Source organism: Peromyscus eremicus, chromosome 4, assembly GCF_949786415.1.
Source record: "Peromyscus eremicus chromosome 4, PerEre_H2_v1, whole genome shotgun sequence".
NCBI lineage: Eukaryota > Metazoa > Chordata > Mammalia > Rodentia > Cricetidae > Peromyscus > Peromyscus eremicus.
Genome location: NC_081419.1, coordinates 118,137,839 through 118,654,995, shown reverse-complemented (window position 1 = coordinate 118,654,995; position 517,157 = coordinate 118,137,839). Strand labels below are relative to the sequence as shown.

At 43.5% G+C, this 517,157-nt stretch overlaps 10 protein-coding genes and 1 pseudogene across 13 annotated transcripts; 2 read left to right on the top strand and 9 right to left on the bottom strand.

Moving 5' to 3' along the window:
* Window positions 1-6,450: 6,450 nt before the first annotated feature.
* On the bottom strand, window positions 6,451-7,199 carry Scp2d1 (SCP2 sterol binding domain containing 1). Its single transcript, XM_059259628.1, has one exon. The coding sequence runs from the start codon at window positions 7,124-7,126 to the stop codon at window positions 6,656-6,658; it is 471 nt and encodes a 156-aa protein (XP_059115611.1). The 5' UTR covers window positions 7,127-7,199; the 3' UTR covers window positions 6,451-6,655.
* Window positions 7,200-52,146: 44,947 nt separating this feature from the next.
* On the bottom strand, window positions 52,147-228,701 carry Dtd1 (D-aminoacyl-tRNA deacylase 1). 2 transcript variants are annotated; one of them, XM_059261562.1, is made up of 6 exons: window positions 228,538-228,699; window positions 224,013-224,103; window positions 214,456-214,691; window positions 196,585-196,691; window positions 76,645-76,823; window positions 52,147-52,663 (listed from the first exon to the last, which is right to left on the bottom strand). In XM_059261562.1, exons 1-5 carry the CDS (start codon window positions 228,578-228,580, stop codon window positions 76,671-76,673), a joined length of 630 nt encoding a protein of 209 aa, XP_059117545.1. In that variant the 5' UTR covers window positions 228,581-228,699; the 3' UTR covers window positions 52,147-52,663; window positions 76,645-76,670. The 2 variants fall into 2 exon arrangements, with proteins under 2 accessions (XP_059117545.1, XP_059117546.1); XM_059261563.1 differs by lacking the exon at window positions 76,645-76,823 and having other exon boundaries at window positions 228,538-228,701.
* Window positions 61,349-64,102, bottom strand: LOC131910013 (pre-mRNA-splicing factor CWC22 homolog; annotated as a pseudogene).
* A 4,458-nt stretch (window positions 228,702-233,159) lies between the features above and the next one.
* On the bottom strand, window positions 233,160-234,765 carry Smim26 (small integral membrane protein 26). The gene is made up of 2 exons (XM_059259627.1): window positions 234,552-234,765; window positions 233,160-233,735 (listed from the first exon to the last, which is right to left on the bottom strand). The coding sequence occupies exons 1-2, from the start codon at window positions 234,664-234,666 to the stop codon at window positions 233,539-233,541; spliced, it is 312 nt and encodes a 103-aa protein (XP_059115610.1). The 5' UTR covers window positions 234,667-234,765; the 3' UTR covers window positions 233,160-233,538.
* Window positions 234,766-236,770: 2,005 nt separating this feature from the next.
* On the bottom strand, window positions 236,771-277,705 carry Sec23b (SEC23 homolog B, COPII coat complex component). Of its 2 annotated transcripts, none has more exons than XM_059261559.1 (20): window positions 277,317-277,705; window positions 274,089-274,323; window positions 272,004-272,061; window positions 269,537-269,623; window positions 267,482-267,718; window positions 267,294-267,379; window positions 266,207-266,351; window positions 265,616-265,774; window positions 265,156-265,271; window positions 261,531-261,654; window positions 258,469-258,549; window positions 254,986-255,075; window positions 253,991-254,097; window positions 252,063-252,216; window positions 250,847-250,924; window positions 247,590-247,751; window positions 245,649-245,735; window positions 245,242-245,397; window positions 244,354-244,419; window positions 236,771-237,223 (listed from the first exon to the last, which is right to left on the bottom strand). In XM_059261559.1, exons 2-20 carry the CDS (start codon window positions 274,307-274,309, stop codon window positions 237,134-237,136), a joined length of 2,304 nt encoding a protein of 767 aa, XP_059117542.1. In that variant the 5' UTR covers window positions 274,310-274,323; window positions 277,317-277,705; the 3' UTR covers window positions 236,771-237,133. The 2 variants fall into 2 exon arrangements, with proteins under 2 accessions (XP_059117542.1, XP_059117543.1); XM_059261560.1 differs by having other exon boundaries at window positions 277,335-277,705.
* Window positions 277,706-286,395: 8,690 nt separating this feature from the next.
* On the top strand, window positions 286,396-293,190 carry Rbbp9 (RB binding protein 9, serine hydrolase). Its single transcript, XM_059261558.1, has 5 exons — window positions 286,396-286,568; window positions 288,167-288,209; window positions 289,390-289,495; window positions 291,701-291,786; window positions 292,162-293,190. Exons 1-5 carry the CDS (start codon window positions 286,470-286,472, stop codon window positions 292,386-292,388), a joined length of 561 nt encoding a protein of 186 aa, XP_059117541.1. The 5' UTR covers window positions 286,396-286,469; the 3' UTR covers window positions 292,389-293,190.
* A 3,859-nt stretch (window positions 293,191-297,049) lies between these two features.
* Polr3f (RNA polymerase III subunit F) lies at window positions 297,050-310,320 on the bottom strand. Its single transcript, XM_059261557.1, has 9 exons — window positions 310,059-310,320; window positions 308,942-309,059; window positions 305,283-305,350; window positions 304,378-304,445; window positions 303,406-303,518; window positions 301,108-301,251; window positions 300,795-300,902; window positions 299,283-299,474; window positions 297,050-298,032 (listed from the first exon to the last, which is right to left on the bottom strand). The coding sequence occupies exons 1-9, from the start codon at window positions 310,118-310,120 to the stop codon at window positions 297,955-297,957; spliced, it is 951 nt and encodes a 316-aa protein (XP_059117540.1). The 5' UTR covers window positions 310,121-310,320; the 3' UTR covers window positions 297,050-297,954.
* Dzank1 (double zinc ribbon and ankyrin repeat domains 1) lies at window positions 310,311-365,177 on the top strand. Its single transcript, XM_059261556.1, has 21 exons — window positions 310,311-310,702; window positions 312,099-312,215; window positions 314,419-314,572; window positions 324,682-324,796; window positions 326,111-326,207; window positions 327,835-327,959; window positions 331,761-331,846; window positions 334,592-334,709; window positions 336,203-336,316; window positions 338,291-338,383; window positions 347,879-348,004; window positions 349,175-349,339; window positions 350,468-350,675; window positions 355,159-355,262; window positions 356,592-356,666; window positions 357,294-357,390; window positions 357,828-357,925; window positions 360,696-360,776; window positions 361,240-361,367; window positions 364,529-364,603; window positions 364,995-365,177. Exons 2-21 carry the CDS (start codon window positions 312,107-312,109, stop codon window positions 365,158-365,160), a joined length of 2,334 nt encoding a protein of 777 aa, XP_059117539.1. The 5' UTR covers window positions 310,311-310,702; window positions 312,099-312,106; the 3' UTR covers window positions 365,161-365,177.
* An 8,335-nt stretch (window positions 365,178-373,512) lies between these two features.
* Znf133 (zinc finger protein 133) lies at window positions 373,513-393,322 on the bottom strand. Of its 2 annotated transcripts, none has more exons than XM_059261553.1 (5): window positions 393,220-393,322; window positions 387,673-387,751; window positions 379,917-380,043; window positions 378,300-378,395; window positions 373,513-375,425 (listed from the first exon to the last, which is right to left on the bottom strand). In XM_059261553.1, the coding sequence occupies exons 3-5, from the start codon at window positions 380,035-380,037 to the stop codon at window positions 373,681-373,683; spliced, it is 1,962 nt and encodes a 653-aa protein (XP_059117536.1). In that variant the 5' UTR covers window positions 380,038-380,043; window positions 387,673-387,751; window positions 393,220-393,322; the 3' UTR covers window positions 373,513-373,680. The 2 variants fall into 2 exon arrangements, with proteins under 2 accessions (XP_059117536.1, XP_059117538.1); XM_059261555.1 differs by lacking the exon at window positions 393,220-393,322 and adding an exon at window positions 391,907-392,586.
* A 60,274-nt stretch (window positions 393,323-453,596) lies between these two features.
* Kat14 (lysine acetyltransferase 14) lies at window positions 453,597-490,527 on the bottom strand. Its single transcript, XM_059261551.1, has 10 exons — window positions 490,265-490,527; window positions 487,829-487,947; window positions 483,461-483,582; window positions 474,145-474,326; window positions 469,604-470,020; window positions 468,953-469,518; window positions 462,257-462,393; window positions 460,238-460,413; window positions 458,427-458,617; window positions 453,597-454,670 (listed from the first exon to the last, which is right to left on the bottom strand). The coding sequence occupies exons 1-10, from the start codon at window positions 490,524-490,526 to the stop codon at window positions 454,497-454,499; spliced, it is 2,346 nt and encodes a 781-aa protein (XP_059117534.1). The 5' UTR covers window position 490,527; the 3' UTR covers window positions 453,597-454,496.
* Window positions 490,528-490,638: 111 nt separating this feature from the next.
* On the bottom strand, window positions 490,639-499,060 carry LOC131909739 (protein PET117 homolog, mitochondrial). Its single transcript, XM_059261552.1, has 2 exons — window positions 498,852-499,060; window positions 490,639-490,958 (listed from the first exon to the last, which is right to left on the bottom strand). Exons 1-2 carry the CDS (start codon window positions 498,945-498,947, stop codon window positions 490,812-490,814), a joined length of 243 nt encoding a protein of 80 aa, XP_059117535.1. The 5' UTR covers window positions 498,948-499,060; the 3' UTR covers window positions 490,639-490,811.
* Between the last annotated feature and the right edge of the window lie 18,097 nt (window positions 499,061-517,157).

The following is a 517,157-nucleotide window of genomic DNA, read 5'->3' as shown; positions in this document are numbered from 1 at the left end:
CAATAGAAACCCTAAGACAATGCTCTTTTATGTAGATGGACTTTTTTGTCTAGTCAGATCCCCAGTAATGACATGGAGACTTAATAATTATGAAAGCTTGGCCAACAGCTTAGGCTTATTTCTAACTTAAATTAACCCATTTCTATTAATTTACTTTCTGCCTCATGGCTTTATTACCTCATCTCCGTAGTGCCCATGCTGTTTGCTCTGAGTGTCTTCACATCTCCCAGAGTCTCCACCCTTCTTCTTCCCAGCATCCTCTGTGCCTGGAAATCCTGCCTCGATATTGGCCATTCAGCTTTTTATTAAACCAATCAGAGTGACACTTCTATCCTTGAGCTATAACCCCCAACCATATGCTTTGCATGAAATAGAGAGGGTCTGGATAAGTGTTCCCTTACAGGCCAAAGGGATTCCAAGGATATAATTGACTTTTCAGTGAAGATTTAAAAAGGGAGATTATCCTGGAACTACAGTGGCCCAATGTAACCACATGAGCCCTGTAAAGTAGACAAAGAAGACTGGGGTGGAACGACTCAGAGAAATTTGGAGCATGAGGACTCCACACAGCACACACTCTGCAGATGAGAACCCCCCAAAAGCTGATCCTGCCTAATCTGAGTGAGTGCAGTGTTCATTTTCCTATGAAGTCTCACACAAGGCACAGCCTAGCCAATTCCCTGATGTCATCCTTGGGAGCTGAGCCCACCTGGACTTCTAGTCAGCAAGAATTGTGACTTAATGCATGGATATTGTTTTGAGCCATTAAATTTGCAGTGTTTGTTATATGGCCATGGGAAAAAACTCAAGCAGAGTGCTTCAGTTAAGGAAAAAATAAGGCCACTTACTGTAGGGAGCTGTGTTAGCAACTGAGCAAGACAGGTCCCTGTTAGGACAGACCCACCATATCAATGCCTCTTTAAAGGGTCTTGTCCTTTATTTTCAGCTAAATTTTTATGGTGTAAATTGAGCATGACCCAACACACAGCCCTGTCTGCCATCTTAACCCTTGAAACATGTCCCAGGGCCTTGAGTTAAGCATGCCCCAAAATGTATCTACTGTTTTGGGTTTGGGTTTGTTGTTTGTTTGTTTGTTTGTTTGTTTGTTTTTTCTTACGCAGCTGGAGAGATTGCTCAATGGTTAGAGTGCTTGCTGTTCTTCCTGGGGACCCAAGTTTAGTTCCCAGAACCCATGCCAGGCAGTGCATAAGCACCTGTAACTCCAGTGTCTAGGTATCTAACACTCTCTTGGCTCCGTAAGCATTGCACTCATGTCCACAAACCCATACACAGATGACACACAGACACACACACCTATTTTCAAAAATTCAAACATAGGGGAAGAAAGATAGCTCCATGAGTAAGAGCACTTTGCTGAGCAAGTGTGAGGACCTGAGTTTGGGTCCCCACTGTCAATGTAAAAAGTCAGGCATGCTTGTAAGCACCTGTAATCCCGAACTGGGGGGACAGGGACAAATGAATCCTGAGAGTTCACTGGCCAACCATGGTGATGAACTGTATCACTGAGAAACCCTGTCTCAAAGCAATAAGATGGGGAACAGAGAGCAAGACACCCAGTGTCTTTCTCTGGCCTCTGCACGCCTATACTCAGGTATATATACTTGTACAGTTGTGTGATTACATTACACACACACACACACACATATACCACACACACATACACATACACACAGACACACCACACACGCATACAAGCACAATACACACAAATAAATTTAAATAAATAAATGTTTAAAAAAATTATGACCTTAAGCTGAACATGCTCAGGAATGGGCCCCAGCTGTATGTGAATATGCTCAGTGCCCCCAGAATAAGATCCCCAGTTTCCTCTATTGGAGGAGGGCATTGCTTTGAATGACTCTTGGCCTCTCTAGACCTGCTGCAAGTGGCAACTCTCTCTTCATTCTCTATCTTGGCCAAGTTTTTTTTTTTTTGTTTTTTTTTTTTTTGTTTTGTTTTTGGCTTAACACTCCCCAAGATGCAATCCCATTGTGTTCTATTCCATAAATGAACCCTGTCAGGGTCCCAGGGAGCCGGCACAGCTTGAGGAAATGGCAGTGTGAATATTGTTGCACCAGACCACTAACACAGCCTCAGCACCAAGGATGCAGCAAGCAGAGTGGGGCCTGGGTCTTTCTGGAGGACTATCCCACCACCACCACCACCCCTGAGTTGTTGCCTGACAGAAACATGGGCTCAATGTGGAAAAATTCTAATTTTTTCATTTTTATGTCTTAATCTTTAAAAACACTGCCCTGGCCAACTTTGTGCTGACCAAACAAAACAGATGTGTACTTGAGCCAGATGTGACCTTCTGAGAGCACTGTCTGAGCAGAAGACAAAAGGCAGAGAGGTCCCTGGAGCACAGCATGAGAAACCCCAAACACAGGCTCTTTTAGAGAGGAACGGGAGCCAGTGAAAGCCCCCACTCACCCACCTTGCTTCTCTTTCAGAAGAGAAGGGAGTTCACATTTATGGAAAATACAGCTTGGTGAGTGACCACGCTAGGCATATCCTGATTGTAGCTCCCTGGCAATCTGGCAGTGCATGGGCTAATGCTTCCAGATGAGGCATCTGGGACAAGGAGTGGTTCAGTAACCGTCAGTGACACAGATAGGACATGGCACTGTTTCTTGTTAATTCCAAAGGGCTTCCTGCAATGTTTCCTAAGCCCTGACCAGCTCTCTCTGCTTACTCAAGGCTCCTGTTCACTCCTGTCTCCAGCTTCTGCCATGAGAGTTAGTCTGTCTCGTGTGGGCTTGCTGGCTCCTCCGATACCCCAGCCTTTCGGATCCATTCTCACTGCTTGTTAATAGCGCAGTCTCTCGTTTTCTCAATTCCAGATTCTCAAAGAAGGATCCTAATTGAGTCAGGTTCATTTTTGGTTTTATTTCTCTCAAGTTAGAGTGGGCCATGGGTCAGATGCCACTCCAAGCATAGACTCCCCTCTAGCTGTCCTACGTAGCTCTTGCCTCAGGACCAATCAGTGGAGGCTAATGCCAACTCACGGCATGAGAGAGGTTCTCAGAGAACCTGAGCTTGGGTTGGCCATTTCCCTTTCAAGGGAAGGTAAACACACAGTATCCCATACATCTGCCCACCTTTATATGGCCTGGTTGGAGGAAGCCTGGCCTTTCTGAACAAAGAACTCACAGAGCGAAGCCTCCAAGATCTCCACAGCTGCCCTGAGAGCAGGACACAGCAGGAACACCACCACGTGGTTATCATTTCGTGATCCCCGGTTGAAAAGAAGCCAAGATGTATGCCAGGTGACCACCCAGACCCTTAGCAGTTTCTTACCATGGGGTGGACTCTACTCAACAGAGCATCAGTTGGACAAACCACCTTTCCTTCCCACAAACAAGAGATGCTCTGTGAGCACCAGCCATTGCTTTACCTTCTCCTCCACATGAGGAAGTCAAAGGTCTCATTTCCCCCAGACAGGGCTAATCCTGAGTCCTCTTCAGAAATATCCTTACTGTGAACAAAGGCTGCCTTTAAAGGCAGCTTTACCAGCTTGCACTGGGATACGGACAAGGTAAGTACCTGTACATTGCATATAATAAAGTGTACAATTGGGTGTATTGGTCTACAGATCATCTGTAAGCCATCGCCACGCAAAGATAATGACTACATCCATCACCCCAAGTTTCCTCAGGACCATTTATAACACCTCCCCCCTTGCTTCCCCACCCCATTCTCATCTCCTGGCAAACTGGTCATTCTGTCACCACAGTTTGCATTTTCTAATGGTTATTTTTCTCATATTTTCTAGTATTTTATAATAGTATAGTATTTACTCAGTTCTCTCTGGCTTCTTCTCATCAACGTAATTATTTTATTTCCATCTGCTTTGCTGGGTGTGCAACAATAATTCATTTCTTTTTATTGCTAAGTAGTATTCCATAGTATGGCATACCACAATTTGTTCATCCCATCATCTAATGGTGGACATTTGCTTTGCTTTCAATTTTAAATAATTACCAACATAGCTACAGTTAATGTTTGAACCAAGCTTTTATGCTTTTTATTTTCCTTTTTTACTTAAATTTTTAATTTTTTTGGAGATTTTCATACGTGAGTACTATATTTATATCATTTCACCCCTCCCCTACCCCTCCAACTCTTTCAATGTCCCCCACTCCCTCTCAAACTCATGATCTCTTTTTAATTATTGTGGTGTGTACGTGTGTGTGTGTGTGTGTGTGTGTGTGTGTGTATACACTAAGTATATATAACTGAGCCCATTTAGTGTTATATATACCTGTGTCTAGTTAAGGCTGACCACATGGGATTAGATAACCTAATTCAGAGGGCTGATTTCTGAAGAAGACTGAATTTTCCTCTCTAAGTAGCCTTTGGTTACCTACAGCTCTTCATCTAGGGGTGGGACCTTATGAAATTTTCTCCATCCACATCGTCATGTCAACTAGTATTATCACTGTGCAGGTCTTGTTTGGGTGGCCATACAGTTGAGCTTTCATGGGTGCAACTTCCACATCATATATAGAAGACACCTACCTTGTGGCAGGAGTCCCAGTCCTCTGGCCCTTAACAGTCTTTCCACACACACCCCTTCTGCAACATTCCCTATATAGGTTGCATTATAGCTGTACCCATTGGGGTTAGACACCCCACAATCACTTATTCTCTACATTTAACCAGTGTTTTTAGCTTTAAAAATGGTTATTCTTATTTGTGTGGAGAGACGACAGGACAATTTATAGGAGTAGGTTTGGTTCTCTTCTTCCACTGTGTGAGTTCTAAAAATCAAACTCTGGTTGTCAACCCTGGCAGCAGTCTCTCTTACCCACTGAGCCATCTCACTGGCTCACACACACATTTTGTACCTGTACATATGTGTGCGTCTGAGTGTGTGTGTGTGTGTGTGTGTGTGTGTGTGTGTGTGTGTGTTTGCCTTGGGATATTACTTTAAAATGAAATGACACTGGGTAGGTACCATGGTTTTAATGTGTTTCCAAAAATTTATGCCCTGGAAACTGAATCCCCAAGTTTATGATACTGGTCTTAGGAGGTAGAATATTTGGGAGATGATTGGGATGAGATGAGGTCATAAGAGTGGAGCCATCATGATGTTACTAGTGACTTTATAAGAGGCAAAATTCACTTGATCTAGCAAACCACTATCTCACCATGTGATGCCCTTTTCCATTTTGCAACACAGCAGAAAACCCCTCTTAGATGGTAAGAATATTCCAGTACCATGCTCCAAGAATTCCTAGCCTTTGCAACCATGAGTCAAATAAGCCTCTCTTCTGTATAAAGTGCTCAATCTCAGGTGTTTCGTTATAGAAGTGTAAAATAGACTAAGAAAGCAAACATGATCAATCAGAAAAGTTCTAACATATCCTTCATATGAGCCCAGTGTGTCTGTGTTGCACATATTTAAAGATATGCCCAGACCACATGTGAACCAATGATATGCACACACTCACTCACAAGGAGACCAAATCAGTGTAGTTGGCTTCATACCAGTCCAAGAAAACATGCGGGAAAAGCTACCAAAAAGAGGAAAACCTCTGCATGAACTTGATTATTAAAATGCTCAATGCACAAACTCCCAATAACATGAATGCTTTAGAAATGGCTCAGAGAGAACTATGTAACCTGTCTTTAAAATAATGACAGCATCTCACTGGTTTTGCAAAGAACAACAATGGTCAACACCAAAACCTTCCCATGAAACAAAGGAGGGCAAAAGTTCTCCAAAGGCAAAAGTTCCATCAAAATGAAAACATAAAAAAAAATTCACATCTCCCCAAGCCAGACCAACTGAGAAGAAACTGAGTTTCCCATCATCTGAATTTGAACAATTTGGACAATTCTGCTACATGATCTGGCCTAAGAACCACTGACCTTGAATATCTTTCATGTCCTTCAACTTTTCTCACTTGAATCCATCAAAGGATTACGCTATGCCAGGAACACCATTACACTATTGCCAGGTTCCATGCACAGAGCTGTGGGGATCAACTTCTCAGGTGATTTCAGGTGAGGATCACCCTTAAGACCGAGTTAAGCTCTCCTCCTGGAACCAAGTTACCACGCATAGTGCCCATATGCTCACTTCTTTCTCTCAAAGTTCCAAACTACTAAAAAAGCTCTATATTTTTAATATATGTATAATATATATAATAATGATATATATACCTTAGAAAATCATCAGCATTAAAATCCAAACAGAACCATCCATTCAGCTCCACGTGGCCCTCACCTTGACATATCAAATGCAGCAGAATTTCTAGGCAGTCTTATTAAATAAAAAACACAGAGCCAAATACAGGGGTGAAAGCCTTAGAGATCAAGGAAATAGTGAGAGACACACACCAACCAACCCTACCTCACCAGCTCTGCAGCTTCCACCTCAAGCAAAGAATAAACACAGCTAAGAAAACGAAAGGACAAAGGTTTTAGGTGTTGCACTCCAACACTTTTTACTGTCCCAGAACCCAGCAAATGTACACACATCAGCAGGAAATCAATCGAACTTGAATAGGAAGAATTTGAGTAAAAATATTGGCTATTGTTTTCTTTAATCTTCAGTTTAAGCATGATTGCCACTCAACATTATAAGATGCCAGAAGTCTTTATCTTGCCTGGGTATTCTGCATGCTTAAAATTTGCCCCAGTCTCTGAAGATCCTCTCTAGCTTCTGGCTAAGGAAAACTTTGCCTCTCACTTTGAACTTGCCAGCCAGGAAAGCCTTCTGTGGGTTCATCTTGCCCACAGCTAACTCCATGAAGACAGAGTCAGGGATGATGAAGACAGTGTCTGCTGGAAGCCGGGCAGATCCCAGGTATGTGTCCCCAGAACCATTCTTGAGGTCAATGGTCCACTGCAGAACAGTCTTCCCGTCTTTGGTGATGTCCAGCTGAAAGATGGCATTCACTTTCTTTACCAGTTGGGCTCCTACTTCTTTGATGTGATGGCTAATGTCCTCAAACATGGAGAAGCCCTGGAAGTCTGACAGTTCTAGAGGGTGTGGCAGTGCCGTCTCTGTGGCCGATCCTAGAGCCAGAGAATGGCAAGTCTGAGGCCTATCCCCAGCTTTGATCTTGGCTTGAGGATCCGTTCTCTTCCACATCTTACTATGGTCCTCTTGACCTTGCCGTCTGGTCTATGAGTGGCTGTGGCCAGATTAATGTTTGTAGGTCAGATTGTGACATCAAAGGCAAGGCTCAAGCAGGGACTGAGGCTAGAGTGTGTGCTGCAATCTTATTGGCCAAACAAATCCTAAAATATGACATAGGGTGGGGGCTCAGACAAGTAATTGTGAGGCAGAAATATATCACACCCTCACACACACACAGTACCACCACCACCACACCCGATCAGCTAGAACTTCTGAGGCCACTAGGCCAAAGGTCTGAACTCTTCAGGTGACTTTGTATAATATTTAAGGGTCCAGCCTTAATATTATACAGTTCCAGGAGAGACACTACCATCGGCGCAGGAATGAATCCAGTTGCACGGAGCTCTTTCATACAATTCGTTTATTTGTCAGTCATCATCATTCAGTCATCCGTTCCAACTCTCTCATTTCTCTTAATTCCCTTGGTTCCCTTAGTTTCCACCTCCTTCTCTCAGAACTGGTCTCTATCCTATCCCAAGCAGCAATACCTCATGTTTTGTATACAACATGAGATTGTAGGGTCCCCGCTAGAGGTTTCCTGACCATTTTATTTGCAACCCCAAAGGGCAGAGATAAGAGTGGAGTCAGTTAGCAGTTGGAATAAATCAGAAAAGGAATGTATGTGCTAGAAATAGATCCTTACTGTGGTTAGGTGAAGGCATGACGAGTCTATCAGAAATGTGTTCAACTATAAACTTACAGGTGATAGGGTAGGGAAAGTCTGTAGGTCACTAAAAGTTAAAGTTGTCACTTTTTCCCTCTGCCACCAGTTTCCTGACAGGGTGGGGAAGGAGTACTGACAGTGAGTCACTCTGTATCACAGCTTGAAGCGCCTGCTGAGAGGAAAATCCCTTTGATCTAAAAAGTTGGGGGGGGGGCATTGATTTGCACAAGAAACAAAGCTTGTTCATCTAGTGGGCAGGCACTTGGCCTGTGAGACAGGTTGTCTCAGAAAGGACATTTTACCTTAGTTGGGGGGCAGGGGGGGTGTTCAAGCATCTAACAGATGGCCTGGTAGCTATCTTCTCCTTGCTTGTCTTTTAAGGTTTTGTTTGGGGTTAACTCTATCTTGGGAAGTAGCTGAGGGAGGGTATTTGCAAAAGCCAGATACCCAAAACAAATGCTAAAGAGGGGCCTGGAGCTCAGTGGAAGAAGGTTCTGTACACATGACTATCCAGGTACTTTGAAATGGAGGTTCACACACACATACATATTTTAGGAGAATTATGAGCACAAGGAGTTCATAGCAAGGCACAACTGAATATTAAGCTGCATAACACCAATAGCCCCTACTAATTGGCTTCCCACTTGACTGATCCTTGGTCTGGTCAAGGTACAGCTTATATTATACAGCTGGACTTCTATTTCATATTCCTGTGGCTTGCCACAAGGTGAGGATCAGGAAACCTGGCCCCAGATTGCTCTTTAGTGACATGAACAACTATATCTTTCCAAAGCAGGCTTCTCCCAGTTTCCAGCCCTGGTGAGATTTTTGAGTCCTTTAAAAGTACATAATTCCTAAATCACAAATGCTGGTGGTAGATTTATTTTATCAGGCTACTAGTAGAGGGGAAAATAGAGAAAAAAAGAGGGAGAAGCAAAGAGGGAAAGATACCCTGGGACACTCCCTGGGTCCTAGCAGGACAGTAAAGAGATAAGGAATTGAACAAAAGAAGACATGAGAAAGAAGCAGCTCCTCCCAACAGCAGAAATCCAATTATCAAGCCTCAAAAAAAAAAGGGATGAAAACAGAGAACACATCAAATGGCCACTTGGCACCATCACACAGTTGCAAGTGTGGGCCAAATGTAGATGCGAAGAGGAACGGGCAAAGCATGACATTTGAAAAATCTCCAATTGCTATTTACATGTACTATTTATAAAGAGAAAAAAAACCTCAGGGGATGGGGAGATAGCTCCATCAGTCAAACCACTTGCTGAGAAAGCATGAGGACCTGAATTTGACTCTCCAACACTCACAGAAGCAAGACATAAGCTTCACATGTCCATAGCCCCACCATTGCAGGCTGGAGACAGGCAGGTCCCAGGCACTCACTGACCACCAGCCTAGGTGAAGTGGTGAGCTTTGGGATCAGTGAGAAAACCTGCCTCAAGACAATAAGGTGGAGAATGATGAAGATACCCAGTGTCTTCCTGTTAGTGCGGCATGTGCTCACAGGCACTGTACCTTCACACTCATGTGTATGCACCAGACACACACACACACACACACACACACACACACACACACACACGCACGCACGCACGCACACACGCACGCACGCACACACACAAAATAAAACAAAAACAAAACAGAACAAAACAAACAAACAAAAAACCAGCAGCAACAACAACCACCCAATAACTTTAACAGAAACAATTTTAACCAAGTGGTCAAGGTTAATGCCAGCAGAAAAATGACCTAACATTATGTACATCTGATATGTTGCCCTAGGGAAGACACACCCATGTACATAACCAAGAAAATTTATAAGCTCAATATAACTATGGGAAAACATTAGACAGATCTCAAACAAAAGACACTTTTGTAATTAGCAGGTACTTCTCCAATGTGTAAAGGTCATGATAGACAAAACTGAAGAATTGTTACAGATTTCAGAGTACTAGGGTAATACACACCCAAAATCAATATGGAAATCTGGGCCAGAATCTGAACTCTGCATCAGAATATGGGTATTAGTGGGTGAATAGGCAAAACTCACATATTGGTTCTAGTTCAATTAGCAATGTCAAGAAACTCTCAATGTTAATTTCTTAGATTGGATCCTCATGCTGTAGGTATGTGAGATGCTAACACTGGGGAAGCTGGATGCCAGATCTGCAGACATTATTTTTGCCAAGGATTCTAGAGTCATTTTGCCTCTGTTCAAACCTGGCCACATTACTAGCTTGCTTAGCTTCTTGTTTACTGATTTCCACCAGTTTTCTTATCCATTAAACTACAGTAAAAGAGTACCTAGCTCAGAGGTTGTAGTGAAAATTACATGTGTGAAAGCATGTAGAATGCTTAGAATTCATCACAAGGGCTCAGAGCAGAGGCTGTGGTGACATATCCCATTTCTTAGACTATCATTTCATTACAATAGCCCAAGAAAGCAAACACACTCCACATACACATCTGGCTTGGCGTAGGGGGAGTTGATGCATTTGTTTTAGCTAGTCTAATAGGTATGTAGCCCACGTGTCTTTTAATTCTAAGATAGACAACTGTGACAAAAAGCCTATTCATAGGTATGGGGAACAACTTTGCTATGTTAGATATAGCTTTAGGAAATGACAAGATTGCATGTAGTAGGTGGGATGGTTATCTGAGCAGAATTCTCCCACTCTGTTGAAAGAATGTTCCAGAGCAAATCGCAGGTCTCAACTTTGCACGTAGCTAAAACAGTTATTCATCCACAGCCTTGCAATGGCTTTCACAGTACGTGGGGACATGGCCCCACCACTTTGGAGCTGGGCATGGCCTTGAGACCTGCTGTGGGTAGTGGGATGCTTGTGATATCAAATGAGCAGAAGCTTGAAATGTGTCAAGGTGACTGGGCTTGTACACTTGTGCTTTTGTTGTGACCATTAGAATATTGTTTCCTGGGCAGCTGTGAGTACAGGGAAGAGATCCGTGGAGCTGGTCTAGCCCAAATCCAACAGAACCCAATTTTGGTCCGCCAAACAACAATCCCCCTGTTTGCCTGTGGAATACATTCAAGTCCTTTGAAACCTCTGAACTTTGGAGTTGTTTGTTATTTGGCATTACTGAGGTTCTAGCTGACTTGTGTACAGAAAATATAATCTGAAGCTGCCAACGGGGCTTGGGACCTGGATCTTCTTGGGCAATGAAAACCAGCCATCTTTCTGCAAGAGAGATATGAATATCTGGCGCCAGAACTCGGCTGAGACAATAGAAAGGTCTTCACCTGAGCCAGGCAACAAACCTAGCTGTTTTTGTTTACACAGTTGCTCCGGGAAAGGTGATTTGTTGACCAGCAGCGGTGGCATCCCTGGGAGCTGCTTAGAAATACAAAATCTCAGGCCCCATCTGAGACCTGCTACAGCAATGTCTGTCTTTAACAAGATCCCTAATGATTCCACAGCTCGTTAAAACTTGGCGTAAGTGGATCCATATGCCCACTCACACACCTGCCACAACCTCAGTGGTTTGAAAATGAAAGCAATTTTATAATATGTCCTGGGGTTAATGTTTACAGATAGCAAGCACACAGTTAGGGAATAATATAATACAAACTAAGAAAGCATTTAATTTAAGCATTTTCAGTATGGTTTATATTCATTTGTTCTTTTCCTGTACCAGGAATTGAACCCAGGGCCTCACACAAGTGAGACAAGCACCCTACCAACAAGCTATGTCCCCAGCTTTCTTTTTTTAACTTTATACCCTGTAGCCAGAGTAGGTCTTGAATTTCAATCCTCCTGCCTCAGCCTTCTCAGACTTTTTTTATTCTTTAGGGCAGTTTTAGGCTTCAGAAAGTACAGAAAGTTCTCAAATATTTCCTCTTCCTTTTAGCACAAGTTCCTGCTATTTACACCTTGCATTAATGTGGTGCATTTGTTACAACTACTGAAGCAATTTTCATATACAATTATTAATTAAAATTCATAATTCCAAGTAGGTTTCTCTCAGTTTCGTACATTCCATGGGATTTTACCAAACGCATAATGTCATGTACTCCCCCTTGCAGGATCATGCAGGATACTGTCACAACCCCTTATCTATCCACCCCTCACCACCAACGTAAGAGGACCGCTTACCTTTTTGCTATCAATAGTTTTGCTCCTTCTAGAATCTCATATAGTTGTAAACTTACAATATGGAGCCTTTTCAGATTATCTTCTTTTCCTTATAAAAATATACTTATGATGTCTCCTGTGGCTGGAGAGATGGCTCAGCAGCTAAGAAAGATTGTTACTCTTTCAGATCAAAGTTTAGTTCTTAGCACCCACATCAGGGGGCTCACATCCATCTCTTAGGGGGTCCTCTTCTGGTCTTCACAGGTACACACACGCATACACCCACACACACAGGGAGAGAGGGGGATGGAGAGAGAGGAGGGTATTGATTTTTAAAAACTATAAACATACCCACACATAGACATACACATCACACACATTATTTGGTAATAAAACTTTGAAAGAATTCTCCACCTCTTTTCACATCTATATAGCTCTTTTTATTATTATTAAATAATCTTCTATCATGTTACCATAGTTTACTCATCCCCTTTTTACCAGTGGTCTAGACCAGGTATTTCCAGGTTCTTGGCTCTTATACAAGAGTGAAACCAAAGTTCACACAGGTTGAAATGTAGTAAGGAACCTTCATTCAAAGCAAAGTGCTGGAACAGGTCAGATAAACTGTCAAGAATAACAGCAGACCACATGAGTAAAGATACTCAAGGACCCTGGTTATTGTTTGGGGCTTCTTTTATAAAGTTCAAAACAAGGGAACAGTATTTTCTGGGCACAACAGGGCAGGTGCCCATAGGAACTCACAGAGACTGTGATATGTATGAGGTCTACTGCTGTGGGATGGTCTGTATGTGCTCTGATTGGTCAATAAATAAAACACTGATTGGCCAGTGGCCAGGCAGGAAGTATAGGCGGGACTAACAAAGAGGAGAATTGAGAGAACAGGAAGGAGCGGGGGAGACACTGCCAGCCACCGCCATGACAAGCAGCATGTGAAGATGCGGTAAGCCACAAGCCACATGACAAGGTATAGATTTATAGAAATAGATTAATTTAAGATATAAGAACAGTTAGCAAGAAGCCTGCCATGGCCATACAGTTTGTAAACTTGGTTAGGTCTGAGCAGCTGTGGGACTGGCGGGTGACGGAGATTTGTCCTGACTGTGAGCCAGGCAGGAAAACTCTAGCTACAGTCTGTGCAAGCTTTGGTTAGACAAAATCCAACACAAAGGGAGCATGGAAGGTAGGCACAAAACCCCATCACCAGCTGAGGAGCGACTGGCACTCAATAGCTGCTGGGACAGAAGGAGTCAGTTTTCTTTAATGACATGACCCTGGCAGGTTGACCCCACATCAGGGCAGGCCCATGCTCCAGACAAGTGGGACAATACAAACTGGGCTTAATTAGGGGGAAAAGGAATCTCAAAATTGGGTGGGAAAGCATGGAGGATAAGAGAGCAGTTATGGGAGGAGTTGATGGAGGAAGGTAAATATCTCCAAAATAAGTTGTATGAAATTTTCAGAAAATCAACAAAAAATATTGTCCCCGATGCTCACCTGTTTCGCCCTGAAGGATATTTTGACACTACCAAGTTTATCAGTTATGAATAGAGGTGCTACTGACATGCAAAACTGTGTGTGGACATAAGTTTGTGTCCTTTTCCAACTGCCACTGTTATTTGCTGTACAGTCACAATCCTCCAGCCTCCACAGTAAACCCTCGTACTGTTCTGAGGTAGTCACAAATCTTGTTTTACAAGTGTGGAATTGGGAGGTTGGGTGACTTGTCCAAAGACACATAGCTAATAACTTTGGATTTAGGGATTTGGAAATATCAAATCAATGATTTTGTTTTTAGTTGGTTGATTTTTTGTTTTTTTAGGTTTTTGAAATAGGGTTTCTCTGTGTAACTATGGCTGGCCTCGAACTTGCTCTATAGACCAGTCTGGCCTTGAACTCACAGAGATCTACCTGTCCCTGCCTCCCAAGTGCTGAAATTAAAGGCTGAATCACCACCACCCAGCAAATGGTTTTTTGTTTTGCCTGGTCCTCTTGCAATAATGTTTGTCGATGAATTGCCATTATGGATTTGTATCTGAAACTTATATTTCTTTCTAAAGTAACAGGAACCAGCAAAATATTTTAGTGGGTAAAGGTGTTTGCTGCCAAGGCTGCTAAACTGAGTACATTCCCTGGGGCCCACTTGGTGGAAGGTACAAGTTGTCTTCTGACCTCTACATGATCACCATAACACATGCACACATATGGACAAACATACACTGAGAGAGCTACAAACTAAACAAAATATTGAATAAATACACATAATAAACTTTACATAAACACAGTTTTGTTCCCTTCATGAATTTCTATCTTTAGCTAGTGGTTATCTTCATTATTAATGGAATCCCAATACAAATGGCCACCAAACACACTGAAAAGTATTTAACATCTTTAATTACTGGAGAAATGTGAATTAAAACTCCAGTCAGACTTCTACATCTGCAGATCTCATAATCCCACAATTCAAGTTACAAAGAAATCTACTCTTTTTAGTGGTGGCATGTGCTTGTAATGCCAGCATTCAGGAGCCTAAGGTGGGAGAACTGCCACAAGTTATAGACAAGGTTGGGTTACAAAGAATGCAAGGGGTGGATGGGGAAACAGAAATATTTCTAATTGCATCATATTGAGTATGCATAGAATTTTTTACTTGTGATTAGTCCCTAAGCAATACAGTATAATATATATAATATAGAATAATAACTATTGATGTAATATTTTACATTGTGTTAGGTATTATAAGAATACAGAGGTTTTTATATATAGGAGAATTGTGTAACTTATTGCAAATATAACGTTTTATATAAGGGACTTGAGCATATGTAGAGTTGCATACCTGTTGGGGATCCTGAAGCAAATTCATCAAGGATACTGATGAACAACTGCCCAATGAAATACATTTCCTCTGCACTAGAATGGCTAGACTTGAAGATTGTCAATGGCAGGTGTTGGGATATGGAATGGCTGGAATCCTTACACGCCACTAGCAAGAGTACAATATTACTGTTGCTATGACAGACTGCTTGGTTGTGTCATAGAAATTCAAACCTACAATTACTCTACAATCCCTTGTCCATTCTCAGGTATTTATACAAGATAAATAAAATGTATGTGTTCAACAAACATGCTCCAAATATTATCAGCAATACCAACTGAAGCAAAGCCTCGAAAAGATACAAGCCCTTTTCTTCTGCTCTTCATCTTCTATTCACCAAGAGCTGGATAAACAGACTGTGGTAATATAGAGTGGAATACTACATGGCAGTTAAATACATGTGCTATTGATCCCCTCGGTAACACAGATGAACCTTAACTACAAATGCTAAGTGAAAAAAGCCAAATTCCAAGGTCAGCATACTATATGACTACATTTATATGACAGCCAAAATAATAAACTATATAAATAAATGTACCTAATTAGCAGTTTGCAGAAGTTGGGGGTAGAAAGAAGGTTTATCTACAAACAAAAAAATGTAGAGGAGCCTTCTAGAAGGTGGGAAATAGATGGGGTGATGGGTCTCTTTGATTCTGGGAGTAATTAAATATCTACAGTAAGAAACACAGTTTGAGCATGTGTCTCTACGTGCACATGCATGTGTGCAGGTGAACAACCATACGGGTACTTGTGTGCATAAAGGTAAGAAGAGGCTGGCATCGCAGGCCTTCCACAATCAGTCTCAATCCTTACTTTTTAGGACAAGGTCTTTACTGAATCTAGAGCTGACAGACTCAGCAAGCCTAGCTGGCCCAGGACCCCCAGGGATCTTCCCATCTCCGCTTTCCCAGTGCTAATCTAGCCACCAGGCCCAGCACTTTACATAGGTGCTGGGGATCAGAACTCAGGTCCTTGTGTTTGTACAACAAGCACTTTACCAATTGAGCCATCTCCCCAGACCCCACATCTGACTTTTAAAACACACAGGTGCGGGGGCATTGCTACAGATGCGAGATGTGAGAGCCTTCTAAAGCAGACATGACAAGCCAGGTCTTGAATAGTGGATTTTTAAAAAATTAGTTTCCATATCAGTACCCATGGTTCTCACGGCACTGAGATGCACAGTTCTAACTTTACAGTTGCTTTGCACATCAGTTCCTTCCTGCTACCTTACACGCTGAAATAATAACCACCACATTGCCGCAGTGCATGTAACATTAGCTGTTTTAGTTCCCGGCAGCTTGTCGGGTAGCTGTGGTCAGCTGACTGGGCTGAGAGCAGCTAGGCATTTCTGTGTGGGGCTAGTGTATCAACCAGGTGTTCTCTTCCTGTGGTGGTGGCAGGAGCGCAGAAGAATTGCAGAACCACAGTCGCTCACGGTCACTCCCACCCAGGGACAGGTGGGAAAACAATGCTCAAGGTCAAGGCAAAAATAAAAGGCTGGGTAAATACAGCCCAGCCACAGTGAAGCAACACGGCAAGGGGCAGGGAAAAAAGAAAAATGGGGACTCTGACGTAGTCTACCACTTCAGGACTTTGGAGGAGAGGGGAATGTCATTTGTTAAAATTCCTGTTTTGGCTTTTTGCACTCAAAGACTCATCACTTCCAACCTGCACCCCCAGCTGACAATAATTAACCAGCACGGAAACTGAAAGGCTACTCACTTCCGGCAGGCGGGGTCATCACTCCCACATCTCACCGTCACTGCCTATCTGGGTCTCATGACCTTTTCAAAAAGTCAAATGCTCTAAAGAAGTGTTCCAGTATTCCTGAGATCTTTTCACCTAGTTTCATCGTGAATTCTGTATTTGGATAATGTGAATTATAACTACTCCTTTACAGCAGCTAATCATTCAATAAATATTTATTGAGCACTTCTGTGTGGAAGCACTGCCTAGCCGCCTGTGGGCAAGCGCCACTAAACATTCACACAACGACAGTAAACTACGAGTGCCTGAGAGGATGTGGACAAACTGGAGCCCTTATGCATTGCTGGTGGGAATGTAAAATCTCTAGCCTCTTGAAAAACAATACTGTAGACCCTTGAAAATCACACAGTGTGAGCTGCAGAGATGACTCAGTGGCTAAAAGCACTGGCCCCACAAGCCTGACAACCGGAACTAGGGTCCTTGGAACCCACGCTAAAACACAAGTATCTGCAATCCCTGCATGTCTACAGGGAAGAGGTGGGTGGAGACAGGAGACCCACCAGGAGCCTGCGGACCAGCTGGCCTGGCTTCCGCAGCAGTGAAGAAACATTCTCTCCCACAAAGGATGTCATCTGACCTCCACATTCACACTATAGCATATGCATGCCTGCAGTCTCACACACACACACACACACACACACACACACACACACACACACACACACACGCATGCACACACACACACACACACACACACACACACACACACACACACGCGCGCGCGCGCGCGCACACACACACTCACATGCAGAATAACCATAAGAGCACTACTGTTTTGAAAGACTTAAAAGTAGGATCTCAAACTGTTTGAGTACCCATGTTCACAGCAGTATTTTTCATGGTAATTACAAAACAAACAAACAAACAAAACCTCAGATATCCCATCAATGGATAAATGGGTAAACAAAGATGGCAAGTAATGTAATACCATCCAGCTTTTAAAAGGCAAGGAATTTTATAAGTGTTTTCATTCAATTTTTTTTAATTTTTCAGATTATAATATAATTACATCATTTCTCATTTCCCTTGTCTCCCTCCAAACCTTCCCTTACCTGTATACATAAAAACAATCTGTTCGGTCTGCATGATGTTATATTTATGTATGTTTTCAGGGCTGACCATTTGTTACTGGATAACCAACGGGTCTTTTCTGGGGAAGTCTATTTCTCCCACTCTCAGCATCCATTCCTTGCCTGCAGCTCTTTGTGTAGTATTGAAGCCTCACTGGCTTGCCCCATCATATTATAACAAATGTCTACTGTAGTTGTTCTGATTCAGCTCATGTGTAGGCAGTCACGCTGGTGAGACTTTCTGACATTCCTAGCAAATTTCCAAAGGAAGGAAGCAACCAACAATCCTACCCAGATATGAAGCCAATGAACCAGGATGACCATCAGGGCTAGGTAACCCTAAGGGTGCAGTAGTGGCATGCATATCTTGGCAACAACCAACAGCTCTCTAATTGGACATAAGACCAATTCAACAAGAGAGAACCCATACCTGGCACTGGAAACCTAGCCAACTACCCAGGGCTAGTGAAATCATAGCTCTTCAGAGGAGAATCTGCAACTGCCACTTATTAAACCAGAATAATCCCTACCTATATTCTAAATGTTTGTCCTTATACCCACAGGTAAGTTTGGTCCCCATCCCATATTAAGAAAACTTCTCTTTGCAACAGATGGAAACCATTACAGAAAACTGCAACCAATCAAAATTCAGATTTGTGGAACCCAGTCCTAATGGCTACATCTACAATATAACTTCCACACCTAAAACTCAGGGATCATTGCAGAAGAGGGGCCAGAAATACTGTAGGAGCCAGTGGAACAGGGAGTTTATTGTGAGGTTGTGTGTCCTAGGCATGGCATTTTGATGTGTGCTACAATGTGGTTAAAACTTGAATTTGTTTCATTAAGTAAAATTAGCCATGCACAAGAGGACAAATACTGTATAATTCTACTTACCTGAGCTATGTAGAGGATTCAGATTCATGGAGACAGAAAGTAAAATAGTGGTTACTGTGTGTGTGTGTGTGTGTGTGTGTGTGTGTGTGTGTAGAGAAGGGGAGAAAGGAGAATTATTATTTAATAGATACATAGTTTCATTATGAGAAGCTGAAAAAGTTCAAGAGATGGAGTACAGGACATCTACATCATTTCCCTGCCCCAAGGCTCAGGCAACACTGCAGAACACAACACACCGTGGATGTACATGTGTTGTGTGGCAATTTCCTCTGAGATAATGCATTCTATCTTAGAGGGAAGCTCATTAATACTAAAGGGAGGCTGTTAATAATCGGGAAATAACTCAGAAATCTCAGGAAATCCCTGAAATTAACCAGATGCACTAGACCCCTCCCTCTCTATGCTTAAATAAGCAATAAGAACTGCTAAGAGACCAGCCAAGCTGCCTGAGTCACTCTATAACCTGTCACTCTGCCTGCAGGCTGCACAATGAGCTCTAAATTTCCAGGTTTTGTGAGCTGTCATCCATGCTGGGGTGGGCTTTCAGCAATACAGCCATCTTTGAGTTATCCCTGTGCCTGTGAGTGACCCCTGATATTCCTGAAGTATTCCTAATAAACGCATTGTGTCACCAAGTTGTATTTGGTGGTATCCTTACTTTGGTCCATCATCACTTTCCAATCTGGAGTGAATAGATGTTTGCTCATGTCTCCCCAGGTGGAGTGTCATACAATAATGTACGAGCCAGGACAAGTGGTAGAGTGGTGGAGAATGCCAGCTTCCAGTCATGACATAGCCATTGTGCTTTTGAACTCACAAAAGCTGTGGTTACCTGAAAGAGCTACAAGATGTTGAACCTGTGGACAGCCTATCATGAATGGGGAAAGGAGTTCACAAGTCTTCACCCCTTCTTATAGGCAGTTATGGTTGGTGGAGGAGGGAGGCACATTCTCTTCTAGTGGTATAGCCACTGGTAAGGTACCTGTGTTCTTATAAACAAGCCCTCACTCATATAAGCAACTCTAATGTAACTCATTGGGTCATCAAAAAAATCCAAAAGCCTTAGAGGGACTACTTGGGAAGAGGAAAATGATTAGCCAGAGTGGAATGAAGATAAATGGGAATAATGAGGTATATGTGTGGATACACTCAAAACACAGTATATAAGTATATGAAAATCCCATTGTGTATAATTAATATAAACTAATAAAGATAAATGTATATATATAAATGGTAGCTCTCAATTCCTCTCTGTTATGGAAACTCAAAGAGAGGCTCTAGGGAAAGGTAGAAAGAGCAGAGAAGAAACTCTAAGTTTTGAATTTAAATGAAGCCAAGAAGTGAGAAGGAAAGAAGAGAAATGGTCGAGACAGTCAAATGATGTCAGACACCTGCACAAGCAAATCAAGAGAGAGACAGTGCTCACCCTCCACTTCTGAGCACAGTGGAAGTGATGGTGGGTGAGGTGACTCCAAGCGCATTCCTCAAGGAATGTGTCTGAAAAGGGAGCATGGGGCAGGAGCAGGGATCGAAGACACAGAAAGTTAATAGAAGTTATTTCTTAGGAGAGGGAAATGTATAATTTATGAAGAAAAGAATAAAAAAAAACCAAGAAGAAAGTGCCTCTCAACACAGGAGTAAGTTATCGTGCACTGAAAAAGCTTCACTCAGCTGACTTTGAATCTCAGCAGCGGTACCCCATTTGAGCAGCCAACTACTTGGCACCTCTTACTCCATCCTCAAAGTGAGAATAAAAGCACTGTCCATGTCATGTCACAGATTTGGCTGTAAACAGAACAAGAGTTATATACCCATCAAGTACCCAGCACAGTACTATCAACGACTCTCAACACTGGATGCCAGAGACAACGGATTTTGGAGGAAGTAGGAAGGGGTGAGATGGCAGCCTCAGAGAGGTACAGCCCTACTCTTGTCCAGCAAGGAGATGCAGTGACCTTGAGGTGAAAAGCCAGCCCTGCCTAGCTGCTCAGACTTTTTCCTCATCTTGTCCTTGCAGGAACCTCTCACTTCAGACACGCTAAGGTTTCATTCAACCTTCCTGAACATTTCTTGAGCTTTCCATTTCTAGAATTGCTTTGCCTCCTAGCTTCTATTTCTATTCAAGCTACTCTTCCTTTAAGCCTCACCTTCAGCTGAGTTGACTCCTGTCAAGCATCCCCCTCTCCCTCCTCCCTCCACCAGTAGCAGCCAGTAGAACCCTCACCAACAGCTAGCCCATAATGGGCTGGGCCCTCTGACATCACTAATTAAGAAAATGCCCTACAGGCTTGCCTACAGCTCAGCCATATGAAGGAAATTTCTCAGTTTTGGTTTCCTACCCTGAGATCATTGGCTATAGCATGTGTCAACTTGACATTAAACTAGCAATGGGAAGGGAGTGAAATTCACAGCCTATGAAGTTTAAGAAGTTCATTATAGGTTCATAGTTGGAATCGTAAGAGAGAGCAAGAGATTGGGGCAGAGTTCCCGAATAGTAGGAGTGGTTCAAGAAATATGGCACCAACGAGCTGATAGTCTGGGAATTTTATAGAACTTAGTGGAAACTAGGGTAAAGCATGGGGAGGGTGTGAACTGGTAGTCCAAGGGGCCCAACCATGAGGTGTCCAGATGCCTCCTCTCAGTTTCAGCCATGTGTTCACATATAGCTTCCACACAGATATAAGAGGTAACATGGAACCAGGAACTGGAACTCTCTTCTTAGCATTCCTGGCCTTCAGCTCAGACATTCTTAGAACTGCTGCTTTGGGGCCTCTGCCCTAACTGTTCTCATCACTTGGAGACCTCTGCAGGAAAGTTGGAAATGTAACACCAAGGAAAGTTCTGGATGTGCAGGAGCTTGGTTTATACTTCCTGGTTTATTCATCACTCAAAAAAGGCACAGTGAGTGAGTCAATGGGTAGAAAGAGGCCAAGGGTGGATTAGAGAATTTTCGAGATTTTCCTTGAGAAAACCATAGAATGCCCACAGACCCTCCCTTTAATGAATCTGAGTTCAAGCTGGGCTGAGGTGAAAGGTAAACATGGGGAAGTTTTGCCCAGTAGAGTATGGACATTTCTTGATTCTGCTTGTTTTATGTCTCATTTTCTTCTCTTACTTCCCCTATGGTTTGGCTAGGGACTTTACAACTCAACGTGGAGCTTCTCCCTAAAGCCCACAATCTCTCCCATAGCCTGACTCTGTCCTGAAAGAGCCATAATCCCTCTGTACATGGACTAGAAAAAAATAAGACTCTGTTTTAATGGCTAGCTTTGAGACCTGTAAGCTAAGAGAACAGTCAATACTGCAAGTGTCAAACCAGGCTAGCTTGAGTTCAAGAAATATATTCTAGGAAATAATAGCTCACTTTTCCTGTGGGCACAGAGTGAGGAACTGTTAGAATTAATAACTGGTCCACAGAAGCCAGATGTTTAGACAGAAAAACTTCTAAAAGAAATTATAGCATAAGTGTTGAGGCTATTATCACCCAGTAGCATTTACTGGGATTCTGGGAAGGGTCTATATCAGTCTCTCTAGAGCAATGGCTACTGGCTGTACATGGTTACTGAGAGCTTGATGTTTGGAGACTGTCACTGAGGAACTATTTTATTATTTTATTTTATTACAATTAATTGAAATGTAGTCATGTGGGATTCCTCACCAGCACTTTAGGAAACTGTAGCTGGAAGTTTTCCTATGTCCTGCAGCTGCTCGGTCCCAAGTAAACACATAAAGGCTTATATTAATTACAAACTATTTGGCCTATGGCTCAGGCTTGTCATTAACTAGCTCTCAACTTAATTCAACCTATTTCTATTAATCTATGTTTTGCCATGTGGCTTCATGGTGCTACCTGTGTTCCATTACATTTTGCTCCCCTGGCAGCACTCAGCGTGTCCTTTGACTCTACCTCTACAATCTTTCAAATTTCCTGCTTCACTGAAAAGTCGGCCAAATACTCTAGGCCTATAGGCTGAAGATAGATGCCCCAATGTTACAGAGGAACTTTGGATGACTGTCATTTCTAGAATCTTGGAAGTTGCTTGCAATGCACTTCCTATTTACTCAGATAATATTATATCCTTCTGGGGTCTTTGATGGAGTTGAAGACTAGATAGTTATAATTATAGTTTTCCTTAATTATGATAAAAGGTAAATTAGATATAAAACTTTAGACTCACTAAAGTAAGATAGATGACAGAATATTTTCTTTAATTTTGCCAAATACAAATAGAATAGATATTGTAACTGTAATTCTTACTTGATAACTGTTTTGTTATATGTAATTTTACTATGTTAAAGTTAAGTTTCCTTTTGATTAGACAAAAAAGGAAAAGTGCTTTGGGGATAGTCTTTCTGTATGCTGTGAATATGTGTTGCTACCATTGGTTAATAAAGAAGCTGCTTTGGCCTATGGCAAGACAGGTTATAGCCAGGCAGGAAATACAAGCAAAGATACAGGTAGAAGGAAGGTGGAGTCAGGAGAGATATGCTGCAAGCTGCTCAAGAAGCAAGATGTGAAAGAACCAGTAAGCCATGGGACATGTGGCAATACATAGATGAACAGAAATGGGTTGATTTAAGATGTAATAGTTAGCTGGCAATAAGCCTGAGTCACAGACCAAACAGTTTGTAATTAATATTACAAAGGGAGAGATTTGCCTGTTTACAAGAAACAACCCTGGCAAGGAAGTTACATGAGTGTCTGGTGGATGCTAGCCTACTCCTAAGTCACTGAATTACACCAAAACTCATGCAAAAATTTATTTAAAACTCCCAGTAACTCATTTGAGATTAGTATACATGCAGAATAGAGAACAGCTCCCAAAGAGGTGAGGGCACTCTCATTTGGCACCATAGTTACCAGTCTAAAGACAAACACAATTAAATTAAGATTGTTGCATTTATCTCTGAATAGGATGTATGCATGCTCAAGTGTGTGATTCCTGAGTAGTATGTCAAATAATAGAAGGTGTAATTTAATTATATTAAAAGACTGATTTAAGATTCAAGCAGCATCTGGCATCCAACTTTTAGGGCACAAATTCATGACAAAGCTGCTTGCCTGTGGCCCAGGTCAGAGCTACATGCAGCCAGAGTCCCTACCCTGCTGGCTAAGTTTTTGCTGCAGCCTCTCTGCAGCAAACTCCATAGGATTTTGGGCTCAAAAAAACCACAAGAGTTAGCTACTTTCACGTACTTCCCCCATGCAGATGACAGATCTTTTGCTTCTTTTCTCTCCCAATGGGTTTTGGCTTTCTCTGGGTCCCCTCCTTGGGCTGCTGCCACACCATCATCTAAATCATTGTTGTCAGCAGATTTGGTGAGTCAATTAAGATTTATTAAAAAGAGGAATTAGTTAAAAGAAAGTTTTTTCCCACAATAAAAAATGGAAACATTTTTACAATGTAGGGAGTTTGGTCTCTAATAATACAATTGATAGTCTGAAAGTGGAACAATTAAATGAGAGGATAATTAATGTTGATGGGATTTACATAATGTCAATTATAAATATTATTTGTTTGAACATTTCTGTTTATCATTCTGCATAATATGAGTGCCAAGATAAAAGTTTTAGAAAAATCTGTTAAAACAGATCATAGAGATATTCAGACCCAGACAGAAGAATTTAAAGGAGAACCAATCTCAGCATTGCATTATAAGGTTACAAAGAAACAGCCTAAAGCTTTCAAACAGCCAACCTTAATCTATTGAGTAACTTTGCAGGAACTACCAAATGATAGATACTCCCAAGACTGGGTACAAGCTGTGTAAATTTGGGTACAAGTGTGTAAATTTGGAAGACATCAAAAGATAGTATTCAGTTGGTAATACAAGTTAGGACAGAAAGTGAATTAGGTACAACATTTTGGACTCACCAAAATAGGATAGATAGTGGAGTATTTTCTCTGAATTTGTCACATGTTTATGGACTGGACATTGTTAATGTAATTCTTGACTATATATATTGTATATACTTATTGTACTTATTGTATATAGTTTTTCTTATATTATAATTTTTTATATTTGTTATAACCTTCTTTTACTATTGTAGACAAAAAAAGGGGAATGTGGTGATATATTGTGTACCCTAATAAAATTTGCCTGAAGATCAGAGAACAGAACAAGCCACTAGATTAAGCATAGAGGCCAGGCAGTAGTGGCACATACCTTTAATGCTAGCACTTGGAAGGCAGAGATGTAGTGGGTAGCCATTTCAGCCTTGATCTGAAAGTTCCAACCCCCATTGAGGCTTCGGTAACTGTCACACTTACAAGGCAGGGCCAAGAGAAGACCCTGAAGACCCGAGATCCAGATGCGCCAGCTCTCTTGGTTCCTGGACCCTGGACGCTGGAGGTAGACCGAGCAGAGTTCTCCAGAGAACACCACCAGACTGCGCTACACCTTTCCCAGACTCTGTAAACTATCCATTCACTTGTAAGTCACCCCACAAAATAAACCTCCCTTTTAACTACGTGGAGTGGCCTTAATAATTTCACAATACAGAGATCTGTCTGGATCTGTGTGAGTTCAAAGCCACCCTGGACTACATGAGATTGATTCAGTCTAGGAAAGAAACAGAGCCAGGCAGTGGTTGCACGCACCTTTAATCCCAGTACTTGGGAATCACATGCCTTTGCTACCAGTATTGTGGGAAGCACACACACCATTAATCCCAGCACTAGGAAGAAAGTGATGGCTGGGTAGAGAAAGGTATATAATGTGTGGGGAAACAGGAACTAAAACCTTTTTGACTGAAGCTTTTTGTCTGGAAAGCTTTCGGCTGAGGACTCAGAAATATTCAGTCAGAGGATTTGTGGAGTTGGCAAGGTTAGACATAGCAGTGGCTTGTTCCTTTGTCTCTCTCATCTTTCAGCATTCACCCCAATATCTGGCTTGGGATTTTTTTTTTATTAAAAAGACCAATTATAAATTCATGTTACAATATATAATAAATATAATGTCATTTTATTGATTATAATTTAATTATGAAGCAACACATTCAATTTCTTCTAACTCCTAGCACCACATTGTCCTCAGTGGGTAGCTAAAATATGTCTTAGCTATCAATTACCTCAAAAATGCCATGTAACAAACCATGCCTAAAACTCACTGGCTTAAAACAATATGCATTTACTATTTCATGTGTGAATAAGTCAGCAGTTTAGGCTGTGGTCAGCTTGGTGATTATCCTGTTCTCTGGAGCTCAAGCACATGTGTGGTAATTTCCTATTAACTATAGAAATTGGCATGATTGGGTCATGTGACTTTTGTTTCTCCACAGTGGCTTGTGTTCACCTAGAGTTGCTTTTGACGTAGGGCTCTGCCAGCTTTCCCAGAAGCCCTAGGTATGCTCCAGCAATGTGTGCCTCAGACCTTATCTAGAACATCAGAGAGAAAATGAGATGAGTGAGAGTTTCTGGGCAGCTGCTTCTGTAACAGCCTGGCAGGGAGGAAGATATTCTAAGGCAGTGGTTCTCAACCTGTGGGTTGTGACCCCTTGGGGGGGTCACATATCAGATCTCTTACATACAGATATTTATATTACAATTCCTAACAGTAGCAAAATTACAGTTACAAAGTAGCAATGAAATAATTTTATGGTTGGGGGGGTCACACAACACAAGGAACTGTGTTAAAGGGTCTCAGCATTAGGAAGGTTGAGAACCACTGCTCTAAGGCTCTCTTATTGAAACAATGGACCCAAGAAATTGGAATTATGCTACCCAGGAATCTCACTTGGGGGAGAAGAGAGAGCCTGAAGCCTGGCTCAGCCAGAAGAGAACCCTCCCCCCACTTCACCCCATACCCTGCCAAAGAGAGTTACAACTTGTCCGTCAACCTGACAAACAAGGATGGGCAGGACCACGCCTTGACCAGGACTGCTTAGATAAGCCTTCTACTTAAAGCTTCACCTCACTTCAGGACCTGAAAGATGTGATCCTAAATCCAGCAGCATGTCTATGTGATGGGCTTAGGTTAGCAGGTAAGGCTGCCTGGCCCGGAACTACAGGAAGTTGAAGGCAGATGCCCAGCTAGGTGATGCTGGTGCAGTCGCCTGGCTGCCAAGGAACTGTACAGACAGGAATTCATAGACAAAGCTCCATGCCCACAAGATGACCAAGCAGGCTGGCAGTTCTGTTAACAGCAATGAGGCCTGGCCCTTGTCCCGACCTTTTAAACATGAACACAAAACAGCCCCGTGCCCTGCTGATGCTGGAAGTCCCCAGGCAAAGGGATTCTGGGAAATGAAGATAGTGGCAGCCCGACAGTGCCTTTCATTTTTACAGCTGGCCTAATGTAAAACCTCAAGTTAAGTCTAAGGAATTAAGCAGTTCAACAGCCTCAGCCCTGGAACTCAGCCCTTCTGAACTGACCTGTGACACTTTAACTTTCATTTCTGCCCCCCTCCCATGTGCTGGATTGCCCACCAGAGCAGAGTAAGAAAGACAGCTGGCTAAGTTCCTCAACTGCTCCCACTAACTCAGCTTCCTCACACTGTGGTGGGACCCCGAGGTACATCCTGCAGGCAATACCCCAGGAGAAAGTCCAGTTCAATTCATCCTAAGAGCTTGGTCAGCCCTTACATCTTACTGAACTCACTAAATCAAAAGCCCTGTGCCCAAGAGACAAGTATCAACAACTCCCCTCTGTGGTTTTAAAAGACTTATCAACCCGAGGCAGAGAGGTAGGGCAGGAGAAGTTGATGAGTGTTGCTGGGGACACATCACAGAAGCACCAAGTTTTAAGGTTAAGAGCCATCTTCAAAGATATTGTCTAAATTACTCATTTGAGATGAGGTCAACATGGGAGAGTCTCAAGCAGACAATGTTAATTCTTTGTCACTGTGAATCTTTCCCTACGTCATTTGAAATGCCTAATCTTTGTCTGCTTAGGGGCACTGGGTGGGAGGAGAGGACAGGTAATGGCATGGGGCTCATCAGAACAGTCCTCAAGTCTTTTGCATCTCTGGGTTCAATTTCCATGTGAAAATCTAAGATGTAGATCCTAATAAAGATGTTCTCACTAAAAAAAAAAAAAAAAAAAAAAAAGTGTTAAGCCAAGAAGAAGAAGGTGGATGGATACAGGGGGCTACACAGTGCATACTTCTATTTATATGAAGTTCAAAAGCAAGCCAAACTAATGTAAACTGTGAAAGGAAACCAGAGAGTGTGCCTTCAGGCAGAGGGGCAAAGTGGACTGGAAGGGGTCTATGGAAACTCTGGAGAGTGGTGAGTGCGTGCATTTGTTGGTGAGGCATCTGACACCTACAACTGATTTTGAACAACATCAAAAAATGGACAGGCCAGTGGGAAGGTTGAGCAGGTAAAGGCACTCGCCACAGAAGTTTCACAACCTAAGTTGGATGCCAAGAACACAAGTAAGGGTAGAAAAGGAGATCCAGTTCCACGGGGGGTTTCTCTGTCCCACACACGTGTTGTGTCACAAATATGTCTATGTACATGGCATACACACACAATAATAACAACTATACATTTTAGAATTAAAATGAGTTGAGGGGTGACTAGGCAGAAATGTACAAAAAATACATCAAAATGTTAATTTGTAGAATGTAGATAGTAGGTATATAGTTCAGCCTAGAATTAAATCTTAGATAAATGCCAAATGCTGGCAGGGCAATAAAGAGTAAAGAATTTGTTAGAAATGGCTACAAAAGGATGTAAAAGGTATTGTCACCTGTGAGGAAGATATCAATGGGCAGGCCAGATATTCAGAACATTATTCTGTTAAAATACATCAAATATAATCTTTGTTGAGTTCTTGCACTTGCTAAGTACTATGTCATTACCTTAAGTTGAACACTTTTGCAAGCATTGTTCATGTCCCATTAAGAATTTCTCACCATCTCCTCTTTCAATGGCTCTGCACCAATCAGCTGTAACATGGTGTGCTGTAGAGCAAACCATTACAATCACCCACAATAGTAAACAATGTTGCCCTGTATATGTTTGTACAGTGTGGCCAGGGACCAGGCCAGGTGCTTGGGCTCAGCTGGTCTGTGGTCCAGGCTTCATGTGTGTCTCTCCTATTCCTTGGACCAGTAGGCACCCTGGGTCATGCTCTTCTTGTGATGACTGCAAAAGAGAACAGGACATTCTGCATAAGTGCATCTCAAAAGTGCTCCACCATCTGTGTTAAAGTTACATTATCCAAAACAAATAAAAATGCACACAAACAATCACAGGTACCTATATACCCAGACCTGGAAATGGAGGATTCATCTCAAACTTATTATTTATCATTGCAAGACACTCAAGGGTTATTTTATCTCAACATCCAGGGAATGGGCTAGAAACCCTTTTCCTCTATCTGTTCACTTGAATGGACTGTCCATAGCTCCCACCATGAAGTAAAAAAAAAAAAAAAGAATAATATTAATCAAATCTTGAGTGTATAAACAGACCAACTCAAGTGGAATATTCGGCTTTGCCTCTTTAGCTCCCCTCAGGGTAGAATCCCAAGGGAAAATTACAAAAATCTGGCTACGAGAAGAAACACAGGACACTTATTTTCCTGCTTTAGTAGAAGTCAATTAGAGTTTCAATTTCCTTCTCTAAATGTCACCTTTCTACGACATCCTGGAGGAAGAGTTGGCAGCCCTTTCATGAGGTAAAGAAGCTTCTAAAACGACGCAGAAGGGTCTAGAGATTAAAGGACCCTCTCGAGCTGTCTAAGCTTCCCAGAGCTCTCCGTTTCTATTTTGAGAGGAGCATTTGGCTTCCCCTGTAGCCTCAAGTGAGCCTTTTGAATCTCCTGCCGCACTTTTCCACCATTTGCAAAAAGGGGATGATAAGGCTCGCTGCTGGCGACGCACGCAAGGTGCTCCGGAGGAAGGCTGGCTTCTGCAGGAGAACCTGGCAGCATGCTCTCCCCAGGTGCCAGATATTTTCAGTGTCTGGTACCCCTAATTAGAGCATCTGCTCTTTCTCAGAGAATTTAGGCAAAAGGCAGAACAAATGGAGCAGAGAAGATCCCTTCCCTTGCCTCTGCCGCAAAGAAGGCATGTCAAGTTGAGTGATGAACCATCGCCGCTCTCCACTTGCAAACGCTGTGTACCCTATTTTCAAATGAAGAAGCACATTGTTGGCACACCCGAAAGGTTAAACATTCCCACTTCATTGCTGCAGTCACTAATTGGAGCTTTATTACTGTTTCTGTAAAGGGAATGTCTTGTCTGCAGAAACAGCCCCTGCCCCAACAGAACTAAGATGTGGGGATTATCTCCAATTTCTAAAGTTAGACTCTAAATCGCTCTCCTGCTCATACCTAACAAATACAGTAAAAAAGCAAAATTGATACTTCTTTAAAATGATGTGTGTGTGTGCGTATGTGCGTGCATGCATGTGTGTCTGTGTGTATATGTCTGTCTCTGAGTGTGTGTGTGTCTACGTGTGTGTCCTTGTGTGTCTGTGTCTCTGTATGTGTATGTATGTGTCTCTGTGTATGTATGTCTGTGTGTGTGTGTGTGTGTGTCTCTGAGTGTGTGTGCACGAGCGTGTGCGTGTGCGTGTGCGTGTGCGTGTGCGTGTGCGTGTGCGTGTGTGTGTGTGTGTGTGTGTGTGTGTGTGTGTGTGTAGGCCAGAGGTAGACATCAGTTATCTCCCTCCATTACTCATCAGCTTATTTCTTGAGACAGGCTCTCGAACAGAACCTGGAGCTCACCAGTTTGGCCAGACTGGTTGGCCAGTAAACATGAAGGATCCTACTGTCTCCACTTCCCACGAGCTGGGATTACAAACACACCTGACTATGGCTGACTTTTTATGTGGGTATTGGGGGATCACATTCAGGTCCTCATGCTTGCATGGTAAGTACTTTACTGGTGTGCTATCTCCCCAGTGCCTTGAAAGTTTCATAAAAAGTATTTTTCAATCACAAGGAAACTTATTTTCTGCCTCTATGGACATGTTTTTCAGAGTGCAATCAACTGTAATACTAGAAAGAATTCAAAGCGGTTAGTCCTAACATTTTATCCTGGGGCTCTTACTACGGAGAGTGCTTTGAAGGTGGTGAAGTGGAGGGATGAGGTGGGGGGAGCAACTGGGTTGTGAAGATCGGAGAGCCCCTGTATGGAAAACTGAATGTTGCTGTCAACAACATCTCACGGAAGGCCTTTTCTACAATAGAGAAAAGTCCCTCACTGGATTAGGAATATTTATAATCATCATCTAACATTGCAGAAGAAAAAAACCCATTCAAGCCAGTATAAAAGCATCTTTGACCACAACTGTCTACCTCTACCACCATATATAAATTCATCTGAAAGTGTTTGTTGGGCTGGCAACTTCCCCCCAAGCCTAATGGGTAAGACCTTGTCTCAATAAACAAGAATAATCTAGTATATGTTCCTCACTTTAATAATTTTGTTAGTTTTAAATAACGGGAACTAAACCTGTGCTCTGAATTTTCTCTCTTATTCTTTTGCAGCAAATGTTGCTCTTGAGTCATGCCTGATCACTGACTGCAGTGTTCCAAAGCATAAGACCTTCCCGTGAAGAGTGCTTCTTTGGGGAGCTGTTGAAGAAAATGGCAGCAAACATTTACGGCTGTCAAGCTAAGGAAGAAAGATGAATCCTAGGTGAGAGACAACCTGCTCCACAAACATTCTGCTTCTGGGATTTGAAACTTACTCAAATCCTTGCCTCTTCTTTCACACAGGGGCTCCTCCCCCACCCCACCCCACCCCTGCTCCTCACCCCCACTCCTCCACCCCACCCCTGCACTAAATTCAGGAAGGAGCTCCAATGGAGTGTCTACCACCGTTTATCTGTTATCCTTGCAATTTCACCAACGACACTGACAGTGTCCACTTCTGAAGCCTCCACTTGATGGTTCTGTCTCTTCCCATGTGTCGGTATTCTCTTTTAAGCTGAGATGGTTTGTTGAGGAGAAGTTATTTAAGTTTTTGGAAACTCGGTATTATTTTCTTCCAAGATGGCAGTATCCTTCCCAGCACTTTCTGTAGGGGTGTGCTTCTTCCTCTCCTGTTAGAGGGCCTCTGGTCAGTCTCAGTGGGTCAGCAATGAAGAAGAGAAGGAAATGGGTACCACGGCTGGCAATCAGGTACCAGGGTCCCTACGTTAGCAATTCTGAGAACACAGAGGAGTTTCTTTTTTACAACCCCTATGTAGTTTAAGACATATAACAGGTTGTGGTATTTGCATAATGCCCCATTGTACACATTAAATCCTCCCCTAGATCATTGGGTACCATAGTCATCAATTGCTGCTGATTGGGAAAGTGTAACTAGAACATTCTGTATCCTTTTCCCTTCATAGTGGGCCTAGATTTATGACTTGCTCTCTTCGTGTAGCAAAAATAGAGGCTTGGGAGAAGTGTGTATTAGGACATCTCCTTTCTTGCTATTGCAAACCTTCCATCACCATGTGAAGAAGTCTGGGCTAGCCATATGGAAGTTGAGCAAGCTGCCAGCCATCATAGCCAACACCCTAGGTAGAATTAATATCATCCAAGGCCACTGTGCCCAGGTAGTCAGCCCAGAGGGAAAATCCTACAAATTTCCTATAGGATCATGAAAACAAAAATATCTTATTACTACATACTTTAAAACAGCAAAAGTCTGATGACATCAAATGCTGGCCACAGTGTAAACAAAAGAAACCCTCATTCATTGAAGGTGAGGTACAAAATGCCACAGTCTTGTTGAAGACAGATCAGCAGTTCCTCCTGCTAAACCAAGAGGTGGCGCTGTAGCTCAGTGGTTTAGTATTTGCCTGGACCGCACAAGGACCTGAGTTCAATCCCCAGTACTGCAAACAAGTAAATGAGGCCAAGTAGGGTGGCGCTCATCTGTAATTCTAGCCCTTAAGAGACTGAAGCAGGAGAGTTGCATGTTCAAGTTCAGCCTGAACTATATCACAAGATTCTGTCTCAAACGCAAAACAACAGAAAAAATAAATTTGCACATAGTTTTACTATTTACCAAGCAATCATGCTTACTGGCATTTATCAAAACAGATTGAAAGTACTGTATGCTATTATATTGCAGCTTTATTCTTAGCTGATGAAACTTAGGAACAACCAGGATGCCTTTGGGTAGGTGAACAGACAAATACAGCCTGGTGAATCCAGACAAACTATTATCCAGCATCAAAATCCAATGAACTGTCCTATACAGAGGAACCTTGACTGCACATTCGCAAGTGAAGGCAGCTTACATGACAGGAGCTTACATGACAGGCAATACAGCATGCACAAGGCATTCCAGACTATGTAACCACAAGAAGTTCTAGAAAAGGAACAACATGGAGTTGAAAAAAAAAATCAGTGGTTTCCAGAGGCTGAGAGAAGACAAATAGGGAGAACACAGAGGATCTTGGGGAAATAAATAAAAATAAATGGATGATCCTTTCCTAATGAGTACATGTCATTCTACGTTTATCAAGACCCGTAGACTGTACAACACCAAGAGTGGGCCCTAATGTCAACTCTGGACTTTGGGTGGTAGTGTGTCAGTGTAGGATTGTTGGTTCTAATGGACACACCACTCTGGTGCAGGGTGGTGTTAGTGGGGAGGCTGGACAGGAGTAAAGGGGTCAAGGATCAAATGGGAATGCTCTGTGCTTTCTGCTCCATTTTTCCTGTGAACCTAAAGCTTAGCTCGAAACTTATGTCCATTCTAAAAACTCTGTGTTACTGTAAGCCTCTAGGTTTAGAATGACAGTTTATATAATGTTGGTTACTTTTTCTGAGGAGATGTGCAGAAATTCCTATTCACCCTAGATAGAGAAGGCAAAGACAGACGAAAAAGAAAATGCCATCCAAGCCTAGCCTGATGAACCAATTAGATTATCCGGGTTAAGGAGCATGGATGCCTGCAAAGCGGCTTCATGGTGGGAAAGCCCTGTTGCAGGGTGGGTGAGAACTCGCATAGCATCACTGGACCTTCCTGTAGAACTCCCAGACAACTGCATCACCCCCTGTCCCCTTTGTCGTCAGCAATCACTTACTGGAACCCTGAGCAGGGGCTTTGTGAGCCTTGATGCCTCCTTATCTCGTGAGTCCTGTAACTTTCCTATCAGAGTGTGAGCTATCAGAACTCCTCCAGGAGTGCTTCGAGCTAAGGAAACAGCTAGACAACACACAGCAAACATAGACTCTGTGGGGAGGGGTCAAACCAGAACCAGAAAAGTGCACACTAGAAAAACACGGGTGGACTCTGGCGTGAGCTCTGCCCATGCTTCTAATTAGGAGTGTTCATCAAAACCAATCCAAGATGGGTGCCATTTTAGAAGAAAGACTCACTTTGTCTGCCCCTGGGTGGTGTTTCTGTTGAATCCTTATTTCTAAGGGAAGGAATTCCTTCCACTGTGGCTCTCATAGTAAAAATCCCATATACTTATGAGGCTGAGGCAGGAGAATCTCAAGTTACCAGCCAGCTTAAGCAACTTTAGGAAAACCCTGTCTCAAAAAGAGAATTTTTTGAGACAAGATCTCACTATGTAATCCTGGATGGCCTGGAACTCTTCATGTAGGCCAAGCTGGTCTTGAGTTTACAGAGATCTACCTGCCTCTGCCACTCAAATTCTGGGATTAAAGGTGTGAGCCATCATTCTGAGCCAAAAAGTTGTTTTGGTTTGTTTGTTTGGGGGTTTGAGGTTTTTTTGTTTGTTTGTTTGTTTTTTGTTTGAGAACTTGTAATGTAGTTAACTGATAGAGTACTTGTTTAGCATACAGGAGGCCCTAGGTTTATCTAGTGTTTGGCCTGAGCAACTACTACAACTATGAATTCAAACTTGCTACTAAGACCCACATTCTTCAGAGCCTGTTTTGGGTCACAAAAGCAGTCTCTTTCTATGAGGGGAAAGAAACATAACAAGATGGGCTAGTAAAGGCCTTGGGAAGCTGAGGCAGAAGGATTGCCATGACCTCCACCCTGGGGATACAGAATGAAACACTGTCAAAGAGAGAGAGAGGAGAGGGGGGAAGCGAGGGGAGGGGGGAAGGGAGGGGGAAGAGGGGAAGGGAGGGGAAAGGAGGAGAGGAGAGGAGGGGAGGGGAGGGAAGGGGAGGGGAGGGGAGGGGAGGGGAGGGGAGAGGAGGGGAGGGGAGGGGAGGAGAGGAGAGGAGAGGAGAAAAGAATTCAGGTGTTTACTAGCAAAGAAGGTAGGAGGCTCTCAGCTTGAGACAGACCCATTCAGCATACACATGTCCTGCTCCAGTCACCTGACCCAATACAGTCCTAGTCATCGTGTCAAGGAGAAGGAAAAAAGAAATATTTGCTCCCTAAAAACGAAATGAACTCACCACCTCTGCCCTCCCTGCCCCGCCCCACTCTCTACCTTCCCCTCCCATGTGACCTGTATTACCTCACTGTTGATGGGGAAGTGCCGCCATTGAAGACCAGAGACCTCCTGAGGTGTGGGGCAGTGTGCTGAGAACACTGCCTGAGAAGGTAAAGAAGAAAGTTCCCTGTCGATGAAAGGCCAAAGCCCAGGCCCTGAGCTGGGGTTCCAGCAGCAGTAAGGTGTGGCTCTCGGCCGGGGGGGGGGGGGGGGGGGGGGGGGGGGGGGGGGGGGGGCTGAAGTCTCCATCTGCCTCTGCTGCACTCTGGGAGTCGGAGAAGAGATAGAGCACAGCACACTCACAGAGGGAGCTGGCCATGGTTTCAAAGGACAGTCTCCGAATTGACAAGAATTCCACCAAGGTGGTGAATCAGCTGTTAGCCATATGACTCTTGTTTTTCAACGTGCTTCTTAATTCAACATGAACATGACAACCCAGTTAAAGGAAGGCCTGGGACTGAGCATCTATCCCTGGATTACTTCACTCCCAGTCTCCTCCCCCACCCACAGGGCAATCAGGAAATGCACTGAAAATCACCCTCCACCCACACTTCACTAAAGGAAGGATAGAAATTATCTTGGGACCTTAAGCCCACACATTCAGGTTTTTCTAGTTTAAATCAAAAAATGCCTCAAGGGAAAGGCCTCCCTAAATCCTTTGTCTATGACTATGTAGGTCAAAAAAAAGTGAGGAGTTGAACTCAAGCAGGCTTTTCTACTGAAAAGGTAGTGTGTGTGTGTGTGTGTGTGTGTGTGTGTGTGTGTGTGTGTGTTACTGTGACACTGGAACACCTTTTACCAACATCGGTAAAGTGCAGATAAAGCACATTGTGGCAAGAATACAAAGTGGTCTGAACTCTCATAGCTTTCTGGTAGAGATGCAAAATGTAACAGGACATACACACACACACAAACACACACACACACACACACACACTGTTGTCAAACATTTGCAGAATGTCAGGAGCAAGGGAGTGTTTGTATTAAGTGGTGTGCTTAATTACAGACACTAGAATCCACTCTAGTGTAAGCAGATTGACAGGAGAACCATCAAAATTTGAGAAGCATGCTGATTGAGCTGGGAAAGATCTCCCTCAGGTATTGCCAGGTCTTGGATGGTATGTTGATAGCCAAGAATAAATGTGACATTGCCAATGATCAAACATGGTGTCACCCTTCTGAAATTTGAGAGCAGGTACTATGGTGACCATCACTGGTAAACCAGAACAAGGGGACTTTATGGGAAAACATGATTACAGGCCCATCTCAGATTGTGCTAGCCTGATAATTGCTGCTGGTGGTGAGTCTGAAGCAAACCTGACGCCATGCCTACTGGCTTATACACTGGATGTTAAACAAGAAAATTAACCCCACTGAGCAACCCTATAGCCAGAAGAGACACAAGGATATTGTTAAATAAATCTGTAAGAAGCACCTGTAATAAGAAATTGCATCCAATACTAACATGATAGCATTGTGCCAATTTCTTTTTAGTGACAACCTACTGGAGCCAACCACCAACAAACATCCTTTGGTCCAAGGAATAGAAAACCTCCCCAAAATGTGAACATGCCAATGGAGACATGCTGTGTCTACATTGAATTTTTGCATAATTGTCAAGGCCCCTACCTGTCTTCCCTTCAAAGTATCTACTGTAATTGGAGTAGTAATTAGAGTGGTATGTAGGGCAGAGCTGAAAGTGTTCTCAAGCCACACACAGCTCTATCATTCTGGGGAAGAACAATATTGGCTCAAGGCACTTAAGCATGACTTAAGTTTGTGGGACAGGTACTGTCCCTATGGGCTGAGTAGAAATTAGCATACTCAAACTCACCATGGTAGCTTCAGTCAATGTCCCAACTGAGGTGATTTAAAATGCAACATGGCACTTTGAATAAAGTTCTCCATGGACTTCAAGTCAAGACTTTGCTTGCCACAGATGTTTGCTGTAGCAGTGGTTAGTAACAGGATAAATGGCCCAGCAATGAAAGCAACTGGCTTTAGTTCTCAGACGACCATCCTGCACATGGAGTCCACATCAGAACTGCCCATGTTTCTGTACTGGACTCACACCTAGATGCCATTGCTCTAAGTTTACTGAATGAAAGAAGAAAAAATGACTACCATTCTTGAGAGAAGCTGGAAGCTGGAACTAAATTCTTGAAAACTAGCTTTGCGCCCACAATTGATATGGTTCTTGGAAAGTCCTTGTATTGTGTTATGTCATCGCTTTACCATTCATGAGACTGAGTTACTGTGGGTGTCATGAAAGCATGAAGACGACTGTGGGAGCCTGCAAAAGCTTGGAGGTCTGAATGAATAGTGTCCCTAACAGCCGCTATCTCAGTCCTAATCAGTGAAAGGACAGTCTCAGAACTGAGGCTCAATGGACCATTGAGATTAATGGCAAAAATACAGATAATGATAGCAATGTATTTAACACATTCTGAAGAGAAGGAGAAAGTTTTGTGGACTCTTTAGTTGTATATGTGAATTAATTTGTGAATTTTTATATTTAGTACTTTTTAGTGAAAATTACTTGACAAAAAAAATCTGTCAGAGTATTTTGATACTCACTAAAATAAATTTTAACAAAAACTTAGAGTCTGAGCTTCCTTAGAAGAAACCCCAGGGTCTGAAGAGATGCCTCAGTGGTTAGGAGCACTGGCTGCTCTTCTAGAGGATCAGGGTTCAATTCCCAGCACCCACATTGCAGCTGACAACCATATGTAACTCCAGAGTCAAGGGGCCCAACCCCCTCCTCTGGTCTCCTTGGGTACCAGGAATACACGATGTGTCCAGACAAAACATCATTACACATAAATAAATATAAACCTCTAGAAATAATAAACTTTAAAAAGAAAGCCCACTATGCAGTAGTCCCCACATTGTGAAGAAGCCCAGATGCATGGAGAAGCCACATCTACCCCAATACCAACAAGATTGTTGAGCCATCCTATCCTTGAATTCTTCCCAACAAGACCATAGAAATTGGTGATCAGACACACATCATCCCTGTGTTTTGCCCAAACTGACCTACTGCATTCATTAACCATATGCCTTAGTGGTTGTGCTGTGGAGTGGTTTATTAAACAGCACTCATAACTAGAAAGGCAAGTTGCAGAATGAATGATGGATGGGCCAGTCATCTGGCAGAAGCTCTGGTACTCTGGGTATGGTCCCCAAAGACATCTTATGGCAAGGAAGCAAATGAATGATGTTCATAACACTTTATTTCCAAAACCAGGAAGCCAGTCCATGGGTCAGAGTTCGCCAAGCCCTGCTTTAGGCAGATCAGTGATTTATTTTTCCTCGTGCAACACAAAGACCTGAAGCAGGCAGCTGCGACAGTTTAGCAAGCTGCTGGTTGGTGCTGCCACCATCTGAAGGCTCAAGGAGAGCTGGAGAATCCATTTCCTGTGTGGTCCACCCAGGATTGACAAGTGGAACCACGGTCGCTGGCTTTCCTTGTAGCACTGCTTGAGTGTCCTCACCACGTGGAGGCTGGGGTCCCACAGAAAAAGCTGTTCAAGAACACAGAGTTGAAGCAATGCTTCAATGCTTTCTGTGGTGGCTTTTAATGTCCTCAAACTATTAATTTTTATTACCATGGGTCAGCTCCAAATCAATGAAATAATAGCTTGGGAGAGCCAAAATACAAGGAGGTCGCAGACACTGAGAGACATCTGAAAAGTATATGGCTACAGTACATGCCATATACCTGGACATCAAGAAAAGGGACCTGCCATCTCTGAAGGGAAGGACCTGACAGTCACTCAAGACATTTTCTGTCTCCCACTATTATTATTATTATTATTGTTGTTGTCGTTGTTTTTGTTGTTGAGTGACAGCTGAGGAGGCCTGTACTGCAAAGGATCCCTCTAGCAGGTGGAGTTAGCCGAGGTTAGGAGGCTTTGAAGGCCCAAGACTAGACAGAGAACAGCAGTCCTAAGAGGCATCTTTGAACAGACCAGCTAATGCTTGCTTGGCTTCTGGCCTCTGTTCTGTATCAGACTTTTCCTGAAAGGGTGGGCTCTGTTTCCTCCACTGTATTATGCAAATCAGTTTGCCTTCCTTTCTGGGACAACTGCCCGTGAGACCCTTGGTTTTCCATCTCTGTGTCTTTCAAAACAGCTCAAGAGATTTCAAACATCATCAGCCACTCATCTCAGGCTGGACCGCCAAGCCAGCATCTCTGGGGGATTGAAATTTTTGCAGGTTTCTGATGGGATGTCCAGGTTGCGAGCTTCTCCCACGAACACACCAGACCCCTTTCACTGTGGCTAGAGCCAGGACCAGATGTCCTGACAGCCATCTCCCATGTGTAACTCATTTCTAGCCTGTGGTTTCTTAAACCACAAGTTCATTATCAGCGACTCCTTACCTAGGTCCTCCCTCGCCTACACTTTGCAATTTCCATTTAATCCAAATCACTTCATTTCATTGCATCATATTGAAAGATCCAGGCTGCAGATTCTGTGGTCACTCAGGCCCTCCTCTCACCCCAAGCAGCACCAGCAACACTCCACGGGCTCAATTTCATCCATGCTGTTGATAAATGTTCTGTCTGGAGAAGAGCCCTATAGCATTCTCCCAACGAATTCCTGTGAGGGATTTATCTGCCACAAATATCCTGGCAGCGTCCTTATCGCTACGATTTCCCCCAACATCCCTCACAGCTGCTCTAGGGTTGTAAGAGCATCTGTATTTCTAGCACATTCTGTGACGGCATCTCAGGCCTCCCCCTGCTATTTTTTTCCTAGTTTCCACAAATCATTCTAGGAGCCAGCCCAGCATTCTCCTGGGGAAAATGGGGTGCGGAAAAGAGAACTGGGTGCTTCTGCCTCTTCTGGGGCCAGATTTTGGCCAGACATTCAATAACGGCTGCTGCCCTTAGTGGCTGTGCGCCCCTAGGCAAGCTGCTTTGTTGCTCTATGCCTCCATGTCTCACCTGTGGAAGGAGGAAAGGAGTGCTTTTCTCACAGTGTCATTGTGAGCATTAATGTGAACGTGTGAGGATGCTGAGCTTGGCACCTACGGAGCACTGTGGAAGAAATGGCCATTGCCATCACCATTGTTGCTGATGCTCCCATTATTCCAGCAGACATCTGCCCCAGGAGGGGTATCTCTTTCTTATACCTTGTAAGGGGAAAACTATCCACGTCTTTAATTGTTTGTGTCTCCATCTTCAGTTTCCAAGGATGGACATTTCAGGCTACTGGTCTTATCTTTTCCTTTTTTTCTGCTTATTTAACACTATGAATTTCCCCCTAAGCACTACTCATTCCATTCTGCACATTTAGGTAAGTTGTTTTCATTTCCATTTCTTTCTAAATATGCTACAACTCTGTCAAGAACTCTTTTTTGACCTGTGGAGTTGGAGGAGAAGAAAATGTGATCAAGATATATTGCATTAAAAAATTAAAATAAAAAAGTATGTCACTGAACGCTCAAATATTTGAAGATTACTCCAAAAGTTTCTTCCTTCATTAATTTCTTTTTGTTGTTCATTTGTTTTTGCTTTTGTTTGAAACAGAGTCTCTCTGCATAGCCCTGACTGTCCTGAACTCACTCTACATACTGGCTGGCCTCAAATTCATGGAGATCTGCCTGCCTCTGAGTTCTGGGATTAAAGACATGTATCACAACACTGGCCCTTCATTAATTTTGAGTGTAATACTATTGTGGTCTGAGAACTGACTTTATATGGCTGCTATTATTTTAAATGTTTAAGGCATATTTAATGATTCAGAACATGATCTCTCCTGGTGAATGTTCCATGCATGCTTGAACAAAACTGTGGATTCTGCTCTCTGTGAAAGGAGTATTCTATGAAAGTCAAGTAGATCAAGTTGATTAACAGTGCTGTTGAGGTCAACTCTATCTTTATTGCTTTTCTGACTTCTGGATCTATAAATTACTACCAGGAGGATGTTGAAGACTCCAAATACAAAAATGGATTCATCTATTTCTCCTTTCAGTTCTCTGGAGTTCTGCCTCCTGTGTTTTGATGCTGTGTTGGTAGGCACATGCATGGCTATGTCGTCTCAGAGAATTGACTGTGTTTACCATTTCACAGCACCCTTCTTTTTTCGTGGCAACTTTATTTGTTCTGATGTCTGCTACTAACACTGATACTTCAGTTCTCTTTCAATTAGTGTTACCATGGTATATATTTTCTCATTTTTTTTATTTTCAAGCTATCAGTCTTCATATTTTAAGTGGGCCTTGGGGGTTCTAAGGTGCAGCTTAGTGGTAAAGCACTTGCCCAGCATGTCCAAGGCTCTGGGTATGACCCCCATTACCACAAAATAAACAAATATAGAGGTTTCTTATAGAACTCTTATAGTTGTTGCCATAGAGCTTAGAAAATACATTTTAAACTAATCTAAGTCTCCCTCAGATAGCTCCCTACCACTTCACCCATAATGCAGGTACCCTGTGAGGGCCATTCTCAACCCCCTCCTGTGCCTTGTGACATTGCTGCCATTGATTCACTTATCCATCTGCTGTCGAATACATTGGTGCTGTTGCTGCTTTCCATAGGTATGTTTGACTGTTTCAGAGACCGGGACAGACTCTAGAGTTCGTTTCCAAACCCAGAAGTCCTGTTTGAAGAGAGGCAAGGCTTCTAACTCTCCTAAATAGGAAGTTACTCCCAGTCCCCTCTGGAGAGCAAGGATCCCATTAAACACTGAAAGAGCCCTTATTGCATTAAGTACCATACTGGATACTGCAGGGACATCATGACTGCAGAACTCAGACACAAGTGGCTCTGACCTCCGCAGCTTACAGATGAGGAAATGATGACTGTCTGCTCGTGGGCTAACCAAAAGAGACAAAAGTACAGAAACTCTGCCGGTTCCTTTACTGGATCCTGCACGAAACGCTACGAAAGACATTATCAAATAAACTGACACATCATTAGAACATAGACAATAAATTCAAGAACAGAGCATTAAACACATTGGAGTGGCAATTGTAGTTATGAAAGAAGGGGTTCCTATGTAACTTACCCTCAGATATGAACACTATTAGCCTCAAACAGTTCAGAAAAAAGGGGCAGAGCGAAACGACAAAGTAGATGGCCCCAAATGTTAGCCACAGATAAGTCAGAAAAGTTACATAAGACATTCTTTGTAGTTACTGTAGCTTTTCTTTGGTAAGTGAAAATTATACTCAAAAATTTTAAAGTGATCTTTTTAGTCTTTTAATATAACAGGTTCTAACCCTACATGCCTGGAAATCCCAGGATTTCCCTCCATGTTTTCAGTGTTCTCTGTATCACTGAGCTAAAATTGCCAACATGTAATCTATTTTTGTTGCTGAAGCTGCATTCAGGGTGGTTTTTCTGAAGTAGATGATTGTTGTCCTGGGGAAGGATTGGCATCAGACAAGCCTGTTTGTGTAGTCAACTATTGGAATTAGAGGATTGTGATTATGCCCAAGGCCTTTGCTCTCCAAGCAGAGCACAACCAAGGCTCAGCTTCCTCTGGGATTGCATCTGGGCAGGGAGGGGGCGCCCTCCTTCCTTGTCCTTGAGAAGCACACATCTTCAGGAAGTAGTGAGCAACACAGGAGACTATTCCCTGCTGTCTGGTATCCATGTGCCATTTTTGTTTTTTCTTTTTAATGCAATATTTTAATGCTTTGAGAATTTCATGCAATGTATTTTTAATCATATTTGTTCCCTACTCACCTCTTTCCCCAACTCTTCCCATATCCACCCACCTCCCTCCACCTGTTTTTTTAGTTTTATTATTATTGTTGTTAGATTTATACATATAAATATATAAATACAATTTGCTGGGTCTATTTATTATTACTTGTACTTATGTTGTTTAGGGCTGAGCTCTTAGTCTTGGATAATCAATTAGGGGCTCATCCCTGGGAAAAACTGATTCTCTCCTTCTTTTTTTTTTTTTTTTTTTTTGGTTTTTCGAGACAGGGTTTCTCTGTGTAGCTTTGCGCCTTTCCTGGGACTCACTTGGTAGCCCAGGCTGGCCTCGAACTCACAGAGATCCGCCTGGCTCTGCCTCCCGAGTGCTGGGATTAAAGGCGTGCGCCACCACCGCCCGGCCGATTCTCTCCTTCTTAATAGTCATTAATTGTCTGTAGCTCTTCATCTAGGGATGGGGCCTGGTGCAATTTCCCCTATCCATGTTGGCATGTCAACAGGTGTTGTCATTGTTCAGGATTCCATATTATAGAGATTTCATAGGTATAGCTTCCCTGTTCTACATAGAAGACACAATCTCACAGTAGATGGTCCGCTAGCTTTTGCAGTTTTTCTGTCCCTTCTTCCATGACCTTTCCTGCAGGGATTGCTTTGTAAATGTATTGGTTGTGGGTTGGACACCCACATTCAGTTGTTCTCTCCATTTTGACCAGCATGGCTTTCTGTATTGGTCTCTGTTTGATGCAAAAAGAAGCATCTCTGATGAAGGAGAGCTACATTTAGCTGTGGGTATAAGGCTAAGCACTTACAGTGCAGTTAGAAATTATACTGGTTCAGCAAAGTGGAGACTTGAGGTTCTCCTCTGGGTCCATGGCCTCACCAGCTATGGGTAGTTGGCTAAGTTTACAGTAGCAAGAATAAATTCTCTCCTAACTGAGCAACCTTAAGTCCAACTAGACAGTGATTGGTTACCTCTGAGATATAAGTTCCACTCCTTTACCTTTGGGAATATCTTAGAGTATCTGGTCACTGTTGTGGTTCAGAGGCATCACAGCTGGGTAGGACCTTTGACTGCTTTTCTCCCATAGAAGTTTGCATAGCACCTCCTAGTACTATGAGAGGTAGTCCTGAAGGAAGAGGTTTCCAGGCCAGTTCCAGCTCAATTCCTCCAAGTCCTGTGTCCAACTTGTGTGGTATTTTTACCAATAGGGACTTACCTTTTAATTCTAGGAAGCAGCCAAGGGCAACAGCAATAGCCTATATTGTTGGGGGGGGGTCTCTTGGACTCCCCTGACCAACAACTTGAATGGAGGTTTCTCATACTTTTTAGCATGGTTTCTGGTACTGGGGTCTTCTTATTGAACAGAACATTCTGTTGCAGAATATTTGTGTACACTGTGAAGATATGTCTATGCCTAAGGTACCTCCTGATTGGTTGAATACAGAGCTGAATGGCCAATAGCTAAGCAGGATAGATAGGTGGAATTTCCAGGGAGAGGGAGGAAGAGGAGGAGGAATCTAGGTGCTTGGATTATGCCAGCAAGAAGCCAGGAGACATGGAGAGAAAGCAGGTGGTTCAAGATGGAAGAGAGGTAACACCATGTGATAGGACATGGATTAATTTGAATGAGTTAATTTAAAGTATAAGAGCTAATTGAGAGAAGCCTAAGCTAAAGTCCAAGCTTTCATAAGTAGTAAGTCTCCATGTCATTATTTGGGAGTTGGCTGGGGGTCCAAAGGAAGCTCCAAATGCAACATTCATAGCTCCTTGTGTCAGAAGAAAACAAAACCAAACACTGAAAGGAGCAGTGTACCTACAGACAGCCACCAAACCTCTCTTCACCGGGTATCCTGATCTGATCTGATCCCAGAGTTTTTGGAACCCAAGCCTAAACCAAGAGTTTGCATGGAAAGCTTCAGAGTAATCGTAATACTCCATCCCCCACCTCCATTCTTCTCTCATTGTGGCAGGATGGGCAGAGCTTCGGGCTTCTGAGCTGTATGTCCTTGGAGCCACCACCTGGAGGGCTCAGAGTGCTCCTTTGAGGAAGCATTGCTACTGGAACAGATAGGCAGAAGACTTGGAAGTCAGGTGGCCTGATGAGGGTCACACCTTTCATCACTGGCTTCAAATAAGAAGCAGGAGCAGAGGCTTCCAAGCAGATAACGAGTTAGTCGCTCCTTCTTGCTCATGCTTTGTTCTGGAGCAACATCGGCTCTTCCCACTCTATGCACAGACTATCTCCAGCCATTTCTTCAGCATGCCACCCTAAGCATCACACCACAATGAAACCAACTCTGTCCTTGGTCAAGAGACCGCTAAGATCCTGAGACCAAAGTTCATTTTCTCTAAGATGTCACCAAAACTGACACAGGATCTGGTGTGTTGGCATTGCTCTCAGGCAGCTGCTCTGATTTTCTGAATACCCTGACAACGGACACTAATAAACGAAAGACTTGCATTATGTCTAAGCACCTTCCTTGAGACTCCCAGAATGCTCCATTTCTCCAGGTGTGTTCTCTGGATACATCCCGAGACAAGCTATCTGTTATTACCTGAATAGTTGTGTGCCCTAGAATGCCAATCAATGCCTTGAAAATTCCCTCAGATATCCATCCCTTCCCAAGAGTTTGGGATGCTTGCTTGGCTTGTTGCTACATTTACTGAAGCACCCTCCGCTGCTGTGGCTTTCTTTCTTGTCTGTTTTAGTAGACCGTGTATCCTGGCTCCAGGCCTCGGTGCATATATGCTTATGTGCCCAGAAACTATCACTCTAACAATGGCCAATGAATGAATGATACCCGAGAATCAGGGTGGTTTGTTTCAAGCCCTGGATTAGTCAGTGCTTCTTTAATCTCACACAAGTCAGTTGCCTTCTTGGTGGCTCCACCTATGCAATGGTGATGGATCTTCTCTAGCGCAGAACTAACCGTTCCAGCAAAACAATTCCCGTATACATTATGGTTTAATGGAGGAAGAAGACAGCTGAGGAACTCTGGAAGGGGAGGCTTATTCAAAGATCTAGCATGCCTGAACTTCTCTGCCTCAGCTGCTCATTGAAGTTGCCTGGGGAATTTCACTGGCTTTTGACACAGGACTCTGGGATTTTCACATCTCCCCCCCCACTCCCCGCCCCCGCTGACTATAATGTGCAGCTTACACTGAGAACACTGGCTGACCCTGGAACACGATGCCTTCACCTCGGTGTCTAGCACTTGAGTCTTCTACTTGGAATAAGCAAAGGCAAGGAATTCCTGAAGCTTAACTACATCAGCATCAGCTGGAGGGTTGTTGAACCCAGAGTGCAGGACTGCACCCAAGTTTCTGACTCAGCAGCTCTGGGGCACAGCCTGAGATTTTGTTTCTCAGAAGTTCCTAAGCAATTCTGCTTCTCTGGGATCTCCTCTCTGAGAACTACTGGGTTCAAAACACTGTGTGGCTTTTTTAACAAGTTCCAACTAAGGCCTGCTGGTACCTTTTACTTTTTTTTTTTTTTAAATGAATTTAGGCACACGTAGCTGGGTGGCGACTATATAGCATGGTATGGTGGAAATCCAGAGACTTGTAGACCCATGAGGTATTTGCATCCCTTCTTTTAAGTACGGGAAAAATGAATGCCCTTGTCTGGCCTGTAGCATAATACAATGTGTCCACACAGGGCACTCACCTACCCAGCAGAAAATTCAGGACCTCAAACCAAGCTTTGAAGTGAAATGGGGCTGAGTACTCAAAAAGCACTTTCTGCTAGCCACAGGGGCAGCCTACATGACTCTGAGAGAGCAATAAAGCAATTTTAAAAAAGAGTAGGAAAGTCCCCATAATGTTCCAAAGAAATGTACAGAGAGAGAAACGGTGTCAGTGTGCGTGACTTTAAGCCCAAAGAATAAAGCAGTAGAGGCAAGTTCATTTCTGCAGGAAAGACATCACTGGGACAAGACGGCCAGGCACACATCGGGATTTTGAAGAGCTAACAGAGCCAATCGTGTAGGTGATGGCAAAGCTGACAAAGAAATGGCTAGCAGAAGTCCACGAGGCTAGAGAAGCAACATGACCTAGAGCTGGTAGCCATGAAGGCTGTCAGCTCCCCTGCACCTGAAGAGGGTGAATCCTGGAAAATTCTGCAGGGGAGAGGGGACTGTCCGCAGTTGCTACAGTCTTTGTGGAAGACATAGCCACCCTCCCCTCGTTCCCTCAATCTCCACTGCTCCTGCCCACCAGCAGTCACCTTGGCCAAACCTAAGAAGCAGCAAGGCACAGCCTCCCAGGCAAGAGCAAGGCACAGCTTGCATTGCAGATCTACAAAAAGTCATCATCTGGAAGAACAATGCTCGAAAGGGGTAATTAATTACAAGAACAGTGTCCAGATCATGACTGCAGGTGAGAGTTATGCATAAGGAGCAGATGAACAGTGAAACATGGCACTGTAGCCAATGCTATTTTCATGCATTTGGTGGTCGTCATGTGGGCCAGAAGAGTGGGATCCTAAGTCTAGTTTCAAATCCTGGGGCTCTATTACCTAGTGGAGGTTTGTATTATGGTATGAGTATGGAATGCCCTCATAGGATCTTGTTTTGAATGCTTGGTCCCCTGCTGGTCCTGGCATTTTAGGAAGCAGGACTTTGCTGGAAGAGTGAGTCACTAGGAACAGGACACTGAGGGTATCTTATCCCTTCCCCGATAGGTATTCTCTCCATCCTCCCATCCTTCCTTCCACCTCTGTGTGTGCACATGTGTGTTTCTGCCACGTGCTCCTGCTACTGTGACATTCTGCCCAAGCACACAGGGTCAAGAGATCATGGTCTGAACCCTTTAACTTGTTTTTCTACCAGGTATCCGGACACAGTAATGAGAAAAGTAACAAATACAGTTGTTGAGAGACAGTTCTCTCCAGCGTTTCCTCAACTAAATTGGCTCTGGGACTCCATTTCCAAGTTTGCACACGTAGCCCAGAGCCACAGGAGAGTGTCTCCTCAAAGCAAAGATCAGGCAGTCTAGACAACCTGGGGATCCTCAGTGTCACCTGGTTTATGGATATGACACAAATATTGACTCTGCAGTTGCTGCAATATGCTCAGCCCTGTCCTGGCTCAGGGACCCGTGTTCTTCCAACAAATACTGCCCCCCAATCCCAAACCGAAGCAGGCTCACTGGCTGCTGGTCAGTCAGGTAAACTGCCATGCCCTTCACAGCTCCTGATTGCCACTCCCCTCTCTAAGTCTGTTTCTTCACTTAACATGGGAAAAACAGAAGGGCGGTGGTGATCAGCTCATGCTTGCAAAGGGCTGAGGCTAGCTTTTGGCCATGGGTAAGTGCTCAACTTAACTACTTTATCTACTCCTATAAACAAACACTTGAAACTGAGAAAGGATAAAATAAGTATCATGAAAGTAGCCTTCAAGCCCAAGGTAGGTGAGGAGACGATTATAAATTTGAATGAAATAAAGTTTCAAAGGGGATTTGAAATAATTTTAAAGGTGTGGTACAGACTGGGATTGCCATGGGGTAACTTTAAAAGATTAATGCTAAAAAACGAGAAAACAGAAAGCCAAACACATCCAAAACCAGTTTTCAAGAATGGATGGCAGATACTACAAACATCCCAGTTGGATATGAGCTCCTAGAACATTCTAGAATAGATGATTATACAGACAGTTTGAAAGACTATGAGAAAGAACCCAGTAAATTGGGAGGCAGGATGAGTTCATAAAGTAACACCTTGTGCTACACTGTATTCTTTGACAAGATCATTAGGTTAATCACCAAAATGCTGTAAAATAGAACATAGCTTGGTTTCAGCAGGAATGGACAACAGGGGCAGGAGGAACGTGGGTTAAAAGATAAGATAATATACCTGCTGATCTGAAAGACGACTTCTTGTGGACAACCAGTCCCTCCTGAGTGTTGGATTTAGCCAAGAATTAAAACTAGAACAGGTCTAAAGATGGCATGAAGCTGTGAGGAAGGGCCAACATGACTGCAGAAACAGTTCAACAGACCCCAGGCTGAGTCCAGTAGGATTGCAGTGATTGTATGGGATGAGTTTAGGGATTTCACTTACCTATAGGCTCCAGGTTATCCAAGAACGGGATGTAGATACAGCAACAGCGTCTGTTCACCTACGGGATGCACCCATGCAGGGTGCTGCTGGGACTTTGAGTACCCTCTTGTTTAGTCTTCCAACCACAGTGCACAGGGAAGTACTGCCTCCACCTGACACAGGAGGGGGGGAGGCCTCTCTCTCTGGCCGCTGGAACAGGAGCTTATCCCAAGGTTTCCCTGGTAGCCAGGTCTATGCCATCCCTTGGCCTGTTGAGACCAACATGCACATGCTCACATCAAGGTGCCTTGGGCATACAATGGCAGAGCTACAAACCAATTTTCTAGGTTCACAGTTACAGGAAGCATTGCTGAAATACCAGAACACATCAGTCTCGGGAAGACCGGGAGATAGCCATGTGGACATTGACAGGAATAACTACGAATGAGCGGACCTCACTACTCTAAGGTCTAGAGGTCCTTAGCCCTCTGCGTGTCCACACCCAGTTCTACCAACCTGCTGGCAGCTGTCTGAACATCCTTCCTGTCACTTTGAGACCATTATACTTGCATTTTACCCTCCTCCATCACCCACTGTGACTGGCCATCTACCTCTTCCTACAGAGCTCTCATTCCCCTATGGGAAGAGGCCCTTTTGTATCTAAGCCTGAGCCATCTTCTCCTACAGAGGGGCCGTCAGCTGAAGCTCCTTCAGGGGACCACCCCAAACTACTTTCTGTTCACGGACGGAGCCTTGATGCTTACTCACCCCTGGTAAAGAATTAAAACAGGCTGTGAAGCCCTTATAAATACCAAACACATTATCCTAAAGTAATCTGTTAATTTAGATTCGGCAGTTGAAAATACCACAGTATCAGGTAATTTCTTAATGGGCATTTAGGGCTGGTTTTGAGGAGCTCCAAAATTAAACGCACTGCTGTCTGGACCTCAGATGAGAATGAAAACTCGGCAGCACCTAAGAAGGCTGGCTTCCCTCAAGCGGCAGTCTCCCTTGTCTTTCCTAATACAGTGGAGAGAGGCCTGACTTGAAGTTTGCCCAGTTTGTGATACAAGGTTGTTCTGCTCTAATTTAAAAGGACTCCCATCAGCAAGGAGTTTACAAAGAATTCTGGCAGTGCCTGGCTGAAGAGGGCGGGCAACGAGCCATTAATAACAGCCAAGGCCACCTCTCTGGGTCCTGAGCCACTGAAATGACAGTGGGTCAAAAGGAGTGGGTACTGGCAGGTGTGTTTGTTCCTTAGGATCAAATCAGTGGATATCAAGTTTTGTCTACATCCCTCCGTCAGCACAGCTCCATCCATCCTCTCAATGCGGCATGGTAGAGGAGCTGCCCTGCCTCCCTCCCCAGGACCACCAACCACGAGGAGAGGCTGTGGAGCATCCAGCCTCAGAGGATGCCTTTATTTGGTCTATGTTTTGTGTAGCCACAAGTGCTTGTTCTGCTATAAAGTAAACCACAAAAGGCAAGATTAAACGGCTCTTGCTTCCTAACATTGTCGGCACACTGCTCTGTTTAAAGAGCTGGGCCTAAGATCTGCCAAGGCTTCTCAAAAAAGCCATACATGGTATGACTCTCCTCTCCCATCCCCACACAAAAGAGGTTTTAACAGACAGTAAACAGCAAGCTTTATAAGTAAGCAGAGATGCTAGAAAGGATGTAAAGACAGAAGGGTTTATCCTGTGCAAGCAGAACTGCGCCCAAAATCTAATTTTAGCCTTTACTCCCACAGACAGACTTGGAAACAACCTCTCTTTCAAAGGAGGGTTAACGGGTGGAAACTGGTGCTTTGCTTTTGATGGATCCTTGGCTGTTCTGGGGTTTCTTCTTGACCTCAGATCGTGTCTCATCATGGTGGCCTGCTACACTGGACCTTCCCAAGCCACTCTGGAGAGTGTTCACTGCCTCTCTGATCCCAGGAGCCGGAAATGATCTTCGTGATAGTGGAAATACTTCCTTCCATCCAATGCTACATTTTTCTCATAGTCATCATATGCCCTGCATTTTATAAAGGGGATTTTTAAGCCAATTACTTGAAACAGGAGATCTCCCTTCACGTAAGTAGGTTCGGGTTTTCTGTTCAGATGACAGAAGCTCCCAACATTACAATCCACTTTGGAATTATTTTGTTAGAAAGCCAGCCTCCAGTTAATGCAACTTATACCCACTGTTCCTCTCATTATTGCTGACCCAGGGTCTCCCCCCACCTTTCAAATTCTCTCAAATGTTCTCCCCCAGGCTAAAGAGCCTCAGCTCTTCCAGCTCTCTTCCTCATCAGCCACTTCGGTCGCTTGGCCACTCTCTGCTGCTCATGCTCCAGATGGCCTAAGCCCCTGTAAAATGGGGCCCAGAAACAGAGCTGCGGACAGGAGAGCATGTCGTTTTAGCACTGTCCAAACATCGAGTTCCTAGTTATTACTATTCAATCCTCATCTCCGCTGACTCCAAGGACAGGCTGCAGCTGTTCGGTGAGCATTAATTGGTGCTGATAAACTGTGGTGGCAGGAAAAATACATGACAAATCTGCTCAGCGATGCATGTAAAAAAGGGATCTTAGTACATGTATTCATGTCAAATCCTACTTTGGTAAATCAGACGAAGTTGGGGTGGGAGCTTTTTGGACCTCACTGTCCATGAGCTGGGAAAACTGACCTGGATCGGCCCTGGGGTGCAAAATTTTCAACCTCAAATGTGGATATTAAACTATCATACATTTTGTCAGATGTCTGTACTGGTTCAGAACAAAGACAGATTTCACTAGGTAGCAAATCCTTTCCTAACTGTACATTCCATGTACCTTGAAGGTGGGTTTTAAATGCCATTTGAGGTTTGTTTTTTTTTTTTCCCCATACTTCCTAATGCTTTCACTTGAAGGAGACAAGTGGGTCAGACCAAAGGGACTCAAGTCATTATAAAGGTCATGGGTAGACAGTATCAGCATTACCAAAATGCAAAAAGAGGAGGGGCAAGACAAGATACATTTTAAGAGCTAATAGCTAATATCAGCAATAACAGTATTTCTCAACATTAAATAGAGTTAAAAATGACTGCTATAGATGTGCACTCGTCGGCTAACTCCTCTGGCAGCATGTGGTTCTTTCTTCACATGACTTGGTGTAGTGACTTGGATGTACACACCACAGGGCAGCTGCTGGACAAGGTCTTCTGTGCAGCCAATGCCAATGTGGAAGGCCTTGTCCCACTTCCCAGGTGGAGCAGGTGCCTCTATTCTCAATCCGAATGCTCTGGCCATACTGAAGATGGATCCCCAGCCCATCTGTATCCCCCTTCCTGCCACCACTTCTCCAGGTAGAATGCCATCAGTCATAAAGTACCACAGATAGCCTCTCACTCTGCAACCAGAGGTCTGTGTGAACCACTCATGGAAGAACTCTTGCAAGGCCTATCTGAAATGAAGTATGGATACATATGGTGGGTTCAGACATATCACATTTCTACAGACAACATCATTAAACCAACACAGCAGAATTTGTCTAATAATAAAGTAGTGTGTTCAGATTTGCGGTTTTATTATTATTTATTTTTAGAAAAAAGGAGAAAATTTACAAGATGCAAAGTCTCATACAATATGGTACTGTTAGTTGCCTAACACCAGCCCTGCCTTGTGACTCAGTGATGGAGACAACATGGACATCAGGGATGTGCTGGAGACTGATCATGGGCACAAAGAAAACACCACAAGAGACTTGAGGACAGATGATGCTGGGCCAGCCTGTTCCAAAAGCAAGCCAAGACATGATAGGAAGCAAGAAAATCAATGGATCTCTCTCCTTGGGGGAGGCACAGGTGTGTACCAATCACGGGCATTTCCCAATCCCACAATACCTACTACCCCATCAGACCACAGCATTACAGGAAATGGAATGGTCCTTTGGTGTTTTTCTGCAGGGATATTCATGTTCCCAGTGTCTTATTTCTGATTTTCTTTTCATATTTGAGTCCTGAATTCTTAAAGCGGTGTAGGGGCTTAGCATCTTGAATTTTTCAGGATCCGGTTCTGCCAAATGGTAATTTGCTAAAAAGAAGAAAGAGAAGACATTGCTAAGGCAAATTGCAAAACCTGCTTTCAAAACCTACCTCTAGGCCCAGAAGTGTAAAGAATTAGCTCTTCACTTCAATCATCACTTCAAACTCACACAAAAGGCCAGGCAGTGGTGGCACACGCCTTTTATCCCAGCACTCAGGAGGCAGAGCCAGGTGGATCTCTGTGAGTTTGAGGCCAGCTTGGTCTACAGTCCTCTGTAGACCAGGACATCCAGGACAGGAACCAAAACTACACAGAGAAATCCTGTCTCCAAAAACCACAACCAAAAACAAAAACAAACGAACAAAAAAAACCCACAAACTCACACAAAGACACAAGATCACACTGCCTCACTTATTATGAAAAATCTAGCAACTTGTGATATGTAAACCCAAATACCTTCTCACCAAAGTATCTCCACAATAACCTCAATGTTTGAGCTCAAAAAGATACTAAATCAAATTACCAAATACAGTTTTTTGATTGGTTGGTTGGTTAGTTTTTGGGTTTTTTTTTTTTTTTTTTAATTTTGTTCTGTCTTCATTTTTTGAGACAGGATCTCATCCTGTAGCCCAGGCTGACCTAGAACTCACTATGTAGTCTGAGGCTGGTCCTGAGCTTGCAGTATTTTTCTTACCTCAATCTCTTAGGATTACAGGTTTGAACCACCATGCCCAGATCAGAACATCAAAGAGAACTCTCAGGCAAATTAAAGTGTATTTGAAGTAAATGAAAAGAAAAATACAATATACCCAAACTGTAATATTCACCAAGTCATTGCTCAGAGGGAAATTCATAGCCTTTATATTTATACTAGGGGGGAAAAACTGTCAAATCCATAATCTGAGTTTAAAGACAGAATGATCCTCAAAATAAATCTAATCGCAAGAATAACCAAGAGAGAAACAGAAACCAATGAAATTTCAAATGGAAAATGACAGAAAAATAAATTAAAACATCAATAAAACCAATAAACCTGGCATTGGGCTTTTTATTTGGCAACCCATGGCTTATGGAAGGAGCATGATCCCTTATGTAAAGTAACTCCAATTAAATTCTTTTATGTGTGTGTGTAATATATGTATGTATGTATGTATATATATTTGAACATGATAAAGTAATAGGTTTCTATATGAATTTTCAAACAAACAGTATTACTTACTCCTCCCTAACCACTCCTCTGGCCTGCCTTCCTATCTGAGTGCTAAGTGTAGGATACCTTCCCTCAAATCAGAGGTGTCCAAGAAACCACAAAACAATATTAACCATTATTTTTGGTTGCCCACCAGAACTTGATTATAAGATATTGTTGCTGAAAAACCACACACTTTGGTCACAAGGCATGGAGAAATCAAGTTGGTACTGACTAGCAAGCTTCCTCCCTGATGGCTAGCTTTCATAGTCCTGCAGACTGTTGGGGGTTCAAAAAAAAAAAAAAAAGCCAATAGTAGTCTAATCCAGCTCTTAACCCTGGGACCTACAATATGCCTGTGCATGCAACAGTGACATGAATGTTATGGGAATAACCAGCCATTCTCTGTTTAGTTGTTTTTTTTTTGTTTTTTTTTTTTTGTTTTTTTTTCTGGAGCTGAGGACCGAACCCAGGGCCTTGTGCTTGCTAGGCAAGCGCTCTACCACAGAGCTAAATCCCCAACCCCATCTGTTTAGTTTTAAGGCTTGCTCCACAGGATGAAACACATTCCTAGTACTATGAATCTGTCCAACAAGCCATGGTTAGGAAATTCATAAGCCCCAGAAGTGAACCTACTACTATTATTTTGCTAAATGGACATAGCATCAAACTGTTTTTTAATTCATATCTCTATGCCCATAGATTAGTACAGCTCACAAATCTTATCAGAGAAGTTTCTTTGTGTAGTGATCGGCAATTAATGCAGAAACAACTGGTCAAAGTGCATAGAATGAGTGTACATGGAGAACTCAGGCACAGATGGGGCTCCAGGACCATTGCGGAAGAGAAGGTGTAAAGACTGTAAGAGTCAGGCTGGGGAAGAGCAGAGCGGAACAGTGTCTTCTGCACACGACAGGACCGCTGCACTCAGGAGCTCACAGTAGCTGTGCTGTCCTCAGATCGAGCCAGTCATCACTCCAGCACAGAGGAGGAAGAGGCTTGTGAGCCCCCATGCCAACAAAAGAGCTATTGACAGATGCTTGCTTCTGGAGGAGGAAGAGTCGGTTTTTCTATAAGGGTACGGCCCTTAGTAGGTTGGCCACGCTTCAGCGGATGGCCCCATTCTCAGTTCTTAGGAACTGAGAAATCACTCAGTAGCAAAATTACACTTAGGAAGTAGCAGTTATAGTTGGGAGTTCCTAAGACCATTGGAAATATGTGTTTTCTGATGGTCATAACCCATAGATTGAGAACCACTGTTCTAGACTGTGTCAAATTGCCATAAAACTAAACAGCATATAAGATATGGATAATATAATAATCTGAAAGTAAATACATCAACAATTGAGATGTCATACCAGGGTGTTTGAATTGTAAGTTAACTAAACAATAATTTTAACTGGGTTAATTCTTATCAATATAAGGGATAAAAATGCAAGTATCAGTGCAGACCCTATAGATATTTAAAAAAAAACAGTAAGGAGGCAAGTGTGATGGCACATGTCTGTGATACCAGCACTTGGGAGGCTGAGGCAGGAGAAGCATACATTTGTGAACATCCTGGGCTGTTTTGACTTTTGCCTGAAAGAAGTTAATTAAATTAAATATAAATAAAATAAAATCTATATATCACAATTTCATCCATGTAGGGTAAAAAAATGTTTTTTGAAAAACAGGTACAAATACTTTTTAATATCAATGGGAGTTGGGGGACTTGGGATCTAAAGATAGCACAAGGAAGGAATAAACTGGGCACTTGTTCTTGGGATAATTTTTAATACCACTCAAAAGATAGTTGTCTTTTGATATAAAATGTCCAAGTGAGCTTTAAATTATAAGATAATAATGTGACTTATGTGAGAAAAAAGTTTCAATTATATATGGAACTGTCAGTTAATCCTAAACCAGCCGTGATGGCTCGTGTCTATAGCCCCAGTATGCAAGGTAGGAGAGAGCAATTCAGGGGGATTTCCATGGGCATTTCTAGAGGTCAGCCCTGGCTGCATAGTGAGTTCCAGGCTGGTCTGGGCTACACACTGTGATCCCATAAAAAAATATGAACAATTGTCTCATGTTTCCCTCTGTGATTTTGAGGGTACAATAAAATCTAGCTGACAAACTTCCAAGATTAATGATTAGAGGATTTCTCATCTAAAAGTTGAACTAAATTCCAAAGCTTAACAGAGCATTTTCTATTCCCTCATGTCTAAATGCTACCTAGATGGACTTCAGGGAAAGCCTAAGATCCTAATAGCAAAACTATGAGGTAATACCACTCTGTGAGTGTGCTTTCTGATATCTTTAATACCACCCATGAATGGATACATTGAGGAGTTAACAGTTGACTATGGAGGCCCCTGAGTGCAAATAAGAAAAGCCATCAACACCTGAGGCAGGTGGGAGAGCTATCTCTGTGGTCATAAGAGCGGGAGTGCTGTCCCTCACACATTCCAGCAGCAACTCTCGGGAGAGCAGGTCCTGCACCTCTACAGGGCAGCACAATAGAGTCAACCCTGCTGATGGAGGTGTGGGTAAGCCATCCCCAAAGTTATGAATATGGGAAAAATGTCCCCATTTCTCATTTGTCCCGTGGTGCCATGGGCAGGGGAAAGATGCTCTCCCTCCCCTCCTCCCACCAATACCTGAGGCAGGTGGGAGAGCTGGCCCTGTGGTCACTAGAGAAGAAGAGCAGGTCCTGGATCTTGCCTAGGCAACACAATAGAGTCAACCTTGTTGACAGAGGTGTGGGTGAGCCAGCCCCAAAGTAGTGAGTGCAAAAGACCTAGTCCCACCCCTCATCTGCCATATGGTAGCATGGGCTGGGGAGAGATGCCCTTCCCCCACCACCTGTCAATGCCTTAGGCAGGTGGAAGAGGTGGCCCTGTGGTCATAAGTTCTGCAGAGCTGTCCTTGACTCCCACCAGCTGCAACACTCGAGAGAGCAGGTCCTGTGTCTTGCCAGGATAGTACAATAGAGCCAACCCTGTTAACAGAGGTGTGGGTAAGCCAGCCCTGAAACTGTGAACATGGGAGAACTGTTCCATTACTGATCTGCCATATGGCAACATGGACTAGAGAGGCATGCCCTTTCCTCCTCCCCCATCAACACCTGAAGCAGGTGGGAGAACTGGCCTGGTGGTTATAAGAGTGGGAGACTGTCCCTGAGCCCCACCAGCTACGACACTTGGAAGAGCAGGCCCTGCACCTCACCTGGGTAACACAATAGAGCCAATCCTGTTGACAGAGGTGTGGTTGAGCCAGCTCCAAAGTTTTAAATATGGGAGAGCTGTCCCCATTCATCTGTCATTCATTGGTGTGGGTGGGAGAGAGATATCCTCCCTTACCTCTCACCCCTTACCACCTGCAACAGATGAGAGATCTGACCCTCCTCCTCACCAGCTGCAGCACTCAGGAAAGTGTGCCCTGTTCCTCACCTAGACAGTACAGCAGAGTTGCACAGTGGTCGGAGGTAAGGTTGACCCAGCCCTGAGGTTGTGAGCAAAGAGATGTCACCATATGTCATCTGACATATGACAGCATGAGTAGAGGAGAGATGCCCCCCATCCCCAATGCCCATCAACATCTGAGACAGGTGGAGGAGCTGCCCTTGGGGTCAAAAGAGTGGGAAGGCTGTCCCTGCCTCTACCAGCTGCAGCACTCAGGAGAGTGACCTCTGGAGCAACAATAGAGCTGGTCCTGATGGTGTAGGTTTAAGAGAGCTGACCCTGAGGGCGTGAAAGCAGGAGAATTGACCCCACCCCTCACTCATTGCTGCAAGAGGTGAACTAGTCAGGGCAATGCTGGAGAGCTCACCTGGGTAGTTGAGGACAGGGGAGAACTGTCAGGCTGACCAACCCTGCAGCTGCCAAGGCCCAGAACCAGGTTATGACTTGGCCTACCCCAATATTCATCCCATCTCTGACCTGTCTGAGCATGTGAAGGAACCTGACCCAAAGACCCAAATCTGCAGGATCTCCACAACAAAAGGCAACAACAGGATATCCAGAAGAGCCCTAGTGAGGGCCCAGCATTGATAGTGTAGTAGAAACCAAAGGCCTCGAACCAGACCGATGACTCTTTGCAATGAATACTTGCAAGTAAAGATACATGGACAAAGGGGTTTACTGTGTGACTCACTGTGTCACACCGCAGCTTCCATGATAAGATTTTAAAAATTTTCCCCTTTTTCTCTTAAATTTTACTGGGGGGTGGTGCAGAGAGGGGAGGGCGGATGTGAAGGGATAGGGAAATGAATGGAATCAAGATATATGATACAAAAGACACATAGAATAAATAAAATGAAAGTTAAGAAAAGAAAAGCTAGCTAGAAAGAGAGCTAGTCTGTGCTCTTTGGTTTTGTCTGGAAACATGTCAAGAATTGACTTTTCTCCTCAGGCCACACTCACACTCTAAGGCACCCCTCTTACAGTCCTGCACCCCTGAACAAATAGCTGAAAGTCCAGCAGAGGGAAACACACCAGACCATTCTCAGCGCCTCACCATTTCCAGGTTTTAGTCAACAAAAGGAAAGAACCCTCTTGTGCTTGTACAATACCAAAGGTGACAACTCAAACCCAAGGCCAGAGAATCTGGAAGTCTCTCTCCTCAGCTGCAGCAGCAACACACGAAACTGAAACTCTTTCCCACACTGACCTTCAGAGAAGTCCATCCTCCTGGCACACACTGAAACTGCACTCTTGGTTTCTGAACTTAAGTTTTAAGATTCTGGTTAAATAAATTTTCCTTTCCTTTCTAGATTAACTTGAAGTACTTCATAATATTTTAAATTCTTGAGGATAATTTTATGATTCAAATGTATGACATACAGATGGAAAATATAAAGTTTACTTTAGAAGAATAAATGACTTAAACATTCACGACACTCTTTCAGAGGAAATAAAGCAGCTGACACTGTGTAGTGAGTAGTCCTGAGCTCTTGAAATGAGATGAAAAAGACAAAATGATCTGCTTGGGAAAACGCTGCAAAGGAGTCAGGCCAGTAACAGCTGTCTTGGAATGACGAGCTGGCAGGATTTGTTTTTCTTCTTCTTCTTCTTCTTCTTCTTCTTCTTCTTCTTCTTCTTCTTCTTCTTCTTCTTCTTCTTCTTCTTCTTCTTTGAGCAGTTTGGCATTTCTGAAATGTGCTAAGTGAAAATTTTTGTAATAAAATTTTATTTCAAAATAGGTTCTAAAAGAGAAAACTTATTTATGAATTCTGATTCCCTACTAAAAGAAACATAGAACCAGAAGGAATCTTGGAGGTTTTGGTCCAAGGGTTCTCCAAGCTTTTAGGTATGCTTCAAGGCAGAATGACTCCACAAAGCATCTGTCTTGAAGGGCTAGGAGCTAAGTATGTCTTCAGAGTCGATCTTGCTATGACTGGAAGTCCCAATGGGCCCGATCATATACCATCATTAATACCATGAATGACATGCTCTCAACAAAGCCTAGAGCCTCAAGCAGGCAGCAGACTCTGTCCCAGCTGAAGCCTCTGCCCACCACCATAGGACTGGCCAGTGGATGCTACTCTCGGTTTCTAACCTGTTTGTTAAAATGTTCCACCTCAGTTTCCTCAACCCAACTACAGAAAAACTTGGGAACTGGTTGCTGTCCATCACCTAGGAGTGCCTGGAGATGATGATGATGCTGTATGTTGGAAGGCTGTAAGAGCACCACAACTGACAGCCTTTCTGACTACCAGCTCCCTCAAGATGTGCAAGTGCCTCTCTTTTTACTGCCTTCAAATACCAAGGAGTAAGAAACATCTTCAGTGAGGCTAGTGCAGGACTGGAAGCTTCAACAGCCTGTTCAAACACTGAGATTCTCAGCCAGATGTGGTGGCTCAGATCCGTACTCCTAGTACCTGGGAGGCTGAGGATGGAGGATTGCCCTGAGTTTGAGGCCAGCCTGGGCTACATATTAAGTTTTAGGCTACCTTGGACTAAAGAATGATACCCTCTCAATGAAAAGAAAAAGGACCCACAAGATGTTCCTATTTGTTGACTTTTAGTTGACCAGTTTCCAGCTTCAGGCCGTTTGTCTAACTATAAGATGCAAGTTCTAAACTCAGAACATATAGGACACAACAGGTGTTCTCCAACTCACTATTCAAAACAAAACCCAAGCTGCTAGTTATTTACTAATTTCATGTCACAGCTGGGAATCCCACTGGCATCATTTACCTAGAGAGTAGGACTGTTCTTTGCAAAAACTCAAGAGTTTCTGGGAAACACAATGTTATCAGTGAGGTGTTCTACCTGTTAGCACTCTTAGAGGTTCCAGGGAGCCCTCCAATGAACTGCCAAGGGGACTTAGGTCTTTCAAACAAACAAAGAGTGGAAATTTGTTAAGGAATAGCGGTGGTGCACTACTACAATCTCAGCCCTTTGGAAACAGTCAGAGAATCAAGAATTCAAGTGCAGCCTAAGTGACTTAGAGAGTTCAAGACCAGCCTGACCTACATAGTAAGACCCTGTTTCAAAAAGCTAAGGGCTATGATCCAATCAATACCTTACTTCTGGGTAAGATGGCAGATTAGAATCTACCTTTCCTTATGACCCCTTAAGGTGAAATCTCCATTTAAGAAAGAATTGCCTATTGCAAAGAGAGAAAAGTGAAGAGGTTTGGAAACTCACAAAGGTAGTGAAAGAGTTGGGCAGTGTCTCTCCCAAAGAGCCAAAGCTGACTACTGCTCCTGATGCAGAGCTGCACAGTGGGGTGAGGGGAAGCACAGCCCTCATCTCAAAGCTAGTCTAGGGGTCCGAGGTGGAAAGAGAGAGGCAGGCCTACCCTCGAAACAAGCCTTCCATCCTCAGAAGCCTTAAATGCAGTGGTGGTTTTGGTGAGACCAAAATTCCTCCCACTCGTGGGTCAGGAATAAATCAGAGTTCCATTTTGTCAGTCTGCATGGCTTGGGGAGCAAGAAGGACTGCCCACCATCTTGAGAGGGGACCTGTTCAAAGCTGACCCACTCTGGGGCCTGAGAACAGTGAGCGATCCACAAGTCAGGGAGGGAGTCTGAAGTTAACCAGCCCCAGTCCCAGAGCAAAAGACAGTTCTGGGGATAGATGTGGACAGCAGGAAGGCCTGACACCGAGAAGCTGAAGAGCAGGGGCTTCTCGAGGCTTGGCTCAAGCTGTAAAGCACATGACTCCACCAGCAGCAGATGGAATCAGGACTCATCAGCTGAGAGCTGGACTTCGATAGCCATGAGCCTGAGGCCAGTGGGGGGGGAGCAAGCCCGGAGTCACCCATCACTGAGAACACGGATGTTTCAGCAGTGTACCTGATGCCCACAGCTGCGTCATTCCAGCACAGTCATTAATAATCAGGAGGTCCTGAAGGAACTAAGCCAAGTCCGTTGCCTGTACAGATCTCAGTGCTGTGTGGGTGCTTCCCATAACTCCCCAAGTATTTGGGAGACCTCTGCCCCCTCAGCTAACACCCCAAGGATACCATTTGAGGAATGTCAGGGTGAGAGAACCACAGACCACAAAGCTAAGTGTGGACAGCCGAAGCCCCTGGTACACAAGGAAAGGAAGACGTCAGAGTGAAGAAGGGGCCAGTGAACACTGGACACTTGTCCACACAAGCTCAAGCCCGGCATAAACCACGGGAAAGTCTAGTCCACAAGTGTGACTGACACTCCCAGACCACACAGAGCTTTCACTGCTGTCAAAACTGAAGTCGGAGGAGTCAGAGTCCCAAGAGGCCAACACTAAAGACAAGAGGGCAGGGAGAGTCTCTTCTGCTCAGCATCTGGTTTCTGCGCTATGATGACTTTTGGTGTATTTCTGAGACGCTCACACAATCCTTCCATTAAACCTCTAAGGCAGCAGTTCTCAACCTTTAGGTTGCAACCCCTTTGGGGGTCACATATCAGATATCCTGCATATCAGATATTTATATTATGATTCCTAACAGTAGCAAAATTTCAGTTATGAAGTAGCAACGAAATAATTTTATTGTTGGGGGTCACCAGAACATGAGAAACTGTATTAAAGGGTCACAGCATTAGGAAAATTGGGAACCAGGCTCTAAGGCCTATAGAAATATAAAAGTTGATGGCAAAGCAAGTGTTCCTTGGATTGTTTTGAGGTAATAATCCTTCAAAGAATGGCTATGGGATCTCATATTTTAATCTTGCATTAAGTTTACACAGTTCCTGGAAAAATATTTTGACAAAAATTCTACAAGGTGGCATAATGGCTTCATCACCTTCATATATTCCAGAACATGCCATGGAAACAAACATGTAAAAAGTGAGCAAACATCTCAGCAACATTTCTCACTTTACTTGTTTCTAACTGGTGTGTAGTATCATCTTGTTCTCCGAATATTCTTTCAAATGATTCCATGTATTCCTTCATCAGCATGCAAAATCACCCCGTTAATGAAACTGAGAAGACTTTCCTAGGCCCTCTGTTGGCACCGCAGTCAAACATCATACTGCAGAGTTCTTGTTTGGACGGTTAGAGAACTCCCTTTGTCAGCAGTTTGTAAGTGCCTTCCTCAAACTCTAAACCTGACTGAGGAGCGAGTCATATGACAACGAGACCAGATGAATTTCAGTTTTGTCGTGAAGAGTCACTTTCTGTCCTTCATCATCATCATCCTTTTCACTACTGCCAGCGTCTTGGTCTTTGTTTGAATCATGGTCCTCATTAAGATTTTTCCTTCTTAGCAGAGAGCCACCTCACTAAGAGCAGAAAAGCCAAACACTTCCTTAACTACAGGCAGCTCCATCCCTTCCTCCCCTCCCCTGATCAGAAATATATATTAATATATTAAAATGTATCATATATAAATATATCACATATGTATTATATATTATATAATATATAAATTATATATTGGATAATAAAACTGCCATTGAAGATGTTGACTTTGTTGGTGGCTTCACCACTGATCATTTCCTTTAGGGCCTCTCTGCTCATCCTCTGGCATGCTAGGCTGATTGTGTGTGTGTGTGTGTGTGTGTGTGTGTGTGTGTGTGTGTGTGTTTGCTAAACTGATTATATATGTGTATATACACACACACAATCTTAAAGTCTGATTGGAAAATATTTCTTGTCTTCTACTTTAAGCATAAAATTGTTTTAGTTTATAAAAAAGAGAGAGAGAGAGAGAGAGAGAGAGAGAGAGAGAGAGAGAGAAACAAAACAAAACAGAAAAAAAGGTCAAGGTTATTGTTGGTGTGTCTTTCCAATGTGGAGTGTCTTTTTTGAGTGATCTCCTAAAATAAAGTATTTTGATAAGAAAAAAAATTGCCTTCTTTTTTTTTTGACATTTAAGAAATATTTATTAGCCACTTGTAGCACGAATCTTTTTTGTTTGTTTGTTTTTTAATTTTTATTTTGCAATACAATTCAGTTCTACATATCAGCCACGGATTCCCTTGTTCTCCCCTCTCCCGAATGGGGGGTGGGCTAGGGGGAAAATTGCCTTCTTAATAGCTTGCACTTCATTCTCTGTAAGACTGGAACATCATGAAAACATTAGAGTATCTTCTGGATTATAGTCACCTTCCAAAGTGAGCATGTGGGTGAACTGAGTCAAGTCCTTCTAGAATAACAGGGTGGTCCTCAATTCCATCTGTATATTTGCTATCATTCTGTATAGCAAACATAACTTCAATCATATGCTGCCCTCCTTTGTCGATTTCAGACTTGTGTAGAACATTTTGAAGGAATTCAAAACTAGCACTGATTCCTCCTGGTGACGTCTGTGTTCATTGGAGGCTGCATTCTTTGAGCAAGCCAATGGCTACTTCAAGACTATCACCCGCTGCTCTTCCCAGTAGTAAAATGAGTACCTCTATGCATAGAACTTCATGTCCCATGTCTTGCTTAATAAGATGTACAACAAAATTTGAGGTACTCGACAAATTCACTTATCATTTCTTTAATATCCTTTCTGAAAATTAAAAATTAGTCTCAGGAGGATTCATTTTCCAACTGTGACTTTTGAGTTGGTAATTGCTGCTAAAGTTGCATAAGCTTGGATGACAAGTCAAGAAGCAGTTTGTGCTTACAAAACAGATCTAGAAAACGTCCTCTTCCTCAAACTATGTTTTCTAAAAAGTTCTTAGATAATAAAACATCTTGGAGATGTTGACTTTTTTGGTGGCCTCACCACTGACCATCTTTCTTAGAGCCTCTCTGCTCATCCTCTGGTATGCTAGGCTGATTTTCTCTATAATATGTTCTGCATCATCCTGAGCTGTGAAGGAGGTCCACTCCCCCAATGCAAGTGAGGAGAGGATAAAGTTCACCTTTTCTCCCTTTGTAGTAGGTCATCCCAAGTGGAGCTGGGTTACTGCTGGTCCTGGGCTTCTTCCAGGAGATGGGGGTTTCCAGGACCTCTGATCAGGTATCTTTCTCCTTCTCTGTGTTTGTTTTGGTGATTCCATGTTGCCAGCGTGAAAACATCTTCTTGAACACTAATAGTCCAATCTATTGTAATAGCAGAGTAATAGCTCCTCAGGGAAACATTTCGTTTGGCATATTTTCCTGTGTGCCATATTACTTTTCATTTTCTGATGCCAACTGAACCAATAAATCAGATTCCTCAAGTTGGTCCAAGTAACAAGTACTCAGTGGTCTGTATTCCTTGACAGTTTACTCGTTCTGTCTCTAAGCATCATCTAACACTCATTGCCCTTGAGTGGTCTTTTCTTGCCTACTTTTGATAGTCATTAGCTGAATAGACTCAGCTAGTACCATGAAAGTCACAGCAACAACGGTAGTAACAGCAGAATGAGGGGGACAAGAAGAAGAGCGGCAGGGGGAAGAGGCAGCCGCAGAGCTACAGTGGAAACAGCTGCAGCAGAGACAGCAAAAGCAATGGCTGTAACATCAGTATTGAAGCAACAGAAACGGTGGAAACAGCAAAATGAATGGGTAGCTACTACCCAGTAGTGGCAGCCATGACAGCAAAGACATGCAGCTCAAAGGTTCTAGAAAGCAGCGAAGACAGTAACAAGAGAAACTGGAACTATAGAGGATGTAAAAGAGTGCAAAGACCTGAGGCTGGAGAAGGCTCGAAAGCTTCAAAGTTCCAAAGAAGAGGAACTACAGGTCATGGTCACTGGAAGAGTCTCAAAGATCAGCCAGGCCTTGAGAACCAAGAGTTTCAGACATTCTGTGCCTAGGAACTATATCAATAGCTGCTGCTAAGGTCTAGGGAACCTTGACACCCAAGGCCCAAGAATTACAACACTGGGTAAAGCCTCAGTTACAGTGGAGACCCCAGCATAACTGAGATGCTAGGACCATGAGATAACCACCATGGGATGGATGACAACAGCAGATATGGAATGGAACTTGTTAAACATTAGACCAATTGTGTATGCTATGAATGGCAGAGCTAGTGAAGGGGAGTGCCCAAAGTCTTTTAGAGCCCAGAATATCATGAGTGAGTTCCAGATATCAGACACTGGGCTTGTTACACTATTGGAATTTGGTTTTGTTTGAATGTAATTGTTTGCATGACCTGTTTTTTTCCATTTTGGAGTAAGAAGTATTTAATGTACTTAAAATGGTTTCATTATTATTATTATTATTATTATTATTATTATTATTATTATTATTATTTGATGGGAGCCCACAGCTAAGAAACTGGATATTTTAAAGAGACTTGGAACTTTTAAAGTGCTTGAATTTTTTAAAGACTATAGAACTTGAAAATCATCCTTTATAAATATACAAAAATAAAACTTCCCAAAACTGTATGGAATCAAATAACCAAAACAATTCTAAGGAAAAAGAACAAAGCTGAAGGAGTTATAATACCTGACCTCAAAATATACTACAGAGCGATAATTCCCCAGACAACATGGTACATGTGCACATTAAATAAACCAACAAAACAGACAGAGCATCAAGAGTTAAAAACATGCCCTTATAGACACTTCTTTATTTGACAGGGCATACATTGAAGAAAGGAAAGTCTTTGATAAATGGTAGACTGTCCACACATAGAAGAACTAAACCCCATCTCTTACCATATACAAAAACCAACTCAATGTGAATCAAACACTTAAATGTAGGTCCTGAAACTACAGAATTATGAGAAAAAGATTTCAGGGCATCATGGGATAAACACCTGGGTGTGATTGCAAAAGCACAGGCCAAAAAAAAAAAAAAAAGATGAATGAGATCACGTCAAACTAAAAGCTCTGTGTAAAAAAAAAAAAAAAAAAGATGAATGAGATCACGTCAGACTAAAAGCTCTGTGCAAAGCAAAGCATTCAACAGCGTGAAGAGACAACCTAGAAAATGGGAAAATATTTGTAAACTCTAAGACAAGAAATGATTTTTAGGCTATATAAGAAATTCAAACAAACCACTAAAAAAATGTGATTTTTAAATGGGCAAGTTACCTGAACAGACATTTCCCAAAACCAACACATCCAAATAGCCAATAAGCATATGAAAAACTCATCATCAGCAATCATCACAGAAATGTAGATAAGAACCACAATGAGATGTCATTCTATCCCAGTTAGAATGATTGTTATAAAAGAAAAATAATGAATGCTGGTGAGGAGGTAGGGAAATAGGAAATCTGACATATTTTTTTATGGGAATGTAAGTTAGAACAGCCATTATGGGAAACAGTATAAAAAGTTTCTCAAACAACTAGAAATAAAATCACCATATGATCTAGCAATCCCACTACCAGGAATATGTCTGCAAGAATTGTGATTAGTAGCCCAAAGGTACATTCATATGTTTATTAACACACTATTCACAATAGCCAGGAAATGAAATCAACCTAGGTGACTATCAATAGATAAATGGATTTTTTAAATGTATTTTATATACATAATAGGATAGTCAACACCCATTCAAAAAAGAATGAAATTGTTTCATTTGCAACAACATGGATGGAAGCAACAGACATTACATAAGAGAAATGAGTCATATATAAAAGGACAAATGTTGCATGCTCTTATTTCTATGGAGAAGACAAAGTTGATCTCAGAGAGATAAGGAATAGATTGAGACTAGAATCTGGGAAGAGCGTTGGAGAGAAAATGCAAAGGGATGCTGTTAGAACCAGTCCCCAGATGCTAGTATGAAGAGCCTCACGGACCAGCCCCACCCCTCTCACACTGCAGCAAAGAGCTGGCAGGCCACAGAGCTCATTTTCATGCTGCCTAGGAATCCAGAGACAGTGTGACTGTGGTCAGGTAACATGGGTTACATATTAACTAAGCCTGCTTCCTCACAGTGCAGGACCACCCCCTCCCTCAGAAACCTTGATGACTAGATATGGCACTGCGCCACGAGACCTTACCTGAAACATTAATAAATCTCTTGCCTGAAGGACAATTCTACCAGGTGCCTTTCCCAGAGCCCCTTTCCCTCCCCTTCCCCTAAACTAGCAGGTGATAAATGGGCACAGGGGTGCAGCTAGCTAGGAATATGTTTGATTAGAGTAACTAGTACTGTTCTACCACACCTACAGTGGGGTGACTACAGTCAACTACCACACCTACAGTGGGGTGACTACAGTCGACTACCACACCTACAGTGGGGTGACTACAGTCGACTACCACACCTACAGTGGGGTGACTACAGTCGACTACCACACCTACAGTGAGATGACTACAGTCAACTACCACACCTGCAGTGGGGTAACTACAGTCGACTACCACACCTACAGTGGGATGACTACAGTCAACTACCACACCTACAGTGAGATGACTACAGTCAACTACCACACCTGCAGTGTGATGACTACAGTCAACTACCACACCTACAGTGGGGTGACTACAGTCAACTACCACACCTACAGTGGGGTGACTACAGTCAACTACCACACCTACAGTGGGGTGACTACAGTCGACTACCACACCTACAGTGAGATGACTACAGTCAACTACCACACCTACAGTGGGGTGACTACAGTCGACTACCACACCTACAGTGGGGTGACTACAGTCGACTACCACACCTACAGTGGGGTGACTACAGTCGACTACCACACCTACAGTGGGGTGACTACAGTCGACTACCACACCTACAGTGGGGTGACTACAGTCGACTACCACACCTACAGTGGGAGACTACAGTCGACTACCACACCTACAGTGGGGTGACTACAGTCAACTACCACACCTACAGTGGGGTGACTACAGTCAACTACCACACCTACAGTGGGGTGACTACAGTCGACTACCACACCTACAGTGGGGTGACTACAGTCGACTACCACACCTACAGTGGGGTGACTACAGTCGACTACCACACCTACAGTGGGGTGACTACAGTCGACTACCACACCTACAGTGGGGTGACTACAGTCGACTACCACACCTACAGTGGGGTGACTACAGTCGACTACCACACCTACAGTGGGGTGACTACAGTCGACTACCACACCTACAGTGGGGTGACTACAGTCGACTACCACACCTACAGTGGGGTGACTACAGTCGACTACCACACCTACAGTGGGGTGACTACAGTCGACTACCACACCTACAGTGGGGTGACTACAGTCGACTACCACACCTACAGTGGGGTGACTACAACCGACAACAAATAACAGGATGCTTCCTGGTAGCTAGCGAAGAAGACTTTGAATGTTCTAAACAACAACAAAACAATTATGTGTCTTTGGTGGCAGATATGCTAGTATATCTGATACATATATAATATATATATATATATTATATATGTATACATATATTGAAAGGCCACACTACATACCATAAACACATACAACCACGATATGTCCTTTAAAACTAAAAGTACATTTGAAAAGAAATTTAAAAGGAGAGAAATGAAACATTTAAATATTGAAAATACAAAAAGTATCAGTTAGAATTCTAGACCAACAAAATTATCTTTCAAAAACAAAAGAGAAAACTAAAGATTTCCTGAAATATGCGCTTCAAAAAATATGGAAAGCAATTCTTTAGACAGAAAGAACATGAAATAGTTTGAAAACCTGTGTTCACAGCATGAAAGGAAACACCATAATCAGAGAAATGAAGGCAACCAATTTTTCTTAACCTTAACTCATTTTTCAAATAGCCACTGAGGATCAGTAAAAATCAATGCACCAGTGCTCATACCATGTGCCAGGTGGGGGTGGTGGCACTAACGCCACAGGAAGGAAGAACTGTGAAGACGCAGTGTTGTGCAGATAACTTAGTATGGTGCTGTTTAAAAGTAAAATTAGAGACGCTGAAAATGCACATTGAAAACTCTAGAGCGCGCGCACACACACACACACACACACACACACACACACACACACACCTACGTGCATGTACTACTCAACTACTCTGCTCATTAGGAAGAAGAACACCCCATCAAGATGGCTGCATCTCACTATTCCGAAAAAGGCCAAGCTGGCAAAGTAAACAGATGGCAGCTTCCAAAACATTTCCCTTGTTTGTTTTTGAGTGTGTTGACATTTGAGGATGAAATGTGGGGTACTGGTCAGGAGCTCTTCTCACACCCTAATACAGCAGCCAAGTAAATACTCAAATGAAGCCATGGGTGACACAGAAGCAGACTGTCTTCCAGCCCAGGCTGCCCTAACACCAGCCTGCTAGCAGGGAAATAATCGAGTCCCAGCCTCACCACAAATCCTCTGGTCCTGAGGAGCGAGGTGAGGAACCAGAAGAAATGAGACCGCGCACAGAACAAATGTTAATTTTAGCATTTTTAGGTCTGTTTGATGAAATAGAAAGGAACATTTGCAATGTGACAGAGAAATACCCCCGCCCTGGGAATATCCTCCCAACCACGAAGGGTATTTAATCATTTTCAAAGAAAAATACAGCCAATGGTATGAGTTTCTCATTATCTTTTCTTTGCCTTTCCCTTTTCCCTCTCAAGCCCTGAAAATTCAAAGCCGCTCCCCTGCCCCCCTCCCCGCCCCCGGGCTCCCCAGGGCTCTTCTCCTTTTTAAGAAAAGGGAAAGAAAACTGCAGCTCCCGTCTGGACTGGCTCTTCCACACAACTAAACAAATGCAAGGTCACCCTCTGCCATTCTTCCTTCTGCTCTCACCAGTATCTGACACATCTGAGGGCGATTTTGTGGCCTATTGAGATGACAAATTTCTTCAAAGTGACAACACAAAACCTAAACGGGTAATTGTAGTAGCACCTGTCCTTTAGTTGGGCCCGTCAAAGTCTTCAAATCCAGAAAGGTGGCTAAATTCTCAGAAGTGGGTAAACCCCCAGCCCCTCACTGGTTTTTGGCTGTCAGCACACAGGCTCAGAGGGAGTCCCCCTGTCAGGCTCTGTTGCAGCTGTCTCTCATCTGGATTACAACTGGAATGTGAGAGTCTCCCCAAACAATACGGGTGACTGCCATGGCCCTTGGTTATCTTCAAGAGTTTGACTGTGAGACCCTATTACTGAAGACACCACACACGGCAGACATAAACCTGGAGGAATAAAGCTGGAACTGATCTGGAAACCTCCTCCTGAGGATTAATTCTCACAGCATTGGAAGGTGATACACACACACACACACACACACACACACACACACACACACACACACACACACACGGGGAAAAAAAGCAATCAGTAGTCCTACCCTGCTGTAAAGCCTATGAACCACAACAATGACTGAACTGCCAATGTATCCATGGTGGTGCAATGGCGGCATTTTATCTTGGGGGTAACCAGGAGCTATCTAGTTGGACTTAAAGAGGGAATTTATCCCTGGTTCTGTAAACCGAGCCAACTACCCATGGCTGGAGAGATCCTACACCCTAGAGAAAAATCTACTACTGCCACTTTCCTAAACCAATCTAATTTCTAACTGTGTTCTAAATATTTATTCTTATATCCACAGGTAAGTATAGCTCTTACTAGTCATCAAGGAAGCTTCTTTTTGCAACATATGGAGACTACTACAGAGATCCACAACTGTTCAAAATCCAGAGAATAAGTCACTGTGGGGGATCTAACCCCAACTGACAGATCTCTAAGGCAACCCCTATACCCAAGACTCAGGGAAAATCATGGAAGAGGAAAGATTGTAAGAACCAGAGACCTAAGACACTTGCTAGACATGACAAATTTCACCATGAAATATCAACAATATGTTTGCCTAAACAAGAGAGGTATGACAGTATTAGTTGACATACCAATGTGGACAAGGGAAATTCCACATGTTCTCACCCGTAGATGAAAAGTTACAGGTGGCCAATGGCTGCTAAAAGAGGAAGAATTAGTTTCCTCCAGGGATGACCCAGGTTACCCAATCCCAATGGTCAACCCTGGACGTGTACATGCAAACAATAGTAAATGGACTCAATGACTTATGTATGAATGTGCACGCAACAGTAATAATAAAGAGGAGGCTGCGAGTTGAGAAAGAGGGACGCTGGGGTTGGAGACAGGGAGGAGGGTAGGACTGATGGACACACTGTTTACATATAAAGTTCTCCAAAAATCATTTTTTAGAATTATTTTGAGGCCAAATTCAAAGCAAATAAAAGCTGTCAAATTGTTCTGTTTTGTGATGATTTACAAAGTAACCAAATTCTTTATACCTCAATAAGTAAAACCAAGATTTTCTAAGACAGTTAAAGCAAAACTCAAGACATTGCGTTTGTTAAATTTGCTGATAGGTCAACAATATAATGCAGTCATCAGCTAGCTGGCATTATAATTGCTCAAGATGTTTGAAAGCACAAAGTATATTCTAATGTGTGGACAGGCATGTGTATACATTTGTGTACACAGGCATGTGCCTAGAACTTGTGTGTGCAGCATGTGTATACATTTGTGTGCACAGGTATGTGTCTAGACACTTGTGTATACAGCGTGTGTATATATGTTTGGGTGCACAGCATGTGTCTAGATACTTGTGTGTACAGCATGTGTATATATGTTTGGGTGCACAGCATGTGTCTAGACACTTGTGTGTACTGCATGTGTATACATGTTTGTGTGCACAGGTATGTGTCTAAACACTTGTGTGTACAGCATGTGTATATATGTTTGTGTGCTCAGCACGTGTCAAGACACTTGTGTTTACAGCATGTGTATACATGTTTGTGTGCACAGGCATGTGTCTAGACACTTGTGTGTACAGCATGTGTATATATGTTTGTGTGCACAGCATGTGTATTTAGGTTGATAATCTGGGTTTGGTTCTTTGAGATGAGTGCTCATGTTTTTAGCCCTCTCCCATCATTTTTGTCATAGTAGTTTAAACATTTCATTTGTATTAAACTTGTAGGTGAAGTCCTAATTCTCTAGAAAAGGCTAGTTTACAGTCTAACAAAAGTCAAGAGGAAAGACAGTGTCCACAAGTGTTAAGAGAATGTGGGTGGCTGCCCACAGTCCTAAGATGCACGACTGGAGGCCAGGCTGATGTCCACTTCTGAACCAAGTTAAGTGCTTCCCAGCACAACTGAGCTGACTTCTGACCTTTGTCAGCGAGGGCAGAGGAGCCTGTCTTTCCATGCTTCCCTCTGTGGGAGCCTAAAAGGACTGACTATGTGTAGACACTGGGGTTTAGGCCAGTGCCTCCTTCCTGCACAGACCGCTGCATGTATTCTGACTGCTGCATGCATTTTGCCATTGGTCTGCAACAGCTGCAGGAAGTGGGCCTGACTGTTTTAAGGGAAGAAACACCATGGAGGTTGAAATCACATAAAGACTTCGAAAGTCACCAGCAAGATGAGAGGAAGTCCTGGATGAACCCCAGTGTTGTGTTAGGGCCTGTTTCTAATGAGCATGACAGACCTGAGGCCTACCCATGCCTTCTGTTTTGTTTGTTTATTTGAGATTATAATACAATTACATTTCTTCCTTCCCTTTCCTTCCTCCAGACCCTCCCATATACCCCTCCCCTTTCGCCTTCAGATTCATGGTCTATTTTTTTCACTAATTGTTATTGCATGCATATATCTATACATATATGGACATATATATTCCTAAATATAACCTGTTCGGTCATATGATGCTACTCGTATGTGTGTTTTCGGGGCTGACCATTTGGCACTGGATAAACCAATTAGTGTGATCTTCTCTAGGAAAGACCACCTATCCCACTCCCAGCTTTTCTCAGTTGCCTATAGTTCTCTGTGTAGGGTTGTGCCTTGTGGGCTCCCCCACGCCCCACCCGCTGTCCACTTTAGTATGTCCGTTGGTGTCATCCTTGTTCGGCTCATGTTTGGGCAATCATGTTGGTGACACTTTATGGGTGTAGCTGCTGACATTGGTTAGAGATACCATCTCACAGCAAACTCCCTGATCCTCTGACTCTTACACTCTTTTCCCCATCTTCTACGACATTCCCTGAGCCTTAGGTGTGGGAGTGTGCTGTAGATGTCACCATTGGGACTGGGCTCCACAACTCTGCATTTTCACTGGTTGTGATTTTTCTGTGATGGTCTCTATCTGTTGAAAAGAGAAGTTTCCTTGGTGAGAGGTGAAGACTACACTCATCTGTGGGTACAAGGACAGATGTTTATAGATTGTTGTTAGGGACTATGCTGGTTGGGTAAATTAGAAGTTGTAGATTCTTCTCCATAACCATGACCTCACTAGCACTGAGTGGTTAGCGAGGTTTCCAGTACTAGGCATGGTCTCCCTCTTGTTGAGTGTCTTAAGCCTAACCATGTCTTCTTGCTGCCCTGTCTATTTGAACATGAGACTAGACTCTGGCTTCCTCTCCATCTGGCTGGCCCTCTGCTCTTTCCACTGGCTACACAATACCCTGAACGCTTTCTGCCCTCAGCCAGGCATAGGCCTCCTCTCCATCATCCCTCTTCATCCCTGCCCTCTGTGCCCTGTCTGCATGTGCCACAATTCCCACCTTTAAACAGATTATTAACCAGTAACATCAGCAATATTTGTATGATGAAACTGACTACAGGCAGAAAAAACATCAAGTTTTAGAAAGAGTAGGAATGGACATTTTACATAATACGTGAGTCACATAAAATGTTATCACATGTTCATGAATACTAACATTAATTAGAAATCAAATATCACATCATGTTTTTCAGTTCATGAGTGAAAAACCAACGGCTTTAGGCCTGAGCATCAAAATGAGAAACTGGTGAGTTGGTGGCTGTGATCAAAGAGGCCCAATGTGATGTGACCTTTCTCTGACTCCACATCACTCATACATGAACGTGTGAAGTTAAGTCAATCAAGATCAGCTACTATAGTGCCACCATCTTCCCATAGGTACACTGGAAGACAGCATAGTGCTATAGGTAGGGTATAGGGGAAGTCAGAGGCAGGAGGATTCCATCACAGCCATCCAAACTACCAGGGCCCAGTCTTTCTGAGCTCTTTATTCATTCCTTTATCTGTTGGGAGTGGGTACTACTACACCCAACTATTACTGATGCATCATAATAGCTGTACATGAACATCCTCAAAGCCATAGACATCTTATAGACACTGTTTTAGAAGGGAAGAGAAGGCCTTGCCGGCAGCCGCTCCTCTTGTAGTTTAGTATCTTTAGACTGACCTTGTCTTCAGACATGGTTTAATTGCTGTATAAGTTGAAGGCTCCAAAATGCATGCCTAAGACCTCTTTTCAGCCCCAGCACCACAGACACAAGACTGTCACCCAAAGAGTTATTGTTCGTCTTCCCTATTTCTGTGAGTTCACCCTGTCCCTACATCATTCTAGAAGCCCCCCAACACTCACATTGATAACCAAGCTGATCTTCACATCTTCCAGCCCACCTCTGCCCTCTAATCCCACTATTTCTTTGGATTTCTGCAGATCTTCCAAACTGGCCTCTCTACTTCCGGTCTCACTCCACAGAGCCAGAGGATGGTTTTATGTTATGCCTGACTATATCACTTGCATACTAAAACTTCTCAGAAGTTTGTCATTACCCTAGGAAGAAGTCCACATTCCTGGGAGTTACAACTTCAAGAAGCTCTATGCTCTCCCCACTGGTACCCAACCCTTCAGTTAATCTTCACTTCCTCTTTTACAAAGCTCTCTATTTTGTCATTTCCACTCCTCCAACAACATAATGCTGGCATCTTGCTGTATTTTGGATCTGGAGTGTCCTCCAAAGGCTCACATAGTCAGGGCTTGGTCTGTCTGCACCATGGCACTACTGGGAGGCAGTGGAATTTTTCAGACATGGGGCCTGGTAGGACGTCTTCAGGTTGTTCCAGGTGTGCTTCTAAAGAAGACCATGGAATCCCAGCCTTCTCTTCCTCCCCTCTCTCCTCTTCGTGCTTCCTGGCCATGAGGTGAACAGCTTGCATCACCATATGTGCCTACTACGATATATGGCCTTGCCCATGCTCAAAAGTCAACAGGGTCAAGAAATCATTGGCTGAAACTTCCAAAACTGTGAGCCAAAATAAGTCTTTTGGCTTATGTTTTCATTAGTTATAGTGTAGATGTAACCAACCGTCTTTTTAAATAAGATACACAGAACCAATGCAAAGAAGAAAGCCAAGAGGTCAGAGCTAAGAGCTAAAACCTTACCCTTCCTCCTGCGGTGGTCCTACCTCTCTGAACCAGAGCTACCCCTGTGTTAAAGTCTTTATATAGAGTTCCTGTTCTGCCTTCTCATTGGTTGTAAACCCAACCACATGACCACTTCATCACGGCCTGTCTGTATAGACCTCCAGGTTTTCTATGATTAGTATTGAAATTAAAGGCATGTGTATCCAACAATGGCTGTATCCCTGAACACACAGAGACTTACCTAGCTCTGCCTACCAAGTGCTGGGATTACAAGCATATGCCACCACTGCCCTGCTTTCCTATGGCTTGCTAATAGCTCTGACCCCTGGGCAACTTTATTTATTAACATACAAATAACATTTTAATACAAATAAAATATCACCATATTATAGTGACCAAAAACTAACACATACTTCTTCCTCTTGCCTTGGCAGCTATTCCCTGCTCTTATCCTTCACCTCCCCAGTTCCATGTGTCCTTCAAGGTCAACTTCTAGAGTCCTCTCTACCCCATACTCTGCTCTGTCCATGCCATACTGCACTTTGCTGTGACACAACTGTTTCTATTTTCTTCTTGAATGTGTGAACGTTGTAAAGACAGGCCATAGATCCTTCACATCTGTATTCCAATATTTTGCCCAGTGTCCATTCAATAAGGGACTTTGATAGTATATCTGACAAGGAAACTGAGACAGAGGCCACTGGGGCCTCTGGAAGATGAACTTAATGTTGCAGGCAAGTCAACACAATCTTGGGCATGGAAAAAATGAATATCCAATGGGCAAGATGGTACATCCCTGGAGCCTCAGTGCTTGGGGGGGGGGGGCAGAGGCAGAAATAATGCTGTGAGTATGAAAACAGCCCAAGCTGCAGAGTTGAGTCTGAAGCCAATCAATACTACATAGCAAGACATTCTCTTGATATAATAAATAAACAAATGGCAGTGTCATGCAATATGAAAGGAATGGTGGTAAAACACAAACCAGGCAATGGTGAGAAAAGACTACTTCAGAGGACACTGACCACTGGACTTGCCAAGAGTAAGAGTACCAATGGTGGACAGGGGGGTAGAGTAAGACAGAGGTGGGGACTGACAGCAGGAGAGCACACAGATGCCTGTCAGGCCCAGGCAGTATGGCTGGCACAGACTATGCAGGAGGGACACACACCATCCACTGGGTGCATCCCTCAGCCTGCATGTAGCCCGCTGTACACATTTTGATGACTACAACACAATCTTACAGCAGTGACCTTCACCGAGCTGCAAAGTAGCACACTCAAGAATGCCAGGAATGAATGTTCAAAGATGGATGCTACCTTAGCAGCCATCTCAACTTAATTCATTTCTGTTCCCCTACAATGTGGGGAACAAAGCCGTGCAGGTGGAAACCTCCTACCTGAGCTCCTGCTCCTGCTCCTGCATCTATGGCTCCCGCTCCGAAGACACATCGCCCTCTGCCCCGCTGCTGGCGCTGCGGTCCTCTTTTCGGGGTACATTTCGTTCTTTGCTTGACTCGGAAGGCCCCTTGGCTCTGGTCTTTTCTTTTCTCTGCTGCTGCTTCTCCAGCTTTGACAGCTGATCAAAAAAGAAAATATTTTGAAGCGGTGAAGACGCGACGAGGTAGCCAATGCATGAGAACTTCCCATATGGAAAGCACAGGCAATGCTCCTGCCTGGTGCCTGGTTTATCCCAATTGCTCACAGATCCAACTATGAACAACCCTGATCAAACAGCACCTGAATCCTTAGCACAGATTCTCTACCTGCTACCTGCCTAATGCTGCTCTGACTTCTCATCATCCAGCGTGGGGGATGTGAAGACAGCCAAGTCCAGGCTTCTTACACCTGCTCAGAAGAACTTAAATGACAAAGGCTTTTTTTTTTTCTTTTTTTTTTTAGCTTGTTACCATTTTCTTTGATGGCATTGTAGCTTTTCTCACCATTGCCTTCCCATTTACTATTTTTTAAAGAGTGTTCAAAGCATTCCACTGTTTGCTGAAGGTAACAAAGAAGACTGTGGAATAAAATACACTGTCTCAGTTACATTCTTGAGCCTGAAGCCTGACTCATCCAAGCCATGTGCTCCTACTATGCTAATGGTAGTCACAGATGGGCCACCAGCCACTGGAGCATCCTCCAACTTTTGGGGTGGGACACATGATCTGATGTGACCTGGACCCATCTCTTCCCTTGATATCTCCCCAACAGTTTCAAAGTAACCACAGACTAGACAGTCAGAAGAAACTTAGGTCATCTCACACTCTGAGCAACAGTACAGCCACTCCAAAAAAGGCTTGTAGAGAATACTAGCCAAGTTTTGGTTCACAAGATTTTCTTGGACCAAGAAAGGCATCTGTACCAAACCCTGAGAGACAGAAACACCCAGCTCCATCTGCTTCCCAGACCAAGTCTGCAGGCATTTTCTCCATCACATGGAAAGAAATTCAATGAAGAGCTAGCCTCTCCCAGCTGGCCTCTGCCCCGTGTCCAAAGATGCAATCACTGCACACAGCCTTCCAGAGCACTGCTTCTTTTATATACAGACTTTGAACTCAACCTTATACTGATGAACAATCAGTAGCTTTCAATCTGGTCCAAGAAACCAAATTTATTGATGATTGGCTTACAGTATTATCCTTCCCAATTTCCATTAACCTGAAAAGTTATAGCAAATTAACCAGACTGGTTGAGATGCTATATGATTTTGTGCTGAATTGCATCATTGATCCAGAGACTTTCTTCCCAGGTAACTTCCCTTACATGATTGCACCCCTGAAAGATTGTAAGAGCCAGAGGTGGTGGATAACTACAAGGAAATGATGTTTCCAGACACAACAGGGCAGGTGGGCATATAAACCAAGTGGTTGTGTCAGCATGTACAAGACCTGTGTCAGCTCAAACCAGACAAAATCCCAGCATGGAACAGTGGGAGGGGCACATGAAGTCTCACCCCTTGCTGAGGAGCTATTGGCTATTGATAGGAAGAGTTCATTTTCTTTAAGGGCATGAGCCTTAATAGGTCAACCACTCGCCAGGGCAGACCCTACACCCAAGAGCATTTGCAGAGACAAATTGGATCAATCAATGGTTTTGTTTTGTTTTGGTTGGTTGAGGTTTTTGTTTATTTGTTTGTTTTTTGTTTTGTTTTGTTTTATTTTTGAGACAGGGTTTCTCTGTGTAGCCCTGGCCATCCTGGAACTCCTTCTATAGCTCAGGCTGGCTTCAAACTCAGAGATCCACCTGCCTCTGCCTCCCGAGTACTAGGATTAAAGGCATGTGCCACTAGCACCCAGCTGAACAATGATTTTGAGAGAGAGAGAACAGCACAAAGTTGGGTGGGCAGGAAAATGGGGGTGGATCTGGGAGGGTTTGGGGAAGAGGATGAATATGATAAAATACATGAAATTCTCAAAAAATTAGTAAAAATATTATTTTTTAAAAAGATATTTTATAAAAGATACATAGCACCCCATGTACACAGGAAGGCTCGTAAGAATGTGTAGTGTTATCTTAGCCAAAAAAAAAAAAAAACTAGAAACAATGCAAATATCCATTAATAAGACAGATAAATATAACATGCTAAAGTCACAAGAAGTAATACTGTAGGACAGACAAATTTGCAAGTATAAAAATAGAAGAGACTTTAAAATCATGTTGTGCAAAACTAAAGTTTCAGAGACAGAACTACACACCATGATGAGCTCTTATACTACATGTCATGATAAGTTCATGCACTACGCACCGTGATGAGTTCACACACTGCACACTGTGATGAGCTCACACACTGCAAGCTGTGATGAGCTCACACTACACACTGTGATGAATTTACCCACTACACACTGGGATAAGTTCACGAAAATGGGTGGGAAGGCAGACACTAGCTCCAGTGCAGTGGAGAGGAGAGGGGAAACGTGGTGGAATGAAGAGACACAGGCTTCAACTATAACTGTCAACTTTCACTTTTTTAAGAACAGAACCAGACCTAGAGTTTGGCTTCTGACTAGGGCCAGGCCATGAGCTATTTGCACAGGACAGTTGGAGCACAGATGGCAGAGTGTATGTCAGCACAGAGCTTCCTACATCGACAGTCAGCCAATGAAAGGTGACCCCTACTCCACTGGGTTCTAGGTATGCGGCTGACTTCATGCTGCAGACGCTCATTGTCTGACTGTGGCCTGGTAACAAACAGCTCGTGTTCCAGGCCTTTAAACAGGAATGACCAAAAGAAAAGGTGACACCATCTTAGCATTTTTCAACTTGAGGAAGTGGCAACATGAACGTATGCTGCATTTCACTGCAGCATTATGCTCCATATTTTCTTTATACATGCTGCCACAGACAAGGAAGGGCTTTTTACACTAAGAATGTGTTTCATTTCTCTCTTGGTGTTGAAAATCTCTTTCTTTTTTGACACCAAGAGGTCAGGCATGAGTCCCTCTGTCTTACTCTTTTTTAAAAAAATCATCTTAGCTTGTAAATATACCTGGTGCTACAGAAATACATACTAAAAAATAGTTAAGATGGCAAATTATATGTGTATTTTGCTAAAATTTTACAATAATTTCAGGGGCTGGAGAAATGGCTCAGTAGTTAACAGCACTAATTGATCTTGTAGAAGACCCTGTTCCATTCCCAGAACCCACATGGAAGCTCCAGTACCAGGCACCCCACAACCTCTTCTGGCCTCAATGGGCACCAGGCATACAGAGATACATTCAGGCAAAACACCCATACCCATAAAATAATGTTTCATAAGAATAATTTTGGTATGTCAGGCAGTGGTGGTGTATGCCTTTAATCCCAGCGCTTTGGAAGCAGAGGAGCACAGATCTCTGAGTTCAAGGCCAGCCTGGTCTACAGAGTGAGTTCCAGGATAACCAGGGCAACACATAGAAACTGTCGCAAAAAAAAAAACAAATAATAATCATAATTATATAATAATACATTATAATAATCATTATATTAATATTATTATTATTGTTTGGTAAACGTAAGTTGACAGTACATGCTGGATTCCCCAATTTCTTTTATTTTCTGTATTTGTGGTTCATAAAACCTAAAAATTTGGGAGTCAGTGTTCTGCAGCACACTATGTTAAGCTGCCTTTTGGTGTATATACACTCCTGTATTCAATAGGTATAGGTAGATATCCACATAAGTGGATAATCACAGACGTGATCTAAGACAAGTGTTGAAAGTATGATATTTGTTTCAGATGGTAAGAGGCCCTTCTCAGTTTTGTTTCTCCATTTTAGAGGTAACACACGGGAAACGTGAATATTATGGGTGCCAAAAATGAATATTACAGGTACCAGCTTATTGTCAGATCTCATGTGAGTCTCATTGTGCCTTTTGCTTCCCGCTCTTTGTAACAGGTCCTAACAGAGAGGCATGATCCCAGGGACAGGGGCTGCTCTGGGACATCATAGCTCCAAGCAGCACCCATCAGATGCAGCTCTGATACAAAGGCATTGTCCCACAGTGCACAAATGTAGAGACATAGATTTGAACTTCACCTTAACCCTGTCCCCCCACCACAATGAGCCAAGCTTTTAAATCACATGTGATAATTCTTTAAGCAATAGGCACAGCCATGTTTCTGCCAAGCATGCAATGCTGACTCTCTTACATTACTTATCTTAAAATAACCCAATCCCACATGGCTCCAGGCCACCAAATAAAGTTCCCTGTGAGAACACTGTGAACCAAATTAATAAATTTAAGCCTTTTCTCGGAAAACTGGGTCCAATGCATCCAGGAGGTGGAATTTATATCTCAGGGCAGAGAAGCAGATGGGCTGTTTTCCTTTCCTTTTCTCTCTTCCCTCTCCTTCCCGCCCTCCTTCTTTCCCTCCCTTTCTTCTTTCAAGCAGATGGATCTTCCCATTTTTCTTTCCCTCTTCACTCCCCTACTTCCCTCCTAGGAACTAATGAGAAAAGGAAGAAAGAGAAAGAAAAACATGATAATGTGCATGGGCTCCTATAGAAAGTGTGGCTTTCAAATTAACAGGACATCCGTGTGGAAGAGAAGACCAGCACTGGGCTCTGTGAGTACAGCATCCAGAGTGCGTGTGGATACTGAGCGCTTCTCAGCTTCTCTCCGCTCTGCTTGTTTGGTGCACTGAAAAGATATCCACATTGTGAAGGAGACTTTGTCCCAAGGACTGACTTTAGAGCCTTGGAGACAAATCCAACCTTCCAAAGGCAGCTCTGGGCCCAAGAGCCCTCGAGGGGCTCTAAAAGAAGGACTTTCTTTGTCATGAACATCCCCAAGCTCTAAGAGCATTCTCTAAGATTATGTGAACACAGGCTCTATGTGCCCTGCAGCCAAGCCTGCAAACTGGAACACCTTGAAGCATCCAACAGGTACACAGGGAGCACAGAACTAAATATAAAGAACATGGTGGAGACGGGGCTATCATTCAGAGGGCAAGCCCTACCCACGGGTGTGCACATTTTTTATACACGTCTGAACAAACGTCATGCTAATATCACCTGCTAGGACCCCACTTTGCTACCATATGATTTTGCTAACTCTTCAGATGCCAAAACAATTTGTCACCATCCTCTCTGTGGACAATCCATGGAGAAGCCACTGTCAACACCACACTAGTCACCCCCCTAGCCCCTCTCCCCTTCCCTCCCTGCTGCACAAGCCGATTCCAGCTTCAAGGGGAATAGCGTCTGACCTTATGGCATGTGGTGTGTGACCTGTGGAGCTGCAGGGGTGTCAAAGAAGGGTTCACCTCACTGATACACACAGGAGTGAGGTGACACCACCTTCCTTCTTTCCTGACCTTGGCCACAGGGGAACCCTAGCACTGCACAGTGCTAGAGAGAGGAAGGGCTCCTGGGGTGCACAGAAGCCCCTGGTGAGCTTCTGTTAGGGACAGCAATTGTGCTGCTTACTGTTAAAAACGGGTGTGGTTTGGGACACTTGCAGCCAAGAGCAAACCAGCAAGGCTATGGGCTTTCTTACAGTTTGGCAGCATGCGAAATCCTGAGGCCTCTAGACCAGTGGTTCTCAACCTTCCTAATGCTGAGACCCTTTGATACAGTTCATGTTGTGGTGACCCCAACCATAAAATTATTTCATTGCTACTTTATAACTGTAATTTTGCTACTGTTATGAATCCTAATGTAAGTATCTGATATCCAGGATATCTGACCCACAGGTTGACAACCACTGCTCTAGACATTAAACCCCACCTTCTGTCCAGGGAGCCACATAACCCTTCTCCCTCAACATATTAACTTCATTTAACAGATATTCCCTGAACACAGATTATATTCCTCGCTCTAGTCTGGTGCCAGGGTCACAGCAGAGAGTAGTACATCACTTGCATCTTTGGAGCTTCCTGTCCACCAGAAAAATGGTTGGTAACCCCACTAAAGTGCCGAAGCCAGTCTCTGTTCTAAACACTTGACGTGTGTGTATGTGGATCCATAAGCCCACCTAAATGCAGTTCCCCCAGAGCCTTCCCATTGCCTAGAACATGTGGCTCATGGTCAGGCCTATGATGGCAGAAAGCAGAAGGCAGTGCAAAGCCTGAGTAGAAAATGATATACAGGAAGACAAGCCAAAGGAGCCATACCAGGAAAGCCTGAAAACCCGAGGTCCAGTCCCAGTGAAGGTGAAGCAAGCCAGCAAAGTGGATGAGTGAGGGGTGAGTTGGGGCTGTAGTGCCCCTCAGGCAGGAGCATCTTCCATGAGTGAAGGATGTCAAAACTCTGCTGGTGGACTCATCCCAAAGCTCTTGAACTGAGCAGATGGGAAAGTGGCACAGAGGATAAGGCACCAAGACTGAGTGGCAGCCAGGGTGCCCTATTCATTAAAACAATGGTAGGGATATGTCATTGCTCTGTGGCACATACAACATGCCAGATACAGAAATACAAAATGAACAGGCCAATGCTGTTTGGAAGAGCAGGCCAGGCAATGGCCATGGAGGGAAGGAAGGTTCAGACTCCTGGTTCTTAGCAGAGTGGTTATAGAACCCTTCACCTACAGGTACCATGACAAGGAAAAGAGGAACTCAGCCAGCTGCAGATAGATGAGAGGCACTGTACAGATGAGGGGGGCCTGCCTTCGGGGTTGGGGTATCTGTCGCTAATGATGGCAGCACTTCACTGGCAAGAGAAAACCAGTTATGCAGGCCTTTGATGCCCAGTGCTTCACCATAAATGACATGCCCAGGGCACTGGATGCTCAAAGTACCAGGGAACTATTACCAATACACTGTTCTTTCACACATATACACCATGACTTGGGGCATCTTTATCTCTTTATGCTATGGACATACAGTGGCACGGTGACAGAAACTATGAAATGAAAGGTGACTCCTGCTTGTGTGGTGCTAATAATGAGGGCTGTCTCCATTAATAACCAGAGGATTTGAGTCCTAGTCCTTCATGCTCGGTCAGACCCTATAATCTTGAAGATTCCATTCTCTCTAGGGAATGGCACATTCAAATGACCTGCAGCTAGCTACACCAAACAGGTTGGAAGGGTTCAAGAGGAGTCAGCAGGAAGGGTTGGGTGTGTTGTCTCCTACCCCACTTGCCTCCCTGGTGACAACCCACCAGACTAAAGCACCACACCCATCACTGCAGGGATCCCCCAAGAACTAGCTTCTTTGTGGCTTATTTCAGAACACCCATCACTACAGGGATCCCCAAGAACTGGCTTCTTTGTGGCTTATTTCAGAACACTCATCATTGCAGGGATCCCCAGGAACTGGCTTCTTTGTGGCTTATTTCAGAACAGACAGGTACTCTTTCACACTTGATGGAAGGATCATAGTCAGAAGGAGATGGGAAGGGTACCTTACACATGCTTTCAACATGATTAGGGACATCAACAGTGAAAACTCAGTGAGGCTATAGATGAGCTACAGCACATTTTTGTGATAACGTCTCACAAACCCCAAATCTGGTCATATCCTTTCTCTTATTGGAATCTATAACTTACAAAAAAGAGAGCCTCTGTCCTCCAAGGCCCAATGCACATACGGTGAAATTCTACTTCAGTTCCCTAAACTCCATCCATCTTCACACTGGAGAAACAAACGACCCTTAGATCCTGACAGTCGACTGTTCCCCTTCAGGATTCTGAGAACTCAAGAGCAGACATTATTGCTCCCAGATTGTTTCTGAGCACAATGAGGTCAGTGAAGAGAGAGCTTGCCCAAAGCCAAGTCCAGGCTGGGCAGGCTGGGCAGGAGCCAGGTTTCAGGACTGCCGGCCAAGCCTCCATCTGACCCATCTTCTCTTTGGAGCAAATGCTTACCTATGCCGGGATTTATTGAGGCTGCCAGGGCCTGGAGCAGCAAATCCCATTCCCATTCTTGCTAGGCTAATGTGAGGTACAGTCCTGTCTTTGAGTTATTTTAATGCCAGTTGTTTCCTGCCAGACTGTTCTGTCCTGCATATGAGCAAAACCTAATTAGAGAAAGAAGAAAATAACAAAGAAAAACTTAAGCCCCATGAAGTCAGTTCTGTGGTTTTTATAGACCCTGATGTAGATGGGAAAGTTCTGCTCCAACCAACCCCTTACAGAGATTCCAAAAACATCTTACTGTGCAAATCATACAGCTCAAATGTGCCCACCCCCACATGTGCACAAAGCATTACTCCTCCAAGTTGCTAGCGCACGCCTGTGACTCAGCTGATGTCAACACTGGCAGTCATGAGACACTAGGAGGAAGGACATGCCCAACCAGGTCTTCTGAGACAGGTACAAGTTAAAGGCAAAAGGACAGAATGCCTAATACATCATCCTATTAACTCATCTCAGCAGCTTCAGAATTTTATCTCCACAATGCCATCTCCTAAGTGTCCATGAATAAAGAATGCCAGTGAACAAACCAGGACTCAAGTCATCTCAGCTACACAGGATCCTCCTCTCACCCTAGAGATAAGCAGATGCTGTCCTTCCTTGTTTGTTTTATTGAATACTTAACTATTCCAAGGCAACACATAAGTAAAGCCCATTGGAGAGCAGAGAAAAGTTAAATCATGAGCTTTGCAGTCTACATTACTAAACTTCACTCTGTTTCTGTTTGCTCTTAGAACACAGAAACTTCTGCACAGCACCTTTCTTGATCATGGTATCTCCTCTGCCAGATAAGTGTGGACATCACCTTTCTACCAGTGCCACATGGGTCAGTAAAGCCCAAACAATACTGGGATAGCACCAGGGGAACACTGTCCTCTGAGATAGTGCATGGTGTCCTCAGGAGTAGATCACTGAGGGAATGACAGGAACCTGCAATCAAGAGCTATTGGCAATTAGTAACTGCCAGAAGAGGGCAAATCGTTCTTCTCAGAGAAGGCCCCACGTAGGTTTCCAGTGTTTGGTGGATGGCACCACACACATATGGACAGCACTATGTGTACGAAGAAAGAGGAAGGCATAGTAACAACCATGACATGAAGTTAGGAGAGGGGGTGTTAGAGGACATGGAGGAACTGGAAATGGTGAATGGGGGTGTATATGATCATAGTTCATTGCATACATGTGTGAAAGTCTCAAAGAATAAAATAAAAAGAAACCTGCACTCAAACTCTGGGGAAGGAACATTCACCAGCTAGCCCAATGGCTACAGGTCAACGTCACACACATTCATTTCTGCTTTCAGAACTGAGGCATCTCTTGAACTGTTGGAAAGTCTATGGGTCCAAAACCTCTCCTCTTTCTCCTGTCTTATCCTTCTACTCAAAGGCCAGGTGACAAAGGGATGGGAGAGGGAGGGAGGGAGGGAGGTTCTAATTGGGAAACGACCAGCAAAACATTGAAAAGATGCACATCTCTATCTACCAAGCATTGACAAGGTCTGCAGAAACATATTCCCATGTGTAACCTGTAACTAACAAAGCCATTTTTTAAAAACAGAACTGGAATTTATAGTTGAACAATTTATTTTATCAAACTGCAGCTTGATATAATTTTATCTTATGTGATAATTTGGAAGACATCTTTAAAAATATTCTTATGTAATGGAAAACCTGACGGAACATTTAAGAGGATGTTTCCATACACACCAGAGTCTGCCATTGTGTCAACTGTCATGTTCTGTTATTTTTAAATCAACTAGCTGCTTAATAAAAACATTACGAAGTAAAGAGCACACATGGTACCTAATTTTCATACATTATTAACTCTGCTTGAGGTTTTTGTGGGAATTTAAAAAAATCAAGTAAAAAAGCATCTGTCCCCATCTGAAATCGTGTAAGCTAATTTTATTTTCTAATTCCCTGTTGTTTCAGCATGCAAAGCTAGGAGGGTGTGGTGCCTTCCTCTTGTTCTTACTTAGCTCAGTCCCCTGGCCTTGGCTTCACAGGCTATCGCTGGATCCGCTCCAGTCTTCCACCTCAGTGGCCACTTGTTTTAGGCTACAGCGAGATGTGGAAAGTTCAGTCAGCCCTGAGGCCCTAAGTGAACTCCCTGCAGCTGCAGCACATGCTGTCAGAGTCCCCATATTCCCCAGCCCAGAGGCCGCCTGCAGCTCCTCTGAACAGCTACCTTTCAATGTCAGGGTCCCCATGTCCCCTTCAGAGTTTTGGCTGCTTATCTCCAGTCCCTTTTGATGAAGGTCCTTCTGGCCAGCCACAGAGGGTCAGGCTACTAACACTCTTAAAAGGACCAACTGTGAGGTGTAACCTGCTGGATCCCCTGGTGTGTACCTTCTCAGGCTCTCCTTCCTGGCTCCCTTTCTATTCTTCATACACTTCCTGAGGCAACTTCCTAAATAAAAACTACCTGTCCCTAAGTACTTTCACTCTGGGGAACCTAACCACAGGTATTCTAAGTGCTTTGTAATAAACCCAGGTTAACGTGATCACTCATTAGGCATAACCTGTCTGTCAGCTGGCCATCTATCAACCAAAATCTGATGCTTCTTCATGTGTCTCAACATTGGAGAACCATGTGGCTATTTTTGGTCACTGCCTTTCTTTTACAAGGCACTGGAAAGTGTTACAAACCAAAGGGATTATTGAATGATTTGGAGTATAATCCTGTGGCAGTTTTACTATACATGCAACCTTCTCTGCAAATTGGTTATCCACATAAATGGCAAACTATACACACTAGTGGTGAGGACTTTATTACTGTGTATGGACTCCCCGACCCTACTGGAAACAAGGTGTTGATGGCATTTTCTACCCTGCTGGTGTCAAAGCTGCTTTCTCCCTACACCTGTGGCCTGGGGTTTTCTCTCAGTAAGGGATGCTCATACAATTCATCCAGAGTGAGCAGAGTTATAAGACAGAAGTAGCCACTTCCTTTCCATTTATGGATGAGAGCAGGCAGAGACCACCTCCATCCACTGTTCCATCCTCTTACGGACCCATCATTTTTCAGGACATAGACAATTGACCACAAAATAATATAACAACTATATAATCATAAGCACTTACAGTCACTGTGTACTCTTGACTTGAGTCAACATCTATGGCATACTTGGCACATGCCTGGTTTAAAATCATGAACACCGGTAAAGTTTAAAGAGACACTTGAACAATTTCAGCTCAGTTTTCCAATGTGTAATTGGTAACAGAAAACACTTCATGAGCATTTTAAGCAAGTAGTGTTCTTTAAATGATTCAAAATGTTTCTTTAATTACAACAATCTTAAGGAAAAAGGGGGGTCTCTCTCCCACTTGGTCTATATGTTGTATAAATGCCAAGAGAGCAGATCTGGAACAATGAAGAATTGTTGCACAGGATAAGTATAAACAGAAAGAGGAAGACACAGGATCCAGAAAAGCGGTGGGCATGACCTGAGGAAGAAGCTGAGGCCAAGGGCAAACAAGGTGAACCCTCACAGCCAAAAGCCTGTCTTGTGCACAATGGAGCTGGAGAGGGATACAGAATGCAGGCTTGGGGGGGGGGCAACCAGAGGGAAGGCCAGGGGCTCAAAGAGGGGTAAGTGAAATGCCTTCAACAAGACTGTAGGAAGAGAAGAAAGACAAGCAAACATGTCTGCAGACTCATGTCCAAGCAGAGCAGTGACAACAAAACCCACAGGGTCCAACCTGGCTTTGTTGTGGCTTCCGGTCCCTGAGCCACCACAATGCAGACACTGCGGACTGCTTCAGTGAGAAGTAACAAGAGGTTAGCACAGAAGACAGGACAGCCCAGTCTTCCTCTGCAATAGCCTGAAAAGCTATCAAAATTAGTGAAGACCCATTAGTGTAGACTAGAGAAGAAAGTTCTGAAATACCTTGAAATGTGCTAAAGATTGCTGCTTGGGAGAGGGACAGGGAGAAACCAGCATAGATTATTTTTCAATATACACCTTCAGATATGGTATTATTTTAACTATGTGCATAATTAGTAAACCCTTACAAATTGATTTAAGACAGGAAATACATAAAGCAATATAGCCATTAAATCCAGCAATAAGGAAAAGAACATCAGTGACTGAGAAATACAGTTCATAAAGTTCTTCTGATAGTCATGGAAAAGACACTAAATAAAAAGAGCAGAACATGGAAATTTAACACAGGAGTCCAGCTATCTGCAGAGTGGGAGTTGTAGGGAGAGGGATCTGGGCAGATGCAGAAAAAGGAAAGGACATCATGGAAGGCCCTCCTACTGCTCAAGTCTACACAAAAATGAAAGGGAGGTGTGATGAGGGCCCCTCCCCTTCCACCGCAACAGCCATCAGTCTGGTCCTGGCAGACCCCTGACCAACTACTGTTGAACAGATGACAGAATGACTGTGTGGGGACAGACAAGTGGCCAAATGGAAAGAAGGATGGAACAAACAACAACCAACCACCACGACAATGTCTCCAGGGTTTAAACATCAAAGATGATGGCCCAAATGCTCTGTGTCAACTGAGACTATTCCTAAACATGCAAGCATTCAGAAACTATTATGTCCACCTCTACACTTAAAAAGCTAAAGAATAAATTACTCACAAAAGAATTCCAGCCTCTAAGGAAAATTATGCTAAGTAATATAACCAGCAAAATGAGTTATGCAAATTTAAAAACTAATTCTTAAATGAGAAAATATATAATTCAAACAAAAACACAAGCTTATCTGAATCTAAAAATCCAGTTCCAAAAGCAATTTTTAAAATGTGAAGAAATTCACATGCCTAATAAGCTCCCTCCACAAAAAGTTCAATTTCACTAGCAACTAACGATGCAAATATAAGTGAACTATAATTTATGATTCATCAAACTGACAAGAGTTAAACAAATAGACCCTTGAGCCTTTGTGAGGGTTTAAGGAAAAGATCTTTCATGTTGGTGATGAGGATTGTAAAACTAGAAAACACAATCTGCAATGGACTTCAAAGTCCTAAGCAGATGCACGTCTAAGCACACATACATGTAAACATATGCACATCTATGCACACGTACATGTAAGCATATATACATCTATGCACATGCATATACATCAGGACTCTGCAATTTCATCCCTCAGGATTTATCTTGTGGAAACACCTGACTACCAAGTACAAAGACATGTGTAAAAGGATGTTCACTGTACTTTCCTTTTTCACACTAGGAAAATCTTTAGAGTGATCTAAACATCCATAAAGGGAGAATTCTTTCACAAATTATGAGACCTTCTGTACAGGGGGATGTGCCAGTTGAGGCGTTGCTATAGACAATGGTGGTTAGAATATCAAATGAGGCCTCCTCTCATGTCTTCATTGTGTTTTAAAAGCATAATTTTAGAAACAGCATAAAGTCATTCTGAGTGACTGTCTGGTAGTGGAAGGCATGGAAACTTGAGAGAACAGAGCTGAGCATAGACAATGTGAGAGCAGTGGCAGGGAACGGGGGGTTGGGGAGGGACTAATCAGGAAAACCACACACCCTTGCTAGGGGCTTAGTGTGCTCCAGGGGCCACTCAGACAGAAGAGAGAAGCAGGATTTTGAAATGCAGGGCAGATGAGGCATGGAAGGTCAGTGAGGGGAAGAAGGAGTGAGGGTCCTAAATAAAGATGGTACCCCAGTTGTTACATGGAGGAAAAAAACCTCAGCTCCATTTAGTCACACTGTTTGTACATGTGAGTGAGGCCACTTCATTCTCAGTCCTCTTTTGCCCAACAGCTCAAAAAAAAAAAACAACCAGTTATTGTTTGTTTTTGCTTTTTTAGGGGAGCTCACCAACCAGCTCCTAAATAAATACACATGAAGGCTTATTCTTAATCATAAATGTCCGGCCTTAGCTTGGCTTGTTGCTAACCAGCTTTACTTACTTAAATTATCCCATCTATCTTTTGCCTCTGGGATTTTACCTTTCTCTATTTCTGTATCTTTTTCATTATTTCATGATCTGTGTCTTGCTGTGTAGCTGGGTGGCTGGGTGGCTGGTGACTGGCCCCTAAAATCCTCCTCTCCTTGTTCTCTTACTCCTTCTTCCTATCCTCCCAGATTTCTCCTTCTATTTCTTTTCTCTGCCTGCCACCAGGAGTTTTAGACAGACACAGTAACACAGCTTTACAGAGTTAAATAAATGCAACATAAACAAAAGCAAAACATCTTAAAATAATATTCCCCAACAACCAGTTTTTCTGCAAGTAACTTCAGTGAAATCTACATCCATCACCATTCTCAAGCCTGCCAGAGAAAACAGTGTTATTCAGACTATACACTCTAAAGTATGAAGGTGACATTTCTGCATATTTCACTGAATGCCCTCGGGTCACTCTGAGCCTATTTAGTCTCCAACTGCAGACACTGCAATGAAACCAGAAGTGTAGAAGGCAAAATTTCTAAAAATCTAATGTTGGCTCTCACCATTCACTTCTAAAAGGAAATGTTAACAAAATACCATAGACCTCTCAAGAATTCCACCATTGTGAGAGAATACAGGTTCACAAAAGCATCAACCATGGCTTTGGTATAAACAGAAGCTGCGACTCCTATGCCAAGATATTGCCACAAACGGAGCAATGGGAAGCTGTCAAGAAGTATCACCTCCTGGAGGAAATCTGCCCATGATGGAATTAGAGGAGAAACATAATGCTCCAGTCTCAAAACACTCACCTTGCTGGACAGACCCAGGAGAGCCTGCAGGGGCGTTCCTAACACCAACTCTGCTCATAGCTGCTGGGAATTCCTCAGAGCCCTAAGAAGCCTGACCACTGTCCCCACATCACCTTGGTTGTGCTGTTTTTCTCTACTTACAGCCTCCCACATCCAGACATCACCAAAGCAGAGATACTAAGAATAGCCCTTTAGGAGGGAGAGCTGGTCCTAGTGCCCATTAGCCTACAAGACCCTTGGGCTCTATCTACCCAGACTTACAATCAGAATCTCAGGGCATTCCTATGCACTTGCAACTGTGAGCTCACTGAGCCAAAGGCCTGGTGTAAGGAGAGCTACACTAGAACCACTCTATTAAATAAGACTGCATCCAGGGTCTTTGGAGTGAGACTGGTGGAAGATGAAAGGAACTAAGTCCCACTATCCAGCTACATCTTGTGGTTACTATCAATGAGAAGCCAACCCTTATGACTGTCTTCCATCTCCCCCATTCCAGTGGGTCCTTATATTAGTCACTTCTCTCAGTGCTGCTACAAAATACCTGACAAGAGAAGGAAAGGAGAGAGAGAGAGAGAAGAAGGGAGGAATGGAGGAGGGAGAGGAAGGGAAGGAGAGAGGAGGAAGGGAGGAAGGGAGGGAAGGAGAGAGGGAGACAGGGAGGAAGGGAGGGAGGGAGGGAAAGAGAGGAGGGAGGGAGAGAGACAGAGAGGGAGGGAGGGAGGGAGGGAGGGAGGGAAAGAGGGAGGGAGGGAGAGATGAAGGGAGGGAGGGAGGGAGAGATGAAGGGAGGGAGGGAGGAAGAGAGGAAGGGAGGGAGAGAGGGAGGGAGGGAGGAAGGGAGGACTGTAGCTGGAGAGCTTCTCTCTGGTCCCTCCAGCTCCGGCAGTCCGACAGCCCACTTATAAAATAAACACACAGACGCTTATATTATTTACAAACTGTATGGCCATGGCAGGCTTCTTGCTAACTGTTCTTATATCTTAAATTAACCTGTTTCTATAAATCTATACCTTGCCACATGGCTCGTGGCTTACCGGCATCTTCACATGCTGCTTATCATGGCGGTGGCTGGCAGTGTCTCCCTCCGCCTTCCTGTTCTCTCAATTTTCCTCTCTGTTTGTCCCACCTATACTTCCTGCCTGGCCACTAGCCAATCAGTGTTTTATTTATTGGCCAATCAGAGCAATTTGACATACAGACTATCCCACAAGAGGACTTAAGCTTGGCTCACAGTTTCAGGGTACAGTCCAGCCTGGCTGAGGAAGTGTAGTGGCAGAAGCAGGAGTCAGCTGATTACATTGTGTACAGTCAGGAAGCAGAGAGACAAATGTTCCTGCTCACCAAACTCGCTCCTTTGTATGTGATCCTGTACTATGGCCCAAGGATTAGTGCCATCCACATTTCCTAAATCTAGAAAATCTCTTACAGATGTGAATAGAGATTTTTCTTCAAGATGATTCTGTCAAACTGACAGTCAATATAAATCATCATAGTCTTTTCTAACACACTTCACCAACCTGGCAGCCTGTATATTTATTTACTCTACTTTGATTTCCTGCACCCCACCCAGAAATGAGGCCTGCCAACTCCTAACCCCATTCTTGTCCCATCTCAGAAAGGTCTTCTCTGGAATTCACAGGCAGAACCCACATCACCTTCTACCCTTTCACTGACTTCCACAGGACTGCTTGTCCAGATCTCTGGCCTGGGGCTTGTCTCTTGAGTGACACTATTCCAGTTGCAGTCCATCAGCAACAATCTCACCATGCAGTTCTTGCATTCCCTCCCTCCCCATAAGTGGCTGATTCCGCACGAGATTTTAGCCAAAACCCAAGATTCCACTCTTCAAGAAGTTTAAAGAATATTCACAGAATGGCTCTTTCAATCTACCCTGGTACTCAACTCTGCAGAGATGCAGTCAGGAATGCCGACCCAGTGGACTGTAAATGTGACCACCTACCAGCATAATTCATAACAAGCGAAAAAGGGAAACAGCACACTTCCATTAGCTAATGAAATGATAGATGAAGTATGGTCTATCCATATGATGGAATATTATTTGGAAATAAAAAGAACCAAATCACTGATACATGATACAACATGGATGGACACTAAAAACCATCTCTCTCTGAGCTAAAGAAGCCAGTCACAAAAGGTAACGTAATGTATGATCTATTTATATGAAATGTCCAGGATGGGGCCATCTAAAGACTGAAAGTAGGGTTATCAGTTGCTTAGAGCTGAGGAGGGTGGGGGAAGAAGGAGCTGAAGACAGGTTTGTTTATGATGGTGAGGATGTGATGATTATTATACAACCCTGAAGACTATGGGCCAGTGACAGTACATTTCAGGTGGGAGAACTGTATCTCAGCATAGTTGCATTCAAATGATGCTCCTTCTCATTTAGAACCTTGAGCCAAGCCATGGCTCCTCAGAGTCACAGAATATTTTCCATGATCTGGCCCCAAATACCTAACCAGTTTCACTTCTCAATTCTCTTCACCCTATGTCTCATGCTCTGGAATTCCAAGTTCTCACCCTCCCCACCATGCAATTCTCCTTTCTAGCTGGTATCCCAACACTGAAGCCTCAGCCTCACATACATCCCAGTCCTGTCTCACAGCTGGGCTAAGGTCTCTCCCCCTGGGAGCCACTGCACAATTTTTGCCACAGTCTGTTGTGCAACTCCAAAGCTCAGCCACTATTCTTGTCCACTCACAGACTGAACAGGCCTACAGGCACAGTGGCTGAGTCCTGGGTTATATCTACTACCTGATCACAATGTGTCTGTGAAAGTAACATTATCACACTGCTCAAATCTCTGGACCTCGTGGTCCAGCATGGAGTATACATTCCTTATAAGCTCCCAAACAGCCAAAGCCCAGGCTTTGGAATGCAAAGGTACTTTCCAACCTTTGGTAGATCCTTTTGGCCCCTGAAAGTAATTAACATCTTATGACACTTTGTCCCCAACTCTCTTCTCTGGACAATGAGCAAAAGATAACATATGGAACTAATTAACACAAGATGGAAGGGACAATGTGGCAGGCCTTGTCCCCTAAGAAAGAGCAGACAAAGGTAGGGGCATGTTAGGAATGGTATCCCCGCCTCCAGACTAAGCCCCATTGGCCAAAGGATTGACTCTTTCTACTGAGTCTGACTTCATGACAAGGAGAATTCCCCTGAGAAACATCCCTGAGATTGTTAGATTCCTCATGTCCATCATAAGGCAGTTAAATTTCAATGACAACAGCTGACATTTATACTGAGAAACTGGCCAAATTATATGGAGAATCTGGCAGAAGAAACCCTTCACTGCAACTAAGCACCCCCCTCCACCTTGGCTAAACTTATGATGTGAGATTACTTGTGTAGTGAGAGTCTGTGATGAGAATTAATGTCAATACTGGGCTCAGAGGTCAACAAATAAATTACATGATTCCCTGCCATTATATCAAGATCAGGACCATTCCTGGACAAATAGATGAAGAACAAACCTTGACAAAGCATGGGAAGAAAATGCCTCTGCTGTCACTGGAAGGTCAGCCCATCAAGATAAATGTTTAAATTTCAGGTTCAATCAGTTATGCAGAGGATGTCTAAGCCAGAGGCTTTCCACTCCACACCTATAAATTCTAATCCTCCCGTGAATCTGTGGGGACTGTGAACAAGTGAACCTGCAGACAGCCCAACATCTCTGCACAAAGCAACCTCCTCTCCCACTTCAAAACAATCCAGGGAGAAAGAGCCACACACCCAAGGCATCAGTTGTCTAGAACTGACCATTGTGTTGTCTTCCTAGAAAGACCAGGACCAGTAGGAAGAGGGAGGTATTCGGCGCTTCTAGGTATCCACCCTCTGAGCACCTGGTAAGTCTGTCTGAATTCTAAGGGACAAAAGAGCACAGGTTGAGATGTGGGAAAAAGGAAATGCTGGTGACAGCTTTCACGACTTTGTCAGCCCAATTAGAACCAACTATATGGGAATGAGGGTAAAGTCAGGTAATACTGACAATGTCCCAATAGATATGTCAGCCAATGGTAAACAGGTGCTTGGAGTTGGGCTCTAGAGGTGAGCTAAGCCAGGGAGCATCTTGGAGACATGACCAAAGTGAGACTACAGTGGTATCTTACAGAATAAGTGTCATTAAAAGTGGCTTCTACTAGGTCATGTCAGGAGGACTTAGAGCCAACAGAATTAAACCTGATAGAGCTGGACCCAACAGAAACAAATGTGAACCTTGGATCTCAGACCAGAGGCTAAAGAAGGTGGCTTCAGAACTGTTTCCTACGGGTCAGCAACAATGATACATCTGTTATGGTCTATTCCACTGCTGCCAGAACAGCAGGAAGTATGGCTGTCTCTCAGTCAAGACCCAGCTTGCTCTTGCTGAGGAAGGTAACAGCCAATGGATTCTTTGGAAGCCTTACACAGGGATGATATAAACTGAAACATGTTCAAATGTTTCAATTCAAACTGGGGACATAGTACTGCTCTTTTCAAGTTATCTGAAGACAGATAAAAGAAATTGGAACAGTGAGGGTCCATGCTAGTCTGGATCACATTCTACATTGACGTGCCATATACATTGTGGCTGAGTTGTAAGATGATGTTCACACATTATGCAGCATTTTTATACAAATTCAAAATTCTTCTAATGCAATCTTGAACTCTGTATTACTAGGGGAAAGAAAGACTAAATTCCAAAAGTCTATTATCACTCAGTATAAGCCAATTTATAAAATAAAAAATAAAATCAACTAGTATTAGGGTAACACTGAGGTCTTCAGCCAAGGAATTTAAGACAGTTGAGGACAAAGACATATCATCTCCTTCTCTCAAGACACATTAAAAACGCAAAAATCTACTTTTATACAAGTTTTGCACTCTGTTTTCTTCTCTGATGACTACAGTCTGCATGGATGCTGGAGTTCTCTATCTCTGACTGAGCAGATGCCTCAGCTGAAACTTGAAACTTGATGTTTTATCTCCTCCATGAAAAGCAGACTTTACACGTCTTTGGCAAGAGTTTGGGGGGGGGGGTCCCCAGGTTCCTTACAGAAAAAGAACATCTCATGACAAACACCAGTCATTTCTAAAATTCACACCATGTATTTTCCACAAATACTCAAATCTACAGGTCTCCTGAACAGGAAGGGGGATGTTTCCCTTCCCACCAAGAGTGGGTCTTGCATCTATTGGGTGGAATCCTCTGAACAAAGTCAGAAAGTTTTAAAGCTAGACATCTTGACCATGAGCACAGGGAATGAAAGCCACAGTCATCTGCAGGCCTTGCTCCCTTTCTCTTGAGCTTCTTCTCAAGAGGCTAACATGCTAACAAGATTCTAGTCGATTCCTGGACCCTGTTTACTATAATCTGAATGTTTCACTGGGTGTATGAAGTCATGTATCCATACAGTCATCTGTTTCCCCCGCTTTCTTTTGCCATACGCTTTGGGTGGCTTGCTTGTAGTGGTCTTCTCATCATCAACACAAGCCACTGGGATCATGTGGGGACTCTGAACCCTGGTGGCCTGATGCTGTCCTTCAGGGAGTAGCTACTGTAATATGTGCCAACAAGGTTTCATGACTGCCAGTGTGACTGCTGTTGTGATCACTGTCCCATCATGCCACCAGTCTTTGTGGGATTCTTTGTGCTGTAGCTAAAATTGGCATTGCATCACTGTGTGATCCTAAGAATTATAATCAAGACCTCTTATGAAAGTAGAAAAATGTAAAAAGCTCAGATATTTGGGCTAGGGTGACGACTACTCTTACTTAGAACAGGAGTCCAACATGCTCAACTCCTTAAACTCTAGACACTGTGCTCCACTGTTGGTACTCATGGTGGGACACCCACATGCATGGCTACCCCAGATTCTCTTCACTATAGCACCTCAGCACAGCACATCACGCCCTGACAGACAGGCCTTTCCAGGGTCACAGTCTCAACCAACAGGTGCTCCCTCTGCAGTCTGCCTGCCACATACTGGCTGAGCCAAAAGACTGTATGGGATAGAGATCTAGACAACACATGGGAGAGGTAACTGGCAAGGGATTCTGAAAGTCTTTAGGAGGGACTTGAGATGGGGAACATTCTCTTTCTGCCTTTGGACACTACTGTCTGTCTTCATATAATACCTGCAAATGTGGCAGTTATTCTGCAACCATGAAAGAAGCCAACACACTTAGAAAAGTAAACCAGAATCAGAAGGAATCTGGACTCCTGAGAGTATCACAAGACTCTGTACAGATGAAACTCAAGCTTTGAATATAATTTTGTGATAAACAAATGTCCTTACAGAACTAAGTGTGGTTATATCAGTTATACAAGTAATAACAGCAGAAATATGAGTTTCAGGCCAGCCTTTGCTACATACTGAACTCAATGCCATCCTAGGCTATATAGTGAGACCCTGTCTCAAAAATAAAATAAAATAAAACCTAGGACTAGACTAACAGCTTCATGGTTAAGAGCACTTGCTGCTCTTACAAAGGACCTGAGTTCAGTTCCCAGCATCCCATCACAGCTAACAACTATCTGTGACTCTAGTTCCAGAAGATCTGACACCTCTTCTGGGCTCCACAGGCTCTGTATGCATGTGGTGTACGAAAACATTCATACACATAAAATAAAGACAAACAAATCTTTTAAATTAAAGAAATAATTTTCATCATTTAAGTTACTTTTTACTATTTTGGACCTATTGCCAAATTTGAACTCATAGAACTGTCAAGTATAGGAATCAACAGGTTAAAATGCCTTTATCTTCTATAATGGAACTGCAGCACATGCAATCCTACATATAATTCACCTCTAACAGCCTCTTACTTTTAAGTAATTTCCAAATACTATTTATTATATGGTGTACCTACAGGGTTAAGCAGGGTTGTAAAACCCAGGGGACAGTGGGAAAAGGAAACTATGCTCTGAACAACAGAGCTGTTAGAAAATGACCTCAGGAATACGATTATCACCTGGCGACAGCTCTAATCCACAAATTAAACCTTTGGTGATACAGAGTCCCTTGAAACACCCTTGTCTTTGTAAGTGTCTTAGAAGGGCAAGGTAGGTGAGGACACTTGTATCTGTCACTAGTAAGCAATAGGCCCAGAAATGCACATGGGCACCAAGGCATCTAAACAGTGGCTGTCCACTGGAGGAGGCCCAGCACCTCGTCTCTCCTCTATTCCATTCAGACACTGGCCATGTCTGGAGATGTTCTGGATTGTCACACTGTGGGGAGGGACAACTGGCAGCTAGTGGGGAAGGCAGGGATGATACAAAAACATCCTATAATGCATGTGACAGCCTCCTACAGTAAAGATCATATGATCCACCATGGCAATGGTGTGAGGTACAGAAACCTTGGTCTAATGTGATACAATTCCTTCCACAAGGAAGTTGGTAAGTAACTGTTCTATGTTGATTTTGATATTTGTTGCTACATGTTTGAAGTTCAAAATAGTAAGATAGCATTTTCAGAGTTCAAGGAAACCTAGCACAAATTGGAGTATGCTCAGAATCTGCTCTGTCTGAACAATTTTTTTTTAATTGCACCAACTTGCCACTACACAGGAGATAGGTCATTCCTTAAGAGTACTTTGCAACCTCAGCAAGTCTACCTACCTAGTGTGATATCTTACTCTGCTCAATAGTGAAACTTTCTGAGTGTGCCCAGAATGATCAAGCAGAGACCCCAATAATACAGCTGAACCATTTGCCTTGAGTCATAAAATTGATGCAAATGACGAATGAGTCAACAAGAAATGCATTTTATCTAAGTCAGAAGAACCCAATATAAAACTTAAATCCCCACCAACCAGATGTAAACTCAAAAAAGTTATCAAATAGGGTGTGCTTTCTTAATAAATGTAAATATAACATCTTTCTCATCTCCCCTCCATGACCACCTTAGACCCCTTCACTTAATTAAAACACAAAGAGGCTTGAATATGTGAGCTGTGTGCCATGCTATCCCTGTGTTGCCGGTTCTGTCTGCCTGCTGGTCTCTAGCCAAGCGGCCTACATATGCTGGGTTTCCAGGCAATGCAAGTTGATAGGTGGGCAGGGTGTCAACTACAGCACATGCTGGAGCGTACAAATGCATGCTGGAGCATACAAATGCATGCTGGTGGCAAGGGAGACAAGCACAGGAAATTACGGCTAGACCCAGAGAACAAGTGCATGTACATGGTAAAGAAACGAATGGCCCTGAGTTTGATGCATTCCCTCTGAACAGCCTGAGCAGGCTTGTCGGTATCTCCAGCTAACACATGAGGGTTGGTGAAAACAATGCCAGGGTCCTCATGAGGCCCAAGGAGTATTCTGATTTTCTGTAGGGAGCCACTTGAAAAGGCTGGCATCGCCTAAGCTCCCCTAATCTGCAGGCATGACAGCCTGTGGCCCTTGTACAACAGAGGTCAGGACCGGAGCTGCTACTACTCAGCCCAGCCCCCACAGTTTCCCTTTTATGTCTCCATCAGTGTTCTAAAATACCTTCACAGTCCACAGAATGTTTGAAAAACTAAATTTAGGAAACTAAAATTAGCAAATAAACATGGCTTTGAAAGTAAGAGGTTGAAACCTTCCCATAAAAAGACCCCCAGACCAGATGGTTTGGGGTATACTGTGCCAACACTAAAGGAATGCTCATTCTATACAGATGTAGACTTCCAAAGAAAAAGAGAAGAGAAAAGAATAAAAAATACTCCTGACCCACAGGAGGATATTAACTCAGTTACAAAATAGTGACTGGCAGAGGGCAATGGTAGGCCAAGTCCATTCATAAATGTAGACAGACACAAAAATCCTCAATAAAAGATCAACAAAATCTGTCAAAAAGATGTTATATCATAACCAAACTTGGCAAAAAAAATTACAAGGATAGTTAAACATTAGAAAATTAGTATCCTTGGGGCTGGGGTGATGCCTCAGCAAGAGAACCAGAGTTCAGATCCTCAGGAGCCATGTAAACTCTGGGTGAGCATGGTGTTCACCTGTAATTCCAGCTTGGAAGGCAGAGATGGGGATGCCTGAGTGAGGTGGCTAGAAACCAGCCATATCAGGAACTCTGGGTTCAACTGAGAGACCTTTCCTCCAGAATAAGGTGGAGAGTGATGGAGGAAGATCCCCACATCATCATCAGGCCTCTCACTTATGCAAACATCATAAAGCTATGTGCACAGCACACATGCATATGAGAAGAACAAATGGAAATCAGTATACTTGGAGGACGAAGAGGTAGTTCTCCCTGTAAGCACAGCACTCTGGAGGCAGAAGCAGGAGGATCTCAGCTACTTAATAAGAACATGTTCCCAAAAAATCAAAGGCTGAGCCCAGTGGTAGGGTGCTTACCTAGGTCTTGGGTTCAGTTCTAAACACTGAAAACAAAAAAATAAGCCAGGCGTGATGGTGCACACCTTTAATCCCAGCACTTGGGAGGTGGAGGCAGGTGGACCTCTGTGAGTTCAATGCCAGCCTGGTCTACATAGTGAGTTCCAGGTCAGCTAAGGCTGTTAACACAGAGAAACCCTGAAGAAAAGAAAGAGAGAGAGAGAGAGAGAGAGAGAGAGAGAGAGAGAGAGAGAGAGAGAGAGAGAGAGAAAGGAAAGAAAGAAAGAAAGAAAGAAAGAAAGAAAGAAAGAAAGAAAGAAAGAAAGAAAGAAAGAAAGAAAATAGAAAGTATGTTTCATTAACAAGTTAAGAGGGACAAAGACCATATGACTGCCTTAAGAGATGAATCAAAGTCTACCACATGACAGCACCTTCAGGGACAACTGCCTCTAGATGTCATACCAGACCTCAGTGTCACCAGGGGACACCACCACTCTATAATTGTAGATCCTCAGCACATTTTGCTAAAGAATATGAAGAGTTCTCCAATTTCCTTCACCTCACTAATTAAAAGCCATGGATGTCCAGCTTTCCATATCATAACTACCTATAGTAATATATTATTACTCAAGGTTTCTAAGTCCATCGCTCGCGCTCTCTCTCTCTCTCTCTCTCTCTCTCTCTCTCTCTCTCTCTCTCTCTCTCTCTCTGTGTGTGTGTGTGTGTGTGTGTGTGTGTGTGTGTGTGTGTGTGTACAGAACAGCCAGAGGTTGATGTTGGGTATCTTTACTGATCACTATGCACCTTAGTTTTTGAGGCAGGCTCTCTCACTGAACCTGGAGCTCATTGTTTAGCTAGGCTAGCGAGCCAAAGATCTCTAGAGATTTACATGTTTCTACCTCCCAAGCACTAGGGTTACAGACAAGTAACAATGCCTCTGGTAAGTTTGCATGGCAGGTACTTTCCCAACTAAGCCATCTCACATTCTATCCATGCCCCTCCCCTCTGAATAATATTTAATAAACTCAAAATAGAAGACAATAATGCTGAGCAAGATAGCTCAGCAGGTAAAGGTACTTGCTGCCAAACTTGATGACCTGAGTTCAGTCCTTGGATCCCACATAATGGAAGGAGAACCAGCTCCTACAAGATGTCCTCTGACCTACACACACACACACACATACACACACACACACACACACACACACACACACACGCACACACACGCACGCACGCACGCACGCACATATGCACTAAGCCAATGAATAATATAAAAATATTTATGTAAGAAAAGAAAAGTCTAGCTCAAGGCTTAAACTGAATCCCCGGTTGTTCTTTCCATTTGGTTTTCTTGGCTGTTTCTTGGGAGGCTCACAAAGATGACTCGCTGACTGCAGACAAATGTCACCTTTTGTCTACATCCTCTTAGCCCCTTTACTGTCTAATTACTAATCCTGGCTATCCAACACCACATCTCCTGTGCAGTTTAAAGAATGCCATGCTAGTTTCTCTGCTTCCACCGGCACCCCTCTGTAGAGGGGGTTCTGAATCAGCATGCATCAGCAACTGTTTAAAGTTTCTAGATGACTGCATTTAGCCCCGCTCTGAGTTTTCAGAGGGAAGAGTCCAGATGATTAAGTAACAGTAAACTTTGACAACTATAAACCAATTTCAACACAGAAGATGAACGTCTCTTTACTCTAAACTGACAGTCATAAAATCGCATGCTGGCCAATTGGATTGCTTCAGGAGACTGGGATTACTCTTTCCTAAAAGCGTTTCAGAATAAGAGTGAAGCAGGCCCCACCCACCCGAGAGGTGACCTCCTCCTTTAGAAGCTAAGAAGCAAACTGGAGGGGTGTGCTCACAGGCCTCCCCAGCAAGGACAGGCTGGCCACACAGGTGCCCAAAAAGAGTGGCGGCATGTGACCCCTGGAGGGAAAGGTGTGACCTACTGCCCTGGTAATCCCAGCAGTCCTACAGGCCATAGATCAGAATCTGGACAGATAGGATTGGTGATTCCTTTCTGTCTTAAAACATGATTTTCCCATTTGGGGGCATGGGGGACCACCATGTAGCGTTTGTTTTTAAGAACAGAATCAAAATGCTTCTGGGTTATGGAGAGTTCAGATGCCAAACCAATACTTGGATAAATGAAGTGAAAAGACCCATAGGAGTCCCTCTGAGAAGACACCTGGCTCTGAAAATTGGTGGAGAAGATACTATTGATGGATGCTGAAGTTCAGTGGTTGCCAAAGGCCCAAGCAATGTTTGAAGGATCCAGGAAGCCATAAGCACATGACCTTTTGTTAGCACAAACCTAATTACACAACATGTGTTTTGAACACGATATGAACTCAACCCAGACAAGAGTTGGTGCTAACAATAGATGGCAGACACACTCAGAATATCTGCACACCAAAGCCTGGACAGCAGAGTCTCCCAAGAAAGAACAGTAGGGAAACTGCTGTCTGTCCAGAGTAGAAAGCCTGCAAATGACAGCCTCACATACCAGTCCTTAGAGCTGGTGGGAACATCTTCAATTTCAGGGTTCAAGGAATTTTAATCCGGGTTTTGCCAGATTTTATTAGTCATCGCTTTATAGACTGAATCCACAGAAAATCCTAGAGTTTCACATTTTGAATCATGGTGGCTTCTTCCACCACCAAAATAGAAATGCCAAACTGCTTTGCTACACATTGGTTTGACTTTAGCCTCCTCTGATGCTCCTCTTCCCATAATGCCCTGGCCCACCAGTCCCTGCTTGGTAGGCACCAATGGAGAGCCACATCCACAGGTGAGGCAGATGTGCAGTGGAGACCCACACTCGTATAGGGTGTGAAGCTGCCCAGCCTGTGACACCTCAGAAACAAGCTGGGGCCCCACACAGGGAGCAGTAGAGTGAACAAGCAGTCTTTTCCCCACAGGGTGCCCTGGGTAAGTCCAAGGATAGAACTCGCTGTCAAGTCCTAAGGGCAGAGGAGCCGGGAAACGAGCAGTTGACACAGGATTCTGGTAAGCACCCAGGGCTCAGAGCAAACATCCAATTGAAGAGCTGGATCAATGGAAGAGTTGTCAAGTTCAAGATGGTCCTCTCTGGTTTTCAGGTTGTCCCTGAGCCTATAAATGAGAAGGAAAGGCCTGTGGAACCTGAGACCCAGGATGAACCTGAGGGCTGGACACAGACTGTTTAGTAACTACTTGATGTGGACAGGGGTGTGGCTGAAGGGACAGGTATGTTGACAGTCTCTCTTTGAGGTGCTGGAGGTTGCCCCTATTTTAATTAATCTTCCACCTTAAACAAACAATGGGTTTTGCTCTACAGGAAAGTTGTATATATGTTTGTGTGTGTGCATGTAAATGATATGTATTTGTGTGTATATGTATATGTGGTGTGTATATGGTACACACAGGTATGGGTACATGTATACATAGGCCAAAGGTCAGCATCAAATATCTTCCTTAATTGCTGCCCACATTATTATTGTTTATTACTATTATTGTTATTAAAAAGGGTCTCTTGATAAACCAGAGCTCAGTGATTCAACTAGACCAGCTGGCCAATGAGCTCCAAGGATGCTCCTGCCTCTGCCTCCCCAGCACTGGGATTACAGATGGAAACTTCTTACATGGAAACTGGGGATCTGAACTCAAGTCCTTGTGCTTGCTAAATAAGCACTCTACTACTACCCTCCCCCCCCCCCAGCAGCCCCTCTGGAGAAATCTGTTAGATTGCCAGGCCATCTCAGCTGCCATTGTCAGCCAAGGAGGCTGGCAAGACTCTCTTGGTTTGCCTGTCTCTAAATCTCTGTTTTAACCTGCTTTCTCTCCTGCCCCACAATCTCCATTTTCCCCAACAGTCCTTCTGCTCTTTTGGACTTGACTAGAAAAGGCTGCTGGAAAACTGCTCTGAGGCTCAGGCTTGCAGCCTCTGCTGGTCCCCAGGCCTCCCACCAAGGCAGGCCAGCTGGGCATCCTTTGCAGAGGCCACTCTTTGAAAGATGCTTCTTTTGTGCATCTCTGGCAACTCTCTCTCATGCTTGTGCTCTTGGCATTTCAGGAGCTATTCCGTGCAGTGTCTAGATTTGTAGGCATGGACCACATGGTGATAAAAAGCTTTCTTTTCAGACAGCCACTTTCTTCCCTAAACCTTTTTGTTCCTTCTGAAACATCTTATTAAATCTTCTCAGGGCTCCTGCGTCTGTTTGAGGACTTGACTCTGCTGTATGATTGGATGATCTAGACCTGGAGCACGTCACACTTCCTTTAGAAGTGTGTGTGTGTGTGTGTGTGTGTGTGTGTGTGTGTGTGTGTGTGTGGTGTACAGACATAGACACGCATGCCTGAGTGTTTGGTTCAAGTGCCCAGTGTTAGGGGCCAGAGAGAGAAGAAGTGGGGGGACTGAGTCTCTGGTGCTAGGCTGAGGATTTGGAGAAGCCATGGCATAGGTGCATGTCCATATCTTCATTGGCGAGGAAGGAGGGAGATCGCGTGTGTGTTTGGGTGTGCTGAAGAAAATGGGGGTGATGTGGGACACACAGCATCAGTTCAGCTACTGCTAAGACAGTTTCCCTACAAGGAGTTCAAGACTGCTGCATGTTGAGCTACAGCCACAGTAGACAACTGTCTGCCAAGCTTGTGGGTCTTAAACGGGTATATTTGGGATTTTTTTTATTGCCATCAGAGACCTATGTGGACACAGTGAGGCCACTGCTACTATATTAAGAAGGCTGTGGAAGGGGAGTTAGAGATGGCTCAGCTGTTAAAAGGCCATGTAGTGCTTCTTCAGTACAAGTTGGGTTCCCAGTAGCCATACTGGGTAGCTCACAACTGCCTAATAACTCCAACTCCAAAGGACCCAATACCTTCTTCTGGCCCCTGTGTGTACACACCCACATGTTCACATACCCCCTAACACATACACAAAAAATAAACCTTTACGTTTTCTTTAAGTCTATGTGTGTGACTATATGAGTATATGCCACATGTTTACAGACACCTATGGAGGCCAGAAGAGGGAGTCAAATCCCCTAGCTGGGGTTACAGGCAATTGTGAACCCATTGACATGGGTGCTGGGAACTCAGGTCCTCTGTAAGAGCAGTACTCTTACACTCTTAACCAGCCCCTGGTTAAAATTAAATAAATCTTTTTTTAATGCTATGGGAGGAAAATGACCTGGCATTATAGCATCTGTCTTTATCACATGTTAACTTTGTGTCAGTGCTCACTTATGACGCTGCAGTAAGTGCAAGACCACCTGACACAGACTGAGCTGACTTTAGCCATCTGACCCTGGGGTAAATTGCTGCTGCTTCATCCTTGCATGTGCATGCACACAACACACATGTGTGCACATGTGCACACATATGCACTAGAGAGCAACCCTGCAACACGTGAATATGCTTTATCCCCAAAGGTTCATGCACTGCAGAACAGTACTGAAAGGCAGCAGAACCTTTAAGAGCGGTGCCAGGGGAGGTGACTGGGACAACGCAGGTACCTCCCTCAGAAAGGATCGATACCCACCAAGAGAGACTGGGTTAGGTCTCACAACAACGAGCGGCTTACCATGAAGATGGATCATTGTTAGGCAAACTCTGCTGTCCATGCTCTTCCTCTTGCTCCCACTCTTACCTTGGAAGCTCTTCTTTCTGCACCCACCAACTGCTCTTGTAGTTGTCCCCACTAGGCAACGCTATCCACCATGTTATAACATAACCAGGAGGCCCATAACAGAAGCCAAACAGGAATTACTTACTCCCTCCAAAATTGTGAGCTAAGAAAGCCTTTTGGTTTATCAATCACTCAGCCTCAGTAATTTTGTTACAGCAATACAAAATGGACTAAGACAGTGCTTAGCAAAATGACTTCCTCTCATCCTTTAGTCATAAAAGCAAAGGGCACTTGTAATAGTTTAGGGATTGCTATTATTATTTTGTGCTGACCTCAATGAATACCACAAGAAGTACAAACATGGCCCCCTGACTCGGGAAGTTTGGGAAACCAAAACTCAACACTATAAAACAAAGATGAGTGATTACCAGGCAATGTGCCATTCACCGCTTTAGTTTCTAACTGCTCCAAGAAAGCAAGACTCATGAGCTGATAACAAGATGCACAGGGAGTTAAATTTGAAGTGCCTTGTTTTGATTGTTATATTGTTTTATTATTGTCATTTTGAAACAGAGTCTCATTGTGTAACAATAGCTGTCCTGGAACTTGCTATGTAAACCAGGCTGGCCTTGAACTCACAGAGATCCACCTGCCTCTACTGGAATAAAAGGCATGTGCCACCATGCCCAGCAACTGCCTTGTTAAAAGTTTGGTCCTAAAGAAACATCATGAAGGAGGATAGAATTTCAAATCAAATAGAAACCAACAGGACTTGGTAAGTCCTTGACCTAGAAACCACACTGTGAGACAGCTGAGGACAGCCTGAAAGAAAAACAAATAATAACAAAGCATGGTTAAGATAACAACAGTAACAACAACAAAACACTACCTTGAGATTTGTGTTTTTGTACAAGATAGAACAACAAACAAATTCACTCTTATACCTAAAATTAGAAAGAGAGAGGAAAAAAATACATTAAAAAAAGAGCAACCATTTTCCAGACATTGAATATCCGAAAATAAAGGCCAGGAAACAGGAAGAGACGCTTGGTGGCGCCTGCAGCTGACTGCCAATCAAGAGTTCACCGTCACTGTCACACACCACAGAGGGAGGAGGGGGAGCCTGCAGAGTCCCGGAGTAGAGACAGAGCTGGGCGTCCTGGAGGCCACTGTAGTTTGCAAACCGAGGACCAGGCACTGGACAGAGAAAGCTACATGGGAGGACTCAAGACAAAGGGCTAAGGGCATTGACCAAGTACTGATCAATTCTTCAAATACTTCAGATACTGTCCATATAGAGAAAAATGCCAGATGTGTAACCGATTCTTAAAATACGGTTCTTTTTGGGTTTTGTCACAATTTGATTATTTTATGAAGTGACCATAAAGACTTCTTCCACAAATCTGGACTTACCTAATTTCGATAGGAAAGTTTCTCACTATATGATATAGTACCCCCTCTCTCCGTTCCATCAAAGGGGGTGATTTAAGATGAATAACCCCAAGTAGTCCTCAGAATTAAGGTAACTCTATGATCTGGTTTGTGCAAGACAAAGTTTACAGTTACTGCCCTTTCCAGACTCCAAGTGTCTCAAGTTGGACAGTGCATTTTATAGGGCTGCCCTTTTTCATAATGAAAGTGAAACTATTATACCCTTAAAAGTGATCAGATCCTCAAATCGAGTCATCAATTTACCTAATATACCCTAGAATCAAAACTGCTATTGAGGCCAAAGGTCTCCTGACTGTCCATTTCTATACTGTTCTCCAGCACTAAGAACAGGCATTCACACACACAGGAAATCTGCCCTCCCTGCGTTGGCTCCTGGTGGGAAGGCAGCTTCTTAAACCCTCTCCAGCTGCTTCAGCCCCTTTTCCAAGCGGCAGGTTCCCCGGGGAACTTTTATGGCAAATGCACACCAGTATTATAAATTGCATCACGGGTACATGAGGCTAAAAGGAGATGGAAACTGGCTAGAAGGAAAATGCTTTCTTTTTCAAACTTACTGGACAGCAGGGGGTTTGTTGATTTGTTCGTAAAGTAACTTAAGTCCATTTTTACATAATGGCTGAAGAGGGTTTGGGATGCCCTTTGAAAGGAAGGCTAGCTTCTTTCAAACACAAGAAATATCCTTGGGCAAATGGGCACTGTACTTACTGTGAATAAATTCTTCAAAGAGTTATTCTATAATGGAAGCTTAGAAATAGTCTACTCTGAACATTTGTGTTCCTTGCAAAACATGTGAAGACCGAAGTCCAAAAGCAAGGCCCTTCCCTAGAGGCAGGTGGGCAGGGATGGCTCCAGAAGTTCCATAAACAAGGGACCTGGAGGTGGCCAGTTGGTTAGTAGAATTGAGATGTAGGGCAACTATCTTGAAATTGTACTTGCAATGCATATACTTAATTTTACCACTTAGAAGAAGTAGAGGGTTAGGTTCTCCACAGCTACTCCTGATGCCACCTCAGGGGCAGGTAGGAGGGCCAGGAAGACAGCCCTCCAAGTCCCAAACTGCAGGTGCAGGTCTGCGAACAGTAAGGGTAGAGAGGGGAACATTTACAGTTGGTCACACCACTTTGATGTTGCTGTGCTTTTTAACTGTTGGCCAAGGAAGACCAGCAACTAAAACAAGTTTGAGAAAGCAGTCTTCCCTATGAAGACACAGGCAAGCAGTGACCAAGTGTTCCATCTTGTCCACCTAGCTCTGACAGGCAGGCCCAGCTAGAGGTTGGGACTGGTCTACTCTGATCTGGAAGGAGTGGGAAGATGGAGAAGGGAAGATAGGAAATAGCAGCAGCCTTGTGTGTTCAGAGAGTGAGAGAGAAGGAACAGTCCTGGGAAAAGACAAGGGGCAGTGGGGGGTGATGAGCCTGTTCTACAGAGAACAGATTCAGAAGTGGTGTCCTAGCGAACTCAAAGGGAGCACAGTCAGGTAAACCCAGCCTGATCTGTAGATATGACTGACGATGACTTCTGCTTAGGGCCCAGACCCTGTCAGATTGGATGTTAAAGGGCTGAGAACGAGCAAATGACGCCTATGCAAACAGGCAAGGACTAAAGTCTGCATGCTGAGTGTGACTAACCACTCGTGTTCACACAGGCAGCTTTGGAAAGCATTCTTGACGGTGCATACATTCATCCTTAGTGAGGTTCACGTCCTTCCTGCCTCTCCCAGCCTCCTGTGACCTGTTCACAATGAGAAATCAATCTTCAGTGCCTGCTCACTACTCATTTGTGTGACAGTTAGATTTTCACTCTTTCAAAAGTGAAATGTGCCCATTACTATGAAAAATGCTGCTTTCCTATTGACCGCTTCCCTCTGGGTAGCAAGCTACACTGTTTATCCCAACGGTGGCACAGAATTACTGAAACAGAGACAACAGTCACTTTCTACAGACATAAAGAGTATCACTTAAGAGGAATCCCAAACCACACTGCATCTTTAAAGTGAGTAATAAGCTAGTCAAATCACTCCTTGTATATAAAAAAATGTTTATTTAAACAAGATTTAATTTCAACAGTAAATGTTCTTTCTCTCTCTCCTGAGATCGAGACATTTTATTACAGCCATTAATTCTCATACAGTTTTCTCATAATACACATTAATGAGATAGAAACAGAAAGACTAAAGTTTATGGTTTAAGATTTGAGTCATTTTCATTTCAAATACCACGTAACGTCCACATACCTATAGCTACATAAGTATATATTTATACAAACACACATGTGCTTGCTCTCACTACTTCCTTGATTTTATTATAACTTCCTTTTTAAGAGTGCCTGGAGAAAATCCCCTTTTATTGAGGACTAGAGGCTAGCATACATAGCTTTGTCTCAGAACATATTTTGTTCACTAGACTGTCCCAGATTGCAGTTAAAGCCCACAGGCCTCAGACCAACATAGACCATTACAAATATAAGACAAACCACAAATGGAATTTTATGTTAGCCAGTAGGCATCCTGAGAAAGTAAAAAGGTGAAATGTTAATAACATTACATGAAAATTAATAATAAGCTATTTTACCTGACGAGGCAGAGAGCTGTGTGTACCATTTCAAGGTTGAGCGCTCTACATTGGACAACCAACAAGGGGCTCATCCCTGAGAGAGAATAACACTCTCCTTCTCCACACCACCACCACATGCATGTATGTGTGTAACAATAATAATCAAAAGCAGAGAGTCTGTAGGAGGAGTTCAGGGGAGGGTAGCTAGGAAGGGCTGGAAGGAGGAGGAGGGAAAGTGGTGTAATTCTATTACAATTGAAAACATACTTTTAAAAAAAGAGGTAGAGAAATACCCTGATCCCGCCCACACACACACCAACCCCCAGGTACCTGGGCCACACGGCTCTAAGCCCTATCCATGCATATGCAACATCAGTCACACTGGCTTGGCCTATAATGGTGTCCCTTGTACATAAGTACAAGTCCTCACGTAGACTTACTTACAAGGGAGGCTTCTGACCTGCAAGGCCCATGGACCAATGGGATGGGTACAAATAGAGACTGCAGCAGTTCTGTCTTAGCCCTGCCAGGATACCAGCTTTCCAAAACAAGCAGATACAAGGAAGGAGCCAGGCTGGGCTCTGAGAAGCCATACCTTTCACTCTATCTCTGCCAGATCCCCTGTACTCTGCTCCTCAGCCAATGTGAGAAAAAAGGCAACATGAAGGTATGTGTGTGTGTCTACATATGTGTGTGATTTATCATGTACCATATATTTTATGGCAAAGTCCACTCATCCAGAGAGAAAAGAACCAATTCTGATGCCTGGGGAGACTTTCCAATGGAGAACCTGCCACAAGTCCTCCTTGAAAGGAGTCATTAAGCCTCAGAGTCCTGGTGCCTCAGTACTGTACAGGACACATAGCCAAGAGATCGGATATATTTCAGAGACATTTACCACTACAGCTTGGTACATGTGAGAGACCAGATGTACGTACGAGAGGGTAGGCATGGCTAGCCCCAGACAGAGTATTCAAGAAATAATTTATTATAAAGCATTCCTTGGTCATTTTAAACACACAACAGGTAATGTAAGGTTCTAAACAGCTAACACAGTTGTTACTTACACTGGAAAAACCGCAAGTGAGATCAAGCAGGTACCTAATCTCCTCTATTAGTATGTGTTCTGACCAGTGGAGTTCCAGCTTTCTGAATATAACTGAAAGCCTGATGACATCCCAGGGAGGAGGCATCAGGTAAAGGCTTCAAGGTGATGAACACCCAAGTAAACCATGACAAGCTGCATGGAGACAGCCAAATACTCATGTTGCTACCCCAGAGAGGTCACTGTGTCCCTGAGCCACTTCTCATGTACAGGCTGGATTCTGTTTAGGACCCTCCCCTCAACAGACTGATCTGCGTAGGACACACCTGATGAATATGATGTCGACACTCAGAAATGCTTCACCTTCTGCATTTAGAAACATTCAATTAAAATATGTAAATGAACCACTAAAGAGATTAGAAAAAACTCAATTACAGGATGTGCACTGCCTTTCCAAGGCTGGAATACCAGGGCAGGACTAGTTACAGCACACTGCTTCCCTGGGTATAATTCACCCAGAATGCTTGCCACCTAGAAATGCACTTCACTTGACCTGCCTCAGAGCAGAAGCAAAGGTCACGTTCTGTGCTGTTTTGGGTTTGGTTTTTAAAGAGATTCGCTGTTAAGCTAGCCCTGTGGGGGTAACTTCCTGCATCACTGCCACAGCATGGAACCTGACTCTTTAAAGGTAGGGGCTCCTCTGCCCAGAAGGGCCCAGTACTTCTACTCTTCCGAAGTCAACCACGAGCTGGATGCGGACAGCCCATAAAGCACTCCACTCCTAGGAATTCAAGGCCAGCCTCTGCCACACAGTGAGTTCCAAGACCCTGCTTTAAAAGCAAACAAGTAACAAATTCAACCACGGTACCCTGATTTGCCCAAACTAAGGAGCAAGCCACCTACCTAACAGGTTCCCTATTAGAAATCAAAAGAAAATAATTCTGTTCCAAAAAAGAAGAAAAGCTAAAGAAACCACTTGGGGGGGGGGGGGGGGCGTTGATTTGATTTATTGATTTTGCCTTTGCCTTCCAATGATGCTCTTCATAAAGGACTTTCCAAATCCTAAAGAACACACACCTGAGTGGGAGAAGACAAGCCTGGCACCATGAGCACTGGTGTGGTGGGCAGCACTACCTCTACAAACACAACTGCCTTGATCTTGCCTCAACACAGGAAATGGCACATTTGGAAAAAGTATCCCAGCTCTTGGGTTCATAATGATCCCAAGAGTCCCCACTCTGAGCCAGCATCTGCTAAATCTTTAGAACTCAATCACAACAGACAACAGCAGCTCACTCATTGCTTACCCTCTTCTTCTGAATCTAGGGGAGAGACCTGTAGAGAGCCACGTGCAATAGAGTTTTGGCTACAGGTTTGGTCAGTCACAGGCCCACCAACCCAAGATAGCCAACGAAAAGGAGATACCACAAGAAGGTTCAAGTGATCATCCAGAAACACACAGGCACAAACCCAGCAAACCTGCTTAGCACACACTCAGCTACAAGAGCAAAACCTTCCATTTCTAGACCACATTTGAGATTCTAGCAACATTTCTACCATTTGCATATTATCGCTAAGATGGCCACACTACATTCTTTTAAGTGAGTTTACAAAGGGGCACACACAATGTCACTGTCTATTCAAGAAAGCCTTCTTGGAGGGAGATTATTAGGTCCTCTGGTTTTCAATTGGTCATTCCCACGCAGAACAGATGTCCCACCCTAGCAACAACTGTGACTAAGCTAAGTCACCTCTGCCCTGCTCTTCTTTCCACTGAGCCATCAGGACATAAGCTTATTACAACACCATGAGAGTGGTCAGAGTTTTTAACATCTCTTAGGGAAGACAATCACCTTCCACTACAAGACACCATGGCACCAATTCACCCGTTCTCATATTTATCGCTACTACAGAGCATGTGACTTCTGGTGAATGCTGTTTCTTGCTAAGTCATTGTTGTTTTGTGATATATAGAAGACTTGGGCCCTGGGTTCTTGTTTTTTTATCTGGGATACTAAACTACTCCCATATATGACATTCCACTGGTATCTAAAAGCATCTTGTAACATATCCTAGAGAAACCTCCTAATACTGTGACCCTTTAATATAGTTTGTCATGTTGTAGTGACCCCCAACCATAAAATTATTTTCATTGATTGCTACTTCATAACTGTAATATTGCTACTGTTATAAATCATAATGTAAATATCTTTTTTATGGTCTTAGGCAACCCCTGTGGAAAGTTGAGAACTGCTGTCCTAAGGGATAGCTCTATCCTATAAATGCCCCACCCTAGTAAAGACACCTGAATGTGACTGTCAATCTCAGGATATCATGGATTCAGATGAGACTGGAATCAAAATCTCAACAGCACCTGCAGACTCTGAGAACACTGTTAACCTGGCCATTCCTGGAGAACCTGCCTCTCTCTACCCTACTTCAGTCCCACCTCTCTTTTTGTATATTAATTATGAATCAACTTTGAAGAAAGAAAATGGGCTGGGGTCGGGGCTGAGGCTTGCTGTTGCTATACTAGTGGATTTCTGAGGCAGGGTGCACTATGGGTGTGTATCTGTGTGAAGTTAGCTTTGTTCTCTGATTAACACATCCACTAAAATTCAGAATTTAGAGCAAATGGAAATTTATTACAAGGTAGTTTTAATGTAGCTGACCCCCATAAGCTCACAGAGAGTGGCATTATTAGGAGGTGTGGCCTTTGTTGGAGTAGGTGTGGCCTTACTGGAGGAAGTGTGTTACTGTGGGGTGGGCTTTGGGGTCTGTCTCCTTTGCTCAAGTTTTGCTCAGTGTGACACTCAGACCACTTCCTGTTGCCTGCAGGTCAAGATGAAGGACTCTCAGCTCCTTCTCCAGTACCATGTCTGCCTGCATGCCACCATGTCATACCACTCTGACAATGGACTAAATCTCTGAAAATGTAAGTTACCCCAGTTAAATGTTTTTCTTTATAAGAGTTGCTATGGCCATGGTGTCTCTTCACAGCAATAGAAACACTAACTAAGACACAGGGTAAACAGTCAATACTGATTGTCAACTTACAGGATCTAGAGTCACCAAAGAAATAACACTGTGGCATGGCTGTGAGGGATTTTCAAGATCAGTTTAACTAAAATTGTAGGACCTAACCTAACTGAAGCGCACACCATTCCCTGGGCCAGAGTTTCAGACTGAATGAAAAAGGAGGAGAGCTGAGCATCAGCACTCATCACTCTCCGTTTCCTGGCTGCAGATGTCATGTGACAGCTACCTCAAGCTCTGGCCACCATGACTTCCCACCCTGATAGACTGCAAACTTAAACTGTGAGCCCAAATAAACCCTACCTTGCTTAGGTGGCTTTTGTTAGACATGTTGTTGCAAGAACAAGATAAGTAACTAACACACACGCACACACACACACAAACACACACACACACATCCTTAGCCTGGGACATGCTGAAAGACAAGCTTAACTTTTAGGGCTGAGGTTGCAGCTCAGTTGCTTGCCTAGGATCCACAAAGTCCTGGGTTTGACTCCCAGCACCTCACAGAACCAAGTGTGATAGTGCATGCCTATAATCCCAAGACTCAAGAGACGGAGGTAAGAAGACCATAAAATCAAGACCATCCTTGGCTATGTACCAAGCTTGAGGTCAGCCTTGGCTACATGGGCTCCTATTTCAAAAAAACAATAATAAAATAAAATAATAATAAAATATAAAAACTCAATTTTTAAATGTAGCAGTATTCTTTCTAGCTCCAAATTTCTTAAAGTATCACCAATACAGTCTAGAGAAGTGCAAGGGAAAATGTCCAAAATAATCACCACAAGTGGCTAGAAATGTGGCTAGCATAAGTCAGTTATTTGAGATTTTATTGAATTTTAGTCCATTTAAATAACCACTGTGGCTAGTGGCCACCACATGAGGCAGTACAGGTCTAGACCACAGACAACCTCTCTTGACAAGTTCACTGACATGGAAAAAACACTTACTTACCCATGGCCCACTTCACCTCAACAGAGCAGGTACACCAGATAGACCCATCATGCACTACTGCACCTACCCCAGGAAGAGGGACTGCCACCACAAGGCCACAGAAGAAGAGAGCTTCCCTGTCCTTGCTCAGCTTCTGCTACTAGTCTGTTGCAAGGCTGTCATGTACATCTGGGGATATTAAGAGTATCTCTGGTCTCCATTCCTATGCACTGACCCTCCCAATTGTGACAGCCCAAACTGTCTCCAAACACTGTCAGATGCCTACAAAGTACAAAATGTTCAGGAAGCTGCTGGAGACTTTTAATAAAACAAACAACAGCAGCACTCTGCTCCTAGAATGTCTACCTTGGCTGGTCTTAGAGGAGGACTTAGGCTATTCTCTCCATTCCCCTGGAAGTGTCCTTGTCTACTCCTTGCATAGAACTCTTTAAAGCCGAGGCAGCCAGAGCTCCCACTCTCTTTCTGAGGCTCCTGTCCACACACATGTATGTGAATGCCTGGCTATGGTCAGGGGAGTGGCCTGTGGAAGACCAAAATGGTGTCCCTGAAAAGCCGGTTAATCTTGCCTCAATAACTGCCTGTCTAGAAAATAGACAAAGGGAATTTTGGAATAGAAGCTAGCTAATGACGGCCAAGTGAATGGTTCAATTTGCCCCTAGATTAATTAAAACCAAAAATGGAAGGAAACAGAGAGAGGGTACATAGCTGCAGATGAACCAGAGACTGGGATTGGAAACTGAACCCTTTCAGCTTTATCAGCACAGTGGGCCAATACAAGATTTTCTCCCTCCAGTGTTCTGAAGGACATACAAACTGATCATCTGTAGTGGAAGTAAGAGGCTGTCTAGGCAAGAGATTTAAAATTACAGGAGATAACTTCTCCCCACAAACCCTTAACATTGCATAGTGGTATCTCTACGCAAAATGAGCAACTCAGCTGACATTGCAATTGCCCCCGGGACTTGTTCAGAACCAGCAGGTCACTTTATGTGTTTATCAATAGATGAAAAGGTTGAGAAGGTTCATGGAGTCCAGAGCTAATGTCAGTTCCTTAAGGAGTCAGAGTAAATCCTGGGCAGTTCTAGCCTGTGCTCTCCTGCATCCCCCACAGGGATCCCTTGAGAGCCTGGTACAGAGCAACAGAACCAAGATCTCTGAGGAAGTCACTCTGCTTTCCTGCTTCTACCTTATCTTGGAATAGTATAAAGCTCTAAATATCATCCCAGTCTGGCAAAGAACATAACGAATCCACAGAAACTAATATCCTCTCTCCACCCGAATCTCACATCCATCCTGCTGCCACTGTGCAAAACCCCAAGGCTGAGCCCTCAGCCTGTCCCTGTCAATCTGCTGCTCCCTTCCTCAAGCCCTGCTGTCACCTTGCACTTCTATACATCCCTCTTTTATCCCTCCTGCTGACCCGATCCTGGCTTCCTCTCCCTCCCTATTTGCCCTACCCCCAACTCTGAACAGACTGACACTGCCAACAGATGTGGATGGAGGCCTTGCCCCTCCACACCCTAGCTGTGTCTTTGGAAAACTCCTTCCACATGTCAAGCAGCTTTTGAAATGACAGCCCCTTGTAGCAGGGCCTCATCATCACTTCCTTCCTGCTGCAGCTCTGTCCAGGGGGCAAAAATGCCAGAAACTCCATTTCCAAATGCCCCAGTGACCTGGACAGTAACCCAGCTCTGCTAAGAGGAAAGAGAATGCTGGCTATGTTGGAAAAGATCCTTCCTCCTCTTGATAAAAATAAAAGTAAATGAAATGAAGGAAAGTGTTAATCCTCTTGCTCACCACGAACCACGCACAGGGGGAGGAAACATTGCAAGGATGTTTGAACTTTCAACAGCTATGGCTACCTGCACAAAACCACACCAGTCAATATTCTAGCATGGAAAGAAGGGCTCCCAAGGTCCCAATCTCAATCAATGAGCTACAGTCACTAAGGGAGGAGAGTAAGTTTTCTTCCTGGAAAAGCTCCCTGATAAGTTGCCCATGCCCAAGACCTAAGTGGTGAGTCCTATACCTATACATATGGACAACACTAATTGGATCATATGTAGTGTGTATGTAGGTAGGTAGGTATGACACATACATACATATCCCAATGATATAGAAGAAATGGAAGAAGAAGAAATGAATTTGAGTGGAGAATGTGAGGAGACATGAGAGTGGAGGGAAGAGAGAGATTTATGATGAAAATGAGTTGTACTCATGTATGAAATTCTCAAAAAACACCCACATTTTTAAAAACTTACAACTTATAAAACTCTATACATCTTGCTACAATTCTACTGATTTGCTTATACATAAAGGTATTAATACCTATTTCAAAAAATTTCTCTTTTATCAAACATTAAAATTTATCAGAATATGATATCCCATTAGATTTTAAAATTATGAAAATTTAATATTGATCTTAATGTCTAACAGTTAAGGAAAGATTATAAATTGTAGTAGGCAGATTTATTAAATAGCATACATATATACATAAAATTATATACAAAAATTTGTTCACCCTCTAAGAAAATGTCTAAAAAATGTTTTAAGTCAAAAAGGAAGAATATGTAGAGGTTTGTACAATACTATAAAGAAACAAGAAGTTAAAACAATTGTATTAGGGGTAGTTTAACATATGAAAAACTGTCAATGTAATCCACCATATAAACAAAACTGAAAGAAAAAAAAAAAACATGGTCATCTCATTAGATGCTGAAAAAGCCTTTGACAAAATCCAACACCCCTTCATGATAAAAGTCTTGGAGAAATCAGGGATATAAGGAACATATCTAAACATAATAAAGGCAATATACAACAAGCTGATTGCCGACAACAAATTAAATGGAGAGAAACTCAAAACAATTCCCCTAAAATCAGGGAAAAGACAAGGCTGCCCACTCTCTCCATATCTATTCAATATAGACTTGAAGTTATAGCTAGAGCAATAAGACAAATAAAGGAGATCAAAGGGATACAAATTGGAAATGAAGAAGTCAAAGTATCATTATTTGCAGATGAAATGATAGTGTATATATAAGCTATCCCAAAAATTCTACTAGGGAACTCCTACAGCTGATAAACACCTTCAGCAATGTGCCTGGATACAAGATTAACTCAAAAAAATCAGTAGCCCTCCTATACACAAACAAAAATATGGCTGATAAAGAAATTAGGAAGATAGCACCCTTCAAAATAGCCACAAATAATATAAAATATCTTGGTATAACTCTAACCAAGCAAGTAAAAGACCTGTATGGCAAGAACTTCAGGTCTTTGAAGAAAGAAGTTGAGAAAAATATCAGAAGATGAGACGGTATCCCATGCTCATGGACTGGTAAGATTAACATAGAAAAAAATGGCCATCTTACCAAAAGCAATCTACAGATTCAAAACAATTCCCATCAAAATCCCAACACAATTCTTTATAGACCTTGGAAGAACAATACTTAAATTCATATGAAAAAAAAAAAAAAAACAAAAAACTCAGGATAGCTAAAACAATCCTGAACAATACAAGAAATTCTGGAGGTATCTCAATCCCCGATTTCAAGCTGTACTACAGAGCAATAGTAATAAAACTGCATGGTATTGGTATAAAAACAGGTTGATCAATGGAACCAAATCGAAGATCCAGACATAAATACACAAACCTATGGACACCTGATTTTTTTTTAATAGAGAAGCAAGAAATATACAATGGAAAAGAAGAAAGTTTCTTCAACAAATAATGCTGGTCTAACTAGATGTCAGCATGTAGAAAAATGCAAATAGATCTATATCTATCATCCTGCACAAAACTTAAGTCCAAGTGGATCAAAAACCTCAACATAAACCGAGACACACTGAACCCGATAGAAGAGAAAGTGGAGAATATCCTTGAACTCCATTGGCACAGGAGACAACTTCCTGAACAGAACAGAATTGCTCAGGCACTAAGATCAACAGTTAATAAATGGGACCTCATGAAACTAAAAAGCTTCTTTAAGGCAAAAGGACAATATAGCAGCCTACAGATTGGGAATAAACCCCATATCTGACAGAAGGCTGATTCCAAAATATATAAAGAATTCAGAAACTAGACATTAACAAATCAAATAATCAAAAAAAATGGGGTACAAAACTAAGCAGAGAATTCTCAACAGAGGAATCTCAAATGGCCGAGAAACACTTAGCCATAAGGGAAATGCTACATCCTGGCTAACATCAGGGAAATGCAAATCAAAATTACTCTGAGATTAGAATCTTACATCTTAACACCTGTCAGAATGGCTAAGATCAAAAACACAAGTGACAGCTCATGCTGGTGAGGATGTGGAGCAAAGGGAACACTCCTCCATTGTTGGTGGAGTGCAAACCTGTACAGCCACTTTGGAAATCAATACAGTGGTTTCTCAGAAAATTGGGAATTGATCTACCTCAAGACCCAAGTATATAACTCCTGGGCATATACCCAAAGGTTGTTCTACCATACCACAAGGACACTTGCTCAGCTATGTTCATAGCAGCTTTATTCATAATAACCAGAAACTGGAAGTAACCTAGATGTCCATCAACTGAAGAATGGATAAAGAAAATGTGGTACATTTACACAATGGAATATTACTTAGCTGCTAAAAACAATGGCATCATGAAATTTGCCTAGAACTAGGAAAGATCATCCTGAGTGAGGTAACCCAGACCCAGAAAGACAAACATGGTATGTACTCATTTGTAGGTAGATATTAGCCATAAAGTACAGGATAACCATGCTACAATCCACAGACCCAAAGTTAAGATCCAAGAACCCGGGAATAATCCACCATAAAAGTCCTGGTTCCAGCAAGTCAAAAATTTATTTAGAAAAACTGATATCAGAGAGGCAGCAGGGTTCAGGCTCCAGTTGCACCCTGAGGCGAGGTCAGCAGCCAGTTTTAAGGGGAAAACTCACAAAAAGATAGTTCCCAAGTCCTATCCAATCATAATGTAATCCAGGGAGAAGCGGTTGGGGACTTTCCACAGTGGTACACTTCCAGCCTATCAGGGGGTCTTATGGTTTAGAGGGCCAGATTGAGCTCTGGACCGACCACTCAGAAGAGGACTGAATGTTTGTGGTTTGGCCTCATTCTAAGAAGAGGAATGACAGCTGTGTAAGGGAGTTAAGGGTTGTAGCCTAGCCTCAGGAAATTGTGGGTAACAGCTCAGAGCACAACAAACTGGAGCAAACTGAAGTTCTTGCTGTTAACTAGAACCTAACAAAAGAAGCTAAGGAACATGGAAGGCTCGAGGGGGACAAATGAATCTCACTGTGAAGGAGAAATAGAATTGACATCACAGGTGGATGGGGGAGAGGTCTGGATGGGGAGATGGGCATAGAAACAGGAAGGATCAGGTTGGGGGAGTGTGGTGGTTTGAAAGAAAACGGCTCCCAAAGGGAGTGACACTATTAGGAGGTGTGGCCTTGTTGGAGTGGGTGTGGCCTTGTTGGAGGAAGTGTGTCATTGTGGAGATGAGACACCCAGTGTCTCAGTTCACTTCCTATTGCTTACAAAATGTAGAACTCTCAGCTCCTTCTCCAGCACATGTCTGTCTGTACTCTACCATGTGTCCCATCATGATGATAATGGTTTAAACCTCTGAACCTGTAAGCCACCCAATTAAATGTTTTTCTTTATAAGAGTTGCCTGGTCGTAGTGTCTCTTCACAGCAATAGAAACCCTAACTAAGACAGGGTAGGTGGAAGGAGAGAATACTGGGGAGACAACTGGAATCAGGGGCATCTCTGGGATGAGCTAGAAACCAAGCGCAATGGAAACTCCCAGGAATCTATTTGGGTGACTCTAGCTAAGACTCCTGGCAATGGGTGATATAGGGTCTGAACCAGCCATCTCCTGTAACCAGACAAGACTTCTAGTGGAGGTACTGGGACCCCAGCCCAGCCACATAACATCTGACCTACAATTTGCCCTGCCTAAAAGATATGCTGGGACAAATGTGGCACAGAAATTATACAAGTGGCCAACCACTGACTAGTCCAGCTTTATACCCATACTATGAGAGGGAGCCCACTCCTGACATTGCCTGGAGGACCAGGACCCAGAGGCTAGACAATCCAGAGACCTTGGATAGAACCAAATATGACTGGCAAAAAAAAAATCAAAAAATTTTTAAAAGTTAATGAAATAATTCCTAATGATACTCTGCTACACTTATAGACTGATGCCTGGCCCAACTGTCATCAGAGAGGCTTCACCCAGCAATGGATGGAAACAGATGCAGAGACCCACAGCCAAACATTAGGTGGAACTCAGAGAGTCCTGTGGAAGAGGAGGAGGAAGGACTATGAGAGCCAAAGGGGCCAAGAACACCATAAAAAAAAACCTGCAGAATCAACTAACTTGGGCTTATACGGCTCACAGAGACCAAACCACCAACCAGAGAACTTGTGTGGGACTGACCTAGGCCTTCTGCACATATGTTGCAGTTGTATAGCTTGATCTTCTTGTACGACTCCTAACTGTGGGAGCAAGGGCTGTCTCTGACTCTGTAACCTGCTTTGGGGACTCTTTCCTCCTCCTGAGTTGCCTCAACCAGCCTTAATAGGAGAGGAGATGCTGAGTCTCACTTCAACTTGATATGCCATGGCTGGCTGATATACATGGGAGACCTGCCCTTTTCTGAAGAGAAAGGCGGAGGTGTGGATGGTGGCGGAAGAGAGGAGGTGGGGGGGGGAGGGACTGGGAGGAGAGAAGGGAGGGAGGGCAAACTGTCACTGGGCTGGGAAAAATAATTAATAAAAAAAATAAAATTGTATTAACGAGGAATGAAATAATCCTCTCTTTAAATTGTATTCTTTTTTTCCTTTGTAGTGCATACTCAGGGTCTTGATTATGCTAGGCAAGCCCTCTACCACTGAGCTACACACTAAGCTTGCATTGAATGCTTCTGTAAATTATATTCTAATCACTTTTAAAAGATTTACACAACCTAGGATATAAAAATTCTTCTCTAGTTTCTCGATTTTTTTTTTTAATGGAAAGAAAAAAGTTACAGTTGACCACTAACACGGTAACTCTTTCTTAGACTCTGCTGGGGCATGATGGTCAATGCCATATCTTTGTTTTCACCACACATACTGCAGTACCACAAGTGGGGGAGGGGGGTTGGAGGGACTTCCAATCAGGATGACCTGACGGGGTGGGGAACCCAAGATCTCATGAGAGACGTGGTACCTGGCTTGACATCTCACGCTGTCTTGGCAAGACTGTGCTTATCTCTGCTTTGACCTATGAGATAGAACCAAACATGTGGCCTAATTCACTCAAGTCTTACCTCCGGGAGGTGAGGACACACATGTTCAGACAGCAGATGGATAGCCTAAGCAAGAGGCCCACACACTTCTCCTTCTTGAAGAATGTTCAGAAAGAGATGTACCCTTTCCTCAGAGGACAGTGGGGCCTGGGTACATAGCAATTAGCCATGAGAATGTGGCCAGCATGGGTAATGTGTACCATTTACAATAAAGATTTTCCTGAGCATAGGAAAATGATGGGAAATGCCATCATTTCCCACACACAGGCCAGGCCAGCTGCACATAGACCCGGCTGCTCTATCCCAGGGAAGGACCACCATCCTTTGCCTCCAAATGAAGCTGCTCTTTAGCTTCCAAGTCATTTTATGATACAAAGGTTGGGGTAATAATAGCATCAAATTATTTAATGCTGGATGAGGAACAGCAGGTTGCAGAGTGTTTTTCTTTTAACCCTCACAACTGCTGTGTAAGCAGATACTAAAAGCCCTGCCATGAAAGTGTCAGAATAGGAGGCTCAGAGAGGTTAAGGGATGGAACACAGGGCTTGGGTTAGGCTACATTTTGTCACACCAATCAGTCTGTTCTTTGAAATATGCATTGCTGAATGTGCTTTCTTGTCTGCTGAGGAAAGGGAATATCTATAAACCTCCCCTGCACATCTGCCCAGGAGTCAGCCAATCATTCTTGAGGATTTCTACACTAGCTTCCTATACCATTCCTCAAGGGATGCTAGCTCCATGAGTGCCTGGCTAAGACATTCAGATTCTCCATTGTCCCTGTGGTCGGACAGATTCCAACAAGATCTCAAGGGGACCAAATAACTAATGTTCATTCTGCAAGAATCTACACTCCACTTGATCTCTGCTACTAACATAATAGCTACTGGACACATGTAACACTGGAGCACCTGAGACATGGCTACTAACATGACAGCCACTGGACATGTCACTGGAGCAGCTGAGACATGGCTACTAACATGACAGCCACTGGACATGTCACTGAAGCATCTGAGACATGGCTACTAACATGACAGCCACTGGACATGTCAATGGAGCACCTGAGACATGGCTACTAACATGACAGCCACTGGACATGTCAATGGAGCACCTGAGACATGGCTACTAACATGACAGCCACTGGACATGTCAATGGAGCACCTGAGACATGGCTACTAACATGACAGCCACTGGACATGTCAATGGAGCACCTGAGACATGGCTACTAACATGACAGCCACTGGACATGTCAATGGAGCACGTGAAACATGGCTACTATGACTACATAGAATTTTAAGTTTCTTTAATGCTTATAAATTTAAATTCCCCTGGCTTCGCAGTGTTGAGGGTGACCCATTCTGGTCAGTTTGGGGATTTCTCATATACCTTTGGCATACAACATCTACATGGCACTTCTATACATTCACCATTGTGCCATACACAGTGAACAATGGGCAATGGCAGTCCACAGGCAGCAAGAACAGGCTGCTTACCCAGCCCAACACTGGCCAAGATGGTAGCCACTAGCCCCAGGTGGCTATTTAAATTCAAACTGAGTGAAATTCAATTCTGAGCCCCATACCCTTGCTAACTGCTTTTAACTGCTTACTAGTCACTTGGCTAATGATTAATGCACTGGATAGTGGGGCTTTAGAGTATGTTCAACACTGTGGAAATTACATTGGATAACAATGGTTTTCATAATTTCAAAACAACAATGAAATTGACTCAAAACATTTTGGTTTGTATTGTCAACATGTATTGGTAATTCCAGACAATATTAGTGACAAACAACTCTCCTCTGTCCAGCTTTTCCCTTTGTACATGCCCTGTCTGTCCAAATCTGCCTAGGGACAAAGGAAAACATTACTGCAGGAGCATACTTATGTTCCAGGTGTACCACTGTTCAAATGACGTTTAAAAGGAGCAGGACAAGTAAAAGCTTTAAAACTCAGTTTACTTCCCTTTCTGTTCCTAACGGAAACCCAGTTTGTTCTTTATTAATCTGGTTAAAAAGAGAATCTCCAGACACGAAACTGCAAGCCATCATTGGACATTTAACAGAACATATGAAAGAGAGGAGGACCACACAACACTGAGTGAACCTTCTCCCCCAGTGCTAGCAATGAACTGTGCTACAGACATGCCAGGCTAGTGCTCTGCCACTGAGCCATTCCTCTGGCCCAGAGCACACCATGTTTCCCCTGATGCACTTCTTCACAAACGACACAAAGACATCTCTGACCTCAGGGCTCTCACTCCTAGAAGCACCCACTTCCCAAAGACGGACCTAAAATAGAACTCAACTTCTTTTAAAGAAGACTGGGAAAATAGGGCCATGGAAAGCTGCTCGGCCCTCAATTACGGCCCGTGCATTAAACATTAACATGGCTACAGTCTTTTTCCTACCAGAAATATTAAAAATGCATACAATGTTTCTAATTTCAATTCCCATAATGGTCTGTAATGTTTTCAGAGGGTTCTGAATTTTTGATTTCTCATTCCGTCACCCTGTCCCAGTCTCTGCTGGCTCCACCTGCTACATATTATGCCTCCCCACCCCCACCAGCCCCATGTTCCAGCCCCAGTCAACAGCAAAGAAGAGCAAGGCCTTGCTATCTCCACTCCCTCCATGCTATGTGACATCTCCTCCCAGAAAAGGCACCATCCCTGAGAAGGAAACCTCTGCTCAGATCATTTAGCTAGGAAGCTAAAAGAATGAACACTAGAAACTAAAACGAAAACAGACAACCAAAAGAACACTGTGCTATCTAGTATAATGGAGGAGACGTTTCCAGGTACGGGAATGCACAAAGGATCATTGTTCATTTCCTAAAGTGTACTTAACTTATCTAAAGACTATCATTTATTTGGATAGTCTATGAAAATGCCCTGGAATCATCCTGGTCTATTCTCAGGACCTTTGTGCTGTGGGATGGTCTGTATGTCAAATCTGTTGCTCTGATTGGTCAATAAATAAAACACTTATTGGCCAGTGGCCAGGCAGGAAGTATAGGCGGGACTAACAGAGAGGAGAATTAAAGGAACAGGAAGGGAAAGGGAGACACTGCTAGCCACAGCCATGACAAGCAGCATGTGAAGATCCCGGTAAGCCAAGAGCCACGTGGCAAGGTATAGATTTATAGAAATGGATTAATTTAAGATATAAGAACAGTTAGCAAGAAGCCTGCCATGGCCATACAGTTTGTAACCAATATAAGTCTCTGTGTTTACTTGGTTGGGTCTGAGCGGTTGTGGGACTGGCGGGTGACAAAGATTTGTCCTGACTGTGGGCCAGGCAGGAAAACTCTAGCTACACCTTTGTCATTCCTTTTCCCTGGAAGCTCTTCAGATTCCTCTTCTCTTACATTTCATAACATTTATCATATACTATGACACTTCTGAAAGGTCATTTGGAGAATATCTGTCCCAGCCTCACATGTATAAGCACAGTAAGGAGGAGGTCTGTGTGGAATATTCCTTTACACTGTGTAAATATATGTCACTGTAATTGGTTTAATAAAGAAGTTGACTGGCCAATAGCTGGACAGAATAAGGTCAGGCAGAAGAATCACACTAAGGACACTGGGAAGAAGAAGTGCAGAGTCAGAGGAGTCGCCAGTGAGACACAGAGAAGAAAGAGGAAACAGAGGGTGCAAGATGAAAGAAAGGTAACACCACATGGCAGAATGTAGATTAATAGAAATGGGTTAATTTAAGTTGAAAGAGCTAGTTAGTAATAAGCCTGAGCTATTGGCCAATCATTTCTAACTAATATTAGTTTCTATGTCAGTTATTTGGGAACTGGCAGGCAAGAAATGAAAGTCCACATACAGATCTGTGTCAATCTGGTCATAGTGGTATTAGGTATGGCAAATGAGAATCAATACTATCCAGTGAAGAAATCAATTACTAGATGAAATGTTCCTGAACAGAGAGCACATACATGAACTTTATCTCAGAGGTAGACAGCCAGAGCAAGGGTTTTACTAACTCAGAGATAAGGGCTATCTTGTTTTTCTCCCTTTGAAACCAGCCCTCTGTGTCAGACTGCTCTTGTGGTAAATGGTGAAGGTAGAAACCACTGAATACCTCGCTTAAAGCTTGAGGTGGAAGTCCAGCCCGCCTTCAGCAAACAAGCTTTTCTCAAATTCTAGGAAACAGTTTGTTCCATTCCTGTCAAAAGACCATGTACCCTATTATGAAAAAGAAATCCTATAGTTGGGCTAGCTCAGAGCACAGCACTTGCTTAGCAGGTACAAGGCCCTGGGTTTAATCTCCATCACACACACACACACACACACACACACACACACACACACACACAAAGAAATCCACAACAAACTTACAGCCTTGGATCAGAAGCATGATGCTCTGCAGACATCTCCTTTCTGTCTCACTGAGTCAGTGAGTTGGAAGCATTTGCCCCTCCTTGCTGCAATGGCCATTTCTGGGCAAGTGCTCCTTTCTCCTGAATTGCTATTGTCAAAGCATTAGGATTGAGGCCCTGGCCCTAGCATCCCTCCCTCTCCTACCTATGCTGCCAGTCCTGTGTCCTCCATGCCACTTACAGCACCTCAAAATCACCTCAAACTGTCCCTGAAGGCCCCACACTGTCTGTTCCTTCTATCTGCAATGCTCTTCACAAGACCCCTACATTCTCTCCCTCAGACCTTAGTGCTAATGGGTCCTGAGAAATGCAGCCACTGTCCCACTGCCCAATTCTCTCCATCATTTCACCACCAACTGACACACCATCTCTGTATCATTTCCCACAGCTCTACCCAGTCCCCAACACCCAGCTCCACAAGGGGATTGTTGCTGAATCCTAGTGTCTAGAAAGTGGCTGGTACAAAGTATGTGCTAAGTATCTGTATGAGAATTGAGTCTGCAGGCGATGACCCAATTCTTAATGAAATCTCAGCCACAAGACATTAGCCTCTAATGTAGCTCTAATAGGACTAAAGACATGACCTGAGATAGATAGATAGATAGATAGATAGATAGATAGATAGATAGATAGACAGATAGATAGATGTTAGATAGATAGATGTTAGATAGATGTTAGACAGATGGATTGATAGAAAGAAAGAAAAATAAAAGGCAAGAATAAGACATAAACTAAATTTTTTTTAAAAGCCTAGAACAGGATTAAGAAACACACACACTCTCTCAGTCACAGTGGAAGTGTCCTGGTTTCTAAATTGACACTGGCAGCTTCTCCAGGATCCTTTACTAAAACCAGCTACAAGGGCTAGAGAGATGACTCAGCAATTAAAAGCCCTGGCTGCTTTTCCAGAGGACCCAGATTGATTCCCAGCAACCACATAGCAGTTCACAACCTTCTGTAACTCTAGCTCTGGGGTATCTGATGCCCTCGTCTGGCCTTCAAAAGCACCAGGCATCCATTTGGTACACAGACATACACATGCAGGCAAAATACCGCCGCCCCTGCCCCCACCCCACACACACATGCACACACAAAACCCAACAGATTTGAGGAGTCATATTTATGCATTTAGAACAGTCCTGTTAGGTTCTGAATACCACAGAATGGAGCAGCAAGCTGGGCTTAATGCTGGGCCACAGCTGTCTACTGAAGGATGGTTTTATAATATGCAAATCACAATGGCCCACTCCCAAGAGGATAGCCAGTCTAGCAGACTAATAAGAATTATAGTGTTCCTCTTTTTTCTTCTTCTTTAAAAAAAAATAATTCTATTTCCTGAGGCAGGGTCTCTCTACATAGCCCTGACTATCCTGGAACTCGCTATGTTGAACCAGCTGGCCTCGAACCCACAGAGATTGTCTACCTCTGCTTTCTGGGTGCTGAAATTAAGGAGACCATGCCCATACCTGGCCTCTTATCCCTCTTCTAAATGCAAAATAAAATATCCCACGTAAGTGGACAACAAACTGCCTTTGCAAATCACTCTAGGTTGACTTTATGATGACCAGGATGTCCATCCACTTCTCTGCTCCTGTTCAGCTCACAAAAATAAATAAATAAAATTTTTAAAAATGCTATGACTGAGAGAAGAATTTCTGTATTACATGTCCCCTTTTACATGTAGTCTTTCTGCTGCAGAATCAAGGAATGGTTTGAAAAGCCATATTAGATTTGCTGTCTTAGCTTTCCAATATAAGTCTTTAAAATGCTTTTAAAAATAAAATTAGAGTTGCTGTGGAATAATGCTTTGTACACTGGTTTAATAAAATGCTGATTGGCCAGTAGCCAGGCAGGAAGTATAGGCAGGATAAGCAGACAAGGAGAATTCTGGGAAGAGGAAGGCTGAATGAGGAGATGCCAGTGAGCAACATGTAATGGGATGCAGGGAAAGCCACAGAACACATGGCAACATATAGATTAACAGAAATGGGCTGAGTTTAAGTATAACAGCTAGACAGTGGTAGGCATGAGCTAACGGCCAAGCAGTTTTAATTAATATAAGCCTTTGTGTGTTTATGTGGGTTTGAGTGGCTGCAGACCGGGTGGGACACAGGAAAACTTCTAGCTACATAGAGTGATTTACAAGAACCTTGGGAAAGACAAACAGGAGAGCTACCAAAGTGGAAGTCTTTCAAAGGTTATTAAGAAATAGAGTGAAGAAAAAAAAAAGTAGACACTGACAGAGTCAACACAAAAGTCTTCTATGACTTTAGTGAAAGTCAGACCATATGATGGACATGCCTGCTGATTTCCCCAACAATGAAAGGCCCTAAACAAACTTGATCTATTTACTGTGATTTAGAGGAATTTTAAAAGCCAGAAGGCAAGGCTGATGATAAGAAGCCTGACCTTGTATGACCAGAAGAACTTACTCATCAGAGCAAGTGTTGACAAGAGGACCATGGTCTCTTAGCCCTAACCCTGGCTGCAATCAGGAGGACGCAAGCACATGTGTGGACAAAATACCAGGGAGGAAAGAAGAAACTTCTCTAGGCCCATTCTCTGTGATTCCAAACTCACAAGTGAGATCCAGAGAGAGGCCACAATTATATTGGAGGGACATGAGGGAGCATGGTTGACTAGATTAAGACAAAAGTGTAGAGGAGGTAGGCTGTCGAGACAGATGTCATGTGACCTGGTTGTGTCCACTTACCAGAACCTGTTCTTCAGATGGACCACATTTCTAATCGGTGAGCACCTCCCCACCTCACTTTATTAACCTGATCACCTGGTGGGCAGAGATTCCCACCTTAACCACGGCACTTGGCACTTCCATGTGTTCCTGTGTGGCCATGGAAAGGAGGATGGACTGCAGCCCTAAGCAGGGTAGACAGCAGGTGGACTGAGAGTGAGCACATAGCAGCACTTGGAGGGTGCAAGAAGAACCCATCCACTGTTGGAGCTCTGTACACTGATTCATGAGGGTTTAGCCTGAGCTGCCATGGGACACTGTAAGCTGACCATGCTGGAGTGAGAGCTACTCCAGCCCAACAAAGATCCCGGCTAACCCCTGACCTCGCTGAGATCCCCAGAGTATGTCAGGAATCACATTCTGGGGACACTGAGATTCCAGAAAAAGAATTTTTTCTGTTATACAAACATACTAATTTGTATGAAGTGTAAGAAGGTAACACTGAGGGTTGGGGGTGCAGTTCAGTGGGAGAGTACTGGCCCTAAGTTCAATCTGCAGGAACACCAAAAATGAAAATTAAAAACAAAATAATGCCACCAAAGTTTAAACCCATTTTCCTTAGTGAACCAAGTTCATTTTGACATCTAACTTCCTGGACTCTGCTCAACTCTGTACTTGTTCACCGGGGTCACCTCGTTCAGGCTGCAGTGGAAAACCAGCCATGTGGATATTTTGCAGGCTCCCCTCCCCAGAGACCCCAAGACCTTGGTCTTCCTTCACACTGCAGCAGTAGACAGCCTGTTCTCATGAGGAGGCCACACTCCAAAGGCAGCAACACCACCACCCACTTCAGTGATCCACAGTTTGGCAAGTGACCACGCTATGACAAAGTGAAGATCAGAAGTGGACATCCAGTAACAGAATTGATGACTTATAAATGCACCTGCCAGGTAAGTTATTGATACTCATCAAATACACACAGGCTACCATATCTGAGCACAACTAGACATAAATAAATTATATAAATCTACCTACACCTATGGCCTCTACATCTTAGGAAAGGTTCCAAAGTTCAATGCTAAATATCCCCATCCTGGATCAAGCATTCTGAGGGCAGACTTCATGCAGAGATCCTGAGGCTAACGGCTCTTGCTCCCTAAGTCTAGCTAAAGATATTTACCTTGAGCTAGCCTCAGCAAGCTTACAGAGCAGGCTGTCAGAACTTTTCCATGCCTCCTTTTTATGCTTGTCTCTTTAATAAGTTAAGTAGGGCAGAATTTGGTCAGAGTGGTTTTTTTCCCCATCACTTCTGATGGGACGGGGGGGGGGGGGGGGGGAGCTGTAAGGGGAGCTAACTCTCACCTACTTCCAACTGTCTGGTGCTGACTATCTTACCAGAAAGAAGCTAAGGGCTGCACATGACAAACTGATTCGGTCAGTTATTACAGTGGTTTATCTATTCTGGCACTCGGAAGGGTCAGTGGTCCACAGACATCACAGAAGGGCTGGAGAGATGCTCAGTATCTAAAAGCATGCACTGCTCTTACAGAGGACCTGAGTTTGGTTCCCAGCACATCAGGAGCTTCACAACTGCCTGTAACTCCAACTGTAGAAGATCTGATGCCCTCTTCTGGCCTCTGAGGGCACCAAGCACTCACATATGGACATACCCATGCCTATACACAGATAATTAAAAATTAATTTTTTTAATGAAAATAAGTAGACTATATTCCCCAAAAAGTATCTCAAGTTCTAGACTGCTAGAATATGAAAGACATGCATGGTGAATTAAAATCACTAGCAGAGTTTGTGGTTGTTTTCTATACATCCTCAGACTAAATAGACAGAGCTTTACAACAGAGTCTTTGTCCACACTGAACAAATGGATACCTGATGCTTTTGATAATATTGATGCCCAACACTAACCACAAGTATCATTCCCATAGTAACAGTTATCAGGTCAACAGGTCTTTTTGGATCTAACCAAAGAAAATGTAAATCAAGAAATGCTTTCACAACTTGCTGGCTCATTCAAAGCCCTGGATAAAGAGATGGCTCTCGGTGGGATTAACTCTGAATTCTTAGGAAATGTCAAATTCACCATCACAGAGTACTCACCAACATAAAGCCTGTGGTGCCCCCAGCTTTTCCTGCTATTCCTCATAAGCCACCAGACAAACAAGTAGGAAAAGAAGAGCCTCCCCCCGTCATCCTGTGCCATGCCAACACACATACACACTGCAAGAAAGCACCACAGAGTAACAAGAAAAAGAGCCAAGACTGAAAAGGTTGACTGATGACAAGCCCACAACAGACTGAAAAGATCAATTGTCTATCTGGAGCTCGGGCTGAACAGGGCAGACAACTGGCAGTGCAGAAGAGGAAGAGGCAAAGGGTGGGCCTGAACAGGCACAGGGACGTGGAGAGAGATGATGAGGGGAGGCCACCAAGGGATACACAGCTAACCAAGACAGCTTCGTTCACCCCTGAGCATGCAGATAACATCCACTGCAAATCCTAAGAGCTTATTTCTGAGATATGATTCTGATGTTTTCTTTTAGTAAAGATCACTTATAATATAGTCTCCACTGTAATCACATTTCCAAATGCTAACTTCTTGCAAGAGTCTAGGATGAATTTTCATAGAATGGGCAAGTGTGGGAACTCAGAAGATGGACATCCACCACAGGGCATAGGGAAAATGAAGCACTGGGTTCATGTAGAGATGCATGTTTCAAAAACAAGAACAACTGGACAAAGTAGAATTGCAATGACGTGAACTGCCCATCCTATGCTGAGAAACCTCTCAAAATCAGCTGCTTTCTCTCACCAGGTAATGATCTGGTACGTCTGCAGTCAAGAGAGGCCCCAAGCCCTCCGAAGGCACCGAATGTTAACTATGGCTGCCCTCGTCAGGCCCCTCATCCACCACACAGTCCCACCAGATAGCTCTACTGGCTTTGAATTGACTCCAAATTCTTTTCCAGGGTGTCCTTTTATATCTCCACTCATAAGGTCCCATGTGTACATATCTAGAAAGTCTCAGGAAAAGCTACATATGTACTTCATTCTGTAAAGACCAGAGGACCAGCGGGCACAAGGTTCCAGAAGCACCTTTAAGGCTGAGCTGTGTGTCCCCTAATGACAATTGAGGCTTAATTTCTTTTTTTAAGCAACTGCTTCTCAAGTTGCTACATAAAACAAATAGAGTCGGTGCACTTGAATCTTCTGTCTTGGTAGATGTATTTGAGTAACAGTTTGGTCATGTCCCAGGAAAAAGAGAAGAATAAAAAGGAAAGAATTCAGGGCCCAGGTCTCAAGTTACTCAGCCTCTATGCCCTCCACCCTCCCCATCAGCAAAATTAAGCATGTCACCTCTGAGACTTGGGGAGAGTTCAACAGAGCAAGACGCATGGAAAGTCTGGACACTGGAAAGCAGGGGGCCTCATTAAGGAATATTTGCTGAACACCAGAGCATGAGGCAGGGACTCGCTGAAGGCAGACGTCCACCATGCCACACCACAGCACGGGGCTATCAATGACACAGGGCAAGCATTCCAGTATGGTGGCCAGTTTCCACCTCCTACTCACAAGTCCTGTGTCCAACACTCCTAATAATGGAAAAAGACTCTGGGGGAGAAAAAGTAAATCAGGATTGCTTCTTCCTTCAAATGCTCCCTAAATTACTACAACCACACAAGAAACTGCATGGGTTCCACAGCATCAAGTCCAATAGGTGAGGCTCTTACATGTGCATGCATGTGTGCACATGCGCACACACAGAAAAACATGCTATCATTTACTCAGTGGAAAAATGTATGTGTGTTTTGTTAAAATTTGTAGAAACAGCACAACAAAACTTCAGACCATTTAATATGCACATGGGCTGTGAGGACTATGAATAGCTATAAAGATCTTAATCCAGGCCGGGTGGTGGTGGTGGTGCACGCCTTTAATCCCAGGACTCAGGAGGCAGAGGCAGGCGGATCTTTGTGAGTTCGAGGCCAGCCTGGTCTACAGAGCGAGATCCAGGAAAGGCACAAAACTACACAGAAAGAAACCCTGTCTCGAAAAACCAAAAAAAAAAAAAAAAAAAAAAAAAAAAAAAAAAAAAAAAAAATCTTAATCCAGGCCAAATAAATAAAAGCTCCAAATGAGAAAATACTGACTTGCTCATAAGATTCACATGCAAGAGGAAGTTTTAGAAAGCTAATACAAAGAAAATGCCTGGTTCCCTTTGCTTTTTATTTTCCTTTCCTTATTTTTCTCTCTTTTTGGGAGTGGGGAGGTAAGCAATAAGGGCAATTAGTAAGAATAAAACCAAAAGAATGCTTGCCAGGAAGGAGCTAGGCTCTGGGTAAATGTTAGTTCCCTCCGTTCTCTTGCCCTTTAGGGAACAAGAAGGAATTACTCAAAGGGCTAGCAAGAGTTTAACCAGCACAAAAGATGTGAGCCAAAATCCAGCAACTGCAGCAACACCTGGAGCAGAGGTGGGCGGGGCATCCGCTCCCTTCCTCTCAGAGGCGTCCATCACTTGGGATATGCTCCTGCTCCTGCTCCTGCTCCTGACTGTTTGCCTGCTTGGCAGAACCTTGGGGTTTGGGGTACGATAAAAGAAATGAAGGCTGAAACATAGAACAGTCAATTTGCCAATTGATTGACTACAGCACAGCTCTTGAGGTAGAAGCCTCTGGGCTTCTGACTAAATTGTTTGGCAGCTGCAATTCTGCTAGAGTGCTACACCCGACCCTATATAAACCACTCCCACTAGATATCTCTGAGCAATTAGGAGTTAGCTGAATTTTTGGTTTCTAATTTTTATTACGCATTTTTTTTTAATTTTTGAAATTGTAATACAATTACATTTCTTCCTCCCCTTTCCTCCCTCTAAATCAGTGGTTCTCAACCTTCCAAATGCTGCGACCCTTTCTACAGTTCATGTTGTGGTGACTACCAGTCACAAAATTAGTTTCATTACTACTTCGTTTTGCTGTAATTTTGCTACTGTTACAAATCATAATGTAAATATCTGTTTTCCAATGGTCACAGGCAACCCCTATGAAGGGGTCCTTTGACCCCCAGGTTAAGAGCCACTGCTCTAGTTCCTCCCATATATCCCTCCCACTCTCCTTCAAATGCATGGCCTCTTCTTTCATTGTTATTATATGTATATATGTATGTTACATACTATTATATACTATATATAATGTTTGTTCTTAGATAGAACTTTCTCAGTCCATATAATGTTACTTACATGTATGTTTTCAGGGCTGACCACTTTGGTATTGAATAACCAGTTGGTGTGCTCTTCCCTGGAAAAGACCACGTCTCCCACTCCCAGCTTTCCTCAGTTGCCTCTAGTTCTTTCTGTAGGGATGAGGCCTCTAGGTCCATCCACTTTGGCATGTCCATTGGTATCATCCTTGTTCAGCTTATGTTTGGGCAATCATGTTGGTGAGACTTTATAAGTGTAGCTTATAATGTTACTAGGAGACACCACCTCACAGCAAACTCCATGATCCTCTCACTCTAAATCTTTCCACCCCCTCCCTCTTCTACAATGTTCCCTGAGCCTTATGTGGGCATGTTTTGTAGATGTATCCATTGGGACTGGACTCCACAACTGCATTTTGATTGGTTGTGGGTTTCTGTAGTGGTCTCTATCTGTTGTAAAAAAGACATTTACTTGATGAGGCATGATGACTACACTCATCTGTGGGTACAAGGACAAATGTTTATAGATTGTTGTTAGGGATTATGCTGGTTTAGTAAAGTGGTGTGTGGTGATATATTGTGTATCCTAATAAACTTACCTGAGGATTAGAGGACAGAGCCAGTCACTAGATTAGACATAGAGGTCAGGCAGTGGTGGCACACACCTTTAATCCTATCACTCGGGAGACAGATATCTGTCTGGATCTCTGTAAGTTCAAGGCCACACTGGGCTACATAAGATTGATCCAGTATAGGAGAGAAACAGAGCCAGGCAGTGGTGGCACACACCTTTAATCCCAGCACTTAAGATCTCATGCCTTTGCTTGGGAAGCACACATGCTTTTAATCCCAGGAAGTAATATAGCAGGGCAGAGAGAGTTATATAAGTTGTGACGAAACAGGAACTCACTCTCTTTAGGCTGAGGACTTAGTAGAGGTAAGAACTAGTGGCCAGCTGTTCTGCTTCTCTGATCTTTCAGCTTTTACCTTGATAACTGGCTCTGGGTTTTTTATTATAAGACCATCTAAGATTCAAACAACATCAGTGGCTATAGATTCTCTTCCAGTAACCATGATTTCACCAACACTAAGTAGATAGGTAGGTTTCCAGTAGCAGGCATAGTTTCCCTGTTGTTGAGCAGGTCTTAAGTCCAATTAGAGAGCTGCTGGTTATCACTAAGGTATGCATGCCACTACAGCAACCTTAAGTTATCATACCATGCTGGCTGTTTATGTGCTGCCACCAAAGTTGGGTAGAAATACCAGTTGCCTTGCTCCTTCTGGTACCATGAAAGCTAGTCTTCAGAGAAGAGGAATTCAGGTCAGTTCCATCTCAGGGATTTCTGGGCCCTGTTTCTGAAATGAATGGTACTCCAGTAATAGGGACCTACCTTCCACCTATGGGGGGGGGGGGGACAGCCAAGAACAGAAGTAGACAGTATGTTTTGGAAGTCTCTTGAACAACCTGGCCAACAACTTAAAAGAAGGCCTCAGATGTCTGATATTGGGGTTTTGTTAGACAGCCTTTGGCTCTAGTTATAGAGTTATATGTACTAGTGGTTTTTTTAGGTGTGCCACCACCACCCGGCCTTGAATTGATTTTTACATGCAGTGAGAGACAGGGATTTAGTTTTATTCTTCTACACATTCACATGCAGTTTTCCTGACACTATCTATTGAAGAGACTATCTCTGACACCTCTGTTATCTTTGTATTATATAAAATTATATTAATATATAATTATATTATTATACTATTTATCATTTTATTATATACAATATATTTTATATTTTGCCTGCAAATGACATTTTTCTACAACTGACTCAACCAAAGAATGGATAAAGAAAATGTGGTACATTTACACAATGGAGTATTACTTCGCTGTTAAAAACAATGACATCACAAAATTTGCAGGCAAATGAATGGAACTAGAAAAGATCGTCCTGAATGAGGTATGTACTCACTTATAATTCGACATTAGCTGTTAAGTAAATGATAATCATGCTATAATCCACAGACATAGAGAAGCTAAGTAACAAAGAGGGCTCAAGGCAGGATGCATGGATCTCCATGGGAAGGGAAAATAAGAGTAATTTTGTGGGTGGACTGGGGGCAGTTGGGGATGGGAACAGGAAGGACCAGACAGGGGATGGGAGAGATTGGAATTCATGGGCATTTGGGGGGTGATGTAGAAACCTAGTGCAATGGAAACTCCATGGAACCTCCAAGAATGACCCTAGTGAAGTTTCCTAGTAATGGGGGATACAGAGCCTGAACTGGTCATCTTCTATAACCAGGCAAGACTCCCAGCAGTGGAACTGGGACATCAACCCAGACATAAAACCTTCAACCTACAATCTGTGTGCTGGGGTAATGGTGGGGCAGAACTTGTGGGAGTGACCAACCAATGACTGGTCCAACTTGAGACCCACACCACGAGAGGGAGCCCACACTTGACACTACCTGGATGGATGTCCAGGAACCAGAGGCAGGTCAGCCCAGAGACCCAGGATAGAACCAAACACAATTAATGGTTGGTGTGGGGGGGGGGGGAGTCAATGAAATGATTACTAATGATATTCTGCTATACTCATAGATCATAGATCGGACCAATAGCCTAGACCAATTGTCATCAGAGAGTTGTCATCCAGCAACTGATGGGAGCAAATGCAGAGACTCACAGCCAAACACTAGGCAGAGCCAGAAGAACCCCACAGAAAAGGGAGAGGAAGGACTGTAGAAGCCGGGGGGGGGGGGGGTCCAGTACACTACTAGAACAGGGCCCACAGAATTAACTGAGCAGGGCTCATAGGGGCTCGCAGAGACTGAAGAGACAAACACAGACCCTGTATGTGTCTGAGCGATGGCCTCTGCATAGACATTATGGTTGTTTGGTTTGGTGTTCTTATGTGACTACTAACAGTGTGTGTGTGGCAGGGGGTGTCTTTGACTCTCTTGCCTGCACTTGGGACCCTTTTCTTCCTATGGGGTTGCTTTGCCCAGCCTTGATATGAGGGTTTGTGCCTAGTCTTATTGCAACTGGTTATGTTGTATTCTGTTGATATCCCTGGGAAGCTGCTCTTTTCTGAAGGGACACAGAGGAGGAATGGATCTGGGGGAGAGGGGAGGTAGGGGGAGGGACTGGAGGAGTGGAAGGGAAACTGAGGTCAGGATGTAATTTATGAGAGAAGAATAGAAAAATAAAACTGGGTGGCTATTGAAGCATGAGTACATTTCTGGGTCTTGTATCCTTTTTCGTAGTCTACATGAGTGTTTTTGTGCCAGTACCATGTCTACATTTTCAAATACAATTCAAATCTGGTATGGTGATACATCTCACATTGCTCTTTCTTCTGAGGATTATTTAATTATTTTATTTTTTGAAGTTGCTTGTGCATCCATATGAATGCCTAAAACTTTTTCCTAGTTCTGTCGAGAATATCATTGGCATTTTGATGAGGACTGAATTGGATGAGAAGACTGATTTTAGTAATTTAGGCATCTCATAATGTTAATTCAGTCAGTGTATGAGCTGGGAAGTCTTCTTGGAATTCCTTCATCAGGGTCTTACAGGCGTAACCAGAGAGTCCTTTCACTTCCTTGGCTAAGTTTATTCCTAGATTGTTTTTAAGCTATGGTGAATGGGATTCCACCCCTACCCTGATTTCTCTTTCAGCAATTAAGCTGAAACTATTTATTTAATCTCAGAGTTTTCTGGTGGGGTCTTCATGTTCTCCTAGTTTCTCCAGGGTTTTTAGCATGAGAAGGACATTGAATTTAGTCTAAGAGTGTTTCTACATCTATTGAAATGATCATGTGATTAAGAGTGGGAAAACTATCCCTAACTCCCATCAGCTGCAACACTCAGGAGAGCAGGCCCCACACCTCACCTGGATAGCACAATGGAGCCAACCCTGTTAGTGCAGGGGTGGGTGAGCCAGCCCCAAAGTGTGAGCATGGGAGAGCTGTCTCATTTCTCATCTGTCTTGTGGTGGCATGGGCAGGGGGAAAGGAAGCCCTCCCCATAACGTACCAATGCCTGAGGCAGGTGGGAGAGCTGGCCTTGTGGTCACAAGAGTGAGAGAGCCATCCCAGTCCCCCACCAGCTGTAACAGTGTTAGTGGAGGTATGGGTGAGCAAACCCAAAAATTGTGAGCATGGGACAGCTGTCCCCATTTCCCATGCAGCAGACCAACCCTACAGCTGTCCAGGCCCAAACCCAGAGTTATGACTTTGCCTGCCCCAACATCCACCTTATCTATAGTCTGCTGGAGCACATGAAGGGATCTGACTCACAGACCCAAAGCTGCAGGGTCTCTACAACACAGGGCGGCATCAAGATGTCCAGGAAGAGTGCCTGTGAGGGCCCAGCATCAAACATGTAGTGGAGACCATGGACCTCAAACCAGACCAATGACTCTTTGTGAAGAACACTTGCAACTAGAGATGTATGGACCAAGGAGTATACAGTGTGACTTGCTGGGTTGCACTGCAGCTTCCATGATGAGATTTTTAATTACTTCCCTTTTTAAAAATATTTTTTTCTCATTTTACTTTTTTTTCTCTTGAATTTTGTTTTATAGGGGGTGTACAGGAACAGAAGTCAGATGTGAAGGGGCAGAGAATGAATGGGGTCAAGATACATGATGTGAAAAATATATAGAATAAATAAATTTTATTAATAAAAAGAAATAATCATGTGATTACTGTCCCTAACTCTGTTGTTTTACATTTATTGATTTGTATATATTTGCATCCTTGAAATGAAACCAACACATTATGGTGTGTGATTTTTTTTAATATGCTGTTAAATTTGATTTGCAAATACTTGAGAATTTTTGTGTATGTTCATAGAAACTGATCTATATAGTTACCTTTCTCATTCTTTGATATGGGTTTGGTGTTCAGAATAACTGGCTTCATACAAAGTTTTGGAAGCATTCCACTGTTGGGTGTATATATAATTGTTACATTGCCTTGACAGATTATTCCTATTAATAAGTAATGACCTTCATATCTCTTCTAATTTTGGCCTCATGTATATTTTATAAGATATTATAGCTACCCTGCTTGTTTGGGGCTTCCATTTGCTTGATATATTGACTTCTATCATTTCACTCTTAGCTTATGTGTCTTTTCCAGTGAGGTGTGTTTCTTGTACACAACAAATAGTTGGGCCTTGCTTTTTATTCCAGTCAGCTAGTCTGCAACTCTTGAGAATTAAGACCTTACATGTAGGATTATTACTGTGGAGTGTTACTGATTCCTGGAATCTTGTTGGTTGTTTTTCTGGTTGACTTGGTTATTGTTCTCTTCTCCTTTGTGATAGGCATTTGCTGGTTTACTAAGTCGGACATGACTGGTTGTTGCCTATCTTGCCTTTTTCATCTGTTCCTCTAAGGTAATTTACTCTTTCCTTGTTCTCATAATTGAGACTTTCTTCCTCCCCTGTGTTTAGAGACCTCTAAGCATCTTTTGTAATACTGAACTGGTGATCATGACTGCTGATTTAGTTTGTTTTCTTGAAATGTCTTTATATTTCTATCAATTTTAAAATATAACTTTGCTGATATAACAATCTTGGTTGGCAATAATTACTTTTGGGGGCTTGAAATATATCATTCCACACCTTTCTCACTTTTATGGTTTCTGTAAAGAGTTTTGAAGTTATAATGAAGTGTTTGCCTTTGTGAGGTATATTTTTCTCTTACAGTTTTTAATACTGTTTCTTTGCTTTGTATTTTGGGCAACTTTAATGTGTTGTGGAGAAGTTCTTCTCTGATCATGTCTATGTTGGATACTAAATGCTTATGAATTTATTTTTCTGATTTATTTTTCTTTAATAATTCACACATGTATATATTGTATTTTGATATATCCACCCCTATTCCCCTTCTTATCCCTTTCCTTTTAAAATTCTTCTGTCCTCTGTCTACTTTCATGTCTTTTTCTTTTTTAATAACCCACTAAATTTAATCAGGACTGTTTGTATGTGCATAGATGTAAAGTTCCTTACTGGATCATAGGTAACTTGCCAGTGGACACATCTCTAAAGAAAAAAGACTTTCCCTCCTCCAAAAGACATTAACTACCAATAGTTCCTCAGCTAGGGGTGGAATGTTGAAGGCTCCGTCTTATGCAGATAAATACAGCTGCTACATAACAGCCATGTCATGCCCACATGACAGCATTTCACAGCTCTCCTCCCTATCCTCTGGCTCTTACATTCTTTCTACTACCACCTTTTCCTCAATGTTCCCTAGGTCCTGAGCCTGGGGTAGTGTATGTGTGAATGTGTGTGTTACAGATGTCATGTCCCATTTAGTGCTGAGCACTCAATAGTCATTTCTCAACATTTTAAATAGTTATGAGTCTCTGCATTGACTAGTGAACATTACAGAAAGAAGCTTCTCAGACAAAGGTTGAGGGCATCACTAATCATTGTGAATAAATATAAATATTCAGAAAGTAGTTTGATAACACATCCATTTGGAAAGACAACAAGAGTAGGTTCCCTCTAGGACTTCCTGAGCCATGGTGTTTTAACCAAGTTTATAGTGTCAGGAATGAATTTCTATGAAACAGCATTTGGTTACTCCCACAGCCTCCATGCCATATTACAAGTGGGTCCATCTTGTCTGGCAGGTCACTACTGGGTTGATTCACTGGCTCATTACACTGATGTCTTTTTTCCCCTAGCAGCCCAAAAAGCATCTTTTGGCACTATGAAAGCCAGCATGGAGGAAGTTTCTAGAAATCTCCTGATTGATTTCTTGAAGTCCTGCAATCAAAGGGTGTTCTATACTCAGAAATAGGATCTAACCATCTAGTTCTGGTGTATAATCATCAGTAATGGCAATACACTATGCTGTTTTGCAGACCTCTGGGGCCTCTTCGACCAATAACTTGTAGGGAAGTATCCCATGACTAATACTGAGATTTTCATTTAACATCTCATGTCTTTTGTGGGAAGCATTGTGTATTGTTGTGCCCCTTCCCCCAGTGCAGAGTACCTATATTCAAATTCCTCCATTTTTATTATTTTTAATTAGTTTATAAAGAAGTGAGTTGCCATAATGATTTTCCATACCTCCTTAGTTTTGGTGATCCATTTCCTACTCCCTCTCCCCTGTCCCCTCAAAGGTTACCCCCAGTATGCTTCCCTTTGAGATTCACATCATGTGTTCTATTTCTTCCTGTGGCCTTGTATATGGACTTTTTCTTCAGTCTGAAATAGTCCTCAAGTATCTTCTGCAGAGATGGCTCAGTGGTCAACAATACCTTTAGCCCACTTGTGTCATGGAAAGTTTGTATTATTTCTCTTTCAATTGTGACAAACAGCATTGTGTATACTGTAGCCTGGGTTGGCAGTTGTGGTATTTCAGACCTTAAAATACATATTTCTGGGCCTTCCTGGTTTTAAAGTTTCAGCCAAATAGTCTGCTGGGGTTTTGTTTTTGTTCAGAAGAATGGGCCTGCCTTTATATACAACTTGATGTTTTTCTCTTGTCACTTTCAATATACTCTCATTATTTTGTATATGTAGTGTTTTAATTATAATATTCTGCGGGGATTCTTTTCTGCTTGGTATTTTACACCTTCTATATTTGGATTAGCATCTCTTTTCCTAACTCTTAGAAATTTTCTACTATGACTTCTTTTGGAAATTTTTTCTATGCCTTTACAATGAGATTCTTCTCCTTCTATGCACAGAACCCACAGATTTGGTCCTTTCATAGTATCACACATATTGTGGAATTACCATTGGTATCTTATTATTTTCTCTTTGTCCTTTTTGGATTGCTCTAGTTCCTCTTTAAACTCAGCTATCCTGTCCTCTCTTGATTCATGTGATTGCTGACACTCTCCACAAAGCCTTTTAGATAACATATGATGTTTTCTATTTCTCGCTTTCCAGATCAGTTTTACCTCAGTTATTTCTAGCTCTTTGTTGAGGAAGTGGATGGGATGCTATCAGGATCCACAGATTTTAGAGGTTGTTAAAGCTATGGAAGGTTACAATTAAGAAGCAAAAGAGGCTGGTGGTGAATGCCTTTAATCCCAGCACTCTGAAGGCAGAGGTGGGCGGATCTCTTGTGTTCGAGGCCAGCGTGGTCTACAGAGTGAGTTCCAGGACAGCCAGGGTAGAGAAACCCTGTCTCAAAAAGAAAAAAAAGTAAAAGAGGAGGTGATAAAGAATAGAGGTGAGTGTAGAAAACAGTGCCATACAGTTAACTGCTTGAAGAAACATATACAACAACCCTAAAACCTAATTGAGCAATATATATAGACAAACAAACCATCATGAGCCATAAATGCAAGAATGGAGATCAAATACCAGAAAATAAGAAATAAAAAGATACGTATGAAGTGAATTGCTGGCACAGCTGGGCTGAGCTGGAAGACGGACAATCTTGTCAGGAGGCATCTCTTAGTGCAGTAGGTTTGGGGAAGCCAACAGCACTGACATCTGTCTAAGTCGACTAATCTCTATGCTTTCACACCTACTCTGCGTTCAACTTCCTGATGGAGGAATGAGGCTACAGAAGTCAACTGCTCTGTGAGAACTTCAGAGGTCTCAGTCCCACAAATAGTGACTCTCACAGTAAATAGGAGGCTACAGAGTATGGGCCACCTGCTGACCTCAGGCTTACGGCTGAGATTCCATGGTTATACTTACTCAAGTGGAAGACTCAGCTCCTAGCCATGCAAGCTAGGGCCATCAGGACAATCCTCTTCACTGCCTAGGCTGAGTCTCCTCCTGCCTGAATTCTTGGTCTCCTACTCTCCGGAATCTGATTCCCATGGCCAAATCCTCTGTGCTTGTGTAAGTGGAGTCTAGACTCCCTGTGAGTGTTCACGGTTGTCAGACCCCAGAGTGGCTCAGTCTTAACCAATAACTTCTCTCCCAAGATGACTCACGACAGCCCTTGGCAACAGAGTGACAAATGGCATTCCCTTCCACTATTGACCCATCTTGTTAAGGGAGGGCACCAGAATCCCAAGCTTTCCAGTCCTGTGATCTTGTCCTGTGTGTACCACAGCCTCTTTTCATCAGGGCTTCCTGGCTTACCCTTTGGATGAGACATTTGCTTCCCCTCTGTCTACTGGAGAGCCACATCGGAGCCATGAGCTGCCTTCTCGGTTTTTCTATTACCCTGTTTCTCCACACCTAGCAGCCTTGCCACCCACATGTGCTTTCTGGTGCTCTTCTGCTTTCTTTAAAACAGCTTGTTTGTTGTCATCCTTACTAAGATGTTACAGAGTAGTTACAAAGCAGCACAATGGAATCTAATTTTGTTAGATATGGATATAGGTACAGAAGGGCACATACACTATATGTAGACAGAAAGGGAGGCTGTACCAGAAAAAGACAATGCATTTTAGTACTGTGGAAAGTGAAATTAAAGGTAATCTTATTTGCTTCTTTATAAAAACAAAATTAAGTACTGACACTGATTTAAAGATAAAATTTTTGAATAAAATGCTTCCTAATGTTATATTTTATAACTTCAGAGGCCAGGTTTCTAGGGAAAGCTAATTGCCACATTCTAAGGACATCTAATCAGCCCTAGGGAAAAGTCCACATGACAAGAAACCAAGGCTTCCCTCCCACAGCCAACACAGTTTGCTAGCTTCTCAAGTGGGCCACTTTGGAAGCAAGTTCTCTGGTCACTTAAAATATCAGTGGGCCATGACCCCAAACCAATGCCTTGACTGTAGTCCTGGCCACAGCCAGCCAGTGAAATACTTCAAATTCCTAACCCACAGAAATTGTGTGAATAGCACTAACTGTGGAGTTGAACTTTGACTTAAGTTTGTGAGTAACTTGCTATGTAGCAGTTCAGTTGATCTGATCTAAAATGAAGATCTATGCGACCCACAGAACACAGTGCCCAGGAGCAGTGGCTGAAGAGAAGCTGCAGGACTTGGCATAAGCACTGAGACACTTGACTGGGACTGTGCACAAGCACTCAGACGCTTAGCTGGAGCACCTGGGAATGAGGTAGCAGGTTTCTACCACCAAAATCCAGGGCTCCGTGGTGAGTCCCAGGACTGGAACACTGCAAGGGAAATACCAACGCTCCTGGCTCAGGACCTTGTCAGCAGAGGCACTCAGCAGTAATTGGGGTCACAAGATCATGTGTCCCCAAAATGGAGCAACCCCACAGAAGAGACAACCTCCCACAAAGGAACTCCTGGAGTCATGCATTCTGCCTTCAACCCCTTCAGTGTGACTTTCAGCTGATTTGTTCTTAAGGTCCTCTCCCGAGATAATTATTTTTAACTCTCAATATTATGGCCATATTTTAAGTGGCCTGGGTTAACAGCCCTCCCTATGGAGCTGCTTTAAGCAGTTTGTAATTCAAACAGCATTTTTTCCATTCCCCACTCTCCCCCATTCCCTTTTTATTTTTTTTTCCAAATCATAAACTTTTGGTAATGATTGCAGGGTTGTCAGTGACTTTAAACACTGCAAGCCACCACTGGAAATCAAGACAGCTGGGCTTCCAAGGCAATAAAACTATTGCTGCTTAGAGTTGCAATGGTTCCTGGGTATATTTATATCTTCACAGCAAGTTTAAAAAACTGGGGGAAAGTCACCAAAGTAACTCTGGTATAAATCTACATGGAGTAAGGAAACTTAAAAATGCAATCACAAGGAAAACTGTGGATTAAGGTAATTTAAGAAAAATGAGGTGTCTTCTCCCCTTTATCACCAATGTTTTTAGAAAGGTGACTCTGAGACAATTTCCACCAAAGCAAAATAAACATAATAGAGCTTTTAAACTGTGGGGTCAAAAAAAACTTAATGTAGATATTATATCATTTTACACACAAAATTGTTTGTTTTGTGGTCTCATGTAACCTAGTCTGGCCTCGAACTCACTATGAATCTGAGAATGACCTTGAACTTCTGATCCTCCTGCCTCCACCTCCTGAGATTAAAAGTATCTATCCCTCTTCCTAATTTATAGAGTGCTGGGGTTCTGTGCATGCTAAGCAAGTACTCTCCCAGCTAAGCCATATCCTCAGCCCAGTGTACAAACATTATTAATGGCGCAAAGCTAATCAGACTCATACTGACAGGGACTTAGTGGGATGCTATGCTGAAAAGCACTCTAGGCTGGTTTACCCAGCAAGCTAATCCTGTATCACTGGTAGAAAAACTCTGTGCTTATTCCCAAGGCACAACAGAAGTACCATTTCCCATTCTGCAATGGTTAAGTTCAACATCACTTTAGATATAAACGGAGCAGATCTTCAAGTCACAGCTCTTGTAAGGATGACTATGACAGTATTCCAAAGTCAAACTTCCATTTTCCTAATCAACTGAGAGAACTACAAAGGTCAAGAATCATAAACTTGACATGGAAACTCTCCATCACTCTAGACTACTCCTTTCATGTTACAGAAGAGCAGAAGCCTAGTAAGAATCAAGTCCTGGCCACCCACTCCTTCATGAAATATAAAAGTGCATAACAGACACAAGTGAAATGTGATTCAGAGAAACATTCTGCCATGTGGTTTGCTTTATGGCATTTTCAGAACAGAAGAGGTCAAGCATCTTATTAACTGTAAGGTTCCAGGTAAGTACAAAATAAGGGAAAATTTAAGATTGATTGGTGGACCTCAAGTGGTTCACGGCATCAAAGAAAAACAAATCACACTAACAGCCAGGCAAACCTTAGCTCTTTAAGTTGGGGCTTGAAGATCCTGAACAGACTGAAGAGCCAGGCTATAAATTAACATTCACAGATAACAATGAGACCCAAGAAACCAGATGGCACTTCATCAATAAGTGGCTCCCTATGTACCAATGACATCTGGCCAGTTAACTCTTTCCACAATTCATTAATTCAATATACAGTTAGTTACTCAGTGCTTATTACGCTCCAAATGATCCTCCTGCTCAGTACATAGTCAGCAGCAACAAGTCTCACTATGAATTCAGCAGCATCTGTCTGACTCATAACTGACAATAAGAATTTACAATCATATGGTGCAGCCCAAATCAGCTCCTATATCAATTAAAAAGCAATTTTCTGGACTCCTCAGGATCCAAAAGGAGATAGAAAATGATTCAAGTAATATAAGGGGAAAGACTCTATAAAATAATTCTTTCATCCTTAGTGACTTCCTCTGAATCTAAATCTTCTGGTTGTTATAATATTATTCTGCAAGCATTGATATGGGAAATACATTATGATTTGGGAAATACATTTCAATTTCTGCATGGAAACAAACCTTTTTTTTTATTAGTATGTGTGATGGGTGGTTAGTTTTAGTCAACTTGCCTTGATCTAGAATCACCAGAGAAGAGACTCTCAACTGAGGAAGTGTCTAGAACAGGTTGGCCTGTGGGCATGTCTGTGGGAGACTGTTTGGCTGTTAACTGATGGAACTCACTGTGGGCAGCACCATTCTCTATTCAGGGCCCTGAACTGTATGAGTGAGGAAAGCTAACTGGACACAGAAGCAAGCAAGCTGGCAACATGGACTCATGCATTTCCCTCTGCTCTTGACTACGGACTAGCTACCTGAGTTACTGCCTTAGTGATAAGGCTGTAGCCTGGAACTAGAACTAAACCCTTCCCTCCCCTCAGTTGCTTTGGTCATGGTATTTCATCCAGCAACAGAAACGAAGCTACAACAGTACTGATACGCTTCACTGTCAATGCCTAAACTCAGACTTAAACTAATCATTTAAACTCACTAGGACACTGGGTGTGGCGTATGAAATGAACATCTGAGTCTGAGAACAATTCATGGCTTCACAAAAGGAGTGAGATTGTAGGACCTTGATTAGTTCACACGCTCTCTCTAAACAGATTCACAGTTTTCTTTTGGGTTTTGCTTACTTTTAAACAGCTGTAACTTGGCTTTGACATAAACTTCTTAAGAGCCATCTTCTAAGACAGCTTGACATTTAGTTGCTGTTGAACACTCTTGTTGGCTGCAAACTAAGCCTAGCTTTTCAAGTTCAGGATCCTGTGCCCAAACGTCTTCCCCAGAAACCCCATTGTCTCTTTCTGAGACCAGGTCTCTTAAAGGCAAAAGGACTAGTCTGTTCCGACAATACTCAATTCTCCATTAAAAAATACACACATACATGCACACATGCACACAAGCACACACACACACACACACACACACACACACACACACACACACATACTACAGTCATCAGAAATTAAGCAAACATGGCCAGGCCAAAATAGTCCCTTTAAAACATCTGTTCTAACAACAGCCAAATTAAGTGATGACAGCGCCTGTGAGAAGCAAAACAGATGACCATGCTGGTACTGCGTTAATGCCTGATGCAATAAAAAGCATAGGAATAAGTTATCTAGCTTACTCTGGCTTCAACTCTGGGTTACAAAGTCAATGCTTTAAAAAAATTTTTTTAAAAAGGCAATATAATTCAGAGCACAAACGGCCAGAAACATTAAGCAGCTCCGTGCCTTGTGGCTGGCTGGGATAAGGGCCTTGAGAAATAATGAAAAGGAGGCCATTGCTGGGGAGTATAACGTTCATCACAGGAATCAATTAAAACCTCCGAATGACCCCAGATCCTTTACAATTGCTATGTTTTAAACATTCTCTCATTGAAATGCTTTCAATTAAACAAGCTGCTAAAGTGGGAGAAGAAGTTTGAAACAGTAATGAGCCAAGGTCTCAGATGAGTAAATGCAAGAGAAAAAGAAGCCCTCAGACTAAAACTGTCGTATGAAGTCTCTCCTGCCCCACCTCCCCCACCCCGCCCTATTCCTTTATTCAACTGAGCTATATTAGCCCCTGTGTGCCATGTGTTCAAGTTAATTTACCCAGGGCAGACTGTCTCCAACAGCACTGACCGAGAAGTAACAAAGCATCCCTCATTTCTCACGCCCACAAGGTTGTGACCCACAGCTCCATGGCCAGCACACCCAAGAGCCTGCAGAATCCATTCACGTGACTAACTCTGAAAGAAATGACGCAGACGATCATAGATGCAGTAGCACTGCAGATGCTTTCCCGTTAGAGACAGACTGCACTGGTGACGCCAGTGACTCACTGTCCCAACAGAGACCGTAAGGGGCTCTGCGCCACTAGCCTCTGTCCTTCTGCTTGCTTAGCTCTGAATGAGGCTCTGGTAAACCCGTGAAGCACAGGCTAGAGAAGAGCATGAGAATTAGCCTTACCACAGCCAAAGACAAGGCTTCTTTATCTCTCATAATAAATTGCTTTAAAACCGAAATGGAATGCAAATATTTGTCAATGCCTGTTCTGTGCCTTGGGATGTTTAAGTTCTGGCTGACTCTTGTCTTAAGGAGTCCATAATTTAATTGCATAACAAGAGATGTGCTCTTAAGAAGTCAAATAGAGATGACTACATTTTGAGACAAGGGAGTGTTAACAAATAGCTGCTCATGTCAGTAGTCTCCACATGTGGCCGCAAATGCCATTCACATCCAAGGCTGAGACATACTCATGCCTGCAAAGGGAGGGCAGAAGGAAAGGGCACGAACGTGCATCCAGGCAGGGGAAAGCTGAAGGTGCAGGTTCATGACAAGACAAACATGTGCTGATGACACCACAGGGAAACAGTGGGGGACGCACTGGAGACGCAGCCCCGATGGGCTTCAGTTTGATGTTCACCCCCAGGAAACAGATCCACAAGGACTTGCAGGGGAGACTGTTATGATGCAAGAACTCAAAGCACACCAAGGAGCCTATGGCCAGCTGGCGCAGCGCAGGAGTCCCTGCATGCAGAGCCAGGGCAGCAATTAGAACAACTGTTCTGAAGAGGTTTCCGCTCATCTTGAACAGTGACACCAAAAATGGAGAATGTGGGGCGTGTTCATGTACCATTTAGAGGCTTGGTGACGGATGAGCAGAGCACTAACGGGGAGCAAGGGCTCAACCAGCATTTACTTCTAAAGCTGTATTTATTATTACCAAGATGTGGACAAACAGGCCTTTGAGGAAGGTGGAGGGAGCCAAGGAAGTGGCGTAGGTCTAAGAAGCCTGAGCCAATGGCAGCTGTGAGGACAGGGAAAGAGGAAGCCAGCAGAGGAACAGCAAGAGTGCCTTTCTTCTGCAGAGACAGCTGGCCCATAATTTAATGCAGCCCAGAGGGAGACCTCAGAGGGAGGCACTGGCTGGACCAGATAGTGGAATCTGAGGGACAGTATGAGACAGCACTGAGGACAGGCCCTTGACCAACATGCCGATGCATGCCTGACTCCAGAGATGAGGCTATCTGGTCTCATTGTGACCAAAGGTTCCTCGAGGTCACTCTGGAGAAGCCCTTTGCTGGCACATCCCCAAAGGCATGGCTCTGAGCTCCTGCCACATCACCACCCCCAAATCTCCACTCTAAGAATGGCTCCTGCTGTTCACTGGGGTCCAGATATAATTAGATGTCTAGTGAAGGTCCCCTGCCAATACAGTTTAGACGTAAGTGCTCTGTGCATTCCCCTCCTTCACTGGAAGCTATGAAGCTCCGCTTCCCACAGACACACCAGGGGAGGCAGGACCTCAGAGAGCTTGTTAGCTGAACAAAGGGAAGCAGATACCTGAAAACAAAGAGGCCACAGCTGCAAACTGCTCAATTCCATGACATTAAAGCTGAAAGGAACCCTCCTGAAGCCCTCACCTGCAGGTGTGAAGGTGGAGAAGCAGAACCAGCTGGAAAGGGCAGGTGAAGCTGTCTAACTCTCCTCATAGAAGAGCATGTAGCTCAGCTCACACTGTGGCCTGAGTAACAGGAACCCCCCTTTTGTCCACAAGTCCACTCTAAACCCCAAAGGGAAGGGTCTCCACCCAGGACACACCTCACTACAATCCCTAGAGGCCTCAGCTTCTACCCCCAAACATGGACAGTGGTGCCTGCTCCAAGCCCTCTGTTGATCACTTAGGACGATGCTTCCCGCAGGTATGGTCTGCTGACATACACAATGCCCCCTCCAAAAAAAAAAAAAAAAGCAATGGCAGGATCCAGCTGCCATTCTTTAGGTCACATTTATACTCAAAGTCCTCACAGGAAACACAACTGCCTGCTTTTTTCTAGTATTATCAGGAGGTGGCCTCATGGTTTACAATTTGCATATTTGACACACTTGTGTCCTACAAACAGAAATTCAGGAAAATTCAAAATGCTTGCCAAACTATAGCCTACAATCAGGTAGTGCTCAGTACTCATTTCTATAGCAGTATCCCAAAATGTGTTAAGCTTCAAAACATAATTCAAAAACAGACAATAAAAACTGGCACTACAGACATCTGGCATCTTAAAAGTCTAAACACATGGACAAACATATGTTATTCTGTTCAAGAGCATTATGAGACCCAAACACAGACATTTATAACACCTTCGGGAAGCTGTGCTACAAGTAAGCAATGCTTGTTTTCTTACAGACAAGGAACTGGCAGCCCCAGACTGCATTGATTAACGACTCTCGGTAGGTGCAGCTATTGGAATGCACTGCACTGGACATCTCGGGCTTCTAAGTGTTTATGATTAGGGATAGGCAAGCATTCTACCCTGAGGTAGGGAGGCGTTAATTTCCCATGTATCTGACAAAGGCCTTCTGCACATCAAGTCGTGTGTCAGCTACTGAAGATATGGCAGCAGAAAGAGCAAGGCAAGGCAGAAGCCTAGGCAGAAGCCTGGGCAGAAGGGACGAGCACCAGGATTAAAAGGTGCCAGGCATGGGGGCGACAAACTAAGGGTGTCTGTGGAGACCAACAGAGTCAGGTCCCAGGCCCCAGGGCTCAGAAAAACTGGCTTAAGTTAGAAATGACAAGTGATTGATGCCCTTAACACAGAAGCCCGTGGACAGTGCAGGTGAGGTGGACAGATCCAGATCACAGTCTCTAAGGATTGTGACAGAGCAAAAACAAAAACAATAACAAAAACAAAATGAATGCCCTCATTGCAGCAATGAACTAATAAAATGCCTGCTGCATGCACGTAGTGTTCCAGCTTCAACTGCCAGGCATCTCTCCAGTACCACCCTTCTCTCACATGAACCGATAAGACAAAACATCCATCTCTGCCTGGCCCGATCACCAGGCCCTCAAGCCATTCACAGGGAACCCTGTGACGGTACCATCTCTCCTTCAGGAGGAACTGAGCCATCTTTTGAGTTCTGCAGTCACTGCTGCTTCCTGGAACACCTGCTGGTGATGAAAAGCAGACTCTGATTTGATGGGTACCAGCTGCTGAGAACAAAACCCCCAAGGTAATCACGGCTGCAAAACCGCTGCTTTAATGAAAAGCAACACTATTTGATGGGCTAGGTGCACTTCCAGGAAATCAGAGGTCTGCTTTTCTTTTAAAAGCAAACTGCACGGATCCCTTCAGCATTCCACCCACTCCCCACATGCTTCTTCATTTCTATATCCACTTAGAATTCTCTCACACCTGCTAGAAGTCCGGGATCTTAAGCAATCACAAGTGCCTCGCACTGCCGAGTTTGAGGGAATCCATTTGCTAGCTGCTGCTGTAGCCTCTGGTGCTGCTTAAAGAGACACCAGTGTCTCCTCCTTGCCCCACCCATGATCAGCACTTGGAAAGTCTGCACAAATCTCTTGTTTCCTTCAACTCCGGGTTTCATTTATGGGGCCTGGAAACAAATGTGCTTTTTGGCTCATGTAATGAGAAAAATCTTTTTATTAAAACACACACACAAACTAATTCCTTTTTCAAAGAAACAAAACTATTTTCCATGTTGCTTTAAAAGGAAATTAAGTAGACAAAGTATCACCACTAAAGCATATCACACTCTGATAAAGGAAGACAGTGAGTGGGAAGGAGACTGTACAGGGAGATGATGAACTCAAAGGCCATGGGGAAGAGAAGAATCTTTCTTATAAACACATTTCAAACAATTAGGGTGGCCAGACATTACAGAATACAGGATGCTCAGTTAAATCTAAAGTTCTAACAGTACAAGGAATACACACTTAAAATTATTCACTGTTGGGCTAAGGAGTGTGATTCAGTGAGAGCACTTACCTAGCTTATAAGAAGGTCTAGTGTCACTCCCTAGAACCTCTCCCCAAAAAAAGATTAATCCTTGTTTATCTGAAAATCAAACTTATCTAGACATCCTGCAACCCTACAGATAATAGATATAGGTACTTCTCTGGGAGGTAGACATGTCCTCCTCCTAAACTCTTTGAGGGTAGGCTATGATTAGTGACTTGGTCTCAAAGATCAGAATAAGGAAAGGGAATCACAGTGACTTCACAGTGGAGGGACCAGGTCCATATTGCATGCTCCAGGTGATTAATATTAACATGCAGGGACGTCAAGAGGAAACAGAGGGCACTTAATCTTAGCATTCCTCTCCAAAGCAGTGTCAGCCAATGCTCCCCACGACTGCCACAGTACTCCCCACAGACTGAGACTGCCACAGACAAGGAAGTACTCTGTAGTGGCCCAAATGGGTCCTAGAACAAACATAAAGAGGATATGATGGAAAACCAGTGAGATACAATTCATTTTTAATTGCTACCAATATGCCCAACGTCCATTTCTGAATTCTGGGCTGAGGAGATATAAAATGGTACCAACTAGAGAGGATGGATGATGGGTGTATGGAGACCCTCTGCACTGTTAGCAACATCCCCACTGATCCAAACTTACTCAAAATAAACGTTTATTTTTTAAAGAATCAAATGGACACCATCCACCTGACATTCTTTCACTCTCTTCTAGCAAAAGCTAATGTCAGTCAAGAAGGAAACTTTACAACCTCCTTCCCCTCCCACCCTATAACTGCCCCAGCTTACAAGCGGATGTGGGTTCTGGTTCTTACAGAGCCCCCATCCCCTGTGCGGGTTTGTCCCCAAATAAAAGCCTGCCCTGTCTAAGTCAAATCAAATGTAAAGAAATCGGAGGAGGGCAAGCAAGATGCTCAGCTGGTAAAGGAGCCTGTTGCCCAAGCCCAGCAATCAATTAGATCTGTGCAACCCATGTAAAAGGAAGGAAGGAAGGAAGGAAGGAAGGAAGGAAGGAAGGAAGGAAGGAAGGAAGGAAGGAAGGAAGGGAAAGAAGGAGGGAAAGAGGGAAAGAAGGAAAGAAGGAAGGAAGGAAGGAAGGGAAGGAAGGAAGGAAGGAAGGAAGGAAGGAAGGAAGGAAGGAAGGAAGGAAGGAAGATGTTTTGAATCCTGAAGCAGAAAAAGAATCATTGGGGGGCAGTTTGAAGAAGGGTTAAAAACTAGCCAGAGCTGGGCATGGGGACGCACGCCTTTAATCCCAGCACTTGGGAGGCTGAGGCAGATGGATCTATGTGAGTTTGAAGCCAGCCTAGTCTACAGAGCAAGTTCCAAGATATCCAGGACTAAACAGAGAAACATTGTATCAAAAAAACTAACCAAACAAACAAAAACTAGATAATGAATTTCTTACTTTCGATAATTCACCTATGCTCAGGAAAGATATGAGCTTTGTTCATATGGGAAATTCCTATTACTGTTTTTTTGCAACTTTTCCATCATCTAAAATTGTTATTTCAAAATAAAATGGTTTTTTAAGATGCACTTTGCATGTAGCATGCAAAAGATTCTAAAAACTATACCAGCAGACCACAGAATTCTTGTACAAAGACATCTCACAGTTACTGTGAAGATTACAAAAACGGACATAGCTCATTTTGTAAAAATCTCAGACTCAAAGTAATCCTTGCAAACGAGGCTGTAAAGTATGAGTACTTCATCAAACATGACAGGAGCGGCTGTCCCAAATGCCAAGGACATGTCACACTATTATCCCAGCTACTTGTCGAATTTTTAGCTCAGCCCAGCATTTGATGGAAATGTAACTAAGGTGGGTGGACCAGTCTCCTCCTAGAACTCAGCTTGTTCCTGAGGCCTGAGGATCTAGAGAGAGCATGGTGGTAAAGGTAACAACAGGCTCCTTCCTAGCCCCTGAAGTTCCTGCCTTGGGCACTGTCAGTGTCTGCACTGGTCCTTGGTATTCACCCACAATATAGCTAACCTGACGGGCAGAATCAGACACTTGTGAGCCTGCTGGGACTCTGCCACTCTGACTCCACAACCAGAGGATGGCTGCTGGAGATGTCAGGGTATTATAGTTTGGATCTCTGAAGTCTCCGAGAGGACCATTTGAAGGCTTCATCCCCAGCCCATGGTACAACTGGGAGGTGGTGGAACCTTCAGGAGATGGGGCCTAGCAGAATAAAGTTGGGAATAAAGTTGGGTTGATAGGAATATGTCCTTGAAGGTCCTGTCTCTTTCACATCCTGACTACCATGAAGTACAAAGCTTCTCTACCATGTGCTCCATTACGATGTACCATGCCACCATAGGCAAAGTGACAAGGCCAGCTTACCATGAACTGAAACTTCTGAAACCGTGCACCAGAATAAAGCTCTCCTCCATATAAGCTGCTAGCCCACATATTTTGTCACAGTGATGGAAGGCTGACTAGTGCTCGGGTCCTCCAGGGAAGGACCAGCCAATTCCAGAAGCAGACACTGAGCACAGCTACCAATGGCCCCCAGACCCATGTGCTCTCAGCATTATCTAAACTGAGTGATGACCCCACTTTACTAGTAAGAAGAGGTGTTCATGGTTCCAGTGATACACATTCGGTTCTTATAAATAATATGTCTTCTATGCCATTTACATTTAATGACACTATAAAAGGATATCTAAAACATAGAAATTTTAGAAAATAAGCAACATATAAGGAGTGATATATACTTCCCACACTCTGGCAGCTTTTTCCCAACAAAGGCACTTTAGTAGCTGCTAGCTTAAGTCCCAAGCACCATTCACTATACCCTGGGTTTTGCTTGAGGAAGATGGGGGAGGGAGATTTGAGGCACTAGGAGGCTCTATCTCACTCCAGATGCTCAGGCTGGGTAAGGCTGCAGGCCTCTAAGGGGAGCCTATCTACAGCTTTGTAGACACATACCTGCCTCCCACCTCTTTGAGTGTGGTTGAAAACACAAAATGAACATGCCATTTTTCTGTTAAAAATCCTTCCAGCATTCCCGAAGACCATAACAATGAACAGAGGTGCTTAAAATGTTATATGCTCCCTGCCCCAAGGGTATCAACCAAATCAATGCCCAAGCTACAGTCATCCAGATCTGTTTGAGACCCAGGACCATTCTACACAGTGGCTTCTGAAAGGGCCTTTACTCCTAGTATCTGTGCCTTTACAGAGTCCCTCTGCATGACCACCACTCATAGTAATGGCCTAGAGAGTCACAGGACACTGCAGGAAATGACAGCCACTGCACTTCTGAGGCTACATCACAAGAGGCAGCACAGCTTCCTCCTTGTTCTTGCCATAGGGAAGCCATGGAAGTTTGTTCTGGGATGCTCAGGCAGCCAGGGGAAACCTCCTGCCAACAGCCAATGTCCACCTGCCAGTCAAGTGAATGGTGACCTGAAAGTGGGCACGCCACCCCTGGTTGGGACTTCCAATGACTGTGGCCCTGACTGACACCCTGATGGCAGCCCCATAGATACTAAGATACACAAATACCCACCAGTCTGCTCTTCACACTCTGCAGTCACTAAGTTTTGAGGTATTTTGTTGCCTAGCAATAAAGAAGATGATTTAGTTGCCCTTCTCAGTTACACAGTAAGTTCTCACCTTGGAGTGGACACACACACATACACACACACACACACACACACACACACACACACATGTTCCCTCCCCTCCCCAGTGTACATGAATATCCTTATGTATACACACAGACATGAACACACGGTAGTTCTTCCGTATCCACGGCTCCGGTTCCCTTGATTTGGTTATTCATGGTCAGCTGCAGTCCAAAAATAGCAAATGGAAAATTCCAGAAATAAACAATTCATAAGTTTTAAATTGTGTGATATTCTAATGTTAAATGATGAAATAAGTCCCAGGGTGTGAATTATTCTTTTGCCGACATATCCATATTGCACTGTATATAAGAAAAGTATACACTAGATAGAGCTTGATCTCATAGGGTTTTTTGTTTCGGGGGTAGGATTTGCTATACAGCCCAGGCTGGCTTGAAATCAAATCCTCCTACTTTTTGTCTCTGCCTTCTGCCTCCCAAGTGCTAGGATTACAGGCATGTACTACTGTGCCCAGCCAGGGCTTGGTACTATACCTCTTTTCAAGCATCTACTAGGGATGTTAGATTATCTCTCTCATGGAAATGGGAGACTACTATCACACACACACACACACACACACACACACACACACACACACACACACACAGCTTAAAACAAGCTAGAAGGGGCTAGAGAGATGGCTCAGCAGATAAGAGCAATGGTTGCTCTTCCAAAAGACTCTGGTTTCGTTCCCAGAATCTCCATAGAGGCTCCTAATCATCAGTAACTCCATTCCATGGAACCCAGTACCTTTTCATTACCTCCTGAGGCACTGCACTCATGTGGCACACAAAACACCCATACACATAAAATACACTGAGGATGCTATAAGAAACAGCATGAAACTGAGACTTGAGCACCAGTATTTGGTTAGAAAGCAGTAGCATGAGAGGCATTACAATGGCCAGTCAGCTTGTCAGTAGAACATCCTAGAAGAATGTACAAATGAGCAAAACCCTTCCTCATACTGAGAGGTAAGTGCACAAATGTGCCATTATCATTTGTTCTATATCTTAAATAATTCATGGTAAAGATTTTAACTGGGAAAAAGTGAAAAGAACACACACAAAATGAGCTTGGCTCACAGAAGCCATTTTATGAAAAAAAATGGCTTAATTTATTCAATTAAATGAACTATTTTTAATTACTTATCGAACGGATATTTTTTATGAACTTTCTTCACAAACTGGATGGTGAAAGCAAGACTCCAGGATGCTAGCCCAACAGGTTCATTGGGGACTAATGGCACCCTTCCGCCCTGAGCAGAAAACCCCAGGGACCGAAAACAGAGAGCACAAGGCCACTCTACACAGCTGGACACCTTAGTCATGGCTCCTCCAGACACGGCCCCTCCTTCGCAGTTACAGCAATCAAAGTGGTTGTCCAGTAGAGTCAGAGAAGAAACTGGACTTTGCTGACCTCACCTCCCTGGTCAGAACTGAGTTATCTGAAGCAGCTGTACGTTCAGCATGGGACCAAAAAGGCCGGACTCACCAAGGGCTTTCCTACACTGAAGAAGTGGGGAGCAGCTGCCACCTCCCATCCTTCCCTATTTTGAAATGTCAGTGGACTTGGGTAAACAAACCTTCTCCTTTTTAACTGTGCACAGTATTCTCCACTGTGTGTGGGACAGCACGTGTCTAATGTCTCCTCTACTGTTTGTTTAAGGGACGCTGGGCTGAGCACCCTCATATCAATATTGCGTATTTCTAGTGGGCTCTACAAACCTAAGACAGATTAACTAGTGTGCTCTTCACCTTGGTCAGTATTAATAACGGCCTTCCAAAAAAGGCTTCACCAGCTTGTCCTCATCGAGAATGTCCCAAAGTGCCTATTTCCTTGCATGTATGTCAATAATCTTTTTTAAATTTATTTTTTTAATTATGTGTAATGTATGTGTCTGTTTGCAGGCATGTGCACATGAGTGCAGTGCCCAAGGATCCCCTGGAGATGGAGTTACACACAGTTGAGTCACCCAACATGAGTGTTTAGAACTGAATTTGGGTCCTCTAGAAGAGCAGCAAGTACTCATCACCACAAAGCCATCCCTCCAGTCCAAACATCTTGTGAATATTAACAATTTTCAGTTTTTACCAATATAAATAAGCAAAACAAATGGACCTAATGATTTGCACTTTCTGGATCTTCAATAACATTGAGCATCTTTTCAAATCTTTTTTCTTTTTTCCACTTAAAGCTTTTACTTTGAGCCAAGCATAGTGGCGCATGCCTTTAATCCCAGCACTTGGGAGGCAGAAGCAGGCAGATCTCTGTGAGTTCAATGCTAGCATGGTCTACATAGTGAGCTCCAGAGACAGCCAAAACTGTATAGGTGAGACCCTGTCTCAAAAACAAACAAACAAACAAAAAAAGCTTTAACTTTGAGACACCATGGAAAAACCTTACAGGTCCACATGGAAAGGATAGACAGAGTCATAGAATGAATACAACCCAATCAGAAGGCAATGGTGCCTGTTGGCTAATGGTGAAGTTGAAGTTCTGGGAGTCTGACATGACACAGGGCTGGAAGGACGGGGGGAAGAAAGGAGCTCTGGTCAAATTGAATCAGTGCCAAGATCCTTGCTGTGATACTATCTATACCACAGCTTGCAAGATGCTTCCATTGGGGGAAATGGACAAAGGTTCTCACATTTCATGTAGTGCTGGAGATGGAACCCAGGGGCCCATTAATGCTATGCTATGAGTCAAACCCCAGCCCCTCGGCATATTGTTTCATAGAAATTTATGTGATCCTATAATTATCAATTTTAAAAAACTCAACTAAAAATACTGCAACATGCTGGGCGGCAGTGGCACTCAGGAGGCAGAGGCAGGCGGATCTCTGTGAGTTCAAGGCCAGCCTGGTCTACATCATGAGATCCAGGGCAGGCACCAAAACGGAGAAACCCTGTCTCGAAAAAAAAAAAAAAATACTGCAACACTCAGCATGGGGAAAGACACCCATAATCCTAAAACTTGAGAAGCAGAGGCAAGAGGATCAGAAATTCAAGGTCATTCTCAACTACATAATGAGTTCTAGGCCAGCCTGGGCTACAAGACCTGTTGTCCTGGAGAAACATAAAGAAATGTCTACTGCCCCTGGATGGGAAATCAATAAAAGTAATGATACCACCAAAACCCAACTTAGTGAAGCAATGAGTTTACTGAGGCTACGTACAGCATATGGGGTCGGATCACTTACAGAAGCCTGGACAACTCAAAGGCAGCTGCATCACCAAAGCCCAACCCAACATAGGTGGTGACTCGTGAAAACTGGAACCCTGAAGCTCTCTATACAACTTGCAGGTGGCTCTACAGAAAAGGTTTCTTCTCAGAAGTCTGTACTTATATAACATGAAAGGAGAGAGACCCTGTGCATCTAGAAAAGCCTCAGGGACTTCCTGAGACTTGTGAGTTGTTATGGAAGGAGGGAGACTCTGTGCATCTAGAAAAGCCTCAGGGACTTCCTGAGATTTGTGAGTTGTTATGGAAGGAGGGAGACCCTGTGCATCTAGAAAAGCCTCAGGGACTTCTTGAGACTTGTGAGTTGTTTACTTCCTGAGTCTTAAGGAGACCTTCTTTAGGACAGAAGGTTTCAACTTAGATGAAACTACTACACAAGACCCTGCCTCAAATTTTTAAAAATTCCAAATATTTTCTCATATCTAATTGTTTTCTTCTAAGTTTATGATAAAGCTAAGCTTAATGTTTATATAGTTAAATTTATTTTTATTTTTATGTGCCCTGTGTTTATGTGATTGATGAACAGAAACCCTATCTCTGTGTTAAAGTCTTTTTATCATTTTTTAAAGTCTTTTTAAAAATAGCTATAACAAACCTTATAAAAGATAAAATTCAGCAAACCTGGCTATGACCTGGAGAGAATGATGCTTATGTGATCTCGATTTCAAATTTAAGTTGACATGACAAGAAAACAGAAGTTAAACATCATGACACAGTGGGAAACTGTATGCATAAGCTCATGAGGTTAGGAAGAGAAAGGTCCTGTAAAGTCAGGAGAATATCAGAGCTCCTTGCTGCCTTGCTGCCTGCTACAGCTTCTATGCTGAGACTTTTTGTTTTTGTTTTTCTTCTAAATTTTATATTAGTTTGGGGGTTAGGTTGCAAGGGCAGAGGGTGGATGTGAAGAGACAGGGAGATGAATGGGATCAGGATACATGATGTGAAATCCACAAAGAATCAATAAAAAGGTTTTTTTCATGAAATAATGCATGCCATGTTGGTAAAATATGCCTATCACAGTGTAAGAGTTCATTATTTTGGAGATAAGGACATAGCTCAGTAAGTAAAGTATTTGCCTTCCAAGCATGAATAACTGAGTTCTATCCCTAGCATTCACATGAAAAGCCATATTGACATGTGCTTGTAGTTCCAGCACAGGGGAGATGGAGATAGTCAATCCCTGGGACTCACTAGTCAGCCAGCCTAGTCAAATCAGTGAGCCCCAGGACCCAGTAAGAGAGCTTTGTCTCAAAAAATATGGTGAACAGCTCCTGAAGAATGACATCTGAGGTTAACGCCTATAGGTGGGTAGGTAGATAGGATGGATGGATGGATGGATGGATGGATGGATGGATGGATGGATGGATAAATAAATTTTGAAAATTATTTTAAAAAAGAAAGGGTGCCGGGCGGTGGTGGCGCATGCCTTTAATCCCAGCACTCGGGAGGCAGAGCCAGGCGGATCTCTGTGAATTTGAGGCCAGCCTGGACTACCAAGTGAGTTCCAGGAAAGGCGCAAAGCTACACAGAGAAACCCTGTCTCGAAAAACCAAAAAAAAAAGGGGGGGGGCATACACTAGAATATTTCAAATCTTAATCAGAACTACAAACAATCTAGTTCTATTTCCAGACTTGAAAAGGCACCACATGCTACTTCAGCGACTTCACCTGCTTTCCACATGGGCAGATGAGCAACCTGAGCAAAATGAGCAGATGCCACATGAAAACCTGGGCTGCAGTGCAGGTGCTCAAAGTACAAACTCAGGTGCTTCAGCTGCAGCTGCAACTGCAGCGTCTGGATAAGCTGCCTGCATTGATCCTAACAAGGAGTATGCTATGCTGAATCTCTCTGATGAACAAGAACACAGATACATCCAAATCAATCTCCTTAGAATTAATAAAATGTGAAGCCAGAGACCCTTTGCTCCTTTGACTTAACCAACCAAAGTATGTCTACCAAGGGTTGTCCCCAAAGTACAAACTATATTGGCCACTGAGAAATTCAGAAAGTTAATGGTTAGTGTCCTCTGATTTCAGAAAATTTAGTCAAATTTTACCAGCATGTTTCATATACTGGTATCTATGGCAAATACATAAAGCATAAGCTTTTTATTAGTAAAAGTTAATTACTAACAAAAGAAGGACTGACCACTGTTTCACATCTAGACCTATAGTTAACTCTTAACAATAACAAAATATAGACATGTCAGATTTCTGTGCCTTATGCCTGGAATGTTCTCCCCCTACTCCCGACCCCAGATATCAACATGGAATGTTTCTAATTTGTATAGATAGACATAAAGCTTAATAAGGAAAATCTATCTTAAAATATTGGACCCCAAATGTATTTATTCAAACTTTTCCTATTCACAATATGCATTTTCATAAATCCTTGCCTGTTATAACTCTGACCTGATGTAGGTATTAAGAGTACCACTGTGAATACTATGTCCTCAGGGAATATTAAATCCATGTTGCATTAGTCCTGGCTTTCAGAACTCCCCGAAACATTCACCCATAGCATGGACTGTGCAAGTTTGTTTGGAGGTTCTAATATGAGACAGTAGCTATGTGGACACTGTTGTTTTTAACAAAATCTCAACTGTTCAATTTTATGGACTCAGGAAACGGATGCTAGGGTGAAAACCTGCTAGCTCAGAGAGGCAGAGAAAGTACCCAGCTGACCTTCTTCCTCCACCAATGTCCCAGAAAGAACTTTCTTCTACCATCTCAAACAAAACTCTTCAAACTGAACGTCCCTCCCTTCTACTTCCTGTGCGTCTCTCTACCCATCCTCCTGACTCACTCTCACTCACTATGTTTTTTTCTTGTTCACTTTCTGTTAACTGGTTGCTTGCTCCACTTCTTGAGGTTGACTCTATTTAATCCTGTTTACAATAAGCAGAAAGCTCTTGGATTAAAAGTGTATGCTAGGGCTGAGCCACACCATAACTAGAAACAGGTTTTTCCAGTAAATAGCACAATCTCAGGGTTCACAATGTGATGAAATATTCTGCAACAGGACACCTTTGTCCAAACAGCCCTCCTCTGTTGAGAAGACTGTCCTCTTTGAACAAGCAGGAAGCTGAGGAAGGGATGCACATGGGACCATGTAGAATGAAAGGCATACATGTCTAGCTTGCTAAATCACACCAGTGGGGTGACAGATATCACAGCCATTGCCTTCACATGCTCAGTGACCAACATTATGAACCATGAGGGTAAGGGTCCTAAGTGAGTTTGGTGGGGGTGCATGTGTACATGTTTGTTAGTACACAGGTGTATGCAGAGGCCAGAGGTTACTCTCAAATGTCTTCCTTTACTGTTTTCCATCGTATTTTTTAGATTATTTATTTTGTATGACTATTTTCTTTACATGTAATTACGTATGTGAACCACATGTATGCCTGGTGTCCACAGAGTTCAGAAGAGGACATCGGATCCCTGAATGTGGAGTTAGATGGTTGTGAGCCACCATGTGGGTGTTGGGAACTGAACATACATACTCTACAAGAGTTACAAGTACTCTTAACACATGAGCCATCTCCTCAGCTCATCTTTACCTTTTTTGAGATAGCATCTCTCACTGAACTGGAGTCCACTGATTTAGCTAGACTGGCTGGTCAGCCAGGTCTGAGGATTGCCTGTCTTTGTTCCCTCAGCACTAGGGTTACAGACATACAACACCCATGTCTGGCTTTTGTGTGTGCATGCTAGGGAATTTGACCTTGGGTCCTCAGGCTGCCAGGAAGCAATTTGCTGGCTAAGCCCATCTATCAGACACCACTGAGTTCTTGCCTCCTCATAATAAAAGAATCTTGACAGAATTATTAAATTTGAAACACTGACCTATGAAAGAACATCAGACAAGAACTCAGGATTGCCCAGGTGGTAGTGGTGGGCAGGGTAAAGGTCCAATCTCCATGGAAACGCTTTGTAGAAGCCTCTAGGATCTCTGGGAGTCCAATTAGCGAGAATGAGGAGGGTTTATATGAGCGAGAATTGTTGAGACCAAGGTCGGATAAAGCACAGAGACAAACAGCCAAACAAACGGAAACACATGAACTATGAACCAATGGCTGAGGGGTCACCAACTGGATCAGGCCCTCTGAGTGGGTGAGACAGTTGATTGGCCTGATCTGTTTGGGAGGCATCCAGGCAGTGGGACCGGGTCCTGTGCTCATTGCATGAGTTGGCTGTTTGAAACCTGGGGCCTATGCAGGGTCCCTTGGCTCGGCCTGGGAGGAGGGGACTGGACCTACCTGGACTGAGTCCACCAGGTTGATCTCAGTCTGTGGGGAAGGCTTTGCCCTGGAGGAGATTGGAATGGGGGGCGGGCTGGGGGGAAGGTGAGGGGGGCGGGAGGGGGGAGAACAAGGGAATCTGTGGCTGATATGTAGAACTGAATTGTATTGCAAAATAAAAATTAAAAAAAAAAAAAAAAAAAAAGATTTAAATCTCCTTCCTGAACACCTCATCCCAGCCCTAAGGTTTGGATAATACAACTCTTCAAAACAATAGAATTCAGTCCCTGGTATGTTCATCTAGCACAAAAATAAATAAATAAATAAATAAATAAATAAATAAATAAATAAATAAATAAATAAAATAAAGCTCAATCTTAAAATACTCAGTTTGAAAAATATTCCCAGTTGTTTCAGGTTTACATATCAAGCACAACTCCATGCATTGAAAAACTCTTATTATCATAATTAACTTTCCCAGAACACACTGCATCACTCATGCTCCATTCCTGCATGACTTCCTTCCCATCAGTCTGTGAAAGCTGCAGGGCCAGCATTACCACCCCAGCTACAGAGAGGAAGCCTTAGGAAATGCTGGTCCTTTATGTTCACCTGCAGGAAGCAGAAGCTGCTGATGATACCCAAGCCTCTGACTTAAAGTCCACTACGGAAGAATCTCATGTTTTCATGCTATTTATTGCTGGGACAAGGCCCAGGAATGGAGTTATGTAAGGAGAATTCTGAGTGCTTGTGAGAACGCACCAACAGAATTGTCTTAGAATGTGTCTTCATGCTCTTCTCAGGTGTAACTGATAGGAGTGAGTTTATTCCAGATTACTCATCATTATTGTTATATAATTTATATGATTTATATAACAATATAGTTATATTGCCATATAATTTAAATGAATGTTATTTATTTAAATTACATATTTAAATTATCCTTTATATGTCTTTATGGAAAAACATATTTTTGCCACATACAACCTGTCCTTGTTCAAGTACAGGTTGAACTCATAAGAACTTTAATCACATGACCATCCTTAACCCTCAGGGCATAAACAGTCTGAGGCTGTGCATAGAGTTGACTATTGCCTGAGGCTTTAGTTCGCCCCATTTTCCACTCCATTCTTCCAGGTCCCACCACCTCTAGAGTGATGACAATTTATTTTTATTAGTATATTTGAATTGCATAAGGTAATGGGTTTCACCATGACATTTTCATATGTGTAAACAGTGTGTTTTGATTACCACCCCACTGCCCGCTCCAGTCCACTATGCCTCATCCTGCAGGCCCCTTCTTATCCTGAACAGTCTCCTTCCTACCATCTTTGGATGGTTCTTGGCTTGGTTTCATTTTTTCACTAAATTCAAAATACCACAATGCCCACAAAGGCATACCTCCACAGCTATAGAATATTTTATTTTATTTTCCCGCTGCAGTGTCAGGGATGGAATCCAGGGCTTCACATATCCTAAGTAAGCACTCTACTGCTAATCAACATACCCAGTCCTTCAATCTTTTCAATAAATGGCAAATTCAGTGGCCAGGGCCACGTCATTTCTTTCTCCCAACAGCTGTAGCCTCCTCCAAAATGGACCCCAAGGTCCATCACTTTCTGACATTCAGGCCTGTGTAGTCCCACCCAATACTGAATGACCTTGATGTATGTAACCAAGAGGACACATGAATGATTTGTGAGATAGACCCTGAAGGCACTGTGGCCTCCACCTTGTCTCTTGAGCCACATGAAGCCTCTCTGCATGGAGACTCTTGTGGAAAAGAACTGAAGCTTTCCACCAGTAGCCAGCCACAAACTACGCCCCATTTGAATGAGCTACCTGGGAGATGAAGCCTCCAGCCTCACCAAATCAGAGAATGGCAGCCAAGCAAAGAGCAGAGAGCTTCATTGCATCCTCATGAGACCCCCCAGTCCTAGAGGGCCCAAGCAAAACCTCTCTTAAATTTCTCCTTACAGAAACGGTATGAGATAGTACATATGAATTGTTTTGAGTCAGTAAGTTTAGAATGTGTTAGTGTGATGATGGCAAGCATACCCATATCTTTCTAGGACTGCAGGAGCTCAACAGACAATAAATGCTTGTTGATTTGAATGAGGCAATACCAAAATAATTTTTGATTCATCTAGATACTTTCATCTCCTCATTTGTGACTAAGCCACTATCTGCGTAACTCATTAAGGTTAGAGGTGTTGTCTCTGGCCATACATAATTTGAGAAGATTATGAAAAAATAAAGGTCAAAGTAGAGTTTTAGGCAGTATTTATCTTAAAAATCTTAAAAACTACTGGGGATTCTTTGTCTATTTCCTAAAAATAAAAAAGGCTGTTTTTGCCACACACCCCACCTCCCCCATGTTCATTTTGTTCGGTTTGGTTTTTGCCAACAGTCACAGATTCACGTAGCCTCATGTAAAGAGGCCCAGTACTAGGGTTGTAGTTACTAAGGGGCACTGGTCACAGAGGGCAACGTTTTGAGAGATTCTCGATGTGTCCTGTGTATTTACTCAAGAGTAATGCAGAACACAAACAGGAACCTGACCATGACCTTAGTTATGAAAGAATTACCTTCGACAAAATTCATTAAAGACCTACAGGTGTCAGATCCACACTAATTTTCTATTTTGGATCGTTATACTACAGCTGTGGGACAGCAGCAGAAAATGAATTGTGTGAAGGTGCACAGGTAGTCTGTGTTCTATTTTTGTAATTTTTTTGCACAACTAGTTATTTTGTTTTTGTTTGGTTGGTTGGTTGGTTGATTGATTGGTTGATTGGTTGGTTTTTCAAGACAGGAGGGTTTCTCTGTGTAGCCTTAGCTGTCTGGGAACTCTCTTTGTAAACCAGGCTAGCCTTGAACTCGTGTAGATACGACTGCCTCTGCCTCCCGAGTAGGGATATAGGCAGGTGCCACCATGCCCAGCCTATAATCAGCTATTTTGAAATTTAAAAGTTTTAAAAACAAAATTCATCTTAAAGCAATAACAAGAAAAACATTGGAATAAATTTAAACGACATTAAGCTATTCTTTGAAGGACTCTGGTGACAGTTTTCCAGAATGGAAGGCTCTGAGATGTGGGGGTTTCAGCTTGATTCCAAACCTCCCATTCTCTACTGATTGTGTGCATGTTGTGTCATATGTGGGGGCCTCACAGTGTAGCAGGAATCTTAAAAGTTCTTATTAATAAAATCAAACCTGAGCCAGGTATTGGGTTGAACACTGGAAGATCAGAGAGACAGAACAAGCCACAGCTAACCTCACCTGGCCAACTTCTCAGCTGGTCTTGTTTCCTCAGACTGGAAGCTTCTGTGTCCTCATCCCAACGGCTCTCAGCTGAACTGCTGCTCGAAAGCCTGAATGCTTAACCAGCCAAATGCTTAACCAGCCAAATGCTTAACCAGCCAAATGCTTCTAGTTCCTGGTCCTCACGCCTTATATATCTTTCTACCACCACTCCCTGGGATTAAAGGCTCACTTTCTGGGATTAAAGGCGTGTGTCACCATGCCTGGCTGTTTCCAATGTGGCCTTGAACTCACAGAGATCCAGAGGGATTTCTGTCTCTGGAATGCTAGGATTAAAGGCGTGAGTGTCACCATTTTCTAGCCTCTGTATCTAGTGGCTGTCTGTTCTCTGACCCCAGATAAATTTATTAGGGTGCACAATATTTTGGGGAACACAATACCACCACATCACAGCACAGCACCTTGACAACTGGAGCAGAACTCAGATGCAGAACCCCCTCTCCAATAGTCAAGTACCCCTTCTCATGCAATAAAGGAGTCACAGGGAAACATGAACAGAGGTGACTCTAACAGCTGGCAAGGTGTTTCCAACCTTCTGGTACCCTGGCAGGGAAGCTGGGCAATGCACTCTGAAAGGAGGGGGATTCCTGAGTAAGCAGATGAAGGAGACTCCCAAAAGTACATTTTGGAAAACTGGTACCAGAGCCCTTCAAGGAACAGGGTTAATGCCATTTAAATTAAAGCTAGGATGGGAAACCTCCCTCCAACTGTTGGTCAGGGGAGATCACAAGACTCTTGAAACAATATGGCTACTGTCATTGCCTCCCAGAACTTGACGGTAATCCCCCATTGCTGAAGACACCATACACTCAAGACACAGGAATTAGAGGAATCTAGCTGGAAATGACCTGGAAGCCTCCTCCCTACAGACAAACTCCCATAGTATCTAAAGGTGCTGTGCAAGCTACCAAGGGAGAGAAGCAATCAGTAGTCCTACATAGCACTAAAGACTATGAACCACAGCAATGACCGGCATAGCAAGACAGCCCCAGTGGTGCCACGGTGGCACTTTTAGCTTGAAGGTAACCAGCCATCTAATTAAACTCAAGGCCCACTTACCAGGAAAGAATCTGTGCCTGGTACTAGAAACTTAGCGAACAGCCTGTAGCTGAAGAGGTCACAGATCCCAGAGGAGCACCAACTACTTCCATTTTCCTAAACCAATATAATTTCTAATCATTCTAAATAGTTATCCTTGTGTCCTCTAACCTCTCATCAAAGAAGCTTCTTTTTGCAGAAGATGAAGGTTATTACAGAAATCCACAACTGGTTATTACAGAAATCCACAAAATGCAGAGAACAAGCAAGCATGGGTGCCTACCCCAAATGATGTATCTATAATGTAGCCCTATACCTAAGGCTCAGGAAAATCACAGAAGGAGGAAAGCAGGAAAGAGCCAGAGGACCAGGGCACCTGCTGCAAGATAGTATCATTTAGACATGGCAGGGAAGCTATACCCATGAAATCTCAACAACATGGCTGTCTAAACAAGCCCAGCTTAATGACAATACCAGTTGACAAGCCAACGTGAAGGGAGAAATTTCACAAAGCTCTATCCCTAACTGAAGAGCTAAAGGCAGTCAATGGCTGCTGAGAGAGGGAGAATCAGTTTTCTCCAGGGACAAGTCCCCCTCCATAGGTTAACCAATCACAAATGGTAAGTCCTACATACATGTATATATGAGCACACTAAAATAAATAAGTATGTGTATACGTGTATGTTTGTGTGTGTATGTATGTATGCATTTGTGTGTATACATTGTATGTGTGTGTGTGTGCTAATAATAATTAAAGAAAAATCATACATTTGAAAAGAAGTAGGGGGACATGGGAGGAGTTGGAAGGGGAAAGGAAGAGATAGGAATTATATAAATACAGTACTCATGTATGAAACTCTCAAAAGAATCCAAAGTTGAAGTTTAAAAACATGTGAGCCAGGTAGTGCATCGATAAGATGAACTTACACAGTGTTACGCCAGTGAGATGTCCAGGTTTGTCTGCTGTAGCAGCTAACATCTATCATAATCACAATAAATGTATATCCATTCAGAGAACCATTAACGTTGAACTTCTAAGATAAAGCCCTAATTTGCCAAGTTACCAGACCATAATAACATCTCCCTGGGAGACTGAAATTATCCAGGCCGCCCGGACTAATAGATGTTTCCTCTGCTAGCCTAGAAAATACAAATATTTATGGAGAAGGCTATCTATTGAGACAAACTAAATACATCAAACATAGAAATACACTCAATGAAATACTCTCTTGAGGTCCCTCCCATTCCCCTACCATGGATTCTGACCACACTTCTTCTAATCGGGCTTCAATCATTAGTATTTACAGCCCTGCCACACACAGGGACATCTCAAGTGTGCATTTTTGGACAGCAGATAATCACTGATATGAGGATGACAATCTGTTACATTATCTTCTCTACTTCTAGTTTCAGGCTTTCTATAATACAGAATTAGAAAGATAAGTATCTCAGAAAAATTGCTATAATTAAAACAGACTAACCCTTGTGATAAACAGAAATTATTGCCCTCCCTACAAGAAGCAAGAAAACTAATTCAGGCAGAGAAAGCAATTGGGCTAAGGCATCAGTGGTTGGAGTAGGCTGCTAATGGATTAGCTCATTAGCCTACTATCACCACTCACATAAATTCTGTGGTAATCGAAGCTGTTTGTATCTAGATTAATTTACCAGAGTTCATGACCTTGTTTGAAAAACAGGGACACCAAATTGGAAACATTCACATTAGATGCTTATTCCCTAGACTATTATTGACCCTAAAATTCTGGATTCTTGTTTTGTCATTACTGAAATTAAGCTGAAATGGGATTATCATAACATAGTAAACATTCTAACAACCAAAAGCACCCTTCAAAATAACTTCCTATTTTAAATTCACACTAAAATGAAAGGCAGAAGTGTGAACCATAAACACTCATTTTCTAAGTCATGGTTACTTTTTTAAGTAACAGTGTAACCTCACCAAAAGAACACCATTGATACTGACTAATGCTCAAAAGAGGAGATTCATTTAATACCATAAACAGCTTTTGTTTGTACATGTATAAAGCTGCAGGCCTTAATTTATTTAACCTTTCCCTCAACCATTTTTTCCAACCTGTCAAATACAAGCAGTGTTGTCACAGTGGGATGCACAGTGCCGGGGGCTGGCCAGTGGTACTCTCCGGGCTCTGGCCTGGAGAAACACAGCAGAAGGGACAGCTGAAGAGGATCCACCAGCAAATGCCGAGAGACTCTTCGCAGAGGAAGGCCACACACAGACCTGGCCACCTCCTGCACCTTAAGGGAACTCAACTACCCATGTGACAAACAGCAAGAACATAAAAACTTTGTGGAGCAGCTGACTCCTAAGGCATCAGTTGCCACTTGCTGACCTGAGTGGTGACAAGATGCTAGCTGTCTAAATAGACTGTCTTCAAAATGAGAAAGGCACAAGCAGAAGAAACTGAGCCAATGCGGCCTGAAAGATGTCTCTGTTAGAGCCTCTCTCTCACCTAACGGCTATGCCATTGACTTTGACCTAGTCGTTGACAAGGATAACTAAACTTTTCCCTTCCACAGTGACTGCGCAGGTCTGGTGTGTGGCTATGAGGCTATGAAACCTATAAACTGTTGGTTCTCAGTGTGACTTATTAATAACCATGATCTGTTCCTTAACAATGCCCTCTTTCAGGTATAATTACTTCCATTTTTTCAAAGGCAAAGCTTAATTTTAAAGTTATAAATTTCTCCAAAACAGCTCCCTAACATTTGACTTAAAAACAGAAAGGAAATTTGGGGGAAGAATGCCACAGCCATTATCCAGAAAGAGAAAGCTAATTAGCATTTTATGAGTTGGAAGCTCATTTTTAAACATGCCATTTGTTTGTAGCTTATACTCCTCTTACATTAATTATAAGCCACTAATAAGTAGAATTATTCAGATTTCAAAAGCTGCTTTAATTTTTGGAGTATTCTTATTTCATACTCCAAAGTCAAACTTGACAACTACTTTCACATATTAATATACTTTAAATTAATAGTTAAGTTCAAAGAAAACTAATTTACGAATCTTCTAATTGTTCTTCAATTTATTAAGTAGGATGGGATCTAGCCACAGTTTGATTGTTAAGAACCCCAGACATGACTAATACACCATTCTTGCTTAAAGAAGTCTCTCGCAGGCTAGCAAAAAAATTGTATCTTAAGAAAGTGAGTCAACACCTATTCCCAAGCACCTCCTTGCTCCAGACCCTGAGGTCAGTTAGTCCCCAGGCACATTTGAGAGCTTCCACAGTTCTTTTTCAACCCCATCCAACCATGGGCTGTGGAGTTGGCTCAGCCAGGAGAGGTACTTGCCACACAAATCCTAAGCTCCATCCCCAGAAGCCAGGAGAAGGTGGAAGGACCAACTCCACAGAGTTGTCCTCTGACCTGCACAGGCATAGAACACACAGCCACATGCACATGTCATGTGAGCACACATATAATAGTTCCTTCTAGAAACAGGCTGCCATCTCCCTTCTTGTTTTCAATGATACCCAGCATAGCCATAGACTTCTGCAGTCTACACAATGCTTTTCCTTCCATGTCCCATTTCTTCTGCTTCATACTGAAGCAGGTTCTGATGTGCTTCCTCCCAGGCAGAAACTCAAGTCAGTGCATCCCCTCCCCCAAGGGCTCCAACAAGCAGGAAACCTCATGCTGGGCTCCTTTGTGGGTGCTGTAGTCTGGACCTTGAATGTCTAAAGCATGAGCCCTAGTGTGTGTTGCTACCTGAAGCTGATGGAGCTTTGAGGATATGGAGCCTAAGGGGAGGAAGTTAGGTCACTGGGGAATGTCCATGAAAAAGGTATTACCCCCGCCCCTCTTCTTTCTTGGCTTCTTCTGTTTCACACTCCCATCATGCTGTGATGTCTCACTAGAGGCCCAAAAGCAACAACCCAACTGACCACAGACTGTGAGCCAAAGTCAACTTTTCCTCCTTATAAAGTGATTTGCTCAGGCATTTTGTCACATTGACAGAGCACTGGTTACAGCATAGGCTCCTACTTTGATCTAATGTGAAACATCTCCCATAGGCTTCTGTGTCTGAGCATTTGGGGAGGCTTTTGCAGTAGGGTCTACTTGAGGAAATGGGTCACTGAGGGCGGGTCTTGACCTGTCTTAGCCTGTTGCCATTTCCTGTCCTCTCTTTGCAGACATAATGGAACCAGTTGCCTCACTCTCCTGCTGACAACGCTTTCCTCACCATCCCAAGCTGTACCTCTGCTTAAAGTGTTATCAAAACACACCCTTCCTCCTTAAATTGCTCCTTGTCAGGAATTTGGTCACAGCCCCAAGAAGAGAGGTTGCTGCTGTCATAAACCTGAGCATGTAGTTTACCAGCCTTTGAGAAAGGTTTGTGGTGTTGGGGGTGAGGGGCAGGCAAGGCATCTGTTGGGAATGGAGTTAGAGACCATTTACATTTGTGTCATATTCTGACCAAGTGTCTGCTTTGCTCTGCCTGTGTCCTAAGAAATAGAAGTGAGACTGACTTACAGAGAAATGGCTTGGAGGCTGCAGAGTTGGCTCAGCAGTTCAGAGCATAGGCTGCTCTTCCACAGTAGACCCAGGTTCAATCCCCAGCACCCACATAGGAGCTCACAACCATCTGTATTCCTGTTCCATGGAGCCCGGAGCCTTTCTACCTTCTGCAGACACACATGTGGTACACATACATATGTATACAATAAAATCTAAAAATTTAAATAATAGACTTTTCCAGAGGGAACTGCAAGACAGCATCATGTCCAGGTTTACTGCACACTGCTTTTTGTTTTTGGTTTTTTCTTGTTTGTTTGGTTGGTTGGTTTGGGTTTTTTTTGTTGTTGTTGTTTTTGGTTTTGGTTTTGGTTTTTGGTTTTTCAAGACAGGGTTTCTCTGTGTAGCTTTGCGCCTTTCCTGGAACTCACTCTGTAGCCCAGGCTGGCCTCAAACTCACAGAGCTATGCTTGCCTCTTGGTTTTGGTTTTGATTTTGGTTTTTTAAGACAAGGTTTCATGTAGCCCAGGCTGGCTTCAAACTTGCTATGTATCCTGGGATGACACTGAACTTCTCACCCTCCCGCCAGCTACCTCCTAAGTACTGGAATTATATGTGCCACTGTGCCTAGCTTTATGTGATGCTGGAAATCAAACCCAGAACTCTGTGAATGAAAGGCAAACACTCTATCAAATGAACTGCATCGACAGCCTCTGCTCACTGAATTATGATAAGAGACACCAATAAGTGAAGCAGAAAGATGTAAAAAGTGTCTAGCTTGGTGAGGATAATACTGTGAGGGAATGTGAAGTTATAGACAGGGTGGATGGTGATAAAGCAGCTATAATTATTAAAGATGACAGCTCTAAAGAGAAGCATTGTTCTGCACTGGGACAAAGGTTCCATCTTGTAAAAAAATGCAAATGTATTTGAAAGAAGAGAGTATAAACTGAAAATATTGCTGTAGGGACTTGCTGCACAAAAAGCATACAGAAGCCACCACCACTGTTGTCTTGAGCTGGCAGCAACACTTGGTGATATTCACACAGGACTATTTTTGCAGGCATGGAAGCTGCAAGAATGAGGAGGTCAAGGAGGCTTGCACCAAGGTTCCAGAAAGCCTCTAAGGCCAGACAATGTGTGGTAGCATTGGATTTCCTCCAAAGAGGGCTGAAAAGGCCATTGCATGGAGTTGTGATGGTAAAGCCTAAATTACAATAAGGAGTCCAGAATGTTGGAGATGACAGGACCAGGGGATATCCACCAAGGAGCGCTGTAAGCATAGAACAGATTCAGCCCAAGAGAGAAGCTATGTGTTCTACAGGCAACAGAGCTGGGGGCGAGGGGGTGCTAGTTACCCAAACTCTTTGGAGCTCAGAGAGTTTCGTCACAAGCCCCAGGTGCTAGGCAGACATAGAGAGCAGAATTTGGTGTTTGCCCTGCCAGGTTTCAGTCTTACTGGGTCTGATCTTCTTTGTTATGTGCACCACCGCCCCACCAATACCTCCTTTGACACCTTATGCATTATGTTTGGGATGTATAGCTTGTAGTTGTTTAAAACAAAATGCAGAAGACCTGAGTTAGATTCCCAGCACCCATGGTGACTCACAGCTCTCCAGCAGGCACACACATGGTGCACATACACAAATGCTTGCAAAATTCATATACTATAAGGTAAAATAAACAAATTTTTAAAAAGTTACTTTTAAAAAACATGCTTATGATGAAGAAGCTGCCTGGAGTGTCAAAAGAAACTTTGGGTTTCTAAACAGTGTTGGAAGTGTTAAAGACTACAAGGACTTTCGAATTTGGAATGAATGCATTTTGTTAGATGAGATGGCCAAGATCCCATGAAACCAGAATGCTGTGGTTTGAAATGTGAAATGTTCCCCATTTTGATCCCCAGCTGAGGGGCTCCTTGTGGTGGGGTCTCCCTGGGAAAGTGGGTCCCTGAGGGTAAGCACGGAGTTTGCTGAGTTTGCCCATCTTCTGTCCTTTTCTGTTTCTTGACACTTGCCACCACGCCTTCTCTGCCATCACAGATGATTATCACTTCTTAACTACAGCCAAACAACCCTTCCTCCCTTAAGGTGTTTCTTGCCAAGTAGTTGGTCACAGCATTGAGAAAAACTAATACACAGCACCCCTCACGTGCTGCTCCTTAAAGCTACATCCAAGATGAATGGTGGTCTACACCTGTAGTCCCACCCACTCAAAGAGGCTGTGGCAGGAGGATCATTTGAGCCTAGCAGTTTGAGGACAGCCTAGTCAACACCTGATTCCCTATCTAAAGGATGGAAGGATAAAGCAGCCCAGACAACAGCACAGCCGGAGCCAGAGCGTTGCCTCCTGCTTCCCTGGGCGGGCTGCGACCCTGTGCTAGCCCTGAGGCCCTCGAGCTGTCCAAAACCTAGAGGGCCTTCTCTGGACAGCCTGATAGTTCCTGAACAGGAGCAAGTAGGAACTCTTCTGTGAAGGGATTTCCTGAGATTTTGATTGACATTTACTGTTCCTAGGGGCTACTCCACCAGACTGAGAACAGAAAGCTAAAAAAGGGCATTTCTCTCATCACTTCAGAAATTATTTATGCAACCAGATATTTACTGAGGACCCTCCAAAAAAGCCTAGAAGAAGCCTTAACTTTAAGAATGACATAAAATTATGTATAAATACTGAACTATGGATACTTTGGAGTGCCCCCAGCCTGTCTCCTGCATCACATCCACCTCAGACAGCTCCATGTAGATGCTGCCTGATCACTGATCTTTTTGTCACAAGGCTTTCTCAGAAGCCATGAAAACCATGAGGGTGAGAATCAGTGGCTAGGCTTCATCTTGAATCCTCTGGACAGACAACTGGCAGGCATTCTGCATCCCAGTATGAATAAAAAATGTGTTAGCTTAATGACTTCAGCCTTTAAACAGTGTTCTTAGACTAGATCCTGAATTACACCCCCTTGAGATGCCAGATGGATAAGAGCATAGTTCTCAGTTTTAGCTGTGCAAAGGAGTCACTCAGAGTACACTGACCTGTCAGGGTGCAGTTCAGCTACCCAGGCTCAGCCCTGTCTGTGCTAGGACCTGGGAATTCTAACACCAACCAGGAGTACAACAGCAGAGCTGTGCAGAAAGGCCATAAAATTCAGTACAGCAACTCGCAACAGGATGGCCATAAGGGGTTCACAGTAAACCCTCTCCTGGCTGGGCATAGCGGCACATAGCTGCAACCCTAGCACTCAGAACACATAGGCAGTAGAGTCCGTAGTTTGTGGTCAGCCTGTGCTACGTATCTAAAACTGTATCTCAAAAAAACGGGGTGGAATAAAAACTCTCTTTACCAGAATGTGCTAGACACGAGGGATCCACAATAGTGAGAGGTAGCCAGACTGATTATGTACCAACAGATGGTTTCTGTTTTGACATAAATAGAATGGCACTACATATATTCTTTAGAGATCTACTTATTTCATATAATGGTGTATATACTATATTTTTCCTACTATTCACTCAATTTTTAAAAATCATTGAATAGATGTCCTAACGCCTTTTCTGAAAATCCACCTCTGTCCACTAATCTGAAATACTACCCCTTTTATGAGAGTCCAACTCTACATAAATAATCGGATTCTCTCTCGGGTCTTTCATCTAGTCTTCTAATGGCTTTCTCTCCCACCCTGCCAGCACCATCTGCTTTCATTACTACAGTGGTGTAATACATTTTGATATTTAGGAAGGCCAGGACCCTCTGTGAGATTCTTTTAAATTACATTTATCTCTTTAACTCCGCTGAAATGTATTCTAAGGGGTAGCATAAACTAAGGATCTGAAATGATTAATTTTCCATAATTGCCAACCAGTTGCCCAATTACGACTTCCTGAGAAATCTTCCATCTGCCATGAATGTATGATGCCTACACACACAGCCCAAACTTCTGTAGGGAGGGGCATATATTCCATCCTGAACTGCCTCTTGTCTACCCCTAAGTGGGCTAAGTTCTCTTGGAGAACTTACATTACATCTCTTGGAACTGACATTCTAGACAACAAACTTCAAAGGTGAATTAACCAGAAGAAACAACATTTAGAGGTAATAAATCTGACAAAAGAATGGGGGAAACAGTGTGGGACCCTGGGAGTGAGGCACAGAGCAGCCCCAGGATGGAGTGAGAGGCCAGGAGGGTGGGGAGGGAGGCCAGTGGGAGGGAGGGTGGCAGGGCTGAGCTCACAGGCATGGGAACTGGACAAGCACATAGTCTCCACACTCATAAAGGTCTGCATTTGTTCACTGCTCCGCCATTGCCATCTTGAAATTCTTAATGCTTACCTATGAACCTGCTTCTCACTGGTGAAGTCTTAGGAAGCCATGACACATGCTCATGCACAAAGGAGACATCCACAGTGTGAGCTTCTTCTGTCTTCCCCTGCTGCTGGTCAACACACAGCTTTCGGGGTGTCACAAACAGAGTCCCCATGGGACTCACAATGCCTGTGACACTCAAATTAAGTATAGTATAGGAGAGTCAAATCCATGACGGAGAAAGCAAGGTTGGAAGCCCTAGGGCCACAGTTTCCCTTTGAATCAGAATTGCCTGAACAGAGACGGGTAGTGGTGACACACGTCTTTAATCCCAGCACTCGGGAGGCAGAGCCAGGTGGATCTCTGTGAGTTCGAGGCCAGCCTGGGCTACAGAGCGAGATCCATGACAGGCACCAAAACTACACAGAGAACCCCATCTCAAAAAAAAAAAAAAAAAAAAGAACTGCCCGACCGGAAAGGGCCACTGCGCTCTAAGGCACCCAAGCCTCGGCACTGCCTTTCTAGCACTCACTGCCATCTGTCTGAGTTACCACCCACCCTGGATGCGCTAACACAGAAGGAAAACAAGGTGCCTGCAGCTCCTTTTCTGGCCCCTTTTCTTTCATTACTCCTTAGTAAATGGAGGGGGCTGTTGGTCGGACATGTGTGCGACGAGCAATGAACCAAACCAGATAAATCAATTCCTACCTACTATTATGGTAGAAATGAACTGCACAATCTCCATGCTTGAACTACAAAACACAAATTGCATAGTTTTGATGATTAACAAATATGTTTAAAGCTGTCACTGCATACTCTAAGGGTAAAACCCATGCTAACACCATCAATGTTTTATTCTTCTTTTGCTAGAATGACATTAATGGGAAAGGCACCATGACAGATACTGAGGAGCTCATGAGAGAAAGAGAAAGTTGGCATTTTAGTGCATTTAGGGGCACTACCAGCACCACAACCCCATGCCTTTTGATCAAGGAATCTGGCATTTTCATTTTTCAGTGAGCCCTGAAAAAGATCCATCCAACCCTGTCAAGACACTGGGTTAGAACATCAGCCTGTCCTCATGGTCCATCCTTGTCCAACCCAGATCTGTGATCTCAAACTCTACTTCTGACTGGAACCAGTCTGGTCTCTTCCAGAAAGTCTGCTGCCCCTGGTTTAGGGTGCAGCCTTGGTGATCGGTAATTGCATACCCAGTGTTAAAAAGTGTAGCTTAAACAGAAGCCTTTCTAGCAAGGCCTACGGTAGCACCGGAAGAAAAAACACAACCGCTTCTGGTCCTTTATCCACACCTAAGATGTGTTGGCTAGTTTTTGTCAACTTGACACAAACTAGGGTCATCTAGAAAGAGGGAACCTAAACTGAGAAAATGCCTCCATCAGATTAGATTGTACGTAACTTTATGAGGCATTTTCTTGATTAATGATTGATATGGGAGGGACCAGCCACTGTGAGTATGGCCACCCCTAGGCAGGTGCTCCTGGATGTATAAGAAAGGTAGCTGGATATACACCCAAAGGATGCTCAATCATACCACAAGGACACTTGCTCAACTATGTTCACAGCAGCATTATTTGTAATAGCCAGAACCTGGAAACAACCTAGATGCCCCTCAACCAAAGAATGGATAAAGAAAATGTGGTACATATACACAATGGAATATTACTCAGAGGTGAAAAACAATGACATCATGAAATTTGCAGGCAAATGGATGAAACTAGAAAATATCCTGAGTGAGATAACCCAGACACAGAAGGACAAATGTGGTATGTACTCACTCATAAGTGGATATTAAATGTAAAGCAAAGAAGAACCAGGCTACAATCCCCAGCCCCAGAGAAGCTAGGTAACAAGGGGGACCCTAAGAGGGATGCATGGATTTCCCAGGGAAGGAGAAATAGATGAGATCTCCTGGGTAAAGTGGGTGGTGGTTATGGGGGGAAGAGGATGGGGTATTGGGAACATGCAGGATCCAGTTGGTCGAGTTGGGGGCAGGACAGAGAGGGAGAGCAATGAAAGAGATATCTTGTTAGATGGAGCCATTTCGGGTTTAAGGAAAAACCTGATGTCAGGGAAACTCCAAGGAATCCACAAGGATGACCCCAGCTAAGACACCTAGCAGTAGTGGAGAGGGTACCTGAACTGGTCATCTTCTGTAATCAGATCGGTGACTACCCTAATTGTCATCAGAGAGCCTTCATCCAGTAACTGATGGAAGCAGATGCAGAGATCCACAGCAAAGCACAGGGCCGAACTCTGGGAGTTCAGTTGAAGAGAGAGAGGAGGGATTGTACAAGCAAGGGGAGTGGGTCAAGATCACGACAGGGGAACCCACAGATATAGCTGACCTGAGCTTGTGGAAGCTCAGGGACTCTAGACTGACTGCTAGGGAGCCTGCATAGGACCTAGGCCCTCTGCATGTGAGTGACAGTTGTGTAGCTTGGTCTGTTTGTGGGGCCCCTAGCAGTGGGATCAGGACCTGTCCCTGGTGCATGAGCTGGCTTTTTAGAACCTATTCCCCATGCTAGAATGCCTTGCCCAGCCTTGATGCAGGGGGAGGAGCTTGGTCCTGCCTCAACTTGATATGCCATGCTTTGTTGACTCCCATGGGAGGCCTGCCCCTTTCTGAATGGAGGAGGAGTAGGGGGAGGGGGCGGGGATAGTACATGGAAGGTGGGGGAGGGAAAACTGTGGCTGGTATGTAAAATAGATGAAAAAATTCATATTAATTAATAAATAATAAAATAAAGAAAAGTAGCTGAATGTGACCTAGCAAGCAAATCAGTAAGCAGCACTCCTCCATGGTCTATGCTTCAGTTCCTGCCTTAAGTTCCTGCCCTGAATGCCCTTCATAATGGACTGCAAGCTGTAAACCAAATGAACCCTTTCCTTCCAAAGCTGCTTTTTTTCATGTGTTTGTCATAACAACAGAAACAAACAAATCCTAGAAAACAAGGGCCACTGGGCACTCTGTGACGATACCTGAGATGGCCAGCTAACAAGGAAGAAAAGATCATTTTGACTCAGTTTCAGGAGATCTAGGTCAAAGTTGTTTGGTCCCACTGTTTTGAGCTGGGAGTGAGGCAGCAAAGCATGACAAGAATTATATGGCTTGTTCACCTCCTGGTCAACAGAAAGCAAACAGAGATGGGAAAGGGCTGGGGTCCCAATATCCCATGTAAGAGCATACCACCAACTGCATTCTACCAAGCATCATCTCCTAAAGGTCTCGACCTAACACTTATGCCACAGGTGGCTAGCTAGAGAGCAAGTCTTAAGTATATGAAGGGGCAGCATTTTGTGTCCAAATTACAGCAGACCTTGAGAAAAAATTAAAACAAACAGAAAGGATGTAGGAGAAATGCAAGCATGACCTGGCGGCCACCTACTTGGCATATTGCACTTTCTAAATAAGAAGCATGGCACACTATGCTCCTGAAGTCGGAACACTGAATTCTGAGGAAGCATGAGTAGCCGGTAGCTGGCCTACAGATGAGTCTGTACTCTCCATGTCTCCTTTAATGTGCTTCTTCTGCATGGAAACTCTGGTGGTATGAGTGCTCACTATCCAATCCGAGGTAATGCTCTAACCAATCACAGTCGATAGGCTTCCACTTTATAAGAGGTTGCTCAAGGGCAATAAAGCAGACACTGTTCCCTGAAACCATCTCTGGAGTAGGTTTATTTCCTCCTATCCCTTTACCAACCCACAGGCAGTGTGGTTTTGTTGGGGGACACCCCAGTAATGACATAGAAGTCATTGATACCCCAGTAAAAGAATAGAAGAACAATTGGTCCTGTAGGAGCCACATCAACTCAGAGATCAGCAGAGCCCTTTGAATAGCACTGCCCAGGGATGAAGAGATAGCTCAGCAGTTAAGAACAGTCTGCTCTTCCAAAGGACCCAGGTTTGATTCCTAGCACTCACATGGCCACTCAAAACCATCTGTAACTCCAGTCCCCTGGAATCTGATGTTGTCTTCTGCTAGACAGCACCAGGCATGCACACGGTGTACAGACAAACATGCAGGCAACACACCCATACACGTAAAAGAAAATAGTTAAAAATCATACATGCATGCATGCAGACATACATATATGCAGAGAGAGAGAGAGAGAGAGAGAGAGAGAGAGAGAGAGAGAGAGAGAGAGAGAGAGAGAGAGAGAGAGAGAAGAGAGAGAGAGAGAGCACTGCACCCACTGTGGACCCCATCTAGGTCCTGGATTATCTAGGCTGACAATCTCACTCTGCTTGTCATCCCAGTCCATTCGTCTCCTGCTCTGCCACTCTCCTTCAGGTGCAGGTGCCCTGCCATGTCCAGTCCAACCCGTCTGACACTCTGCTACAAGGTGACAGCTACAGAACACATCTGCCCATTCAGCCCTGTTTAACTCTCTTCAGTGGCTGCAGAGCGCCCAAGGGCCAAGTGAAAGTTCCATGCCAACACTTTGAATGTCACAATCATCTGAAAGCCATTGTCCTTCTCCCCATCTATAGCTTTCTTGCACCAACAGACCTACTATTTCTTCTTCCACCAAATAATCCTTGCTCCCACTCTTCCAGGAAGGCATCGCACTTCCTGATGACTTAGTTAAGGTTTCTATGCAGTGATGAAACACCATGGCCAAAAAGCAAGTAGGGGAGGAAAGGGTTTATTCAGCTTACACTTCTATATCACTGTTCATCATTGAAGGAAGTCAGGAGAGGAACTCAAGCAGGGCAGGAACCTGAGGGTAAGAGCTGATGCAGAGGCCATGGAGGGGTGCTGCTCACTGGCTTGTTACCTCTGGCTTGCTCAACCTGCTTTCTTATAGTACCCAAGACCACCAGCCCAGGGATGGAACCACCTACCATGGGCTGGGCCTTCTCCCATCAATCACTAAGTATGAAAATGCCTTACAGCCAGACCTTATAGAGGCATCTTCTCAAATGAGGTTCCCTCCTTTCAGATAACTCTAGTTAGTGTGTCAAGTTGACATAAGACTAACCAACACACCTGGCTACTTCCCACCCATATGTCTATTAGAGGCTCATGCACACCTGTCCTAACAACCACACCTCACTGCACGCTCTTGCTCCCTAAGCCCAAAGAGCATCCTCTAAGAACTTCCTCAATATGACTTCTGTCCCACTAAAATAGGAGCCTCTTGGAGAAAGAAGCCATGCCGTACTTCTCTTTCCATGATGAAGAAACTGACATAAAATGCTTGTCAACAAGGGACTGGAGAGATAATAGCACTGGCTGTTCTTCCAGAGGTCCTGAGATCAATTCCCAGCAACCACATGGTGGCTCACAACCATCTGTAATGAGATCTGGTACCCTCTTCTGGCCTGCAAGTATACATGCAGGCAGAACACTCTACATAATAAGTAAATAAATCTTCCAAAAAAAAAAAAAAGCTGTCAGCAAATATTTATAAAAAGGAAACAAATGCAGACAACTGTGCCAGTTTTTACATATATGGTTGTGGGTCAAGTTTAGAGGTTAGACTCCAACTCAAGGCCAATGAAAGCACCAATCTCTTCTGGAAGAAATACATTTACAGTACAAACGTAAAGTTATTTGCATTTGCTATTTCTGAAATACTTGGCCTTTGAGAGTTTGAGGTTGATTAATTAGAAGGGTAAAAAAGGTAGGAATTCCTTTCCCTCACTTTCGGGGCTTCACTTTGTTCTGTTGAGTTTGAGTTAACGCCAAGTATAAGTGGATCATCTCAGAAGGTCAGGGCTGATGAGCCTGAAATGCAATCAGGCCCATATGGCTCATTAACATGCATGCCCCTCTCTTCTGACATCTGATTTCCATCAAGGTATAGAGACTAAAGCTTGCAAAGCCACAAGAGTCCCCTGAGGAGATTTCGAAGCCATTCTGGGCTGTCCGTTTCTTCTTGAGAACAACGGCCCAAGGAAAGTGTATCAGCAGAAGGCAAAAGGCGGCAGCCTAGCAACCAACAAGTCCTCATGAGGCCAAGAATCAACACCACAGACAGGCAGGTTTCTAAACAATACAGACCCAAACCTCCATCCTGATGCTAGGACAAGGAATCAGCAGGTCTGTGACAGGGCCACATGGCCTGGAATTCCCAAGAACCTAACTATCAGCCTTGCTTTGATCTACTCTTCTGCTCTCCGCTCCTGAATGGCCTTTATGAGGGAAAACAAAAGGGGAAGATCCACCGGACATTGTGTGCATTCCCCCAGTCTTTGGAAGAGGAAATGGGGTGAATACTGTACCCAGGCCACAAGGAGCCCAGGGAGTCTGTGGCCCACTGCACCAACATACTGACAACAAGCAAGGTCTGGGCATCCCAGTGTGTTTTACAGCATGAAAAAGGTCATTCGTTTCAAGTCCATAATGACACTTTTTTTTTTTTTACAATATAATTTAGCCTCTTATAAAGGAAGTTGTTGTATATTGAAGAAATAAATATAGCCCTGTGTTTATTCATAATGGTCAAGATAACACTCAACATCACTGTCCTCCACAGAAAAGGAATAGACAAAGCGTGCCATGAATTCATATATACAACAGAATATCATTCAGCCATTAAAGAAGGAACTGTGGTTTGTGGCAACATGGATGGAACTGAATGGCATTATGTCAAGTGGAGCGAGTCAGGCACTGAAAGGCAAACCCTTCATATTCTTACTTCCATGCAGAAGACAGTAAGTTGACCTCACAGGGGAGGAGAAAACAGTGGTTACCAGTGTCTCAGGAACGTGCTGGGGATAGGTCAGCAGATGCTAGGTTCCTAGAACTTGCCATGTTCTGTAGCGCAGTGCAGCAGCTACGATTGGCAATGACTAACCGTCCAGTGCAAAGCAGCCAATGGGAAGTGTTCTGAGCGCTCCCAACACAATGAAATAACAGATGTTGAAGGTGGTTGCTATGCCAGTTACCTGGATCTGATCATTATATAGTGTACACATTGAAATGTCACATTGTACAGGATGGAGTGGTATGTGACACTCACAGGGCTGAAGCAGTAGGTTTACAAGTTACAGGCAAGCCTAGGATTCACTCTTATTCTCATTCATTCTCTCTCTGTCCTTCTCTCATATTTGTGTGTGTACATGAGCATGTGTGTGTGTGAGTGTGTGTGTGTGTGTCACACTGTACTTTATAAATATGTATGATTGCTACATCTCAAAACAGCAATTGAAAGACCTACAAAACCTCCACTAAGGGAGGTATGCAAACTTTGTTTTAGGTCTTGAGAACACATCTCCAAAGCTGGTTAGAGCTGGTATCTAAGTGATAATGGCCTTTGTCCAGAACTTGGGGGAATATGATGTCCTTGGAGCCATGTGCTTGCTGGGGCAGTTCAGTGACGGTGGGCCACACTCACTTCTTCCTGCAGGTGTGTAAACTAGGAAACAGGATCCTCCTTCAGCTCAGTACAACTCCTTACACTGTTATTACCACTTCTCCAAATCCCAGACCAATTAATTAATTTGCTTATCTCCAGAGAATTCCATTTCCCATGGTTAAGCTGAAGGCCAACCTGGTTCTTCTCCTCCCTTGGCTTGCCTGCTGCCACTCATGGTTACAAAACTGATTTACCACAAGTCTATCCTGGGACTGAAATGGTTCAGGATGCCTTCCTGTGTGTGTTTCATCTCACCATCAAGCAAGCAAAGGATCCAAGATGAGGAATGACTCTAAGCAGGTTCCAAGCAATTCTTTCAGGCTTGTTATTCTTAACCTTTGAGGATTCCTCCTCCTGTTTCATTTTATTAAATCCTATTAAGATAGACATGAAAGAAATCTAAAGGAAAAGTTGGCTGAGCCTACCTGGTATTGTATTCACAGGTCATATCTGGAGAGTAAGCTCACATTTTCTGTTGAGTTTTTTTTTTTTTTTTAATCTGACTAACTTCCCCAAAATATCTTTCTTTTGAAAAGGCTATGCACATTTGAGGCAATTTTATCACTAATAACAATTCTCACTCAGTAAGATACTAACTTAGAATAAGACCCAGAAAAGCTCTTTGGTTCATCCTTTATTGAATGGGATGCTAATTTAACAACTTAAAGATTCCAGAGCCAATATTAGCATTTGTACAGCTAGGTGTTATTATATTTCTCTGTACCTTTAGCAAGTTTTAAATATCTTGATTTTTTTAAATAACAAATATTACAGAGAAGCAATTTTCTATTACATTGAAAATCTAAATCTACAAAGGAAAATATCCACAATAATTTTTGCATCACTTTAATAATAGCAAAAGCTTTCCAATGACTCCATAAATCCACCAAAAGGAGACTAGCTAAACAAAACACAGTCCATTCAAAAATGGACCTGTCTTGCACTTGAGATGAAGGAACTAGCTGTGCAAAACAGAACAAGTGATGCTGCAGGGTGGGCGAGAGCAAGCTTTAGAACAATGTTGTCATGGTACCGTACCACTTAGGCCAAGAGCTTCTGAGTGTGCACACAGAAGACACACAACATATGTATGCACGCACACACAGAGATGCCCACAGCATCGAACCCTAGAAGAACATCATACAAACCAAACCGGAAGACAGTCTTCAAAACAATGCTGTATCCTACCAAATCAGGGTCATGATAAAAAGATAAACTAGCTCAGAATGGAAGCCACTGAAGATACATGACAATTCAGTACAAAGCATGGTTCTGAACTGGAGCTTTCCACTATAAAAGACTTTATGGTAAAGGTAGTGAGATGTGAAAGGGATCTGAGGATTGAATTCTAGTAAAATAATGATAATTTTCTGATTTCTGTGGGAGTTTAGGAGTTTTGTGAGAGAATGTCCTTATTTTCAGGAAATATATTAATGAGTGTAGGGGCCAGAAGCATCAACAACTTACTTTTAAATGGTCCCACAAAAAAAAAAAAAGAAAAGTTCTCAGCAATGTTCTGCCAACTTGTCTGTAAGTAGAAAAGTATGAACATTAACTCAAACAGCCATGACGAATAAACAAAATACAAAATATATATACAGTGGACTATTATTATGCCATTAAAATTTTGACCAGTGCATAAGGTTTGACATGGATGAGCCCTGAAGCCATCATGATAGAGCAAGCCAGTTATGAAACGGTATGTACTGTGTGGTTTCACTCAGATGATACATACACTAGCCAAACTCAAGGAGTCATCACTGCCAGGGCAGAGAGGAGAAATGGAATTATTACTTAATGAGTCCAGTTTCAGTTCTGAAAACTGGCAGGGCTCTGTGACTGACAGCTGTAATAATGCTGCAGACAACATGGGTGGACTACTGCCACTGAACTGTGTGCTCAAAATGGGTGAACAGCAAGTTCTGTGTTATCTATGTTCCACCACAACATATAAAACTGCTGTCTATATACCAAGGGACACTACACATTCTCCATGAACAGAGAAAAACAGCATATTTTATTAAGTCTAGAAAGAAATCAATGGCACTCACTCATCAATAGTGCTACCTCAGAGAATGAAAGATTAGAAATCAAGTGTTTTTGATGTATCTTAAACTCCTTAATTTTTCAAAGATATTGATTTTATGTATTATGTGTAACAAAAAAACTGATACAAAAATGCTATCTTCTGCGCTCACAAGAAAAATAAATGATGGAAAAAGAACTGTTTCTATAAAAATACCTTTCTACCCAGGAATACTATTAAAAGCTCACTGTTAAAAATAACTTTTCTAAATTGGTACTTTCCATTCATTACATGCTTGCTCATTACAAATTTAAAAATAATAACAATTACAATAATAAGAGACTCATCCCAGGGGAAATGAATGGGGTAACGGGACAACATGAAAATGGAGGGGGCAGGAAAACCCCCCAGAGACCCAGTCTGGAGTTTGAACGAAATTCTATAGGAACTGTATTTATCCCCCGAAGGTTTCGTGACCCAACAATGACACCAGCAGTTAATAAAAGCCTTTGCCCTCCCTCTGCAGTCTAACAGCGGTGGCATTTCTGAACAGAGCCACTGCCCGGGGATATGATGTGGGTATCGTGTTCCTGACAGAGGAGGAGGAGGGGCAGAGAATGGAAACAAGGCCACACTTAGATCTTTCCATTACACAGGAATTGAGGCTTCCGGGCTTCACTTTCATGATTAAAAATAGAAAAAGAAATTGACTTCACATTTTATGGAAAGAAGTCAAAGGAATAAATTTCATGTGAAGAATCTTCACAAAAGTGCAATGCTTTTGTGTTCCACACTGACAATAAAAAAAAAAATCACCAAGATGGCCGAACCAGTGGGGCAGGAAGTGGCCTGTGAGATGGCGGAACCAGTGGGGCAGGAAGTGGCCTGTGAGATGGCGGAACCAGTGGGGCAGGAAGCAGCCTGTGAGGCCGAGACTGGACCTGCCACTGCAGGAAGGACTCCAGAGCCCACTGCCTCCGTCCTGCACGGCTGCAGCACCTCTCTAGCTGCCACCTCCCTTCTGATAATTATTTCCTGCAATTTCCAAGATCAATGAACACCAGGGAACATACTTTTCCAAAAATAAATCTCTTTTTCTCTCTCTGACAAGCTCCAAAAATTTAGATTCTGACAGTATCAGCTACAATGGTATACATAAATCAAATTCAATATAAATGTATTTTATAATACTCTGTATAATTCAAAGGTTGGTTTGCATTTTAGGGGAAGTGGGCAGCAGTGAGACATCTGGCTTCCCACTGAACTTAAAGGAGGAGCTGCATCCCTGGAACTGCCTGCTTAGCTCCATCAAATGGGTGTTCTGACTTTGTGCCCAGCCTATGCCCCAGGGCATACAAAAATACACCCTTGATTCCAAACGCATGATCTTGTCATAGATGCACAATGGACTCCCTCCAGCACCCTGGCCATGAGGAATGGAGTCTTTCTTGTAATGAGCCATGGAAGGTTAGACTTCACAGTCTGTCCTGATGTTCAGACCACAGTATGAAGGATTTCTGGCATGAATCATTGAAGAAAAAAAAAAAACAACTTTTTTGTGGGAGATTATACGCCTTCACATTACACTTAGAATCTCATTCACTCACCCACCTGCCATTGCAACCTTTCAATGCTCTCCTTGACACCCTATGTATCCCATCTTCCTAAATCCACAGCATCACCCATCCATGGACATGTGCAAGCTCTTATTGTTCTAGTAACTCTCCAGGCCACTAATGCCACAATCAAAACTGCTTGCGCCAACTGGTCCTAGATGCCTTGTTCCATCAGACCAAGTCAGAGCCTCATTTCCTACTGCCTCCATGGTACCTACTGCTCCAGTTACACTGGCCTGGAGTCTGGATTTGCTCATGCACATTCTTCCTCCAGCTTTGCATGTAGCTTGCTCCTCTGAGCTCAGTGTCCCTCCTCAGCACCTGTGCTTTTGAGATAGCAACATTTTCTATATCTAATTCCATTTTATTTCTTAATGTTGTCACAATTTTAATTTTACTCATTTTGTATGTTTCTCCACTAGTACATGAGTCCCTTTAGAACATGCTTGAGGTTCAGTGTTAAACCTACATGTAGGACCAGCACAGAGTACATATCTCATAAACAGCTGTTGAAGAGCTATATAAATAGATGGTTAAGTGACTGATATATGAGTAGACAGCTTGTTGGACACATGGGTACAGATAAGTGAATAAGTCAACAAGTAAACTAAAAAGTGAATGCATGTGGACTTCTACCCAAGTGCATTTCCGCTAGGGAACACAGTCCGCACCACACAGAGGAGATTCAAAGCAAGGAACATGCATCTGGAGGAACCGAGGTAAGCAGCATGAATGAAACACTATCTGCAATGGATTCTAAAAGACGGGGAATATTGAGGCCAGCAAGATGGCTCAGTCCATAGGGAAAAGCACAAGCCTGATGACCTGAGTTGGATCCCCAAAGACTAAGTAAAAAGCAGATACAGTGGCATGCATCTGTAATCCCAGTACTTCCACAGTAAGATGGGAGGCCGAGAGGGAAATGGTCCAGAAGCTTGGAGGCCGCTTGCCTGGAACACTGAGCACAAGGACAACCAGAGGCAACAGACACTCTATCTCAAAACACGGTGGGAGGAGAAAACCAACTCCCAAAAGCTGTCCTCTGACCTCCTCCACACACGCACTGTGGCATACACACACACACACACACACACACACACACACACACACACACATAGACACTAATAATAAAAAGTGAATATGTCAATATGAGACAGAATTCACTTCACATGGATGAATAGAAATACACTGATGGGAAAAAAATCATAATGCTTGTTCAACAACCAGCAAATAACTGCAGGAACCTGGTTTACAATTGGCTGAGGAAAGCTTTTACCATGAACTTCGTAGGTAACAATACCTATAAAACAGGAACATTTAACAACGCCTAGTATGAGTTTAAACGTAAATGATCACCAACTGCCCAGGGGAACATTAGCATTCATGGCTTTCAAGAAATTGCAATTTCCATGCAAAGACTAAGATGTGGATCATCCAGGGGTTTTATTCTAGTTCCATTAATATGTCAACAAAAGAGTAAGGCAGTCAATACCCAGTACCTCCATCCAAAAAAGAGAAAACTATGCATCACTTTTTGAGAAACGACCCCCACCATGTGGCCATTGAGCAATGCCCATGTTGAGTTCATTGCTTTCAAGGAGCAAGTGGCTGCACTAGCACAGGCCTGTGTCACTCAGGGAAGTGGCCGCTCCTCAGTCATTAATGTAGTAGGTTGTTGTGCTCTACTGGATTTCCCCAAACACATCTGTAGTTGGGCAAGAGGCACCATACTCAGGGGGCATTTTCATCCCTGCATGGATGGGAATGGAGTTAGGAGACTCAGGGGGCACAGACAAAGGAGAACAGCTTCATGTGTGACCTCAATAATCCAGCCCAGCCAGCCATCTTGTTCCGCGGCAGCAGCTGCACAAACGTGGGTTACAGAGTATTTTTAGACACAATGCAGCAGGGGGGGAGAAGGAAGGGTAGCCTGGAGGAGACCAACACCTGAACCAGATGGAAACGGCACTGTCAGATTCCCTGTGGTCCAGCTGCTCTTAAATGTCCGTGTGCTTGTGGAAAACATGATTAGAAACAGAAATCTATTCATCTTCTGTACCCTACACCCACACATGCCCAGAGCTCTCGTTCAGAAAATGTGGGTAGGCCTGGAACTCTGCATTTTAGCAAGTACCCCAGGCACCTGTATGGCCTGAGTCCTGAGCCTACCCCTTGATGAATGCTCTCAGCAGCCTGCTGATGACTCTGATGGAGAGAGACACAGCAGCCCCCAGAGACACAGCAGCCCCCATCCATGAGCATTTTCCAGGCCATTGGAAACTCTCTCTCTCTCTCTCTCTCTCTCTCTCTCTCTCTCTCTCTCTCTCACACACACACACACACACACACACACACACACACACACACACACAAGGCTGAGCTCAGAACAGTTTGTGAACCTCCAAAAGCCCACTTTAGCCAATAGTCTCTTAAAGATTGGCTAAATTTAAAATAGCAAATGCCTTTTCAGTCATTAAACTGACTCCAAATTGTATTGTTTTGGCAAAAACCTTTGTGTAATTCAGTGTTTTATATATTGAGCACATCTTTAAAGCAACTATAGCAAACACTGCATTCCTATCCCTTCCAGACCGTTCCCGTTCCCATGCTGAGGTGCTTTAACACAATGTTCTACAAAACACCACTGAATGGCAGAACAGCTCTTACAATTACCTAGGACTCCTGATAAATCACTTACAAAGTTAAGGATTCATTACTAAAATCTTGAGTCTCTGTGATGCATTTATTGCTATGTTCAAAACATGAGCCCGGGCTGGAGAGATGGCTCAGAGGTTAAGAGCACTGACTGCTCTTCCAGAGGTCCTGAGTTCAATTCCCAGCAACCACATGGTGGCTCACAACCATCTGTAATGAGATCTGGTGCCCTCTTCTGGCCTTCAGTCATATATGCTGTGTATGTAATAAATAAATCTTTAAAAAAAAAAAAAAAAAAAAAAAAAAAAAAAAAAAAAAACATGAGCCCACGGAAAAACAGAATTGACAAATCCTTAGAAACAAAAAGGATGCTGTACTCTTGGACAGATTAAGTCAGCAGATGAGGGTTCATTGTTCACCTACCACAACTGAAACCAGAGGACAAAATAACTAAAACGCTGCCCCAAGTCCACATGCAGGAACAAATGAAGTGCTTCAACTTTCAGGCACTAACCCATTAGTGTCCTGAGAGATAGTTTAAAGCAAAATAGGTGCTCTGTCTTAGTGCAATTAGAAACGGTGCAGTGAAGCCTTCCAAATTCCAATCACTAGGAACAAACTCTTCAATCTCTGCAATTGTATTAACATGCGCTATAGATTCAAGATGGTAGGAGGAAAGTCAATTGATCCAACCATAAATCAGCGGGCTCTCAAGCAGATGGCACAGTCACATGAGTCCTGGAAAGACTTCTTAAGACTACAGTGGAGTGACTCGGGACAACTTTCCACATGGGGTTAAAAGACTGAAACTCACTAAACAGAATAAGAGAATCGTCACGGGGTCCTGGAAGGCTGAGGTACTGTCCCACACCATCCAAGCCCATGAGGGAGAGCAGGGAACAGCCTAAGTGCATCTGAGGTCTTAAGGGTAGCCCTAAGGCCACGCCCCAGGGGCTGGTACTTCAAGGTCATATGTAGATAGAACAGGTATCCACTTCAGGCACCCATGTGACTCTTCCTTCTAGACAGAACTTCTCGCTGGATAGGTCCCTCAGCTGCAGCTCCACAGAAGGACAGGCTGTCTGGACACCTGCACAAGGCTGTCTGGCAGACGCCATATTGTCCTAGTCTGTCTGTATCACCTGAATCCCATAGCACTGATTAAAGGCTGCTCCCATAACCAGAAGGATAAGCAAATGAGCCAAAAGGACTTCTTTTCTAAGAAGTTAATTCCCTGTTCTACCCTACAAATTCTCCAGATCCTCCTGACAGGCTCCAAGGTCCACACTCCAAGGTCCCGGTACAGGGTTAGACACTGGCTGAGAAGCATACAGAGGGAGTTGTAAGCAAAGCAACAGAGGCACTCAAAGAAGCATTACTGGACCTTTGCAAATGCCATACAAAGGAAGAATGGATGCTCTTCTTCCAGTGTCTTCTCACCACCACAACATAACATGGGACCCATCCTGCAGCCTATAAAACAGACAGGCATGCTGCTGGTGTGACTGTAGGGATGACACAGACACTCCAGTGGTCAGTCTCAGAAACAAGCAGAGTTATGCTGGCTACCTCTACCAGCTCAATCTCCACCCACTCACTGCCCAGTGAAACCCTGGGATTTCTGAAAACAACAATCTACCCTCGCTTCAAGTGCAAGTTTGAAAACAACTGAGAATCCCTTCTCTCTTCATTGTGAACCTCAGCTGAGGCCTCCTGCTCCCTGAGAGGCTGGCCCAGCTCAGTAGCAGCAGCAATGGTAGTAGCCTTCTTAGAACTCAAGACAATTTGTAGGGGAGGAGCTTGTGAGGCCCCCACCCCTCATTAAGAGAAAACAGGGGAGCAATGATTCTGAGAAAGGAGTATCATTTCTGGTCATAGTAAGTTGTCCATGCTCCAGTAAATAACGCCTCACTCATGCCTATGCAAGTAGCCATAATGAAATTCAGTGTAACACACACACACACACACACACACACACACACACACACACACACACACGCAAGCACATGCACACACATGCACACAGGTGTGAAGCTTGTTGGGAAGAGGAAGGGTCTCATCAGGACAGGGAAAGGGATAAGATAAGGTAACGGGGTAAAAATAACCAAAACTCATTATATGAATTATAAAATTGTCAATAAATTTTTAAAGAAACCTTTATATCTGAACTATGTATTCAATGCAATAAATATTTCTATGAATTAAAAAGAAAGACCTCAGGACACTCACAGACAGCACAGCCCAACAGCCTACACACTCAAATGACACATCCCTGACACACTTCCTGCAAGCGCGGCAGCAAACAAGACACAACGCATACATCTTAGGAGCAGTGACGAAGGCAGATAAGCAGAGAAGCAAGAAGATATTGACAAATGGCAACAAGTCCTCGGAGCAGTCACCAAGGCAGTATGACAGTGCCTGGGGGCATCACTGGACTGAAGGGTTCCTCCTCTGAGAAACCAACCTGCTCGTCCTCTTCTTGAACTGGAGAGGGAACACGTGAGTGCAGCACGGGAAGGTGAGCACGCCAGTGCACAACAGACAGGACGGCCAGAGAGGCCAGAGAGACCCTCTAGCCTTGGGGACAGAAAAAACTAGGATTAACTACCCCATGCTTTAGGAAGGCCTGAGCTCTGTGGCTGTGACATTCCCTGTGGTGTCCAATGCTAACTAGACCTCTTTCATGGTCTCTGACCTTCCTGGTTTATGTTACTCTAAATCCATGTCGAGAGCAAGGATCAGGTGGCAGACAGCATGTCTACCCCTTCCTCACAGTACCCAGCACACCATCGTACACCTAAAAGTACATACACACACACACACACACACACACACACACAGAGGCACTCCCAAGCTTGCACACAAACACACCTTATTCATCTGCACAGCTGGCTTACGGAGTTGATATTTCTTAAGAACTGGCCAAAAGAATCATTTTTCTGTAACACAGAAACTTGCCAAATGAATGCTTTTTCCATAATGCAATTGTAGAAATTTGGAATATAATGGGGAAATAAAACACTTAGAATTAAAAGCTTGCTTGACAGAAACACATGTTTTTCTATCAGTAAAACAAATTTGGCTGTGCTCTTCCTGCCCACACAGAAGCAAGCCAAAACACTGTCTGCCGGGGAAGGAAGCCCCTCTACTGAAGGGGAAAATCCAAGGGAGGCCACAGGCAGAGGAAAGCACCATGGTCACCTTGGCCCTTCTGTGCCTGATGGCTGCCATCTGCTGGAGAGCCAGAGGACGGAAACCTGCATGAATTTCTAGGGTCAGGAAAAGCTACACATGTGAAATTGGACAATACATGAATTTAAACAGAGAGGACCTTTAGGACTCAGAAAGTCTTCCTTGGCCTAATAAATTAACATATTTCCTCAGATGTTTAAAGGACACCATTTGAATCTCACTGGGGTTCTTTTGCGGGGTTTATGGTATATATTATAGGTGTACAACATGCCATTTCAAAAAAACTGTTTGGAATGAGTAAAAAAGCTTCCTAACTAAAATTTTCCCCAAATACAGCTATAATAGAACAATACATCAAAAACCACAGTATATCAGTCACATAAAACCAAAGGAACAGCTGGAAGCAGGAGGAAAGCCTGGACAGACTGCCATCCTGTAAAAAACGTGGCTTCCAGGACAAAGCAGACCACGGTGGCAGGAATGACCGGGAGGAAGGACAAGGAAGAGGACATGAAAGCTGTCATGAAGCAGAGCCACCAGAAGACAGTGGGGACCTTGAGCCCTCTGAGGGCAGAGTAGAAGGTGCTCGCTCTAGGTATTGAAGCACAGTTGAAAGCCCATGGAGGACCAAGAATGTCAGTGGTACAACACGTGCCTAGCATGCATGGGACACTGGGATCAATTCCCAGCACCAGAGGAGGGGAAGCTGCACTGGGCAGCTGTTCCAGCTTTGACCTGGAAGTACCACCCCAGTGAGGCTTCAGTAACTGCCGTGACTACCTATGACCTGCCCCTGAGGCAGGGCTGAGATGGGAGCCCTTTAGACCCGAGATCTGGATGCGCTGGCTCTCTTGGTTCCTTGTGATCCTGGATGGTAGACCAAGCAGAGTTCTCCAGAGAACACTGCTAAACTGCACTTCACCTCTCCTGGATCCTATAACCAACCCCTTTACTGGCTGTAAGTTACCCCAAAATAAAACCTCCTTTTTAACTACGTGGAGTTGCCTTAATAAATCCCCCAATAGAAAGCCAGTAAGAATAAGAAGATGAGTAAACATGGCCAGGGAGCTATGCCAGGCTGCTGAGAGCACGGAAAGGGGGGTCTAGCCCCAGCCATACTGGCTGCACAAGATGTCACCTCTACCACCACAAAGGTCTACGTTCAAGAAGCCCCTACTCTGTTGCCATCTTGAAATTCTTTTCTTTTTCAAACATATTGTCTTATTTCTCAGAGATATCACAAAGTTTAGAATCCTTAATGAAGGAACCTCTGATTCTAAGAGAACTACCTAGGAAGAAGGGAAAGGCTGCTATTGGAGAAGCCAGGTGGTACGAAGGAAACCATCCTAGACGTTTTTTGTTTGTTTGTTTTCGTTTTTGCTGTTATTGTTGTTTTTAAGTTTTTTATTTAATATTAATTTTACTTTTATTTATTTATTTTAATATGCATTGGTGTTTCGCCATGGGTGTCAGGTCCCCTAAAACTGGCATTACTGGCAGTTGTGAACTGCCATGTGGGTGCTGGGAATTGAACCCAGGTCTTCTGGAAGAGCAGTCAGTGCTCTTAACCTCTGAGCCATCTCTCCAGCCCCATCCTAAGATGCTTTGAATGGGGTCCTTATTTTCAGTTCACTTTGGCTCTGGCCCAAAAGGAGAGGCTGGCCTTGGTACAGGAAAGGAAGCTTTGCTGCTATACTTGGGGGGTAAGGGGGAGCAGGAATGATGTTATCTGCTGACCTTTTTCCCTGCAAAGAAGAAAGAGAACTGTCTGTCATGACCAGAAGGAAGACAGATAAGGGGAGGGGTAAGGATTTCGAAAAGGATGGAGAAATCTGGTAGACTCCACCTTAACCAGGTGGCAAGGTTAACATCACCATGGTGAGACACCACTCTAGCCAGGTGGCAAGGTTAACATCACCATGGTGAGACACCACCTTAACCAGATGACAAGGTTAACATCACTATGGTGAGACAAACCAGTGTCACATACCTCCTCAATAGGCACTAAGAAGAGAAGAAGATCACTTTTGAACAAGCTGTGATTCCTGCCACACCACAATGCCTTGCTATAACCCCAAAAACAAAATAGAGAAATGGTCTATAAAACATACAGCACATATGGAAAGTGTCAAGGTCATGAAGCACACGGAAAGACCAAAGAACTGTCACAGATTAGACAAGACAAAGGAGAAATGACAACTGTAATTAAAGATTTATAAAGACTCTTGAGTGGCTCATCTACCCACACCTTGGACAAAACCCAATCCAGGTAACTACTCTGACTGGGTACGGCCAGGGCTGCTCCTCTGCTGCCACCTAGTGGCAATCAGGTGCCATACCTAGTCCAAGAGCAGCCTAAAAGGAAGAACCAGACCCTTCTGAAAACACTTTCTCTTCATGGTCAAGCCTGCCACATGCTCAGGAGTGACAGTGTAAACACACATTCTTGAGAAGAGTGAAATTAAAATAAGTTTGAGGCTGCATCCATGAGGTGTTTCCTCCACTTCAAGATGAGGATTACTGAAGAGACCAAGTCTACTTACACCCATGAGACAGATGCCATCTCCAGACTTCAGGCTTACCTGCTTTGGGTCGGAGTTTGCAGCTCCAGGAGCAGGGGACTCCAGTTCTATAGTCACTGGCCCATCGTTCTGAATGTGCACCTGCATGTAGGCACCAAACTTGCCATCTGAAAGAACAATTCAAACAAATTCAAGAGTTGGAGACCCCAGGTTTATCTGTCCAAAGACCACATGTACAACAATGTAAAAAACAAAAAAAAAAACCTGGGCAGTGGGACCTGCCAGTCAACACAAGGCAAAATGGCCAGTCCATGGCCAGCCCATGGCCAGCCCATGGAGGGTGTGGGAGGGAGAGGCAGGTAAACAGCACCGATGTTACAGCCTGCCTAGAGAACTGGCAAGAAAGACCCGGTAATACCAAGAAAGACACACAGCATGAACAGGATGCCGTGTACCTGGCAGGAAGGCAAACTGGCACAGCCACTGAGGGAGGCCATTTTAGCCCCTATCTGGTAAAGGCTCTTCTCATCCATCCCCACTCTCTGGCCCACTGGGCTTGAGGCAGCCTTGTGACTCCTTTCTGCAGGAGCCATGGCTTCCACCACCACATCACAGTTTCCCCTCTGGTTCTTCCCACCCAGTCTGCTTCCTCCTGATCTCGTGAGGAAAAACAGACACACCAACACTGGTGTTCTTCAGTGCAGACAGTCACACTGGAGACAGTAGTCAAAGCACCCAAGCAGTCCGCCATCTTTATAGGTAAGATAATCTGGTTCCTGATGGGGAGCCAAATGTGCCCAAATAGTAGTGACTTTCTGTGACCTCCTATGATTAAAGTAGCCATTCAAATCAACAGAGTCTTTGTTTTATCTATGTCACACTCGCTAAAAAGACATCAGCTGGGAAGGAAATCATGTGTTTAATTGCATGCTAAAATTATGGCTACAATTAGTAGCAAATTTCACCATCTACACTCCTCCGGGAAGCTGCAGGCAGACTCAGGAGGAAGGAAATGACTTACAACCTTGAATTTCTGTTGCCAGGATATACGGCACATGCTTCACCATGGTTCTCATTCCAAGTGGCGAGAAATTATTTTTCTTTTCCTGTTTTTCTTCAGTTGGGAACAGAACTATTATCTGAATTTCCATTTGTACACACACTAAATCCTCAGACAGGTTTTAAGAGGTCTTAAAATGGTAACATTTTTTCCAGTCCAGATCAAAGGGTAAAGTCCCCAAGAAAAATTACACTGGCCAGGGAAAATAAATACACTTTTAAAAATAAGACAAGAACATATCTACAAAATTACATCTGGTTTCATGTGGTGATATAATCGAGTTGTTCTTAAATATAAGTCTCAGGGTTCCACCCAGAGCTACAGGACAAGCACGTGTCCAACATGTTTATGCCACATGTTTCAAGCACGAAAACACGCAGCTGGGGCCCAGCATCGACAAACTGGCCTCCAACAGCAGCTGGTCAAGGCCCCTCCCAAGCAGGCTGGAAGTTGAGCACTTGACATCAGGATTCACTATTTACCTGTGCGGCTGGTTAGTATCCATGCCCCTCTGACTCTCACCACACACCAAGAAGGCCCACATCGCCCATCTGTGACCCAACAGGACAGTCATCGTGAATGCAATGAGAGTACAAGAAGCCTTGGTCACTAGTACTAACATGCCTATCACTGGCCATGACAGTATGCGGTCAGTCTGGAGAACAGCCCAGTCAATCTACCAGGAAAACAACAATGAATGTCATTGAAGAAAAATGGAGTGAACAAAGGGCATGTGCTGCTGCTTCTTGGCCTGGTTAAATGAACGCTTTACTGTCCAGAGCATGACCATGACCCACTGGAAATTGGCCCACTCTTAAGACTGTTAGGGGACATGATACTAGACAAGAGCTTTGGACTAGCCTGAACCAAGCCCATCTCCTATAGAAAGTTCCCTGCCACCCAGGAAGTATTCTCACCAGCCAGACTTCTTTTCTGTTCCACTTTGGATCTGTTCAGAGCCCAATCAGGAAAGGAGGAGTCACTACTGGAAACCCCAACACTAGGTGCACAGGCTTGGGACATGAAGACATCAAGCAGAATGGCATGGGGAAAAAGAACGCATTCAAAAATCAGGCCATGGAAAGTTAAGCTGCAGAGCTTGATCTGCATCCCTGGGACTGTGTGGGCAGAGCTCATGGGAATGGCACTGGCAGGCTGCTGGCATCTGGAGCAGCTCTATCCTCATGAGCAGAGCCTGCTTCCATGGAGACAGCAGTGCTTCTCAGCATCCCTGCCTCCTCAGAGGACATGGCAATGGCCGTGCACCACACTGGGACAATGATTACAACACAGGCAACCTAAGGCAGTAGCGAGGGCTCTAGGAACCTTCAGCAGTAACCAGTCTCCAGGAAAGACACCTCCTCAGGCCTGTCAGCACATGGGGATAGTATGGGTAACTGAGCTTCTCAGAGCCAGCCTGAGTATAGAACTCCATCCTATAATGGAGGCCATGGAGGGATCAAGAGGGGCAAACCCTAGACCCTTGCAGATTCTTCCAGGCCCAAGCTCCCCTTCTGAAAGTGTTCTGCTTGGCTGTGCTACCTCTGTGCATTGAGCTGTCCCAAGCCCAGGATTTCATGGCAAGAGGTACTAGAGAAGGGGACACACCTGTGGTCCAAGATAAAAAATGCCAAGTTATAGGATGGAGCCACCCTCACTCATAAACCACAAATCCAAAAATTTGTTTCTGAAGGAAATAACCATTTGGCTGGTAAACACCTAGGGCAAAAATTCACCTCAGCTGTGCAGTTATGATACTGAGCTTAGGTGCTGGAATCATGGATTCATAACGTCAAGGAAGCTCATCTTGTCTAATAGAGGGAAAACCTGCTGACCACCCAATTCGAGATTCCTTAAGATGAGTCTGCTGAGGGAGGCAGTGACATCTGACCCCTGGCCCTATAGTGTCACAGTGATGAGTTAAAGTCATAGAACATGATTCTGGGAAAGAGTTACATCATAGATCATTAGAACAGGCATTTGCCTGGGAGCAAGCTGGGTCCAACTCCTAAGAACAGAGGGGTTGGGGAGGCGCCAAGGAAGGAGGGAAGTGGAGATTCTAGGCAATGTCTCTGACCACTGGCCTTTGCTCAGATATCTTTGTGTTCTTCTGCAATCCCTAACAACATTCTGTTTAGAAAGACTCACAGAAAGTATAAGGCCACCTCAGCTCCTAAAGGAGATACACAGGAGCCTATGTGGGAATGCTGCAGTGTTCAAGGCCCTGAAGGACCTATGAGGACACCTTTGTAACACAAGTATGCAAATATGTTGGACATGGCTGCTGAATGAACCCACATCAAACCGGCCATGGACACCCCTCCTCTGACAGAAACTGGGTAGGAAACCGGGGAAGCTCTTCTGAGCTCAGACTTCTATTTTTTTGAACTTGAATGTGATACAGAATTTAATCTTGGTCTGTCATTTCTCCCCAGGTCTACGAGAAAGGTAGAGGGGAACATTCAACTTGGACGCACGTCCACACTGCTGACCCTGAAGGTGGCTGCCTCGGAGATCTTATTCAGAGGTGTGCTCTATTCAAACAGTCCTTTAACCTCCCAGCAGAACCTCTGCCGGGCTGGGCAGAGCTGGGCAAAGCTGGTCAAGATGGCTGGCTGCAGCACAGGAAACCACCTAGAGATAAGTCTTTCCCCTGGGGAGCATGTGGCCTTGGAGCGGCTTCACAGCAAGATCAGGTTAGAACTTTAGGGACAAAGGACACACGGCAGGAATTACCTCAGAGGCTCAAAGGTGGACCAAGAGGACTGGAGCTGTATCCATCTCCCAAACAGGGAGGCCCCATGGCCAGAGGGCATCTCGGCTCAGAACCACCCTCCATCTGTTCCTGTCCCCCCCAGGAAGTGAACATCAGTCCTCAAGAAGGTATAATGCCTTCTCCCCCATTCCCTACCCCTCACATGAACACACACACACACACACACACACACACACACACACACACACACACAGAGACACCCTGACACAGACACACACACACACACACACACACACACACACACACTGTTATCTTTGCAATTACTGTTAAGAAGTAAGCATAATCATTCAAAGCTTTCCCAACCTAAACATCTACAGGGAAATGCTAACTGTTGGGAGTATTGCCTGAAGGAGACTCAGCTGGAGGCAGGAGGGAGAAGCTGTCACAATAGTTAAGATGGTAGACTCTGACATCTTGGATTGGAGTAGCTCCAGCAAGAAGTAGCATCTTGTTTCATGCACACGTCAACAGAGAGCCTTGGACAATTTGCTAAGGGATCAGATGTGGTAAAAAGGAGCCATGCAAAATTCTGACATTTTCAGACCACGAATTTATTATTTAGCAAAACTAAAAAACTAAACGAAATAAGGAACCAATTGACAACAAATAGACCACACAACAAAAAAAGTGAAGAAGACATGAGAAGCCTGAAGATTAAAGTGAAACAATGGAATAAAAGAAGTACCAGGTCAACTAAGAGGTACTTAGTTTTCAGAAAAGAAAAATAATAAAAACACTAAAAATAATCTGAAAAATGTTCAACCACATTCTGCACATTAAAATTACAATGAGGGCCCAGGCAGTGGTGGCGCACACCTTTAATCCCAGCCCTCGGGTGGCAGAGGCAGGCGGATCTCTGTGAGTTCGAGGCCAGCCTGGTCTACAGATTGAGGTCTAGGACAGTCTCCAAAACTACACAGAGAAACCCCATCTTGAAACCCCCCCCCAAAAAAAGTGAGATTATCAAACAGGTGGAAAAGATTCTAGAAATTAAAATACACTCTGTTGACTGAGCTATGAAGAAAGGAAGGAGGTCACCAGCACCCTTCTAACACATCCGTCAATCCCATTCCGGGTATACGCCCTCCACAGAAAGTGGTGTATGTACAAATGTATTTTTTTGCATCACTTTGGGGGTTGTATTGTTTTAGTGTGTGTCGGGGGGGGGGGGGGGGGGGCGGGGTACGTACATGAGTGAATGGCATGGAGATCAGAGGACAACTCCCAGGAGTCAGTCCTCTCCTTCCATGTGGGTTCTGAAGATCAGACTCAAGTCACCAGGACTACGGGGAGGGAGCACTTGAACCCACTGAGCCGGCTCACTGGCCCCACTATTGTTCTTCAGAGACAAAAACTACTCTGGGCACGACACATGACCCCACAGCAGCAGTGGCTAGCTACACAAGGCCTGCACAAGATCAAGCCAGTTCCAAGTTCCAGCGAGGAAGGAGAAGAGGATCCTGAGATCCCACCCCTAGATGAAGAGCTTCTGGCAGCTGCTGGCTGCTGGGGAAGGGAGAATCACTTTTCTCTAGGAGGGTGGCCACTGAAGGCTTCATGTACCCCAGTGGATGACCCCAGGCACATGAGCAGCACTAAGAGGATTCAGGGAGCTAAAAAATAAATCAAACTAAGTAATTACAAAAGAGGGTCATAAAATTGGGAGGAAGATGTGACTGGTCTGGTCCTAGGAGGAATTGCTATGAGAGCGAGAGTAGATATGATCAAGACATGTGGCATACATGCGTACATGCATGCATGTGTGACACTGTCAAAGAATACAGATGAAAAAGACCCAAATTTTTAAAAATCCAATACTCCAACAACAGAAGCACCAGTAAGCCACAGTATGCTCTGCCGTAAGCACTGCCTGGCTGACAACAAAAAGATGTGAGGACATCGGGCTAAACTGGTGTGGGAGACCGCCTAGGGCCCATGAGAACGGGAGATAAAAAGGGCTGACTGCATGCTACCTTTTACGCTAAAAACCAAACACTCAAATTTGTTTGCATCTGCATAGACAATAGATAAACAGAAAAAGTAACAAAATTAATTACGTGTAGAAAGCTAGGGAAGCAAGGTTGGGCAGGGATAAGGGGGGTAAACTTTCCATTGTGGGACTGTGCATGTTTGAACCTCAGCATCAAACTACCCATTCAAATACTAATCAGAAGACCAAAGAGGACTCAGATGTCCCAATTTCAAATTTTACTACAAATCAAAATGGTGGTTCTGGCATAAGGACAGAAGAATGAAATAAATCTAGGAGTCTAGAAATAAACCCCCAAAACCAAAACAAACAAAAAACCTACGTAGGTGTTTAAAGTAAAACTGTTCTTTTTGCAGTGGATGGAGATCACTACAGACAGCTACAACTGGTCAAAATGCAGAGAATCAGTGACTGTGGAGGACCCACTCCCAGTTGACACATCTATAATGCAGCCCTACACCAAAGGCTCAGGAAACTCACCGAAGGTAAGACCAGGAAAGACTGTAAGAACCAGAGGACCAGGGCACCTGCTGTGAGATAGTGTCATCTAAACATGGCAAGGAAGCCACACCCAGGAAATCTCAACAACATGGCTGCCTAAGCAAGACCTGCTTAATGCCAACACCAGCTGACATGCCAATGAGGGCAGGGGAAATTACACAAGGTCCCAGCCCCAGATAAAGAGCTACAGGCAATCAACTGGCAACAGAGAGGAAGAGACTCTTTAGAGACAGCCCCCCCCTTATAGGCTATCCAATCTCAAGTGGTCAGCCTTAAACACATACAGACAAACAACACTAAATGGACTCATAGGTTGTGTGTGTGCTCGCAGACATAGAAGCAGAAATAAATGATTGGTGTTTAACTCAGAGGATGGTGAAGGGCTAAACAACAGGAAGAACCCACACACCAACGAGGTGGATCCCTCAGGACACAGTAAAGGAAACAATGATAAAAAGGCACATGTACATTCACTTCTTCAGTAAAGCGTGGGTGTGAAGAACATAAAAAAATCAACAAATTCATCAATAGTTCTGTATTTCCAGACCCTGGATCAATAAGGTTTTGAATCCTTCTTATGACTCCTGTTGAATGAGTGAGTCTTTTTTTCTCATCCCAAGTCTGTGGAGTACTTGGACTCCACAGTGATGAGTGGGAGTTTCTTCCTACCTATGCCTCTTTCGTCTTTTAAAATACTGTCCCGTACAGGGGTTAACTGCCTGACTCACTGTGTCACACTGCAGCTCTCATGACAAGAGTTTCCCTTTCTTCCTTCTCCCTCCCCTTTTTAATCTTAAATTTTATTTTGTTTCATTTTGGTGGAGAGGGTACAGAGGCAGAGAATGGATTCGAGGGAACAAGAGATGAATGGAATCAGAATGCATGATGTGAAAGACACAAAGAATAAATAAAAAAAGGAAGTTAAAAGATATAAAATACCGTCCTTATTTCTTTAAACTGAACTGCCATTATAGACTGTGAAGAAAGAGCTGGGCCTGCAATTCATCATCAGAAGTACAGAGGGAGCTAAGGATATGAGATTTAAAAATAAACAAATAAAAGATGGAGGAAAAGGACAGCAGGAAGGAAGAGAAGCCGAGAGAGGCGTGTGTTTGTCGGGTATCTGCTACTATAACAAAATTCCTGAGACGTTTACCTCACAAGGAGAGACTGCTTTAGCCATGGTCTCAGAGGTTTCCAGCCATGGTCTCCAATTCCTAGCACTAGGAGCCTGTGGCAGGACAAAGCACCACCACAGGGAGCACAGAACAGAACAAAGCTGCTTATCTCAAGGAAACAGGAAGAAAGGGGGTGAGGGGTGCAGAGACGGTAGAACTTCCTGTTTTTTTCAGAGGACCCAAGTTTGGTTTCCAGCACCTACATCCAGCAGCTCGTAATCACCTTCAGGCACTCAAAAATCTCTCCTGGACTCCAAAGGCACTCACACATATATATCTTACACACACACACACACACACACACACACACACACACAAATGACGTAAAATAAAACATTCTTTAAGGGGAGGGCTTACGTTCCAGTATCCTCTTCAAAGGCATGCCCCTCAGTGACCTCACTTCCTTCCACTGGGCCTCACCTCCTAAAGTTTCCACTACCTCGCATGAGAGCCACAGCTAGAAAACAAATCTTTAATATCATTAATAAATGGGCCTTTGGGAGACATTCAAGTTCCAAACTTCCAAAGGAAAAAGAATGCATGAGATAGCAGTCACCCACATGAGCCTGTCCTCACCCCCTCACACCACATAAGACCACGACAACAGGGGCACTGGATTGAAGGCCACCACAGACACCTACTGTAGGTAAGAAAAGGAACTGGTAAGATTAAGTTGTTCTTCAGTATGCAAAATCAGTAAAGGAAATCATCGAAAGATAGGCATTAAGGACGAAAGTGGAAGCAGTCCCCCCTTTAGGAAGAAGGCTGAAGTATAGTCACGAGATGGTGTGAGCTAAGTCTAAAAACAGAGACATGCAGGAATAAATAAGAAAGCAATTACTGAGGAGGGAAGGGAAAGAGTTGAGTGACAGAAAACACGAACCAATTTAGAAAAAAAGAAAAGGCAGTCACACACTGGTACCAAACTTCCACCCAGGAGCATGTGCCCATCCCACAGTCAGCCACCCTTGCCACTTATGAACAGTAAAGACCAGACCCACGCTGTAATTTCCTAAATTTATATTCAGAATAATGACTTTGCCTCCCAGTCCTTGCCAAAGCCAGCATCTGCTGAAAGTTCACTCATGCTGCTAAAATGATTTAAGTAGTGAGAAGGGTAGGAAATTAGACAAATCCATAGGCATTAACTACTAACCACAAAGCAAGAACAAGATGTGGTCTCCTGGCTCCCAGCACCTTCTCCTTGCATTATGAAGCTGCAGGAGGCTTAGACATAATAGATGTTCCATGCAGGGTGCAGAGCTGGCCAATCATTAGCTGCCACTTTCCTTTAGTGCCTGTCCACATTGCTCTAGCTCTTTGCCCATGACAGATAAGACCCTACAGCAAGTGCATAGGAAGCTCTTTATACTATAGTAACTTCTGATTTCCTTGTGAGATCTTCTTAGGTCCTGCCACACATGACTCAGCACTGGAATTAGAAGCTTAGAAGGGTAGGCCCTTTCTTTTCAATCACTTCAGGCTAGTATAACATTTATTTCTCCACAATTATAAAACAACGTCTACTTAGCACTCAACTTAGAGTGTTCCATGCCCCCTGCCAAACGTGCTTCCAACATTCATCCCAAGCTGGAGACTCCTGGGTGGCAGCAGAAGCCACCACTGACTTCATTCCAGGGGTCACTCAGTCAATCTGGAGCAGTAGTTCTCAACCTTCCTAATGCTACAACCCTTTAATACAGTTTCTCCCCAATCATAAAACGATTTTCGTTGCTACTTCATAACTGTAGCTCATTCTAAAACAGAGGGGTAAGCTTGTCAAATCGGTGCACTAGGATTTTTTCCTCTAAGCAGTCATCTGCAGAAGAGCCAGACAGTGAGAAAGCACCAGGGTCATGAGCTGTGAAATGGAAGAGATGGCCCTAAACAGCTCGCTTCCCTCTCTATCTCCCTCCCCAGTGAGCTGGGAGACTGCTGGGACCAATTGTATGTGGCAGAAGTGAAGCTGCCCCCCCCCCCCCCACTGCTTTCCAGACCTGACATTTCCATTTCCTGTCTTGGGGCACCTGTTCTCAGAATCCTTGCTCCAGAGAAAGCCAGCACCACATTAGGAATTCAAGTACACTGAGATCAGCCACTTCTGAGAAGCTCTGGCAATGCAGGGGGCCCAGGGGGATGAGGTGAGGCAGGCATGACTCCAAAGAGGGAGTAGATAACTGTAACAAGGCCACCTTAGCAGGAAGGCAAGCAGACAGCAGGGAGGGAAGAGAAAAGTGTGCATACCTAAGGAAGCTCACTAGAACACGCCAGAAACCTCTCAACGGGTCACACAAACACACACTCGAAGAGCGTAGTTTGCATCTTCCCTTACCCTCTGGTCTCAGCTTAAATGTCTTGGCTGCTAACAAATATAGAGGCCAAGTTGTCATATTTCCAACCATGTTTTCAGCACTGTGGTCTTCTCAACATCTCTGTCCACAACTCTCTGAAGCTCTTGGAGCCTTGGGGCCAGTCACACATGGGCCAGTGTGGCATGCCTGCAACTTTCCTAGAGACTTGGCCACGTGCTCTGTGGTTCCTCCTGCTCTGATGCTCATCCTAATCCCTACCTCAGCTCCAATGCAAAGAGGAGTGCATTTGTGCATGCTGCACTGAGGCTATCACCTGCTCCGGGGTCCACCAAGGAGTACAGCCAGGCTCTCTGTGTTCTGAGGCCATGTTGGTCTTTTGAGGGTCAAGCTGCCCCTCAAAACCATAAAGGGTGGCCTGTGCTGCCACCTGGGGCCATGGTGTCATCTGGACCCAAACTGTGGCCAAAGGCCATGTCTGGGTCCGTGGCCCTACTGTAGCCACGGTCTGATTGATATCCATGACTCTTCTTACCATCAAAGGACAAGCAGATGCCTTGCTACCTGGGGAAATGTTGGCATTTGGGGACTGCACTGCCACTGGGGCCATGCTCATCTGGGTGACCTGTGATGCCAGTAGTGCCACAATGACATCCAGGCCCAGGCTGCTGACAAGGACCATGTCTGGGTTCGTGGTCCTTTCACAGCTGGAGTCTATGTTGATGTCCGTGGCCCATGTTGCCACCAAAGGCCACATGGGATCTGGGCCACCACCTCTGGCCACATTGGTGTCCAAGGTCTGTGCCACTACTGGGCCCATACAGACCTGAGTGACCATGGTGTTGTACAGGCCTGAGCTGATACCAAGGGCCATGTCTGGGTCTATGGCCCTGCTGCAGTCGTAGTCTATGTTGAAGTCTGTGGCTCCTGTTACCACCAAAGGCAGTAAGGATAGGGCTGTACAGAGTTGACCCCACCCTTCACTGGCTGCAGCGCTAGGGAGAACTGGCCCTGCCCCTCACTAACTACAGCACTTGGGAGATTGAGCCCTTCACCTCACCTGGGCAACACAATAGAGCTATCTTCATTGGCCGGGTAGGGGTGAACCAGCCCTGAAAGGGGGAGAGTGAGAGAACTAGCCCCACTGTCTGTCACGTGGTGGCAGGGTTAAGGGAGAGATAACACCCTTCCACTCCTTGCCACCTACAGCATGCGGCAAAGGCTGGTCTGCGGGTCACGAGAGTGGGAGAGCTGACCCCGCCCCTCACAGGCTGCAGCACTCAGGAGGTATAGCACTAGGTGAGTCCTACACATCACCTAGGCAGTGCACTAGAGCTGACTCTGTCGGGAATGCAGGTGAGCCGCCCTGAGGATATGACATCAGAGAGCTGACACCCCCCACACACTCCATAAGCTCTATACAGCAATCTGGAGAGCAGGCCCTGCACCTTGCCTGGGCAAAACAGTGAGCTGGCCCTAGTGATGTGGGTGCAGGTGAGCCAGACCTGAGAGGATGTGAGAGCGGAAGAACTTGCCCTGCCCCTTGCTGCCTGGTGCATTGGATGAGCTAGCTGAGGCAGTGCTGGAGAGCTCACCTGGGTAGTGATGACTAGAGAAAGCTGGCAGGGTGACCAACCCAGCTACCACCCAGACCCAGAACTAGGGCTATGAGTTAACCCACCCAACATCCACCTCATCTATGAACTGCAGGAGCATATGAAGGGGCCAGACCTACAGATCCAAAACTGCAGGATCTCCATGGCACAGGACAACAACAGGATATCCAAGAGGAGCCTCAGAAAGAGCCCATTATCAATAGTACAGCAGAAGCCAGAGGCCTCGAGCCAGACCAATGACTCATAGCAATGAACACTTAGCAGTAAAGATGTATGAACTAAAAGGTACAATGTGTGATGGCTCACTGGGCAACACTACAACTTCCATGCTGATAATTTTTTGTTTGCTTGTTTGGCTGGTTGGTTTTGGATTGTTCTTTTAAATTTTGTTTTGTTTTGGAGGGGAGATTGCAAGGGCAGAGAGCGGATAGGGGACAAGGAGATGAGTGGGATCAGGAAGCATAATGTGAAATCCACAAAGAATCAATAAAAAGTTTTTAAAAAAAGAACAAAAACAAGAACACAGCCAGGCCTCCTTGCACCTACGCCTGCTCAAGGCATGAGCACCAGTCATTATAGGAGGCTCCCATGACAATGGTTTCTGATGTGAGAATTTCCTTATACCTAATGATGAAAAGAAAGACTACAGAAGGCAGATGTGGTGGCACCCACCTAAAACCCCAGAACTTGGGAAAGGGAGGCTGAGACAATAAGATCACAAGTTCAAGGCCAGCCTGAGCTACACAGCAAAACCATGTCTATAAATAAATAGATACTAAAGAGTGCATTTACACACAGGCCACATGAAAGCAGAGGTCAGTTGCTTAGGCAAGGAGGGCAGTACAAGAACAAAATGGCCATCTGCAGAGGAAAGAAGAAAGCTCTCAGCTCTGACAGAAGCTTCTACTGTATTTTATGAAAAAGACAAGAAAGTGACTCCTGCTGCCGGCGCAATCACAAATCCTCAGCAGTTTTTGTTTTTTGGTTTTTCAAGACAGCATTTCTCCGTGTAGCCATGGCTGTCCTGGAACTTGCTCTGTAGACCTGGCTGGCCTCAAACTCACAGAGATTCACCTGCTTCTGCCTCCCGAATGCTGGGATTAAAAGTATACACCACCACCACCTGGCTCAGCAGTTTGCTGCTTCTCCCATTTTCCCCACAAGCACTGGGAGTTCCAGCAGCTCTGCAGAGCATGAGGCTTTCAGAACACATGCCGTGGTGAGGACTAGCTCCACGCGCTCAAGTGTCTCTCTTCCACACAGGCAGTAAGCTGCTTTAGACAAGGACAGTCTCCTTCCTGCTGTGCTCTGTACCCAGCCCAGGCCAGGCCTGCTGGACAGCATCTCACTGATAGAGAAATCACAACAGCCACCTTAGTGGAAACAGTACAATGCCTTGCAGTAGGAAGAAGACTTAAAAACCTGGGTAAACAAAATCTCTCAGTTAAAAGACAAACCAGGCTTATTGCTCTCTTACAAAACCTTCATGGGGTTCAAACCCTTCGCTGAATTCCCTGAGCACAGCACAGAGGGCAGAAAAGTCCCCATAGACCTGATGAAGGCAGAAGGATAGGAGAGAAGGCCAGAGAGGCCAGGTGTGCATTTCACAGTGAACTGAACACATCAGTGACATCAGCCTCTAGGGATGGATGCTCACTTGATCTCAGGCTCTGTCATTCACTGAGTAGCCTCCCATGGGTCACCTGATGTACCTCAACATCCTCATCTGTAAAATGAAGGTAATGTCTTGCCTACCTAATAGGGTTGTGTTAATCCCAAAGATGACAGAAGGATCACCACTCAAATCATTGTGGTCAAATTAATTAAAGCAAGCAATTAATTAAAGCAAGCTTTTTTATTCGCAACCATAGGCTGCCTTCCCCTAAGGTGGGGCTCGAGGAGTCAACTTTGGATGTGAGGAAGACAAAATTTTTATAGCTCAGGGGTAGGGGGTTTCCAAATGGCAGATTTGGCAGGCAAATAAGGTTACAGTAGAAGAATATCATAACAAGTTAGTCATAATGACCTCCTGAAACAAAGCCATGGTTGCAAGGTGAGCATAACAAGGTAGACATAACAACCCTTTCAAAGCAAAGGTAGGATTGCAAGATGGTTATAAACAACTTTCTGAAACAAAGAGATGATTGTCCTTCCTGGAACAAGCAGCACAGAACCATGTGTAGTTAAGAGGCAGGGCAGAGCCCAATCCTTGGGAAACAGGATTAATCATAAATAGGAATGAACCGAGTTTGTCTTTACTCTAAGATGGCTTTCAAGCCTAAGATGGAGACAGACTGGTTCTTCATTTGTTGTGAAAATACAAGTGGATAATCAATGGGAAGTGCTGACTCTGCACAGGGCCTAGAAGATCCAAACCCCTAATAAGAAATGTAGTTTGACATGCTATGGATTGACAATAATAAAGTGGGGGCAATATAACTAGCTTGCCCTGGGTGCTCCCATTCTTTGTAGATCCAGGGAAAGAGCTCAAGGTTACATCAACATCACAAACAATAGGAAGTGAGACAATAGACTTCACTGCCTAGCACATGAACCACTCACTGCTGGTCTGAGTGGGAAGAAAACGTATGTAATCTAACTGTCAAGAAAATGAATGCAATCCAATGGACACTTGCTGGGAATGTGAAGGAACAAATTATAAATGTAAAATAAATGCTCAACCATGAAAGAAGAAGGAAGTGGGGAAAAATGTTAAAACTAGTTAAACTACTTTCCATTTTAAAGTTGCGGAAGTGGTCCTGAAAAATGCTAAAATGAAGAAAATATATTCAGCAGTTCGTTTGCATTCACACATCTCTTCAGCTCAAAGGCTTCCCATGAAGCTGGAAGCCAAATTTTCAAAAAGCCTCAAAGGCGGAGAGCATGGAGAATATACTGCACTCTTTCCACTGCAGCTGGAGAAGAACTGAGGCCGGAAGACAGAGCAGCTCTGTTGACAAAACCAGAGGCCTTTGGAAAGTCCAAAAGTTACAGAGATTTTGGCTAAAACTCTGCACTTTTTGGTTAAAAATTCAGGTCATGTTTCATAAAAGTAATTAGACAAATCATATCCCGTGAGTTTAAATTCTGACACATTATAAAATGACATTGTTTACAGCATACTACTGCAGGCCCTTCATACAATGTCCTGGATAAAAATCCACACCACTCCAAAACCGAAAGCATCTAATAATCTAGGAAGCACTCCTCTCGAAGGACTACATGAAAGCTGTTCTGCATTCAGTCAAGCATTTCATAAGCAGTGCCGATGCCCCCCATTGAAAGTGTCCCTGAAATACATCAGAGAGTTCTCGGAAATGGGATGACTCCATGAACATCCAGCAGCAAGGACAACAACGCTGACAGTTCCCAATCCCTGGCTCTGCAAAGAAGTAATTCCTCAGGGACCTGACTTAATCGCTCACTCAATAAAGAAGCATGCTTAGCAAAGCTAGGTCAGAGGACCCAAGAGATGTATGCACGGGCTGTCTTATGAATGGGGTTCTAAACGAGGCCATTTCCAGAAGAGGCAGAACTATTCTCCTCTATCAGAACCCAAGCAAAGGCTGGGATTTGATTTAAAGCACAAAAATGCTGTATTATGTTTCTTCATGACAAATAGACACATTTTTCAAGGAAGAGAATTAAAAGAAACACACCCACATACATACATACAATAATAAAGAAATAAAGAGAGGGTGAAACAGTTAGAAGAAAATGGCCAACTTCTTCCTCGCTCTCCCCATCTGAGACAAAAGCCTGGCAGCTTAAAACAAAGGCCTTCTGCTGATGAACTGTCTCAATGAGTTCAAGGCCTGCTCAGGACCGGTTGAAGGGACACCAGCCCACTCGAACATGTGGCTCTGGCAGGCCTTGTCCCTTCTCCCCATTCCCTCTGTCTTGCTAAAAACTATCCCTAAAGCTAGCCACCAAGGTCTATTCCCTTATTTGGCTACTTCCTCCTCCTGAGGCTGACTACCAAAGTCCAGCAATCAGAAGCCCCATTTGGCTCACCTAATTAACATGCCCAATTAAAATTAAACACCTCATCCTAACACGGGGGTTTTTCCCCTTTACCTTTATAAATCGCTGTAGTAGAATATTTTAAGGTGTGTTACTTTTGTTTATGTTGCATTTGTTTAACTCTGTGAAGCTATGTTACTGTAACTATCTAAATCACCTGATGGTCTAATAAAGAAATGGCCAATAGCAAGGCAGGAGAAAGGAGAGGCGGGGCTGGCAGGCAGAGGGAATATATAAAGGGAGAAATCTGGAAAGAGATCGAGAAGGAGCCAGAGGAGGAGGAGGACATCACGGGCCAGCCACCCAGTTACATAACCAGCAACAGAGTAAGAGTAAGATTTTAAGATTTACAGAAGAAAGAGAAAAGGAAAAGCCCAGAGGCAAAAGGTAGTCAGGCTAAGTCACGTAGTCAGGAAAGCTGGCAAGAAACTAAGCCACACTAAGCCCGGGCATTGTTAATTAAGAAAAAGCCTCTGTGTGTGATTTATTTTGGGAGCTGGGTAGTAGGCCCCCAAAAAAAGAGTAAAATACCAAAAACAACAAACTACCATTTGCTATGTGCCATATGTCTCCCCTCTACCCAGAGGCAGTCCTTTGTCCCTGCAGGGCAAATATCCCTGTCCCCTTTGCCTTGTCCCCTCCCCCTTCTCCCCTATCTCCTTTCCCACCGCATCCTAGCCCATTCTACCTTTTCTCCCCTCCTCCTCTTAAGAATGGCACCTGCAAGGTCATTTGCTGTTGTTTTTCTGCCTGAGTCAGAAAGCAGCCACTTTAACTTTTCTTCCCACTTAATAAGGCATCTCTCAGTGAAAACAGGTGTTTGGGTGTGGTTTGTGCCTAATCCTGGGTCTGGAAGGGAGCCCCTGCTATGTGGGGGCCCCTTTCACTCAGCACACAACAGTTGTGGACCAATCAAGCATCCTATCTATCTTCAAATTGACCAGCCCTAAAGTAGGGAAGAACGCTCTTAGGGGATTTAAAACCCCAAGATCTCAAGCAGATACTGGATTTTCAGCTTCCTGATTCCCCGCTCAGCTCTGCAGAGGGTCTTTTTCTCTGTGTATCTGCCATGTGCATGTTTCCTCACCCCCAATGCACACCTTTCTTCAACTGCTCATTCTGTCTGCAGTGCTTGAGATTTTTCCTGCTTTTTAATTCTTTAACCAGCAGAGAAAATGAACCCAATCAAGACCCCCTAAGCTGTATCATGACCATGTTCACCTTTTTCATGTGGGTGCTGAGATTCAAACTCTTGCTTTCACAGCAGGCAGGCACTCTTACCCACTAAACTATCCCCAGCCTCTGAATTCTACTATTCTTTTAAAAAGGCCTTTTTATACAGATGTGCATATGCACACATACATGTAAAACATATGTGTGTGTGTATGTTCCCCTGAGGACACACTGGAGGGTGAACTGGCTGACACACAGCACCTTATACATTATACCTTATCCATTATACCAGTGTTTCCCACTCTTGTCTTCAAGCACATGCAGAATATATATATATATATATATATATATATATATAGAGAGAGAGAGAGAGAGAGAGAGACAGACAGACAGACAGACAGACAGACAGACAGACAGAGACAGAGAGAGAGAATCTCAGAACTTTTTGTACTGATTGTTCAGCTGCAACTTACAGCTCACCCCTGTAAAAGCCCCATTCCTGCCTCTCCAAACCCCGCCCTCTCAGAGTATCTCCAACAAAGGGAAGGCTCCGAAAAGCCCAGTCCTGCATTCTTGGTGGCTACTGTAGCTCCTCCCCTAAAGTCTCCACCCGAAGAGTACTATACTCAGGCTTGTGTCATCACCGCTGACTACAGGGTACAGAAGTGCCCTGCTTTAGTTCAGCCATGTGACTTTCTCCTGCTCCTTCTCCCACCTCCATCTCTGGGGGCTGGAGGACTCACCCAGGAGTTGCTTTGCTCAAAATAAACCTGTTCTTTTACTTTTTCAATTTGGCTTAATCTGGCTTTGCTGCATCTGTGGAGAAACCTACTGTCGGGGTAGAGAAAACCTATGACTGATTACCTCCCTAATACCACAATATTCTACATATATTAAACCAAATAAAAATATGTCTACAAGGCTAGAGAGATGGCTCAGGGCTTAAGGGCTTTTGCTGCTCTTGCAAAGAACTGGAGTTCAGTTCCTAGTATCCATGTCAGGCAATTCACAACTGTAGGTAACTCCTGCTTCGTGGGATCTGATGCACTTCTGCCCTGCGTGCACATCTGTATTCACATGCACATACCTACACAGACACACACATAATTTTAAAATAAACCTTCTAAACATTTTTATAATTAATTTCACTTGTTTCTTTTTATTTGGGGAAGGGATTTTTTTTGATGCCTGGGAATTGAACCCAGGACCTTGCTTGCTCTAGTGTCTTTTTTTCAGTGTGAGCCCAGGGCCTCACACAGTCTATTGGGTGTCCTGCCACTGAGCTTCCTGAGCCCACCCACCTACCTCTGATGAGCTCTGGCCTGTAGCTCTTGCGTAGCTGTTCCAGGAAGCTGTTGTAGAAGCTCTCCGCCTGCTCTGTGGGCATCGCCAGGTGGAAGTCAGGCTTGTTCCCCTTGAGGACACACTGGAGGGTGAACTGGCTGACACACAGTATCTCGTATTGTTTATCCATCACGCTCTTGGACCAGTGTTTCCCACTCTCGTCCTCAAACACACGCAGATTTAAAATCTTTCGAACCCTATGGGGAAAGAGAAGAGTGAGAGCTACCTGAAGAATCACAAGGCCACCAACATGTTCCATACTCCAAAGAAGGATTCTCGACGACTCCATCACTCACAGAAGCTGCGATACCAGCACATTAGTGAGCCATGCCGCATTTCCTCACCTGTACTGTCGGTAATAACAGTCCAGCTTGGGAGGCCTGCTCTGTGGCTCCCTTTTGACACCTCCTCTAATTCATAGCAGGCATCAGTGGATTTTTGTTTTCATTTCAAAGTCAACCTAATTCTCATCCCTATCCTCACCCACTCTACTTCCCTCTCAATCCTAATCTTACTAAAACCCCAGTGTACTCCATACTGTCCTTGGATGTTTATCCTCCAACAGTTACTGAAGTCAAAAGGCCACTACTGTTAACTGGCTAGTACAACAGTTGCACGGTGGTCATATCCAACTGGCTGTTCTGATGGAACAACACAGAGTTTGTACCAGGCATCCTGAACTCCTGGACTAAGGAACTGTTTTCTAAATTACACTAACCCTGCCATGTCCAACTATGTCCCATCTGAACACTGCAAATACTTCAACTGAAAGAATATCGCTGCTTTAAAAAGCAGAGAAATAACACCAGATGCATAAATCTCAACACAATAGCAAGGTACATAAAAAGCCAAGACACATAATTCTCAAAAAAATTACTAACTCTGCAATAACAGCAGTTAGTAAGTAAGATGAAATTCCAGATAACAAACTCAAAATAATGATTATGAGTATGTTCAAAGACACGTAGAGCTAAACAAGGCACATAATAGAAGTCATGAAAGAGGAATTCAGCAAAGAGGTAGAAATACTGAAGAAAAGCCAATCTGAAATTCTGGAGATAACAAAACTCTGTGGAAAGTCTCAGCAACACAATGGCCCAAGGAGAGAACAGAATTCATGCTTGAAGATAAGATAGGGGAACTAAAACAACCCAATAAAGACAAAGATAAAATAATACCAAGGTACCAATGGGTGACTTCAATAGCTTACTCTCACCAAATTAGAGTCCATCCCAACAACAACTATCCTGGACTGTCCTACCCGTTCTGGAAAATCCCACATCTATTTGGCCAGGCTCTGGCCTCTGACTTGTCCTCTCTGTCTCTTCCTAAAGCCAAGCTCACACAATATACAGCTGATCTTCTCCTTTGTAGTCCACCCTCACAAATTAGCCAGGCCAACACCTCTACCTTATTAAACTTTCTGTCCAGCCGGGAATGTAAGGTCTCACTCTCTAAGGTCCTACTGTCCATCCCTCATGTTACTTATCTAGAATCACTCCAACTAACAAGACTGTTACCCTAGATAGAAAACAGTTCAGTCACTCACAGTCCCTACCACCAAGAATGAAATTCTATCCTTCCTAGGAAAGGCCAGCTTCTAACGCTCTTGGATTCCTTCTTTCTCTCTTCTAGACTGCCCACTACATAAAGTGGCCCTCGACCCTTCACATGAACCCCTTCTTGTACCCATTACTAAGCCACTTCATAAGTTTCAGTAGGCCCTCCTCCAGGCTCCAGCCCAACATCTTCTGGACTTAACTCTCTCCTCTCTTCAGGTTACAGAAAAGAAGGGATGATATACCATCAGGGTCCTGGGTCACTAACTGGGAACTTCCTTTACGTCTGTTGCATACTTAGCAAAAAATTAGAGCATACTGTCCAAGGATGAGCACCTTGAGTGTATGCTCTGGCCATACCCAAACTTCTTATATTCAAATAAAAAAGATTGACCTTCAGGTCAACCACTACTGTCTGTGGTGATATATTGTGTACCCCCCGTAAAACCTGCCTGGGGATCAGAGGACAGAGTCAGCCACTAAATTAGACATAGAGGTCAGGCAGTAGCGGCACAAACCTTTCACCCTGTCACTCGGGAGGCAGAGATCCGTCTGGATCTTTGTGAATTCAAGGCCACACTGGGCTACATAAGAGAACCAGAACCAGGCAGTGGTGACCTACACCTTCAAAAAGGTATATAAGGCATGAGGAAACAGTAAACCACTCTCTTGAGGCTGAGGGTTTCATAGAGGTAAGCTAGTGGCTGGCTGTTCTGCTTCTCTGATCTTTCAGCTTTTACCCCAATATCTGGCAGTGGGTTTTTTATTATAAGACCTTTTAAGATTTGTGTTACACTAGTGGAAACCCATGAACTGTGGACTGGTGGCTGTGGAGCCCCCATGGGACTGGACTTGGCCCTCTGGATACGGAAGACGGTTGTTTGGCTCAAACTGTTTGGGGGGCACCCAGGCAGGGGGATCCAGATCTGTCCCTGGTCTATGGGTAGGCTTCTGGAACCCGGTGCCTGTGGTGTGACACCTTGCACAGCCTTGGTGCAGTGGGAAGGGGCATGGACCTGCCCAGGCTCAGTGAGCTGGGCTCTGCTGACTCTCCATGGGAGACCTCGATTTGGGGGTTGTGGGGATGTGAGGTGGCTTGGGAAAGAGGGTGGGGGATTGGGAGGAGGGAGGGGGGTCTGTGGATAGCATGTGGAGTGAGTAGAAAATTTCTTAATAAAGAAAAATGAAAAAAAAAAGATTTGTGTTACAACTGTCTTCTCTCTTCACCACCTATCCCATTTCCTAACACATATGGGTCTCCAAACACTACTCACTTCCAGAGTTCTCTCTCTTCAGGTAGCATTGGCAGAAGATGCTACACTTATTTTCATTCATGCCCACATCTCAACACTTCAAACTGACTCAAGTTGCTGATTTGACTCTCTTAAGGTGTGTATAGATTATTGTTTCTGCTGGCTTCTGCCTCCACCATCTTCAATTCCAAATTCTAGAGTCCACCAAGTCTTCAGCCACTTCTTCCCTCCACCTACTCTATCCTTCCATCTCTCCTCCCCTACTCAGTAAGTGTCCTCTCTCTGGCTCCTGGAGCCTGCTACACCCTCCAGGACCCACCCTATGGGCAGCCCTCTAGTTACTAAGACATTTACTCCTCTCTCTCTATTAGAGCCCTCCCTGTTTTCTTGCCTCCTCTGCCTAGGAGCTGCCTGCTATGTCCTGCAGCTTCTTTAAGCCCTTTTGGGCCTCTGTGACCTTGTCCCTCCTGTCTCTTAGCTCCATCCTAGAAGCCCTCCTGGGCTTCTCTCTTGCCTCTCAGCTCCCACTTGGAGCTTACAGAAACTCCCTCCAGCAGAGTTCATTTCCAACCTTTCCTCTTTTCTTCCACAAACTCAGGTTTTAGTAAGGCCTCACGCTGTTACCACAAACAGCTTGGCCTCAGTACATTTCGATGACCTAAACTGGCATGCTCAATTTTCAATGGTGGCAACTTCTGCCACTGCACAAATGATCTGAAAATCTTCTATATCTAGACTTGCTCTCCCCTCCTCTATTTCTTCCTGTCTACACCTGTCCAGGGTAGCTCTTATATAAGGAGACCCCCACCTCTAACCAATTGCCCATGCTAACAGAGTAGAGAAATTGCTCTATATCAGGCTGTCAAAGGCAGATTCAGTTCCCTGTAACTCCCTTATCCATCTCTCCTTCACTGAGGCTTACCCCTATGCCTGTTTTCTCTATTTTTGTATAATAATTCCTGTCCTGAAAACAAAAATCATAAAAACACAGATTATAAAATTTTTTTAAAACAATGCTTATTTAATAAGGTATTAAAGTTGCACCTCCATGTACTCATGCAAGAATGTACCTTATACTGGTAATCAAACTTTATAAGAGTCATCTGGGTGGTATTAGTTTTAAAAAGACATGAAGGGGTAATGGAGAGAAACTAAGATTTGGCACTGTGTGTCAGGACTGAAGTTCCTAAAGACAGCCCAGCAGAGACTACTGGTGAAAGCTCCAGTAAGCTCTGAGAGTCTAAGACAGTGTACTTTCTGAGGATACGAGAGCTTATGAAAGTTCTAAAGGTATAAGAAAGTGTCTTAAGGTAATGAAAAAATGTTCCAGATTTCTTTCTTCCTCTATGATATTGTTATATTAAGATTTCAAAGGTTCAAGAAACCTATACTTAATGGTTCTACCAGACTACTTATGTGGTGAGGTCTGGAGACTGCCCACCAGCACCTTGCCAAAGGAGATACTTGTCCCTATAACATTTAAATTGATGTCTAAAATACCTGTCCCCTATGCCTTGGGGCAACACATAGATTAATAGAGATGGGTTAATTTAATTTGTAAGAGCTAGTTAGTAATAAGCCTGAGCTATCAGCTGAGCATTTATAATTAATATTAAATCTCTAAGTGATTATTTGGGAGTGGCTGTTTAGACAGGAAAAGTCTACCTACAAATTGGGACAAGACAGAAATCAAGCAGGAAAGCTAAAACTTTTTAGAATTGAATTAAAATGAAAACACAATATACTCTAACCTATGGGACACAATGAAGGTGGTTCTATGAAGCAAATTCTTAGCATTAAGTGCCTACATCAAAAATCTGAAGAGATCACATATTAGTAACTTAAAGATGCACTTGAAAGCTCTAGAACAGCAAGAAGAAATAATACCCAAAAAGAGTAGACAGGAAGAAATAATCAAACATAGGACTGAAATCAATGAAATGGACACACCAAGAATCAATGAAACAAAGTGTTGGTTATTCAAGAAAATCAACAAGACTGACAAAATTTAGCTAAATTAACCAAAAGCTAAAGAGAGAAAACTCAAATTAATAAAAAATAGAGGTGAAAAGGGAGACATTACAATAGACACCAAGGACTCATAAGGACATAACTTTAAAAATAATGTATTCCACCAAACTAACCTAAAACAAACCTAGAAAAAATGGACAAATTTCTTGTTATATACCACCTACCAAAGTTAAATCAAGATCAGATAAACAATTTAAACAGATTCATAACTCCTAGTGAAATAGAAGCAGTAAATAAAAATATGCCCAACAAAAAAACCCCAAGGTCAGATGGAGTCAGAATTCTACAAGACCTTCAAAGAAGAATTAATGCCAATACCCCTCAAATTATTCCAAAAAATAGAAACTGAAGGAACATTTCCTAATTCTCTTTATGAAACCACTAATAACCTGATACCAAAAACCACACAAAGACCCAACAAAAAAGACAATTATAGACCAATGTCCCTTATAAACACAGATGCAAAATTCTCAATAAATATTTGTAAGCCAAATTCAAGAAACAGCCTACAGAATAGAAAAAAATATTTATCAACCATATATCTAATATAGGGTTAGTATCCAGAATATATAGAAAGAACTAAGAAGTCTGAATATCAAGAAACAAATAACCAAATTTAAAAATGGAGTGTAGAACTAAACAGAGAGTTCTCAAAAGATGAAACACAAATGACTGAGAAACAAAATAAAATGTTCAAAATCCTTAGTCATCAGGGAAATACAACTACTTTGAGATTTTATCTGACCCCAGTCAGAATGGCCAAGATCAACAAAATAAATGACAGTACATGCCAGCAAGGATGCGGAGAGAGGGGAACACTTAATCATTGACAAGAATGCAAACTGGTACCCACTATGGAAATCAGTGTGGCAGTTCCTCAGGAAGCTAGGAATAGACCAACCTCAAGATCCCAATATACCACTCTTGGACATATACTCAAAGGACTATACTTTCTACTACAGAGATATCCATTCATCCATGTTCATTGCTGTTCTAGTCATAAATAACCAGAAACTAGAAATACTCTAGATGTCCATCAATTGATGAATGGATAATGAAAACATGGAATAGTTACAACAGTGGAATATTATTCAGCTGTTAATTATGAAATTTGCAGGTATATGGATAGATCTAGAAACAATCATCCTGAGTGAGTTAAACCAGACCCAAAATAACAAAGATTACATGTTTTCTCTTACATTTAGATGTTAGCATTTAAGCTTTTGATATGTTTGCTACAATCAGAATATCCACAGAGGTTAGGTAGGTAGTAAGGGATCAGGGGAAAAGAGGGGAATATTCCAAGGAAGAGGACGTAGAATATTATGTTATAAAGGAATAGAATGGGGGAGGTGATGGGAGGGCAGGGTAAAGCAGGGAATGTGGACAAGTAACACTAAAGGATTTGTTTGTTTGTTTGTTTGGGCTACCCTGGAATTCATTATGTAGACCAGGCTAGCCTTGAAATCACAGAGATCCTCCTGTCTCTTCCTTCCCAACTGAGATTAAAGGCCTGAGCCACCATGCCCATCCCTAAAGGCCTTTAGAAAAGCCATATGAATTATTATCCACAACCATCCCTAAACCCAGTGACCAAAAGGCCTCTATAAGTAACAGGAACACACATGATACAAATTCATACATGCAGACAAAACACATAAAATAAAATAAACAAATCTAAAAAAAAAATTTTTTTAAGTCATGTGGAAACCTACTTCTGTAGAAGCTTCCTAAGATATATACATATATGAAAGGAATTTAAATGAAGTTGCAATATAATGGGGGAAACAATGCCTCAACTAGATACCTTATGCCACCAAGTAAAACCTCCAGGCCAAGAATGGGCTATATCTTATTGAGTTGTAGGTTAAGGGTTCCACAGACCCCTCCAAACATCACAGGCTATTGCCAAGGCTATTGGTTACTCTCCACAACCTGATGCCCCATTGCTGAAGACGTCACTTACTTATGTCATTGAACATGGAGAAATCAAACTGATACCCTACTAGAAGCTTCGGCCCTGCTGACTAGCATATGGTGCTGGAAGGTACTCTGCACTCTACTGGAGGAGAAAAGCAATTGTCAATATCACCCAGCTACAACCGTGTGACCTGCAATAGCAAGCAGCCTGTAGTATATATTCATGAAATAGGGACACAAATTTTATGGGAGGAACCAACCACTTTCTGACTGGATTTAAAGCCCATTCCATGAAATGGAGCCCATATCTGACATTGCTAAAGTGACCAAGAACATGAGATTAGGTAGGCCATGGGCCCTAGGGGGAAATCTACTGTTAAAGGAACATAGAAATAAAGTGACTTACTGACAGACATATCACTCTAGCCATAGATCAGTGCATCGTTCAATTATCACAGAGGTAGTAATTAACGCACAGACCCAATCGGACAATGTGCAGAGGGTGAGAGACTTTGGAGCACTCAGTCCTAAAGTGGGATGTCTTCATCAAACCCCTTCCCTCAAGGCTCAGGGAGCCATGCAGAGGAGCAGGCAGAAAGATTTAAGTGTTGATCCCAAGAAACAGCGTCTTCCAGACACAGCAGGACTGACGCACATATGAACTCACAGTACTGTGACGGCACGCACAGGGCCTGCACAGGTTCACAGTACTGTGACAGCATGCACAGGGCCTGCACAGGTTCACAGTACTGTGACAGCACGCACAGGGCCTGCACAGGTTCACAGTACTGTGACGGCACACACAGGGCCTGCACAGGTTCACAGTACTGTGACGGCACACACAGGGCCTGCACAGGTTCACAGTACTGTGACGGCACGCACAGGGCCTGCACAGGTTCACAGTACTGTGACGGCACGCACAGGGCCTGCACAGGTTCACAGTACTGTGACGGCACGCACAGGGCCTGCACAGGTTCACAGTACTGTGATAGCACGCACAGGGCGTGCACAGGTTCACAGTACTGTGACAGCACGCACAGGGCCTGCACAGGTTCACAGTACTGTGACAGCACGCACAGGGCCTGCACAGGTTCACAGTACTGTGACGGCACGCACAGGGCCTGCACAGGTTCAATCAAGACAAAATCCCAGCATGGAGAAGGGCAAGTGGACTAACCAAGAGCCTATTGGCAATTGATATCTGTGGGAAAGCAAAAACCTATCTTCCCCATTAGAGAGTCACTGAGTATATCAATGACACTCCAGGAAGCAGTTAGCAACACAAAACAGACTCCATGGAGAGAGAGAGAGAGAGAGAGAGAGAGAGAGAGAGAGAGAGAGAGAGAGAGAGAGAACTTTTTGTTTTGTCCTATTGTTTTAGGATGGATTTTTTTTTTATTTTATTTTTGTTTTGTTTTTGTTTGTGAGAGAGAGAACAAAGTTGAGTGAGTAGGGAGGAGAGGATCTAAGAGGAGTTGGAGGAAGGGAAAGAATATGGTAAAAATGGATTGTATAAAAAACTAAAAAAAGGCCAAGCAGTGGTGGCACACGTCTTTAGTCCCAGCACTAGGAAGGTTGGGACAGGAAGTGATATGGCTGAGTGGAGAAAGGAATATAAGGCAGGAGGAGACAGGAGCTCAGTGCCCTTTCGGTTGAGGGCTCAGGGACATTCAGTCAGAGGACTCGTGGAGACAGGATCTTGCCTCACTTTCATCTGAGGAGTCGGTGAGATGAGAAGTGGCTATGGCTTGTTTCCTCTGATCTTTAGCATTTACCCCAATATCTAGCTCTGGGTTTTCATTTTAACACCAACTAAGATTCGTGCAACAGCTATCTATATCTACTCAGGGGCCTTTCCGTTAGTTATTCCTCTCTGGAAAGACACTCACAGACATACTCAGAGGTGAGCCTCACTAATCTCCTATGAACATCTCAATCCAATCAAACAGATGATCAAGATTAGCCATCCCAGCATTAAAAAAATCTAGACCCAGAACCAATTATTATCCACTCTCCCGCTCTACTCCATTGGAGTTCCTAAGGGACTCACTCTATCAATACCAACATCTCTGAAGTATCAAAACTGCCCTTATTAGGCATCACCATCTTAGCAGGGATTAGGTTCTGAGCCTGACTTTTAAAGTAATAACAACGGGACAGTAGGACAGAGCTATGCTGAGGCTCTGGGCATCGAGGGCAGCCTATGGAGTGATACAGCAGGTGGTGCTAGGGGAGAAGCAGTTACAGATGGAGACGGATCTACTGAGACAGGCAGCCCGGCAGCAGCAATGGCACACTCCCTTCCTTGCCTGAGTGAAAACAGCACCGGCTTCATGGGGGCCGGCCCAGACTCTAATTCAGGTTCAGGTTTTTACGGGGTGAGATGTCCACCACGCCCTGGAACAAGGAAATGAACCTGAGCTCTGAGCCTTACATGACGGTGAACGACTGGGCATTTTGCTTAAAGAGTACTCAAGTCATATTGCCCCACGTTAAAGAGAAATCAGACAGAAGGTGCCCAACATCTCTGAGAAAGAAACATTGTCTGCACGTGGGGATAAGGCAAACTGGGGTCGTACTCCACTGCTGACAGTGACCAAGGTTGGGCACATTGCTCTTCCTCAATCTTACCTACATGGAACAATGGTTAAAATCAACACAGGCTCGGATTATTAGCACAAAATATTACAGAAGTGGCTGGCATGGCTAGCACATAGCCCATGACTTAGCAATGACTTAGAAATCCAAATCTTACATGTGTTCCAGTTCCTTCTGTGAATCTTCCATGGATATACCCAGCAACACACAGATGCCCCGTCCAATGGCACTTATCTGCTCTCCTCCAACTACCAGGAACCAAAAGGGAGAAAAGACTTAGATGTTATCAGGCATTGTGAAGCATTTTTCAGTCACTCTATGACCATTCTTAACATCACACATCCTTCTTACAACTTCTTTTGTTAAAGTCAGTGAGTATATGAGCCAATAACTCCCATTCACTCTGGTTTCTTTCTTTTTTTTTTTTTTTAGATTTATTTATTTATTCATACAGTGTTCTGCCTGTATGTATGCCTACAGGCCAGAAGAGGACATCAGATCTCATTACAGACGGTTGTGAGCCACCATGTGGGTGCTGGGAATTGAACTCAGAATCTTTGGAAGAGCAGCCAGTGCTCTTAACTGCTGAGTCATCTCTCCAGCCCCTCACTCTGGTTTCTTATCTGGAACAAATGAGAGCTGGAAGGTGAATAATCTTTAAGCAGGATTTTAGCACAGGATCTTATCTGCAACTTTGGATACAATACCTAGAACTTTCCACAGTCTCATACATCTGAAAACAAGAACACTGATTTCCTCCTCCAGAGATTCCAGCTAAGCAAGACTAATTCTCAGAAAGGAGATATCGGATTTTCTTATAAATCAACAAATCTAGTAACACAAAACACAGACGGCATAGAATAGAAAATGTCCATGGCATAAAACAAATATGTTTTCCTGCTTACTGCAAAGGTAAATTCATTATCCATAGCACTATGACTTACACATTAAGCGTCACTACAGAAACTGCTGTCATCTCCCAGCATGTTAACAAAGTGGCATACTAAGCCAATAACCTCTAAAGCTTTTTGAATCATGCACTTTGTCCATTAAAAAAAAGCAAAACAAAACTCTAAGAACATCATGATAATATCTGTGTATGTATTTATAGTCAAATGTACTCCCTACTACCTTTAGCCAACATCTCAAATGTTGGCACAGTATTTAGACTAATATTCATCATTATGATGGTGAAATTACACCCATATTTTAAGTGGCAACCTTGATCCTTTTCTCTTTTTTGCCCAACCTCATTATATTACATTATATTACTGTTGTTTTGTTTTGTTTTGTACTGACCTAATGTTCCAGTCAGGAATAGAAGAATGAACTCTGCCGTGTGTGTGTGTGTGTGTGTGTGTGTGTGTGTGTGTGTGTGTGTGTGTTTTGCTTCTGCTATGCAATAGTATCTGCAAATATCCCTAACAAGAGAGTGTGGACTAAGCTCTGGCTTGTGATCACATATGGAATCACATAACCAAAGGCAGGTGTCACAAGAAAAAAAAAAAACTGGCAACAACAGGTTTCTGAATGTGCAAACACCAAAACTTAATGCAAAACCGAGCCTATAACGTGTGTCCAAGGTGCTTCTGGCAGTGCTCATTCATGCTACATCATTGCATCATGCCCCTTTAATGCAGCCTTGGTTCTGAACACACAACATGCATACATGCCAAGCAACAACAAACACTGCCCGAAACACCTCTACTCAGATTTGAGACTATCACATGCATCAGTTGTATTGTTTTTATAGAACTCACCAAGTGTTATGCTCTTACAGAAACATCATGGCTTATAGCAAAGAACGACTTCTAGTATTTCCTACTATTATTCTTCAGCAAATAAGTATCAAAGTAATGAGGCAGGCAAGCATAGGGAACTGGTTCGAACTTTGCACACATGCTTCTCTGAACAACGCACCTAGCAAACTTTTAGCAGCCTAGGACCCCACCTACATAGACTGCATGTATACCAGACTTATTTGTTAACTGTGGTGATTTATTTACATTATTACAACTGACTGATTTCTTATACATTTATTTATCAGTTTGTGTGACACAGATGTGTGCACATGTTTGTACCACAGCACGAGTTGTCAAGAGACAACTTGTAGGAGTTGGTTCTCTCTGCAGGTCCTCAGACTTGGTGGCAAATGTTTTTCCTGGCTAAGCCATCACACAGGCCCTGTTTAATTGCTTCAAACAATGGAAATAAGTTGCTCTCCTTGGCAACTTCTTGATAATGCCCCATTACTACTCAAACACAACCTGGAAAACATCTGGAAACTACAGGCAATGGGACCAAGCACTCTAGGCAACTGACTGTTATTCAGGTCACTCACTAACTCTTATCCTGAATTGTCTCATTAGCTTAAGCTCAGGTATGATCAAAGGGCTCCCTAAGGGAATTTCTAAGAGTGTTAGACACTGCATGCAAGTACCAGCCCAGGGCCTTGTCCATGCTATACCAGCACACCCCCAGGCCTTGGTTTTATAGGACAGGGTTTCACTATGTAGTTCAGTCTGGCCTTCAACTCACTAGCTAGCCCATGTTGGACTCAAACTAGAGACTCCTACCTCTGCCCCCAGAGTGCTGGGATCTAGATGGGCCACCATCTACAATCAAAGGTACATTTTCCAAACTCCAGATCAGCAGGATGGAGGCTTACGGGATCAGAGCTCAAAATTTCAGTATGTTGGGGATCACCACATAAAACAGACAAATTCTTCTCAAAAGAGCAAAACAATCTTTCATCAATGAATTCTCCCAGTTTTCATGTACTTGAATATTTACTGAAATGTTATTAAAGTCCCATAAACTCAAGTCCTATTCTACTCCTTATTAATCAGGATGATTCCTAAAACCAAAGTTTACAGAGCAACTTGCAAACCACTAAGTGGAACTAAAACGTGGACTCCTAGGCCTAAATATGTTGTGGTATTGTGTTCCCCAAAATATTGTGCATGCTAATAAACTTATCTGGGGTCAGAGAAGAGAATAGCCACAATATTAAACATAGAGGATAGGCAGTGGTAGCACACGCCTTTAATCCTAGCATTCCAGAGGCAGAAATCCCTCTGGATCTCTGTGAGTTCAAGGCCACATTGGAAACAGCCAGGCATGGTGACTCACACCTTTAATCCCAGGGAGTGAGGCAGAAAGCAGAAAGATATATAAGGCGTGAGGACCAGAAACAAGAAGCATTTGGCTGGTTAAGCTTCAGGCTTTCGAGCAGCAGTTCAGCTGAGAGCCATTGGGATGAGGACACAGAAGCTTCCAGTCTGAGGAAACAGGATCAGCTGAAAAACTGGCAAGGTGTGGAAGCTGTGGCTTGTTCTGCTTCTCTGATCTTCCAGCATTTACCCCAATAACGGGCCTCAGGCTTGATTTTATTAGTAAGACCTTCTAAGATTCATGCTACATAAATATATGCTTTAGGTACTTGGTAGAGGAGGGATCTTGAGTTTAAATTTATACTTTGTAGACTCAAAGACGTGAATTTGTTATAAAATGGCTTGAAGAAAAAGATAATTCTATTACTTGAACTGAAACTGTGGGGGAGAGGGGTCATTGGGTCTCTTTTGCTGTCCAATCTGCTTTGAACTCCTGGGCTTAAGGGATCCTCCTGCCTCAGCCTCCAAAGTGGCTGTGAGTGCATGTGCTTGCCATAGCATCTGACCTAAAAATGTAATTCTTCATATATGTAATTAAAACAATAGACAGGGGATGGCTTAGCAGGTAAAGGCACTTGCTGCCAAGCCTGATGTCCTGAGTTGAATCCCAAGGACCTACATGGTAGTGACACTTCTAAATTGTCCTCTGGTCCAGACACCAGTGTCCTGTTACATGCTGAAACACACACACACACTCACACACACACACACACACAATAAATGTCTTTTTTTAACTTAAAAAACTAAAAGTGTGGCACCTGTCGTTTCAATTTTTTTTAATACTTTTCAAATAACTACAGTAGGTATAATAATCATCTGGATCCTGGTTGCTTCAACTAGACTACCACATTCAACCATTGGCTAACGGTTGAACACCTTGGTCCACATTAACTAGCCGAAAAAGAAAGATGTCATCTTGAATTCTGTGGTTTTGAACCATGGCTGAAGGAAGGGCTCAGAGACGGACATCCAGATGCAAGGGACGCTATGCATCTAGTTGGGATGCCTTAACGTATTTGCACACAAGTGTCAGAGCTCAAACAATAAGCTATTCCTCATCTGTACATTTTATCATGAGCCAAGTATCGTTTAAAAAAAAAAGAAAGAAAAGATACGCAAAAGGAGGTACTAAAATACAGCATTTCGACAGGGAGTGCGCTCCAGAAATGCTCCCTATGTGTTGTTTGTGCAACAGTGCATTCACGAACGGGCCCTAGGGATGCTAGCAGGTTTGGCCACCTTGTCTGTGCGAGACACGCACACACACACACACACACAAAGATGATGATGATGATTATAATGATGATGACGACGATGATGAGGGTTTATGCTGCACCCAAAGCAACGGAGCCTGAGCCCGTGAGCGGCCAAGCACGTGCCGGGTTTTCTCGGCCACGGCGCTGCCCCGGAGCTGCCTGGCAACTCTGGGCTGCAGGGAACCCTCACACGGAACAGCGGGTCGCGGGGGTCAGAGGCTGCTCCTCCCGGGCCCGGCCCCGCCCGACTGACCTGTGACGCTAGCCCGGGTGACGCGCTGCACCACGGCCTTCATGGCGGCGGTTGTGGCTACTGGGACAGGCCGTGTGGTCAGACCTTGCGACTCCGCCGGCAGCTCCTCGGCCGGCGCCCTCTGCCGGTAACACCCGGAAGCGCTCCGGGAAGACCCATTATATTGAGCAGCGGCCCGCCCACGTCGGCCACACCTACCCACCAATTGGTCCCGCCCATGTCAATCACGCTCACCTGCCACCTATCCATAACCTCGCCCATCCGTGTTAGGCCCCGCCCCATCCACAGCTGAGCTCCACCCTAAGCCCTTGGCTAGTCCCAAACTGCTAGCCCTGACTTCACTGTGCCCAGATGACACCTTAATTTCTGCTCCAGTTTCTTTCTCCCTCAACTTTGCCCTCAGCAGCAAGCCTGTTGCTAAATACAAAAGGATCTGCTGCTAAAATAGCAATTTAATTACATAACTATTAATTTATCTTAGACACATCACGATTGTAAATAGGTATATGAGTCCAAAATTCTAATTCCTTCCTAATACAAATCTAATACTTAGACCAATCATAGAATTGTTGGGAAGTTTGAATGAGAGACTGTAAATGTGCTTAGAAGGCTATAGCTATTACTCTAGCAAGTTTTCATTACTAAAAAGTATCTTTGTGCCCAGTTGTAGAGCACGTGTTTACAAAGAAAACAACAAAGAGAAGGAAGAAAGGGAGGGAGGAGAGAGAGAGGAGAGAGCATCTCAGTTACTCAGGATGAAGCAGGAGAGTGTTTTAAGGCCATGAGTTGAAGACCACCAGTGTGGGCAATATGATGAGACTCTTCCTAGAAAAAGAAATGGGGATATCAGAAAAAGTTCACCTATTTCAGAATATCTTCACTTGGAAAGCCTCTACTAGGATTGGTAGATTCAGAAAAGCATTTGATAGGAAGCAAGGAGCTGTCATTTGCCCAGAAGACTCCAAGGAATGGTGGCCCAATGTCTGTGAACCAAGCATTCTGGAGGCAGAAGTTCAAGGCCAGCCTGGGATATGGAGTGAGACATTATCTCAAAAACAACAAAAAAGCCTACAAACTAGTACTATTGTCAGGTATCCACCAGAGAAGACTACTCAGACATGGGTTTAAGCCAATAGAAAGTCTTTATTAGCCAGCCAGCAACTACACTGGGTGTTCAGGATCCCAATGAAGCCCTGACCCTTTTTCAGGATGAATTTTGGGGTTTTTTTTGTTTTTGTTTTTCTTACGTGCATTGGTGTTTTGCCTGCATGTATGTCTGTGTTCAGATGTTGAGTCCCTTAGAATAGGAGTTACAGACAGTTGTGAGCCACCGTGTGGGTACTGGGAATTGAACCCTGGTCCTCTGGAAGAGCAGTCAGTGCTCTTAACAGCTGAGCCATCTCTCCAGCCCCCAGGGTGAGCTTTTATGCACAAAAAACATACCCTGGGTTGAATACTTCAATTAACAAGAACAGTTAGCCCAAAGTGGAACTACAGAAGCCAAAAATCAAGGTTAGTATATTTAGAGACTTTCCCAGAACTATGGACTTTGATGGATTAGGTCTTTATTTTCATTTTGGCAGGTGATACTGTCTACATGCTGAGTTTTATGGCCTGAATGGCACTTCCATCAAGGAGTCAATGTGCAAGGGTCTGGGTGCCTACTAAGGTCTGGCAACCTGTTGCAGTATGCCTAAATATTAAATATTGAATGCAAAACTGCCTGTATTAAATTGTCAAAGATAAACCAGCAGCAGCGATGAGATAAATGGGCTTCACGTGTTTCCTGATACTGTACTGAAGAACACAATAGTAATTCTGCAACAACAAAGTTCAACCTGGGGCTAGAAATGTAGCTCAGTTGATGTAGTATTTGCCTAACATGTATAAAGTCCTAGGTTCAATCTTCAGTGCTACATAAACCAGGGATGGTGGCACCTACCTGGAATCCCAGCACCCGAGATAGAGAGGCAGGAGGACCAGTTCAAGGATGACTGACCATACAGCAAGTGCAATGCAGTCTGGACTGCATGAGACTCTGTACCTAAATCTAATTTTTAAAAAACCTAAATTAGGAACATTCTACCAAGTAGTCAGTTTTTCACATCCAGGAAAAGAAAGTCTAAAGGCTGTTCCAGAGTAAATGAGAAGTTAGAAGAGACAGGGGTGTCAAAGAGTAATGGGTAAAGGCACATGATGCCAAGCCGGATGACCTGAGCTTGATCCCACGGCCCCCACAGGTAGAAGGAGAGGACACATCTCACTAGATGTCCTCTGAGCTCCACAATTATCCTGTCACATGCAAATTCATGTCCACATACATGCACACAAAATAAAGAAATAAAATATATGAGAGAGGAGTACTATGCATGGACTTGGGAACATCCTGGCCAGAAAAAAAGGAAAGGGAGAGAGTTATCATTGGGATGATAACAGTAACACCCTGAGTTGATATGACCAATCCACTGAATTCAGGAAAGCACTCTTTATTGAATGTGGTTTCATTACAAATGATTCCTATCTGATTAGAAAGAGAACCTTTCTCTGAATAACTGGCCTACAGGTGTTATCAGTTTGGTTCTTCCCAATTTAAAAAAAAAAAAAAAATCTAGCTTGCTGTCAGTAGTAGTATTTGTAGTGCCTACCAGAAAAGGGTACCGGATCCCCTCAGACTGGAGTCACAGATGGTTTTATGCAGGTGCTGGGCATTTAGCTCAGGTCCTCTGGAAGGACAGCAAGTGCTCCTAACCCCTGAGCCATTCTCCTGCCCCTTATGCTCTATTCTCACACTATTCTACTGCCTGGTGTGAGTAGAACTGGTCCAGCAGTTTATCCTGCGGTGATCTCTTAACAGCTCTATCCTTCCAGATGCCACAGCCCCTCAGCTCTTGCCCTTTATTATCCTGGAAATCCCCAAAGATGGGGGAGACATTTTTGTAAGGTATCTGTTGTTATCCCCAACCTTGCTTTACCTTTTTTTTTTTTTTTTAATGTTTCCCAAGTACTGAGGACTTAACCCCAGGGCCTTGTTTACACTAAGAAAGCACTCTACCAGAGGCACAATCCCAGCTCACCCCTTCTTCCCATCATGCTCCCCTTCCTGTTTTAGGCTGCTTCTTGGTCATTCAATTTGATGCCCACCACACTGTTCCAATATATTCAATTGGTACCAACTGGTTCTTGGCCTGGGGTAGGATAGCCCAACAGTTGAGATTCTTACTTGGCCTGGGGTGGGATAGCTCAACAGCTGAGAGTCTTACTACCATTCATCCCTATGTTCCACAGGGTCTCATGTAGCTGTGAGTTTAAAACACTACCTAGAGCCAGGCGGTGGGGGTGCATGCCTTTGACGCCAGCACTTGAAAGACAGAGGCAGGCCGGTCGGTTTGAAGGCAGCCTAGTCTGCGTAGCGAGTTACAGGGTTACAGAGAAAAGACCATGTCTCAAAAACACCAAAAGAAAAAAAGGAAGGAAGAAAGGAAGGAAGGAAAACACTACCCAGGGGTAGAGATGGCTCAGTGGTTAAGAGGTTCAATTCCCAGCACCCACATGGTAGCTCACAATTGTCTGCAATTCAAGTTCCAGGGGATTTGACACCCTCTTCTGACCTGCTTAGACACCAGTCAAGCATGTAGTATGCATACATACCTATGCAGGCAAAAGTACCAAAGAACCGGTCAAGTCTATCTAATCTAGGAGTTAAATTCTAATTCGTAAGTTATCCAGTACCCACTGGTACCTGGTAGAGGGCTGCTTTGAATGCCCCAACTGAACATGGAGATTTTCCTCAGTCTAACCTTAGTGGGACACCTACAGTATTGTCTGATAGTAGCGTGAAAAATATATGTTATATAAGCCACTCTAGAAAACTTAGCTTATAGAAGTTGATCTAATTTTCATTATCAGGGCCAGAGAGATTACTCAGTAAATCAACATGTTTGATGCTGTGATCCCATGTGAAAAGTCTGACTCAGCAGCTTGTGTCTAATCCCAGCACTCCTACAGCAGAGACAAGAGAATCTCTCCAAAGCCTGCAGTACAGTTAGCCTAGGGTACCAAGCACAGCAACAAAGAGAGACCCTATTTCAAATAAGGTGGAAGGTTAGGACCAGGACCAGCATTTAAAGTTGTCCTCTGACCTCCACACCCATGCTGTGGCATGTGTCTGCCCTCAGGTACAAACATGTGCACACACAAATGTTTAAATTTGTTTTTATTACTTTTAATTACATACAAGTGTGTGCATCTGCAATCGGGTATGTGCACTTGAGTGCAGGTGCCCGCTGAGACCAAAGGCATCAGATCCCCTACAGCTGGAGTCATAGATGACTGAGGTGCCTGATGTAGATACTGAGAACTAAACCCTGGTCCTCTGGAAGAGCAGCAAGTACTCTTAACTACTGAGCCATCTCTCCAACCCCATAAGTAAATTTTTCAAAACTGACATTTCAGGGTGAGATGGTTCAGCAGGTGCCTGATGACCTGAGTTCGATCCCTGGAACCACAGTGGAAACTGTCCTCTGACTTCCATGCACACATACAGCATGCATACACATACATACATACATACATACATACACACACACACACACACCATTCACAAATAACTATAATTTTAAAAATTTAATGGTTAGCTGGGCGGTAGTGGCGCATGCCTTTATTCCCAGCAACAGGAGGCAGAGGCAGGCTGATCTCTGAGTTCGAGGCCAGGTTGGGTACAGAGTGAGTTCCAGGAAAGGCACCAAAGCTACACAGAGAAACCCTGTCTCGAACAACAACAACAAAAAATGTAATGGTTTACATCAACCTTTCAGCCATGTAAACATAGAAGGCTGCCTCTTGAATTTATTCAGTTCCCCCAAGAATTCAGTTGTTGCACATTAGTGATTATATTTTGTAAAATCAAAACAAATACATTCTTTCCACAAACATGAAATGGAAAAAATCAGGGCATCTATCAAGTACTGAGCCAAGTCCTTGTTTTCTGAATTCAGTAGCCGATCAAGATTCTGGTCCAGGCCCGCCGGTCCATGACCGCAGATAGTCCATGATCCTTTGAGTAACTGGAACAAAATTTTCTGAATACTTTACATATGTTTTCACAGAAAACCCTTCAATAGGCTCATTTATGTCCCTTTCTAGGTCGGACACAGGCGATTCATTCCTTGAGCCATCATCCTTTGGCTCTGCTCCATCACCTTAAAAACAGAAAAGAGCCTCAATTACTAACTTACACATCAGTCATTAAAGTCTTGGGCATAATACATAGTATGATTAAGCATATCGGATGTCTATTGGCATTATCTTTCTTTCAAAAAGAAAAAGCAGAGACAAAAACCGGCATACATGATGACCGTGTGAACTTTCAATCCACTAACGATCTTCCTGACCAAGTAGAATTTCCAGTTTTTACACAATGGCTTTATTGAGATATATCTAACATATCATACAAATTCCTTTCACAAAGCACAATTCAGTGGCTTTTAGTCTGTTCGGTCTGGGCAACCCAGCACCACAACTGATTTAGAGTATTTTCAGCCACTAACGATTACACCAACTGACTTTCGGGCTCCTTCGATTTCCAGCACGTATTTGAAGGTTCAGGGAATTCCTTTTCCACCCAATAACTGGAATGATTTTAATACTCCTCGGTTGCTGTTAAGGCCTTAAACTACTTGCTCGCCGTACGCGACAGGGTCTCAAGGAAATGAGCAGTATTCGGGCCACTGTCCGAGCCTTTGGGATCCACCAGGCACTTAAGGTGAACTCACATGTTCCAAGTGAACATGGGAACAGTGTTAGTCAATCAATATATAAGGTCCAGGTGACAATACTTAATAGTTCCTGGAGGAGTCTTGCTCTTTGCAGATTCCATCGCCGCAAATTATCTAAGTACCCGTTTGCAGTAGTTTTGCATTACCCCAGGGTTCAAGCCCTGAAGGTCGCTTCGGTGACTCCCAGGGCGATGAGCAGGAAGCGGCGGCTGCGAGGCCGATCTCGCCGGGGGACCCTACCTGAAGCTTTCTGGTTCCGTGTAAGAAAAATCGCCGAGCCCAGCACTGACCAGGCGCCCATTGCGTAGACCACAGACATCCGCCGGTACCACACTGTAGCCTGATCAGGATGCATGGTGCCATAGGGGAGAGCCACAGAGTTTGCGCGGAGGAAGCCCTTCCAATCAGTGTGTCGCAGCGGCCACCAATAGGTAGCCAGCCCTAGCTACTTCCTGCTCCGCCGCGATGCATTTAGGGACTCGTAGTCCACAGTTAATCCAAGCTAGGACTGAAGGCTTCAATCTAGGGGACCATAGTTTAGGCGCTCAGCTGCCAGCTGGCGACTACTCTTTATACACTATGTGATGGGGAGCAGATGGCGACTTGAACTTCCTCACTTGCAAAGTTGTAATCCCTGCCCTCCATATGTTGGACGGTATTTGAAATGGCAACTCCAATTTCCTTTAACGGCTGTCACATTTTGGAAGACACTGTGTCTGCAACTTGCTTTTCTCCGGCGTACCAGGTCCAATTCTTTGGGGCTCCCTTGGTCTTTTCCCAATTGCACTCTATCGCCCACCACTGCGGCTTTTCTCCTATTGGCTTTCATCTTCCTTCATACAAAGATCTTAAAAAATAAAAGCCTTCGATTTCATTGACTGCTTTTCTTATTCATACACTTCTTCCAGGCATAATCTGTCTGCACGCCAGTAGACTGAATAATCCGAGAACAGGCCTGAGGTGTTTACCAGGAGCGGGCTGGGTAACCTGCTTTGACTATTTCAGCCTTACCCAAATTTGACTTCTAAAGCAATTGACACCATTGACCCTGCATGCTTCTTTGGTGGCTTCAAAAACATTTTCCCTCTTATCTTCCAGGGTTCCTTTTACATTTATGAATGTAGTTGAAAATTACATAAAAATATCCTCTAGAAAATATTATATAAACTCTTTAATTTAAAATATAACTGTTACACAGTAAATGCTTCTAAAACACAGAGCAGAGACAAAGGAGCACAAATATGAAAGCTAAAATCAGTCCGGTTGGCTTAACATCCATTTCATGGTTCTCTTTCAGTCTCTACTTAGGACTCACTTTCCTCTTCCCTTGGGGGCTGGCAAGATGGCTCAGTATGTAAAGGCCTTGTTGCCAAGATGGCCTGAGTTTTATTTCTGGCATCCACAAGGTGGAAGACGAGAACCACCTCCTGTACAATGTCCCCTCATCTCCATGAGCATTCTCTTTCTCTCTCTCTCTCTCTCTCTCTCTCTCTCTCTCTCTCTCTCTCTCTCTCTCTCCCTCTCTCCCTCCCTCCCTCCCTCCCTCCCTCTGTTACACACACATATCAGTGTTAAAAATGAAAGTGACATTGATCATCTGGAAAGTTTCCCTTCAAGTGGCCTGAGAAATGACTGATAAACCACTGTAGGAACAAGGGGCGAGACAGTACTACCTGGCCCCAGCATGAACGATATTTACATCATCACAACTGGACAAATGCTTCCTTTAGATTTTACAATCAACTTCCACATGAAAAATAGAATTATGGCTAGAGGTTAAAACATACATTATATAAATCTTGATAATACAAAAATAAAAGTACAGCTAACTGGAGGGTAGGGAGGAATTTCTTAACATCCTCATGGAACAAAAGCAGGAACTGAAAGACAGTGGCTAAAACCAAATACATCACCAACAAAACACATGGAAGAGAAGGTGGCACACGGTTACTTCTGAAGAACTGGCCTGGGTTTAGGAAATGGAGGGTATTTATTTAGTATAAGCTCTTTAGGATAAAGATTTTGTTTTGACATATTTGTGTGTGTGACACACATATATACATAGAAGTGTGTGTGTGTGTGTATGTGTGTATAAAATTTATTAAAAACAGAACTCATTCCAGGTAGTTTGTTTGGTGTCAGGACAAATGTAGCATTACTCTGTTGAAGCGTCTTAGGCCCATCAGCCATCTCTTGAGGTCCACCTGGGCTGCACTGTTGACACGGCAGTGACCAGTGAATCAGGGATGTGCCCTGCAAACCACACCGACAAAGATCCTCCTTCGCACATTTCATACAATAGTTCCTTAACATTTAGATGATGAATGAAGATCAAAGTCAGAAAATAGCCCTTGAGGAACACCCCCAAGATACACACATCCTCCCCCCCCCCTCTCTCTCTCACACACACACACACACACACACACAGATAAAATCTGCATGATTATTTTGGCCAATGGTCTTCTCATCCAGATTTATTTCCTTTATGATCATTAAGGCTCACTTAAGCAGCCAAAAATACATAAACTCTGATTTTATAAAGACTCTAAAACATTAAGGTACAAAAAGTAAGTAAACATCTACAATTAGCAGAACATGTATGACCTTATACAATTTCATGTGTAGGAAAACAGACAGAGAGGAACACAAATAAATTATAACCTGAAGACATATTATAACCTGAAGACATACATATAAAAAAAATTCCTTGGGTTATTTATTAGAATCTTCCAGAAAGGTGAAAGGAATGTTGCTAAGGTGATATCAACGGTGTGAGCAGAATCTGACAGTGCTGTCCTCCACTGCCGGGCTGCACTGTCAGTTTAAGAGGCACTGGACACAGCCAGCTTCTTCAAGTGATCCATGAACACCTGCAGGCTGACATCGTCCGTCAGAATGGGCGCTCCAGTTTCCTGAAAGACAACCACAAAGGCTTACTGACAAAGACCTCAACAGCCACTTAGGATCCCCAGCTGCTCAGTACCTTCTGCCTGGGGACATCCATGGGTGCCACCTTTGTTCCTCACCACCCTGTCCTCTGTCTTGCTAATTCCATTCACCAGAAGCACGCTTTTCTCTAAACCCCTTCCTGAGATCTGGCCATGCCTGCCCACTGCCGACAGTATATGAGTATATGGCTGCCTATTTCATCCCTTCCCAGAGTCCTTCAGACCCGTCTCAAACCATCCAGAGCTCCCACCAGCTGTGAGCCTTCCAAAGCCTGTACACCACCCCCTCGTGGCACGCCACTGCCAGCACCACACCTATCTCTAAAGTGCTGTGCTATAACAGAAAGGTGTCACAGGCAAGTGAATGAGTGACAGCACCAACAGATGCTATCTGTAACATCAGAAACACGATTTAAGTAATGCTCTGGGGGAAAAGACTGGGTAGAAAGGGCAGTTTGCAGCAAGATCTCAAATTTCTAAAGAAACAACATATGTACATCATGAAATATTTAGTTTTCATTACCTAGGAAGTAGCTAGGAAGAGTAGTTATAGGTAATTTATTTCTTTCTTCCCAAAAATTCAGTAATCCTGAGCAAAAAGCTATGATGATAGAGGTACGACAATTCCAAATATATTATAGCACCACAGTCACAGACACAAACTAGTCACATTGCATTACCTAAGCAATGTCTTTATTACTGTCATTGCAAAGAAAATTATTAGAGACACAGAAGGACATAACTTAGGATAAATGGGCCAACACACTAAGTACACATCAAACTGAGGTGCAAGGCATGTGAGGAACAACTAACAGAAGTGAAGAAGAGTCACAGAGAAGCCAGAGCTGGGGCTGGAAAATTCATTCACAAACTGGTAGAACAACCCAGAGAACTGGTAAGGATGTATGAGAACTCAGTGATGCCACCAACTGTAACAGGATCCAATTAACACTGACTGATAGGACAGTCCACCAAATAGCTGCACAACAGTCTTTCTTTTCAAGTGACCATGGAACGGAAATCAAGACAGATCATGTCCCAGATCACAAAACAAACTTCAACAAGTATAAGAGAACTGAAATCATACAAAGTGTGTTCCCAACCAAAATGGAATCTACAGAGAAATCAGTAAAAAGAAACGAGGAAAACGCTGTGTAGTTGGAGACAATCAACATGCACTGAACTTGGGAGCCACAGCTGTGGCAGTGCTGACAGCGAACAACACTAATGAGAAGGGGAACAGCCTCACACTGACAAGTTTTCATTCATTTATTTTCATTTCTTTCTTATTTCCATGTATAGGTGTTTTACCTGCATGCATGTCTGTGCCATACGCATGCAGTGCCCTTGGTGGCCAGGAGAGGACACTGGATCCCATAGGATTGGAGTTAAGGACGTTTGTGCCCCACCATATGGGCGCTGGGAACCAAAGTGGGATTCTCCTGAAGAGCAGTCAGTGCTCTTCACCACTGAGCCATCTCTCCAGGCCCACGCCCCAACAATCTAAGCTCTATCATCAGAGTGAAAGAAATCTAAAGCAAACAGAAGGAGGTAACAATAAACACAACAGAAGTCAGTTGTGCTGAAAATAAAGAGATAACTAAAAAAGTCAGTGAAATTAAGCACTGGTACTGTGAGAGCCAAAGTTACCTTTTAAGTTTTAATTACTATGCCTAAGAGATCCATGAGACAAAAATGTTTCTGATCTGCAAGCCTCCTGCCCAAGCCTGAAATGCTGGAGGCTGTTGTTTATGGGAGATAACAAGCCACATGTTTTCACTCCCCTAAACAAGTTCGTTTGAGCCACCTGCACCAGATGTGCTTGGTCACATGTGGGCGGGAGGTTCAGGGGCCGAAATACATCAGGATGTATGCTTGCCCCTGACTGGATGTAGGCTGGAGGCATGTCAGGATGTATGCTTGCCCCTGACTGGATGTAGGCTGGAGGCATGTCAGGATGTATGCTTGCCCCTGATTGGACCTGATGAGAAATGCAATGAATCATGGGTTTTCCTTCCTGAGCCCTTCCTATTCTTGATTCTGGAAACCCAGAGATGGACCTGGCCAGAGCCCATCCACCTAGTCAGTATTTAATTAAAGCTTGCTTCAATTTTGACTTTAAATTATGGTAGTGGTCTTATCCTCAACTGGTGGGATTAACAGTACTTTTGAAGATAAGTAAACTTCCAAACTTCTAGCAAGACAGGGAAGAAGATGAAACTTACTAACATAAAGAATGAAGCTAAAGAATCTACAGACATCTAAGGAATTATAAGAGTGTGTGTGTGTATGTCTGTGTGTGTATGTGTTTGATAACTCAACAAAAACAATTCCTGAAAGCACACAACTGCCAAATTACTCAATATGGAAAAGGTAATTTGAATACCCCTGTAACAATTATAGAAAGTGAAATTAGTAATGTAAAAGAAATCTCTATGCTCTGATGGTTTCACTGAAAAATTCCAGCAAATTTCTCAGGAATTAATCTCCAAGACAGGCATGATGGCACATGACTTTAATCCCAGCACTCAGGAGGCAGAGGGAAGCAAATCTCTGTGAGTTCAAGACCAGCCTGGTCTATAAAGACAGCTCTAAGCCAGACAGAACTACACAGTGAGACCCTGTCTCAAAAAAGGAAAAAAAAAGCCGGGCAATGACAGCTTATGCCTTTAATTCCAACATTGGGGAGGCAGAGGTAGGCAGATCTCTGAGTTTGAAGCTGGCCTGGTCTATAGAGCAAGTTTCAGGATAGCCAGGGCTACACAGAAGAAAAAAAGAAACAAAAAGAGAGAGAGAAGATTGGCTTAATATTAAAAAATATCAATATAATCTGCCTTAGCAAAAGGCTTAAAAAGGAAAAATCATGATTATACCAAAGAATACATTTAAAAATACTTCAATATTCAACACTCACTTATGACAAAGAATCTCAGAAAAATACCAATAGAGAGGCCTTCCAGAATTTGATAAAGAGATCTAGAAAAGCCTGCAGCTACCACTGTACTCAGTGGTGAAAGGCAGAATGGTTGTCCCATAAGCTTGCGGTCTCAGGAAGAATGTCCTGGTACTAGCAGTTCTCACTACAAGAGTTCCTAAGGAAACAAGTCATTCCAACTGAAAGAGAAATAAAACCGTCCCTACTTGCAGATAACATGCCTGTTTCAGAAGACAATCTCAAGAAACCACTGACAGTTCACAGAATACTAGATGAGCATATACCATGCTTGTTTTTCTATGTATTAGCAATGAAATCAGACATTAAAATTAACAATAAAACATTGCAAGGAATAGAGAACGCCAGTAATCTCAGGACCCAGGAGGCCAAGGCAGGAAGATGGAGTCCAAGGTCAGTTGTACAACTACCAGGGTTCTGCTTCAAAACAAAACAAAGTAAGTAAAAAAAAAAAATGTGAGACACCATTCATAACCACCTTTTAAAATGGAAATACATGTTTATTTTCATTTTATATCCATTCACATATATATTGAAAAAAAGGAATCAAGAGATTTAGTACAAGGAGAGTCAAACCAAGTTCACAGTCAAATTATCTTCAAATAGGCTTAATGAAATCCTTACAAAACCTCTACTAGCATATTTAAAGACATAAACAGGATTATTCTAAAATTCATAAAGAAAAGCAAAAGAACTAGAATAAGAGTTTTTGGTTTTGTTTTGTTTTGTTTTGTTTTCAAAAGAAGAAAGTACAAAGAATATAGTCTGTGGTTTTAAAGCTCTGGTATTGGTATTGGGATATAAGCACAGATCAGTAAAACAGAATAGAAAACCAAGAAATGGACTCACTGCTACATCCTACTATGATCTTTGACAAAGATACAAAAGCAATCCTAGAAACAGCCTTTTCCATAAATGATACCAAAGCTATTAGATATCCATGTGTAGAAGAAATCACCAGCTACCTTCACATTAAAAAAAAAAAATCCTCAAAGCTGGCCATGGTGACTCACACCTTTACTCCCAGCACTTGAAAGGTAGAGATCGGTGGATTTCTCTGAGTTCAAGATCAGCCTAGTCTACACAGTGAGCTCCAGGACAGCCAGGGCTATGAAGAGAGATTCCTGTCTCAAAATAATAATAATAAAAATAATAAATAAATCAAAATGAATTATTGCCTAAAATGCAACATAAAATTATTTTTAAAAGACTATAGGGGGGGAAGGAAAACAAGAAAATCTTTGGGATCTGTGGCCATTTTAATGAGAATGGCCTCCAAAGGCTCATATCTGAAATCTTTGTTTTTTTGTTTTTTGTTTTTCGAGATAGGGTTTCTCTGTGTAGCTTTGCACCTTTCCTGGAACTCGCTTTGGAGACCAGACTGGCCTCAAACTCACAGAGATCCGCCTGCCTCTGCCTCCCGAGTGCTGGGATTAAAGGCGTGCGCCACCACCGCCCGGCCTCATATCTGAATTCTTAGTCTGCAGTTGCTGGCTGTTTGGGGAGGATCAGGAAGTGTGGTCTTGTTAGAGAAGGTATGTAACTGGGTTTGAGGTTTCGAAAGAGGACTACCACTCTGAGTTATCTCTATGCTTCCTATCTGCAGAACAAGATGTGAGCTCTCACCTATTGCTGCCACCATGCCTTTGTTCCACCATCCAGGCTGGCCTTGAACTCACAGATACCCACCTGCCTTTGCCTCCCAAGTGCTGGGATTAAAGGCATGCACCACCACTGGCCAGCCAATGCTTTCTTTTATAAGTTGGTTTGATCATGGTGTTTTGTGACAGAAATAAACAAGTAACTAGACAGGATCTAAGACTAGCTCTTAAGCTTAAACCTTACACCAAAAGCACAATCCACAGCGGGGAAAAACGGATAAGTAAACTATGTAAACATTTAAAACTTCTGCCTGGTAAAGAGAATGAACAGCTAAGTTACAAATGAAAGTACTAACAAGTGACAGACCTGAAAAAGGAGGAGCACCTGGGACACATAAAGAACCCTCAGTCTCAGCCGGATGGTGGCGGTGCACGCTTTTAATCCCAGCACTTGGGAGGCAGGGGCAGATAGATCTCTGTGAATTCCAGGCCAGCCTGGTCTACAGAGTGGGCTCCAGGACAGCCAGGGCTATGCAGTGGAACCCTTGGTCTCAACAACAGTAGGAAAGCAAATGATCTGATTAGACCACAAATGATACAGTCACACTTCACAGAAGATAAACAGATGGCACATGAGCCACTTGTGTTGAACAAGAAAAGATGCTCAACATCATCAGTCATTAGGAAAATATAAATTAAAGCCAGTGATAGCTAAGTTAGGGCACACACCTAGAATGCCAGCATAGTAAAGGCTGAGGTAAGAAAATCACAGTGTGAGGCCTTTGTCTCAAATAGCCAAGAGCTAGAGATGCAGCTCAGTGGCACAGTGCTGACGTATTACAGAGGCCCTGGTTCAACCTCTGGCACTCAAAAGAAAATACCCAAAACGACAGAGCACTAGACAGCTACATGAATAGCCAAAATACAAGAAATGACAACAGCAAATACTGACCACCAAAGTACATCACTGCATCCCACTGCTAGTAGGGATGTGAAGAGGTGTAGCTGCTCTCCAAAAGTGTGGCAGTTTCTTTAAAACACTAAACACACACTATCACAGAATCTATCAAATATACTCCTGTGCCTCTATCTCAGAGAAATGAAGTCCTGTTCAAATAAAACCTGTATTTAATTGTCTATAGCAATTTTATTCCTAAGAGCTCAAAATAACAAATACCCTAGATGTCCTTAAATAGATGCATGACCAAACAGAGTGTGATATGTGTATTTATACTGTGGATTATTACTCTGCAAATTAAAAGGAATGGATTATTAACACACATAATGGCATGGAACAATCTACAGATAATTACACTAAACAGCTAATCTACTGTATGACCTTATATTTAGTGGTGTTTTTTTTGTTTTTGTTTTTGTGTGTGTGTATGTGTGTGTGTGTATGTGTTTGTGTGTATGTGTTTGTGTGTATGTGTGTGTGTGTGTGTGTGTGTGTGTGTGTGCATGTGTGTATGTGTGTTGCTAAGATAGAACCCAGGAACTTATGCATGCTAGGCAAGTGCTCTATCACTGGCCCAATGGCCTATATTCCTAGTCCTATCTAACAGTCTGAATAATGAATATAGAAACACTGAGCAGATTATTAAGTGCCAAATGTTAAGGATGGGGGAGGGTGGTAATGGTTATGAAAGGCAATATGAGAGATCATCATAGTGATGGAAATTTCTGTGTCATTGACAATATCCTGGGTACTATACTGAATTATTATTTTTCAGAATGTAACCATTAATTTAAAAATTAGTTACAGGAGATCTCTTGGTGTTTATTATGATTTGATTTTCATGAGACAGGGCCTTACTAGCCCTGGCTGTCCTGGAACTCAGAGATCCACCTGCTTCTGTCTACTGGGTACTGGAATTAAAAACATGTGCCACATGCTCAACTTTTTGTATTATTTCTTATAACTGCAGATAAACTTACAGTTATCTCAAAAACCAAGTATAATCTAAAATATTTTAAGAATCATTGAAAGAGAAACAAATTTAGAGAATAATTAGGCAAAGGAGTAAGGCCGAAAGTGAAGAGAAAATAGATCAATAGTGAGCAGGAGATGCCCTGTAGGCAAGAGAAAGGACTTAATACCATCCTCCACGTGCATGAGGAGAGGTGCACAAGGCCACAGTGGAGCATGCTGCCCCTGGCACACACAGTAAGCTGTGTGTACTTGTGCACAGAGGCCACAGTGGAGCATGCTGCCCCTGGCACACACAGTAAGCTGTGTGTACTTGTGCACAGAGGCCAAAGTGGAGCATGCTGCCCCTGACACACACACACAGCAAGCTGTGTGTACTTGTGCACAGAGGCCACAGTGGTGCATGCTGCCCCGGCACACACAGTAAGCTGTGTGCAGGAGACTCACACAGGTGGTACCCTACTCACACCCATAATATAACTGTGTTACTTGCAGCCGACACCCCACCAGAGTCATTCTGTCTGAACCAAAACAGGTTCAATTTATAGGCTCAAACAAGCTTTAAATGAAAGCAACTTGACCTTCTCCCCAGAAACCCAGCAATTCTTACCTGTCCCCAAGCATACAAGTTATTGTGTGTCTGAGATGGGTTAACTTTAGACAACAGGAATCTAGCCTTTAAAAATAAAAAGATTTTAAAAATTAAAAGTAGTATCAGTGTACAAAAAAGTAAAGATTTTATATTATTTGTTTCAATTGATTTCTTTTCTCTCTCTCTCTCTCTCTCTCTCTCTCTCTCTCTCTCTCTCTCTCTCTCTCTCTCTGCTGTTTAGACATCTATTGCTTTTATCTTATGTCCACTGGCTCCCCAACTACAAATGATCCAGACATACTGATAATCTTATACTTTCATATTAGTACATTTATTTAACAAGAAGTCACCACTAGGCATAGTGAGGCACACGTGTGGTAGTTTGAATGTAATCGGTCCCCATAAGCTCATAGGGAGTGGCACTATTAGGAGGTGTGGCCTTGTTGGAGGAAGTGAATCACTGTAGGGGCAGGCTTTGAGGTCACCTATGCTCAAGCTATGCCTAGTTCAGTTCACTTCCTGTTGCCTGAGGATCAATATGTAGCTCCATCTCCACTCTCAGCTCCTTCCCCAGCACCATGTCTGCCTGCATGCTGCCATGTCCCACCATGATGATGATGGACTAAACCTCTGAACTGTAAGCCACCCAATTAAATTTTTTCCTAACAAGACATGTAGGAAACTGATGTATGAGGATCACGAGTTTGAGACCAACCTGCACTACACAGTAAGTCTCAGGCCAGCCTGGAAGTAAAATAAACAACTAAATCTAAACAAAATCATAGCTGAAAGAATATCTGTATGTAAATTTATGCCACCACATAAAATTATAACCATTAATATCCATAAAATAAATCATCACACAATAAAAAAAAATCTATTAGAGCTAGAATGGGGCCCACCCACCTGACTGCCACCGTGCTCTGTGTTGATATAACGTGGCATTGGGAAGCGAGCTTGCAGAATTTCTTGCGCATCATCCAGTGGAGCCTGCAGAAGGTGCTTGAAGTTTTCATACTCAGGCATGTCCTGGTATCCAGCTTTCCGCCACTGGGCTATGGTCTACACCAAAACAAAGCAACCAAAACTTCTGTTAAAGCTCTGACAGCAGCCTTCACCAACACTTGTGACATTCTTCCACTACCACCATCCAAAACAGGCTGCCAGTGAAGAATTCTGTGATGCTGGAAAGAGAAATAACTCCCCCTCTGTCCTCTGACCATAGGTTCACACACATACACAATAAATCGAAGTAAATAACAGGAAAACAAAACAAAACAGAGGAGTCAAGAAAGAAACTGATATCATCTTACCTCACCGAGATAAATGACAATTTGGAAGAAAGTATCCATCAGCAGAATTCGGTCAGCTAGAATGCTGCTGCTGTCCAGGAGTACAGGCTATGGAAGAGGACAGATGGCGTTGGTCCTCCCACTCTACACAACAGCCACTCCAGCCCCACATGCACATCCACAAAAGAGCAAGGAAGCTATTTACAAACGGTTCCAGCACAGGGCTGCCCCTCTTCACACATTGCTACGTTCCACTCCCCAAACTGACAGCTCTAAATCTCAGTTTTATAGACGACACAGGCCACTGACACTCCTCCATCAACCGGGGACAGAAACTGAGGCTAGCTTGTGGTCCAGAAGCCAGAACATAACAAGAGCTTTCTCTCTTCTGTTCCAGAACTACTCTGTTTGTTTGTCTGTCTGTCTGTCTGTCTGTTTTTTCAAGAAAGTGTTTCTCTGTGTAGCTCTGGCTGTCCTGGATCTCACTCTGTAGACCAGGGTGGCCTCAAACTCACAGAGATCTACCTGCCCCTTCCTCCCGAGTGCTGGGACTGACGGTGTGCGCCACCACCACCTGGCCAGAACTACTCTTAGTCAGCTGATCTTTTCTCAACTACTGCAGCTACAGCTAGAATGAACAAGAATGCTTATATGAGGGCTGGGGAGATGGCTCAGAGGTTAAGAGCACTGGATGCTCTTCCAGAGGTCTTGAGTTCAATTCCCAGCAACCACATGGTGGTTCACAACCATCTATAATGAGATCTGATGCCCTCTTCTGGTCTGCAGGTTTACATGCAGGCAGAATACTGAATACATAATGAAAAAAAAAAAAAAAACTGCATACATAATAAATAAAATAAATCTTTTTAAAAAAAGAGTGCCTGTATGAAAAACAGGATTTAATGTAAGTTTTCATAGTTTACCACAAAATATATTTCATTATGAATTTTCATTTCAATAATAAAAGTAACTTGTACTCATTTTAGAAAATCTGTAGTTGAAAACAAGAAATACTGATATCTTGGTTTACTTCAATATTGTTCTTTATTTTTATAGGCTTTTAGTATATGTAAACTTAGAATTTATTTTGTTATCCCCTTTTAGTTTAAAATCTTTCTTGGTTTTATTTGCAAGTTGGGCAACATTCCACTCCATAAAGTTTTTAAGGCATTTCTGCTTTGGTCCCACTCGCCTTACCAACAGCACCGAGTGGAGCCTACTAGAGCCAGGGCGATCTGCCACTGTGTGCCAGTGATTCACTCCACAAGCATTTTTTCACTTCTTCCTTTACATTATTTGTCTCCACTCCTGCACTGTCTCAGGATGGTTTTGCTTTTGCTCACATATTGCTCAGTTAGGTTTTAAGGATATGGCATTTTCCAGCCTGTTTTCCATAGGCATTCTTTACCATACTAAAAAAAAATTCTACTGGATTTTTTTCTTGTCTTACCATGTAACATTTTTACATTTTACTATGTTATATAAATTATGTGACTATTTCTTAGAATACTTTACTATTTTCCTTCTACTGAGTACTTGGATTGCCCTCTGATTCCTTTTTTCAGTGCCAGAAACAGGTGTTCATTCATTCAAGCTCTCTACCAGCCCCAAATTCTCTCGTAATTGTTCATTTTCTTGTTTCTTTGCATAAAACCTTTTCTATTTTAATACTCATATTTCTTTTAGATACTTTACAAGGGCTGGAATTACTGGGCAAAGAACGTGAACTCATAACATTGTGGAGTTTTTTTTCCCCTCCATTTATTTCTGCTTTCCACACCAAAAACAGCTTTAGTATATCTTCTGACTTCTCCTATGTTTTTTAATACTTAGAAACAGTATAAAGTTACTATAAACTCAAGATTTTACAGTTCTGCTCTAAGACTATATTTGGTAAAGGAAAACAAAACCCCTTGTGATTAAGTCATCCACTCTCAGAAAAGCATGTCCGTCCAGCCTTACCTCTGGTGGTCCATGGAAGGAATAAGAGTAGAGAATGGGCTGGATCATGATGAGGGACTGAGTCAGATCCTGCCTGGCAAAATGGTGTCTATAATAGGATGACTCATCAGGACTGTTGTTAAACACTTGAAGAAATGGAGATCTTCTCAGATGGAACATGAACTGCATTCACAAAAGAAAGACAAAAGAATCCATCTGTGATGCTGGACATGCAGAGCCATCTACTCTGGATCTCGAAAACATGAAACCTGGACTCCGAGATAATTATCTGTGGGTTCACAGAGACACAAAAGGGCGGTGGCAGAGCTGGTGGAAGAGGAAAATGGGGAGTACCTTTACTGGGTATACAATTCCAGGTGGGTTTGCTTGCTTTATGACATGATGATATTATGTGTCTGACCTCAAACCTGAGATGCTCCTGCCTCAACCCTCCAAGTGCTGAAATTACAAGCATGTGTCACCACATTTGGCTCAGTAAAGATTAAAAAAAAAAATTTACAGCACTCTGGGACATAAGAATGTGATGTGGCCAGGCGGTGGGATATGCGCCTTTAATCCCAGCACTCGGGAAGCTGAGCCAGGCGGATCTCTGTGAGTTCGAGCCCAGCCTGGGCTACCAAGTGAGTTCCAGGAAAGGCGCAAAGCTAAACAGAGAAACCTTGTCTCGAAAAAAAAAAAAAAAAAAATGTGAATGTGGGGACTAGAGAGATGGCTCAGCAGTTAAGAGCACTGGCTACTCTTCCAGAGGACCAGGGTTCCATTCTCAGCACCCATATGGCAACTCACAACAGTCTATAACTCTAGTTGCAGGGGATCAGACATATATGTAGGCAAAACAACAATGCACCAAAATAAAAATCAATAAATCATAAAAAAGAATGTAAATGTATTTAATAGCACACAATTATATATTTCAAAGGGGTTAAGATGATAAACTTGAGGCTAGAGAGTTGCTGCTCCTGCAGAGGACCTGAGTTCAGCTCCCAGTTCAGCATCCAAGTCAGGTGGCTCACAACTGCCCATAATTCCAGCTCTAGGGGATCCACTGCCCTCCCTGAAGGCACTGTACTCTTGTGCATATAACCACACATATCCCTCCACATACAAATTCAATCTTTTTTTAAAAATGGTAACTTTTTTGCTGGGTGGTGGTGGTGGCTCACACTTTTAATCCTAGCACTTGGGAGGCAGAGGCAGTCGGATCTCTGAGTTCAAGGCCAACGTGGTCTACAGATTGAGTTCCAGGACAGCCAGAGCTACACGGAGAAACCATGTCTCAAAAAAATCAGGAAAAAAAAAAGGAAGTTTTTGCCTGCATGTGGTGTATATATATGCAAATGTGTGGCCCAAAAATTAGATATGGGTACCTGTGTGTATATGCAATTGATGTCCTGTGTCTTTGTCACTCTCCATTTCTACTTATTGAGGCAGTTTCTTGGATTTGAACCCAGAGCTTGCCGATAGGCTACCCTAGTTAGCCAGCTTGCCCTGGAGATCCCATCTCTGACTCCTGAGCACTGGGATTATAATTAGCCACCACACCTACCCAGCTTTTACATGGGGACTAGGGATCTCCTTAGACCCCAAGATGATAAATTTTGTCCTTTTTTTTTGAACCACAATTTTAAAAATGTCTTACAATTACTGCTTTAAGTGTCACTTTTAGGTATTTTTGGGTTTTTGTTTTGTTTTTTAAAGACAAGGATCATGTAGCCTTGGCTAACCTTGAACTCCTAATCTTCCTGCCTCCACTTCCCAAGTGTTAGGATTATAGGTGTGTGGAATTATGCCCAGGTAAGATTTGTTTTTCTAATGACTTGGCCCTTTTTTAGTGTTTGTTTGGTTGTTTGTTATTTTATTTTGTTTTATTTTATATGTATGGGTGTTTGCTTTCATTTATGTCCATGCACTATGTGCATGCAGTCCCCAAGGAGGCAAGGAGACAGATCCCCTGGAACTGGAGTTATAGACAGTTCTTAGTTGCCATATAGGTGCTGGGAATTGAACCTGTATCCTCTAGAAGAGCAGTCAGTGGTCTTAACTGCTCAGCCATCTCTTTGACCCCTTAAAGATTTATTTTACTTTTAATTATGGGGCAGAGACATGTGTATGTGAGTGTAGGTGTCCAGAGTCCAAAAGTGTCAGATCTCCTGGAGCTGGAGTTATCTGTAATTGTGAGTCACCTGACATGGGTGCTGAGAACTGAACTCAGGCCCTCTGAAAAGAATAGTATGTACTCATTAACAACTGAGCCACCTCTCTAGCCCTTCCAGATAGATTAATAAAATTTACTTTACTTTTATTTTACGTATGTGCGCCTGTGTGTTTGTATGTCACATGTGGGTGCCCAAGAACACCACAGAGGGTGTTGGGTCTTTGGAGTTGGAGCCACAAGCAGTTGTGAGCCACCTGATGTGGGTACTGGGAACCCAACTTAGGTCCCCTAAAGGCAGCAACCACTCTTAGTCTAAGCCATTTGTCCAGCCCCCAGCTAAAATTATTTTGTTTGTTTTTAAAGAACTCCCACATGAAGGAGCACAGTATGGAAACACCAGCTAAGAAGGATTTATAATTTCATCTGCAGAGCATTCTAAGGCAGGAGGACTCTCTTACACTGTGCTCAACCCTCAAAACCTCAAATGTGCTTTGCCCTGCTGGGCTTATTTTCCTTGGGAACAGATATTCGTTCTCTTGAGTAAGTCACTGGAGAGTGCAGGGCCTCTCCAGCCCAGGGACCCTAGAGGGTGAAGGCTCTGGTGGCACCCAGTGGATCCAGGTGGTGGGTACAACCAGAGAAGCTTCAGATCTGTCTGCTTTTCACACTGGTTATTGAGAGAGTCCTCTGACGGTAAGGATTTCACGGCTTTAGAGAGACTTCAAATCACTGCTTCAGGCCAACTCCTCCCTCCTAAAGAGGAGGAAGCAAGGACTCACAGAGGTCTCATCCAGGAGCAGCAGCAGGGCCAGTGCTGGCCATCACCCCGACTGGCCAGGGCTCTTTCACACCACTACCCATCCTCACCTGCTCAGACACAGGTACCTGAAAGTCCCAGGACCCGTTATTGGCTGCTTACATGTACAAAGCACTATGCAAGTGCTGTACACTTGGCTGGCTTCAACAGTGGTTCAAAAGAGGTGGGATAGCCAGCTATTATAGTTAGTCTCCAATTACAAGTCTTCCTTTGCTCTCAAGCACAGAAAAGTTCAGTTCTAACAATTCATTCTTCTATAGTTATCTTTAAAATCATATTTCTTACCTGAGGATACAGAGAAAAAGAGTCTGACAATCTGAAAGACGTGGGGTCTTCTTTGTTATACTGCCCAAACTTCTGACACTGTTGAAAGAAAATAGGGAAGAAAATAAAAATAAAAATAAAAATAAAAGTCTAAGTTAGTGTCACCTAGAAAAGTCCCAGACCAAAGAGCTACGTAGTGTGCTACTTCTCATAAATTCTAGACCAGCATCTCAGGCATGAAGGGCAGACAAATCACCAGGTCTTGTTAAAACACAGACCCTGATGACTAGAGAGAGTTCAGTGGTAGAACACTTACTTAGCATACTCAAAGCCCTGGATTCATCCCCAGGATTTGAAGCGGGTAGGAGGGGGTCACTCTAGGGGAAGAGTGGGAGATTCTAAATCTCAAACCAACGGGAGGCAATGGTGACTTGAGGACCACCCTAATCACACATGTGTTCAGCAAGCTCTCGGAGGCACCTCTCCATATGAAAACCCTGAGAGACCATGAAAACTAGCAATTACAGATCAACCTTGCTATTCTCTGCCATTACAACTCAATTTTCTTCCTCCTTTCAATGGTAGGTTTCTGAATCAGAATGTATTCCTGCTTTATTTATATATTTAGCTAGTTAGTCAGTCAGCTAGTTATTTATGCTTTTTGAGTCAGGGTCATATTAGCCTAAAGGCAAGGTGATTCTGCCTTCCAAGTGCTGAGATTATAGTCATGCATCACCATGTCCAGCCTTGCCTTTATTTTTGATCAAACATTCCCTCCAGACACTAGAGACTAGGCCCTGGGGTGTTCAGAAAACCCTATTCCTAACAATTAGCTTCCTCCTGTCAAAGCTGATGTCCTTTCCTAGTCTCATCTTCTTTAGCTTCCTAGCAGTATTAGCCTCATGGCTTTCCAAACTCCTTAAAACTATCTCCTGAAGCCAGTACGATGGCTCAGCAGGGACAGGTACTTGCCATCAAATCTGACAAACTTGAGTTCTGATCCCTGGAATCCATATGGTGGAAGATGAGAACCAATTTCCACAGATCACCCACTTGTACACCATGGCATACACACACACACACACACACACACACACACACACACACACACACACACACAAATAAATAAATAAATGGTTTTAAAAATTAAAAAATAACAGGCTTAAGAGGGAATTTTCTTTTCTCAAAGGTAGAAGAGACATAAGGACTAAACTCAATGCCATTGTTCCCAGTTTACCAGTCGGATGAGCTGTCGATCCAGCCACCGGAGCACATCAGGTCCCTCCTCGGACTCTGCCCGGAACACTCCAAGCCGTGCCATCAAGACTGCTGCAGCCTCCTGGTCAAATGCTGCTTCTATGTGCCTCAGCTGACTCTGTGCATCTGCCCAACTGACAATCCAGAGTTAGTACTGCACTTCTGATCAGGAGCTACCAGAGGCTAGACCTCTGCTCAGGTGAGCCCAGATCCCGTTCCTTTGTCGAAGACAAGCTGGCACTACATTTTCATAAGGAAGTTTGACAATCATTTTAGTCACCCTCAGGTGCTGTCTGAAGGCTAGAAGCACAAAAGAAAAACTCCCCCACAATCCAGCAGACACAACAGTAGACACCCAAAAGCTAAGTCTGAATCCAATGCCCCTTCCTCTAGGCCAATCCTTACAAAAACCTAAGCGTTTACAACTTTACAAAATGACTTCTCATTGTCACCTCCTTGGAAAAATGAAATAAGAGCATGTTTAAGAGTTTTTCAGAAGAAACAGCATGAAGTACTTGACTCATTGATGAATGGGGAATACAAATGAAAATGAGGTATTATTGTTTGCATTTAAATATTAATATCCACTACTAATGAGGTAGTGGGTACTCTCCTTACCATACCAAGGAAAACATATCAGCCTCTAGGATAGTAGGTTTGCAATATATAAAATTTCAACCTATGAAATCGCCGACAAGAAATATACTTGGGGCTGAGGCTGTAGCTCAGTGGTAAAGTGAAGGAGTATGAGAGAGAGGACCTGGGTTCAATCCCCAGTCATGTGGAGAATAATATCACCAAAAATATTTAAAAAAGGAGAAGAAAAAATACTAGAATGTGTGAATCCCTAAAATCAAATACAAAAGCAGCACTGCTGGAGAAGCACATGAAGTCCCTTTAACAAAGGCAGCATCCCTTGCAACCTACTCAATAGTGTGTGAGCATTAACATAAACGAGATACAAACCAGATAAACACACACGGAGATGTAAGTACACAGACATGAGAAATAAGCTGCTGTACATATATGGTATACAGGAGCACAGAAATGGGGTGTGCAGTTAAGTTTACATAGACTTAACTCCGGGAAGGGAAAGTAAAGATACTCGTAAGTAAATAGTTATTTCTCAGTATCCACTGGGGACTCATTCCAGGACATACTTCCTCAGATATCAAAATTCGTGGATGCTCAAGCCACTGATATAAAATGGCATAGTACACCTGAGCATTGTGGTACATGTCTGTAATCCCAGCACTCAGGAGGCAGAGACAGCAGATCTATGTGATTTCAAGGCCAGTGTGGTCTACACAGTAACTTTAGGTCGGCTAGAGCTACATAGTGAGATCCTAAATCAATCAATAAGTAAGTAATTGTACATAAAATGTCATGGTATTTGTAACATCTAAATACATTCTCCTACATACACTCACTCATCTCTATGTTACCACTGACGATGTAAATACCATACAAACAGCTGTTAAACTGTAATGCTTATGGAATAATAATTTTTTTAAAGTCCATACATGTTAAATATAGATGTAAGGTTAAAAAAATATTTCCCATTCCAGTTTGGCTAAACTTATGAATGTGAAACTGAGGGATACAGAGGGCCAACTGCACTTATGTTCTGTTTACATCTTTAACAGGAAGCATGACTTACTTATCTAGCAAATAAAATATGAAAGATAATTTTTAATAAACTATATTTCTACTGAAAGCTGATTCTTCTAGGTAAGTGTGTAAAAGTTCAATTGGGTTAGCCAAGAATGGCTGATCCGTGGCTGATCAATGAGTCAGTCAGGAGCTGGGAGAACCATCTAAGGGAATCAGAAAGACAAACTCAAAGAAGTTAACTCTCACAGGAAAATCATCAGCCTTGGCTCAAGAGGAAGGAAACAAGATGCTCACTTGCGGGCAATGGTGGTCACTCGGATGCGCTTCTGAGTGCTGGAATGCTGATACTGTGTGACGAACTGGATGGCACCTCTGCCTCCCTGGGGAATTGGGGCATTGTGCTGTGGGGTGGGAGACCACATCTGGTTACTGTCAAAGACATGACTTAAACACAGCCCTCCTAAAGCACTCAGGTAGGGTTCTTGGTACATTTCAATGGTACACTTAAAACCTGCATGGGATCATTGTACATTAACTCTTATCTAAAAAGCAGAAGTGAGGAGGAGGAGGAGGAGGAACATTAGTACATTCATATGAATTGGGGCTGGGTGTGTGGCTCATGTGCATACAACGCAAGAGGCCCTGGGCTCAGTCTTCAGGAACAGAAGGAATAAAAATGGATCCAATTAATGATATTGGTGGCAAACTACATAGGGGTGAAAACCACTGATGACTGCAAGTTGCTCTGAATGACATCAAAAACAAGCCAGGTGTGGTGACACACACCTGTACTCTCAGCATTTTGAATATGGAAGCAGAAGATCAGAGGTCCAAGGCCACCCAGGTCTCTAAGACACCTTGTCTCATCTCCCTTCTACTCATAAAAGCATCAAAAATAAAACGGAGCAACAAATATTTAACTTTAACAATGCAACTGTAGTAAAATGTTGATTACAGAATCTAGCTAGTGGTTATGCAGGTGTTGCATGTACAAGTCTTTGTAATTTTTCATAACAAAATATTGGGGAAAGACTGACACCCTCAAACATTCATGAGTATTATTAAGATGGCTGGGAAACGCCAGTACTCATCTCAGGGCCTTGTCAGTCGACAATAAAGGGACAAAGTAATCTGTTGTTTGATTCTCACTAAATGCTGGAGGGAATTTAAAAAGAGTACACCAGATTAGCATAATGTCTAATATGATACCAAAGTATTATCAGGATGGAGAGAGAGTACCTTCCAATAAATCAGAAGATATTATAACGTGAAAAAAAATTGATGCCCACCTGATTGACAACTTCAAAGTAGATGCCAAGAGTAGACGTGGGATCCAGGCCACAGATTTTCCACTGACTTGTGCCACCAACACCAAGCTCCTAGAGATGAGAAGTGGAATTTCAAAAAGATATATACAAAAACAAACCCCAAAGCAAACCACTGGTGAAAGGCAGCACAGGAGCAGGGCAGGTCACTTGTAACATTTACTTTAGCTGAAACTTTAAATTCCAGTGAAAATGTCTAGGAAATGTGTAATTACGGCCCAGTCGGAATCTTAATGTTTATATTTAAAGCACTTTTAAATTAAGATTTTTATAATGACACTCTAAATTATTTTAATGTAGCATACATATAACATCTATATAGTATATTAATACTGAAGTCAACAAAGAATCATATCAAAGTTGGAGGAATACAGAGGAAAAATAATCTATTGGTTTGAAAGTTGCATGTACTTTTTCCAATCACTATTAGAATAAGAAACAGCGAGCTGTAAATTACCCAGAAAATACATGTAACAGACAAAAGCTTTACCAGACTTTGCTGCTGTGGGTTGTCTTTCTGTACTCTGAACATATGTTGCTCCCATTGGTTAATAAATAAAGCTACTTTGGCCTATGGCAAGATAGAATAGAGCCAGGCAGAAAGTTTAAGCCAAGATACAGGGAGAAGAGAGCCGAGTCTGGGAGATGCCAGCAAACCACCCCAGAAGCAAGACATGAAAGTATTGGTAAGCCACTGGCCACGTGATGATACACAGATTAATAGAAATGGGTTAATTTAAGATGTAAGAACTAGCTCGTAATAAGCCTGAGCCATAGGCCACACAGTTTGTAATTAATATTAAGCCTCTGACTGGTTATTCAGGAACAGGAGGGCTGGAGAGATTCGTCCATCTACACTATAGTTTTATCTTTAAACCTAACTTCCATTTCACTCAAGTACAGGGACGAGTAATAGCTTAAACAACACTGTGTAGAAGCAGACACACCAAGACTGTAGATTACTCTAGAGAAAACACTAGACACTGCCTTCAACACATCAGTGTCACAGAAACAGAGAGAATAAACCAAAAGATGAGGGCTAGTCTAGGGTTTCAAAAACTAAGGATATGGTACTAAAGGAATGCTGGTAGGACTGGCAATCGCCACAGGGGGCCATCAGGAAGAAACTGGGGAAAGAACGTAGACTAAATGTCATTCTGCGAGATTACTGTTCATTTTCTCAGACTTGACAATGAGAAAATAGTATAACATCCTTATTTTTAGAATATGTATATTGTATTACTTAAGAACTAAGCGTCATGATGTCTGAAAATTATTTTCAAAAGTTCTGTAAATAGTGTTGGTAAAGCAAATACACCAGGAGATCTTAACTCCACAGGGAGGGCAGCTGTGGCACCAACAGCTGTGGCATACCAACACCACCTGGGGTGCTAAAGGAAGTGTATTCCTCCTCAGACCACCACATGCTTGAAGGATGCTTTTCTTTGCTTGCATCCTCAACCCCCAACCAAAACTTACAATGCTGAATTCAACTGGAAGGCTAATCAGTGTTTTCCAATTTTTTAAAGTATCTTTTTAAACTACTCCAGGAAGCTTCATCAGGGAGACTTTAAAGCTCACAGATGGGGCAGCCTTCCAAAGCCCTTCCAGAAAAACAGGGGTGGTGCAAGTCACTTAGCACACTGAGGTAATTAGTTAATCTTCAGATGGGCTTTGGGGAAGAACTGCCTCATCCAAGGACTACAGAGGTTTATACAAACAGTAACCCCCTGCCAAACTTGGCAAAACTTTCATTTATATAATCACTGTCAATGTCTATTCTGACATAGACAGACAATTCGTATAGGGCTCCAGTGTGTACTTGTTCAAAGTGCTCCATTTGACCAGCCTCATTTAATCCTAACATTCTTAAGCAGGTACTGTTACTTTCCCATTTTCTAAAAACACTGAATTACAGAGCATTAAGAATTTTTCCCAAGCTACTCAGCTACCAAGAAGTAGCTATGCACCCTAACTCCACAACAACTCTAGAGCCCACCCTCCCGCTGTGGATGACAAGAGGAAGATAAGACTGTGGAACAATACCCCCAGACTACCTCAGAGACCACAGTGATACACTTTTATGAAAACAGCTCTTGCATTCAGAAAGACTCAACTTTTGTCAGACCTCACAGCCAAATACACCTCTTGGTCACAGGCCATCCTACTGTGTATTCAGTCTGTTTAAGTGTAACCTTAAAAACAATGGAACAACCAACCTTACTTGGCTTGGACAGCCCAAGAATGAGCTTTTACAACCTAAGCTAATACATAGCTTTAATCTTAAACTAAATACTCCTCCATGCCCCTGACCCAGAGTAATGTATATATGTACTTATTAACATACATATTTGTAATCACTTGCTGAAAACACCCAATAGGCTGGAAACAACCTATACAGCAAATATTTACCATACATGTTAGAAACAATATACAGACACAGCTTGTTTGTAGTACTGAGCACTTCTGGGTCAGTTGGGGTCAGTAAAATGACCTTTCTCCTTGTAAAACAGTTAGTGATTTCTGTAAAGAAGCCCTCATTACTTTCCAATGGGATCCTTTCTGTGTTGTTCGATAAATACAACAGAGACAGACAGACACAGGGACAGTGAGACACCAGACAACATTCAGACAGGCACAGACACATACTGCAGAGATTACAGATAGGCAGTAACCACAAACTACAGACAGACAGAAGACACAGAAGAGAGAAGTGGAGAATTCAAACTTGGGCTTCTTCTGGATCAAATTAATCACAGAGGATGTCTATGGTTTCATTCCTTGATGCAACACTGATGCATTTTCATACCTCTGAGGTTATAATTAAAGCATGTAACCAATGCAGAAGAAACCTCATAAACCAGATGCTGTGCCTTTTCAGCTAAAGCATACTCCCAGCATGTGGGCCATCAGCAAAGCCATTTACCCCAAGGGATGACTGAACTTTGCTCTAATATATACAATATATGTATATATATATAATATATACAATAACAATGTATATGCATCTGTGGCATCCACTGTCCCACCAACTCAGGGTCCCTTGTAGTAAGCGCCTTATCAACTGAGTGAGACAAGGGTACCAACTGTAAGTTATGAGGCACACAGGTTATTCTGGAAGAATTCCGAATGTCTGCCTTTGCTGAAGGGAATGGCTTTTTGTTCCCAGTGAGACAGCATCCATACATCAGATATAGTCAGAGGAACCTAAGATATAGCTCCTCTGGGTCAGCTTCAAACCTGAGCAAGGGTTAACTTAACCTCTTTGGTCTTTCAGACAGACTAAGGGACAGAAAGACAGATGACACTATCTCTTGGAGTTGTCATGAATGAGGATTAGAGCTCTTACACAGGTACACCTCACAGGTGACACAAAGCAAGATCATCAGTGTGTGACTTAGCTAATGAGTTTACTCCAGGGCAGATGAGGGTGATGATTTTCCTTACGTTTTCTGACACACATGGTCCTTTCACATTCAGAGATACACATGGACCAATAGCTCCTGCAATCTTCAGTTCCCGAGAGGTCTACAACAAATTACACAGTAAGTTAAAAGCCAACCTGCTGTCACCATGATCACAATAACAGCCTAGAGAAAATTCCCACAGAGAAAAATCGCTAATGAATTATACTATCCAAATGTCCACTCTAGCTTTTCCAGGAACACTAGGTATTGATCAAAGCTTCAACAAAATTCACCTTGGAAAACATATCAAAAAAAAAAACAAAAAAAAAAAAAAAACAGGTGTAGTGGTGCAGTAGTAATACTCAGCAGGCTAAGGCAAAAGATCCTGAGTTCAAGGCCAGCCTCACTATATAGCAAATTTGTGACCAGCTTGAATTCATGAGACTGCCTCAAAAATCAAAACAAAAAGGCACAGTAGAAACAAAAACAAACAAAAAGTAGCTGAGTATGGTATCGCATGCCTTTAATCCCAGCACTCAGAGGCAAAAGCAGGTAGATCTCTGTGAGTCTGAGGCCAGCCTGGTCTACAAATCGAATTCCAGAACAGCCCAGCCAGGGCTGTTACACAGAGAAACCCTGTCTCAAAAAACAAAGAAACAAACAAAGACACAGTATGGTATCGTTTTCACACCATTCATTTGTTTGAAGCAGGACCCCTAAGAAGTAACTGAGACTAACCTGGAAACCCCTAGACAGCTCAAGTGAGCGCATACTCACAATCCTCCTGCCTCTGCCTAAGTGCTGGGATACAAGTATGCACCACCACTCCTGGCCAGGGGACATTTTCAACTCTTAATTCACTTTTGAACCTTTGAAACTATTATACCCATCAAAGATAACAATTCTACCAAATATATTACATTCTTTTCCAAACACCATGCATATTCATACTTACTTACGTATTTCTAATCAGTAAAAATATTATTTTAAAAATATTTAATTCACAAATTTTAACATAATGATAAGACCAATGGATATTTCCTCTCTCCAGCCCACCCCTACCCTTTTTTGTGTGTGTGAGACAGGGCCTCTCTTTATAGTCCTGGCTGTTCCGGAACTCACTACACAGACCAGCCTGGCCTCGACTTCATAGATTCTCCTGCCTCTGGGTTTTTTGTTTTTTTTTTTTTAAACAAATGAAGTTTTTTTTGTTTTTTTTTAATTTAGTTTATGTACATTGGTGTGAAGGTGTCAGATCCCCTGGAACTGGAGTTACAGACAGTAGTGAGCTGTCATGTAGGTGTTGAGAATTGAAGCCAGGTCCTCTGGAAGAACAGCCCATGCTCTTAACCATTGAGCCATCTCTCCAACCCTAACAAATGGAGATTTTTAAGACTGGACTCACTTTATTGAAGTGAACTCAGACTTACACAATAAGGTGAATTCCATCCATCCCTTTTTGTTTGAGGGTGGGCAAGGTTTTGAGAAAGGGTTTCTCTGTATAGTCCTAACTATTCTGGAACTTGCTCTATAAACCAGGCCGGCCTTGAACTCAAAGATCTACCTGCTTCTGACTCCCGAGTGCTGAGATTAAAAGTATGTGCTCAGTCTATTCCTCTTTATCTAAAAAAGAAAAAGCCCTCAAGTACACACACACTTCTACATGGATGCTGGGGTACTAAGCCCAGTACTCACACCTCAGCAACAGCACTTGGCCTACTGAGCTGTCTTCTACCCCTTTCTTTTTTCATTACCTCCAACTCTGCTAAATAAACAATCAAACATTTAAAAATGCTGTTTAAAGGTTATCCTAGATAACTTAATGCTTTTCTCTAATTCTAATCATAGTTTCTAAGGGTCTCTTTCAATGGTTTCTCAATGACTTAAGAATCAGCTGTCTAGGACTATGAATTCCTATAAAGAAATACAGACTTCGGGGGCTGGAGAGATGGCTCAGAGGTTAAGAGCACTGACTGCTCTTCCAGAGGTCCTGAGTTCAATTCCCAGCAACCACATGGTGGCTCACGACCATCCGTAATGAGATCTGGTGCCCTCTTCTGGTCTGCAGACATAACACTGTATACATAATAAATAAATAAATCTTTAAAAAAAAAAAAAAAGAAATACAGACTTCAACTCATGATGCTCTTAGAACACCTGGGTTCTTCTTAAATATAAACCCTACTCTGTGCTGTTGCAGAATATTTGTTCACACTATGTGAGGATGTGTCACTGTGATTGGTTTAGGAAAGAGCTGAATAGCCAATAGCTAGGCAGGAGAGAACAGGCGGGACTACTGGGGAGAGAGAGGATTCTGGAAGAAGAGAGGTGGAGACACAAGCAAGACACTGAAGAAGTCCGACATACAGCACAGGAGAGGTAACCCGGTAACCGAGTCACGTGGCCGAACATAGACTGAAAAACATGGGTTAATTTCAGTTACAAGAGCTAGTTGAGAAAAAGCCCAAGCTAAGGCCAAGCTTTCGTATCAATAGTAAGTCTCCATGTCATTATTTGTGAGCTGGTGGCCCACAGAAAAGTCTGACTACACTGTAAGGCAGTGACTCACACCAATGGCTGGGTGGATACTGACCATGTGTGACTGCCTGTCCCCAAGTCCCCCTAACTCCACCTATCCTAAAGTGAGATGGAGCAGAGCAGAGCAGGGCCTGAGGGGAACAAGGAACTTTCTGTTTAGAACTTAATCAATACATATGTCATCCTTGAGAAGAAAAGGAACACAGTAGGCAATATACTTGGTGGAAGCCATCTTGTTGGATCCTTTTAAGTGATCTTTAAAGCTTGTATCTATGGGCTGAGGCTGCCAGTGTCCAAACTGAACCAATCACAATGCTAAACCCAGTAGAGTTTCAAAAGTCTATAATATAGTTGGGTACAGTAGAGCACACAGGAGCAAGAGGCAGGTGAATCTTTGTGAGTTCAAGGTCAGCCTGGTCTGTATGGCAAGTTCCAGGCCAGCTGAGGATACATAGTGAGACCCTGCCTCAAATAAATAATAAATGTTTATCATGTATATACGAAAATTCCATAAACTAATTATATAAGCTAATTTAAAATAAAACTTTTCTAAAAGCCTTGTACCTTTACATCCAATGTAGCACCAAACGCCATTCTGAAATCTCCGTTGAAGTCTTTACTAAAAATTCTTTGGAATGTCTGCTTGAAAAGAGAAGTGTTGAAAGAGTCTCCCATCACCATGTGGCCTCTAGGGGAGAAAGGGAGAAAGTACACATTTAAGAGGACTAGAAACCATTTGGTTGTTCCCTTAGGATTCACAAATGATAATTAACACACACAAAGAAAACCATGCCCACACACGTGCTACTGACTAACTTAAATGAAAAATACCAAGTTCAACTGGTACTTAGGAAAGAAACTACCTCGAAAACATTAAACAAAGAATCCTTAAAACAATTCTAGGGAGCTGGGAAGGTGGCTCAGCGCATAAGGGTACCACTAAGTCTGATAACTTCAGTTCAATCAATCCCAGGACCCACATGGTAGAGGAAGGGAACCAACTCTCACAGATGGCCCTCAGACATCCATACAAGTGCCATGGCATGTGTGCATCCACACACACACACACACACACACAAACATATACCAAAAAAGTAAATGTAAAAATATTCTAAAAGATTTTGAGATGCCAACCAATCTCCAGAGACGGTACAATCTCAGTGGTTGTACTCACAAAAGCAAAGCAAACAACAGGGAGTCCACACAGGCCTGCAGTGTCGCTGACTGCACCGTGCTCTTTCCACTCTCGGAGGAAGTGGCACTGCACTGCACTTGTGGAAAGTGCTACCCTGGGAGACAAAGAGTGTGGACAGAAGCTCTACACTCCCTCCACACTCAATTCCCAGGAATCTGTAGTCACTCCAATAAAAGGTTACTCCAGTGGTGGCATACTCCTATACTCAGCACTCAGGAGGCTGAAGCAGGAGTGTGAGCTTGAGGCCACCCAGGGCTACACAGGAAGACCTTAAATAAACAAATAGTACCCCTTCAATGAACAAACTGTCAGTTCAAAAGAATTATTGACTCTCTGTCCCCCCACACACGCACACTCTCCTTCTGTCCCTCCCTCTCCCTCCCTCTCTCACACTCACATGCACTCATGCACATACATGGCTGCGGACAGTAAACATGTTTGGGGTTCTCTCTCTCTCTCTCTCTCTCTCTCTCTCTCTCTCTCTCTCTCTCTCTCTCTCTCATCATTCTCCACCTAAAACGTTTTAAGCAGTTCCCAGCATTCCCTCCTTCCCCGTAGGGTATTCCAGGTCCTCATGTGGCCCCTTTAAACTGAATGCTCAAAGGGCAAAGCGCATCATCTCAGCAGGGAGTTTGAGTTTCCTGGAAAACCGTCTACTACTCCTCTAGTCCAGCCTGGGCTCACCGTGCCTTTGCCCAAGGTCTTCCTACTCAACCAGAACCTGGGCTTCTCTTGTTCTCAAGAATGTTTTGAAACTTCTTCTTTTTTGGGGGGTGGGGGTGGGGGTGGGATTATATGTCTCCATCTCTATGTATGTGTGTTTGTATGTTTATGTATAGGTGTACATACGCCACGGAGGGTACAGAGGTCAGAGGACAACCTGCAGGAGTTGGTTGTTTCCTTCCACATGAGTCTTGGGACTGAACTCAAGTCTCAGGCTTGGTAGCAGGCAGGCACTTTTACTTGCTGAGCCATCTTGCCAGCACGTATGCTATTGGTTTGTTTGGGGGGAGGGGGGGCGCTTTTCTTTTTAAAGTCAACTTCTTGCTATACAGCCCAGGCTAGCTTTGAACTCAAGATCCTCCAGAGTGCTAAGTTTTACAGATGTGTGTAGCTGGAGAGTTTTCTCTCCGGGTCCCACCAAACCCCGGCAGTCCCTTAGCCCACTTATAAAATAAACATACAGACGCTTATATTATTTAAACTGCTTGGCCATTAGCTCAGGCCTATCATTGTCTAGCTCTTACTCTTATATTCAACCCATTTCTATTAATCTATACTTTGCCACATGGCTCATGGCTTACTGGTACCTTACATCTTCCTTGTCCTGGCGGTGGCTGCAGGCAGTCTCTCCCTCTGCCTTCCTGTTCCCTCAATTCTCCTCTCTGTTAGTCCCGCCTATACTTCCTGTCTGGCTATTGGCCAATCAGTGTTTTATTTATACAGAGCGATATCCACAACAGATGTGCCTACCAAGTCCATTGAGAACTCAACTCATTACAACTGGTCCAATGATGCATGTCAAGAGGGACCTAATCCCACGTCTAATACATCTGTCCTGCTCCCCAAAACAGGTTCAAGTGGCTCTGATTCTTCTTCCTACGCCCTCCCCTAACAGAATACAGAAGAACCACTAGGAGGTTGATTAGAAAAGCAGAAATCTGGACCAGGGAGATGGTAAACAGGTAAAGGTGCTTGCCACCAAGTCTGACAACCTACGTTCAATCCCTGGGCTCCACCCACTGGAAGAAGACAACTAACTCTTGCAAAGTGTCCTCAGGCCTCCACATGTGTGCACTGACACACACATGTGCACACATAAAGAAACAAACAAACAGCCGGGCGGTGGTGGCGCACGCCTATAATCCCAGCATTCGAGAGGCAGAGGCAGGCGGATCTCTGTGAGTTCAAGGCCAGCCTGGTCTACAGAGTGAGATCCAGGACAGGCACCAAAACTACACAGAGAAACCCTGTCTCAAAAAACCAAAAAAAAAGAAAAAAAAGAAAAAAAGAAAGAAGCAAATAAATAAATAAATAAAATTTAAGTTAAGGGAAAGAAATGCAGACTCTCCGGCCCTACCCATGGCTCTCTGTAGATGCTCCTCAAACTTTGCCATGTATTCCAGTCCATAGGATCTTGGGCAAATGTAGGGTTCTGATTCAGCAGGAGGCTGCACTTCTAATGAGTTCCCAGAGAAACCAAGGCTGTGTGTGCTCAAACTCTGCTTCATGTTAGACTCACTGGAGGAAAATCTGGAAGAACGCTGATGCCCAAGCTGTGCCCCATGTTAATTATACCAGGGGACAAGACAGACAAAGTAGCTTGTTTGGTTCCTTACTTTCTTTTTACTTGAGTCTTGGAAGTGCCCTAGTCAACACTAGAGTGTAGCTGAGCTTCAGATCAGGGCTTCACCTCAGTGCTTCTTGAGCTTTCATAAGCACCCAAATCTAGACAGCTGCTCCCCAAGAGCTTTTGATTCAGAAGGTCTGAGGAAAGCCAAAGAACATTTCTAATCTGTTCCATGAGCCCTACAGTTCCTAGTCCAGTTATTACTGCAAGCTGAGAATTCCATCTACGTTTTCAGTTGAGGACAGTACTGACTCGGTGTGTAACTGGCACTAGTCACAGAGTCTCTTAGCCAGGTCAAGTTTCTTCTAATTGCATGACACTCTGACACTCAGATGCTACTACTCGCCTATCACAACGAAGTGCACAGCCGAAGACTGGGGACTCCACACTAGTACTGCGCCTGGTCTTCGGAGTTTGACAACTCCAAAGAAGAAACAGTTACTCTGATGGGGCTTGTTCCCAGTGACACCGAGACCTCCTGCTAAGCACCGCTTCTTCCTCCACAGGCCCCACCCCCTTTCCAGCCAGTGAACCCAAAACTGAGCGACCTAAAAACTCCCAGTCAGCCTCACTCACCCCTATGACTCACTCCATCATTCATTTCTTCCCTCAGCACAGTTCTTAGGTGTTCAATGTCAACATACCCTGTAAGATTCGGACAGCACTTCATCTCCAGAAGTCCAGTTTGATCAAGGGCACAAGCATAGATATCAATGCAGTGACCGTTTGTCGCAGTCCGATTAGCCAGCATCTCATAATGCTGTAAGTAAAAAAAGAAAACTATCTTTAGGAAACAGAAGCAGAGTTCCCAAGGCACGCCTTAATACACCTAAGGATGTAATCAAAAATAGGAGCATGGAATTCACTGCCTATAAAACAGCCATGGAAAATAATACAGCTTTAGATTCAAAGCTCTTTAAACACTCCAGAACCATTCTCTCTAACCGGAGAAATACACGGGGACAGTAAGTGAGCAGGAGCCAAGATCTGGAGGAGTGTCACTCTACGCACACCTTCTGACGTCAGCCAAGCAGCCATCACTCACCCAGAGCAGTCCACACTGCTGCGTGACTACGCTCACAGCTGGAATCCAACGGCACCTACCTTGGTTGCCTTTTTCATGAACCATGCATTATCTTTTTCAATGTCGTGCCAGGAGCGGATAGGAGTCTTCAGTTCATCTCCAACCACCATGCCAGGTCCTTGGGTGGGAGGGCCTCCAGTGAACAGCATGATCCGGGCGCCAGTGTTGGGAAAAGTGCCCTAAAGAGAGAGTAAAGATCATGGCAGAAACACAGTTCCACCTCTGAGTGTGGTTTCCATTTATGTATAAAATACTCCAGAGACGACTCGTCACTTCCCTGCCTCCTCTCCTGCTCTCAGCACTAGTGGAGCTGCAGAGTGACACACACGACACACACGACACACACGACAGCGATGACTTCCTCCCAGCCAGATGGCTTTACACTTTTCTCACTTTAGTGAAAGTACTCTCTACTACTCCCATTCCCTTAGTTCTTCATAAAAACTTTTTGGTATTTTCAGAATACCGAGGGCCTCCTCAGTGTGAACAACAATGACTAAAACACTTTCTGATGCACAGACAACGGGCTGACTTAAGGCACAAGAAGTTTTCTAAAAGCTAACGAGAACAGCTTGTATAATGTGAAAGGTCGCTGGACAAATCTGATTTACCTCCAACAAGCCAACAGCAATGGACAAAGCAACGCCAGTGGATCGCAGAGGTCTCTTCCCCTGTGTTACTGGCCACGGGTCCCTCTGCAGCTCCCCAAGAAGATCTGTGAGGTTCATGTCAATCTTGTGAACGGGCTGCAGAAATCTGTAGGATTTCAAAAGGGCATATCAGTTGTGATTTAATAAGTACCTTGACCTTTAACCCTAGGTCAACAGTTAACTGCTTTTCAAAACAAGTATCCAATAGGAAAAACTCCAACTTTTTCCTTCAAAATTATCTCTATGAACACAAAAGCAATCCTAAGCAATTTCAATGTGAAATATACTATAAAATCTAATAATCACAAATTGATGCATGTATCATAAAAAAATCAAATTGAAAAGGAAAAAGTCAGTTGGATTAAATTTAAAGGATGAAATTTTAATCCTAGTAATAAACCTAGTGTGGATCCGGTTTGTTTAGGTCTGTTTATCATGCTGAAGCTTCTGTCTGCACGCCTCCTGAGCCTTAGAAGCTGTGTAGAGAGAAACACTCTGCTTTCCCACCAGAGTGAAGGCTGTCTCCAGCATATCAGCACATCAGATGTGTTGTACTGAATTTGCTGGCTGCTAACCTGGCCCGAGGCAACCATAGGCTTTCAGTCAACTGAATGAAGTGAGTGCCTCCTCATGGGTTCATTTGAAAGTCCTCAAAAGAAGTGATTCTTAGCCAGGCAGTGGTGGCGCACACCTTTAATCCCAGCATTTAAGAGGCAGAGCCAGGCGGATCACTGTAAGTTCGAGGCCAGCCTGGTCCACAGAGTGAGATCCAGGACAGGCACCAAAACTACACAGAGAAACCCTGTCTCGGAAAAAAAAAAAAAAAAAAGTGTTTTTTATTTTGTCAGCTTTACTTGAAGATCAAGGACAACAGCCATGTGCCAAAGAGGAGGGGACCAATGGAACTGAATATCACCCGGGCCTAGTCTTTACTCTTTGTCTTAGAACTGTGGAACCAGAAGGCCCAGCATCGCTCTTCTTGCTCCCCTGAGCTGCCGGGCACACCCACCACAGAACATGTAACACTCTATACTGGTATCTCGCTCACCTGCTGGAAACAAAAGGCTGCTCCTGAGGTTGAGCAGGCCTCACTTGCTGCATGGGCATAGCTGACTTGCTCAGGCCCAGCATATCCTGAAATGGAAAAACAGGAAGATCCAGTTTCCACTAACTCTAAAAGGAAATAATAAGCATCATAGATCTGCCCTGGGTCCTGCTTCTGTACAAGGCACAAACCTGTATTTGCTTGGCAGTTAAATCCTTGGTCCCTCGGAAGACATAACTCTTGGAGATTCCTTCACAGCTTAGCTCGTGAACCTGCACCATCCTCCCAAAAGTGATAAGACCAACCAGAGCATCCGGGGGAAGGAGACTCAAGGACATCTGCAGGGACTCCTTGAGTGCTTGAAGGTCATCTTCCTCCAAACATGTGTCAACCACATAGAGAAAGATCAGAGGGGTTCGAGCACCTCGCTTTGGGCAGAGAAAAAGGGCATCATGATCAGTACATACATAGATATAACCAGCTAGCACAGAGCCAATCAGGTACAAAACAGCCAGTCTTTATACTTGTAAACATTCAGGAGGATACAAACTGTGTAGCTAAAGTTCCACACCAGCTTCTAATTACCTCATCAAATGACCCAGAGTACATCAAAACAAACATATATCTAAAAACGTATTTAATACCCACTATGTGCGAGACATTACTGCAGACCTTGGGAAACATCACTGAACAGAAAGAACAGATTCCTGCCAGCCAAAAGGAACAAACCTGGGCAGGAGGCCAGGGGGCAGCAACATCTAAGATGGAGGAAGGTGGCAGACCCCTGTGTTAAACAGAGATCAGAGCCGAGGGTGATGGCATATGCCTTTAATCTCAACACTTAGGAGGCAGAGGCAGATGGATCTGTGAGTGTGAGGCCAGCCTGGCCTATCAACTGAGTTCTAGGACAGCCAGGGCTACATAGTGAGACCCTGTCTCAAAAAGTAAATAAATAAAAAATGAAAATAAAAGAGAGAGAGAGAGAGAGAGAGAAGGGTAGCTTCAGGAAGAAGGTAAAATTTGAGGGGACAAGATGGCTCAACAGATAAAAGCCAAACCAAGCCTGATGACCTGCATTCAATCCCCATAACCCACAAAGTAGAAGTACTGGCTTCCACAAATTATCCTCTGACCTCCACATGTGTATCCATACACATACACACATAAATAAACAAATACATTAACAAATCATGGTTATGGGGAGGAAGAGGGCAGGGCAGTGGGGAGCAACACAGAGTGAAAAAGAGTTCCAACCTGAGGACAGAGACAGATCAAACAACCTCTGGCAGGTGTGACACTTGAGGAGTCAAGAAGGCCCATGGGGCTGAACAAGGACACTAGGGGGAGATGAGACATGGGGCCTTGAAGACTATCTTTTGCTTTGAGTGAGGAGGGGCCAATTCAGTCCATCAGTGGAGGCTTCTGAGCAGAGAAGTAACACGACATATGTTTCTAGAGTTACACTGACTGTTGGGTTACGAATAAAATACAAACAGGCAAAGGTAAATGAGGGAGAACAGCTAAGAGACTGTCAGTGTATCTAGTGAAAGGAGGTAGGTGGCCCAGGATGCTAGGGATGGGGAAGGTGTGGCAGGTGGAATCTAGGTATGTTCTGAATAGTATGTCAATGGATGGTCTACTAAATGAGATAGGGGATGTGGAAGAAAGAAGTCAATGATGAGAATAGGAAGGAGTGGGTCTAACTTTTCTAGCCCAGGCTAGCCTCCACTACTGTTCATCTCCTCAGATGCATTTGGTTTGCTGATTTCACTGAACTCATTCTCAAGATAGGAAGATCATGAGCAGGGTGTGTGAGGAGCCTAAGTCTCAGAATGCATAGGGAGATCCAGAGGACGCAGCTAAGAGCAGGGAGGTGGGAAAGAAAACAGACTGCAGGATTTACATTCAGGGCAAGATGATCTTTGCAAGCCCATCTCTCCTTCTAGCATACAAGGACCCTCAGACAGCAAAGGAGCTATACATTTTTTAAGCTGATGAAGTGTCTCAGGTGAAATGGAGAAGGCTGTGGAGACAGGCTTTAAATTTAGTCAGTTCCACATTTTTTGAAGCCTTTCAAGACCTGAAAATAATGCAGTAACACAAATGTACTATAACATACTGTCTAGAATCCCGCTCCCAGGACACCAGCTTTACCTTCCACGGACAGATTAGAGATCTGTATCACCTCAAGTATTTCAAAAGAAACTCAATTTTAACTGTGTTCATCAAACACATGACAAAATTACCTGGATCATGTACTCAATTGTTGAAAACTGAGGCATCAATTCAGCAGGCTGATTCACCTCCGATATGCCTGTATATGCTGGAGGGAACTAATAAGAAGAAAACAAAACAACATTTAATAAGGGTTAAAAGTGATTTGTGTTCCACTTTTTTCTTTGTCCTGGAGAGTAAGCCTAGGCATGGGCAAGCGCACCACTTCTGAGCGCCAGCTCCAGCCCCAGCTGTGCATGATACACTTATTTTCCATTTATAAAACTGGTCATTTATAAAATGACCATGTTAATTCTGAATGCACAAATATAAAATATGCTGCTAAAACACAAATATTAGCACTCAAAGCTTCTAATTCTCTTACATGTCTATGACCATATAACCTTCAAAAAGACTTACTGATAAAACAGATACTATACTTGATCTTAGCCAAAAGGCTAGCCAAAACCCATGCCAGGAGAGTAAGCCCACCCCTGACACTGCCTGGAGTGCCAGGACCCACAGGCTGGATGACCCAGAGACCTAGGATAGAACCAAACATGACTGGAGGGGCGAAAATGTCAAAATAATTTCTAACAATAGTCTGCTATACACATAGATTGGTGCCTAGCCCAATTGTCATCAGAGAGGCTTCATCCAGCAACTGATGGAAACAGATGCAGAGACCCACAGGCAAACATTAGGCCAAGCTGGGAGAAACCTGAAGAAGGAGGAAAAAGGATTATAGGAGCCAGAGAGGTCAAGGGCACTGTTGTGGAATAGTACTTTAAATGTGTAAAGATGTGTTGCATTTGTTTATACTGCATTTGTTTAATTATGTAAAGATGTGTTACTGTTTCACCTTGCCTACTTAAGGCACCTGAATGGTGTAATAAAAAGCTGAACAGCCAATAGCTAGGCAGATCTCTGAGTTCCAGGACAGCCAGGGCTACACAGAAAAGCCCTATTGCAGGGAGGGACAACAATGACACTTATTAGTTTGTTTTTTTTTTGAGACAGGGTTTCTCTGCAGCTCTGGCTGTCTTAGGACTCACTCTGTGGACCAGGCTGGCCTCAAACTCTGAGATCCACCTGGGAGTGCTGGGATTAAAGGTGTGCACCACCACCGCCCGGCAACACTTTTAAAGCAGAAGGAGCTCAACACTGCTACTGGAACTCTAAAGTTACAAGATGATGAAAATTCAATACCATGTACCATCTAATTAGAAAATTAATGTAGTCCAGTAAAATATAAACAGCAGATCTATTTTCTTTAGGTAACATATTCACTTCCTATAGAAAACTTACAAAGATAAGAGAATTCTATGTCCCCTACTATTCAACACAAATGTGCCTAACAAAAGCCATTACCTGAGATCACCAAAGACTGCTAATTACCAGTGCAGATAGAAATTTAGGTTCATCTGTCAGAATGGCTAAGACCAAAAGCACTGCAGACAGCTTATGTTGGAGAGGATGTGGAGCAAGGGGAACACTCCTCCACTGTTGGTGGGAGTGCAAACTGGAATCAGTATGGCAGTTTCTCAGAAAATTGGGAATCAATTGACCTCAAGACCCAGCTATAACACTCTTGGACAAATACCCAAGGAATGCTCAACCATATCACAAAGACACATGCTCAGCTATGTTCATAGCAGCATTATTTGTAATAGCCAAAACCTAGAAACAACCTAGATGCCCCTCAACTGAAGAATGGATTAAGAAAATGTGGTACATATATACAATGGAGTACTACTCAGCAGAGAAAAACAATAACATCATGAAATTTGCAGGCAAATGGATGGAACTAGAAAATATCATCCTGAGTGAGGTAACCTAGACTCAGAAGGACAAACATGAGTTTTTCTCCAATGACTGATGGAAGCAGATGCAGAGAGCCACAGCCAATCACCAGACAGAGCTCCAGGAGTCCAGTCAAAGACAGAGAAGAGGGATTCTATTAGCAAGTGCATCAGGATCATGATGGGGAAACATGCAAGGTTGACTAAACCAAACTAGAGGGAACTCATGAAAGATGGGTCAATGGCTGTGAAGCCTACATGGGACTGGACTAGGACCTCTACATGGTGAGACAGTTGTGCAGCTTGATTTGCTTGGGAGGCCCCCTGGTGATAGGATCAGAATCCATCTCTGGTGCATGAGTGGGCTTTTTGGAGCCCACTACCTATGATGGGACACTTCGTGCAGCCTTGAGGCAGGGTGAAGGGCTTGGACTTGCTTCTATTGAATGTGCCTCCCCATGGGAGGCCTTGCCTTCTTGTGGGTGGGAGAGGAGAGTGGGTCAGGAGGAGGAGGCTGGGGGGGGGGGGGCAGGAGGAGGGAAGAGGGGGATCTTTGATTGGTATGTAAAATGAATGAAAAAATTTTCTTAATAAAAAAAAAGAAGAAGAAATTCAGGTTCATGTAATCTTTTCCAGTGTAGTACAACAAAAACGAAACATATAAATATAAATATATATGGAGTCTTAAATTACATACCTGATTTCTTTGAAAACAGAAATTGCAAGCCCAAAGTTTTGCTCGATAATCAACTTGACTGTAAAAAAGATAAATAAATACCACAAACAGATATTATATTTATTTTCAAGCTAGAAAGCAATCACATGTAGATTTAAAGTTCCATAAATTAAACAGGAATGTGCTTCTATGAGTATGCATATACAGAAGGATTTGTGAAATTGAACTGCAGGGAAAACTGGCTATCAAGTACACCAAAAATTTCCCTCAAATATTTGTACTTAGTAAATTCTATTTTCCAGTTCTATGATCGTGTTTTAAGATTTTTTTCACTTATATAAACTATAAGCTATTTCCTTTTTCCTTCATTTTAACCTGTTTGTCAAGATACATCCAACATTTTTATTGTTCAACCATGAAAACTTTTTTTTTTTAAAGATCTGTTTAGTCTTATTTTATGTGTATCTGTGTTTTGCCTGTATGTATGTGCAGCACATTCTTGTCTAGCAGAAGCCGGAAGAGGGCAAAGGATCCCCTGGTATTGCAGTTACAGAAGGCTGAGCTAACATGTAGGTGCTGGGAACATGACCATGGGTCTCTGCAGGAGTAGCAAGTACACTTAACCACTGAGCCACCTATCTCCAGTCCCTATATAAAACCTCTTAATTTCAGTAATAAAAGCACATTTCACACTAAGGCCACAGAAAGCATGTTTCCGGGTAGGTAAAGCTGCTAGAAATGGTTCATGATAAAGCTTCTATTGCTTCTTCTCCCTTCCTGCACTTAGGATAATACTAGGCAACGGTTATCATTTTATAAGCAGGGTAGAGACTTTCCTAATATGGGCTTGAGAGAGAAAAGCAAAGGGAAATAAAGGAAAGAGCGCTCCTGCATACAAAATTCTAACACTCTCAACTTGCGTCAAAGTTCCTTTACCCATGCATGGTGGTTCACTTCTGCAGTCTCATATCCTCCCAGATGCCAGACGGCCACACAAGCCCTAGAGTTTGAGACCAAGTTATGCAACATGGACACTCTACCTCAAAAAACAATGGAAAAAATTATTCCCAATAGTGCGCAAATATGAATAGAATAGAATCTCAGGTTTAAAAAAGTTCACTCAACAGTAAAATTATTGGGAATCAAAATTTCTTCTGCCAGGCTGGAGCAATAGCTTAGTGGTTAACTTGCTGCTCTTGTAGAGAAACAAAGTTTAGTTCCTAATATCCATTCGAGGTAGCCCTCATCTCCTGCAACTCCAGCTCCAAGAAATTCAACTCCCTCTTCTGCCCTCCACAGGTACCCACATGCAAATGGCATACACATATGCATGTCCACTCGTGTAAGCGCGCACACACACGCGCACACACACACACACACACACATTCTTCTGTCTACTACTTCTTCCAGACATACTACATCATCATATAGGGTATATACAAAAAGAGTGAAGGTTTTGGAATTTTTAATACTTTAAAAGCCATCCCTTGGCTGGGCAATGGTGGCGCACACCTTTAATTCCAGCACTCAGGAGGCAGAGGCAGGCAAATCTGTGAGTTCAAGGCCAGCCTGGTCTATAGAGCAAGTTCCAGGACAGGCTCCAAAAGTATACAGAGAAACCCTGTCTCAGGGAAAAAAAAAAAAAAGCCAGAAGCAAACTGCTAATCCGGGGGGTGGAAGAACAAAGAAAGGAAGGAAGGGAGGGATGGATGGAGGGACAATTCCAAACTCTCCCCTTGTTCTATCCTCCCCTTGTTCAAATAAGATTCCAATTTCCTTCAAGGGACACTTTAATCCCAGCATTTGGAAGGCAGAGGAAGAAGAAGATCTCTGTGAGGTGGAGGCCAGTCTACATAATGAGTCCAGGACAGCCAGGGCTGGGTAGAGAGACCTGCCTCAAAAAAAAAAAAAAGATTCCAATTTCCTCTGAAGTATCAGAGCAGAAGTTTCCATGAGCACTCATCCTCTAAGAATCTCAACATCTACTTACTCTCATCTCAAACTGGAAACTCTCCTATAGTAATCAAGTGACTTTTATGAGGACTGCATAAAGATGACAATTTACTGCACTTATCATTTTGACCAGTGTTTTTAAGGAATGCGTACCACAGTGGATTGAGAATAGCTTTGCAGGTCGGCCTGCTGCAAAGCACAGGTTCGTACTGCACAGGAGGGAGGTCTGGGCGTTCCTTCAGAGGAGTGAGGAGACAAGCCAAGGGCACAACCATCCTTGTGGCTTCAAGGCGGCTAGAAGGCCACACATTCCAACTGAAACGCACGCCATCTCGTTCTTCATTCTGCTGAATGAACTCCAGATATGTTGCCATAGTCTAAGAAGAAACTAAAAATAAAGCTTTAATTATTATATGCAACATTCCCAGCTGATCTTCAAAAAATAAAAGAGGGCCCCAAGCCAGGTGCAGTGGTTCACACCAGAAATCCAGCACTCAGTCCCAAACAAAGAGATGATCTTACAACACAGTGTTTCACAAACATAGTGTGGAAAAACCTCTCATTGTAGGAAAACAGTAACTTTCTTCTCTCAGACCCCCAAAGTTGACTACTTAGCCCTCTACTGCTATGCTAAAGACCATGACCAAGACAAATATGGTGGTGCACATCTTTGATCCCAGCACTTGGGAGGCAAAGGCAGGTGGATCTCTGTGAGTTCGAGGCCAGCCTGGTCTACAAAGCAAGTTCTAGGACAGCCAGGACTATTACACAGAGAAAACCTGTCTCAAAAAACAAACAAACAAAAAAGACCATGACCAAAAGCAATGTGGGGAGGAAAGGGTTTATTTCAGTTTACTCCTATAGTCCATCATCTTCCAGGAAAGCCAGAGCAAGAGCTCATGGCAGGAACTAATACAGACACCATGGAAGAACACCACTCACTGGCTCATTCCTCAAGGCTTGCTCAGCCTGCTGTCTTATACAACTTAGGACCACCTGCCCAGGGGTAGCACTGCCTATAGTGGGCTGGACCCTCATACATCAATCATCAATCAAGAAAATGCCCCACAGGCCTACCTGATAGGAACATTTTCTTAATTGAGGTCCCCCACTTCTCAAATGACAATGGCTTGTGTCAAGCTGGCAAAAAAAACTAATCAGGCCACTTTCTCAAACCATCTCTGCAGAACTTCAAAAGAAAATTAGTCAAAGAGGTTAAAGGTTGAACTGTTTGACCATTTGTCAGCTGTGTGTAGTTGGATATTACTACTATTTAGTTGTTTGTTTGTGATGCTAAGGGTTAAATCCAGGGCCTTGTGCATGCTTGGTAAACACTCTACCACTGAGCTAAATTCCTCAGACAAGCCAATTTCAATCACGTGTCCAAAGGTAAGTCTCAAACTCTGTTTCATCAGCCAGCAATTTTCCTGCTTCCCTTCCTTTCTTTATAAATCAAAGTAAACACTGTATGAAATGTTACATTCTAAGTAACCTTAGCCTTCGTGCTGCCCCCCACACACACACACACACACATACAAACACTTTGCTCACTGTGGAGAAAAGAACTGCATGCTGATTTGAGAATCCGGTTACTAATGGGAGCAGCCCGGCACTCAAGCATTTCTAGTGTGCATACCAAAACTATGAAGGGGAGTTTGCTTTTGTACTGGGTCTCACCTTGTCCTCCTTCCTGACCATGTTTGCTCATGCTCATCCTTGAAAGACCCTGGTAAATCAGTCCTTCACACTAAGCTTTCAGACTCAGATAACCCCAATGTTGTTGAGTGGATGCATCCTTTCGTGATCTAAAATACACTGATTGTCCCAGAAGTTACTGAGGTTCCACTGAACAAGCCATTTAGGAACACAAGCAAGGACTGGCAAGATGGCCCAGTGGATAAAGTGCTTGCCCCACAAGTCTGACAACCTGAGTTTGGTCCTCAGATCCCACATAAAGGTGTAAGGAGAGTCCCAATACTACAGCATTACCCTTCTGCCCCCAACATGGGTGAGCTGACAGGTGCACACACTTCATGCACATGGTCACACAAATAAATAAATAAATAAGACAAAGAAAAAGGAAAGCAAGAAAATGGAATCTATAAGATGAGAATGAGGGGCAAATTCTTGTAATATCCATATTTGAGAGGTTGAGGCAGAAGAACCAAAGGAGTTCAAAGCCTCCTGGGTTACACAGGGGGATCCTACCAAAAAAAAAAAAATGTGTGTGTGTGTGCATATATATGTGTGTGTAATATTTTGTATATATAAAATACTAAAATGGCTTTTAATGACAAAAGTGCTTGATAACAACTGTCTCCTTTGAGGAATACCATACTACAAATAACTTGGATAAGGGCAATTTTACATGCCCAGAAAAGCAAATTAATTATTCTACCATACAGAATCCACACAACAAAAAATCCCAAATGTCAGTTCCAACTGAAATTCTAAGGCATCTACTTGTTATTTCTGGCAAACACAGGAAGCTGAAACATTGACTACGCAGAAAGCACTATGTGCCTTCCTGGGGGCCAAATAAATAAATCACAGGTACATACATTCTAATATCACCACTTTTAGCAACTACTTCAGCAAACCCCATTAAATAACGATAACCCCTCTTTAAAGTTCTTTATTTAAAGGTACAGGTCCCCAAGTATCTATATATTAAAATCTGCTACCTGTTTCCCATGGCCTCCTTTCCTGACCCTTCTAGACCACGGTTTCTTAATACTGCACACGTAACGCACAGACGATTCCAATGAATTCATGAATCCTTTTTAGTTCTATGTACTTTCATTAAATTCTATGTGTCGAGAAAATGTACATTTTTAAGTCCACTGCTCATATCAAATTCTCAACATGTAAGGATATCTGAAGAAGTAAAAATGTGAGTGAGTGAGTGAGTGAGTGAGTGAGTGAATGAGTGAATGAATGAATGAATGAATGAATAAACGGCCTAGAAAGGCATCCAATAAAACATTTGAGCCACTCTCCAGGCTCTCACCTCTCCAGGACATAACTTTCCGGGACTTAGTAACCATCTGTAGACACGGCTAAACAACACCTAATCCTGTACTGAAGATCTGGGTTCTGGTTTTACTTATCAAAAAGCAAAACTCAGGGTTTTCATGGGGATTCGGTCCTTCCGGATGTTCACGCCACTACCATCACCCCAATTCCGCAGGCTAAGGAGTCAGAAGCCGGTCACTGCCATCAGGCATTTCATCCGGCTTCTGGATCATCAAGTTCCTCTGATTGCTCAGCCTGACGAGAACAGGACTCCTCCCAGAAGCAGCCCACCTTGCCCCGGCATCTCTCGCCTCCTAAGCGCCCATTCAACAGAGCAGGGCCGCTCACCTGTCCGGGACCGCTCACCTGTCCGGAGCCGCTCACCTGAACAGAGCCTTCCGCGCCCCCACGGACACCCACAACTCGGCTCTGGCTTCCACCGCCAAGTCCACCTCAGCTCACAGTCGATTGGTCAGTGCTCCAATACGTCATTCCACGGCACCATGTTCTAGCCAATCAGAGCGCGCTTCTCTGGCTGACGCGTAAAAGCGAAACAGTCAGAAAAGCTGCGCCGCCATCTTTGAATAGGGCAAAGCCGTAGTTTCTCACACTTCGAACTTGGAAATTCAGAGTTCCTTAGGATGCATACTTTCTCGAATATATCCCTAAAAGTTTCTCCTGCACAGAACCTCGGCGCCTGCGGGCCCGCATCCAAACGCATCCCGCGCTCCTCGGGCGTCCGCCCTGACACAACACGACTCCTGTTTGCCTCAGAGGGAAGTCCCTCCTGTCACCTTAGTTACCGGGAAGCGAGAACAGTGACGTGTAGCCCCAGAGGAACCCAAAGCTGTCCGGAAGAGGCGGTCAGCCTGCGGGAAGCGGCTTGGCAGGTGCAGTTACTCTCTCTTCACATAACAAAACTTGCCTTTCTCCTTTGCCCAGAAGAGACTGTTTCATCTTCCTGTCATTCTCCAACAAGGATGTGTAATTGGGTACAGTCCTATTCAAGCACTTTAGGAGACTAAAAGAGTCCGTTTTTATGGGGAACACAAATTTCTGTGACTGCCACAGTCATTTTACACTTTCTTACAAGTGGAAAAAAAAAAAAAAAGTTCATCTTAACCAGAGATGCGGTCTTTCTAAATAACCAAGAAGCAAAATTCTCAAATCTTTTTTAAACATTGACTTTTAACTATGCCTACCTGTGTGTCAGTGTATGCATGTGTGTGCATGAGTGTGCAGTGCCTACAGAGGCCAGAAGAGAACATGGGACCCCATGGAGCTAGAGTTACAGTCAGTTGCCAACCCCCTAACATGGGTGCAGGGAACTGAACTCCAGTAGTACACATTCAACCACTGAACCAACTTTCCAACCCCAAAATTCTAAAATCTTAAATTTATGCTGACATGTTTAGTCATACAAAGAGTATTCATTAAATAGCCCAATTTTTTATTAATTCAAAAAGTTCTTTCAAACAGGGCCTAACTGTAGTTCTGGCTGTCCTGGAACTCATAGAAATCAGCTTTCCGCTGCTGTCCAGTGCCTCCTGAGTGCTGGCATTAAAAAACGCAGGCCAGCCGGGCGGTGGTGGTGCACGCCTTTAATCCCAGCACTCGGGAGGCAGAGCCAGGCGGATCTCTGTGAGTTCGAGGCCAGCCTGGGCTACCAAGTGAGTTCCAGGAAAGGCGCAAAGCTGCAAAGAGAAACCCTGTCTCGAAAAACCAAAAAAAAAAAAAAAAAAAAAAAAAGTAAAAAACACAGGCCATCATACCCAGGTAAGTCAAAGTTTTTAAAGTACTACAAACCATAGGATTTATTTAAGTAGACGTTAATATGGGTTATTACTATTTGCAAAATGATCTTATCAGAATAACAATTCATTTTTTAACAAATGTACATTTTTTATCATCTTAAACATTAGTTAATGTTAACAATAGCTTATTTATAACCTTAAGTATGTTTGGGAAACTCAAAGTAATCTCTTCATGTCCAAGTAAAATAAAATATAATAGTGCATTATATGTAATAGCTTTTCTTTGCAAATAACCTTTTTATAACAAAAATTAATATTTTATTTGTCAAAGATTTCCCTTAAGTTTTTGAACCTGGATTATTTCTGCCCCAATAATTTCTGTTGGAAGGGTATTTCTCAAATTGCATGTTCAAAATACTAGAGATTGAATGTCCTTATTTGGGGGAATTTTAGAAGTATTTGATTTATATAAGAGTGTACTTGTACTCTGGGCCGTGGTGGTGCACGTCTTTATTCCCAGCACTCAGGAGGCGGAGGCAGACGGATCTCTGTGAGTTTGAGGCCAGCCTGGGCTACAGAGTGAGTTCCAGGAAAGGCACAAAGCTACATAGAGAAACCCTGTCTCGAAAAACCGAAGGAAAAAAAAGAGTGTACTTGTTTCTGTAACAAAGTTCTTCCTTTAATTGAAGAAATGATGATTTGACTTATTATGACTTGACAAGGGTAGCACGATCTCCTGTCCTCTCATAGTAATGGGTGCAAGTCTTTTTTCATTCTAGCCAGACACATTGACATGTAAAGAATGTAGTGTTAGTTCTACAGTTTCAGCCCCAGGTCAAAAAGAAATGTGGAAACATTAAAGAGTTTGGTGCAGTAGAGAAAAAGAAACTGTTCTTCCCAGCTGGTATGGGAGTCTTGTAAAATGACAGAGACAGCCAGAGAACACTACTAAACTAGATTTGCTGACACCTCTCACCTAGGGATCATCCTTCTATAAACTATTAGTTCCCTTAGAAGGATTACCAAATGGCTGGTAAAACCAATTTTCTGACTGTTGTTACTATGAGTGGAAGGGAAGTAAACTAACCAGCCATGAGTAAATCAGAAAGAAGAACTGAAAATCATTAGAAAGAAGAAAAAGAAGCTAGAGGAACAGTGCCCTCAATTTAGCATTCACCTTCTAGGACCCAAGAAGGGGAAAAGACATTTAAGTTTAAACAACCTTAATGTGATCATCAGTAATATGGTGTACTGAGTTCTCTCTGGAAACTTAGTGAAAATGATAAATTTAGAACATGTCTAGAGGGCTCAGCAGATAAAGGTGCTTGCCTATGAGCCTGTGGACTGTGTTTGATCTCCAGGATCCATGTAATGGAAGGAGAGATCCAACTCTAGAAAGTTGTCCTCTGACCTCCACCCACACAGGGTGGCACCCACAAGCATGGGTGGAAATGGACACACACACACACACACACACCACACACACACACACACACACACACACACACACACACACACACTGCGTGTGTTTTAAATAAATAAATTTTTCCCAGTTTTTCAAGACAAGGTCTGTGTAGCCCTGCCTGTCTTGGAACTCACTTTGTAGACCAGGCTGGCCTTGAACTCAAAGAGATCCACCTGCCTCTGCCTCCAGAGTGCTGGGATTAAAGGTGTGTACCACCACCACCTGGCTAATTAATATAATTTTTAAATGAAAAGAAAAACATTTTTCAAAGAGGTAAAAGTAGGGTCGGTGAGATTGCTTAGCAAGTAAAGCCTGATGACCTGGAGGTCCATCCCTGGAACCCATATAACTATTAAAGAAGAGAACCTCCTCCACAAAGTTGTCCTCTGACCCCATGTCATGGCACATGTACCCCTCCACACAATAAAATAATAATAATGATAATAATAATAGAAGATACTCTAAAGTTTTTTTTAAAAGAAGTAATATTATGCAAACAAAATGTTCCAAATAAGTTACCGAACTCACCCATTAATAAGGAAACCAATAGGGGTATTCAAAATGATTCTAAGAAAATATCATTTGTAAAAACTTATATTCTCTACCACACAATATCTTTTTCATCCTGTGTTTAGGAATTATATTCATTATTATGGATATCAGATTTTTATGTGTACCTATCAACTTCCTAAACATAATCTTTGTCTCTACACAGTTATATAGTAATGTAGTCAAAGCAAAGGTATACATCTCACAAAATGCCCTGTAGTTCATGAAATGTAATTTCAAATGTGCATTTCAAAATCTTTTATAAGACTTCCAACATATTGTAATGCTTAATCTTCATTCTCAACTGGATTTTAGAGCCACCTAGGAAACACAACTCTGGATGTATCTGTGAGGGCATTTCTAGACAGAGTTAACTGAAGGAAGACCCACCCTAAAGTGGTGGGCACCATCTTGTATGGTGGGGGCCCAGACAGAATAAAGTAGGGAAAGGAGACGGCCAAATGAGTATTGGTTTTTCATTTCTCTGTGGTTGGCATCATAGACTAAGCAATGCATGCTTTCCCAGAATAATGGACTCTGGTCCTCTGGACTGTGAGCCTTTAGGCCTTCCCACCGTGATAGACTGCATTTCTATGAACTGGGAGCTAGACTCTATTCTTCCTTCCATAAGTTGCTTCTTGTCAGATATTTCATCACAGCAACAACAAAAGTCTATACAGAACAATGGTACTGAGATGTGGGGTTGGTTCTGTGAGAAACATGATGAGTGTAGTATCTGGGCCTTCTGAACTGTTTTGCAGAACAATATGAAGAATTTGAAGCTCTAGGCTGGAGAAAATTTAGAGAGCTGTAAGCAGAGATTAGTGGACCATTCTGTTGAGATTTTTGGAAGACTATAATACCAATACAAATATGAACAGAAAAAAAACTGTGCTTATAAAGTTTCAGATGGGAACAAAGCTTGTGTTGAGAAATGGACAAGAGATTATTGGTGTTGTTAGTCTGGCAAAAAAAATATGGCCATGTTTGGCTGTGTCCTGAAAACTTGAGTGAACCAAATTCAATAGGGATTGTGATGGTGTGAATAGGAATGGGCCCCATAGATTCATGTGTTTGAATGCTTGGCCCATACAGGGTGGCACTATTAGGAGGTGTGGCCTTGTTGGAAGTGTGTTACTATGGAGGTGGAATTTGAGGTCTTATGTGCTCAAGCTATGCCAAGTGTGTCTCACAGTCTCATTCTGCTGCCTGTGGATCAAGATATCGAACTCTCAGCTACCTCTCCAGCACCATGTCTACCTGCATGCCACCATGTTTTGCCATGATGATAATGGACTAAGTCTCTGAACTGTAAGCTAGCCCCAATTAAATGTTTTCCTTTATAAGTGTTGCTGTGGTGTCTCTTCACAGCAATAGAAACCCTAACTAAGACAGACACCATCTAACTAGTGTGGATAAAGAAATTTCAAGAGAGTATAACATAATATCCATGCTGAGGCATGGTTATTGTTCATCAACTGTATTGTGGCTTATGATGAGTATTTAGTTGGAGGATGTAAAAAGTATGCAGTATGGCAAGAATAAGAACAAGAACCTGAAAAAAGCTGCAGACGGGGCAGATGTGGAGAAAGCAGCTATAATTAAAAAGAGATCAGCACCATTGATGTAAAACCTAGTACTTTACACTGGGGCAATAAGAAATAGGCCCTGAGGTTCAGACCCCACCCATAGAAAGTTCCAGCTTCTAAAAGTACAAATTTATGTAAAAGGAGAAATCCTGAACTGAGAATGCCCACCCCTGCAAGGATTCCCTGCTGGAAAATGGCCATCAAAGGAAATGTTTCCCCAGTTTCAGTCTCTAAGGCAGGCAGAAGCCATGGCATCTGTGGTCTACCAGGGCCTGCCTACACTTCAGATTGGCAGTAGGACTTAGTGTTAAATAGCCACATGGTATTGACTTTGTAAGCATACAAAATATAAGGGATTTGCTAGGAATGGCGGCAAATATGTCTTTAATGTCAGCACTCAAGAGGCAAAATTAAGTGGACCTCTGTGAGTTCAAAACCAGCCTGATCTATATAATGAGTTCCAGCCTAGCTAAGGCTACCTAATTGATGGGGCAGGGGTGGGGGTGGGGACATTCGAGAGTAATAGCAAGCTGTAGGTGGAATTTTTTGTGCCACTAGCCAGCTCACAAATAACTACACAGAGACATATTAGTAATGATAAATGCTTGGCTGATAGCTTGGGCTTATTACTAACTAGCTCTTACAACTTAAATTATTTTTATTAATCTATGTGCTATCCTGAGGCTTGTTTACCTCATCTATGTACTGCCCATGCTGCTGCTTCTCTGTCCGACTGGCAACTCCGCCCTTCTTCCAGAGTTCTCTCTGTCTGGCTCTCCTGCCTGTACCTCCTGCCTAGCTAATGGTCAGTTAGCTTTTTATTAAACCAATCAGAATGCACCTTGGCAAAGACACATCTTCACAGTGTACAAAAGGATTATTCCACAACAGCAAGCAACTTTGGAACTCATAGGACACAACTGGGCAGCCAGCAAAACCAAGAAAGCCTTGGAGAGACGGATTCCTGAGGACTACATGTTCTGAAAACCTCATGTTGTTATTGAGCATAGCTCTGCTTATTGCCCTCATGCTAGGATAGGTGATCAAAGGCAATGATTAATTCCTTGTACCCATTTCTGCCCTTAGCTTCCTGATATGATTTAATAAAAAACAAAAAACAAACAAACAAAAAAACTGTTGAGTGGTTATGCACCCTGAGGATTTAAAATGGAAATGACTGATTGTTTTTCTTTATCTTTTTTATTAAATTTTCTTATTTATTTTACCCCACCTCCATCCCCACCCCACCCCCACCCCCCACTTCACTCCTCAGAAAGGGTAAGGCCTCCCATGGGAGTCAACAAAGCATGCCATACCAAGTTGAGGCAGGACCAAGCTCCTCCCTCCTCCCCTCCTGCATCAAGGCTGAGCAAGGTATCCCAACATAGGGAATAGGTTCCAAACAGCCAGCTCATGTACCAGGGACAGAGCCTAGGTCGGTCCCACGCAGGCTACCTAGCTTTTTGTTTCTAGAGTCCGTGAGCTCCCATGAGCGTGGGTCAGCTATCTCTGTGGGTTTCCCCGTTATGATCTTGACCCCCTCCCCTTGCTCATGTAAACCCTCCTCCCTCTCTTCACCTGGACTCCCAGTGCTCTGCCCAGTGCTTGACTGTAGATCTGCATCTGCTTCTGTCAGTTACTGGATGAAGGTTCTATGAAGACAATTAGGGTAGTCACCAATCTAATTACGGGAGAGGGCCAGTTCGGGCACCCTCTCCATTATTACTAGGAGTCTTAGCTGAGGAACTGATTGTTTTTCACGTATAAAAGTTAAGATTTTGATTTTTTTATAAGATTACATTTTGAGACAAATAATAAAATGATTGATCTTTTCTTTGTAACCGCAAAATGCAGCCTGCCAGTAAAAGAACTGGCTGAGAAAAATACCTTGCCTGCTTACACTTTGTTAATCTATAACAAGTTACTTTAGACATGAATGTATGTGGGCTCTTGGGAATAATTTGTTTTTCACCTGTAATACATAAAATGTTTAATCATGTAAGGGATATGGGAAGCATGCTATTTTTTACTTGTATTCATCGTAATCATTCACTTAAAAAATAGAATGTAACTACACTGTAATTTTTATATTACTCAAAAGATTTTGCTGGGGTATATAAGCTGTAAGGGAAAAATAGAGTCAGAGGAAGACAGAAGGAAAGCATTAGAAGGAGAACACCAGGAAGGATGTAAGGGAAAAAATAAGAGAGGCCTGACATGTTGAAGGTGTGTGTGTGTGTCCCCTTTTTTTTTTTTTTTTTTTCTTGGTTTTTCGAGACAGGGTTTCTTTGTGTAGCTTTGCGCCTTTCCTGGAACTCACTGTGCTCAAATTAAAAACATGCGCCACCACCGCCTGGCTTGTTTTCCCCTTTTTTACTGGTCCCAGAGAGTTAAGTTTTACTCCCTCAGATAAAAAAGTCAATTGTTTGATTATCCACATCTCGCCTTCAGTTCCTGAGCTGCTGAAAGCTGGCCCTTCAGGAGCACCCAATGAGACGCAACCTAAAAATAAATAATTGAAATAAGAGGGCATGGAGACTTGCTCCAAGTTCTTGGAAGCTGCTAAAACTAACAATGACAGGGTTATATTCTCTGCAAAGAAGCCCTGAAAGGCTGTTGCATGAATCTGTGAAAGTGGAGCTTTAGTTGCAGTGGATAGCAATGGATACTGAAGACACAGCCCATGACCAACATCTAGGGAACAGAGAGATCTTCAGAGCTTACTGGCCAGCTAGTCTTGCTAAATCAGTGATGTCCAGGTTCACAGATAGATCCTGTCTCAGAAATCAAATGTAAAGTGGAAAATGATAGAAGATACTCAACATTGACCTTTGGCTTACATGTGTATACACACACACACACACACACACACACACACACACACACACATTCTTAAAAAAAAAAAAAACCCAATAGAATGTGGCTGTTTGTTCCTGAGGTAGCCTGGGAAGATTTGAGCATAATTTCCACACCCAAGGCTCACATTGTTCTTGGCAGAATGCAGTTTACACGCTCACCTCAATGACTTTCACCTCAAGGAACAGACTCAAGACAACTGGTTCTGTGTTCTTCTCCTGGTTTGCCTGCCTCACCCCTTCTGCAAAGTGTCCTTTCCTTCCCTCCTCCTCTGATTTCATCAACAACTCCCTGTGCTCGCTAGTTTTAATTGTCAACTAGCCACAACCTAGAAGCACCTGAGAAGGGTCTTAATGAGGAATCATCGAGATCAAGTTATCTGCAGGCATGTCTGTGGAAGATTGTCTTAATTTAGTTGAGGTAGAAAGACCCATCCTGAATGTGGGCAGTTCCATGTCATGGCCAGGGCCCTAGACTCTGTAAGAGTGAAGAAAGCCAGCAGCAATCGGGTTGAACAACCTGAGTTCAGTCTCCGGGACCCACTTGATATAATGAGAGAAAGGATTCCTTCAAGTTGTCCTCTGACCTCTGCACGCACACTCAAATATGTTCAAACATACACACATCATGTGTGCATGCACACAATAATTGAAAAAAACAAAAATGGGGCTGGGGAGATGGCTCAACCATTAAGCGTACTTGTGCTCTTTCACAAGACTGGAGTTCAGTTCCCAGCACTCACATTTGGCTACTTCCAGTTCCAGGGAACCCATCACTCTCCTCCGAACTCCATAGTCACCCCCACGCAAGCGGCACACATACACATAAATAATAAAATAATTCTAGCTGAATATAGTGACACACTCCTTTAATGCCAGCACTTAAGAGGCAGAGGCAGGCAGATCTTTGTGAGTTCTAGGCCAGTCTGGTCTACATAGAGAGCCCAGGCCAGTAGGGGCTACATAATGAGACTGTCTTAAATTAACGAAAATTTACTTGGGGGGGAGGGGGGAGGAGAGAATCATTCCTTAAAGTATTGGTATGCCTAATAATAACACATTATAAGCATGTTGTTACCAGTACTTCATAAGGAGTATGAGAACGCCGGAAAAGGGAAATCAAAGGCGATTGATATTTGACAGTAATTCACAGGGTTTGAGTTTGCGTTTTAGCAAAGGCGGCAAGGACCTGAGGGTATGCAAGGACTACAATTCCCAGAAGGCCTCAGTGCAGGCTCTGGGCCGGATGCAGTCTAGGTCTGAGCCCTGCTGGTCCGAGCTGGGCTGGGGTCTCTGGCTTTGCATTCATGGCGGTCCCTAGCAAGGCAGTGATTGTTCCCGGGAACGGAGGCGGGGATGTGGCCACCCACGGCTGGTACGGGTGGGTGAAAAAGAGGCTGGAGCAGGTAAGGAATTTCAGCCCCTGCTCCTCGGTCAGCTTGGCGCGGAGCGGAGGGAGGGAGGACGAAGGGTGAGGCTCGAGTTTATGCCCACTCTCCTCCAGATGAGCCCAGTGTGTGAGTCCTCGACGGTGCTGCCCAGCCTTAGATCTAAACTCGTGGCCAGGATCTTGCCTGGCGAAGCAGCTCAAAAAGCGGAGGGCTCAGTTCTTGAAACTGAAAGGAACCCTGTTCTGCAACTATAGAGAATGCCCTCCCTCCAATCTTCGGCCAGTTCAGATTGGAGGTTTCCCAGATAATTTTATGTTAATAATCATTGCTTTAGATTTTTTTTAAAAATTCGCCGTGTGAAGCCGGGCGGTGGTGGCGCACGCCTTTAATCCCAGCACTCGGGAGGCAGAGCCAGGCGGATCTCTGTGAGTTCGAGGCCAGCCTGGTCTCCAAAGCAAGTTCCAGGAAAGGCGCAAAGCTACACAGAGAAACCCTGTCTCGAAAAACCAAAAAAAAAAAAAAAAATTCGCCGTGTGACATTTAATATACACAAAGAATGTACATAACGTGTAGTAAACTACCACACTGAGAAAAACAAATTCCGGTGCTATCCAAGCCCAAGGCATCTTCGATTGTGTGCCCTGTACCATTGAGCCATAGTCTCAGCCCAGATTAAACTCTAGAACATTGCCAGTATCTTCTAACTGGATCTGTCTCCTTCCTGTCCTATCCCTATGACAGTCTGAAGTTCATTTTGCTTCTCTTTAAATGATTGTATGCAGGAGGCTCATGTGGAGGTAAGAAGACAACTTTGTGGAACACGTTCTCTTTCTACCTTTACATGAGTCTGGGAATCAAACTCAGGTCACCAGGCTTGCACTGCAAGTGCCTTTGCCAGCTGAGCTGCTGTCCTGGCCCTTTTGCTACACTTTTTAAAACTTAAAGTAGTTTTAGAACTCTTGTGTATAATCTTGTATGATACTGTTTAATTTGGCTTATTTGTGAGCTTTATAGAAACAGCATTGCACCCCAGCTCATCCTGTGCTGCTTGACTTTTAAGAAAAGAAAAAGCCTTCTTTCTCCCATAGTCCCAGTTAGACAGTTTGCTGCTTTGGCCTCTAGAATAGAATTTCAGGAGATAATAGAATCCATTTGGAATAAAACTTCAGGGTTGTGGCTGAAAGCTGTGGGCAAAGCTAACAACTCAGGTCGAGCTGGAAATGGCCAATAGGATGGGATCACCAACTTTCTCTATGGTGTCTCTATATTATTTTTTACTTTCTTTTTGGGGCACAGTCTGGCTCAGGTTATTCTGTCTCTAGCACATTCTCATAGACCTTCTGTATAGATACATGCCTTGGAGATAAATATAGATTGCAAGTGCAGACACCGGTCTCTGTGGAGTTCTACAAAGCTGGATAGAGAACTATATATGGGGTGTATATTCATCTGTAACACAACTTAATCCATTTCATTTCATAATATCAGCAAATATTTACTGAATTGAGCAAGATCATCTCAGGTGTCACTTTTTTTTTTTTTTTTTTTTTTTGCAAAGTTTTAGTTGCAATTAAGCTCTTTATTATAGCTTTTTCTTCCCCCTTATATCTCAGATTCCTGGTTTCCAGTGTTTGGCTAAAAACATGCCTGACCCAAGTAAGTTTTAAACTTGTTTTTGAAAAGCCTCATCTCTTAGATTTTGAGCTCACCATTTGGGGGTGGGGTGGGGAGTGAGGGGCTAAAAAGCAGGGATATGGTAGTGAAAGAACAAAGATAAATACATACTAATAACGAGTAAAACAAGGAGCTCTGGGCAGGTGTAAGCCAAAAAATGTGGAAGATTTCAGTGAAAGTCAAGAGAAGCACCTGGGCATGGTAAAATTTAATTTTTAACTTTGTAAGCTAGCAACTTTATTTTCCCTGTTAAGTGTCCACAGACATTTTCAGGCAAAATTTAGTTACAACAGATCAAATGAAGCCTTGCAGAATCTAGTTGAGTTCCTAAATATTTAAAAATATAAGATTTTCCCTTTTGTTATGGGTGTGTCTTGGTTCAGGAAAGAAATAATATATACTATACATGGGTTTTAGAATGTTGTCAAGTGTGTGTGTGTGTGTGTGTGTGTGTGTGTGTGTGTGTGTGTGTTGTTTTCCTTGGTGCTGAGACTGAACCTGGGGGTCTCACAACCCTGGGCAAGCGCTTGGCCTCTGAACTCTACCTCCAGCTTGGGGGAATTTGTTTCCAAAGTTCAAATTTTTACATGAAAATTTCAGAATTGAAACCAGTGTTGGTGGTATATGCCTTTAATCCTGACAGTTGGGAACCTGAGACAAGAGAATTCTGATGTGGGCTACCGAGAAAATTACATGTAACCTGTGCTACATAGTGAGGCTCCTTCTCAAAAAAGAAAAAATGGGCGAAGCGAGAGGGAAGCTTCACTTCGGTTGTAATATTTTTTTTTTTTTTTTTTTAAATATAAGAACATGGTGGGGGAGTAAAACTTTTTACTAAAATCACAGGACAGAGGTCTTGGGCTCTGCTAAAACAGCCTCATCCCCCACTTCGGCCTCAGTTTAAAAGTGGTGAACTAGCCGGGCGGTGGTGGCGCACGCCTTTAATCCCAGCACTAGGGAGGCAGAGCCAGGCGGATCTCTGTGAGTTCGAGGTCAGCCTGGACTACCAAGTGAGTCCCAGGAAAGGCGCAAAGCTACACAGAGAAACCCTGTCAAAAAAAAAAAAAAAAAAGTGGTGAACTCCTGTTTATTAAGAGAGGTGGGACAGCATCACATATAGACTGCCCCCGCTGAGTACCAGACTGTTTTACCCTGAACACAGTTACAGCCCGAGAGAGCATCTGGCTGCCCTTCATGGAGACAGAGCTGCACTGTGATGAGAAGACCATCATCATAGGCCACAGCTCCGGGGCCATCGCAGCCATGAGGTATGACCCTGTAGAATTGCTGCCCACGGTCTGGGCTGTAGCCATGCTTGCTTGGGAAATAAGTTTAAGTTTCCATTGCAGAGGGAAAAGTGCTGACCTCAAAAGTGGTAACATCATCTGCCCTAATTTCTTCCTTGTTTGCCAAGGGATTGAAAGAAACCAATGGCTTTTACCAGGTGCAGTGATCCTTTTAAAGTTTCTGTAGCTCCAAAGCTTCCTGTTGCTCAGCTCTGATGTCTCTCTTCTCCCAACCAGGCATACTGACGTCATTGTAGTTCCTGGAATATGCCAAGTACACACCAGCCTTATCCTGCTCAGCCTTCTAGCAGGAACACTATCTTACAAGCTGCCTGGCTTTCTCTTACAGTGTCTCTGCTTAAATGTCCCATTTTGGGTGAGATCTTTAATAATTCCATATAAGAGAGTAGCCTCAACCTACTGGCTCCTATCTCCTTTATATTTTATTACCTATAATACTTTACCATCCAACATACATTGATCTCTTGTCTGCCCCTATTATTAGAATGGAGGCTCTGTGAAGGTGGGACTTTGTTCACTAACAAGGTATTGCAGTGCCTAGGAGAGAGAGACAGAGTAGATGTTCAATAAATACCTCCTGGAGAATAGAGGTTGCTTACCCCTACCCACCTACAACCCCCTAACCCTTGGGATTCACATGTACACCCATTTGCTTCTATCAAAATCTCCTATCTTCCCCACCAGCCTGGGGGTAAGAATTAGCTGGCCAAGCTGTCTGAGGTTGGGCTTCTTCCAGATTTCCTACCCTGGTAACAAAGGCTGTTCCAAGCGGTTATTCAAGATACTATATGAATTGTATGTCATAGAATCTTGCCAAATTTTATAACCTTTCAGCTACATAGGTCCAGGGGGTGGGGATAACAATGTGTTTTAGTGCTGGGCAGTGGTGGTGCTTACCTTTAATCCCAGCACTTGGGAGGCAGAGGCAGGCAGATCTCAGTGAGTTCCAGGACAGCCACAACTGTTACACAGAGAAACCCTGTCTCAAAAAAACAACAACAACAAAAAAAGGTAATTTAGCACAGAATTAGTGAATTTGTAACACACTCTGTCCTTTTCTTTGTTTACTAGCCATTGGTAAAGATGTAATATTTTTAATAAGTCCTCTGAATTTATTAGGATTGTTGGCAACCTTCTAAAGTTGAGAGGCAAAGAAAAATGATGCCCAAATCATTAGTGTAAGAGTGTGTACAGGCAACTAATACAATCAGAAGGGACATGCTAGCTGACTTATTAACTACGAAGGGATATTGAGCCTTTTCAGTAGAAAGTGCTGGGAACACCTTGACAAGCAATCAAACTTGGTATCAATAGTGGGACACAACATTGTGTGTCCCTGATGTAATGGGAAGGCTATCTTGTCAAAAATGTTTAATCTCAGTCCATGAGAAAATAAATTCAGTTTAGGGAACTGACCTAAACGCCTTTATAAATATAGGCAGTATAAATTTACTGGGTATAATGACGGCACTAAGGCTATCCGTAGGGGACAAATACTAAGGTAAGTGTAAAGTGTGGCAGTCTTACTCAATCTAGTGCTTCTTTTCCTTTCATGTCTTCTGTGGTTTGATATTTCTTGAGTAACCAGCTGGGGGGGGGGGGGGGAAGGATTATTCTCAAGAATGAAATTCTAGCCCTAAACATTCCCTAGCAAAAAGCTTCTTCAGACGTCTCACACCTTTCCTTAGCCTGCTCTTGGCTGAGCGAGGGCATCTGCAAATAGTGAGCTGCTGGTCTGCTGGTAGGGTGCTAGTCAGAGGGTGGTGAGGCTTTTCCTGCCCTTAAGGAGCCAATGATAGTTTGGGAGTGGGGACAATTATAATGACACAAACGAGAATGAATGTACAGGGGGCAATAGAAGTATCTTTCTGGCAATGTCCATGTTTTCTTAAATTGCAGGTTCCTGGGCCTTAATCCTATTTCTCTGAACTCCATGCCTGGGGCTGAGCCCAGGAATCTGAATCAGAATGCTGACCAAATTACGTAATAATGCTGACACATACTAAAGGTGGATGGATGCACACGTTAGTGATTGAGAGATGTTCTTGCTGTTTTCCATCTGTCTCAGTGGCATATGCTACCTTTCTGTGACCTCACATCACGTGGCTTACTGTTTTTCAGATTTAATAACACCATGTATTACTGACACTATCTTTCTCACCGCAGGTATGCAGAGACACATCAGGTATATGCCCTTGTATTGGTGTCTGCGTACACGTCAGACTTGGGGGATGAAAACGAGCGTGCAAGTGGTAAGTCTTTAGGGAGAACACCCAAGAAAGCCCTTCCCTAGACACAGGACAGACTGCTCAAGTTACAAAGTAGTTATTCTCTCTCAGCCCTAAAAAAACAATAGCAAATGAGAGGTTTTCCACCTACCTTTGGAGGTAAGGCAGATCTCTTTTCCAACCTGAAGTCTTGAATGAATCCCTGGACCTGGTTTTATTTCAGCCTTACTTAGTCTTTGCAAGTCAGTATGGTATCAAGCCCTAGAGATAGGAAAACTGAAGAACTGTTCTGAACTCAAGCCCCTGGTCCTTTGCACCTCTGAGGGCCCCCACTAGGTATTTTCAGATGACTAGAGTGACTATTTATGCATATTGATAGGCTATTTTTTTTTTCTACAGGGTACTTCAGCCGCCCCTGGCAGTGGGAGAAGATCAAGGCCAACTGCCCTCACATTGTACAGTTTGGCTCCACTGATGACCCCTTCCTTCCCTGGAAGGAACAAGAAGAAGTGGCAGATAGGCTGGACGCCAAACTGTACAAGTTCACCGACCGTGGTCACTTTCAGAACACAGAGTTTAATGAACTGATTAGTGTGGTGAAGTCTATGCTGAAAGTACCAGAATAGTCAGGATGACGCCTGCCCTGTAACATGCCAGGATGGGGTAGAAGAGCATCTGTTATCCCAGTACTAGACATATAATGTCCGGTTAAGTGCCTGAAAAACAATCCTGTTTGAACACTCACCCTAAGTCACTAGCATCTTCAGTTCCCATAGGACTTGAATCTTCTTGAAAAGCTGTAACTATAGCAGTATTTTTCCTTGTATTGATAAGGGACACAGAGGGAGTTTGTTTAGCTATCCTGTTGATCCAGAGAGTAAGTCTGAAGTAGAACCAGACATGGTGTTGTGTCCCTGTAATCCCAGCACTTCAGAAGAGAAAGCAGGGGACCAGGAGATGAAGGCTAGCCTCACCCTGTCTCAGAAAAGAAAGAACAAATAGACCCAGGTATCCTGAGTCTCAATCCAAATTATAACTCAGTAGCTTTTGCAAGGTGTTACCCACTCATGAGACCCTAGTACTTGGGAAGCTGAAGGTGGATCTTGAATTTGCCTACCTATGCTAAATATTTAGCAAAACTGTCTCAAGAAAAAAAAAAAAAGAAGAAAAACTAAACAGGTTTTCATACAAAGTATATGAGTGACATCTTTTCCTTTTTGAAGTAAAATTTTTCTGTTACTGGGGGAAGTAAACATGATTAAAGGTCCAAAATGTTCTTAGAACTCAAAACTCTAGCTGTTGCTTCAAGCTGGCTCAGGGTAGTAAACTCAAACTTGGGTCTTCATCACTCAAATCCCTGACCCCACCCCACTTCCTAGGTCCTTCTGACAGGTTGAGGGACCAACATATAAGGATGCGAGTCAGGAAGCTCCAATATCTGCACAGCCTGCCACCTGTATACCAACTTCAGTAAGACTAGCAGGATTAGGTCATGTGAGAGTGCTGTAATACAGAAATGTGACAAATATTTATGTCTTTTTTTAAAGCTAGGGAACATATACGTGTATGTGTGTGTATGAATTATGCTAGCTGCCAACACTGTAATTAAAAGGTCTGCAAAAGCTACAAGACCAGCTTGGTCTACAGAGTAAGTTCTAGGACAGCCAGTACTACACAGAGAAACTACACAGAGAAACCTTGTCTCAAAGAAAGGCCTAAGGTAACCAAAATGAACGTAATGCTAAACGGTGGAAAACAAGGGGGCAATTTGTACTGTTAAGTTTTAAGTATCTTCAAAAAGAACTTTTCCATGATTCAAGTTTAATTCTGTAAAGAGTTCAACCTTTTAACTTCTAGAGATCATTTAAGCATCATTCCAAGATTTTTCTTATACTCACACAAAAAAGAACCCCTTTTTAAAAGTGTACTTTTATATTAGCATATATTTGATGTATAAAATGGTTTCATTATGACATTTTTACTCATGTTTTTTTTTTTCTTTGCTTTTTTTTTTTTTACTCATGTTTATAATGTACTTGGATCATATGTAAAAAAATAAAAATAAAACCTTTATTTCCCAGAATTTCCTGACTGTTGTGATGCTCAAGATCTCCAGTGTACTTAAACTTGATGACACAGAATCTGTGACAGATACAGAAATGTGATTTGCCACACTTTTATCCCTAGATGGGATGCAAAGCTGTTGTGAAATGATTTAGGGGTTTCTAAATGCAATATAAGTCACAAAATACTCTAACTTTTAACAATAGGTATCTTTGGAGGAGAGAAAGACAACCATATAGGTCTACTCTTAAGTGTTCACCTGAGAATGGATAATATCAGGGAGTTAGTTATCAAGTGAATGAATGAATGTATGTATGTATGTATGTATGTATATGTATGGACGTTTTTTGAGACAGGGTTTCTCTGTGTAGCCCTGGCTGTTCTAGAACTCCCTCTGTAGAGGGAGTTGAACTCACAGAGATTCTCCTGCCTCTGCCTAAGTGCTGGGATTAAAGGCGTATGCCACCACCACCTGGCAAGTGAATATTATTTTTACCCTGTGGCAGAAAACAAATTGTGAACTAATGTTATTTATGTAAGTTAATGATTTTTTTTAAGAATTCAAAAACAAAAGCAGAGTAAAATAATTATTAATCTCAAATGCAAGCAGACTTGGATTATAGGTTTGGTCCAATCACTGCTAAAGAGTCTGCTTACATTAGATATATCTATTCATGTTTTTAAATTAATTTGTTTTAACCTAACTTTAAAGTGAGTTGTTTAAAATCTTAATTATAAACTCATACATTTCAGTGTGAGATTCAGAAATCCCTGGAGGGAGAGAATACAAGAAAGCTCTCTGTTGAGCTGTGCTGTCTAATATAAGAAATACCCACAGGCAACTAAATAAAGCCTTGTTTTTTAATCACTTGTTTCAAGTGCTGGCTAGCCAGCTGGCTCGAGATTACAGTACTAAACACCAAATACCGACTGTTTCCATCATGATAGAAAATGCTACTTGGCCAGATGTTATGGTGCATACCTCTAACCCAGCAGGAGGGAGGTAGAGGTGGGATTGAGTTCAAGATCCTGTCTTACTAGAGCACACTGCTGCAGGGCACATATTCTGTATCTGTCCTTCACTGGCCGTATAGTAAATCTGCCACCATTTCTTCCCTTCACTGTTGATGGTTGGGCCAGGGGCCTCAAACCAAGCATGTGCTCCATCATGGAATTGAACTATTTGACTGCTTTGCTTAATTGATCACCATCAAAACCCTTATATAAAACATTTATTGACAAAGGAAGTTTCATGTAAGAATTCACATAACTATTCATTAAAAACCATTAAAGGTATTTAGGATGTCAAATTTTATTTTGTTTTCAAGATAGGGTTTCTCTGTGTATCCCTTGCTGTCCTGGAAATTGCTCTGTACAATCAGGCTCGCCTCGAACTCAGAGATCCACCTGCACCTATCTCTGCCTCCCAAGTGCTGGGATTAAAGGTGTGTACCACCATTTCCAGTGGTGTCTAATTTTTTTTTTTTTTAAAGATTTATTTATTATGTATACAGCATGTATGACTGCAGTCCAGAAGAGGGCACCAGATCTCATTACAGATGGTTGTGAGCCACCATGTGGTTGCTGGGAATTGAACTCAGGACCTCTGGAAGAGCAGTCAGTGATCTTAACCTCTGAGCCATCTCTCCAGCCCCGGTGTCTAATTTTTTTATGGATCACTTTTAAACAGGGTCCTCAACAGAATAAACAGTATGCATTCTCAGGTGAAGAAAATACCTACTACTAAGTGGGAAAGACCAAAGTCATCTGCAGTTTGACTTTGTGGCATCATGATTTTAGAGGCCCACAGTTTCTTTTGATGACAGCTTGTCTCTGTAGGCAAATTCATTTTATTTATAGCACAGTTGCTACATTTTTAAAATTTATTTATCCCTCTCAGTTAATACTCAGAGTAAATAATATGCTACAAGCAAAAACTATGCTATGAGGAAACCCTTTTTAAGTGTCTCTTTATTCTGGTGAGGCAAGAAACACTTCTAGCCACTGATTGCAAATTTAAAACTTAGTATCTAATTATCAAGACAATACAAAGCCAGGCATGCCTGCTAAATTCCTGTAATCCCAGCACTTGGAAGGCTAAAGCAGGACACCATGAGTTCAAGGCCAGCCTAGACCATCACCAGTGTGGACTATAGACTCTTCTCAAAAACAAAAACAAAAACAAAACAAAACAAAAAAAGACATAATACAGAGCATATTAAAAAAAAAAAAAACCCTAATCTTTCTCCCTTTTGTAACTCCCCTACATATCTAGTTTTCCAGTAAAATAAAACTAGTGCTTATTTGATAAGCTAGGCAGATCCAGGAAGAGTAAAGAGTTTATACCATGGGAGCCCCCACTAGAGGTAGAGGAGAAACCTGCATATTATATATAATTTAGCCCTTAAAAAGAGCTGGTGTCATTAAATGCTTATTCCACAGAGCTGCTCATAGAATTCATCTGATAAAAATGATGACTTTATTGGTCCCATTATCTCAAGGTAACTCTAATAATGCTGTTCACTTAGAACACGGCCAAATGGTGGGAGAGCTCAGCCACAAAGAAGAGTGGAGTGTGAAGACATTCAGTTGGCTCATGCTTTTGGCTTGCATAAAGAAACTTTGAAGACAAACAGTAAACTTGGCATAGTAGAGGCAGCCTTTGATCCCAGCACTTGGGAAGGAAAGGCAGGTAGATCTGTGAGTTCAAGGCCAGCCTAGTCTACAAAGTTCCAGGACAGCCAGGACCACACAGAAAAACCCTTGGAGGGAGGGAGGGAGAGGGAGGAAGAGAGAGAGAGAGAGAGAGAGAGAGAGAGAGAGAGAGAGAGAGAGAGAGAGAGAGAGAGAGAAGAGACAGACAGACAGACACAGATTGAGAGAAAGAGACAGACAGAGAAAAAAACAGCTAGTTTTAGTTTTAATTTAGTTGAAAGATTAGATACTATCTCTTCTATCTGCTTTAATAGAACACTGTAGATCAGTGGTTCCCAACCTCCCTAATGCTGTAACCCTTTAATACAATTCCTCATGTTGTGGTGACCCTCAACCGTAAAATTATTTTTGTTGCTACTTCAAAACTGTAATTTTGCTACTGTTATGAACTGTAATGTAAATATCTATGTTTTCTGAAGATCTCAGACTATCCCTTGAAAGGATTGTTCAACCCCAAAGGGGCTGCAACCCATGGGCTGAGAACTGCAGCTAATGGTTTATCAAGAAAATACATCTAGTTATCATGATTCTAAGCTGGGAAGTCCAGTGGGCTGGTAGATTACTGTCTAACAAGGGCCTGCTTCCTTATTCTTTTCCCCGTGCTCTCGCATGATAGAGGGTCAACGGAACACTTTGGGTATCTCCTATACAGGTCCTAATTCTACTCACGAGGACTCTACACTCACGATCTGTCACTTTCCAAAGGTTCTACTTATCACATGCCACATAGGCATTAGATTACAAAATTTGAATTTGATGCTGGTGGCAGAGGGTCATACCATAGGCATGAAGTAAGAATCTGGAAAAAATTCTGGTAAACAGTACAATCAAGCCATCAGAGAAATTTACAGCCTTAACAATGAAGGACTTGTGAGATTATCCCCTTTAGGATGGAGACATGTCCTGGACAACAGCATGTGGGAGCGAAGTCAGTGTGGCAGCGTACTCCTCTGGAAGAGCACTGAGGAGAAGAGGAACCAACTGTGGGAAAGGGATGTTCCTGCCTGCACCACCTCCAATTTCTTCTCAATAAAACCCAAGAAACACAAACAGAAATGGTGGTAATAAGCCTGATGATGAGTGTCAATGAAGACCTGAAGAAGTAATTTAAGTGTGATCTTCACACTCTAGCTGTTATCCAGTACTTGTCAATGGAGGTTTGCTGGCTTCTTTTTCCTTGGTCTTCCAGAGCTTCAAGGTATTTTACTTACTGCAGAAGAGACTTCCCTATTCAACTTTATTAAACTTCATCTGCTTTGTGTTCTGTCTTCATAAATAAATATGTTTTCATAGCAGCAAGTCAGTATCCATCATTGAGAAGCATGCTTGCAAGGAAATTTGATGTTCCACCATGAATTATTTGCTCTCCAAGTAATTCATTTGCCAAATGTAAGTCAAATTCACAGCTCTCTATTAAAATTCGAGCCATTCTGTCATGTAAATACAATTAGATGGTGAAATCTCACCACCTTCATGGCAGTCATCAAAAACCTTAAAAAGAAACACACATAAAAAGTTTATATTCAAATTGAAGTTTTAAAATACCAAAACCCCACTGATTTAAAGCAGTATTAAAAGAAAGAAAACACTCTTTGAAAGCGATTAGGACTATATTTAAGAGCACACTGTAACAGTGTCTACTCTGTGATCATAGTTAACTATAAGCTTTTTATTTTTAGCTAGTTTTTGTTTGTTTTTTGAGACAGGGTCTCAATATGTAGCTCCAGCTGTTCTAGAACTTGCTATGTAGAACAGGCAGGCCTGAAACTCACAGAGATCTGCCTGCCTCTGTCTCCCAAGTGCTAGGATTAAAGGTGTGCACCATCCTGCTAGGCTTGGAGGTCAATTAACACAGCATAAAGGTGACCCCATCCACATGCCAACTGGGTCAAAGGCTATCAGCAGGTGCACAGGAGTGAAGGAACTGAGTCCTATACTTATGGACAACTTAATTTGTACTAAATTGAAGGATGTTTCATGTTCAACTATCTTCGAAAGGTGCTAAGTAGAATTTCCAGGATGTTGGCTTTTGTCTAGAAGTTCAAACTGGGTCACAGAGAGCTTAGGGGTACAGACAAGGATTATCATAATGATAAGGCAGAGTAGCAGCCCAAGAATATAAATGCCACAAGGATAAGAAGTGTTTTTTGCTCTCTATAGCCTCAGGATGTCCAGCACAGTGTTCATAAACCACCTAGGAATGAATGAGTGAAAGTGCTAAGGCACGCTGGGAAAACATTATCTCCAAATTTACTCTAAGTGACATTTTCTGCTTAAGTCTAAGTTTTTCTGGGGGGAGAGTACTAGGGGTTCAAATCTGGGGTGAGAGGCCCTGTGTATACTAAGCATGTGTTCTGCCACCGAGTTACACTTAGCCTAATTTCCCTCACTCTCTAGGGGAAATAATGCCACTAGCACCAAGGACACAGAAGGATTAGAATAAGTTTGGCTCGTGGTAGCTTCTCAACAAATTTCACTTCCCTCCCTACAGAGGAGAAACAGTTAGTCCCAATAAAAATGTATCCATTTCAGGGTCAAGAACAGAAGGGCATGTCTCTACCCTGAATGTTCCAAGAAATAATGTAAGACCTATTCAATAATGATCTGTCCATCAGGAGTCTGTGGTGGTTTGAATAGCTCACGTGACACTTGTTGGTGAGAAGCCTGGTGTGCCTCGTTTTTTTATGTAGCACTTGCACACAGTGGTGATAAAAGTAGAAAGTGAAGCAGCTTTTACTTACGGGGCAGAGTCCACAGGGTGCCCGGACTAAGCCTGTAGGTGGGAGGATTGGGTTGACTGCCCTGTACAGTTTCATGTGTCCATCTACACTGCCAACAGTGCCTTCCTTTGCAGCAATGATAGTCATCTCCACTTTGCCATCATAAATGAGTGTGTTCAGGATGGTTTCAATGTCCTCCATGGACAACTCTACCTAGAAAGGAGGTACGTTAGAAAGCATGCATAGGGGCTGGAGAGATGGCTCAGAGGTTAAGAGCACTAACTGTTCTTCCAGAGGTCCTGAGTTCAATTCCCAGCAACCACATGGTGGCTCACAACCATCTGTAATGGGATCTGGTGCCCTCTTCTGGCCTGTAGTCATACATGTTGTATACATAACAAATAAATAAATCTTTAAAAAAAAAAAAAAAGAAAGCATGCATAAAGGACAAAGAAACATCCTTTCAGGAAGGTACTACAAACAGCAGTCACAGTGAGGCGGAGAAGTCATGTTCTGGGGAAGAGGACAGGAAGGCACAAAGAGAGCAAGTAACAATCTACATCAGCACAAACCACTGAAATGCTAAGGACAGAAGTCTAACTTCATGCTGAGCCTCACACTGACTGATGGCCTCACCATTCTTAAAAATCAAAACAAAACCTCAAAAGCCTTATGAGGTAAGATTCTTTTTGGCAAGAATTTGATGGAATGCGGAGAGGGGTTGGGACACGATGATACAACAACAAAACCACTAAAAAGGCTCAGTGGTAGAACATTTACTTAGTATGAGCCCTGGGTTCAATCCCTAGCATCACAAAAAGTCAAAACAACAACAAAGAGCCTACTCAAAACCAAAAACCCACAAAGAAGAAATCTCCCTCCCCAAGAATTCGATGGAGATTTATTTATTTATTTATCTATCTATCTATCTATCTATCTATCTATTTATTTATTTATTTAAAAAGACAGGTATCTCTGAGTAGTCCTGGCTGTCCTGGAACTCAGAGATCCACCTGCCTCTGCCTCCCAATTGATGGAGAATCTTAAAATGTCTTGAAGCAGAGAGACACTTGAGCCATGAAATAATTCTAGTTCCTAGTTTTTTATCAGTGAGAAATCTGGGAACCAGGAAGTAAAAATGACTTGTGCAAATGCCCCTTTGGCTTCTTGGCTGATCATGAAAACCATCAGTGTCCTTATGTAAAGGTCTTCAAAGGGTGCTGATGATACCATTTACATGTCATTAAGTAAGAGAGTATCAATAAATGACACTAATGTTGTGGCAAGCTCAGCTGTCACACAATCAAGAACTTATTAGGACAATTTGACTTTGGGTGGTGAACGGCGCTGCCGGGACTGTGTTCAGCCAGAGTGAGACCACCAGGAGGGCCTCTGCTTACTTTAGGACAGTGCTTTTCCAAAGTGGGTTCAGCAGAATGTATACTGAGATGGGGCTGGGTCAAATACACTGTAAGCTACAGCCTTGTGAGGAAGACTACACCTTATACAACAGTGAAGAAAGTAAGCTCTGACCTTACTGATGCCCAGTTCACAGATGTACTTCCACACTTCATGTGATGAAGCAAATGAGCTGTTTCTTTGAATCATTGGATTCTGTTTACTGTCTCTTGCTGTTTCTGCCTGTAAGGTTAGAACAAGAGACTCAAACAAGAATGCATGTTAGGGCTTTCTGAAGTTAACACATGTGCCATACCAATAGCAGCACATTGTTTAACAAAAATTCTCAATTTTAGGGTTTTCAATCTTATAAAATACGATATACAAGAGTAAATCTTTCATGAAGCAGCTTTTTAAAGGGCTTGTGATGTTTCCTTAATGAACTCACCTTGGTTTGTAGGAATTTGAAACACTGTTGGTTAAGCACCTCAACAAATTCAGATTCAAAATCCTGGTCACTGTACCAGGCTCCACCAGTCACAGATCGGTCTGGTTGCAGGTTATAGAGCATATAAACCTTCTTTTTGGAGGCCTAGGAAAGAATATACACAGATCATTCGTTTATAACCTTTTCCAGAAACTAAACTTACAAACTAAAGTTTATATGTTAGGACACTTTTAGATGTACAGATTGCTGCAAAGATAGCAGAGTTACAGAACTTGGACAGTCATCTAAAGTGAGGGCCACCTTTGGGGGAAGTGGACAGTGCCTCTAACCAAGTCAGAACTAGACTGAAGCTGGCACTGCCCACGATTCTCTACATACGGTAGGATCAGGAGCCTCACGGGAAGGAAAAGAACACTGGTTCAGACATGGTATGGTAGTTCAGTACATTTTCCTTTGTCTTTAGTTTTAGAGACACCATTCATTTCTACAAAGACTGAGGTTAGCCCCTATTCCTCCAACCCCTAGTGGTGTGATTTCCAAAATTCTGCCACATTTAGTTGTTTTTTAATTAAAAAAATCATTTACTAAATGTGTGTGGGATTTGTGTATATCTGTGCCTGTTACTCACAAAGGCTAGAAGAGGGTATCAGATCCCCTGGAATTGGAGTTGCAGATGGTTGTGAGCCACCGTGTAAGTGCTAGGAATCAAACCTGAGTCCTCTGGAGGAGCAGCCAGTGCTTCTAACTGTTAAGCCATGCCCAACCCCTCGTTTCTAGTTCTACATTCCACATTCCACTCTGGCACTCCCCCAACTTCTAAGTAACTTTTAAAAAGTTAAAAAATGATGCAGACAGCTGGGCATGGTGGCATATAAATGTAAATCCCAGCATTCAGGCGGTTAAGGCAGAAAAGAGCCTGCATTCAAGACCAGCCCTGGTTACATTACCAGACCTCTCTCTCAAAATAAAATAAAACAGTACTATTAAGATTACTCTGGGGGCTGGAGAGATGGCTCAGAGGTTAAGAACACTGGCTGCTCTTCCAGAGGTCCTGAGTTCAATTCCCAGCAACCATATGGTGGCTCACAACCATCTCTAATGAGATCTGGTGCCCTCTTCTGGTATGTAGGCATACATGCAGGTAGAACATTGTATGCATAATAAATAAATACATCTTTAAAAAAAGATTACTCTGTGCTGTGTCTATAGCACATGCTTAACACTCTTGTTATACACAATAGTTTAGCTGCCCCAAAACACTGCCTGTGCTTCATCTACTCAATTTTTCCTATGACCCTACTTCCAAGGCTTCATCTACTCAATTTTCCCTACGACCCTACTTCCAAGGCTGGCAAATGTTTGTCTTTTTACTGTCTTAACTTTCCTGCAATGTCACTTTGTTGGAATCACAGTGTGTTGCCTTGTCAGCATGACTTTTTTTTTTTTTTTGGTTTTTTGAGACAAGGTTTCTCCACATAGTTTTGGTGCCTATCCTGGATCTTGGTCTGTAGACCAGGCTGGCCTTGAACTCACAGAGATCGGCCTGGCTCTGACTCCCAAGTGCTGGGATTAAGGACATGCACCACCACTGCCCAGCACATGGAGTGACGTTAATGCCTATTGCTTGGTATAAGAAGTCATGCTGGTCAGGCGGAGGTGGTGCACGCCTTTAGTCCCAACACTTGGGAGGCAGAGACAGGCGGATCTCTGTGAGTTCGAGGCCAGCCTGGTCTACAGAGAGAGTTCCAGGACAGGCTCCAGAGCTACACAGAGAAACCCTGTCTCAAAAAACAAAAAAAATAAAAAAATAAAAACAAAGGAAAAAGATCACTCCATGTCTTCACAATAGGTCATCTTTTTATCACTGAATATTCCAGATATAGAGGGGGGAAAAAAAAAGGAATCCACAAACATGGTGTAGAGACACAGGACTTGGTTTCTTTCTCTGACTTGGTTATTAAATATAATCCAAGCCCAGAGCAGTAGGTGCCATGGCCCAATCAATAGACACTTGCTGAGTAAGATAACGTGAGTTATCTCACACAACACGAAAACTAGGAAAATACTCAGGGCTCCAGACTTCCTTACTGCAGAAAATAGCACGAAGTTTGGCACAGGCGAGACACCAAGAGGGCAGCAGGCCACAGTCTCAGGTCAGCACAACAGGAACTCAATTTGTAGTCCTTTTAAAACATTTGTCTTAAATCCAGCCTGAGTTAAAGACTGAAAGGCTGAAAACACAGGGGAAGAGCTTATTTAAGTGACTATGCAGGGAAACCCAGAAGGCCAACTACTCACTGCTACAGACTTCACGGCTTTGATAAGCTTTTTGCTTTCCAAATTCTTGAGAATTTTGTTGATCTCCGTTAATGGCAAGTTACTTTTGTATCGAATATCTCTGCTCCATATTCCTGTAAGACAGTAGGAAAGCTGACAGCACATCCTTTAACACAACGTTTTATAACTGTTTTCAGAGACTTAAGAGCCTGATGACAAAAAAAGAAAAAAAAAAAAAGATAAAGAAACAAAAGTACAAGTCAGTAACCAGGTGTACATTTTATATTCTGACTGGAAATTTCTTGGAATCTCAGTGTGTTTTTTGTTCTTTGACTGGGCCTCACTATGCAGCCCTGGCTGGCCTGGAACTTGCTGCACAGATCAGGCTGGCCATGAACTCAGAGATCCACCTGCCTCTGCCTCCTGAGTCCTAGGATAAAGGGATGCCTCATCACCTAGTGGGACATCTTCTAAAAAATATATAACAAGATCCTTTTTTTGTAATGGAAAGAAAAACATATGAATGCTGTTGAATTAACTTGCATTCTATCTCTCATCCAATCTTTTACCTAATCTCAATTGTCTGACAGTTTCACCTAAGACTGTAAAAGTGAAAAAAAGGAACTTAAAGTTAGATTGGGGTTATCTGCCATCTCCAACCAACAAAAAACAACATTCTATTCTGTAAAACAGAAAAAAATAAGGCTGTGGTTCTTACATTCACTAAATACCCGTTGTGGGAAGTCATGAGCTTTCTTTCAAAGAAAGAAAGTTGTACATGCAGAATGAGAATATGTAGAAAACATACGTGCTTAGCTGCATGTGACAGGGCATGCCTGCAATCCCACCACTTAGGAAGACGAGGCAAGAAGGTAAGAAAGCATGAAAGCCTGGTCTACATAGTGGGATCCTCTCTTTAAAAATAAAATAAATAGAACAAGAAAAACACTTTAAGTCTAGACCTAGACAATGCATCATCCTTCACATGCTCACCTTTATTCCCTGCATCCTCTATGATTTGGTAGACTAGTTTTTCTTGGTTATCAGACCCCTTCATTTTACTGCAGGGAATAAAGCAGAATTAAAAAATATGGGCTGTGTTATCATATGCAAAACTACTTAAGTTAATCAGCAGACAAAGCTACCACACTGACTTATTTAGCAAAAGAAGGGCTTACCTTAAAAAGAATGAAGATAGAGCTGTGTGTACTAACATGAAAAGATGTCCAAAGTACAATAAGTGAAAAAAAAAGTTACAGAATAGTATGGATGGCATGATCTAGTTTTTGGGTTTTTTTTTAAAGAAAGAAAAAAAAAAAGATAATATATAAATATATAATCACCTATGAATATTTAAATCTATCTAGGAGAAATTACCAAGAATAGTTACTCTGGGAAATGGAAACACAGGACAGAGAGCAGGGATGGTATGAGTTTACATCAGTTTTTGTTTTCTTACTTTGAGGCAGGGTCTTTTGAAGTATAGCCTAAACCATCTTCCACCTCATGATCCTTCTGCCTCTGTCCCCCAAGTGTCAGGATTATAGGTGTGCACCACCACACTTTGCTACATTATGTATAGACAGACAGACAGACACACACACACATACACAACATTGACACACATTAATATATATATATATTGTACATACACACACACACACACACACACACACACACACACACACAATTTATTTGAGACAGTCTCACATAGCTCAGGCTGGCCCCGAACTTGCTATGTAGCTAAGGATGGCATTAAACTTTCTGTCCTACTTCCTAAGTCCTGAGATATGGGTGTGTGCCACAATACCTGTTACTATGTTAGCTTTTTTCTAATACATACATTATTTTTATAATAATCAAAATTTCTTACAATTAAAAAATAGGTGCTTACTTACCCAGCATTCTGAGAGTCCTTTATTCTATATAAAAGGCCCGTATTACTCCTTAAAAGATCCAACTGACCCTAAAGTGTTTTAAAATAGGAAACTGTAATCAATCACTCTGGAAATACATCAATTCTGATTGTAAGTGTTAATACAGTTTTAAATGTGTCTATTACACAGACTAAACTATTCTGCCTCTCCCATTTGTCAGTTCTTCATCTGAGACCAAGAATTTTGCCTACACATCACAAACAAGGTATCTTAAAAAACTTAACTATCTCAAGATATTTCAAGTTGGAGATACTAACAATGCACCAAATGCTACCTTGGCTTGGTTATTTGGCCAGGGCATAAACAACATTTTAATGTATATGTTATTTTGTTTGTTTGTTTGTTTGTTTTGGTTGTGATTTTTCAAGACAGGGTTTCTCTGTGTAACAGTCCTGGCTGTCCTGGAACTCGCTTTGTAGACAAAGCTTGCCTTGAACTCACTGAGACCCTTCTGCCTTTGTCTCCCAAGTGCTGGGATTAAAGGCGTGCACCACCGCCTGGCATACACGGGTATTTTGCAGCACGTATGTCTGTGAGTCATGTGTATACAATGCCCATGGAGGCCAGAGAAGGGCACTGGATCCCTGGAACTGGAGTTAGAGCCAGGTGTGAGCCACCACGTATATGGGTAGTGGGAATCAAACTCAAGTCCTCTGTAAGAGCAGCAAGTGCTCTTAACCCTGTGAGCTGAAGAGATGGCTCAGCAGTTAAGAGCACTTGCTGCTCACTGGGGTTCAGTTCTCAGCACCCACATGGCAGCTTACAACAGCGTGTGACTTCAGTTCCAGGGAATCCAGTGCCCCGTTCTAGCCTTTGTGGATACCAGGCATGCATGCAGTGCACAGACAATACATAGAGGCAAAACACTCACACACATTAAATAAAAATAAATCTTTTTTTAAAAGCTTTTTTAGGATAATTGATAAAAATCCATATTGAAATTCAAGTAAGTCCAAATTATATAAAATATGAGTAAATATAATTAAAATACAATTCGTATTAATAAAAATTCAGTCCAGATAAAGTATAAACACAAATCTTCAACAGCACACTAAAAGTTAAACTATAGAGTTATTAGTGACATTTACTAAAATGTACAATTTTAATTCTGTGGTAGAATTAGGCAGAAAGGTCAGCCAATGAACAAAAGGCCTTTAGTGTTGGTATTTTATATAAGGAAGCAAAGTAAGATAAAGCATATTCTACCATGCTTCTTAACCCCCTTGGGTCTGGTCTATCATTTGGAGAATCCAGATGTGTGCACCACTGGACTGGCAGCAGTTATAGGAAACTATAACCAAGAGGGGGCTTTACTGTGTGTTAAGACTGTAAAACATGTTTACATACTATACAAACTGCAACACCCTACCTCCTTCCCCAATTCGCCAAATAGCAAAATGGGATCACAAAACTCAATTCAGAAGTTTCCTTCTGTCATTTATTCAGCCTATTCTAGTCACTTACTAAACACCTGTACTGTACCATTGTTAAGATAGCTGCTTAAGGTGACAATTTGCTGATATAATTATAGGACTGAGGATTGAACACAGAACATCATGCAAGCTAGGTGGATGTTCTACCACTGAGCTACACCCCCAGGCCAAAACAAATTCTAAAAGGGAAGCACAAAGATGACTGCTGTAGAGTATTATTTCAAGGTGTGTTACTTTTGTTTATGTTGCATTTGTTTAACTCTGTGAAGCTGTGTTACTGTGCCTGTGTAAAATACCTGATGGTGTAATAAAGAACTGGTCAATAGCAAGGCAGGAGAAAGGATAGATGGGGCTGGCAGACAGAGAAAAGATACAGAAGGAGAAATCTGAGAGAAAGAGAAAAGAGCCAGAGAAAGAGGAGGACTCTAGGAGTCAGCCACCGAGCTACACAGCCAGCTATGGAGTAAGAGTAAGATTTACAGAAGAGAACGAGAAGAGCCCAGAGGCACACGGTAGATGGGATAATTTAAGGAAAGCTGGCAAGAATAAGCCAAGCTAAGGCCGGGCATTCATAATTAAGAATAAGCCTGTGTGTGTGATTTATTTGGCAGCTGGGTGACGGCCCCCCAGAAGAGAAAAGAGCACAAACCAACAACAGATGACTTCGACACTATCTGGTTGGCATTAAGAGAGAAACAAGGGTGGATGCACACTCAGAGAAATGACTGTGGCCAACCTGGGGACTCCAGGTAGCTTCCTAGAGACAGCAGCAGAGCTGAGTCCTGAAGGACAAGGAGTCCTTCTACACAGAAAAAGGAAGCCCAGAAATCTCCCAACACTTCTTTCTCCTTGGGTGGAAACAGAAGTCACTAACCCACTGCTTGTTTTTTTACTAATAAAATTTCATCAGAAAAAGCCACACCCATCTGTTTACACATCACTGTTCATGGCTCATGGCTGCTTCTTGTTAAAATGACAAGTGATACAGTTGTGACAGAAACCAGATGGGTCACAAAGGATATTTTATTTACCAGTTCATAGAGGAAGTTTGCCAAATTCTCATCCCAAAAGGTGAAGGCAAAGGCTTCATAAGAGGTTCATCTTGTCTCCCTATCTAGAGCCTTTAGATGTAAGACAAGGCTGGAAGTTTCAAAGTTTTAAGGACTCCTTTAACTAACTGCTAATAATACAAAACTGAAATGCCATAAGAAAAGAGAATTCAATGGCTTGAGAAAGGAGAGCAACACAAGCAGATTTAAAGCACAGCTGGGGCAGTACTTGGTGGGGTATTTTTCCAAAGTTAGAGGAGAGGCATTAGGGCTCCAAGTTCTTGGGCTTCACTGAAAAATCCACTGCACTGTCTCTGGAAGCTGAGGCTGCACTTCTTCCCAAAGGCCTTCCTGCTCTTGAAAAGCTCAGAGTGACACTGTGACACTCAATGAATAGGCTATGTGATAACCCACAGAAAAATCACAGTAGAAATAGTTTATAGGGAATGGCTAAGTGCTAGCAGCAGAAAGCAAAGGAAGGTGGAAACAGACTACACCCATGTGTGCTTTTGTATCAATTAAGTTAATAACACAGTTATAACAGAATTGCACATAGTTTCTTCATCTTCTCAAATGGCACATAATTATTTTTCTCCTTCAATTCAGACAGTCTAATCTTTTCCCTGGCTTGGAATCAAGTCACAGTTTTAGTCTTTACAATTAGTGTACTGCTTCAATAAAAAGAGGCTTATCATGCATTAGTTCATGTGATTATGGTGGGTGAGAACTATTGTAATCTACCTCCTGCAAGCGAGAGCCTCAAGAAGGCCAGTGGCACAGATCAATGACATAGATGTGATGCATTAGCCTTAGAGATTGAGAGTCAATGTGTAGCTGGAATCTGAAGGCCTAAGAACAAAGAGTGGTGAGGACAGAAGACTGGTACTGGAACTCAAAGTAGGTCTGGAGTAAATTCCCCTGTCCTCCATCTATGTGTTCTACTTAGGCTGATTCTAGACTGGATGGTACCCACTCACTTTCTATTCTCAGTTCAGCAATTCAAATACTACCATATTCCAAAACATGCCAGAAACAGCATATAGCCAGATATCTAGGAATCTCACCTCCCTTATGTGACAGAAAGCAATGGAAATCATAATATACAACAGATTACATGAATTAGTTGAATTTACCTTACCATGGACAACAGTCTATTGATGGCCACTGCTCGTTGTTGGGCTTCTATGTGAGGCATTTCATTTTGAATTACTTGATCTGTGATTCCATGAGGGAACTGGTGGCATAATTCTATAATTCTAGGAATAAAGGTATTAGACGTTGGGAATCTCCGCTCTGGTCTCACTCCCCCATTCCAAACCCCACCCCTCAGAAATCCAAGGGTTGGATCCTCCCTCGGAAATGCTCAAGAACACATCTACAGAGTTTTAAGACTTGGTCCCTAGACCTGCCACGTGATTCCTCTCCTGCTATCTTCCCCCAGGATCACCTCCGGGTACTTTGCTCATTAAACCGGCACTTTTAATTTGGACTGATCTGATTTACTGCATCAGCGGAGAAACCCAATATCAGGGTACTGAAACCTTTCATTAATGATTTATGTTTGCTTGTTCCAAAAGGCAATGAGGGAGGGAGATACATTATAGTTAGATGTTAAAGCTGAAACCTTAGTGCTATCAATGGAAATAAGTACAACAGAGTGAAGCCATTGGGTCTGTCGGCTGAAGGCAAATGTGGAATATGGGGGTGGGGGCGTGATATGGTGATTCACAACTAGAGTCTGTTTGCGAAATTATATCCCTTCCAAACAAATTCAAACATCGCCTTAGGAGTAATAAACTTATTATCCACAACCGTTGCGAAAGTTGGTGTCTTTTACCTACGTTATAACCTAAAAATATCTGTTCGCTCTGGAGAAGTATTAGCTTTAAGGTCTCACTGAACCTATTTGGCTCAATGATGCTTTGTAATCAACAAATTGAAGCCTGAGTTGGCCCGAACGTTCTCTTCCCTTGGCCATGGAGCAATCCTCAATTCGAACATGCCCAAGTACTACGGGGAAAATGCAGGTCTCTTTTCAGGCACTGGCCACTGTCGGGTTCCAAGTGTGTCCTCACTACTATAACAGAATTCTGGCGAAGCCAGTTACATAAGGTTCCAAGCTGTCACGTTGCTCTTCTAGTCGGGAGGGGGGCGCCAGAACCTGCGTGCTCACCCAGCCTGCTCCGGCCACTCCCCGGGACTGCGAGAGAAGGGGTCCGGCTGCCCACCCAGGGTCGGGAACCTAGCTGCATTACCTGTTTTCTATTTCTACCGGATCCGCGTCCGGCGGCTGCACCTTCACCTTCACCTCAGCCATTAGGGCGGTTTCCGAGACTAGAGAAAAAGTCGCCCCGGGGAGCGCGCTGAAAGTCCCCGGGACCGGCAGAGGCGCGCGCCGGGCGGGAGAGGGGCCTTCTTTGTCCGGTCGCGCCGGCCTTCTTCGTCGGGTAGGCTTGGGGCGTCCGTGCTGCGCCTGCTCCGCTCTGCTCAGCCGTGCCGCCACAGATTCTCCTTTCTGCTGTCCCGAATTTCAGTGCCTGTCGGACTAAAGGCTCGGTGCCCCGTACGCTGAGTAGGGGCGCACCCTTTCACGCCCTTCCAGCCGCTGAGAAGGCATATTCTTGGACGCCTACAGCAAAGCCCCTCAGACAGAGCTGGGGGCGGGTACCAGACAGTCTGGGCAGCCAGAGACAAGGGCGGGGCTGGTTGCTAGGCAGTCGATTTCCCTGCCAATCATCTGCTCGTCTCCCGGTGGGCGGGGCGCGAGCCGCAGCGTCTGTGGTAACCCAAGCTGCAGCGGAGGAGCAGTCGTGAGGCGTTAGAGACTAGACACCCACCCGGTTGGCGGCGGCTAAGGTGCGTCGGGGGTCCTTATCTCTGTCCTTGAGGCTGGAGGAAGGTGAGTAAGAGGGCCTCACGCATTCGGTTGGGAGGGATCCAGGCGTTTCTAACTGCGTAGCAAGGCCGAGGGTCCTGGTCTGGGCAGCGAGGAGATGGTCCAGGTGAAGGATGTTGGGGGATGCTGGTGGCATGACACTTGACAGCAGCCTGCAGTTTGGACCTAGCGAATCAGCCTTCTCCATCTCCTTCGCTTGAGATGCGTTGACCACCCCAGCCCTCCAAGGGCAGCTAATAGCTAACCGTGAGCAAATAAACTTGTGTTTATTTAGATTCTAGTTTTCGGCTGTCTTTATTTTAATTGCCTCTCACTCGAAAGGAAATGTGAATATAGGCAAATCCCTCTACCTCCAACCCTCATTTCCTAAGGTTGAATTACCCGTAATTTTTATTTTTGGCCCTCAAACTGGAAATTCATCTTTTAAATCTAATTATCCCATTTTCCAGAACAAGGTATGTCAAAACGCAAAGATGTTCAGAGCAACGTTATCAGAATTCCAATTACCAATCTCAAAAAAAAAAAAAAAGCCTCACCATCGAACAACAAATTGTTGCATGAAATTTACATGCATGAAAACTGTAAATAAAAATGAGGGTGAAAATGTTGATTATAAAAGTAGGATGAATATGTAACATTATAATTGAATGATTATTTAGCCATAATTGAAACAGTGATGCAAGGTGTAAATGCTGTGCCAAGATGGCTCCTCTCAACCTCAGAGAAAAGACCCATAACCCCCCCCTCCGCCCTCCCCCCCCATCATGGTAGTTATTTACAAGACAGTGGAGCGAATAGGAAACGGTGTTTGTTGATTTATATCTACGTCACCTTCCTTTCTATTGAGAGCTGATGCTCTGCAGTCTTTGCAGCTTTCGGATACGCAATATACTGCAACAGAAAAGGTGAGGCTGCGGGGCTTAGTGCGTCTCTTGAAAGCTGGCTCTAAATAATTCGTGCTACAGGCAAAGCTATTTGCTCCCTTTATGTAATGAGCTGCCTTGAAGTCAGGAGAGTGAGTGTGCATGTGTGCACTAGCTGAAAGGCGGTGAAGAGTGAATGATCTTGAAGGAACCGACGTCAGAATATTAATGGTGGATTCTGTACTGCCTCATTCAATTAATCTGCCCATTTAAAATGGCTCCAATCTCCTATCGAATTCATCGGGTGCCTGTATTAGATGTACAGCATTTAAGTGACTATCCAGTAGCAGATATACAGCTGGAATGTAATAATCATTTCATTTATTAAATGGGGCATTATCAGTAGGTGGCATATTAATGATGTTCCCTTTAAGTTTTATTGGCTTGCTGCGTTTTTGAAAATGGTACTCTGTAGTGTCTGTGTTCAGATATAGGTTCATGATGGAATTCTTAATCTAATTTTTTTCCGGTATAAGGAGAAAACATGACTGCTGGTTCAGTGTGTGCCCCTCAGATCATACCGCTGCGAGTTCCTCAGCCTGGAAAAGCTAACCATGAAATTGATACCAATACTCTTTTGGAAATGAAATCTGGTAGGAATCACATGTATTTTGAATTGTTAAAAAAACAGCATTGTCATACTCTGTATTCATGTGTTGCTGATTGATGTCTTTGTATGTTTTCTATATTGGGGCTTTAGAAGTTTCTAAATCTTCTACAAATTGAAAGAGTTGTTCTTTGATGGTTTGAATGTGTTTGTTTTCTTGTGAGACAGGATCTTACTATGTAGCCCAAATAAACCTTGAATCAATATATAGCTCAGGTAGACATGAATTTGTAACAATCCTCCTGTCTCCGCCTCCCACATTACAGGTGTGTACTACCACACCAGTTTGAATAGTATATATTTAAATAAAATGAATAGGTTGCTAGTTGCAACACCCTCTTGACTCACCTAAGTCAAGATAAGCTATCCAATTGTGTCCCCAACCTTTCTCAGGATGCTTATTACTTTCCTGGGATAATAAATTTGACCCAGACGCCGGGCGGTGGTGGCGCACGCCTTTAATCCCAGCACTCGGGAGGCAGAGCCAGGCGGATCTCTGAGTTCGAGACCAGCTTGGGCTACCAAGTGAGTCCCAGGAGAGGCGCAAAGCTACACAGAGAAACCCTGTCTCAAAAAACCAAAAAAAAAAAAAAAATAAATAAATAAATAAAAAATAAATAAATAAATTTGACCCAGAAATACAGATTTTCCAGTATAAAGGGTTAGAGATTGAATTTCAGTTTGACAATCCCTATGACCTTAAGCATATCACTTAGTTTTTCTGAGTGACTGTGTCATCATGGTAAGATGGTAATAATCATATCTACAACCTGTGGAGCCATTGTGAGGACTAAGTAAGTTGTTATATACTGGTATATATCCATTGGCTTATTGAGTTGGTATATGTGAGGTACACAAGGTTTATCATATAATAAAATAAATTTTAGCCAGGTGGTGGTGGTGCACACCTTTAAATTCCAGTATTCAGAAGGCAAAGGCAGGTGAATCTCTGTGAGTATGAGGCCAGTCTGATCTACAGAGCGAGTTCCAGAACAGCCAAGGCTACACAGAGAAACCCTGTCTCAAAAAAAAAAAAAAACAAATAAATAAATCTTAACTATTACAGAAACAAGGTATTAGTAGTAGTATTTAATATTAAATGATATTTAATATTAAACCTGTTTATGCATATAGTCTATGTAAATAAGTTTTATAGATAAGACATATGAACACATATTTGTATTAAAATGTGTGTTCCATTTTAGATTCCAATTACATATGTATCTATTTAATTTTGATAGTTTAAATGTATAAAAATATTTATCTGCATTTGTAGAGCTACCTCTGGGCTCCCTAGTTCAAGATTTCCAAGAATAAGATACATATTATACTATTACTTCTTTTATCTGAAAGGCTAACATGTTTAATAATTTAAACATATGGGCTTATAACTCTTAGAAGAAGTAAGACTATTATTGGAATGTGATGATATAGATGATAACATAGATAGATAGATAGATAGATAGATAGATAGATAGATAGATAGAGACAGACAGACAGACAGACAGACAGACAGACAGACAGAGACGAGCACAGTGGTTCAAGATCATGGGCTGTGTACTCAGCCTAGCAGAGTAAACCACACATCATAAACATATAGCTCAACAAATTTTGTGTGTATTAGGATGTTCAAAGCTACTGCCATTTCAACTTGGAGGTCCTTAGTCACTTTCTTTTTCTTAAATTTTCATTTTCTTTTTCCTACTTCCATTTTCTTTCTTAAGAATAGTTTTACTTTTATTTTATGTGTATGGGTATTTTGCCTACATGTTGCCAGTGTACCACATGCCTGCCTGGTACCTACTGAGGCCAGAAGAGGGCATTAGAGATACCTTGCTACTGGAGTTACAGAGTTGTGAGCCACCATGTGAGCACTGGAAATCCTTTGTTATTTAGCAAATTTATTAGTCTCTCAGGTACTCAGTTTCCATCTATAAAATGGGTATAAATTAGGACCTACCTCATACAGGAGTATAGATGAATAGATGAGGTGAACTCATTCATGCAAAGTACTATGTTAGCACAGACAACAGAATCATTGTCTTACTGTGTGTATATGTGTTTGTGTGTGTGTGTGTGTGTGTGTGTGTGTGTGTGTGTGTGTGTATGTCCTTTTTTAAGAGATTATACTTATACAGGGCCTTGTTATTTCAGTGTTAATTATGATTATCCTGTTCTGGATTTTTCAGATACCCCAGATGTCAACATCTATTACACCCTGGATGGCAGCAAACCTGACTTCCTAAAGAAAGTTGGTTCTGGTGAAAACAATACATTTAAGTATATAAAACCCATTACACTGCCTGATGGAAAAATACAAGTTAAAGCTGTTGCCGTCTCTAAGTAAGTTAAGAGCATGGTAGGCAAACAAGTATGATAGAATCACATTAAAATATATATATATAATTTATATTATAGTATTATAATTATAATTACATTGTATATATGCATATATATATATGTTATTTTTTTGTTTCTCTATATAGCCTTGGCTGTCCTGGAACTCTCTCTCCCTCTGTAGACCAGGCTGGCCTTGAACTCAGAGATCTACTTGCCTCTGCTTCCTGAGTGCTGGGATTAAAGGTGTATGCCACCATTCCCAGCTACATTATGTTCTAATTTTATTTGTTTCTTCTTGGGAGAATCAATGTGTTAGAAGGACACTAAAGAAAAAGTTATGCTAATTTCAGTATATATATTATTTGTATTTTATTGAGTTGTAAAGTTCATAAATCATAAGCATATAACTCAATACATGTTACATATATTAATAATATTTTTATTTCAGATTCCACACTGGAGTTCTGGGGAGGAAGAGCTTTCTAAAGAGCTTCCTTTGGCTCTGAGGAAAGTGCTGTTTAGTGGATAGTTCTTTCATTCCCTAGGATGGGACATCATTCTTTGTTTCATTTTGTATTGACTTCATTGATGTTCAAAACTCTTGCCATTTTAACTTGAAAGCCATTAGTCACTTTCTTTTCCCTAAATCTTTCTTTTCCTGCTCCCATTTTTTTCTTAAGAATTTATTTATTTATTTAGGCTTTTGGAGACAGGGTTCCTCTGTGTAACAGCCTAACTGTCCTGAAAACTACTCTGTAGACCAGGCTGACCTTGAATTCACAGAGATCTCCCTGCCTCTGTCTCCTGAGTGCTGGGATTAAAGGCATGGGCTACTACGCCTGGCCTTGATTATTTTCTTATTGATATTTTTTTTAACATTTACTTACTTACAGGGTGGAGAGCAGAGAATTTCATATCAGAGTATGAAAAGAGCAGAGTTGGACAGAAGGGCAAAGAACTTGGGAACTTGCCAGGAAGGGGAGGGTGTTGTCAAAGGTTGGTTGGCCACACGGACAGTCGAATCCCAGTGTCCACTCACCCTCTGCTTCCTTAAAAGCCTCCTTGTGGTTGGCAGCATCCTGTCTCACCGTCATGTTTTGTCATGTGTTGGCAGTGATTGTGCAGTTTTCCATTCTCTACCACTGACCTTACTTAGGGGTCACAATATATCCATCCAAGTCTGGAACTAAGGATGATATTTTGTGACAAAGTAGTAGATCTGAACAGGCATTTACTCACCACAGATGGGGAACAAAACATAGACCAAAGTAAAGATGCTACCAGAGCCCAGCTTGATGAAACAGTGGGTTTTGTTGGGTTACTTACAAGAACGTGGGAGGGGGGGTTGGGGGGGGTACAAACAAGAACAGAAATGACTCAAAGATGGCTGCATCACTGAAAACCTACCCAGCATGAGTGACGACCCACGAAAGTTGGAGCCCTGGAGCACACTTCACAACCAACCAACTTGCAGGCAGCTTGATATGTCAAAGAATGTGTCTTCCAGGCAGCTCCACTGGCTTCTGCCTCGTCCAGGTGGTTTAGCTGGTCTGAGCCTCTTTTAGACACCTCTGCTTATCTGAGACTATCTCCCAGCAGTCCTTACTTCTTACCTAAGCTTGGGGAAGGAGGGACCTAGTAAATCTAGTTCATTTGGGGCACTTCTGAAGCTACTGAATTCTTTACTTCCTGAGTTTTATCATGTGCCCTGCAGGATGGGATGTTTCACCTTCCTTTAAAAACATTCTGAGTCTCAACAAGCTTCCCTCCAAGTTAGAATGTTTTATCTCAGAGGAACTTGCTACACAAGTCCACTGTGAACTTTCAGAGCAAGTGTTTAGGGGCTCAGATTCCTCTGAGAATAATTATTTTCTTCAGTAGACTCATGAAGGAACCCCAGTTTTGCAACCAAGGTTGATAAAGCAAACATAAGTAGGTTACCAGAATATTTCACAGACCGGATCTGTAGCTCCTTGAAATATACATACATACACACATACATTTGTATGTATAGCCTAACATATTAAATATATATTTTAAGGAGATATGTATCAACTTGATATTCATACATGCATATACATATCAACTTCCTAGCTGGAGGCCATGATTCAAGCTTGTTGTATACAGACCCTGTTCAGGAGGCATCACAATGCAGAGATCTGAATGCCATGTGCACAGGCTGCAAAGGCAGGGAAAAACTCTGGTCCAAGTCGCTGAGGTGTCTAAGAAGACAGGACTTGGAAACTTAGAGTTACCTTTGTGTTAATATGACCAAGATACCTGAGAACAATTGAAAAAGGAGGACTTAGAGTTACCTTTGTGTTAATATGACCAAGATACCTGAGAACAATTGAAAAAGGAGGACTTACTTTGAGTTGGTTTCAGAGGTGTCAACCCAATCACGATGGAAAGGGAGTAGGAGGAAAGAGGAGATCACATGAGGCCATCAGGAAGCAAAGAAAAAGAACACGGGAATACAGGAAGGGGTCAGGGCAAGATGTGGTCTCTGTGGACATGCCTCCTGGTGACCTGCCTACTCCAGTAAGGCACCTTCTGTCGTTCACTGTTTCCCAACAATGCCATCCTAGTATGAATTCATCAAAGGAATGATCTACCAATTAAGTCAAGACGCAGCATACAGACATTCCCAGAGTGTGCCTTGCTAATCCTTTAGGCCTTTCTCAAGCCAATTAAGTTGACAAGATTATCACCACAGAGATTTGAAGATGTTAATCCTACTTAATCATTTAGTCAGTGTGACCTTAATTGTGCAGCTCTCTGACTTTCCTATATTTGTTAGTCCTCATTTCTGAGATACTAGAACTTCGGAGCTGCTTCAACTCTTACAATTCAAGAGTTTGTGCCTGGGGGAATAAAATGTGCCTGGACCCCCAGATATAGTGGCAGTAGACATAGGCAGAACTCTGGAGCTCCTTGGTCACCAGCATAGCTGAATAAATGAACCCTGGGTTCAGTGAGAGCCTCTTCTTAAAAAAAACAGTGGAGGCTGTGTAGCGAGAGTTTTCCTGCCTGGCCCACAGTCAGGACAAATCTCTGTCACCCACCAGTCCCACAGCCGCTCAGACCCGACCAAGTAAACACAGAGACTTATATTGCTTACAAACTGTATGGCCGTGGCAGGCTTCTTGCTAACTTTTCTTACAGCTTAAATTAATACATTTCTATAAATCTATACCTTGCCACGTGGATCGTGGCTTACCGGCATCTTCACATGCTGTTTGTTATCATGGCGGCTGGCAGTGTCTCTCTGACTCAGCCTTCCACTTCCCAGCTTTATTCTCCTCCTTGTCCTGCCTATACTTCCTGCCTAGCCAATGGCCAATCAGTGTTTTGTTTATTGACCAATCAGCAACACATTTGACATACAGAACATCCCACAGCAAGGCTGTGCTTGGTGGCTCATACCTTTAATCTCCTCACTTGGGAGGCAGAGGCAGGTGGATCTCTAAGTTTGGGGCCAGCCTGGTCAACAGAGTGAGTTCCAGGACAGCCACAGCCAAAGTTCCACAGAAAAACCCTGTCTCAAAAAACTATAGATAGATAGATAGATAGATAGATAGATAGATAGATAGATAGATAGATAGATAGATGATAGATAGATAGATAGATAGATAGATAGATAGATAGATAGATAGATAGATAGATTGGAGAGCTGGGGACAGTGGCTCAATGGATAAAGATGCTTGTGGCACAGTGTGATGTTCTGAATCAGAATCAAAAGCTGATACATGTGATACATCTTTATCCCAGCACTCCTACAGTGAGATGGAAGCAGAGACAGGTGAATTGCCAGCAGCTTGCAGACCAAGTAGGCTGAGATACATAGCTCAGAAATAACAGGGGCCAGCCTTTCTCAGAACAAGGTTGAAGGAGAGAACCAACTTCTGAAAGTTGTCCTCTGACCTCTTCATGCATGCTGTGACCCATTGTCTCCTCACCCCCTATGAAGTATGCATTTATGCACACAAAATAAATAAAATAAATAAAATGGAGAGTGATGAAGGAAGACACCTGACACCCACCTCTGGCTTTCACACACATACACACACATGCATGTGCACACATGCACACACCACATGAATATGTACATATACCACATGTGTACAAATGCAAAGAAACATTTTGGTTGCCACTAGGAGGATTACTTGCTATTAGCATCTAGTGCAGTAGTTCTCAACCTTTCCAGTGCTGCACCCTTTAATACAGATCCTCAAGTTGTGATGACCCCCAACCATAAAATTATTTTGTCACTACTTTATACCTGTAGTTATGACTTATAATGTAAATATATGATATGCAGGATAGCTGATATATGACACCCAAAGGGGTCATGACCCACAGGTTGAGAACCACCGATCTAGTGGGTAATGGGTAGAGTTGCAGCTTGTCATTTTACAATACAGAGGACAGCCCCTATGAAAAAGAATTATGTAGCCCCAAATTTCAATAGTTTTCAGTAGGCTGAGAAAACTCAACCCAGATCAAATGGTGAATTCCCATTGATGCAGCTTGCTAATTTCCTTGTAGTCATTCAGAAAATTCTGCTTTGTAGTGCTGATGACTGGACTTGGGGCCTTGCATATGCTAAGAAGACATGTTGTGAATGGTGCTACACCCCAGCTCTTTAGTTCTGATATTTCATTGAAAGGATAGTATTTGTGGAGGTACCCAGAGATGGCTTTTATTCTGAGTATAATTTATGCTGGTGTGTGCGTATATAAGGTCACTATCCTGAGCCCTAATAGAAGGTTGTGTGTGTGTTTTAAATGCATCTTAGGCTCTGAGTAAGATTTATAACTCTAACCTCAAACCTAATCCTTTTTTTGGGGGGAGGGCTATTCTTGGGTTGAAATCCTTCTACCTACCATGCAGCATAAGCTGGTCTACGGGCTGTTCTAGGCTGAACAGCGTCTGTGGGCCAGTGCCTTAGCTGGGTATCCAGGGACAGGGCCGTCTGTGGTAGAGAGATAGCCTAGGCCTTAAAGAAGTGGAGCAAGCGGCTGAGAAGCAGGGTGACATCTGTGGGGTCTAAAGTGCCCCTTCAGGAACCGTAGAGAAGAGTGCTAAGGACAGCTGAGGTGGATGATAACTTATCATCATGGATAAGTCATCTTATGTGCGTCCACACAGAACCTGCAGCTTTGGCCTTATGTTTCAAATGCTTCTCCAAAGTTTAGTTCACTGTGAGTCCCTCCAGTCACTGAACATGGAAATATTCACTAAGCATAGAAAGACAAATGTGTTGTTAACACTGTCGCTCGGATAGTGCTTACTTAGATGAATTTCATATTTCTGAGAATTTTTCTACCTTCTAAGATACAGCTTACAACCTCTATATTATGTTAGATATTTCTCAACTGTATTAAGATTGATGTTTATATATTTATGGTTTTACATAAAAAATTTTAAGTCTTGGGGAACATTTACTTACTTAGACTTTCAAAACCTTTTTAAGGAATGTATGAAATCTGAGAAATTACTGAAGTGCAAGTAAAACATGTCAGAGATCAATCTAAAATCAACAAGAGCCAGGCAAACAAGGACAGGAAGAAAGCAGGTGATTGACAGGCAGAAGTGGTGAGTGCTGGGCAGATCAGCCAGAATCACAGCTCTGAGTGACCCACAAGGCACTGTCATGTAGAGAAAATTGTCAGGGGGCTGGGGAGATGGCTCAGAGGTTAAGAGCACTAGCTGCTCTTCCGGAGGTCCTGAGTTCAATTCCCAGCAACCACATGGTGGCTCACAGCCATCTATAATGAGATCTGGTGCCTTCTTCTGGCCTGCAGACATACATGCAAGCAGAACACTGTATACATTATAAATAAATAAATCTTAAAAAAGAAAATTATTAAGAAGTTATGCTCCACTGTGAGCTTTCAGAGCAAGTAAGTCAGCGTGACAGTTAAAACATCCCATGATACTCCAAGCACCACAATGATGATAGGACAGCGGTTCTGCCTGCCCCCAACATCTGCTTTTCCCTTCTATAAGAATGGCACCTGTGATTTTTAACCAAGTACATGGTTGCCTAATAGGTATTTCCTAATCGTCCTTGATTGGTATGTCACCAGACCACGGCTCATGGATATATGGAGAAGTGACATGTGAAACTTCCAGACTCTGACTTTTAAAGGGAAACAGGGTGGCTTCTGCTTCCCACTGTGGATGTCAATCATGTTGGATCCTGAGAACGAGTGCAATGTGCAGTGATGGAAGAATAGATGGGAAACTGACCCCATGCCACCTGAGTTGATTACTTTTCTTCGTGCTGTGATAGAAATATCCAGCAAAGACAACACAAGGAAGGGAGGATTTATTTTGGCTCACAGTTTAAAGGGCTGGTCCATCTGAGGAAGGGAATCATGGTGACAGGATGATGAGACAGCAGGTCACATTGCATCCACAGTCAGGAAGCAGGGGCTGGGGGGTGGGGAGAGTAGGGAGTGCAAAGCTCAGCTCACTTTTCTTTTTGAAGTGCAGGACCCCAGCCCACTCCAGGATGGATCTTCTCAGCTCAGCTAACCCAGTATAGGAAATCTTCCATAGACATGTCCAGGAACTTGTTTCTTAGGTGATTTTAGATCCTGTTGAGTCAATAGAGAGCATTAACCATTCTAACACCTCCACTCTCGACCCTCTGTCTTAGCCAGTGTTCTATGAGCAAGGCAAAAAAAGCAATTGGGAGCCGGCTTACAGTTCAGAGGTTTAGTCTATTATTATCTTGATGTGGAGCATGGAGGCATGCAAATGCCAGAGCAGTAGCTGAGAACGACATCCTGAGCCATAGGCAGAGAGAGAGAGAGAGACAGAGAGAGAAAGAGAGAGAGAGATTCTATGAGCTTTTGAACCCTAAAAACCCACCCCAGTGACACATTTCCTCCAACAAGGCCACACCATCTAATCCTTTCAAATTGTGCCGCTCCCTGGTGACCAGATCTGTGAGCCTATGGGGCTACTCTCATTCAAACCGCCACACCATCTTTAGACTGTTTACACTGAGTGATTCTGGGTTGTTTGTTTGTTTGTTTGTTTGTTTTAAGTCATTGCTTTAGTTCCGTTTGTAGTAGCCAACTCATATCCTAACACAAAAAGGAATAAACACCTCAACAGAGAACATGATGAAGTGTGATCAGATGGTCAACAAGTAGACAATACCCAAGGTCATTGATATGTGGAGAAATCGGAACCCTTATATAATGTCCTTGAGAATGTAAAATATGAGAGAGTGGGGGAAGGGAGAGAGATTGGCCCAAGAACAACCATTTGTGAAAGAAGTCATACCGTCTGATGGTACCACATGAAAGATTTCACCCACTGTGACCAATTTCCCCGAGGACTGGGGTTTGAGGCCCTAGCTTCTGGGCAGTTAGCTGTGCAGTGGTAGATACAGAAGACCCAAATGACAATGGGGTAAGGAAACACTGGAAATTGGGATTCTTTTCTGATTGAAAGTTTATGAATCAGCAAGAATAGAAAGAATGCAGCTGCATTTTAATGAATGCTTTAGATATTTATGTAAGAGGCATTTCGTCTTTCAAGGGATTTCCCCTAGATTTGACTTTTACATCTTCCTCTGAGCATCTAATAGCAGGTGTTGTTTTGGGGCATCAACTGCTCCATTGTGTTCACTAGTAACTGTGTAGCTACGTTTCACATCTTCATCAACTGTACCACTCACAGTAGAACTTAATCCACTCAGATGAGAAGAGCCCTTCATTAAAGCAAACAGCAGTCAAGTCCATGGCACCCAATGCTAGAGGCCCAAGGATTCTAAGTGTGCAGTATCTACTGGCACAAACCTTGTATTTATATTATTTGTGCTGATTAGTTTTGGTGCATGTGTGCGCATGTGTGTGTGTGTGTGTGTGTGTGTGTGTGTGTGTGTGTGTGAACTTGACATGGCTAGAGTCATCTGGGAAGAGGGAACCTCGATTGAGAAAGTAACTCCATCATACTGACCTGTAGGCAAGTCTGGGCATTTTCTTTACTACAGAGTGATGTGTGAGGGCCCATCCCACTGTGGGTGGTGTCACCCCTGACCGCGTGGTCCTCACTTGTATAAGAAGGGCAGGTGAGCATGTGTGGGAAGCAAGGCAGTCAGCAGCACTCCTCCATAGTCTGCTTCAGTTCCTGCCTCCAGGTTTCTGCCTTGAGCTTAGCCCTAGGTCCCCTCAGTGATGGATGTAAGCTGTAAGCCAAGTCAACCCATTCCTCCCCCAGGTTGTTCTGGCCTTGGAGTTTTATCAAGCACTAGAGAACCAAAGTAGAGCACAAGAGCTGGCAAATCCATGGGACTGAACGCTGGAGGGCCAAGGATGGCAAGTGCTGTGTCCACCCACACAGACCTTGTATCGATCCATGTTATTAAAATGTCAGTAAGAGAAATGAAAGCTCCTTGATTTTTAAAAAAGGAACTCAAGAATGAGGCCATTGAACATTTTAAATATGTATATAAATGCTTAAGTACATTTTGACTATAAATACCATGTATTTCATGATAAGTGTCAGGTAAATAGCTAACCTGTCTGACCAGAATTCTGGTCTCAGAGAAAAAGACCAGAGATAATTAGAAAGAAGATGGTTCATAGCAGGTCCATTTTAAAAACAACTGTGATCCTTTGAGAAAACCACTTTGGCCTTTTTATCAGAGATTTCTGTTGGCCTTTTATTGATAAATTATCTGTTGTCTGTACCCTTGCAGTATAGATTGTGTTTATTTATTTTTTAAAAATACTTATGAGCCAGTGGTTGTAACAGAAATCTTAAATGGTCTTATTAATAAAAACAAACCTGAGGCCAGTTATTGGGGTGAATGCTGGAAGATCAGAGAAGTAGAACAAGCCACAGCTAACCTCACCTGGCCAATTCCTCAGCTGATCTTGTTTCCTCAGACTGTAAGCTTCTGTGTCCTCATCCAGAATGAATCTTAGCTGAACTGCTGCTCAAAAGCCTGAAAGCTTAACCAGCCAAATACTACTAGTTTCTGGTTTTCACATACCTTTCTGCTTTCTGCCATCACTCCCTGGGATTAAAAACTCACTTCCTGGGATTAAAGGCATGAGTCACCATGCTTGGCTGTTTCCAATGTGGCCTTGAACTCACAGAGATCTAGATGGATTTCTGCCTCTGGAATGCTAGGATTAAAGGCGTGAGTGCCACCATTTTCTAGCCTCTGTATCTAGTGGCTGTTCTGTTCTCTGACCCCAGATAAGTTTATTAGGGTGCACAACATTTTGGGGAACACAATACCACCACAAGTGGTGGTGTCATATGCCTTTAATCCCAGAGTTCGAGGCCAGCCTGGTCTACAGAGCGAGTTCCAGGACAACAGGACAGCTAAAACTGTTACACAGATAAACTCTATCTTGAAAAAACAAAACAAAAAAACAAACAAGCAAAACTTTTGATTGTTTTTTTAAATTTTTATGTGTATGAGTGTTTTGGCTACCTGTTTACTGCATGCATACAGTGCTCCTGGAGGCCAGAGGAGGGCATCAGATCCCCTGGAGCTGGAATTATAGACAGTTGTAAGCCACCATATGGGTACTTGGAATTTAACTCAAGTCCTTTGGAGGAGCAGCCAGTGCTCTTGAACTGGCAATGATCTTCCTACCCTAACCTCCTGATGCTGGGATTCCAGACATGTACCTCTGTGTCTGGCTTTCCAGGATTGGTTTTGAAGATCCAGAGCAGACCTAGAAGGAGGATACAAGAAATGTAAGCCACTTTCCCGAGCTTGAGCCCCTCGGGGCTGAGGCCAGTATTCTGAGAGCTCAGGCCACTGCCAGAAGGCAGGCAGGATGGGAAGGAGTACTGCACACTGGCCTGAGGCTCTGTGAACCCTACTGGGCTGGAGCAGGGTCTAAAGTACCAGAGCCACTGCTGAAGACTGACACCACCAACCCTTCACCCCCTAAACCTCACCCCTCAGGTCCTCCTTAGCTCAAAGTATATTTTGACTTTTCCAACTTAAAATAGAATAAATGTAGAGGCTACATTAAGTAACTTTAGCATCATCTTAACTGCTAGCCCCCTTTACCTTGAATGTTTGTATAATATACTCTCTCCTTTTAAAAAATATGATTTTTCAGAGACTGCAGAGAGAGTGGAATTGTAACAAAGGTATTTCAAGTAGACTATGAACCACCGAAGACGGTCTCTTCTGAAGAGAGTGTTGAAGATGCCCTCAAAGGTTTTTCAAAGCAGGCAAGTAATGAAACCGAAGAATGTTCAGATTGTCACTCCATGTTTCATCCTTTCTTGCTCAATGGATACACCCTCCCTTTCATTACAACACTTCTACTGACAGTCAGATCCTTGTGATTAAGGTCAGGATCAACCATTGTGAAGAATCTTCATTGATTTCCCAGCCTTGCTCAAGCTTTCCTCTGCCTAAGATCAGAATTCTGACTGGGCACTGTCACTGCCTGTGCTCCATTGTCTGCAGTGACTACCTGTGATGAAGCATGCCACCCAGGGAATCAGCTCCCATGCTCACCCAGCTTCTCTGCTTTGTCTGTGAACTCTGCATAAACTCCAGATAAACAGGCTGTGTGCACTCTTCTCCATCCCTGCACCAGGCCTTTGCTGGGAAAAGTGACCTGAGCATGTGATTCCTTGTTTTTTTGTCAGCCTTTCCCATTTGTAAGCTCCAAGATGGCAGTAAGCAGGACTGCCATCCTTTTAGCAGAGCTTATGGGAAGACAAGGGAAGGCAATGTATATTTGGTGAATGGATTAGTCAGGCTAGTAGACCATTCCAGTGTGTGTTGACTTCTATTAGTTAAAGTCTTCACCCACCAAAAGCTGCAACTCTTCACTTCTTTGGAGAGTTAATCTGATAGACCTAAGAAAGGTGTTTGAAACTTCAGCCCTGGGTTGTCAGCACCAGTGATCCAGCTAAGAGGGCCAGAGAGTGGCCACCCAACCATGAAGTTTCAGTCATGGGGTACTTGTTGAGAATGACAGAGAAAGTTTGTTGAGGGTGTTACTTAAGCCAGTGGTAGCCCTGAGACCAGAGCACATGTTGTGGGACCAGAGTGGATGCAAGTGGATGAGGTGGGTCTGTAATGTGATCATCACAGGGATAGTCATCAGAGACTCAGGTCTGAATCTGAGAGAAGGGATGGAGTCCACAAAAAAGAAAGGCCAAGGGGAAGAGTGTTTGGAGGGCTGTCTAGGCAGGTAGTATGCAGAAGGCCTGTTGGTTTTGGTCTGAGTCCACTCTATTTTCCCCTCTGATTCCATTCTTGTGCTGTTACTGTCTCTGATAATGGTACTATCTATGTCTCCTATCTTGGCTGCTTGACCTGGTAAGGCCTACCAGCCAAACATGCTGCTCACCAAGTAGCCCATACACAAAGCTGTGGGTTTTCAATGGAAACAGACATCACTTGATAAAAAACTGCTCCAATCCCTTTCAAGTAAGAAGTGTTCACCATGACACTGTCTCTGCCACGACTTCTAATTCTCACACTCTAAATGTATATAATCAAGTGCCATGTAATCTCTTCATTCCTAGGAATTAAAAAATGGATTTGTCGGACCAAAATTAAAGAAGAAGTATAAGAATGCTGAAAATAAATCGACTTGGAACGTTAACCTTAGACGGCTTGCAGGTACGATGAGGTAGAAAGAAACACTCTAAGCAGGCTTCCTGCATGCTCACTGCACGCTTTCTTATGGACTTGTATTGAAATAAGAAAAATGGGAAGGCAGGCTACAATTTGAATATTTATTTTATTCTAGCTAACAGATTAAGACCATGAGAGATAAACAAACAGTCTGATAAATTTGATTTATTGAATGATTGTATTAAAGGAACCATGAGGTGCCTCACCAAACAAAGAAAGAGTGATCAGGTTTGGGGAATGGGTGGTGTTTGGGTAAATTTTAAACAAAAGCAGAGTTTTGCTAGAATTGAGTAAAACTGAGTTGCGAGAGAAGGGCCAGCATCAGATATGGATTCAGGTTTGATTACTTTGGAAACCACAAAGGTGCATGTAGGATGTGTTCAGCACATGGGTAGAAAATGAGCCTGCTTTTTTATGTCTTGGGGGCCAGCAAAATAGCTTAGCAAGTAAAAAATCATTTGCCATGCAGATATGCCCTCATGGCTAGAAACCTCCAGTAAAGGACTACGTCATATTCTTTTTCTAGCAGCAACTACGATAAAGTCAGCCTTCCTAAGTCAATGAACTAGAGCCGAGAAAGAAATAATTAACCCAGTCTAAGAAAATAACCTTCCTTGATACCTTCTACAGCATTCCATGTCAAGCTAAGAAAACAGACCAGTCCAGTTGCAAAGTCAGCAGGTAACATCATTTCAACTAAAAAAAAAAAAAAAAAAAAAAAAATTGTGACAGCCTCTTTTTTGCATGGCAATTGCTTACTTACCCAGGAGTCCAGAAACTTTGCTGTCTGAAGTCATGTAAGGAAGCCCTCACCATTTTCTTTTTTCTTTTTTTTCATGACAGGGTTCCTCTGTGTAACAGCCCTGGCTGTCCTAGAACTCACTTTGTAGACCAGGCTGGCCTCGAACTCACAGAGATCCACCTGCCTCTGCCTCCCAAGTGTTGGGATTGAAGGCTTGCACCACCACCCAGCTTTAGAGCTCAGCTTTTCCTGAAGACCCAGTCACTTTGTTGTTGTTGTTGTTTTAGAAAACAGATAAACAAAAACCCCAACAGTATTATTTTTTGTTGTTATGTATGGGGTGCATGTATGCTACAGAGGACAACCTTTGGGAGTCAGTTGTCTCATTACACATAGGTTCCTAGGACCAAACTCAGGCTGTTGAGGTTTTTGTTTATTTGTTTTCTAAAACAACAACAAAGTGACTGGATCTTCTAGGAAAAGTTGAGGTCTTCCTTACATGACTTCAGACAGCAAAGTTTCTGGACTCCTGGGTAAGTAAGCAATAGCCATGCAAAAAAGAGGCTGTCGCAATTTTTTTTTTTTTTAGTTGAAATGGTGTTACCTGCTGACTTTGCAATTGGACTGGTCTGTTTTCTTAGCTTGACATGGAATGCTGTAGAAGGTATCAAGGAAGGTTATTTTCTTAGACTGGGTTAATTATTTCTTTCTCAGCTCTAGTTCATTGACTTAGGAAGGCTGACTTTATTACAGTTACTGCTAGGAAAAGAATGTAGTCCTTTACTGGAGGGTTCTAGTCATGAGGGCATATTTGTATGGTATTATACAGTAACAGATAATCACAAAATAATATATTTAATATAATTATAGACCTCAAGGTAGGCGAAAGAGCAGACCCTAAAACTCTGAAAGATCTTCGCTTCTCTGCAAGTCCACTGGAAATCCCAGCCTACCATGAGGGATCAAGTTCTAGAATACCTACTCATCAGTCCCAGGTAACATTGGTGGAAATTCTTTAGGCATTTGAATGCTTCCCAGCATACATTCAGACAGTATCTTTCAGCCTTAAGCCATGTTGCAGGCAGTGTCCCAGCTCTTGGAAATGCTGTGTCCAAACGGAAAAGGCTCCATGTTCATAGAGCTGTCCCTTAATAGAGATTTGAAGCAGACAAATAATAATAATAATCAAGTAAATAGTCACACAAATTTTTTGTTTGTTTGTTTTTATTTTTGAAGACAAGGTTTCTCTGTGTAGCCCTGGCTGCCCTGGAACTCCCTTCATAGATCAGGCTGTCCTTAAACTCAGAGATTCACCTATCTTTGCCTCCAAAGTGCCGGGATTAAAGGCATGCACCACCACACTGCCTGGCTATACACAACAATTCTTTTTTTTTTTTTTTTTTTTTTTTGGTTTTTCGAGACAGGGTTTCTCTGTGTAGCTTTGCACCTTTCCTGGAACTCACTCTGTAGTCCAAGCTGGCCTCGAACTCACAGAGATCCGCCTGCCTCTGCCTCCCAAGTGCTGGGATTAAAGGCGTGCACCACCACTGCCCGTACACAACAATTCTTAATCAGTGATGCCATGCACAAGATAAACTTGGTGATGATATAGCACAGTGGTTCTCAAAGTGGGTTTCCCACACCTGCAGCATCATAATCACACAGGAGTCCATTTGAAATGCACGTTCTCAGCCCTCATGCCAACCCTAAAACAGAGACTCTAGGCGTGGGACCCGTTTCTGCATTTTACTAATCCATTCTTCTGGCCCAACATTGACTTCAGGTCAGGCAGCGAAGTAGAGGACAAATGACAAGTGACAGGTAGCTTTAGACTGAAGTTACCAAGTTTGTGGGTTCTGTGATGATCTGGAATGCCAGAGCTACCCAGAGTGCCCATTCTCATCTGCAAGCAGTTATTGGCAAGGACTTCCAGTCCAGTATTGCCTCCTGAATAAATGAATTTGCTACCAGAAACCTTTATCTTCATGTCTACTAACCTAATTTAAAATCTGAGAATCAATCTGGAACCTGAACCAATATGGGAGGCAATATATATGTTATATAGGCGAAATGAAATTCAGTGTCTCACAATATTTGGCCAAAAACGACCAGTTTATGACTTCTGGTACAGGCCTTGTCTGATGTAACACAAAAAATTAAACATTATACTTCTTCCTTAACAAAATCACTCGGACTGCTCCCCATTGTCTACAGAATTAACTCTGAAATCCCAAGCTTTAGTGCCCATACTGTTGATATGAACTCAAGCCAAATGGCTTTATGAGCTTCAGCATCCTTCCTAAAATGAGTATTGTAACCCCTCACATGCTGCAATGACACCTCCCTTCCTCTGGAATGTGTACCCAAATCCATGCCTGACTCTTGTCACAGGAATATTAGACAAATGCAAAGTCCATGTTGATGCCATATGCTATGAATTTCTATAAGGTAACTGTTAGGTTCTTTTGTTTTGTTTTTAGAATAATCTCATGATATAGTCCTGGCTGGTCTGAAACTATGTAGACCAGGCTGGCCTCAAATTTATGCCGATCCTCCTGCGTCTTGCCTATGTTTTTAAATTAAAATATAATTACATCACTCCCCCTTCCCTTCCCCTTTTCCAACCCCTCTCATGTAGCATCCCCTCTCCTTATTGTAGCTGAAGGTTTCCTGTGTCCACTGGGCTCCTGCAGCCACTCAGACCCAAGTAAACACACAGAGACTTATATTACTTATAAACTGTATGGCCATGGTAGGCTTCTTGCTATCTAGTTCTTATATCTTAAATTAACCCATTTCTATTCATCTATAAGTTGCCACATGGCTTGTGGCTTACCAGTACTTTACATCTTGCTTCTCATGGCGGCAGTGGCTGGCAGGGTCTCCTGACTCAGCCTTCCACTTCCCAGAATTCTCCTCTCTCTTTATCCTGCCTATACTATACTTCCTGCCTGGCTACTGGCCAATCAGCGTTTATTTATCTATCAATCAATCAGAGCAACACATTCACAGCATACAGAAAGACAACCCCAGCACCCCACCTTCTCTCCAAGCCATGGCCTGCCTTTCCATTGTTGTATACATTGAGGTAGCACAAATGATAGATTCTGCATCTTGAGTGCTGGGGTTGTAGGCATGCACCACTGATACCTGGCTGACATACTGCTCTTTAAAAATGTTCAAGGCGCCGGGCAGTGGTGGTGCACGCCTTTAATCCCAGCACTCAGGAGGCAGAGCCAGGCGGATCTCTGTGAGTTCGAGGCCAGCCTGGTCTCCAAAGCGAGTTCCAGGAAAGGCGCAAAGCTACACAGAGAAACCCTGTCTCGAAAAACCAAAAAAAAAAAAAAAAAATGTTCAAGGCAAGAAAGCTGAAGAAGAACTTAGGAACCACTTCAAATTAGAGGTGACAACGTGGATGTGACAAATAGATTCAAAGTATGATATTAGATCAGGAAAAACATTTTCCCTAGACCAGGAAGAAACATACATAGCTATAAAGGACACCACTGGCATAACCAGCAGGGTGTAAATGTGTGTTTGTGGATTGTAATATCATAGCCCTTCACTCCTCTGACTCTGACACATGATTGTTCTTAGGAAATCCATACTCAGCTACTTAGGGACTAAGGGCTATCATGCCTTCAACTTATTATCATGTGACTCAAAGAGAATAAAGAGATATGTAGGAAAATGTTGCCATATGCAATTGTTTGAGCTAGAGGAACAGAAGTTAGTTTGCTATTTTGATAACTTTTTAGAAAGTCTGATATATCAAAGTAAGATGTTATATACTCAGTGTGGTGGTTCACTTCTTTAATCCCTGGTTTTAGGAGGCTGAGGCAGAAGAAAAACAAGGCCAATCTGGGCTACTTAGCAAGACCCCGTCTCAAAATAATATTACAAAAATAGAGTGAAATGGCATAGCATGGCACACCTCATAGGACATAGTGAATGTCCAGGAGGCAATGGCTGCAGTTGACCAGTGCGTTTTATTATCAGTAGTAGTATGGCTTGCTTCTCCCCATCAACTTTCTTTTTCAGACTTCCGTTCTGTCTCACTGTGTCAACTACATCAGTGTATCCAGGATGGGCCAGGTGTTGCCCTGCTGTGGTACTGTGGTTCCTTACTGCTGACTCCTTTTGTTTTCTGTCTACTTCACACACTTTCCTTCACTTTCCCATGCCCATCTCGGTTGTTAGCACTTCTCCCTAAAGTCTGCAAATGTGAATATTCTCTCCTCCAGATTCCTAGGAAACCCACACGAGTCTGTTATCTTGCTGAGTCCATAAGATTTCAATTATATTGTACAGATATGAGGGCTGTGCTTTAGGGACAGGGACTGTGTGATATTCTGTTTTACCCATTTTCTGCACCAAACACGTAAGAGTTAATTCAAATAACCTATTTGAATAAGTGAGTCCTTTTGAGTTTTCTAGAAATATTATCTTTAAGATGAATGGATACTAACTTAAGTCTCCCAGTTCTAAAATACTGTCTGTCTAATAGTAAATTCAGATATCTCTTTTTTGTTTGTTTGTTTTTTTTCAAGACAGGGTTTCTCTGTATAGTTTTGGTGCATGTCCTGGATCTCGCTCTGTAGACCAGGCTGGCCTCGAACTCACAGAGATCTGCCTGGCTCTGCCTCCTGAGTGCTGGCATTAAAGGCGTGCACCACCACCGCCCAGTTTTTCTATGATGGTTTTAAAACTTGAACGCTGGTAAATGAATCTGAATGGATCTTCCCTTCCCTTTTTGTGACCTGTATTCCTAGTTCTACCTGTGTTCTCAATTTCAGTCCCCTGGCTTTGCACACATAACTGGCCAGAAGAGTCTGACAAGCACGGAGATCACACGGATCCAGAGGGACACAGACTTCCTCAAGTATGTAACATGTTCTCTACCGGTCTAAGATCAAAGTCACACATGGTCCATGGAGATTTAAAATGAAATATAACACTGGATTTGCCCATCACTAGCTTTTAAATTAAATTTGTTGAGACAGGGCCTTGCCATAGGTCTGGCCTGACACTTGCTATGCAGTCCAGGTTAAGCCTCAAACTTGAAATAGTTTTCTTGCCTCAGAATCCTGAGTTTTGGCATTTACCATGCCTAGAAAAATTTTAGAGTTTTAAAAACATATAGTTGGGAAAAAGAGGCCAGGACTGGAGAGATGCCTGAGTGGTTGAGAACACTAACTTCTAGAGGACGTGGTTTAATTCCCAGCACTCACATGGTGGTTCACAACTGTCAATAACTCCAGTTCCAGGGGATCCAACACCTTCTTCTGGCCTCTGTGGACATGGGCATGTATTGCAGGCAAAACATCCACACACAGAAGATAAAACATAGAAAAAAATTAAAAAAGAAAAGAGGCTAGCCAACATACATTAAAATGTGTATCTGTAAAGAGTGTGATTGACACATGTATATGAGACTAACACTACAATCACATAGATGAACAAGTTCATCCCTACACTGGACCGTCTTACCCTGCCCCAGGGACCAGTCATCTGTTGATCTGGTTCTTGTCACTCCAGTTTGCATCGTTTCCATAGTGATGGAATAAATCAAATGGCCTTATTGATTCAGCATAATTGTTTTGAGATTCATACGTGTGGCTGATATCAAATGTCTACTCCTTTTATTGCCAAGCATTCTGTTTATTATTGCATCTATAGCATGGGCACCCCACAGTTTGCTTATCCATTCACTTGTGAGAGCACATGCTCCTCCTAGTATTTGGCTAACAAGTCAAATTCTAAAACTAATGTGAACATTTATACACAAGTACATTGGCTTTCATGTCTTTTATGGTAAAGACAAGGAGTCTTGAAGGAGAATGACTAGGCTGTATGATAGGTGATTTATCTTCTCAACCTTTTAAGAAGCTATCCAATTGTTTCCAAAGGAGGTATATCATTTATATTCACCTTGGCAATGTCACAGAATTCCAGTTTTTACAACTTGACCAACACTTCATATTTTTGGACATTCTTGTGAGATTGTAGTGGTATATCACTGTGATTCTAATTTATATTTCCCTATTGATTAATAATAGGCATCTTTTATGTGCTTATTTGTCATGTATAAGTCTTTGGTAAAAAGTCTGTTGACATTTAAAGTGGTTATATTATATATATATTTATTATTACTATTATTATTATTAGGTTGTATTAGTTCTCCCTTGTAAGATAGATGTTTTACAAATACTTTCTAATATTTAGTTCTGTAATTTGATGAAGTCTAATTTACTTGTTTTTCTTTTATAGTTAATTTTTTGTTTGTTTTTCGAGACAGGGCTTCTCTTCTATGTATCTCTGGCTGTCCTGGATCTCATTCTGTAGACCAGGCTGGCCTCAAACTCAGAGATCCACCTGCCTCTGCCTCCCAAGTGCTGGGATTAAAGGTGTGCGCCACCACCGCCTGGCTATATTTAATTCTTTCTGTCATATTTATGAAAAACGTCACAGTTTTTCACGTATCACATGCCTGTAATGACAGCCTTAAGGATGTTGAGGTAGGAGAATCACAAGTTCTGGGCTAGCCTGGGCTATATAGCAAGTTCCAGGTTAGCCTGGGAAACACAGTAAGACCCTCTCAGCTTATTCGCAACATGGCAAACAAGAAGCAGAGAGTTCATGGGCTGAACCAGGGATGGGTATAACCTTCAAAGTCCATTCTCTGGAAATGTGTTTCACCAGCCAGGCTCCACAGCCTTCAAATGACACAAGAAAGGCCTAGTACTGTAAATCTGAGCCTGTGAGTGTCATTGCAGATTCAAATCATAACATTTCACTGCTATCCCCAAAGCTCATTGCTGTCTCATAATGCAAAATGCAATTTGTCCAACCATGACAGTCTACATAGTCTTAAAAGTCTCCTTAAAACTGATATTAAATATGGAATTATTTAAATGTTTTTGTCCTGTTGTTGAGTTTACTCCTATGCCACTATGAAAAAGCCTTCTTTAATTCTGGTGACTTCATTTGCTCAGACAGCTACTTGCTCTAATAATAAGTAGCCACTCTTGCCTTCTCTTAACTAATATCTTTAGGACATATTATATCTTATAATTTACTTTTGTTCCCCTACTTAAAGTTGATTTCTTTTAGGCAAAGTATAGCTAGGTCTTACTTTAAAAAATTATATCAGAATTGGGCAGTGGTGGCACACACCTTTAATCCCAGCACTCAGGAAGTGAAAGCAGTCAGATCTCTGTGAGTTTGAGGCCAGCTTGGTCTACAGAGGGAGTTCCAGGACAGCCAGAGCTACACAGAAAAACCCTGTCTCGAAAAACTAAAAAAAAATTAGGCAATCTCTGAATTCTAATGAAGGTATTTAGAAACATACATACTTGATTCTTCTCAAGAATTTCCCCTCCACCTTTCATGTCCTGTGAGTGCATAAGTGTGTGCCTGTGTGTCTGAATTTAATTAGGGTTGCTTGCATTAGCATGGGCTACTGTTCAGTAGGTATATCACTGATAAAAATGTCCCCCCCAACAACCTTTTACTGCCAGTAGTCCTTTGCAGGTGGCAAGATCTCACGCACCCTCTCCCTTCCATTACATATGTAAGAATGTTGGTGTAGACCCTTATGGAGAAATGGAAACCTGTCTTGCTGTAGGTGTGCCCACTGCCTGGCTTCCCGGCCATCCGATCCCTTTTCTCGATTCTGTCACGAATGTGGCGTTCCTGTGCCGCCCATATTTGGCTGTCGGCTTCCACCCCCAGAAGCCTCTCAGGTAAGCTGCAGAATCTTTGAAAACATTACTTTTTGGTTTGTGTGACCTATATGGGTTGCCGTGACAAGGGCCTGGCACATGAGCCACAAATGTAAACACTCACTGAAAGAATTTTGAGCACATTGATCTCTTGCTGTCCAGAGAACATGCTTCTAACAGAATTTCTTTTGCATGGCCTTGGAGAAGACATACTGAGAAACAGGCTAAAATCTTACTGTTTAAATGGGACAAGATTGGCCCAAAACTGTGTTCATGTACCTCAAGCTAGTAAGGCTTTGCCGATGGATGTTTGTATGGGTTGGACCGAATATAAAACTTAAGACTGTTTTCAAATTAGCCTGAGTTTTTACTTTTTTTAATTAATTTTTTTTTATTTTGTTTTTTTTGATATAGGGTTTCTGTTTGTAGCCCTGGCTGTCCTGGAACTCACTCTGTAGACCAGGCTGGCCTTAAACTCACAAACATCCTCCTGCCTCTGCCTCCTGAGTACTGAGATCAGAGGCATGTGCCACCACCACCCAGCAGCTTTTACTTATATTGAGCTCTTCTTCATCTACACATGCAAGTAGAGATGTGTGGCTGCTTGGGCACCCTGAGGACTTATTGAGAGATTACAGTTAGATTGCCTGTTAAAATCCTGGGCAAAGTGCTGGAAGAATGTCTTAGTCAGTAAAGCACTGCTCGACTTGAGCACACAGGCGAGCTCGGTCCTCAGCACCTAGCTCGCTCTCCAGCTGTGGGGCTGCAGGCTTAGCATCATTGGTGAGCTGCAGGCCAGTGAGAAACCCCATCTCAAAGGAGATTGACAGCATTCCTGATGATGACACTGGGGTTATCTTCTGACCTACACACACACAAACCTGTGCATACATCTGCACTTGCACATGTATGAACACACATTTTGATATTTTTTGAGAATCTTGTACATAAACACTACACCTATATCACTCCCAACCCTCCCTATCACAACACACACACACACACACACACACACACACACACACACACACACACACACACAATTCTTCTCAGAAGTTAAAATAGAAATCACAATGAAAGCAAAACCGTCTACTCAAAACAACAACGAGAACAACAGTAACCAACACAAACCCTTGGGCACTTCACTTGTCTGTGGGTTACTGCTGCTCCTCTTGGTTTGCCGCTAAGATTGTCAGCTTAGCAATGTCTCCAGGAAGGAAGACCCTGTACAGCAGCAGTCACAGACGTACAGCACTCCCAGCCTGCCCGGCCCTGGAGGAGCCACTGCCCAGGGCAGGGAGGAGGGGAGCAACCTGTGAGATCCACCGTGCTTTCGTGCAAATGGCCATTTTCAGGAGCTTTTCCATTTATTGCAGGTTTTTTACTCTTAATGGCAATAAAAAAAAATAGGAAAGGCAATTATTTAAGAGTTTACAAAAGCAAATCAAACCTTATGAATGAAGTCCTGTCAGCTTTCACCTCCCAAGTCAAACCTGACTTTTTCCTTTGAGCAGATGGGCGTGTGTGCAGAATGTGGAAGTATGGTACCCATGAATACTGCCATCTGTGTGGTGTGCGAGGCTCCTCTTGCTCCACAGCTGCGGGCACAGGCCCACTATCACCTGAAGGTAGGGAATTGTGATTCTGTGAAAATATGAATGAGATACACAGAAGGTGATATTTGAATCACTATGTATCTGTCTTCAGCTGGTGAAGTGGAGTGGAGTGGACTAATGATTGATAAACTAATGTCTCGTGAACAAACCCATTCTGATTTTTAGGAAGGTGTACTGATCCAAATATATAACTTGTGAATAGGATCTATAAGGGAAATCCCTACACATATTCCCTGAAAATGAATTTTGAGGGCAAATTGCAATGCAGTTAATTTAGACAGTTCTTTGCTTAAGTATTCAGACTTTAATATTGAAATTAATATTGTGGGGGCCCACAGAGGTTTCCTAGTGAGATCTGAGCTTGCTTTACCCAGCAGGGATACATAAGGGGATGGCTTGACCATGTGCGTGGTTACCAGGTGTTTAGAAGAGTCTACACTTGGCTGTGTGGTGTGCTTTGATCTAGCAAAGGGGAGGTCTTTTGCCCTGCCCCTTGGCATTGTTATAAAAAGTCCTTTTGAAGAGACAGAAGGGGCCAGTGGATGTTGACCCAGGTCCTCCTGAAACTGTCTTGTGTTTTTGTCTGTCTCAATCTCCACTATCTTTCTATCTACAAGTTTCTTATCCCTCTCTCCTCAAGAGTACCCTGGGTAAAAGTGGGAACTGGCTTCCCACAATTAATATTGACTTACAGCTGTTCACTGAAAGTGGTTTCATGTTTTTGTTTGCTCACTCTGATGGTGGCTTCTATTTTGTAGAGGAAAAGTGGTAGAACTATTCACACCCTGACATCTTCATTGCAGCTGAAGCTTCACCCCACAGCTTCCTGCAGTGGCTCCTAGGGGCCTCTTTTAGGGAATCTGACCCTGCCACACACTGCCTGGCCTCAACATCTTTCTGAAACTGTGATGCAAGCCTACATGACCCCCTTAACATTACATCTTTCATAGCTACAAAACTAATACCTGTGAGTGGTGCTACTAGGTTCTGCTGCCTGCTCCAGATAAACTCTGGCTCACTCCTCCCACACTGGTCAGCCTCTGCTCCTCGGTGGGTGACTGAGCCTGCCAAGCACTGACCTGAGCAGTTGTACTACTTTTTTCCAATCCATCTGCACTGTAGAAACTGGGTCTTCTGTGGATGGGGTCTACCCTGTAGGCATTTTCCTGTTATCCAGGGCAAAATGTGAGGTTTCTCCTTAACTGTATTAATCTTATTAACAGTTTCAGCTTCCCCTCTTCTCCATCTCCTCCTCCCTTTCTTCTCATTCCCAGCTCTATCTAGTTCTATCGTCTCCTCTATTTCGACTCTTGGACTGACGTGGGAAGTTGTGTTAACATTCTCTTCTGACAGTCACTTCTTCCACTTCTATCTAAGTCATAACCTACAGAAAAAAAAGACCCTAAATTCATAGTTAGCATAAAGTCTCAGGACCCAGCAGACCTGTAATCCATACACGAGCCTCTGCTGCTCTTAAGTCTTTCTCTTCGTGGTATAGGCTGTTAGGTTTCCCACACTGGGCATGGGAACCTAACCATTGGGAAATTTCAAATTGTCTCCCTTACATGAAGTGAATACTGTCTTCAGTTTGTTTGCTTGCTTGCAGTCTTGTCTCTTTTAAAACTGTGGTCGTTTAGCCGGGCGGTGGTGGCGCACGCCTTTAATCCCAGCACTCGGGAGGCAGAGCCAGGCGGATCTCTGTGAGTTCGAGGCCAGCCTGGGCTACCAAGTGAGTTCCAGGAAAAGGCGCAAAGCTACACAGAGAAACCCTGTCTCGAAAAACCAAAAAAAAAATAAAAAAAAAAAAAACAACAACAACAAAAAAAAAAAAACTGTGGTCGTTTGTCAGGCACTATGTTACAACAATCCCCAGACCAATGCAGTATTCCCAACTGTGCTGTCACACCGCTGGCTGACTGACAGGACTGACAGCCAGCACCTCCACCCTGTCGTTGCTCATTCTGTTTCTCATCCCCTGTTGTCAAGGAGAAGGTCATCTGTCGCACCTGTGGCACCGTGAATCCTGCTCATCTGAGACACTGTGTCGTCTGTGAGGGGACCCTGTCTACCACACAAGAGGTAGGTGGACTGAATGTCAATGTCCCCATCTTGGGTGGTCACTAGTGCTCGGTGCTGATGTTGACAGAGAAGGCAGATATGGCAGTGGGAGGAAGGAGACCATTATGAAATGCAAACTAGGGCTACAAGATGGCCCAGCAGGTAAGAGCACTTGCCACAGAAGCTTGACAACCTGAGTTCCATGAACTTCACAGTGGAAGGAGAGAACTGACTCCCCAGATGATCTGATGACCTCCACTGCAGACATTTTATCTATGTTAGTCTTCTGATGCCTGGACATAGTATAACTTTCCACTTACTTCTGTCCAATTTCATTTTCTTTCTTTCACCAGCACAGGTGGTATCATATTTAACCTTACAGTATCACTCTTTAGCAAGCACATCATACGTGCTACCTTATGATGTCACCTTTTTGTCTGTAGAATCTATGGTTATGTGCTTCTCTTATGCTTGGTAATATGGTTGTCCTGTCCCCTCCTCCCATCAGGCCAGAGATGTGTGAATTTTATGGTCTTTTCAAAGTCTTCACACTTTACATCCTGGTTTTTATTTTGCTTTTTATTATTTCCTTCTCTTTGCTTTGATTTTAATTTGGTCCTTTTTTCAAATTTCTTTTGATTTATTTGTTCACTTACTTATTTTTTAATTTTCTTTCTTTCTTATTTATTTGTTTATTTTTTTGTTTGTAACTATGTAACCCTGGCTGGCCTGGAACTCACTGTGTTGACCAGGCTCACAAAGATCTGCCTGCCTCTGCTTCCTGATTGCTGGAATTAAAGGTGTGCCACTATTCTTGGCCTTATTTTTTCTTCACATTTTCTATTTAGTGTGTGTGCACACACATGCACATGAAGGTCAGAGGAAACCATTTTCCCCTTCTACTACGTGGGTCCTGGGGATCAAACTCAGGTTGTCGGGCTTGGCAGCAAGCACCTTTACCTGCTGAGCCAGTTCTCCAGCCCCTTTCTAATTTCCTAAAATAAGAACTCAGACCACTGACTTTAAATTTTTTTCCTCTTTCTAGCATAAAATGTGAATTTCTGAAGATCTTCTTTAGCAAAATTCTGTGAATATAAATGTATATGTTTCATTTTCATGATAATACCATTAAAAATACTGTCCATTTTCACTGGAATTTCCTTTTTGAGATAAGACATTTATTAATTGTTTGCTTCATTCCCAAATATTATTAGTAATGGTGACTTAAAAGTTAACTCTTTTTTTATTTTATTTTGTTTTGTTTTCAAGACAGGGTTTCTCTGTGTAGCCCTGGCAATCCTGGAACTCACTCTGTAGACTAGGCTGGCCTCAAACTCAGAGGTTAGCCTGCCTCTGCCCCCCTGGTGCTGGGATTAAAGGCGGGCACCACCACCAGCCACCAAGAGTTAACTCTTATTGTCAGAGCACATGCTCTGTGTGATTTGTTACTCTAATAAGATTTATTCTGTGGCCCATCATACGCTCTAACTTGGAAGCATTCTAGGTCCACCTGAGAAGTATGAGTTTCCTGTCATTGTTAGATGCAGTATTCTGTGAGTACCAGTGAAACAAGTGGAATGCTGCACATACATTTGCTGGAGTTTGTTTGTTTGTATGTTTTCTCCTTCTAGCAAATTTTGAAGAAAAGGTAGTAAATAATTAGATAAACATAAAAAGTGAAGAGTTGAAAGCATTAATAAAAGCAATGGAAGAAAAGCTGAGCATGGTAACAGGCCTATAATCCCAGCCCTCGGGTTCAGGCAGGAGAATCATGAATCCCAGGCCAGCCTTAGCTACACAGCAAGACTCTATCTTAAAAAACAAAAGAGAAAAGAGAAAGAAAATAAAATTGAAGACAGGAATAAGTGGAAAGTTATCCCATGTTCAGACATCAGAAGAATTAGCATAGATAAAATATTTGCAGTTTCCAAAGCAGTCTACAGATTCAGGGAAAACCTGTCAAAATTTCAATGACTTTATTTTTTACAAAATAGAGAAAGGAATCCTAAAGTTCACATGGAATTACAAAAGACTTGGAATGGTCAAAGCAATCTTAAGGAAAAAAAAAAAAAAAAGCAAAGCTGGAGCCGTCACACTTCCTGATGTACTACAAAGCCTTGGTAATCAAACAGCACGGTGCATCAGATACAACCCAGACCAGTGGAGCAGAGCCCCAGAAGAACAGTTAGCCCAGGAATAAACCCACATATTTAGATATTTGTTTGTTTTCTGTTTGTTTATTTTCTGCATATGGGTATTTTGTTATCATGTATGTCTGTGTGCCACTTGTGTACCTGGTGCCCTCCGAGTCCAGAAGATAGTACTGGATACCCTTGGATTAGAGTTACAGATGGTTGGGAGCTGCCACGTGGGTGCTGGGAATTGAACTGGGGTCCTCTGGACCAGCAGCCCTCTTAACCACTGAGCCATCTCCCCAGCCCCCCCCCCCTGACTTTTGAACAAAGATTCTAAGAACACAAAATGAGGAAAGGACAACTTCTTTAATAAATTGTGCTAAGAAAACTAAGTCTCAGCCTACTGAAGAATGAAACTGGACCCTTTTTGTGTACTATGTACAACAATCAATTAAACACAAACTTAAGATTTGAAATGTAAGACTTGAAAGTACAAAGCTACTAGAAGAAGCAAAGGAAAACCTCTAGGTAATTGTCTGGTGATGACTTTCTGGCTGTGGCCCTAAAATATAGCAATGAAGGTGAGAACAGGCAAGCAGGGCTACAGGAAAGGAAGATGCTCCTGCACAGCAAAGAAAGCAGCAGGATAAAGACCCGAGCAGACAGAAGAAGACACTGAAACTACACCTCACGAGGGTCTGTCACCCCAAGTATGATAGACTAAAACAACTCCATAACAAAAAGTGCTCAAAAAACGAGCAAAGGACTCAAATAGATACTCCCAAAAACATTACAAATAGCCTGCAGGTGCTGGAAAGATGCTCAGCACCACTAACCATCAGCTAGAGCCAGTGAGGAGGCAATGCAGGTCAGAACACCTACTGTGCAAGCCTGACCGCCCAAGTTTGATCCCCAAACTCATGGCGGAAAACAAAACCAACTCCCTGAGTTTTCCTCTGACCTCCTTATGCCCTCCATGGTAAGCACATGTGCACACACATGCACACACATATGTACATAAATTAACTTTAGAGATCTACAAGAAGTATTGCCTCACTCCAGCTACAATAGCTGTTATCAAAAAAAACAAAACAAAGATAACGAATGTTAGTGAGGCTGTGGAAAAAGAAAAACTCTTCTGCACTCTTGATGGAAATGTAAATTAATATAAACATATAGAAAACAGTCTAGAGATACCTCTAAAAATTAAAAATTTATTATCATATAACCCAGAAGTCTCACTACCGGATATATAGCCAAAGAAAATATCAACATGACAAAGACATAGCTGCATCCCATGATCATTGCAATTCACAGTAGCCACAATACAACACCAACCTGAGTTTATCAACAGATGAACAAGATCAAGAAAACATGGTATGCATACTGAGTAGAATACCATTCAGCCCTTGAAAAGGAGGATACCCTTTCACCTGTAATGTGGAGACATTATGTTGAGTGTGAAATAATCCAGGCACAGAGTCAGATACTCAATAGTCTCACATACATGCCGAGTGTAATGACACCAGAAAACCACAGAAACCAATGGGTACCAGAGACCCATTGGTGGTGCTTTGGGGAGAAGTTGGTGAAAGATACATTATACTTCTGAGAATACATTCAAGAGCTCTGTTTTTCATCATGATGACAAATTAGTTCTTCTTACTTGTGTTATTGTACATAATTATTCACTATATCTTTGAAATTTTCTAAGAGACTAAATGTTGTGTTCTTACCATCAAAAAAGGACAAGTACATGAAGTAATGCATATGATCAGTGGTATAGATTTGACCATTCCACAGTACATCATGCCATGCACAAAACATAGAAATGACTCTCTCTCTCTTTCTCTCTCTCTCTTTTTAGATTTTATTGTTTATGTGTTTAAGATTTTGCCCGAATGCATGTACAATACATGCATGCAGTGCCTTCAGAGGTCAGAAGAGAATGAGGGATCCTCTGGGTCTGTTGTTAGCTGCCATATGGGTGTTGGGAACTGGACCTAGGGAAGAGCAGCCAGTGTTTTTAACTGCAGAACTATCTCTCCAGCCCTTTGTATGTATTATTCTTGTCAATTAACATTTGTTAAAGGCTCCCATGTGGGGAAACCCCTCCAGATATGATTCAGATACAGTGTTTGCTTCATGTATTTTGTGGTTGTGAAAGTAAGCCATCCAATAGGTCAGATCCCCCTTGCCTCATCCTTCCTATTATAGTTACATAGATCCTGAACATGTATATGCAAACCCTGGGAGACTGTGAGAACCTCTGCCTTAAACAAGTACAAGAAAAGTCAGGGCAAAAATAGTACTCGCATTCAGCTTTAGATTTCTGGCTCCTCTGACCAGAAATACTGCCTCTTGCACTGTGTGTTGTGCCCTTAGCCCCAGGCCAAAGGCTAAGATAAGAACTAAATTTGCATAAGTCACCTTCCACTTGTGTGTACTGATTCACTCTCCAGAGCCTTCATGCATTAGGAACAGGTTTTATGGTTGTGTAGTCTTACTCCATTACTACCAAAAGGAAAATCTGTGTAGGTTAAAAAAAATTATTCCTATTACGTAAGATGTATTTTCAAAACCAAGTATGGAAATAGGCTAATGAGACTGGCAAAATTAACTAGAACATGCACACATTCCCACATAGCTGGAGTTTTCTTTCCAGGTCCCGCCAAGTCCTAGCAGTCCAACAGCCCACTTATAAAATAAACATGCAGAGGCTTATATTATTTACAAACTGTATGGCCGTGGCAGACTTCTTGCTAACTGTTCTTATATCTTAAATTAACCCGTTTCTATTAATCTATACCTTGCCAGGTGGCTTGTGGCTTATCGGCATCTTCACATGTTGTTTGTCATGGCAGCGGCTGGCAGTGTCTCTCTGACTCAGCCTTCCACTTCCCAGAATTCTCTTCTCTGCTTGTCCTGCCTATACTTCCTGCCTGGCTACTGGCCAATCAGCATTTTATTTATACAAAGCAATATCCACAGCATTCCCAAATCAAATCTGTTGTAAACTGGAGGAATCTTGTATTTGTAGCTGTTTGTCTGGTAGGATAGGTTCAGATTTTATAGTATTCTCCCACCACAAAATTGCATTGTCATTTTCCAAAGCACTGAGAGAATGATGGTGAGGTTGAGAAGACATAACAGGAGAAAATGGTGGCACTCATGGAAATCATTCTTGGAGTGACTATGCCAGTAGACCCAAGCAAACTTGTCATCAAAAGATTAATTTTTGACTAGAAATAGCTCATTTGGTAAAGTACTTGCCTCAGGCTCTGAGTTTGATTGCCAGCACCATATATAAACTGAGTGTGGTGGCACACACCCATAATCTCAGCATTAGGAGGTGGAGGCATAAGGGTGTAGTTGGTCTTTCTTGTTGGACAATAATGACATGGGGACATTTTTAATTGTAAAAGCTTGGCCTTTAGCTTAGGCTTGTTTCCAACTAGCTCTTATAACCTAAATTGACATGTTTCTATTAATCTACATTCTGTCATGTAGCTTTTACCTCTCCTTCATTCTGTATGTCCGACTTTCTCAGTGTCTCACTGGTGTCTCCCACATGCCCCAGATGTTCCTCTCTCTCCCTGGAAGTCCCACCCAGTCTCTCCTGCCTAGCTATTGGCCATTCAGCTCTTTATTGAACCAATTACAGCAATACATCTTCACACATTGTACAAATATCCCACACCAGAAAGGTCTGAAGACAGCATGGGCTACATGAAGCCCTGAGTGTGGTGGCACACTATTGTAACAGCAATACTTGGAAAGCTGAAGCAGGAAGATTGTGAATTTGAGGCTATCCTAGATTATAAGAGCAAAACCCTGTCTCAACAATAATTTAAATCAGGGCGTGATGGTGCACACCTTGAATCCCAGCACCTGGAGGCAGAGGCAGGTGAATCTCTGTGAGTTCAGGCCAGCCTGGTCTACCAAGTGAGTTCCAGGACAGCCAGGGCTGTTAAACAGAGAAACCCTGTCTCAAAATAATAATAACTAAATAATAATAATAATAATAATAATAATAATAATAATATAAAAGATTTTCAGCCCTTCATTCATCCTTCCTCTTATCCTTTCCTTTGGTCTTCTGGACTTCTTATATATAAAAAGTAAGACATTTTAAATTGATTATATTAACTGCTAATGATATGATTCTTCTGTTTCTGTTTTTTATCTGTCAACAAAACTTTTTAAGAACAATACCAAAATTGAAAAAAAAATTATTTTACATGTATGAGCATTTTTGCCTGTGTGCATGTATGTGCATCATGTGTATGTCTGATAACCATAGCTGTCAGAAGAGATCATTGGATCTCCTGGAACTGGAGTTAGAGATGACTATGAGCCACCATGTAGGTGCTGAGAATCAAACCTTGGTCTTCTGCAAGAGCAGCAAGTCCTCTTAACTACTGAGCCATCTCCCCAGGCCCCAAAAGTGAATGTTTTTAAAGATGTGTTTGTATCTGAATGGCGTATCAGCATGTAGGTGTTAGAATGATAGTGTTTATGGAAGGGGCAGAAAGTAGCAATGCATGTTCAGTCTGGTAGCTCCATGTCTTTCTTTGTTTAGCAGCATTGATATGATGGGGTAAGAGAATTTTTCTTTCTTTAAAGCAACTTTATATTTTAAAGTGCACTTGGACTTTCATCCTCAACGAAAGATCTGAAGGCTCCCTTCGTATTTAGAACCACAAGTTGGCAAAATCTCTGTCAAATTTTTATTTTAGTGGCTCAGCAATTGGGAACATTTATTGCTTCTGCAGACGACATGGTTTCAGTTCCAACACCCACATGGTGGCTCACAACCATCCATAATTTCAGTTGCAGGGAATCCAGTGCCCTCTTCTGACTTGCTCTGGCACAAGGCATGCACATGGTGTACATGCATACATATAGGCAAAATCTCACATAATGTAAAACAAATAAATTTTTTTCTTCTAAGAAGGAAAAAAATTAATACTAAGACAATTGAAATGTAAAATCTGAAGCAAAAGTTTCCGAAGAATGTCTTTCAGAGTACTCCAAAGAGCCTGTCTCTGATTGCACAGAAACTAGGTTAATAATCATGGAAAGATTCCTTCCTCTGCTCCCTGGGCTAGGGACTGGCATGGCCTCTCTCCTTCCTCAGCTTTCTGGGTTAGGGGCTGAAATATAGAATTATAGTCCTTTCGTGTGCATAAGTCAGCATCTAATAGAAAGCCCAGAGAGAGAAGTTTGAGGAAGAGAACTTGACCCTGCTTGTGCTGAGCATTCCTTTGTACTCACTTGGCATTCACCCAAACCCACTACAGACCTGTGAGGATGCTGCCAAGGGACCATGTGAAATCCTGAACAAGAGGCTGTAAAATCAGTTGGCCTGGCCTCAGTGATGACACCTATCTCACAGGTTGTGTGAGTTGACATAAGGTTGCAGGCGAGTACTTAGAACAGTTCTTGCACAGACAGTCACAGAACTGCCACTTTTACTACCATCCCCATTTGGAAAGTGAGAAGCTGTCACATTACACAGTGAATAAGCAGCACGAGCCAAGATTCTAACCCAGGTCTACCTAACAGTTTCAGAAATTCCTCAAGAAACCACCATTTCCCTCTCCACAATAAAAGAATTCCTTTTGTAACTAGAATACTGGAGCCGGGGACCAGAGAGAGGAACTGAGTCTTGAAACTGTTTTTCTCCATCCCATCCCAACTGACATACTTTACAGGGAATCTGAAGAGAAGCAGCGACTCATTGCAAAGGTTTTCTCTCTGGTCCTCAGCAGCCTCACCTCTGGGAGGCGTTGGTGCTTGCCTCCTGGTGTTGTACTTCTCTCCCTGCTGCTCCGAGTACTTTCCCCTCATTATTGTCTCTGTGTAGTAAAGGTTCACATACTCCCAGTGATTTAGTCTACCTTCCTCCCAAAGAGCCTTCTGGAGATCCCTGTGTTAAAGGCTAGCTCCAAACAAGCAAGCTGTTAGCAGCTGGCAGGTGTTCATGCTGGACTACGTCCAGTGTGGAGCTGCGGGTTCTGTTCTACAGTATGAAGTACAAATGTGCTCATGCTTTTTTAATTTTATGATTTATTTTGTATATATGGGTGTTTTGTCTGCATGTATTTCTGTGCACCTCTTGTGTGTCTCATGCCCTCAGAGGTCAGAAGAGAGTGTCAGATCCCCTGGAACTAGAGTTACAGACAGTTGTGAACTACCATATGGGTGCTGGGAATCAAGCCCAGATCCTCTGAAAGGGTGACAAAGTTCTCTTAGCCACAGGGCCATCTTTCCAGCCCCTAAATGTGGTCTTGCAATGTAGAATAAAAGTGGCCCTTTCCTCACCCTATCATTCCCATGCCCAGGCTGAAGAATAAATCAACGTTTCCCTAGGGCAGAGGGGAGAAGATAAGTCCCAGTCATGACCCTATGTGGTTCAGCTTGGTTTATCAGTAATGTTCTAGTAATACTAGTTGGCTTACTCAACCCATAATACCAATGATATAGGGGGGTATGGAGATGTAGGAGACTCCATTTTCATTGACTTCCTATGATTTGCAGCAAGGAATGTGAACTTAAAAATTTATGAATCTGGGCCTGGCTTAGTGACACACACCTTTAATCCCTGCACTCGGGAGGCAGAGACAGGGGAATCTCTGTGAATTCAAGGCCAGCTTGGTCTACATAGCAAGTTCCAGGATAGCTGGGACTATGTAGAGAGAGACCCTGTCTCAAAAAAGCAAACAAAAATAGGTGAATCTATCATGCTTTTACCCATTTTGTCAAAAGAAAAGTGGGGCGGGGGGAGGATTGTAGCACAAATCTTAAATGGTTATATTAATAAAAATAAACTCAGAGCCAGATATTGGGATGAATGCTGGAAGATAAGAGAAGCAGAACAAGCCACAGCCACCTCACCTTGCCAATTCCTCAGCTGATCCTGTTTCCTCAAACTGGAAGCCTCTTAGTCCTCATCCAGAATGAATCTCAGTTGAACTGCTGCTAAAAGCCTAAAAGCATAACCAGCTCTAGTTCCTGGTCCTCACACCTTATATACCTTTCTGCCATCACTTCCTGGGATTAAAGGCGTGACTCACCATGCCTGGCTATTTCCAGTGTGGCCTTGAACTCACAGAGATCCAGATGGTTTCTCTGCCTCCCAAGTGATAGGATTAAAGGTGTGAGTGCCACCATTTTCTGGCCTCTATGTCTGTCTAGTGGCTGTTCTGTTCTCTGACCCCAGATAAATTTATTAGGGTGCATGATATATTGGGGAACACAATATCACCACAGAGGATATTTCCAGTTTCTGTTGTTTGGGCTTTTGTTCGCTTATTTGGATGGAGTGGGAACTGGAGAACATAGTTGTGACTCTGCCTGTCAATGATGCTTTGTCCAGCCATGGCTGTGCAATGGAAATGAAGTCCTTCGCCCGCCTACTCGGAGTGGGGAGACCATTTCCTGCTCCAGATGTGGCTGCCAGAACAACTGGGAGGCGTCCTTCTGCGACTGGTGTGGATCCGCGGTAGGTACCTAAAGACTGAGCCTCGTCACCAGGCGGTGGTAGCACACACCTTTAATCCCAGCACTTAGAAGACAGAGGCAGGCAGATCTCTGTGAGTTCAAGGCCTGCCTGGTCTACAGAACAAGCTTCAGGACTGCCAGAGCTACACAGAGAAAACCTGTCTTGAAAAAAACAGCAACAAAGACTGACTTCTTTGTGCTGGGCACCCTGGAGAGCTAAGTAAGGTCTCCCCATGGCCTTGCAGGAGATCCTTCCTATGGTTTCTGTATCAAAAATTTGGAGGTAGAAATAATAGTTTCATAGGCTGGAACTAAGAAGCCCTTCTCACTGACATTTGATTTGCCTTTTTTTAGGTTAACCCTTTTCACTAATTTACTGACCACTGTAATTTATTCTTTGAATGGAGTTTGCCTATTTTTAATCAAATATTTATTTATGTTTATGTTTACTTGATACCACATGTGAGTAACATCATCTCAGCCCGCAGCACCTCTGCTCAGAAGCACGCCTGCTTCTGAGACCCCAGGTTCTCTCAGGTCCCCAGTGAGCTGGCACTTCCTGACCCACTCTTTCCACCTGGCAGTATATCTTGCTTCCTGTGGCTTCACAAGCCATCGTCTATAGTAGAGACTCTATATGCACATACCATGGTTTAATTTAGGCAATCTCTCCCCCTGCTGGACACTTATTTCCTCTAGGCTGCCACTACTGGGCTGGAAAGATGGGTCAGGGTGGAAGCACCTTCCACCAAGCCTGAAGACCCCTTAAGCAGACTCTCTTGGATATCTTGCATTATGAATTCAATTCTTGGGATCCACCTGGTGGAAAGAAACAACTAGCTCTCCAAAGTTGTCTTCTGACCTCCACAGAGGCACTGTAGTACACACACACACACACACACACACACACACACACACACACACACACACACACGCATGCACAAAATAAATTTAAAATGTAATTTTTAAACACCTATAATACTACAAAAGATAACCTGGGATATATTTCTTGAAGTGAATGTCCATGTGTAAGAGAAAGTCTAGAGGTAGAACTGTTAGGTTAGAGGGCAGGAGCATATGTTATTTTGATGACTAGAGACTATATGGTGTGAGAATAGTTTGCGTGAGCAAGTTAAAACTCTAAAATCATAAAAATATTTCTATTCTGTAGCTTGGCATTTCTAGCAGCCACTCTGTCTGCCCAAAATGTGGGGCCAACAATCATCTGTCTGCCCGATTCTGTGGCACCTGTGGTATTTATGTGAAGTCCATAGCAAGATTTAGAATGAACAACAGCTTGGCCCTGGTTACTGGCGGACATCGCCCATTTTCTGAGGTAAGGCCTGCATGCTGCATGGTGGTAAGAACTGTTGCCAGGTTTAACTGGCTTTGTGTCCCCTGCCCTATGAATCAGTCCAGGAGACCAGAACCAAAATATGTAGACATTGCACATGGACTTTGAACTAGGTATGTAAATAAATTCAATTTAGGTTTTAAACTCTTGAATGCCCCGGGCGGTGATGACATAAGCCTTTAATCCTAGCACTTGGGAGGCAGAGACAGGCGGATATCTGTGAGTTAGAAGACAGCCTGGTCTACAGAGTGAGGTCCAGGATAGCTAAGACTTACACAGAGAAACCCTGTCTCAAAAAATCAAAACCAAAAAGAAATTAAACTTTTGAATGATTTCTTCAAAAATTACATATTTATGCAAGTTCTAGGGTAAAACTCTAGCCTAGGGTAGAAAGCAAAACCTTGCTTCAAAAAAAAAATGAGGAAACTAAAATGGCATTGTTCTGATGGAGATTTGTGTCTAATAGCATCTACGAGGCAGTGGACACAGTGCCCCAGAGAGAAGGAGCTTTCTCTGCATGCAGCAGAGTGAACTGCTCTGGCATTTTCCCAGTAGCAGTCCAAGAACCTTCCTCCCTGCCCTGTTCCATCAGCTGTGTAAGGTTTCTTAGACATTTTCTTCTCTCTGCCAGGAAGTTGATCCTAATAAATATAGAAATATACATTGTCTGCCATGTGAATGCTGTCCCTTTAGATGCAGTGACACCATACAGCCACACAGCTTTCCATGGTGATTTTCTTAGGTCCGTCAAAGAAATGTGCATTCTCAGCCGTTGAATGTGGTTGCGCAGTAAAGACTGTGTTCCATTACATCACAGAACTGAGAGGGTAGATGTCTTCCAGGCCCAGGCAGGATAGAAGCATCATTAATTGGCTGAACTGGGGACAATAAATGACCAAGGGGAGAGGCTACCTTCATGAATCAAGGTAGGAGTTGCTGGGAAAGAGAGGAGCGAGGAAGATAAGCAGTGGAGGCAAGAACCCCGCCCCCACCCCAACAAACACCTTTAGTTCGGTGTTTTTTATTCTGATTTAAATTGTATTTTGTGGTTGGAGATGGGATGAGTTAAATTAGATTCTAATCTTCAAGTGTATTCTCCCTTGCCCATAGCCCCGGTCTGCCTGGCAGTCCCTAAGTGTCCCTTTGCCCACTTCTGCTTTTGGGTCTAAGAAGGACACGGGCACACAGACCTCGGGCCTGTTCTACCCATCTGGCAAGCTCCTGGCAAAGAAGGAGCTGGAGGCGGCTTCTCACAGGCAGAGGCAGGAGAAGATGAGTGACCACAGGCCAGTCCTCACAGCCGTCAGCCCAGGAAGAGGTAAGGGGGGCACCTGCTCCTGGTAGGAGGAACCCCTCTGTCTGGAGAACCTCCCATGTTTCCCTCCCTTTTAGATTTATTTTCATGGACTAGAAATATGTTCCTTTTTCTTTGTTCAAGTCACTCTTGGTATGAACAGTAGCTTTTCCTTAGACTTTTACTCCTCCGGTACTTTAACTCCTGGCCTGCTGTCTGCTCCACCAGTCTCATGGTGCATGTGGGTTCATTCTGCTGTGTAGACAGGCTTAGTCAGTGTCGTCATCGCCACCTGTCATTATGGCTTTTTAGTGCATAAAGCTCACATAGCATACAATTCACTATTTTAACTATATTTAAGTGTGCGATTGAAGGACGTCAAGCACATTCATTAATGATCGTACACAGCCATCATCACCCTCTCCAGGAGTGAGCACAGTCGTCAGTCCAGTAGCAAGCTTGTGCTTCTCAAATGGTCACCACCCACACCTTTCCCCTGTATGCCCTCTCCCTATGCCAGAGTGCCTGTCAGCCACTGCCCTGCCTGTCTGTGGCCTTGCCACTTCTTGACGTTTCTCTGGCCCTTCTGCCACTTAGTGACCCAGAGAGAGAGACAGAGAGACAGACAGAGAGAACTGCAGGGGGCTTTATTTCTGGGAGAGAGGGACATCTACAGGATCTGCAATCTAGCTAACACCTTGAACACATTTATAATGGCTACTCTGGAGTTTTGTTAAAGCCCCAACTTGCAGTCAAAGGCAGTTTTTCTCACCTGACTTGTTTGTTGGTTTGTTTTGTTTTGTTTTGAGACAGGGTTTATCTATGTAGCCCTGGCTGTCCTGGAACTCTCTCTGTATGTAGACCAGGCTGGCCTCGAACTCAGAGATCCTCCTGCCTGTGCCTCCCAAGTGCTGGGATTAAGGCTTATGCCACCACTACCTGGCTCTCACCTGCCCTTTATTATTATTATTATTATTATTATTATTATTATTATTATTATTATTTTTGAAATTAAGGAAATAAAACCTTTTATTTTTTTTTAAGGTTTATTTATTATGTATATAGTGTTCTGCATGCCAGAAGAGGGCGCCAGATATCATTACAGATGGTTGTGAGCCACCATGTGGTTGCTGGGGATTGAACTCATGACCTCTGCAAGAGCAGCTAGTGCTCTTAACCATTGAGCCATCTCTCCAGCCCTGCCATTTATTCTTATGTTTTAGTTGAACTTTCCTCTTTCATAATTTTTTGTTGTGTTTTTTACATTTTTTAATTTATTCTTCTCTCATATATTACATTCTGATCACAGTTTCCCCTCTCTCGTTCCATTCCCAGTCCCTCCAACACTTCCCCACCCCACACCTCCCACTCCCAATCCATTCCTCCTCTGTTTCCTCTCAGAAAAGGACAGGCCTCCCCTGGGATAGAAACCAAACACGCCATATCAAGTTGCAGTAAGACTAGGCACCTCCCCTCATATTAAGGCTGGATGAGGCAACCCAGTAGGAGGAAAGGGTCCCAGCAGCAGGTAACAGTTTGAGACTGTTTAAAATCTCTGGCACTGGAGATTTTAAATAATTGATTATTTCAACTCTAGTCTGGTTTCCCCTCCAGGCTTGTTATTGCTATTTGCACATTTCTCTGCCTAGCAGCTAGCCCAGTCTTCCTGGTGAACTGTAGTTCCTCCTGCTGTGTGAAGCCTCTGAGGCTGCACTTTAGGGGGTACACCCTTGGCTTGCACTCTGTGGCCTAGGAAGATGGTGGTTTGGGTGGGTTTGGAAAGCTCCCTCCCTCCCCCCTCCCTCCCTCCCTGCCTCCCTACCTCCCCACCTCCCCTCCTCTCTCCTTCCCTCCCTCCCCCCTCCCTCCCAGACCACTCCCACCATTGAGTTTTAATCACTGCTAGTTTGTCACTTTATTGTTTTCAGCCATGTTCTAGGTCATCATCAATCCTTTCACTGATCTAATTAAGGGGTCTTTACAGCAGTATTTTCACAGGTCAGTATTTGAATAATTTTCTGACTTCAGAAGGGCTCTAATCAGCTGTTTTCTCCCCCGCACCCCAGTTCTGGGTAAAGTGGCCAACCTATGATGTAGCTCTTACCTGTAGTGAACTCACCAGAATTGTGATTGCTCCCACTTCCTTCTTTAGGTGCTGGTATTGAACTCAAGGCCTTGTGCATGCTAGGCAAACACTCCGCCATTGAACTAAATGCCCAGCCCCTTATAATTGCCTTGTATCATCCCCTTCCATTGTTCTGAGTTTGAACTTTTCCACACTCTGTTAAAATGAAGTCAGTTCCTTTGGGAAGAGCTTCTGAACTCTCTGCTTCCTGACCTTCTTTCCCCCTTGGGCAGAAATATGTTCGGGCATGGACATTGGTACTTTTCTCTCAGAATGACATTCATCCCAGGGAATACAGCAATCATATATGGTTTTCTGTTGTTACCTCTCTCAAAATGGACCTTTAATAAATGAACCAAGAATAGGTGATCTGGGTACCCAGTATCAACAATACATCAGATCAAGGTAGAGCCTCCATCCTGTGAGCAATGGCTGGACAGGAACAGGGAGAACACCCTTGTGACCACACTTGCCAAGAACTTAGGCTATGAACTAGGCAGTTGGGGCAGGATGAGAAATAGGGAAATCCTGTTTATTCTGAGAAGATAGTGAAGTTGAACTTAGAACCAAGAATGACAGGACTGTGTTCCTGACTGTGCATACCTGGACTGGAGTTTCCATCATATTTGGCAAGAGGGAGGTGGATTATTATTCAGACACCACCCACTTACTATTCTGAGCTTCAGTACATTTTCTTCATTAAATACTTTAGAAACACTTCCAGAGAATTTAGATCATTGATTGTTTTTAGGTTTACTTATTTTATGTGTGTGAGTGTTTGCCTGCATATATGTGTATCTGCATTACATGTGTGCTGGTGCCTGCCATAGAGGTCAGAAGAGGGCATCAAATCCCCTGGAACTGTGTGGGGGGCCAGCTCCCACCTTTTCCAGGGTTCTTATGAGGAGGAGAGTGGGATAGGAAGATATTAGATAGAAAGATAACAAAGAGGAGAAAGACAGAAACACAGGATAGCTTCAGGAGGACCTGTGTCAATACCCAATGGCCTTTTCCATTTATTCAAAAGGGCTTTATATAACAATTCCAAAGGGTGGAGCAAAAGACCTCCCCCTTGCTAGATCAAAGCACACCACACAGCCAACTGTAGACCCTTCCAAACACCTGGTAACCACGCCTGTGGCCAAATCATTCCCTTATGCAGCCCTGCTGGGTAGAGCAAGCTCAGATTCTCAGACCCTGAGAAAGTTCTCACAAGGAAACATCTGTAGGTCTCCACAGAAATAGTTAATGATATTTGTGAGCCACCATGTGAGTCCTGGATATCAAATCCAGGTCCTCTGCGGGAGTAAGCGCTCTAACCACTGAGCAACCTCTCCAGCCTTTCATTGCCTTTTAAAACTGGTTTCTCTGGGGAAAGGGAGCACCAAGATCCTCAGGCTGTCATGATAGTGGCCTCCCAGCTCTACCTTGCTCCCTAAGTTTCCCTACTAGGAGTTAGAACTCAGCCACAGTTTGATTGACTCTTATAGACTTGAGTGTGGCATTAGCCCTAAGGAGATCATCTACAATCATTTCCAGAATGATTCCTAATATCCCTCCTGTCCTCAAGAGGAAGAGGCCTTTTTCTGTCTCTTGGAATCTAGATGGTCACTTGCTGGCCAGTGGAACAAGATAGATGAGATACCCTGACAGTTCTGACCTTAAGCTTTAAGAAGTGTGCTCGCTAGAAGGTCAGCACCAGATAAAGAAATTCACTGTGTGTTCCTGGATGAAAGAGACCTGCTAGAGGAGAACAAGGGTACTGTGTACCAACAAACTCAGTCATTTAATGAACCCACATAGCTAAGAGAAAAGAAGGGCTAAATCTTCCTGTCAGTGCCTGACTGGCTCTGCCATCTCAGCTGAGATCCCACCCCAGTCTGCTTCTCCTTGTCAAGCGCCTCCAGTCTGGGCAGAAAGGTGGGAGCCCACGCAGTGTCTCTCCCACACGTGAAAAACCAAACAAAACCGCTCTGATTTCTAATTCAAATGCGTTTAAACCCCTGTGTAGACTAGAAAGGGCACAAGAAACTTTCTGGAGTAGTGGAAATGTTCTGGATGTTGACTGGGATGAACACAGTTGTCAAACCATTCGTTTAAGACATTGTTATTTATACATGAGATAGAATACTATAAGAATAAAAGGCCTCACTTGCAGCAATCAATGCACATTCTTTTGAAATGTGATGATCTGTGATAATCGTGTGTGCCAGCCTGGGGGTGGTTGTGGCACTTACTTTAGTGCATACTTGAGGTTCTGTAAGGAAAACCCAATACAGTTGGCCAAGGAAAATAACCTGAGAATGTATGTTCCACGCTTGCTTCTTTCTTTCTTAAATGTGGAAAAATTATCCATGTGTTTGGGGTTCTCTCCCTTTCTAGGCTACTGGAGAAAACAGTTGGATCACATCTCTGCTCACCTCAGGTCCTATGCTCAGAACAACCCTGATTTTCGGGCCTTGATTGCAGAACCCAGGATGGGAAAGGTGGGTAAGATGAAGCTACCATTCAGAGCATCCCTGGGATCCAGCTTCACCAAGACTTTGCTTGTTCATTTTGTGTGTGTATGTGTGTGTGTGTGTGTGTGTGTGTGTGTGTGTGTGTTTCGCCCTTTCCTTTCTATCTCTGCTTTCATGCTTTCTTTTCTTTTTTCTTTTTGTTTGTTTTTTGAGGTGGAGTTTCTCTGTGTAGTACTGGCTGCCCTAGAACTTGCTCTGTGGACCATGCTAGCCCTGAACTCGGAGATCAGCCTGCCTCTGCCTCCTGAGTGCTGGGATTAAAGGCATGAGCCACCACACCTAGCTAAAGCCGTGTTTTTTAATGGCACAAAATCGAGGTTATTTTGGTTTGTATTGTTTTAACTCTGTAGATTTTCATAGCAAGTCTTATTTGATAAGCAGTATAACTGAAGCTCAGAGAGGTTTGGCAAGCTGCCCCAAACTGCTGCTGTGTCTTGGGCATTCAGATGTGGAACAGGTCTGTAGATCCCAAACCACATGCCTGTTCTTTGGCACAAAGTCATTACTAAGAGACAGTTCAGTGGGAGAACATTTCCTGATTGTCACAAACTAGAAGAAACCCTTTCAAATCAGTCACAAAATCATCCAACACTGACCCTGTCTTGTTTTCAAGTACTGCTCAGCTTCCTTTGATGGACTATTTTGATAGCTTATACATACTTTGTCTTAATCTGGAGTTCAGCAAACTATTCCCTCTGGGACAAATGTGGCTTACTGCCTAGTTTTACAAATAATATGTTATTGGATCAGAGATGTATCCATCCATTTACATGTTAACCACGGCTGCTTTGGGCTACAACAGCAAGGCTAAGCATTTGCAATAAAGAATTTATGACCCACAAGACATAAAAAAAAAATACCATCTGATCCTCAGAAACATTTGCTGCCCTGTTTAAATTTGTTCTGCAGCTTACAGAGAAAGCTGCTCACTCCTGAGCTCCTTCATTGAATAGCTGCCCCACCCCTCATTCACCAGGACACCTTTTCAAAATTTCATATGGCTGACTGAAGGAAGTCTCTTGAAGAAAATATAAATTTGGATCTTGTTCTTATTCAGTCTGAGAACCTCTGCCCTGTATTGAGGTATTTAGTTCCTTTATAATTAGGAATATAGGTCAGTTGGTTTTGAGTCTGCTTCTTTGTTCTTTGTTTCCTATTTATTCCATTTCTCTTCTTTCTCTATTCTAACCTTTTTTGTGATAATTATTTTATTAAGTATAGAGTATAACATCTCAGAATTCCTAGGTATTTAGTCCTACACCACAGTTGAGAGTATTCTTTAAATTTCTTTAAAAGCTTGTCTCTGCTACTGTCCATGAAGACGGCTACGAAGTTAGCATCAGGCTGAACTACATTCAAGTCTCCAACAAGGTATGAAATCCTTTAGAGGTTATTCACAAATTGATTGTACTATTGGCTGACAGTTTACAGGAATACTTTTGTGTAATGACTAGAAAGGAAAAGTTTCAAGTAGTAAGAAACCTGACCTAGACAAGGAATTCCAGGGGACTATATAAATAGCTGTGCTAACTACCAGAGAGACCCACTCTCCAGCCCAGAGGATGTGGTAGGAACAGGAATTACCACCCGCCCCGCTTTGGTGCTCTTTGGGGTGGTTTACAACTCACTGAAAAGATTATATGCCTGGGATACAATGAATTTGGAAAAAGACTAACACAAAATGTTTACTGAGTTCACCTTGACTTATTTGTTTTCTACAAAATAAACCACTTGGAAGGCTGAGGCATGAGGATCTCAAAGTAAAGGCCAGAGCAAGTTGAGGGCCATCTGGGACAACTTTGTGAGACACTGTCTTAAAAGTAGAAAGCGCCCTGGGGATATAGCTGAGTGGTAGAGTGCTTGCCTACCATGTGCAGGGTTCCCAGCCTCAGGCTGCACTGTTAGTGTCCCTCCTGAGGAACAGGCTAGCAGTAGATCTCTCTGTTGAGACATGGCAGCCCCATCATTAATGATGCTTGAAATGTTTTCATTGGCCAGAACCTGTACATCAACAAGTCGGTGAGTCTCAGTGACCACTTTCTGAGCAGTGTCACCGAAGGTGGCAATGGGCTGTATGACAGCAGGTCCAGCTTGGGTGAGTTATACCCTTCTGGTGAGTTTTTGATAGTTAACCAAGAACACATAGAGTGGGCAAAGATTGATAAGACTTGTATAAAATTTGAAGCTAAGTCACAAATCTCAACATGTTCCAGGCAGTTTGTTTGTCTGGTTTCTCTGGAGTTGGGATATGACTTTTGAAGTCCTTCACAGGGCTTGGGAGGTTTATTTGCTGTAGCTGGCGGGAGGTATACATGTGCTTTATAACCTAAGTTAAAATCCCTTATTTTCACTGCTCCACTCATTTTCTGGTTCCCGGAGGGGTGGTCAAGGGTCCCACCTGCCAGGTTTAATAAAAATTTCTAGAAAATCCATTTGATCCTTTATGGCTTTTGAGGCGCATGACCAACGTGCCTGCTCACATGTGGGAAGTAAGGCAGGGTCATTTTGGTCTCCACCTCTTTGTCACTTCAGTGAGTGCCTATAGCCAGAGCGCCTCAGACACCCCCGAAAGTGTCAAGATGAAGAATCTCAAGGCCAAAAGCTTCTACAGAAACCCAGAGATGCCTACGGTAGGTGCACTTCTTGGTCTCCCTAGCTCTTCTGCAGCCCGATGCATCAATGTTTATTTGGACATTTTGTAATGGAATGCTTTCTCATTTTCTCCTCCTTTTAAACAATAGTGTTGTTTATTTTGTGGCAAATTTCTCAAGATGGCGAACTAGAACTATTTTTAAAGTCTCATCAATTTCCTGGATCATCTCTGTTTCCTCTGGGGTCAGTTCTGAGTGCTCATCTTTCTCTGCCTTGTATTTGGTTTGGCTGGATACATGATGATCCTTCATTGTCTAATCACTTAACAAATGAAGGGCTAGTCGGATCAGCACTGGTGACTGGCACGGGTGTCCAGTGTGAGCACCAAGCATGAATAGGTTTGTGAGTTGAAGTTCCTTTGTGGGTGGGTGCTTATGGATGGGTTTCTTTGTTACTGTTGTACTGCTGTGAAGATACACTGTGACCCAGGCAGCTTATAAAAGAAAGAATTTAACTGGGGGCTTGCTTACAGTTGTAGAGGGTTAGTCCATGATCATCATGTCAAAGAGCATGGTGGCAGGCAGGCATGATACTGGAGAAATAGCTAAGAGTTCACATCTGATCTGCATATTGCAGACAGAGAGAAAGACACTGGACCTGCCATGGGAGCCTATGGGGGCCATTCTCTTTCAAACCACTGTGATGGGATTCCTCAGAGTTACTGGGCAGGAGAATCATTAGGGTCTCCTGGGCTGCCGATATAGAAGGTCTTTCCTCTGGTGGCAAGGGTGTTAATGGTGTGATGTGCTCATGTATATTTCAGTTCTGCATGAAGTTGTGTTTGTCCTCTTCCTCTTTTACCCTCCCTTGTGACTGTACTCTTCCCTTCACCCATCAGAAGCCTTTGCTGGGTAAATCATGTGATTTCTAGGAAATAGTAACGGGTTTATACAGAAAGCATGGTTTTCCTACCCTCGCAGAGGAGCGGAGCGGGTGGGTGCCAGCTGTCTCAGTCATTCACAGTAAGCCCTTCAGTGGTACACTCTTGCCTGCAGCCTGAACCCAGTAGCTACCCTCCGTACTGTCTGACTTAGAATCCGAGTGTTCAGCTAGAGAGAAAACACTCAGACCTCTGGGTCTCAGGTTGTTGTTTGTTTGTTTGTTTTTTGCTTTGCTTTTATCTACTCTAGTCTTCTTTGAAATCCCTCAAAATCACTAGTCCACCAACAGTGGGCATCACTTTAGGATTTCCTACAGCTTTGAGGTTTTGTCTTTTAAAATACATGCCATGAATAATCCTGAAGGGAGCTTTGGAGAAAGGGGCCGAGGGTGCCCACTGCCCTCCCCAGTTTGCCTGTCTCTGGCCCTCTTGGGCTGCAGCACGGAGAACAACTGTGAGGAACAGCAAGCCAGACACAGAGATGGGCATGTGTGGTGCTCCCCTCCTCCCTGGGTTCTGCCAGGTCCTTGGGCTTCCACGGGGGGGGGGGGGGGGGGGCATGCTCCCACCCCCTTGCTTGCATCTCAGTGGCTCTGAAGGCAGGGACTGTTCTTTGCATTTGCATGTGGCTCCTGCAACACAGGCCTCACATGCCCTAGTAAATTTGGGGGGAGGATTTTATGATTGTTGCTTGTGCTCCCCACCGTCCCCCAGTTTGAACTAGTGAGTATAAGAGAAGTATAGAGTTCCCCAAATTAATGGTTTACAATGCCTTGTTAGTCTGTGTGTGACCCAAATCTCCCACTGCTGTGTGCCTCTGCTTTCTCATTTGCACTTACCAGCTCCAGCTTTCATTCGCTATGTAGTGATTATTTTGAGCATACCCGGATGTGGCTCCAGAGTTCAGGAAGCTGACGTTCTAATTCATTTTCCTATAAGGAACAGAATTCACTGTGACTAGGTACCATACCCAAGACCATGCTGGGGTTTTTCTAATTAGGATACAGTACCTTGTTCCAAGAAGCTCACCAGAGAGGTAGGGTGGCAAATGAGGGGTGACATAGCCTGAACTCCATATCTTCTGAAAGGCTTAGCAGCCCAGAAAGGCAGGGGGAGTAGGTTTTGTAAACACTTTCACAAAGGGCAGTCGGGGTCTCTGTGATCACCCAAGGCGTGCCTGAGGACTGGTGGCAGAAGTGTGCTAAAGCAAAGTGCTTGTTTGGGCCTACTTCCTTCAGTCTCCTAGTATTGGAAATCCTTTTTATATAGAAAATGATATTGAAGACAGAAAAAGATAAATTTCATAGCATCTTGAAAACATAAATTCTTCAAATGTCTATGGACCGATGAAAGTATTTTTTCCTAAGCAAGAGACAGGCTCTATTGGTTCCATTTCTTGGGTGAATGTGTGGTCTGTCTTATTGGGCTGGCCTCAAGCTCTTTAGTAAGCCTGCAGAGTGGATTCTAGGTTTCACACCCTAGCTGCTCTTCCTGGAAATATTCATTACAAAACTAGCAAAGTTTTATGAGGTCTCTTGTGTGCCTCCTTGCCCTTGATTGTATAAAATAATGTCAAGACAGTGTCCTTACCTACAACAGGGCTTGGGAGTTGAGCACAGATTACACGTTACAGTTACACATGTATGTATGCCTGTACTACTGCATATGGAAGACTGTGTGCACACAAAAACACTTGAAGAAACACACACACACACACACACACACACACACACACACACACACACACACTCATCCTTGTTGTTCACTACTAAACTGGGAGAAGGCTTGTGCCTCGAGCACGGGGGCTGGGACTCTGCAACACAGACACACAGAGGCGCTGAAGATAACCACATTCTGTCATTCCGCAGCCTGAAAACAGACTCCTGCTGGAGGAAGTTGGCCCCACAGGGAAAGGAAGACTGTCTGTGCTGGAGCAGCTGCTAGATGAAGTGAGTGCCTGCAGAACAGGCCTCTCTGCAGGGATCAGCCTGGTTTGTGCCTGCTGCCTGTTAATTAAACACTGCATGCAAATGGGGTCAGTGACTGGTCAAGGGATTTAGACTCGATGTTCCTCTGCTGGTTTTTATGGCAAGGAATCATGTAGACAAGCACGTGTGGACCCAAGTGATGTCCACGAGCTGCACAGAATGTGGCCACACTTACTTTCCGCCTGCTTTCCTAACAAAGCAAGGTGGTTGGGTGCTTGCTCTTCCCCATGTGGGGAAAAGTCTTAAACATCTGGGGGCTCGACAGCTGTGTTCATGAGATTGCTCATTCTCCTTTCCATTGATTTATACTCAACTTCATGCCATCATCCCTGTCTAGGACATTTGTCATTCATGGTGGGATGGCAGTTGGGCAATGTTGAGTTCAGGGGTGTGTGGCAAGTTTGTCCCTTTCTGTGACCCACAGGGAGCAGACCCTAACTGTTGTGATAGTCAAGGTCGACCTGCTATTACCGTGGCTGTTGTGAATAGACATCATGAAGCCATTCCAGTTCTCGCTCAGAGAGGAGCAGACCTCGACCAGCAGTGGGGACCGTAAGTGAAACATTGAAGGGACAACAGGGCACCCTGTTGTGACTAGGTATAGCTCACAGGATTCTGTCACGGTAGAATCAGTCCATGCTGTTCAATTGGAACCCCGTAGAACTGTTTTACTCTATTTCAGCCTTAGTAAGAGGCTTAATGGGGTGTTTTCCAAAGCTGGGTGCTTTACTTATTTGTTATTCCTGTAATAAAAAGCAACTTAAGGGAGAAAGGGCTTGACTGGGCTTACAGTTCTGGAGGGGTGTAGTCCAAAATGGCAGCAGGCAGGGAAGGCATGGTCAGGACCAGGAGGTTCACTGCTAACGTTGTATCCACACTCTGGAATAAGAAGTGGGGCAGGGCTATAAAACATCCAAGCCCATCCCCAGGGACCTTCCCCTAGTGAATCTCCACCTCCTAAAAGTTCTGCAACCTTCTAGAACAATGACTCAAGGGACAGTTCTTATTGAAATCACAACACTGAGTGAAACAAATTTTAAGATACTCTATTGGGTTGCCTAACTTAATTTTTTTTTTTTTTTTGAATCAGGGTTTCTCTGTGTAGCCCTAGCTATCCTGAAACTCTGTAGATCAGGCTGGCCTCAAACTCAGAGATCCGCCTGTCTCCCAAGAGCTGGGATTAAAAGCATGTGCTTTATAGATGGTAATGCTTTTGCTAACCTATTAATTTGTTCTTTTTGTGTACTTTTTATTTAGGCATGGCCAACCTAAAACTTGCTAATGTAGACCATCTGGCCTTGAATTTGCAATCCTTCTGTCTTTGCTTCCTGAGTGCTGGGATTATAGGTGTATGCTACCACATCCAATGTGAATTTGTACTTTTCTGAATCTAGTGAATCTTTAACTCTTGGGATATTGGGCAAAGTTTTTGTCATGATCCAAACTGTTAAGACCTATACCACGTAAAGCGAGGTCTCAGAGTATCCTTGTGAAAATCTGTGAAGTTAATGCAGAAAGAGAGCGTTACAGGCTGCCTGCAGGTGCTGACACTAGTGGGGAGGAGCTGGCGAGTTCACCACACAGTCTCTTGGTCCCTTGGTTTCCCCATCTGAGGATGGAGAGGTCCTATGTAAAGTTACTTTCTGTCCAACCTGAGTGCCATCTTGACTCACACCCTAATCCCTATCTGCAATTCTGTTGCCTGCCTCCAAATTACTTTGGAAACTGGGTTCAGAAGTTCCTGGAGTATGTATCATTTGTGGCAATGCTCATCTCTGGACGAGATGTCAAAGTAGAAACCTCCAAAGATGCTGCAGGTATCTAGATCTCTTACTTCCTGGACTCTTACAGACAAGTTCAAGACCTGGATGGTGAGATGTGTTGTTGGATATTTCTGGCCACCGCAGAGGAGGGAGCAGAATTCCCATAGCTTTACCTCTATTATCTGTTCCAATTTTTCCTCTATTTTTATTCAGAATATTTTCCTTATGACTACTGCTCATTTTGGTTTTTTTACTCTTTCAGATAGTCATGTGTGCTTGTGAAATTTGTCACCAGGTCTGTTGGTGCACACCTGCAGTCTCAGAACTTAGGTGGCCATGGCAGGAGGATCCTAAGTTTGAGGCTGTCCAGGGCTATAATAACAGGAGCCTGTTTTCTGAGTGCATTTTTATAATATTTCCCATAAGACACTCTATCAGAAGATACTGCTCCCTTTCAGTTTTATTTTATAGCAGAATATTTGATATATAGTTATAAAACATTGTTGACTTTCTTGAGTTTTCTGAAGGTTTACATTGACTATGCTACCACTCTCTTCGTTTTCCCACACCTTTGGATCATTTTCTTGATGGTGAAATGATGCTATTTGCTTATGCATGTTTTTTAAAAAATTTTATAATTTAATTTTACATATCAGCCATGAATTCCCTTGTTCTCCCCCCTCCCGCCCCCCTTCCCCCCAGCCCACACCCCATTCCCATCTCCTCCAGGGCAAAGGCTCCCCTGAGGATTGAGTTCAACTTGGCAGATTCAGTCCAGGCAGATCCAGTCCCCTCCTCCCAGGCTGAGCCAAGTGTCCCTGTATAAGCCCCAGGTTCCAAACAGCCAGCACATGCACTGAGGACAGGTCCCGGTCCCACTGCCTGGATGCATGTTTCTTTAATAAGGTCTCACTGCATAGCCCTGGCTGACCTTGAATTCACAAAGATCCACCTGCCTCTGCATTGAGTATTGGGATCCAAGGTGGTGCACCACTGTACCCTGTGATGCTATTTGCTTTATAATATATTTTATATTTTTATAGTTCAGACAAGCTTTTCATAGCATTTAAGCATGATGCCTTATGGTTGATATGCAAGTCACTTTTTGAATGATTCTTTAGTAAACTAAGTCCTCGATTCATGAACTCTCAGTCCAACTGAGAGTCTGAAGCTACTCTGGACATAGAGCAGTTGCCATTTTAATGTGGCCTTCCTTAGTTTCCTTGTATACTTCATCAGCATGCCACAGTGCCACACTGTCACGCCACAGTGACACGGGGCACATAGGATTTCACTGCCGGTATACTAAGGCCTGCGCTTGGTTATGTCCATCCAACTGACTGCTGCAATAGTGCCACTGCAGGTCCACCGAATCCCAGCATTGTGGTTATGCCTGTCCATCTGAATGGTGTGACATGCCACTGCAGGTCCACCAAATCCCAGCATTGTGGTTATGCCTGTCCCTCTGAATGGTGTGACAGTGCCACTCCACTGCATTATCAAGGTTGCCCTGAGCAGTGTTTAACTTACATAGGTGGGAGACTTGGGGAAGAAAGCCAGGCTGGAGGCCACCTTTCTAGTAGTTTCCAGGAAAGGGAAGCAGACTTGCCCCCAGAGAGCCAGATGCTACTAAATCTAGCTCAAATATGTTCATCTAAAAAGCGTAACCCTTTCAACATGGCCTCTGCCCTGCAGCTGGGCTCAGTGCCTCCAAGGAACCATGTCACGTTCCCTCCATTCTTCCACTCTTAGACATCAGCCATTCAGACCCCTGGCTTTCCTGCACAGAGAGGCTTGGCAAGTTGTTCCTTAGCAAACCAGAGTTAGGGCCAGCAAGATGATCCAGCAGGTAAAGGCACCTGTCTCCAAACCTGAGGACCCGAGTTTAGTCCCTTTCCATTTTCCTGATAACACTGAAGATTTACCCAGAATTTTTCCCCCCACAAATAGGTTCAGAAATACAGCTCTTCATGAAGCATCTCTACTTGGCCTGGAAGGAAGGGAGAGCATCGCCATTTTACTGGGGTATGTTCAAAGGCTTACACCACTGAGGATCCCAGTGTCATCTCTACTGACATTCAGTGGTGTTAGACAGGCCCTACCTTCTAAACTGTTACCCATAGTGTCAGGGAAGGCCACTATCACGCAATGAGTGTTACCCTCATTGAACATGGTTATAGGTCTTTGATACAGTTGGAACCAATGACCAGGACAGGCAACTGAATATTTGAAATCACATGGTCCCTTAAGAGGTAGAGTCACTCTGAGAGCTGAAGCCATAGTGGTCTTTTGGGGACATGTTTGGGGAGGTAGGACCAGGATGTACCTACATTGGCCTCTCTGGCAAGGACTAGTCAAGCTCTAAGAGTTGTATGCCTGAGGGCCTTGAGTGACTGTTTCTCCACTTCCTTCACAGGTGCAATGCAAACATCCAAAAGAAGAACACAAGAGGCCAGACAGCATATGACATCGCTCTTGAGATTGGAGATGACCCCACCATTTCGCTCTTGGCTGCTAAATTCAGCCAAGGTCTGGAAGACCAACTTTCCCCATCTGGGAACCCCACCCTAGGTGACAATTAGATCTGAGGTATTCACAAGGCTGCAGACAGACCACCCAGCTATATCTGGTCTTACTTTTGGAATGTGTATTTAAATGTAAGAATTAGGGTTGAAAGGAACTCATAAGATTTGTGAGTGTGTGTGTGTGTGTGTGTGTGTGTGTGTGTGTGTGTGTGTGCGTGTGCATGCATGTACCGTGGTAGAAGGGATTTAACCAGGCAAGGCTAGGCAAGTGTTGTACCACTGGGTTATATTCCTAGCCTTCTTTATTTTGAACTCATGAAGATGCTCAGACTGGCCTTGAACTCACTCTGTAGCATAGAAAGGCCTTGAATAACTTGGGATCTTCCCACCTCAGCCTCCCAAGTAGCTGAGAGTACATACAGGCTGGGACCAGCAGACCCAGCTTTTTTTCTTTCCTTTTTTTTGAGTGGTATAACTACCCAATACCACATATCCCTTAGAGTATGGTAAAATTAGCATATGCTTTTTAATGTTTTATTTTCTGTTTTGTTGTTGTTTTTTGTTTTTTGAGACAGCTTCTCACTATACAGCCATGGCCAGACTAGAATTTGCTATGTAGACCAGGCTGTCCTTGAACTCACAGAGAGCTGTCTCTGTCTCCCAAATGCTGAGATTAAAGGCATGTGCCACTATGTCCAGACACTTTTTGATGTTTTATTGATAATTTTGAAGTTTGGTTTTTAATTTTTGTTTTTCTTCTTTATTGTTGTTTTTGAGACAGGGTCTCATGTGTCCTGTCCTTGAACTTGCTATGTAGTTGAGTATGACCTTGAACTTCTGATCCTGCTCCCTCCACCTCCTGAGTACTGGGATCACAGACTTGTACCACTACATTAGATTTTATGTGGTACAGGGGGTTGAACCCAGGGCTTCATGCATGCTAACCAAATATTCTACCAACTGAAGTGTGCTCCCAACCCAGTTACTAATTTTTCAATAGATAGTAGTTACATGTAGTTCAAAGTCAGAAAGTATAAAGTACTACATAATAAAGCTCTTCTCATCCAGATTCTTCAGCCACTGCTTCACGCTTAGAGTCAGCCATGTCTCTGTAGGGTGATACAACATTATATAATCACATGTGTATGTGTACACAAGGAGTATAGCACGTATATATCCTCCCCTGCTTTTATTGGACGTATATATATATATATACAGCTTAAGCAAATAGTTTATAAGAACTCATAGTGGAATGACTGTCCTTATCTTAGCAGAAAACACAGTGTATCTGAAAGGCCTCTTCCCAGGATTCAGAACTAGATGACCCTGTCTTATACTCCCTCAGGCTGGACTCAGTCCATCCAGGCTCTTCTCCCTCCACCCCGCAGTTCTCCCTGCATGCTGGTGACCCCTCACCCACAGCAGAGAGGTGCCTGAAAACAATTGTATTTGGATGCAAGTTTTACAGATGGCTCTTTCCTTCCTACAAAGGGGACTTCACAGAAGTATGCTCCTAGGAATGGGTTCCATATCAATGTAGCTTAGATTCTGCTAAGTCTGCTGAAAGCAAGACTACACTTACTCAGCATGACATTGTGTTAATGGCTGTTCCTCTTCCCTCAACTCATGTCCTCACCCTTGATGTGATGTTCAGGACATCCATCAGGGAAGGAGAGCCACTGTCTGTAAGAGACCTGGGGCACTTCCTACAGATATGTGGGCATCTGGGAAGTGGCATCAGATGCTTCTGTGACTGCAGTCATACAGGTGTTTGGTTTTCTACCTTCCTGGGCAAAAAGAGTAGCACTCCGCCCCTCCTTTGGAGGAAACTTTACATTGTATCGGAGCATTGTGTGTGGGCCTCCAGCAGCTCTAGCTCTCCTTTTTATTTAAGGATAGTATATGAGTCTGCTTGGACAGAGAGGGTGGCTGCCATCTTGCCTGCCTCTCTGTATCACAGGTGACACAGTTGGTCACAATCAGTGTCCCAGTAGTAATTATGATCCCACATAATTACTCAGTCCTCAGAGCTACTTTTGCCAGCAGTCACTCTACAAATCCTGTTGACCAACTTGAAACCAAAATGCTCTGCCTAGATATCTGTTCTGCGTATGTCCCTTGAAAACACATGGGGGTGGTTTTAAGTCCCTGATCTTTTGCAGAGGTGCTGTAAGAAAGCATGTCTAAACACCAGGGAACTCTTCCCACTCAGACACACATGCTGGCACACTCATGGAGTTGGCATAACTTGGATACAGCATTGGGGGAGCATGGGCAGAGTGTGGCAAGAGAAGACAGAGAAATTAGGCCCGCTGAAGGTGTTGGAATGTTATCGTAATGGCATGGATATGATTCTTGGTACAAACAAAAGAGGGTATGTGGGCAGAGAATGATTAGTCCAGTCTAGCAGAGAGAGGTTCGGTAGCCATGCATGAGTGGAAGATAGTGGAGGCCAGTTCTCTTGTGGAGTGGTCATCTGAAGGATGGACTTGCATAGTTCAAGAGAGGAGCCTCTGTCCAGCAGGCAACTCCCCCGGCCTGGTGTCTGTCTAGGGCATTAGTGCACTCAGAGGAGTCTCGAGTTCTTCACTGATTGGTGGGGACAGGCCGACTGATAGGACGTTCTCCACAGCCTACACTGATGTCATGTAAATTCATGGTGCAGTGAGCTGGCTCCTGCTGGAACACAGAATGCAGCCCTTTCCCTACAAAAAGTCCCTGAAGGCCTCAGCAAGCTTCAGGGGCTGATGCCCTTGACCACTCCCAGAGTCCTCCATCTTTAGCGAAGTTGGCACTCACTAACAGCAGGTGAATTGTCTCCTGCAACCACTTAAGTAAAGCACTTGTTTTTAATCTGTTCCTATTTGCCCCAGTCTGGATCTTGCCATCTCCAGGTCTCTGTATCTATTGTAAGAACCCAGGAGGAGCTGTAGGTTTTCTTGGTTGGCAGTATGCAGTCTGTATGTTTGAATTAGATTCAGGTTACCCAAAGTGATGGGCCAAAATAATATCCACAAAAATGGATTTTCAAGTCTGAGAGTCTGAAAACTGTCTAGGCAGTCCAGCTTTTGTACATAGATCAACAGCAGTGACCACAAGCCTTCCCTGTGCTCTAGATCCATTGAATGCAAATCTTTTTAAAGTGTAGGCAGCACTTAGGCCAGCTCATCCGCCATGTACCATTGGTACCCTGTTGGGAATGAGGCTGCACCTTCCTGCCTACCTGGGTCATCTGCATGTCAGACAGCAGAGTTGGTGATCCCTTGCATATCCTCAAGGTTAGCATGTTGAAAGAGGATTTTTGGTTGTGTCTTGTCCTGTGATGTGTCCGTATAAGTAGTCTGTTTCCCTTCAGGAAGCTTCTTCAGTGACGTGATTATATGGGTTGTTTCTGTGTTATGTTCCTGATGGCCAAAGTCCTGGATGTGTTTTTTCAAAGTGGTTTGACCACAGAGTTGAACAAGTCTTGAAGTTCACCCAAGAGAATGGGTGAGAATAGGGGAGTCCCCAAAATAAACCTGTAAGAAGTATGGGTTAGTGAGATGTCTTTCAGTGGTTGAAGGCAGGTCTTTGAAGGGGCTTGCAGGATCACATTCTCTTTTGCTTCCTGGTGATGCAGTGAATGATTTTGTCTTGGTATGATGTATTGTCTTGCCATGTGCCCTATGGCATGGAACCAAATGATCGTGAACTCAAAAGTTCAAAACTGTGAGCCAACACAAACCTTTTTGTTTATAAGTTGATTGTCTCGGTTATGTGTTATAGTGATAAAAAGCTGACCAGCACAGTGTTGTATCTGCATGCCTACACACCCAACGTCCATGCCTGAGACTGTAAGTCTTATGTTTAATTAGAGCTCCTGGCACAGGTGGGTTCTTAGGAAACAGTTGTGAAAATTCACTTTATGGTTTTTTGAATGGTCAATGAGCCTAAAGGACAGCTTTGCAAAATAGATATCTTGGCTATTAAGTTTGGAAAACACTTATTTTCTGATATGAGGTTGTGCTCAAAATGCAAATATGTATGTCAGCAAATTTCTAGAACAAGCTGATACCTTGGTTGTATGGGTTTATGTGCTGTGAGATTAGAAATGCTGGTGCGGGTTTTGCCTCCTAGACATGTGTACAGTCAAGATGGACGTTCAGGACTCAGCAGAGTGATTCCCTGCCTATCCTGTGCAGACAAGTAACTATTCCATGAAACATTTCATGTGTGTTACAAGAAATTAAAGCAACAGAAAATCTAAATAAAGGAAAATTCCTGAACTATCACATTCTTAAGAGTGTCAGTTTTTTCAAGGTTTCTGTGCATGGACTATTTTAAATAACTAGTTTTGTTAGATAATATCTATTTCCTTATAAAATGTTATGATTTTAAAAAAAGATTCGTGTGTGTGTGTGTGTGTGTGTGTGTGTGTGTGTGTGGTATCTGAGTGCATGTAGGTGTGTGGGGTGGTTCACGTTCCTGTGTATGCTCACAAAGACCAGAAGAGGGCACCAGGTGTCCTCCATCGCTCTGCCTCTTCCTCTGAAACAGGGCCTCCTCTTGACTTCAGGGCTCATGTCTCAGCTAAGCTGGAAGCAAGCAAACTTGAGCCTCAGCTGGGGTTGCAGATGTTTGTGGGAAACTCCTGGCTTGTTAAACTGATGCTGCAATCAGAACTCCATTCTTCCTGATTACAGAGCAAGCTCTCTTAACCACTGAACCACCTCTCCAACCCTAATATTCTGATTTTGATTGGTATGTGTTTTGGTTTCTTTTCCGGTTGCTGTGATAAAATATCCTGACGAAGCCAATTTAGCTCATATGTGGCAAGAGCTTGAGGGAATGGGTCATGGCCACCCGTAATCAGGAACAAAGAGCAGTGGATGCCTGCATGCTAGTGCTCAGCTCACTTTGTCCACTCTTCTGTAGTCCAGGATCCCTGCTTAAGGAATAGTGCCACCCACAGTGGGTTTGTCTTTCCACCTCAAATTAGCATAATCTGGACAATTCCCCACCAACGCATGCCTACAGTCCAACCTGATGTAGACAGAGCCTCACTAAGACTCTTCCCAGGTTAACAGTTAAAACTAACCATCATAATCTACAAAGAAATAATGCTACTGGCTGTTTCAAAAAATGATTATACAAAAAAAAAGATTATACCACCTGCTTCTATGTTCTTCCTTCCTTGGATTCCTTAAAATCAAGGAAATAAAAACAATCTTTATTTTTAGTACATGCCTAAAAATAAAGAATAAGATGTGATCTCAGCATGTGAGGATTTGCTGTGACCTTGGAAGAGAAAGAGGGAACTAAGCAAATACCAGTGAGGCCTCTCTAGATACTCAACTTAAAATGACAGCCAGCTTCATGTACCTTTGGCATTTCAGCCTTGTACTGCCTGTGACTTTGACCTTCACTCCCTTCCTTTGAATCGAAGTTGAACACTACTATATGAAGGGTTAAGTTACAACACAAATATTCAGATCACAAAAATATTAATGTATCAACTTAGTGGTACTAGGGATCAAATCAGGGCCCTTCTTGTGGGAAGCAAGTGCTCTACCACTGAGCTACATCATTAGCCTTTCAAAGATTGTTTTTTTCCGGAGCTGAGGACTGAATCCAGGGCCTTGCGCTTGCTAGGCAGGTGCTTTACCACTGAGCTAAATCCCCAACCCCAAAGATGTTTTTAAAATGAGACATGGACAAATGGCACTCAGACACGAGACTTGTTTGCATCATGGACAAGCCTCGGTCAAATGTCTGAAAAAGGCTAATAGTTGCTTCCCATGTTTCTCATATTTCATATTTCATATTTCAAAGTTGTGAAATGGGGGTGGTGCCGGGGAATGACTCAGTGGGTAAGAGCACTTGCTGCCTAAGCATGAATATCTGAGGGGGGTGTGTGTAGTGTATGTAGGTGTGGCTATGCAGAAGCCAGAGGAGGATACATCAGGTATCCTGATCTGTATATCATTCTTTCATCTTATTCCATGACACAGATCTCTTCACTGAACACCTCCAGTTGTTTTTTGGCCTCAGCCTCTCCAGCGCTGGGATTAAAGGTGTGTGCCACCACACCTTGCTCAATTTGGATTTTTAAAAACCCTAGTTCAGGGCCATTTTTGAAGATCTGGCACAGAATTATATCCAAAATAATCCATAACCCAAGCCAATGAGAGTGAATGATCATGTTTATGGGCTAGTCTGGGACAAAGAAACTGCTGTAGGAATTAGGTAAAAATACATAAATAAATAAATAAAATAAAAATAAATAAATAAAATAAAGAAAACCACAATCTGAATGAGTATGGATCCTAAAAAGATGCATTTGTGCCAGGCAGTGGTGGTGTATACCTTTAATCCCAGCGCTCAGGAGGCAGAGGCAGGCAGATGGATCTCTGTGAGTTCAACGTCAGCCTGGTCTACAAAGCTAGTTCCAGGACTGCTGGGGCTATATAAAGAAACCTTGTCTTAAAAAACCAAAATAAAAATAAAAATTAAAAAGATGCATTTGCATGCTGTTTGAGATAAAATTGTGGTAAATAACTCACGTTGACTGCCTCAACCTAATGTTATGCAAATTTGGACATAAACTTACATCATTCATGGGGACGATATGGCATGCACCTGTGTCCAAAGTTTCACTTCATGCCAGTTTGGGTAAAAGGTTATCTTTTTTCATCACTTTGGACCCCCACCCCAAAATGCTTTGAACAAAAAAACTCACTAGCTAGCAAACCTAGCAAAGGGCCGATATGGAAAAAACAAAACAAACATGCACACTGCTCTGAATTTGATTTTGTTGTTGTTGTTTTGTTTTGTTTTTCAGACAAGGTTTCTCTGTGTAGTTTTGGAGCCTGTCCTGGTTCTCACTCTGTAGACCAGGCTGGCCTCGAACTCACAGAGATCCTACTGGCTCTGCCTCCTGAGTGCTAGGATTAAAGGCATGTGCCAACACTGCCCGGCCCTGGATTTGATTACTTAAAAATCATGTTTAGGAACCATTGTGGAGAAATATAGCACAGATCTCATGTCTAACAGTTAGGAAGTTACAAAATTTAACAAGTGTTTTCTTACTACTTGTGTGTAACAGGGCTTATTTCCCCCACCCCACCCCAGTACCCATCAAGTCAAGAAGTTTGGATGAAATATAAAGTCTTTAAGCTACACTGGAAGAAAATTCTGGCATAAGAATTATTTCTCAAAACTTCTCTATTTGAGCCAGTTTGACTAGAAAATCATACTTCAATGCCATTTAGAAGAAAACTCTTGCAAAGGATATGTAACAAAAAAAAAAACCTCCACAATTTCAGTGAATTTGGTAAGAAGTTACATTTTCTGCATATCTTAGAAGATTTAGTTTCTATAAACCTCCACACTTGAGCAGATGTAAATGAAAATACCACATTTCTAGGAAATCTGGGAAGAAGTATGGTTTTTCCCTCCCCTAAGTCCACACTATTTACATAAATTTGGTTTTTAATTTGTTTCTTGATCACCCAGAGGGAAACCTGACAACACACTTGTGTCCCCCAAAACCCTACACTTGAGTGGAAGGATATGAGCCATTTATTTCTTGATAGTTTGTAAATAATGTAGCACATAATTTATGAACACTTGAAAAACCTAAGGAAAAAAATCACAAACCTGAGTCATTTTCTTTAAATCTGGCACAATTATTTCCTAAAGACTACAAGAACTAATGAATTTGGATGAAAAGTCCTAGTTTCAGGAGCATTTTGAAAGGAAAATACAGTACGCTATTTTATCTAGATAATCCTAGTATGCAAATTTGGGTGAAAAACCGCTTGGGGACTGAGGTGATGGTTTGGAGGCAAAGTGCAATGGCTGCTCTTGCAGAGAACCAGGTTCAGTTCCCAGCACCCACATGGTGGTGCGCAACCATCTGTAACTCCAGTTCTAAGGCATCTGATGTTGCTTTAGAACATCAGTTCTGGCCTCCAGAGGCTCAAGCATGCATGTGATAAGTGCAGGCAAACCACCTAACTACATAAAATCAAAAAGAAAAACCTAACTGCATTTCTGGGCCATCTTACAAAAATCGGGTATGTACATTTAGGTATAAAAACAAATTTTGGAGTGAATTTGAATGAAAAAGAAAACCACATTTCTCAGTTGGTATTTCTCTTGAGTTTCCAATACTTTTAATGGAATTGCATTCCATTAGATAAAATCACATCCACGAAGTGGACTGAAGTATCAAAATGTTGTGGAATGACTGCCTTGATATTCCCTGAAACCACCTGGTGTGGCTGCTGGGCCACACACTTAATCTTTCCGAAGCCTTACGAGCCTTGTAGGTGTGCCCATGTCATCCGGGCAATGGATTTTTGTGAACAGTGAGTTCACGATACCTGAATGGTCCACTTCCCAAGAGAATGAGAATCACAGATCAGGTTGCAAATTTGTAAAGAAGCCAAGTTTACTAGACAAAAGGCCACACAACATGAGACTGGAAAGGAAGTAGGCTGAGTTACTGTCCACAGGTCTTAGGAAGTCCATTTTCCTACTTCATGGAAGTGTAAGAGTTTGGACAATGAATCCTTTCTTTGAAAACCTTCATTTTCAAAGGGAACAGAAGGGGTCAGATGACTGCCCCAGATAGGCTTCAGAGTCAGGCTGCAGGGACAGTTTGTGGTGGGCGCATTTCATCTTCCTGTGTCTGCTCAGGTGAGACCTTTGCCTAAAGCCTTGCCCACAGGTCCTGCATGTGTAAGTCTCCTCCCTCTTGTGTGCCAGCTGATGTAAGGTGAGGTGTGACTTCTGGACAAAGCTTTGACCACACTCTCTGCGCACACAAAGCTTCTCTTCGAAGTGTGCCCGCTTATGTGTGATGAGAGCTGACTTGTTGGTAAAACCCAGTCCGCACTGCCTGCACGCGTATGGCTTCTCCCTTGAATGCTTCCTCTTGTGTCGGATGAGCCCAGCCTGGTGACTGAAGCCTCGCCCACAGTCTCGGCACACGTACGGCTTTTCTCCTGAGTGCGTCCTCTGGTGTGCAACGAGGTTGGACTTCTGGCTGAAGCCTCGTCCACATTCCTCACACACCACGGGCTTCTCCCCGGAGTGCGTCCTCTGGTGCCTGATGAGATTTGACCGCTGGCTGAAGCCTCGACCACAATCCTTGCACACAATGGGCTTCTCCCCTGAGTGGATGTTCTGGTGCCTGTTGAGGTGCGACTTCAGACTAAAGCCTCGTCCACACACCCCGCATACGTATGGCTTCTCCCCAGTGTGCGTCCTCCTGTGAGAAATGAGAGTTGAATTCTGGCTAAAGCTGTGCCCACAGACACCACACACATAAGGCTTCTCCTTTGAGTGCGTCCTCTGGTGATTGACAAGGGTGGTCCTCTGCCGGAAGCACCGCCCACAGTCCTTGCAGGCATAAGGCTTTTCCCCTGAGTGCGTCCGTTGGTGGGAGATGAGGTTTGACCTGTCGCTGAAGCCAAGGCCACAGTCACCGCACACAATGGTCTTCTCCTCCAAGTGTGTCCTCTGGTGTCTCACAACAGCCGATTTCTGGCTGAAGCCCTTGCCACACTCCCGGCACACATACGGCTTCTCCCCTGAATGTGTCCTCTGATGGATGATGAGGTTTGACTTCTGGCTAAAGCCTCGTCCACACTCACCGCACATGTAAGGCTTCTCGCCCGAGTGTGTCCTCTCATGAATGATGAGTGTTGACTTCCGGTTAAAGCCTCGCCCACACTCGCTGCACACAACGGGTTTCTCCCCAGAGTGTGCCTTCTGGTGTCTGGCAAGGCTCTTCTTTAGACTGAAGCCCTTCTCGCACACCCCACACACATACGGCTTCTCTCCTGCATGGACCCTCTGGTGACTAAGCAGGTTCGTCATCTTGTGGAAGCCCAGCCCACACTCTCCACAGTTGACCGTTCCAAATCCCAAGACTTCTATCCGCTTCAGCAACCGTTCGGGTTCTTCAGTGCTCCCAGCTTGAGCGGAACTGGCCTCCACCCCTACCCATCTGATGCCATTCCGAGAGCTGACTGGCTGCCTTTGGGGTGGCCTGCAGAGGGCTCCCAAACTCCTTTTCTTTGTCCTTCTAGAGAGAGGCCTGGCACCCTCTCTCTCTCCACCTTCTGATTTCTCTCTGCAGCTCTTATCAGAGACTCCCTGCTGCTTCTCCTGGGCCCCATGACAGAAGTCCCCTGGGTCAACGTGACTTGTTGCACATAGGTGTGTGAAGACCCACGGGGCGTGACCACTCAGCACATGCTGCACAGGGAGTTTCTGATTGGTGAGATCTGGAGGGCAGACAGGACCAGGACAGAGTTCCCGCTTGGCCTGTGCTGCAGAGACAAGAATGAGTCAGAATGGAGTCCTTGCAGGGACGGCCCAAATAATCCTACCCAACCTAATGGTGACTGCACCTTGTCCTTGAGTGCCACCCCCTAAGACCTCCTCTACACGACTTCCTCCCCAGCCCATCACCACATCTCACACCTCCTACTCCATCCGGATAAGCACTACAGACGTGAGGCCACAAAAAGCACCACAGTTAACAGATACGTGAATCAGGCCAATACACAAGTCTCCACACAATTACTACTACAATTACCTCGGACTCACAACCACGCCGAGACAGGAACTACGTCCACTGTGTACTGTGTAGCTGTGCTTTTGACAGAGAGCTATTAACAAAACCCATGTGGGAACATCTCCTGCTGTTCTGGAGGATGAAGTAGGCAGGCTGAGAAAGCAGCATTCCAACTTTAGTGCAAGACAGCACAGGAGAAGGAAGAGTAGGTAGCCCAGATGGTGTTAGTGGGTCCAGGTGCTTGCCACCAAATCTGCACACGTGTTAGGAGAGAACTTAGTACCACGAGGTGTCCTCTGGCCTCTGTATGTGCACCGCAGCATGTGAATGCCCCGCTCCAACCAACAAGTGTTTTTAAAAAGAGAAAGAATGGTTCAACAGAAAGTGCACGACACACTTGAACTAGGGTGTCCCCACTTGACAAACACTTTATCAGTGGACTACTTTGTGAGAAGTTCTACAAGGCAGTAAGCCCTTGGCAGGGAACAGCACAACCATAGCCTAGGTCCCCGGTACTGTGAAAGATGCCCTTTACTAACCTCTAAGCCCTGTTAATTTCCAGAATTAGTTTAAATAAAAATGTCCCCAAGAATCAGTTAAAACAATAAACATGGGGGTTAGAAATAGAGCTGAATGGAGCTGGAGAGATTGCTCAGCGGTTAAGAGCACTGACTGCTCTTCCAGAGGACCCGAAGCTCAATTTCCAGCACCCACATGGCAGCTCACAACTGTCTGTAGCTCCAGTTCCAAGGGACCTGACACTCTCACAGAGACATGCAGGCAGGCAAAACACCATTGCACATGAAATAAAATAAATAAATTGTTTTTTTAAAGAAAGAAATATAGCTGAATGATAGAGTGCTTGCCTAGCTCTCACAAGCCTTGGGTTGATCCCTACAAACATAGGAGGAGAGAGAGACAGGCAAGCAGGCAGGCAGAAAACACAAGAGGATACTGAAGGGGGAGAGGAAAGACTGGGAGGCTGAGGCAGGAGGATCAGGAATTTGAGGCCAGCCTGATATCCACATCGAGTTTAAGGCCAGCTGGACCACATAGCAAGAGCATGTTTATAAGAACAAAACTACAGGACACACTGCCTAGGTGTCAACAGAACCAAAAACAACCCTGGACACAGGTCTAACAGCAGAGACAGTTTGTGACAAAGAAGGGCTAGGTCCTGAGAAGACTCAGCAACAAACATCAAATGACCACTGAAGTTGAAAAGAAACCAAAACAAAACCCAGAAAACATTTCTCTGCGCTATACCTCTTGTACTGTGTGAGCGGTGCTGGTTCTGGTCAGCTGAAGGCAATCAGTGACCAACCAATTTGAGCAGTTAGTACAGATCTTACCAAATCTGCCTAGACACTCTTTTCCTGAGCCAATGCACAATCACAGTTATCAGAATTACTCTATTCTACCGTATACCAAATGCAGTTTTCAGTCATAAACGAATTAGCACAATCAGAATAACTGTCTTAATTATTAAAGTAACCACCCTTTCCTAGCATGAAAGTCTTTTACTCTTTCTACACAGCAGACTACTAAAGAAATACCTTCCCTTTTATCTTGCAGTGTTTCATAAGTAACTAGGTGCAATTCTTTTTTAGTGAAATTTTTTATGTGTATGAATGCTTTGTCTGCATATATGTATGTATGTGCACCACGTGTGTGCCTGGTGCCTGTGGAGTTCAGTGATTGTGAGCCACCATGTGGGTGCTGAGAACTGACCTGGGTCCTTAGCAAGGACAACTCCTAACTGCTGCGTCATCTCTTCTGCACCTGGGTGCAATTCTTTCCCATCAGCAGCTCCACTGGTTGTCACTACAGGTGTGATTGACAGTCTGGGAACCACTGATCCAACCTGATACCCATCCCTCCCCAGCCCCACTTCTATGGAACACTCCGCCTAGGCAGCCAGCAGTGCCTCGGGACAGTTCCTTGGGTGTATCCAAAGCCTGGCCCCTTTTACCAGCTTTGGTTTGTGTAATCTAAGGTGTTGTGCAACTCATATCATAGCTGAGTCTGGGTTTCTATTTATGGCCCTATTTATGGTCTTCTAACTTCTGTGGGTACACACAAAGTGGCTGGCTTTTATTTGCAGTCAACATAACTCAGAATTAAACTGGTCCCTTCAAAGAAAGTTCAACATTGTTTTAACATCTATATGGAGTGACAGAAAGACAAATTTCAATTTTCCACCGGATGATCTTTTCCACTGACTGTGAATCTGCCGTTATGTGTACACTCTGGACTATTTAGTCTCAGGACAAACGGAACACAAAATATGATCAGTTCAACGAATTAGTTTATAAAGTATCTTAAGTCTACAGGTGCTCCTGTATTTATAGTTTACACAGATTTAATCAATACTGATAGAAGTTTAAATTTCAAAAACTCAGTCAGGCATGGTGGTGCATGACTTTAATCCCAGTACTCAGAAAGCAGAGGCAGGAGGCCAAAAGGCTTCAAGGAGAGAGAGACAAGAGACCCCAGGAATGCTGCTGCATGAAGACAGGGTGGCCCTACGGGTCAAATACTCAGTTCCTCATCTCTGCCTCTTCTCTTCAGCATCCTGGGCCGCTACCAGCCCTGTGCCCCATATGCCCAGGCCTTTCCCACTCACCTTGGCAGGCCACCTGTGGACATGTTCTCTCCTCTTGCCATGTCTCTTTCCCTTGCTCTAGCTGGGTGATGAGTTTTGGTTTTGAAAATGGAATTCCTGCTCACCAGAAAAGAAAACAGGATGGCTGTAGGTTAGGGTGTAGAAGGAATTCTGACTTGGCCTTTGGAATAGACTCAAAAGCAAAGACTGAGGGGGGAGCTGCAGGGGGCAGTGCCAAGGGTTAATGGTTACTGGAGATTATCGGGACAGTGAACTCAGAGGGGGATACACTGATTCTACTCCATGCTGGGGGATAAAACTCTAGTAAAGTGAATATTGACTCTCAAGCCGATTGGGTAGAGAAATGTCTAGATCAGTAAAGCACACCATTCAGACTGTCTATGAGGGGTTCCAGAGAGGATTCACTAGGAAGAAAGACCTGCCTTGAGAGGGGGTGGCATCACCCCATAGGCTGGGCCTGAATAGAAGAGAGATGGAGGAAAGTCCACACATACAGGTTTACCCTCCTTCCTCTTTGCTTCCTAGCTGCCATGAAGTATACTACTATGATCTATCAAGCTCCACTACCACAACACACTGAAACTGTGATCCTTCTGAGCATGGTGACACACGCTTTTAATCCCAATACTTGGGAGGCAGAGGCAGATGGACCTCTACAGGTTTGAGGACAACCTAGTGTTTGTAGTGAATTCTATGACAGTTGGTGGTATATAGTGAGACCCTGCCTGGTCTTTTCTGTGTCAAACACACAGATTGCAAGCCCAGTGCCACTTTGAGATCTTTGGCAGCAGTTAACTCTGCAGCTCACACACGATTGAGCCTGTACGATAATGAGTATTCAGAGACAGGTAATGCCTGGGGGGGGGGCACTCACCAACCTAAGACAGAGCGCCTGTGTGGCCTGGGCAGGTGTCTCCATGACGGGTAAGATGACCTGCTGACGTCCCACGCAACCTAAGTCAGAAGCTCATTTTTTAGTAAAAGGGGGACCTGTAGGGTCCTGGCCCCTGTTTTGGGTAACTGTTGCCTTGCTTGCTGACCTTGACCTTGATATCCTCCCTATGCTAATTCCCTACTGGGTTCCACCCTCCTAAATGCTTAAGGGGAAGTTCCTTGTCTGTGTATCCTGCATAATGGGCGTTAACAGCTTAGATGCAAGATTGTAAAACCTCAGTAGCGAACTTCTGCCCTCCAGGGTTCTCCCATTGTGCTGTAAGCCTGTATTTAAGACCTCCTCCCTCCTTCAATAAACAGCATTTGGCATTAAAAAAAAAAAAAAAAAAAAAAAAAACAAGAAAAATAATTCCTTTAAGTTGTTTTCATGGGTGTTTGTCACAAAAATGAAAAGTCTGACACACCTGTCTTATTTAAAAGAAGTTAACTTAGGGAAAGAGAGAGCCCCCGACTGGAGCGAAAAGCCTAGAGATGCAGAGTACACATTCACTCTGGCTGACATTCAACTCTTCAAAATCAGACTTCCCTAAGAAAGCAGAGAACAAAATGTCTTTACTCATGTCAAACAGGCCAAAAAGTAAGATGGCTGCTGAAGTATGACCTAAACTTCTGTGGATATGTGCACTAATTGAGAACGTCAGTCCTGAGAGACACACGGCTTACCCAGAGAGACCAGGTTGCTGTAGTTCTCCAACATCACCTCTTTGTAAAGGGACCTCTGAGCAGGGCTCAGCAGGCTCCACTCCTCCTGGGAGAAATCCACAGCCACATCTCTGAATGCCATGTGCACCTGTAACACAGAACGGTCCTGCTTAGCCCCAAGCCAACCCTGATGTGGCACAGGGTGAGGGGCAGTGAGAGGGTACCCCAGTAGAGGCAGTGAGAAAGACTGCATCTGCTCTGGCTGCCACCCTGATGCCATATGATCTGAGACCTCTAAACCCCTGTATCCACCTAGTCAGTACCATTTATGAACCTAGAGATTCAAAGTTCTGGTAGGCTACTTTGTTCATGCAAAAAGTAAAACTGTAAGTCCTGAGAATTTTAAATCTAGCAGAAAAGTCAACACATAAAAATTCAACAACAAGCTGGGTGGTGGTGGTGCGTGCCTTTACTCCCAGTCTCATCTCTGTGAATTTGAGGACAGTCAGGTCTACAGAGCAAGTTCCAGGCCAGCCAGGGCTACACAGACAAACCTGTCTCAGGGGAAAAAAAAAAAAACAAACCCAAAAAACAGTAAGGCCTAAGAGCCTTTCTGAGTTACTGGGTTTGTTTTCAGTTTTTATTTGTATAGATGCATGCATGTCTATGTGTATGCACATACATATAGGTGTACACAGAGGATGCACACAAAAGGCATCTGGTCTCCTGGACTAGAGTTACAAGCAGTGTAAGCCACCCTAAAGGTCCTCTGCAAGAGCAGTACACTCTCCTAACGATGGAACCACTCCTCCAGTCCCCAGACTTTCTAAGTTTTAAAAATTTAAAAGACCAAATAGTCTAACACATGATATTAATGTTGAAGCATCTGAAATTCATGCAGTTCCATAACACCAAAGCCTAAATAAGCCACAACTCAGCCCGAGCTGAGAGGCACAGAGGGGTGGTGAGGTATCTGAGCCGCATTCCCTGAGTGTCAGGCCCATCTCTGTCATAAACCAACGCTTCAGCTTTCTCACATGGAAAACATGGCTAATGGCAATTCAACCCACACACACTGGGTGCCACAGTGGAACCTCTTGCTACTCATCTCCATCCCATTCTCCTGTGCCCAGATTCATTCTCCTTGGCTCCTCGACTGAGAACACGCTGTGAAGAGGTTTGCTAACACTGGGCCCAGGTACTCAGTCTTTTGGACAGAAAGGAACCGAGGGAAAAACAAGGCACTAGTATTCCAGATAAGCCTACGGGGAGCAGAGCCTAGGGCATCCTGGGCACAGGCAGAGGGAGAAGGGAGGCCCAAACCATGGACAGGGAGAGCTGACTATCCAGAATGAAACCAAGTAAGTGGAGTGAAGCAGCCTGGAGGTGATTAACCTTTACTATGGTAAAATATACATAACGCAAAAGTCACTGATTTACCAGTAGGCGTGCAGCTGAGTAGCATCAAGGGTATTCCTAGTGCTGCCAACCATCGCCACTTCCCTGCAGAAACTCTGTCTTGAACAGTAACTTCCCAGTTCCCAACTCTGGTAAAGGCCATTTCTGTCCCTATATATCTGGCTAGTGCATGTGGCTAAAATAAGGGGAATCACACAATGTGTGGCTTATTTCAGTTAACGCACCTTTAAGGCTCATCCACATAGAAGCACACGCTCTTGTCACTCTGTAAAACTAAGCAATATTTCACTGCATGTGTGTGTTCATCTATTCTGTAATTGATGGACATAGCTTCTAGCTACTGTGAATAACTGCTATAGACACCCAATATCTGGGTTCTTACCTTCTTTTTGTTTGTCTGGTTTTTTTGTTTGTTTGTTTTTTTGGGTTTTTTTTTTGTTTGTTTGTTTGTTTGTTTTTTTTCGAGACAGAGTTTCTCTGTGTAAAATCTCTGGCTGTCCTGAGACTTACTTCATAGACCAGGCTGGCCTCAAACTCACATAGATCCACCTGCCTCTGCCTTCCAAGCACTAGGATTAAAGGTTTGTACCACCACCACCTGGCACCTTCAATTCTTTTGAGTGCATGCCCAAAAGTGGACTTAACTGGATCAAATGGTAATTCTGTGTCCACAGTGCCACATCCATTTCATTAACAATGTACAAGGGCTCTAGTTTTTCCATACCCTCTCTAAAACCATTACTGTGTGGTTTATATGTATGTTGGTGTGTGGGGGAGCGTGCATTTGTGTGTATGGAGGCCAGACCAATATTTATCTATTTATATGACAAGATCTCACTATATAACCTTGGCTGGCCTGGAACTCACTATGAAAGCCAAGTTGGCTTTGAACTCACAGAGATTCACCTGCCTCTACCTCTCGAGTACTGGGATTACAGGCATATGCCATCACTCCCAGCCTACTTTTTCCTATTTTTTGAGTCAGGATCTCTTGATGAACCTAGAGCTCCTTCATCCACTAGGCTGGATGACCATGAGCTCCAGGGATCCACCTAGGCCCTCACCTCCCTAGCAATGCTGTGCTTACAGATGCCTGTTGCTGTGCCCAGCTCTTTACATGGGTGCTGGACATCTAAGCTCAGGTTCTCATGCCTGTGCAGCAGGCACTTTGGCAACTGAGCCATCTCCCCATCCCCCACCCCCCTTTTTTTAATAACAGACATGGGGGAGGGCTGGAGAGATGGCTCAGCAGCTAAGAGCACTGGCTGCTCTTCCAGAGGTCCTGAGTTCAATTCCCATCAACCACATGGTGTCTCACAACCATCCGTAATGAGATCTGTGCCCTCTTCTGGCCTGCAGGGACACACGCAGGCAGAACACTGTATATATAATAAATAAATAAATCTTTTAAAAAATAATAATGATGGACATGGGAATAAAGTCTTTACGTGTATCTCAATACTGGTTACTTTTTATGTGCTTACGTACTTTTTATGTGCTCACTGGCTGGCAAGTGTGTATGCTAGGTATCCTTTAAATGATCGTGGGTTACAGACTTGACCCCAGAAAGGCACTACTGGGAGGGAGCAGAACCTTTAAGAAGTGAGTCAGTGGGAACATGCCCTCAAAGAGAACTCTGAGACCACGGCCCATTTCACTTCTCTCTGGTCCCTGGTTCTCCATGTAAGCGGTTTTGCTCTCCCATTCACTCCCATAGCCATTCGCTGCCTTACTACAAGCCCAAAGCCACCATAGACTAGAACCTTCCAAACCCTGAGCCAGAATGAAGCTTTTATTACTTCAGGTATTGCACCACAGTGACAGAACGCTAATATGTTGGTCACGTCTGCATTTTCTTTGCAGAAATGCTGACACATACCATTTGAACACACTGAATCTTTTGTTATATGTTCTCTCTATATTCTTGACATTCCTTCTCAGTTCCGTAACTTACAAATAGGATTCTTTCCTTTTGATGAAAATGTAAAGTTCTAATGAAGCCCAGTATTTCTACTTCTTTTGTTGTCTGTGCTTTTGATACCATTTCCAAGAAATCACCAAGTCCAGTATCCCATGCACCTGTTTCCTTTCAGAGGCATACAGTGGGGCTCTCATGCTGTGTCCTGACTCCTTCCTTCCCTTGCACATGGTGCGAGCTAAGTGTTCACCTTCTCTTTTCTGACAGACCTTGTCTTTTCCACACTGGATGCTTTTGCACTCTTGCTGAAAACCATTTGGTCACATGTGCCAGGGTTGACTTTGATGTCTTCTCTTCTGTCCATCAGTCTGTCTGTACCAGGACTGAAGCTGGGATTAGAATTACTTTCTGGGAATTCATGAAATCCACAGCTGAAGTACTTCAGCCTTGTTCTCTTTCATCCACAGCTGAAGTCCTTCAACCTTGTTCTCTTTCACCTACAGCTGAAGTCCTTCAGCCTTGTTCTCTTTCATCCACAGAAGTCCTTCAGCCTTGTTCTCTTTCATCCACAGAAGTCCTTCAGCCTTGTTCTCTTTCATCATCCACAGAAGTCCTTCAGCCTTGTTCTCTTTCATCCACAGAAGTCCTTCAGCCTTGTTCTCTTTCACCTACAGCTGAAGTCCTTCAGCCTTGTTTTCTTTCATCCACAGCTGAAATCCTTCAGCCTTGTTCTCTTTCATCCACAGAAGTCTTTCAGCATTGTCCTCTTTCATGATGGCTTCAGGTACTCAGAGTCCCTCAGATCCCACATGAACTTTAGGGTGAACTCTATTTCTGTAAAACAAAAGTCATTGAGCTTGTGATATATGTTTCCATTGAGCCTGAAAGATGGTTTCAGAAGTTTTTCAATCCAGTAGCACATGGCACCTTTCCACTTATTTGTGACTTCTTTCATTTCCTTTTTCTTTTTTCACTCTTGTGGTACTGAAGATTGAAGTCAGATTTTCATAAATGCTGGTACTCTACCTCTGAGACACACCCCAAGCCCTATTTCTTTAATTCTTTCAGCGATGTTCTGTCGTTTTCATATCTGTGGTTAGTTCTGAGTATTTTACTCCTTTTGATGCACATAGAGTTGTTTTCTAATTCTCTTTTAGTGTTGCTCATTGTTAGTCTACAGGTGTGTGCCACCACTACCTGGCAAAAATGGGCATCTTTATCCTGTCCCTGTGTTATGGCTATCTAGCCTTTCATCTTGGCATACACACACTGTGAGACTTACTCATACGGCCTCTCCTTTAAGTAGTTTTCATATAAAGGCATTTAATTTGTCAAGTACATTTCTGCATCCAGCAGAATGATCATGTGGCTTTTCCTTCAACTAACAATGTGATGTGTAACACTGATTTTTTTTTTTAATGTTGAACCATCATCTTTATATCCCAAGAATCGATCCTTTCTAGAATACATCATTCTTTTAATGTGCTTTTCAATTCCGTTAGCATTTTCTTGAAGGTTTTTTTTTTTTCCTTCCTTTTTCTCACTGTAACAAATCTGTAGTTTTCTTTTAGTGTCCTTGTCTGGTTTGGGCACCAAGAGTAATACTGACTTCAAAAAATAATTTATCCAGTTCTCCATATTTGGGGGAAAGTTTGAGGGCTGGCATTAGCTCTTCTTTAAGTGTTTGATAGAATTTCCCAGTGAAGCCACCAGGTCACAGGCCCTTCTTGGTGAGCAGGGCTCAATGACCGAGTCAGGTCTTAGTTGGAATGTCCATTTCTTCACTACTCCCCGCTTCAAAGTCTGTTTCATTTGGTGGTGTACAGTTTATAGTACTCTTATAACCCTTTTAATTTCTACCTCATTTTTCATTTCTTATTTGAATAATTCACATTTTAATATAGTTATAAATTTTGATGCCTTCTGGAGAACTTTAAGTTTGATTAATTTTCCCTTTTTTTGGGGGGGGTTGTTTTTAGACTTGCTATGTAGCCCAGGCTGGCCTAAAATTTAAAGCAAACCTCCTGCCTCAGCCCTCCAAGTACTGGAAACATTGGTATGCACCAATAAATCCAGCTTCTCTATTTCATTTGCTTTTATTCTAATATTTATTATTTTTGTTATCTATTACCTTTGGGTTAATAGTTTAGTTTGTGTTCTAGCTCTCTCTAAGTTGTTCCCCTAGACTCTTCTTTTTCCCTGTCTCTCTTTAAGGACAGGTTCTCGTGTAGCCTAAGCTGGCTTCAAATCTGCTATGTACTTGAGAATGACTCTGAACTTCTGAGCTCTCTGCATCACCACACAGGCTGGAGTTACAGGTTTGGGCTACCACCCTTGGATTCTGTGGTGCTGAGGATCAACCCAGGGCTACTTGCAGGCTAGAAAAACATTGTGTCAACTGAGCTGCATTCAAGGCCCTAGTCATCGTCCTCTCCTCCTCCTCCTCCTCCTCCTCCTCCTCCTCCTCCTCCTCCTCCTCCTCTTTCTTTGCTTGTTTGTTTTTTTCCAGACAGGGTTAGTCTGTGTAACAGCCTGGCTGTCCTGGAACTCACTTTGTAGACCAGGCTGGCCTCAACTTACAGATTTCCGCCTGCTTCTGCTTCCCGAGCGCTGAGACTAAAGGCGTGTACCACCACCGCCCGGCCTCCTCATCTCCTTCTCAAATCTAAGCACTATGCTTAAAAGTGTTGCTCAACATTGATTCCACCATATAATTTGTGTTTTTGTCTTCACTTGTCTCTAGAAGTTTCTGATTTCCTCTTTCACACATTGGTTTGGATATACTATTTAATTTCCAGGTATGTGAGGATCTTTTGGTTTTCCTTCTGCTGCTGGTTTATAGTTTTGTTTCACTGTGGTGTATGACATATACCTTTCTAAGATTACTGGTAATCTGTGGTGCAATGTAATGCATATGGATGCTGAAAACTATCCATATGCACTTGAGAGGGCAATATCCAGTTTCGTTGGGATGTCTGTTAGATCTAGTTGGTTTACTAGCTGGTTCATCTTTATGCACTGTGATCAAAGCAGAACTACCAACCTGCTGCTTCCTGCCCTCAGAGATGGACGATGAGATATCGCTGATAGTCTCATTTAGGATCCCAGGTACTCAGGGTTGCTTTCTTCTTGCTCTTTTCCAAATAGTCTCTGAAGTCTGGGTTAATCCTTTCACTATCCTGTGTCCTGGTATAGATGTCCCAGCCTGTCCCACCTTGTGCTGCTGAGTGCCTTGTCTGTTCATATTCATGCCACCCAGCAAATGTGAGGCCACTATTTCCTCAAATGCCTCTCCTCTTCCCCTTTTCATAATCCCACAATGGCCAGGAGTGGTGGTACACACCATTAGGACCCAGCACCTGGAGGCAAAGGCAAGTGGATCTCTATGAGTTTGAGGCCAATGTGGTCTACACAGAGAATTCCAGGTCAGCCAGGGCTATATAGTGAGTCCCTGTCTCAAAAAAACCAGAAAACGCTGGGCGTGGTGGCGCACGCCTTTAATCCCAGCACTGGGAGGCAGAGCCAGGCGGATCTCTGTGAGTTCGAGGCCAGCCTGGTCTCCAAAGCGAGTTCCAGGAAAGGCGCAAAACTACACAGAGAAACCCTGTCTCGAAAAACCAAAAAAAAAAAAAACAAAAAAAAAAAAAAAACCAGAAAACAAACCTAACCTAAGACTGATGATAACCCCACCAGTGTATACTGGTTTACTTGGTGTCCCAACAGATCCCTAAGTCTCGTTTATTTTCTGTAATATTTTTCATGGTCCCCAAACTTAATTTCAGTGGTCCTATCTGCAGTTCTGGTGACTCATTCCTGTTGCCTTTCAAATCTTTCTAACTTCCCAGTTCTTACGTAGCCACTTTAGCTGGCGGAAACGAGATCAGTAACAACCACCAGAACACATATCCTTGACACCTGGCTAAAAGGCTCCCAGCAGCTATGTGCCAGCTGCTGCAGTAACATGGACACGGCTGCTGGCCGTGAGGGACAAGAGGACAGACGGCCACTACTCTATCAAGAGCTGAAACCAACTGGCATGTCATTCACGTCTTCCCAATGGAATCTGTAGGCTGGAGCTAAACTCTTTCAAAATAGGTATGCTGACATATTCCAGCAATCCAGTTGTTGTCGATGAGGGAGAGAGATGCCTGATTCTTCCTGTTCTTTACTGTGGAGTCGCTCTCAGCCAACTTGAGGTTTGAAGATGAACGAAGGAATGTGCACACTGTTTCACACTGAAGAACTGTGTGGTGTAGAGTTAATCACTAGGTAAATAACGGATACATAGGCTAAGCACAAAGGGACACTCAGGGGTGCCTGCAGGTGCGATCACTCAGACGGAACAGGCCCTGGACCCTGGTAAGCACCCACACGACAGTCAGGACAAGAGAAGAGTCTGTCCATCCCACGACAGCTAGCATGAAGACAGGAGGCACTCACCACTATTCCCTCGGCTCTCTGGGACCCTGCAGCCACCTTCCCAGCCTCCCCAAAGGAGGATGATATCTTGAAAGTACATCTGGGTAAGGAAAACAGAAAGGAGAGGGTGTGAGGTGAAAATGCTTTTTCTAGAAGGAATGTGAAGAAATGTACCTTCTGGGAAACAGCAAGGTAAAGGGGCAACAAGCCAGGGGAATCCGGGTTCCTGCAAAGCAAAACAGATGAAAACAGATACCAGAGGACTTATAACCGCTCCCTCCTCGGCAACCAAATATGGAAACCATATTTAAGCTTACAAAAGCATTTTCTCAAGCTAGGGTGGGGAGATGGACTCAAAAACACTAGGATGTGGCAGTTCAGGTTACAGAAATGCAGACATGTAAATAGGAATATGGTGATATTTGTGCTGAAATGTGATTTTATTTGTATGTTAATAAATAAAGTTGCCTGGGGGTCAGACCTAATAGCAAGCCATAGCAGAAGCCAGGCGGTGGTGGCGCACACCTTTAATCCCAATCACATGACAAGCAGATCTCTGTGTGTTCAAGGATACAGACAGCATGGAGACACACGCCTTTAATCTCAATACCAACCATAGAGACTTAGAGGTCTGTATAGACAGGCAGTGACGAGGAGGTCATGTGGTTTGGTTTACAACCAATAAGAAGGCAGAACAGTCAATAAAAAGACAGACACACAGGAAGTAGGCCTCTTTCTGAGGGTAAGGACGGCAGCGGCAGCGAAGGGTAAGAAAGGTTTTTTTAGTCTCAGCTCTCAGCTACTGCTCTGACCTCTTGGGCTTTTAACTCTGCATTTGGCTCTGTGTTTCTTATTTAATAATAAGACCATTACATCCACATAGGAATCTATTAAAAGGCAAAGCAGAGGGGCTAAGAGCACTGCTTGTGCTTCCAGAGGACAGGGTTCGATTCCCAGCACCCACATGGCAGCTCCCAACCATCTGCAGTTCCAGGGGATCCGACGCCCTCTTCTGGTCTCCACAGGCGCTGTACAAATGTGGCGCACAGACATACGTACAGGCAGAACACCATACACATAAAATACAATAAATCTCAAAAATCATTTTTAAAATTAAAATGTAAAGCAGAAAACGAGAATCCAAACAATTCAGCTAAAAATGACCTCATTCAAAGATACTGGGAAAGAAAAGAACCAAACAAAATCCTAACTCCAGCTTGAATTAAGTATCTTGAAACATACGAGAGAGCATCTAGAATCCAAAATTCAAAAACTAAGAAACTGAGAAATGGGCAGGTGAAATCTAGACACCAAGAAGATTTGACTGGACTTCTGCAAGAAAACACAGATCAAGCCTATTTGTAGGATTGCTTATGAAAAGTGAAGAATAAATTACAAGATACCCAAGAAAATAGATTGAAATAAAAGTGACAGACATTTAAAAATGACCAGAAAAAAAAAAACCTGAAAGTACAAAAAAAAAAAAAAGATGCAAAAGGACTAGAGAGAAAGGTGAGGAAGGAAAATGGACAAAGTATAATATTCATATAATTACTCTTTCTGAAAGCAAAAACAAAAACAATAAGCAGAACAAATATATAAAGTATGATAGAAGAAAGCATTTCTAAAACATGACTGGGGCTGAATGTGGTGGCCCATGCCTTTAACCCCAGCCCTTGGGAAGCAGAGGCAGGTGAATCTCTGTGATTTTGAGGACAGCCTAGTCTATATAGTGAGTTCTAGGACAGCCAGAGCCACGCAGAGAGACCCTGTCTCCAAAGCAAAACCGAACAGATGACTGACCTGAATCAAATATGAAAGTACTATGAGACAGGTGAGAAAAGCTGCTTCAACTCCAAGACATCCACCAGAGAGCCCAGGAGTCTGGAAGAACACAGAGGACACTAAGCAAAAGAAACCAGCCTCCGATCAAGTTTTCAAAATCACAGCTCTGTCACTGCACATTACAGGTGAGAATGGAAAATGGCACAGCCACAAAATCATACAGTGGCTCCTCACAAAAAGACAGTGTGGTCCACCATGCTACTCCGAACACAGACGCAAAGCATGCTACTCCGAACATAGACGCAATAACCTGAGCTATTGGAGTATTGGCTCCCTGGATGTATAACAGTATCAGTCACACTGCTGAGGGACAGCTGGAGATTATACCAATAACCTGTGTCTCTTCAAACCTCCACTCACTGACTTAACCAGACATGTGTGAAGCCCATCACACTAGTTATTATTGTGGTATGTACAAAATGACAATACTCTCTTTCCCCTGTCCATCCTAGATTCATTAATTAGAACTCTGTAAGAACAGCTGTCCCATCTTCCCGTTTATTGAATTCAGTTATTTATGTCTAGATGGGTTCTTATCTTATCTCTGGGATTATAATATATTATCACTATGTTTTCTACTGTTCAAATTATCCCAGCTTTAAACCTTGGTTTGGGGTTACCTCTGCTTTAACTGATAAATGTGATTCAGGTAACATTGTACCACACCTGAAGAACACTAGACAGCTTTCACTTTTGGGAATCCTAAGATACCATGTATTAAGTTCCAACTACCCTCCTGGAGAGAACACACAGAGACAGGGGGCCAGGTACGACATGCTACACGAAGAGGGTGAGACCAGGGGTCCTTGCTGACCCCAGTCTTTCTGTGAACCCACTAAAGCACCAAAGGTGTTGAGAGTATTATCTTGTATGGTTCAACATAAATGACCACAGTCTGGGTGAATAGATGAATGAAAAAGACATACAGTTTAACAAACATGGATAAGCACAGAAGAAAAGTAGTAACAGAAGTGGCTGTGGCTCTGGAATTTTAAATAGAGTAATTGGAGAGAGTTCTATAAGGTCACAGAGGATCTGAAGGGTGTGAGGGAGTAAATATCTCAGACAAGAGAACAGCCTGGGCAAAGGCTGCCAAAGTAAAGGAGCAATGGATGTGGCTGATGTGGTGACAGAAGAGTGGAGATGAAGTCCAAACATAAACATCTCATGGGGCAATGAGACCTAGCACTGGGGGACACTGGTTTTAACTTTGATTAGGAAGAAAAGCCACTGGGAAGGGGTTTTATAAATGGATGACATAATTTGATTTTTAGCTGAAAAGATCCTTGTGGTTTCTGTACTAACGCGTCTTGGGGCAGGGTAAGAGACCAAGTGAAGAGGTCCAGAGACAACAATCTTCCCTGGAAAATGGTGACCCAGACCACAGTGGGAGCGGCAGGGGTTAGAGGTCATCGGATTTCAGATGTGGCTACTGTAGACAGTAAAAACAAGAATCAAGGATGTCCCCAAGGTTCTGAGTCTGAGCAACCTAAAAAGGAGTCGCTAGGTCTCTGCTCCCCTTTAAAGAATTACTGGAACATAGTAGGGTGGAGTACATCTGGAAAAGAGCAGGATGGAGTCAGATCAGATCCCGGTGTGTGGAAATGAAAGAGCCTTACCGCAGTGTGGAAGTGATAAGCGGGCGGAAAATACAATTACAGTCCTCAGAGTTAAGTGAGCACGTGTGGAACTAGAGAATTCCACAGCCAATCACAGAGAAAGTGAATCTGGAAAGAACAATGCAGCGAGGCAAACTCAGACAGCCAGCTAGAAGTTACAGCGGTTAAACCCAAACAAGCAAGGCCCAGAGAAACAGGAGGAAGGGCATAGAAAGAGAAAGCCAGCTTGCTGAATTCCACATACTTCTCCTTTACCTGCCTTTCATCACAGATGTTATGACTGGAGAGAAAAAGAAAACAACAAAAATCAAACTCCATATGGACTGAATATTAAATCATATTAACAAGTTACACATGTTGTTGGGTGTAACAATGAAATTGTACACACTAAAGTTGTACATCTTTTAAAATAAAATTGTGTGTGTGTGCAGATGTCACTAGGTGTTAGAGATGCCTATTAAAGTAGGTGCCAGGAAAATAACTGAAAATTCCTGAAAACTATTCCAGCAGGACAAACAATAAATGAGGACAGACCCAGGCTGGCTCCTGACAAGCCCTAGGCTAATCAAATGCTGAGGTAGAATGCAGGGGAAATGATTGGGAGTGTAATAAGTGAGCACACCAGGCCTGGATATTCCCTGTGAAAACTATCACCCTTAGAACAAGGTGATCTTCCTGGAGGAACCAGCTGGGGTTCTGATCCCCAGCGGGACACCATGAGATACAAGATGTTGAAAGAAAGCAACAGAAACCTGCTCCTGATTCAGGATGCAAAAATGAATGACACTCACCTGACGCTGGGCAGTCAGGAACTCAAAAGCATTCTCCCCAGCAGGAGGTACTGTAGGTAGCCAGGGGTCACGGGAAGCACAAGAACAAAATAAACAGAAAACAAACAAACAAAACAAAAGGTTCAGCAAAGTCCTTGGAAATCCTCAAGCTCCAGCAGGGCAGTGCACCTCTTCTTCCTTAAAGGCATTAGGAATGGACCTGCCTCAGAAGACAAGATGAGGAGAATTGTGGGTACTTCCTAGAAAGCAAGCTGGGATGGAGGCTAAGAACTCAGCCTTCCCCGGCAGGCTGCTGATGGGAGGTGTAAGATAATCCTCTCTGCCAGTAGTAATGAAAGTCAGTACTTACTGAACACTTAGAACATTCCAGAGACTGTTCCAGGCAGTCTTCATGCTAGCCTTACAACAACTCAGGGTAGCTGTTACTATGGTTTTACACGTGAGACTGGAGACTCCATGAGATCAGGACCTTGCCAAGGTGACAAAACTGTGAAGTGACAGCTTGTGAAAGCGCGGCTGTGAAGACCAGAGTCTGTAGGGTTGTAAGGATTCTTAGTGTGTTCACTTTGAGATGAATCCTGGTTAGCCACAAGGTGGCAAGTGTTGAATCTGGGTGACAGGTCTTTGGAGTTTTATATCTCTCCGGCTGTTTGAAATTTCTCCTTAACAAAACAGTAAAGTGCAATTTAAAAGTGCTTGCAGTCACTAAGTCTTTGGATGCTTTAAAAACTTGAGGAATGGGTCCCAGTGTGACCGCCTCCTCTCCAAAGCCCTAACTTGGAATGGGGAACACTAAACTGAGACCCTAAGAATGAGTCAACACTCAGTGAAATCTGGACTTATTTGGCTGGGGCAGGAAGCAAAGTTGAGGAGTGGTAGGACCCAAAGACCACTACCTCCCCAAAACACCAAAAAAACTCCAGAGGCACATAGACCTAGACAGTCCTACCCCAACACCTAGTAAATATCACACCCCTAAAAGTCTCCTCACTTAAGCCACACCTTCGTGGGCACTTAGAGCATGAGCGAGCTCTTCTAACAATACGGCGATTTCAACCAACGCTGAACCTGTCCCCACCCTCAACACAGAAAGGCCAAGCCTTGCACCTACATAACACTGGGGTTCACAGCTGAGGCTCACACCACTCCCTCAGAGGTGCGTGCCCACACCCCCAAGATAACACACCCGTGCCTGCGCGTCCCCTCAGCTCCCAGATTCCAGCACTACTGCCCAGTGCCCAGGCTAACCCTAGACCAGCCCTGCAGGATCTTCCTCTCGGTCCAGAACAGAGCCCCGCGGGAGAGGCACTCACCAACGCCACCAAAGAACAAGGGGCTGCTCCGGCCACCAGCTGAGGAGCGACCCCCACCCTACCCCAGCGGGCGCCGGGACTACATCACCCAGGATCCTCCAGGCACAAGAACCACGCCTCCCAGCATGCCCCACGCCACCCACTAGCTTGGACCGCCGCAGCTCCCATTGTCCTCCGATGGGTCCGTTTCTGGGTGAGTGCTACGCTTAGCTGGAGTGTGAGCGCTGCGGCGCCTGGAGGCCTTATCCTCCTTCCAAAGACCACGTTCCTAAATCGTAGTCATTCTCCTCTCAGCGCCTCTGCCCGAGGAACTACGCTCCCCAGGGATCCCTGCAGCGATTTCCGCATCCGGTGCCATCTGCCACCCCTCTACGCCCCTGCCCCATGCACACACAAATACACCCGCGAGGGGAAATGGCGCCCCAGAGATCCTTCTTGGTTATTCAGTGGAGGAGCAGAATTCTTTGGGGTCTCAGTACCTGCTGTGGGGTTGGGAACCTGCGAGGGTTTGAAGCCAGGGCCATGTATATTTTAGGCAAAAGCTCTAAGAGTGAGCTATATTCTCTGCCCTCATTTTACTTTTTTCTTTTGAAACATTTAAGTTGCCCAGGCAAGACCTAGAAGAACCCTAATACAGAAGGGCTTGTGTATCCAGGAATTTTAAATACTGAAATTCTTGTAGTTACTAAATCTTTGGATGCTTTGAAAAATTTAAAGTGTGTCCAAGCTTGACTGCCTCCTCTCCAAAGCCCAGGAGACAATAAACTGAGACCCTAAGATTGGGCCAAGATGGCTATTTCACAGCCAATAAAACCTGGGCTTATATGGCTAGATCAGCTGTGAACTTGTGGTCCTCTTGCGTCAGCCTTGAGTAGCTGTGAGTACAGTCCTACACCACCAACTCTCATTCTGAGCCTTGGACAATCGCAGCAGAATGGGCAGAGAGCTGTGCACAGCATAGCAGGTTTTCATTACGCTAATGGTCATGACTCTGGATTTCATTTAGAAACTCTGAAGGCTATGGGGTCTTCCTCAAAAGGACCTGTATAGAGAAGTAATGTTGGAGCACAGATGACCTCAGTTCAATTCCAAGCCCCCACCCATATGGTGACTCACAACCATCTATAACTGGTCCCAAGAGACCTCACTCCTGGCCTGCCCAGGCACACATGTGCTCTACAAACATACAAACAGACAAAATACTCATACACACAACATTTTTAAAAGAATTTTGTAATCAATTAGCGATCAAGAAAATGCCGTACAGACATGCCCACAGGCCAAACTGATTGAGGAAATTCTTTGGTTGAGGTTCCTTCTTCCCAAGTGTCCCTAGGTTGTGCCAAGTTCACAATAAAAACTAACCAGGACATGTTAGTCCCACAGATGAGAGGAGAAAGACCACCCAACCAAATCATCATGGCCAAATTAATCAAAGCAAGCTTTTTTACTCATGTACATTGGCTGTCTCTCCCTAAAATCAGGGTTCAAGAGGTCAGCATTGGACGTGGAGAAGATAAAGGTTTTTATTGCTCAGGAGTGGAGGTTTCCAAATGGGAGACTTAGGAGGCAAAATAGGTGGGGTTACAGAAGCAGAACTTAAGCATAACAAGTTGGTTATAACAACTTTCTGAAACAAAGACATGTTTGCAAGGTTGTCATAACAACAGATGGTCATAACAACCTTTTGAAACAAAGGCATGGCTGCTAGTCCTGAAACAGGCTGTACAAAACTATTTGTAGTTAAGGTTGCAGATGGAGCACAGCCCAATCCATGAGAAACAGATTTAATCATCAACAGGAGTGAATCTCATTTTTCTTTACTATAGGATGGCTTTCAAGCCTAAAATGGAAGCAGGCTGATTTCTTTAAATCACAACATTTTTATTTATTTTTCTCATGATCCTGATGCTCAAACTGGTCCTTATATAGCAATTAGTTTGTGAGGTCAATAAGGTCATAGATGGGATACAGAACTTTAAATGAATTGGATTTGCTATCCTTTCCCTACTGCCTCCAAATAACCAGTGAGATACTTTCAAAAAGGGTATCCTACAAAAAAGAAAGTAGCCGCAATGTGCTAAGATTCATCTAAAGAATTAAGTTCAGGCAGTAGTGGCATGCACCTTTAATCCCAGCACTCAGGAGGCAGAGGCAGGTGGATCTCTGAGTTCAAGTCCAACCTGATCTATAGAGTGAGCTCTGGGACAACCAAGGCTACACAGAGAAACCCTGTCTTGAAAAACAAAACAAACAAAAAAAATTAAGTTAACTTGAGGGGCTAGAGATGTAGCTCAAATGGTAGTGGTCCTTGCCTAGTAGATCAGCTACTTTTCTGTTGCTGTAATGAAAATACCATGGCCAATAGCAACGTAAGGAAGAATGAACTACTTTGGTTTAGGGTTCCATGGTGGGAAGGCATGGCATGGCAGCAGAAGCTGGTTCAATGATTTAAAAGTGTTAATGGTGTGTGGTTGGCATTACTGATTTTCTTGGAAATACACCATCAATGTTTCAGTTATCATTATTTTATCTTCTCTGTAAAGCTTTCTAACATAATTGTGTTAAATTATAGACATATTTATATTCTTTATACCAAACTAATGCATGTCCTTGTGCTGGCTGAATTGCTTGCAGTTACCTTTTAATTATATAAGTGTGCTTTGTCATATTGATATCTGAGACACACACTTTGAGAATGTATGAAAATTATTTTGGTTTTACCCTTCCTTACTTGATGTATCCATGTCAATTATGATCACGACACAATGTCATCCTTGGAGAGAGGATGGAGTCTGTCTCTGAGGAATCAGTTTTGTCATTATTTAGTTGAGTGTGTCTATATTTTTTGGTGAGTCCTCAAATAACTTATTTCCCTCTCATTGATTCCCATGGTAGTGGAGACTTCCCAGGGTTAGGTATCTGTTTACATGGTTCTATGTCCATGTTTCTTCCTTAGCGATGAATGCATGAATTTAATAGGATACAGGTTTTGCTTCATTTGTGGGTGATAGAAACTGAACCCAGGGATTCCTTCCACATGCTAAGCTCATACTTAACCACTTAGCTGTACCCACAACCCTCACAGGATACGTTTAAAACATCGCTAAATGTGGCAATCATGGCACATGTAATTGGTACCCACATACAAACGGAACAGAAACGCTTTTAAGTCCCATGTTCCAAGTTGCTGAAAAAGGAATTATATGAAGACATTTATGGGCTGAGTTGTGGCATGTATATGCAGGCTTTCACTTTCTGGTGTATTTAGATAACTGTCTCTGAATAGTAAGTTCAAGAGCAAGTCATTTGGTTCTCAAAGGAGGATAAACTCAACTGTTGAATTTTCTTTCATATATTTGTAATACATTTTATCCATACATTTTGTAATTCTCCTTGTTCCCAATTGTTGCTGTTGTCAAGTGTATTGTTATTAGGGCACTAACACTTGGGCTGAGCTGCCAACCCATTACTTCAAACCCCAAATGATTCTTCATCAAAAGGAGATCGGGATGATTATAACAGAAACAAAGAATTCCTGTGAGAACCACAATAAACCCAGTGGGGAGTGTTAAATGAAGACTGCCAGTTTGGCTGTTATGTGCTCATCCCATTATTTCAGGAAAAGCCCCCCAAAAGGGAAAGTAAATAGGCATTATTTCAGTCACAGCAGTCCTTACTTGTCAAATAATTAAGCAATGCCATCCCCTTCCGCTGTTATCTATTAAGAATCAGGAACTTTGAATGACCTCAGAAGCCAGACTTTCTGTGATCTAATTCAATAATTTTTCCTGGCCTCCAAAATGGAGTTTCTTTTAACTAATCTTATTAGCAGTTCTATGGAACTAGTACTTGTAGGCAGAGTTTTTCATTGGGACTGCCACTTCCCCAATAAACATGAAAAGACTTAATTATAAATGCTTGCTGATAGCTTAGCCTTGTTACTAACTATCTTGTCCAACATAAATTAACTCATATTTCTTATCTCTACTTTGTGTCGATACCTTTTTTCAGCATGGCATGTTCATCTTGCTTCTCTCTGTGTCTCCTGGTAACTCTGTGTGATTCTGCCCCTCTTCTTCCCAGCATCTTCTCAATTTGGCTCTCCCACCTAACCTCTTTTTGACTAACTATTGGCCAGTTAGCTCTTTATTGATCCAATCAGAAGGCACCTTGGCAAAGACACATCTTTACAGTGTACAAAGAGATTATTCCGTAACAAGTGCTAGCTTTCAATACTTCATGAACACAGTCTTCAAGTTTAACACACCAACATGAACAAACCGGGAAACCTTTTGAGCTGTGTGTGTGGTAAACTCAACCCTTTCTTAAGTTCTGGTAGCTTTTGTTTCACATTAAAAACACAGACAAGAATACTTTTCATAAGGGCCAGAATTCTTATATCAAATTCATGGCATTAAATGATTTTATTAATTCATAAAAAAAAAATTTAAGGAGGTCCTTAACCCAAATCGGGGCAGGGCGGGGGGAGATAGCAGAAATAAATATAAGAGCATGAATAGGTTAGATAGGACTTACAGAAACTTCACCTTATCCCCCAGATTACCTCTCCCTTGTGGTCTCATAAGCTCTTTTGATAGTGCATGCTTTGCTTAAAAAACATGCCACAAAGTGGGTAAATTTTTACAATAATATATAGGGCTAGCGAGATGGCTCAGCAGTTAAACGTGTGTACTGTTCTTGCAGAGGACTGGAATTTGGCCCACAGCACCAAGAGCAGACAGATTGCAACCACTTGCGGCTCCGGGGGAATGTGACACACCTCTGCCCTCCTTGTGCACATGCACACAAGACACACACACACCCAATTTTTATATGTCAAAATGGTTATTTTTAATTGGAAAAGTACTTTTTCATAAACTTTAGTTCCTTAAGTTACAAGATCTGTTTTGTATTGTTTTGTTTGCGACAGGGCCTCACTATGCAGCCCAGGCTGACACTGTAACTGAGATCTTCCTGCCTCAGCCTTCTGAGTGCTGGGACTATGTAGGCCTGCTGCATCCATCTACTTTAGATCATTTCTTTGGAAGTAATTTCAAGCTTAACAAAAACTTACCAAGTGGAACAAAGAACCCGTACAATGCCTGCCCTGTTGCCTTCCATCTGTGCTCAGGTAGACCAGCTTTCTCTACACTCCTTTCACCCTCTCTCCACACACATACATTCGTACTTTTCCCTGAACTGCGTGAGGGTAAGTCATGTACACCATAGGTCCTTAAATGCATCAAGTAAGTATTTCCTAAAAATGAGAATTTTATTGTATGACCGCAGCAATCAAGGGCAGAAACTTGAATACTGATGATACCTTTACTGAGCCTATCCCATATTCCGTTTTCACAATTGATCTGACGGTGTGTTTTGTAAGATCCTCCACTTTCTAGTACAGATCCCAGCCTGGGATTAGGGTGAGTTGTCACACTCCTAGCTCCTATATGAAATGTTCCTATGTTTTATTTTACTTCTCTGACGGCATTTTTTAGAACCGAATCCTTTTTGGTAGTTTAATATCTCTCTTTTTATTTCTAAACTCACATTTTATTTTAAGCACAAATTTCGTAATTGTGGCCAGAGGCAAGTGGAAATGAGTAGTTAGAGTTAAATGGGAGAGTGCGCTCTTTGATAATAACTTTTAAAAAATTTTTTTTGGTTTTTTGAGACAGGGTTTCTCTGTGTAGCTTTGCGCCTTTCCTGGAACTCACTCTCTAGACCAGGCTGGCCTCAAACTCAGAGATCCACCTGAGTGCTGGGATTAAAGGCGTGTGCCACCACTGCCTGGCTGAGAATAACTTTTTGTAATAATAGATTTTTTTCAGGACTAGGGAGATGGCTCAGTGGGAAAGGTGCTTGCTGTTTGTGGTGGTTTGAAAGAAAATGGCCCCCAAAGGAAATGGCACTATTAGGAGGTGTGGCCTTGTTAGAGGAAGTATGTCACTGTGGGGCCGGGCTTTGAGGTCTCTTTTGCTCAAGGTTCCCTCAGTGGGACTGGTGAGTCTACTTCCTATTGCCTGCAAGATGTAGCACTCTCAGCTCCAGCACCATGTCTGCCTGCATGTTGTCATACTCCCCACCATAATGATAATGGAGTGGACCTCTGAACTGTAAGGGAGCCACCCTAATGAAATATTTTCTTTAAAAGAGTTGCCGTGGTCATGGTGTCTCTTCAGAGCAATAAAAACCCTAACTAAGACACTGTGCAAGCATAAAGGTCTGAGTTCAGAGCCCCAGTATCCACATAAAAGCCAGGCAGGCATGGTGGCCACCTGTAATCCCAGCACTCAGGAGATGAAGACAGGAGATCTATGGAACAGGCTGGCTGGCTAGACTGGCCGAATCAGCTAGCCCTATGTTAACTGAAAGACCTTGCCTTAGTACACAAGGTGGAAAATGATTGAGGAAAATACCCAATGTGAATCTCCAGCTTCAGCATTCATATTCATACACACACACACACACACACACACACACACACACACACACGTGCGTGCACACTCATGCCTAACAAGAAAAGTTGGGACAAGATGGTTCATTGTGTAGAGGCACTTGCTGCCAAGCTTGATGACCTGAGTTGATGCACTGGACCACACGGTAGAAGAAGAGAAGTGACTCCCACAAGTTGTCCTCTGACCTCCACAGGCCACGGCAACACACACAAATAAGAGACACGGGCAGAATGGATTTATGATGTGCTTGCTAATTTATACAAAGGTGAAAGACACTCAAAGAAGGTCCACATCAGGGCATCCAGCTGCTTCCCCTCCAAGACTGAACTATTTGAGAGAAAGCAGACAGGGCATTTGACTTCTTTGGGTTCACCTCTGGGTCTCAGCTTCTGAACTATAACATGTAACTCTGAGCAAGTAGGGTCTCTCTTTCTCCTCTCCCTCTCCCACGCTCACACATTCCTTTATTTGTTTATTTTGTGTGGTGGTCAGAGGACAATTTGCAGGAGGAGTAAGTTCTCTCCTCCCACCATATGAATGAAGTCAGCAAGCGCCGTCACCCACTCAGTCATCTCTCGGCCCTCAAGCATGATTCTTTGCAGTTTGAGGTGAGAGCCTCCATTCAGTGTTTCTCAACCTGGGGGGTCACAACCCCCTTGGAGTTGAATGACCATATCTCAGAGGTAGCCTAAGACCATCGGAAAACACAGATGTTTACATTGTGACTCGTAACAGTAGCAAAATTACAGTTATGAAGTAGCAACGAAAATAATTTTATGGTTGGGGGTCACCACAACAGGAGGAACTGTGAAAGTGTGGCAGTGTTAGGAAGGTTGAGAACCTCTGCTCCATATGGTCCCTGACTTGGTTCTCTTTCCTGCTTCTGCCCTGTGAACAGCAGGGGTCGCCCTACACACAGTGATTGCTTCTCTGACTAGGTCCAGCAGGCTGCTTGTCAACCATGAGGAACCAATTATCTAGCTTTACCCTGGGCTGTATGGGCAGCCAAGAACTCTAAGGAGTCAGCTGACATTTCAACTTTCCAAGTATCTGTGAATGGAAACTTTTAATTGTATTCTAATTAAAAATATCACTGACGAACGTGGAGGGTGGTGAACCACTCTATTATTCCACAGTAATTCACTCCTCTACAGTGACATACACAAGGATGACGACTCCTGAGCATGTACAGTGGAATGCCTTCTCCTTACATGGGCTCTAGCACCCTGATGCTCTTCAGGAGGTCCTGCAACGTCCCAAGGAGGGCAACTCCTTTGTTTGTTTGTTTGTTTGTTTGTTTGTTTGTTTTTTGAGGGGGTAGAGAAGTAGAAGCCAAAGCTGTGGTCAACTGCTCAGCCTCACCCTCAGTCCGAGCATTCCTGTATTTAGCCATCAAATCCCCCCTGGCAGAGGATGCCTCAAGAGCCTGTCTAGCACTCTGTAGACTAGGTTATGCTTATCTCTAGTGTCTTGAAATTAGAACATAAAGAAAGTGAGTGTGGACCAAGGAAACCACATTATTGTCGGTTTCCACAAATGCTTTCATTTCAGCTATAATCTGTGCAGAACCCCTTCAGATGGTGGCCACACACCTTAATACATGGCCTGGCTTTCCAGGAAAGCTTCACTGCTAAGACAACACTGTACCTTGGCTTGAAAATGTGTCGTGGGGTGCTTCAGCAAGCACCTTAAATCAACCATACCAGATTGTGTGTCCGTAATAAAGTTATACGACAGTAATCTTGAACTCACCTCCATGAAAACCCCTAGTTAAGTACTTCCCATGCACCAGGCCCTGTCTTCTTAAATCTGCAGACCCATCCTGACAGGTGAAGGCAGTTGTCTGCATTTTACTGGTAAGGAGATGGGAAAAAAGGTAAAGGGAATAAATATAAGAGATGCCCTATAAAGATATAAGGAAAAACCCTGTGTGTATTCATACACTATCCAACGCAGTACTTCAGATGGGAGGTGGTGGGTCCCCACACAATCAGTTCTCCAGTAGACTCTTGCTGGCCATTCATCCAATCTAATTCTTAGATTGTCTACCAGCAGACAGTGTCAAGTCCCACAGGTTAAGGACACCAGCCCAAAAACCGCTTCTACTTCAGATGCCAGTGGCCTGATCACTTAGGCTTCTGATCAGCCGGCTCAGATGCAGACATGTGGCTTCCACTGTCCCCTCCTTGGGTGTGCTGGGGAAGCTCCCAGCACACGTGTTGAATCCACTTATAAAGAACGTCATCAACAACCCAGATGGGTGGCGCACGCCTTTAGTCTCAGCACTGGGGAGGCAGAGGCAGGTGGATCTCTGTGAGTTCAAGGCGAGCCTGGACTACAGAGCTAGTTCCAGGACAGCTAGGACTACACAGAGAAACCGTGTCTCAAAATACAAAAGGAAAAAAAAAAAAAGGAAAGGAAAGAAGGAAGGAAGGAAGGAAGGAAGGAAGGAAGGAAGACAAAAAGGAATATCACAAAGGATACACAATGGAAGCCAGATGAAGATGAAGAGATGCTGAGTGAGGCTTGTGGGAAGGGTGTGCTGCATCCATGTAGTCTTAAGAGGCACAGGCCTCCAGGTGCCTACACTTACTCATCAGACTTTCAGACCCTGCCCTCTCTGTACTCTGCCCCCAGATGCTGAGATTAAAGGCGTGCACCACCACATCCAGCTGCTCTAGTTTTCTGAGACAAGGTCTCATGTATCCTATCCCATGCTGGCCTCCAACTCAGTACACAGCAGAGGGTGATACTTCTGCCTCTATCTCCTGAGTGCTGGGACCTCAGGTGTGTGCCGACATGCACCATTTATGCAGTGCTGGGGATCTGGAGATTAAACTCAAGGCTTCACCCCCAGCCTGTGTGTGTCTTCTGGGTTTTCATGGAAGTTTCATTACAAAGCCCCTAATCAGTGGACACTGGTAAGCAACTCATCCTCCATCTCCCTCCAGTATCCAGCAGTGTGTATCTGGGATTTGGCTGGAAGTCCCAGTCTTCGAATTAATTGATTTCCCTGGCAAGCAGACCCCACCCTTGGGCTGTGCAGGAGCCCACCCAGAGCCACTGCTCTGGAACAAAGGCTGCTCCTATCACCCAGGAAATTCCAAGGGGTTAGAAGCTCTGCTCTGCTGTGGGATGTTCTGTATGGCAAATGTGTTGCTGATTAGTCAATAAATAAAACACTGATTGGCCATTGGCTAGGCAGGAAGTGTAGGCGGGACAAGGAGGAGAATAAAACTGGGAAGTGGAAGGCTGAGTCAGAGAGACACTGCCAGCCGCCACCAGGACAAGCAGCATCATGTGAAGATGCCGGTAAGCCACGGGCCATGTGGCAATGTATAGATTAATGGAAATGGATTAATTTAAGCTTACTTAAGTTAGCAAGAAGCCTGCCACGGCCATACAGTTTGTAACCAATATAAGTCTCTGTGTTTACTTGTTTGGGTCTGAGCAGCTGTGGGACTGGCAGGTGATAGAGATTTGTCCTGACTGTGGGCCAGGCAGGAAAACTCTAGTTACACTGCTCGAGTGTTATCACTCAGGAAATCTCAATGGTCTCAAGAGCCAGGAGCAAAGGCCACATGTTAGAACAAAAGATTCCTCCAGTGTCTCTATGTGCAAGAAATTTAGGGACCATATGCCAGGAGCCACTGGGACAGTGACCTACTAGGTATCTCTTGTTATATGCCACCACCACATTCTTCCTAACAACAACTGATACGCCGTCTAGGGCAAGCCAAGACTTTTCTCTTGTTGGTGCCCTGGAGCAGAGCGCTCTCCTCTGTGGAGTGGGTGAGTATCTTAGCCTTGTGCCCCCAAAGTGAAATCTCCCCATCAGGGAGCCCTAGACAAATTTCTAAACTCCCAGGTGGGACCCTCTCTTTACCTGTCCACAGCAGACACTTCAGGTGTCTTAGGGCAGAAGTCTACACCAGCAGCAGAAGCCGTTCCTCACGATGACTAAAGACTGTACTGAGGGCATGTTGCTAGTAACTGGGACTACATTTGGGTCCATGTGCAGAGCTCTGTGTAAAAGTAGCTCTTTTAACCACATTGTTGCTTCCCCAACTCAAATTTTGAAAATGAAATATTAAATATGAAGCTTAAAAATCTAATAATTTGGGTATTTTACTTAGTTTTAATTTCCTCCAATTTTATCAAGATATAGTTAACATTAATCATATTTACAGTGTACACCATGATGTTGATATATATTTATATGTTATATCTACATTTTATATATACATACTGTGAAATGATTACATTCAGCTAATTAAAATATTCATGACCTCACATATATACTTAGGCTGAGGGCAGAATGAGTAAGAACATCTCACAATTTTCAAATATAAAATAGATGCTATACAGCTGGGCGATGGTGGTGCACACCTTTAATCCCAGCACTCAGGAGGCAGAGGCAGATGTCTCTGTGAGTTTGAGGCCAGCCTGGTCTACAAAGGGTATTCCAGGACAGCCAGGACTGTTACACAGAGAAACTCTGTGTGTGTGTGTGTGTGTGTGTGTGTGTGTGTGTGTGTGTACAATAGACCTCCAGAATGTCCTTGTCCTTTTTAACAGAAGCATTGTCCTCATTGGCCAGTATCTCCCGGTGTTCCCCACCCTGCCCTCTGGACTCTAGGAACTACTGTCGGGCTCTTTGCTTCTAGAACATGCCCTTTGTAGGACATCACAGCATTTGTTTCTCATGACATCTCATTTTGTATAAAGTGCTTTATCTAGGTGTGGTGATATATCGTGTACCCTAATAAACTTGCCTGGGGATCAGAGGACAGAGCCAGCCACTAGATTAGACACAGAGGTCAGACAGTGGTGGCACACACCCTTAATCCCAGCATTTGAGATCTCATGCCTTTGCTTGGGAAGCACATACGCCTTTAATCCCAGGAAGTAATATGGCAGGGCAGAGAAATGTATATAAGGCATTGAGGAAACAGGAATTCACTCTTTTTAGGCTGAGAGTTTCATAGAGGTAAGAACTAATGGCTGGATGTTCTGCTTCTGTGATCTTTCAGCTTCCACTCTGATATCTGGCTCTAGGTGTTTTTTGTTTTTTGTTTTTTTTTTTTATTAAAAGACCTTCTAAGATTCAAACAACATCTAGATATTTTACACAATGCATTATCATCTACCTTTTATCTCTTATCATGCCTCAGGAACATGTTCTACCCTAATAGCCATTATATAGAAACAGGAACTAAGGGATAAACCATAGAATTACTTTTTACAATTACATAGAATTACATTATATAGAAAGAGGAACTAAGGGATAAGCCATAGAATTAATAAGCAGCAAAACACATCCCTTTCAAGATCACACACATTAAGCATACCAGGTCACAAAACACACTTTAACCAATTTACAATCTGGGTGTAGTGGCACATGACTTTGATCCCAGGGAGGCAGGGGCAGGTGAATCTATGTGAGTGTGAGGCCACCTTGATCTACATAGCAAGTTCCAGGCCAGACAAAGCTACATAGTAAAACTCTATCTCAAAAAAATGTTTTTTCAACAAAAGTAGAAATTACACAGTATGAGCTCTCAAGTCATGTTGGAGTTAAATTTGCAATCAACAACAGAATTCTGAAAGCAAAATATTTGAATATTAAAAAGCACTTCTGGGGTCTGGAGAGTTAAGGAAACCAGCTGCCCTTCCAGAGGACCCAAGTTCAACTCCCAACACCTACCTGGCTGCTTACAAGGATCTGTAACCCCAGTCTCAGGGGATCCAAGGATCTTCTGGCCTCCTTGGACAGTGTAGAAGAATGGTGCACAGACATACATGCAGCCAGAACACCCAGACACATAAAATAATTTAAAGCATTAACAAACAATAAAAGTGCATAGACTCAGCTGTTGCTGTGGAATATTCCTTTACACTGTGAATATAGTTCACTGTGATTGGTTTAGTAAAGAAGCTGACTGGCCAGCAGCTGAACAGGATAAGGTTAGGTAAAAGAACCAAACTGAGAATGCTGGGAAGAAGAAGGGTGGAGTCAGATGCAGAGGAAGCAGGACATGTAGAAAATGAGGCAACAAGCCAGGAGCCACGTGGCAGAGGGTAAATAAGAAATATGGGTTAATTTAAATGTAAGAATTAGCTAATAACAAGCCTGAGCTATGGGCTGAGCATTTGTAAGTAATATAAGCCTCAGTGTGTTTATTTGAGAGCAGCTACAGGACAGGAAAATTCTGCCTACAAACTGTCCTCAGGTGGAAGGGAAAAGTCAAAATGAAACAAGGTCCTCTTCTCTAACTAAAGGCCAGGCAGGCCTGGAACTAACAGAGATCTTCCAGTCCCTGTCTCCTGAACCCTGGGATTAAAGACATGTGCCACCACCCCTGGGCAGCTATCACTTTTGTTTTGTTTTGTTTTGTTGTTTGTTTTTTCGAGACAGGGTTTCTCTGTGTTGTTTTGGTGACTGTCCTGGATCTTGTTCTGAAGACCAGGCTGGCCTTGAACTTACAGAGATCCACCTAGCTCTGCCTCCCGAGTGCTAGGATTAAAGGTGTGCACCACCACCACCACATTTTAATAACAGCATTTAATAATCAATGCTGGAGGTTAATGTTTATGGGAGATAACAAGCCACATGTTTTCACTCCCATAAGCAAGTTTGTTTGACCCAACTACACCGGATGTGCTTGATCACATGTGGGCAGGTGGTTCACAGGCAGGAAATATATCAGGATGTATGCTTGCCCCTGATTGGACCTGTTGGGAAATGTGAATTGTGGGCTTGGCCTTCTTAAGCCACTGCAAAAGTGACGCTGGGCCATTTTCTAGGAAACCAGAGATGAACCTGGCCAGAGAGCCCATCAACCTGGCCAGTATTTAATTAAAGCTTGCTTCAGATTTGGCTTTAAATTGTGGTAGTGGTCTTATTCTTGACCAGTGGGATTAACACTTGTGTATATGCTACTTTTGTGAAATACTTAGTTGGAAAGACACATGAGAATATTTAAAATAATGATATTATGTAAAAGAAGACCAAAAATAATGTTCACTGCCTGGTTCAACCTGGTCCCACTTATGTAAAAGCACAGAAGATGCTAACCAGTCTACAAGGTTAGAGAGGATGCTGGCTTTGAAGGGAAAGGTGGTAGTGGCAGCTGGGAAGTGACCTGCAAAGGGTCACGGGCACATGGAACACTCAATGTATCCATTATCTTGATTATGGTGAATGTGGGCCCAGATGTTGGACTCAGCAGCCTTCTAAACAGCTGCTATACATGTATACAAAGAGCTAAGAAAATCATGGCAAAAACATTTAAAGAGAGATGTGAAAAAGAGCATTCAATAAAAAGACAACCTCAGTAGAAAACAAAGACTGCAAAGAGAACCACTGGAGATCTTACAGTTAAATGCCTAATATTGAAAATGAAAATTCAACTAGCTCATTCCGAAAGGACACTGAGACTCAGAAAACATGTAAAGATAGAGCAGTAGAAATCTCCCAACATGAGGAGACAAAATCCTGAAAATACTGAAGAAAAAAATAAAATATTCTCTTTATATAATAAACAAATTTTTATATACTGTTTACAAAAATATATATTAAAAATAATATATATCACCTTCTAAGAAGGCTTTATTCTCTATACTTATATATTAATAATATATGTTACCAAAAAATATATATATATTACCTTCTGAGAAGGCATACCACTGAGCCATCTCTCCAGACCCTTTTTATAAAAATTATATATAATTAAAAATTATATGTAATTTCATGTATAATACACATATATACATATATGTTTTATATATAAATACATATATATATATATAAATCTGTCCCTCCCTCCTTCCCTCCCCTTTTAATATGTGACCTCTTGCTTTTTCATAACATGATGTCATCCATCATCCTCACCAGAGGCTCCAGGGCTCATCATTATTGAGCTGTAAACCACCAAATTGTGAGCTAAGCAAACCTCCTTTTCTTTCTAAGTGAGTCTGTCTCAGGGATCTCATCACAGTGAAGAAAGCCAACTGATACAAACGTATGGAAATGTAATACATAAAACATTAATATAAAGACTGGGAGAGAATGGATGTATCCTGGAATGAAACTGATACATTTTAGAGGAATTAAATCACTACATCAGTTATGATAACTTAAAAAAATATATTTAATACCATAGCAAACAGTAGTATAATCTTTTTTTCAAAAAGCTGGAAACAAATAGTCTAGTTAAAAAGCTTCACTACACGGATTTGTTCAACATAAATAGGATGGTAAGAGAGGAACTGAGGAATGAAAAATACAAAACACAAAGAACAAAGAGCAAAATGACAAGCATAAACTTCATGTGAATGAGCTAAATTTTCCTAGCAAAAGCCTTTCGGAGTCTGCTGCCCTCCTGTGAAGATGTGAGTGATGGCCTCACTTCCCATCACGGTGCCAGAAGTTGCAGGACAGTGAATCCAAGGCTGCTGGGCTGAGACACTAAGGGTCAGTAGCTCTTGAGACCTCCATGTGGGAATCACAGTTGGTGACAAAGCCCTTTGCACCCCTGACCTGCCGACATCCATGGCCAGAGCGAAGCAGACCCAGGACTCAAACCTCCAAGCATGCAACTGCTGAGACATTGTTGAGTGGGCTGCACAGGAAGTGGGCACAGCCAATGGACTAGCACGGAGCTTGAGGTACAGCAGAGGGGACCAACCAGCAGCCTGAGGCCACACTGGGGCAAAGGAAAGAGTTTTTGTCTTGTTTACTATACCTGTTTTTCCTTCTTACGTTTTTGCTATGGCTGTAAGATTCATTAATACAGAAGTGATGGGTTGCCGTTTTTTATCTCTAATTCAGGGGTATTAAATGCATGCATTGCTGTTCCTGTTTCCAGAACTTTCTTCATCTGCCCAAACTGAAACTCTAATTCTAAAAATCTCCTTTATGCTCCCCCAAGCCGCTGGCAACCTGTGTCTTTGTGAATTTCAGTACTGTAGCAGCCTGTTTAAACAGAATTGTGTGGTATTTGTCCTTCTGTGACTGGCCTATTTCACTTAACATAATGTCCTCAAGTTACAGCATGTGTTGGAATCCTTTTCCTTTTTAAGGCTGAATAATATTCCACAGTGAACACACACACACACACACACACACACACACACACACACACACACACAGATACCACAACCATTAGTAACTCCAGCTCCAGATCTGACCCCCTCTTCTGGCCTCTGTGGGAATATACACAAAGATACATAAATAAAAAATAAAAATAAAGAAAATGGGTAGACAAATATATCTGCAAATCTGTTTTTTATTTTGGGTATGGATCCAAAAGTAGAATTGTTGGACCCCCTAGATAATGCTACCCTTCGTTTTGTTTTGAACAGTGACACTGTTTTCCATAGCAGCTGAGTCATTTGACATTACAACCAAGAGAGCACACTATTCCCGTAGACCAGGCTACGGGTCTGCGTTCCCGTTTCTCTACCTCCTCCTCAGCTCTGGCAATTTTGTTTGGTTTTGATAGCTGTCCCACCGGTTTTTTGATTTGCATTTTGCTGATAACCACTTGTGAGTCTTTCCTCGGGCCTGTATTACGGTTTAGGTGTGCTTCCAATGAGGTGTTGACATGAGATTTCTGGAAATTTTACAACTGATAATTGATGGCCTCAGCAGGGAGGCAGGGTTCTCTCCAGCAGGCACCCAAAGGCTCAGGTCTGTTCACAGAAGGCCTGCTGTCTGCTGCCTAGGGGTGGGGAATGGGGAGGGCACGGATTTGTGACTCTACCCTCAGCTTGTCTACTACCAGGTCTTTGGGCCAGAACTCACCCACCCCAGCCCTGCACACCCTTTCCGCCTAATCCTGAGGCCTTTTGGAAACTTCCGGAGCCACTCTGGGGTCTACATCTGACTTCTCCACACACTTCTTATAATCATCTCTGAACACCAGCCAAGAAGTATTTGCCAAGCCAATTAACAGAAAGGAGCCTTTCCCTGTAAACCTGAGAAAGCCAGCCAAATATCTAGGCATGATGGCAGCAAAGGTTTGCGTGGTGCCAGGCCCTTCGGGAATTGTAGCCCCGTGCACCGCTCAGGTCGCCGCCCGTGTTTCAGGCTCTTTGCTCTGACTCAAAACTGCTTGCTGTGGCTTCCCAAGATGACAGAGTCAGCAGCCCCGAAGCAAAGGCTGGCGTGGAACTATTCTTTGTTGAAGTAATTGCGCAAATGGGCCGAGGCTCCTCGGATGACTAAGCCCTTAGCAATGTCCTCAGGGAGAAGCGGTGGGCCCCGGGCTCTCCCACGGGTTGTCACAGATAATCCGGAAGCGTGGATGAAGAAACCAAGCCTTGGAAGACAAACATGATACCTCGCCTGTCTGAGAAGCTGGGAAGGACCCTCGGGGCCTCCTCCTTGGCTGTACCTATTGAATCCCCCTGTATCCGACTGTGAGCAGATACAGAAGGGTGGGTGCTGGGGATTTGAATCTGGTCCTCAGACTTTCACCCACTGAGACAATTTCCCGGCCGTGATATGATTTGTAAACATCCTGAAGTTTTGCCTTTAGTCTTTACCTTCTTCAAGTAATTTTTGTTTTTGAAGAAACCTAAATTCTCCATCAGGAGACTAAAAAAGGCCAAGGCTTTTTAGATAGACCACCATTCCTAGCGTCTTCTGGATGTTACTTCCCACTTCTGCTAAGCAGGAATCCTTCCAGGGTCCCAGTGGCTACCGCCTGAGGTTTTGCTGGTCCTTGTGTTCTGCCTCTGGTGGCCTGCCTGCAGGGACCCTCCTCTCCTAGCCAGCAGTGGGCAGGCAGGAGCTGCTCACTTGGGACCCAGTGTGCTGTGCAAACGTACATAAGGGGCTTTGCTCCGATCTTAAACCTGAACCTGACTCCCGACTTTGTTGGTGTCTCCTGGTCTCCCAGCCTTAGGTCTCCTGGGTGGTGCATCTGGGAACTGGTGCTGGCAGGGGGAGATGAGTGTAGCGGCAAGGAAAACAGACCATAGTATTAACAGTATTGTCGGAATATACTCACTACAAGTCAGGTTTTTAAGTATTGGTCTTTCTTTTCTTTGGGGGGGGGTATGGGTGGAGTGGGTGGAGTGGGGGGTGGGAGTGGAGAGACATGTGTAGCCCTGGCTGGTCTCGAACTTGCTATGAAGACCAAGCTGGTCTTGAACTCACAGAGATCCACCTGCCTTTGCCTCCCAAGGTATGCACCACCACACCTTACTTTTTTTTTTTTTTAACATCAGAACAACAGTAGTTGATATTTATTGAGCATCTGTGGGACACTATATCCCTTCAGGTCATTCTATATACATTGTATCATCCAATTCCACAGGGACACTAGGAAGCAGCTACTCCTAAAATCACATCCTTTGTTACAAATGAGGAGCTAGACAGGTTAGGACCTGCCCTGGGTGTCCAGAAGCTGGCAGGACAGACAGGCCTGCACCCTGTGACTTGGCTGCAGAGCCCTACGCCCTAATTGGCATCTGTTAATAAACTAATAACACAGTGAGAAGATGTTCAAAAGGGCTGGAGAACAGTTCCCTGGTTAAGAGCATTGGCTGCTCTTCCAGGGGACCTGGGTCCAGTTCTTAGCACCCTGCATGGCAGCTCACAACTGTCCATAACTCCAGATCCAAGGGATCCATCCCCTTCTTGTGGCCTCTGAGGGCACCAGGCAAACATGCACATAAAACACCCATACACATAAAATAATTGTTTACAATTTTTGAAGAAGGTATTCAAGAGTGCTGTTTTCGTCGAGCTCTGGGGCTTTGGTGAACAACTTTGTTTCTCTCTTTTGTTATAAGCAAAGGGGAAGTAAATTATAGTCCTCAGTGGCATTTTTTTGAATCTTTGTTGAAACTGAAGATGGTTCAAATCGCTACCAGGTACTGCCTCATTTGGATAATTGAAACGCCGCAGTTACTCAGGTATGACACACAGGTCCGTGCCTTTCAGTTTAGCTCCAGGCAGGGATGAAACTGGTACAGCCACCTAGAAACCTGCAGGGCATGCTTTCCTCAGGCTGAGCACACCCTCACTCTCTGACCCAGCAATTCCATCCACTCTTACACACACTGAGGCTGCATGCCCATCAGAGATTTTTTTCCAGAATGTTCTCAGCCAAAGCCAAGCATGGCAGTACAGGTTGTAATCCCAGCACTTGGGAAGCTTGGCAGGAGGATCAGGAGTTCAAGGCCTGGCTACATGAGACCTTGTTTCAAAAACATAAAAATGGTTCTCCTCACTGAACGAAAAGTAGATCCAACATTTTACCCGACAGTCTTTCTGTATGTACTTCCCTATTCAGTACAGCATTAGCTGTGGTGGGGAAATGAGGCATCCACTCATAGATGAATGCATTTTTAAAATGTATTTGTTTGTGAGCATGGGTGCTCCCCCTGCATGTGGATATGTGTACTTCATATATGCAGTGCCCCCAGAGGGCAGAAGACGGTGTTAAATCCCCTGAGACTGGTGGAATTACGGATGGTTTGTGAGCCAATATGTGGGTGCTCAGGATTGAACCTGGTTCCTCTGGAAGATCAGCCAGTGCTCTTAACCACTGAGCCATCTCTCTGGCCCTAATGAATGCATTTTAAAGTAGTATATGTACATAATAGGATATTAATCAATTATTTAAGAAGAATAGAATCCTGTTAGCCTGTTAGAACATGGCTAACCATGGTAGACATCATTATGTCAAGTGAAATAAGCCAGGCACAGAAAAACATATACAACATATTCTCACTCATCTGTAGAAGATTTTTTAAATGTTTTTTTCTACTTAAATATTTTAAATATTAATTTATTTTTATTTTATGTATATGAGTATTTTGCCTAGATGTATATGTATTTACTGTGTGTGTGTGTATGTGTGTGAGTGTGTGTGTGTGTGTGTGTGTGTGTGTGCTTGTTGCCTGTGGAGACCAGAAAAGGACATCCGATCCCCTGGAACAAGAATTATAGATGGTTGTGAGAAGCCATGTGGGTACTAGAAACAAAACCCTGGCCCTCTGCAAGAGCAGCCAGTGCTCTTAACCACTGAACCATCTCTCCAGCCCCTTCCACTTGTTTTCATGAGTGTGTACGTGTGTGTGTGTGTGTGTGTGTGTGTGTGTGTGTGTGTGTATACTTGAGTGTACATGCCTCAAGCATATACTTGGAGGGCTGAGAACAACTTTCAGGTTCATTCTCCCCTTCCACATGGGAACCCAAGGGATTGAAGTGGGTCCTGAGGCCTGTGTAGCAAGTGCTTGTGCCTTCTGAACCATCTCATCAACCCAGTTTCTTCTTTTTGAGATAGGGTCTCAGAGAGCCCAGGATAACCTCCAACTTGCTATGTAGACAAGGATGGCCTTAAACTCTTAATCCTTCTGCCTCTACCTTTCAAACACTGGGATCACATGCATGCACCAACACGCCTTGGAAATAAAAGGCTGACCTCACAGAATATGAATAAATAGCAGTAATGAGTGACGAGGAGAAGGGAGGAGCAGGGACAAGTAATAGAGAGGCAAGGTGGTTGATAGGTACAAGGATTCACCTGCATAGGAGACCGAGGAAGGGATGATAACTAACAATAACTTACTGTACATTACAGAACAGAAAAGGGGATTCTGAAAGTTCTCAGTGCAAAGCAATAATAAACATACAAAATGTTAGGTATGCCAATTCCCATGATTTGATGACAGGGCATTGGAGTACTACATATACAGTGTTACAATCACATGTAGGCCACAACTGTGCACAGTTATTACAGACCAATTAAAGGACTTTAAAACGGGACTGGAGAGACAGCCCAGTGGTTCAGAGCACTGCCTGTAACTCCAGCTCCAAGAAATCTGAGGAATCTGAGGCTCTGCAGGGCAGCTGCACCCATGTGCAAATACCACCCCCATAATTAAAAATAAACCTTTAAAATTACTTTCAATAAATCCCTTTTTAAAAAAGAAAAACTTTCCAATATCTATAATAAATAAAATAAAAAGAAAAAAATTAAATGCACTTAAAGAAAAGAATATTGTTGGCATGGTGTAGTAGAATTTTCTCCCTGGGGCAGAGACTAGGCAACATCTACCCACCTCCTTACAAGGTTCCAGTGACAAACCAAGGTTCAGTTCCATCAAAGTTCACCCTGGGGAACCAGTCAGTACATTTGGCTTACAGAACATATAGGTAGGGGGTTACAGGAAGAAGCATGGGCGACCTTAGAGCTGCCATAAAGGAAGGTCTGCACCCAGCATGATGATGACCCTGTGGCTGCACAGATGAGCCCTTCCCCTAGTCCTCTGGCCCTCCAGCCCTCCCCGAGACCTCAAGGCCATAGGCAATTAAAGCAGAATTGCTGCAACTGGTTGGGAGGAGTGACTGGATATGGAGTTGAAGGTTCCATGACCCCTCCTGCCCCATCCTAAGAGGGAAGGTCAACAGTCAGCAATCCCAGCTGTGACGATCTTTTGCAAACAGGCATAGCTGAACTCATTAAGATGGTGGCAGTTTGGTTCAGAGGGAGAATACAAAGCATATCTTTTTGTACTGTCTTCAAATTGAAAACTACTTGAATACCCACCAAGAGAATGGAAGGATGAACTGTGGTTGGTTCCTGCAATGTCATATTTTGAAGCAATGAGAATGTGGTAAAAATGTTCACTGTGTGGATGTGAAATCCACGGCATAGATGGGGCACGTAATTGTAACATGAAGAACCAAACCCATTCCTAACATAGTTCTCACTCTGGGATTTCCTTTGCATATAGTCTGAAACTAGGCAGGGCACACGTACAGTTAGATGTTGTCTTGGCTACGTTTACTATTGTGTGATTTTAAAAAATACCCTGACCAAAGTAAATTTAGAGAGCACAGGTTTACTCTGGGTCAGAGCTCCAGGGGACAGCCAGGAGGCCACACTTCATTCAAAGTCAATAAGAGTTTGATGTGTGATTGTGCTCAGCTCACTTTCTCCTTTTAATACAGATCAAAATCCCAACTTAGGGAATGGGATGGTGCCACCCACAATGGATGGGTCTTCCCACTACAACTAACCTAATAGAGATAATCCTTCACAGGTATGTCCGGAGGCTTGCCTCCTAGTGATTCCAGAGCCTGTCAAGTTGATAACTAATGTTAACAATCACAGAGGCCCAGATAGTGGTTGGTAACTCTTTCACTGGTTAATTTGGTATCAGCTATGGCATATGTTCAGTTTGGAAAATTCATCCTACTAAAGTGTGGTGGTTTGAAGGAAAATGGCCCCCAAAGGGTGTGGCACTATTAGGAGGTGTGGCCTTGATAGAGTAGGTATGGTCTTGTTGGAGGAAGTGTGTCACTGTGGAGTTGGGCTTTGAGGTCTCATATATGCTCAAGTCATGCCTAGTGAGACAGTTCACTTCCTGTTGCCTGCATATGAAGAGGTAAAACTCTCAGCTCCTTCTCCAGTACCATGTCTGCCTGTATGCTGCCATGTCCCACCATGATGATAATGGACTGAACCTCTGAACTGTAAGCCAGCCCAATTAAATGTTTTCCTTTATGTTAAGTTGCTGTGGTCATGGTGTCTCTTCACAGCAATAGAAACCCTAAGACATAAAGATATATTGATCAAGGACTGTTACTGAAACATACTAAGAACTCTCAAGACTTGGCTACAGAAAACAAAACAGAAAAGACACACAAACAAACGTATGAAAAGACACTCCTCTCCCTATGTCCTCAGGGAAATGTAAATTTAAGAGATAATGAGATGCACATCTATCGGCTTGGCAAAAATCCAGAACACTAACGACACCAGCTACAGACAAGGAGGTGAAGCAGGCAGAACTCTGAGCCACGACTGTGGGATGCAAACAGAACGCTACTTTGGAACACACCGTGGTATTTTCTTGTAAAAGCATTCTTACTATGCAATCACACTCCTTGGCATGTGGCCAAGACAGTTTAAAAACATGTCCACACAGACACCTGCGCTCAAATGTTTATAGCCGCTGTTCATAACTGTCAAAACCATTAGGTGAATGGGTAAAATGTGGTGTATTTGGAGAATGGTGTAATATTCAGCTGTGAAAAGATACGGAGGAAGCCAGGGTGTAGTTTACTAAGTAAAAGAAGGCCAACCTGAAGGGTCCGTGTGAGGAAAGGAATTCCAGTGAGGTGTCTCTGGCGTCTGGAACAGGCCCAACTATGGAGATAATGACAAGAGGCTTGCTGGACTTGAGGGGTGGGAGAGATGAGTGTGAGGCCTGTGCACATGTGTGTGCAGGTGAGCTCTCTGTATGATGCAGAGGCCAGAGCAGGACATCCCATGGCCTGCTGGATCACTCTATCCCTTATTCTCTTGAACCTGGAGCTAGGCTGGCAGACAGTAAGGCCCAGCACACGGACATGCACACACACTCACACACAACTAAAATAAAATGTAAAAACCCAAACAAATAACAACAAAATAAACAACAAAAGTTTATTTTATTTTTTTTAAGATTTAGGGTTTTTTTTTATTTTTAAGAGTTATTTATTTTTAACTGTGTATGTGTGTTTGTGTCTGTGTGAAAGTGTGTGCACACGAGTTTGAGTCCCCTCAGAGGCCACAAGTGTCAGATCCCTGGAGCTGAAGCCACGGGGAGTTTTGAGCCACCTAATGTGTGAAGAGCAGTAAGTGCTCTTAACCACTGAGCCATCTCTCCTGCCTCAAAATTCTATTTTAATATGCACAAAAGATAAAATACATTTGGGTGGTGGCAGCGAATGCCTTTAATCCCAGCACTTGGGAGGCAGAGGCAGGAGGATCTCAGTGAGTGTGAGGCCAGCCTGGTCTACAAAGTGAGTTCCAGGACAGCCAGGACTGTTACACAGAGAAACCTTGTCTCAAAAATAAAACAAACAAAAACAACAACAAAATAAAATACTTGGCAAACTCCACTAATTTTTTTTTTTTTCTTTTTGAGACAGCGTCTCATTATATAGCCCTGACTGGCCTGGAACTATGTAGATCAAGTTGTCCTTGAACTCACAGAGATCCACCTAATTCTATCTTCTGAGTGCCAGGATTAAAGGTATGGACCACCATGCCCAGTGCCACAAAGAATACATTTTTTAATAAGCTGTGTTTATTTTTATTATTATATACATGTATGTGTATGTATGTATGTATATGAGTGTTTGCCTGCATGTCTGTAAATGCATCTCATGTGTATGCCTGGTGCCCTTGAAGGCCAGAAGAGTGCATCAGATCCCCATGAACAGGAGTTACAGAGTTGTGAGCCACCACGTGGTTCTGAACACACCTCTGTTGAAAGAGCAGCATATGCTTTTCAATCACTGAGGCATCTTTCCAGCTCCAAGAAAAAAAAGTTTAAAAAATAAAAACCGAACGTTGCAAATGCAAAAGAAAAAAAAAAAACTAATAACATATTTCCCCTTAGAATTTATCTACACTTGAATGTGCTCTCAACAAAATCCATTGTCTTATGAGGTGAGCTGCTTCTCAAGGTAGTGTAAAAAGAGAATCCACAAACATCCAAGGAAACTCTACAGAAGAAAGCTCCTAAGGTATCTCTGTGCCTTCCAAACCGCCAGGGGCATCATAACACCTACAGATTAGGGAAGCCTGAAGCAGTCTGTGACTGCAGCTAGATCAACGGACAACAAGGTCCACATCCATATGGAACGGTGGCATTTGAAAGTAGCGGAGGAAAGATGGATTATTCAATAAGTGGCTTTGGGACAGCTGACTGCCAGCTGGAGCCGTCCCTTTCTCCTCACACCAGAGTCAATTCCAGATGGCAAAGCAGTTTGGAAACGTGTGGAATACCAGAAGACGGCTTGAGAGATTTTAAAACGCAAATGCAAACAGGAAAGACCTTTCTAAAGGAGACACGTCTAAAACCCAGAAGGCATCACAGAAAGCACTCTACATGCTAGTACACATGTGTTGACTGATATTAAATTCCCATTCTCAAAGCTTTTCAAGGACTGGCAAGATGGCAAGCCTCATGTTCCTCGGTTCCTCCCAACCCTGGTGCCCATGGGAAGGTGGGAGGAGAGGACTGACTACACAAAGTTGACCTCTGACCTCAACATATGCACCATGGCACTCATGCCTACACATGCACACATTGTACATACTAATGACAATAATACAATTATTTATTGATTGATTTTGTAGGCTTTTTGGTTTTGGTTTTCGGTTTTTTTTTTTTTTTTTTTTTTTTTTTTTTTTTTTTTTTTTGGTCTTTCGAGACAGGGTTTCTCTGTGTAGCTTTGCACCTTTCCTGGAACTCACTTGGCAGCCCAGGCTAGCCTCGAACTCACAGAGATCCGCCTGGCTCTGCCTCCCGAGTGCTGGGATTAAAGGCGTGCGCCACCACCGCCCGGCCGGTTTTTGGTTTTTGAAGACACAGTATCTCTGTGTAGCCCTGGCTGTCCTAGAACTCACTCTGTAGACCAGGTTGGCCTCAAACTCAGATATCCGACTGCCTCGCACGTGCTGGGATTAAAGTTATGTACCTCTACCACCTGGCTATGGTTCTTTTTGAAACCAGGTCTCACTATATAGACAAGGCTGGCCTTGAACTCACAAAAATTACACTTGCCTTTGCCTCCCTCCTGAGCGCCGGGATAAAAACATTCAACATCAAACCTGGCATAAGGAAAATGTTCTAAAGTTTTCTGAAATGACAAACTTGGAAAATACATGGCCCACTCATGTGACAAAAGCCCAATCTGTCTTTTTCATATATAAAGAACTACTGTTAAAAACAAGAGCAGGCCGGGGTGGGGGGGGGTGGGGAGGGGGGGTAGGGAGGGGGGGTGGCGGCGGCGGCGCATGCCTTTAATCCCAGCACTTGGGAGGGAGAGCCAGGCAGGCAGATCTCTGTGAGTTCAAGGCCTGCCTGGTCTACAGAGTGAGATCCAGGACAGGCACCAAAACTATACAAAGAAACCCTGTCTCAAAAACCGAAAAAAAACAAACAAACAAAAAAAAAAACCAAGAGTAAGCTGATGAGATGCTTCAATAGGCAAGAGTGCTTGCCACAAGCCTGATAAGCCAAATCCAATCCCCTTAACCCATACTGGAAGAAGAGAAATGATTCCTGCATGTTGTCTTCTGACTTGAGCATGTGCAAACCCACTCATGTGCACGTGTACATACAAGCGCGCGCGCGCGCGCGCACACACACACACACACACACACACACGTAAATAAATAAGGACAAAAAATTTAAATATCAATACATCAATAACCCAACCATGCAAAAGGGAACTGAGCAAAGGGAAAGGTTGCTCCACCCAGTTTCTAACAAAAGAAACAGAAATTCCAACAATGATACAAGAAAAATAAGTGATTCATACTGTAAGTGTATAGAGAAAGAGGTGAATGACTGAGCCCAAACAAAATGGCATGTGTCCCTTGGGGTGCTCTCTCTCCTGGGATTTATCCCTCAGGCACACCTGTGCTCCTGGATGGCTATTACTGAGGCTGCGTTTTAGAATAGCATGGGATTAGAAATGACCTTTCCATACAAGACTGGCCTAGAATAGGGCTGTCCAACTCCATATTGACTGGTCCCATAACATACTTGAGGCTATGTGGGACAAGAGGAGAGTCAGCAGTATTATGTAAGATGTAGTAACTTAAACTTTTTATTACCATACTAAGCTGGACTATGAAAACAGGCAATGGGGGGCTTTGATCTGAGGACTGTGGAATACTGACCTCTGTTCTAGAATACTCACACTATGTAAAACTATATAGGGTATCACGAGATATGCTTAAATATTGATTGCATAGGAAAGCTGTGGAATAATCTTTCTGTAACCATGAAAACATGTTGCTCTCATTGTTAATAAAAAGCCGATTGCTGATAGCTAGGTAGGACTTTGGGGCAGAGAGAATGCTGGGAGGAAGAAAGGCAGAATCTGGGAGTTATGAGCAGACACACAGAGAGAAGGAAGATGAGTGTGCCGTGTTGAAAGAAGGAATCACCACATGATAGAGGGTAGATAAGAAATACGAGTTAATTTAAAATGTAAGAGTTAGCTAGTAACAAGCCTGAGCCATCATCAGAACATTTATAATTAATATTAAGCCTCTGAGTAGTTATTTTGGGAGCAGCTGCCAGGAAACTCTGACTACATAGGAAAATCCCAACTCATACATTTAAAAAAAATAGGAGGTAAAACAGGACACAGAAACAACATACCAAAAATCATCCTGTTTCTATACACGAACATTCTATGTACATTCCAGAAAAGAAGTTTAGGGGAAAGTCTCAGTTATAGTATCACAAAGCACAACAAAGTATCTAGGAATTAAGGAGGTGAAAGATTTGTGCAACGAAAACTACAACACACTGCTGAAAAAAAAATTACAGATGATATAAACACTCAGAAAGACTCCCTGGGTTCAGGGGCTGGAAGATTGGACATCGTTGAGATGTTTTAGGGGTAGAATGATGCAGCCTGTGACTCCAGAACTCAGGAGGCTGAGCTGGGCTATAAATCAGAGGCCAGTCTGAACTACATAATGAGAGCATGTCTCGAGAACAAATAAACAAATGAACAAGGATCTTGTTACAGTGCAGATCTGGAATGGCCTCCAGAACTATGTGCACTGGGAGGTGGTAGACTCTTTAAGAGGAGGAGCCGGGCTGGAGAGATGGCTCAGAGGTTAAGAGCACTGACTGCTCTTCCAGAGGTCCTGAGTTCAATTCCCAGCAACCGCATGGTGGCTCACAACCATCTGTAATGAGATCTGGTGCCCTCTTCTGACCTGCAGACATACATGCAGGCAGAACACTGTATACATAATAAATAAATCTTTAAAAAAAAAAAAAAAAAGAGGAGGACCCTAGTGGGAGGTCTCTAACTGAACCTGGAGCTCATCAGCTGGCTAGGCTGGCTTGCCAGGGATCCACCCTTCTTAAATTCTGCCTAACTCTCCCTCTTGAAGCACAGACAGGCCTGGCTTTGACTTTATATGGGTACTAGTGATCTGTAATACACAGCAATACTCAAGTCCTCACGTTGGCATGGCAGCCACTTAACCGAGTCATCTTCCCAGCCCTCAAAAAAGGTTTTTTTGTTTGTTTGCTTGCTTTTTTTTTTTAATTCATACATCTAAGTACGCTGCAACAGAATTCAAAGACAGTTGATGGGATCTGAGGAAATAAGACACACCTTCACCATGCTTCATTGTATCACATAGACATTTGGTTTCTTGATCACTTATATAAAAAGGAATAATATCTGGAATATATAAAGAGTTCCTAAAAACTTAAACAGCAAATAAAATAAAACAAATAACCCATTCTTCTAAAACTCAACAATGAAAAATAGCCCAATTGAAAAATGGGCGGGGCTGGAGAGATGGCTCAGAGGTTAAGAGCAGTGACTGCTCTTCCAGAGGTCCTGAGTTCAATTCCCAGCAACCACATGGTGGCTCACAACCATCTGTAATGAGATCTGGTGCCCTCTTCTGGCCTGCAGACAGACATACATGCAGGCAGAACATTGTATACTAAATAAATAAATCTTAAAAAAAAAAAAAGAAAGAAAGAAAGAAAGAAAAATGAGCAAAAACCTAGAATAAACAGTTTTTTTTTAAAAAAAAAAAAGATGCACAATTAATAAACAGATAAAATGATGCCCAACATCACTAATTACTAGGGAAATGCAAACCAGTGCCACAATAAATATGGCTTCACACCAATTAGAACGATTATTGTCAAAACCAAAACCAAAAATAAACCCTGAAGAGATCCCAGACAAAGTGGAATGCCTAAATGATTCAGCTGCTGTAGAAACAGGAGGGTGCTTCCCAACAAAGCAACAGACACAGCCATCATTGATTCTGTATTCCACCTCTGGGTCATACCTTTTGGTGGTTTGAACAAAAATGGCCCCCATAGGCTCATAGGGAATGGCCCTGTTAGTAGGTGTGTCCTTATTAGAAGAAGTGTGTCACTGGGGGTGGGCTTTGGGGTTTCAGAAGCTCAAGCCAGGGCCAGTGGCTCACTCTCTCTTCCTGCTGCCTGAAGATTCAGATGTCAAACTCTCCTCAGTTCCTTTTTCAGCACCATGCCTGCCTGCATGCTGCCATGCTTCCTGACATGATGATACCATGGACTAAACCTCTGAACTGTAAATGTTCAGAAGCTCAAGCTGGCCTCGGTTAAATGTTTTCCTTTGTAAGAGTTGCCATGGTCACGGTGCCTCTTCACAGCAATAGAAATCCAAACTAAGACATACCCAGAAGAATTAATTGAAAGCAGGGACGAAGGAATGTCTGTGTACCCATGTTCACAGGAGCATTTTTCACAAACCAGGGAAGCAACACACATGTACACCAATGGGGGAATGGATAGGGAAGATGTGGTGCAGACACACTGAGTATTATTCAAACACCCCAAAGAATGAAATTTTGACATAAACAACATGGGTGAACCCTGAAGATGAAGATCATATACCAAGTGAAACATGCCAGACACAAAAGGGCAACTCTAAGCTGTGTTTAGAACGTAAACTGTGCCCTATAGGTTCATGTGGTTAAGCATTTGGGCCCAGCTGGTGGTGCTGTTTGGAAGGTTGTGGAAGTCAGTAGGTAGGCCCTAGCTGGGAGTCACTGGCCACAGGACCTGACGTTCAGAAGCCTGCTGGCCCCACTTGCTGTCCTCTGTGTCCTGACTACAGAAGTAAAGAGCAGATGTCTCATGCTGCTACTGTCATGTCTTCCCTGCCGTGATGGACTGCGTGCCTTCATAAACTGCCAGCCAGAACAAACCCTTCCCTGCTTAAGGGTGGCTTTGTCATGGGTTTTGTCCCAGCAAGGAGAAATGTAATGAATACAGTCTGAGACTTCACTTAGGAGGAACTTAGCCACAGCCAGAGAGCCACACAGTAGAGCAGTAGTGTCCGGGGCCCGGGTGGGAGGAGGGCTTGGAAGAATACTGTTCAAGAGATAAATTCACTTAGGGGTCAGGAAAGCTGAGGAGCTAGGCAGCTGCACGACACTGTGAATGAATTAAACCCTACACCGAAGCGTTGGTAACGTGGTAAATTGTATGTTGGCACATTTCACTGCAGCAATAGAAAGAACGGTGTTATAAATGCAGAAGACAAAGGAGAGAACAGTCAGCTGTCCTTAGCCTACGTTACCCAGTGTGTGCGCAGATGGGTCCAGGACATTTCCAAAGAATGTCTGAATAGTGTAAGTAGGTTTCTGGGACAGCAGAGTCTTAGACTTTTGATAAATAGACCAGACTTTAAAAAAAGATTTGGGCCATCGGTATGGTAGCGTTTTCAGCAGTCATAAATCATCAAAATCCCTTTATCATACCAGAATTTACAGCTTCCAATCTGCTGCTCCCATCCATCTCGAGTGTGCATGCGAATGCACGCGCACCCGTGCACGCGCGCGCGCGCGCGCGCGCGCACGCACACGCACACACACACACACACACACACACACACACACACCTCACTGGTAGTGCCAATGGCAATAGGGCATCCACCCCTCTGAGCAGATAAAACCCCAGCTGCATGAGGGAACAGAGAAGAGGGATTTCCATTTGCACCTGCCTCTTAGCTGGGAAGTTTTTGTAGTGGGTGACATGCACTGTTCGTGTGGCTTTAGCCACACTTTCCAATTAGAACAGTATTACTGTTTTATAGACCATTGTATTATATAGGGTGTGGTGATGATGCTTGCAAATCCCAGCACTTGAGAGACAGAGGGCAGAGAATCATGAATTCAAAGCCAGCATGGGTTACAGACCAAGACACTGCCTTTAAAATTTACAAAATAAACAACAAAAAATGTAACACAAGTTATTTTTTTTAATGCAGCTCCCTTGAATAGTTTTCTCTGAAAAATCACACTCAAGCCAGATCTGTTCTTTTCAGTTGTTTTATGGATGTTGGACAGCTACATCTCTTCCTGTTGGTTGCTCTTACACAACCACAGGGATAAGCAAGACCCTGAACTCTGACCCTCCATCTCAGAAGGCCCTAAGAGATTAGACGGTAGGGAGAAATCTGCTTCTCTCGTTCCTGCTCATCAGCTGGCTCCTAGTAACAAAAGTCACATATTAACGGATGGCGCCCCTCTGGACTTGCTCCCCAATGTTGATCCACCAATGTCAGGCCAAAAGCAGTTGTTCAGTCCACATGGTATGTGATTTCAGGGAAGCAGGGACTGAGAGGCTGCTGAGCAAGTTATGAGGACCTGAGTTCTGATCCCCAGGATCCAGGTAAAAGTTAATCATGGTTGTGCACCTATAACTTTAGTGTGCTCTCTCTCTCTCTCTCTCTCTCTCTCTCTCTCTCTCTCTCTCTCTCTCTCTCTCTCTCTCTGTGTGTGTGTGTGTGTGTGTGTGTGTGTGTGCGCGTGCGCGAACACATAAGCAGATCCCTGGAGCTTTCGAGTCAGCCATTCCAGCCCATGCGTGAGCTTCAGGTCCAGTGAGAGAAATCTCAAAACACAAGATGGAGGGTGATAATACAAGTTCAGGCCTCAGCCTGTGATCTGCACATGCACTCACACACATGTGCATGCACATACATGAACTACAAGCAAAATGGCAGAAGCAGTGACTTCAAGAAGCATGATTCATGTGCACTAGGCTCTAAGCTGCCTTGGTTTTCAGAGTCGGGGCAGCACCCAGGACCTCCCACTGTGAGCAAGCACTCTGTCCCCTGGCCTCAGGCACAGCCCTACACTGGTTTGTTGTTTAGAACAAGGTGTTGTATATACCACACCCCGAAGGGCGATCACTTGTAATCGTAAGAGATAGGTTCATCTGGAAAAGTAAAATGACCAGGTAATGCTGAGTCAGCAAGGGTGTGCTGACTCATAAACCCGGAGAGGTACCAGGAAGGGGTGTGCAAACCGGAGACAATGGAGATCCAGCCATGTAGCCTAGACTTTGGGAAAGACAGGAAAGCATAAACAAACTTTCTCCTCAGCTCTGCTGTCTCTAACTGAGTTATGGTCCATTTCCCAATGCCCTCCAACCATTTACCACACAGCTAGATGATGCAGTACCCTGCAGCATCTAATCCTGGCGGGGTGGGGGTGGGGTACACAATTAGCTCTTTCCTTTGTTCCCCACATCCTGTTGTAACAGAGACCCAGATCTTGGTAGGCCCCCAGACCTTAAAAAACTGACTCCATGATGGAAGTGCCATTCAGGCTGTAAAACGCAGCAGGTAGACAGCACCACCTGCCAAAACATGAAATAAAACAAAACAAATAAACAAAACCCCCTAATCCATCAAAGTTCATAGTTCTGGGAAAGTCTCTAAATGTACTAACCTTGCTTTTTGGCTTCTGTAATTCTGTGTCTGGCTAACTGTTCTTGCTAACTGAAGTATGTCAACCCAGAACAGGGTTTGTGCTTAAAACCTCATCCTGAGAAAGGCTTGGGGCTACACTGGGATCCCAAACACTCAGTGTAGCTGCTGGCCAGCTAATAAAGATTTTCTATTGGCTTAAACCCATGTCCTGTTACTTGGACCTTTTGTGCGTGAACTGAGTCACGTATACAGCTGCCTGTAAATCTTCATCTAAGATAACCCGAAGCGGGTTCTGGCTGTTTATCCGCAGCTTGAGATGACCCGAGGCATCTCTTGAAAATGTACCATCATATTTTATTCTCTACAGTAGTAGCTGCTGTTCCTCAGATTTGCTCGATTTTAGTTCTATTTTTTGAGAAAGAACAAGGTAACACAGCTGGGAATGTTTTCCCAGGATAGGATAGTTTTGCCCAGGCTTCCAGCCAAGGAAAACAGACATGACTCAAGACCCATCACATGGCCAGGACCTGCCACCCTTTGGCTCACAGACATTTTTTTTTTTTTTTCCTGCAGGCAAGGGTGAAAAAGTTAAAGGTGGTGTAATCTCTGTCCTGGGGGGCTCCCCTCTAGCTCTGTGCCTGCATGCACCGTCAATGCAGCAAAAGTGAGGGACAGGTGCGGCTGGCAACGCCCTGTGGGAACTGTAGCAGAGGCAAGGAATGTGTGACACCAAGAAAACAAGTTTAAAAAAACACAAAGACTGAGGTGAGAGGTCCTCCAGGTGAGCCAGCCAGGACTCTGGGAGAGCAGGAAGCTTGCCCTGGTGGTGGTGGCGCACGCCTGTAATCCTAGCACTCAGAGACCATGGTAGGAAGACAGTGAACTTGAAGCCAGTCTGGGCTACACAGGGAGATCTTGTCTCAGTAACAAAACAAAACCAGAGCAGACAGTACTATCTGCTCTGAGGTGGCGTCTTGGATCCTGTTAGTCAACAAAAAGTTACATGGCAAGAGTATGACTTTTTAGATTAATCTCCCAGGTTCAGCTGTCTGAAGCCTTGGATTCAGATGCTTTTTCCAGCCATTGAGAAGCTGCTAGTGGGAAATCATTGGTTTGCCTATTGAGATCAAGCATGCCTAGATTTCTTTTTTCTGAGTGTAAAAAAGTGTGTAAGAGAACTCTGAGCTTCTTTCCAACTCAATTTTTTTTTCTGAGTGTAAAAAAGTGTGTAAGAGAACTCTGAGCTTCTTTCCAACTCATTTTTTTTGTTTGTTTTTTTGTTTTGTTTTGAGACATGGTTTCTCTGTCCTAGAACTCGCTCTGTAGACCAGGCTGGCCTTGAACTCACAGAGATCCACCTGCCTCCTGAGTGCTGGGATTAAAGGTGTGTATCACCACCGCCTGGCTCCTAACTCAATAATCTTAAAAATAGGAAGGCAGATGAGAGAAAAGAATGAAATCAAGGGAAATGTAGGCAGCTGCTATGGATTGAATTGTGTCCCCAGCATATATGCTGGAGTTCTAACCCCAGCCCTCAGACTATTATCCCATCCTTTCAGATTTAGTCAAGCCAGGATAAGGTTGCTGGTTCAGGGAATGCTGGAGTTTACGGGAGTTGAAAGATGTGGACGGTTGGAGGGTGTGGGGAGGTTGTAGAGAGTTGGAGGGTGTACTGTGTTGGAGGGTGTGGAAGGCTAGAGGGTGTAGAGGGTCGGAGGGTGTACTGGGTTGGAGGGTGTGGAGGGTTGGAGGGTGTGCTGGGTTGGAGGGTATGGAGGGTTGGAGGGTGTACAGTGTTGGACGGTGTTGGGGGTTGGAGGGTGTAGAGGGTCAAAGGGTTGGAGGGTGTAGAGGACTGGATAGAGTAGAGGGCTGGAAGGTGCTGAAGGTTGGAAGGTATAAACGGTTGAAGGTTTGGAGTGCTATGTGGTGATATTTTGTTTGTACTCTAACAAATAAAATTTGCCTGAAGACCAGAGGACAGAGCCAGCCACTAGATTAAACATAGAGGCCAGGCAGTGGTGGCACACACTTTAAGCACTTGGGAGGCAGAGATCCTTCTGGATTTCTGTGAGTTCAAAGCCACCCTGGACTACATGAGATTAATCCAGTCTAAAAGAGAAATAGAGCCAGGCAGTGGTGGCACACACATTCACACACCCCCAGTACTTGGGAGTCACATGCCTTTAATACTAGCATTAGGAAGGTTGACACAGGAAGTGATATGTCTGGGCAGAGAAAGGAATATAAGGCAGGAGGAGACAGGAGTTTGGCACCCTTTTAGCTGAGGACTCAGGGACGTTCAGTCTGAGGATTTGTGGAGACAGGATCTTCCCCTTTTGGCTGAGGAGTCTGCGAGGTGATAAGTGGCTGTGGCTTGTTTCCTCTGATCTTTCAACATTTACCCCAATATCTGGCTCTGGGTTTTTATTATAAGACCAATTAGGATTCGTGCAACAGTGTTATGCCAGAGGCATGAGCCCCCAGGGACCACGGAGTTCGTATGCAAATGCAAAGAGCCTTTATTGCAGGCTCCAGCTTGGGCTCTCTGTCTTTTCCAACAGAGCCGTTGGATCAGGGAGAGCCTCGAGCTCAGTGGAGGCAGAGTTTTTAAGAAGTAAAGGATAGGGGTGGGGGTGGTAGGGGAATTCTGGATTCAGATGGGGGTTGATCTCCTGATTGGGCAGAAGTGAAGTAACAGAAGTTTTGTCAAATAGTGATAGGTACTGGCGTTGCTGCAAGGAAATTGGCAATTTATATACAGATGATGTAAGCTATCCTTAATGTTCTGGAGCATTTAGTACTTGTTTGTCTCAATTCTGACTGGTCCCCCACAAGGTACAGTCTATGGTTTTTCCTGATTATTGTAAGGGTAAGGCCTAGTCCCAGTATTGTTAGTCTGTAGCCTGTCATGGCGGCACTAATGTTAAGTTAGGCCTCTTCAGGAGCATGTGTGTAGAGGATTGGGGGTGTGGAGAGTTGCAGGCAGGGTGTGGAGGGTTCAAGGATTGGAGGATGTAGAGCAGTGGTTATCAACCTTTATGTATTAAAGGGTCAATGCTGTGACCCTTTAATGCAGCTCTTCATGTTGTGGTGACCCCCCCCAACCATAAAATTATTTCATTGCTACTTCATGACTGTAATTTTGCTACTATTATGAATCATAATGGAAATATCTGTGTTTTCTGATGGTCTTAGGTGACCCCGTAAGGGGTTGTTCACCCTCAAAGGGGCTGTGGACCACATGTTGAGAACTACTAGTGTAGAGGGTGGAAAGTTTGCAGGGTGTAGTGGATTAGAGGGTGTGCAGAGTTGCAATTGGGGGATACTCAACGCAGCTGTATCTAAGGAGGAGCTGAGACTTCCGGGATCAGGAGAAGCTCTGCAGTCACTCCTTCCCTGACACTTTAATAGGAAACAGGGCCTTGCCAGTAACTTGATTTTAGAGTTTTATCCCCTGGAACTGTAAGGCAATACATTTTTGTTTTAAGCCATACATCTGTGGTTAACAGATGTGTAGCAGGAGTCTTAAAAGTTCTTATTAATAAAATCAAACCTGGAGCCAGGTATTGGGGTGAACTGGAAGATCAGAGAACCAGAACAAGCTACAGCTACCTCACCTCGTGGGATCCTCAGCTGGTCTTGTTTCCTCAGACTGGAGGCCTCTGAGTCCTCATCCAGAATGGGTCTCAGCTGAACTGCTGCTAGAAGCCTGAAAGCTTAACCAGCCAAATGTTTAACCAGGCCAAATGCTTAACCAGCCAAATGGCTCTAGTTTTTGGTCTTCACGCCTTATATACCTTTCTGCTTTCTACCACCACTCCCTGGGATTAAAGGCGTGTGTCACCATGCCTGGCCATTTCCAATGTGGCCTTGAACTCCCAGAGATCCAGATGGATCTCTGCCTTTGGAATAATAGGATTAAAGGTGTGAGTGCCACCATTTTCTAGCCTCTGTATCTAGTGGCTGTTCTATCTCTGACCCCAGATAAGTTTATTAGGGTGTACAATATTTTGGGAACACAATACCACCACACAGATGTGTTCTGTCAACCATACAAAACTAGTACAGCAATGGAAAGCTGTGAATTCAGTTCAGCTATAATCCTGTGTTGGTAAGCTGGATGTAAGGTCCTCTAAGGGGTCACAAAGGTCATCTCTTTCTCAGGCAAAGCTTCAGGGAAGCGCCTGGGAGACAGACACACAGAGCACAAACCCCAGACTCACAAGTAGCTATGTAACTTCGGGCAAGCTCCTAACTATCCTGGAAGCATCCTTCATCTTTAAGTAAGTGCAAAGCTTTACTATTAAACAACAGGGTGTGAGCGCAGCACAGCATGTCAGCACAGAGCACACATCTCACCCGTGCAGGGCTCCATGGAGGACCACAGCACCAATGGCAGTCCTCAGCAGAGCTCAGTTTCCCCCTAATATCTGGTAAAGAAGGCATGCTCCAGCAGGGCCCAGGTTCCTCGGAGACCTTTAACATTGAGAAGACCATCTGAGATCTTGTTTGATGGTCTGTTCTCAGGATCCTGAAGACAGTGTCCATACTCAGGCTGCCAAAGGTGTCTAAGAGTTCACACCCCCAGCCGGGCAGTGGTGGTGCACGCCTTTAATCCCAGCACTCGGGAGGCAGAGCCAGGCGGATCTCTGTGAGTTCGAGGCCAGCCTGGTCTCCAAAGCGAGTTCCAGGAAAGGCGCAAAGCTACACAGAGAAACCCTGTCTTGAAAAACCAAGGAAAAAAAAAAAGAGTTCACACCCCCAAAATAGGGTAGTTGTGACTGAGACTTGAAGGATACAGTAGTGGGGCAGCACGCCCTAAGAGAAACCTTAGGATCCAGGGATCTAGCTGAAGCCATAGGCTTTGCCTGACATCACACAATTGTGTAGTCTTTCCTCCTTCCATAACGATGACCTTCCTAGCGGACATATTCTTAACAAGTCACTCACATCCTCATTTTAGACCCTGAGTCTTCTAAACATCATCTCATGAAGAGCTACCACAGGAAGCCCTAAAGGACTGACCAGACTGTGTACTCAAGCATTCACTCTCTGAACACACATGATTATTAGTTACCCCTTTGTTCGTGTGCCCGGTATCCACATAATATTCAATTCAAATACTCAAAGAGAGCAGGTGGCTTTGACCTTGTGTTAGTTAGCGGTCCATTACTGAAACACCTGAAAAATATCAACCTAATGAAGGAAAAGGTTTAACTTGGCTCCTAAGTTTTATCAGCCCCATGGCTTCAGAGGTTACAGTCTATAGTCACTTAACCTTGTTGCTTTGGGGCTGTAGCTGAATAGTCATCACTGCAGCACATGTGGGAGGGAAGCCTGCGCATCTCACGGGAACCAGGCAGCTAAAGAGAGAGGAAGGGGTCAGGCTAGGGTGTAGCTCACAGAACAGCACTTGTCTAGTATACGAGGCCTCAGGTTCAAGTTCCAGGATAGAAAAGGGGAGAGGGCCCCAACATCAATATTGCTTTGAACAAAATCTCAACCATTTGATTTTACCAATAAAGACGAGGGAGCCAGATGCTGGGGTGAAAGCCTGCTAGCTCAGAGGCACAGAGATCACTCAGCTGACCTTCCTCCTTCACTGACATCCCAGAAAACTCTCTCACCTATGAGTCTCAAACAAACAAACAAAAACCCTTCAAACTGAACGTCCCTCCCTTCTACTTCCTGTGCATCTCTCCATCCATCCTCCTGTCTCCCTCTTACTCTCTATGGCACTTTTGTTGCTTGCTCCACCTCTTGACCTATAGTTGACTTTATTTAATCCTGTTTACAATAAGCAGAAAGTTCTTGGATTAAAGGTGTGTGCTAGTGCTGGGCCACACCACAGCTAGATCAAATATCCTGCAACACATCCTGGCCCCAGTGACATCAATTTCTTCCACTAAGTCACACCGTCTCCCAGCAGTGTCATGGGCTGAGAACACACCCTTCCACACACTGGCCTCTGTGGGGACATTCTGTAAGTGAGGGTATAGTGAAACCACTGAACTAGACCACTCTGTGGGTAGAAAGAAAAGTTTATAGGGGGAACACACTTCTGGGCTGCACCAGACAGTAGGGTACGTCAGCTTGTTGGGAAAGCAAGCAGATCTTACATGATAGTCAGTATGTGGGGGGTCTCTGAGCTGATGCACGCTGTTCAGATTAACAAAGAACAAGACACCTTTGCTGAAGGTGGTTGACATTGGGGGCCTCTAAGGAAGCAGCGCTTTCCTGGTAAGCAGAAACCCACCTTGCCAGATTCCTAAGGAATGCTGAGCTTAGGTTTCTGTTTACCCAACAAGGGCCCAGGCTGCCATCTTAGGACATTGCTGACAGCACTCTCATTTTGGGGCTTGCTTTGGACCTAACACATTCAAGGTCGAAACTATAGCAGTTCTTACAACATTACATTTTACTTTTTGTGTGTTTGTTTTCAAGACAGGGTTTCTCTGGGTAGCCCTGGCTGTCCTGGAACTCCCTTTGTACATCAGGCTGGCCTTGAACTCAGAGATCCACCTGCCTCTGTCTTCAGGGTTCTGGGCAGGGGCCACCACCATACAGCGACATTTTAGATTTTTTAAATTATATCTGTCTATTGAGTTTGTGTATGTGTGTGCATACAGATGTGCCATTGCACATGTGTAGAGGTCAGAGGCCAAGTGTGGGAGTCAGTTCTCTGCTTACATCATGGGGTCCTGGTCATCAAACTCACTTCATCAGGGGGAATGCTTTTACCCACTGAACCATTTTATTGCCCACCAGCATTATGCTTTAAATGGTCACAAGTTCTGACCCATTTAGAGGTAAGGTCTATGTCCCTTCCCTAGAGTCCAGCTCTTCGTAGAGAAAATGCTTAGTTTTGATGACACTAAATCCAAGCCCTGAATGTTCTAGGATTTCCTTTCCTAGGTGAGACTGTCAAGCTGTGGGGTTGATAAAACTTAAACTAAGCCGGGCGGTGGTGGCGCACGCCTTTAATCCCAGCACTCGGGAGGCAGAGCCAGGTGGATCTCTGTGAGTTCGAGGCCAGCCTGGGCTACCAAGTGAGTTCCAGGAAAGGCGCAAAGCTACACAGAGAAACCCTGTCTCGAAAAAACCAAAAAAAAAAGAAAAAAAAAAAAAGAAAAAAAAAAAGATAAAACTTAAACTGCATCTCCAGTGAAAGGATGTAGTAGAGTCTTGCTTTTATATGTAGTCTGATGATGTCTTTCTTGTGGCTGACGTATTTAGTTCATTTGCATTTCATGTGCTCTTAATATAATTGGACTTGAATTATCATTTTTTATTTGTTTTTGTTTCATCAGGCTTTTACTTATCAATTTCTTTTTTCTTGAAGTCCTAGGCTTAATAAAATCCTTGACTAAAATTAAAATCTCTGATGGAGGGGGAGTTGGAAGGATGGCTTAGCGGTTAAGAACATATAGCGTTGTTGTAGAAGATCCAAGTCTGAGCCTCAGACCCATACACCTCTCACTGCAGAGTCAGAGGCTCTAACTACTCTGGCCTCTGCTGGCAAATGTAGTCCTGTGCACATACCCCGCCCCCGCCCCGAAACATATACATAAGTAAATGTAAATCCTTGGTCTTGTTTCGTTTGTTTTTTCAAGATGGCTGTCCTGGAACTCACTCTGTAGACCAGGCCGCCCTCAAACTCAGAGATCTGCCTGCCTCTGCCTCCCGAGTGCTGGGCCTGTTTTTGTTTTCTTAATCTCAGAATTTTCTAGGTAATTGCTGAGATCAGTAAACTCTAAATTATGGATTTTGAATTTAATTTTTAAAAATATTTATTTTCATTTTATGTCTGTAGGGTAAAAGGTCTAAGTTCAGGCTGGGGATTTAGCTCAGTGGTAGAGCGCTTGCCTAGCAAGCACAAGGCCCTGGGTTCAGTCCTCAGCTCAAGGAAAAAAAAAAAGAGATCTAAGTTCACTTCTGGGTTTGAAAACCCAGCAATCCCTGGGCTCGACCCAAGCTCAGGACTTGAAATCCCACCAATCCCCATCCTGGAAATCTCTGCCCTGGAAAACTCTGTCCCCAAGAAACCCTGTATAAAGCCTGCCTCCCACTCAGTTCCCTGCTGCTTCTCTCCCAAGCAGAGGCAGCCACCCTCTTCTGTCTTTCCCAGTAAATCTGTGTGGTTTGTTGTGTGGTGTGACTTTGTGGTATTCCTGGCTGCCGACTGCCAGGGCCCCTTTCCCCTCAGAGCCACAACACTTCCGCTGGGGAAACTTTCCCCCTCAGAGCCCTAACACTTCCACGGGGAAACTTTCCCCCTCAGAGCCCTAACACTTCCACGGGGAAACTTTCCCCCTCAGAGCCCTAACACTTCCACGGGGAAACTTTCCCCCTCGGAGCCACAACACTTACAATGTGTTTTGCCAGCACGTGTGCGTGTGTACTGTAAGTGTGCCTGGTGTCTAAGGAGGCCAGAAGGAAGCACTGAATGCCCTGGAACTGAAGGTGGTTGGGAGTCATCATGTGAGCGCTGGGAGAAGAGCAGCAAGTGTTCTCTTCCACTGAGCCGTCTCTCTAGGCCCAGCGAACTTAATTTTTGTTACAGCGGGTTTTCTCTACTCTACATGACAAGGCTTATGAAGTCAAAATCAGGCTGAATCACATTAGAGATCTTCAGAAGTTATTTGGGTATTGACTAAATAGTGATTTTGTTGTGGTTTAGTTTTTTTGTGCCAGGGTCTCACATAGCCCAGGCTGACTTTGAATTAGCTGTGTAGCTGTGCATGAGCATTACTGCATGGCAGTTTCCTCTGGGAGTAAAACCTTATACCTTGAAGGGAATCGCCTTAAACTCAGGAAGTAAACAATTCAGTGTCTTCAGGAAGTCCCTGAAACTGACCAAATTCCCTAAGCAGCATACATAAGCAGTAAGGAATGCTAAGACACTCTGAGACAAGCTGAGCTGCCTGGGAGGGGCTTACATCAACTGAACCACCTGGAAAGGACATTCTCCAACATGTTGAGTGGTCTGCAGGTTACAAAGTGTGCTCCAGGCTCCAGATTTTGTGAACTGTCACTCATGATGGTGTGGGCTTTGGTAATGTAGCTCTCTTTGAGTCATTTCTACTCTTGTAAGTAACCCCAATAAAACTTTGTTTCACCAAGTTGCACTTTGGTGGTATCCTTACTTTGGTCCATCATTGGTTTTCTATTTGGAGTAACTTGATGTTTGCCATGTCTTTGAGGAATAATGTCACACAACAACCATAAACCCTTGATCCTTCTAAGTCTTGAGATTATATAGTTTATAGCTGTGTGCTCCCTGCTCCAACCTTGTAATGCCCCCCTACTTTAACATTCATTCATTCATTCATTTGGGTCCCAGGTATCGAACTCAGGTCATTAGGCTTGGCATAAAGCATCTTTACTCTCTAAACCAGAATAACTTTTTAAGCCATTGTTATGTGGAGATGCTTCTGATATAAAGGGGCTGGAGAGATGGCTCAGTAGTTGAGAGCACCATAGTTGCTCTTGCAGAGGACCCAAGTTCGATTTCCAGCATCTACTTGGTGGTTTATAACCATCCGCAACCCCAGTTCAGTTCCCCGGGATCCAACAGGTATGCACATACATGCAGGCAAAACATTCATCCACATAAAGTAAAATAAATCTTTTCTTTAAAAAAGATCCATATAAAAGAGAAACTACACATGCAGAGATTAAAGCTCATGGTGATTGAGTAATCATGGGAAAGATGACAGGTTAAAATGAAGGCAATTAACATTTATTGGTTACTGGCTATGTTCCCAGCAAATTCCAGCTGAGTGTATATAAGCTGAGGAGAGATGCAGCCCTCACAAGGAGATCAAGGTTGATGGGAAAATGCACCTGCAGGCTCTGTAAGTATCACCATTATCCTGAACAATATGGAGGTCCTGTGAAAATCTAACCAGCTCTATCACATGATCCAGGTGTCCCACGTCAGGCACACATGACCAAAGGAGATGCCATCAGCATATTGCAGAGACGCCTGCAGCCCCATGTACCCTGCAGCACTGTTCATAATAGCCAAGATAAAGAGTCACCCGAGCCACTGATGAATGAATGGATAAAGAAAATATGTGCACAGCAGAATCGCACCCATCCATAAAAAGAATGACATTACATCATTGCAGGAGAATGGAAGGGACTGGAGGCCAATGTGTTATAAAACAGTCCAGACACAGATAGAAAAATACCATGTTCTCTCTCACATGAAAAAAGTTAAAATAATTTTTTAAGGTGGACCCAAATGTTCAAAACTAGTGTTGACTCGAAGTTGAGAAGGGAGGGGGCAGTGTAGATGGATATTGGGTAATGGGTACCCCAAACAGTGAGGCAGAGTAAGAGGGAAGGAAGAAATTCAAGTGACTGTGGCTTACGGTGTCTACTGTACGTATGATGTTGTGTATTTGATGAAGAACTAGAACGGAGGATCTCAGAGGCTACAAGGGAAAAGAAATGAGCTAGAAACGCTACTTCTCCTCGTGTGGCCAACTTTCCCTGCTGTCTAAACTCTTAGGATCCTCTCTAAAAAAGTTGATTGAACCTTATGGGATTTTTAAGAGAATCATGGGATGATCCCTAAAAGTTTCTGTTTGGACACATTGGCAAAGAGGAAATCAGCGGGTATCATTAATGACCTAAAATCTAGAAACTTCCACACCAGGTCCCAAAGTAATTTCCAAGAGAACAGAATCTGGCATACCACAGTTTAGATAGAAAAAAGAGTGAACTTACTCCTGTGAATATGCCACCCAACTCATGGTACTCATAAAACCTTCTTTAAACTCCACCATGGAACTCTATGGGCAGATACCCCCTTTCAGGGCAGCCTGCTTTACCTTTCCCTGCAGTGTACCAGGGTCAACTCTCTTTTAGAGATACCTACACCCATGCTCTCAGGTGAGTTACTTTCTTTCTGATGCCCTCTCTATTAATTGCTATTTTTCAATCTGTTAGAAATGTCTTTCAGGGTTCAGCAAGATGGCTCAGTGGGTAAGACACTCCCCCCAAGCCTGAGTTGATTCCCAAGACTCACATGGTGGCTGAGGAAAAGCAACTCCTGAATGCTCTCCTCTGCTATCTACACATGCTGTCACAAACGTGTGCGCACGCGCACGCACGCACGCACGCGCACACACACACTTAATTTTTAAAAATTCTTTCAGCTGGTTGTACCTGGCTTTAATCCTCTGGAGGCAGAGGCAGGAGGGTCTCTGTGAGTTCAAGGCCAGCCTGCTCTATATATTGAATTCCAGGCCAGCCAGGGCTACATACACGTCTCTTAATAAACTTGGGGAATGGGGAAATGGCTTCTTCAGTGAAGGGCTCGCTGTGCCAGCTGCTAAGGAAGGCCACAGCTGTAAAGGCAGGGTAGGTGCCAGTCCCCCCTGGAGCCTTCAGGAGTACAGCCTTGCTGGGCCATACGTGATTTTAGTTGAGTGAGTCCGGTTCCAGACTTCTGGCCTCCCAGGCCTTAGCGTCACGAGTTTGTATTGTGTGTACTGTTTATGCTGTAGTAAGGAGCCATGGGTATCTATATGAAAAAGTAAAGCCAAGGGTCCTCCTTAAGCAGCCACTCAGCCTTACTATTAACATTAGCATATAAGACACTTGACCTGCCAAATACCGGGAAATGCTCTTGTTCCAGTGCTATTAGGAAGCTATGAGAGGTTTTTGTTTGAGGCAGAGTCTCACTGTGTACCTCTGGCTGGCCCAGACCTCAAAGAGATCCACCTGCCTCTGCCTCCTCAGTGCTGGGATTACCCCACGAAGCACCACCTGGGTTTTATTTTAAAAGCTCAAGCTGGTGCCTGTGAGGTGGCTCAGTGGGTAATGGCACTTGCCCTAAAGTCTGACAACCCAAGTTCAACTCCCCACAACCTGGGACCCTTGTGAAGGCTGAAGGAGAGAACTGACTCCCAAAGTTGTTCTCTGACTGCCACAGGTGTGCTTGTATACATTTATTGCCCACACACAATAAAGAGAAAAGTGCTGGGGATGCTGTGAATGTGTTGCTCTGATTGATAAAATGCTGATGGCCAAGCAGGAAGTATAGTGTAGGCAGGATAAGGAGAGAGGAGAATTCTGGGAGGTGGAAGGCTGAGTGAGGAGATGCTGCCAGTTGCTGCCACCATGAAAAACAAGATGTAAGGTACCAGTAAGCCACAAGCCATGTGGCAACATATAGATTAATAGAAATGGGTTAATTTAAGATGTAAGAACTAGATAGCAAGAAGCCTGCCACGGCCATACAGTTTATAAGTAATATAAACTTCTGAGTGATTATTTTATAAGTAGTTGAGAGGTCCATGGTACTGGGCAGGACTGGAGAAACTTTTCAGTTACAGAAAAGAGAGAACACTGTCTAGATCCTCACTCCTCAAAGTGTGGCATGGACCAGTAGCAGTGGCCTCCTGAGGCTCGCTGGATGTACAGATCAGCCCTGCATCAGACCTGCTGCATCAGAATGACTGTTAACAAGAGGACTATTAAAGTCTGACAAACACAATCAAGTTCAAGTTGAGCACAGACTCTCTACCCCGCCCCCCACCTTACCTTCCAATCTACAGTCTAGGATAGTGATTCTCAACCTGTGGTTTGCGACCCTAGAGGGGTTGAACAACTTTCACATAGGTCACCTAAGACCATCAGAAAACACAGGTATTTACATTATAATTCATAACAGTAGCAAAATTACGGCTATGAAGTGGCAATGAAAATAATTTTATGATTGGGGTCACCACAACATTCGAACTGTATTAAAGGATGACAGCATTAGGAAGGTTGAGAACCACTGTTCTAGAGAATCACCTGTGGGAGGCCAGCTCCCACCTTTCCTATGAGGAGGAGAGAGGGATAAGAAACTTTTAGATAGAAAGATAGCGCAGAGGAGAAAGAAACACAAGATAGCTTTGGGAGTACCTGGATCAAAACCCAATGGCCCCTTCTGCCTCTTCAAAAGGACTTTTTATAATAATGCCAAGGGGCGGGGCAAAAGACCTCCCCCTTGCTAGATCAAAGCATACAACACAGCCAAGTGTAGACCTAGTAGCCACACATATGGTCAAATCATCCCCTTATGCAGCCCTGCCAGGTAAAGCAAGTTCAGATTCTCAGACCCTGAGTTAAGTTCTCACTAGGAAACCTCTGTGGGTCTCTGCACTCACCTGATCCTCCCTGACTTGACTTTCTGTAAGGATACTTATTACTTACCACAAGTTCTCTCTAAGTGCCTGGGGCACCCATAAAGGTGCTTTATCCACTTTGACATGGCATGAGGTGGGATGCAGTTTCTCATCAGGACCCCTATGTCTCAGCACTAGAAATGCCACAGCTGAAGATGAGCACTCAGGGACCTTTGTCGTAGGCCTTTGCAGAGCAGGTTTTGTATGGCAGTCACATCACTGCCTTCCATGCTGCCTGTAAAGATTCTCAGTGGGTGCACATCCAGCCCAGACTCTCCAGAACGAAGTATAATGGTGGGTTTAAGAACACCTCCCTTAGCACACCTTGGCTTTCCTGAGAGCAGAGCTCCACAGCAGAGCCTCTGGGAGTTGAGTTGAGACCAAGGAGTTAGATTGTAGGTACCCGGGGAACCCACAGCTCCATCTTGGTAGCCGTGCCTCCTAATGGGCAGGATGCCATTAAATATCCTTGAAGCTGCATTAGGTCTTCCCACTCCATCAGAAACTAAGGCCCAGGGCACCTTCCCAGCTGCAGACATGCACACCAAGGAAGGCTCTACAGCCTTAAGACACTGGCTCCACTAGAGTGTCATTTTCATTGTGGTTTTACCTCCGCCACTGCTTCAGGCCTTTTTTAAAAAGGAGAGTTGGAGTTTATTGTAGTGTGTGTGTGTGTGTGTGTGTGCACATGGTAGGCACACAGGTGTGCAGGCCAGTGTAAATACATATGGAGACCAGAGGCAAACATCTGGTATCGTCCATGCACTCCACCATATATACGTATATATATATTAAAATGTGTGTTTGAAACAGAGTCTTATGAATCCCTGGTTGTCCTGGAACTTGTATGTTGTGGAATATCAGTTTAAGATGTGTTACATTTGTTTATGCTGTGGATTATGTATTTAATGATGCAAAGATGTGTTGCACTCTTTTATGTTGCATTTGTTTAACTCTGTAAAGCTGTGTTAGTTTCCTGTCTAAAACACCTGATTGGTCTAATAAAGAGCTAAACAGCCGATAGCTAGGGAGGAGAGGGGTAGGTGGGGCTGCCAGGCAGAGAGAATAAATAGGAGGAGAAATCTAGGGAAAAAAGAGAGGAGTGAGAAAAGGAGGAGAGGAAGACACCAGGGGCCAGCCACCCAGCCACGGAGTAAGAAGGAAAGAAAGAATATAGAACAAAGAAAGGTAAAAAGCCCAGAGGCAAAATGTAAAGAGAAGTGGTATAATTTAAGTTAGAAAAGCTGGCTAGAAACAAGCCAAGCTAAGGCTGGGCATACATAAATAAGAATAAATCTCTGTGTATTTATTTGGGAGCTGGATGGCAGGCCCTCAAAGATTAAAAAACAAACAAAAAACAACTACAGCCTGTAGCAGAAATCTTAAAGAGTCTTATTAATAAAATCAAACCTGAGCCAGGTATTGGGGTGAACACTGGAAGATCAGAGAGACAGAACAAGCCACAGCTAACCTCACCTGGCCAGTTCCTTAGCTGGTCTTGTTTCCTCAGCCTGGAACCTTCTGTGTCCTCATCCCAATGAATCTCAGCTGAACTGTGCTGCTTGAAAGCCTGAAAGCTTAACCAGCCAAATGCTTCTAGTTTCTGGTCCTCACACCGTATATACCTTTCTGCTTTCTACCACCACTCCCTGGGATTAAAGGCATGTGTCACCATTCCTGGCCGTTTCCAATGTGGCCTTGAACTCCCAGAGATCCAGAGGGATTTCTACCTCTGGAATGCTAGGATTAAAGGTGTGAGTGCCACCATTTTCTAGCCTTTGTATCTAGTGGCTGTTCTGTCTCTGACCCCAGATAAGTTTATTAGGGTGCACAATATTTTGGGGAACACAATACCACCACAACACCCATATAGCTGAAGATGACCCTGAACTTCTGATCTTCCCACCTCTACCCCCCAAGTGCTGGATTGCAGGCGTATGCCACCACACCTGGTTTTAAACTTTATTTTTGAGACAGAATCTCTCACATTCTGAATCTGGTGCTTGCTGTTTGGGGGCAAGGAAGCCTACCCCACCCCACCCCCAGTGCTGGGGTTGTAGACCTGAGCCACTGTGCCCCCCTTTTACATAGGTGCTGAAGATCTCTACTCAATAAGCCATCCTCCAGCTATCCCACTTTCAATATAAATTGCAGTAAGCTATTCTGAATTTTATCCTTTTGGTTCAGTACATCTTGTAGGTGGTTCCAAATAAGTATATTAAGATTGAGCCATTGGGGGTCTGGAGATAGTCCATGTAAAAGAGCCGGGCTGGTGCTATGCCTTTATAATCCCAGCACTGAAGAGGCAAAGAGTACATCCCTGGGGCTCAGTGGCCTAACTGGGAAGCTCCAGGCCAATGGGAGACTCTGTCTCGAAAGATCAACACCCCAAATTTGGCTTCTACATGCATGCTGGTGCACGTCTATTCCCAAGAATGACAATATCAAGGCCCTGAGCAAAAAGCCCAGTAAACTCAAAGCTGTTAAGACCAGGCTTAGGTTTACATAATAAGTGGATCTTATTTTCACGTCTCTGGCGTCTTCCAGAGTAATCTCCAACAGCAGCCGTGGTAGAAAGTACTAGATGTGATGGCAGGCTTGCCAGAGCTTGGCCCTGAGGCCAACACTTAATAATTCACTTCAAACAAAGCTATTTGTGCCCTACCTGGCAAAGAGGGAGACAGCCAGCCTCTCTCTGTGTGGCCTTGGATTCCCACAGGGAATTCCTGTCTGCTCTCCTCTCACCTGTTCCCACTCTTAGAGATCACAAGTTCAAGCCTACCCCACCTCCCCCAACAAAGAGCTGCCAAAGGCTGGGCCCACAAGCATCTCTCAGAACCATGAAGAAAGCCAGGGACACCTTGGGATTCAAGGGAACAGGCAGATATTTGAACATGAACCATCCACAGAGGCAATTTTTCCCCTGGTAAGGCCAGTTTACGTTAAAGATACAACATATCTTTGCTAGGGGAGTATTTGGAGAACTCGGGGCAGGAACCAGCTGGCTTATTCTGAAGGGGCCTGTAGCAAACATTTTAGCCTCTGTGAACCATATGATCTGTGTGGTAACAACTCAGCCTTGTGCCATGAAAGATCAGGCAGTACATACACCAATAAAATGCCATTCACAAAAATAAGTGATGTCCAGGCTGCTGTCTGCAGACCTCTACTCTGGGCACAGTGTTTTAAAAGAGAGTTAATGCTAGCTACTCTCAGGTACTGAGGTGTAAAAAATACTTCTCATGTCTTCATCTGATAAACATTTCCACGGTACTGAGGCAGGAGAAAACTGTGGAGAGGGATGCTCCAGAGATGAATTAGGAAATGGGACAGCCTCAACCTGTAGCCCTTAGTCTACCTGGGTCTCATCCAGCCATGGCAACAAGCTCAGGAAAGCCCAAGCTATATGAACTTGGGAGAGGTGAGTATTTATTTATCAATAACCCATAAAAGGTCACTGTAAACCCCCTTTTGCTTCTCTCTCCCCTCTTGCCTAGCCACAGGTGAGAAACACACCTTTTACACTCCTCCGTGTCTCTCCCTTAATAAGCTACCTTCTTTCCTGTAATTCGTTGCGAAGAGGCCCAAGAACCCAGAAACTTGGCAACTGCTCTCTAGACTCAGCTCTGCACCTATTCTGTATTCCAGCTGTCCCTAAGAGCCTCGGCACAGTGATGCATTTAATTATCTCCACGACCCTAGAAGGCCAGCACTATTATTTTCCGTAACCTGAGTAAAGAGTGGTTGGGAACCCTGCCTAGGGTCACATAGTGGTAAATGCAAGCTGGATCTGAAGGCGGGCAGCTAATGCTCTTTCCCACGCCCTCTGCTGTGGGGCGAATAGGTGCCCTTTGTGGAGGACCATCCACTGTGCACCCTGACCTGCCTCAGGCTGGAGGCAGCAGGGAGGCGCACAGAGGTAAAGAGGACTCCGTCCCACCTCAAGGAGCTCCAGGCTGTGGGGAGTGCTGATGCGAATGAACTATACGCACACTAAGTTGAGGACTCGGAGCTAACGCTCATTCCACTTATAGGGAGGTCAAGAATGAGCAAAAGTCACCTGTGGGGACAAAGGTCAGAAAGTGGCAATCTCGAGGAGGCACAGGGATGCCTCTGCAGCACTGGAGAGGGCCCTGACCTTTAGCTAAACATCTGATGTACCCAGGTAAGGAGTCAGCAGGCAGACACAAAACACCAGAGAGGTTTCAAGGAACCAGGAACACAGGTGTTGGGCTGGCAAGTGTGGGCAGGTAGGGCAGAAACTGCAGCTCCCTAAGGCCGCCTCTCGGGGGCTGTCCCTGCCCTTACATCTGGGGCCCATCCCATCTCCTCAGAATTCTATGTGGGGAGGAACTGGGGTTTGGACAATGGCACAGTGAGCCAACCCATAGGGCAACCCAGCTTCCAGGCCAGAATCCAGACCTTTCCTTCCTATAAAGCAATTTGGGCTGATCTGGGGTGCTTGACACAAATCCTGGTTACAGACATGGATCCACAACAGAGCCATCCATCCAGAGTGGCCCACAAAAAGGGAGAGAAAGACTTGTTACCAGCCAGGCCTGCAGAACCCATTCCCGCCTTTACCTGAAGGCCTTCGAGGGGAGGCCCTGACTGTCAGCTCTTGGGATCCCAGCACCTTGCACAGGGAGGTTTAGCGGGTCAGGGGTAGGACTGGTGAAGTGAGAGATGTGGAAATTGATCAGCCTGTGCTTTGGTACTGAATGGTACCTTTATGTTTGGTTCTGTACATTCTCCCTGAAGGGAGGAAAGCTCTGTGCTCCCTTCCAGCTCAGGTTCCACATTGTCACATTTCTGACTAGAAAGCCAGTCTCCCTCTGTTGTCAGGATCTCAGCCCAAGAGATGCCTCCTATTGGTCCACATCTCTTTATTTCCTGCCTCTAAATGTCAGTCAAAAGCAAGCAGAGAAGACAGTAGGGCTCTCCTCAGCCCCTCCTGTCTACTGGCCAAGCACTCATTCTCCCATCCACACACTTCCCTGTGCGCCCCCCACCCATCCAAGTTCCTGGGCACATAGCTCCGCCTCCTCCCACTTACCCACACCACACACCTTTCCATTCAACCACCTATCTGTATGGCCACAGACCATGTGCGTGCCGCCTTCCACTTCCGCCCCATATCTCTCCTTCAAGGACCCAGTGCTTCTTTCTGAGGCCCACTTCTGTGCAAGGGTTTTCTGTAAGTGGAGCTCATGGAGGGTTGCTGTGGTCAGGAGCTGTCACACGCCCAGATAGGCTGAATGCTTAGACCCTACTGTCTGATCTTCTGGGATCCAGCTACCATTTTTGGCTCAGTTCTTCCTTCTTTTAACCTACAAAAACAAGTTAAGTGAATGACAAAAGTTTGTCAAGACTTTTTTTTTTTTAAGACAAGAGTCTAACTATGAAAAAAAATTTTTTTTCTAAGATGGGATTTCTCTATTATGTAGCCCTGACTGCCCTGGAACTCACTCAGTAGACCAGGCTGGCCTTGAACTCACAGAGATCCACCTGTCTGTGCCTCCGCCTCCCGAGTGCTGGGATTAAAGGCTTGTGCCACTCAGGAGGCTGCTGTCTGACCATTTTTGAATCCATGCTTTATGCAGTATGACTTTTCAGCTCCTCCCAAGAGGTGAGGTCAAGTCTCCAATCCAATGAATCTGGGCTGATCTGAGACTTGCTTTGCCTACAAAATGTGGCAAAAACGATAGGCCACTTCTGAGGTGGACCTCAGTGAGCACCCCCACCCCACCCCCACCTTGTCATCCTCTTGTCTCTCTTTTCTCCATCTGCCTCCCACTCGGAAGCCTTGTTACCTCCCTCCATGTAAATAAGCCTGTTGTAGGAGAGACTGCATGAATAAAACTCACCGTCATCCTAGTCCACAGCCAGCCAGCTTCCAGAGGCCGAGATGCCTAGCCCCCCCCCCCACAAAAAAAACCAGCACTAGCTGACCTAAATTACTTACAAATCACAAACAACCAGTAAGTGGTTTTTCTAATCCACTAAGTTTTGGGGAGGGTTTTCTGTAGATCTACTGTGGTGATGGGTAAGGGATGGCACGAGGTTGCACAAGTCTTGTGCCTCACAGAGCTGTGGATGGAGTTCAGTGAGAGATTCTATGTAAAAGGGCTTGGCTGAATGCTTAACACAAGGCGACATCCCATGAATGCCTATTATTTTTGGTGTGAGACGTTGTGTACCATGTGGAGATCAAAACTATGCCTTGACTCCACCTGAGCATCCAGTCAGCTGCTCCTGAAACATATGTTGCCCACCTACAGAAACCTAGACCCTGAACAGAATTTCTAACAAACATTTTTTAAAGTTACATCACCAGTGGGTACTCATAAAGTAGCTAAGAAGAGATGTGTGGGATTTGGTAGACATATGGTTATGTTGGAGGCACCTACCAGATTTGGAGAACCTGCCACAGAGAGCATGATTTCTTTTTTGAAGAGAAACCTGGTGGGCCCTGCTTCCTGAAGGGTACTCCAGCTCAACTCCAAAAAAATACTGGGCTTTCCTGCAACTGGACCCAGGGTGGGGGCAGTTGCTTCTGGAGACCACCTTTACACTCACAGCAAACCAGCTTGAAGCGTAATGGATCCTGAAGGGTTTGCTGTGCTGCTTGGCTCTCACTGGAATTCTAATTTCAGTCTCTGCCTGGCAGCCTGTAATACCAGCACTGGGAAGGGTAAGGCAAGAGGAACCTGACTTTAAGGCCAACCTGAGCCACATAGTGAGCTGGAGGGCCAGCCTGGGCTATACATCAAGACCCTGCCCCAACCAACCAACCAACCAACCAAACAAACAAACAAACAAACAAACAAACAAAAAACCTAACTTGATAAATAACTCATGGGATTTCGCACCAATACAACAGATAATATGTACAAGGACTTTTATTTTCGTATCTTTTTTGTGGTGGCAAAAACTTAAAGCTACCAGAATGCCCACCAATAATGACATGGTTGGAACTGTGGTGTTCACATGCCTACAGAATACCATGTAATTCTATTTAAAAGTAAACAATTTATTTTTTGCCTATACGGATTTCTATTACACATTTTAAAACAATTTACTATGTGTAAATTACTGGTGTTTTGCCCACCATGTGTGTGTCTGGTGTCCACAGGACCGGAAGAGGGAGTTGGAGCCCCTGGAACTGGAGTTACCGATGGCTGTGAACCAGCATGCAGGGGCCAGAAATCAAACATGGGTCCTCTACAGGAGCAGCCAATGCTCTTAGCCACTGAGCCCTCTCTCCATCTCCCTTATGATACATTGTTGAGAGAAGATCAAACTGCACTAATAACTAATGATCTTGTTTTGACTTAAACAACAAGCCCACTTAAGTGTTTAAATATTAATGTGGTTTGTATGTGCATGGAGAAGGTCTGGAAGACAAATCCACAGAGGGCTAGACAAGGTGTGGGGGGAGTTAGGGCTTCCTTCTGCTTCTCTCTTTCCTAATCTAAAACTCCTCCACTTCCTCCCATCTACTCCCACGTGCAGGTTGTTTTCTGACCCACTTGAGAGTTAGTTACACATGCCACGGTGATTCACCTCTGGATGTTTCAGGGCAAGCTTCCTACATGCAGAGACGTTCTACCACATAGCATAGCCCAGCATCAACCTCAGTAAACTTAACTCACACCACGCTTGTTTGTGACAAGAGAACTGACCTAGAAATCAGTAACGAAGAGTACATGGAAGTCCCCCAAGACACAGAAATTAATGTGTGTGTGTGTGTGTGTGTGTGTGTGTGTGTGTGTGTGTGTGTGAAGGAAAGGAAATTAAGTTTCTCACTTCTAGAGCTGGAAAGATGTGGCTCAGCAGTTAAGGTTAATATTGTTCTTGAAGATCAAGTTCAGTACCCTACACCAACATGGCAGCTCATTGCTGCCTGCTACTCCTGCTCCACATGGATGAAGCATCTGTGGCCTTCTCAGGCACCTGCACTCACAGGTGCATTATCCAACCCCCCTCCCCAAAATGTGAAATAAAAATTAAAATTGTTCAAAAATACTTAGAAAACACTCAACACTAAGGATTGCTGTATATGTGTATGTGTGTATGTGTGTGTGTATATATATATGTATATATACATATATATACATATATACATATATATACACATACACACACACACACACACACACACACACATATATATATATATATATATATATATATATATATATATATATATAAAATCCTTTTTCAGATAAGGAAATTCAGGTTACTTGCCAGGTCACATTGCTAATGAGCTACAGAGTTCTGTGGCCTGGGGACACACTGCCTCTGGGTTTACCCAGGTGTGGTAACAACTGATGATGGCCTTTCCCCTCCCCTTTTGGTTTTGGAGACAGGGTTTATCTATTTAGCCATGGCTGTCATAGAACTCGCTCTGTAGACCAGACTGGCCTTGAACTCAAGAGATCCACCTGCCTCTGCCTCCCCAGTGCTGGGATTAAAGGTGTGTGCCAGCACACCTGGCTGGTGATGGCCATGTTTAAAGCCAACTTGAGTTGGGCTCTGCTACATACTGCCTAAAGGCTATTGCCTCATTCACCTCTGCAACCTTCTCCCAGCTTCATGCCTCTCACTGCCCCTCATCTTCTCCAGCCCCAGGGAATCTTTGACCTGTTTTCCTCAAACACCTGGCCGTGTGGTCCTCTATGCTTCTCACAAGGGTTTATGGTTTTGGAGCACAGAAGCCAGAGAGCCTGTTTTTATTTTATTTTTTAGACAGGGTCTCATTATGCAGCCCCAGCTTGCCTGGAACTCTATTTGTAGACCAGGCTGACCTCAAACTCCGATCTGCCTGCCTCTGCCTCCAAGTGTTGGGATTAAAGGCTTCTCGTGGCACCACACCAGGAGTCTGTTTTTCATAATTACATTCATTTTTGTTGGGGCGTGTACTTGAATGTGTAGCACACATGCAGAGGTCAGTGGACACTTGTAGGAGTTGGTTCAAATCTGCCTACATCAAGTGGATCCTGGGAGTCACTCAGTCACACATGTTTGCCATCGAGGCATTTGGCCTCTGACATCTCCCTGGCCTGAGTCCTTCAGTCAACAGAAGTGCAGGGAGGAAAAGGCCAGACTGGGCAACTTCTCCCTGGAGAAGAGAAATGAAGGCTGGTCTCTGCTCTCTCTGAGCAAGTAAGTGACCACAGCTGAGGGCCTTGGGGCTGAGTGAAGGCTAGCTCAGAGACATGTGACAGATGTAAGATTCAGGCCCAAATGTTCAGGCCAGGCTTTTACAAATGCACCACACACCTGTGTGACACCCATGGCCTCACAGTTAGGAGAGGAAACAAGTTCTGTGAGATGCAAACGGGAGGGGGGTGGTGGTGTTGGGGATGGGGTTGGAGCTGGATCTGGGTGGAAACCAAGAACAGTTTGCTGGTGCTGTGGAGAAGCTAGAGAAGGAAGCCCGGGGCCAAATGCACTGCTAGCATCAGGCTTTGTGTGACCAAGAGGAGCAGCTAAAACAGATCTCATAGCTGAGCAGTACATCTCCTGAGAAACAAAAAAGGAGACCAGCTTTCCTCACAGCCCCTCTTCCTAGGCTTAGAGCAGCGGTTCTCAACCTGTGAGTTATGACCTCTGGGGTCAAATAACCCCTTTATAGGGGTCACATATCAGCTATCCTGCATATCAGATATTTACATTACAATTCATAACAGTAGTAAAATTAGTTATGAAGTAGCAATGAAATAATTATATGGTTGGGGGTCACCACAGCATGAAGAACTGTATTAAAGGATCACAGCATTAGGAGGGTTGAGAACCACTGCCTTAGAGCCAAGTACTAAGCTTGCACCCTGTTGCTTGGCATGGAGCTTTCTGATTGGGCCAGGCTGGCTATTCCCCAAGCCCCTCAGAGATCCTGTCTCTGCCTTTCCAGTTCTGGTATCGCAAGTGTGCGCCAGTACACCCAGCTTTTTACACTGGTACAGAGGAGTGAGCTCAGGTCCTCTTGCTTGTGTGGCAAGTAGTCACTCTACTGACTGAGCTACCTGCATCTTCCCAGCCTCTAATCCTGGTAGCTTTCATGTGTGACAGGTACCTTAATTTATAAATGAAGACGCTGGCAGTTAGAAACTAGCAATGAAAATGAACACACCTGTAGCACGAATCCTAATTGGTCTTAATAATAAAAACGTGGAGTCAGATTTCAGGGTGAAAGCTGAAAGATCCGAGAAGCAGAGCAGCCAGCCACTAGAAAGACTTCTTTCCTCTACTGAATCCTCAGCCTGAAAGAACCCCTCTCTCCTCCTGCCTTTTATTCCTCTCCACCCAGCCATATCACTTTCTGTCTTAACCTCCCTAGTGCTGGGATTAAAGGCATGAGATCCCAAATGCTGGGATCAAAGATGTGTGCCACCACTGCCTGGCTCTGTTTTTCTTTTAGCCTGGATCAATCTTGTGTAGCCCAGGATGGCCTTGAACTTACAGAGATCCAACTGCCTCTGCCTCCCCAGTGCTGGGAATAAGGTGTGTGCCACCACTGCCTGGCTTCTATGGCTAACTAGTGGCTGGCTTTGCCCTCTGATCTTGAGGCAAGCTTTATTTGTTAATACAAAATATCACCACACACTCCCTCTGACCTCTGACCTAAGAACTCTACATCTGGGAATCTATACAGAAGTAAAAGACCCAATCCAAGGTGGAAAAAAAAAGTACAGATATGTTAACTGCAGTGCTATTTATGAAGACACAGTTATGATATAAAGTGTTAGGAAAATAGGACACGAAAACTTCAGGTGTATTGTGAAGCTAAAAAAAAAAAAGCCAACGAAAAAGTAACTTGAGAGTAGAATTACCGTTTTCTCTTTTACTTTTTTTCTTTATTGTACTTGTTTTTATCAGTTTCTTTCTTTTTTTTTTTTTTTAAGTTTTTTTTTTTTTTTTGGTTTTTCGAGACAGGGTTTCTCTGTGTAGCTTTGCGCCTTTCCTGGAACTCACTTGGTAGCCCAGGCTGGCCTCGAACTCACAGAGATCCGCCTGGCTCTGCCTCCCGAGTGCTGGGATTAAAGGCGTGCGCCACCACCGCCCGGCATAGTTTGTTTTTGTTTTTTTTTTTTTTGTTTTGTTTTGTTTTTTTTTTTTTTTTTTTTGGTTTTTCGAGACAGGGTTTCTATGTGTAGCTTTGCTCCTTTCCTGGAACTCACTTGGTAGCCCAGGCTGGCCTCGAACTCACAGAGATCCACCTGCCTCTGCCTCCCAAGTGCTGGGATTAAAGGCGTGCGCCACCACCGCCCGGCTTTATCAGTTTCTTAAAGAAACACAACCAGCTGGCATCAGACTGAAGGTAGCTAGCAGGAAGCAGTGAGAGGATGGCACAGCAACTTAGAGAGCTGCCCCAGGGAGAACTGGCCAGCGTTCTAGAACATTCAGGACAAAACACCAGACAGGGTGACTGACGCTGCAGCCATGTCGGGGAGCTTTATGTGTGAGACGGATTGCCTGGTGAAGGCTTCCACTCTGCCTCAAAGGCAGAGCCAGCAGGCCGTGCCCTCCCGTGGTGTAAGGAGACAGAGTCTTGGGCCAGGCCAGCCTTGGGATTACCAGCATGCACCACCATGCTCTGCTGTGCTCTCCTATCTCATCATCTAATTTAATCTTTGCAGGGAGAAGAGATATTAAGACCCGGCTGGGAGTCAGTGGAAGAGCCAGGGTCAAGGGTTATTTAGGAAGCTGAGTGACAGGACCTGGGCCTGAATGGCCAGGAACAGGACCAGAGTAAGCTAAGCCCTGGCTGGAGTTCCCAGTGTGACCAATACATCTCAGCTGCCTGAGCTGGAGAACACAGCACGGGTGCCTTCTCCACCTGATCTACCCTCTCTCTTTCCACTGACAGGCTGTGTGCTATAGTGCAGAAAGTGCTCTCCCTAGAACCAGCACAGCAGTCACAAACTGCTCTGAATGCAATGTGCCTGAGGCTGTGGCCAGCGCTGCCAGGGGCCTATGTGACCTTCATGGCCCTCTCCACCTGATACTCTACACAGCAGGAGAAACATTAGCTGGCAGCTCCATTGCTGCCTGGGTCCTGACCCTGTGGGCAGTGCAAGACTAGAAGCAGCTCATGTGCCCACTACTCATGGGACTCCTGGGTGAGCAGCAAGATCTGAGGTTAGAAAGCCTAGGCACAGGCCTCCCTAAGCCACCATCGTCTTCCTCTTCAGCTCACGAAAACCAAACATTTCCAGACTTTACTCACTTTTGCAGAGGTCCTCTTTGTGGTGGTATTGTGTTCCCCAAAATATTGTGCATGCTAATAAACTTATCTGGGGTCAGAGAAGAAAATAGCCACAATATTAAACATAGAGGATACGCAGTGGTAGCACACGCCTTTAATCCTAGCATTCCAGAGACAGAAATCCCTCTGGATCTCTGTGAGTTCAAGGCCACATTGGAAACAGCCAGGCATGGTGACTCACGCCTTCAATCCCAGGGAGTGATGGCAGAAAGCAGAAAGATATATAAGGCGTGAGGACCAGAAACTAGAAGCATTTGGCTGGTTAAGCTTTTAGGGTTTGAGCAGCATAGTTCAGCTGAGTTCCATTTGGATGAGGACACAGAAGCTTCCAGTCTGAGGAAACAGGATCAGCTGAGGAATTGGCGAGGTGAGGAAGCTGTGGCTTGTTCTGGTTCTCTGATCTTCCAGCATTCACCCCAATACCTGGCTCCAGGTTTGTTTTTATTAATAAGACTGGTTAAGATGCCTGCTACACCTCTTAGCATAGGGAAACCTGTATACAGTGAAAGGCTCTAAAAATTAGGAGTCTCCTTCACCTATCCAGGCAAAGAGAAGGGGGTGGGCACTATGAGACAATCTGTGATATATGGAAATATTCTAAGCATGAAGAAGAGTGAACAGAGCAAGAGGCAAAATTCGGCTGGTTCGCCTGGCCCAGCACTTCCTTCCTGTTCAGCCAAGGCATGTGGTGCTTTGCTCAAGCCAGCAGTTCTGAGCACATCACCCCACCCCCAGGTGAAGTCGGAGTAAGCAAGACTGCTAAGCTTTGACTGACAGTTCTCTTATTTCTGGTACTTGGTTTTGCAGTGCTGAGCAGTTCTGAGCACAGCACCCCACCCCCAGGTGAAGTCGGAGTAAGCAAGACTGCTGCTTTTGACATCAGTCTGCTAAGCTTTGACTGACAGTTCTCTTATTTCTGGTACTTGGTTTTGCAGTGCTGAGGGCAGAACCCCAGTCCTTGCGCACCCTAGCCAAGTGCTCTTCTGCTGAGCTACATGCACCCCAGCTGTTTTAGATTTTCTTTCTGGACCCGTTGCTACAAATCTGAGGTAGTATCCTCATTTTACAGGTGAGGCAGCTGAAGTGCGATATTCCCTCTAATGCCAGCTAAGGCCATGAAACTAATTTCGGAAATGAAGATTGTAACTGACAAGTATTTCTGTCTGATTTTGTTAAGAACGTGTTTGCACACATGTATACACACACACACACACACATATTAAGCAGATATTTGTGTCTTTTCCTTTATTATCACTTAATGTAACACTGAGATAACATTAGTAGCTAAGTGTTGTAAATCTATAATTAAAAGACTAACCATTCCTCAAAAGACTTTACCACCTAAATTATGTGATATGTTTGCAGTTGTACATGGGATAGTTGTATAATGTCAGGCAGAATCATGACCTGGTTGTTGTTTTCATTTGGAAAGGAAGCATGATACAAGGAGATGTGAATATGAGTCAAGGTAACATAACAAGGAATGGACCTGTATGGCTAATCTTGTCGATTTGACTACCCCTGGAGGTAACTGCCAGGCGCTCCTGTGAGGGCTGTTCCTAATCAGATTATTTGGAGAAGGCTGACCCACCCTAAATCTGGAGCACACTTTATGGTAGCAGCCCTCAAAGGACATGGAAAAAGGAAGCTTTGCTTTTTGCCTGCTTGCTCTCACCCTTGCTGGCAAGTTCGTCTACTCTGCTGCTGTGGCCAGTATTAAGTTCAACTTCTTCAGGATTCCAATAGAGACTGGTAGCACTCCAGGAATCCTCTAGGTCTCCAGCACAGAGAGGGACTGCAAAGTCACCCAGCCTTCTGAACTGGATAACTACCAGGTTCTCAGCCCTTCCATCATGAGACAGACATCGTTGGACTATGCAGATAACACCCCTTAAGCCAGTCTAATAAATCCTCCTTTATAGAGAGACATATACATCATAATTGACAAATGTTTGCCTTATTTTGTTCTATACACACATATACATCACATACACTCATCCTATCAGTTCTTTCTTTTGAGAACCCTAACTTATACAGATTGATAATAAGCATCAGTGAGATAATGAGGAAATACCTGTAACTGTCAGAAATACCTACCTAAATAAGTGTTGATGGTGTAACCACACAATACTTAGCACTTACTTTTAACACTCATATATATAAAATAAAATAATCTTTAAAAATATGTAAAATAGGGAAAGATAAAGCTGCACTGTATAAAAGAGAAAGGTGAAGCCCTTAAATGCAGATGTAGAATAGAATGAAAGCAATCATGGCCTTCCTCAGCATCAGGAAGTTGGAGACAGTCCCCCACCCCCAGCCCCGAGCCACTCTACCACACTGGTGCTTGACATTTACCTAAGACAGTTGCAAGTTGGTTCCCAGGTTTGGAAAATGTCACTTCCTCAATTTTACTTCATGGGGCTTATGGTTGTTTGAATGAGTGGCCTTCATAGGCTCTATGCTTGAATACTTGGTCCCCAGTTGGTGGAACTGTTTGGGAAGGATTAGGGGGTGTGGGCTTGTTGGAGGAGGTGTGCTACTATGAGTGGGCTTTAAGAGATGTCAAAAGCCCACACCATCCCAGTTAGTTTTCTCTCTGCTTCATGCTTGTGTCTCAGGATGTGAGCTCTCAGCTTCTGTTCCAGTGCCATGTCTGCCTGCATGCCTGCTGCCATGTTCCTTTACCATGATGGTCATGGATTCTAAATCTCTGGAACTGCAGGCCCCAAATAAATTCCTCGATAAGTTGCTTTGGTCATGGTGTCTTATCAGGGCAATAGAAAAGTAACTAAGATAGGGCTTATGACCCATTATCACCAAAAACCTTTAAAAGGTAAAAAGTGCTTAGGAGGAAGGAAGAAGAAAATAGGAAGATGCTAGATGGTGTTGCTCTAAATTCTCAAAGAAAGAGCCTCAACTGTTGCTCCAGGTAACAGAGAAACACTGCTCTGAACACAGGGATTCAAGCTACAGGCAGAGCCCATGGGCAGAGGATCTAAATAGTGTTCCACATGGTAAAGTTTTAAATGTGCATGGCAGTGTTCTATAAAGCATTCAGCTCTCTCTGGATTCTCAACCCAACCCAAAGCCCACAAAGGAAGAAGACAGCCACTGATCCTAATTAAAGACAAGTTGAGTGCAAATGACTGAGCTGAAGCCCTGGCTGTGAGTTGTTACACATAGATTTTTATTTGAGAATATCTGATACTTTTGGAAATGCACTTTTGGGTCCAAAGACACCTGCAGTCCATCTCCAACATTTGCAACATAGGAAGCAGCTTCATCCTGCTGACAGGGCATCCCGTTCTGCCTGCACCACTCCATGACTCCACTCCTGTGGTGCAACTGTTCTGGGCATGAGAAGGGCCAGGGAAGGCATCTAATGTATCAGACTCAACTGTTCCTCTCAAGCAATTTTCCCAGGCCATGCCAACAATGAACTCCTTATACCAGGTCAGTGTTCCTGCAAGGAGATGCTAGCAGGTAGATCAGGTAAAGCAGCATGGAGATAAACAATGAATTTATTCCTCCTGACTGGGACCAGAATCAGCAAGAGACAAAAGGACTTCAGTGCCCCATGAGTCTTCTGCGACTCAATGACAGCACACCACAGGCCAGGAACAGGGTTGGAATCATTCCTGGCACCTTAGAATCTCTCATCCCAGGACAGCAGAAGGCCACGTGGGCACTGCAAACCTTGAACACCTTTCACGTTTCTTGAGCTCTAACACAGGGTGAGCAGGCCCTCTCTCACAGGCTTCCGTCTGGCAGCTCTCTTGTGTTCACTCATTACTGTGTGGAAAGAGGATGGCAGAGTCACTTGGTTTTGGTTAACAGTGGAGTCCAGGATGCCGCTGCGAGGTCACTCCAGGATGGGCTGGAGGGTTTCTGGATGGAAGAGCTGCCTACTTGTACCACTGCACATGGCTTCACTCACCCAACTGGGCCACGTGGAGGCTATCACCGCCAGGAGACCAGGACCCACGGCAGGATAACTGCCTCATAGCTCCTGAAGGCCCATTCTCTGACAGTATCCACGTTCTCTGGGCAGAACTGGGTTCACCTCAGCGTCGGAGCCTCAGGAAGAATGCGTGTTTACACTCTGTACTCTCCAGGGGGTAATACTTATCATAAAAATCCAGAACATACTCCTCAGTCTTGAAGCCAAACTTCTGATATAGCAGCATGGCAGGATTGCTTGCTGAGACGTGAAGCGTCACATCCTTGCCCATGCACGTCTGCCAAAGAGTAGAAAAACACAAGGTGAAGCCACAGGGACGGGGAGAGAATGAACAAATGAAGACAACCTTCAGAAGGAAACAAGTGGGGTATTAGGGACTGGGGCTGAGGCACGGCAGCACCTAGCAACAGCTGGAAATCCAGGAGCACTTAACCACTGAGCTGTGTGTCGCCAAGACTAAAGGGATTCATGTGCTGGGAGCAGGATTGAGGGGGTTGTTTCTACCCTGAAGCAAAAGTCCACAGAATATATTTTGTTATATTACATATATTTGTTAATTTATACTATTTATTTTATTTTACTGTATGTCTGAATGAATGTCTATGTACCACATGTGTGCAGGGGACTTCAGGTCAGAGGAAGTGTTAATCCCCTGGAACTGAGGTTACAGATGGTTGTGACCTGCCATGTGGGTGCTGGGAACCAAAGCTAGGTCTTCTGCAAAAACAGTAAGTGCTCTTACAGCTGAGTCATCTCTCCAGCCCTGTTTATTATTTCAATTACATTTTATTTACTTACGTATTATCGTGGGGGGGGGGGGCTTGTGCATGCCATACTGCACAAACTGGAAGGAAGAGGACCACTGGGCGTCAGTTCTTTACTTCCCCTTGTGGATCCCCAGTGTTACACCCAGACCATCAGGTTCAGGGGCACGTGCTTTGACTCACTGAGTCATCTCACCAGCCTCCATATTACTGTATTTGTAATTCAATTAAGTTTAAATATCAGACACACTAGTACCAACAAGATGACAACCTTAAAGAACTAGAGAACGAGAAATTCTGTTTTCCATAGAGGTAACAGTTACACCACCTCCACAATTGTAATAATTCCTTTCCTAGAAATGCTAGAAAATACACTAAATTACATACATTACTTCTAAATACAAAATCTTAATTATAAAGCCTGAAGATCTTGTATACCTAAGTCCTTAGGTCTCTTTAAATCTGACATAATTAACTTTCCAGAATTGAGGTTTCTGTATTTAGAGAAAGAGAGCAGAGAAAGTTCTATGAATATAAAGGCATGTTTTTAGATTCTTTAATCAGCCACACAGAATGATGTACTCCAGGCCACACAGGTATGAACTGTTTAATGAGGAAGGTAGGAAAATGCTGCAGTTAACAATCCTTAAAATGAATGAGTTCAAGGACACAATGTAAGACAACCAACAGTTTCCTTCTTGGTCTGTTTAATTTTTCACTGTGCCTCCAAACACATCTGAGACAAGAGAATATGATTATTATCCCAAGGACAACAGCATGGTGTAAGCACACAGTAATTCTATAGGGTGATGGCAGTGGTTTTAGCTAGTCCATACAGACATCTAACCATGGCCATCACCAGGTACTATAGACAGAGCCCAGGTTTGGGCCCTGGGCTTACAGTCTGACCGGGATACAAAGTGCCCACAGGTACAGAAGAGCTGAGCAAACAGTCCACAAGGACCTGCCTCCACGCCAGCCCAAGGATGCCTTCCGAGCTATCATCCCACCCTACTCCAGCCCCTGATAGTAACAAGAGAGCCAGAGAACGGCATAGGCACTCTGCGAGAGAAAGATGAACGTAGAGGAGATGCATCCTGAGGGAGCATAAAGCAAAGAAAGGATGTGGAATCAACACAAGGCAGCATGTATGAACACTAGGCAATGTCTTACAGTCTCTGCCTTAGAAGTGATTTCTTTTTTTTCTGGAGCTGAGGACCGAACCCAGGGCCTTGCACTTGCTAGGCAAGCGCTCTACCACTGAGCTAAATCCCCAACCCCAGAAGTGATTTCTAGAAAGATGCTTCTAAGATTCCTACCCATATATAGGAATCAGTAAGTAAATTTCATTAACATTGGAAAGAGAAGCTTGGTTAAGCATTAGAAAAACACTATCATTTCCATCCTCTCTTGAAGCAAGAAGATCTCAAGTTCCAGTCCAGCCTATGCTATACAGAGAAACCTTATCTCAAAATAAAACAAAGAATTTTGCCCAAATCAATATTGCATAACCTTTGTTGTTGTTTTTGAGACAGGATTTCTCTGTGTAGACCAGGTTTGGCCTCCAGAGATCCACCCGCCTCTGCTTCCGAGTGCTGGCATTAAAGGCGTGTGCCACCACCACTCAGTCTGCATAATCTTCTATACCAAATAGTTTCTAAATAGAATTTACCAAAAGAATTCTTGAGAAAAAAAAAAAAAATTCTTGCTTGGTGGCGTTGTACCTCAGGAAGCTTAAGGTTCAAAGAGACAAGTAAGTTGCCCATATTTATTAGCTCATGCAATAAAAATGTTTATTGTTTTATAAAAAAAAAAATCATTGCTGGACCAGGAGTGGTAGCACATACCTTAAGGACCAACACATAGGAGGCAGAGGCAGGAAGATCTCTGTGAGTTCAAACCTAGCCAATGCTACATAGAGAGATCCTGCTTTAAAACAAACAAACAAAATCCTTGTTGAGTGCAGTAGCTCAGGTCTATAATTTGAGCTCTTGGAAAACTGCCATGAGTTCAAGACTAGCCTGGGTGACTGTGGTAGTTTGAATAAGAATGGCTCCCAGAGGCTCTGAGATTTGACTGCTCAGTCACCAGGGTATAGCACTATTTGAAAGGATTAGGAGGTGTGGCCTTGTTAGAGGAAGTGTGTCACTAGGGGTGGGTTTTGAGGTTTCAAAAGCCCAAGCCAGGCCCAGTGGCTCTCTATTCATCAGATCCAGAAGTAACTCTCAGCTACCATGTCTGCCTGCATGCCATCATACTCCCACCATGAGGATGATAGACTAAACCTCTCAAACTGTAAGCATGCCCCAATTAAGTGCTTTCCTTTATAAGAGTTGCTATGATCATGGTGTCTCTTCACTGCTGTGGGATGTATGGCAAATGTGTTGCTAATTAATCAATAAAACACTGATTGGCCGTTGGCTAGGCAGGAAGTATAGGCGGGGCAAGGAGGAGAATAAAGCTGGGAAGTGGAAGGCTGAGTCAGAGAGACACTGCCAGCCGCCACGATGAGAAACAGCATGTGAAGATGCTGGTAAGCCACGAGCCACGTGGCAAGGTATAGATTAAAGGAAATGGATTAATTTAAGCTATAAGAACAGTTAGCAAGAAGCCTGCCACGGCCATACAGTTTGAAAGCAACATAAGTCTCTATGTTTACTTGGTCGGGTCTGAGAGGCTGTGGGACTGGCAGGTGATAGAGATTTGTCCTGACTGTGGGCCAGGCAAGAAATCTCTAGCTACACTTCACAGCAGTAGAACACTGACTAAGACAGAGACACAGTAAATCCCATGCCAACCAGGGTTTTGTATTATCTTGCCTAAAAAGCAAAACAAAACAATCTTTTACTTGTGGGAGGAAAAAATCATTGCATTCATTCATTCTGAGTGTACTGCTCATTGATTCAATTGTGATTAATGTTTATAAACTGATAATACACCCTCACAGTCATGTGAGACTTATTCTAAGAGCAGAACAGTATCAATACAGAACTGCATGTGCTTTACAGTTCTACATGTGGTATTGCTGTTTTACTTATGATACATGTTCACCTAGGGGCTTCTCTAAAGCCAAGAATAGAATCTTATTTTAGGGGCTGGAGGTTTAATCCATGAGTTTCCATAGTCTCATGATTGGTGACAATGGCTTCCTTTTTGGTTGAGCTACGCTGGACAAGCCAGCTCAGCCTCGTGCTTCCTCCAAGTCTTTCAGGGAAGCCCTGAAAGGTAAATCACTTAATTTAGGTAAATCATGAGCAGAGAGAACTTGCCTGAATCAGATGATAGATCATGAATGTGGCAATCCCCGCTCTTCTCCATTCAGGATGGACAAGCAGAAATGAAATGTAAGCTTCGTTGTACTTCACGTCCGGAACCATGAAGCCAAAGGCAACAATGACTTTCTTATAAAGGACTACAACACTGAAGTCTGGATACTGCAGACACTCAGACAGGTCAATGCCTACAGAAAAGAACCAGCCAGACACTCAGGCCATGTGCCTTTTGGAGCTAATGAAAACAAGCTGTTCAGCCTGTACTTATTGTTACACCTGCATGCTAAAAAAATTCCCCAAATTGGAGGCAAAGACATTACCATAGATACCACACATTCAGATCAGAAAAATGCATTTTAGAAAATATCAAAATTAACATAGTCTTTTCTAAGTACATATGTTAAAAGCAGAGAGACAGGACAGGTTGGGTAGCAGAGAGTACTCCAGGTTCAGAATGGACACACCTGGCTTTGACTCAGCCTCGTCTACCATGTGTGTGATTTGGCACATTTTAAAATGCCTCATTTCTTGCAATGTATTAAGATAAGGTACATACTGAGCCCTGACAGAGTAGGGGTAAAGGTCCCTGAAAGTGCCAATATCATTTTCTCTCCTTTCTTTTTCTTCAAATTTTGTTGTTATTATTATTGTTCTTGTTGTGTGTGTGCGTATGTATGAGTGCAATGCACATGTGCCATGGTGTGTGTGTGGAGGTCCAAGGACAACTGTGGGAAGTCTGTTCTCTCCTTCCCATGTAGGATCTGAGGATAGAATTCAGGAGGCAGGTTTACAGGCAAGCCCTTTTACCAGCTGCGCCATCTCATGAGCCTACTAATATTTTCTTTATCCCACTCACACACCATTGACAATCTTTCTATGAAAACTTTCACAATAAAATAAAAATTTTAGGCAGCTAGAGAGATTGCTCAGTAGTTAAGAGCACTGGCTATTCTTCCAGAGGTCTTGAATTCAATTCCCAGCAACTACATGGTGGCTCACAACCATCTGTAATGAGGTCTGGCACCCTCTTCTGACCTGCAGGCATACATGTAGACAGAACACTGTATATATAATAAATAAATCTTTTAAATAATTATAGATGGTGTGTATAATGTGTGGCAAATACCTAACATCAGGGCAGAAGAAGCCGATATTTCTAGAATGTGACTCTTAGGCCCAGTAGCACCCTAGAAGAGATGGAACCACACAGTCAGACCATAAGCAGGGCAGGGCTCTAACCCTGATGAAATCTGTGACATCTGTAGGTTTCAGAGCAGGCCCACCGAGAGTATGCTTGTATTTAGCAATGATGGCCTAGGTCTTGGCTGATGAAATGACAAATCATCCTTGTTTACCCTGACTCCTGAAGTCAGCGGGCATTTGGCTTCTTACAAACACCTTCTGGGTGTCCTAACACTCTCTAAGAAATAGCTAAACAACAAAGCATAAAGAACTATTAGGAAAAACCAAAAGTGTCCACATGCCCAGCTATGAGTCTGTGTATCTTGGAGAGACATTACCTGGTATCTAAACATAGGCAGAAGCAAAACAGGATGAATCGTTTATTCTGGAAGCAGAGACAAACAGGGAAGAAAAACAAACAAAAACACTGTTGATTACTTAATTGCTGGCTTCTTGATCTTAGGAAAGCGAAAGGCATTTATGCTTTAATACTTCTGTTAGTAAAGACAGACTAAATGGAATCAAGAGTAAAGAGCTTAGGGTCAGATGGCAGACACTATTTAGAAAGGCATCCAGGTGATATATACAGAAAAACCAATCTGCCTGGGTTGGGAGTAGAAACATACCAGGCCAGAAAAACTCCTGACACATGGAGTTGATCGTTGGGATGTGATTTGGTCGGACATAGCAGTAATCGAGAGGTGCCTCAGGCTCAGGTGTCCAGTGAGGGTCACTCCTGTGCAGGTGGGAACGAATCTGTGACAGGAGCTGTAGTTTGGGTGGCTTTGTCTCATAATCACGCCTCCAGCACCACAGAAAATAAACAAATTCAAGTCAAGAAAAACACTCATTACTGCTAGCTATCTGACTCAAAGCTACTTTGAACTGCTTGCAAAACCATACTAAGTCGCACTGCTTTGTATGCTAACTGGCTAGTATGCAGTTTGAATGCTTTCTAAGTTCACTCTGAACAAGGATCAAGCCAGACCCCTCTGGTCCTCACCGGGGGCTGCATGAGAGGCAGTGAGAACCAGAAACAGCACTTAGATATGTCCTGAGGGACTGCCCAACTCCACTGGCAGCCGGAGATTATGAGAGCAAGGCTGCAGCAGGCCTGCAATGGCCTTTCCACAGGTTTGCCCAGGAACCAAGTAGTACGTGAGGGGGTCAGGGTGATGGCGGAGTTCAGAGCAAGCACGGCCTCTCCAGGAAGCCTGGCTTCCATGCACTGCCCAGACAACATGCATTAGAAACTGTCCAACAGGAAGACGGAATGGAGCTAGGGAGCCGGCTGAGTGGGTAAAGTGCCTGCTATGCAAGCGTGAGGACTTGAGTCCCTTGTAGCCGTGTAGAAGGGATGTGGCAGTGCATGCCAGTGTGAGGAGGGGACGCGGGTAGATCCCTGGGGCTTGCAAGCCAGCTGGCCTACGCTGCAACAGTCAACTCTAGATTGACTGAGAGACGCTGTCTCAAAAGATAAAGTGCAGTCCAGGTGTGGTAGCACCGGTGTTTAACCACAGCACTCAAGGGGCAGAGGCAGGCAGGTCTCTGAGTTCAAGGAAAGCCTGGTCTACACAATGAGTTCCAGGCCAGCCAAGGATACAGTGAGACCCTGCTTCAAAATTAATTAACTAAATTTATTAAAAAAGGTTCAGGGGCTGGAGAGATGGCTTAGAGGTTAAGAGCACTGGCTGTGCTTCCAGAGGTCCTGAGTTCAGTTCCCAGCAACCACATTGTGGCTCAAACCATCTAATAATGAGATCTGGTGCCCTAAAGGAAGAAAAAAAAAAAGGTTCAGAGTGCCAGGCGGTGGTGGCACACACCTGTAATCCCAGCACTCGGGAGGCAGAAGCAGGTGGATCTCTGTGAGTTCGAGGCCAGCCTGGTCTACAGAGCTAGTCCAGGACAGGCTCTAAAGCTACAGAGAAACCCTGTCTCGAAAAACCAAAAAAAAAAAGTTCAGAGTAATAATGAAAAATATCCAAAGTCAACCACAGCACTCCACAGATGAGTGCACCTGCATGCGTGTGCACACACACACACACACACACACACACACACACACACACACACACGGGGGCACACACACATGTGCACACACAAAAAGACGGAAAACAGAAACTGTCCCAATGTTCAGTCCAGATATTGGCTCAATTGAGACTGCTTTCCTTTCTTACTTTTCAGTTCACAGACTATTAAATATACATAATTTTGATAGAGTAACAAAAGCCAGTTGTAGTGGCACATGCTTTTAACCCCAGCACTAGGGAGGCAGAGGCAGGTGGATATCTGTGAGTTCAAGGCCAGCCTGGTCTACATAGTGAGTTCTAGGACAGCCAAGGCTGTGTAGAGAGACCCTGTCTCAAAAGACCAAAAATGATGATGATGATGATGATGATGACGACGACGACGATGATGATGATGGTGATGATGACGATGATGATGACGACGACGAAGACGACGACGACGACGACGACCACCAAGAAATCAAAGTTAACTCAGCCTCCCTTTTTATACCTCCTTCAAAGGACTGCCTTGTCTGTCCTTGCCTGAACCTGCTCCATGTCAGGACATAGTCCCCCTATACACTGGGTACAGAAACCTCCAGCATCAACCCTCCCACCAGTCTTGACGTCCACGGGTACCTGATATAAGGCTTCAAGATCCGAGAAGTATAAGGGCTGACAATACTTTGGTCCACAGCCATATCTTCTGATCCCACCAAACGATACAAAAATCTGGTGGTTTGGTGCCTGAATCCTTTCCTGGTTGGTAAGGCGGTCTGTGGCAAAGAAACAGTTTATATAAAAATAAAACCACTCAAAAATGGTCACCTTCCATGTCTAATGATCTTTCTGTGTGTCAGGAGTAGGTCTTTTTTGTACTACCTATTTGGAAAGCTGAAGTTTTGACATAAACTTCACATGTCTTTGCCTAAAACTAAATTCAAAACAAGTAACAGGGGTGGGCTACTGACCATTTATTATACAACCACAGTTTCATCTGAAGGGCCATCAGGGCTAATGAACTTTTTTTTCTTTTCTTTTTTTGACTATGTCCCCTTTTCACTAAGTAAATATGGCAAACACAGGAATTATATTGATTATCAGCCCTAAAACCTGTCACCACAGTAAGGAGGCCCCAGCAGAGACTAGGCAAAGGCGTGGCCTTAGTCTGTTAGGCAGGTATTGGGGCAGAACCGGTTGGTTTCACATACTTGCTCTATGCTGGCCACACTGATGGTAAGGTGTTCTTCAGTGAGGGCTGCTAACCTGGAGCCCTAGGTCATGTAGCAACAGAACACGGCAATTAGGGTTGTAACAGCAAAGAGCTCCGGCAAAGATTAAAAGACCTTTGCAAAGGGAGTGCCAAGATGAAGCACAGCAACCAGTTGTCTGTTAGAGCCAGTTTGTTCTTAGCCTAGGAAAGAACTTGTTGAAAGAGCAAGGTTTCTTCCTTTTTAATTTGCCTTCAGACTTTTCCAGCCTGGACCCCGAACTCCTCAAAAGCCAGCTTTGAAATTCTTCCAAGGCTTCAAGTGAATTTCAAAGTAATCTTCAAAGCTGTGCCTCACAGTTTCCAAACATGGCCACTAGCAAGTCCTCCCACCCTTGCAGGTATAATGGCTCCTCCTACCAGAAGGTAGAGTCTACCCTTGAACCCTGAACCCCTGACAAAGTTGTAAAGAACTTTGACCTATCAGACTGGCAGAAGTAACAGCTGGAACTTCAAGCCCAAATCTTAAGACAGCTGGCAGCTTCTTCCACCTCGATGCATGGCTGCCAGATAGCTCCAACTGGGCCCCGGAGCCAGAGCCTGGAAGAAGAGCAGTGTCCCAGGCGATCCCGTGCAACCAGCTCCCCAGTGAATGCAGCCACAGACAAGATCCCAGTACCCCAGCCGTCAGCTCACAAGGTAAAAGAACCATTCAGCTGAGTCCAGTCAGGTGTAGAAGTCCAAGAAACATTTAGCAGTTCTCATGGCAAGTCATTAAGTTGGCTTTCAATGCAGTGTCAGCTAATTTGTAGACCCACCAGTCCACAAAATAATCTCCCCTTCTTAACAGTCTCAGGGTGAGCCCTGTGGATGTTACAGTTCCCCTACCTCCGCAGCTTCCACTCTTCTCCGAAACACTCTCCACCAAGCCTGGACAACCACCACTGCCTCCTATTGGCCCACTCTCGCCCCACACCATACAGTCCCCACGTACAGGCCAGGTATTTCTTTTCAAAATAAACGAAGCGGGCATGGTGGTACATGCCTTTAATCCTAGCACTTGAGGGACAGAGACAGGCAGATCTCTGTGAGCTCAAGGCTAGCCTGGTCTACAAAGTGTGATCCAGGCCAGCCAGGGCTACACAGTGAAACCCTTTTTAAAAAGCAAACATCAACTCACCCCTCTGGTTCAAAATTCCTATGTGTATTCCCACTGTATGTTCAGAATATATTTTAAGGTTCTCACCTGTGCCTTTCGGGGAACCTACAGGACCTGATCCTATTATACTGTGGTCTCACCTCCCAGGACCATACTCCTGTGTCATGATGTTCCCATGACATCTATCAGTCTTTCTCATGCCTCAGGGCCTATGTCTGGCTTTCTAGTCCAGTTCTCTTTCGCGTACCTCCTGAGTCAGGAGATCTGGGCCCAGTGAGCTAACACTGTCATTTCACTGTTTGAGGACGTCAGCTCTGGAGGGCAGAAACCACTTAGCAGCAATTTACCGTAGTATGCCCAGCCAGAGTAGTGTCTGGCACATACTTAATTACATTTACCGAATCACAAAGTGATGAGGAAAAATGGTTTCCAAGTCAAGTAAGGTGTGGACAGCATTAAATGTTATCCTTTAGGTGTGTTGGGTCTCTTCCCAAACCCAGCCTGGGAGAGGTCACAAATAGCAACACAGGCTGAGGAAAAGCCTAGGAAGGAAAAAGTGGCTAGAACTAATAACAAAGTGAGAACAGAGCAGGGCTCTGCACCAGAGGGCCAGAAAGGCTTGGTTACACCCCCTCAGTGGCTACTCTGGGTGGGTGACTGCCAACCAAATTTGCCAGGCAACTGTCTGCTGGAATCTTCCTGACACTAGAGTCAGAACTGAGCATCCACAGCCCAGGAGGAACAGCAGAGGGATCACAAAGCAGCAGGGCTTCCTGAGAGGAGAGCCTGTCTGACTCTGGAAAACAGAGAATGGGAAGGGGCAGGCCAGTGCCTCTTACTCTACTAAAGGCTAAGGGAGCGCCGCTAACCCAGGCCCCTAGGCCCCTGTGCAGGGGCAGAACAAGCTCCAGAAGCACATCAGTGCAGGAATACTGAGATTCCTGGAAAAGCCACCTAACGTTGCAGTCGTTACGTTACATGCTCTAAGGGGCACGCATGCAAGATCCGACGGCAGTTTAACCCGAAGAACTAAATTAATGCTTAGAGACCAAAACCGGAAATCACGAATGGCTCTGACAGTGAACTAACCAACCACCTGCACAGAGCTTAGAAGAAACTCTTTCAGCCTGAGCGTCTGTCAACAAAACCTTCCCAAACCAAAAAGCAAAGAAAGAAAGACTAAAAATCAATGGAACAGGAAACCCAAGAATTGTGGGGAACTATAAAAGGTATGACAAGGAGAACACAGAAGGAAAGGGGAACAGAAAACATGGGAAGTAGTTACAACTCTAATGTCAGACACTAAACCACAGACTGAGGAAGCTCAGATAACACCAGATGAGATAAACACCACACAGCACATCAGACACCTCTGTTGCGGAATGCCATCCTTTAGGCATGCCCCGGCCATCAGCAGCTGTGGTTACCTAGAGGAGACCTGAGCAAGAGTGGCCTCATTAACTATCCATGGAGAGTGGGGCAGGGATTCCGAGGCTACGCCCCTCCCCTAAGGATTTACAGATAGTAAAGGGTTAATACAAGGTGTTCGTGAGGTCACTTCTCTCCCCAAGATTTATGAACAGTTATGAAGAGATTTCCCCCTCCAATGGTCCAGCTGCCCATCAGCTGCCCATGTTCCTGGAAGTAATCCTTTACATTTCTGCAAGTAGCTGTACTGTTTCGTGTAAACTGTCAACTAGACTCAATCTAGGCCAGTTCTCAACCTTCCTAATGCTGCGACCCTTTAATACAGTTCCTCATGGTGTGGTGACCCCCAGCCAGGAAATTTTTGTTACTGCTTTATAACTGTAATTTTGCTACTGCTATGAATCAGAATGTAAATATCTGTGTTTTCCAGTGGTCTAAGGTGACCCCTGTGAAAGGGTTGTTGGAAACCACAGGTTGAGAACGGCTGATCTAGGCTGATCCAGGCACACCTAGGCTTGGCCCCTAGGAATACCTGCTGAGGGTTATCTGGATGGCAGTAACTGAGTGGGAAGCCGTGCCCACAGTGGGTGGGCTGTCACCTGGCTGAGATAATAGAAAAGGGAGCTGAGCAGCATGAACTCACTGCTCTGTTCCTGATAACAGGTTCCATCTGAGCAGCTCGCACTGCTCTACCTTCCTTCCTATGATGGACTCTGTACTTGGAACGGGAGTCGAAAGAAACCCATTTTCTCACAGCAATAAGTAAAGAAACCAAGACAGTGTGTGGTGGTATTGTGTTCCCCAAAATATTGTGTACCCTAATAAACTTATCTAGGGTCAGAGAACAGAACAGCCACTAGATATAGAGGGCAGAAAATGGTGGCACACACGCCTTTAATCCTATCACTTGGGAGACAGAAATCCGTCTGGATCTCTGTGAGTTCAAGGCCACACTGGAAACAGTCAGACATGATGACTCACGCCTTTAATCCCAGGAAGTGATGGCAGAAAGCAGAAAGGTATATAAGAAAGGTATATAAGGTGTGAAAACCAGGAACTAGGCTGGTTAAGCTTTTAGGCTTTTGAGCAGCAGTTCAGCTGAGATCCATTCGGATGAGGACTCAGAGGCTTCCAGTCTGAGGAAACAGGATCAGCTGAGGAATTGGTGAGGCGAGGTGGCTGTGGTTTGTTCTGCTTTTCTGATCTCCCAGCATTCACCCCAATATCTGGCTCCAGGTTTGTTTTTATGAATAAGAACTGTTAAGATTCGTGCTACAACAGTGACCCTCATTAAACTGTTTTCAGCACCCAGACTTAGAGGAACTGTTGTTTTGTCTATTGCTGGTGGCCTAGGTAGGACATTTTGTTTCTCCCCAGGAAAAGCTTACACAACAACTGCTAGCCCAAGAGCAGAACTGTCTGGTAACAAAAGGCAGAAAAAGCATTGGAAATACACTGACCTCAGAACCAGAAAACCTGAAAGCTTCCAGAAGAAGGGGGGCATTTTTAAAAGAAGGGAGGCCACAAAGAAAAAATAAGATTGAAAATGGGGTTCTCACAGCAAGGCATGGTGGCACATACCTTCAATTCCAGCATCTGGAAGGCAGAGGCAGGCAAATCTCTGAGTTCCAGGTCAGCCAGTGCTACACAGTGAGACTCTATCTCAAAACAAAATAAAATGGGGCTTTTGGGAGTGACTTCACAGTGCCAAAGGAGAAAACAGAAAGACAACTTTATTATTATAATAAAGATATTCTGGGCATATAGGTTTCCAAGACACATCTCAAAAAGACCACACTTAGGGATGGTGAGATGGCTCATTAGGTAAAAGCACTTCCACCGAGCTGGAGACCTGAGTCCAAACCTAAAAACCCACATGGTGAAAGAGAAGAAACAAGCTGTCTTCTGACCTCCACATATGTGCTGTGGCATGCACAGGCACACAAAAAATAAATGTTAAAAGAGACCATGTTAGCTGGGCCATGGTGGCACACGCCTTTGATTCCAACACTTGGAAGGCAGAGCCAGGCGGATCTCTGTGAGTTCGAGGCCAGCCTGGTCTACAGAGCGAGATGCAGGACAGGCACCAAAACTACACAGAGAAACCCTATCTCGAAAAACAAAACAAAACAAAAAAAGAGCATGTTGTAAAGAACTGTTAGAGAAAAACGTAGAGTAAGCAATTAATACAGGGAGAAATAAAGAAAAACCCGTCTACCATCATTTCAATAAGCAACACAAGAGAAAAGAGGAGAGAGAGAGCAAGGAAAGGAACTTTGAGGAAGGGGCTATCAATAACCTAACATTTAACAAGACAGAAAAACACATCTTTTGTTTTTTGAGACAGTCTCTCTGGCTGTACTGGAACTCCCTTTGTAGACCAGGCTGGCTTTGAACTCACAGAGATCCGTCTGGGTCTGCCTCTGCCTCCCTCTGTCTCCCACACACCTGGGATTAAAGGTGTGTGCCACCACCAAGCCAGAAAAACACATCTCAAGTTAGGACCCATAAGAGCACAGTCTTAGTGATAGGTACCCTCAGGCCAAGCCCAGCCCTTGCCCATCTTAGTAGATGACCTCACTGGGGCACAGCTGGAGTCATTTACTACTACAGCTGCTTCCATCACAGATGGGTCTCAGTTACAAGCCAGACTGTGTGGCCTGCAGAGCCTACAGTACTTACTGTCAGGCCCTTTACACAAAAGGTATGCCAATTCAAAACAATAAGGAATTCCTAAAATACAGAACAGGGGAAACAGGACAGGAAACAGGGAGTACTCTAGAAAGGAAATAATCAAATCAAAAGGCCCCACACCAAGCACCAAGCACACCCAGAGAAAGAGGCCTGGGGCCTGGCATATCACTGACAATCAGACATGTGACAAAGATTTCCAAGAGTCCAGAGAGGACAAGAGAAAAATGTCAGAGACTCTCAACAAGCAATTCACAGAGAAACAAATAGGAAACACAAAATGTTCAACCTCACCTATAATCAAAGAGATGTAAATATGAGATGAGAGTACACTTCACAGCCATCCGATTGGTAAAAGTTAAGGCAGATGAGGGTGAAGTTCCAGCAAAACTAAATCACTACTGATGGTGGGGAGCCTAGCAGTCCTAAGTGGAATTAGATGTTGTCAGAGCACTCGTGGACCTCACCCTGTGAGTAATGCTGACTGTATAGTTCTTCATGTTGAGCCCTAAGCACACAGATGTTTACACACTCACAGCTCCAGCGCAGCAGGGTCTAGGATATTACATGTCCTCAACAAATCTGTCAATCAAAACCATGAAACAGACCACATATAGCTACCCTCAAGAGAGAGGCAAGAAATGTCTAGGCTATTCCTTGGATGCTGAGTGAGAAAGCAACTCAGGTATATGAAGGGGCATTAAATGATGAGCAATTTTGGAATAGGAAGCCCAGCAAGTTTTACATTGCTTTTTTTCTCCCCAAATTACTCATGATATCAAATGCACAGCAACAGTATCCACTGCCAGGTGCTGCCTGCCTCACTCCCTCTTCCAGCCCACATCACCTGGTACCGGTCAAGGATCCTGAAGTCCTGGCAGGTGGTCCGGTATGTAGCTTGTCCAGCTGGAAGCCGGGAAGCTCCTCCATCTTTGGCTCCATAAATCCCATCGACTAACAGAAGTGCAGCATTCACAACCTCGTCCAAGTCAAAAAGTGGCAAACCCCGATCCCTCTTCGCTTGCCTGACGATCAGTTTCCGCTTCAGCCTCCGGGCTTCTGGAGTCATGGCCACAGCACTGGGGCACGCCTCCAGCCTCTTGAGCAACAGCTTCTCTTCATAGATGCTCACAGGTGTATACCTGGGCCCCTTGGGCTTCACGTCCTTCTCCAGGGGTGGCTTCCTCTTTTCTCGAGCCCTAGTGTGCAAAGAAGTGTTTGAATCTGTGTCTTCGCTATCTCCATCCATCCTGTCTGGCTTCTCCTCCTCGCTGTCCACCTCCTGTTTTATCTGTTCCGGAGCTCTGACCTTCTTTCGGCTCCCAAGCAGCCCAGAAGCTGCTGACCCAGCTGGGGGTGGGATGTACTCCATCCCTGGGTCTATAACTCCATCTCCTTCCAGCTCATCGTCATCTGTGCAGGAGAAAGTACTGTCGTCAAGACACAGAAAGGCAGAGCACAGACTCACCCCCAGGAGGAAAACAGCAGCAAGTCTTACCATGAAACAAGGCTTGGGGTGGCATCACATCTGGGATGAGGTCTGCCTCAGAAAGCAAGCTTGGGGTGGCCGAATGCGAGGCCGGTGTCCCCGGGGCAGAGAAATCCAGAGAAGGGGAAGGAGATGGGCTTGTGAGGGGGGTGCGGTCTGAGGAGCTCAGGGACGAGAAGTCAATCACTTCTCCTTTCTCTAGAACCATATCTGGCCTCCGGGTTCGGCTTATGAACTTGACAGGGGTAGAAGAGGTGCTCCTGTCAAGCAGGCCAGCTGCTTCCTTCTGCGCTCTTCTGATGTCTTTTGCTTCCTGGGTTCGGGACCGCTTCTCTTTCAATTCCATGGCAGACTCCACAGGATTCCGGCTTGCCCGTTTTCTGAGTCCCTCGACAGTGATGATGGGATCCAGTGTTGGTTTTGAGGCTGCCAGAAAAGAAGAAATATCTAATTTCTATGTTAACTGTTCTTTTTAAAAATATATTTTATTTCTATGTCCATGTATGTGTTTCTAGGCATTTATGTACAGGTGAGAGAAGGTTCCTTGGAGCTGGATCCAGGAGGTTCTCAGCCACCTTGATGTGGGTACTGGCAACTGAACTCAAGCCTTCTACAAAAGCCTCAAGTGCTCCTAATGGCTGAACCACCTCTCCATCCCCTTAACTATTCTTTTTTTTTTTTTTAATGTTAACTATTTCTTTCATAATTTACTATTGGCACCATGTCAATACACAGAAATGTTCAATGAATACCCCAACCAAAAAAACCTTACCTCACTATCAAAAAAAAAAAGTTTTGGCTGGGTGTGATGGTTCATACCTATAATCCCATTAGTAGAAGGATGAGAATCTAAAGTTCAAAGCCAGCCAGAGGTAATAGGGAGTTAATGCCAACCTATATAGCAAGAACTTTCTTTTTTTGTTTTTTGGTTTTTTTTTTTTTTTTTTTTAGTTTTCGAGACAGGGTTTCTCTGTGTAGTTTTGGTGCCTGTTCTGGAGCTCACTCTGTAGATTAGGCTGGCCTTGAACTCACAGAGATCTGCCTTGCTCTGCCTCTTGAGTGCTGGGATTAAAGGCATGCGCCACCACCGCCCAGCATAAGAACTTTCTTAAACAAAAGCTACAATGCAAATTTAAACAAATTATCACTATCAATTCTATCTTTCACATACTGGAGTTGGTAAGATTTCATAATGATCACCAAGAATATGATGTGCCTTCCTGACTTTTTTTGTAGAACATAAATTTTACATTGTGGAGGATAATTTAAGCATTACCACTGACATTTTTACCTAAATATACCCTTTTGATTCATCAACACTATTCTCAGTAATTTATCATAATATGTACATATGCAAACATCTGAGAAGTTGTAGCACTGTTTAAAATACTAACAAAAAAGGGCAAAAGCTGCCTCTATGAGTTCACGCCTATAATCGCAGTACTTAGGCGGTAGAGGCAAGAGGGTCAGAACTCAAGGCCAGCGCAGGCTACATGAGACCTCCTCGGGTATTGGGGCTGTAGTTGAGTACCTAGCAGCAGACTCTGCCTCAACGAGCCCAGGCAACTGCTGACCCTGACCACCGAAGCTCCATAAGAGACTCCCCCAAGTCACCCTCTGACCTCCACAGGTATATGTGGCATGCCTTCCTCCCTATGCACACAAATTTATTTTAAAAATAAGAATTAAAAATAAAGTTCAGGCATGGTGGCACAACTGTAATCCCAGAACTGGAGGCAGGAGGATCAGAAGTTCAAGACCAGCCTTGGCTACCAGAAACCCTGTCTCAAACCAACCAACCACGCAATAACAACAAAAGAAGAAACAACCAAAATGTCCATGACAGCTGTGCTGGCTAGTTTTATGTCAGCTTGACACAAGCTAGAGTCAATAGAGAGGAGGGAGGCTCAATAAGATCAGGCTATGGGGGGCCTGTAGCACATTTTCTTAATTACTAATTGATGTGGGAAGGCCCAGCCCAGTGTGAGTGGTGCCACCCCTACGCTGGTGGTCCTGGGTTCCACAAGAAAGCAGGCTGAGCAAGCCATGCAGAGCAAGCCAGGAAGCAGCATTCCTCTACCGTCTCTGCATCAGTTCCTGCCTTGGTTTAGTTCCTGTCCTGACTTCAGTTGATGATGAACAATGCTGCAGAGTGCAAACTGAATTAACCCTTTCCTCCCCAAGTTGTTTTTGGTCAGAGTGTTTCATCACAGTAAGAGTAACCCTGACTAAGACAAGAGGGGAGTGTTTTGATGTTACCATAAAATGGTCATATAATGCAGTCAAGGAAATTAAAATAGGGTAGATCTACATGCACTACAATTGAAAGATGCCCAAGGCATTTTAAGGGGAAATGTGAAGGATTAATATTACAGTATGTTTCTGCTTTGTATTCAATTTATTTTGACACAGAGTCTTGCTGTAGCTCAGATTGGCCTCTGAGCCAATCATAATCATTATGCCTCAAGCCTCGCTAGTGCTGGATTACAAGTGTGTGCTATTATACCTAGTTATGCTTTGTGTGTTTGTGTGTGTGTGTGTGTGTGTGTGTGTGTGTGAGAGAGAGAGAGAGAGAGAGAGAGAGAGAGAGAGAGAGAGAGAGAGAGAATATGCTCAAATCTAGAGATAATCTCTAATAGCATTCACAAGAGGTAATAGTGATTACTCTGGGAAAAGAAACTCTAGGAAAGAGATTGTAGGAGACTGTACACTCTTCCATGCTATTTGACACCCTCTATTCACTGTTGTGGAATATTAGTTTAAGATGTGTTACATTCATTTATGCTGTGGAATATTTGTTTAATAATGCAAAGATGTGTTGCATTCTTTTATGTTGCATTTGTTTAACTCTGTGAAGCTGTGTTACTGTGCCTGTCTAAAACACCTGATTGGTCTAATAAAGAGCTGAATGGCCAATAGTTAGGCAGGAGAGAAAAACAGGCAGGGGGTGCCAGGCAGAGAGAATAAATAGGAGGAGACATCTAGGCTTGAGAGAAGAAAGGAGAAGAGGAGTGAGAAGTGAGAAGAGGAGAGGACACAGGCCAGCCACACAGTCAGCTACGGAGCAAGAAAGAAAGAAAGATATACAGAATAAAGAAAGATTAAAAAGCCCAGAAGCAAAACATAGTTAAAGAGAAACAGAATAATTTAAGTTAGAAAAGCTGGCTAGAAACAAGCCAGCTAAGGTCAGGCATTCATAACTAAGTCTCCACGTCTCCATGTATTTATTTGGGAGCTGAGTGGTGGGCCCACAAAGAGTAAAAACAAACAAACAAACAACAACAACAACAACAAAAAAAAACCCTACAATCCCCAGGGGTGTGTGTGTGTGTGTTTTGAATCTCACTGGGTAGCCCTGGCTGTCTTGGAACTATGTAGAACAGACTGGCCTTGAACTCACTGAGATCTACCTGCCTCTCCATCCAGAGTACTGGGATTAAAGGAACACACCAATTATTTTTTTAAATTTATAAGCTTTAACAAGGTTTTTGGCTGGGCAGTAGTGGCACACCACTTTATCCCAGCACTTGGGAGGCAGAGGTGTGGTGATATTTTGTTGTACTCTAATAAAATTTGCCTGAAGATCAGAGGACAGAACCAGCCACTAGATTAAACATAGAGGCCAGGCAGTGGTGGCACACACCTTTTTTTTGTTTGTTTTTCGTTTTTTGTTTTTTTGTTTTTCGAGACAGGGTTTCTCTGTGTAGATTTGCGCCTTTTCCTGGAACTCACTTGGTAGTCCAGGCTGGCCTCGAAGTCACAGAGATCCGCCTGGCTCTGCCTCCCGAGTGCTGGGATTAAAGGCGTGCGCTACCACCGCCAGGCTGGTGGCACACACCTTTAACCCCAGTTATTTGGGAAGCACACACACCTTTAATCCCAGCACTAGGAAGGTTGAGATGGGAAGTGATGGCTGGGCAGAGAAAGGCAGATAAGGCAGGAGGAGACAGGGACTAGAACCCCTTCCAGCTGAGGACTCCGAGGCGTTCAGTCTGAGGATTCACGGAGACAGGATCGGCTGAGGAGTCGGCGAGGTGAGAAGTGGCTGTGGCTTGTTACCTCTGATCTTTTAGCGTTTACCCCAATATCTGGCTCCGGGGTTTTTTTTCCCATTCTTTTTTTTTTTAATTAATTAATTAATTAATTTGTTTTTTTCCGAGACAGGGTTTTTCTCTGTGTAGTTTTGGTGCCTGTCCTGGATCTCGTTCAGCACCACTGCCCGGCCCAAGTTTTTATTACAAGACCATTTAGGATTTGTACAACACAGAGGCAGGTGGATCTCTGTGAGTTGAAGGCCAGCCTGGTCTACAGAGTGAGTTCCAGGACAGCTAGTGCAGTTACACAGAGAAACCCTGAATGATAAAACTAGTAACTTGATTATTTATTAAAATGATAATTTTTTATAGTGTTTACATACAGCAACCCCCCCACCACACACACACCCACTTCCTAGACCCTGTGACTGAAACTGTCCAGCCTCACAGCTCCAGATGCAGCGGGAAGGCTGGGTAAGTTTCCAGCCTGGGTCCTGGGCAGTTCTCACACCTTACCTTTCACTTTCAAAGTGGAGGCAGACAGCTTCTCTCCCTCGGGTCTCATTGTTGGGGGCCTGTTATGAACAAGTTTCCACCATCCAGGCTCTCCAAATTCCTGAGCGCCGGAACGGAAGTACACAGGACTCCCCACACTGAGGCAGCCGGCCACCGTGCTCCACCACGTTGAAGTCTTCTTCCTAAAGCAGGTAAGTCAACAGCTACTGGCACTTCCATGTGACCATAGCACAGCGAGTACACTCTACTTAACTCTCACTGATGCCTGGCTCTCAAATGGAGACAGAGCACTGCAGCCCAGAGAAAAGGCTGGGGTCTGCCTGGCTTCAAGTCCTGGCTCCACCACCTTCCAGCTGCCTTAGTTTCTTCTCTGTGAAACCAGGATAACAGAATTACCTTATAGGGTAACTAAGAGGATCAAATGAAGTAATTCAAACATAAAACACTTATCACAGCCAGGCATAGTGCATGCCTTTAATCTCAGCACTTAGGAGGCAGATGCAGGAGATCTCTGTGAGTTCTAGGCCAGCCTGGTCTACAGAGCAAGTTCCAGGCTACATAGAGAAACTCTGTCTCAAAAAAAACACAACAAACACAACACAAGCACTTGGGGTTGGGGATTTAGCTCAGTGGTAGACGGCTTGCTAGGCAAAGCCCTGGGTTTGGTCCTCAGCTGGGGGGGGGGGGGGGCAAGCACTTACCAACCATGGGGGAGGGGGAGGCCGGGGTGGTGTCAAGAAAGCAAGTCAGCTTTCTTGACTATGAGCCTGGCACTGGTAACAGTTAATCATTAGTCCTAGTGAATTAGTCCTACCTCACCTGGAGAACACAGCTGTCTGATTCAGCAAGCCCTGACGTACTAGAGTGGTTCCAAGACATGCTTCATAGACAGCAAACATAACAAGTGGAGAAACATGCTGAAGGCCACTCCTCATCTACTGAAAATTACTTCAATGGCCACGATTTCCACTTTGCAGACATAAATCAATTACCAGAAATTCTCAAAAACTCTTTCACAAAAGGGAAACAATCTAACAGCCAGAAAACAAAAGAAAAGAAACAAACGCACTAGAAAAAGAAAAGAAAAGCTTAGTAAGAGCTACAGCTTGCATGAGTAACCCAATCCATGGGCAAAGGCTTCTTTGGGCTCCAAGGATCTCTCCTACATCCCCACTTTTTTAACCTTTCCCGCCCATGCCCCCTCACCCAAGGGTAAGACCATGGGAGAAACTGTCTTTCCTGCTTTCTCATGCCCACCCATCCCTTGGCAATCATTCTGCCAAGGAATGTCTCCCCCCCCTCCCCCCCACAGGGTTTCTCTGTGTAGCTTTGCACCTTTTCCTGGAACTCACTTGGTAGCCCAGGCTGGCCTCAAACTCACAGAGATCCGCCTGGCTCTGCCTCCCGAGTGCTGGGATTAAAGGGATGCGCCACCACTGCCCGGCTAAAGATTTAGCTATTTATTATAAGTGTCAGAGATGGTTGAGAGCCACCATGTGGTTGCTGGGAGTTGAACTCAGGACCTCTGGAAGAACAGACAGTGCTCTTAACCACTGAGCTATCTCTCCAGCCCTAAGGAATGTCTTTTAATGTGGCCATTAGGATCCAAAAAATTACAAGAAAAAGTGCAGTATCATGCCTACCAAACAGCTAATGTTCCTCCGAGCTCAGCCAACCCAGCAATTCTTTTAAGGTTTTTTGTTTGTTTTGTTTTCTCTTTCCCTAGAGACAGGGTTTCTCAGGCTGTCCTGGAACTCAGTCTGTAGACCAGGCTGGCCTCGAACTCACAGAGATCTGCCTGCCTTTGTCTCCCAAGTGCTGGGATTAAAGGCGTGTACCACCACCACCACCACCACCCAGTTTTAAGTTTATTTTTATTGTGTATGTGTGTGTGCAGGTGCCCTGGAGACAGACAGCCCCTGGGAGCTGGAGTTACAGATGGTTGTGAGCTGAGATACTGGTGCTGGAAATCAAATTTGAGTCTTGTAAACAACAAGGGCCAGTGCTTTTAAACTCTAAGCCATCGCTCCAGCCCTGATATCAGCAATTCTTAATGAAATGTCAAAGGCTCCCTGGGGCTCCTCTTGCAGAGGATCTGGGTTCAGTTCCCAGCACCCACATGGTGGCTCACAACCATCCATAATTCCAGTTTCCAGGGACCCAATACCCTCCTCTGACCTCTGTGGGCAACAGGAATGCAGGTGATTCGAAGACAAAAACACTCATACACATACAAACAAAATTAAAAACAAAACTACCAGGTGGGCGGTGGTGGCGGCAGCGTACCTTTAATCCCAGCACTGGGAGGCAGAGGCAGGTGGATCTTTGTGAGTTCAAGGCCAGCCTGGTCTAGAGTGAGAGATCCAGGAAAGACGCAAAGCAACACAGAGAAACCCTGTCTCAGAAGGAAAAAAAAAAAAAAAAAAAAAAAAACAAACCTACCGTATTGTTTAAAAGTATGAGACGTGAGCACTCACACATTGCTAGTAGGAATCTAAGCATGCTTTCCGGAGGTTACTCTCAGAATATGTGTTTCATGTGTGTATCCTTGGTGTAGGGATTTTGTCCTTAATTACGTCATCAGCCTGCGACAGCGTCCTAAAAAGCGGGTGGGCTCTCTGTGCGTCCCTCTCTTTCCTTTCCGCTTCTTCCTTCCGTCTGCCCTCCCTCTCTCCCCCTCCTCCCAATAAAGCTCTAAAAAGGTAACCATGGCTGTGATTCTTCCAATCAGCACTCTCCTCTGCTGGCATGGCCAGCCACAAGGAGCAGCGCCATAGCATAAACCAACACTTGGAACCCGGAAATCAAAGACAGGAAAGAAACATATACGAGAATATTGTTTACAAGGCTGACTCAAACAGAAAAAAACTGGACTAATCTAAATGTTCATAAGATTGATATCCAATGCTACTGGCTGAACTGTGTGTTAGAGAATGTTGGCATTCAGACCCACCCATGTCATTCTTAAGAGAAAACTCCTTACCCCCCCTTTCTCTCTATTCCCACAAGGTGTACACCTCCTCTCTTCTCCCCAATAACACTTTCCACGTGGATGCCTTGCCTGCATGGTGTGAATAACTTTCTGATGTGCCCCCTTAGCTGCTGCCCGCATGGCATGTCTCATGGCTCAAACCTACCAAGACCTCTCGAGTGACGTTTCACAACACTGTGCTCCTCCCATAAAAAAATATTTCACCCATAATCCCTAGGACTTGACAAGAAACCTACAGGAAATTGTCTCTTTAGGGACTTCAAGCAGTAAGATGATGTCATTGGTGTGTGTGTGTGTGTGTGTGTAGGCCAGAGATTAAGGAATTGGTTCTTTCCTCCTACCATGCAGGTCCTGGGCATCAGGCCCAGGTTGTCAAGCTTAGCAGCAAGTGCTACGCAACAGTGCCCGTTGGCATTGTCATTATACAAGGCTGTGAACTGTGGACCCAGGACAAATGCAGACACAGGAGAGAGATGTAAAGACAGAGGGAGGACATCTACAAACCAAGGGACACATGAAGCTAAGAGCAGCTGGGAGAAGGCCTAAGAATACACTGAGTTTCACAGCTTCAGAAAGAATGGCCCCACCAGCACCTTGAGTTCATACTGTCAGCCTCCAGGACTGGCAGGCAGTAACCTGCTGCTAATGCATCCATTGATGGCCCTTTCACCCAGGAACCACCCACAAGTGAACACAGCCTATGAAAATCACAGCACAGACACAGCAGACAGCACCACTTGTGCAGAACGGAGTCAGTCTGTTGTGGAGCAGGCAGTAACACCTCTGTGAGAATGGCTTTCACCTATCTACCCCTCTCTGAACCAAATTTTTACTGTGGTGAAATAGGCAAACTACGGACATCTTCACCACTTTTAAGTGCACAGCTCAGTAAACACTACGAACACTCATATTCTACAACCATTCCCATCACCCACCTTCATTTTACTGTACAAAGCAAGTTCTATACTCATTAAACAAATAACTCTCTCAAAGTCCATCCTGCCCTCCAACCAAAGACAAACATCATTCTGCTTCCTGGACCTATGTATTTTCATTACTCTAACTACCTAGTGTAAGTGGATCACACAGTGTTCTTAAGATGTATGCATGTTGTAACACAGCAGAATCTTCTTCCTTTCTAAGACTAAATATTCATTCCATCATATGTACATACTATGCTTATAAATCATGTGTGGATAGACTGGTATTGCTTCCTCATTTTAGTTATTTAGTTATTTAGTGAGGACCAGAGTAGAGCTGCTAGATATGATAATCCTACATTTAACTTTTTGAGGAGTCACCAGACTTTATGTTCATGCAATTCTATATAAACTTCTACATAGCCTCTGTTTAGTTTCAAACTCTTGATCCTCCTGACTCATGCTCCTGAATGAGGATTATAGGTATGTGCCACCATGCCCATTTGTTTTCTCAGGGCTGCCCTGTAGGATGAGGTGGTACCTCACAGCAGCTGCCCTGTAGGGTGAGGTGGTAACTCACAGCAGTTTTATTTGCATCTTCTTAGTGATAGTGACTTTGAGCATCTTTTTATGTGCTTACTCACCATTTTTGTAACTTCATTACCCCCATCTGCAGTGAGGGGAGATGCAGTGACACTGGATGCTGTCTCTGTCCATGGGTGACCAGTGACCAGAACACAAACACAGTATTTATAGAAGGTTCTTTTTGGCTACCCTGGGTCCTATAGTCTATCTGCAAGCAGCCATAAAACCAGGTGTATACTGCTCCCTGCCTCGAGCTGCAGGTAGGTGACATATAACTAGTGGCATAGCATCTGCTATGGTGCTAAGAACTGAAACTGACCACTGAATTCCCTAGAAGATGTAAACCTTTATTAAACTCCAGAGCTCAAACATAGTTTCCTTAGCATAGTTCTACAAGTGAGATTATAATAGGTGGGGATCATCTTTCAGGTGGTTGAGGTTTTGTTTTGTTAAATTTCTTTATTCTGTTTTATTATTTTACGTGCATAAGTGTTTGCCTCCATATGTGTTTGTACAATGTGTGCCAGGTGCTCATGACATCCAAAAGAGGTCTTCAGAGTCCCTGGGACTGGAGTGACAGGTGAGTGGGAGCTGCCATGTGGGCACTGGGAATCCATCTGGGTATTCTGTAAGAGCAACAAGTGCTCTTAACCCTTGAGCCAACTCTCCAGATGCTGTTGTTTGTTTTTTGTTTTGTTTTTAAGAGGGTCTCTCTATATGGCCTTGGCTGGCCTGGAACTTGTAGACCTTGAACTTACAGATATCCTCTTAACTCTGCCTCTAGAGTGCTGGGATTAAAGTGACATTCGACCACACCCAGCTTTCAGACAGTTTTTTAAAATGTAACTATTAGGACTATGTTCTAGCATATTCCATCAACTCTGAAACCCACTGACTAAGATATACCATTTATGTACAAGTAAGGAGAATAAGAAGCTAATTACCTATTAAATTACAACATAACGAAATTATCAAACAAAATGGGATGTTATTTTATTGGGGCTACAGAGATAGATCAGTAGTTAAGAGCACTTACTGCTCTTATAGAGGTTCAGTTTCTAACATCCATCAGGTGACTCACAACCATCTGCAACTTCAGTTCCAGAGGATCCAATACCCTCCAGCCTCTGTGGGTACCTGCAGACATGTATACCTAAATGCACTCTCTCTGTCACACCACACACACACACACACACACACACACACACACACACACACACACATTATCCTCTATAAGCATTCAAGGCCAGGACTATAAAAGCAGATTAAACAAAATTATATACAATGACAACTAATCTATAAGAGCCAGGCATGGTGGTACACACCTACAATTCTAGCACTTGAAAGATGGAGGTAGGAATATTCCTGAGTTGGATGACAACCTGGGCTACACAGAGACAACCAGGTGTGCCAGGGCTACACAATAAAATATAGCCTCAAAAAACAGACAAAACCCTGCCTGATGTGGTGCACACCTTTAATCCCAGCACTCGGGAGGTAGAAGCAGGCAGATCTGTGAGTTCGATGTCAGTCTGGTCCATATAGTGAGTTCTTGGCCAGCCAGGGCTACATAATGAGACCCTATCTGAAAAACAACAAAAAACAGACGAAACAAAAATCTATAGAAATTAAGTTCTCACATGCTCTTTATCTTGTTTTTATAATGATAAAATGTTATTCTTAAATAAACTCACATATTTAAACTAATAAAACATTAAAGGCATGAAATAAAAACATCAGTGAGGACTCTAGCCAAATTTAAAAGTTCATTACATAGAGTACTATTCCCTTAGATTCTAGGACAAATGAGAAGGAGATACCATATTTAAAATTTTAAGGACTGGGTCTGGGATGTAACTCATTTGGTACAGTACTTAACTTAGCATGCAAGAAGATCTAAGCTCTATACCCATCACTGCATAGTAGTGTAAGCCTGTAATCTCAACATTCCAGGGGAGAGGCAGAAAGATCAAAAGTTCAAGCAATCTTCAGCTACACAGTGAGTTTGAGGCCAGCCTAGGCTACAAGGAAACTTATCTCAGAAATAAAATAAAAGGGGCTAGAGAGATAGCTCTTCCAGAGGACCCAGGTTCAATTCCGAGCACCCACATGCAGCTCACAACTATCTGTAACTCTAGTTCCAGGGGATCTGACACCCTCAAACAGACATAATGTAGGCAAAACATCAATGCACATAAAATAAAAATAAATAAATCATTAAAAAAAATAAGTACTGTCCTGCAGAGAACAGAATAAAAATAACTCGAAAAAAGTTTAACTTACAGGTGCTCACAGATGGCTTCTGTTGTGGACAGTGACCCTGCTCATAGAAATATCTAAGCACTTGGTAACCACCTGGGGACCTTTGCAATCACTGATGTTTAAAGCAGTTCCCCAGGGAGTCACAGCACTATTGCTGGACACTCAGGAACGGAGTCACAGTGATTTCTAATTCTAATCCTATCCTATGGCTAGACTACAGAAATGTACCACTGTACATTCTCACTATACTCGTGGTCTTTATGACCAAAGCAGAATGCTGGCTTCATCCTTACAGCATGGGATCCAACTATGATGTCATACTGTTGAGTTATTAGTGGACTGACATTCAGTTACATTCTTTTTACAGCAAATCATACATGTTTTCCACTTACAGTGTGATGTCATTTTAAAAATAAGTATGTTTTTAAAACAACTTTATTTAAGTAGGATAAGTTAAGTAAATAATTCAGGTGATAATCCAGTATAACCCCAACCTACTGGCTTAATGATTAAACTACACAGAAACTTCAGGGTAGTGAGAGCTTCTCACTAGCATGTCAGAAACAAAAGAGCCTTGGCCAGCTCCAGTTCCTCTCAAAACAGGCTTTAGGCCGAGCGGTGGTGGCGCACGCCTTTAATCCCAGCACTCGGGAGGCAGAGCCAGGTGGATCTCTGTGAGTTCGAGGCCAGCCTAGGCTACCAAGTGAGTCCCAGGAAAGGCGCAAAGCTACACAGAGAAACCCTGTCTCGAAAAACAAAAAAACAAAACAAAAAAAAAACAAACAAAAAAAACCCTCTGGAACATGGCGAACAACTCTTACTCCAATAAGTCTTAAAAACAGGTAATTTACATTCACTTTCTTCCAGAAGATAATTCACTAAACAGAAGGCGCTCAAGATCATGAAAACATTCCAAGATCTACTTAACCATTTCCCCCATTTTTGGTCCCTTATAAATAAAAACAGGGCGGGGCGGCGGCGGCAGCGCACACCTTTAATCCCAGCACTCAGGGAGGCAGAGCCAGGTGGATCTCTGTGAGTTCGAGGCCAACCTGGGCTAGAGTGAGTTCCAGGAAAGGCACCAAAACTACACAGAGAAACCCTGTCTCAAAAAACCAAAAAATGTGTGTGTGTGTGTGTGTGTGTGTGTGTGTGTGTGTGTGTGTGTGTGAGAGAGAGAGAGAGAAATTCCCTACTGGGGCATTAACTTAAAACAACACATTTCCTTCTCTTATGAGAAGGCACTAGTCATGGTGTCCATTCTTTTCTCAGGAACACTGAAGAACTCAAGAACTTAAACAGCCCCTTTGGTAAATGTTTGGAGTCTATTCCACTCTCACAGCAGCAGCCTTCAGGCCTGTAGGAAACCTGAGCAAAGCTAACTTCTGAGGGAGCGGGAGCAGGCTGCCACAGCTCAGGATGTGGTCCAACTTTGTTCTGTGTCATCTCTATGCTGGCCTAATTTGCAGCGTTTATGCATCTTAACTAGGACCTCAGAGAGCAATCAAGAACCAGGATTCACCAGTGCAGCAACACTCATCCCTAATACTCAGGGCTCTTTAGATCAACATGGCATTTACCATGTAGTCTCAGCTGGGCAGGCCTAAGTCTGATGTTCATCCCTAACTCCAGTGAAAAAATGCAGCCAGCAAGAAGGCTTAGAAGCAAAACGCAAACCACAATTACAGCAAGAGTATTTAATAAATGAGAGACATAGCCACATGTGTGTGTTTTTTTTCTTTTTTCTTTTTTTTTTTTTTTTTCAGAGCTGAGGACCAAACCCAGGGCCTTGCGCTTGCTAGGCAAGTGCTCTACCACTGAGCTAAATCCCCAACCCCCACGTGTGTGTTAATGTGGCAAACTTTGCTTAGCACTGAGGGCAAAAAGTATGGGTGTGCCTCTAGAGTTAATAAGAGAAAAGACTATAAGATTAATTAAGAGCAACCAAACACTCGGGAGGCAGAGGCAGGCGGATCTCTGTGAGTTCGAGGACAGCCTGGGCTACAAAGCAAGTTCCAGGAAAGGCGCAAAGCTACACAGAGAAACCCTGTGGGGGGGGGGGGGGGCAACCTAAATGGCTACAAGTATTAATTGCCCTTTCTGTTTCTCTTCTGGCCTCTATGTCCCCCATTTTAAAAGGACATCACAGTCCTGTTTCCTCAAGTTAGTTACTGAAACCTCATTTTAAAAAACCTAAGAAGCCAGGCAGTGGTGGCACCTGCCATTAATCCTAGCACATGGGAGGCATAGGCACAGGCAGGTGAATCTCTGAGTTTGAGGCCACCATGGTCTACAGAGGCAGTTCCAGGATAGCCAGGGCTGTTACAGAGAAACTTTGTCTCAAAAAAACAAAACAAAAAAAGAAACAAAAACCACTAAGAATCTCTGCAAAAGCAATTATGTTCAGTAAGCCTAGCTCTCCTCTGGAAGAGGAAACAATGCAAACTAACATTTTGAGCTACACTGTAAAGCCCTATCAGGGTTACATTAGGTTCTCAGCTTGTGTATACCTTATTACATCTTTCTTCCAGTATAAGATGTTTTAAAATCATGTTACCTGTTTCCTAGTAAAAAAGTCCAATGTTTCTCAATAAAAGCACAGATATCTTCTTTCCACCGGAAATAACCTTGACGTCCACTTCCTTCCAGAGACAAGTTGTACATTGCCAACATGACCACCTAAAACACAAATGGAAGACAGGCTGGGAGGGTAGCCTGAGGAGGGATGTAAGTATCCATGGGGGAAAGCCATATGTTTCACATTCCAAGTAGGGGGTGGGGGGCGGGGGAATAGAGGACACAGAGATGAGCTCTTGCAATAATCTGGGCAGAGTCTTTTTTTGCTTTTGTAAGATATCACTAGTTCAGTTATTAGGTACAACGCTCGGTATGTGTCACACATGCTGGGCTGATCAGCAGGCACTGTCACAAGCACCCTGCTATTCACAGCAGCTCTGAACAGAGGTTACCTGCTGACAACCAGGAGCTGACCCATACAGCATGTTCTGACTGATGGTGCTGGCCTTTATTCAATGTTAAAAATCATTTCTGAATGCATACTTTTCTAAGCTTTTTTATAGAGCAGAATTCCAGACCTGGCCAAAGTTACAGGCATCTTCTCAGTGACACAGCCACTTGGAGCTGTAGATACCTTTCTTCGATGGAGTAAACACTAAACAAGGGGCAGGGAACTAAAAGGCCTGGCTGCCCATCCCATTCATAGAGGGCTGAAGCTCAGTGTAACAACTCCTATCTAGTCCAATCCTGTCACCTTTACAGACAATGATTCCTGGCCTACTATGAGAAGCACGGTCCAGAAATACAAAAACACATGCCATTATAGAAGACTTCAATAGCACAGAAGAGAGCAAAGTAAGAAGTAAAAGGCATCTGAAATCCCCAATCAGATGTGGTGATATTTTGAGTATGATCCAACAAATACAGCTTGCCTGAAGATCAGAGGGCAAAGCCAGCCACTAGTTAGCCATAGAGGCCAGGTAGTGGTGGCGCACACCTTAATCCCAGAACTCGGAGGCAGAGGCAGACAGATCTCTGTGAGTTCAAGGTCACCCTGGGCTACACAAAATTGATCCAGTCTAAAAGAGAAACAGAGCCAGGCAGTAGTGGCAAACACTTTCGGTTCTAGCACTTGGGATCTTGTGCCTTTGCTCCCAGTACTTGGGAGCACACACACACACACACACACACACACACACACACACACACAATAAAATCTTAATTCCTTTAAAGTTTCTACATGAAAAAGAGCATGCACTTTTGCTATGAGTAGTTAGGTACCTATTACGTAGTACTCAGGAGGCTGGGGTCAGGTTGTGAACTTAATGACAGCCTAGATACATAGTAAGATCCTGTCTCAAAAAAAAAAAAAGCAAGTAATAACAAAGAAAAAATAAAAAAAAAAAGTTTTTAGCATTTTAGTGGCTATGCTTTCAGACAATTCCTGGCATCTATATATATGCAGATGTTTTATATAAGCAATTTTACAGAAATGGACAAAACTGTGGAAGCAACTGAAAACCATGGTCTCGTCCTACAATGAAAACCATAGGAGCTAGAGAGATTGATGCTTTTCCAGAAGACCCAAATTCAGTTCCCAGCATCCGTGTCAGGTAGCTCACAAACGCCTGTAACTCCAGCTCCACAGACCAACACCCTTTTCTAGTCTCTGCAGGCACTTGCACACATGTGCAGACATGCATATACACATAAAACAAATCTTCTAAAACATCCTACCTTACACTGAGTCTAAGAAACTGAATAGGAAACAGAGAGTCTAGAAAAATTCTTAAATAACCCTTTCTACAAGGAGGTCTGATAAGCTGCAATTCAAGCCACCATCGGGTGTGCTCACCACATTCCCCTCCCAGAGATTCTAAGTGAAGAGTTATGTCCACATTTACACCATGCAAAGGGCCCAGGAACTACATCACAGAATTTCAACTTTCTGCACATTACCATGTGCACAGCATCTGAACATTTTATCCCGCAAACAGACTGTTCAAGTGTCTTCCACTTATTTTTACATTAGGTCAACATCAGCCAACACGTGACTTCCTTTAAACAGTTAAAACTGATGAGAGTCACTTAATGGACATCAAGTTTCAGTTTAGGGAGAAAGTTTTGGAGATGGTTACACATGAACAATGAAAAACAGTACACCTTACATAAATATCTTTTACCTCAAAGAAAGAAAAAATTACCATTCAAAAGACACCTTAGTTATGGAATAAGCTTGGCTATTCTCAGACTCCTACTCAGAAACATGTACTCACTGTCAATCTCAAGCGTAGATACCTGCCTGTTATTTATTTCCAGTATGTTTAACATATTTCATGAATTACAAGCTATTTACTTGAAAATGGCTTTTCTGTTACCAGTATTCGTTCGATGTACTGTACACTAATCTGAAAGGATCCGTTGTTCCTCCTCTTCCAGAATGTGATCTAAAAGCTTAAGCGCCAGATCAGTTTTCTACTCACACCAGACCAAGCTCACCATAAGGAAGCTGGTCTTCTGGACAAAGTATTTCCAGGGCTGTCGTCTGAACTGTACCCAGAAAGAGCAGACAAGGAATGCTTGTCTGTGTCAGAAGTCCAGGACAAGAATGTTCAAGTGTCTCTAGCCCCCGAGGTGTTCTGCAAAGTTTCTCCTCTGTGCTGCAAGTCAAGAATCACCAGGAGGAAGAGAAGACACAGAGGGACATGGAGGGAAGGGGTCTTCCATCCAGAGGGTGGATCTTTACTGGTAGGATTTTATAATGCAAAGAAAATGCTGTGTGTTACAAGCATCGTCCTTACTTCTTCAATAAATTAAAGTTTGAGATTAAAAAGCTGAAAACACAAACTATAATGCTCTAAGTATCTAGACCCCTACTGAAGTTACTGAGGACTAGCTGGTCCAGAAATGCTGGTTGGTAGCTTATGAGAATGTATACCTAAGTTATATGTATATCTAAGATTTATAATTTAAGTTATGACTTCTTCCTTCCAGGGTATTATCCACAACCAATATATCTTCTAGAAGTGAAAAAAGTTTTCTCAATCAGTGCTAACCCAATTAAGTACATAAACAGGGCCAATAGTACATTTTCTGAGGAATATAAGAACTAAGTTTTCTTTTAAAAACATTACATTTCTAACATGTTAGTTAGAAAACTAACATTCTTGAAAATGGCTACTTAAATCTGCTTTCCTCCATTTTCCAGCTTTTATGAGCTGCTACTTGCAGGCTAAGTACAAGTCCACCTATGTATTTGCAATTCTCTTCGTAGTAACATACCTGGCCTACATATAGTATGACATCTACAGGGGGGGAAAGTGCAACTGTGACCCTCGTGAGACTATTTACTAATTCAAACTTCCTTCATTTTCTACCTATGTATTTCTGGCAAGTCAGACAGCCTCCCAAGTCAACTGACAGGACTCCCGGCATGACCTAAAAAAGCACTGGTGATGAAGGCAGCTGTTCAGATTGTTACAGAAGTACCGTCAGTCACAAGAACCCCAGGTGGCCAACACAGAACACCTAAAAGCTTTCCCCTTTCTGTTTGTTTCTTCAAAGGAAGGAGTGCTAGGGTAATTATCACTTCATCTGTTTGTGGAATGTCAGTAGCCCCTAAGGCCTAGGGGTGGAGGCTTCAGTTGGCTCACCCACCTCAGCATTCTCCAGACCTCAAATCGTACCTGGTTCACTGTAGGTACTCAGTATATGTCAAATAAATAAAAATAAACTAAAAAGCAAGACACCCAGGGGGTCTGGAGCATAGCTCACTTAATGTAAGCAAGGCCGTGGGTTTGCCCCAGTATCACTAACATCAACAGAACCAGTGATTACTGTAAAGTTCTTTAATGTTTAACTTGAGGACTGGCTATACCTTGTTACCTTAATATATATTAAATATATGCATATTAAAATAAAACAAAACAATTTAATATAACCTGAAGGTCAGTAAAAAGTTACTGTTTAGAGTGCTAGTATTTGAGACAGCTAAAAGTATCTATCAGCAAAGACTTGTCTCCAAGTTCAAATGCAGGAAGGCTGAACCTGTTGGTTATTTTGTCTTTGTTATCAAGTCAAACTGTTTCTGCCAAATCTATTTCCAGTATAGCTACCTCTGGTTTTCTTATGCCAGAAATGACTGCCAGAAAATGTGGGCCTGGTTTTCAGTTGAGTCTAAGCTTGGTATGACATAAGTGAAATTGATCCAGATTCTCAAGAATTCACTAAATTAGCATCGAGTATTTTTTTAAACCACGAAGTGCTCTTTCCACACACTGTACCCCTTTCCAATGTGAAGTGTAAAGCACCCTACCCCCACACCACTCTGAAGTTCCTCACTCTGGATAACCACTCCAATTTCTTGGGCACCCAACCTGCTGCTTCTAGAGAAGAGCTTGATACTCACTTGCTGCCACGTCAGCTTCAGCCGTTCATACTGCTCCTTGCCATCTGCCGAGCAATCGGAACAAGTAAACCTGAAAAAGTTATCGCCCTTAAGGTAACTCAGCTGTTCCCTCAGCTGACCTACGAGAGAAAACACAAGTCACATCATGGGTTTATCTCATGCAGCGGCAACCCAAAGGCTCAGTCAATTGATCAGATTTCCAAGTTTCCCATGGTGGGTTTTTCTCCTTCTGCAGCCAACCCAGCACAGCAGCAGAGGAAAACGGTGTTTCTCCTTCTAATGTCAGGTCCACGCCCCTCCTGGAACCTGTGGCTCCTTAGCTTTTAGGAGAAAGGTCCTGGAAAAGCAGGTATGCTTGCTCCAACTGGATTTCCCAGTGGCCACATTCCTGACTCCTCTAGGCAGATCTCTTCAAACATTCTTTCAGGGAATACCTGAGCTTGTACCACCAGCCAGGCACCAGGCTAGGAACTGGATATGCAATGTGTAAGGCAGATGTGACCCGAGACTGCTCTCGTGGGCTCATAAATCTGGAGGCAGCAAAGAACACAGGTAAACACAACTGCACTGGTTCTGAATTCTCTGATTCTAGAGTATCAGAACCACCAGGTGGCTGGGCTTTATTTCCTTACTATGGCCACATCTGCCCCAAATAAAATGCTTCAGTCTGAGTCCAAGTCTGGGCTCTGAATTAAAGCTCCTAGGTGCTGCTGAAACTTTGTGCAACATGAAAACTTCCAGAGTAGGATGTAATGTGCATCACAGGGGAGTGTAAGGGCATAGAAAAGGGATGCCTGGGGACTGGACAGATGGCTAAGTGGTTAAGAGCACTGGCTGCTCTTCAGAGGTCCTGAGTTCAATTCCTAGCAACCATATGGTGGCTAACAACCATCTGATGCCCTCTTCTGACCTGTAAACATATATGCAGGCAGAACACTGTACATATATTAAATAAATAAATCTTAGAAAGAAAGAAAGGAAGGAAGGAAGAAAGAAAGGAAAGGGATGCCCAACCCCACTGTGGAGGGAATAGGGGTCTACTGGGCCCAAGGGAGAATAGAAATTGGCTAGAAGAGGCTGCCTGTGGAACAGGAATGCAGGGAAGCTGTACAGGTGCATATTCCAGAGAAAACAAAAAGGTACAAAGTCCTAGGAATCACAAAGCATTACTTAGAAATGAAAAGTTCGAGGTTGGGGATTTAGCTCAGTGGTAGAGCCTGTGTTCGGTCCTCAGCTGGGGGGGGGGGGGTGTAAAAAAAAAAAAAAAAAAGAACGAAAAGTTCACCTAACCTCCCTAAAAAAAGTTAGCAGGGCCCAATCATGAAAGTCACCTTAAAATCTACCCTGTGAGGACAACAGAAAAGCCAGAGATTTGGGGTTGAACCTAGCTTTACTAGATAGCTAAGAAGCAAAAACCAGGTTTGTTTTCTATCAACTGTTACTATTAACTATTTACAGTAGCTATTAATTTGAACAACTGAATCCATTTTTAGCAGAAGCCTCCACATACCAGAAACTGACCCACTTCACTCAGTGTGTTATTGCTCCATTTCACTAGCTATGAACTCTTACATAAAGCATTCTTCCAGTACACATGCCTTTTCTGGCTCTTGCCTGATGGAAAATGTTGTGTGGCTAAGGATCATGATGGCTGGGAAAGCATGAAGCAGGCAGCTGAAAACCTCAAGATCTGTGCATTGTGACTCCTTCCAGCAGATAAGAGGCCCAGAGTGGAAAATAAGCCTGGTCTAAAGGCAGGAAGCAAACGTCTTTGGGCTGCCAGTTCTAACCTCCCATCAGAAGACAACAGCAGTATCCCACAAATGTCAACTATAACACAGTAGGTTCTGTGAACTTGAACTTTAATTCTATACTGGCAACAGAATGTGTCCCCCAACCCACAGCATATTCTTGTTAGGAAAATATGGCCAATTCCTTAAGTAACACAGGATTCTTAATTTTTCTTGGGCGACCATCCAGAACGTTAATTTAACAATGTGATAGTGATCAACAATTTTCATTAATACAAACGTGTTTCTGTGAGGATGGAGAGATAACGCAGCAGTTAAGAGCACTTACTGCCCTTGCAGAGGATACTGGTTCAGTTCTCAGCACCCACACAGTGGCTCACAACCATGTGTAATTACAGTTCCAGGGGATCTGACGTCTCTTCTGACCTCTGCAAGCACTACATGCACATGGTGTACGTACACTCAGGCACACACACATACATATAAAATAAATGAATGTCTTAGAAAACTAAAAACAAAATAATGTGTCTTCATATATATATTTACATTTGATAAACTAGATTAATAATAATAAATATAATAATTATCTTTTTATTCAAGTCTATTTTATTAGTGTTTTTCACAGACTGGAAAACAAACCATCACACAGGGATTGACCAATCAAAGGAATTGAGAAGCTCCTTACTGGCTGGGATCCATTTCTGGCACTTGTCACAGAAGTAAGACAGCTGCTCTTCCATCCACGATACATCTCCTTCATCGCTGTTGAGGGAATCCCCACTCTGGTCGTGAGATAAGTCCACAGATGCCTGATCCTCTGATTCCACAATCAAGAGAGTCTCTCCCTCCACCTCACCTTCCTCCAGCCCTTCTGAGGTAGACGTTCTTGTGGCTTCATCATCATGCCGACTTAGCAGTCCACCCAGGTGGATGTTACTCTCCATCATTCCCTGCTCACAAGCTCTCCTAAGCTGACAGGGACTGCTGCAAGAATCTCCAGACAACTTCAGAAGGGCATCTGCCCACGAGTACTTTATCCACACAGAACAGACTTAAAAGAAGTGATTTAGAAGACAGGATCCACTGTCCTTTATTTAATAAAGTTTAAATGGACAGTGATTTGGGGGGAGGGGACAGATCTCACTAGCTATTCTCTATGGACACACACACTCGTGCACACACCCACATATACACACACTAACCCAGCACTCCCCCATCCATTTTTCACAAAGTCAAGTGTTTGGAGATCCTTTTTTCAACATCTTCTCTCTTTCTGCTTCAAGTTGCTTAGTCAAAATAATCTGTTCTCCCAAAAGACGAATGTTTTCTTTTTTCTGATTTTGCCTCTCAATGTCTCTGATCACTCCGTCACGAAGCCTCTAAAAACATAAGAAGCAGATTTTAGTTACCCCCTGAACAGGTGGCTCCCATCCTGTGCCTCCAAATCTAAATAACAGCACCACCAAAATACACTCAAAATGTTCCGATTTCAAATACCCAATTACAATTTTAACTTCTGTACAATGTAAATAAAGAAACCACCAAGTAAATCTGGTAATGTGTTATGTTAATACTGAAGTGACTTCTTACCACATTTTAAGAATCCCTGAACACAGAAAACTTAATAGGAATTAATGAAATATAAAAAACTGGCACTATGTTGAATTTTATAAACTTAACTGCTAAGTAATACTTTTTTTTTTTTTTTTTGGTTTTTTGAGACAGAGTTTCTCTGTGTAGATTTGGTGCCTGTCCTGGATCTCGCTCTGTAGCCCAGGCTGGCCTCGAACTCACAGAGATCCGCCTGGCTCTGCCTCCAGAATGCTGGGATTAAAGGTGTGCACCACCACCGCCTGGCTCTAAGTGATACTTCTAAAATCTGATGAGTTAGTACAGCAAAACTGTGAACTGCCTTCCTATAAGCAGTTACCTGAGACAGACACTAAACATCAAGAGAAAAAAAAGACAGTAAGAATGTGAGAAAATAAAGGACTTCTATCATGAAAAGGCAGAAATACAAAATTCCCAATCAATTACAATTAGAAAAAAAAAAAAAAAAAAAAAAAGGACAATTACCAGTGAAAAAAGTAAGTTCCTCAATGGTCATTACCTTAGTAAATACTAAAAACAATCTCAGAATGTGAACCTGGTGCCTAACATGAAATTTAAAATGCCCACTCAGTTAGTATTATGAATATTTTATACTTTGTAGCTCACTAGAGTACATTTTTAACAGAAGCTTCATGAGATTATTATTCTTATTTTTTTCACTTTAAAAACTTGAATTCTGCCGGGCGGTGGTGGCGCACGCCTTTAATCCCAGCACTCGGGAGGCAGAGGCAGGCGGATCTCTGTGAGTTCGAGGCCAGCCTGGTCTACAGAGCGAGATCCAGAAAGGCACAAAGCTACACAGAGAAACCCTGTCTCGAAAAGAAAAAAAAAAAAAAAAACTTGAATTCTACTTTATGTATATGGGTGTTCTATCTACAAGTTATGCTGGTACAGTGCCTGTAGGGGTAGAAGAGGGTGTCCAATACCCTGAAACTGGAGTTACAAACGATTGTGAGCTACCACATGGGTGTTGGGAATCAAACCCAGGTCCTCTGCAAGAGCAACTAGTGCTCATAACCACTGAACCATCTCTCCAGTCCATATATATATACACACACACACACATATACGTATATACGTATATGTATACATATATACATATATATACGTGTATATATATACATATATTTTTTTTTAAGTATCTTTCTATGTAATCTTGACTGTCCTGGAACTCCCTATGTAGACCAGGCTGACCTCAAATGCAGAGATCTGACTGCCTCTTATCTTTATTTTTAAAGACTGGCCTAAGAAAGAATTGGAATCAACCTAGTTGTCCACCAACAGATGAATGGATAATGAAAATCTGATGTGCACACACACACATGCACACACAATAGAATACTACTCAGCTCTAAAGAAAATTAAAGTTAAAAAATTTGTAGGAAAATGATAGAATGTATAATATTGAGCAAGGTCATATAATCAAAGAAAGAAATCTCATGTGCAGAATCTAGCCAATGATATTTGTATATATACAAACAAATGCACATGTGGGTATGGTATAATCTGATGGAAAGAGAACAAGAAAGGCTATACATAAGGGGATGAGGAAGAACTGAGTGGTAATAGACACACATTATAAAAGAATATAAGCTAAGAGTTTTTCTAGTTCTAATTCTGTCATGAATTTTCTGGGTTTGGTGGCAAGCGCATAAAATATATTTGATATCGAAAGTATAAAATTTAATGTGAAGCTCCACAGCTTCTGTTCTGAATGCCTACTCTAACCATAGTATAGAAGGGCTGGAGAGGGGGCTGGAGAGATGGCTCAGAGGTTAAGAACATCGACTGCTCTTCCAGAGGTCCTGAGTTCAATCCCCAGCAACCACATGGTGGCTCACAACCATCTGTAATGAGATCTGGCACCCTCTCCTGTATACATAATAAATCAATAAATCTAAAAAAAAAAAAAAAAAAAAAAGAAGGGCTGGAGAGAGAAGGGCTGAAGTGCGCTTGCTCTTGCAAATGACCTGAATTCAATTTCCATGGCAGCTCACAAGTATCTGTAACTCCAGTCCAAAGGGATGCGATGCCCTCTTCTGACCTCCATGGGATCAGGCATAAATGTAGTGCTCATACCTACATGCAAACCTTCATAAATATAAAACAATAAAATAAATAAAAAAACTTAAAAACTATAGAAGTTCATTGAGGTGTACCGTCTTTGAGTCTCATTAACTTTGGTGTGTGATGTTTTTTATTTATTTGCAAGGGTTTTTTGTTGTTATTTTTACAATAAAGTTTATTTAAAAAAAAAAAAAAAAGACTCACCTAGTATTTGCTGAGCCTCTTCCAGGTCTATAGCTTCATTTGCTACACAAGGGAGTTAGGAAATTTAAGAGTACAGGGCTCAGGTCCAGCATGGTAGTACACATCTTCAGTTCCAGGCCAGGCAAAACTACATAGGGAGACTTTGTCTCAAAATAAAATAAAACCTTAAAAGAAGAAAAAAAATTGCCTGGATGGACACTTAACTGAAATTCAATTTTTGTTTTGTTTGAGATGAGTTCTTGTAATTAGCCCAAGTTGACCACAAAGTCAAGATCTCCTACCTTACTTAGCCTCCCAAGTACTGGCTCAACCTTCTTAAACCCCCAGGTCTTCTTGTCACAGTGTTCCTCATACCGAGATACAGCACAAAATTCCTTCAATACTTATCTCCCAGCTCCTTTTGGAGGACATCAGCCTGTGCTGAGATCTTCATCTCCACCCACCATTCCTACCTTCCTCCAAGAGACTGCCTCACACCTCTAACTCCCACTTGCCACACTAACCTAAGATCTTTTATCCACGTTAGCTTTATGTCAACTTGACCTAAGCAAGAGTCATTTGAGAAGAGAGAACCTCAATCTAAAAAATGCCCACACCAGGCCAGGTGGTGGTGCACGCCTATAATCCCAGCACTCGGGAGGTAGAGGCAGGCGGATCTCTGTGAGTTCGAGGCCAGCCTGGTCTACAGAGCAAGTTCTAGAACAGGCTCCAAAGCTACACAGAGAAATCCTATCTTGAAAAAAACCAAAAAACCAAAAACAAACAAACAAACAAACAACAACAAAATGCCCATACAAAACTGGCCTGTGGGCTAGTCTATTGTGGAATATTCCTTTACACTGTGTGAATATATGTCACTGTGACTGGTTTAATAAAGAAGCGGACTGGCCTATAGCTAGGCAGGATAAGGTTACAACCACACTGAGGACCCTGGGAAGAAGAGGGGCGGGGTCTGAGGAGACACCACGAGACACAGAGCAAGAAGGATGGGAAGTACGTATGGAAAATAAACAAGTCTCAGGGCAGCACACAGATTAATAAAAATGGGTTAATTTAAGTCATAAGAGCTAGGTGAAAATAAGCCTAAGCTACCAGCTGATCATTTATAATTAATATTAAGTCTCTGTGTGGTTTTTTGGGGGGAGGCTGGCAGGACAGAAAAGTCCACCTACAGTCTATGGCACATTTTCTTGATTAGTGGTTGATATGGGAGGGCCTGTCATAGTCTGGGTGATGTCACTCCTAGGCAGATGGTCCTGGGAGTCTAAGAAAACAAATTCAACAAGCCAAGAGCAAACTAGTAAGCAGTACCTCTCCACAGGCTCTGTGTCAGCTCCTCTCCCGGGTTCCTGGGCTGTTTGAGTCTCTGTCCTCACTTCCCTCAGTGATCAACTGTAATACAGAACTGTAAACTGAAATAAACCTTTTCTTCCCCAAGTTCCTTGTGGTCATGGTGTTTTATCACAGCAATAGAACCAAACCCTAAGACAGAGATTGGTACCAGAAGTGGGGTATTGCTATGTTAGATCTGATTGTATTTGAGGGAGGGAGGTTGAGATGGCACCTGAACATGGGCTGTAAAAGTTGTTGAGTGCTCAGAGTTCAGTAGAACTCTGGGATCTTTGAAGATAAGAGTGTTGAGAGAAATGCAAATGGTGGAGGCCAGCTTGTGAAATTAAAAAGGGAAGTTTTGAAAGTCTTTTAAAGATTATATGAAGTGTGTGACATTTTGAAATGAGAATATATGGTTCTAGTCAGCTGGGGTTTAAGAATCAGCTGTGATTAGGAAGATACCAGCACCACTGAAGTAGATCTATACTGGGACAATTTACAAGGGTTGGCTGCAGCTGAGAAATCAGCTCTGATTAACAGACCAGCATCAGTGAGGTGAAATCTTCAGAGAAGTATTTCCTCAGGGTAGGCACACAGAAGCTGTGGTCCAGAGGGGGCCAGGACTGTACCTTTGGTGATGTGTAAGTCTCCCAGGCCTTAGCTGAAGTTTAAGTCCCAAGGATCATGGAGAGAAATGCTTGCACCACATTTCAGGGTCAGAGTCTCTAAAGAGAGCCCTGAAGAGGTTATTGGGAGTTGTACAGCCCAGTTGCAGGGCAGACCTCAATATTTTAGAGATGCCAATATCATTGAATAATCACCAAGAACAGCAACTGCTGTGGAGTAGAGCCAGCCTGAGCTTAGGCCAGTTTCATGTGCTGTAGATGGCAGAGCTGGAGAAATGACAAGGCCCCTCAGAGCCCAAAAGGATGGTGAATGGGTCCCAGATGTCAAGCACTGGACTTTTTACACTAATGTTTTTGGTTTTGCTTTGTTCAGAATGTAACTGTGCCCTGGTTCTTCCCTAAAGAAGTAAGAAAATATTTAACTTATTTTTGATTTTACAAGAGTCCACAATTAAGAGACTGGATATTTTAGAGAAGGCTGAACTCTGAAGGAGACCTCTGATGTTTCAAAGAGTCTGAATTTGGGCCAGAAATGGTGGTACATGACTTTAATCTCAGCACTCAAAAGGCAGAGGCAGGCAGACCTCGTGAGTTAGCAGCCAGCTTAGTCTACAAAATGAGTTCCAAGACAATAAGACAGTTTAGAGCAGTGGTTCTCAACCTGTGGGTTGCAACCCTTTTGGGTGGAAAGACCCTTTCACAGGGCTCATTTAATACCACCAGAAAACACAAATATTTACACTGCAATTCGTAACAGTAGCAAGACTACAGTTACGAAGTAGCAGCGAAAATAATTGTATGACTGCAGTCGCCACAAGATGAGGAACTGTATTAAAGGGTCACCGCATTAGAAAGGCTGAGAACCACTGATTTACAGAGACCCTGTGTCATAAGGAAGGGAGGGGGGGGAGGGAGAGAGGGAGAGGGAGGGGGAGGGGGAGGGGGAGGGGGAGGGGGAGGGGGAGAGGGAGAACGAGAACCTGAACTTTTTAAGACTTAAAGACAGGGACTTTTAAAGTTAGGAATATGTTTTATATTGTGATACTGACATTAATAAGAGATCTTGAGAGTGAACAAAAAGATCACACTTTAATAAGTGATATGTTTGTGTCAAGCTGACAAGGGATCAATTGTGCCATTTGGTTTTTATCAACTTGACACAAACCTAGACATACCTGAAGAGAATTTACGTGCGCGCACGCGCGCGCGCGTGTGTGTGTGTGTGTGTGTGTGTGTGTGTGTGTGTGTGTATACCCCTGGAGCTGGAATTACAGGCAGTTCTGAGTCATCTAGCATGGGTGCTCATGGGTCCTTAGGAAGAACAGCAGTGTTCCTCACTGCTGAGCCATCTCTCCAACCCCTGAAAGATGGAATTTTAATTTAGAGAATGCCTAGGACTGGCCTGAGGTAAATCTATGGGGTGTTGTCTTAATAAATGATTGATATAAGAAGGCCCAGCCCATCGTGGGTAATGTCACTCCTGGACAGGTGGTCCTATCCATGGACACATGGTCCTGAATGTACTGAGCAAGCCAGGAGCAAGCAAGCCAGTGAGCAGCGTTCTTTCGTGGCCTCTGCCTCAGTTCCTGCTTCCAGGTTCCTGCCTCAGCTTCTTTCGATGACGGACTTTGATATGAAACTGTAAACTGAAACAAATCCTTTCCTCCCTAAATTGCTGTTGGTCATGGTGTTTAATCACAGTAACAGAAACCCTAACTAAGACAGCTCTTTACTCACCCAGTTCTAACATCTGGGGCTGTGATTCCTGCAGAATCACTAACACCCTCAACTTCCCATAGGACTACACCCAGAAAAAACTCTTAAGAAACTGAAAATAACAAAGTCAAAAGGTATACTGAGTCCACCTAACCCATCGAATGCCAGGACTCAGCAAACACACTATCCTGCAGCACCCTGGGGACTGTGGCTTGTTCAGCATCTAGAAAGAATCCTACCATTTATCCCCAGCCTGGGAAAATACCCAAATTCAATATTCAAAGAAAGTTTCACTAAATACAAACCATGTTGCTTTCCTATTGTCACAGTCAAAACCAAGTTGAACTGTCTGTAAGTTAGGGACCATCTCTACTTCGTTTCTACTAAGTAGCTTAAAGACATTGTATGTAAAGTGAAAAACACCACGCCTGGTGTGGGGTAGACAGAAAACAAGTCATTATTTCATTGATTGCTGCCTTGAAGTTTTCAACACATCCACCGTACCAATCCTTCCTTCCTCGATGTCAGATGGTAAGTTGCTAATGAATATCTGAAGGAGAGGCTATTTGGTCAGTCTTTCTTATCACTAACTTCCACAAAACACCTAAATCTTTCTGTTCTTCCACATTTCCATCCTCAACCCTGTTTCATTAACGCCCTTGGCATAGTTTTGGATCATAGCTGAGTCTCCACGCTCCCAGGGATCTGGTTTCATTGGTCTGGTCACCTTGTAAACATTTCTCAGGAACATGCCTTGAGACAAAGCTCTAATTCCAACCCACTGTCTTCAAAACACACCAGGATGATACAGACATCCTGTCCTATCCGCCAAGTTTAATCAGCACCACCATCTTTTCCTTTTCCTCCTCAGAAGGAAGTTGCTTGCTTCTACTCTAAGATATCCCTATGGTACAAGACTTTAACCCCAAATCTCTAATCTCTTGTGTGCCTCTAAATCACTGCTTATCCCACCCTGCGCCTCAAAATTCTTAGGACATTTCAAGATTCCTCTCCGCTTTCCAGATTGTGAATACCGAAGTCAATGGGGCTGCTCACTCTTGATCCTTTCAGATCATTACTCTGCCTTTGGCACATCCGGTTCAAGCCAAATACCTGTCAAGGTGTTGCCTGAAAGGCCAAAAACCAAATACTGGCCTGCGGACCGTAGCTCCGTTATAAAAAAGAACAGACTCTAGAGAGGCCATCATGAACTATGTGTTCTCAAGGTGCCTAGTGCACTAACCGTTGCAAACTTGAATGCGAACATAAAGAGACCGTCGCAGACCAACAAGCCAGATATTCCCTGAAATAAAAAGCATCAAAAGAACACGTGGAGGGTGGGTTTGTTTTTTTTTTTTTTTTATCGTTTTCGGAACCGACTTTCATTTACGCAAAAATTACAAAAATCTCAAGTTGCCTTGGTCAAAGGCACAGGGGGTGTGCTGGGAGCAGGCTGCGTTATCTCGGGATTTAACAACCACTGGGTAGTGCTTTTGTGGGCTGCGGTGCCCCCGGGCCTCGTGCTCGCCCTACCAGGGCTCTGCCTCAGGGCTACACCCCAGCCCCGAGGCTTCCGCCCTAGCCTTAGGCCTCGTGGCTGGGGACAGGAGTCAGCACCCTGGACGCGCGCGCCCTTGAAGCCCGCCCGGCCCGCCACGCGCGCGGGGGACCGCGGCGGGCTCCGCGCTCCGGAAGGCGCGGTCACGTGACACCGACCTGCCGGTCCTGCCGCTGCTTCAGATGCACGCCGGCCACCGTGGCGGCCGTCAGCAGCACCGAGAGGCCCAGCACCGCCTTCGAACTCCTCGACATTCCCGCTCTGGGCCGCGGACTCGCTCCCGCTCACGTCCCCGCTGCCGCCTTCGCCGCCGCCGCCGCTGCCGCCGCCACTGCGGCAACGGGCCAGGCTCGACCCCTCGAGCGCAGAGCCGTCGCAAGGTCTCTGTCGTCGCCAGGCTCGAGCAATCGAGCGCCGAGCGTAGCCCCTGCCCAACTTCACTTCGCGGCTTCCAGTGGGGCCCTCTGCGGCAGGGGGGTTCCCCGTTTGGGGACCGCCTCCACCAGGAAGTCGTTGTGCTGGGCAGCTTTGTTGACGCGTGGGTCTGGTTGGGAGGTACTTGTGGAGTATGTGCGGAGGACAACTCAACGCTGTGGGGTGACTGATCAGACCCTGAATTTTCTTGCAGTCTAACTAAAAGTTGGGTGGTTGGTTTCTTGTTATGCAGCTCAGACTGGCCTCAAACTCGCAATCCTTCTGCCTCAGCCTCCACTACATGTCGCCTACTCACAACTCCAGTTGGGAAATGCGCTGGATCAGGCAAGGACCCGGAAATGTGTAGCCGGTTTGTCTTTGATTCCCTTGAAGCCTGCCAGAAAGGCAAGATCCTTATGTCATACTAACCAGGAAAATTAGAGACTAGAGTAGTTCACAAGAAGCTAAGGATGGTGTCATTTGCACTTCCCCCTTAAATTAAAAAGAGGCTTGGCTTCCCAGAACTTTTAAGTATTTAACCGAGCTGCCGATGAAGAACTGTGTATCACTAAATCACTCCTACCCACGAAAATACATATTCAAAGCTTCGTCAGTGAAAGCAGCCATAGATGATGTTGATAGAGCTTAATACAGCTTTTCCCAGGGCTTCTCCAACATTCACCTCGCTTCAAAATACAATACATGTCTTTAATCCCAGCAGAGGCAGGTGGATCTCTGTGCGTTCAAGGCCAGCCTGGTTTACAGAGCAAGTTCCAGGACAGCCACTACACAGAGGAAATTCCATTTTAAACAAACAAACAAACAAACAAACAAATAAATGTTGAAAAGTGTAAACCAATGTTTATCAACCAAAGCAAAATGTTTTGTATAATTATTATTATTTAAGTTAGCAGCTGAGTGACTGTGTGCCATCAGACACTGAAAAGCGATGTATTTACTACTAAATAAGTTTCCTTGTTTTCTCTCTTATGCCAAGACCTTCCAGAGAAAGCATCGCTGATGAACACATTATTTTACCGTGTTCAGTTAACTCCTATGTTTGAGGTACACCTGAAATGCTAGGAGAGCTTGTGACAGGGCAAGACAGTGCAGGGGGTCTTCCATCTTGTATTCTTGCTGAGGCCATTTTAGGGTTAACTAGAATTTATTCTCCTTGATGGAGAAGCCTGTGGAAAGTTACCCAATTCTATTCTAGGAACCCGAGGTCAAGATGCCCCAACTAACTAATCTTAGCTTCTGTCAAACTGCTTGCTTGCACAAAACCTCCCCCTGAAGCTGCCATGTGAGACACTAGAATGTGGTTTCGCCTTTAAAAACCCCTTACCCTAAACACTGAGTACTGCACTTGGGTCTCAAATACCTAAGTGCAATCACAGCCAGCTGGAATAAAGATATTTTATTCCTCTCAGTTACCTATAAACTGTGTCTCAGTGGTCATCTCTGATGGGCCCCCCATAACAGGCTTATCCCAGGAACCACATCCCTCAGAGGAGGGAAAGCTATAGGCAACTGTGGTCAACAAGAAAGAAGGTGGAAGAGACTACCCAAACATCATCAGGGCTCTCTGTTTTGGAGTGACAGGACACACATATTCTAAGTACTGACACCCAAGGACAAAACTGTAGTTTAAGGATAAGAAAAGATAGCCTTTTCAACAAGTGGTGCTGAGAAAAACTGGATATCCACATGTAGGTATCTCACCTACCAAGCATCCTGGCCCAGCAACACAGCACACTGTAATGTGTCAGTTGGTCTTTCATGGTTATGAGGCTCTCCAGCAGCTGTGACTTGCTACACTGTCTAGCATCAGGAGAAAGGATTGCAAGAAAACATTAAAATTCAAAATTGGAACTGGGTGTTTAGCTCACTGCTAGGCTCCAAGGCAGTTGCTTCCCTACTGAGCAGATGTCACTCAGATGTCACAGTATCACGAAGTCTAAAAATGTTAAGTGGAGACATCCTAAGTTAGACACCTTCTGTACATGATTTGACAAAGTTATTTCAGATTCAAAATCCACTCAGAACATTAGAAAACAATGTCAATTTTTTCACAGTTAATAAAAGGAAAGAGTTGTTAGATCCTTTAAATATAATTTAAATATACTTAAAAGTTATCTAACATTGCTTATATAAGCACTGACTTCAGTTGACATACAATATTCTTTGTTGGCTAACACATGGAGCAGCTGGAACTCTCTGTACACCTGGACCCCATAATCCAGCAAATGATTCAACACAGCCAGCAGAGCTGCATGCATATGTCCTTAGAAGACAAGGTAAGGCAAGCCAGGCATGGTATGCATGCCTTTTATCCCAGCACTCAGGAGGCAGAGGAAGGAGAATCTGAGTGTAAAGCCAGCCTGCTCAACATCGTGAGCTCTAGGACAGCCAGGACTACTGACCCTGTCCCCAAATAAGTGAATAAGTAAATGTAAACAAATAAAAAAAGATAGATAAGGGATGGATAGATGGATCAGTGCTTAAGAACAATGCTTGTGGGGCTGGAGAAATAATGCAGTGGTTAAATTATGGTGCATGAACTTGTTCACGCAGAAGACCCAGGTTCACTTTCCAACACCACCCATGGTGGCTCACATCTATACATAATTCCAGTTCCAGGGGATTCAACGTCTTCCGGTCTCCAGGGCACTGCATTCACATGGTGCACAGCCTTGTATGCACACAAAATGCCCACACACAAAATAATAAAATAAAATTTTTTAAAAAAGAACAATGCCTGCTCTTCCAGAGGACCCACATTCAATTCCCAGCACCCATGTGGCCACTCACAATCATTTGTAACTGTGGTTCCAGGGGATCCAATGCCCTCTTCTGGCACCAAGGTACACATATAGTTTGCAAAAAATACATGCAGGCAAAATACCCATACATATAAAATAAAATAACAATTTAAAAAATTTAAAGATAGACAAGTGTGCACCAAACACAAAAGTAAACATTAAATTATTTAATAATGTAAAATAAATATTAAATGTATACCACCCAAACATTTATCAGCAGGAAAAGGGACAGGGAAGCTGTGAGATTGTCAATAGGCAAATACTAAGCAGTCTTAAGAAACAATTAATTTACTGGGTAGTGGTGGCGCATGCCTTTAATCCCCACAACTTGGGAAGCAGAGGCAGGTAGAGCTCTGTGAGTTCAAGTCTAGCCTGGTCTACAAAGTGAGTTCCAGGACAGCTAAGGCTACACAGAGAAACTGTGTCAAAAAAAGAAGAAGAAGAAGAGGAAGAAGGAAAGAATTCCTCTTATACAAAGGGATTCACAGGAGAATTCACAGACCTAATGCAAAATGCAAGAATCCAGACACAAAAGATTGTATCTGCATAAATTCCTTTCCAGAAGAGACTATGGTGGGGACCATGTTGGGGTCAGGAGAGGATATATCTTCCAGGAAAAATGTGAGAGGAGCTTTCAGGGATGCTGATATAATTCAGTCTCTTCATCTGGGTTATTGGTCTTGGCTGTGTGCAAAATACGATCCAGTGGTGCCCCTAGGCTATGCACAGTACACTTCTATCCAAATCTTGCATAAAAATAGGAATAGTAAAAAGTGGCTTTTTAATTGTGTGTGTGTGTGTGTGTGTGTGTGTGTGTGTGTGTGTGTGTGTGGTTTTTTGAGACAGGGTTTCTCAGTGTAGTTTTGGTGCCTGTTCTGGATCTCGCTCTGTAGACCAGGCTGGCCTTGAACTCACAGAGATCCGCCTGGCTCTGCCTCCCGAGTGCTGGGATTAAAGGCATGCAGCACTGCTGCTCAGCTTTTAATTCTTATACATACATAGTCCCCTTCACCAAAAAAGTTTTTTCCTTTTCCTCTCTGATGACTATTACGAACTAAAGAATGGTCATTAAAATGACCTGGGGGGGGGGGGGGGGCAGGTAAAGTGCAAGTCGTGTACCCTGAGTTTGATCCCTGGAACCCAGGTAAAAGTAGAAGGGAAAAATGGACTCCACAACGTTGTCCTCTGATTTCTACAGAGGTACTGTGGCATGTGTGTTATGGCGAGCCCACCAGAGATGACCCCTGAGACACAGTTTATAGCTAATTGAAAGTCTTAATTCCAGACTGCTTGGACTATACTCAGGTATTTGAGACCCACATATTGTGCTGAGGATTTAGAGAAAGGGGTTTATGTAGGCAAAAAGACACATCCTGCTGTCTCACTGGGCAGTTGCAGAGGGAGGTTTTGTGCAAGCATGAGGTTTAACAGAAGTTAAGATAAGTTGGTTGGGGCATCTTAACCTCAGGTTCCTAGGGTAATTTTCCATTGGCCTTCCCAAAAAGGAGATCAAATTCTAGTCAAACCTAGAATGGCCTCTTTAGTAGGCTTTCTTTTGGGTCTCCAACCAGCCCTCAAATCATGACATGGACATTTATTATTAGTTAAGAATGCTTGACCTTATCTTATTCTTGTTTCTTCCTGGCTCTTATAACTTAATTTAACCTGTTTTTCTTCATCTACATTTTGCCTCAGGGCCTTTTACCTTTCTTTCATTCTATATGTCCTACTCCATGTTTGGCTGGCTGGTGACTGCCTGGCTGGCTTGCCCCAGGCATCTCCCTCTCCTTCCCTTCATTCTCTTTTCCCTCTCTGTAGCCTAGATTCCTCCTCCTACTTATTCTCTCTGCCCACTATCCCCCCTCCTATCCCTCCTCTGCTTAGCTATTGGCCATTCAGTTTTTATTAGACCAATCAGGTGCCTTAGGCAGGCAAAGTAGCACATCTTTACAGAATTAAACAAATGCAACATAAACAAATGTAACACACCTTTGCATAGTTAAAGTAATACTCTACAACAGGCCTCAGCAAGAATACAGGTGGAGGGACCTTTGTGCTCTCTTGCTCTGTCACATGTGCACCCCCCCATATACACACATTATTCAAGTGCACGTGCATACACCCACAATAATAATAATAATAATAATAATAATAATAATAATAATAAATAATAATAGATGTAAAAAAAGTTAGATTCCACCAAGCATGGTGGTATAGCTCTCAGGACACTGAGGAAAGATTAAGAGTTGGAGGCTAGCCTGGGCTATTTACCAAAACTCTGACTCAAAAACAAACAAGCAAGAAAAAGTTGGACCCCAAGAAGAAAGCTCTAGCTTTTTATTTTTGAAAACAAACAAACAAACAAACAAACAAATCACAGCTAGGAATATAATAAAGTACTTACCCAGCATACACAAAGCCCTGGGTTCAACCCCAGCACAACAACAATTAATCAGTCAATTGAGGATCATAGATATATTATCATGAAATTTTACACATTTAATTCTATCTTACTAATTTCTTTTCCACTCATAGTTATATAACATATTTAAATTTTTTTTCCTTTTCATGAAAATATCATATGAATAAGATCTAAATAACTATTACCCATGAAACTCCCTTTTGAATTCTACGAGCTTCCTCACACTGATCACAGTGAATATATAAATATTATCCTTCTTTATGATTACCACAGTGGGATGATGACTAGGAAGTGCAGCTGACATCACAGTTTTTCATTCTTATTTTCTGCAGGGCTGGGGAGCCAGGGCCCTACACTTCTCCCTCAACCATCACAGTGCACTTGCTTCCAAAGGCCAAGATGCGGGGTTGACCTTAGAAACCTCACAGTGACTGCATTTCATTCCTGCAGATAAAGTTCCTAAGTCCTTGGAACGGTCTTCTACCCAGCCCTTCCTTTCAGCCTCCTCGAAGCTACAAGCATCGAAAATCAAGAAGTACAGAGCCAGCCGGGCAGTGGTGCCGTACATCTTTAGTCCCAGCACTAAGGAGGCAGAGCCAGGCAGATCTCTGTGAGTTTGAGGCCAGCCTGGTCTACAGAGAGAGTTCCAGGACAGGCTCCAAAGCTGCACAGAGAAATCTTGTCTCAGAAAACCAAAAGAAGAAAGCCTGGAAAAGAATCAAGAAATGAAGAGTTCTTTTGAGGAAACACAGCTATTGTCCCTTGAAGGAACAATGCACTCAAACAACACTCCAGCCATTTTCACTCCTTCAAGGGCAGAGACCTAAATTGACTCCTTAATGCAATATATAACTTGGCTGTGTCCTTTGAGGTTTGAGTCAGGGCCAGGTACCCTCAGCAATTATGGAAGAGCTAAGTTTGAAGTCATTTTGTCATAGGGAACACTGATTATCAGTGGGAGGCAGAGGGTTAAGGTAGAATCTATGGTGGGCAGCGATGTGACAGGTGGAGGCAGAGGCACAAGGAATAGATGGAAGATGGTGTGGTAGTGGGGTTGAGAATGTGCTGGGGGCAGGCTGGGGAGCTTTGTTTGGGAAGAAGGTGGAGGTGTCAAGAGAGCTGGCATCAGTGACCAGCATTACTGCACATTTCACACTTCAACATCAGCACCAAATGATGGCAGACATCCGATCTTGGGCAGCCCCAAGACACTATTGTAAGTGTATGAGGCAAACAAGGATGATCAGTGGATGGCTCTCTGTAGTAGACAACACAGGTACCAACAATGGAGTTCCATCTTCAGGCTGAAGCTTTGAAGGTAGCCATAAACATAAAAGGACCCATAAGTCCTTTTTCCTTGGGGTTTCAACTGTCTAGATGGCTCCAGAATTGGCCATTTGGCCCTCACGCTCTTTTGACAGAACCCATTAGCATGAGTTTTTAATACATTCAAAAATATGATAGACTAGCAGATTTGGGGGGTTTAACTAATTTATTTGATGTATATAAACGTTTTGCCTGCATGCATATATGTGCACTATGTGTATGCCTATTACATGCTCTTAAACTGGCGTTATGGGTGGTTGTGAGACATCATGTAGGTGATGGAAATCAAACTTGGGTCCTTTGCCAGAGCAATAACTGCTCTTAACTGCTGATCCACCTCTCTATCACCCCCCCCCATTTTATTTATTTTTATTAGCTTTTAAAACCAGCACACAAAGTAGTATGTGTAATTATTGCTTTTCGAACATACTGTTTGAGACAGGGTCTTAACTATGTAACCCTGTTTGGCCTGCAACTCAATATGTAGACCAGACTAGCCTTGAACTCAGAGATCCACCTGCTTCTGCCTCCCAAGTGCTGAGATTAAAGGCGTGCGCCACCACCACCCAGCTCCATTTTTTGTACTTGTTGATCTTCCCTGACTCTGCTGCCTCCTTTCCTACCCTCCTTTCTACTGGTTCCTTTTCTATCCTTCTAATTCCCCCGACACACACACTTATGTTTTCATGTCACATATATTCTTTTCCAATCTGTTCTGTGACACTATTCATGCAGGGATGTGAACAAAAAACGTCTACTTACTTACAGGAGCAGAAATGACTCAAAGACTGCTGAACACCAAAAGCCCACCCCAGCATGGGTGACAACTGATAAAAGCTGGAACCCTACTCATAAGTGGATACTAGATATAAAGCAAAGAACAATCAGGCTGCAACCCACAGAACCAGGGAGGCTATATAGCAGGGAGGACCCTAGGATGACTGTGGCTTATAATAAGTTTTGGTTTTATTCAATGACTGAGCAAGCCTCAATGAAACATTTCACTATTAGGATAAGAATTTGTACTGTATCAAGCTAATAATATAAATAAATAAATAAATAAATAATGAAAATAAACAAATAAATAGCAACAGTAAAAAAAAAAAAAAAAAAAAAAAGCTGGAACCCTGGAGCCCGCTGCCCAATTTGCAGACAGCTCAACAGGTTAGAGTGTGTCTTTCACACAGCTCTGGCTGTCTGAGCCTCTTCTAAGCAGCTGCATGGTCTCTGCCTATTTCAGGTGGCTTGGCTGGTTCTAGAGTCTTCTGGGTAGCTCAGCTTAGCTGGGAGTATCTATCTCTCAGCAGGCCTTACTGCTTACATATGAGGAGGGGCCTTCCAAAAACCTGATCAGCATCAGGGACATCCTGTGGCTATTGAGTTGTTCACTTCCTGAGTTTAAGGAGCTTGCTTGCAGGATGGAATGCTTCACCTCCCCAACATCCTGTTGTTTTACCTCCCCTTCAATATCATGTGTCCTAAGAGGCTTCCCTCAAAAATTGAAAATTTTAATCTCAGAGGAAATTTTTATCCCCATCCCCTCACAGACCTAACTTGTGTATGTACCAGTGTTTCTTCTATGATATCTCCATGCAAGCATCCGAATTTATAGACAGTAAAGCAAAAGTTGTTCTCACGTCCCCATCTCTAGGCCCTTACCACTTACTTATCTGTAAACTCTGGCTCCAGCAAGTGAATGTTTTAATCACTTTTTTTATTCCTTTGATAAGGCAATTTAGGCAATTTATTAAAAAAAAGAGTTTATTTATTATAGGGGGCTTTCTCACAGTTTCAGAGAGGTAGAGTTCATGATCATCGTGGTAGGGAGCATGGGGGTAAGCAGGCAGTCATGGTGCTGAGAGCTTACATCTTCAGGTAACAGCCATGAAGTAGGAAGAGAGAGCCAACAGGAAATGGCATGGGCTTTTGAAACATCAAATTCCAAGCCCAGTGACACACTTCCACCAACATCGCTACACCTCCTAATCCTTCCCAAACAGTTCCACTGACTAGGGACCAAGCATTCAAATACACAAGACTGTGGGGACCATTCTCCTTCAAACAGCACATCAAACAACTTGGCTTTCCCCATCACCATCTACTACACAGCTGTTAAGTCAGTATGTGTGGAGAGGAGTCTCGGGATTTTAACTTTCCACTCCATGGTAAAAATTTTATCAACTAACTATTATGCTGGTGTGGGGTTTCCATTGCTATTATTTTGTGATCCCATTCATTCTAAAGTTTTGTGACCCATATTCATTCTACAGTTACTGAATGAGTACGGTCTCCCTACATCCTGCATTGAGGTTTCTTCTTCTGTTTGTGAAACAGATCTTGTCGTAGCTTGGACGCCTTCCTGCTAGCAACTCTTTCCTGAAAACATGATGCAAACAACATGCATGACCCTCTCCGTTACTCAGTACACCTTTTTTTTTTTTTTAAGACAGGATTTCTCTGTGTATACTTGGCTGTTCTGGGACTTGCTCTGTAGATCAGGCTCTCCTCGAACTCAGAGATCCACCTGCTTCTGCCCCCTGAGTGCTGGTATTAAAGGATTAAATATATTTTATGTCTTAAATATATTTACACCTCTCTGCTGGACTTATCAGCTTGAAATGATTTTTTCTTCTGGTCTTCAGGTCTGTCTTAGTTAGGGTTATTATTGCTACAATGAAACAACATGATCAAAAACAACTTGGGGAGGAAAGGGGTTATTTATCTTATCCTACTGCATCATTGTTCATCATTGAAGGAAGTCAGGACAGGAACTCAAACAGGGCAGGAACCTGGAGGCAGGAGCTGATGAGAGGCCACGGAGGGGTGCTGCTTACTGGCTTGCTCAGCCTGCTTTCTTATAGAGTCCAGGACCACATGTCCAGGGGTGGCCCCACTCACAATAGGCTGGGCGCTCCCCCATCAATCGCTAATTAAGAAAATGCCCCACAGACTTGCCTGCAGCCTGATCTTATGGAGGAATTTTTTAAATTAAGGCTCCCTCCGCTCTGATGACTCGAGCTTATGTCAAGTTGACATAAAACTACCAGCACAAGGGCCAAAGCTGAAAGAAGTCAGCAGATATAGCCGCCTTCCTGCCTGTGTCTCTTTCTTACTCAACTCTTGTTAGCTGTGTCATTCAGTGCTGCTCAGTTTGTTTGTTTGTTTATTTATTTATTTGCAACTTAACACGAGCTAGAGTTACCTGGAAAGAGGAACCCTCAGCCGAGAAAGTGACACCATAAGACTGGGCTGTAGGTAAGTCTGGGAGCGTTTTCTTGATTAATGATTGATGGGAGAAGGCCCAGCCGGATGTGGGTGGTACCACTCCTGGGCAGGTAGTCCTGGGTTGTATTTAGAAAAAAAAAAAAAAAAAAAAAAAAAGGCTGAGCAAGTCGATAAGAAGCCAGTTCCTCCAGGGCCTCGGCTTCAGTTCCCGTCTCCAGGTTCCCATTTCTGCTTCTCCCTGAGTTCCCTCTAGGACTGGGACTTGTAAGCCAAATGAACCCTTTCCTCCCTGAGTTAGTTTTGGTCAGAACGTTTTATCACAGCGTAGAAAGCTAACTAGGTTGACTTCCCTCATCATCGGTTTATGATATTTATGCTTCACTCCATGACCATGTTTCCTATTTACTTTTGTCTTACTCCTTTATTTTAAATGGATCTGGTGGCTATTCCCAGTGGTCTGAAGACATTTTGCCTTATCTCTCTCTTTTTTGTGTGTTGGACTGATTTTGTGTAGTGATGCATTTTTATTCCAATCACATTGTGCAAATTCTGTAAATGCTGCTGTTGTTACCATGGAGATCACAGAAATTATCTAAGTTATATGATCTGAATTGATACACACAATTTGAGTCACAAAGATCCTACTCTTATAAAACTTTCCACTTTGTTATTGATATTAAGAATTATGACTTCATACAATTTAGCCAGGCATGGTGATACACGTCTTTAATCCCAGCACCCTGGAGGCAGAGGCAGGTGGATCTCTGTGAATTTGAGGCCAGCCCGGTCTACAGAGAGTTCCAGGACAGCCAGAGCTAAATAGTGAAACCTTGTCTCAAACAAGCAAACAAACAAAAAAATCATGGCTTTATGCAATTTTATTCTCATTAACATCAGTTTATAGGTATGTAATTTTTTAGATTTATTTATTTTATGAGTGTTTTGCTTACATGTATGTATGTGTATCATGTGTGTGCCTGGTGTCTGCGGAGGTTATAAGAGGGCTTAAGACCCCCTGAAACCAGAGTTAAGGATGATTGTGAGCCACTGTATGGATGCTCTTTAAACACTGAGGCATCTTTTTAGCCCCTGTATTTGTTTTTAAATCCTGCGGGAAATTGAAAGGGGATGTGTAAACTAAGATTATAACTGATGTTTTGTTTTGTTGTTAGACAGGGTCTCATATAGTCCAGGCTAACCCTAAACTCATTATGTAGCTGAGAATGACATTGAACCTCTGATCTCCCTGCCTCTATGTCCTGAGTGCTGAGATCCCAGGCATGTGCACCACACTCAGCCTACTACTATTATTATTATTATTATTATTATTATTATTATTATTATTATTTGAGAGGAAGGGAGAACTCTTGCTACTAAGCCTGACGTCCTGAGTCTGGCCCCCAGAACTGACACAGTGGAAGGAGAGAACCAACGCCTGCAAGTTGTCCTCTGACCTCCACATGTGTGCCACGGCATGCTCAGTCACCCCTTATTCACATTTCCCTTTTTGAAATTTCAGGTATGCATGGTCAACAGTGACTTAAAAATATTAAGTAGAAAATGCCACAAAAAAACAATTCATGGGTTTTTATTTTATTTTATTTTATTTATTTATTTATTTTGGTTTTTTGAGACAAGGTTTCTCTGTGTAGCTTTGCGCATTTTCCTGGAACTCACTTGGTAGCCCAGGCTGGCCTCGAACTCACAGAGATCCACCTGGCTCTGCCTCCCGAGTGCTGGGATTAAAGGCGTGTGCCACCACTGCCCGGCTATTTTATTTTTTATTTGAAGGAAATGATTCTCTCCTTATGTGGTCCTGCGGATCTAATTTAGGTGGTCAGGCTTGGCAGCAAGTGCGCTTAGGTCTTGTGCCTTCTCACCAGCCCCAATTCATGTTTTAAATTGCATGCCATTCCGTGTAGCATGAAGCAGTCTCATGTATGGGACCGTGCTCCACCTGTGTAGAATGTGAATTAGACTTTTATCCAGTGTGTCCACTTAGGACTCACTGGGAGCTGTCTTTGGTATCAAACTGACTGTCCCTACATTGCAATCCTATGTTCGCCCAGCCTACTTCACTTCATAAGGTGCCTGAAGAGCATCGATGCTATTCTTGAGATGAATAGAGAGAAATCATAGAATACTTCCTTAAGTGAAAAGGGGAATGTTCTCAACTTAAAAAGAAAGAAACGTAGGAATGCTGAGGTTGCTAAGATCTACAGGAAGAACAAATCCGTCTGTGAAATTGGGAAGTAAAAAGAAAGCTATGCTAATTTTGCATCCCAAGCCACCAAAATCACAGCCGAGGTGTTTGGTAAGTGCTTAGTTATGATGGAAGAGCATTGGCTTTAGATGTGAATGGGGAGAACACCACATATAAGATATTTGGTTGCATTTGATTGCCAGCATAGACTGGGGCTTTTGATACATCCACAGCCCACGGAAGGAGATTACTGTGAACTAGAAACTCCAACTATGTGAAAAAAAGAAAGGTGGGGTTGGTCAGATGGCCCAGTGGGTAAAAACACTTGCCATGCAAGCCTGATGGCCAGAGTCCAGTCCCTAGAACCCACAGTGGAAGGACAGAACTGACTTCTGAAAGTTGTCTTCTGACTCCTACAGACATGTCACACACACACACACACACACACACACACACACGCACACGCACACGCACACGCACACGCACACGCACACTGTCTTAGTTAAGGTTTCTATTGCTGTGATAAAGCACACCATACACACACACACACACACACACACACACACACACACACACACACTGTCTTAGTTAAGGTTTCTATTGCTGTGATAAAAAACACCATGACCAAAAGTAACTTAGGGAGTGTCTGTGTTAGGGTTTCTATTGCTGTGAAGAGATGCCATGACCACAGAAACTCTTAAAAAGAAAACATCTCATTGGGGTGGTTTACAGTTTCAGAGGTTTAGTCCATTATCATCATGGCGGGGCATGGCGGCATGCAGGCAGACATGGTGCTGGAGAAGGAGCTGAGAGTCCTATATCTTGATCCACAGGCAACGGGAAGCAACTCTGTATATTGAGCATAGCTTGAGCAAAGGAGACCTCAAAGCCCACCCCCACAGTAACACTTCCTCCAACAAGGCCACACCTCCTAATAGTACCACTCCCTGTGAGCTTATGGGGGCCAATTATTCAAACTACCACTGGGAGGAAAGAATTTATTTCAACTTACAACCCACAGCCACATTCCATCACTGAGTGAAGTCAGGGCAGGAACCCAAGTCAGGAACCTGGAGGCAGGAGTTGATGCAGAGGTCGTGGAGGAATGCTGCTTAGTGGCTTGCTTGCTTCTCATGGAGTGCTCAGCCTACCATACCTTCTTATGCCAGGATCACCAGCCCAGGGGTGGCACCACTCACAGTAAGCTGGGCCCTCCCGCATCATTTATCAGTGAAGAAAATGCACCATAGGCTTGCCCTCAGGTAAATCTGGTGGGGACATTTTCTCAGTTGAGAGTCCCTCTTCCAAGATGACTCCAGGATGTGACAAAAACTAACCAACACACATATACACACACTAAGTAAAATACAAATTAAAAAAAAGCCTATTGAAGAAAACAACAATTGAAAGAAAAAATAAGATTTTGTTTTCTTATTTGTACTTGACCTAGGAGAAAACAGTTTATTCAAAATCATGGCAACAATGCATTGGATAATATTTTTTTTTCTTTCTTTCTTTCTTTTTTGGTTTTTCGAGACAAGGTTTCTCTGTATAGCCCTCCCTGGCTGTCCTGGAACTGGCTCTGAACAGGCTCTGTAGACCAGAGCTGGCCTCTAACTCAGAAAACCTCCTGCCTCTGCCTCCCAGTGCTGGGGTTAAATGCTTGTGACACTCTGCCAGGCTTGTTTCTGGTTTTATTTATTTTTATTTTTATTTTTTTACGATTTATTTATTTATTTATTTATTATCTATACAGTGTTCTGCCTGCATGCCAGAAGAGGGCACCAGACCTCATTATAGATGGTTGTGAGCCACCATGTGGTTGCTGGGAATTGAACTCAGGACCTTTGGAAGAACAGCCAATGCTCTTAACCTCTGAGCCATCTCTCCAGCCCTTGTTTCTGGTTTTAAAGTAGAGATGAGGGCCAGCAATGAACCTCAATAGCTACCAAGCCTGACAACCCAAGTTCTATCTAGGGACCCACATAGTAAAAGGGGAGAACCTATTTCTACAAATTTTCCTCTCACCTTATATGTACCATGGCACACATGTGTACACACATACATGCACATGAATAAATAAATGCAGTTTTAAGCCTTCATGGCTGGAGATATGGTTTAGGGGTTAAGAGCACTCACTGCTCTTGCAGAGAATGCTGGTTTCATTCCCAGCCCCCACATGGTGGCTCACCACCATCTGTAACTCCATTTCTAGGGTATCTACCTTCTTTTGACCTCTGCAGGCATGAGGTAACTACACATACATGCAGGCAAAACACTCACACACATAAAATAAACCTTATTTAAAATGTAGAATTTGAAATTAAGAACGCAATACTAACCTGGGTGTGGCAGTACACACTTGTAATTCCAACACATAGGGGACTGAGTTGTGATAATTGCAAATTCAAGGACAGCCTGGGCTATATGGCCTCATTTGTGTAACAACACCCTATCTAAAACAAACAAAATCCAAGCCAAGAAAGTTCAATTTACATTAACATCACCAAACGAAATATTAAGGTACAAACATAACAAAATGTGGACGATATCTATATGAGTAAAACTATAACACAGGGGCGGTGGTGGCGCACGCCTTTAATCCCAGCACTTGGGAGGCAGAGCCAGGTGGATGTTTGTGAGTTCAAGGCTAGCCTGGTCTACAGAGCGAGATCCAGGAAAGGTGCAAAGCTACACAGAGAAACCCTGTCTCGAAAAACAAAGCAAAACAACAACAACAAAAAAACTATAACGCAGATAAAGGAAATCACATCACTAAAGAATAGAGAATTATTCCATGTTCATAGATAGGGGACTCAGTACTGTCAAGACATCACTTCCTCCAGACTTGATCTACATAAACAAATACAAATAAATAAATATTTATTTTAATGAAATAAAAATCTCAGCCAGTCAGTTTTCACATACTAACAAACTTATCCTAATGTTTATGTGCAGAGACAAAGAACCCTAAAGGGCTGTGGGTATAGATCAGTAACAGAGCGCTTGCCAAGCTTGTGTGAGCCAATAGCTTCCATCCCAGTAATGTAAGCAGGCAAAGAAAAGAGTCTACTTCTTCACTCTGTTGCACTTAAACACACACACACATAGTAATAATAACAAACCATTAAAAAAAACAAAGGTGCACAACATGTACATACATAAAAACAAGAAAAACAGAAGAAGAAAAAAATCTTTGGGCTGGCAATAACAGAGCTCAGTGGTAGACTACATCACTAGCATGCATGAGGCCCTAAGTTCAATACGCAGTAGAAAAAAAAAAAAAAAAAGCCCCAGTAATCAGAACAGTGTGATGGTGGTCAAAGAATGGGCAAATAGACCAATGGGCCAGAGGAGTGAGCCCCGAAATAGACTCATGTAAGCACGTTAAGTGATAGGAGCAGAGAAGAGCAGAGAAAGTGCTGTGGACAAAGGCAAACACGACCGAGGCCTGGCGGCAGAACTACTGTGGACCCACAGGAAAAACGGATCCAGACTTCCACCTTTCACCAACATCGACTCAAAATGGGTTGTGGGCGTAAGCAAAAAGTGCAGAACTATAAAATTGCTAGACGAAGCCGGGCGGTGGTGGCGCACGCCTTTAATCCCAGCACTCGGGAGGCAGAGCCAGGCGGATCTCTGTGAGTTCGAGGCCGGCCTGGGCTACAGGGTGAGTTCCAGGGAAGGCGCAAAGCTACACAGAGAAACCCTGTCTCGAAAAACAAAACAAAACAAAAAAAAAAAATTGCTAGACGATAATGTAGGACTCTGGGTTTGGTAATGTGTTTTTAGATACAGTACCAATTCCCTGGAAGAATACATCGGTGAGCTGGATTTCATTAAAGTAAAGACTTTTTGCTCTGTAAAAGATACCATCAAGAGAATGAAATGACTAGCCGTGGGTTATCAGAAAACTGAAAAAGACAAATCTGCTACAGGACCAATATGCAAAAATCTGTGTAAAACTGTTAAAACTGAACGATTGTTTTAAAAATAGCACACAATTGAAATGTTCAGTGTGGAGCCGTGGAGCTTTAGGCCCAGGAATAACACGCCGGCAGGAAGGTCTCCACCGTGGACTGTGGACAGCGCCAATGCTTCTAACACGTGTGCATCTTCACCACCAGCCCACTCCTGCAGCTCAGGAGAGCACCCTCCACCCCATCTGCAGGCGGTATCCGGCAATCTTGGTGCTCTCCCTGTAGCCCTGTGTGATCCATATTTTCCTCATTCCCCTCCAAGTCTAGCTGCATTGCCGAGTTAAGTCTATGATTATGAATAAGAACTGAATTAGAAAACAAGAAGAAAGAAAACCAAGACGGAAGCTACTCAAGGGCCACGGGGAAGAACTGGGGGATTGAATAGGAAGAGGGTTTTTGCCAGTGCTCAGAAGCCTTGTGAAGTGGGTAATGTTTGTTTGGAAGTGTTTCCAAGGGTTTGTTTTAATCTGGTGACATATTGAGACATAGAAATGACTGTCACAAGCAAGAAGTTTATGTGCCACCACCACCCAGCACACTCTTTTAACTTAAGATTCTATTGTTGGCTTTTTTTTTAAATTATTTCTTTAATTTTTGAAGTTATAATTGCATCATTTCCCTCTTCTCTTAGTCCCCCTCATATCCTCTCAGATTCACCTAATTGTTCTCTTTCAAATAAGTTCAGGGCCTCCTTGTTTTCCCTAATTGTTGATACAAGTGTGTGTGTGTGTGTGTGTGTTTTCCTAAATACATAAATGCAACCTATTCGGTCTGTATAACGTTAACTTGAATGCACATGTTTTCAGGGCTGACAATTTGATATTGGAAAACCAACTGGTGTGCTCTTGCCTGAAAGACTAGTTCTTCCATTCTTCACATTATTTAGCTGCCCATAGTTCTTTTCTCTTTGTGTAGCATTGAGGCCTTGTGATCACCTCCCCCCACACACATTAGCATGTCTATTAGTGTTCTTATCAGCGCTTGTTTAGGCAGTGATGTTGGTGAGACTTTGTGGGTGTAGCTTCTGACATTCCTAGGAGACTCAGTCTCACAGTAAATTCCCCGTACCCCTGGCACTTACAGTCTCTCTGTCTTTTTCAATGATCCCTAAGGCTTAGGTACAGGAGTTGTGTTGTAGATGTAGCAGTTGCAACTGGATCCCACAATTCTGCATTTTGATTGGTTGTGGTTTTCTGTATCTGTCTCTGTCTGTTGCAAAGAGAAGTTTTCTTGATTAGGGGTGAAGATTGTACTTACCTGTGTTAGAAGGACAAATATTTACAATGTAGTTAGGGATTGTACTGGTTTAGTAAAGTGGTATTGTAGGTTCTCCTCAAAGGCATCTATCTGGAGCTAGAACTACCCGATATGGGTACTAGGCCCAGAACTCAGGTCCTCTCTTAACCACCGAGTCATCTCTCCAGCTATATCTTTTTTTTTTAAATATCTTTTTTTTTTTTTCCCCCGAGATAGGGTTTCTCTGTGTAGTTTTGGTGCCTGTCCTGGATCTTGCTCTGTCCTCCAGGCTGGCATTGAACTCACAGAAATCTGCCTGGCTCTGCCTCCCGAATGCTGGGATTAAAGGCGTGTGCCACTGCTGCCCGGCCTTAATAATATCTTAAAAACAAAACAAAACCTTGTTTTTATTTTGATCTTTTTGTTATAAAATTTTACAGACTTGAACATGTGTAGATGTATGTAATCTCTATGAAAAAAATCTTATAGTTCCATCCTCCACAAAAGCTCCTTAGGGCTATTTGTGTGTGGTCCCACCCTCCCTTTCACCCCAGTCTTTATATTCTCCATCACTCTACTCTGATCTGAAGGAGAGTGCATTTTCTTCAGGGATGCAGCCTTCAAGGTTGCACAGTAGATAGCCCGACTCCCATGCACATCCTAATGCTAGTGGACTCAGTAAATTTTTTTATAAAGAGCACATGGGGGCTGGAGAGATGGCTTAACGGTTAAGAGCATTGGCTCTCAAAGAGAATCAGACTTCCTTTCTCAGCATCCCTGTTTGAGCCGCTCATAACTACCTGTAACTTCAGCTCCAAGGGAGCTGGTGCCCTCTT

Coding starts and splice junctions, on each gene's coding strand:
- LOC131909739 (XM_059261552.1), bottom strand. CDS start 498,947: ATGTCGAGGAGTTCGAAGGCGGTGCTGGGCCTCTCGGTGCTGCTGACG. Junction 490,959..498,851: donor AGCAGCGGCAGGACCGGCAG/GTCGGTGTCACG, acceptor TTATGTTTTTAG/AGGCTTCGTGACGGAGTGAT.
- Rbbp9 (XM_059261558.1), top strand. CDS start 286,470: ATGGCGGTCCCTAGCAAGGCAGTGATTGTTCCCGGGAACGGAGGCGGG. Junction 286,569..288,166: donor TGAAAAAGAGGCTGGAGCAG/GTAAGGAATTTC, acceptor CTTATATCTCAG/ATTCCTGGTTTCCAGTGTTT. Junction 289,496..291,700: donor GGGGCCATCGCAGCCATGAG/GTATGACCCTGT, acceptor TTCTCACCGCAG/GTATGCAGAGACACATCAGG.
- Dtd1 (XM_059261562.1), bottom strand. CDS start 228,580: ATGAAGGCCGTGGTGCAGCGCGTCACCCGGGCTAGCGTCACAG. Junction 224,104..228,537: donor CACCCGGGCTAGCGTCACAG/GTCAGTCGGGCG, acceptor GGTTCCTGGTAG/TTGGAGGAGAGCAGATAAGT. Junction 76,824..196,584: donor CAAACTCCGACCCAAAGCAG/GTAAGCCTGAAG, acceptor TTTTTTGATCAG/CTGTCAAAGCTGGAGAAGCA.
- Scp2d1 (XM_059259628.1), bottom strand. CDS start 7,126: ATGTGGAAGAGAACGGATCCTCAAGCCAAGATCAAAGCTGGGGATAGG.
- Smim26 (XM_059259627.1), bottom strand. CDS start 234,666: ATGCATCCTGATCAGGCTACAGTGTGGTACCGGCGGATGTCTGTGGTC. Junction 233,736..234,551: donor ACGGAACCAGAAAGCTTCAG/GTAGGGTCCCCC, acceptor TCTGTTTTTAAG/GTGATGGAGCAGAGCCAAAG.
- Polr3f (XM_059261557.1), bottom strand. CDS start 310,120: ATGGCTGAGGTGAAGGTGAAGGTGCAGCCGCCGGACGCGGATCCGGTA. Junction 303,519..304,377: donor AGAGGATGCAGGGAATAAAG/GTGAGCATGTGA, acceptor ACTGTCTTACAG/GAATATGGAGCAGAGATATT. Junction 300,903..301,107: donor TCAAATTCCTACAAACCAAG/GTGAGTTCATTA, acceptor CTAACCTTACAG/GCAGAAACAGCAAGAGACAG.
- Sec23b (XM_059261559.1), bottom strand. CDS start 274,309: ATGGCAACATATCTGGAGTTCATTCAGCAGAATGAAGAACGAGATGGC. Junction 266,352..267,293: donor CAGCCTTTTGTTTCCAGCAG/GTGAGCGAGATA, acceptor GAAATCCTACAG/ATTTCTGCAGCCCGTTCACA. Junction 265,272..265,615: donor TCATGAAAAAGGCAACCAAG/GTAGGTGCCGTT, acceptor TTTTACTTACAG/CATTATGAGATGCTGGCTAA.
- Znf133 (XM_059261553.1), bottom strand. CDS start 380,037: ATGGCATTCAGAGATGTGGCTGTGGATTTCTCCCAGGAGGAGTGGAGC. Junction 378,396..379,916: donor CAGCAACCTGGTCTCTCTGG/GTAAGCCGTGTG, acceptor TCTGGTGAGCAG/GAATTCCATTTTCAAAACCA. Junction 375,426..378,299: donor TCCACAGGTGGCCTGCCAAG/GTGAGTGGGAAA, acceptor TTGTCTCTGCAG/CACAGGCCAAGCGGGAACTC.
- Dzank1 (XM_059261556.1), top strand. CDS start 312,107: ATGACTGCTGGTTCAGTGTGTGCCCCTCAGATCATACCGCTGCGAGTT. Junction 338,384..347,878: donor CCCTGTCTACCACACAAGAG/GTAGGTGGACTG, acceptor TGCTTTGTCCAG/CCATGGCTGTGCAATGGAAA. Junction 357,391..357,827: donor TGACAGCAGGTCCAGCTTGG/GTGAGTTATACC, acceptor TTGTCACTTCAG/TGAGTGCCTATAGCCAGAGC.
- Kat14 (XM_059261551.1), bottom strand. CDS start 490,526: ATGATGGAGAGTAACATCCACCTGGGTGGACTGCTAAGTCGGCATGAT. Junction 470,021..474,144: donor CTCCACTTTGAAAGTGAAAG/GTAAGGTGTGAG, acceptor CTTTTCTGGCAG/CCTCAAAACCAACACTGGAT. Junction 460,414..462,256: donor ATCTTGAAGCCTTATATCAG/GTACCCGTGGAC, acceptor GTGGTGCTGGAG/GCGTGATTATGAGACAAAGC.